The sequence below is a fragment of the Podarcis pityusensis genome, assembly GCF_964106645.2.
Source record: "Podarcis pityusensis genome assembly, chromosome: 11".
NCBI lineage: Eukaryota > Metazoa > Chordata > Lepidosauria > Squamata > Lacertidae > Podarcis > Podarcis pityusensis.
Genome location: NC_138036.1, coordinates 53664690 through 54241405, shown reverse-complemented (window position 1 = coordinate 54241405; position 576716 = coordinate 53664690). Strand labels below are relative to the sequence as shown.

Sequence of the window (576716 nt, the reverse complement as noted above, 5' to 3'; positions counted from 1 at the left end):
GGCTACTTCTTGAAGACACTGACGTGTTGGATTTGGAAGGGTTTAATAATACTTTTGGATGGCATGCATACTTATGGTACGACAAGGTTAAAATCAATAAGGCCTTTAAGAACCATATTGTCAGAAAATCACTGTTTAATGTCTGGACAAAATATAAAGACTTGTTGGAAAATAAAACTCCAAGGTGGCTTTCACCTTTGGAAGCTAAGGCCCGAAAAAGACCCAATATGGAGGCCAAATGGCCAAAATATTGGGAAATATTAGAAAAAGATGGAGACAACTGGAAATTGCAGAGTTTGGAGAAAATGAAGGATAAAGTGCGAGACTGGTTACATTACGCTCAGATTAAAGAAGTTTTCAAAAATGATAAGAAATTAGGGTTCCAGGTGGAGAAATCGAAACTAGAAACAGAACTGTTAGAACCAAAGACTAAGGTGCTTTCAAGGATGTATAACTTGCTGTTAAAATGGAATACACAAGATGAAATGGTTAAATCGGCTATGATAAGGTGGGCACAGGACATTGGGTACAATATCATGTTTGAGGACTGGGAAAGGTTGTGGAGTACTGGGTTGAACTTTACTGCATGTAATGCTTTGAAAGAAAATGTAATGAAAATGATATATAGATGGTATATGACCCCAGTCAAACTTGCAAAAATATACCACCTGTCTGATAATAAGTGTTGGAAATGTAAAGAGAGTGAAGGAACATTCTTTCACCTCTGGTGGACCTGCCCTAAAGTGAAGGCGTTCTGGGAAATGATTTACAATGAACTGAAAAAGGTATTTAAGTATACCTTTACAAAGAAACCAGAGGCCTTTCTTTTGGGTATAGTCGGCCAAGGGGTGGTAAAGAAGGATTGGACATTTTTTATGTACGCAACAACAGCAGCAAGGATACTTCTTGCAAAGCACTGGAAAGCTCAAGATCTACCCACACTGGAAGAATGGCAGATGCAACTGATAGACTATATGGAACTGGCCGAGATGACCGGCAGAATCCGTGACCTGGGAGAGGAGAAGATGGAGGAGGACTGGAAGAAATTCAAGATTTATCTACAAAAATATTGTAATTTGAGTGAATGTTAAGCAGGATGCTAGATCATAAATAATTGGGCACCAAGATGATTGGGCAACTAGATGATTTAAGATGATAATGTGAGATTGAGAAAATATAATTTTTTTTGAGAATTACAAGATTATAAATAAATAGATGGGACATAAGAATGCAAACAAGATGATAAATTGCTGGCAAAAAGTTATAACGATGAAAGTGGGAGCGGGAGATGTGAGGGAGTCCAAAGAAGATGTGAAACTATGTTAAGACATATGCTACATTGCTTATTATATCTATTCTGTATGTTAAACTCTAATAAACATTTATAAAAAAGAAAAAAGAAAACAAGTTTGACACCAAGGCATCGTTAATTAAGACTAGTGATGGACAAATTTGTAAATGTTCGTTTTTCTCAGTTTACATTAGATTAATCTAATTAAATTAGGATCTCAGCATTTCAAGATCAGCTTCTGATTCTTTTTGGCAGGCTAGTGCATTATGTGACCCTTGAGAGCAGGAAAATAACCAGACTGTACAACGGTGATGGGATAAAATCAGGCCAAATCTTTATTGACAGCAACAGGCGGGGCAAGGGTTGGCATGGCATTGGGTCCCAGGATCAGTTCACCATTCCACAAGCCCCACGTTGATGGAATGGATCCACTGGGTTTGGATTGCTTGGAACCTGTACGACAGGAGTCGGCGAGTGTTGAACCTTGCCGTGGTGCAAGCCAAACCAAGCAAGCAAGGTCTCATTGGGGAACCAGGGTGCAGATTCCAACCAGGCAAATACCGAACCCAGGCTTGAGTTTGCTGTGGTCAATCCTCCCCTTATGGCCTCCCCCTATACCATGTTGATTCTGACCAATGTCATTTCCGTCCTCATTCAAACAATGTTCTTCCATTTAACAAAGGAAAGCTATAATTTCACTGAGGGAAAGGCAAAAACAAACAAACAAACAAAAACCCAACAAAGTGCCACTTAGGTTGAGATTATTTATTTATTTGTTTATGCTTTGAGAAATCGTCCATTTGGAATCTGCATTGTAGTAGAACAGGAAGGCATATTTTAATCAAGGTGAATTTGTACACAAAGTAGCTATTCGGACCCAAACCACCTCACTTTCTACACACTGAATATCCATTATGAAAGCTAACCACCAAGATGTCCCGTATTTTGCCATTACAGCTTAAATGCTGTATTTTTCCAATATCTAAAACAACTGGGAATGGAAGAATCTACAAATTATGGTTCTCTCCATTTCTCATTTCCCCCATCTTAAATTCAGTTCTCCACATTTCTGAGGCAATTGGCAAAATCTTATTAAAATGTATTGGCATTTACCGCCGATTTCTCACAATAAACAGTTGTTTTCACTAATATGTGCCTTTCTATGCACACATCCCCCAATATATCTATTTAAAAATTTGGTTTGTTAGAGAATTGCATCTCAAAGTTCAGATGAGTGTGTTTGTGTAATATGGCTGTGCTTTGGAAAATGCGAATTTCATAGTTTCAGTTTTACATGCAATCTGAATCAAATTTCTCTTCCATCCCTAAAAAAGGGATATACACACACACTATAATTTCCCCTTCCCCTTCTTAGAATGATTTTGACCAGTAATAACTCCCATGAGCAAAAAAAGGTTTTTCTTTAAGGGTTGCTGGGTGTCTAATCTTTCCAGTTTGCCATATTATTGTTGACATTTAATTTAAGGCTCAACATCTCCTGTTGCATGTGCTGCCACAGCAATAGTAGGAACAGCAGGAAATTTCATACTCTGGGAGAGATTTCCTTATTTATCTCAGAAATCTGTCATGAAAGGCAACAGCCTCCTTATTAGAGCTGTGAGTGAGCCTTAGGGGAAAATACCAGCTTGGGGAGGATTCCCTCCCCCACTTTGTTTTCTTCTCTGTTTTTGTTTTGAAATAGCTGCTCCAGTTTGCAAGCTTAATGAGGGATTAATTACAATATGTCACTTTGTATTTTGTAAAAAAAAAAAAAAAAGTTTGGTGTTTTTTTTTTAAGTTTCTGGGCACAGTAACACATGTAATGCGAGCCAGCCTAGAAAATAAGGCAGTGAACTGGCATGGGGTGGAGAAGACAGAACAAACGTTTCAAGCTTTCTTGACAGACCTCTAATTTTAATGGGTAACCCCAAGTCTGCCTAGCTAAAGCACTCTTATTGTTCATTTAGAAAAGGCACTCTATGAAACTATTGATTTTGGTCAGGGGCTTGAATGGTTGGTTGGAAAAGCTAAATTAGAAGGTGTTTCCAATACACAAAAGACCCCTGCGGTGGTGTAGATTGCCTCCCCACGATCCATTTCCATTGAAATCAATGGCACTGCCCTAGTGTAAGTGGTCTGCGGAAAGGCTAGTGACAATCAAAGCCAATCTACTTGAAAGCCCCTAACAACATTAACCATTATGCTCAAAGGACAAAAAGGGAGGGGGGAACCGAATAATTTCTATGATTACGGTTTATTTCTATAGCACTGCTTAGTGTACAAAGTTATTGTTGCTATTTACAGTTTTCAAGATGGTCTCACAATAAACATGTGGAAAGCGAAGGGTACTGGCTCTGTGGGGGAGCTAGAAAATGGGGTGATTCAGGAGTCTTTTCGTCCCTCCTCAATTGAAGTGTGATATCAATAGACTCCCCTGAGTTGAATTAGGTCCTGCACATTACCTCACGTTTCTCCGTTTCTGTGCCATATAGCTGTATGTTTTGTTATATATATTTATGTTCCTCTAGGTCCAGGGCCTTTGCAAAAGTGAGCCTGAACAAAATGCTGCCTGCAGAGTGCTGAAGAGCCTTGGATTGATTGGGTTTTGTTTATTATTATTATTATTATTATTATTATTATTATTATTATTAAAGCACGGCAATTTACTTAGAAAAATGCCTTAATTGCTTTATATTCAAAAGGATCTCAAGAGTGATGAGCAAAATAGAAATCAAATAAATACAATATATCAATAATCAAATGCAACCCCATTAAAATAACATTACACTCTTCAGCCAATAATAGCCACAATCACACACCCATCCATCAGCCTCAATGCAAAATCCAAGCCACATTTTGTACAACAAAGACAGCTAACCATAAAAAAGGCACACAGACTAAAACCCCTCTCCTACGACTTCACTTCCCACTTCGGCCTGCATATTGATTCCCTGCCTACCTCACATTCCAGGGAAGGGGGGCAGCTCTGTGCTGATCGGATGCTCTCTCTGAACAGCAGCTTTATCTCATCAATATTCCAGATTTTCAGGCTGTTATTTTAAGCCTGGGGTAAGGAATCATAGGCTCATGAGCCAAATGTAGCCTATCAGCCAGCATCAGACCTACTCTTACCTATGGCCTAATTCATCCCAATACCGATCTCTTGTGTTCATTTCCTTGGTTTTCCCTGCACCGGCTGTGGGCAACATATGTCTGTGGCAACAAATACATTTTCACGGTCCCATCCTGTCTTTGCATGAGCTTCCATTGCTCTAGGCAGTAGCCCCCTCAATGCCAGACTTCCAGCTGGTTGTAGGGCTAAAAGGATAACTTTGTTGAACAAGTATGACTTAATAGCTGTCTGAGCAAATATCAAATTACATCAGAGACGTACATAAAATCCAAGCAGTTTACCAGGAAACGAAGCCGAACACACAGGCCTTTGGGAAAGGATAGAGAGGTCTTCTAGTTCAGGGAGTGGCATCAAGAACATCATTTGAGGAAGACCTCAAATGGACCACTGCACCCAAGTGTGATCCCTGATCCAAATGACAGGATGACTCTTTGGTTTCTGCAAATGTTCCACTTGTATCTTCCTCTTTTGTGTGTGTGTGTGTGTGTGTGTGTTAATCTTTATCATTTCAGTGTGCATTTCTCCCACTGGAAAACATGTCTCCTACTTCAAATACTTAAATGATCAACAATGAAATTGCACACAGCGATGATCGTCCTTTACCATCTTGAAGCGAACAAGAGCAACTACTTGTTATTCCTTGGCTCTGAAGGTGTATCAAAGCTTGCTAGTTTACAGAAAGGTTCAAACCATCTTGAGCATAATTTTCTCAGTTTCACATAACAAAGTGCCAAGTTAGCATTTGATGGCAAAAAGCTTTTCAAGACTTTAAAATTGAAAGCATTACAACACATTTAAATCTTACAGGAAGCAAGCTGTGTTTGTTCTGATACTGTATCACTTCCTATAAAATACTGAATATGTTTCTTATTCGTTCTTGTAGGGAACTGGGGGGGGGGTGGAATGTGCTTATTTCTCATCCTACCTCAGCATTTTTATTCCCCCCCCCTTTTATGACAGATTTCCCCCCCACCCTCAAACCTTATCTCTGTTCACAGGCATCCTGATTCGATGGCTCAGTAACATTTATGGTATATATGCTTTCTTCTACCTGCTGAGCATTATATGCATCAAGACTTATGTAGGATGAAATTAGAAAACGCTCAAGCTAAGAACATCAGGTGGAGGGAAAACACAAGGTACAATTAGTTTTCATCATTATATGGGAATATAGACATAGCAGCACAACCAAACTGGCAAATACCAGATGGCAGATTCTCATCTCAGTTAAATGTGGTTGATTTAGTGAAAAGGAAAACTGTGTTTTAGAGCCCAATCTTGTCAATCAATGTTCCTCCTTTGAAGCATGTATGATCAAACACTGGCATTTTTGCAGCAACGCAAAGGGATCTCATCACACTTTGCGTGTGTCATGCATACATATTTCCACTGCTCCAGGGACTTCTCAATTCATGGACCAATCCCAACTATCTATGTGTAGTGGGAAACATTCTCATTGAAATGAATGGGACTTATGTTTCCAAGGAAGCATAGTTAAGATCACAGCTCTAGAATAGCTTTGAAAATCATTTGAAAATGGTGTATAGATGGCATATTACACCAGTAAAAATGGCCAAAATGTATAGAACAGAGTTGAAGACCTGTTGGAGATGTAAAGAAAAGGAAGGTATCTTTTACCATATGTGGTGGGAATGTAGACATATTTAAAAAAAATATTGGGAAATGATATACAATGAATTGGAAAAAAAAGTTTTAAATAACATTTGTAAAAAAAAAGCCAAAAGGTTTTGCCCAGTATCTGCTCTGTGTGATGGGCTCATAGGAAAAAGCCTTCCCATGAGCCCTTGCTGAAGAGGGGAGGGGAAGCCTATATAAGGGTACTTTTCCTGGAGCTGACAGCCATTTTGCTACCCACCACCCATCCTTAGTTTAGAGCCTTCACTGAGCAATTTTGGGTCGCTGCTTGACAAAGCTGGAAATGATTTTTTTTTTCTTTTTTCTCAACCTGATTGGCACTTGGTTGGGTTTTTTTGTTTTGCCTTTCCCTCAGTGAAATTACCGTATTTTTCGCTCTATAAGACGCACCAGACCACAAGACGCACCTAGTTTTTGGAGGAGGAAAACAAGAAAAAAAATATTCTGAATCTCAGAAGCCAGAACAGCAAGAGGGATCGCTGGGCAGTGAAAGCAGCAATCCCTCTTGCTGTTCTGGCTTCTGGGATAGCTGCACAGCCTGCATTCGCTCCATAAGACGCACACACATTTCCCCTTACTTTTTAGGAGGGAAAAAGTGAGTCTTATAGAGCAAAAAATACGGTATGTCTTTCCTTTGTTAGGCAGAAGAACAATGCAGAAATGGCATTGGTCAGGATCAACATAGTACAGTGGTACCTCGGGTTACCGCTTCAGGTTACAGACGCTCCAGGTTACAGACTCCGCTAGCCCAGAAATAGTACCTCGGGTTAAGAACTTTGCTTCAGGATGAGAACAGAAATCGCGCGGCGGCAGTGGGAAGCTCCATTAGCTAAAGTGGTACTTCAGGTCAAGAACAGTTTCAAGAACAGACCTTTAGAACGAATTAAGTTCTTACCCTGAGGTCCCACTGTATAGGGGGCCCCTCATAAAGGGCCCAAGGGGTGCATTGACCACAGCAAACCCAAGCATGGGTTCGGTATCTGCCTGGTTGGAATCTGCACCCTGGTTCCCCAGTGAGACCTTCCTTGCTTGGCTTGCAGCACAACAAGGTTCAACACTGGCTGACTTCCATCATACAGGTTTGGAAAGATCCAAACCCAGTGGATCCATTCCATCAACATGGGTCTTAAGGAATGATGAACGGTTCCTGGGACCCAATGACATACCAACCCTTGCTGTCAATAAAGATTTGCCGTGATTGTATCCCATCACTGTTGTACAGTCTGATCATTATTTTTTTTTTTGCTTTCATAGGTTACCTAATGATCCTACCTAGACAAACACAGGAGCTCAGTTCCATCCTGTCTGATATCCATTAAAGCTCGGGGTAGATGTTAGGAGGTAAATTCTCCCAGTGGGCATTTTCAGATCAGGAAGCACAGGGAACTGGGAAGCTGCAGGCCACTGTTGAACTGTTTAAAGGCAATAAAAACACTCCCTCACAATGACAGGGTGATCTCATACCCAGTCCATCTCAGAATTCTAACGGCATTCTTAAAGACCCTAAAGAAAGAGAGTCTTTCACAGGAGGAAGAAGCATTTTAAGAAATTGGAAAACAGGTTTTTACTGTTTAGGGATGTGTGTCCTGACCAAGCATGATAACAGCCCTTGTTTCAGGCGTCTCGCTCTGAAAATCTCTCGGGTGAAGGTAAAATCCTGAAAGTTTTGGTTAACGCTTAAGACCTTATAACCTAAATTTCAGTTTTACCATGAATACTTCAGCTGCATGGACCATAGCATAGGGGCATGTCTCCAACAACGGTCTGTTTGGGTGTGCGCACATGTAGTGTGAATGCCTAACAATTTCCCTACCATTATGTACGTGTAATTGAAGGTTTGGTTTTTTTTAAAATAAATAAATAAATAAAGATAAATAAAATCTGCCACATTTTCCTATGTTCTTTGTGACGGCAGAGAACCTCTAACAGGAGTTTACTGAGAGATTTGGAAACATGGGGCTTTCACATAACGTGGCCTAAACCGTCAATGCTCTCTTGAACCGTCAATTTCCATGCTGAGCTTCTCTTGCTTTAAGTACTACAATCCAATACTTTCATTCCCCAAGCGCCTTTTTTCTCTTTCCCCAAAATTCAGAAGAGGTGAGGTGTGGGGAAACCTTATCACTTTGCTACACCCTGAAGTCAACAGTCTGCTGGTTTCCTTCTCTGCACGCAAAATAAACATGTGACACGCTGCTGCTCCATATCTGCACCAGTCAAAACCTGCATTGGTAAGCTGCTTTGCAGTATTTCAGCCTCCAATAAATTACACACAATTCCTCTTTTATTTGATTTTTCTCTATCGCTTCAGTACACATGCATTCCAGCTGAGCCTAACATTTGTAGAATAAGCACCGAGGGTTTTTCCCCCCTTATTCTTTTTAATGATTCTTCTCTTCTAGCCAGGAGGTCACTCAGCATTGAGTTAGGTTCTGCCTCCTGTGATTGGGAAGGCAAGTAAGTTCTTCCTGAAGAGGCAGAATCTCCCTGCTGAATGTCCAGTGTGTTTTCCTCCCTTAGCACAGAAAAGCAAGGTTTTGCTGTGTCTCTCTGCAGCACAGGGAATAGGGAAAGTTGCCTCTGAATTAGTTGCGCAACTCCTCTCGCTTGAAATGGTAAAGGGAGGCTTTGGAGGCAAGTGGACATTGAGCAGTCCAGTGACAGAGAGAAAAATTACTCCTTCTCTCTCACTCATACGCCTCAAAGGGGAAGAAGTTCTCCACTGTAGGCTAAAGGTGATTTTGGAAACTTCCGAAGTACAGCCGATGTCCTCTCATTCTGCAATGCACTTGCTCACTTCCACTCATAGCTGTCAACCGTCCCTTATTTGGCGGGAAACTCCCTTATCCCAGCGCCGTGTCCCACTGCTGTCCCTTATTGATGATGACGCTTAAATTTTCCGGGTTTCAAAGGAAGCAGCTCCTCTCCCTCCCTCCTTGCCGGCCAGGGAGGAGGGAGGCTCCAACTGTGTTGCTTGGCTGGCCGCCTCGCCCCCCTCTGGCCTCCTCTCACCGGCCTCGGCCCCCGGGAGCCCCTCCCTGCCGGGACTGGCAGGAGCCTCGGGCCCTTCCGCCGCCATCCTCCTCGTGGCCGCCAAACTGAGCATCTCTGCCTGGGGCCTCCCTTCTGCCCGCCGCCGCTCCCACTAGGCCGTACTGCGGCTGCACCGCCGAAGGACCCGGATGAGATTGGCAGCCTGGCGCGGCCTATGAATTGCTGAGGAGCCTTGAGAGGAGAGCGAGGGCAACCATAGAGAAAGCAGTTCAGAGAGAGGAGGAAGAGGAGGCGGCGGAGGTGCGGGCAGGTGTTCCAAGGGCTAACCATAGAGGGGGAAAGCGGAGGAAGGACCGCAAGCTCTTCTCCCATAGATTTGTAGTGGTAGACTAGCATAGATGCTCTAATCTGCTGGTTTACTTCGGGCGCTATTCCCCCCTCCCTTCCTCCCGCCCCACCTGATGGAACTGAGAGCTGCAAATGGAGCATGAGAGAAAAGATACAGAACTGCAGCAGCATCTTCGTAGCTTGGTCTTCGTTTTGCGCGAAAAGTGGTTGCTGCTTGTAGTTATTTAATTGGAGTGTTTCATCAGCTGGTGTCTTGAGCAGCAACCTCTGGAAACGAAGGGCTAAAAACTGGCGCTGCTCTCCAAAATTATCTGGTCCCTTTTAACTTCGTATTTCAGCTGGTTGACTAAAATCCCTTATTTTGGCTGCTGATGCCTTATTTTCGAGGCTGCTGGTCCCTTATTTTCAAATCTGTAAGCTGATAGCTATGCTTCCACTATGTCTCCAAGTGCTTTGTTCCATCCCAGAAGCCCCAACTGCAATAACATTTCTGCAAGGAAGTGTGAGTAGAAAAGCTCTAAGATCATGGAAATTGATAGTCAGTGGGCAGGGTTACCTTACCTTCAAATAATAATAATAATAATAATAATAATAATAATAATAATAATTTATTACTTATACCCCACCCATCTGGCCGGGCCTCCCCACCCACTCTGGGCGGCTTCCAACAGGATATTAAAAACACAATAAAAGATCAAACATTAAAAACTTCCCTAAACAGGGCTGCCTTCAGATGTCTTCTGAAAGTCAGATAGTTGCTTTTTCCTTGACATCTGGTGAGAGGGAGTTCCACAGGGTGAGAACCACTGCTGAGAAGGCCCACTACCTGGTTCCTGTAACCTCACTTCTCGTAGTGAGGGAACCACCAGAAGGCCTTTGGAGCTGGACCTCAGTGTCAGGGCTGAACAATGGGGGTGGAGACGCTCCTTCAGGTCTACTGAGCCAAGGCCGTTTAGGGCTTTAAAGGTCAGCACCAGCACTTTGAATTGTGCTCAGAAACATACACGGAGCCAATGTTGGTCTTTCAAGATAAGTTCCTCAGCACAGGTTCAACCCTTTCTGTAGGAGTTGATCTCCTTCCCGCCATAATTATTATTTCAGGGAGTGCACCATTGTTGATATGCAGGTTCCAGCCACTGTTGTTCTCCTACAGAGTTTAATAATGTGTCAACCCAACTGAGGTATCGGTAGCGTTGCCATATTTCAAAAAATAAAATCCAGGACACCCTGAAAATTGTTGAGCTTTTTAAAGGAAACCCCCAGAGAAAAACATGCCTAAGATTCAGGACAAAGCACCCCCTGGACGTCAATTCCACCTTTGAAATCCCGGCAATGTATGAGACGTATGACAGCCCAGACGTATTGCAGCCCTATGGATCAGTGTTACTCATAGCTGTCAACCGTCCCTTATTTGGCGGGAAAGTCCCTTATCCCAGTGCTGTGTCCCGCTGCTGTCCCTTATTGATGATGTCCCTTCAATTTCCTGGGTTTCAAAAGAAGCAGCTCCTCTCCCTGTCTGTCTGCCTGCCGGCCAGGGAGGAGGGAGGCTCCAACTGTGTTGCTTGGCTGCGTTGCTCACCCAATAAGGAGTCTAAGAACAACTGGGGGTGGAGCTTGCATGCCTTGTGCCGATCAAATTGGCCGCGTTGCCTGGGGACTCGCCTTTGCTCAGCGCTTCCCAGCAGAGAGGTGACGGTGGTTTTCCTTGCTGCATCCACTTTGCCGGGTTGCTGCACTGTGGGAACCACCGCTTGAGGTTTCGTTTGGCTGCTGGCTGGGCTTTCTGCCTTTGGTTTGGAGGGGCTCAGAAGTTGAACATACCTGTGCTTGGAAAATCCCTTATTTTGGCTGCTGATCCCTTATTTTCAAATCTGTAAGTTGACAGCTATGGTGTTACTCCATCTAAAAAGGAGGTGAGCTAGTTCCCCGCGGAGCATCTACATTTAAAAGAGCTATTACTTACACATATGTAGGATCCAAAACTAAAAACCTTCATGCTATCTCACTAGGGTTCTGTCCTGCACCATAAGTTCTATTCCTCTCCAGTTTCAACTTGGAACACATTATTTTCAGCATTCTGGCTTAGTGCTCTCCCATCCCTCCATGAGAGCTCTCTGATTCCACTGAGCCTGGATCCTAATGTATGAATGAATCTATTAAGAGATATAAATCTAAATGAGTAATTGCTAGTCACAAAACAAAAGCCCGGTATCAGAAATGTCACTAAATTAATTTCACATTCTGCTCAATAAACCTTTGAACAAACTCAGGAAGAGGCCCTATGCTTACTAAGTTTTACCGTGATCCAATCTTCCTGTCCAATCATTGTAATTATGCTAATAGCGCTATAAAAGTGTTCAGATGCTGATCACTCAATGTAAGATGCTCTTACCCACAAGCGTTCAAAGGCATTCTATAAACGCTGTACAGCGGGTCATATTTTAATCTCATAAAAGTTGCTCACACAGGGAAATGTCAATAGCTGTTGGAAAGTATTTCAAGAAAAAGGAATAAACAACAACATTACTTTAAAATTCCCTTTGTCCAGCACTATTCCTTCTGCTGTTCCAGGTTGCTGATTGACAGTCCCATTGCTCACTTTTCTTCCTGTTTTGAGAGCCTTCTGTTTGTGGTGCTGCAGTTCAATTACAATTATTGTTCAATAAAAAAATTCAAAGTGAAATTCAGTTTGGGATAGTAAATAAATAGACGGAATTAAATTGCAACAATAAAGAAGAGAGATTCATTAAGGTTCATTGTTTGCATCTGATTGTTAAATGATTTCTGAATTACTCACATCAGGGATGTGGTGTACCATTCATAGCTGAGTAAACTGAGTTTATCTGCCATCACATTAAAGTTCATTATTACATCACCTGTAAAAGCAAGATAAGGAAAATATTTAGCATACATTTGCATTAAGGTCTACGATTCTGAATTCTGGAGGAAGACGAATTGCAAAACAATGTGGAAATGTGGAGAATTGAACTTAAGATTGGAAAAATGAGAAACTGAGAGGAATTGGAAGTGATATCATTGTACAGAACAACCAGCCCTGAATAAATATTCTTTGGACCTAAAAGTTTGAGCAACTCAAACCAGGGACAAATATTCCCTTTCTCAGCAAGGTGCTTGAGCACCTGGCTGCTGATCAGATGCAAGTTCTCTTGGATGAAACTGATTTTCTGGATCTATTTCAACTGAGGTGCAGTTCTGATTTCAGCACTGCCTTAAAAATCCTGTACAATGATCTGTATTGAGAAGCAGATGGGGTGGGGTGATGCATGCAACCCTGTTGATTGCCCTTGTTCTTTCAGAAGCTTTCAACACAATTGATCATAGTATCCTTCTAGGATGGATACCTGAGATGCGGCAAAGACCATCTCTTTGCAGGCGTTTCACTCCTACTTGGATTTACAGTCCCAGAAAATAGTGCTAGAAGATTTTTGTTTGACCTCATGAAATCTGTGGTATAGAGTTCTGTAGAGCTCAGTCTTATCACACCATTCTGACAAAGGTCCGTATAGTTAAAGCTATGGTTTTCCCAGTAGTGATGTATGGAAGTGAGAGCTGGACTATAAAGAAGGCTGATCGCCAAAGAATTGATGCTTTTGAATTATGGTGCTGGAGGAGACTCTTGAGAGTCCCACGGACTGCAAGAAGATCAAACCTATCCATTCTTAAGGAAATCAGCCCTGAGTGCTCACTGGAAGGACAGACCTGAAGCTGAGGCTCCAATACCTTGGCCACCTCATGAGAAGAGAAGACTCCCTGGAAAAGACCCTGGGGTGGAGTCATCCAGACTTTCAGAGTGTATTACCATCAGTATGGATTAAGCACCCAAATCTTAAGCTCTCCACCTTGCTTGGGGGGTGAGGTGGTGCAAGGGGCAGAACCTGGTCATTGAGCCAGTTGAAATTACACAAGTCAAATGGGCGTAAAATCAAGGATTACTGTATGATTGGGGAACGAGACTCAAATTAATGTCTTATACTTGCAGATCCTCTTTTGTTATTGGATAATAAGAGGGTTAAAGAGTCTGCAAGGCATAGAAAGTCTTAATGGTAATCACAGATCTCCACTTTTCACTAAATAAAGTTGAATGCAGATATAGGTGCTTAAACTAGTATTCTTCTGTCTGAAGCAGCCAACTGCAGCAGAGTCTTTTCAGAACCAAAGTGAGAGTCTATACAGATCTACTCTCAGGTAAGTTCTTGCCCAGGTCACCCTGCAACTGTTAAGAACTTTACTACACATTAATTGCAGATTTACAATTATGGGAATTGGTGCTGCAAAGTGGTCATTTGTAACCATTCTAAGACATTTTGGATTTTTCCCAGGAAAAACAAGAGTTGTATACATACAAGAAGGCAGTGGAAAATTGGAAAGGCAGGTTTGGGGAAAAAGCAGCTTTGATATTATTGCATAAGATTTTGAATACATCCAACAGTGAAAAAAAGTCGTAACGTAAAATGCTACTAAGGTAGGAGGAAACCTATCTAATATTTTTAGTGCTGTGCAAATATTACATTTTCTGAGGCTAAGGAAGTGGAGGGCTTAAATGTTAATTCAAACTCAAACATCAGGATTCACTTGAGAAGCTTTATGACTAATTGGCAGGTCTGCGTAGCCAAACTGTTGATAGCTGAATGGCTGAGGTTTTGACTGATATTTAGAAAGCCCTGACATTCTGGATCATTGAAATACAGGCATGGTAATGAAATCAGTCTAAGTCTTTCTCTTCTATTGTGAATTAAAAGCCTGAGCTGATTGTTAGCTTAACACATTTGATTTAATTTCATTTTTCCAGTCCTGATATTCTCCCCTCATTTTCCTCCCTAGATTTATCAGGTGTCCATTTTCCCTGCATTTTTTCTGACATGCATGCTCCTGTATTTCTTCTTTAATACTTGTTTGCTGTGCAAACCCAATGGTAAGCTCTGGATGACTTGGGATCCAAATAATTGAAGAAACATCTCTCCCTGTATCAACCTGCCTGAGCGCTTAGATTTGCAGGAGAGGCCATTCAAAAGGTTCTGCCAGAATCATTGGGGCACTTAAGATAGATATTTTTCTGTGGTGGCATCCCAGCTGCAGATTTCCTTCCCATCAGAAACATGGCTGGCATTATACGAGTTTTCATGCCAGCTGAAAACGTATCTTTTCACCAAGACATGCGGGAGTGTTGAGTCAGTGATGGCCATTTGTAAGAAGGGACTTCTTTCTACTCTTAGTTTGGCATGGGATATAGTAATGGTTTCATAACATTTTATAGTTTTAATAAGTTATATGTGTAAAACTACCTTGAGGTAATTTATGATGGAGGCCAGTGTATAAATGTGTTGATTTAATTAATAAAAAATAAAGGTTGATGAATAATAATGATTATGAAATCTCAGTTCAATCCCTGGAAATAATATATCTATAAACAGAGTCTGATTAATATATTTTCTTAAAAAATCATATATTCAGCTGAATGTCATTTCTTGGTTAGATGGTTCTCATCCCCTTACATGTGGCTATACTTGTTATCTAGCCTTTAGCATTCCTTGCTGTTTTTTATCATTTCCTTGTCTATCTAAACTTTCACCTAAATGTATTTTGATGCCTGGAAAATACTCTGTTTGAAGCCTTTGAAGAAAAAGTGGTCTCTGGAAAGTGATCTCTGTATCATAAGAGTCTTGTGTTCTTGCTGTTGCGTAAATAAGCCCTGCTCTTGTTAGATGGTGGATGAAGAATCACAAAACTCACAGCTGCTTGAATTTCTATTAGTTACAGACAATTCAAATGAACATCAATGAAGGGATGTGGGAAAGTTCTCAGTTAATAAAATATTCCTTCTACTATCCAACATGCAAACCCCCAGCCATGAAGGTAAAAAAGTAAATAAATTTTAAAAATCTCCTTAATCTGACACTCACCAGCTGGCATCTTGGATTTGCAATGGCCAACAGCCAGCTCACTGTCATTCCCTCAGTCACAGTGGAATGGAAAACAAGATTCTTGCTGTATATACATACCCGCTTCTATTTGTAGTCTGCCACAGGAATAAACTAATTGCTGCTGTAAAACACTTATTCCCACCTTAGCTCAAATCCATCTATAAAACCCAGGGAGAGAGGAAAATGAAAAGGAGTGCCAGCTGGCCTTTTGGCTTTGACTAGCCAATTAGTACTTGGCTGCCAATTAGCTGCTCACCCTGGAATAGTTAAGAATGAAGAAGAGTCAGCTGACATATAAATATGATTCAACATCTAATATGCAGCTACATCACGTTTCACTGAGGAGACTCACAAAAATGAGACATAAGTGGGACCTGCAATGAAAGGTTGCAATGGCCTATTCAGGTTTAAGCCAGCCAACAATGTCCTCTACAAGGACACTCCATTCCAACCTACCTTCAGCCGTTACGTGAATTCCCATCTCTTCTAACAGTCAGTCAGCATTCTGTGACCATTGACCGTTGGGCTGTTGTCACAGCTCCCCCACCTTTTAGGGTTATTTGTCCTCAAATTTCATGATCCTTCTGCAAACTTTGAGAAACAACATCTGGAAAAAAACTCCACCTTTTAAGTGGGTTGTGCCATTTTAGCCACAGAAGAATGGATTATTAGAGAATAAGTTTGCTGTTACAACGTACAAGATAACTGAAAAGCAAGAGAGAGGGATAGGAGGGAAATATATGTAGGAAGAAATCATTTACAGTGGTACCTTGGTTCTCAAACTTAATCCGTTCCGGAAGTCTGTTCCAAAACCAAAGCGTTCCAAGACCAAGGCACGCTTTCCCATAGAAAGTAATGCAAAATGGATTAATCCTTTCCAGACTTTTAAAAACAACCCCTAAAACAGCAATTTAACATGAATTTTACTATCTAACGAGACCGCTGGTCCATAAAATGAAAGTAATAATCAATGTACTGTACTATAAAATAAATAAGACAGTATTGTATAGGATAATTTTTTAAAAAAATCTTACCTTCACTGTTGATAGTCATTGTTTATCCATTTCTGCATTCACACAATCAGTCAATCAAACAAACAAACAAACAAACAAACAAACAAACAGTAGCTGAACTGGGTTCCACACAATCACAAAAACAAATTAACTGAAAAAGCCTCAAAAATAAAAAGGCAAAATAAATAGCAAAAACAAAAGCGCCAAACTTAATCCGTTGTGGAAGTCTGTTTGAGTTCCAAAACGTTCAAAAACCAAGACGCAGCTTCTGATTGGTGCAGGTGCCCCCCAAAACAATAGCCGACAACCGCATCAGACGTTTGGCTTCCGAAAAACGTTTGAAAACCAGAACACTTACTTCCAGGTTTTCGGCGTTTGGAAACCAAGGTGTTTTAGTACCAAGGTGTTTGAGAACCAAGGTACCACTGTATTGGAATGAAGCCTGGTACATCTGTCTCCTGCTTTTCAGTTATCCTGTATATTGTAACAGCAAACTCAGTCTCTAAGAATGAAAGGGATCCATCGTAGGAAAGAACCTTGGCTTTTATCAGCGTCCCAGGTTAATGTCTTGATAGCTTATTTATATGTATCAAAATATGTATCTACTTTTATTTCATGAGAAAAAAATCAAAGCCATTTACAACAATAGTACAGAAAAACCACATAAAATACCATAATATTCATATAAAAAGTTAAAATCAGACATTAATTACTGAGGAAAGAGGTATTCTTAATTGCCTGCATAGGCCTGATGGAACAGAAAAGTTATCAGCTGACATTTAACAGTTGAAAGCACCTTCTGAATAATCCACAGTATTGTCCAATGAGCCTCACCAACTCGGGCAATGGCCAGTGATGTTCCTGCAGATGAGCTCAGTGACTGAGCTGGTCCTCTGTCCTTCAAGTCCTCTGTCCTTCAAGCACATCAAACTGATGGAGGTGCATTATATGTATACTGGAAGAAACAGGAAAAGAAGAAGAATCAGTCATATATATTCTTACATGAGCTCAGGTCCTAAGTTATGCCTGATGTCATGAATGAGCCAGCTTCCAGGGAAGGCTTGCAGCCAGCTCTCAGGGAAAGGTTGTTGCCAACTGAAGAAAGCAGCCAAGAACAGAGAGGGTTAACTGCTACGCAGGATGAGCATCGACATAATAATAATAATAATAATAATAATAATAATAATAATAAATTATTTATACCCCGCCCTTCCTGGTTTAAAAACCGGACTCAGGGCAGCTAACAGCAAATATAAAACATTGATTAAAATGCGACTTAAAAACAGCATAGAGTTGACTAGTGGCAACCTCCCCTTGAAATGCCGGCTGATAAGGGAAGGGCGGGGAGCCAGCTACAATCCAGTCAAAGCTCTCTGGAAGCACAAACAGGCAGGAAAGAGTTAAGAGACAGCCTGTCAGAGAATGGGGAAGAGGAGGGAGCTGACCCCCTCAGTCTGAGGTCTAGACGAATGGGAGGGTTGCGAGATAGGAAGCAAAATAAAAAGCGTATGAAGCGAAAGTTCAGTTGCTTCTGGTCATGCCGGAAGCAGTCTTCAGAAGGGTCATCTTGATTGATGATAATGGAGGCTGTGTTAAGCCTTCTGGAGCTATCTGGGGTTTTTTAAATAATAAATCATCCTTTTTAATTAACTACGCTCACTGTGTTATCAAGCTGGGGGCTGGACTCCTGACACCTGATGTTTAGCCAGAAAAGGGCTGCTGAGCAAAAGGAAAGAACAGGCAAGCTTTGTATGCAAGAAGTCCCAGCTTAGGTCTCTGGTGTCTCTAGGTAGGTAGGGCTGGTTGAGACTCCTGTCTGAAATATCTACTGGACGGTCACAGACTCCCAATCCCTGCCATGGATTATATGTCTTTCTGAACCTTGGTTCCCCAGGTGTCATTGGACTACAACTCCCATGATCTGGGAGTTGCTAGCTACACATGATGGGAGTTGTAGTCCAACAACATCTGGGGAACCAAAGCTGAGAAAGCCTGTCGTAGGTGATTTTCACTGCCCTCCCCCCCAAAGCATATTGAACAGTTAAGTAAAAGCCACTTTCAGTTTTGTTTCACTTTGAGTTGATTAAACAAATTAATAAAAAGTTTAATTCCATCCCATTTTTCACCCATCACTGTTAAGCAGAAGTTAGTGAGCCACCATGGTGAAATTGAATAAGTATGCACCAAAGAAAGCCTGGTGGTTATGTTTAAAAACAAAAAGGAGTAATTAAGATCCTTGGGTGTTGGCCTCCCATCTGCTCATTTGGAATTCAGGTTTTAATTGTTCTCTGCTTTTCTGTGTTGTGTGCAGCCCTGAGCTTCCCATCAGGTGCTCATTAATTAATTAATAATTGATATGAGTCATTCTAACACCATCATAAACTTCCCTTCTTCATTTAGGCTACCAAATCTACCATCTGTTGTTGGAAGGAAATATTTCAGGTAGTGAACGTTCTCATCGGTACTCTTTAAAACTGTGCTCCCTTGGTAAGATAAAAAATAAAGCTATGTAAATTTGTTGAAAATACGATCACTGCATTTTACACCTAAGAAGAATGGATTTTCTTGATCGTGAAGCTATTGCTTTAATAAAATGCATTAGGCTGTGTGACTTCATAAGTAAAATTTCAAACACAAGATTACTTAGAAAATCATTCCGTTTAAGTTTATGTAATTTAAGTAAGTTTACCTTGTTCAACCTTAAGCTGTTCTCAGTTTTCAATCAATTGGTCATAGTATGAGATATGAAAGGGGGGAAACCCATTAGGGATGGGCTGAACTGCAGATTCCATCCAGTTTCATTCTGGCTGACACTTGTTTCGTCCTCCCCCCACCCCCTTTTTGTTTCCCGCAGTCTCCTTTTGACTTCATCCTGCTGTATGCAGTTTGAATGCCCTTTTACACACTTCTCAATGCTCCTCAATGCATTCATTAGTAGAATGCACACTTTGTTTGTGTGTTTTATGCACACTGAAAATGGATTGCAATACCTGAAGATATAGGGACGCGGGTGGTGCTGTGGTCTAAACCACTGAGCCTTGGGCTTGCTGATCAGAAGGTCGGCGGTTCGAATCCCCACAACGGGGTGAGCTTCCATTTCTCGGTCCCTGCTCCTGCCAACCTAGCAGTTCGAAAGCACATCAAAGTGCGAGTAGATAAATAGGTACCGCTCCAGCGGGAAGGTAAATGGCGTTTCTGTGCACTGCTCTGGTTTGCCAGAGGTGGCTTAGTCATGCTGGCCACATGACCCGGAAGCTGTCTGCGGACAAATGCCAGCTCCCTCGGCCAATAGAGTGAGATGAGTGCCGCAACCCCAGAGTCGTCTGCGACTTGACCTAACGGTCAGGGGTACCTTTACCTTTACCTGAAGATATAAGTTGTGATTCAAGGACCAGCCACCCGCTTGGGGATAAGAAAGACACACGGACACAGTATATTAGGTTAATGGGCTAAAAAAGGCCACAACTTTATTGATTACAGCATGTGAGAGGTATTGGCTTAGACACTGGATAAAACAACATAGCGTGACTCCACCCCTTCAGGGAGGGGTGAGTCTAACAAGGGTTAACCACCAGTGGGAGGAGCCTGTTGATGCAAATACAACCGAAAGCTCTCCCTGATGTCACCAGGGGTCGTGCCATGGCCCTGGCCACCAACAAGGGCGTCGGACAGGATCCACGACCACCGGATTCCTTTACCGGAATACCCACAAAGTGGAGGGGTAGGTGATGGCCACACCCTGCCCTCCAATACACAAACATATTCCAATGCCTAACTGCCAATATCTAAAAGTTGTGACGATTTGCTATGAGGTAGGCGAAAAACCAAGTGGCCGGTGCCAATTTGCCAGTTGGATAAAAATTCCTACCAGGCCCTTTGGACAACCAAGGTGACCAACCACAGGTCCATAGCAATGTCAAGAACCAAGCAGTGAACTAAAGGGAGGGTGGGTGGGTGATCCGACGAAAACCAGCAGCGGAATGAAAGGGAAGTGCTGCCGCGGCCACGTTTGAGCAGCAAAACCCCGCCCCCAAGCCTCCACCTGGTTGGTTGGCTACCTGGGGGCGTGGCGCAGCAGCCAGGCCAGCTGGGCAGGGGCTGGAACGCCCCCTGCCAATGCGGGAAACGGCTCCTGCTCACAACTCCTCCCCTCTGTAAGGAGTAGAGGCTTAATCCAACTGGGAGTTGAACACTGATTCATAAGGATGTTCAACAACATTGGACTGGGTTAGTCCTCTGTGAAAAAGCAGACCAAACGAACTCATCCCCTATTCCAAAATCCATGCAGACTTTTTTTCCATTTCAAAACTGAAGTACTATATTTATATACTTTCTAATACATTGCCTTACCCCTTTCCAGTAGAAGAAAACGGGAGGAAACATTCAATTTCTGATGTTCCCCCTTTTGTATATAGCCTATGCAAGTAAAACAAAACTTTGCTATTCCTATAGGTTATTTTTGGGGGAGAAATCTATTTTTTGGTGGGTTGTTTTTTGAGGGGGAGGGATTTATAGATGCCGTGGTATCCCAACAATTTGAATGCCCAACGATAAAATGGCTAATCTTGCTGCTGCAGGCAATTATCCCAAATATTCCACATCGCCTGTTCTTTCCCATTTACTTTGTCCTGGTCATAAATAAATAAATAATTGGACGCATCAAGTCTAGGGGGAACTAGGAAGAAAAAGCAGAGGTTGGGTGCGAATCTTACTAAGCATCAAAGCATTCCTGGCTACTAGAATGAGTTTCCATTTCTACAGCTTCTCTTCCTGAGGGAAAAGGGGAAAATCGTGTGCAGACAAGAGTTGTTTGGACAAAAGAATGCTCTGGGGATGCTCTGTGGTTATAAAAGAACAGGCCACGGCAAATTGTAAATAAAGGTACATGTTTTTCACATATCTAGCTGGTCCTTGGTGACAAACTAATGTATTTCCAAAAGTTTTTCCACTGAGCTATTTTGATGCTGAACAGATACCTCAGGTTCATCTGAAAAAAAGTGGGGTACTTTGGGAGTGTGGCTTGGAAAATGAGCTGATCTTGATTCTACCTGTGACATAGAGTGCTGGCTGAGGGTCCACAGATTGTTCCTCTCAACTCCCTATCATATTTCTTTTTCAGCGCAACTTTTGGCTTTTTCAAGAAGCTGACTAGTAGTTGTGTTCCTGCAAATACTAAATTCCTGACAAACATTTTAAGTAATTTCTGTCTTCCCAGTTGAATTTCTCTCTCTCTCTCTCTCTCTCTCTCTCTCTCTCTCTCTCTGTGTGTGTGTACTCCTGAGGATGGAATTCAACACAGCACTAAAGTGAATTTTCTGTCAATGGAAGCATCTCTGCTTGCGTGTCAAGGTCCTCCAATCCACCCCCAAATGATTCACATAATTTTTGTTTAAGGTTTTTGGCATAATTTTGGCCACAACTTTATTAAAATACATAAATGTGAGTGGTTGCTTAGGCACTGGTTATGACTATCTACCCCCACGCCTAGGGACAGAACTGACTTCTGGATTCCACCAAAAGCCAGTAAGGGAAAACAATATTGGGGAGAGCATGGAGCCGTGCACCAGACACTCACCCCCCCCCCATGCTCCCTGGGGCTTGCACGGCCCTAAGCTCCCTTCAGGGGTACAGACGAAAGAATGGCAAGCCCCTGGATACCTTTAACGGAATTCCCTTTCCGCAGTAGCATTGGAGGGGCAGCCACTGGCAATCCTTATCCCTCCACCAACCAATTTTTTAACCAATGCCTAACCGCAACCTTACAAGTTGTGACGATTTGCTACGCAGTAGGCAAAAACCAAATGGCACCAGCCAAGCAGCCAATTGGACAAAATTCCTACCAGGCCCCTGCCCCAAAAGCAGGTGACCCCATGACAGGCATAGCAAAGTCAACCAAGACTCCTAAAATTAGGGAGGGTGGGCAGGTGATCCTATGCACACAGCAAAAGTGCCTAGTCAGAGCTGTGACTTCATTTTATAACCTTTGGTCCAACCCCCTAAATGGCAACACCAAAATTTGCCCAACAACCCAACCGCCCAATCACTGCGGATGGTCATCCAAACTAACCCGCCCAACAACAGAGGGGTGGCCTTCCAGACCCCACCGCAACACGTGCTCTCTGTGAATGAGAACACGCTTTGTCCAACTGAATAACCTCCCTCTCCACACACAGCCAGCACACTGTTCTGAGGCTCCCCAGAGTAGATTTGAGAGAGATGGGGGTGCACAGTGGGAGAAGAAGGGGTGAACAGGTTAGTTGAAACTAGCTCAAAGTTACTTAGCTTGGATTAATTACTCAATTCATATGGTTAGTTAAGATGAATTCAGTAGGAAGAGATAATCAGTTGATTATATGATAATCCCTCCTAGATGTCTCCACTTTTGCTTAAAGGGAAAGCAAAAGGAATTATTGATTGATGGGCTCTTTTATTTTTATTTTTGATTGATCGATCGATCGATTGATTGACTGATTGATTGATTGGCTGGCTGACTTATAAGAAAGAGAACAATAAACAAAAACAGTTTAACATTAAATAATAATAAAAACAACAAGAAAGGTATAATGCAGCATAAAAACACAAGTCACAGAGAATAAAAACCAGTAATGCCTTTTATCAGATGATAGGATTTTCACAAATTGATATTGTATAAAGTGAGATTATGAGTTGTCACAGAAATAATGCAAAATATATGAACTCCCTCTTCACATTATTGTTTTATTAGCTTCCAAGCAAAATGCCTATCAGGAAACAGTTCTGAGGCAGGGGGCAATGGAACAAAAAATGGTTGTATCTGCATAGATTGCTGTACCATTTGGTATATAAGTTAGTATATATATATATATATATATATATATATATATATATATATATCATTTCCTGAAAAAGAATTTTTGTATTCCTGAATTGTGTGTGTGTATAATGCAACAGAGATCTTTCTTGTCTCTCTTCGTTTCACTACATTAGTGATGAATCTACAACACCGACTTGATAAAAATAAATAAATGGGTATGGTCTGTGGGGAACAGTTTATTTGTAATGAGACACAAATGTTTCCAGGATTTATGAGACCTGGTCACAATTCGTTCATTATAAATGAGGTTTACGGCTGAGTTGAGAAGTTTTGTCACAGCGAAGAGAATTGTGCCACAGCTAATCTCACTTCCAATAAATATATGAGGCCACCAGCCTACAAGAATAGTTCTCAAAACTCCTTTTGAGTAATTGTTCGGTTTTAGTCATAATAGTTGTTGTTGTTTTATTATTATTAATAAAAATACTAATGCTGGATAAATGTGGAGTTTCTGAAGCTAATTTCAAACTAAGTCCATGGAGCACATTGTGACCCAAACAGCAGTTATCTGGGGAAAAAAACCATATAGGACTCTCAATATCATGCATGATCAGACTTAAATGTATTGATCAGCAAAATATGTTTCCATGGCCTTATGGTTGCAGTGAATTGCATCCAACAAAGTCATCCCACTAGCACAAACTCTTCAGCCTGCACAATGGGGCTTCCTCTCCCTGTGGCCTAGAGAAGAAGAAGAAGAGTTTGGATTTGATATCCCGCCTTTCACTCCCCTTCAGGAGTCTCAAAGGGGCTAACATTCTCCTTTCCCTTCCTCCCCCACAACAAACACTCTGTGAGGTGAGTGGGGCTGAGAGAGTTTCAGAGAAGTGTGACTAGCCCAAGGTCACCCAGCAGCTGCATGTGGAGGAGCGGGGAAGCGAACCCAGTTCCCCAGATTACGAGACTACTGCTCTTAACCACTACACCACACTGGCTCTCAGATTTGGGGAAGGGGGTGCAATGGAGAAGAGAGTAAATGGTGTTGTTTCATTGGCTATAACCCATTGACTCCAACTTCCCCATCTGTTGGCAAAGGCAGTTGCATTCAATTTATGAAATGGGGACTGTAACACACCTCAATCCCCTGTGAGTATACAACATTCTTTATCCAATAAGAGAATGGAAGCCTGAAAAACCATGCATCACACCCATCTAAGCCACTCCTGGATTTTCATTGAAACTGTCTTGAGGGGAGCTGCTAACAATGTTTCTGTGGGCCAATTATGTATATTTTAATTCATACAATGTGCTGTTCTATCCTCTGTGTAGCCCAGCTAAAGTTTAAAGTTGATTACAGTCAGTTACATAATAAAATGCAACTAAATATTGATCTAAAGAAATCTCAGCTCCTGTTAAGAGGCCCCCAGACACCATCCCAAACAAAAACTTTCTTTTGCTTTTGAAAGTGATGCTTGGGTTCAAGTTATAAATGTACAGCACAATATTCCATTGATTTGCAAAATCTCTTGACATTTAACATATCTTCATAATTCAAAGCAGGATTGATTACAAATTAATGTGTTTCTTCTGCACCTGCATGTGGTTGGCATTCAGCAGTCAATCTTCACCATCTTTACACATGCTCAGATTTGGAGTGCTGTAATTCTTTAGTTAAAGCTATGGTTTTTCCCAGTAGTGATATAGGAAAGTGAGAGCTGGACCATAAAGAAGGCTGATCGCCGAAGAATTGATGCTTTTGAATTATGGTGCTGGAGGAGACTCTTGAGAGTCCCATGGACTGCAAGAAGATCAAACCTATCCATTCTTAAGGAAATCAGCCCTGAGTGCTCACTGGAAGGACAGATCCTGAAGCTGAGGCTCCAGTACTTTGGCCACCTCATGAAAAGAGAAGACTCCCTGGAAAAGACCCTGATGTTGGGAAAGCACAAGGAGAAGGGGACGATGGAGGATGAGATGGTTGCACAGTGTTCTCAAAGCTACCAACATGCGTTTGACCAAACTGCGGGAGGCAGTGGAATACAGGAGTGCCTGGTGTGCTCTGGTCCATGGGGTCACAAAGAGTCGGACACGACGAAACGACTAAACAACAACAACAATCCTTTAGTTACCAAAGTCTTATATGCAATGCACTTGATCAGAATTATATTAATTTAACTCTACAATGATCACATCACATGCCAAAGGTGTGAAGAACGCCTGGCTGCGAATAAAGAAGGAAATGGCTGCATCTCCATACAGCCGTGGGGTGAGGAACCTGTACGAGTCTGAAGGCTTCAGTCATATCTAGCCAACCTTCTTAGGGCCACAGGATTGGGGCAAAAATAACGTCTTTAACTTTTATACCTTCAACCAATGTTACACAAGTTATATGAACCAGACAAGCATACAGTAGCCTCTCCTGAGAAGCTTAAATGACCCACTGCCAAGGCAGCATAGGGTGACAAAGGGTGCCCTTAACCCAGTAATGCCTAAGGTTTTTACCCCACCAGAATTTAACATCTTTCCTGCCCAGAAAGCAAGCCAATTAAACCAATCAAAAATAGCCCTCCAATTGGAAATTGGAAAAGCGAGAAAACTCCTATGATAAATGAGTGGCAGGTCCAAATGACAGAATATCTGCAGCCGGCTATGATGACAGGGAGAATTAGAGGGTATCCAGTACAGAAGATACAGAAAGAATGGAATTTTTTAAAAAGAGTATTTTAAAAATTATTGTAACAACCAAAATCTCCTGGCAGAATTTGAATGATTATTGTAAAATAAGAAATACAGATATTAACTCTCTCTTTTTTATAAGAATGAAGAAAATGGTAATTTGAAACTGTGTAAAACAATAATAGGAACAACAGTACAATGAGTCTAATCAGAAGTCAAATTTATTTTTGTCCTGATTTTTTCCCTCTCTCTCTTTTTGTTTCTTTTGATTTTCATTTTCTCTTTTCTTCTTTTTTCTTTCTTTTCCCTTTCCTTTGCTTTTTGTTGTTGTGTAAAGCAGACATGGCTAAAAGGCTATGGAATGCTGATCTGACGTATTGCTAAGGACGGTTGTCTGTAGAGAATGGTGAATTGTTGTGTTAATTATTGTTGATTGCTGATTGTTATTGTTGATTGCTAAATAAAGGTTCAAAATACTTTAAAAACCAAAAAAACCACAACACCCCTCCAAGAACTGGACTCCCAGTAGTTTGGAGTAAGCGAAAGAGAGGAGTCCCACAGCCAATCAGGAACTCCTTGCAAGATTCAGCCCCAAGCACCAAGATTCAGCCAATCAGGAACTCCTTGCAAGATTCAGCCCCAAGCACCAAGATTCAGCCAATCAGGAACTTCTTGCAAGATTCAGCCCCAAGCACCAAGATTCAGCCAATCAGGAACTCCTTGCAAGATTCAGCCCCAAGCACCAAGATTCAGCCAATCAGGAACTTCTTGCAAGATTCAGCCCCAAGCACCAAGATTCAGCCAATCAGGAACTTCTTGCAAGATTCAGCCCCAAGCACCAAGATTCAGCCAATCAGGAACTCCTTGCAAGATTCAGCCCCAAGCACCAAGATTCAGCCAATCAGGAACTTCTTGCAAGATTCAGCACCCCAACAGGCAACTAGGAAAGCCCATACTGCGTAGGGTGCTGCAGAGAGACAAGTGGCATGTTTGGGGTGGAATTCATTGAAAACAAGGCTATCAATGGCTGCACATCCTGATAGCCATGTTCTACCTCCATTGTCAAAGGCAGTATGCTTCTGAATACCCTCCAGGGAACCACTGGAGGGGGGAAGCGTGTTCTCCCTCATGGAGAGCGCGTGTTGTGGTGGGGTCCACCGGGCCACCCCTCTGTTGCCAGGCAGGATTACTAAGGAAGCCTGTGGCAACGATTGGATGGCTGGGTTGCTGGGGTAAATCCTATGTTGCAATTTGGTGGGAGGGATCGGATGTTTTAAATCCTGTGAACGCAGCTTGGAGCTTTCTCTTTCGCTGTGTGCAGTGGATCACCCGCCCACCCACCCTAATTTTATGGGTTTTGCGCTGACCTTGCTATGCCTGTCATGGGGTCGTCTGCTTTTGGGGCAGGGGCCTGGTAGGAATTTTGTCCATCTGGCTGATTGGCTGGGGCCATTTGGTTTTTGCCTACTGTGTAGCAAATCGTCACAACTTGTAAGGTTGCAGTTAGGCATTGGTTATCAATTGGTTGGTGGAGGGGTATGGATTTGGCTGTGCCTGCCCCTCCAATGCTGCTGCTGCAAGGGAATTCCGTTAAAGGAATCCAGAGGCTTGCCATTCTTTCATCCGTACCCCTGAATGGGGCTTAGGGCCACGCAAGCCCCTGGGAGCATGTGGGGAGAGGTGAGGGTCTGGTGCTCGGCTCCATGCTCCCCCCAATATTGTTTTCCCTTACTGGCTTTTGCTGGAATCCGGAAGTCAGTTCTGTCCTGAGGCGGGGGACAGATAGTCAGAACCAATGCCTAAGCAACCACTCACATTTATGTATTTTAATAAAGTTGTGGCCAAAATTATGCCAAAAACCCTAAACAAAAATTATGTGTGAATTGTGAATTATTTGAGGGGTGGCTTGGGGACCTCGACACGCAAGTGCTGTTGCCTTTCCAAAGGCATCTGGTTGGCCACTGTGAGAACAGGATGCTGGACTAAGATATGCCACTGGCCTGATCCAGCAGCCCCTTCTTATTGGCTAATAATAATAATAATAATAATATTTATACCTCACCCATCTGGATGGGTTTCCCCAGCCACTTTGGGCAGCTCCCAACAGAATATTAAAAACACAATAAAACATCAAACGTTAAAAACTTCCCTAGACAGGGCTGCCTTCAGATGTCTTCTAAAAGTCAAGTAGTTGTTTATTTCCTTAACACCTGATGGGAGGGTGTTCCACGGGGCAGGCGCCACTACCAAGAAGGCCCCCTGCCTGGTTCCCTGTAACCTCACTTCTCACAGTGAGGGAACCACCAGAAGGCCCTCAGAGCTGGACCTCAGTGTCCCGGCAGAACTATGGGGGTGGAGACGCTCCTTCAGGTCTACTGGGCCGAGGCCGTTTAGGGCTTTAAAGGTCAGCACCAACACATTGCATTGTGCTTGGAAACGTATAATTGATTTTATACTTGTAAACTGTTTAGAAGCCATTTTGGCAAGTAAATGATATACTGTATACATTAATTGAGGGACGCAGGTGGCGCTGTGGGTTAAACCACAGAGCCTAGGACTTGCCGATCAGAAGGTCGGCAGTTCAAATCCCCGTGACAGGGTGAGCTCCCGTTGCTCGGTCCCTGCTCCTGTGAACCTAGCAGTTCAAAAGCACATCAAAGTGCAAGTAGATAAATAGGTACCACTCTGGCGGGAAGGTAAATGGCATTTCCGTGCGCTGCTCTGGTTCACCAGAAGCTGCTTAGTCATGCTGGCCACATGACCCAGAAGCTGTATGCTGGCTCCCTCGGCCAATAAAGCGAGATGAGCGCCGCAACCCCAGAGTCGGCCATGACTGGTCCTAATGGTCTAATGGCCCTTTACCTTTTTAAACATTAATTGAACAACAGCAACAATAGTGATTATAAATTGCTTGCCTTCTGTTAGCAGAAGCATCCACTGGATCAAAGTGTATTCCCTGGTCATAAGGGCACCAACAGTATTCCACACTATGGGAATGAAATCCTAAGCTCACTTACCTGGGAGTAAACTCCATTGAACTCATTTGGTATTTATAGTACTTCTGAGGCAGACATGCGTAACAGGATTTCACTGTTAAGTTAGATTGATTTGAATAGTCAATCAAGATTTTTATATATCTGTTTCCACTGCTAGATTTTCACTAATGCAGACTAACATTAATTTGCATAAAATGTAATACCAGCTAAAACTCATAAGGCTTCATTGCAGGCTATGCAACTATCACTCTTGCTTTTTATCTTAAGCACCAAATGATAATTAACTTTTTTTTTTTAATACTTTGCATTAATATGTCCTGTTTGCCCCGAGGCAGTAATTATAGCAACCCAGGCAGCATTGAATCAAAACAAACAAATAATAGTGAGCCCATGCTTAAAATGCTTGCGTGTCTTCTATATTGCAGGGATGAAAAACCAGAAAAGAAAAATTCATTATGTAGTCAAAAGCTATATAACAAGTAATTATGAAGATAGTATAGAAAGCAATTATCAATCAGATAGGTAGATATTATATTTACATATATGATAAATAACTGGACACAGGAAGGTGTTATGATCTATGACACCAAGGAAGCTAATTATGGTAATTAATTTAATATCTCATTATAGAAAATTGAAACATTATGCGACTGTGGGGAGAGTTGAGTAATGCATCCTAGAATATTCTGGAAATAGATTTCTTTTTGTTGTGGTACACTTTTTATTTTACTTTTTTAAGCAACATGGCAACGGAAAACATTAATATCTACTGATCTGTTTTCTTCCATATATGATTGTGCTGTAAGGCTTCATTTCTATACACATTGACCTGGGAATAGGTCCCACTGAATGACACTGAATTTAGTCTGCACATTTGCAGCATACACAATTGATTGCACTGCATACACTAGTATTTTGACATTCAAACTGTGAGCTCTTTCTGAGTTTTATAAGTGAATAACCAATCAGTTCTTGGATGAAAGAGGCCTGGGTTCAAATCCTTCCTTGGCCATTAAACTAACTGGGTAACCTTGAGTATGTCACCCCCACCTCCTCTTTGTTGGGATAAAATAGTGTGACCATATTTATGCAGGCTTCAGCACTTTTAACCAAGCCTGGGACATAAGTGTATGCTAACAAGGTGCATGAAGACCAACAACAGGGGAGAGAACCAGGTCAGTTCACATGTAAAGGCAACTAAACCTAAATTGCACTTTATGAAAATAATATGCAAACCAATGCACAGTCATCCTTTGAAACTTTGCAGTGCAGTTCTCCAGTCAAATAATGTGCACAAAATTGCATATACAATATACACTAGTGAAAATAAGACACACAAACATGTATATTAGGGGAAATGGTTTTGTAAAAATGTGCCTCTTAGGCAAAATTGCATACGAAAGTGTATATGGTGTGTCAGGAATGAGCCAGCTCCCAGTGAAGGTTTACAGCCAACTGAAGAAAGTAGCCAGCAACAGAGAGGGTTAACTTTCATGCAGGATGAATAGTAGAGAGAGCTAACTTCCCCACCCCTTGGAATGCTGGTTGATAAGGGAATAACTGCAAGCAGGCTGGAACCCAGCCAAAGCTCTTGGGAAGTTCAACCAGGCGGGAACAAAGATGGAAGTATTCTGTCAGACTGGGAAGAGGTTGGAGCTGATCCAGTCTCTCCTAAGAGTGGGCTAAGGGGCAGGCTGTTAGACCAGAAACAAAGCAAGAGACGCAAGGTTGAAAAATTCAGTATCTTCTGTAGAACCCAGAAACAGTCTTCAGAAGGGTCATCTTGACTGGTGATGCCGGAGGCTATGTTAAAGCCGTGCGGAGCTATCTGTTTGTTTTCACAATAAATCCTCCTTTTTAATTAACGACTCTTACTGTGTTATCAAGCCGGGAACTTGGACACGTGACATGCTGGGAGAAATGCAACTTTTCTAAAGAAAAAAGAAAAAAAAAGAAAAAAATTGCAAATTTATGTGGCGATGTGGAGAACTGAACTTAAAAATGGAAAAATGAGAAACTGCCCATCCCGGGAGTGGAAGGGAGGGGAAGGGAGAGGAAGGGAGAGGAAGGGAAGGGAGGGGAGGGGAGCATGGGCATAACTAGGGAAGGCAGAGGGGCAGCTGACCCCTAAATTAATAAAAATCAACAAAAATAGCTAACTGAGGTTCCCCCCCCCCGACAAAAGCCTACTCCCTAACTTAAATCCTGGCTACGCCCGTGGAGGGGGGGGTTTGGTTTTGTTTTGTTTTAAAGGTTTTTTAAAAACAAATAATAAATGAGCGACTGCACTCATGGAAGAGTGATGGAATACAGTGCCTTAAAATCTTCAGAGCATCATGTACCATTACAGAATGCCGCTATCTGAAGGAGCACAACTATGCTGGCATCTAAGTATCCTGGCAGTTACTGTATACTGAACGCAGTGGGCAGTACGTATAGGATTGCCCTTCTAAGCAAACATGCCCCAAAATTGCATTGTTAATAGGCAACCAATAGTACTTCATTGCCTGTGAGCTATGCTCTCTATTTCAGCCTATTGTTACATCAGAGAAATATTTCCTAATATACTGCAGTTTCCATGTTTTCAACAGGCACCTTTTGCTCGGCATGTACTGAAAACTGTACGCCAAGATGGATTTGACTGGTTAATTTCAACCTCTGCAGTAACATTCTGAAGATTATGTAATTTTGCAGCAATTGATTGCAGCTAAAGTGTATGGTATGCGGCTTGTCAAAACTTCATTTCACAGTTCATCATACCCTGAGCTTTTCTGTTTAGCCTATTTATATCTACAGAATACCACATGCTGTATTCCTCAATTAAACACGCCTTTTCAGAATAAACTGGGTTTTCTGGCCACACCAATTTAAGGACATCTCTTACAAATAAGGTTCGAAGTGAAGATCACAAAAAAACAACAACACACTTCTTGCTCTACATTTTAATCTTTCAGAAACAAAATAGTCATTGCTGCTGGAGCCAAGAATTGAGACTTGTGAAAAAGAGTTCAAATTAGCTATGGCTACGACTCTATTCATTTTGTTGATCTGCAACAAATCCCTGTTTATCCACCCTATCCTTTCACCAATATGGCAACCCAATTTTTCTTATGGAAGATTAAGCCATTGGAATTCTGTCTCCTACAAATTCAACCCTCATTCATATTCTGGAGATACACTTGGGTTCCAATCTGTCACTAGAGTCCCAAGTGGTTTCTGCAGGTAGGAGTTCTTATTCTCAATTTGGGATGGTTCACCAGCTCTGGCAATTTCTAGACTACGATAGCATGGACTCAGTTGCCCATGCTCTGGAGACCTCCCACCTGGAGACTACTACAAATCATTATACACGGGGCTGCCCTTGAAAACAGTCCACCTGTGCTCTGCAGGTAGCCCAGAATGCAACTGCTAAATTGGAATATGGGACCATGTGCCATTGATCCTGCAAGTGCTGCACTGACTGGTAGTGAGCTACCAGGCCCAATTCAAGATGTTAGTACAAATCCCCAAACAGCTTGAGATCTGAGAACCCAAAAGAGCACTGTTCCTTATATGAACCATCTCACGACCTACAATTGGCAGAGGAGGACTCGTTGCATGTTGAGGTCCCCAGGGCCACCCCAATAACTCACACATCACACAGAATTTTTGTTTAAGGTTTTTGGCATAATTTTGGCCACAACTTTATTAAAATACAAACAAGTGAGTGGTTGCTTAGGCATTGGTTGTGACTAGCTGCCCCCAGTCTAGGGGACAGTCTGACATTGGTTGTGACTAGCTGCCCCCAGTCTGGGGGACAGTCTGACATTCCGCATGCCTGCGAAAGTCAGAAAAGGGGAATACACTTGGGGCTAGCTACGGAGCAGGGAACCTGCCCTCAGCCCACCCCAAAAGCAGCCAGGAGCTCTTGCATGGCCCAAGGCCCCTTGACAGAGTGGACAAGCAATAGTTAGCCCCCGATTCCTTTAACGGAATCCCTTGCAGCAGCAGCATTAGAGGGGCAGGCACAGCCAATCCATGCCCCTCAACCAACCAAACCATAAACCAATGCCTAACCGCAACCTTACAAGTTGTGATGATTTGCTACGTAGCAGGCAAAAACCAAATGGCCCCAGCCAATCAGCCAGATGGACAAAATTCCTACTGGGCCCCTGCCCCAAGAGCAGACAACCGCATGACAGGCATAGCCAGGTCAAAGCGAACAACCCTAATTCTAGGGAGGGGGGGATGGGCAATCCGATGCACAGGCGAAAAGAGGAAGCCCTAGCCTCGTGCAAGGAGTTTTAGCATTTCTGGCTGTCAGTCAACAAATGGCAACTTTAACTTCTTCCCAACAACAAGGGAAGCCCAATCGTATCAGTGGCTAATGGTCAATTAGCCCGCCCCACAACTTTGGAGTGTCCTGGCAGCCCCCACTGCAACACGTGCTCTCCATGAAGGAGAACACGCTTTCGTGGTACCAACATGTCATGCTGCCTTTTATGCCCAACTTTGCAGACCTTTTGCCACCTGGCCTCAGCAGGGGACCGACTGACTCCAGCTACAAAAGCTGAGGCTGCTGAACAGACTCTTGGACTGTGGTATTGCTTAAGGAGTTTTGTTGGGGACTTTTACTGTTATTGATACTAATTGTTGTATCTTTATTCTTATTATAAATAGCGTGGAAATTGTTCAGTTTGGTTGTTTGTGCTTTGATGTTTATTGACTATGATTCTTTTTGATATGTTGTAATGATGTACTTTTTCATGCTGCAAGCCAACTTGACCATGGTTGGAACTGTGGAAAGGTGGCATCCAAATGAAATGATGTCTATCTGTCTGTTCTGGACCCACCACAAGAGGAAGCGGATCACTCTCCCCACCTGCCAGCTATGAAGTCCTCTGGGCACCATTTCAGATCAGCAAGGAATATTTCACACCCTCCAAATAAAAGTGCACCTCCTATTGCAGGTAAGTTCTGGTAATGAGTATCTACAGTGGTACCTCAGGTTAAGAACTTAATTCGTTCCTGAGGTCCGTTCTTAACCTGAAACTGTTCTTAACCTGAGGTACCACTTTAGCTAATGGGGCATTCTGCTGCTGCCGCGCTGCCAGAGCACGATTTCTGTTCTCATCCTGAAGCAAAGTTCTTAACCCGAGGTACTATTTCTGGGTTAGTGGAGTCTGTAACCTGAAGCATCTGTAACCCAAGGTACCACTGTACTAGGAATCAGCCACATGTGCAATTTTTCAACTTAGATCTCTAGGGCTGGAAACTAGGAAGGTATAGATGGCTCTGGTTATTTTGCTAAGCCAACATTCCATAGACTCTGTAGAATCCTCTCTGGGTCCACCCTCAATATGGGCACCAGAGTTTAGAATTACTCTACCTCAAATGAGACCATGTATCAGCAATGCTATTATCTAAGCCAGGTACATGCTTAGCAATTAACAAAATATTGAACAGCAGGCATTGCGAAACAAATGCCCTGTCCAAACTCATCACCTGTGGGGACTTGGATGTTTGGGAATTAATGATGCAAGTGCTCAATTGATTGTTGCACCAGAAATGTAGTGTAGCATCAGATAAATTGTCTTCCCAGACACCAATTGCTACCACTATTGAGAAGAATTCTGAGTGTATGAGGTCCCTTTCAGCCCATCCAACTCCCATCACTGAGGCCAAATGTGTGTATGTCATTGGCCTCTGATCTGAAGCCCATACTACCACTTGCTTTTCAGCCTGGTCAACATCTATGCTCTTCAAGAGAACAGAGCCTTTAACTGGCCTTCATCTCAAGTCACCTGAATGTGATGGTGTCACAATTACCTTTACCACATTACAGAGATGTGTGGCAAGCTTCATTCTTTTGAAAAAGCACTTTCTCAGGAGTCAGACTACCTAAAGAAGGAGAAAAACAAACAAAGCTTTGGCCTGAAAAACAGCTCTATGTTATCAAAGGGCATTTTTAGGGGACAGGAAAAGCTTAAAACAAACAAAAGTTGGGATAACATGACTATTTACTGTTTATGCCTTTCTTTCTTTCTTTCTTTCTTTCTTTCTTTCTTTCTTTCTTCAGAGGAGCCTTACAGTTAAGTTCAAGTTTCCTCAGGTAATGGCTAGTCAATCCTCCTCACACCAGATTGCAGCATGCACACCCTACGTTCATTTCTGCCCTCAAAATAATTTAGAGTGCTCTGTTTGTTGGGAAAGTCATCTTCTGTTCTTTTCTGCAGTTTTAAAAGCCTCTCTGTTCATTGTTGCTGCACCTTTTGACTTTGTCTCACGCCTCATTTCGACAGCCAGCCATATGTCTCCCCATTGGCCAGATGGATTGAAAGTGATGTGAGAGGAAGTGTGCCCTTTGATTTCCTGTGTTGTGCAAAACAGTCAGGTGAGGCTCACCTCTCCCTCCATCTCACAATTTTCACTCCCCAAAACTTTGAGGGAAAGCTCCCCTCCCCAACAGGGAGTGGGAGTGAGATAAGTTAATTGCCATTAAAAACATGCCTTCACCAAATGTTTAATGGTTGCATTCCATAACAACAACTCTAGACATTGGCCCAGATACCTTTCGTAACGAGTCTTTGTCTTTAAATCGTAACTTTTGTTGTTCCTGATTCACAATGATACCAGTCAAATCATCAAAGAACGTAAATCATATTATTTAAAGGATCCTTTAAAAATATATATCTAGCCATGAAAGGAGATGCTCAAAGGCTTCATTGCTTATTTGAGCTATCATCTCGCCATCCCAATTGAAATGATAAATTTCAATTAGAAATGGAAATGAAAAAGCAATTGGGTTGTGATTTAGGCAAATTAAGCACTAAGCCCTACTGGTGTAAGTAGCAGCCATTAATCACATGCTATACTCGTCAAATGAAATTAATTGGTATTAAAGTAACATGCTGGATTTTGTCCTTTATTTCAATTTCAGTATGCCCCCAAAATCGCTAGATGCTCCCTCAATAATTGAGTGGGAAAGGTCTGTTCTTTAATTTTTCCAAATAGCATTTCTCCAGTGGTTCTGTAACAGTGGAAACTCAGGGTAAAATCCTTTATTCAGTTACTTGTGGGTAAGCTCCAATGAAGATGAGATTTACTTCTGAATAAACGTGTATAGCGTTACTGAGAGTAAGTTCTATTGAAATCAGTAGGATTTAGCTTTAAACAGACATAGAATCATAGAATCATAGAGTTGGAAGAGACCACAAGGGCCATCGAGTCCAACCCCCTGCCAAGCAGGAAACACCATCAGAGCACTCCTGACATATGGTTGTCAAGCCTCTGCTTAAAGACCTCCAAAGAAGGAGACTCCACCACACTCCTTGGCAGCAAATTCCACTGTCGAACAGCTCTTACTGTCAGGAAATTCTTCCTAATGTTTAGGTGGAATCTTCTTTCTTGTAGTTTGGATCCATTGCTCCGTGTCCGCTTCTCTGGAGCAGCAGAAAACAACCTTTCTCCCTCCTCTATGTGACATCCTTTTATATATTTGAACATGGCTATCATATCACCCCTTAACCTCCTCTTCTCCAGGCTAAACATGCCCAGCTCCCTTAGCCGTTCCTCATAAGGCATCGTTTCCAGGCCTTTGACCATTTTGGTTGCCCTCCTCTGGACACGTTCCAGTTTGTCATGTATAGGATTACAATAAAAAAAAATCTCCATTAGTCTCTACCATTTTAGGGCAGTTCTAGAAATCTATTAAGCATTCAATCTGATTTGTTCATGCCAAAGTTAGACAATGTAGTATCAAAACATGTTACCCATGCTTACCCAGACATTTCCCTAACACTTTCTTGTCCCAAAAAATTCAATCTTTGGGGGAAGTGTGTTTGCTGCACACAAGTGCCAAATGAACTTTAATCAGCATTGTGCATCCTGAATTTGCTGATATTTGATTGAATTCCACTCAGAAATAGTGAGAACCTAGATCTAGACTAGATTCTAGCTGTTACGTCACTGGAAAGAAGAATGATTTAGGAAGTAAAAGTGACTGTCTCAGTCACTTTTCCTTCACCCATGATGCTTATCTATCTATCTATCTATCTATCTATCTATCTATCTATCTGTCATCTATCTATCTAACATCTAGTATCTCTGGTGATATTCCTCAGTGTTTGATTTAAGATAAACATTTACGAATTTCATACTATAATACATTAAGGCTGGGTAGAAGGCTTGTTTTACTTAATTTCAAATAAATTGTGTGCTGCTTCTCCATCAAAGATGTATTGCCCAGGCAGGTGCATTTTGTGACCCATGAGAGCAGCAAAATAACCAGACTGTACAACGGTGATGGGATAAAATCAGGCCAAATCTTTATTGACAGCAGCAGGCAGGGCAAGGGTTGGTATGTCATTGGGTCCCAGGAACCGTTCATCATTCCTTAAGACCCATGTTGATGGACTGGATCCGCTGGGTTTGGATCGTTCCAAACCTTTATGATGGAAGTCGGCCAGTGTTGAACCTTGCCGTGGTGCAAGCCAAGCAAGGAAGGTCTCACTGGGGAACCAGGGTGCAGATTCCAACCAGGCAGATACCGAACCCACGCTTGGGTTTGTCGTGGCCAATGCTCCCCTCAGGCCCCTTATGGGGGCCTCCCTATACCATATTGATCCTATCCAGTGCCATTTCCACCTCCATACAAACCATTTTCTTCCGCCTAACAAAAGAAAGCCATAATTTCACTGAGGGAAAGGCGAAAAAGCCTCCAACCACGTGCCAATCAGGTTGAGAGCAAAAATTACTTTCTGCCCCTGTCAACCAGTGACCCCAAATTGCTCAGTGAAGGCTCTAACCTGAGGGCAGGTGGTGGGTAGCTCTCAGAACAAAATGGCTGTGAGCTCCAGGGGAAGCAGCCTTATATAGGCTTCCGCTCCCCTCTTCAGCAAGGGCTCATGGGACAGCTTTTTCCCATGAGCCCATCACACAGAGAAGATACTGGGCAAAATTTTGCTCAGTATTTTGCTGAAATCTACGGGCCACAGCGCCGGCGGGCAAAGGCATCAAAGAGGTTGAAGTCTGTCCTTTTTTGAAATCTAAGGTAGGCATCAGGCCTTGGCAAAATTTGTCACGATTAATTAGCAAAATAAGTGAAATCTTGTAAAGAGATCTGTTCTGAAGTATCAGTTCAGATTAGTAAACCTCAATACTGTAGATCAGCTTTCAAGATCAAAGCCTTAGCGTTTTGCAACTTGGATAAGCTAACCTTAGCTGTCACCTTGTAAGGACAGCAAGTCAGTCCAAAGACCAGGAGTTGAGGAGGTTATAGGCAAAAATTAGGGTGGGGAAAGAGGAGCAAGTTTTTTGGGGGGGGTTTTGCCGGAGAACTTGTCCGCATACAACATTGCTTATTTTTGAATGACTTGTTACAAAGTCCAAGAAGGAGAACTGGCAGGTCATAGTTTAATAGGGTTGGGGTGGGAGGTTCCTGCTGCTTGATTTGGAGATTCAGTTCAAAACCTGATAAATTGTAGGTTAATGACACTAATACGCACATTAGTACCTTCATAGAAAATAACTAAATGGAAAAAGGAGCTAATGGACTTAACGCTATTAAACTTGGAAAATGCTACAGTGTGTGAGAAAGCTTTGAAATAGCTAACAGAGAGAATAAATACATGAGGGGGGAACATGTGGATTTAATTTACTTACACTTCTAAAGGATTCCTGATAAAGTCTCTCCAAAGAGGTCATTAGGAAAACTTGGCAACAAGCGCGGTGTCAGAAGTAAAATCCTGTTATGAATTAAAATCTGTTTAAGAGATAGGAAGTTAAATGAAAGAATAAATAGCCAATTCATTGTGTGAAAAGAGGTTAATAGCAAGATGCCCTGGGGATCAGGGTAGGGATTGGTTGTGTTCAGTGAACAAGACAGAAAATATTGTAACGACCTTCTAAATCAGCCAGCGCATTTTCACTTTGAATGTTGTCTTTGTGTCCAGTCTTGGGCTACAGTGGGGATTAGATAAAGGTTTGTTGAATGGAGTACTTCAAATTTTATTTCGTTTCTGTGTTATATTATTGATGCAGATTTCTGAGTGGTGTTTGATTTTGCCCCTGTTAGTTACCTATTTTTGTTTTATCATTAAGAATTTCAAAGCTAGGCAGCCGAGTCCTTCAAACTTACTGGCTTAGATATTACTTTGTCTTCAGGTGGAAAGATGTCTACTGTAACTCAGGCAGAAGGCCTCAGGTTTAGTCCCTGGCATTTCCAGGTAAGGCTGGAAAAGGCCCCAGGCTGAAACCCAGGAGAGCTGCTGCCAGCCAGAGCAAGATGGAACCATGGTTTGATTTAGTATAAAACAGCTTCATGTGTTCTTAAAGACTTCTTGAAAGTACAGTGGTACCTTGGTTCTCAAACGCCTTAGTACTCAAACAACTTAGAACCCAAACACTGCAAACCCGGAGGAAGGTGTTCCAGTTTGCAAACTTTTCCCCGAAGCCAAACATGCTGTGTTTTGAGTGCCACACTTCCATTTTGAGTGTTACGCTGCGGTTTGTTTTTGCTATTTATTTTGCTTTTTTTGTTGTTTTTGTGACTGTGTGGAACACAGTTCAGCTACTGATTGATTGATTGATTGATTGTGTGACTGCAGTACATTGTTCATTGCTTTCATTTTATGGATCAATGGTCCCATCAGATAGTAAAATTCATGTTAAATTGCTGTTTTAGGGATTCTTTTTAAAAGTCTGTAACGGATCAATCCATTTTGCATTACTTTCTATGGAAAAGCATGCCTTGGTTTTGGAACGCTTTGGTTTTGGAATGGACTTCTGGAACAGATTGAGTTTGAGAACCAAAATGTATTTTAGGGTGCCAGGGCAAGAACTTTTGTAGCATGGAGCTGTTTCACTAGCAGTTCATTAGTAGTCTGGATGGATTTTCACCTTAAAATATTGTTGTCTGGCAAATGCATATTGACTATTCACATAGTGCTTACTTGTTATTTGTAGTGTCAGGCAGACAGTGCTGGCCTCCTCCCCATGGCCAGCACTTTAACAAGTCTTGTTCTACCAGTCAGACACCAGTTCCTTCTTTCATCTACCACTACCCTCCTGTCATGGTACTACCTGAACCAATTTGTTCAATCCTGTTGCGTGGCAGAGTGAGGTCTGTGGCACATGCACTCATAAGGGCTTTCATTCTGCCATGTGAATCCAATTGCTAGAGAAACACATGTGTGAACCAAACTCTATTTCCAAACTTTCCATTAGAACTAAGAATAACTACCTACTACAAGGCTCACTGTCTATTGGTAGAAAATAATTTCCATCTAGAATGGAATGGGGAAATAATTACTTGCATTAATATAGTCATCTGAGGAAAGAAAGTATCCCAAGGCACATTACAACCTGAGAAAACCAGGGATTTACGGTGATACATAATGTTGCTGTACTCCATTTCAATTTTTTTCAATTCCTCCTTAATAGATCTAGCTATTATACATTATCGTCCAGCTTAAACTATGCTAGCAGTTTATCACCAAAGCAAAACAATGGCCTAAGATTACTATTTCGTGTTAATCTAAAGGGAAGTAAATTGGACCTTTTTGTTATAATTCAGAAGGGCAAGACTGCAGCGTCTTTCACACCACCTCAGACAGCCTCATATGCTGTAGAAGACACTGGAACTCATAAGTGAGAGGATCTGCATATGCCTTTCCTGCCAAACAGGGGGATAACACCCCCTTATTTGCAGGAACCAGAGTTGGCCTGACTCCACAAACAGGCTACCAGCATTGACCAGGTTGATCATCTATTAAGGTATACAAACACAAGCCTAATAAAGCTTGAGCTAATGCATACACATTTTAGGGTTCTGGATACAAAGTACTTTATCCATTCAGCATCTTTTGCTTCTGAAAGACCCAGTCAAATGAAAGTACAGTGGTACCTCAGGTTACAGATGCTTCAGGTTACAGATGCTTCAGGTTACCAGACTCCACTAACCCAGAAATAGTACCTCGGGTTAAGAACTTTGCTTTAGGATGAAAACAGAAATTGTGCAGCGGTGGCGCAGCAGCAGCAGGAAGCCCCATTAGCTAAGATGGTACCTCGGGTTAAGAGCAGTTTCACGTTAAGAACGGACCTCCGGAACGAATTATGTTCTTAACCCGAGGTACCACTGTATGTATGCATAACCTGTTTAGTGTATTGTCAGGAGTCCAGGCTCCCAGCTTGATAACACAGTAAGCGTAGGTAATTAAAAAGGAGGATTTATTGCAAAAACAAACAGATAGCTCCGGACGGCTCTGACAAAGCCTCCGGCATCATTACTCAAGATGACCCTTCTGAAGACTTCTTCCGGCTGCGAAAGAAGATATTGAACTCATGACTCTTACGTCTCTTGTTTTGCTTCCTGTCTAGTAGCCCTCCCATTTGCCAACTCTTCGGACTTAGTGGATCAGTTCCAACCTCTTCCTGTTCTGAGAGGCTGAGTCTATTCATGCCTATTTGTGCATCCTGCGAGCTTTGGCTGTGCTCCCGTCTGCTCTCAGCTACTGCTTTATCATCCAGTTCGTCAAGGTCAGGAAGAGCCAAAGTCTGCAACTGCCGGCTCTTCCCTGCCTGTCTAATATCTAAGCCTCTCTGTTCCTGGCTGCTTTCTGCAGTTGGCTGCAAATCTTTGCTGGGAGCTGGCTCATTCCTGACATGTATGGAAACCTCCTGCTGGATCGAGATGGTTTCTTTAAAAGATGCCTTACAACTGCCACTGCTGCATAATCCTTCTCCCTTACACTTCATGTGTGTAGAGCTTTGGGTGATGATGTCAGAGTCCAGGCAGGATGATAGAAGTGTTAAGGGCCCTTCAAGTAATTGGCTGTTACCAAACTATTTGAGGCTTTAAAGTTGTGATCTGCCAAGCTGAAGACAGACAGCACAACAACCATGTAGTTTGCCCAACCCAGTGTCACAAAACACCAGCTACAATTTGTAGTTTCTGTCAGTCAGTAAAAAACCCAAGATGTTTCTCAAGCCATCCATGAACTGTTGTATGTTGCAGTGAGTCCATTTTGGTGCATCACAGGGATGGAGGACTGATCTTCAGTATATCATTTCCATAGTCCAGTGTTCAAAAAATATTTCAATGTAAGTGATGTAATACTTTGAAACATCACGTGTGAAATATTTGAAGAAAATATGGGGTAATTAACTGATGAAATTAGCCTCCCCAACCCAAAACACATTCAGTTAATGTTAATTCAGTTCAGTTAACTATGTTAATAGTTTAACTCCACATATTGTGATCTTATTTAGCAACAATTCCTAACATCTATTCTTCTCGGAGAGTTTTCAGCTCAACCAGGTGATTAACAAAAAGTATCCCCAAATCACACTATTCCCCACATTGTTCTAGGAATAAGAAAAGAAAGAAGAAACCTGCCGCTATCTTGCTAAGTCTTTATCAATGGTGTGTTGTGCGATGCATAGCGTTGACCAAAATTCATGCACTAATAAAAATATCGCTGTTAGGGGAAAGTCTCATTACATGAAATTTTAATTCATAAAACTGAAGAAAATGTGCTATGTTGCATTTCAGTTGGAATAAATGTTGTGTATTAGCCATAGAAAAATAATCTAGACTTCAGCCAAGATGCCATTAAGACCTCATTAACTCTAAGAATCCTGTATAGTACAGTAAAATGAGTATTTCTGGAATGGGAAAAGGTTGCTTAGAAGGGCTTTACCAATTTTGCTTGTACTTAATGGTGCACATACATAGATTTTGCCAATTAGAATGTGCTTAGGTCTGCTGTATGCACCTGTAATTATTAAAGTTACTCTAACTGCAAGATCAATAATCCAAAACTGATGAGGTAGTAGAATGTCCAGGCCTTTTCTTGTAGACCAACTAGCTTGCAGATACACTGTTGGAAATGTTTTGCTTTTGCAGGGGCATCTTGTGAAAGACCTCTGGTTTGAAAACTGGCCTGTTTTCTCTATAATTCTGAACTGATTGCGTATGAAGGAGAATGCGTAGCATGACTTTATCACAGAAATCTTTAGAAAAAAGGTAGATTAATGGAGGATAGGTCTATCAATGGCTACTAGCCATTACAGAAAAGAATGCAATAGCTATGTTTAGACACAGTGTGAGGGAATGATTATTACCCTTATGCCCTCCTTTCCAGAACTTTTAGAGGACCGCTGCTTGAAACAGAGGACTTACTCACTCTTTATGTAGCCCCAGAACTTGGAATGAAAATTGGAAGTACACCTTGCTCAGGGCAAAACAGCACCCCAATCAAATCTCACTGCAAGTGCAACTATACCGAACCATAAGTAGTGAGTAGTGGTTGTAAAATGTAACAGAATCTCTTTCAATTTTCTTTTATTGTGAAATATTGTGATCCCCAGCAACTGGTTTTCAGCCGTGTTAGGAGTTGTCTCTTGCCAGGTCCTGTGTTATTTTCTCAGGTACTTTGCCTGTTGTGCCTTTCTGGGAAAATAAAATGGTGGCAATTAGGAGGCAGCCAGAGGCATCAGAAGCCAGAAAAACCAAACCAAACAAAAGTTAAAGAAAGAAAAAAACCTGGATATAAATACAGATACGATTGCCAAAAAGAATGTGAAGTGGAGCATAGCAAACCAAATGAAATTTAAATGTATGCGTAACAAAACAAATTAGGTCTTTAATAACAGAAACAAATGTAATTACAAAATGGAGGGGGGGGCTCTTGCATGCCCCTAGTAATGAGCAAAGAAGCGCAGTGTATTTAGGTTAGCTTGTGCACTGTTCTTATTATCAAAGGAATTCTAATGTTTTTATAATGAAGGATTCTTCTTTGGAGAACCAGAGGTGAGGTGACCTCAGATTGGATGCAATTAATATGCTCAGCACAAATATTATGAGTAAACCAGCACACACTGCCGAAAGCCTCCAACGAATACTTTAATTTCGAGCATTAACATGAAATTTGCACTCCTGTGCCCACTCAGCTGGGAGTAAGCCCCCCTGAACTTAATGGGACTTACTTCAGAGTAGACGTGCATAGGATTGCTCTGGGAAACAGCCATTTATAATCAGCTTATAGAAGAAAGGATTTACTAAAATATGTGATTTAAGTAATCCAAACAAAATACGCTTTGCCACCTCTGCTGGTGCCCATGGCGCTCCTTGCTGCGCTTTCAGTCCGAGGAATCCACCGATGATCTTGATCTTAATCCAGTAATCTTGATCCGACAAAGAAGAGCTGGTGCCGGCGACTGCTAATAATAATATTATAATAATTTATTATTTATACCCCGCCCATCAGGCTGGGTTTCCCCAGCCACTCTGAGTGGCTTCCAGCAAAATATATTAAAATACAATAATTCATCAAATATTAAAAGCTTCCCTAAACAGGGCTGCCTTCAGATGTCTTCTAAAAGTCAGCTAGCTGTTTATTTCTTTGACTTCTGATGGAAGGGCTTTCCACAGTGCAGGCGCCACTACCGAGAAGGCCCTCTGCCTGGTGCAGCCTGATTTAAATCCCCTGGGAGTGGACCTGAGGGAAGCCTGATTGTTCCTCCAGACCCCACTGGCCAATTCGGCAGGCTGACATGGGGCAGGTTTCAAGATGGAAGTGTGAGCCAAAGGGGGAAGGTGGACTTTCTGTATGCTGACACATTCTGCGACCTCTAACTTCAGGTGAAGAAAAGAGATGTATCTGAGAAATTCTTCCCGAAAACCCCTTAGAGAATATCCTTCAAGGCATTTTTACATGTTTGGTACCAGCAGAAAGTGAGGGAAACCCCCACACGTAAAAACTTAATCCCTCCGCTTTTTATAATTTGTTTATGTTTGTTAATGGTGCAATAATTGTAGGCTTTTTTCCAGGAGCTTAATAACTTTATTTTACTGATTGATTTATGAATTAACAGGCTTAATCTAACTCCGCCCTTCATCAGGCAGGGTGCATTAAAACTAATGAATTTATTCACAGATGCAACAGCAGGACAATTAATGACAAGTCAGAGCAGAAGGTGAAAACAAATCAAGCACAAGGCTGACTTGAAAAAGTTGGCTTTTCCCTTGGTGCTGAAAGCTTGACAAGGTCAGGATACTCCAAAGTGGGGGTGATGTTACCAAGGAAGCTCTCTTTTCTGGGTTTCTTCTTGCTAAAAGCCCCCCTAGTACATCAAGCAAAGCGGTGTTATTGACACATAAACTGTGGGACGTCCCTATTTTCACCGGAGAAATGTTGAAGGATATGGAGTCATATGACCCCGAGCCAAGCAGATAAGTAACTATACAACCTTTAGAAGACATCTAAAGGCAGCCCTATATAGTTATATTATGTTTTTATGTGTGTTGGAAACCGCCCAGAGTATTATCATTATTATTATTATGGAATAAAGGTAAAGGTAAAGGGACCCCTGACCATTAGGTCCAGTCGTGGCCGACTCTGGGGTTGCGGCGCTCATCTCACTTTATTGGCCGAGGGAGCCTGCGTACAGCTTCCGGGTCATGTAGCCAGCATGACTAAGCCAGAGCGGCGCACGGAAACGCCGTTTACCTTCCCGCCGGAGCGGTACCTATTTATCTGCTTGCACTTTGACGTGCTTTCGAACTGCTGGGTTGGCAGGAGCAGGGACCGAGCAACGGGAGCTCACCCCGTTGCAGGGATTCGAACCGCCGACCTTCTGATCGGCAAGTCCTTGGCTCTGTGGTTTAACCCACAGCACCACCCGCATCCCTCTTATGGAATAGGACGTCCTTATTTCCTTCAGAGAAATGTTGGAGGGTCTGCTGTCCTCCTACAGCGATCCATACATGGAACCAAAGTATACAGGGCAGGAAAATTCTCTTGTAAGTGTCAGGAGTGAATCCATAATGGTTGGGGGCTCCTGTTTGAGAGCAGTGTCTTCAACTTTATGACACAGTGTCCTTTCTAGTCCTAACAGCCTATGAACAAATCTAAGCTTCAAATGAAGTTATTTTGGAAGCACTCCCGAGTTCATTTGTCCTCCTCAAAAGCTGACTAGATTTTTCAGCACTGGCAGCAGTTTAAGTGTGGGAGGCTGATGTATGGAGTGGAAAATGAAACTGATATATTCAATGATATATGAAAGTACTTTATTGATTCCATGGGTAAAAAATGAAAAATTACTACACATATTTTGCACAACATTAATGAAGGTGAAGAGGGGAATATGCAGCAGATTGATTAATCAATGACTTATTATATGACTGAATAACTATCACAAAGCGTAAGTCTGGCTTTCCAAATGCAGAAAGGGATATATTTGTTTTCCTATACACTTTTCGGCTACCTTTCCATAATGCCTGTGGTGCTATTCTGTGTTTTCTCTGCTCTAACAATGCTGTACATTTCTGCATCCTCTGTTGTGTCTTGTGCCTGCAGTTTAAATCAATTGACCAGAGGGACACAAGAACCTATATTTGTTCCTGAACATCCATGATTCGAGAAAAAGGGAGGGGGTAAAAATTTGATCCAGTTTGAATCTTCCCAATTCCCACTTTCCAAAACAATATGTAAATTGAAACACAGCCATCCTTGGAAAATCTCCAGCCAAGTCACATGTACAAAAATGCATATACGGGGATAAAGTTAGTGTGCATTAAAACACATGTATCAGTGAAAATAAAATTAAGAAAATGCATACAAATGTGAATATTAGGAAAGAAGTCACATTATATGATGATGAAATTTCATGAGATTTTTTTTAATGCAAACTGAGGTGGGAATGTGAAGAACTGAACTTAAGGTTGGAAAAATGAGAGCATGAGAAACAACGTTTTTAACTCTGTACATTTACAGATGCACCTATGTCTATTTGGCATTCAATTTATTGTTCGTGGCAATTTCTTCACAGTGTCCTGGCACAAGTCTAACAAATAGGTGTGGTTTTAATAGGAGTTAGGGTCATTTCTCAACTCCTTTAGTTCTTCTTGCATAGATGTCAAGGCTTAGAAAATAGCACTCTCTGAAATGTAAACTCTGGCACAATGAGTTCTCCTTCCACAAATTCTGCAAATGGCTTGAAATGCATGGAACGGGCATGACCAAAACCAGGCCATGGCTGCCCATATGTGGAAGGGAGCAACTTCTAGAGGTGCTCAGATCCCAGCCCAGCCCAGCAATGCATCCTGCTCTGTTTTGCCACTCTCATTCAATATTAATAAAGCTACATCTCCATTTATGCTTAGCTGGCAACACACACAGAATGCCTGCAGTAGCACGGCCAGGGAATAAAATGCAATTTAAGCAAGAAACCATAAAACATATGAATGTAATAGTCATCAGCCTGCACGTTTAAAAAAACGAGGAAGGTATTTTTCTTCCTTGAAGGTGGCGGAAAGCCTTGTCACGCTCTGGTTTTGTTTGTTTTGTTTTGTTTCTTTGCATAAAACCCTTAGAAGCAACTCAGAGGTGAAGGGAAACGCTGACTTCCATTACTCTCAGGACCCGACTGCACAAGGTACTGATCACAATCAAACTCCCATCAATTTGAAGGACCACAAAGGGCACCTACGCAGTATTTCCTGCGGGGTATTCTGTACCTTGGCAAAATAGACACTAGGAGCAGGTAGCAACAGCAGCCAGCTATTTCCCCTCAAAGCAGAATCAGTCTAAATAATGTAACGATTTGTAACAACTAATTTATGAAATTAATTTCACCTTTGTGTCTGCGTGTGAATTATCTGCAAGCAGGCTTTGACTTTTTCAAAATGACTTGTTTGCAATCATTTGCTAAATTGCATTGATAATTTAATTCCCATTCCTGAAAGTGTTTCTTTTCTCCCCCTCAAGGAAATCTCATTTTATTTGCCATATTGTGAAATTTCTGCTCTCTTGGCTACTTGCATATATCACATACTCCTTTTCTTCTTTCATAGAGAAGTAGGATATGGTAGCACGGAAAGGATGAGCTTGTCTGAACTTTGACTGTAAAATGTGTATTTTTTTGAATGTCCAGCTGTTGTAAAATATTGTGTGTGTTTCAGTTCATCTCATTGAATCTTCACATATGTACCACAGAATGAAACTGCCTTGGTCAGTGACAGAAACTGGAAAGGGGAAGTGGGTTCCTGTTGGTTTGGGGTACCTGTGACGTTACCATATGAAAGTGCTGGAGGTGAAATACAGTGGTGCCTCGCAAGACAAAATTAATTCATTCCGCGAGTTTTTTCGTCTAGCGAATTTTTCATCTTGCGAAGCACGGTGTCGGAAAAGTTTTGGAAAAGCTTCAAAAATCACCAAAAACCTCAAAAAAGGCTACCACACCGCGTTCTATGAGTTGCTCCTCAAAGTCAAGTCGCAACTGTATTAACGGTGTTAAGAAAAAGGAAACAAACTTGCAAAAAACGCAAGACATTTTCGTCTTGCGAAGCAAGCCCATAGGGAAATTCGTCTTGCGAAGCAGCTCAAAAACCGCAAAACCCTTTCGTCTAGCGAGTTTTTCGTCTTGCGAGGCATTCGTCTTGCGGGGCACCACTGTAGTTAAATAGGTTAACCTATCAGAACCCGGGGGGTGGAGTCAAAGGGGCTATAAAACCAGCTCTGGGAGGGGCAAAAGGGGAGTTCGTTGGGAGTTGGGTGGTTGGTTGGAGTGGGAATGAATTGGGATAGAGTTTGTGGGTAGGTTGAGTTAGTGTAGCAAAATAGGCTGAGTCAGGAACAGTTAGGAGCTAGGAAGACAAGTAAATATCTGAGAGGTGGTTTAGTGAGTGAGAGCAGGTAGCGGAAGTTATAGGTCTGGATAGGCACCCCATGAATGTAATTGACACACGCTTGTTAAACTGCAATAAATAAACAAAAGTTTATGTTTCAATTTAACCCTGACTGGACTCAGTATTGTACCAGGTAGGGCCTGGATGGTGGCAGCGAGAAATAAAGTGGTGGCACAGGGATCAATAGACGGTGAAACATCTGGGGACCCTGTGTGATCGCCACAGTACCTCTCAGTGATTCTTGCTACCATCAACAATGACATTCCTCTGCAATGGCTGGCACTGTTTTGTGCTGGCTCCAGTTCAACCTAGAGGGCAGATTCCCACAGCTAGTACTGTGATTTGATCCTCTCTTTCTTGGCCATTGGCTTCTGAAGTTCCTCTGGGTTCCATATTGTCCTTCAAACTGTATAAAATCAACACAAAACTGCTGGGGGAGGTTATCTGAAGTTTTGGAGTGTGAGGTCACTATAAGTAGATCCAGGGCCTTTTTTCAGCAGGAACTCACCAGAACTCAGATCTAGCACCTCTCAGGTGGGTGTCATTGCCATTATAAGAGAAGAAGGGATGCAATCGTGGTAAATTCTGGTACCTCTTTTTCTAGAAAAGCAGCGCTGAGCAGATCTTTCCTTTTTATTAAATCATAGGATACTTGCACTGACTAAACATTTGCAACAAATACTTATACCAACTAAACCGTGGGTAGGCAAACAAAGGCCCGGGGCCCGGATCTGGCCCAATCGCCTTCTAAATCCGGCCCGTGGATGGTCCAGGAATCAGCGTCTTTTTACATAAGTAGAATGTGTCCTTTTATTGAAAATGCGTCTCTGGGTTATTTGTGGAGCCTGCCTGGTGTTTTTACATGAGTAGAATGTGTCCTTTTATTGAAAATGCATCTCTGGGTTATTTGTGGGGCAGAGGAATTTGTTCATTCCCCCCCCCCCAAAAAAAAATAGTCCGGCCCTCCACAAGGTCTGAGGAACAGTGGACCAGCCCCTGCTGAAAAAGTTTGCTGACCCCTGAACATTTGTGACAAATGCTTGCACTGACTAAACATTTGTAACAGCATGGTTGAATTGCTCCCATAATCTCTTTTGTTTGTCTTTTAAACTCATTACAGGCAAGTGGGAATTGGTATGGCAACCACATCACTTGGGGGGTGGATGTCTGTCCTTGCCCTTTGCAGCAATGACTCCCCCTACCCTGCAGCTACAAGACTTAGTAAAAAAGAAAATTCCATGGGCACCAATGCAAACCTTTTTTACTAAGCCTTATAGCTGCACAGGGAGTCAGTTTTTGGAGGGAGCACCAGCAGGGCGGGAAGGAATAAATCGTTCCTTATGCTCCACACTTCCAATTTAAGTTGTCCCTGTTATTAAGTAAAGAAACACCAGAGCTGTAGATGCACATTATAGTTATGCCCTATGCTTTTCATCACTCTTTCCTGTTTAGTTAAAAAAACACAAAAAATCACCCATGGAATTGTTAGTTTCTGCTGTGGCATTTTATTGCTGCTGCTTGTGTTTTTATAATTGTTTTGATATTTTAATTAATATTTATTGATTTTGTTTTGTGGGGTGTTTTAATTATGAATTTCACCTCTATACCACTTTGGAGGCTCTTTGCCAAAAAGTGGCCTACATATCTTTTTTAAAAAACCCGTTTAAAAGTAATCGCTTGTGCTTTAATGGATAAGAGCACAATTTAAGGATATTACCGTATTTTTTGGTGTATAAGACAGACTAGGTTTTTTCCATAAAAAATAATGTCAAAAATTAGGGGGTGTCTTATACATGGGGCCTTTCCCCCCCATTTTCTTAAATCTGAGTCCCCCAAAATACATAGGTTTGTCTCATAGATGGAGAAATATGGTACTTAATGAAGGTGTTTAAGCCATTTTTTATTTAGCTCATCTATTTCTGATGGTAATAGTTTTAGACACTAAATTGCATGTGAACACTTGAGGTTTTCTGACAGGGAAATAGAAGTATATGGTGGTTATGAAAAAAAATCCTGATTTTCCATTTCTGTCTTTAAATACCCACCTGGAAATGTGGCTGGCCACACCTAGTACGAAACTTTGGCCACGGCATGGGGCTCTAACCATTGCCAAAGTAGTTTTAAGTATTTCGGAAGAAAATTGGAGTAGGGTCCTCCTTAATAGTAATAAATAATATTAGTTAAGGTTTGCTTAGGGAAAAGTGTTCTCTGAAATTTTGATCCTATCTCCTGGCTGTGAATAGGACATCAAAATACCCATGGTATTGTGTTAAATTACGAATGGTGCTAGCTATACTGAAAATAGGGTCTGGGGAAAGATCTGATTGTTTTCTGACTTTGCTCAAACATGGTATATTTGTGTGACTTTTTATCTTCTATCATTTTTATCACAAGGGACATTCTATTTATTGGACCACAGTTCCACCTTCTCTAACTTTTCTGATGTGATGGTGAGTGTTTTTGATCTGTGTGGATAAGATTCCAATACATCAAGTTGCAATTCAGCAGGAATCTTCTGTTTGCTTGTCAACATGGTGATATACAACTTTGAGATTAACTTATGCCAAATCTGCAGAGGGTGAAAAATGTCTTGCATTGTACAAATTTGGCTGCTCTCACACATTGTTTTAAATAGCATTCCATAAGCTTGACAGTCTCATTAGCAATGCTACCATCTTTTCTTTTTCCCACTTTTTTCTTTTTTGCAATTACTATACATCTGCAGCAATAAGTCACATTTTAAACTAACACAGTTACTCGTGAAAAGAGATCTGCAACTTTTGATTAATGAGACACAACTGAACAACAAGGGAGAAAGGGGTGCTTTCTGGGCTATAGTCAGCCATCTTTAACTGGGGTTTCTTAGGACTTAAGCATCATCGGATTAACACATAGTGTTAGTCGTCTGAATATTCTGGTTTATAACATACTGTTAGAACAGTAGTCCTGGCCATTTAGCATGTCTCCATCATATTCAAACCATGTAATCAAACCACACAGACTAAGCTAAATAAACCACATCATATTGTGCCACAGAAAGAGAGGGACAGAAAGCAGGGAGGTGAGGTACAATGTCCGCGTGTGATGATGCATATCAAAATGTCCGCAGAACAGATAACAAAGCAAGGGCGACGATATTGTGTGGAATAGGAGAGACTTCCAAAATTCCTGTGTCATAAAACAATTGAACTGATTTTTTTCCATTTTCACTTTAATCTCACCCACTCAAATAAGCCAGTTACAACTTGAATGATGAAGCAACATTTCTGCACAAAAGGAGTAGGGGAAATTGTAGGGAACACAGGAAGATGCAATGCTCCTCCTAGCTCAGCATTGTCTACTGCCTTTAAATGGCTTTCTAGGATATCAGACAGGAAGTGCCTTCCTGCTCTCAGTGGCATACGAACGTGGGGGCAGGGGGGTGGTACACCCTGGGTACCATTCTGAGGGGGGGGGGTGACAAAATGCCGGCTGAACGCACCCACTTCCGGCCCCCGAAAGAAAGCAGCGGCTTCGGGCAAACAACGTTGCCATGCTCCTTTCGCCGCCGCCGGTGGTGGCCCTGGTGGGAAAGGAGAAGTGGGGTGGGGGTGGAGGCTGAGGGTGGGGAGAGGTCAGCGCTAGCCCGAACCCCCAGGCCACTGACCCTCGAGCCCGGCAGCAGCTCCACCTCCTCCTCTCCTCCTCAGTGAGGCCACATGATGGCCCAGCTATGTGCGCATCCCCTTGGATCAGGAACGCGCCTCCGGCTTGGACCCAGGTGGCAGGAGCTCACTGTTCTATTTTCCCCCTCCCCTCACCCCCACCTGCCTTCTCCTTTCCCTCACCGAGGGAGATGGGGGGGTTGGTGCACAGGTGTGTGTGGCTCGGTTAACTATACAAATCTCAGCGGGGAGAAAAAACAGCACAGAAATGTTTCTCCTCCCACACACTCTTAAAGCCAACTGCCTTGCTTGCTGCCTCAGAGAGCTAGGAAGCCTCCGTGTAAAAAAACAAGCACCTACTGAGCCAGGGCCATCTTAAGCATATCCAGTGCTGTGGTTCAAAGATCCCTCTGGCGGCACCCCCCCCCCATTTCCCAGAGTTCTCGACCTTTTCCCAAGCCTCTGCAGGGATCGCTCTCCTCCAGCGGAGGCTTTGGAGGCAAGCTGCATGCCCGCCAGCCATATGGTTGATGGGGCATAGCTGGCAGGCATGCAGGAGGGAAAGGGGAGGCCACTGGCATAGCCACGCAGCTCCCCCACTTGCTGGGGTGCCCCTGAGAGGCCAGCGCCCAATAGGAAAGACGGCTCTGTACTGAGCCATCCCACTTATCGCCCCTCCAATATGTCATCACCCCCCCAAGGGAGCTGGGCCCCTAGGAGTTGGCCCCTATGTATGCCCCTTTGTCAGCATGGGAGCCTAGCCAATTGTTGCTGTGTCGTGTCCTGAATTAGCTGTTTCCCCCTGGGCAGGAATCCCCGAGCGGCTAGGCCACATAAGGGTTAAGGGGAGCGAGAGAGCAGGGCTCCCTAGAGTGGCCTGGAAAAGGCCCCTCTCTCCGTCTCCCCGCCTCGTCTCATCTCCTCTCCATGCTTGTCTTGGGAGGCCTCGGGGCAGTGAGTCCTTTGGGTGAAGGGAAGGCGATGGGGGATGCAAAGGAGGCTGTTGGGGGACTGAGAGATGAATGGGGAGGGTGGGACCCAAGACCTCGCGGCATCCCCCTGGGACACTCGCCACAGGTGGTGACCTCCTGGGATGCTCGCCCCACCCCTGCAGGCAGCTAGCCCCGCCCCCATGGTTTGCTATCATGTGTGTCGTTCCGGGTGCTGGAGCACCTAGCTCCGCCTCTCCCTGCTCTACCTGGAAATGCCAGGGACCGAAGCTGGGACCTTCTGCATGCAAAGTATGTGGTTTACTAGTGAACTATAGTCCCTCCATATCTCCTGAATATACAGTGGTACCTCGGGTTACATACGCTTCAGGTTACATACGCTTCAGGTTACAGACTCCGCTAACCCAGAAATAGTGCTTCAGGTTAAGAACTTTGCTTCAGGATGAGAACAGAAATTGTGCTCTGGTGGTGTGGCAGCAGCAGGAGGCCCCATTAGCTAAAGTGGTGCTTCAGGTTAAGAACAGTTTCAGGTTAAGTACGGACCTCCGGAACAAATGAAGTACTTAACCCGAGGTACCACTGTAATCTGAAGACAACATACATCATCCAATTATTTCTTTTTATGTGCTCTCATTTCACATGGGATTAAGTACCTTTAACAACATTTGGTGACACCCAAATTTAAATGTGAAATCTCTGGGCAAAATACTTTTTCTGTTCTTTTTCTTTTCAGAACAGAGGAATTCATGGCTAACTACCTCCATAAAGGTATATATACATTTCCCTGTACTCTGTTGCACCAGTATGAACACATCATTTTTCCACAAAATAATTATAAGGTGGCCTCATTTCTCTTATTCTGATGACATTTGTTAATTTGATAATATTCACTATTTCAGAAGTTTCAATCATTCAACCAGATTGTTTCTATTTTAAAAATTATTGTAATTGTAATGAGAGATGCACGGCTGGGTATGATTTCCAGAGCCCCTTGATCCAGTCATGTTGTTACTTATTTCAACACTACACGCACACACGCACACACACACACACAAATATATATATATATATATATATATGCATACACATTCACACACGCACACACGTAACAATACTTTCAAGCTTCTCTAGACACCATTTGTTAGAAAAGCCCAACCAAGCTCTTCCTTAGTCTTCTTTACCTATTTCACCTTTCAGCTTTGCAATATTAATAAATAATTGCCAGTTACAAAACTCATAAGGATATTATTTCAAAAGACCTTGGAAGGTGTATTGAGGTTTAAACTTTTATTGAGGTTCAAAATTAAGTTTTGCCAATGAAACCAAGGAATAAATTATTCATGAAATACCATAATACATGAATAATTCAGGGTGTGCCTTTAATTAGGTCCTTAAAAAAATTCAATAGCTGCCTATCAGGACTTTAATGATTGAGGATCAAATCTGATCTTGAAAACAAAGAACTTTTGCTCGAAATCAAATTAGCTGGCAATTATTGCAGAACTTATTGCTATTGAACTGCTATCAATACTGTTTATGCCTTAGACACACAGTGCATTATGATGTATTGCACATATGAAATACCAAGAAATTAGAATTGCAGCAATGAGATTTTTAATGACAATACAGTGGCGTTTATATGATATGTTATTGGAGTTAGGGCGGGGGAAAGAGTTATGAATATTGAGACTTATCATTACAATGGAAAGTAATGCTGTACATCAGTGCATTATTTCCATAACTAGTTCCTATTGCTTTATTTCTTTGAGCTTAGAGAAAGACATGTTTTCTTTCCTACTGTCTTTCTTTATTATGTGTTCTTTCTGTAACATTCAGTTTATTATCAGTATTGGTATATAAGTATTGATTTTAGGACAATTGGCCTGCCATGGCCTAACATTATCTTAATTCCTTTTGAAAAATAATCTGATTACTTTGTGAAGGATTTTTTTTTGTCAGCGCATAGGCAGCATCTTGACTGCTCTGGGTGTACATTTTTTTTACAATACAAATTTTGGTGCATTTCAGATTCAGATGTTGTGCATTGGATCGTGCAACACACAGGAAGATATGATACCAGAAAAGTTAATTCGGAAAATATGAGCTGAGAGGTGCAACTAGTGGGGTGCTTAAGCATGGGGGCTCAACATAGCCCTCCATGTTTCTTTATTTGGGCCTGGGGGCTCTCCTCAAGCTACTCTCCCCAGCCCCACCCGCTTCTGTCCCTGCTTCAGATCAACATTGAGTTCCCCCCCCCCCACGGCTGGAATGTGTCTACAAACTCTCATAATGTCTCTTGCTTCCCTGAATGGAAGGATGCAGGGGATGTGTGTAGAAAATAGCCTCCTTGTTGTTGTTGTTGTTGTTGTTGCTTAGTCGTTTAATCGTGTCTGACTCTTCGGGACCCCATGGACCAGAGCATGCCAGGCACTTCTGTCTTCCACTGCCTCCCACAGTTTGGTCAAACTCATGCTGGTAGCTTTGCGAACACTATCCAACCATCTCGTCCTCTGTCGTCCCCTTCTCCTTGTGCCCTCCATCTTTCCCAACATCAGGGTCTTTTCCAGGGAGTCTTCTCTTCTCATGAGGTGGCCAAAGTATTGGAGCCTCAGCTTCAGGTCTGTCCTTCCAGTGAGCACCCAGGGCTGATTTCCTTAAGAATGGAGAGGTTTGATCTCCTTGTAGTCCATGGGACTCTCAAGAGTCTCCTCCAGCACCAGAATTCGAAAGCATCAATTCTTTGGCGATCAGCCTTCTTTATGGTCCAGCTTTCTACACAGAGGTAAAATTTGCATTCATTGCTCTGCCCACTTTTGCTTCTGGTCTCATCCAGAACTGACATGTGGTGCTTGGTCTGAAGATGCTTCCCACCTCTGGGTTATTGTCTCCAGATTCCTGATTAGTGAACTAATTGACTCCCAGCCCTTGACTTGTGGAAAGCAATGATCTTGGAAGATCTCTGTTGGACTGATTCTTACCAAAAGCAAGTTAGGCATTTTCTGATCAATGGAAACAGAGTAGTAAGCATCTGTGAGAAGGAGCAAGAACAGAGGAACAACATGTCCTCCAACATTTTGCAGGGGAAAATTGGGAGGCACATCTTTCAAGGCCATGCTCCCACAGGAATCAGGCGAGAGCACGGCTCCCCAAAATGGGCGTCTTTGGGGCCACACACTAACAGGAACTAAAATGGGACAGCTGGGATCCGATCAGAAGCTGGGGTGGCTTCTGTAATTTCAGGATGTCCCACTCAAAGCAGCCCAGTTGATGGTTATGGAACAGCAGAACTTAAAGAGAAATCATCAGGAGCAATTATTCTGTTAGGCTTCCCTGTCAATGGAAGTGGAACACTGAGAATAGTAACAACAGATCTGATGTCATACGCAGTTGGCTTTTTCAAGGCAATCAACTTTTGATGTCAAAGAGAATATTTTCTGTAGATTTCCTCCTTCACGTCTGTGCCTACCATATTAAGAACACCTGCACACACTATAGTGTAGACCCTGCAGCTTCCAATTTTCTTCCATTTCTGGTGAAAGGGAAAAACACACAAACAAAACACATTAGCTTAGAATTACTATTCCGTGTAGGAATGAAAATGCTGTGCAAGTTATGTCTCAATAGCCAAGGATATATTCCATTTGCATGTAGAACTGGGTCTTTAAATATCTGTTTAAAACAACAACAACAACTTGGCAGTGGTGGCACTTGGATGAAGTCTGAACAGGTGCTGACAAACCAAGAAAGACACATTGGAGTTGTGGCAGAAAGGTAGCTCAGACTGTGACAGTTTTAGGGTAAATGCAAATCGCATGCTAGGAAGTATTGGGAAAGGAACTGAAAACAAAACTGCCTTGTAATGTCTTTATGTAAATCTATGGGGTGGCTGCATTTGGGATTTGGAATACTGCATGCAGCTGTGATTGCCCCGTCTCAAAAAGAGCATGGGAAATATGAAGCAACTCAAATGGAGCATCTTGGTGTGTGGAAAGGATCCAGTCTCTGGAGCTCTCTTCATTTAGAGCATAGATTGCTGTTTTTCCATACAGTTTTGGAATGTGTGGATTTGGTAGATATGACTTCAAAAGTGAACTCAGTTGAATTCCTTCTCCATCTCTAGGCTATGGTGAGGTTTACTTGCTTAAAAAGGTAAAGGGACCCCTGACCATTAGGTCCAGTCGTGGCCGACTCTGGGGTTGCGGCGCTCATCTCGTTTTACTGGCTGAGGGAGCCGGTGTACAGCTTCCAGGTCATGTGGCCAGCATGACTAAGCCGCTTCTGGCAAACCAGAGCAGCGCACGGAAACGCCGTTTACCTTCCCGCCAGAGCGGTACCTATTTATCTACTTGTACTTTGCCGTGCTTGTGAACTGCTAGGTTGGCAGGAGCAGGGACCGAGCAACGGGAGCTCACCCTGTTGCGGGGATTCGAACCACGACCTTCTGATCGGCAAGTCCTAGGCTCTGTGGTTTAACCCACAGCGCCACCCGTGTGGCTTACTTGCTTAGATAGCTTTAAAAGGCGATTAGACAAATTCGTGCACGGTGGGCCTGTTGGTTATTATTAGTCATAAGGACTGTAAGGAGCCTCCACAAAGGAGCTAGTTTTGCCACTAAATACCAACTAAATACCAACTAAATACTAAATACCAACTCCCTGGAAAAGACCCTGATGTTGGGAAAGATGGAGGGCACAAGGAGAAGGGCACGACAGAGGACGAGATGGTTGGATAGTGTTCTCGAAGCTACCAGCATGAGTTTGACTAAACTGCGGGAGGCAGTGGAAGACAGAAGTGCCTGGTGTTGGACACAACTAAACAACAACAACCAACTAGTGGGAACCAACAGCAGAGCTTTCGTGCTCACAGTCTGAGTATGGTCTTCTCTTTTTTCTTTTTAAAATAAATTTTATTAGTATTTTCCACACAACAACAACAACACGAAAGATATCAAAAAATAACAATACACAACACACAAAAATCAACATTCGAAAACTAAAGAAAGCAACAACAAGAAATACTTCAGGATGGTCACTGTGGGAACCAGAATGTTGGAGAAGATGGACCTTCGCCTGAAGCGGCAGGGCTCCTCTTATGTTCTTATGGCACAGTCCTTTCCCCTTTTCAACATTTCTAAAGAGGCATATGCCTAATATTGCATTCCCCCACACTTCACAAGGCATGTTTGTGACTTTAACATGCCTATCTGACTTATTAAAAAAGAAAACTGGGAACAGAACCCTTCTTCAGTAAACTATTCCAAACTTCCACAAGGTAGCCCTTGACAGCTGTTCTCTGTAATTCCCCCCCCCCCCACAACCTATGCTGAAAGGCCCTGAAGAAAGTATAGTTAGCTGGGTAAAATTTACTGGCAAAGTTTTATTTGAATATTTTACTGCAGTGCATAGCCTCTGGTACTGCCTTCAATTTATTATCTGCCATTGAACAGAAGAGAGCCTCTAGTAACATCTGAGGTCTTGTGCTTCTGTTCTGGATGGATAGGGACACTTTAACCTATGTCATTTTGTTTTATTGAAATGTTCTAAGAAGTGTTTAAAACAGTGTATAACCATAAAGCAATAATTGTGGTGGAATAATCCATGATTATGTATGTTACGGGGGGGGGGGGGGACAAAAGTTGTCTGTTTCCAGCTCAGTTGTTGCTGACTATTTTTCTTCTCATTTTTTTAAAAAAGGCTTTTCTCTGAGAGACAGAAAATCTTTTAAAATTGTGTATGTTGGAGAACTGAAAAGTATTAAACAGCAGTGGCAACTAATGATTAATTTCAGAGCTATATTAACTTTTAACGTCTGCGCCTATGGCTCAGGTTATAATGCTACTTTATCTTGTTTATGTTGAAATCCTAAACTCACTTCCTTAAGAATTTTGTGGGACTTACTTCTGAGCAAACATGCATAAAACTGTGTTTTCACAGTAATTCTGAGGGTAGTCATTCATGCTTTCTTTTACAAAGCTGGCAGTCAGACATTGGCTAGCCATATACAAATTAAGTAAAGTGAAGTGAAGTAAATAATAATGAAGTCCTACAGTGTAGCTATGTGTCTTTAACTGCAAAAAAGTAAATTCCTATTCAGTGCTTTTTTTCAAAATAAATGTTTTTAAAAAAGTAAAGGACCCCTGACAGTTAAGCCCAGTCGCGAATGACTCTGGGGTTGCGGCGCTCATCTCACTTTACAGGCCGAGGGAGCCGATGTTAGTCCTCAGATAGTTTTTCTGGGTCATGTGGCCAGCAGGACTAAGCCACTTCTGGTGAAACCAGAGCAGCTCACGGAAATGCCATTTACCGCCAGAGTGGTACCTATTTATCTACTTGCATTTTTTGGCATGCTTTTGAACTGCTAGGTTGGCATGAGTTGGGACTGAGTAACGGGAACTCACCCTGTTGCGGGGATTCGAACTACCAACCTTCCGATCAGCAAGCCCTAGGCTCAGTGGTTTAGACCACAGTGCCACCCGATCCCCATAAAGAAATGTTTAGGGGTACTCTTATTATCCTACTCATATTGAAAAACTGCCCCTCAATGAGGCCAAACTTAGATTCACAAAATGTTTAGGAGTATGCGTACCCCCAGTCTACCCAGAAAAAAGTACTGTTCCTATTTAGGGGAAATGTGTGCAAGGCATCTCTGAGAATGGGTGTGGTATAGTAAATATGCCAAGTTTTAAATTTTCTTCACACATAAACCTACCAGCTGCACTTGGACAAGGTACCTTCCTACCACAATTTCTTCTTTCTGAAATCATACTTGCAATGACTTACTTCACAGCAATGTTTTGAAGATTAATGTTATAAGCAACAATGATTATGGTGCAATTGCTAAATCATTTCAGAATAATAGGAGCACAAGCCTAATAATAATAATAATAATAATAATAATAGTAATAATATACAAATTCTGCCTCATAGTATCTTGTGACAAGTTCCACACTTAGACACTACAGTATTTTAATGTGGTGATTTAAGGGAATCCCTCATTTGTTGCTTTTTAGGGGCTCAGCCCGAACAGAAGCCAAGGCTTTCTTGTTGAAACATGAACAATATGACAAGATGAGGAAAGTAATAACAGTGCTCAGTTGGTTAGAACCTCTTAGCCAATAGTTGCACCAAGCTATTTATAAGCCTTCAAGAAAAAAGGGATCCTCAGTGCTACCTATACCCAATGTACAACAGAAAACTCGCTGGCAAAAATTGTAGCAATATATCAAAGGTTTTCTAAGTAAATGATAGACTTGCAGTGGGCAAACTTAGCAGCTATATTTTTCCTGCCTGCCTGCTGGCTTTCCTGTTTGTCACCTCATGCTGCTACATGCATTTAATGAAGGCGTGTGCAACTTCCACAAAGCAGAAAGGAGCCTAACAGCTGTGTGTGGTGACCCACCAGGGGCTTTATAAATATTCTGGGTTGACTGCCTGCTTTGGATTTGAAAAACAGAGGGGCTGTCATTCACCTGGCAAGACAGTTTAAGAAAGTAAACCCAAGAAAATGGTGGGTAGACTGCATTCACTTGAAAAGTCACAATGACACTATAAATCCAGTGCTTTGTTTATTATACTTTTTCTTGTGCAGACTGCATTAATTCTTATTTAATCAATAACATTTTTAATTTTTTTTTTTTAAAGTTGTGCAAAACTTTGAATGACAGCCATCTGGCCAAAATGTACAGTAGCCACTAGTATATTTATCCAAAATGTAGATGCTTAAACTAAATCATATGTAAATGTAATTGTTTCTTATTAAATTCCACAGGTGTTCAAGCTGTATTTTCGTAGGGTTAAACTCTCTGAAAATACAGGCACAGTGTTTGTGGCTGAAACGCACCATACGAAAGCAGAATTTTAGACTTCCATTCATTGCTACATCTTTGAGAAACTTTGGGAAAGAAAATATGTGATTAGTAATTGTCAGTTCTAGAGGAAGAGAGTGCATTTAATAATAATAATAATAATAATAATAATAATAATAATAATAATAATTTATTATTATTATTATTATTATTATTATTATTATTATTATTATTAATACCCCACCCATCTGGCTGGGTTTCCCCAGCCACTCACGGTGGCTTCCAACAAAACACCTAAATACAATAACCTATTAAACATTAAAAGTTTCCCTAAACAAAATTTTATTTTGATACATTTGTGGACATAAGTACATCTAAGCATTGATATCTAATAGTTCCCTGATTGACTTCCAAATTGGAGAAACCTCCCTGAATGAATCTCGGAAAGCACAATGAGAGGAATTCAACATCATTCTCTTCTGATTGTTCCGTCAGTGCAAGCATTTCTGCTGATGAATTTATCCCCTCTCCTCGCCTTGTGCACTATTCTGGGGGTTCTCTGATCCTCGAGAGCAAATGTGGAGAAGGGGCAGGGGTTCAGAGGGAGAGGAGGAAGGAGACCCTGTTTAGCAAGAGTTCTTGCATTGACTTCCACTAGTGCATCAGGTTAAATGAAACTGGGTCCTAGTTGACAGTTTGCATTTCTTAGTGCAGAAAGTATTGATCTGATGTGTAGAAATCTTTCCTATTCTAATTAAGTCAAAAGGGTTCTGGAAGCTTCTCTGTGTGAAAGAAACAAGCAGAAGGTGCATGATGTTTGGCTTTTAGCTTCAGAGAACTTGAATCATAGAATCATAGAATCATAGAATCATAGAATCATAGAATCATAGAATCATAGAATTGGAAGAGACCACAAGGGCCATCGAGTCCAACCCCCTGCCAAGCAGGAAACACCATCAGAGCACTCCTGACATATGGTTGTCAAGCCTCTGCTTAAAGACCTCCAAAGAAGGAGACTCCACCACACTCCTTGGCAGCAAATTCCACTGTCAAACAGCTCTTACTGTCAGGAAGTTCTTCCTAATGGTTAGGTGGAATCTTCTTTCTTGTAGTTTGGATCCATTGCTCCGTGTCCGCTTCTCTGGAGCAGCAGAAAACAACCTTTCTCCCTCCTCTATGTGACATCCTTTTATATATTTGAACATGGCTATCATATCACCCCTTAACCTCCTCTTCTCCAGGCTAAACATGCCCAGCTCCCTTAGCCGTTCCTCATAAGGCATCGTTTCCAGGCCTTTGACCATTTTGGTTGCCCTCCTCTGGACACGTTCCAGTTTGTCAGTGTCCTTCTTGAACTGTGGTGCCCAGAACTGGACACAGTACTCCAGGTGAGGTCTGACCAGAGTAGAATACAGTGGCACTATTACTTCCACTGTAGTAATTGAGTACAGCTGGTTTAAACTGGTTCTCTTATCTCTTCTGTCAAGATCATGCTGACTATAAAAGTAAGGCCAGAAGGAGCCTGGGTGTCATGTTCTCTTTCTGTCTCTTTTCCTTCTGGTGTTCTGTACATAGGATGCTTAGTGTTAAGGTTTAGTCTTATTATAAGTTATTGTAAGTTTAAATTACGTCTGCTGCAACTGGATTTCTTATGGACTCTGCCAATCCCGAATGTATTGGATTTGTGACCATTATGCTCATTTGCCTTCAATAGCTGTAAAGCTCTGCTGGATGAAATACAATTGCCTCTGGTCTATTTTCTGGGAATCCTGCAAGTTTTTTACTCTGCTAACTATACAATGGAATCTAAAGGTAAAGGTAAAGGGACCCCCTGACAGTTAAGTCAAGTCACGAACGACTCTGGGGTTGTGGCCCTCATCTCGCTTTACTGGCCGAGGAAGCTGGCATTTGTCCGCTCCGCAGACAGTTTTTCCGGGTCATGTGGCCAGCATAACTAAACTGCTTCTGGCGCAATGGAACACCGACACCAGAAACGCCATTTACCTTCCCGCCGGAGCGGTACCTATTATTATACTTTCACTTTTGGGTGTGCTTTCAAACTGCTAGGTTGGCAGGAGCTGGGACTGAGCAACGGGAGCTCATCCCATCATGGGGATTTGAACCACTGACCTTTTGATCGGCAAGCCCAAGGCTCAGTAGAATCTACTCTGGATCAATACTGAGTAGAATTGCATGATTGACACAATTGTATAAGGTGCATGATTATAGAATTGGCATAATACAAGGAACATCAGTAATGACTCATAAGATTATTTTTTGTAAGATACATTGCCCTTTGGCTGAGCAATGCTGCAGCCCAGTAGGGGTCAAGCCATCCCCCTCCCAATATTTTTGGGAGTGGGCCAGGCCCCCCAACAACTGGCTGGCTCCTCCTCCTCATGCATCTGCAGCCCCAGCTCCTCTGATGTCCTGATGTCATTCACCTCTGCATGCTACTGACCAATGGTTCAGGGATGGAGAACCTGTAGACCTAAAGGTGTTATGGGACACCAAATCCCATAAGCATCAGGAAGTGATTAGCCATGAGGGATGAAGGATGTTGTAGTTCAATGACATCTGGAAGGCCACAAGTTATCCAACCCTGCTGTAGATCAAGCTGTTATTCAAGGTGCAGGAACTGGGAGTAGCTAGAAATCTGGTAATTCTGTCTGTATTTTAGAAATGACCAACACTGTGAAATTTCATTGTGAAATTTCAGTAGTTCCTCCTAAATACAGTGGTACCTCAGGTTACATACGCTTCAGGTTACATACACTTCAAGTTACAGACTCTGCTAACCCAGAAATAGTGCTTCAGGTTAAGAACTTTGCTTCAGGATGAGAACAGAAATCATGCTCCGGCGGTGTGGTGGCAGCAAGAGGCCCCATTAGCTAAAGTGGTGCTTCAGGTTAAGAACAGTTTCAGGTTAAGAACGGACCTCTGGAACGAATTAAGTACTTAACCCAAGGTACCACTGTAGTGAAATGGTAACAACCAATGATATTTTGCACATTTTGCTTCTTACATTTTTACATCTTTTCATTTTGCAGTCTTTCTTTCTTTCTTTCTTTCTTTCTTTCTTTCATTCATTCATTTGTTCTTTCTGCCATAGAAATGGATTCTTTTATCCTTTGCTTGTTACCTTCAATATTACTCAGTGGTTTGTCATCAAATACCTGTTAATACTATCGAGGAATCTGAACTATTGCTGAAAGTGGAACAAAGATATGATAAAACTGATTAATTTTAAATAAAAACAAATGTTAACAAATATCTACAGGAAAATCCCTAACATTTATATCAGCTCAATGAAGAATAAAAGATATAAAATAAGATACCTTGCACATGATTGTGTATGAAGATAATCACTACCTGCTGATTACTACTTCGACACAATGCAAGGTAATTTTAGCCTAGAAATGTGTGTCATCACTGTTCTCTGATACATATTGCTAATTATAGCTCTGAAGAGATACAGTGCAATGGAGGAAAAATAGTCAATGAGAATAAATAAGAGCTTCTGTAACAATGGAATGGGAGACAGCGATCTTCTTCCAAGCTAGGAACTGTTCAGGTATATCACCCAAAAATGATAACAAATTGGGATACTTCTCTCTTTCTTTTTTGTGAAATCAGGGCCATTTGCCTTACCTTTTAAAGCTATCACATAAATGCCCATCCACTGAAACAGTCCATGAGAAAAAGACCCTGTTAAGACTAGCCAGAAAACTTGTTAATACTTTAAGAGGATAAATTCTCCACATATTACATAACCAAGGATTTCTGGGAGCACTTTAAAAAATAAATTAATGTGAGTATAAATGTTACATTTCAAACCAGCTCTCATTTTACTTGAGGAATAATCCATAGTCAATTCTTGCCTTCTAAAAAAATCAAAGAAACAATGACTTCACAGAATCCTGGCCAATTATGGATGGGTTATTTAGAGATCTATATGGATTGTCTATTTTGCTATATAGAAATGCAGGACTATGATGCAAAAGGATGCTCACAGATTTGCTGTAGCGTTGGCTTGGCTGGTCTACAGCAACACCATTATGAAACTAATAGAAGGGGTTGGATCATATACACTGCTGGAGAAAGCTGAACTGTTTGGAAGCTTTTTAGTTCAGGGAAGAAGAAGAAAACTGTCCAATGGAAATACATGGCACAAGTTAATATTAAAATAAGAAATGTAAGAGGAAACATTAAAAGAGAGGTGAGTCTCCCTCTCAAAATTCTAATACTCAAAAGGCCTGCACAGGAAATATCAGGTTATGGAAATCAGATTTGAATTTTACGGCATGTTGTACATTGAAAGAAAATTACATGAAAACGATGTACCAGTGGTATTTGACTCCTACTAAGTTAGCAAAAATGTATAGGACAAGTACTAATATTTGATGGAAATGTAAAGGGGGAAAAGGTACCGTTTATCATATGTGGTGGACCTGTAATGTAATAAAAGCTTTCTGGGAGATGATATATAATGAAATGAAGAAAATGCTGGATATAACTTTTGTTAAGAAACCAGAAGTTATTTTTTTATTAGGAATTATAGGTGCCAACATACCAAAGCAGGAGAAAATACACTTTATGCATGGAACAACAGTCGCTCAGATACTACTAGCCCAGAGATGGAAAGAAGAGAAGGTCCCTACAAGAGAAGAATGGCAAACCAAGCTGGTGGACTATGTCAAGATGGCAAAACTGACTGGAAAACTCAGAAACCAAGAGGACAAAAGCTTTACAAAAGAATGGGAAAATTAAAGTTATTTAGGAGACCACTGCAAGCTGATGGAAACAAAAGCAGAATTTTAATTTTACTTGTAGTGTAAAAATTATGATGGATAATATGGTTTGATATAAACATTGGAGGATGGATGAATATGCAGTAGTAGATGTTTAAAATGAGACCCCATGGAGGGGATGGGGGGAAGTCCTGAGATTCCGATAATCTCTTTATATAGATATATACAGTCGTACCTCAGTTTAAGAACAGCCCTGTTTACGAACTATTTGGTTTACGAACTCCGCAAAACCGGAAGTAGTGTCCCTGTTTGTTAACTTTACCTCGGTCTAAGAACGGAATCCGAACAGTGGAAGGGCACCGGCAGCAAGAGGCCTCATTAGGGAAAGCGTGCTTTGGTTTAAGAATGGTTTCGGTTTAAGAACGGACTTCCGGAACGGATTAAGTTCGCAAACCGGGGTACGTCTGTATATTATTCTTTATCACCCTTTGCTTATTTGTATTTTGTATTTGTAAAACTAATAAAAATGATTTCAAAAAAGAGAGGAAATATCAGCTCTTGTAGGGTTTACAGGGAAACCATTCAGACTGTCCCCATCCTCATCATCTGGGCACACTTTCTCATGGGATGATCTGAAGGGGCAATCTACTTGCTTTCCTTTGAATATGAGCAGAAGACTTCCCAAGAGTGGACAGCTTGCTTTATTAAGGTTCCCAATCACATAGAAGGTTCTACTCATTTTTCTGCCTCTTCCAGCTCTTCACCAATTAAGATGGTGGGATAGGAACTGAGAGGTCCTGTGCCTTCAACACAGAATAAAATTTTCTATGCAGGCATAATGCCTCAGCTGGGTTAATGTTATTTAACAGAATTGATTGTGAGTAGCTTCAGGAGAGACCCATCATGAATGTTCAACATTCACTGCTACAGAGCATGGTAACCTTAGGTGGATATCTAAAACGATTAGAGGAATTCATTAAGATTAAATCTATCGCTGGACACAAAGCATACATGGAGTGTCCATGCTTAGAAACAGTATTATCTGTTGCTGGGGAACAACCTGAAGGGGGGAAAAATTGTCACATGTACTGCCTGTTTGTGGGATTTCCAGAGGCATCTGGTTTGCCAATGTGGAAAGGTAAATGCGATGAACCTTTGACCTGACCCAGGTGGCCTACTTATGTTCTTTGTTCTTAGAGTGGAAAATGAAACCCGTTTGCAGAGTTGAAATGGGTGCTACATTAATATTCAACTCAGTTGCACCCCAGAGCAGCTGTTGCTTTGTAGATAGGCAGGCATTGCTGTCTTGTGCAGGGCACTTCTGAAACAGTAATCTGAGAAGTCATGTGGAGGTTGCTCAGACTTTGACCCAAGTGGATGTGAAAGCACTGAAGCTTGAGACATGTTTTATTAGTCAAGGCACTACAATTCTGTACTGCTTTCTGACAGTGAGAAGCTACTTGTAAGGGAGCCTCTCATTGGTTGCAGTGTGAGAATACTGCTTGCTTTTATGGATTACCTGTATTACAGACTCCTCCCATCACTGGTCACCACCAGCCACGTGTTGTTATTGTTGTTGTTTAGTCATTTAGTCGTGTCCGACTCTTCGTGACCCCATGGACCAGAGCACACCAGGCACTCCTGTCTTCCACTGCTTCCCGCAGTTTGGTCAAACTCATGCTGGTAGCTTCGAGAACACTATCCAACCATCTCGTCCTCTGTCGTCCCCTTCTCCTTGTGTCCTCAATCTTTCCCAACATCAGGGTCTTTTCTAGGGAGTCTTCTCTTCTCATGAGGTGGCCAAAGTATTGGAGTCTCAGCTTCAGGATCTGTCCTTCCAGTGAGCACTCAGGGCTGATTTCCTTAAGAATGGAGAGGTTTCATCTTCTTGCAGTCCATGGGACTCTCAAGAGTCTCCTCCAGCACCATAATTCAAAAGCATCAATTCTTCGGCGATCAGCCTTCTTTATGGTCCAGCTCTCAATCTGGCCTTAAATTATATTGTTATGCATGCGCAACGCATATGAACCAAGAAATTAATTTAAATCCAGAAGACTTTTGAACAGTCTTCCACATGGTGTCTGGAAGATTAGATAAATCAGTGGCCTGCAAAGAATAAGCAAACCAGAACAAGGCATTCTATAATAATCATAATCATAATCATAATCATTTTTACCACGCCCATCTTGCTAGGTTTCCCCAGCCACTCTGGACGGCTTCCAACAAAAGATTAAAAATACATCAAAACATCAGTCATTAAAAACTTCCCTAAACAGGGCTGCCTTCACACGCCTTCTAAATGTCACATACAGTGGTACCTCGGGTTAAGTACTTAATTCGTTCCGGAGGTCCGTACTTAACCTGAAACTGTTCTTAACCTGATGCACCACTTTAGCTAATGGGGCCTCCTGCTGCCACTGTGCCCCCAGAGCACGATTTCTGTTCTCATCCTGAAGCAAAGTTCTTAACCTGAAGCATTATTTCTGGGTTAGCGGAGTCTGTAACCTGAAGCGTATGTAACCTGAAGCGTATTTAACCTGAGGTACCACTGTAGTTGTTTATTTCCTTGACATCTGATGGGAGGTGGGTGCCACTACCAAGAAGGCCCTTTGCCTGGTTCCCTGTAACCTCACTTCTCTCAATGAGGGTACTGCCAGAAGGCCCTCGGAGCTGGACCTCAGTGTCCAGGCTGAACGATGGGGGTGGAGACGCTCCTTCAGGTATACTGGGCCGAGGCCATTTAGGGCTTTAAAGGTCAGCACCAGCACTTTGAATTTTGCTTGGAAATGTACTGGGACACAACACCATTTAAGAAACCAATGTTCTCACTATAACATTCATGGCAATTGAAGTAGCAGTACCATAATGTTTGTTTTGTTCTTCTATTTTAGTTAGATACCCTATATATTTGTGCATTTATACCTGATAGCACTTTCTCGTCTTTGTTTGTTCATTTCACTCTTGACATACTGTCAAATGTCAAGACAAAGATGATGATTTTGGAGTGGGTAATCACATAACTACAACTGTATAATGGGGTTAAACAGGCAAAATCCTAAAATTACGTATGTTGATGCTCTTTTTAGTTATTTAGAGCTTGTAAAAATATTGCACCATTTCTTTATATGCAAATTATTTCGATCTGTCTTCCCCATTGTATTTATAATTAAGAGAGATTTTAATGGTTTTGCCGTACAGCTTATATGTTACCCCATTTCCTGTATAAGTCTTATATTCAGATTAATGGTGTTGTTTGTAGGCGAATCAAACCAGTTATCTCCCGTAGAGTTGAAAGTATTAATAGACGCATATCCTGTAATTCACTGTGAATTATTAATGCTATTGTCAGACACAAGCACAGGTCAGCGAAAGTTTACACATTTTGTCTATTCTCTCATTGATTAAGTACTCTACATGCTGTGATAGGATCATAAAAGAAAGTAATATAGTAAAACACATTGATTAATAATGTTGCATGAAAGAATTTTTGGCACAATAAACTGCTTATTGAATTATGGAAATGTAAATTTAAAGTACAGAAAGCAACCAAACAGTAGCACTCTGGTACAAAACTTATGGAATAATAATATGATAGATATACAGATACTGTTTAATAGCTCTTTTCTTCTCTCCTAAGGCTACATGCAGTGCTAAATATGTCACTTGGAAGCACATCAGCTTTTTAAAAAGTCTAATGGTTGGTGTGCTACCCCTCTTATTTCCATTGACACCATAGCATGCAAGGAAGCTTAAATCAATAAGAGCTTTTTTTTCTTTCTAAAGCTAATGCATATTCAGCCTTAGGCAAATATGCATTAGACTTCCCTACAATAAAGCCTTTCTTGCTGAGTTTACTGGATTTGCACTCGCCTTGCTGAAGTGGCACTCTTCTTAGACAGGAAAGGGACAATCACCAAAATACTTGGCTCATGGTCTTTCAGTTACCTGTCCAATTCTAACCTAGACTGGGCTGCAGCCTAGAGATGGTGATGGAGCTGTTTTGTGACTCAGATAGATCTGGGGCTCTGGATCTGAAAAAGCACAGTGTAGGGATGTGTGACAGAGGGGTGTTATCTGCCGTGGTCCTCAAGCAGCTTCACTGCAGAGATCCCATGAAAGTGAAAGAGATGGTCAGACAATGCTATCTATGTAGCTAGTTCAGGCATAGGCAAACTCGGCCCTCCATATGTTTTTGTTTTTATATTTTATTTTATTTTATTTTTACCCCGCCCTCCCTGGCGAAGACCGGGCTCAGGGTGGCTAACATCAGGTATAAAAACAATTGATTAAAATACAACTTAAAAACAGGATTAAAGTACATCTTAAAATGCAGCCTCATTTCAGTGAAAGCCCAGATCATGTTTTGGGGAAGAAAACGTCAAATCTTCACCAAGGCCAACTATTCAGACTGGTCCTACGTGGGCCAGAAAAAAGCCAGGGAAGTCCCCAAATAGGGATTCCATCACAAAAGGAAAAGGAAAGAGGGGGAGGGGATCAGGCTGGTTCCAAGCCAAAGGCCAGGCAGAACAACTCTGTCTTACAGGCCCTGCGGAAAGAAATCAGATCCCGCAGGGCCCTGGTCTCATGAGACAGAACATTCCACCAGGCCGGAACCAGTGTTGAAAAGGCCCTGGCTCTGGATGAGGCTATTCTGACTTCCTTAGGGCCCGGGACCTCTAGAGTGTTGCTATTTATGGACCTTAAGGTCCTCCGCGGGGCATACCAGGAGAGACAGTCCCGTAGGTACAATGTGTTAGGATATTTCCGTTCCACCTTAAAAGGGAGCAGGCTTTGTGAGTCACAGAGTCTGCGCATTTCCTGTTCACAGGATTTTTATGTTTTCTGTTGCTTTCGTTTCTCTCTGTGTGTCTGGAGACACTGATGCAGGCAGTCATGTTTTTCTTTGTTCTGATCAACGCTGAATAAAACTTGTAAATAATGCTCTCCTGAGTGCGACTTCTGCTGTGCATTATCTGCTGATAAAGAGTGTGCATCGGCTCTAGAATGTTCTGGAGCGCATGTTGCTAATTGCTGATACTGCGTGTCTACGGGAGATCGATGGATCGTCCGGCAGCCGGCTTGGGGGCCATGATGGACTTTATCTCCCTGGCAGTATCCCAACACAATGGTCCTAGACCACAGTAGTTTTGAGACTACAGTTCCCATCATCCCTGACCACTGGTCCTGTTAGCTAGGGATGATGGGAGTTGTAGTCCCAAAACATCTGGGACTACCTCTGGTGTTTTGTGGCTCAAAGGAGGCAACGGGATCTTGGCACTGCAGCAATAATAGAGACATCTCTCCGCTGAGTTGCAAGTTAGACAGCATTTCTTCCCACATCCTTCAGGAGAACTACCTTGTAAGTTCTTCCTTAGTGATGATAGTTCAGAAGAACTACGGTAGATTGCCAGTTTCCATTCTCTTGTTTTCCCAAGGGTACAATGGAAGGATATTTAAGTAGCCTTACAATACATTTTCTGAGTCGACTCAATTTTTTTTTAAAGCCTATTATGTTTTCTGAGTTCTAGTCTCTATTGTAGCTTAGCCTTTATGCTTAGATTGCTATTACACATTGTTGAGGAGGAAGCTGAAGTTCCTTGGGAACATATGTATCAGCTCCTAACAAGTCTGGCTCAACTGACCAGTTTGCTAAGCTTTCATTTCTTGCACACTTGCCGTGTAAAGGACCAGGTCTATCCATATACGACAAATTAATTGAATTTTGCCAAAATTGCAGTTATGCATGCCTCCCTTGCTCCAGCTGCTCCATTTGCTGAGACACAATAATCCAGCATAATTTCCTAGACAAAATTTGGCAATGGTGCTCTGGACAATTTATCTGAAGTACTGCAGGTCTGTGATCGTGTGGTAGCCATATTAAAACTGCTAAAGTTGCAGAGCCTCCTTTATTCAAGATCAGTGTCTGAACGTTATATATCAGCTAAATGCTGGGTCAAAACAGCTGCTCACCTAGCACCAGTCTTCTAATTAAAATACATGGTTTTTAAGCCCAGGTAAAAGTAAAATAGGTAAGTTGTTGTTGTGATTCAGAGTTTTAATTTGAAATTAATCTGAATATGAGTTTGTTGGTTTCTCTGACTTCTAGTCCTGGGCTTTTGGGAGCTAGTTTCAGTTAGGTCACCCTGTTTTTAGGGGTAACAACAAAGGAAAAGCACTGAGGAGCCCATGAAAATAGGGACAGCTTGCAATACCATATAACACCGCAGAGACCATATAACACCGGTCTTGAAAGACCTACATTGGCTCCCAGTACGTTTCCGAGCACAATTCAAAGTGTTGGTGCTGATCTTTAAAGCCCTAAACAGCCTCGGTCCAGTATATCTGAAGGAGCGTCTCCACCCCCATCGTTCTGCCCGGACACTGAGGTCCAGCTCTGAGGGCCTTCTGGCGGTTCCCTCACTGTGAGAAGCCAAGTTACAGGGAACCAGGCAGAGGGCCTTCTCGGTAGTGGTGCCCTCCCTGTGGAATGCCCTCCCACCAGATGTCAAAGAGAACAACAACTACCAGACTTTTAGAAAACATCTGAAGGCAGCCCTATTTAGGGAAGCTTTTAATGTTTGATGTATTGCAGTGTTTTAATATTTTTTTTGGAAGCTGCCCAGAGTGGCTGGGGAAGCCCAGCCAGATGGGCGGGGTATAAATTATTATTATTATTATTATTATTATTATTATTATTATTATTATTTATTAATACAGGCCCACTCAGTCAGGCTAAGCTCAAAGTTACAATTGGTGAGGGTGTCGCAAAGGAAGGGCGAAAAAAATCTTTAAATGACAGACCGACAAAGCAGGGTGCATGGTGTCCATTTATGCATCACCAAATTTTATTTAAATCTAGAAATAATTAATTTAAATAGGAATACATCTCACTATAGTGGGGAAGACCCAGATCCTAACTGTTGAAGGGCAACTTCATGGCCCCTGCTTTCTCTTTTTATGGCCCTTTATCTGTAAACCAGACTTGAACTGGACAGCCCTTAAAGTATAGGGTTCTTTCAAACAGAGGACTAGTCCTTTGAAAGACCTTCAAACAGAGGTCTGCCTTCTGAAACACGCCTTTACAGTGAGGGGTTGGAGAGGCTGTGTATCTCTTGGTGACACACATGGGATATACTGAATGTCAGTAAACTGACAGCAAATCAGAAGCAGGCAGGCATAGAGAAAATAGCAGGTCATCTTTCCTCTTGGTCATGAGGTCTAAAAGGGCAGACCAAAAGTTCTGAAGTTAGGAGAGGCCTCTTAGTTGTTACCATTCCATTAAACTTGGTAGTCAGCCTACACCCCATCAACCATTCCCTTCTCTCACAACACCACTACAGTGGACGCTCAGGTTGCGAACGTGATCTGTGCAGGAGGCACGTTCCCAACCCGCAGCATTCGCAACCCTCAGTGCCGCATCTGCGCACATGCGGGTTGTGATTCGGCGCTTCTGCACATGCGCAAAGCACAATTTAATGCTTCTGTGCATGAATGAGAGCCGAAACCCGGAAGTAACCTGTTCCGGTACTTCTGGGTTCGGCGTGGTGCATAACCCGAAAATGCGCAACCCAAAGCGTCTGTAACCTGAGGTATGACTGTACTAACATCAGTTCATTTATCCTGCTTAAAGTGTGTCTTGTTTAAAATCAGATAATTGTTTTCCCTTACATACTCATCCAGCTGGAGTATCCAGAGCAAGGCATCAAGCTGGTGAGAGTAGGAGACATAATACATTCTAGGCAGGGATTCTAGATAAAGCACCTTCACTCTTCATGACTGTGGCAATAATGAAGATTTAGTTGTCTTGAACTGATGATGGGTGCTGGGCTTTGGGGAGAAACTTGCACTTACATGGTAAACTTTTCTATTTACAAAACAAACTAAGAGAACTTTTCAGCCCTCTTAGACAAAGCAAATACTGAAAGAAAAAAATGAATTGCAGGAACATGTAAAATGAAAATCACAATGAAAATTACTATGAGTACAGATGTCAAATACAATGCAAAACAGGCCATACCAACATTACAAGCCCATCATCTTCTGGGAAGGCTTAAGCAGACCTTCTTTGCCTCCAATGGAACAAATAAGTGGTAAATCAAACAAAAGTCAAATTTTGAATAAATCATGTTTTTATGTGTCATAAATTTCATTATCTGTCTCTAGTTTAAAATAAAAGAACATAGAAATTAAAAAATGCTTACAGTTGGCTTCAAGTCATGCATGTTACATACACACAAACATGCATGTTACATACACAGAAACATACATATACATATACATATACATATATACATATACATACATACATATTCATATACAGTACACACACACACATTATACGTCCTAATATTATACATTAATATTATTCCTCCTCCCTGCCTGTTTGGCCTATTCCTTTTGAACAAGTTATACCCCTGAATTTCTACATTCTAGTCATGAGTTTCATCCCACCTGGTTTCAGTAATGCCTATTAGGTTATATTTTCCAACCTGTTTTAATAGCTCAAATTTGTCTTGCTTGTTTCCCATACTCTGTGTATTAGCACAGAGACAGCTGAAACCACGTGTAGCAACCAAGGATGGTTTTACATTCATTGAAAAGGAGTGGGATAGTTACAGGCCCACTTGAAAAGAGGTGAACTGGGATTCAATCACATCCCACCCTATTTATAGTACTGCTGATCCATCTGATCACTGAGATGGGAGAGAAACCTGTCTAAACTGAGACCTAGCTTTCTGCTCAGATGGCAAACCTGGATTTGGGCTGTACCATTTCAGAAAGGTTCATATGAAATCCAGACCCTATATTTTGCATATGCTTATATACTTATAAGCTTCTTTTATGCCTCAAAAGTTCATCAAAGCAACTTGAAACAAACAGTAAAAAATCAAAATGGGACAGTCTTCAGTAGATGCTGAAAGGTCAATAAGAAAGGTACTTGATGAACTTCACAGAGGAGGAATTCCACATTCCCAGTGCTGTGTTTGAGAAGGTCTTGCATTCTAATAATCCACACTTTTGATGGTGGAGTGATGTGAAACAGGGCCTCTATTCTAAAGATATTAGTGGAGAAGCAGGGTGATGTGGCAGCCTAGCTTTCTCTCTGGTATGCTAGATTTCTGTTTAGCTGTCTTTGTTTTGCATGGAAAGACATTCAATCATTCTGAAGAGGTACAGTCTAAACACAGTACAGTGAAAAGAGTGAAACATAATTTGGAGAGGTCTTAATAAACACAGCTGTGGGCAAGCATTTCTGCTTTTGCCATGATATTTGTTTGTTTGTTTGTCAACAGGTATACATAAAATGCATACCTGTTGGCAAACAGAAATACATGAAATGGGCAGTGAGTTTTGGCATTTTTGATTAATCTGTGTGCACAGTTTTCTCCCATGAAAGCTGGAACATAACTGAGGCCTTGTAAGTCCAGGTTCCTTCTCTTCGGTGCCTGAGGAGCTTTTCTGGTGGGAAGTGCTGGTTAGTTTCTCAGTTGCTCTGCTCCTGACATGCTCCATGGACCATTTGGCAGGCATCATAGTACAGAAAAACATCTACTTCTGCTTCATTGACTATGCAAAAGCCTTTGACTGTGTCGACCACAGCAAACTATGGCAAGTTCTTAAAGAAATGGGAGTGCCTGATCACCTCATCTGTCTCCTCAGAAAGCTCTATGTGGGACAAGAAGCTACAGTTAGAACTGGATATGGAACAACTGATTGGTTCAAAATTGGGAAAGGAATATGACAAGGCTGTATATTGCCTCCCTGCTTATTTAACTTATATACAGAATTCATCATGTGAAAGGCTGGACTGGATGAATCCCAAACTGGAATTAAGATAGCTGGAAGAAATATCAACAACTTCAGATATGCAGATGACACAACTTTGATGGCAGAAAGTGAGGAGGAATTAAAGAACCTCTTAATGAGGGTGAAAGAGGAGAATGCAAAATATGGTCTGAAGCTCAACATCAAAAAAACGAAGATCATAGCCACTGGTCCCATCACCTCCTGGCAAATAAAAGGGGAAGAAATGGAGGCAGTGAGAGATTTTACTTTCTTGGGCTCCCTGATCACTGCAGATGGCGACAGCAGTCACGAAATTAAAAGACGCCTGCTTCTTGGGATAAAAGCAATGACAAACTTAGACAGCATCTTAAAAAGCTTAGACATCACCTTGCCGACAAAGGTCCCTATAGTTAAAGCTGTGGTTTTCCCAGTAGTGATGTATGGAAGTGAGAGCTGGACCATAAAGAAGGCTGATCACCGAAGAATTGATGCTTTTGAATTATGGTGCTGGAGGAGACTCTTGAGAGTCCCATGGACTGCAAGAAGATCACACCTATCCATTCTGAAGGAAATCAGCCCTGAGTGCTCACTGGAAGGACAGATCGTGAAGCTGAGGCTCCCATACTTTGGTCACCTCATGAGAAGAGAAGACTCTCTGGAAAAGACCCTGATGTTGGGAAAGATGGAGGGCACAAGGAGAAGGGGACGACAGAGGACGAGATGGTTGGACAGTGTTCTCGAAGCTACCAGCATGAGTTTGACCAAACTGCGAGAGGCAGTGGAAGACAGGAGTGCGTGGAGTGCTCTGGTCCATGGGGTCACGAAGAGTCAGATACTACTAAATGACTAAACAGCAACATAGAACAGAAAGTGTTTGGTCCCTTGAAAGAATCAGACTCTTGGGCCATCCATGAGGGGTCTCCAGGCTCACAAACATCAATCTTGGGTTTGGTATGCAGAACCTGATTGTGCTTTTCCTTTGATGGTAGGTTAAACACATGTTGAACCTGCTGAGAGCTTTGGCTATCACTTGAGGCCAGCGCTATTACAGCTGGGGTGCCATAAAGATGCCATCAAGTCCCATCCCTTATCCCCCCAACTTGTAACCAGTTCCTATTTCTTCCTGTGATGGCTGAATGAGTCAGAGCCCTCAAGCCCTCTGTTATCCGAGCACTGAAGTGTGTGGTCTGTGCACATCTTATTTTATTCAAAAGAATGTGTTGTAGCTGGATTTTATAGTCTGGGCTTTTTTTCAGCCATTATTTACCAGAACTCAGTTCCAGTACCTTTCAGGTGGGTGCCATTGCCATTATAAGAGAACAAGGGAGGTGTTCATGGTGAGTCCCAGCACCTCTTTTTGTAGAAAAATAGCATTGCTTATAGCTGCTTTTCTGTTTATTGTTTGCATTCCCGCCCAACAGTAATATCACAAGAAAAGGTATGCCAGAAAGTGGCACTGGAGTACCTTGAAAATGACATGCTTTTGGAGTCAGACAAAAATCCAGAGGCCTTATGCTTCATGAATGGCATCACATCTGAATTAACATTTCAAAGCGAGGCACTGGATCAAGGGCAGGCTATATTTTTAAACTATCATTTATCATTATCATCTCTGTTTACCAGGTTTTATCACCTTTTCTTTTTAGTTTCTTTTCCCCCCAGTTGCAGCAATTTCCCTCCCTTTTATAATATGAGGCAATAAGTCTTTTCATCTGGTCCTTTCAAACCCACTGTTTTTCAAATGTAAGCTCACAAATAATTCCAAGAGACGATTTAACCCAACAGCATTTAATGAAGAAGTTTTTAGCATCTGGTATTTGTTTGCCAGCTTTGCTAAAGAATGCTATAAATCTTGATAACTAAAGTTTGCACTAAACATTAAATTAACATGCTCCACAAATTTTATTATTGATCAAATCTTTAGTGTCATTAGCCGGCCATGAATCATTCTGTGTCTGTCTTGACTTTTCACTACTTAGAAATAGCTGCCTTTATTTAATCTAAATAAAAAAGCAATCATTCCTCCTAATAATTAGCATGTTTAAGAGTCCCAGTGGGTGGGATGTTTTGGACCATGTGGTTATTTCTTCAGCTTCTGCCGTCTCTTGACTGATGAATAATTTGTACGATAGCTGTAGTTGGCGTTAGAGTTACAGGATTCATGCTGAACAGCAGAGATAAGGTACTGCAATACTTAACTGCCTCTGCCTTTGTGCAAGAGCTTCAGTAGTTTGTGAGATGGATCATCTTTACTTCCATTAATAACTTCCTCACCTTGCATGTTTCTTACTGTGCAAGGATTTGTCTTATCCTGTCCGAAGAGATTTTAGCTGTGCATAGATAGCTGAATTTCTTAGACAGAAAAGAACACGGGAATGATCCACTGATTTGTTTCCCCTTAACTTTCCAGGAGCACATTCAGCTCTTCTCAGTGTTCTTCTATCCATATGTAATAAACTTTTGTGGCTAGTAAACAATACTCTGTTTGCTGTAAGGGTTGTCAGAAAGCATGGATTATCTCTGCCTTTATTACACTTCCTCTATAACCACTTAATCAGCCTATTGTCAATCATAGATTTTAATCATTCATAAGCATTAAAGGAAATTAAAACTTTATTGTCTTAAAACGTACAGACCGATATTATTTTTAATTGCATTCTACAGTTAACAAGGTAATTGCTTCTGCTACTGAAAAGGTAGCAAATGAAGACTCAATGGAATGGAAATTAAAAACTCTTTCCACAATGAAAGAAATCTGAATTTAGTTTGAATGCTACATTCTTCTACATTGTGATCCCAGCCAGTAAGGGCCTATACAGTGAGCTTAATGTGAAGTCATTGGACTATGTAACTAACTAGACTATCCTAGGTGATGATATCACTGAGGGCAAACAAAGTCAATTTAGAATGACAGCCACACTTCCTCAGAGTTAATCCCAGCCAATGCAGTCACTGATTGCCCTCATTAACTGGAATGTCCAGTCAGTCACCAAAATTGTTTCAACTGTCCTCTCGCTTGATCTCTCTACCAGCCTGCTCTCTCGCACCACCTGCCTGCCTGCCACACTCATCCACTTGCTTAAAGTAAAGGTAAAGGGACCCCTGACCATTAGGTCCAGTTGTGACAGACTCTAGGGCTGCGGCGCTCATCTCACTTTATTGGCCGAGGGAGCCAGCGTACAGCTTCTGGGTCATGTGGCCAGCATGACTAAGCCGCTTCTGGCGAACCAGAGCAGTGCCCGGAAACACCGTTTACCTTCCTGCCGGAGTGGTACCTATTTATCTACTTGCACTTTGACGTGCGTTCGAACTGCTAGGTGGGCAGGAGCTGGGACCGAGCAACGGGAGCTCACCCCGTTACGGGGATTCGAACTGCCAACCTTCTGATCAGCAAGCCCTAGGCTCAGTGGTTTAGATAGACCACAGCACCACCCGCAAAAATGCTTAGTGTGGCCATTTTTGTCATTCTGTGGTTCATGTGACTGCTTGCCGGTGTCTGTGTGAACTGTGGCATGATGAACTTTTTCTTAAACCAATGAACTGTAGAGTTGATCCCTCGTCTAACCTCCTGCAATGCAGGAATCTCAACACCTGGCCTCCCATTCTATATAAATATATTTTGTAGTAAGACAGTAACATTTTATATTCCATCTTTCTTCCATCATGGACACAAGGTAGCAGAACATGTTGCACCCAGGAGATCTTGTATCCAGACAAATTCAACAGTGTGGTAGCTTCAGATCATACCCTAGGACCAAGATCACACCAAGAGTATTTTTGCCTGTAATGAGAGGGCTTTTTCCCATCAGAAGGAGTTCTCCCAACCCACACTCTATCTCAAGCCTTATTCTTATAATGGGAGGGAACTAGGTTTTCTATTAGATTGGCAACAGAATCTTTTGGCAAATGTCATGGCAGAAAACCCTATTCTTTCAGAAGATCTTTGAACTTTGTACTGGCTACAGTTTCCATGTAATGCATTTGTGGGAGTAACGTGGTATAAGGTTAGGAAATCCCAGAATTAAACCTGTAAGAAATATCCTCATTTGCTTCCTTCTATGGAATCGATACAATAGCCTTGTCCACCATCATATGGGAGGAGATTGGCTAGCCTGGGCAAGCCTCAGCTTTTCTGGGCTGCAATCCACTTACTGTAACAACAGAACATCCTTTCTTTCCTTGCCACCTTCTGTCTCATTAACTTTCATATGTTGTCAGTGCTCTACACAGCCCTAATTAAAGGAGTGGCTGGTAGGAGTAGTTGCCTGTTATCTATGCAGGCCAGGATATTACATATACTTAGTGGCACTGGGCAAACAGAAAAGACAGCTGGGAATTGGGAATTACAGTTTGCATTCTTGGCCCCTCTGCAGGCTTGTGGTGCCAAAAATCACAGCCAAGTGCAGCCATGTGTCACTTTCGTACAGGAAGACGAAGATTACCAGGTTTGCCAGTATTTTAACATTTCCAAGAAGACAGATCTATAGGCTCTGCTGCAAAATCGGCACCATCCCCAGCCCTTGACCTATCCATTCAGAACCATGCTCAAAAACAGAAACAGAAAGAAGAGACCAAGCTTAGTTGTTTAGCTATTCTTTTTCTGACTTACTGACGCATAAGGGCTAGAGAGAATACAAATAGATTCTTAGATTTTCATCATTGGCATCTTCTAGGTGATTTGCTTGGAACGAAAGAGCTGCTTTAGGTTAGCCTGAAGTCTCTTACTAACCCAGCAGTGCTTTTGCTTTTTATTTCATCTGGAGTTTTTGTTAAAATTTGTAAATTATGGCAAAAAGGGGCAACTTTACACGGAGATAAAAGGAGATGGTTGTGGGGGGAAACACTAAAATCATATGTAACATAAGGTCCAGCAGGAGACAAAACTATTTTGATAATTTTTTGTGTGCAAGTAGGTATTTCTTTAAACTAAGAAATTTGCATACAGACTTACCAGATGAGAAAATAAAGGAATGAAATATTAGCATCCTTGTTTCCTTGCTTTCCAATTACTAGTCATCCAAGAGAAATATAAAGGTAAAGAACATATGTCTACCTAAACGTACTTTCATAAAATCAACACCTTGCAACAAACAGGAGGGAATATCATATGGCCAGGGGCATCTTCAGTTGTAAACAATACTGCAAAAAAAAATCTGTCTTTTGCCGTATGTCATCTAGCTACTTTCAACTTGTGGGAGATATTTTCGAGAAGAGCAGTTTGCCAGACAGTCAGATACCAGTAATCTAAGTTGTCTAAATCAAATGTCTTCCAGCAGCTTTTGCCTTGTTTCTTTGAATAGGCAATTCCCCAGGCCATATCACAAAATGCCTCTGCTAGTCCCTTCCAAAGGCTGGTTGCATTTCAGTAAGGTGGGGGGTGATGTGGAAGAAAGCACCCTCTGGTATACAGAACAGGTTCAATCCCAGCTAAGATTTTCTATACCAATAAAATCAGCTGAAAAACCAAAAATTAGACTTAGAAAAGAATCTCAAGCCATGTAAAGCACACCAGGGTTTCCATGCACAAAAATGATGCTTCAAATTCAGTGATAAGTTGGGATGGTGATGAAGTTCTCCCAGGCTAGGCTCAAGATATTGCCTGGTCAAAAAGGCCACTTCAAAGGAGAGGCAATCTGTGAAAGTGCCCAAATTTAGATAAAAATATGGACAGGGAGAAGTTTCTTTCATGGCTACTCATTCATCATACCTGTTGTGCTGCCTACCCCTGTCCCCAGAGGTCCTCCCTGCCTGTTCCCCATCCTGAAAACACATTCTCTCCTCCCCTTAAGTTTTAGAAACAGATAGGTGTAGCATCAAGAACAACTGCAACTCAGAAGATGTACATCAGGCTTCCTCAACCTCGGCCCTCCAGATGTTTTGAGACTACAGTTCCCATCATCCCTGACCACTGGTCCTGCTAGCTAGGGATCATGGGAGTTGTAGGCTAAAAACATATGGAGGGCTGAGTTTGAGGAAGCCTGACGTATATCATGGGTAGGCAAACTAAGGCCCGGGGGCCGGATCCAGCCAAATCGCCTTCTAAACCCAACCCACAGACAATCCGGGAATCAGCCTGTTTCGACATGAGTAGAATGTGTCCTTTTATTTAAAATGCATCTCTGGGTTATTTGTGGGGCCTACCTGGTGTTTTTACATGGGTAGAATGTGTACTTTTATTTAAAATGCATCTCTGGGTTATTTGTGGGGCATAGGAATTTGTTCATTCCCCCCCCCCTTCAAAATATAGTCCGGCCCCCCACAAGGACTGCCCCCCACTGAAAAAATTTGCTGACCCCTGACGTGGGCCACTGAGTACCATTGCCTGGCATATTGCAAATCAGCACAGTGGAGCATCTGAGGACGAAGGAAAGGAAGGAACTATGTGCTTTTAAAAGGGAAAGGGGACTGTGTTGAGAAACTATGGTTTGATGCCAAATCTTTAGGAAGGGAGAAGGAATGTGCCAGCAGAGGGCTTGTTCACACGACATCCAAGTTATGGTTTGTCACCCACCCACTTGGGTAGTGTTAAGAAAAATTGCTACCAATTTTGATCATCATAAAGAAAAAATTGTCTGGTATATCTATAACGCACCCTGAAACAAATTCCTGTAACCTCAGTTAAATGCTACATCGGAATGAATGTCCACAATAGTTAGAATTAATTTGACTACTTCCATTTAAAGAGGATTTGAAGCAACAATTTAATGCTAGTCTCAGATCCTGGTCAAGTGGAAACCCTGATTATCCTTAATTGGGATTAGCATTGGTGCCAATATAATGATTAATTAGAATTAAGAGGGAGGAAAGGATTCATCCAAGGATACGCAAGCCTTTCAATGTGGTGAAGTTAAAAGGTTTATAGTGCAACACTATGCATATCTATTCATAAATTAATCCTATTGAATTAAACGGGGCATATTCACAAGTAAGTGTGCATATCAGACAGGCATTGTCTCCATTGTCTTTTAAAAAAATAATCATTCTTTTATTTATATTTTATACATTTATTTGCATTCTTTTAAAATACATTTTTTTGACAAAGTAATCACCAAAAATAAATAAGAATAAAAATGTGCACCCCACCCCAAGACCATTCCATTGTAACTATCCAACCTCCTGAAATTTCAACACCTCTTGCGATGGTTTGACACCTTTCTGTTTTAACAGTACAAATTCTACAAACACCCTCCATATATCCTCAAAATCATTTCTCCTGCATATTCCCCATCTTACCTTAACAGTACATGTTAATTTATCATTAATAGCTATATGTACCTCTTGCGATGGTTTGACCCCTTTCTGTTGTCTTTTTGACACCTCTTTATAATACCTTTCTTTTTCAACAAGCCTTTTCAATGAAGATCTTTATTCAGCATGTCTGTCTATTGTATTTGAAATTGTTTGCACCCATGAAAATGTTTTCATTTTGTTCTCTTAGAATTGTTTTTATATATGAAATTTTGTCATTGTTCCTATTGTGGTTGTAACTTCTTATGCAATTGCTTGGAGATATTCTATGGAAAATGACTGAAAAATGGAAATAATTAACAGATAAATGTATAGGATCGCATCCTGTGTGTGTGAACCACACCCTTATGTCAAAAGGAATAGCCAACTTGCATCCTTTCATATATTTTGCTCATGAAAGCTTTGGCTTGGATCCTAAGAATCACAACCAGTCTTCCATTTATGGAACATGGTTTACCTGACCCCGCCTTCCAACTGCAGTATCCTGGCCACCCCAAAAGCCACAGTGGTTATTCATTCCTAAATAACAATTGGTACTGCTGAGAGGGAAGAGATGAAGATGCAAAGAGGGAGATCACTGGAAATTAAAAACTCTTCCTTGAGCTTTGATTTGTGCTGATTGCAAGACAGAGTTATAACATTATTTTCTGCATGCATTTTTAAAAAAAAATTATAATAATTCAATCCCCTATGCTATGTAGAAGCTTCTGTGCTGTTTCAAATAATGTTATGTTTGTTGATTTGGGGGGGGGGGGTTATTTTTTCTTTTCTTTTCCTTGATAAACATATTACTTTTGCAAGATGAGCAAACAATTAAGACAATTCTATCAAAATTCTACTTAAAAAAACTTTAGCCTCTTCTGACAATAATTTTCTTTATTTTATTGTAAATGACTTTCTTTTATTCTTCATCAAACTTTTTCAGGCATGTGCACACACACATATATGCATGTTTAAAGAAAAAAAAACCCTATCTAAATTATAATTTAAACCTATGCTTATATATGCAATGTGAGTGAGAGTCTTCAAATTTAATTTATTTTTCAGATCTCAATGCTATGTTTTACAAAGCTGGATAAAGTCCTTTTTATATTTTGCTTGATGTGCTCCATTTTTTTTCAAGAGACACTAAACTGTAATTAGCCAGTGATTAGAACTTGGGGAAATGTGCATGTTAATGATTGTAATCTCTTGGTTTTTTTGCCCACCAAAGAATCCTATGATGTTCTTGGATTAATTTTCCAGCAAGCAGAGAAACAATGGATTCTCCAAAGAACACATTTCTACATTCTTTGTTTAACACTCATAGGAAAATGTGTAGCAATTTTCATTCTGTAAATTTCTGCAAGGACCCAATGAGAATTAATTGCACTTTGAAAGAAGAACAAATGTGATAAATTCAAGTAAAATATTGCTTTATTTTGAAAATGGCTTCTTTATTGCAGCTTAGTAGACATGTTTGTATGTCAACTATAAAAGAAATATGAAAAACATTTTCTAAGCCCAGTGGTCAAACGCTCTGTGTGTGTGTGTGTGTGTGTGTGTGTGTGTGTGTGTGTAGCAAGGAGTGTCCATCACTGCCTGGGAACATTTCACAACAAAAGACAAAAATGGGATTGGTAAATGGATAGGACAGGAGTAGGCAACCTAAGGCCCGGGGGCCGGATGCGGCCCAATTGCCTTCTCAATCCAGCCCGTGGACGGTCCGGGAATCAGTGTGTTTTTACATGAGCAGAATGTGTGCTTTTATTTAAAATGCATTTCTGGGTTATTTGTGGGGCACAGGAATTAATTCATTATTTTTTTTCAAAATATAGTCCAGCCCCCCACATGGTCTGAGGGACAGTGGACCAGCACCCTGCTGAAAAAGGTTGCTGACCCCTGGGATAGGGTCATTTGTGAGTTTGATCTCTCATACCAAAAACAGGTGAGGTCACATCACACCTTTCAGTCTGCCATCCCTCATGCCAAATTTGGAGACCATGTGGAGAGAGCAATCCAAACTCATATAAAACAAATGAATGGACAAATGGACAAAGTTTTCCTAGCAAACCAAAGGTTAAATTAACCCCTTTCCAGTGCCAGGAAGAGTGCCGGGAGCGTTCATGTGACACAGCTACACACTGCTGCTGGCACAGTAATGTGTCGCAACACACAGTTTGTAAAGCTCTCCTTTAAAGTGTCACAGGACGCTATATCGTGGTTACAGGAAGTTCAACTCCTGGAACTGAAAACTGGAAGTGAAAACTCAGCTAACATGCAGGTAAAGGTAAAGGAGTGGGTGGCGCTGTGGCTTAAACCACTGAGCCTCTTGGGCTTGCTGATCAGAAGGTCGGTGGTTCGAATCCCCATGACAGGGTGAGCTCCCGTTGCTCTGTCACAGCTCCTGCCAACCTAGCAGTTTGAAAGCACGCCAGTGCAAGTAGATAAATAGGTACTGCTGCGGCGGGAAGGTAAACTGCATTTCCCTGCGCTCTGGTTTCTGTCATGGTGTTCAGTTGCACCAGAAGCAGTTTAGTCATGCTGGCCACTTGAGCCGGAAAGCTGTCTGTGGACAAACACTGGCTCCCTTGGCCTGGAAGCGAGATGAGCGCCACACCATTGACTGGACTTAACCCTTCAGGGGTCCTTTACCTTTTACACACACACACACACACACACACACACACACTATCATCACCTCAATATTGCAAATGCATAGGTTCCCAGAAGCAATCTCTGGCATCTTCACTTAAAGCAGGCGTGTCCAAAGTCTGTTCCGGGGGCCTAATCTGGCCCACCAGTTGGTTTAATCCGGCCTCTGTGGCAGTTTATTTCCTGGGGTAAAATCCCCCCCCCCCCAAAGTTCAACAACTTCAATCCCAAAAATCTTTGGGGTAAAATTGTAAAAAAAGCATGTTCACTTCATCAAATCTGGCCCTCTTTGAAAAAGGTTTGGGCACCCCTGACTTAAAGAGTATGGTGTCAGATGCTGAAAAAGTGCTCTACTTGTGAGTCTGTAGCACAGTTTCAAGTCATTGTTATGCTACATAGATCATTATGGTGACAGTATTAAAGAAGTGTCTTATAGCCATCAGAATTCCACAAAAGGAAAAGGAGCTCTTTAGATATGCATGACTCCCTTAAGCAAGTTGTACGGTATAAGAGGTGAAAATACAAACATTCTTACTCCTGTGTACAGGTTTGGACATATCAAAAACGAACTCATAACATGTTAGCTGTTTCCCATCTCTCTCTCTCTCTCTCTCTCTCTCTCTCTCTCTCTGTGTGTGTGTGTGTGTGTGTATGTGCCTTTTATTTACTGTATGGCAGCTGTGACACAACCATCTTCTATGTCAGTTTACATGAGAATATAAACTCATTATACTCCATGGGCTTTGCTTCCAGTGAAGTAAACCTAGGATTATACTGCAGATTATTTCTCTGTGCCCTTCAAGGAGAGAACAAAATCAGATATTCCACTAGATAGATCTCACATTTTGATTTCGCTCGTACCGAGGATTTGAAAAAGAGCTACTTTGGTAATTATGAGACTTAAAGTTATTTAACTCATAATTCACATGTTATATGCAGCTTCAGGTATGTCATAACTTAGTTCTTGTACAAACCAAGTCAATATTCAACTAAAATATTGCCTTTTTCTCTTTAATCCCTGGAGGGAAGAGTGTGAATACATTATTTTTATTATTTGAGATTTAGCTGAAAGTGTAAATGAGAGCAGCTCCTTTTGAAAAATAAATGTGGCACTATAAGTTGTTCCTCAAAAATCATTAAAATTTTAAGATTAATTTTATGATTCACTCTTGGTTTTCATTCACTATAAAGCGATAAAAATACAATTTCTGCTCAAGCATAAATCTGTCTCATTACCTGAGAATATGCTACAAGTACTGGTAAGTGAATATCAAATTATCCAAGGATGCAAGAGGTTTTTTAATTCCTTATCTCTTCCCATTCTGGTGCTAGTTTAGATCAATAATCCACTTCACTGAAATGTATAAACCTCATAATGGAGCCACCACAATGTTTAGCAAAAGGAAGGAATTGGAAGGGTTGCCAATACAGAGGTGGTAAAGGCAGAAAGCATGAAAGATATAGGAACAGAAAAATCTGCCTTACACAGAGCCACACCACTGTTGGGTCCGTCCCCCCCCCCCCATAATTATATATGCCTCATATTTGAGACAGTCTCTAAGCAGTTTACAAAATAAGAAATGCCATATATATATTGTTAAGTTGTGGGTGAACATATCAGATGACACAGCAATTCTTCCAAAGCAGCTCTTTATTTGTAAGCTGGAACAGAACTGAACTGAGGAGCTCAGTCAGCCTGCTTATATAGAGCTCCACTAGAATGCAACAGTAACCATTTTCTGTAACTAGCCAATCACTGAACGTCACTTTCGATCCTTCATTTGCATACAAACTATCCAATCACTGAACGTCACTTTCGATCCTTCATTTGCATACAAACTATCCAATCACTGAACATCACTTTCGAACCTTCATTTGCATAACTATCTACAGTACCCCCCTGCTGGCCCAGTGTGAGAACTTCAGTACATAACACACACACACACACACACACACACACACACACACAATGAAACTGAGAAACTGACTGTCATAGAATGCAATGAAATACAATAAAACAATGAATTCCTCCTCAAAACATTAACACATAGCAGCATATTTTGAAAATTATTTCTCTGTTCCCTCTTCAGCCTATTATTATTATTTATATATTATTTATTATATTATTTATATTTATTGTTTATACCCCGCCCATCTGGCTGGACTTCCCCAGCCACTCTGAGTGGCTTCCAACAAAATATTAAAATACAAAATATTAAAATTATTTATTGAATTTATATATTGCCCTATACCTGGAGGTCTCAGAGCAGTTCACAGAACAGATCAACATAAAACCCACAATATATATAATCAAAATAAAAACAACAACCCAATAACACCCCCCCCCCCAAAAAAGAGCCACATTTTGAAAGGGCATAGGATGTCAATCAAATCAACCAAAGGCCTGGTTAAAAAGAAATGTTTTTGCCTGGCACCTAAAGGTGAACTTTAGGTTCGCCTGGTGAAGGCACCAGGTGAACTTCCCTGGGGAGAGCATTCCACAGATGGGGAGCCACCACAGAGAAGGCCCTGTTCTCGTGTTGCCACCCTCTGGACCTCTCAAGGAGGAGGCACATGAAGGAAGGCCTCAGAAGATGATCTCAGCGTCCGGATAGGTTCATATGGAAAAAGGTGGTCATTGAGGTATTGAGGTCCTGAGCCATTTAAGGCTTTATAGGTCAAAACCAGCACTTTGAATTGGGCCCGGAAACTAATTGGCAGCCAGTGCAGTCAGACCAGGATCGGTGTAATATGCTCAATCCGTCTTGCCCCGGTGAGCAACCTGGCCACTGATTTCTGCACTAGCTGAAGTTTCCAAATTGTCTTCAGAGGCAGCCTTACGTATAACACATTGCAATAATCTAACCTTAAGTTAACCTCCTACAAAGCCACGTTCTGACTCACAAAATTCAGCACACACACTTCCTTCCTAACATTTACAGAAATCATAGAATCATAGAATCATAGAGTTGGAAGAGACCACAAGGGCCATCGAGTCCAACCCCCTGCCAAGCAGGAAACACCATCAGAGCACTCTTGACATATGGTTGTCAAGCCTCTGCTTAAAGACCTCCAAAGAAGGAGACTCCACCACACTCCTTGGCAGCAAATTCCACTGTCGAACAGCTCTTACTGTCAGGAAGTTCTTCCTAATGTTTAGGTGGAATCTTCTTTCTTGTAGTTTGGATCCATTGCTCCGTGTCCGCTTCTCTGGAGCAGCAGAAAACAACCTTTCTCCCTCCTCTATGTGACATCCTTTTATATATTTGAACATGGCTATCATATCACCCCTTAACCTCCTCTTCTCCAGGCTAAACATGCCCAGCTCCCTTAGCCGTTCCTCATAAGGCATCGTTTCCAGGCCTTTGACCATTTTGGTTGCCCTCCTCTGGACACGTTCCAGTTGGTCAGTGTCCTTCTTGAACTGTGGTGCCCAGAACTGGACACAGTACTCCAGGTGAGGTCTGACCAGAGCAGAATACAGTGGCACTATTACTTCCCTTGATCTAGATGCTATACTCCTGTTGATGCAGCCCAGAATTGCATTGGCTTTTTTAGCTGCCGCGTCACACTGTTGGCTCATGTCAAGTTTGTGGTCAACCAAGACTCCTAGATCCTTTTCACATGTACTGCTCTCAAGCCAGGTGTCACCAATCTTGTATTTGTGCCTCTCATACAATGCTTACTACTCATTCAATATCACTCATTTGTTTCTACCACACACCCCACCTCATCAATCCAATCGTTCCACTATGTCCCACATCAGCCACCACCAGTCACTCCTTCTGCTCAATAAAAATGTACCCAGGAGACAATATAAACCATTCACTGACAGAACCTTATATATAAAGACACAAATTGCCAGCAATCAGTCCCACAGATGTACTAACTGAAATCTGCCTCTCGTCCAAGTTACTGTCCCTCACCCAGGACCCTCACCAAGAAGTGCCTTAAGACAGCTCAACTCACACAAAAAGCCCCTTTGCCTCAGAAGTGCTGGTCTTATACAGTGGTACCTCAGGTTAAGTACTTAATTCGTTCTGGAGGTCTGTTCTTAACCTGAAGCACCACTTTAGCTAATGGGGCCTCCTGCTACTGCTGTGCCGCCAGAGCCCGATTTCTGTTCTCATCCTGAAGTAGTTCTTAACCCAAGGTACTATTTCTGGGTTAGCGGAGTCTGTAACCTGAAGCGTATTTAACCCAAAGTACCATTGTAGTTCTTTGGCTGGATAGCAGCAGTCAGTGACTTCTGGTTCCACTCATATCCTGCACAGTTCTGACCCAACAAGGCTATCAAGGAGGTGGTAGGACTTATCAGGGAGCAAGGAGGGCAGGTGTTATTTTCTCTTTCCCCCATCCTTTCTGCTTACCATCCAGGCTAGAAGTTTTTAAGTGAGCCTCTTGATGAGGAAGGCAAACGACAGCAGGCTGGTTTAATAGTCCCATGGCTAGATGACAGTCTTCAGCAACAGCTGGTTCCTCTCACTTGCTGCCTAGTTTTGCTCCAACAGACTATCAGGGAGCAAGAAGGCAGGGCCAGCCCACCTATGAGGCAAGGTGAAGCTACTGCCTCAGGCAACAGGATCCACAGAGGCAGCACATCTTGATGTACATCTTCACTCACCCCTTCTTATCTGCTGGGGAGGGGAATCATGATGTGGTTTGCTTCAGGTGCAAAAATGTCTTGGGCCAGTCCTATGAGAAATACAGGTATTGTTATCTTGCTCCTGCATTCCTTGTTGCTAACCACCTGGGCTAAAAGTACTAAAGCCAGTGCCTTCCTCCTCGGGAGTGGGGAACTTTTGGCCCTCTAGAGGTTGCTTATCTCCAAGACCCATCAACCCTAGCCAACATGTCTAAATGGCCTGGGATCATGCCATAAGCAGAGAGTGAGACCATATAACACTGGTTCTAAAGGATCTGCACTGGCTCCCAGTTCATTTCTGAACACATTTCAAAGTGTGGGTGTTGACCTTTAAAGCCCCAAACAGCCTTGGCCCTGTATACCTGAAGGAGCGTCTCCACGCCCATCGCTCAGCCCGGAAACCGAGGTCCAGCTCCGAGGGCCTTCTGGTGGTTCCCTCACTGCAAGAAGTGAGGTTACAGGGAACAAGGCAGAGGGCCTTCTCGGCAGTGGCACCCTCCCTGTGGAATGCCCTCCCATCAGATGTCAAGAAGATAAAGTACTACACTACTTTTAAAGATATCTGAAGGAAAGTTTTTAATGTTTGATGTTTTATTGCAGTTTTAATATTTTGTTGGGAGCTGCCCAGAGTGGCTGGGGCAACCCAGTCAGATGGGCAGCATATACTGGTAATAATAATAATACAGTGGTACCTTGGTTTGCAACCGTTTTGGATTACATCCATTTTGGATTACAACCACGTCAAACCCGGAAATGATTGTCCCTTTTTTTTTGGGACTACAACCCCCCTTTTTTGGGCCTACAACCCCTTTTTTTGGATTACAACCCATTGGCGAAAGCGCGCCTTGGGTTACAACCTGTTTTGGTTTACAAACGGTCCTCCGGAATGGATTATGGTTGTAAACCAAAGTACCACTATAATAATAATAATTTTAATAATAATGACAAGAATAACAAGAATAATAATTCCCCACATCTGATCTAGCTCAAAATCTTGAGAGTGTTTTAAAGGGCTAAGTCTAGCATATGCTTGAATTGCATTAGGTTTGTGGTTTTGTTTTTTGCGTGGACAGGCGGAGTCCCCAGATCCCGCGCAGTCCCCCCGTCATGTGGAATAACGACTCATGACAACGTACTATGGGATTAAATTGGCCACAACTTTATTAAATTTCAAATGTGGGTAGACCTTGGCTCAGGCATTGGGCGTTCTCCCTTCCCAGTCCCCAGCCGGGGACCTAGGGAGCATCAGGGTTATCCAGTGTGTGTGTGGGGGGGGATGGGCCGGCTCTGGAGAACATATGTTCAAGCAGAGATAGCCGCCCCCATTACGCCGCCGCCGCAGGGGAGAGCAATGACAACCTTTCGGCGTACGGTCAAAGCCTCCCTTCAGAAAACCCCTTTAACGGGGAACCCTGATATCGCCGCCGCAAAGAGGAAGATGGACTAAAGGATTCCGCCCAAGGCCTGATACCGCCAAAGTTGTGATGTTTTGCTATGGGAAAGGCGAAACCTGCCAATGCAGGGAAATTCCTTTCCGGCCCTTTAACAGCGACCTTAACGTAGCAGCGCCCGCATACCTGCGAAGAAAAGTTAACCTGCAAAACCTGTGAAAAAAAGTTAACCTGCAAAATAAGACATTAACTGAGGGTGGGTAGGGTGGGAGAAGCTCTGGAGCCAAGTGAGGATTCCCAGGAAAGATCCTCCCTCTATTGTGTGGGCAGGTAATCCCTCCCCTACCTGGCCTGGTCTCCTTGGCAACGCTTCCCCCAGGTGGGATTGGACAACTGACTGAGGTAGGCGGAGACCTCCAGGTATCCTACCTGAGGGAAGGCAAACCAAGCCTATGCTGTTGGAGCCGCTCCAGATCTAGGGGCTGCGCGCGTCCACGCAAAGGGCGCCCCCCGTTTTAAGCGGGGAGCGGTCATTATGGAAAACATGGGGAAACAACGTTCAGATACATTTGGAGCCAGGCTTCCTAATGGGGATTTATGCTATAGGATATCAGACATCCCTTTCCATTTTTATTGTTATAATTTGTCTAAAATAAATAAAATAAAATAAAATAAAATAAAATAAAATAAAATAAAATAAAATAAAATAAAATAAAATAAAATAAAATAAAATAAAATAAAATAAAATAAAATAAAATGTAAAATAAATAAAATAAAATAAAATAAATATAGCCCATAGGCTTATCATTCCTCCCTCTCTCTCTCCTGATCCCTCCTGCCTTCTATCCTCCCCTCAACTTTCTTACATAGCTCAGCGATGTCAAGTGACTTGCCTGCCAAAAAGGGAGGTGAGATAGATGCCAAATTACATAGATCAAGAAGGAAAGTGGCCTATCACAAATGCAATAAATTTGCAATGAAATTCCATGTCCTCTGCATGCTCTCCCTGGCATATGCCACTGATTGCTGGATCAGAACCTATAACCGTGATGATTTGTACCTTTTCAACTATTCCACTCAGTCATATCTCATTTAAGAGAGGAGCCAAAAAGCCAACAGCAGCTTAACGTGGAAAGGAAGCAATAGCATGAATAATAATCCTGGCTGGACTGCTTTAAAACATTTATGTTACACATATGGAGTTTTTCACTACTGCTGGCTACACATATAATAGTACAGTGCCAAGTGATGAAATGGTCCCTAAGCATGTGAGACCTTTTCAAATCATGCCAATATAGTTTTGGATACTGAGAATCATCAAATAGGAAGATAGAAACGTTCTTTCAGTTTCACAGTATAGGATTTAAAGATGCCATCCTTTCACACATTTGCTCGTGTGTTATCAGTCTAGGATCCAGGCCATTTTCATCTGAGAACAGAGATAAAAGGAAAACCAGTTTGCATTTTAAGAAAAGAAAAAAACACACACTTTTCCTTTGGTTCCATATGAAGAATGCCAAAATGGGTGTGGCTGCTCAGTATCTATAAAAAATACCATGCATAATTATTGAATTGTGGCTGATGGAAAAATAATTTTCTTTAGGTATCTCTGAGGTACTACCTTTATTCCCTTTCTATCTATCAGGGGTTCACTACTGAGAAAGGTTTAGAGTTCCACTTTATCTTATTAGTCAATTTTGCCAGGCACAGTCTAAGTTCAGGACTTTTCTCTGCCATGACAACTGATATTATTCTAGCAGAGAGAACTCTCTCACTCATAAACACACACAAAACCACGATTTTATATACTGATGCTACCTGGCTTTTCATTTTAACAGCAACTGCTGCTATTAAGTGATTCCTGAAAACTTAAATTTCAGTTGATATTATTATTATTATTATTATTATTCATTTACGAATCACTTCCCATGAAGCACCTCAAAGCGATTCACAAAAATTAAGTAACAACATAAAAATAAACCACTACTTTGTTGTTGTTTAGTCATTTAGTTGTGTCCGACTCTTCATGACCCCATGGACCAGAGCACGCCAGGCACTCCTGTCTTCCACTGCCTCCCGCAGTTTGGTCAAACTCCTGCTGGTAGCTTCAAGAACACTGTCCAACCATCTTGTCCTCTGTCATCCCCTTCTCCTTGTGCCCTCAATCTTTCCCAACATCAGGGTCTTTTCCAGGGAGTCTTCTCTTCTCAAGAGGTGGCCAGAGTATTAGATACCACTACGTTGCCCATATCCAAATAATTTGCACGCCAAGGTTCTGTGCCCACAGTTCCCCATTGATTAATAAACACACCGACATGAGTCTTTAGGATTATGGGCTAAAACAGGCCACAACTTTATCGGTTACAGTTGTGAAGGGTTTGGCTTAGGCATTGGGTGAAACCAGGCTATATCTTGACTCCTGCCCATCTGCAGGGAGTGGACTAAGGGTAAACCTCCAGAAGGGAGAGCCCTATGACTTACATCAAATAGGGGCACCCCAAGGGGTCCACGTTGTGGTCATGGCATGGCCCTAGCCCACGCCTGGGCTTCGGACAAGATCCACACCCCTGGATCCCTTTAACAGGATACCCTTATTGAGGAGATTGGCTGGGCAGAGGTGACGTGGCCAGGGTTGGAACAGAGGAGGCATCCACCTCACACCCACGAGCAGGGTCACTACAGGGACCCAGATGTCCGGCCGCAACGCTGCCTACTGTAAAAGGTGAGTGGTCTTTACAGAATAAGTTCACCTGGGGTTGATTTCCAAGTGATTATGTTTGAGGAGGGAAATGTCAAATATCTATTCCAGGTGCTGTGGTCCCAATGATGAAAACTCTGTTCTTCACCCTTCCTTCCTTCCTTCCTTCCTTCCTTCCTTCCTTCCTTCCTTTATATGAAATTTCAGACATGGTTGCTAACCTCACCATTGGAGTAACATTGAATTTTTAAACCTTTAAGTGTGCTTAAGCCCGTTTCACAAATTGACACGAAAGCATTTCTTTTGCTTCTCATTTTTTCTGATCGTTCTTCTTCTACTTGGCTAGTAAGGTCATTAAAGGGAAAACAGAAAGACCTTATTAGGGAAGGTGATTCTTCTTTTCATGTTGTTTATGCCCTTTTGTTGTGTTGCTCAGTGTTCAAAGTGCTTTGCCATCAATAGCGGACTTCTTCTCTCAGTGATTCTTTGAAGTGAGAGATGAGGAAAAGACTTGTTGACGACTGCATAATGAACTACAAAGCTTAGACAGGATTGCATACAATGTCCGCCATCTCTTAACATTTGTCTTCTATCTACCACATTACCCCAACACTAAGTGTATAAAATAATTCATATCCATATAGCAGAATTAAAGGGCTCATACAGACCAAAGTTGGAATATGTGAAGGCCTTTTTAAATTCTGAGATGTTGCCTTCTAAAAATAGGCATCATTGTGCCTATTTTGTAGGCTTCCACTGAAACACATTGGCCATTTCACATCTTGCTCCACATATATTTTTCAATAATAATAATAATAATAATAATAATAATAATAATAATAATATTCTTTATACCCCGCCCATCTGAATGGGTTTCCCCAGGCACTCTGGGTGGCTTACAGCACATAAAAATTTGTAAAACATTAGACATTAAAAAATTTCCCAATACAGGGCTGCCTTCAGATGTCTTCTAAAAGTCAGATAGTTGTTTATTTCCTTGACATCTGATGGGAGGGCGCTCCAGAGGGCAGGCACCACTACTGACAAGGCCCTCTGCCTGGTTCTCTGCCATTTTTATGCTGACTTCTTTATTATTTGCTCTCTTGTTAAAGTTTGTTGGTGATCATCAGTGGTGCTTGAGGAATCCAATCCTTGTGAATTACAATAAGAAATGACCTCATCTGAATAATAATAATAATTAATAATAATAATAATAATAATAATAATAATATATTATTATTATTTGTACCCCGCCCATCTGGCTGGGCTTCCCCAGCCACTCTGGCGGGCTTCCAACAAAGATTGAAAATACATTAAAATGACACACATTAAAAACTTCCCTGAACTTCAGAGCCTGCTAGACTAAGGTGCAGATAGTAACTTTAAGCCATTTTACATCAGCAACTATTGCACATATATACAGAAGACATGTTCTCACCTGTAGTGCCAAAAATGCCAGCAAAAAAGAGAAAGAAATGTATAGAAGCAATGTTAGACCTTAGATAAACTGTACTGCTTAATAATAATAATAATAATAATAATAATAAATTTATTACTTATACCCCGCCCATCTGACTGGGCCTCCCCTGTCACTCTGGGCAGCTCGCAACAGAGGACCAAAAACAGAACAAAACTTCAAAGATTAAAAACTTCCCTAAACAGGGCTGCCTTCAGATGTCTTCTAACACACTAGTTATGCCATCAGCCTTAGTCAAGAAACATATAGAGATAAACAAGCATTTGCAAATATTTCCCTTCAGTTGGTAGTAGGCAGGTAGGAATAAGAAAGTATATTACAGCCTGCTATCACTATTTAAAAGAAAAGAAAAGATTGAGGTTTTTTGCTTCAATTGCTAAACAAAAATAACATATGCCATAAAACTAATGGTTTCCAGCTGGGGTTTATATTTCTGTCTTGCACAAACTTTGTTTCATTGTTATTTGTTATTTATTCTTATGATCTACCAGAAAAACAAAGAGTTTGAGGGCAGGACTGGTTAATCCCAGGAGGTAATTGTCATGCTAAACATCCTCTGCATAATCTATCATAGAGAAATTAGGAGCAGAATGCTTGTTTTGTACAGAAGTCTGGGATACCATAAACAGTAGGAAACAGTCAGGGACACAATTAAAGGGGAGGCAATTCATCTTTTGGAGTAATCTGTGAAGTGAACACGGGATGTATCACACACTAATTACTATGCAGAATAAGCAGACAAAAGACAAAACGCTGTAGAAAATGCCTTTTCAGGGAAGTCAAAAACTAGCTAAATAAAATTCTAGTTTATATGTATGGCAAATCATACATACTATGTTCCCATAGTTTTGTTCAAGAGTCAAACTGGGCTGCATATTCCCCCAGCTGTGTAGGACAATTCATCCCTGCGGATAGACAAATTTTAAGATTTTCTGTCTTACTCTTAAATAGGATGCAGTTGAGGAAGGTTATGTGCTTGTTTTTAAACAGCATTTTATACCTGTTCTTTTTTGTGGCATCTATTTTGTGTCAAAGTAAAACTGAAACAAATGGGGCCCATTCAGCTAAATTTTTCAGTCATTACGAGACATATTTAAACCTTGACTTTGGTTTCTGAAGTGGCGTCCAATATGAGCTTGGTTTGTAATGGTTTTACATTATTTCATATTTTCTTACAAAGGAATTAATAATAATAATAATAATAATAATAATAATTAATAAACTTTTATTTATATCCCACCCTCCCCAGCTGAAGGCGGGCTCAGGGCAGCTAACATCAGATACATAACATAAAATCAAACAATAATTAAATTACCTCCTAAAAACATGTCAAAATCAAATTAATATCTAATTAGATGGCTTTCTGCAGGGTTAGGGTTGGGAACAGTAAGTGCTCCACTGAATTGAAATTTCAGCCTGCACGACATAGGAAAACGGCCAAGTAAACAGCTATTTTCGTGGAGGTGGGTCAAGATATTAACTGATATGCATGAAATTTCAAATATAGCTATATAATCCCTAGTGTGGTGAGATAAGACCTTTGGAGCAGGCATTTTTTAAAAAAAAGTCCTTTATGAACCGCCCTAGTAGGGCAGTAATTGTTCCTTGATAATTTGTCACACACCCCCTTCATGATGGAACCTGGGGTGACCCGCCCCCCCACCCCCCTTCCTACGCCCCTGGCTCCTGGTGAATATTTGATAGGGATGTTGGGGTGAAGTACCATGGTAATGGCTCCCTGTGCTATGCATTTGTATTTAAATATGTATATGCACTCTGCAGATATGGGTCTGGGTAGAAACCTGTCAGCATGATGCTACTCCAAACACATTGCCAGGTATGTGTTGCTGGAAACAAAAAAGGGCTTTCCCCTTGGCCTGCCTTTATATCCCCTCAGTTGCCAAGGGCTTTTGTGACATCACAAGAAACCCACAGCCAATGGTAACAGCTGGAGAGGCATCATCTTCATTGCTTTGATCCTCACAATGGCGGGTGGACCTATCAGTGATTGTGTGCTTGTTTATTCAGGAAGCAGGTGGTGCTGTGGTCTAAACCACGGAGCCTTTTGGGCTTCCCAATCAGAAGGTTGGTGGTTCGAATCCCCACAAAGGGGTGAGCTCCTGTTGCTCTGTCCCAGCTCCTACCAACCTAGTAGTTTGAAAGCACACCAGTATAAGTAGATAAATAGGTACCACTGCAAAGGGAAGGTAACTGGCGTTTCCTTTAAATAAAAAAAATTAATATATTTATTTTATTAAAATAATTCAACATTAATACATATATATTACGAATATACAAACATACATTTGATACAGTCCTTAAAAATATTCATACATAACCACACTCAATCCCACACATATTTCCTTTTCCCACCACCATCCCTCACCCCTCACCCCACCCTTGTGTTAGACTTCCAATCTACTCAATTGCAATTTCTTTCCACTTCTATTTCTTTCACATACTTTTAAACCAACTTTCTACTTTTTTTCTGTTACGCATTGCTATCCATCTGATTTAGTATTTCAGTATTTCTAACGGAACTTGCTCTGGCTTTCGTCACGGTGACCCATTGTGCCAGAAGCTATTGTTAGGTCCATCATGAGATGTCCGCCAGCTTCCAACCACAGATACCAGCTGCCTTCAAGCAAGAAAACTTGCCTTATTATCGCTCCCTAGCATCCCACTGCCAGAGGATTGCCTCCTTCCGTTCACCACTTTGCCTCCTCCAAGTGAAAGAAACCTGGGCAGTGCTGAATGTCACATCCATTGCCAGGTGTGTTCTGCTGGAAATAGAAAAGGGCTTTCCTCTTGGCCTGCCTTTATATCCACTCAGTTGCCAAGTGCTTTTGCGACATCACAAGAAACCCACAGCCAATGGCAACAGCTGGGGAGGCATCATCTTCATTGCTTTGAGCCTCACAATTGTGGGCGGACCTATCAGTGATTGTGTGCTTGTTGATTTTGGACATGGGTGGTGCTGTGGTCTAAAACACCAAGGCTCTTGCCCCTGCTAAAAAACCTTGCAGTTTTTGTTGTCACCTGATCGTCTAGATAGGTCTCTTGATCCCTTCCAACTCTGCAATTCTATGTTTTCCAAGATTTGTGTTATGGTAATTCACAAGGGACATGTGTGGTTTAGCAGCATTGCATGGAGCAAAGGAGATTGCCTGGAATATGTTTAATATGAAGTAAAACATTGACTGACCTTCGCTGGGGAAAATGAGAGAGCATGGCAAGTTTATTTTGAACTGATGATGTTACTCCAAACTCTACCCCACACACATTCATGTTGCTTCTGTTTAACCTCTGCAAGAGGCTAATCTGATCACATTGGCTAATGCAGATCATGTTATTTCAGTAAAGCAAACTAATTTGGAATGATTCTGTGCCATCAGATATTTGGGTGACTACTTGACATATTTATGTCCAGAGACATAAATGGGTCATTGCTAGGGAATGACTTTGCTAGCCTCATAAAGTTCCAGTTATACCTCAAATGTGTGGGATATGTAACTAGATGCTTAAAAATATTTCATTAACCCCTTTCAAATAGTATCCAAAAATTCCTTAAGGCTCATAAATGTCACACATTTGCACCTATGAATAATCTTCTGTGTACACAGAAATCACTTTTCATCAAGTTTTGCTCCATGATGAGTTTTAAACTGTGAGCATTAATGTCTGGAGACTGAATTGTTTATTATACTGTAAAATGTATGTATGTTTTAATTTCAAGGCCCATTACATAGGACAAGAGAAATGCAACTGGTATTGTAGAATCTCACGGCTTCAGGCTGCAGGAGACTTTTTTTTTAAAAAAAGAAATAAATCTTCAGAGAGCCTCCAGAAGACTGCATAAATGATGTGAAATGGAACTTGTGAAAGGTCATTGAGCCTGAAAATGATGCATTGAATGTCTATTATCAAAACTTCATGATAATGACCACTTACCCTTTTCATTTACTTACCTCAAGTTCATAAAAATCCCCTTTTCACAAGAAACCTAAAAACTAGATTAGACGGAAGACTCTTTTCTTTCAGGTTTTCCTCTCTCCCTCTTAACACATTGGATGTAGTCTATATCCTGCAAAAGTTGGTAGCAAATCTCCTTTTAATCTTCGTGGCCCAAATCCAACTGCTCTGGTATCATACACACAAGTACTTTGAGGTATGCATGGAACTCGGCAAGAACAGGTGTTCATTTGTTCATTCAGAACCGGAGTATAGTATTTCTGCACGTATTGAGGGTTTCTAGACATTGGAGGTTGGATACTGTGTATATGGGGAACCATATACATTTAGTGGTAAGTTGGCTCCTTATGCCTTTTCCAAAAGGAAGACAGTTCCCAGCAAAAGTACCCAACAACTATATGGGAGAGGAAAATGACGGTGTTTTTTTTTTTTTTTTTTAACTTAGTTCTGCCTACCTGCCATAGGTGAAAATCCGGACACAAAAGTTGTTTGGTGGGGGGGGGGGGGAGTAGTTGAGCTGTTTTTGTTTTGTTTTTGCAAGATCACCAAATTTTTTTTTTGGGGGGGGGATTTGCCCCAAAAACAATATTTCCAATAGGGGCCGGAAAACTGAAGACCAGGAAGGAAAAAGTAAGAATAAATGGGCAGTCTTGGAGACAAGTTATGTAAGCGCTGTGATTTCACCCAAGGATCAGTACCTCTGCTTTCTTGACTTCTTCATAAATGACCAGCCAAAGGCTGATGATAATTCCAAATTGTTCAGGGTGGTAGGAACAAAAAGGGATTATAAAGAGCTCCGGAATGATATCTCCAAACTGGGTAAATGGGTATTAAAATGCCAATTGAGATTCAGTGTAAGAAAATGTAAAATAATACACATTGGTCATGAAGGTGCTGCCTGTTCTACCTAAACAAACCATGGGACCAGGTAAGATGAGGCAGTCTCATGGAGTTCACATATATGTTTGACACTATCTTAACTTTTTGCTTGAGAGACGAACATTTTGCAGGCCACACTTCCTAATAATTTTATGGAGCTTCTTTTTTATTTTTAAGGCTCTTTATGTAATCAAGAGTATTCTGCTGAACATATTAGGTTTTAAGTACTTGATGAAGCCCATCTATTATAACTGACTTGAAAAGTAAAGAAAAGAATGTACTACGATAAATGCATACTGGCTGTATTAACATACTTCCCACCATCCCTCCCAATCAAGCTACATTTACCAGACCAGAAGTAAGTGTGGGAATTACAAGGCTAATAGCAGTGTTGTTGAGAAATGACATTTTCCTTAACAAGTAAGAAAAGACAAGAAAACCACTTCTTGCTATTCTGAAAAGGTGTACTTCTGAAACCCACTCTTATATACTGCATTAGGAGATTTTGGGGCTAACTTGAAGAAGAAAAGCAAATATTACAATAAATGCATGCTAGTAGGATTAACATATCCACTGCCCCCTGGTTAAGCTACATTTACAAGAAGAGAAATAATCATGGGCTTGCAAGGATAATGAAAGTGTTGGTGAGAAAAAGGCCATTTATCTCAACAACTAAGAAAAGAAGAAAAGGCTACTTTTTGCTATTCTAAAAAGGTGTTTTTCTGACAGACATACCCTTGTATAACCCATTTATCATCTTTGGGGTGTATTGGGTGAAAATGGGACTATACTCCCCATCTCCATTACCAGATGGTTTTGCGTAAAAGCAAAACTTCTCAATCATGCCCCTTTCACTCATCAGAAACATGCTACCGGCAGAATTTCACTTCCAGCGACAGAGAAGGGCACGTGTAAAGTATTCCAAGAATTGTATATACAGTGTGTGTGTGTGTGTGTGTGTGTGTGTGTGTGTGTGTATCTCACATCATTGACTCTGGCTGTGCTAATCAATAAAACAATGAGCAGGGTGGTGATACAATGACTACTGCAATCAACACAGGACAATATCACCAAGGCAACTATCTGTAAACAAACAATAAATGTCCATAAAAATGGCAAAAGTACTCCCCCCCCCAAAAAAAATAGGTTTTATCTTAAACAATAGCACAGTAAATAAAGAGTTCACTTTATACAGGGTGAGTCTTTTAAAAGAGGCCCCGTGGAACATGTGTACTCTGTATCCACGGTGCCTCTTTTAAAGGACTCACCCTGTATATCAGTGCTCATTTCTTCTTTTTCCAAAAAAGATGTTATCTTTAACAATTGCAAACGCAGTAATAAAGAGCTCACTTGTGATATACCAGTGGTTCAATGCTCAGATGGTGTTCCGGTAATCTGACCTTTCATTGCTAAAGAGCTTAGTCATTGAGCTTTGTAGTTAATAATATACAAGAGAAGACAGTATGTAAACATCTTAAAGCAGCGGTATATCTGTCCCCATCTGCATGTTTCCATTGGGAGGAACACAGAAAGAGGAAAATATCCTTCAGTTTGTTAAACCTCCTTGGAACGGCGTCTGAGCACTTAACCCCTGGCATAACACAAGTGGACTCTTTATTACTGTGTTTGCAATTGTTCAAGATAAAATCTGTTTTGGAAAGAGAAGAAATGAGCACTGAACCATTGACATATGACAAGTGAAGTCTTTATTTACTGCTTGCTAATCAATGGCAGGTAAGGATGAGGAACAAATTCAACCTAGTTCTCATTCAAAGGTGGCTATCCTGAATTTGCACTTTCTGAAACAATTTGAGAACCTCAGCACATCCACTTTTTGAAATTTGCACTTTTCTGAATATTGCAATGCAGCTTTCCATCCATGCAATGTGCTGCAAGAAAAGCATGTAAATAGCATACAGTGGATGTGACACTTCCTTGTGCACAGTTAAAAGAGAGAGACTTCTGCACTCTCTCACCAAATCTGTCCATCCAGTGAAACAACAGATGCTATAATACCGTAGTTCGTAGAATCATAGAATTGTAGAGTTGGTACCCCAAGGATTATCTAGTCCAACAACCTGCAAAGCAGAAAACTCAGCTAATGCATCCATGGCAGATAACCATCAAACCTCTTCTCAAAAACATCCAAGGAAGGACAGTCGATATTTCATGTTTCATCCAGGCAAAAACACTCAAGAAGGATGTGTAACGGGGCCAACAGAGGAGAGAAGCATGAGCTCGTGAGAGTCCCCAGGACTAGAGGTTTTGCATTTGGTCCCTGGGCCTGAGGTTCCCCACCCCAGGAGACAGTGGAGGCCTTTGGACCCTCAAATTTCAGTGGCGCCCTTTGGAATGTTAAGATTTGGCTCATCGTGTCTCTCGTGCTCCCTTGTTTTTGTTCCCCCTGCAGCGTGGCACAGGGTTACCACACCAGTTGTGCCACCCTAAAACTGCCTCTGCAGAAAAAGAGGAAAGGTGTGGCGCATTGTTACCTGTCCCATTTGATAACAACTGTAGTTGTAGCATGTTTTTTAACACTAGAGAACATTGGAGAGCACTATGTTTCCTGCTGCAGTTTTGTTGTCACATTTCGAGCCGTTATAGTTCGTAAAGGGGTTTGCTGAAGTACCTCTAACACAGAAGACCAGGAAAGGCTGTGTCTTTATATGGCGTCAAAGAGCAAAGCAAAGTAGTGGAGCAAACTGTTTGCTGAAAGTCTCAGTGGGCAAAGACTTGGCTGCCTAAGGACTTTGGTATATCAAGACTTCTGTGAGCATTTGAAAAGTCAATATGTTGGATCAATAGCTGCCTATCATATTAGCAGCAGAACTGAAACACATTACACTAGTTGGTTATGCTTTTGTTTCTGGAAGATCTGCTCTGCTGGCAAGCTTTCCACTTCATGGTAGCTCCAAGACAACACAAGTCGCTACTACGGAAACATAACAGCAGACAGACAGCTGCAGCTGGAATTTTTATTTTACAGAATATTCAACTTCTATAAGCTAAATTCATGATAATGATATGACTTTACAAGCTAATGGAAATGAAATTAGCACTGACACACTTTTAATTTCCATAATTAAGCTGACCCCTAAAGCACTTAGCACAACAAAGTCTTTTAGACAACTTTAATCGTGGATGTGGCAGAAATGCCGACACACACACACACCCATTCAGAAAAGCAGATAAGTTATTGGGGAACAGAAGACAAGAATCAGAAATATATGTGTGAAATCTATGCTGTGGAGAGCTCAACTGTAGGAGCATCTCCACCCCCATCGTTCTGCCCAGACACTGAGGTCCAGTGCCGAGGGCCTTCTGGTGGTTCCCTCGCTGTGAGAAACCAAGTTACAGGGAACCAGGCAGTGGGCCTTCTCAGTAGTGGCACCCGCCCTGTGGAACGCCCTCCCACCAGATGTCAAAGAGAAAAACAACTACCAGACTTTTAGAAGACATCTGAAGGGAGCCCTGTTTAGGGAAGCTTTTAATATTTAAAAGACTATTGTATTTTAATATTTTGTTGGAAGCCGCCCAGAGTAGCTGGGGAAACCCAGCCAGATGGGTGGGGTATAAATTATTAATTATTATTATTATTATTATTATTATTATTATTATTATTATTAGAACTAGAACCCTCTTGTTCTGAAGCAGATGTGTTTTCCTCTGTACATGAATTGCTTATTCAGTTTCTAAATGCTTTTTGATACTATTTTTGATATTTATTAATAAGGCAGGAATCTGAACACAAGCCTGCAGCAGGATTTATTTCAGTCCAGGGGAAGAGAAGGTGATGGCATTTGAGTGCCAAGCTGCTCCTAAGGGGACAGTAGACAGTTAATTCACTGTGTCTCAATACAAAGCAGCTGAAAACTAGCTTAGTAATGCTTGAATTCACAATGCTTCAAAGAGGAAGGCTTGTTGGTTAAGGACTGAGTCAAACATATATACACATGTGGTGGAAATGCCCATTGATTAAAAACTTCTGCTTAAAAATATTTCAGGAAATGGAACAAATTACATCTCAATCGATCCATTTAGATCTCAAAATAGCATTGTTTTCTATATTTGCAGATGAAGCACAAAATCTTAGAGACAAAGACTTAATTGTGCATCTTATAACTGCAGCACAACTTGCTGTTGCTAGACACTGGAGGACATTAAATGTGAACCTACATGAAGTTTGGCATGCTTATGTCTGGGAATTAATTTTGATGGACAAGTTAACAGAAAGGGTACGTGAAGGAAAACAACGTGAGAAACTACATAACTTTTACATAACGTGGTCCTCCTTTATTACATATGCATCAAAGAAAGAACATGCATTTAAACCACCTAAGACACATGGGAGCATGTGGAATTATATTTTTAAAACCAGCAACTGTAGAAATAATTTTTGATTATATTACTAATGTAATTACCTGGACGTAGTTGGGGCTGGGTTTTTTTTGGGGGGGGGTGTTAGGGGAAAACTGTATTTGATTGCTTGTATTTGATTATATGTTGTTCTTATATTCAACTAATTAAATATTTTTTTAAAAAAGGACTGAGTCATCAAGGAACAAAATGGAAGGAAATGCAGCAATAGCGCTAGTCTGGATTCTTCAAAGTGCAGAAACTGATTATCCTTTCTGTTCATCTGCTGTCTCTTTGGAATGTTAGTAAGCAAACTTAGTAAATGAAAGTTTTGATGTGAGCACAAAAAACAGCTCTGGAAGAGCTAAGTGGCTGTTCATACCTCAACACTAGAACATAATTAAGAGTCCTAATGGCTCAGACCATATAATCCAGCTCTCTGTTCTTACAGTGACCAACCACTTGCCCATAAGAAGCCCACAAGCGAGAACCTGAGCACAACAGCACTCTTCCCACCTGGGATTCCCTTCCAGTAGTATTCCGAGACATACTGCCTGCAACAGTGGAGGAAGAATATAGCCATTCTGAAACCATTGCTTCCTTAGTATAAATTTAGATTTATCCCAACCTTTAACTGACTAATGGGACGCGGGTGGCGCTGTGGTCTAAACCAACAGAGCCTAGGGCTTGCCGATCGGAAGGTCGCGGTTCGAATCCCCGTGACGAGGTGAGCTCCCATGGCTCGGTCCCTGCTCCTGCCAACCTAGCAGTTCGAAAGCACGTCAAAGTGCAAGTAGATAAATAGGTACCGCTCCAGCAGGAAGGTAAATGGCATTTCTGTGCGCTGCTCTGGTTCGCCAGAAGCGGCTTAGTCATGCTGGCCACATGACCCGGAAGCTGTACACCAGCTCCCTTGGCCAGTAAAGCGAGATGAGTGTCGCAACCCCAGAGTCGTCTGTGACCGGACCTAACGGTCAGGGGTCCCTTTACCCTTTACCTAACTGACTAACATATTACTTGTGGTCGCTAGTAACAAATTAAGTTTATCAAATGTTGTCAGAGCTGGCTCCAGGTCCCAGCTCACAGAGGACCAACGCTAGCAGGCAGTAATGTACAAAAGTCTTTATTGAAGTACAGTTTCCATTTTCAAGCCGCAGCGCCCCAGCTCTACGTCTAGGGGTTAGATCGGCGAAGCTCCATCTGAGTCTCCGCCCCCTGTACACCAGTTTAAGATTCTAGCCTTACTCCACCTCTTCCGTCTCTCCTTTCTCCTCTGGGTCCTGCTACCCCCCGGGGTCCCTTCCTTCCTGGATTCTTCTGACGCTGACGTTGACCCCCCTGACTCCTCCCCCTCTTTTCGGCGGGCTTTGGGACCTGGCTCCCTATCCGGGCTGCCAACTGCGCCGCCCTCCTGTACATTTGAACTTGGCGTGCGCGCCCAGCCTTCAACCTTCCTCTCGACCGTTTCCTCGCTCCCCGATGGAGGCGTGGCCAATCCTGACTCATGTCCTCCCACTGGCAGTGCGCCGCCTGATCCCGATGCCTGGGACTCCTCCCCCCTACTGCACTCTGGTGTGGACGCTGGTCCTGATTTCCAACTGCTGCTCTCTGAGTCCCCTCTGGCCCCTTCTTCCTGGGGTGTCCCCCTAGGCACCCCCCTTGCTCTGACCATGGGAGCCCCTTTCTGTGAATCTTCCGATTCACTGGAAAGACTCAGAGACCTCGGACCGCTGTCATCGCTAACATTTCCTTCGGACTCCTCCCCCTCGCTCTCTATTTCCTCCCTTTCCTGTGCCTCTGCTCCTGAACCCCTGACATCCATCCCCCCCTCGAAGCCCCCCCTTCCCCCCTCCCCTCCTTCAGGTGTGGGTACTGGGTGCTCCGTCGTTGTGGGGGTGAGTGCCGGATACAGTTCGTCCCCCGTGGCGTGCATCCAGCCGGATAAGTCCGGCTCGTCCTCCGTGCTCTTGCCGACCTCAATTTCCTCTGCTTCCATCTCTTTGCCGCCGTGCTCGAACCCAAGGTCCTCCCCCAACACGTCCATGTCCGTCTCTCCCCCGGTCTCCTCCGGGGACGTTGCCTGCCAAGGACCCCCCAGCCACTTCCTGCGCCACTGCTCCTCTGGTCGATCGTCCCACCAATAGGAACGGTCTGAGGCAGACCCCGAGGGTGATCCCTCCGGGGAACGTGTTTCTAGTGCCGGTTCCTCGGCCGAGGTGAACCCCTGGAATGTGCTGGCTGAAAATGTGGGTGTGAAAAGCCAGTCGTCGAAATACTCGGCTGGCATGGGCCTGTGTGGGAAAAGGGCATGAAACTCGTCCTTGAGAAGAGGTTCGTCCAAGGCATAGTCTGGCACCCAACTGTTGGCGCTGGCCGGGGTACCTTCTCTGGCGAGAAGATATTCTACTCCCTCTTCCCCCCATCTCGAGTCTAAAATCTCTGTGACCTCGTTGACGGGTTCCCGCCTTGGCGACCCCCCCCCTTGTGGGCGTCTCCCTGAACGGGTCTGGTGCCGTGCCTGGCTCCTGAAATCTATGAGGTGCTTTGTAGGGCGTGAGCACTGATCTATGGAAAACTGGGTGCATTCTGGATCCCTCCGGCAGTGTCAACCGGAAGGCCACTGGATTGACCTGTGCCTCGACTTGGTAAGGTCCTAGCTGCTTATGCCCTAGCTTCTTCTTCGCTAACGATCTGGCCGGCACTGCCTGGGCTGCTAACCAAACCCAGTCTCCCACCTGTATGTCTTCCCCAACCCTTCTGTGCTTGTCGGCCTGCAGTTTGTATGCGTGCTTTGCTAGTTCTAACTGCCTCCGAAGCTGTTCGTGAACCTCCTGCAACTCTGATGCTAAGGCTTCCGCTGCCTGTGGCTCCCCCTCCCCCGCTCTCGCTAATCCCGGGAAGGTTCTGGGATGCCTCCCGTTGTTGGCGAAGAACGGTGTCACCCCCGTGGACACGTGCTTCGTGTTGTTGTAGGCGAACTCAGCGAGCGGCAGGTAGTCCACCCATGTTGCCGGCTGCTGATTTGCGTAGCATCGCAGGTACTGCTGCATGATGGCGTTGACTCGCTCCGCTTGTCCGTTCGTCTGCGGGTGTCTCGCCGACGCTAGGTTGATCTTGACGTTCAGGAAACCCATCAGCTTCTGCCAGAAGTTCGAGATGAACTGTCGCCCCCGGTCGGACAGGATAGACCGTGGCAGACCGTGAACCCTGAACACGTGGTCTATGAACAGTTTGGCGGTCTGTTCCGCCGTGGCCACCTTCGCGCACGGAATGAAGTGGGCCATTTTGGTGAACATGTCCACCACCACTAGCACTGCCGTCTTGCCCCTCGAGCTGGGTAGATCCGTGACAAAGTCCAGGGCCACCCTCTCCCACGGTTCGAGCGGTGTCTGCAGCGGTTCGAGCAGTCCCGCCGGCAGTTTGTGCACTGACTTGGCCCTTTGGCAGGTGTCGCACCTCGAGACGTAATCCGCGACTTCCCCCCGCATCTTGGGCCACCAAAAATCTCTGGCTACTAATTCTACCGTCTTCTCTTTGCCAAAGTGCCCGGCGGTGGGTGCGTCGTGCAACTGCTGCAGTACTTTCGCGCGGAGGTCGTCTCCCGGTACGTAGAGGGCCCCTCTGCGGATGAGCAATCCGTCGCGTATCTGGAACTCGTCGTCCTCCGCCGTGCCCCTGTGCACCTCCTCCATCTTGGCTTGTGCGAAGGGGTCCTCCTGCAGTGCTCGACGTACAGCATCCAGGTCCACGGTTGCTGAAGCGCACGCCCACGCTTTCGGTGCGAAAATGTGCTTGGCCACTGCTGGTGCCGCCTCCTCGAGGTATTGCGGCTTTCTGGACAGTGCATCCGCCATGATGTTGTTGTCGCCTGGGATGTACTCTATCCTGAAGTCGAAATCCGCAAAGAACTCCGCCCATCGTATGTGCCTCTGGTTCAGGAACCTTGCCGTGCGCCAGTACTCCAGGTTTTTATGGTCCGTGCGGACCTGCACTGTGTGTTTGGCTCCAATGAGGAAGTGCCGCCACGCCTTGAATGCTGCATGAATGGCCAGCAACTCCCTGCCCCAGATGGCGTAGTTTTGCTCTGACTTGCTGAGCTTCCTGGAGTAGAAGGCACACGGTCTCCAGTCCCCATGCGGGTCTTGCTGCAACAGTACTGCTCCCACGGCTCTGTCTGAGGCGTCCGTTTCAACCCTCATCGGTCTGCTGGGATTCACATGCAGTAGCTGCTCTTCGGACGAGAAGAGACGCTTGAGTTTCTGAAAGGACTGCTCCGCTTGCTCCGTCCAGATGAACTTCTTCTTCTTGGAGCTGAGCATGTCGGTAATGGCCGCCGTCTGCATCGCGAACCCTTTGATGAACTTGCGGTAAAAGTTGGCGAAACCGACAAACCGCTGGACCTCCTTCCGATTGCGCGGGCTCTTCCAGTCCAACACTGAGCGAACCTTGGCGCTGTCCATGGCGAGCCCCTTGTCCGACAACTTGTAGCCCAGGAAATCTACCTCCTTCATGTCGAACTGGCACTTCTCCAGCTTGGCGTACAGCCTGTGCTCCTGCAGTCTCTGCAGAACTTCCTTGACGTCTCCCTCGTGGGTCTCCTCTGATTCTGAAAATATCAGGATGTCGTCCAGGAAGCAGACGCATTTCTTGTAGAGAAGACCCGCCAATACGTGATGCATGAAGGCTTGAAAACAGTGGGAGCCATTTTGTAATCCAAAGGGCATAACTCTGTATTCATAGGTGCCCAGGGGCGTGAACATGGCAGTCTTCCATTCGTCGCCCTCCCGTATGCGAATCAGGTTGTACGCCCCTCGCAGATCCAACTTTGTGAAAACGCGTCCTTTCCTCACCGTTGCGAGCAGGTCATCTATCTTGGGCATGGGAAAGGCTGTGGGCTTGGTTTTCGAGTTCAAAATTCTATAGTCCACCACAAGCCTTTTTTGGGGCGTGTCCTTCTTCTTCACAAAGAATACAGGACTGCCCCCCACTGCCTTCGACTCCTGGATGAAACCGCGCTTCAAGTTGAGGTCTATGAACTCCCTGAGTTCCTGCAGCTCGTCTTCAGACATGGAATACAGTTTCCCGGTTGGCAGCGTCGCCCCTGGCAGGAGGTCAATCTTGCAGTCATAGGACCTGTGGGGAGGCAGCTTGTCCGCTTCCTTCTCGCAGAAAACCTCCAAAAACGCTGCGTACTTGAGTGGCACTGCTTGCAGCGTGCCTAATTGTAGCTGCGGGTCATCCTCTTCCCCTTCCGGGCTAGGCAGAATGCAATGTTCCGCACAGTATGAGGAGCCGAAGGTCAGTTGTCGCTGGTACCACGCCAATGCTGGGCTGTGCCTGTGCAGCCAACTCATGCCTAATACTATAGGCGTGTCCGACAGTTGGGTGACATTGAAGCTGATGACTTCTCGGTGATTCCCAATTTGCATCACCATCGGAGGCGTTTGCTGCACCACCTGCCCCCCCCAGCAATTCCCTGCCATCCACCGTGACAACCTTCAGAGGCAGCGTGGCTGGCAGGAGTGCTATGTTGTGCTCTTGAATGAAATCCAGTCCTATGAAGTCTGCGTTACTACCAGAGTCAATGGTAATCGGCACTTCCATAGTGAGTCCATTGGGTAGTTGGAGCGATGCTGTGAGCTGCACCACTGGTTTGGGCGGGAGGGGGTCTGTGGGCTGCAAAATCTCTGGGGACGGCTTCATTGACTTGACTGGCTGGGCCCCAGTGCCTCTTCCTCCAACCAGACTCTGTCGTTTCCCTGCTGTGGTTCTCTCTGCTGAGTTGCGTCTGTTACTGTTGCTGAGGCTGCAGTGTGCTTGTGGAGCCTCTGGGGACACTCTTTCGCCATGTGCTGAGCACTGTCGCAGATGTAGCACTTCCTGTTCCCTCTAGGAGGCTTCGCTTTGACTGCTCCCGGTGTTAGGGCTCTGGTTGCTGACTGAGCCCTGGCGCCTCCAATTTCCATCGGTTCCTCTCCCCCTCCCTGCGGAGGTGTGGATTGCGCACGCGCTGCATCCTTGGGAAAGAGGGGAGGTGCTCTCACTGGCGTACGTCCCCAACGTCCTTCTTCTCTGTTCCATGGACATTCTTCCAGACGCACCCCAATTTGCAGCGCCCGCCGGACAACCTCCTGAGTGCTCTTTGGTCTCTCCCCCCTTGCAATCTCATCTTTCACATTTGCATTCAAGCCTTCCCAAAAAAGGTCTCTGGCTGGGGCAGAATCCTTCTCCCATCCCAGCGCATGGACTAATGCAAAAAAGCGGGAATGGTACTGCCTTACACTGGCTCTGCCTTGTTTGAGCCCATGTATGTCTTTTCTGGCGATATCAATGTCTATATTTGATAAAAAACACGAATCCATCGCTTTAATGAATGCATCCGCATTTTGGAGCGCCGGATCCTTATCTCTCCACAGATTGCGCAGCCACGCTTTAGCTTCCCCATGCAAATGGGACAAGATAAACCCCACCTTCTCTTGCTCATCTCTAAAGTCTTTATCCAGCAGTTCCAGCGCAAACAGCACGTCTGCTCGGAAGTTAGGGTACTGCTGCAAATTCCCATCGAAATGAGATACCAGGCTGCCTCCTCTTTCCCCCAGCCCAATCCCCTCTGATTTGGGTCTCGGTTGCCCCTGCTTAGCAAGCACTTCCAACCTGGCTTGGAGATCCCTGCAGGCGGCAGCCGCTTCCTCTTCCCTTTTCCTGGATGCGAGTACCTCCGCGTTGAGTTGTGTCACTGCATCTTGCAGGGCTGCTAGTTGCTGTTCTGTAGTCATCTTGCCTGACTTTTGTGAGCTCGCGAAGCACCAATCTTCTTCCCTCGCTGCGTCCACTCACGTTACGAGGTTTTTGGTGCAAAACTTTTGGAGATGGAGCTTACTGTCAGAGCTGGCTCCAGGTCCCAGCTCACAGAGGACCAACGCTAGCCGGCAGTAATGTACAAAAGTCTTTATTGAAGTACAGTTTCCATTTTCAAGCCGCAGCGCCCCAGCTCTACGTCTAGGGGTCAGATCGGCAAAGCTCCATCTGAGTCTCCGCCCCCTGTACACCAGTTTAAGATTCTAGCCTTACTCCACCTCTTCCGTCTCTCCTTTCTCCTCTGGGTCCTGCTACCCCCCGGGGTCCCTTCCTTCCTGGATTCTTCTGACGCTGACGTTGACCCCCCTGACTCCTCCCCCTCTTTTCAGCGGGCTTTGGGACCTGGCTCCCTATCCGGGCTGCCAACTGCGCCACCCTCCTGTACATTTGAACTTGGCGCGCGCGCCCAGCCTTCAACCTTCCTCTCGACCGTTTCCTCGCTCCCCGATGGAGGCGTGGCCAATCCTGACTCATGTCCTCCCACTGGCAGTGCGCCGCCTGATCCCGATGCCTGGGACTCCTCCCCCCTACTGCACTCTGGTGTGGACGCTGGTCCTGATTTCCAACTGCTGCTCTCTGAGTCCCCTCTGGCCCCTTCTTCCTGGGGTGTCCCCCTCGGCACCCCCCTTGCTCTGACCATGGGAGCCCCTTTCTGTGAATCTTCCGATTCGCTGGAAAGACTCAGAGACCTCGGACCGCTGTCATCGCTAACATTTCCTTCGGACTCCTCCCCCTCGCTCTCTATTTCCTCCCTTTCCTGTGCCTCTGCTCCTGAACCCCTGACAAATGTGTTTGCACAATCCATAAATTGGCTGGGGCCAGCAGCATACCTTGTGATGAGAGATGCCACAACTGTGTACAACGGTATGGTATCATGTCATCATCTTTTCCAGGTTGCTGGCACTTGAATGGGGATGAATGGAGGACTAAATATGAAATTCAATGTTTCAATGATAGCATGGGGTTCCAGACTCAGGGCCTTAATGTTGAAATTCTGTCCCAAACCTATGAAAGGTTTCAATATAAAGAAGATACAGGCAGCAGAAATTGCCTGATTGGTTCCTATAAATTGGCAGCACTCCTAAAACATGTAAGTACCTTTTCTGTCAGAAATTATGGGCATATGGACTGGGAATGGCTGGAAAAAATGGTACAAACCCATACTGAATAAATAATAGCAAATGGCACTACATCAAAAAGAAGGAATTAACAGATTAGCCAAGATGCCAGCTTGCTTTCAGTTCTTATTCCACATCTTCATTACTACTCTGGAAGAGGAGTAAACAGAATAATTCAATTTGTAGATGATACTAAATTAGGAAATGTTGTGGACACCAAGGAGGACAAGGATATAAATCAAAGAACCCTAGAGAGCTTAGAAATGTGCTTGATAAAAAAAAGTTAGATGAGAAGAGGCAAGATAGATTGTATGGGGAATAAGGATGAAATCTGCAAGAAGCATGAGCCAGGGCTACAAATATTACAGCGATCAGACCCCACTAATATTTAGGAGCTTATCTTGAGTTGGTGGAACACTGGTTTTAAAGATAGTAGAATAGTAGGGTTTAGCTTTTAATTAAGTTGAACATCACCATTTGGTGGAAAGGAAGAACACAAATTTAACACACACACACACACACAGTTAGCATTTAGAATGAAGTCTCTAGCTCAAAATTATGTGTGAGCATTTTATATATTAAAATTGATCAGCAAGGCTATGTCAACCAAGGATGCCAGGGCAGGGAGCAGAACCCCTGAATTGCAAAATAAATAATGGAACGAACAGATTGTGGGTGTTAAGAGCATCTTTTGTGGTTACGTTTTTGCACTTCCAAGTAACCAGAGCTACAAATGTTACAAGAATTAACCAGATATGGTCCAAATACCTTACCTAATCTTGGAATAAACGGAAGGGAAGAAAAACCACTGGTCATCATTGAGGGACATTGTCTCAATGTCCCCGTAGAGAGAGAACCTGCTCTGTAGTGATGGGTGAATCTCTTGGCTTTGATTTCCAAGCTTAAGTTGAGTTTTCTGCATTCTCACATCAGTTTGTGATGCTGCTTTTTAAAAGTCTTCATGAGAATTCATCGGTGAATATTTATAAGTAATCTTCCCTAATATAGTGCATTTTTAATTTTATTTTCACTAGTATACACATTTGTATGCACTTTTGTACACCTTACCTGGCTGCAGAGCTGCACTGTAAAATGTTCATGTCAAAGGATAACAGTGTTTTGGTTTGTACACTACTCTGGAAAGTGCAAAATAGGTAGGTTCGCCTTTTATTGAAAACTGAACTGAATTTCTTCCCCACTCCAACTCCTCTGTGGTACACTATTGGTTGTTACTTTAAACCTCTGCTGCACTGATCTATATTGCCTATTATTATTATTATTATTATTATTATTATTATTTAACCATTTTATGCCATGGATGCTTTAGTTGAGATTCCTGCATTGCAGGAGATTACATCCTTGGGATCCCTTTCTATGAATCTACTATTCTATGTACATTTTATGTACATTGCCAATGGAACTTCAGTTATGACTCAGCATATTGACAATGATAATAAAAAAAACCAACATAACAACACACACACAAACACACTTTTCTCCCTCTCTGTATGAGCCTGGCAGGACTTCAGAAGTTCACCACCACAACCTCTTCAGGACTGCTTTATCCATATCAAAAATATATTAATGCTGCAGTTCTGATGTGTGCAGGAAAGAGGAGGAGGAGGAGTTTGGATTTGATATCCCGCCTTTCACTCCCTTTAAGGAGTCTCAAAGCGGCTAACATTCTCCTTTCCCTTCCTCCCCCACAACAAACACTCTGTGAGGTGAGTGGGGCTGAGAGACTTCAGAGAAGTGTGACTAGCCCAAGGTCACCCAGCAGCTGCATGTGGAGGAGCGGGGAAGCGAACCCGGTTCCCCAGATTATGAGACTACCACTCTTAACCACTATGCCATCTCCAAAGTCCTGCCAGGTTCTCTCACTGAAAGGGCAGAAGTGAGGATGGAAGCATGCTCTATCCTCTTTTGATATTTGAAGAGTTTCCCTCCCACTGGAAACAACAGAAGGAAAATTCCATTATTATTTTTGAGCTAGCGTACATCTTTCTCCAGTTTGGGGTGTGCATTTTGGAAGGCTTGGCAGACTATTGGTCATGTGAATCCATGATCATTCTTGGTCAGCCTTTTGAACCCTAATGACATGGGTAGGGGTAGGACTGCAGATATTTCTGCAGCAGCACAGTGCTGAGGAATCCACCATCTCTGATGTAAGAAAGCTCTTGGAGTATCAAACAAGGGGGTCAAACGTATCTTCTGGCTCCGGGAATGCTATCCGTGAGTCCACAGGATTCCAGCCTAAAGTCACACATTTCATTTATTCATGCACACAATACCATCTGCAGGTGTTATAAAGTTTTGAGTGCATAGAAATCATTTACAGATGATAGACTTCATTAGTCATTTAAATGCATGCCAGATTTATATATACAGTGGTACCCTGGGCTACAGATGCTTCAGGTTACAGGCGCTTCAGGTTACAGACTCCACTAACTCAGAAATAGTACCTCGGGTTAAGAACTTTGCTTCAGGATGAGAACAGAAACCGTGCTCCAGCGGCGTGGCGGCAACAGGAGGCCCCATTAGCTAAAGTGGTACCTCAAGTTAAGAACAGTTTCAGGTTAAGAATGGACCTCCGGAATGAATTAGGTTCTTAACCCGAGGTACCACTGTATCACTTTTATTAAAAACAAGCAAATGACAACATATTGTGTCCAGCTTTTAGACCTCTATTTGAAACAGCACACCTTCATTTATCGCCATAAGCTTCACGGTTTTCTGCTTCCCAGAGATAATTATGCAGACCATTATTTAAGTGCAAAATGTAATAAAAATTAGCATTTCCTTAATTTATCAAATGAAAGATTTTCAATAATAGAGTTTGTTCATTCTGAAATTAAAATAATAATTGCAACCTTCTGGTAATTAAAGCATTCACAATGCACTCTCAAAGAAAAGGGTGAAGTGATAGTTGACCACTAAAAATAATTGAAAGTAATATTTCATCCATTTTAAATTTAGATATGTGGTCTATACTTCCACCTCCCCAAGAGATTTACATGTGCATTTTGATAATTAAGAGCAGCATTGGAATGTCAAGGATCCAGCTACATTTTGTAATGCTTTTTTATTGAGCTGTCTGGTGCTAGAAGTTCATTGGAGGTTCTCTTCATCATATATCTAAACAGCTGGAGGTTTCAAGAACTTAACTATAAATTTCCTCGCCATATATTCTTGGTAATTGGATGCAGTTGACATTAACTTTGGAGAATATGAAAGTCATTCTTTGGCCTCTGGACAATTTGGCTTAGAATAAATAAAGCTACACTTCTAATAAAAACATGTATGTGCATCATATCATTAAATAATTTTGATGCATATGAATTCTTAATAGCATATTTTTAATTGAGGTATGCAGGAACTGGAGCAGAGGTAGTCAATAGGATACCCTCCAAATGTTTTGAAGTATGATTCCCATCAGCCCTAGACAGCGTGGGTCAGAGATGAATCCCTGAATTGCGTGGACAGGCGGAGTCCCCAGATCCCGCGTGGTCCCCCCCGTCATGTGGAATAACGACTCATGACAACATGCTATGGGATTAAATTGGCCACAACTTTATTAAATTTCAAATGTGGGTAGACCTTGGCTCAGGCATTGGGCGTTCTCCCTCCCCAGTCCCCAGCCGGGGACCTAGGGAGCTTCAGGGTTATCCAGTGTGTGTGTGGGGGGGGGGATGGGCCGGCTCTGGAGAACATATGTTCAAGCAGAGATAGCCGCCCCCGTTACGCCGCCGCCGCAGGGGAGAGCAATGACGACCTTTCGGCGTACGGTCAAAGCCTCCCTTCAGAAACCCCTTTCACGGGGAACCCTGGTATCACCGCCGCAAAGAGGAAGATGGACTAAAGGATTCCGCCCAAGGCCTGATACCGCCAAAGTTGTGACGTTTTGCTACGGGAAAGGCGAAACCTGCCAATGCAGGGAAATTCCTTTCCGGCCCTTTAACAGTGAACTTAACGTAGCAGCGCCCGCATACCTGCGAAGAAAAATTAACCTGCAAAACCTGTGAAGAAAAGTTAACCTGCAAATAAGACATTAACTGAGGGTGGGTAGGGTGGGAGAAGCTCTGGAGCCAAGTGAGGATTCCCAGGTAAGATCCTCCCTCTATTGTGTGGGCAGGTAATCCCTCCCCTACCTGGCCTGGTCTCCTTGGCAACGCTTCCCCCAGGTGGGATTGGACAACTGACTGAGGTAGGTGGAGACCTCCAGGAATCCCACCGGAGGGTAGGCAAACTAAGCCTATGCTGTTGGAGCCGCTCCAGATCTAGGGGCTGCGCGCGTCCACGCAAAGGGCGCCCCCGTTTTAAGCGGGGAGCGGTCATTGTATGTTAATGCAGTGTAGAAAAAGTGGGGACAGGGCAGATGGGGTGTAGTCACAACCAGGATATTTCCTTGGATGGGAGATCCAATATAAAATTCTAGACCTGGGGTAGCCTATGTGATGCCCTTCAGTTATTGTTAGACTATAACTCCCATTACCCTGGTCACTCGGCCAACAGTTTATGAGTTACAAAAATATCCAGAGGTCTACCACTATTCTAGACGCTCATATTATGGGGAAACACTCTGATGCTACCATTTCAAACCTTTGGACTGTTACTATACTGCCCTAGAAGTAGAATATTTACTACCATGCTACCAAATAATGAGAGAATTCTTAGCATATACAAAACTTGTTTTTCTCCATAATACCTGAAGGAGCGTCTCCACCTCCATCATTCTGCCCAGACACTGAGGTCCAGTGCCGAGGGCCTTCTGGAGATTCCCTCACTGTGAGAAGCCAAGTTACAGGGAACCAGGCAGAGGGCCTTCTCGGTAGTGGCACCCACCCTGTGGAATGCCCTCCCACCAGATGTCAAAGAGAACAACAACTACCAGACTTTTAGAAGACATCTGAAGGCAGCCCTGTTTAGGGAAGCTTTTAATGTTTTGACTACTGTATTTTAATAGTCTGTTGGAAGCTGCCCAAAGTGGCTGAGGGAACCCGGCCAAATGGGCGGTGTATAAATAATAAATTATTATTAATCATTATCTTTTGTCTTTCCTTCTATAATGTAGACCTAGAAAAGCTTCAGAAAAGGGCAACCAAAGTGATCAGAGGGTTGAACTAATTCTCTTATGAGGAAACAATGTAATGTGTGGGGCTTTTTAATTTGATTCAGCGTCAATGGACCTTCCAACAGAACAAGAATGTCAAGCATACCTCAAATTCCAGCAAGGCTTGGGTGCAGAAGTAGTCCTGGAAGGTTCTACAGTGGCCATCACAGTTGACTGACTTGAACCCCATAGAAAATCTCTGGTGGGATTTGAAGAAGGCAATTGCAGCATGAAAACCCAAGAATGTTACTGAACTGGAGGCCACTGTTCATGAGGAATGGGGTATGATTTCTGAGGAACACTGCAGGACTTTGCTGTCTGGCTATGTATCTCGTTTGAAGTAGGTCATGGCAGCAAAAGGCTGCTCTACTAACATGCTTGCCATGAAGGGGTTGAATAATAGTAAGACTGGAGAAGACAACATATGTTGCCATTTCATCTGAATTTGGGGGAACCACTTGAAGCATCCGTTGCGCTGAGCTATTTCAGTTGCTTTTGTTTGATTTGCTTGATGTAAGCAGCTGAAAATCTGTAAATGTAAACCCAATTTGAATAATTTCGATTGCAACTATATAGATGTATACAATTATAAGACAAATTCATGGGGAATAAGGCTATCAATGGCTAATAGCCATCTTGGCTATATTCTTCCTCCACTTTGGTCAAATCTGGCAGGGCTTTTCATATGGTCCCACTGCCTGAAGCAATATCAGCTATCTTTCAAAATTCAAAATTTGAATTTTGTGATGTAGCTCTCCAGTCAACAAAGTGAGCTCTTAGGAGGAAACAAAATAAGAAAGAATAGAGAGGCATACTAAAAAGGATGTATATTAGGGGTGTGTGTACATAAAAATCCATGTACCAGTGAAAATAATGTAGGAATATGAATCAGATTTCCTTTTGCATTTTGCAAGGTATGTACAACCAGAAAGCAGAATTGACAGATTTCCCCCATCCCGACCGTTATGGCAACAATGTTTCTTTAACACACTGGGTTTTTTCTGGGGGGACGCAGGGGGAGGCATACCCCTAAACATTTTGTGAATCTAAGTTTGGCCTCATTGAGGGGCAGTATTTCAATATGAGTAGGAAAATGAGAGTACCCCTAAACATTTTTTTTAAGAAAAAAAAGCACTGATTTAACAGATCATCATTCAACAACACTGCCATCACAACTACACTGTGAATCCTTGGCCAGAAGGAACACAAAAGTTTCCTTATCTTCAACTTTGGATCAATGCTTCCTCCACCGACAATAAGCTTTATAACACTAGGAGACCATTATCCTTTCATTTCATTAATTTAACACACACACATTTTATTGCTTTTAAAAGAGCTCTCTCCTATTGGAAAGATACAAGGTGTTTAGCAGCTGGTTATTGTTTTTGTGAGAACTGTTTCTTCAATGTGCCATTAAATATGCCACCCGTGGCTCACCTTTAGGCAAGTGATTGTGACAGTGGAACAGCTCCACAAACATTAAAACAATCAAGATTACAAGTGTCCCTGGCTTCCTAAGAACAGGTGATTTATCTTCCAGTTGTATATCTAGGAAACCACTATTACTTCATAAATTATGAACAGAGTTGCTTAATTTGTGATGGATGTTTCTGCCCTTGAAAACTGCTTGTCTCAGACTACTAAACAAGTAATTTCATTCCTTCTGGGAATTACCAGCTAATAAACTCAAAAGGCAGTAGGACACATTCGAATTTTGAACAATAAGTAAAGTCAGCGTATTTTAAGGGCAGGGCACTAACAGTGGTGGACGAGGGAAGAATTCTGGTGCAAATGAATTTTTAAATCCAGTTAATTTGGTTTGATGTTGTTCTTTAAATTGTTGTGATGGGACTTCAGGTTGAATAGCAGGTAACAAACAGACCCATCATCTCAATTCTCAAGAAAAAATAGTCTACTTCTGAGGCTAACGTGAGCCCAGAATGTTGAAATCCAACTCCAGAAACTGATTGTGAAGGTGACATTTATTACACGTTGTTTCAATGGTGTTTCTGGGTGGGGACAGGATCACGTGTTTGATTTATATAATGAGAGCTCCCTAGGCTCAAGACTCTATGGAAGTAATGTACGCATGTCAGAATCCCTCCCTTCAACCCAAGATGGGTGAGATTATCAATGTTGTATTGCCATTAATTCTTTAATAATCAGTTAAGATTGGAGGGCTGGATGCAGACTTATAACAGGCCCATTGAAATCAATGGGACCTAAATTAGTTGTGACTAAAAAAGCAACACATCATTTGTAGTGGGCCTCCCCTCTCAGTATGGCTAAGTTTTGGAAGGAGAGTCACAAAAGGAGGTAGAGGGGTCAGAGAATGAAGCAAAGGCAGGCCTTTGTATTTTAATATTTTGCTGGAAGCCGCCCAGAGTGGCGGCTTCTTCTTCTTCTTCTTCTTCTTCTTCTTCTTCTTCTTCTTCTTCTTACTCAGGTGTGCTTACTTGTAAGAAGTTGGTGCTAAGTAACGATTTATATTCGACATTTAAATTATATAAGCTGGGAAAGCAAAGGAGACAATAACATGATAGGCAAAGACAGGGAAAGCGGGAAAACACAGAGACAGTAGAGGAGATGACAGATTTAACACGTAATAGGATATGTTAAAAGGTAAAGGACTGCTGGATGGTTAAGTTTAGTCAAAGATGACTATGGGGCTGTGGCACTCATCTTGCTTTCAGGCCGAGGGAGCCAGCGTTTGTCCACAGACAGCTTTCCGGGTCATGTGGCCAGCAGGACTAAACCACTTCTGACACAATGGGACACCTTGATAGAAACCAGACCGCACAGAAACGCCGTTTACTTTCCCACCGCAGTGGTATATATTTATCTACTTGCAGTGGCGTGCTTTCGATCTGCTAGGTTGGCAGGAGCTGGGACAGCGCAACAGGAGCTCACTCCGTCGCGGGGATTCAAACTGCTGACCTTCGATCAGCAAGCCCAAGAGGCTCAGTGGTTTAGGCCACAGCACCACCCACGTGCCTAGAATAGGATATGGGATGGCCCCAGGCTGATAACTGAAGAGTATTGGGTGCTTGATTAAAGGCATTGCCTTTTTAATTCATAGGCTATGGGACACAATGGGAAAAGCCATATGGAATGAACTATAAGAACTGTTTCACTAAGCCAATAGGGAAAGCCCATGTAAATCAAATGGGTCAACTCTTGATTTGGAGATATGAAGAAGGAATTAAATGATAACTCATTTAAACTACCTCTGAAACTCATGGAAAGCATCTTACCTGAGGCCCTGAAATAGATGTGCTTGTCTCTGTTGGGCTTTTCTTTTCTATCACTATCTGGAACAATGGGATATGGGGAGGGTACTTTTGGCCCATTGCCCTATTTCACTCATTGGGTAATTTCCCCACCGCACCCTGAGCTGCTATTTGTCCCTACACGTACCACAAGGTCGGGGGCATTTTGAGTGAGAAAACACCACAGAGAAGATGTACTAAAATTCTTCTCCCCGCACACGGGGAATTATGACCTTAATGCTGCTTTTTCTGCCAAAAGAAATAATATTTGGGGGAGAATATCTTGTGGCACAAAAGTTGTCTGTTCAGGGCCTGAGAAACCACCAAATACTCTCCTCACAGTGCACCTGCTCCCTGCATCGACACTGCAAAATGTTGTAAGCCACCTGGAACAAAGTCTAACCACGTAAAACAACTATCCACAAGGTTTTAAGTTGCCTTTATTGAGCAAATTAAAAAGTTCCTATTTCAGTATACAAGTTTTATCTCAGGATGTTTGCTATACGGTGGTGTTAGGTGGCACAATTTCTCAAAATAACTGTCCATATAGTATATGGCAAGTTTGCTGAGGCTTCTTTCAAATGTCCTCCATTGATCTCTGTCATCTCCAGCCTGTTTATGACCAATTCTGCCACCCTCTTTTGAGGCAATTTAGCCATCACTTGATATTTCACATGCTTTATAGACCACCCCTAACTGCTTCTCGCCAGTCACTTTTCAGACAGTAGTTCTCATTTGAATCTGGGCTTGTTAGCTCTGAGCCTCAGGACTGTTTTAACTGTTCCCAACATATTCTGGTTACTAATTCGTTGTGCAATTCATTGTGACCTGTGGAGAATACAAAGCACCGACAATTTCCTTGATATAATGCTAATAAAAGAGGGCTGAAAAGAAAAGAGAAATATTGGCTTTATAGCTGGCTCTCAGCTTATCACGATCCGGTTTTAGCAATTATTACGTGACACCTTCCACACCATGCCACATATGTGCACTGAGTTATTTAGATTCATGTAAAACTCCTGAAGATTTTGGCAACTGACAACATGTGATAATGTTGTACAGCGGTTAGAGTGTTGGGCTATGTTCTGGAAGAGACCAGGGTTCAAATTCCCACTTGGCCATGAAGCTCACTGGGTGACCTTGAGCCAGTCACCGCCTCTCAGCATAACCTGACGCAGAAGATGGTTGGGATTTATTGAAGAGGACTCTGTAAGCTACCCTGAGCTTCTTGAAGAAAAGGGTAGGATATAGATGAAATAAATAAATGAGGTCATCAATAAGGATGCAAGGAACTGCCACTTATGGTTCCGTTTTCCCGTTTTCCAGTCCTTAATTCAGTTCCCCATATTCCCGCAGCAATGTGCGAATGTTTCATTTTTTAAAAAAATCCATTTTTCTCTCCAAAATTTTATTGACAATTTATCATAATAAAACAATTTTTTCATGCAGCTTTGACTAATCTACACATTTCTGAGAATATAATCCTAATATAATGCATTTTGTATGTTATTTTCACTGTTATTTTCATTTTTATGTACACTTGCCCCTAATATATGTAGTGGTGTTTTTTTAAAAAAAATAAATAAACATTGATAGGTCATAGAACTGTGTCATAAAATTCAGATAAGTGTAAATTTTGAAGGATGGCTGTGTTTCAGTTCTCTTATTGTTTTGGAAAGTGAAAATTTGATATGTTCGGCTTTAAATGTGAGTGTAATAGAATTTCTCCCCCAGCTCTAACTATGGCCAATGGACAGATTGTTTCTACTTCACATCTCTACTCAGCTATGTTCTAGATCATCTGAGCCAAGGCTCTTTTCTCTCATCCTTGCCCTTTATTTTCTGTAAAAGCAGCATGGATGCTTAAATATCGACTTCCTACTAAACATGTGGATTGTAGGTCATTATTCAGAAGAAATCTGGGTACAAGCTAGGGTGTGGGGGGGACGCTTCTGATAAATTTTCATAAAAGGTAAAGGTAAAAGTACCCCTGACCGTTGGTCCAGTCACGGACGACTCTGGGGTTGTGCGCTCATCTCGCTCTATAGGCCAAGGGAGCTGGCCTTTGTCCGCAGACAGCTTCCTGGTCCTGTGGTTAGCATGACTAAGCCACTTCTGGTGAACCAGAACAGCGCATGGAAACACCATTTACCTTCCCGTTGGAGTGGTACCTATTTATCTACTTGCACTTTGTGCTTTCAAACTGCTAGGTGGGCTGGAGCTGGGACCGAACAACGGGAGCTCACCTCGTCACAGGGATTCAAACTGCTGACCTTCTGATCAGCAAGCCATAGGCTCTGTGGTTTAGAACACTGCGCCACCTGCAGTGGTTTTCATAGTTTTATCAATACTCTTTTGCTTTAGCTGTATTGATTGACATCAATCAGGGGTGGCATAATCTTAGCCTATGGCTTGAGACCATGACACCCGGGACTATAACTGACATTCTCAAAGGAAGAAAGCAACTCCACCAAGCCAGCTTCTGTTAGGAGTTTAAGCATCAGCCCAGAACTGTTTCTTGAGAACGTCCCTGTTCTTTTAATCTGATATTGTAATTTGCTCTGCAAATTGTCTTGGGAGTGGGTGCTCCTCGGAGGTAGTTTTCTGGGCTAACAAAGTCAGAACCTGAGCAGACGATAGTTTTTGGATGAGGAGATCTGCTACTTTGTTCTAGGGTAGAAGATTTACATTTTGAAACCTGACACTGTAGAGGACAAACAGATTTGGATTGTTCACATCTTACACTTAACACTTGTACAGAGCGTCTGCACCTATGTACAAGTGTTTGTGTGAAAGAGAGTACACGTGTTCATTTCTAAATATTTGTGTGTTCTTCTACCTTTACATTATTTAAGCGTACATGTAAGCCAGTTGGTACAACACAATCTGCTTTGGGAACCCTTTGCTGAAAATTGGTATATAAATATTCTAAATAAATAAATAAATAAAGCTTCAAGTTTTGATATTTGGGTAAAAATAATTCCAGCGCCAGACCAATGCTGTTGTCAGGAATTCTATCGGCAATCTCATGTATAAGCATCTTCTTTCTTTCAACGTGATACAAAGGACTGACCTGTTGATGGGTGCTTATGGGTGGAAGCAAACTATGACTGTTATAATGACGAAGAGCCCACACTTAGAGCACAGCATCTTCTTTCCGGCTTTTTCTATTACCGTATAATAACATTCCGTATAGCTTCATTGCTCCTGTCCTCATTTATTTAAGAATAGCATGTTGTGTAAGCTGCATGTGTATGATGTAAACAGAGATGAATCAGGAAATTGTTGTCTGCTAGAATATCTTTGCCAAGGGTAAAAGCGTAATGAAAGTTGTTTTGAGTCAAACCTCGCAAGTGGATATGGCTTAGAAGTATTGATTTGACAGTATGTAATGAGCCATTCGTTGAACACTTTTTAAAAAAAGGATTTTGTTTTCTGTAATAAAAAACCCTATGCAATTTGTAACTCCTGCTTTATCGCCACGTATAAAATCAGGGAAGGCCAGCTGGGCTGTTCTTTCTGCAAAGTACTGAGAACGACGACATTTTGGGGAAAGACTAGTTTGTGCAGCATCAAGAAGCAGCGCTCATCTCATTTCCAGTTGCAATGAAGCTAAAATTCAAGCAGATTCATCTTAAAATAAAATAAAATAGAAGCAAATATAGTCATTCAGTTTGTGCCACCTTGTTCCAAGGATTCAGGGTATGTAGTAATAATAATAATAATAATAATAATAATAATAATAATAATAATAATTTGGAATAATAAAAAATATTTTGGAAGCCGCCCAGAGTGGCCGGGGAAGCCCAGCCAGATGGGCGGGGTATAAATATATTATTATTATTATTATTATTATTATTACCCTGCCCATTTGGCTGGGTTTCCCCAGCCACTCTGGGCGGCTTCCAACAAAACACTAAAATACAATAACCTATAGCAATTAGATATAAAATAAAAGAATAAGCAAATGAACTCAGTTCCCAGGGGGTCCTATTGTAAGCAAAGGGCTTGGGAGGAAAAAAGGAAGAAGATTGAAATCTACAAAGACATATATCCAGGAAAATTAATTACTGTTGTTTGGACTCTTCTTCTAATTTCAATCGGAACTGGTACTGGCAGAAGATGAGATTGTTCCAGGTTGGCCCTTTCTTCTCTTCTTTCCAGAACAGTGGTGCTTGTGGCCAATTTAGTGGCCATTGTCAACTGAAAACAGCAGAATGTTGTTGTTGAGTCGTTTAGTCGTGTCTGACTCTTTGTGACCCCATGGACCAGAGCACGCCAGGCACTCCTGTCTTCCACTGCCTCCCGCAGTTTGGTCAAACTCATGCTGGTAGCTTCGAGAACACTATCCAACCATCTCGTCCTCTGTCGTCCCCTTCTCCTTGTGCCCTCCATTTTTCCCAACATCAGGGTCTTTTCCAGGGAGTCTTCTCTTCTCATGAGGTGGCCAAAGTATTGGAGCCTCAGCTTCAGGATCTGTCCTTCCAGTGAGCACTCAGGGCTGATTTCCTTAAGAATGGAGAGGTTTGATCTTCTTGCAGTCCATGGGACTCTCAAGAGTCTCCTCCAGCACCATAATTCAAAAGCATCAATTCTTCGGCGATCAGCCTTCTTTATGGCCCAGCTCTCACTTCCATACATCACTACTGGGAAAACCATAGCTTTAACTATACGGACCTTTGTTGGCAAGGTAATGTCTCTGCTTTTTAAGATGCTGTCTAGGTTTGAAACAGCAGAATACACAGAGGCATAGTGATCTCTTTTCTATTTTTTTTCAACAGACCACAGCCTTGGGCTTGGGGGAAATGAATGCATGTACAACTAGCTGTGTGGTGAAGAAGTCATGTGAATTTGGACCATTTGTTAATGCCTCATCGCCTCATCACATGTTGCATCTGGGGAGCATAATTAAAAAGGGATGGTTTGCTGTGCTGTCAGCTAGAATGCTCATTTATTTCTCCTTACACCACTGCATACTGAGATCATTGTTTGCTTGTTTGACTTAGGTGCAGGTATGAGTAAATCTGTCAATTTTTCTTTCTCTCAGTCTCCTGTCTTAAATTCACTTCTTCACATTTCCCACATCACTGTTTGCAATTTTTTGAAGAAGTCTTCATGAAAATTCACTAGCATTTTAGTGTGAATTTCTTCTAATATACTCATTTTGTAACATAACTTTTAATATAATGCATTTTTATGTTATTAATATAATGCAATTTTATGTTATTAATATAATGCATTTTTATGTTATTTAAACCTTTGCATTTTTATGCACACTTTAGTCTAATGTCGTACACATTGCTTAGCTGTAGGATGGCACAGCAAAATTCAGAGAAGTGTAAATTTCAAAGCCTGTGATTCAGTTCGTGTATTGTTATGGAAAGCATGGATCAGGTAGGTTCACCTTTAGATTCTAATTGAATTGTGTTTCTCTCCTATCTCTAGTCAGTCCCCCATGGATCTTCTATGCCCATTTCATTCTCATAATGAATCAATAACTTTCATTTAGTCCATAATGGTTCACTGTGACTTTGGTGTGTTTTGTTGGGTGGGTGGGGGCTGTTGCTGTTGTTTTTATGTATGCTGATTTTAGATCTTTTGATTTTTGCGAAAATTGTTCAGTTTGGTTGTGTAGTTTTTATGTTTTATTTACAGTTTATGACTACTTTTCTCATGTTTCAGTTATATATTTTAATAATAATAATAATAATACTGTAATAATAATATATGCCGCCCATCTGACAGGGTTGCCCCAGCCACTCTGGGTGGCTTCCAGCAAATTAAAATATTGAACACAGTAAAACATCAAACAAGCCACCTTGAATGCGGTTTGATCTTCATTCATCTTCATCCTTGTCTCAATGCAAATTACTCATGCTCCAACCTCCACTGAGAAAAGAGGAAGAATATAAAGAAATGTGCAATGGATGGATGGCCCATTGCTCTGTTTACATCTGTAGGTGTAGAACTGGACAGCGTCCCAAGAATTTTATGCAATTTCATTTCTGTAGCCTATCACTGATACAATGTACTCATCAAGAATCTTCTTTCATTACGATCAATGAGTTGCTTGCGCACTTGAAATGTAAAGCTTTCTGAAAGCAGTCTTTCTTCTTCTTGAATTGTTTTTACTTTCCTTGGTAGATTTTATTTTATTGATGCTAGTCACTCTGAATATGTAGAGATGAAGATTACAGTCCTGATTGCAGCTGAGCTTCCATTAGGACTTCCCTGTGCAGAACTAACAGAATGGTTGCAATCTAAGCTGATTCCCACTTCCATTCTGCAGACAATAGTGCTGCAAATTGTTTATTTCCATCCACATAATTATGCTATATGTCATAAAAATAGAAAATAGCCAAAAGGTCAAAATGGATAAAATTAATTACATCAGGGCAATCTGAAAATAGACTTGAATGGCCAGCATCTGTGACATTTTCTATAATAAGCTCCTTTCTGTTTTAGGGTTGTACAGTTGTGAATGGTTTTGATAGGTAATAACAAATTTTAGTCTTGGCTCTTTCATTTAGTCATGGCTGTCCCTTATTTTTGAAGTGTAATCACAGAGAACGACTTGAATATACTTGATTTGATTATCTATATTTTCTGGAAGCAAATACAATAAGCTGGAGTGTATTTTTAGGAAAGTGTGAATTACATTTCAATAGCCACTTTTTCCTTTTTCTTTTTTCAGCCATGCAAGCATTCTGAGTTTTCAAACAATACAGCATTCTCAAAAGGGTTGTGAATTTGGATAGTGAGGGCACCAACATGAAAACATCTGCCGTAAATCCTCAATTCTACTGTCTTGTTCCTTATTGAAAATGTGTTACTTTCCTCTGCTGCCTTTTCAAGAACACATTGGATAGCCAACAATTCAGTAATATGCTAAGCTGTCCTGCCATTTAGAGGAAAGGACGGCAGGATGGATGAGAACATTGACTGTCTAACGACCTTTGAGAAGGAATAGGTTTTCTACGCAGAAACATTTTAAGGTCATGGGCATTATTCCAGGTCTTCACAACTGTTGACATTTTACATAAGCCAGGAGCAATTCAGAATTGTTTTTGTTGCCTAGGAAACAGCATCTCCCATTGGTGTCCATTAGATGAGTCAAACTTATTTAGGGTACCAGAAGAAAATTGGCCAGTTAGTGAATTTAGGATGTTACAACAACAACATTAGCTCTAGCACCATCAGTAAATTAACACCATGAGTTGAGTTGAGCCATTGAATTACATCAAAATGGGTTTCTTCACATGAATTTATGGGATCAGTTATTCAGCTTCGAAAAACAGTTGCTTTCTTCCTCCCACCCCAGTTTTGGAGGCTATACACGTGAACTAAAAATGTTCTTTCTTTAATTACCTTGGTTTTGAATTAATAGGATCCTTGACTCTGATAAAATATATATGAGATGCCTTCAGATTTATACAACCACAGACAATGTCTCCACTAAGGAATGCAACTGAAAACAGAGTATGGGCATATTTTATTTAGTTCTATGCTTTTCACACTAACAAATCAGGGAAATTACAAGTTCTTACATTCCCCACTTCTTGATAATTGAACATATTTTTATAGGTAGACATAAACAGTCAGGGATTTGACCTAAGGATTCTTTCAAACAAGAATCAAACTATCTTGTGCTGGTGTGGTAAATGTGGGCGGCACTGTGGTCTAAATCACTGAGCCTCTTGGACTTGCCGAGCTGTAGGTCGGTGGTTCGAATCCCCATGACGGGTTGAGCTCCTGTTGCTCTGTCCCAGCTTCTATCAACCTAGCACACCAGTGCAATTAGATAAATAGGTACCATTGCAGCGGGAAGGTAAATGGCATTTCCATGTGTTCTGGCTTCCGCCATGGTGTTCTCTTGTGCCACAAGCGGTGTAGTCATGCTGGCCCCATGACCCAGAAAGCTGTCAGTGGACAAATGCCGGCTCCCTCAGCCTGAAAAGTGAGATGAGTGCCACACCCCACAGTCGCCTTTGGCATAACTTAACCATCCAGGAGTCCTTTGCCTTTTACCTTTTTTTACCTGATAAAGATTATCTGCTGACAAAGGAAATTCAGGTTTCTGTAGGTTGGCTGAAAAACCCAAACCCTCCCTACAGTCTGCATGTCTTCCTCCCACCATTGCAGTGACTCTGACCTTCTCAACATTGCAGATGCCTCCCTCGCTCCTTTGTAGGTAGGCCATTGTGAGCCCTGAGGGAGGCAAAGACACACACGGGGGGGGGGGGACTAGATGGACCCCTCCTCTTCTGCCATGGATTGCCTGCTCCCACCTCAGAATCTCTTCAGGAATGGTGGTGGATGCTCCCCCTGCCCCTTGTCCCCCAAACCCCCAGCCGATGGACTTGTGGCAGAGGACACATTATATCCAAGTTAAGTTTTTTCCCCACTCTGTTCTTAGGTTTTTTTTACTCACATTAACTTATCCACTCATGGAATGTCTTAAAGTATTATTTCTGGAAAGATGATTTCCTACTAAACTTTATGTTTACACTAAATCCTGATTAATTTCCCTCACTTTTAAAATCGAGTCTCAGTGGTGAAAACGCGTGGCTTGACACTAATGGAGATTTATTCCTATGGCTCTGGACATAGCTGCTGTTGTCAGGACTCCTCCATTCATTAAGTTTTATCTGCTGTGCTCTTTCCCTTTCTCTCTCATTTGTGTTACATGGAATGAGTTGAAAATTAAGAAGTTGGGTGCAAATGTTTCAGTCTTTCACAAGTAAGGCAGCGAGGAAATGGAGGCTGCAGAGTGATGAAACATGGAGATTATCAACAACATTTACCAATGTGGATTACTTTCCTTGATTTCTCTTACTGTAGCTTGCTCACAATTTGTCAAAAGAAATCAGATTTTGGTATACGATTGTACACCAAAAGGCTCCAAATGCATTCAAAGTTAGTCATGTTTACTCCAAAAAGTTTCAATAGGTTTAAGCACACCTTAATCTGCATAGGACCAGACTGTGAAAACAAATGCAATTATTATTATTATTATTATTATTATTATTATTATTATACAATGCCCATCAGACTGGGTTGCCCTAGCCACTCTGGGCAGCTTTCAATATATATAAAAACATAATAAACGTTGCACATTAAAAGCTTCCCCATATAGTGCTGCTCTCGGATGTCTTCTAAAGGCTTTATACTAAATTGGAGACTTATGCCACTTTTATAGTCATTTCATCTTCACATGGAACTCTGCAAATTGTAGTTTGGTAGAGAGAATCTACCAAACAACTGCTTGGCTGAGAGTCTCATTGTTTATTCATCTGAAAATGTAATGTTACTATTTTATTTTAGGCAGTATCATTGGAGATTTCATGCAATACATCTCTTCTCACCTGAAGCTGATTCCCATAGCTGAAATACAGCTTTTAAGCTGATCAGTGGCTTGTGACTTCTGCAATGGGAACAGGTGTGATGAAGAGAGTTGGGCTGTGGACACACCATACAAAAACAGCACATTACTTCCCCCATATAATCCGTAGTTTGTTAAGGTTTTTGGGACCTGTGAGGGGTAAACGACAGTATCCAGGATTCCTTGAGGAAAATAATTTGGTTTCAATGCATTATAAATATACGGGCTATGCACAACCGTTTCGTTTAGCTACATGTGTTGGTATTGTCTCTGTGTATTGCCCTGTGGGCATTTCCTCCCTGTCTAGCAGAGTATAAGGCCTCAATATCGATTCTTTTCATAAGACCTGCAAGTCTCTTGAGTACCTAAAGCTTTAGTATTGCTGTAGGGGGGAAAAAAATCCCCTCTACGTTTTCAAGAGACAATTCATTCCCCACAAAAGGATGGGGAATTCTGCTCCTTTGGGTGGAGAGGAGAATTTCAGTGAACTATTTGAGGGTGTCAATTCCCTTTCTTTAACAAGGTGCTGATAATTTATCCCCTCTCTCATGCCTAAATTGTACAAAAAAAGGTCATGCTGGTGCCTGAAGTGTTAGGAAAGGAGTAGTATCTCTGGTGGAGGGAATATCATGCTCCTTCTGGGTAGACCTTTGGTCCCTACCCTGCACTCAGCTCTCACCTGTGGCTCCTATAAGGTGGACACGGGTGGAGCTGTGGTTTAAACCACTGAGCCTCTTGGGTTTGCAGATCGGAAGGTCAGCAGTTTGAATCCCCGCAACAGGGTGAGCTCCCGTTGCTCTGTCCCAGCTCCTGCCAGCCTAGCAGTTCGAAAGCACACCAGTGCAAGTAGATAAATAGGTACCACTGCAGTGGGAAGGTAAACAGTGTTTTTGTGTCCTCTGGCACTCGTCATGGTGTCCCGTTGCACCAGTAGCAGTTTAATCATGCTGGCCACATTACCCGGAAACCTGTCTGTGGACAAACGCCGGCTCCCTCAGCCTGAAAGCGATATGAGCACTGTAACCCCATAGTCGCCTTTTACTGAACTTAACCATCCAGGAATCCTTTACTTTTTTACCTTTTACCTTACTCTTAGTTGAACTCCCAGTAGATGGGTGGGCGTTGGGATATAGCCTGGCTTTAACCTATGCCCAAGCCAAACCGCTCACATTTGTAACCAATAAATTTGTGTCCTATTTGAACCCATAAACCCAAATATGATTTCTTGTGTGTTTTATTTATCCACTAGCAACCACGGACCATGGGGCTTTGGCACACAGTAGGAGGATAAGGGTGTGAGAAAGAGTGGGGTGCCTGTTGTCTGTGTGAATGTAGGGGTGGGGTGTGAATAAGAGGGAATGAATGAGTTGTGGATAAAAGGTTGTTTAATTCTCTCTGTGAATATATAATATCAATCTTTATTACGGTCCAGAGACCCAACAAATCATTACAAAGCAATACACAATTCATACAGCCTACCTCCAGGTTAAACAAGCATTTTGTTCAGAATATAGGGATCATTTATTCTTGCAACCACCGATAAAAACTTTGCCACTGCAAAGCATTTGTCTAGCATTTGTCCGGTCTTCCAGTAGGAACCTGACATAGTGGGCCTCTGATTTTCCCAGGAAAGGTACCAGCAAGGGTAGTATCAGTTCAGGCCTGGCTTGCTCATATTTTGCACAATGCAACAAAATATGTTTTTTGGAATCGATGTCTTGAGCACATGAGCAAAGTCTGTCCTGGTAGGGAACTCCTCTCAACCTGCCATCCAACACTGCAGAAGGAAAGACGTTTAGTCTGGCTTTGGTGAATAACCTTTGATAGTTTGGTACTGTCAGGTTTTTATTGTAAGATGTTAACTTAAAGACATACCCATATTGTACTCCTACTGCCAGCGGACAGTGAATATATATATATGGTGTGTGTGTGTGTGTGTGTGTGTGTGTGAGAGAGAGAGAGAGAGAGAGAGAGAGAGACTTTGATGCCACCTAATTTGGCTCCAGCTCCACCTACCACTGCCATGCAGTGCTCAATCAAGTGTCCCAGGGGAAATTAAGCCCTCAAAGGGGGAAAATGTTCCTCACCCTTTTCTAAAATGACTGTTGCCATAAAGCACACATCCATGGTATTTACGGAGCCCATGTTACTCTGGTCTGGGGACATGTCTGTCTATTATTACTGCATATGTAAATTTAAAATCTTACCAAAATGAAAAGTTCCGATGTAATGTGATATTTTGGGACTCTCATGTAGATGTAAATAAAATTATTCTTCATTCTGATGACATGCCTCAAAATTGACCCCTAGGATTGGGGGCAGCGGCGGTGGGGGGGACGACTTTCTAGGGCTAAGCAGCTGAAAGCCTTGACTCACACTAAGCCCTGACAACTGTGCGTATGATCAGCAAAATCTTCAAACTCCTGCCTTTAGCTTGATCACCGTAGAAGAAAGTATTTTGAAAATGTTTCTGCTGAAGTACCATATAAATGACTAAACCTATATAGATGCCTAAACCAAAAGATGCCTAATCCTAGAGGATTGTGAAAATAGAAACTGATTAGCATAAATATTTCCACTTGAGCAGCTCCCTGAACGATATCACTCCCAAGTGAGCGATAAACAATAATTAGCTATCTAGAAGATGTTCAATTTATGTCCCAGCAGTTTTACAAAGTTTCTTAGGGTGTTCCTAATAGACCCTAAAATGAAGGTGTTGCTTCACCCTGGAAATTCTACCCTCCCCTCCAAAATAAACAACAACAAGCAAAGCTGTTGAACTGATTCATGATGATAATGACGACAACAACAATGATGGCAATATATTATGTTTTGATATAAGCATATTCAAAATTCATGGAATGGCCAAAAAATGAAATAATCTGGTTTCACTAACCACCCAGGGGGCTATTTTGTAATAGAAGCAGGTGCACCTTGACACCATTTCTGTTGGGTTTTATGCAGTGAAGGACTCATAATTAAGCCATGCTGACTACACAGAATAGTCTCTGGATCAAGGCTGAGGTTAATGGAAAGATGTTAATATGGTACCTGTGTGCCCAGTGGGCACTTGAATTAAAATAGGACCTCATTTCCCATTTCTGCTGGCATTCTCAACTTACTAGTAGCACGGACGCACAGCCAAAATACTGTGAAGTTTTGAGATCCAATGGCCTGTGAAATATTTCTTAATATACATGTACATATTGTGCATTTGTATGAAGAAATATTAAGCAGCAGGTGAAATATAGAGGAAACACCTTCCTCGGTTATGGAAATTTGGATGCTAATCGAAAGCTCATCCTAAGAACATCACAATAGCTTGCTGGATCATGTCTCTTCTAGCCTAGCATCCCGTTCTCATAGTGGCCTGCTACATGCCTGTGGGAAACCAAAGAACAGAATATGAGCAAAAGAGGACTTTCACCTCTCATGGTTTCCAGCAACTGTTCTTCAGAAGCATTGTTGACTCCAGCTGTGGAGATAGAGCATAGCTATCATGCTTGTAGCCATAAAAAAAGTCTTGTCCTCCATTAAATTTTGCTTCATTCTCTTTCAGAGCTATCTATGATGGTGGCTCTCTGTGCCTCTTGTGGGGGCAACATTCCACAATTTGGCTATGTTCTGCATGAAGAAGCACTTTCTTGTATAAGTCGTAATTCTTACAATATTCATCTTCATTGGATGTCCATGGCTTCTATTGTTATGACTATCCTCTATCCGCTTTCTCCATGTCGTGCTTAATTCTATAAACTTCTATAATGTCACCCCCTACTTGCCTTTCCTATAAACTTTGTTGTTGTTGTTTAGTCGCTTAGTCGTGTGTGACTCTTCGTGACCCCATGGACCAGAGCACGCCAGGCACTCCTGTCTTCCACTGCCTCCCGCAGTTTGGTCAAACTCATGCTGGTAGCTTCGAGAACACTGTCCAGCCATCTCGTCCTCTGTCGTCCCCTTCTCCTTGTGCCCTCCATCTTTCCCAACATCAGGGTCTTTTCCAGGGAGTCTTCTCTTCTCATGAGGTGGCCAAAGTATTGGAGCCTCAGCTTCAGGATCTGTCCTTCCAGTGAGCACTCAGGGCTGATTTCCTTCAGAATGGATACGTTTGATCTTCTTGCAGTCCATGGGACTCTCAAGAGTCTCCTCCAGCACCATAATTCAAAAGCATCAATTCTTCGGCGATCAGCCTTCTTTATGGTCCAGCTCTCACTTCCATACATCACTAATGGGAAAACCATAGCTTTTACTATAAGGTCCTTTGTTGGCAAAGTGATGTCTCTGCTTTTTAAGATGCTGTCTAGGTTTGTCATTGCTTTTCTCCCAAGAAGCAGACGTCTTTTAATTTCATGGCTGCTGTCACCATCTGCAGTGATCATGGAGCCCAAGAAAGTAAAATCTTTCACTGCCTCCATTTCTTCCCCTTCTGTTTGCCAGGAGGTGATGGGCCCAGTGGCCATGATCTTCGTTTTTTTGATGTTGAGCTTCAGACCATATTTTGCGCTCTCCTCTTTCACCCTCATTAAAAGGTTCTTTAATTCATCCTCACTTTTTGCCATCAAGGTTGTGTCATCTGCATATCTGAGGTTGTTGATATTTCTTCCGGCAATCTTAATTCCGGCTTGGGATTCATCCAGCCCAGCCTTTCGCATGATGAATTCTGCATATAAGTTAAATAAGCAGGAAGACAATATACAGCCTTGCCGTACTCCTTTCCCAATTTTGAACCAAGCAGTTGTTCCATATCCAGTTCTAACTGTAGCTTCTTGTCCCACATAGAGATTTCTCAGGAGACAGATGAGGTGATCAGGCACTCCCATTTCTTTAAGAACTTGCCTAAAAAGTACCAAATGGGGCAAACATTAGTCATCGGGGAGGTGCTCCACCCTGTTGATTCACCATTAGATATTCTGTCACTTTAAGATTGTTCCCATCTTTTCTTTCTCCCACTTAGCATGTGCATCGCAGCACGTCCTCCAAAATAATTGTCCATAAAACTGAAGTATTTGTATGCATAATGAAAATAATTTCCACCACCCTAAAAGACGAAGCAAAGCAAAAGCACAGAATCAACCCCTTTTGCCTCTAGACAAATGTAATTCTAATCAATAATAATTTCTCTTTGGTTCTCACCAGCCACTAGAGCACACATAGTATATTTCCTAAATATCGAGTGTCTACCTATTTTTCCAATCAATTCTCCTCACAATCAGTTCCTCGCCAATCCATTTATCTCATTCCCGAGACAAAGCAAAATAAATTTCCTCTCCACAGTCAAAATCCATTTTCCTTAGTGAAACCCAATCGTTCTTCATTCATGCACTTAAATGTGGTGAGAAATGTAATAACCCTAACAAAAGTCCAGTAGTTTCCTGCTATGCAGACTAATATGACTATATGCAGAAAAAGCAGAAAAGTTAATGTTCGCAATTTTGTAATCTAATTTCAGTGTCAACACACTCCGCACCCATTTCCCAGCTGCTTAGATAGAGCCAGAATATTGCCAAAATGGAAATTATGGACTGGAAGCAAAGCACATTGGTCAGCATGGAAAAATAGCCAAGACTAACAGAAGTCTGGTGATTTCAATGGCCCCTAAATGCCACTAGCTTGACCTGGATCCAGATCAATATTTCGAAGAATGGAAAGAATTAGAGTAGGGCAGAATATGCTGGGATGCAGGAATATGCTGAGAAGAGAGAGGAGAGAAATATACGGGACATTTGCTTTGCCCTATTTCCCTTAAGCCACACTGAAATCTTGCTATTGCTAAAGGTTATTTGCCATTCACCCTGATCTGTTCTATATATGAAGGTTTCCCAGTGAGTTTTGCTTTCCCCAGCATATCATCGATTTCCTCTTAATTGTCTTTCAGTTTCAGGTAAACTGCCGAAGGCCTTCTTTGATATGGCCAATACATTGGAAGTAATTGACATCTGGAGATTAAGGAACCCAACAGTAAGACAATTTTCATTTCACTCTGAAGCAAACCAAAGCTTCAGCAGAATAGATCAGATCTGGGTTTCTAAGATTCTAACACCGAGAGTAACTAGAATTGAAATCCTCCCAAGAACCCTGTCAGATCATAATCCGCTATATATGGAATTAAAAGGAAAGGACCCCTCTACACATAGATGGAGAATGAATGAGAGTTTATTTAATGATCAGAGAGTAGTGGAAACTGCAAAAGAGACAATAACAGACTATTTTAAATGGAATCTAAACAAAGAAACACCAATTGAAACAGTCTGGGACGCGAGCAAAGCGGTGATAAGGGGTTTCCTGATTCAAAAAATCTTTTCTTCCAGAAAAGAGGGAGAGAGAAGAAGAAAGAAGAGATCCTGTCCCAGCTCATGGAGAACGAAAAACAGCTAATAACAAAACCTAAAGATGAAATAATAAAATGAAATATAAAAATGTTGCAGTCTCAGTTCTCCATGGTGGTGGGACAGGAGATCGAATGGAAAATAAAAGCCATGAGACAAAAATTTTTTGAGTCGGCCAACAAAGTTGGGAGATTCTTGGCATGGCAAATAAAAGCAAGACAAAAACAGAACACAATTTGTAAAATAAAAGATGGGGATAAAATGATCGAGGACCCGAAAGAAATTAGAAAAGTATTTCAGAGATTCTATAGAGATCTTTATAGGAAAGATAAAGAAGACAGTAAGAGAATAGAAAAGTATATCCATGACCATAAATTGCATCACATCTCAGAAGAAGAAAAAAGAATGCTTAACCAGGAGATAACAGAACAAGAGGTCACAAAGGCAATAAAAAGAATGAAATTAGGGAAGGCCCCAGGACCGGACGGTATCTCAGCAAAGTATTATAAAACACTATCACAATAACTGACACCTATTCTAAGTGAAGTAATGAACAAAGTCTTAAGAGAAGGAAAGATGCCAAACACCTGGAAAGAAGCCTATATTACACTGATCCCGAAGAAAGAGTTGGATATATTAGATGTAAAAAATTTCAGACCAGTTTCGTTATTGAATAACGACTATAAGCTATTTGCGGATATACTAGCGAATAGACTAAAAATGGTGTTAAATAAGGTGATAAGGACCAAACAGGCTTTCTGCCGGGGAGGCAACTAAGGGACAACATAAGAAACCTGATAAATATAATTGAATACCTTGAAGTCAGAAATGAGAAACAGGCAGTACTAATGTTTATAGACGCGGAAAAAGCGTTCGATAAGGTTTCTTGGCATTTCATGAAAGAAAACTTAAAAGTATTAGGAATTGGTGAAAACTTTTTGAGAGGTATTGACACGATCTATTCGGACCAAAAAGCAAAGTTAATAATTAATAACAACATATCAGATAACTTTGAGATAACTAAAGGCACTAGGCAGGGATGTCCTTTGTCGCCCTTGCTATTTATTACAGTTCTAGAGGTCTTGAACAAGAAGCTAAGAGAATCATCAGAAGTCAGAGGCATTAAGGTGGGACGAAAATAATTTAAATTAAGAGCTTTCGCAGATGATCTAGTCTTAACGTTGGAAGAACCAAGACAAAGTGTGAAAGAGGCAATAAAAATAATGGAAGAGTTTGGGAAGGTATCAGGGTTTAAACTCAACAAAAACAAGACGAAAATGCTAGCAAAAAAATCTGAAGAAAGAAGAGATGGAAGAATTACAAGTAGATTCAGGAATCGCGATAGTTAAAAAAATAAAATATTTAGGAATTTGGATGACAACAAAAAATATAAACCTGTACAAGGACAACTATGAGGTGGTATGGAAAGAAATTAAGAAAGATATGGATATATGGAGCAGACTAAAATTGTCATTATTAGGCAGAATCTCTGTGATAAAAATGAATATACTACCTAGACTGTTATTTCTATTTCAAGCAATACCAGTGGTAAAAGGGATAAGACAATTTAAGGATTGGCAAAAAAATTTAGCGAAATTTGTCTAGCAGGGGAAAAGGCCAAGGATAAAAATGAAGATACTAATAGATAAGAAAGAGAGAGGAGGTTTTGATTTAACAGACCTGACTTTATATTATGAAGCTTCGTGCTTGGTATGGTTAAAAGATTGGCTGACTTTAGAAAACACTGACCTATTAGATCTAGAGGGCCACGACAATAGATACGGTTGGCATTCGTACCTATGGTACAACAAAGTAAAGGTACATAAAGGTTTTCTAAACCATGTGATTAGGAAATCTTTATATGAAGTATAGGATCAGAATAAAAACCAATTGAGGTGTTGACAACAAAAAAAGTAAACATGGAAGGGGAAAGAGTAACATATGAGGATATTACTAGGAAAACAGACCAAGGGATAAAGCTCAAACCATATGACCAAATTGAAAAGATGTTAACAGGGTGGCTGCAATACCACCAGATCAGTGACTTATTAAAGGAAGATACAAAGAGAAATGGGTTCGAAGATAAAAAATCGAAATTCCAAATTGAGTTAATAGACTGTAAAGATAAAATTTTATCAAGAATGTATAGTTTATTGCTAGAATGGTATACAAAAGACAAAGAAGTAAAGGAATCAATGATAAAATGGGCAATTGATATTGGGCATAACATTGAATTGGATGCGTGGAAAAGATTATGGAAGGAGGGTTTGAGATTTACAGGATGCATGACTTTAAAGGAAAACTTGCCAAAAATGATGTATAGATGGCATTTGACGCCAGTAAAATTAGCTAAAATGTATAGGAAAAAAGAAAGAAAATGTTGGAAATGTAAAAAGGCAGATGGGGACTATTTCCATATGTGGTGGACCTGTGATAAGGTAAAAAAAAAATGGGACTCAATTTATAATGAACTCAAAAAAATATTTAGATATACTTTCCCCAAAAGACCGGAAGCGTGTCTATTAGGCTTAATAGGAACAGAAATTAAAATAGAAGATCAAAATCTGTTCATGTATGCTACAGTTGCCGCGAGGACCCTTCTGGCCCAAAGATGGAAAGTACAAGACATACCAACTATTCAGGAGTGGCAGGCGAAGTTGGCAGAATATGCAGAACTTGCCAAACTGTCAGGGAGGATCCGAGACCAGGGAGATCAAAGATACCAAAATAACTGGAGTAAATTTATTGAATATTTAAAGAAGAATTGTAAAGAGGTCAAGACACTAGCAGGATTGACATAATACCTCCAATGTATAATAGTACTAATATGAGAATGATGTGCGTGATGGAAAGAGGATAAATATACCAGTTGTGGGGAGGGAGGGGGGTCACGACTCGGCAGAGTCAAAGGGAATGTATTACAATTTGTTGGAAAAGAATATGTAAGGAAAACAATAAAAATTCACTTGGGGAAAAAAAATTGTCTTTCAGTTTCCTCCTTGGTCTGAGCCAGGCTGTTCTGAAAAATATTCTCACAGTGGCCTTTTCATGCCAGACAATGTGTGTGTGTGTGGAGGGGGGTTTCCAATCCTAATTCAGGGTTGGTCACCCCTCCAAGGCTTGCTTGTCACTGGTGGGTGTGGCTAAAGTGAGCATGCCCAATGCAAATTCACATATACCAATGGGCACGCACACACACAATAAATAGGATATATACATACAGGCAAGCAGGTGCACAAAGATTCGGACAAGCCAGCGAACACAAATGCACATACTCGGCAGAGAGGGAAGGCAGACACAGGGAGACACACAGAGAGAGGGCAGAAGATAGGGGGTTCCAGTGTTTTTGTTTCCCTTTGCAGTGCTGGCATGGGAAAGTCTCTTCCTACCTCAGCGCTGTAATGGGGAACAAAAACAAAGCACCTGAGAATTTAAAGCTTCTCTGGCAGGTGATCATATTCCAGAAATGCTCCAAACACCAGTCACAAGTCAGTTCCTTTCACTTCTCTGAGACATCTCTCAGCCTCCAAAAAAGCTTCATTTTTTTGCTGCAAAGTTTTCCTGCCGAACTTTCAGAGCAACCATAACTGGTTTGTTCAAACCACAATTTCTTTACTCAGTATAGGCTGCTACCTTGACTTGTTTACAAGTTGTGGTTTGGTTGAAGCTCAGATGCCGCAACAAACAGTGGTGTCACACCCTGCAACATGTTGAGTCCCAAAACTGGGACTTGTGTCTTCCGATCTGTGTTCTGGCATGAGTCACGTGACCTGTGCAAGACCATGGAGCCCAAAAGATGCACTTTTGGGGGGTATGGAAGATCTCAACATGAAATTGTGTGAGATCACGGCACCCAAAATGGCTGATGTGCTCTTGGGGGGCGGGGGGATGGAATGTCTCAGTTTTTCTGGGACACTTGCAGTGTGTGTGTTGTGTTAGTAAATCAGAAAGTTTCAGTCTCTCATACACAAAGGGAAGAAATGCATATGCTCAAAGTCTCATGTCGGTTCATTTACAGAACAACAACAGAGATGCCCCCCATTTTGCTACATATTAAATGCCTGAGTATTAAAAACTCAAGTAAAAAGCATGACTTGGCCTGGCACCTAAAGATGTGCCTAGTAAATGTTGAGGAAGTGAGTCCATGACTGGGGTACTGTGATGGCTTGGGAATACTCTCCGCAAGAAATGCTTCTGCTCACTCAGAGGTACATATATACATCCTTTATTTTACATATGTACAAGCAGCACACATAATTATGCGTGCGAATCCTGTGAGTCAGATTCCCGAAGTGACTTACGTCCGCCCCTTTTCCAGCAGAAGAGGCGAGGCATTCTCAATTGATGTCTCTGCCCTCTCCGCTTTAACCCTCTCCTTTCCTGAGCAGATGGAACCGGCACTGCATCGCTGTCCATGCCAGAGCTTCCTGTGCGGAGTTGAGGCTCTGCTCCAACATTTGAGAGCCTTCCCTCCTCCTGACTTCCCCTCCTTACCTGCACTGGCACTTCCTGCCCCCCTTCCTCTGCTTGTCTCTCCTCCTCCCCTGCGTTCTCCATCAATACCATGACAGGTACCATCACACGAAAGTCCCTTCCCTGATGGTTACTTGCTTAGCCTCTGAGCATAGGGAAGAAGGGCCTCCACAGGTCTTAATTAATCTCGGACCCTCCAAATGTTTCTATTTTCCAGGAACTGTCCCAGATTTACAGAAGTCATCTCAGTTTCTGATTTGATCTTGGAACGTCTTTATTTTCCTTAGGACGTCCCAATTTTCATTGGAAGGATATGGAGTTATTGAACCCCTGAGCCAACTGAAGGCCGTCCTGTATAGGGACGGAGTTTTTTTTAATGTTTAATATGTTTTTATATGTGTTGGAAGCCACCCAGAGTGACTGGGGCAACACAGTCAGATGGCCAGGGTATATAAATAGGAAAAATATTATTATTATTATTGAATAGGACATCCCTATTTTCATTGGAGAAATGTTGGAGGGTATGTAATCTTATGGGAGAATGCAGTCCTTCAGATACCGTGAGCCTAGACTATTGATATCTCTTTGGATCAGGATCAGATCATACAGACTCCTGGATGTCAGAGATCTTGGGCTGTGGCAATTATTAACAATTGGAAAGCTGTGCATGAACCACCACCATGCCAGATCAATGTAGTGCCCTATATTCCTGCCTTAAATCTCAACATATGCTTTCTTTGAATCAATGGCCTTTGAATGCTAAAATTGTGGCCAGATGAAGAGGAATTTCAAGAGGACACACTCATAACTGTTTCCTTCCACTAATGGCATTTCCAACACAGGGAAGGGATACTACATGTACTTGTGATTTCTTTGAACCCACTTTCTGAAGAGATATACTTCAAGGAAACTCATAAAAGGTAATGTACTATATTGAACCCTTTAAAGGCTTGAATCAGATTCTCTTAGAAATGGAAAAGATCAAAGATAATCCTCCACAGAATACACATACCCAAGTCCCTTTCAAATTCCCCCTGCAAGAAAGTTGCTTGACAACTTCTTAATTTATTGAAATAATACAACTTTTCTTCCCAGACTGGAGACTTAGAAAACATGTGAGCACACCAGTGTCAATTGTCTGTGGAGATGTTTCTACCCCTTTCTCACTCTTCCCCACCCTCCTCCCCAGGTAAAGATGCTTCCTTGGGCTTCTCTTGCTCTCAGGGGAGAAAAGGTTCCAAGATGACAAGGATATTTCAATATCACTTTTAAAAGATGCACATTTTTAAGATGAACAGAATTTTAAACAATGTTCTATCTCTGCTATCAGAGGCAGCATGCTCCTGAATACCAGTTGGCAGAGAGTGCTGTTGCACAGAGGCCCTGCTTCTTGACTCTCCATAGAATTATTTATTCATTCAATTTCTACCCCACACTTTCTCCTTAAAGGAGCTCAGGACAGCAAAGTATAGCCATCTGGTTGGCCACTGTGAGAACAGAATGCTGGACCAGATCATAGAGTTGGAAGTGACCCTGAGTCCAACCCCCTACAATGCAGGAATGGGACGTGGGTGTGGCGATCACACAGGGTCCCCAGACGTTTCACCGTCTATTGATCCCTGTGCCACCACTTTATTTCTCGCTGCCACCACCCAGGCCCTACCTGGTACAATACTGAGTCCAGTCAGTATGTTTATTTATTGCAGTTTAATAAGTGTGTGGTTTCATAAATGGTATCGGTCAATTACAATCATGGGGTGTCGGGCTCTCCGCTCGGCCCAGCTGATAAAGCTCATCTTCCTCCGGAATCGCCTTCCCGATGAATAATTAACGACCTGAGCCTTTGAGGAGGCTTTCAGGCACGTTCCGATTCAGCAGAGAATCAAAGCAGCATGCGGAAGTGATGATATTTATGGCTACATCACTATGCTTTATTTCTTACTACACAGACAGCAAAGAAATATACATCCTCTCTATATGAAAGCAGAGAGCAAGTGAACAACAAAGGAACAAAGGAAAAGGAAACCACTAACGTCACATCCCATCTCCCATCTCCCGTGAGACTTCCAACAGTCTGGAAGGTCTCTGGGATGTAAACAGAGTCCTGTGACTCCAAACAGCTGCCCAGTGGCAAAACAGAAACTAACACTTATCCAGACCTATAACTTCCGCTACCTGCTCTCACTCACTAAACCACCTCTCAGGTATTTACTTGTCTTCCTAGCCCCTAACTGTTCCTGACTCAGCTTATTTCGCTGCACTAACTCAACCTCCCCACAGACTCTATCCCAATTCACTCCCACTCCAACCAACTACCAAACTCCCAACAAACTCCTAACGAACTCCTCCCTTTGCCCCTCTCAGACCTGGTTTTATAGTCCCTCTGACTCCACCCCCTGGGTCCTGATTGGGTAACCTGTTTAACTATTTCACCTCCAGCACTCTCATATGTTAACGTCACAGTGGGTGGCGCTGTGGTTTAAACTACTGAGCCTCTTGGGCTTGCCGATCGAAAGTTCGGCAGTTCGAATCCCTGCAGCGGAGTGAGCTCCCATTGCTCTATCCCAGCTCCTGCCAACCTAGCAGTTCAAAAGCATGCCAGTGCAAGTAAATAAATAGGTACTGCTGCGGCAAGAAGGTAAACAGCATTTTTGTGCACTCTGGTTTCTTTCACAGTGGCCCGTTGCACCAGAAATGGTTTAATCATGCCAGCAACGTGACCCAGAAAGCTGCCTGTGGACAAACGCCGGCTCCATCGGCCTGAAAGCAAGATGAGCACTGCAACCCCATAGTCGCCTTTGACTGGACTTAACTGCCCATGGGTCCTTTACCTTTACCTTTACCTAATGCAAGAATATCCAGTTGTCCCATTAGGAGCTTGAACCTGCCACCTTGGCATTATCAGCAGCATGTTCTAACCAACTAAGCTACCCAGCTTTCCATCCATGGACCAGTTCTTCTTATGTTCTTACAGGATCTTGATGTCTACTAAATGCTTTCATCTTAAAAGGGATGTTACACACACAAGGCAATGAACAGAGCATCTTTCATTCACTTTGATCTTTATACAGGTAACAACCATCTCTTTTACAGGTAATTTATATGTATCTCTTTTATAAACCTTTTAATCTTGGTCTATTATAACAAGGTCCTCTGCATATAAAAGACTGTTTAGCATTCCAATTAGTAATTAAAGTTTGTTAGAAGAGGTCTCATTAGAGGTATTTTGCCATTTTAAGTCTCTCTGTACACTTGAAACTCTTTCGGGTCTGCATTCTCCATAGAGAAATAGCGAGGAACATTACAGTGTGAAACTGATTAAAGAAAGGTTAATGGAGGTATAATCCAAAAATGGCAACTCAACACTGAAAAGGATGTGACCTGACCTGATTTCAGAAGATAATTTTTATAGATTTTTAGGTTTGATTTCTACCTCCTTTGAAGGAGTATAAATACAAAAGAAGCAGCCTGTTACCAGAAGTTAATTTCAAAAATAGGCATAACTGCAGCTTCATTCAATGTAGGCCCAAGCCAAATCTCTATCCTGTTTCCTGTGCTGTTGTGCTACACATCCCAGTGCATCTCATTTCAATCCTGTTGTAAACAGATATTGCAATGTCTATAAACACAACGTAAGCCTGGAGCAAATTTTGTCTTATCTTGCTCTCAAAGGTAGGACCCTAACCAACAGGTCCAAATTAAAGGAAATGCTTTAAAACAAAATATTAGGAAGTATATTCAGATGGTATAAGCTCTTTAACAGTGGAACAGGCTGCCTTGGTAGCTGGTAGACTCTCATTCATTCAATTGTTTTAAGGAGGGTCTGAATGGCCACCATTCAGGAAGCCTGTGGCGGTGGATTTTCTACCATATTGTAAGGTTGCACTAGATGGTCTGTGAGTTCCCTTCTCACTCTAGGGTGGGATTCAACTAATGAGTCCTTTCAGCAGAAGCCCAAGCAAAGACTTTTGTTTGTGAAACAACAACAACAACAATAATAACAACAACTATAATTTATTATTTATACACCGCCCATGTGGCCAGGCCTCCCCATTGATTTTAATATCCAAGAGGATATTAAAAACAATAAAACTTCAAACATTAGACAACTTCCCTAAACAGGGCTGCCTTCAGATGTCTTGTAAAGGTCAGATAGTTGTTTATTTCGTTGACATCTGATGGGAGGGCGTTCCACAGGGCCCTCTGCCTGGTTTCCTGTAACTTTGCTTCTCGCAGTGAGGGAACTGCCAGAAGGCCCTTGGAGCTGGACCTCAGTGTCCGGGCAGAACAATGGGGATGGAGATGCTCCTTCAGGTATACTGGTCCAAGGCCGTTTAGGTCTTTAAAGGTCAGCACCAACACTTTGAATTGTGCTCAGAAACGGACTGGGAGCCAACGTAGGTCTTTCAGGACCGGTGTTATATAGTCTCAGCAGCCGCACCCAGTCACCAGTCTAGCTGCCACATTCTGGATTAGTTGTACTTTCCGGTTCACCTTCAAAAGTGGCCCTGCGTAAAATGCATTGCAGTAGTCCAAGCAGGAGATAACTAGAGCATGCACCACTCTAGCGAGACAGAAAATGGGTCTCTCCCCTCTCCTTCTCCCCACTCACCCCATGGACCCCAAAATTTGTTCAGGGAAGTTCAAAGAACCTCCAGAACAGTGTGCACACGGGTAGGTAGAGAGAGAATCATTCTATTTGGCAAACCAAAATGCTTGCCTTGAGATGTTGGGGACCGAACCTGGAACCTTCTGCATGCAAAGCAGGTGCTCTGTCATTGAACTACAGTTACCAGAGCATTACATAGCAACAGAGTGGAACTAATGGAGTTTTCTTCTTCACAAGTTCTTGCAGAAATAGAGGAACTTAAGATTAGAAAAATGAGAGGTTCACTCTTTCGTCTAATATATGCATTTTTTCTACACATTGCTTGGCCAGAGAATTGCATTGCAATTTTGGGGGAAAGTGTACCTTCTGAAGGATGTCTGTGTTTTGGTATAATAATAATAATAATAATAATAATAATAATAATAGTTTATTTATTTATACCCCACCCATCTGGCTGTGTTCCCCCAGCCACTCTGGGCGGCTCCCAACAGAATAAAAAAGCAATAAAGTATCAAACATTAAAACTTCCCTAAACAGGGCTGCCTTCAGATGTCTTCTAAAAGTCAGATAATTGTTACAAACAAGGCCTTTAAGAACCATATTGTCAGGAAAGCAGTATTTAATGTCTGGATAAGATACAAAGACTTATTGGAGAATAAAACTCCGAGGTGGCTGTCACCCCTAGAGGCTAAGGCCCGAAAAAGAGCCAATATGGAGGCCAATTGGCCAAAATATTGGGAGATATTAGAAAGAGATGGTAACAATTGGAAATTGCAGAGTTTAGAGAAAATGAAAGATAAAGTGCGAGACTGGTTACACTATGCTCAGATTAAAGAAGTATTTAAAAATGATAAAAAGTTAGGATTCCAGGTGGAGAAGTCAAAGTTGGAAACTGAACTGTTAGAACCTAAGACTAAAGTACTTTCAAAGATGTATAATTTGTTGCTGAAATGGAACACACAAGACGAAATGGTCAAATCGGTAATGATAAAATGGGCACAGGATATTGGGCATAATATTATGTTTGAAGACTGGGAAAGGTTATGGACCTCTGGGCTGAACTTCACTGCATGTAATGCTTTGAAGGAAAATGTAATGAAAATGATATATAGATGGTACATGACCCCAGTCAAATTGGCCAAAATATACCATTCGTCTGACAATAAATGTTGGAAATGTAAGGAAAATGAAGGAACTTTTTTTCACCTCTGGTGGACTTGCCCGAGAGTGAAGGCCTTTTGGGAGATGATATATAATGAGTTAAAAAAGGTGTTTAGGTACACCTTTACTAAGAAACCAGAGGCCTTCCTCTTGGGCATTGTCGGCCAGAGTGTGTTAAAGAAGGACAGAACATTTTTCATGTATGCAACAACGGCAGCAAGGATACTGATTGCTAAGAACTGGAAAACTCAAAATCTACCTACGCTGGAAGAATGGCAGATGCAGCTGATGGACTATATGCAATTAGCTGAGATGACCGGCAGAATTCGAGACTTGGGAGAAGAGAGGATGGAAGAAGACTGGAAGAAATTCAAGATTTATCTGCAAAAGTATTGTAATTTGGCTGAATGTTGATTGGGATGTCAGAGTAGAAGTAATTGTCTACCACTAAATTAGACTTAAGTTTAAACTATACACTAATGATCAAATCCAAGATTATGAACAAAATGATAATTTGTTTGGAAATAATTATTTAACGATGTAAGTGTGTGCGGGAGGCGTGGGGGAGTCCAAAGTAATGATGAAAAGATGTCAAATAATCAATGTTATTTGTTTAAATATGTTTATGTATTGAAAAACTTGAATAAATATATATTAAAAAAAATAAAAGTCAGATAATTGTTTATTTTCTTGACATCTGATGGGAGGGTGTTGCACAGGGCAAGTGCCACTACTGAGAAGACCCTCTGCTTAAACATATTGTTTAAGAAATTGAATTTTGTAAGGTTGTCTTTAAGAACGGAGTCCATTTTCTTCTCCATTTCTGTTGGGCGTGCTGCTTGATCCATTGCTTCCCTTAAAAGTTTGGATTGTGGTGCTTAAGTGTGCCTTTTATCAGCCTCAGCTAATATGCCAATGGGAGAAGGTAGATCATTGTAGTGCACTCTATATGGGTATACCAGGTGAGGCTAGCCCATGAGTCTTCCACTGCATATGAAGATAAGATCAGGTGGATTGAGTGGATGAGATCAATTCAAAATGCTGGTTCTAGCTTCTAAAGCCCTAAGTGGCTTAGGGATCACTTGATCAAAGATACATGGAAGTGTAGGACATGATCATTCATTTGCTAGGCCAGTAAAATTGCATTATTGGAGGGGGGAAAGGCTCTGAAAATGATTATGGGGCCAAAAATTGCTATATCAGGGATGTGTTTTAGTGTTTGGATTTTTCACTAGCTCCAAAATCAGTACCACGCACATCAGCTCAGCTGCTGAAGTTTCCCTTTTAGCAGGCACTGAAAAGAAAGTTTCAGCCTTTCCTGACAGCATTAAATAATTCTTAAGTAAATAAGATACAGTGATCATTGACTTATTTCCTTCCTGCCTAAAAACCTTCTCCTGTCAGCCGATGCCTAAGATTAGTAGGGTACATTTACCCAGCATGCTAGGTAGCAGTAATAAGGAGAGAGAATGGTGTGCCCATGGCCTTCTCAGAAGCATCTTTCTGGCCACTGTTGGAAACGGAATGCTTGATGACACGAGTCTTTGATCCAGTCCAGTGAGGCTTTCTTCATGTTCTTAACTCTTATATTCTACATATGAAACACAACACACAGATGCTCACTAGAGCGGGCACCCCCAAACTCGGCCCGCCAGACGTTTTGGGACTACAACTCCCATCACCCCTAGCTAACAGGACCAGTGGTCAGGGATGATGGGAATTGTAGTCCAACAAAGATTAAAAATTAGTAGTCATAATATTAGTAAAATTAGTAATCATAAATAACACAGGGCAATACAGCTACTGAAAGGAAGTGAAAGTACAGTAATTGCTTTCTGTCTAGTGTGGTAAACACACACATGCATGTTGGCAGAAGGTTATCAACATATTCTCAGACAGCTGGGGAGTGTGGCTTATTTTTGCCAAGACATACAACCCAGAAAAGGGGAGAAGGAATAAAAAAACCCATCAGTTAGTTTTTTAAAAAAATAAAAATTACATAAAACACATTCCCTTCTTTGAGCGGGGGTGTGGCGTTTGCCTCCTAGGATGGGTCATAAGGAAAGGGTTAAAATGAGTGTGATGTGATTGGCCAGTGAGAATGCAAGGGGGGTAGTAAAAGTTAGGGTGGGAGTTTTGAAAATTAGTTGAGGTTTGTCAATTGGGTTGAGGTTTGGGAGTTGAAGAAGGAAGAGGGAGGAATAGGCAATGGGTTGGTAGAGTTGTATTGTGAGAGAGTGAGAGGAATTGTTAGGTGGAGTCAGATAGATAGTTGGAATAATCAGTTTGGAGTTGTTAGGAACTAAGATTAAGAAATTGTCAAGAGAAAAATTAACTGAAACCATAAGCTTGTTCCTGCATTTAAAAATAAACTTGATTATTTGCTTATGTTAACAACGGACTGGACTCCGTGTGTCCCCGTGAGATACGGGGTGGTGGCAGCAGAAAAAGCAATTGCAGTGGTGGCACAGGGTCAATAGACTGTCAAACGTCCGGGGGCCCTGTGTGTGATCGCCACAGGGGGACTATTTGAAATTATGAAAAATAATCAAATGAACAAATAAGAAGAAACTTGGATGAGACAGAAAAAAATGGGTAGCTTCAGGAGACATCAGAGGACTCATCAAATGAGATTGGCAGGATCCATATGATACTCAGGTTTCAGGATGATTACCTGAAGTGGAGAGGGTTTTGAACTGAGGGTCATAATATGTAAAAACTGCCAGAATCCTGGGTGTCATTTTCAATGAATGAGAACTACTTTTAAGGCGAAATTCCAAAATAATTTTTTTTAGAAAAAATATTGAGTGATCAACGGGATGTTAAATTAGCACCTGGCACCCAAGGTCAAATGTGGTATCTTGTATTGAAAACTGATGTGTATAGGATCCCTGATTGCTACTCCAAAAAATAGAAATTGTTGCGTGTGGAGAAATGGAATCAAGTAAATTGGCTGAGAGGTCCTTGCCCTTCTGGAAATCACTGGGGACAGGTGCTCTGATTTGGTCAGAGAGTGAAACAATTTTCCTGGATCAAACTGTAACCCTATGCTCAGTCAAACATAGATGACCATGCTTAATTGATAGACTCCATTTGCCCTCAGTTCAGATTGGCTAGTAGACTGTGTGTGTCAATGCTCTTGATCATGGGTAGGCAACCTAAGGCCCGGGGGCTGAATCCGGCCCAATCGCCTTCTAAATCCAGCTCGCGGACGGCCCGGGAATAAGCGTCTTTTTACATGAGTAGAATGTGTCCTTTTATTTAAAATGCAACTCTGGGTTATTTGTGGGGCATAGGAATTCATTCTTTTTTCTTTCTTTCCAAAATATAGTCTGTCCCCCCACAAGGTCTGAGAGACAGTGGACCGGCCCCCTGCTGAAAAACTTTGCTGACCTCTGCTCTTGCTCCACTAGCATGAAATCACTAGTTATAATTTGCATTTTTATCTGTAAACAGCTTTATAAATAATAATAATAATAATAATAATAATAATAATAATAATAAATAAAATAAAAAATATGCTTTACGGTCACCTTGGAGAGGTCCTTCCTTGTTTATATTCGCTGTCTTCATATAGCTTCCTGTTGTTTACGTATCCTGCCTATTTTCTGAAAATTATTCAACATACCTTCGAGCAAAAGTTGCAGTCAGGTCTCAGAAAATGCGCACTATTTGGCCACTATTCCCTCTCTGTATGGCAGTTTCCAACACAGTTGACAAGCTAGAAGCTACAGCTCCCTGGTTCACCGTTTGGTTCCAGAAATTGACAGGATAGCAGGCCAGAGAAAGAAAAGCACTGTTTTCCATATCCACCATACAAGGTTTCACTGTCAATTCAAAATATTTTTTATAGCTTTCTGTGAGCATGTGTCATGTCAACACCCACAACTGTGGCGGATTCACCAAGGTGCGAAGGAAACAATACTGACAGCTGGAGTAAGCCAAAGATATTGTCAATGTGGATCCATATAAATATAAAGATGTAGATTTGAAGACTTTGTTTTGTCTCCTTATCTCAACATGAAGAATATGATACTGTATAGCAGTCTTCCAAGAATAAAATATTATAATGATCCAATATAGTCAAAATAAAGCAAAGTGCTGTCCTGGTATAATGCAACATTATCTTATTTCAATTGATCCCTATTTCAGCAGTTCAGCTAAAAGAAGTAAAGATGAGTAATTATCAAATTCCTGCAGGTCATTTGCTATTGGTCAACAACTTTGAATGTCCCCATAGGAACATTGTAATCACTCTTTAGGGTTCTCGGGAAACATGGGGTGTGTGGTAATGCTGGACTATTTGCTCAGCAGTATATGCTTATGAAATTGAGTTTTTGATTTTTAGGAATGATTGTGAGTACATTGCCATGATCAGTGCAGAGTTTAAGGCTGATAGTGTGCCAGTCATATCAGCATCAATTGTACCTGTCCTGTTTGGATGTTTTATATTATAATATGCAGGAATATTTGTATGACATGAAATAAAAAGGCTGTGCAGTTCAGCTCCCTGTTAAGTATAACTGATGTAATTCACACATAAATTAAAAATGTATGTGTCATAATGAAGGTTTAAAATGAAAAATGGCTAAAAGTATATTGAAGAAGGTTTAACATGGAGTTTTTTCTATGGGGCTATATTAAAGCCAAGGGGACTGCTTTGAGCTCTTGCTAAGTTGATTATTAACTAACTAATTGTTGTTCTCTTGTAGCTGACGTGTGAGTGTTGTAACCTTAGATCATGCGATGAAAGTATTGAGTTGCAATTCTCCATTTTGAAGGGAGTTGCCTTTGAGTCTTTTGCCCCCCAAACTTCATGAAGATGTAAATGAAGCTTTCCTGAAGTGAGAGTAAACAGCCTGGAGGGTGGAAAGCAGACTGTGGAGAGAGAGAAAGAGAGAGAGAGAGAGAGAGAGAGAGAGAGAGAGTCCTCTGCTTCTAGGTCTGTTTGGATTATAGCATGTTCTACTTCATGGAGAGCACGTGTTGCGGTGGGGGCCGCCAGGACACTCCAAAGTTGGGGGGCGGGCTAATTGATCGTTGGCCACTGATGCGATATTGGGGCTTCCCTTGTTGTTGGGAAGAAGTTAATGTTGCCATTTATTGATTGACAGCCAGAAATACTTAAACTCCTTGCACGAGGCTAGGGCTTCCTCTTTTCGCCCGTGCATCAGATTGCCCATCCCTCCCTCCCTCCCTAGAATAGGGTTGTTCGCTTTGACCTTGCTATGCCTGTCATGGGGTCGTCTGCTTTGGAGCGGGGGCCTGGTAGGAATTTTGTCCATCTGGCTGATTGGCTGGGGCCATTTGGTTTTGCCTACTGCGTAGCAAATCGTCACAACTTGTAAGGTTTGTGGTTAGGCATTGGTTTATGGTTTGGTTGGTTGAGGGGCATGGATTGGCTGTGCCTGCCCCTCTAATGCTGCTGCTGCAAGGGATTCCATTAAAGGAATTGGGGGCTAACTATTGCTTGTCCACTCTGTAAAGGGGGCTTGGGCCATAGCAATGAGCTCCTGGTTGCATTTGGGGTGAGGGCAGGTTCCCTGCTCCATCGTTACCCCCAAGTGTATTCCCCCATTCTGACTTTCGCATTGTGCGGAATGTCAGTCTGTCCCCCATGGTGGGGGCAGATAGTCGCAACCAATGCCTAAGCAACCCCTCACAAATTTGTATTTTAATAAAGTTGCGGCCAAAATTATGCCAAAAATCTTAAACAAAAAATTCTGTGTGATGTGTGAGTTATTGGGGTGGACCTGGGGACCTCGACACGCAATTAGTATTTTGTAAGATGCTGAGCCAGTGCTGGACAGCACAAGATATTGTATGTATAATTTTGGTTATATCTTTGATGCTTATGATCTGCTTTTAAAGAATTCTGCTAGTCAAATTTGAATAATATATTTATGGGTCTGGAAAATGCTTCATTTCCAAAAGGAGTCAGTTTTAATGCATCTAGTTGCTTCAAACTGTGCAATATTAATATCTGCAACACCCCCATACCCCAATGTACCCTGACCAACCCTCACCAAAGTTGTTTGAAGTGTGCCTGCCGCAAGCTGGAACCCTGTGGGTTTAAGACTCCAGCTTACAGGAACACCCTTCATAGGAACAGGAAGCAGCCTTATATTAAGTCAGATCATTAGTCCATCTAGCTACACTGACTAGTAGAGGCTCGCCAAGTTTTCAGGTGGTAGATATTCCCAGTCCTACCTGGAAAAAGTTGGGGTTGAGCCTGGAACATAAGGCATGCAAGGCAGATACTCCACTCAATGAACTACAGTATGTCCCTTCCCCTAGGCAGAGACACATGCTCTGAAAGTATTGCTTTCTGTTCTAACTCTGAATCCAGCCTTGTTGAGTCAATCATAATATTTGTAGACCTTTATCTTCTAGATGGCTTGGGGGGGATTTTTTTAGCTTTTTTACCTCCCGTGTTGTGCCCTAGCTATAAAGTGAAAGATTTCCATATATTGTACGATTATTACTTTTATGTCATATTCTGTTACATTTTAAACCAGAGCTAGCAAAGGGGAAATATTAAAAGATGGAGGGAATCAGATGTGGCATCACAGTTTGATATAGCTGATTGAGTACAACTTAATTTCAGATCTCTCCTGGATGATAGTAGAGATTGCTAGTATATTCTCACAATTGAGAGACACCTGATCTTTCCATTCTCGCTTACTTTTCCTTCCTTTGAAGACTGCAGAAGGGAACTACCTGTGATGTATTTAAATCAAGAGCAGATTAATCTGTTTTTGAGGAATCTCCTGGGAAGATATGTGGAGGCAATAAAAAATGAAGGCAACTGCAAGATTATTGGATATCAAAGCTGCAGAGAACTCACTGCCCAGGGTGAGATGAACACATTCAGATTGGATTTTTCACCAAAGAGAAATTCCACCGGCTTTTGAAACTGGAGATAATCACACAATATCAACACTGTAATTTCTTTTAAGCGATCAACATTATATAACACATGCAAACATTCATCCAGATTCCTATGAAGGGGGTTACTTTCAATTATGTGTCACCTCTAAATCAATATTTTGTGAAGATATTAATTCCATGGGGGTGGGGGGAAATTTTCAGATTAACTACTTTGAACTGACTATATCCCTTTGTCAGGAATGCAATTAGCTAAATTCAAATGCTGGGCCCCTCAATTATGTGGTACCCATAGGCATCTTATATACATAAAAACGTAATGCCGTCATCACACAGCCCCCGTTGGATGATTTGTGGTGCCTCATCATAATTCTGGATTTGCATGAAGTCAGGATGGGGTAGGGGAGCAAATGAGAAGGCAGGTTGTGCAATACCAGTTGTGAGTGATCAGGGACACAGTGCTCTCTCTTGCACTGTCTCCCTCTGTATGATAAATCATTCTTTGAAAGTATGAAGGTAGAAATGGGGACAATATAAGGTACAACATAAAATCAGGTCTAATGCAACATTTTGGATAGAAGCAGCTAGAAGACATAAAATTATTGTAGTGACCACTCCCCACATCAAATGGGGGGGCATACTTTGTGTGGTCGCATCCAGCACCCTCGATCCTACATGGCTCCTTCAGTATTGCCTGGCATAGTCCCCCCCCCCCCGACTGGATACATGGAGGTTCCCGCCCAACCTCGGACAGTCAACCAATCCCAGTGGGGGAGGCGTTGCCAGGGGAGTTGGCCAGGTAGGGGGTGGGACTTCCCTACCCACACAATAGAGGGTGGAACTTACCTGGGAGATCATAAATCTAGATTTGATGAATATGGGTGTTTAGAAGTAAATATGCTTACATCAAGATTTTAGTAGGAAAAATCTGTTGAAAGTCCCAGTTAAAGGAAACAAAGTAGGGGCACATTAACACAGTGTTTGGAAACCAAACCTGCTTGGAGGAGTAGGACCAGAAACTGGAAGAGATGTTATCACCAAGGGGAAGATAAAAAGTAGGTATCCAATCAGAAAGTTAAAGATTAAAGGGTGATTGATGGGCTAGAGAGAGAGAGAGAAAGGACTTGGACCAAGACTGGACTAGTTAAGAGTTTGGTATGATTAAGAACTAATACCTTTATATTTGTTGATTATTCTTTTGTGTGTATTTTTGTAGTTGTAGCTTAACAAAATTTTAATTTATCTGAATTGTTGCTACCTGGTTCAGATATTGGGAACATGTCTATAGATGTATGATTTTTTAAGCAAGGTGGTAGGATCCATGAAGAAGGGCATTGGGAGCAGAGTTTAAAACATATCGCATCACAACATTCTTGCAGTTCCTTAATGTATTTCTATTAAAGGAAAGAAGAAACCCTGTTTCTTAAACTCCCAATCTTCAGTAATTCACCTGACAGTTTAGAAATCTAAAGCAACATTTACTTGTTGATACAGACTGCAGAACTCATTGGCATGTCTGCTTATGCACACTTTAATACAAATAGATTGCTCAGATATGCACAGTGCATTTTGCCAAGAAGCTGAATTGCATTTTTTTGGGAAACCCGTTTTTTAAAATCAGAATGTGGGGGCAATTCCCCCACACCACCTTAGTTCTGTCTGTTTTACTTATAGACGTTTTATAGCAGCCTGCCGCATTGGAGAATAAATAATTGAAGACACCAATATGATGAACATTTCAAGCATAATAATAAATACTTTAGGACCAAATTTATCATGGTATCCCAAAAATAACATCCGTGCTCTTAAGAACTCTCAGAGTTGTCAGCATGAGTTCTCTGACTTCCATAGGCCACAATGCCAAGTCAAAGTGTGTCTTGACTTCTGTCCTCATTTTAAATCCAGTGCCAGATCACAGGGCTCAGAAATTACCACTGTAAGGACCAGTCTGCTGGCAGCAACCAACACGGAGTAGGACAAGTGTGGGATTATGGGACTAAGATCGTGATAGCACTGGGCTTCTGGCTCTACCAAAACCTAAAACTGTTCCTCTCCAGGCAGAGAATTCACTTGTTCTTTACACATCATCCTACTCACTGTCTTTCAGATCACAGTTTCCTTGAAAGGAATTATGGTTTCAACCTCCCACCTGCAGCTGAGATAAATAAATGCAACACAGAGGCTCTGGCAGGCTCTTAAGAGTCCTCTCATCTCCGTCTCAAAGCTGGGAAAGTGCTAACTAGGATTTGGGAAGGAGCTGGAAGGATTCTAGGAGCCAGCCAGCGCCCTTGTGCCAGTGGCGGAGGCACCCTCTCTGGCACCTGGAGCAGGACGCTGAGGGGCAGGGTGAACCACCTGGTGGGGCACGCACAATGTCCGTATGGACTGTGCACATGCGGCAACCCATACAGACTGAGCATACACAGCAGCCCGTACGATCGCTGTGCGAGTGGCAGCTCTGTACAGACTGTGCATGCTCGGCATCCCATATGGACTGTGCACGCATGGCAGCCCGTATGGTCGCCGTGCGAGAGGCAGTCCGTATGGATGCCTGTATGGATGGCGTGCGAGCAACACCCATACTGACTGCATGCGCGCCCTTGGCCACTCTACAGCTGGGGGGAGGCAGCAGGCCATCTTGTCACACACCCCCAGAGTGGTACCCAGGGCGGAACGCCCCCTCTGCCATAACTGTCAACTTTTCCCTTTTCTTGCGAGGAATCCTATTCAGAATAAGGGAATTTCCCTTTTCAAAAGGGAAACGTTGACAGCTATGCCCTCCGCCCTTCCCTTCATATGCCCCTGCCTTGTGCTTCCATCCTGAAGCCGGATGCCTCCTGATCTACCTTTTGGGAAGGCAGAGAGGGGATGGGGTGGGTGCCAAATTTTGGGCTCACACAGGGCGCCATACTACCCAAGTCTACCACTGCCAAGGTTTTGCCTGTTTAATTTTTGTCACCAGTTTGCTGCTGCCCCCTACACCTCTTTCCTGCTTTCCCCCACTCCCTAGTCAAGGCACCCATCACCTCACTAACTCAAAGCAGAATCAGGCCCTCTCTGCATTATTTTCCAAATTTAAAATGTTGAAATGCTTCTTTGTCGCAAGCGCGGCTATAATAAAAACCAAACGCTTGCCTACTCAAGTGGGATGTTTCATTTTACCTGGTACAAAAATAAGGCAGTGTAAGCTGCCTCTGCTCAGTGCTTTTGCGGGCTTATATTTATGGATGTAGATTGTTAGACATGAAGCAGCAGCGACCTGATAATCAGTAAATCTGTAGAATGCTGAAATATAGCATTAACATAGAAAGAAAATAGATTAGAAGGAAAAATCCATGAATTTGCCACATTCATTTTTTTGTATACCTATAGGGATGAAGTTTTTCATTACAAAGTCAAAGAGCATTTATATATTACATTTGCAATTTATTGAGAGTGAAATGTGAATCTAGTCAGAGATGAACAGTATTGTGCTTTTGTTAAATTTATTAGATTAACCTAAAACATAGCCTTCCCTGTAATAAGGTATCTTATCTAGACGTGATCTTTATTCATGTCCTCTGAAGGCAATGAAAGGTTTAGCAAATGCCATTTTAAAACAAATTGAATATCTTTGTAAATGTATAAAGCCTACATTCAAAGGCATTAAGCAGCTGAGCCATGCATTCATCGAAGAAATTTCAAACGTTCATTTCCATTGCTTCAACTTTGTACAGTACTTTGCTACGACTTATTAATGTATATGATCTCTACAAACAACAGACTGTATTACTGGAGACGTGTTATTCATGATAGAGGTCATTTGACTTGTGGATGGAGACCCCGCCCTTAAGGACTGGATTAGTAAATGAAATGGAATAAATACATAGGTTTAATAACAGCATGCACAGGTGACTATTATATCACAGCACTCCACCCTCCCTAGTCTTCCTTGAGCCTCAATTTTCCTACACATTAATTTCCCAAATTGATACGTGCCTACAGGTGAGGCAGGGGATAGATGGAAATGCTTTGAGTTTTCAGACTCGTCTTCATTATAAATGCTTGTATTGGTGAAAATACCACACAAAATGCATTTTCTTTTATGGTCCAATCAAAAATAAGCAAAATTAATCAAGTCTACTTAGATATGTATAGAATAAAAATGATCCCACTGAATGAATAAGACAAGTCTATTCCCAGATTTCTAGTAGTTGCTTTAGTCTCTGCTGAAAATGTCTTCCTCTTCTCTGGCAATTGTATGACCTCTTCACTCTTTATTCAAGGTCTCCGTGTTGGGGCAGTAAGTAACATTTGTGATAAGAAGAATGCAGGGCAGCAGACAGAACCATTGTACTGATCATCTCCCTCTTGTCTAATAACATGACATGCTTCTGTAGCTTTTGTGTCTATATTTAGAAAACAGGGAGAAACTACAGAGAAAATGACTACTCCCCATCCTTCTCCCCTCTGAAAATAAAATGCAACATTGGGCATCAGTTGTTCAAAACTATTTGCAATTTAGATTGATGCTAGTTTTATTAATTCCCAAGAGATGCTGACCCACCAAAATCTACCCCACAGTTAACCCAGAGTTAGCATGATAATGTTACTCTGTACATCTCAGAAATGAACCCCTTGAAAATGGATCAGTATTGTTTCCTACTATCCAGATCCATTTTCATCTTGAACCAAACAGTCTAGGGTTGACTTGAGAATTGGTTTATGGCTTGGGGCGGTTCCCATAATATGTCATGTTTGGGATCAATTGTGGCTAAGTAGTTAAAAGGAAACAAAATCCTGCACATGACAGGTTTTTTACTTAGAAAATGACAGAAGAGCTATTTGTTATCTTTATACAGTGGACGCTCGGGTTGCGAACGTGATCCATGCGGGAGGCACGTTCGCAACCGCAGCGTTCGCAACCCGCAGCGCCGCATCTGCACACGCGCAGGTTGCGATTCGGCGCTTCTGCACATGCGCAAAGCACGAGCACAGAAACCCAGACATAACCTGTTCCGGTATTTCCGGGTTTGGCGCGGTGCACAACCTGAAAACACGCAACCCAAAGCATCTGTAACCCAAGGTATGACTGTATAGCAATTGAAGCCTAGGCACCAACTCCCTGGGACTCTGGGTGCTCAGGCTCCCACAAAAAACCCAAATACTGTGGGTGCCTATGGGTGCTTCCACCCCCCCACCTCCGTGTCCTGATCCCCTGGCCTACCTGACAGACAGACAGACAGTGTGTCAAGGCGAAGTTCCAAGTCCACACAAGCAAAGTCCAAAGATAAGGAAACACAGTCTGGGATCAGTCCAAGTAAGCCAAGATAGAAGTTCAGTAGTCAGGATACAGCCCAGAGTCAATCCTGAAGTAGAAGACCATGAAGGTCCAAGGAGAAACCCTGGCGATGTCCCTCACTGTGGACATCACATTGAGCAAACACAACACCTCAGCTCTGCTCTGCTGCCTTCTGGTACTGTGCCTATCGATGGCAGTATCTGGGCTTCATGGGGCATGTGACCCTCACCTGCTCTCAGCTTGCCCCAGCTGAAGAATCACATGCCTCCTTCCCCACCTGGACAGCTAGTGAACTAGGCTGCAGGCCCTGGCTTGCCTCTGCTTCACAGAGTGCTCTACCCACTGTTCCCTATGTCTTAGGACTCGCTGTGTTCTTAGGGACGGGGGGCTCTCGGGCTCTGGCGAGGGGTCCCACTGCTTGGCTTTCATCATCCTCTGTCACCCTGTGAGTGCTACCTTTCCTTTCCCATCCCCAGCTTGTTCCCATGTGACCCCCTTCCAGCTGCACCCTTTGCCGGGATCCTCTTCCTGCTCCCCAAAGTCCTGCCAGTACTTGACACCCCATTTACACGTGCCGTGGCCATGGATACCTGCCAGCTCTGCACACCACACCACAAGAGCAGCTGCCACAGTCCCTTCCCACTGCCCTTGCCCTGCTCGCGCCCCTGCCATCCTGCCCTGGCTCTCTCCTTCTCCTCCCCTCCCATACCCACCTTGAAGGACGTGTCTCTATCTGTGTCATAGGCTTCCTCCCCTGTGGCAGTAATAAGCAGATCAAACAAAAGGAAATTCTTACCAGTTAGTTTCTTTAATAAACACAGTGAGACACAAAAGAAAGTGTTTACCTAGAATGCTGGTGCTCCCAATTAAGGTCCACACAACCCTCCGTCCCTCCTAATCACTCCTACATCTTGTAATCTGAGTTGGTAACCTCTGCACTTTCTGTTCTAACATCCTCTGAGCTCCTCTTGTCTTTGGGGATGGGGCGGGATTGCTGTCCAGAGACTGTGAATCTGTTATTTCCCAGCTTCTGCCTTCTGAACTGTGTCCCTCTGCAAACCACTGTTCCAAATCTATACTGTCCTCCTGCTCCTGGGAAGTTTCAGGATCAGGGTCAAGGGGGGGGGCTCCCACCATTCTTCTTCAGTGCACCCCTCCTCAGCATGGTCCCTGACAGTCTGCCACATTTCTCCTTTGAACTGAGATCACAAACTGACAACTCTCACTGGTCAGAGGGAAGAGGCATGAGCCTGATATCTCCTAAACCATTTCTGCCACTTCCACCTCCTGTGTAGCCTGGATTTATGTTAGGGGGAGTAGACCTTATGTTAGGGGGGCAGAACTGAATTATCTGCAATGCAATTGGTCAGTTAGTTACGCATTTCTATCTATTTCCGAGCCCCTGGCTACACTTATGTACAAATGCCTTCTAATGAAAATATTGGGGGTCCACTCTGGATCCTTCACAAAAGTCAGATTTTTCTCTTTTTTTACTGTTGTAAAAGAAGCATTTTTGAGTACAATATCCTAGAATGCTAGCTGAATAATGGTATTATGTGGAAGCATGTCAAAAATAAACTTCCAGCAACTATACCACTTTAAATGCTTAGCATGGAAGGACCCTAAACCTTGTAACCATTTCCCTCTTTTAAATAGGCATTAAACCCAGTAATGAAAATTTTAAAGATAGTTCAAGTACAATTTTCAACTTTGACATTTTTTCGTGGGTGTGGGAAAGGCTTTTTTTTGGTGTGTATTAAAAAATGTTCAAAAATTGCTTTACCTGTCTGTTCTGCTATCCCCACTCCCAAAAAAATACTTTTACATGGGGAGAGAGAATTCTTAGCTTTTGATGTCACTGTGGTTTGTAAAATAAAGGAGTCACAGAAGCAAGGAAACAAGACGTGGTATGACTCCAAAATAATTTTTAGAGCTTGGATCTGTGCATATATACTTGGAAGTAAGTCCCACCGAATTTAATGGGGCTTATTGTCAAGTCACTGTTTATAGGATAACAACATTAACTCTTCAGTAACTGGAGACATTGAAGCCCTCTAGCCATTGAAAAACAAACACCATCCAATGACACCAAAAACACGTCGGAGAGAACATTTGGGCCATTACAACAAAAGAAATTTTAAAGCCTTCAGCAGACAGGGAGTGCTTGCTTTTAGGCTGTGCTATTTCCCCCCCTGTAATCTTTTGTTCCAGTTCTTTCACCTTCAGAATCAATTATCTTCCTGCTTCTCTGTTCTCAGCCACACTGGACTGTTTCTGAAATAACGACAGACTTTGATTACATGGATTAAACTGCACGCAAGAAGAGGCTCACATGGTGTCTCAAAGGCACTATCATGTATTTGGCACTGGGCTCAGTCTAATCTCTGGGAAGAATTCTTTCACAGGCATCTACAAGTTTTTTTTCCCAAGTAGGTAGGACATAGGCTTCACCTGGGCAACTGAGCCTCTGGATTCCTCTCCATCCTTGTGTTCTTATTATACTTTTCTTTGCTGTTTATAAAACTTGCTGCTAGCCCTTGCTGGTCTCCATGATTCTATACCACAGGGATGGGAAACCTGTGACAACAGCAAATGGAAGTCCACTGGTTCCCTATCCCTGGTATGCAGTATTGTGCAGGTGAACACAAATGAGCGCACAGAGATGCCGTTTACCTTCCCGCCACAGTGGTACCTATTTATCTACTTGCACTGGTGTGCTTTCTAACTGCTAGGCTGGCAAAAGCTGAGACAGAGCAATGGGAGCTCACTCTGTCATGGGGATTCGAACCGCCGACCTTCCGATCAGCAAGCCCCAAAGGCTCAGTGGTTTAGACCACAGTGCCACCCGCTCCTCATCCCCATGACAGGCTGAGCTCCTGTCACTCTGTCCCAGCTCCTGCCGACCTAGCAGTTCAAAAGCACACCAGTAAATAGATAAATAGGTACCATTGGGTGGGAAAGTAAACCGCATTTCTGTGCGCTCTGGTTTCCGCCACGGTGTTCCGTTGCTCCAGAAGCGGTTTAGTCATGCTGGCCACATGACCCAGAAAGCTGGCTCCCTCAGCCTGGCTCCCTCAGCCTGAAAGCGAGATGAGCACTGCAACCCCATAGTCACCTTTGACTGGACTTAACCATCCAGGGGTCCTTTACCGTACCTAAAGTAAGGAGGCTTACTGGCACCCTCAGAGGCCATGTTGGTGAGACCTACCTTAAAATGTTACTAATAAACTTTGTTGAGCAATGCATGTTACTTTTGCAGTTTCTGGGGTGATACACTGGATACACCTGATTATTCAGCAGAACTTGCAGAAGCCTGATTGAACAAGGCAGCATTTGCCTGAGTAGCCAAGCCATGAAAAATGCTCCTAAGAAGGAAAGGTGGGTGAGTGGCAGGATGATCATGCATTGAAAAACAGTGAATAAACGTTTCCGTGCATCAAGCTGGGAAGGAATGGGCTGCTGGAGGAAAAGTTCCTTGCTATATCTTCAGGGAGGAAAACAGAGATGGGGATGTACAGGCACAAAACACATTCACACACCCGAGGAAACTGTGAGCGCCTGCCCTTATGGTACTGGCATGCGGGCAAACTGCTTGGAAAATGAACCCTACCCTACCAAGGGGAAATGCCAAACACACACAAAAGGAGGGGGGTCACTCAAGCCAGAGAATCCCACTACCCAATTGTTGAAGCCTCCGTACGACCGAGCTGTACTGGCTACTCCTCCGGCCGTATCTTCAGAACCCATCCAGGCTCTCCTTCAACGGTGATTAATGACCTAAGCCTTTGAACGAGACTTCAGGCACGCTCTCCATTGTGCAGAGTACCCAGACAGCAGCAGAAGGAGCCAGAAATATGTGCTACATTGCTACTTTATTTCTAACTACGCAAGACAGAAAAGAATATGTGTCTGCTCTCTGTGAGAGATAGAAAACAACAAGACAAAGAAACAGGAAGCCAGTAACATCAACATCCGTCTCCCGTGAGACTTCCAACAGTCTGGAATGTCAACAGAGTCTTGTGACTCCAAGAACTGCACAGTGGCATAACAGAAACCTAACACCATTCCCATAGTGATGAATAGGACAGGATGGAGCATATTAGGACTGGGTGAAGCATTGTCAGGCTTCAGGGGCTCAGCTCCCTCCCCCCCCCCCCCTTGGCCGTAGAAAAGCAGTACAAAGAGAAAGCAGTCTCTTACCACTAACAGAACTGCTTAATGAACACAGCAAAAGAACAAGCGGCCGTTCTCAGAGTACAGGTGCTCCCAATTAAGGTTCCGCCCACTTCCCTCTAGTCACTTCTGCCCTTTCATCTCCTAGCCACCTGATCTCTCAACCATTGAGACTTTTACACAGCCACCTTATCTAATCTCCTAGCCTTGGGACTGAGCAGCTGCACATCTTCCAGTGAGAGAGAGTCTGCTAGCTCACTCTCTTCCCGTTCTTCTTGCTTCCACCTCCCAGTTCTGCCCAACTATTGTCTTCCGAGCTGTGCCCCTCAGCGAACCATTGTTCCAAGTCAACACTACTCCACTGCTCTTGTGGAGTGTCAGGATCCTGGCCATGAGCAGGGGGAGGCTCCCACCATTCCTCACCAGAGTTGTACTCCTCAGCCTGATCTTTGACAGGCATGTATGGTTGTAACCAGAGCTATCAAATCATGGGAGATCTGCTTCCTAACATTCCAGCGGAAAAATAAAGTAAGCATGTTGCAAAAATCACCTCATATAATCAATAGGTTGGGGGGTAGGGGGGCTGATTGTGTCATTCTTTACAGGCACCATGAGAAAGCTGTGTGGTTTCCAGCATGTAATTTTGAGGCTAGGAATGGCATAGCAATGTGAATATTTATTCAGGCAGCAAGGTCTTTTACCTGTAATTACATTCCCATTTCAATCAGCTGGCACAAGTTTCAAAACAATCTATGAGGATTTCATCAAGAATAAGGAAGTTCACAGGAAACAACTGATGGGTTTGGGCACACGATCTGTGGAATACAGACTCGGCATGCACAAAACCTCGCTAGCTATTCAGAGCTAGGAAACCACTTTGAGGCGAGGGGGTCTTGATTTGGATATCAGTCTAGCGTTATGACCTAATCATATTATGAGCCAAGTAATTACAAAATGTAGTACCATCCGTGGTAACAGGAAGATATTCATGGGCATCAAATAGCAAGGAAAGTAACCAGGCCACTGTTGTTTTCGCAGGGTGGGAAATTGGACTCAAACATCGTTTCTGCTTTTCTGGTTAAATCAATAAGAATTGAACTTCTTAAAGCAAATGAACTGAAAGCAACTGTTTTGTGTGAGGAGGAAAATATAGATTTACACATAAAGCTACTGAATAAGAAATGCACTCATCTTCACAAGAAAATATACAGCATGTATTCTGTGAACAGAGCTGGAGTAACCTGCAGACAGTCCTCGGGATCATGGCATATATATTTATCATGACACCACCATATTATCTATAGTTTTGCAGTTCAATTTTATGCTTGTTTACTCCAAAGCAAAGCCTCTTCTGTGTTCTATGGGACGAATGTGTGCTGTTGAGTAAACATGCATAAAATTATGCTGCAAGAGACGAAACGCAAGGTCAGATTATTGAAATCTTATCAGTAATTGAAAACTGTAATATATGATCACACTTATAATTGTGTGTCTTCAGTTATCTGAGTGAAAGAGAGAAGTGCCTTGTACATCAGTTTAGCACTACACAATCCAAACAATGCTATTTATTAAATGCCTTTAGGCTGCGATCCTCTACACCTGGATACAAGCCCAATTAGATGTTCTGAGAGTTACTTCAGAATGGACAGGTATGAGTTGTTTCTTTACTGAAGTAATATGGCCAGTTGTGATTTAAAACAAACCTGAGGGGAACTGCAGAACACTAAAAACTTCATAAACATGTGCTCTTTGTAGAACTCAGCAGTGAGTAGGATTAGGACAAAAGCAGAATTACTTGGCTTTGCTAGACAGTGGCTATGTTTCCACTTTCTGTTGAACTCTCCACCTGCCTACCAACCACCACTGGCTAATGGTGAATCCATTTTCAAGTATGGAACCTTATTTAGTAAAAAATTTTTTTTTAAAATAATATTTATTACTTTTCCAACAATCTAAACACTACAAAAACAATACAATACAATGCAAAAACACTACATAAGATTGACACATTAAACACATTAAACTAGCAAAACAAAACAAAAACAATAAAATAAATAAAACAATTTCATTATCCCATCTTTCATTCACTTCTTTCCACGACCTCCTCACACCTCCCTTTTTGTATTCCGCTTCTGTTAATTGTTTCAGCAATTCCTTTCCATCTTCCTCTGTTTTCTATCCTATAATTATCTTAACACATTCTAACCTTATTTTTTTCTTTAATACTCTATTAGTCTATTTATACTTAATTCCTTATAACATTTCTACTAAAGCTATATAACTTCATTCCAACATTTTTCTAACATTCATTAATTTTACAGTATTTCTGTAAATAGTCTTTAAACTTTTTCCAATCTTCTTCCGCCGACTCTTCTCCCTGGTCTCGGATTCTGCCAGTCATTTCCGCCAGTTCCATATAGTCCATCAACTTCATCTGCCATTCTTCCCGGGTGGGTAAATCTTGTGTCTTCCAATATTTCGCGATAAGTATCCTTGCTGCTGTTGTTGCATAGATAAAAAAAGTTCTATCCTTCTTTGGCACCAATTGGCCGACCATGCCCAGGAGAAAGGCCTCTGGTTTCTTCAGGAAGGTATATTTGAATACCTTTTTCATTTCATTATAAATCATCTCCCGGAATGTCTTAATCCTTGGGCATGTCCTCCAAAGGTGAAAGAATGTACCTTCAGTCTCATTACACTTCCAACATTTATTGTCAGGCAAATGATAAATTTTTGCAAGCTTGACTGGTGTCATGTACCACCTATAAATCATTTTCATTAAATTTTCTCTTAAGGTATTACATGCCGTGAATTTCATACCTGTGGTCCATAACTGTTCCCAGTCGGCCATCATTATGTTATGTCCAACATCTTGTGCCCATTCAATCATAGCTGATTTCACCGTTTCATCCTGAGTGTTCCATTTCAACAGCAAGTTATACATTCTTGACAAATTCTTAATTTTTGGATCTAACAATTCTGTTTCCAATTTTGATTTTTCCACCTGGAAACCAACTTTTTTGTCCAAATTGTATGCCTCCATTATTTGATAATAATGGAGCCAATCTCGCACTTTATTTTTCAATTTTTCAAAGCTCTGCAATTTTATTCTGTCTCCATCTTGTTCCAGAATTTCCCAATATTTCGGCCATTTGGCTTCCATACTGAGTTTTTTCTGTGCCTTCGCTTCCATCTTATTTAGTCAAAATAACAGCATCTCCAGTTAAGTGACGTCTGAATGCTTGGGGGGGAATTCCCAGATTTCCAGATGAAAACAACGGGGATGACAGAGACCATGGCTATGTGATAAATCCAGTTCCATGATTTATTGGGATTAAATAAAGCTGCTCACACAAATCGACTGTAGGAGGGAGAAACTTGCAGGACTCTTAGGAGCCTGATTCCACTCTTCATATTTAACTATCACTTGTGCAGATTGTTAAATCACCCTTTGTGGCATTTGCTTCCTAGGATGGGTCATAAGGAAAGGGTTAAAATAGGTGTGATGTCATTGGCCAGTGAGAATGCAAGAGGGGAATAAAAGTTAGAGTGGGAGGTTTTGAAAGTTAGTTGAGTTGAGGTTTGGGAGTTGAGGGTTGAGGTTTGGGAGTTGAGTTGAGGTTTGGGAGTTGAGAGTTGAGGTTTGGGAGTTGAAGAAGGAAGAGGGAGGTTTAGGTGTGGGTTGGTAGAGTTGTATTGTGAGAGAGTGAGAGGAATTGTTAGGTGAAGTCAGATAGGTAGTTGGAATAATCAGTTTGGAGTTGTTAGGAACTAAGAATAAGAAACTGACAAGAGAAAAATTAACTGTAACCATAAGCTTGTTCCTGCATTTAAAAATAAATTTGATTATTTGTTTATGTTAACAACTGACTGGACTCCGTGTGTCCCCGTGAGATACAGGGTGGTGGCAGCGGAAAAAGCAATTGCAGTGGCGGCACAGGGTCAATAGACCGTCAAACGTCCAGGGGCCCTGTGTGTGATCGCCACACCCTTGTCAGCAGCAGCAACGTGTTTTTTAAAATAGCAGGGGGAACACACACACACAGAGGGATGTCTTTAGCAGATGCGGCACTGGGGTGCAAATATCCACCCAGCGCCCCCAAATTACCATGGATAGTGGGGGGGGGGAGCTACACACTGCTAGCCATGGGGGGGGGGCAGCTTCCATCCTAAGCCTCTGCGGGGATTGATCTCTTCCCGCGGAGGCTTGGGAGGCAAGCTGCACGCCCGCCAGCCATATGGTTGACAGGGCGCAGCTGGCAGGCGTGCAGGTGAAGGGGAGGCCACCGGCAAAACCAGGCAGCTCCCCCACTCGCTGGGGTGCCCCATAGAGGCTGGCGCCCTGGCACAATGCACCACTAAGCTGTATGGAAAAGACGGCTCTACACACACACACACACACACACACACACACACACACAAGATCTAAGCATTCCCAGTAGTCATGCAATACTATTTGACTATTTTTATTTTTGAGGAGGTGACTAAAATGAAATATCTTGGGGGGATAGGGGAAAACATGGCTTGCTTGCTGTAACCCTGAAAGAGAACTACTCCACACTGCAAAATTTTGCTGTAATTTGATTTGTTAATTGTGTAAATGGAAAGATAGCAGCAACCCAGCCTAGGCACCGGGATGCTGGAGTCCCTCCCTCCCTTTGCTTTCCCCCTCTGGCTTAACCTCCCTGCTCATTTTATTTTCTATTTTGTGCTGTGTATGCAGGCATGAATGATGTGAACGTCTGGTGGTAAGTATGGAGTTATTTAACAACAAGGAACATTTTTAGAAGGTCAACGTTGTAAGGACAACATTGGAAGGGAGAGGACGATTGGGGAATGAATAGTAAAGATCAAACATGCAATATGGTCACCTCTATGGAACAACTTTTTTTGTGGATTGCTATATTATTATTTTAACGTTAAAAAATATCAGCATACATATGAATTTCTCTTCCCCATGATCATTACAAGCAAAGCTTTTGTTATTTCTGAAAGAGCATCTTTATTACATACTCTTTTTCCTTTGAGATCAAGCTGCATTGGGTCTCTTTCCTTTGCTTCCGCTATGGTGCATCTTCCAGCTATGTTACTATTTCGGAAAGCAGCAGGGAAGCCAAGCTTTTAAAATAAAAAGTGAAAACTGGTGTGTGTGCTTTTTTAAAATATATATATATATATAAAAATGATGAGACATCACAAAATTGCTACATTATAATGATGATACTTTGTTCTCAGTGAGAAAGAGCAGAGGGATCAGATAGCGTGGGACTTCCAAGGAACCCACCATAACCAAAGGTGACATTTGTCTGTTCTTTGTTCGTTTATAACTAGAAAAGCTGGGGATTAATTTGAAAATCACACTAGGCGGTGGATGGCTTTATATGGGTCTGCTTTGTCTTCAGGGTTTACCTTATACTGTCAAAGGAAGATGCAAATTCATCCAAAAACCACAAGGAAATGGAGGCCGCCTCTGGGGGTGACTGACTCATTTAAGTGGCCCGCTGCCCTGCCTCTTCCAAAGATATTGCCTGGTAACACAAGAGGAGGAAACCCCATGTAATCTCAGTGAGAAACAGTGCCCCCCCTTAATCATAGCAGCAGCTGAGATACTCTGAAAACCAGCTCTGCCTTCTATCCCTTACTGAGCTTTTAAAGGTAAAGGGACCCCAGACAGTTAAGTCCAGTCGTGGCCGACTCTGGGGTTGTGGCACTCATCTCGCTTTATTGGCCGAGGGAGCCGGCGTACAGCTTCCGGGTCATGTGGCCAGCATGACTAAGCCGCTCCTGGCGAACCAGAGCAGCTCACGGAAACGCCGTTTACCTTCCCGCCGGAGCGGTACCTATTTATCTACTTGCACTTTGACATGCTTTCGAACTGCTAGGTGGGCAGGAGCAGGGACCGAGCAACGGGAGCTCACCCCGTTACATACCAAAAAAAGCAAAATCAAAGATTCCAATAAGGCCATCAGCCACTAGGTACAAAATGTTATCCAAATGCCTATAAGAGTAAAATAAAAAAGGGCAACAACACATCTGTCAGGGGTTCAGGAGCAGAGGCAAGGGCAAGGGAGGAAACAGAGAGCGAGGGAGAGGAGGCAGAAGAAAAGATGAGCGATGACGACGACCCGAGATCTCCGAGTCTTTCCAGTGAATCAGAAGATTCACAGAAAGGAGCACCAGTGGCCAGGGCAAGGGGGGAGCCTAGGGGGACACCCCAGGAAGATAGAGCCAGAGGGGACTCAGAGGGGAGCAGTTGGAAATCAGGACCAGCGTCACCGCCAGAGAGCAGGGAAGAGGAAGGGCGCCAGGGATCAAGCGCTGGCAGCTCACAACAGGGGGGAGGGCACGAGTCAGGAGTGGCCACACCTCCATCGGGGAGCGAAGAAACGGTCAGACGGAAGGTGGAAGGTTGGGCGCGCGTGCCAAGTTCAAATGCACAGGAAGGTGGCGCAGTAGGCAGCCCGGAAAGGGAGCCAGGTCCTAAAGCCCGCCGAAAGGAGGGAGAAGAGTCAGGGGGGTCAGCGTCAGCGTCAGAGGAATCCCGGAAGGTAGAGACCCCGGGGGGCAGAGGGACCCAGAGAAGAACAGTCAGGCGGAAAAGGTGGAGCAAGGCTAGGATATTAAGTTGGTGTACAAGGGGCGGAGACTCAGATGGAGCTTCGCCGATCTAACCATGAGACGTAGAGTTGCACGCAGCAGCTTGAGAATGGAAACTGTAACTCAATAAAGACTTTTATTTAATGATCGCTGGCTAGCGTGATCCTCTGTGAGCTAGGATCTGGAAGCAGCTCTGACAGTAAGCTCCATCCCTGAATTGTGGGCATCTACGTCCTCGCGGAGAGGAGAGAAAGCGGGTGCCTACTAGCGAGCTCACGAACGGCAGACAACATGACGGCCGAACAGCAGATAGCGGAACTCAGAGAAGCAGTGACACGACTGAATGCCGAGGCTCTTGCATCCAGGAAGAGAGAGGAGGACGCAGCTGCCGCCTACAGGGATCTCCAGGTCAGGTTGGAAGTGCTTACGAAGCAAGGGCAACTGACACCCAAACCGGAGGGGATTGGGTTGGGGAGACGAACAGGCGGTCTGGTCTCTCACTTCGATGGGAATTTGCAACAGTACCCCAACTTTAGAGCAGATGTAATGTGTGCACTGCAACTGCTGAACAAAGACTTTAGAGATGAGCAAGAGAAGGTGGGATTCATCATGTCCCATTTGCATGGAGATGCTAAAGCATGGCTGCGCAATTTGTGGAGAGATAAGGATCCGGCGCTCCAGAATGCGGATGCCTTTATTAAAGCGATGGATGGGTGCTTTTTATCAAGCATTGACGTGGATCTTGCTCGGCAGCAGATACATGGACTGAAGCAAGGGAGGGCCAGCGTAAGGCAGTACCATGCCCGCTTTTTCGCTTTGGTCAGTGCCCTGGAATGGGACAGAGATTCGGCTCCTGTAAGAGACCTGTTTTGGGAGGGATTGCACGGCTCGGTTAAAGATGAAATTGCGAGGGGGGAGAGACCCCGGACCACGCAGGAGATCGTTCAGAGGGCGCTGGCGGTGGGGGTGCGGCTGGAAGGACGTCCGTGGAGCAGGGACGAAGGGCGTGGAGGGCGCGAACCAGCCAGGGGCTCCTCCTTCCTTCCCAGAGAAGCAGCGCGTGCGCAATCCACGCCTCCGCCAGGAGGAGGAGCGGAACCTATGGAGGTTGGAGGTGCAAGGGCTCAGTCAGCAGCCAGAGCCCTAGCACCGGCAGCAGTGAAAGCGAAGCCTCCTAGAGGGAACAGGAAGTGTTACATCTGCGATGATCCACAGCATATGGCGAAAGAGTGTCCCCAGAGGCTCCACAAGCACACTGCAGCCTCAGCAATGGTAACTGCAGCAACGCAGCAAGGACAACCACAGCAGGGAAACGACGGAGTCTGGTTGGAGGAAGAGGCACTGGGGCCCAACCAGACGTGTCAGTGAAGCAGTCCCCAGAGATTGTACAGCCCATGGACCCCCTCCCGCCCAAACCGGTAGTGAGGCTCACCGCGTCGCTCCAGCTGCCCAATGGAATCACCATGGACGTGCCAATCACCATTGACTCCGGAAGCAATGCGGACTTTATAGGGCAGGACTTTGTCGACCGGCACGCTATACAGTTGCTGCCTGCCACGCTGCCCCTGCAGGTTGTCACGGTGGATGGCAGGGAGCTGCTAGGGGGGCAAGTGGTGAAGCAGACGCCACCAATGGTGATGCGACTTGGGAATCACAGGGAAATCATCAGCTTCAATGTCACTCAACTATCGGACACGCCCATTGTATTGGGCATGAGTTGGCTGGACAAGCACAGCCCGACGCTGGCTTGGTACCAGAGGCAGCTGACCTTCGGCTCTTCCTTTTGCGCTGAACACTGCATCGTGCCCAGGCAGGAAGGAGGGGAAGAGGAGTCGCAGCTGCAGCTAGGCACGCTGCAAGCGGTTCCCCACAAGTACGCAGAATTTTTGGAGGTTTTCTGCGAGAAGGAGGCAGACAGGCTACCCCCCCACAGACCATATGACTGCAAAATTGACCTGCTGCCGGGGGCGGCGCTGCCCAAAGGGAAGCTGTATTCCATGTCTGAGGACGAACTGCAGGAACTCAAAGAGTTCATAGATCATAATTTGGAGCGCGGTTTCATCCGAGAGTCCAAGGCAGCGGGGGGCAGTCCGGTATTCTTTGTTAAGAAGCGGGACACGCCCCAAAAAAGACTTGTAGTGGACTTTCGCATCTTGAACAGTGTGACCAAGCCATCGGACTTCCCCATGCCCCGAATCGACGACCTCCTCGCAAAGGTACGGAAGGGCAGAGTGTTCACCAAGTTGGACCTGCGAGGGGCATACAACCTCATTCGCATGCGGGAGGGAGATGAGTGGAAGACAGCCATGTTCACGCCCCTGGGCACCTACGAATATAGAGTTATGCCTTTTGGATTGCAAAATGGCTCCCACGTTTTTCAAGCTTTCATGCATCACGTGTTGGCGGGGCTCCTCTACAAGACGTGCGTCTGTTTCTTGGATGACATCCTGATCTTTTCGGAATCGCAGCAGGAGCATGACAGACACGTCAAGGAAGTGCTGAGCAGGCTACAGCAACATAGGCTTTACGCCAAGCTGGAGAAGTGCCAATTCGACGTGACGGAGGTGGATTTCCTGGGCTACAAGTTGTCTGATAACGGGCTCGCCATGGACAGCGCCAAGGTCCGAGCAGTGTTGGATTGGAAAAGCCCACGCAACCGGAAGGAGGTCCAACGGTTTGTCGGCTTCGCGAACTTCTATCACAAGTTTATCAAAGGCTTTGCGATGGAGACAGCGGCCATCACGGACACACTCAGCTCCAAGAAAAAGAAGTTCATCTGGACAGAGCAGGCGGAGCAGTCCTTTCAGGCACTCAAGCGTCTCTTCGCGTCGGAAGAGCAGCTGCTTCATGTCAACCCCAGCAGGCCGATGAGGGTGGAGACAGACGCTTCGGACAGAGCCGTGGGAGCAGTCCTGCTGCAGAAAGACCCGCAGGGGGTTTGGAGGCCGGGAGCGTTTTACTCAAGGAAGCTCAGCAAGTCCGAACAGAACTACACCATCTGGGACAGGGAGTTGCTGGCCATTCATGCAGCGTTCAAAGCGTGGAGGCACTTCCTGATCGGCGCCAAGCACACGGTGCAGGTCTGCACGGACCACAAGAATCTAGAGCACTGGCGCACGGCACAGTTCCTGAACCAGAGGCAGATACGTTGGGCTGAGTTCTTTGCGAATTTCGACTTCCGAATAGAGTATGTCCCGGGGGACACCAACATCATGGCGGATGCTCTCTCCCGTAAGCCACAGTATCTAGAGGAGGCAACGCCAGCGGCCGCCATGCACATCTTCGCACCGACAGTGTGGGCGTGCGCGGCGGCGACAGTTGACCTGGATGCGGTGCGACGAGCGTTGCAGGATGACTCCTTCGCGCAAGCAAAGATGGCAGAGGTGCACAGGGGCACGGCAGCGACCGACGAGTTCCAGCTGCGAGATGGTTTGCTCATCCGTAAAGGGGCCATCTACGTGCCGGGAGACGAACTTCGCGCCAAGGTACTGCAGCAGCTGCACGACGCGCCCACTGCCGGGCACTTTGGCAAGGAGAAGACGGTGGAATTAGTAGCCAGAGACTTCTGGTGGCCCGGAATGAGAGGGGAAGTCGCGGACTACGTGGCGAGGTGTGACACCTGCCAGAGGGCCAAACCAGTGCACAGACCGCCGGCCGGACTGCTGGAACCGCTGCAAACTCCGTTCGAACCATGGGAGAGAGTGGCCCTGGACTTTGTCACGGATCTGCCCAGCTCGAGGGGAAAGACGGCTGTGCTGGTGGTGGTGGACTTGTTCTCCAAGATGGCACATTTCATTCCGTGTGCGAAGGTGGCCACGGCGGAACAAACCGCCAAACTGTTCATAGACCACGTGTTCAAGGTTCACGGTCTGCCGCGGTCTATTCTGTCCGACCGAGGGCGACAGTTCATCTCGAACTTCTGGCAGAGGCTGATGGGCTTCCTGAACGTCAAGATCAACCTGGCGTCGGCTAGACACCCGCAGACCAACGGGCAAGCGGAGCGGGTCAATGCCATCATGCAGCAGTACCTGAGATGTTATGCGAATCAACAGCCTGCGACGTGGGTGGATTACCTGCCTCTCGCCGAGTTCGCCTACAACAACACGAAGCACGTGTCCACGGGGGTCACGCCGTTCTTCGCCAACAACGGGAGGCACCCCAGAACCTTCCCGGGACTGGAAAGAATGGGGGAGGGGGAGCCGCAGACAGCAGATGCGTTCGCGTCGGAGTTGCAGGAGGTCCACGATCAGCTGCGGCGGCACTTGGAGCTGGCTAAACACACATACAAGGTACAAGCGGACAAACACAGAAGGGTTGGCGAAGAGATCCATGTGGGAGACTGGGTCTGGTTAGCAGCCCACGCAGTGCCGGCCAGGTCGTTGGCGAAGAAGAAACTAGGGCATAAACAACTGGGGCCCTACCAAGTCGACGAACGGGTCAACCCGGTGGCTTTCAGGCTGGCTCTTCCGGAGGGTTCCAGAATGCATCCGGTGTTCCACAGATCGGTGCTCACTCCCTACAAGGCACCTCACAGGTTTCAGGAACCAGGAACGGCACCGGGTCCGCTCCGAGAGAGAACCGGGCAAGGGGGAGTGGCACAGGAGGAGCGCTTCAACGAAGTCACGGAGATTTTGGACTCCAGATGGGGGGAAGAGGGGGTAGAATACCTTCTCGCCAAGGAGGGCACCCCGGCCAGTGCCAACAGCTGGGTGCCGGGCTACGCTTTAGACGAACCTCTGCTCAAAGAAGAGTTTCATGCCCTCTTCCCACATAGGCCAATGCCAGCAGACTTTTTCGACGACTGGCTTTTCACGCCCACGCTTTCAGCCAGCACGTTCCGGGGGTTCGACTCGGACGAGGAACCGACACGAGACGCCCGTTCCCCGGAGGGGTCACCCTCGGGATCTGCTTCAGAACCCTCGTATTGGTGGGATGATCGACCAGAGGAGCAGTTCCGCAGAAGGTGGCTGGAGGGTCCAGGACGAGCAACGTCTCCAGAAGGCAACGAGGGAGAGACGGACATGGACGTTTTCGGGGACGACCCGGGTTTCGAGCACAGCGGCACAGAGATGGAAGCGGAGGTGACCGTCGTCAACGAGAGCAGGGAGGAAGAACCGGAAGACTTCGGATGGCGGCCCGCCACGGGAAGCGAACTGTATCCGACATTCGTCCCCCTGACACGGCAGCACCCAGATCCCGCACCGGAAGGAGGGGAGGGGGGAAGAGGGGGCTTCGAGGGGGGGATGGATGTCAGGGGTTCAGGAGCAGAGGCAAGGGCAAGGGAGGAAACAGAGAGCGAGGGAGAGGAGGCAGAAGAAAAGATGAGCGATGACGACGACCCGAGATCTCCGAGTCTTTCCAGTGAATCAGAAGATTCACAGAAAGGAGCACCAGTGGCCAGGGCAAGGGGGGAGCCTAGGGGGACACCCCAGGAAGATAGAGCCAGAGGGGACTCAGAGGGGAGCAGTTGGAAATCAGGACCAGCGTCACCGCCAGAGAGCAGGGAAGAGGAAGGGCGCCAGGGATCAAGCGCTGGCAGCTCACAACAGGGGGGAGGGCACGAGTCAGGAGTGGCCACACCTCCATCGGGGAGCGAAGAAACGGTCAGACGGAAGGTGGAAGGTTGGGCGCGCGTGCCAAGTTCAAATGCACAGGAAGGTGGCGCAGTAGGCAGCCCGGAAAGGGAGCCAGGTCCTAAAGCCCGCCGAAAGGAGGGAGAAGAGTCAGGGGGGTCAGCGTCAGCGTCAGAGGAATCCCGGAAGGTAGAGACCCCGGGGGGCAGAGGGACCCAGAGAAGAACAGTCAGGCGGAAAAGGTGGAGCAAGGCTAGGATATTAAGTTGGTGTACAAGGGGCGGAGACTCAGATGGAGCTTCGCCGATCTAACCATGAGACGTAGAGTTGCACGCAGCAGCTTGAGAATGGAAACTGTAACTCAATAAAGACTTTTATTTAATGATCGCTGGCTAGCGTGATCCTCTGTGAGCTAGGATCTGGAAGCAGCTCTGACAACATCAAACACTTTATTTAATTCCTCAACAGCTTAGAGATCAGTATTGCTGAAAAGTGTTGCAGAGTGTTGAGCGTTATCAACTGAGAGCATCTTCCACAGAAGCTTCAATGAAATGATTATGAGTGCCGATGTAGGTACGAATTTTGGTGTTGTTGTTGATCAACAGTAGTATTCAGTGGCTAATTGAACTAATTATGTTGCAACGCTGACATAGTCACCAAGTGTCATTGATCCACAAACTATAGGAGAAAGTGAAAGGGCCAATATTATTGAATTATTGATTTTTGAAACTGAGCCTCATTTCCGAAGTAATGAAAATCAAGTAGGCAGAGCTAGTATCTTAGTGTGTATTCATGATTACTTGAAAATATATCAACGTCAAGTTGGCAAGGGCAAATGACTAAATAGCTGTCATATCCTAACAAAGAGATTTCCTTCCGTCTTACCTAATTGTCATGTGTGCGCATGCAAGAGCACATTTATAATTCTGAAGGAATAGAGTGAATGCCAAACCACCATTGGGTTTGTATTTATGTGGAACGTACAGTTAGTTCACACTAGTATTGAAAGCCCTAAACAACTCATGGCCCAAATATCTGAAACATTAGAAGTTGTGGATCAGGTTGCTTCCTATTGGAATTGGCAAAGAACAAATTATTCAAGCTTCCCTAACTGATCATCATTCACACATTCAGTGTATGCACAGAGAAGTGGGCTTATATGTGTGTGGTGATTATCATTTGCACCAATCAATGCAAAGTTCATGTAATTTTTCCCTATGCAGAAGTGTGACTTTGTTGGAAATCAATTATGTTAGAAGTGAGCCTCGTTTAATACATATTCAGAGAAACGCTTTTTGAAATCTTAGAGATTGGTGCTTTGTGCTATTGTAACACTGCCTAGCCTTGATATCTAGGCTTTCAACTTCAAAGCGTTCTACAAATAATAATTCACTAAACTTCATAAATCACAAGCATTATTCTGTATATCATTTGAATGGATCAGAAAGGAAAGAGTGGAAAGGTTAATGGTTTTATCAAGTTACAACATCAGGAACATAAAAACTCTGAAGTACAAGGTGCATTTCAAAAACTGTTAAGAATCACGGCAATTACTCGAAGTACTTAGAAGCAAGGTTTTGTCAAAGCTCAATACTGTCTTGAGGTTCATATTCATAACTAGTTCTTCTTGGATCAGCCTAGAAGATGCTGGATGCTTTCTGTGTCAATTACTGTCAACTCCAACATGGTTGCTGCAGGGTGGGAGGCATCAGGGATAAGTGGCTTTGCTCAGAGTTCCTATCATTATTGTAACCTTGCAGTACATTACAAAGAAGAGGAAAATTACAGCATTTTAGAGTTCGTTGATACCCTAAGAAAGGAAGCTCTTGGGTTTAATTATATGCCAGGATTGCAAGAGCTGTGAGTGTACCTCCCAACACTGGAGAAAGAAGGAAAAGGGAATCAAAATTGCCTGTGTTTGAATAAGTACAAATGGTTCGGTGCAAGACCCTCTATTGATGCCACTCCAAACCATTTCAGAACATGACCATTATTAGTCTGGTCGTAGCTCTGGTCTGTTGCTCGATTCCTTGCCCTTGTTTCACACATGGGTAGGAAAAAATATTGGTGTCAAGGGATCTTGGAAGAAAAGAGATCTAGCCCAGATTTCTCTGTGAAATTGATGCCATCAGGGCAGGATTTTGGGGCAGAAGTCCAGAGTCCCAATCAGCAGAATGAAAAGAAGGCCCACTCCACATAGTAGAGCTGGCTTACTACATTTTGAAGTTACAGGTAGGTAGCCATGTTTGTCTGCCGTAGTTGGAACAAAATAAAAAAAATCCTTCCAGTAGCACCTTAGAGAGCAACTCAGTTTGTTATTGGTATGAGCTTACATGTGCATGCGCACTTCTTCAGATACCTGACTTCCATTTTATGCAGCTCAATGTGGTGCCTTCCATAGTTCTAGTTACAGGTAGGTAGCCATGTTGGTCTGCCATAGTCGAAACAAAATTAAAAAAATCCTTCCAGTAGCACCTTTGAGACCAACTAAGTTTGTTATTGGTATGAACTTTCATGTGCATGCACACTTCTGAAGAAGGTATCTGAAGAAGTGTGCATGCACACGAAAGCTCATACCAATTAACAAACTTAGTTGTTCTCTAAGGTGCTACTGGAAGGATTTTTTACATTTTGAAGTACTCAAAGTAATTTCACACTACCATCTAAAGAGTTTGCATGCATGCATGAGTTTATATGTGTGTGTCAGACCATTATAGCCAAAATGATGTAAGCAACCATCAAACTGCTAACCTAACAAGCTAGTTTTCTATAAGCAGGGATTTTGCTTGTTTGTTGTTGCACAGAGGAGCTTTCAGTTTTGTGGGCCCTGCCTACAGACTGGAGTGGCACAGCTCAGACACAGGTTTATCACGTCAGTGCAAATTAGGCTTTGACCTAGGGCTTCAATTTTGAATGCATTCATTTAATTCATTGCAAAAAAAAAAAAAAAAAAAAATTAAACAAAACCCGGCACCAAAAATTGCAGTCCACCCAGTGTACCCCCAACTCTGCTTCATTTTTATTTCTAGGGATGGACGTACAGGCAAGGGAGTCCACCATATTTGACTGCATGTTAAAGCTAGTGCCAAACTTCTGTGGAGGAGGAGACCTCTTTCCAGATCCAGACTGAGGTGCTGGAGAAGGATTGGGAAACCTCTCTATGCATATTGTAGGCAAACCTATAGACATATTCAGAACTCAAGTGACCACATATGTATTTTGTGCTTAGTTATGACCATCTCTCACCAAAAATCAGGTCCTCCCTTAAAGAGGGCACGTATTGCGGTAAGTTCTGGACAACCAACACCCTGTGTTTTGGGTGGGTATGTTTGGACAGCCACAACACCCGATTGGTAGGCCCCTCGAAGCTGGGTGCAATCTGGCCAATGGGACGCAGTCCAAACAGTTTGAGGGACCTATTTATGCCCATGCACGTGACCCAGAGCTTTCTCTTTCAGCACGTGCATTCGGAACACCCGCCCACCTCTCCCTACTTTTAGGGCTTGTTGCGCTTGACCTTGCTATGCCGTCGTGTGTCATCTGTCATTGGGACAGGGGCATGGCAGGAATTTCCCCCACTTGGCTGATTGACTGTTGCCATTTGGGTTTCGCCTGCCGCGTAGCAAATCATCACAACTTGTAAGGTTGCGGATAGGCTCTGGTTCAAGTGATAGGGATGGGAGAACGCTCTCGCCATCCCTATGTGAACGGTATTCCGTTAAAGGAGTCCAGGGATTCCATGGTTTGGTCAACCCCTGAGAGGGGGTTGTGCCCGTGCATGAGTCCATGGGGACTCATGGCGGAGTTAGCCCGTTCCCAGCTTTCCGCTTATCCAGGTGTTCACCCTTGGCTGACCTATGCTGGAATCCTGGGTCAACACTACCTGCATGGCAGGGAGCTAGTCAAACCAGAGCCTATGCAACCATTTACTTTCTGTAATCAATAAAGTTGTGCCCTAAATTCTGCCAAAAACCAAAACCAAAATTTGAGTCATGCGTGAATTTATTTAGGGGGGAGTTTTCTGGGTCTGAACATGCAAAAAGAATGTCTGAATTGGCATTGGCTATTGGGAAGAATTGTTACTCATATTTTATTTTTAAATAACCCTAATCTAACATGTTCCATACCTTGTACAAAAGAAGAAGAAAAGAAGAAAAGTTAGGTTCATTGATACCCACATTAAACTGATGCTGTGTCACAACTGGTGACTAAAAATCATTATGAAAATGAAATCCACTACTAAACAAATGCACCTCTGAGGGACAAGTTAAAGAAAAATTATCTGACTTATTTTCTCCACCTTCTGCCCTCTCTATTATTGGATTCATTAAATCATGTGTCTAAAATGTCAAAGAAAATGAGAAAGAAAACTCTGAGAGGTCTGCAGAGCCATCATACTGTTTATCCTTTTATTTAATACTAATTTCTGAAATCTTTCCCCCCCCCCTTTCTGCCTGAGAATGCTCAATCTCATTAAATGATCAGAAACACCAGGGATTCGTTTGTGCTTTCTGCAGCCAAATTAAGGCTTCTTTAATAAAATACTGAACAGTTCAATTAAACGGGAGTTTGCCTGCTCTGGTACGGCACTCGGGAGAGGATGAGCTGTGCTTTTTAACAAGAAAGATTTTTCATCCTTAACGCAACCTTTTTGCGCAGCAACAGTTCTGTTTCTCCATGCTAAACTGCTAGGCACGAAGCAGGAAGTGTGGACATACACTCTGTATCACCAGGCCCTCAGGACCACTCATGTTCAGGATTTCGTTGAGTCTGGGCAACAAGATACTGTTTATACAGTTTGGGACTCACAGAAGACACCTTCCCCAACCTCAACTCTCCTGAAATCTCCTCCACTGGCTATATAATGCTAAAGCGTGTTCTCCCTAACAGAGAGCACGTGTTGCGGTTGGGGGATACAAGCCACCCTGCTGTTGCTGGGCAGATTTGGGATGAACCCAAGCCATTAAGTGGTTAAAATTGGGTTGCTGGGGAGTTTTGATTGTTGCCAATTTGGAGGAGGCGTCAGAGTCTTTAAATACAGGATGCCCAACGCTGGGCGTCCTCTTGGCCGTTTTGCACCGGATCACCCGCCCACCCTCCCTTTTATAGGGGGGGTTTCTTGATCGCTTGACCTTGCTATGCCTGTCATGGGGTCATCTGCCTTGGAGCAGGGGCCTGGTAGGAATTTTGCCATCTGGCTAATTGGCTGGTGCCATTTGGTTTCTGCCTACTGCGTAGCAAATCGTCACAACTTGTAAGGTTGGCGGTTAGGCATTGGTTAAAATTGGTTGGTGAAGGGGTAAGTGCCTACCCCTCCAATGGTGGTGCGGAAAGGGAATTCCGTTAAAGGAATCCAGGGGCTTGCCATTCTTTTCGTCCTTGTCCCTGGAATCGGACTTGGGCCGTGCAAGCCCCACAGGAACATGAGGGTGAGAAGTGAGGGACTGATACCCAGCTTCATTTTCTCACCCAATACTTGTTTCCCACGCTGGCTTCCGTTGGAGTCCGGAAGGCCAGCTCTGTCCCTGGGGGCAAGGACAGATAGTCATAACCAATGCCTAAGCAACCACTCACATTTTTTGTATTTTTAATAAAGTTGTGGCCAAAATTATGCCAAAAACCTTAAACAAAAATTGATGTGTGAATTTTTTTGGGGTGGCATTGTGGGACTCAACACGCAAAAGGTTTTGGGTTAAGACATGCCTGGGAGCCATAGATCTGGGCACTTTCTTGACAGTTAGCTGTGGGTGGTAAGGTATTTAACCTGGAGGCAAACACACGGCAGACCCTAATGCATGGGCAGGCAAACTAAGGCCTGGGCATCCGCACAACATGACCAGTCCAACAAATCATTGCTTCAACACTGGTGATCTTTGCTTCTTCCAGTACACTGGCATTAGTTCGCCTGTCTTCCCAACTGAAGTGTAAGTAGGAAATCACATTCAAGCTCCAGCTTGCTTATAGAATGGTAGATACTTGATAACTTCAGTTATCAAGGAATGATGATGGGCATTGTGTATTGAATAGTATCATTAGGAGGCCCTCTTAAATTAGTCACTTACCAAATTGCACTCTTTTTTCACAGCTTTCTCCAAGCAGTTAATTAATTAGTATTAATAAGCTAATTGATATTAATTTCCTACACCTTTGTGCAAATTAATTGAAACAAACAATGTAGTTTATTGTACAAAACTCACGTATACATGTACAAAACTCACATATACGTACATTAGTAATGGATATGACCTCTGCTATTTTTAAGCAGCATTTGAACATGGTTTGGCATGGAGTCTACTAGTTTTGAACAGTCGATTGTTGATTGTTGATTTTCGGATCCCTGTACCACACTTGAATCAGCGCCTGAATGAGCTTCTCCATAGTCGTACAGTCTACAGCACGGAGGCGACTTTTGCATATAGCCCACAAATTCTCAGTGGGATTTACGTCCAGGGAATTCCCTGGCCAATCAAATACTTTGTCATGAATTTCTTCACCACTTTTGATGTGTGACAGGGGCTAGGTCCTGCTGCAATATCCCAGTACCATCAGAATACCTCTTTTCCAGCTCTGGAATAACTCTCTTTCGTAGAACCTCAATATATTGTGGTGAGCGCATCATTCCTTCTATTGGCTGCAGGCTTCCAACACCATAATGATCAACTGACTTATCATGCTTGTTTTGAGTACAGGATTACGAGTAAGATAGAAAACATGCTTTGTTTCAATTAATTTGCACAAGGGTGTACCCTGGCTGTGGGTAAGTAAATTTCTTTCTTGGGGGAAATGAGTCCCCAGTTTCCTCTATTTTTATATGCTTATTTGTTTTGTTGTTGGTGAAGTAACAGCTATTCCAATGATATTAAAAACTCTTGTGTGTAGGAATGCCATGTGCATACATGCGTAGGACCTCATATGTGCCCAAAGCACAGGTGACAAGATGTGGCCATTGGACACAAATTTTGGCTCCTTTCCCATGTTGTTTGACCATGTGGGCTGAGTCATCATGTTTTAAATATTGCACTTAGGTTGCATTTATACACCCCAATCCAGTCTGTCTTAACATTGTTTTCATCTTGACAAATATTGGCTAGAACATCACTGTAGTTAGGTTCACAGCTGTGCAAGTATTCAACTATCACCCGTGTCTCTATGGGAGATCAACTAGTGGATAATTATTATTTTTATTCCAGAGGCGGTAATATAATAAAAAGTAATTTGAAGCTTAAATAGGGAGCTCCACTGGCTGAATAAAAGGACTAATAGATAAGCAATTATTGTTGCTTTGGTCATGGGATTGTTCAGCCATGTACACAGTACAACACTTTCATTTAAATACTACTAACAGGAAATGGTAATGTGTTCCATCCATGAAATGAATGGAGCAGCCTCTCCATAGAAAAGTACCACGTTTATATCAATGCATGGTTTGGTTTAAGGAACATCTTTTTATGAAAGAACTCCATCTCTCGTCATCATGGGGGCTCTCCAACCACCAGAGACCAACCTCTATACAACACTTTTTCTCAGGTAAGATGGACAGTTAAGTCCAGTCAAAGGCAACTAAGGGGTTGTGGCACTCATCTCGCTTTCAGGCCGAGGGAGCTTGTGTTTGTCCACAGACAGCTTTCTGGGTCATGTGGCCAGTATGACTAATCCGCTACTGGTGCATGGAGGACCGTGACAGAAGCCAGAGCGCACAGAAACGCCATTCACCTTCCCACCGCAGTGGTACCTATTTATCTACTTGCACTGGTGTGCTTCAAACTGCTAGGTTGGCAGAAGTTGGGACAGAGCAACGGGAACTCACCCCATTGCATGGATTTGAACCGCCGACTTTCTGATCAGCAAGCCCAAGAGGCTCGGTTCTGATCAGCAAGCCCAAGAGGCTCGGTGGTTTAGACCACAGCGCCACCCACGTCCCATGTCTCTCAGATAAGAACTTGCCTACTAACTGGCTTGATCAACCAGTTTAGTAAGGTTTTATGCTGTGCTGGATATTTTTCTTGAAATGTTCTAAATTGTGGGAATAGGGATAGACACATCTGGATTGTGAAAAAAATTGCCAAAGTGTGAATAAAGCAATTTGAAGGCAATTTTCAGCTGTCCTCCTTAAGTTAACCAGTGTAGGATTCTAGATGTTATAAAGGCCTTAAGACATCCCTATTGGGTGCAGTCAGGATTACTGCTGATGAATACCTGGCTGGCCAAAAGAGTGATGCATTTCAAAAGGTTTCTATGTGAGATGGAGGAATTTTAACCACATCAGAGTAACCAACTGGATATGAGCAGCAGCAACAATGAGAAGTTAAGACCACAGCACAAAGCTTCATGTACATCCTACCCATATGCTTTGGGCCTCACACAATTTCGCCTGTTAGCAGAATGTACACCACAAACAATACATGGCTGTAAGTGCGCCAGTTCAGCTCAGTTCAAAAGTGTAAAGAACCACACTCACTAGCATGTCGTGTGCACGTCTATGTTTTTTTACTGTTTGAAAAAGGAAGAATCATCGTATCATCCTCAGTACTTTTAATACAAATTCTTGAAAAAATATTTTCCTCACTTTATTTGAAAAACTGATTGTTTATTAACAGAGAGGCAATAAGTTACAAACTGGAGCAAAAAGATCTGGGGAAGGACAGGGATGGTCTGTGATGGATCAGTGCAGTTTGGAGCCACCATTTTGTAGGTCCAGTTTTCAGTGTGGCCTTTGGGAAGTGCCATTGCAGAGTGGAGGTAGGGGCTCACATGATGGAATCAGTCCATACAAAAAGCAAGAACATAAGAACTTTGAACTAGCTAAGTTAGAATCCTTCTCTCCAACACACCAGTTTTCTATGGCAGATTATTATTATGATTATTATGATTATTATTTCGTATGGAGAACTTTCGATCATATAAGCATCAACCATAGTCTGAAATGGTACAGTCCAAACGCAGCTTTACAAGCCTCAGTGTGAATTTGGCCATATATATTGATAAATGAAGACGCAAAAGAGCAGCTGCTGCTGCTTCGCTTCCTCTGAATTTGTAGGTGTCATATAGGCAAATTCTGAACCTTGAGCCCACCTGACAGATTTGCGCACATGCAGAAATATCCAAGAAAACCTTGGGAGATGAAGAAGAGAAAATGGCTATTGGGACACATCTGATAATTTGACAAGGCATTTATAGAAAAGCCTTTGTCAGCATGTACTGACGTTCCCCAGGTCAACCTAGAACATTATTTACAGTCTTTCCATTAACATATGCCCAAAGGTAACAGGCACTTCTAGTTTCACCTGGGCCCATTGAAACACGTTCATCTTTTAGATCTGGCCTGTAACATATGCATTCATAGGTAGACATATGCGCTTGTGAACTCTGACTTTCAAAATATGAATGGGCATTAGCTTCCTGTAAGAAACTGTTATTTTACACTATACAACTATAGACAAATAAGCATTCAATCAAACTAGATCTTCTAGACTCCTTCAAATAAAACCAAAAAGGTATCCTTTCCCCCCCTACCAACAATATGTGATATCCTTTAGACTTTCTCTTTCTTTCTTTCTTTCTTTCTTTCTTTCTTTCTTTCTTTCTTTCAAAAAATCTATACTCTCTGGCACAAGATGTAGGGACTCTCCTGGTACATTTTCTTTCCTTTATGAAAAGTACCCAAACAATGTAATCCCATACATGTCTACTTAGAAGTAAATCCAATTTTTAAAAAGGCCTTACTTCCAGGTCAGTGTTTATAGGATTTCCACCAAAGGAATATTTGCAGTACAATCCTACACATATCAACTCAAAAGTAAGTCCCATTGAATCCAATGTGGCTTACTGCCTGGTAGGTGGGTTTAGGATTGCAGCTTTAAATAACCATTCCTTAAGACATAAAAATGAATTTTTTTAAAAAATGACATGAACTTCAGATATATAAGAGATCAGAGGGAAATGATGTAGTAAATCAAGTGTAGATTTTCATCTTATTCACACTTGAGGTTTTTTTTTACAAAGAATAATGTAGAAGGTGCCTTTGAAAGTTGGTAAAATGGCAACAACAATTTTAAGTGCCTGGCCTTTAAGGGACAACAATCTGATTGGATATTTTTAGTGACAGATTCTCACTCTCAGGGGGGAAAGTGTGTTTGTGTGAGAGAGATTGAGAGTGAAAGAGATTGATTTAACACAATTTAGTCACAGCAGCAATATAATAACCTTGAATGAATGCTTCTGGAAACAATGAGGAACCTAAGCTCATTCCCTAAAATGAACAGACCTGGGGCTGGCACAATGGTCTGAGTTCTTTGGACATGTAAGAGAAGTGGATCCAAGCAAAACGGAATAATAATAGCAAAACGGAAGCATGAATGACATCAAGGTGGCAGGATGATAATCAAAGAAATAAGATCAGAGTTAACCATCGAGCTGATAGGGTTTGGCTGCAAGTGTACTAGCACATTCAAGTATCATGAATTAATTGTATATGCTGGATATGGGACAATTCTAGACAAGCAACAGATGCATCAGCGAGAACTTCAGCCTTGGAAAAAAGGGCAATGTTAGTCTGTTGCAGCAAAAGCATATGGCAACTTCAAAATGAGTAACACATTTTGATTGTGACATGTTTTGTCATGCATCCATCTGATGAAGCTGAGTCTGGCTGGAAAAATCTTTTGCCACAATATGTTTGTTAAAGGTGGATATAGGCTAAAGTTGATACAGTATATTGATATGAATGGGATTTAAGGTGTCATTTCTCTGTTAGCTGTGAGTTCTCCTCCCACACCATTGGCTGAGCTGCTGTGATGTCATAATTTCATAAATGATCGGTCAGTAAAACCATCAGAGCAGCTTCTGTGAAGGATATGAAAAGTCAGTTTGGTTGGGAGAGAAAATTTGGGGCAGGTCGGCAGGTTACAAGGAGTCCTGTGTTGCTGTTGGGAAGAGCAAAAACAAAACAAAACAAAACAAAACAAAATGAGTTCTGTTAAAGGAGAAAGGTGGAATTTGAGGAACTGAATGGGACAGGGGCCTAGGGTATGAAATTCCAGACGAGAAGATATAGAAAGACGGAAGGATATAGAAAGAGGGCACAGTTGACTTAGAAGTTATCTCACTCTCTCTGTGTGTGCTCACACACAATGCTCAGGACAGAAAAGAACAGAAAAAGCACCCTCATCTTACGTAGGACTGAGGAAAACCACACACAGGGCTGAAATGTTAGTGGATAGGCAATGGCACTTTGGAATCTGGGGAATTTATGACCAATGAGGTGTTGATGAAGGCCTGCGTTTCATGTTTATTCCAACAAACCGTGGTTTTTTGGGGGGTGCAAGTATTCAGCTTTGATATAAATTAATTTCATAATTAGGAACATGATACACACATACTAGTTCCAAGAAAAACACAAACCACCTTCAGCTATTTGGGGGGGGGGGAGATGTTCTTCAATGTTTATGCATTCAAGAACCCAACCAATTGTTTGGCTTTCTGTCATGTTTCTCATAGTAAGTAAGCCCATTTAGGGGCAACCTGGGAGTTCATAATGATGAATACTGCACAGAAGGGCAAGTCCAGACCACATATACTATTGTAGTTAAGATTGCTAGTGTCCAAACTTTGGGACAGGGCAAGATGAAGAGAGAAAGAGCTAGGTCTAAAATTTGGGGACTGCTGAGGCAGAGAGTCAAGAAGTTACTATAGGTCAGTACCTTGCTTTCTATGCATAATGCTTAACCGTTAACCCATATTCTGTTACTTTTGTATAATGAAATTTCATTCACACATATCACTAGTGACATAGGAGCTGTTCAACCTTAGGAGCTTGCATACTAATGAAATTTGCACCTGACTACTGGCATCACATGCCAATGGTCCCTTCCCATCCAATTTTTCTTTTCTGGGAGAAAGGCAGTCAAGTGATAGTTGTAAGGTGCTGTGAGACTCAAACTGGGGACTTTTGTCAGCTGGGTCTAGGGCCAACCCTGTGTCATCAGGGCAACTCTCATAATGACGTAGTTATTAGCTTGTTTCTGCTGTGTTGCAGAGGTGGCTAGAGGTGGTACTCATCAGCTCAAATGAACCAAGGTGATTTAAGGAACCGACAGATGTCTAACTGGCTCTGTATAATGTTGATCCAAGGCTGGTTCCTTAATCTGAACAACTCATGGTTGTGAGTGGCCACACAGAGTGTCCTGCCTTGTCTGCTCCACAACCTGATGACAACAGCATCTTAGATCATGTAACTGGCTTCATCTGGACTCACAGTTGCTGCATTTTGTATTTTACCTTTAATACGTCTGATCTGTATCATTTGCCTCTGACTGCTGGCACTGGCAGTGGCCCTGTCTGCAAGTTTCCAGTATTCAGACACATATTGCTCCAATCTGGGATTTTACCATAGTGATGGAGTTTCCAACAGTGCTAGCAGAATTTGCAACTACAACCTTGGTCTCTAAAGAATCTAAAATCTTCCTAACACAGCTTTCAGATAATGAAAAGCTTGAAATATTCACTCTTTCTCTCTCTCTCCTAAATAAATTCTAGAACCTTGCTCGCCTTTTGTGGTTACCATGTTTTTGCAAAAAAATGCATGGAAGGTTGTAACCTGCTGCTACCAATACAACCTGCCTGCAAATATAGGTCAAAAGATATTGTTACAACATACAGGCATGCTTTTGCTCAGAGTTAAGCTCTGGCTTCTTAGAAAATGAAACTTCATTCAGTTGAGGCACTGAAAAATCATCTCAGCATGAGTTACAACCAAGCTGACACTCACAGTTTGTTATGAGATCACTGCTCATCAAGCAAGGTTTGCCAATATGGCATCCATAGGCACTAGTGTGCCTGCCAGTATCTCCTATGGCAACTGTGAATGGTCACAATAATTATCCCTCAAAATCCACAATACACAAGAGATGGGCTGCTCTTGCTGCTCAGTTCCTGTTTGCACTGGCTCAGCCTTCTCCTCCTTGAACACACCCCCTTAAATATTCCCCCATTTCATTGGCTCTCCATCCTGACATCTGCTCTGAACAGAGAAGATGTGCAAATAACTTCTCCATTAGATTGGGTGTGGAGGCAGCTAATATAGCTGCCTTTCTTCACCACAGATGGGGTGATTGATGGGAGGAAAACATGAACACACCGTTTCGTGGTCCTGCCTTTTTTGACTTCTCCTTGGGTTGTGGTAGCCATTATGTCACACACACACACCCCATTTTGAGACACGCTAAACCATTCACAGCAGCCATTTTGTGTCTGGCACCCATGGCACTTTATCAAAATGTTGCATGTGCCCACTGGCCGCCCCAAAATTTGGCAACCCATGCTGTAGATGAACTGTGTTCTATGTTCAGTCTCAGTATTCCTCAGAGAGTAATACACTTTGACTTGGGGGCAAAAATGATGCAGAAGACAGCATGGGGTTGTGTTTTGTGTGTGTGTGTGTGCATCTTAAACTACAAACACTGGAACTGGTCAGCCATGAATGGAAACAACATATTCAATATCAGTAATTTGAGCTGATTGCTGGAAAGTAAGTATTATATCAGGTTCAGAATCCAATGCAGACGTAGGCACTCTCAGACAATATTAATTCAATGGTCTCAATCAACTGTGCTGGACTCTGCTTTGGATTGTAACCCAAATGGTTAAAGGAAAACATTACAGTTCATTTGAGCAACATTCCTGAAGAGCTGGGGTGGGGGATAAGTGGAAAGGAGGGGAGGAAGAAACAAAACTGCGTTACGATTTCCCCCATTCAAAGCCCATGTTCAGAATGCACTTCCGTTCTAGAAAGTCACAGCAGAACAGCCGAAAACTACCAACAATGAAATTGGTTACAATATCTAATTCACTGTTACATAAAATGCATTTACGTTATAATAGCTAAGGAATGCATGTCATTTAAAGAGGCCTCCCATCGCAATCAGTGAAACTGAACATATGCAGTTTAATAGGTTTCAGAGCCATTTTGCTTGTCCTTCGAGTGCAACAGCGTTTAAATTTTTATTTTTGTCCGTTGAGAGCCCCTGGCTTAGCAAGGAAGTCACATCATTGATATTATTAATAAACTATATCATAAATGTGAATCAGAAGAAGTACTCCTTTTGACTTTCGTTGACTGTGTTTTGCATGCTGAGTTCACTTTTCAGGGCGGTCTCAGCACTGTCCTCCTTTTCTGATCCTTTCACCTCCTTTTTTTTATATACACTCTTTTTTTTATAAATCCGTACAGCTATGGCAGCAATGCAAAGGAGGATGAATATCACAACGGCTATCACACCTGGGGGAGAAAGGAAAGAACAAAGTGAGAAGTCATGTTACATCAGTAATAAAAATACGGACTTTTAATAATTTCTGCAGCCCTCCTTAATGCATGAAGTGTTTTTATCCCCACTGCAAACCTGCGAGGTCACTTAAGCTGAAGAAAGAACTTGCCCAAGGTCAACTAGTGACCTCAGTGGGGTCTGAACCAGGAATCTTCAGTTATGCCAGCTGTCCCACAACAATAGATGACTAGGGATAATATTTTGCTGTTGAGAATCAACACATCATTCACAACTAGATAGTGAAGGCATTATTATAACAGACCTTACTACAAATTGATATGGCTTCCTGTTAGTGGGAGCACCTGTACTCTGAGAACGGTCGCTTGTTCTTTTGCTGCGTTCATTAAACAGTTCTGTTAGTGGTAAGAGACTGCTTTCTCTTTGTACTGCTTATCTACGGTCAAGCGGCGAGGAAGCTGAGCCCCTGAAGCCTGACAATGCTTTGCCCAGTCCTAATATGCTTCATCCTGTCCTATTCATTGCTATGGGATTGGTGTTAGGTTTCTGTTATGCCACTAGGCAGTTCTTGGTGCAGGTAATGTTGACTTAGTGTAGCTTAATTCCTGCATTTCAGCTCCCGAAGAAGTCCGTCCTGGTTTGTCCTCACTTCAGATGTTCAGCAATGCCTGTCCTTCCTTCCTTCCTTCCTTCCTTCCTTCCTTCCTTCCTTCCTTCCTTCCTCACAAATCCTGCTAGGTTATGGAACCTGTAAGACTGTACAGGGAAGAAAAAGCTGGGAGAGCTATACACAATTGATTTTTAGCCAGTCAGCTGCACAAGCATAGAACACATGTTTCAGGAGTCTAATCCCATGTAAATGTTACAACTAATATTGTTTAGAATGAGAAATAAAGCAATATATGTTTACGGTTGCCCAATGATTAGAAGTTTAGCCATCATTATTTGGGACAATGTGCTTTAATATATGTTGTTGTCTTTCTGTAAGCCAGGGATGGAGAACCTGGAATCCAGACTTCCATCATCTAGATGGCCACAGGTACCCCATTCCTCTTCCAAACTGTGCTTTTCTTCCATTTGAGTCACCAGGCTGCTGGAAGCGCATTCACGCCAACCAAAGCACCTTAAAATGACAGTGGGAGATGACTTCCACATGAAACACAGGTATGTTTCTAAGACCTCATTCATGCTTGTGTGCACTGTGCATCTGTTTTCTATATTTGATGACTAGCGGCACACTGTGTGAACTAACTTAAATATTAGAAGCTTCTTTTTGTTTCTCTAATCCTCTTAGTTTACTGTTACAAATATATTAATAAATTACTGATAAATAGTTCACACACCTCTTACTTTGGAAAATACTGTTCGGGGTTGACGTGAGGCAATACAGAAATCCTGCTTGTGATGTGATATTTGGGATGGCCAACTCATATCCTGCAAGTAACACTGACATCTTGAAATCAAAAGAGATGTAGAAGCCAAACCAATTACCGATTATTTTGGCAAATCTTTGACAGAATATTTGGGTAATCCCTGTGTTAAGTCAGGACAACAGAAAAGCACTTTGATTACCCTTGAAACCAAATATGCATCTGCTTACTAGGCTATAAATTTACTCTAATCAGGAACGACAACAGTTTAGGTATATTTATGCTCACTATACTATTGGCAACAGTTTAAAATTGATGTACGTATGTGCAGTCCTAGCCTGCACAAAATGTTCCACAGAATGTCAAGAACATAATTTATAAGGTGTAACGTTCAAAAAGAAAGAACAATGAGAACATAATTATAAATGTTCCAGTCAGAGGGGTTTTTTTTACACCTTAATTACTATTATCAGTTCATTTAATATTTCAGGAGATGAAATGGCATTTAGGGTTTTCCCCCTCCAACGTTAGTAGTTCTAACATTTTCACAGCATAGGTGATGTAACTGATGTGTACAGTTCATAGCAGCAAATGAAGCAGTTGGCTGGACTGAAATAACTGTGGGACAATGTGACACACCCTATTTTTGAAGGCAGGCTCTTATATTCTAGTTTACTGCAATAGGGATTGGTGATTGGTGGTGGGGAGCTAACCATAGGTAGGCGCAAAAAGAATTGTAGTGACAAAGCATCACAGTCCTCCAAGCTACAAAGATTTGAGAAAAGTTAAAGGAAAGTTAAGCACTTGGATGAATTAGATGGATTAGATTGGCCGGGACACCCTTTACACAATGAGTACCCCACAAGGATTTGTATTGAGACATGTGCTATTTAACATGAAGAAATGATCTGCAGTCAGTTAGGCGGGCAAATCATTATTATTTGAAAACTCAATCAGTCTATGCAAAGTTCCAATAGACTCTCACCAAAATCGTTTAGACAAATTTGCCAAAACTGCGAGTAAGCTTTTAAAGCAAGTAAAGTATAATGTGAGGCACACTGGGGACGAAGAATAAGAAGATAATGATATCCTAACTCTTCAGGAAAGAGATGTTTGGTCATGATAGGCAGTTCAGTGGAAATATCAGCTCATTGTGCAGTGGTGTTAGGAAGGCAAAATCCATGTTAGGGTTGATTAGAAAAAGAATGGAAAATGAAACAGCCAGCTTCATGCTGCCTAGGTATAAATCTATGGCAAGATCAATAATATTATGTATAATTTTGGTAGCCCAATCTCTAAAAGAAGATCAGAGAGTTGCAAAACGTAGAGCAAGAACGAATGAACAAATCTAACCAAACTGATCAAGGAGTTGAAAAATGAGGGAGGAACTGTTGCCTTTGTGTCTGGCTTTTGGACACTCCAAAACCAAACAAATTCTTGGCAGGAACACAAGTAAACCTTTCCCTATGTTCCTGCAACCTTCTTTGTTCATATGTGAAAATATTTCAAATTCAGCCATGTGAAACAGCAATGACTGGCCTAACATTTAAGCAGAAGACATGAGACTTTTATCATTTGGAGTTCAACTTGCTTTAAGGCAATGATTAATGTAGATAATAAGTCCTTAATGAGGTACCTAACGATTAGAGGATGCCATCATTTCAGCTGCAGCAGCTGTATAGGCGAGCGCATATTCTTGTTTTAGCAAAATATCCTTTTCACCTTTTCCAGTCCTAAATGCTCAAGCTCTCAATGGGAATTGGTAGTTTTCCATTCCACTAAATTCCTCAAGTCTGTCACTTATCGGTGGTTTCCAACGACCTTACCAAAAAACAAACCAACCCGCTATTCGTAAGTTAACCAGAGGTTATCAAAGATAACGGTTTCTATTCTTTCTTCTCTATCCTTTTAAAAAAAAACACAACTTAATGGAAATTGGATGGTTGAATTATATTGTAGAGAAACCATTTGTAGGGGGGAAGAATGCTTTTTCTTCACCCCTGTTCCCAGGAGAAAATAATGCCATCAGAAAACTCTGAGTCTCATAGAATAACTCCTTAAAAATAATCACTGAAGCTTACAGATTTATACTTGCTCGTACACTAGTCATAGAAACTGAAATCCTCTTGAGAACTCTGAGTCCCCAAACACATATTGTTCAGGCATTCTTGACTTTTCTTCCTTCTTTCTGAACAGATAAAAATAGTCAGTTTCCTAGAGGTTCCAAAGAATGAAATTTGACCAGATTTTGTGACTTCCAGTCCTCTATCTCAGTTGCAGGGCCATGCTCATCTTTTAGCCTGTCCTAATATTTGCCACTTTATTAGCCATCTAATTAAAGTGAATTATTTTCATTTTATTTGATTTGGCACGGTTAGATAATCTAAAATCAAATAATTCTAGTTTCCTTTGGGTTTGTAAAACCCTTTGCAGACATTCAGTGAACTAATGGAGGGATGGCAATCATGATTGCACCCAGCATCAGCTATGGCCATAGCTGTCAACTTTTCCCTTTTCTTGCGAGGAATCCTATTCGGAATAATGGTATTTCCCTTTAAAAAAGGGGGGAGTTGACAGCTATGGCTATGGCCCCCTTTCCTACTTTTGGAGTGGACGGAAGTGAAGCCTGCTCCAATGCGGTCCACTTCTCTTGTCCTGCCTCCAAGCCACCATGGATAGGTCAAATTTGAATTTTTGGGTTTGGTGGGAACCCCAGCAAGCACTGCGGTAACCAAAGGGGCAGAGCAACGGCCAGTGGAGCAGCGTGGCTTCAAGAGGACGGTGGGACTGTGTGTCGGGCCGCAAACCTCGCCCACTGCTAGACCCGGTAAGTGGTCATTGCAGACATCCAGTGAACTGAGGGAGGGAGGGAGGGCAATCATGATTGCATCCACAGCCTCACCTTCTGTGTTCACCAGGTGTTTGTGCAGATCCTATGCACTTACAGTTTGCAGACTTCAAGACCATGGGGATGAAGCCTGCACACACACACATACACACACACACACACACACACACACACACACAGAGGGGGAGAGAGAGAGAGAGAGACTTTTTCTCTTTCTCATATTGTTATGCACACATTCACTGAACATTTGAAAAGGGCTACTGTCAATGTAATAAGAGGCATATGAAGGGCTCAGAAAAGGTCCTAGTGGAATTCTGTAAGTCAAATAGGAAAGGTGTCATGGATATAAATGTGGCGGTGGGGGGAATTATCTTATATCCTAGTAGTCCAACTGAACTATATTCTGACCAACAGCCAGGAGTCAAAGTGGTTGCATCACCTGAAATTAACTGTAAAAAAGGTAAAGGACCCATCACAGTTAAGTCCAGTCACAAACGACTCTGGGGTTGCGGCACTCATCTCGCTTTACTGGCCATGGGAGCCGGCGTTTGTCCGCAGGCAGCTTCCGGGTTATGTGGCCAGCATGACTAAGCCGCTGCTGGTGAACCAGAGCAGTGCACGGAAATGTCGTTTACCTTCCTGCCACAGTGGTGCCTATTTATCTACTTGCACTTTGACGTGCTTTTGAACTGCTAGGTGGGCAGGAGCTGGGACCGAACAACAGGAGCTCACCCCGTCATGGGAATTTGAACTGCCGACCTTCTGATCAGCAAGCCCTAGGCTGTGTGGTTTAGACCACAGCGCCACCACGTCCCTTTTGAATACATTATAGATGGCTTAATCCTGACAATTTGAGAAGCATGCTCCAAAACCCGTTTAAGTCTGGTACAGTTAATTTCAGGGACGCGGGTGGCGCTGTGGTCTAAACCACTGAACCTAGGGCTTGCCAATCAGAAGGTCAGGGGTTCGAATCCCCAGGACGGAGTGAGCTCCCATTGCTCGGTCCCTGCTCCTGCCTACCTAGCAGTTTGAAAGCACATCAAAGTGCAACCCCAGAGTCGTTCACAACTGGACCTAACAGTCAGGGGTACCTTTACCTTTACCTTTAATGTATTCAAAATTTGCTCAGCGACTCTTTAAAAATTTGGCATACCAGATAGAAAGTGAGGGGAGCAAAAGGATTACACATTTTTCTAAGTGGGCCAATTACCCTACGTTTTCCTCATCTGAATTAAGTGATAGGCATCCTGTTGACAAAAAAACCCTTTCCCACCTTGTGACAGGCACCTTCTCCAGCAATGGTTGACATATCCAGTTTATGGTTTCTATTTGTGGTTGAGAGAGAGAACATGTCTTGGGCTAACATCCCCATCATCTGTAGTTGACAGTATCCCCACATTGTGAGGAAATGGCAATATGGAACAGGCCCATGGCTTTGGGGGTAAAAAACCTTTTTTAAAAAACACTTCATACACTTTGCTACAGAAATGACAAAGGATGCTGCAGAGGACATAAAACTTACTCAGACTTTTCCAACCAATAGCAAAGATGAGATCCACACTGCGACCACAAGTTGACCAAATCTGCTCTGTTAAATTTGAAGGGCACTGGAAACACATAACAACCATACACTCAGGAGCTACTGTATAACCAACAATGACTTCCTGGAGCATGTTCATTTGTGTGTTTTCAGACTTGTGGATGCCCTAAAACATGGTTGGGGTTGCAGTTGGTTTGGCACCTGTTCACTTTGCATTATTACTGAAAGATCCAAAGGTATTTAAAAATGGCACCAGCTGGCCTATTATGGTCCCTATTACCTCCAATAATTGCAGAGTCACTCCTTATTGCATTAGCTAAAGGTTCTCCCTCATCTATTGGTCCCGAATGATCTGTAGCAGAAACAAAAAGGGAAAATGACAGAGGCAAGCAGAGAGAGGAGAGTTTTCAATATATCCATGTACACAGCTACAGCCTACATACTGTATGCAACGACATACAGCTATACAAAATGGGTACACAATAGTATATATGCAAGGCTGCTAAGAACAAGGGTGTTTGGGGGGTGTTGTTGTTGCTTTTAATTCACTGTGTATAATTAAACCGCACATACAAAAAATAAAAAAATAAACACTTAGAGGAAAAGACATAGGTTGAGAGGGTGGGAGGAAAAGAACCCAGTACCTTTGGACCCTATCCTTTAGGTTTGCTGCTAGGCAACCTAATACTGAAACTCTGAACCTTTGTCTTGTATTCTGTTTCAGGGTGTAGAACAAATGAGAGCCATATGCTTGCTACCTGCAAATGAATGAGTTGTTTCACTTGATGTTGAGTCAGCTCCTGCTAAAGTGCCGCAGTTGGACTGGGTGAAATGTCCTTTCACAGTGATTGGAGCCGAGCTCGAATGGTGCAGTGCAGCCTTCAGGGGAGCGATATGGTTGAATTGCACTGAAGAGAGACATCCAACAAACCCCTGAGAGTTTGCCTTCATGGTGTCTGGGTCTACATCACTATTCTCTGCTAATCAAAAGAAACAGAAGGAAATTAATCATAGTGCAAATGTACAAAACAAAGAGACAGAAGAATAATTGAATAATTAACCTGTACGTATTCCTCTGAGCCTCTATGCACATTGGCAACATATGCAAATTTGCCATCTCCCCATTTTTGGACTGCTTTTAATGAGAATATATTCATTATATATGTGTGTGTGCGTGTGTGCATGTGTGAGAAAGAGAGAGAGAGAATATGAATGGCAGTTACTAGTCTGCCAATAAATATATTTTTTAATTAGCTATAGCACATTCAAAGCCCAAACTGTAAAACTCAATTCAGATGTTTTAATTATTGCATATATTTATATTCATTCTCCATAAACTTCAAACATTAATGGAAAATAATCCTAATCATGAATATGTAAACCACCATACATCATTCTGTATAAAAGCTATCAACAGCAACTCAGGCAAATTCTGATGTCTTAAGAGAGTGTTTCGCATACAACAAATATTTTACCAGTATTGCTTAAGCTCTATGTTATTTTTTTTTTTATTTTGTCACATGTATTCCTTACCCATATCAAGCTTTACTTACTTAAGAAATTATGTGTTGAGGGGAAAATTTTAATTCAAGATACTTTATCTCCAATTTGAACCACAGTTTTGCACAAATGGACTCTCAAAGTTCTCTGTCCCATTTTTGGACAGAAAAATTGGGAACTAGAGGGAGGAGGACTTCAAAGGTTTCTTGGGTGAGGAGTTACTATTCACAATGGCAGTTTCACAGTTCATTCCTTTCCTCCCAAGGCTATCCCTTTCCCCTCCTGCTGCTGTAAGTGTGGCAAGCTAGTCACCATTTTGTGTCCTCCATATTGCCACACCACAAAAATATTGGGGAATAGGCTGAGAAAGGTCTGCAAGGTGGCCATCTCAGACACATCTCAGAATTTTTCTCAAAACATTATCTGAGAAATTTCAGCTCTGTTTTATTTTGAACTGTAAGGAAGTCGTGTGGAAAAATTTACTCTAATTGACAAAATATGAGGCATATAATATTCATAACATGAGAGACAAGCCTGGCTGAAGACACATTTCCTTGCAAGATAATGAGAAACATCTATTCTGTGAAGTCAGATCTATTTCACATTGTGTAAACCTATCACTACATCAAGTCTTGCAAATCTTACAGAGTATTTTTGAACCTAAGCCTTTCTGGTGATGGTAATCGCTGCTATTATTTTAGTAAACACCTGTATGCTAATTTGTTCCTATCTGCAAGATAATGGCATGCAGAGCTCAATTTTAACATGCCAAGTGGAGATTAGGTTATGGCAAAATGTCAGCCTAATGTCTTTATCACACAGTCATTGCATGATTCTAAAAACAAAAAACCACCTTGCATAATATTGCAGACATGTGAGCTACTTACAAAAACAAATGGTACACTTCAGAACAGCAGTCAAAGATTCTACCACATGGGTGATGTCAAGTTACAATACTACTTCCATTAATTAGTTCACAGGCGCAGCATAGGTGATGTAGTTTCTTCATTAATTAGCTGGAAATCACTATACCGATCATGACATTTCATTTATAGTCTCAAATGTTTGTGCCTAAAGAGCTTGCTTCAGTGAAGCTCTCACTTAAGCCTGTATTGGGATATTTAACATTTACAGAGCCCAGTCCTGTTGGAAGCTGCAGTGGGCCCAATATATTTTGCTCCCTGAAGAGAAGGACAATACAGTCCCTTTCTCCATTCTTTATAGAAAAGATGACCAGACTGGCCTTGACTCTTATGTCAATACTGGTTGGCTAGCTTTGGGGCTCCATGGCAGGTCACTGGACACACAGTTCTGTCTGCTCTCTGTCCCTCAGTATTAGGGTTGCCACCTTTGTTCTGACAAAATACAGGACAGGACGAGGTGGGAGAGGGGCATTTTTTCCCACCCGATGCTGAGATAACTTCAAAGCAATCCATTACAAATTTATTGCAGCTTAACAGGGGGGCTTCTCTGAAGGGGGGCAGCTTAACAGGGGGGCTTCTCTGAAATTCATCACATGCGCACACACATAGACATGAATTTGTAAATCTCTCTGTGCTTTGCTACCCAGAGCTTAAATACATGACCCTTGCGTGGCAAGGCCCAGAACTCTCCCCCTTTGTTGGAATAAAGACACTTGACACCAGTATTTTAGATTAATGGGCTAAAAAAGGCCACAACTTTATTAGTTACAGAATGTGAGTGGTATTGGCTTAGGCATTGGAACAGAACTGACTATATCTGACTCCTGCCTGCCTGCAGGAAGTCTCAGAAGGGTTAACCACCAGTAAGGGGAGCCCTGCTGATGCACATCAACTAGGATCTCCCCCAGGGTCACCCCAGGAAAAGAGGGGTGAGTCCCCAGCTGCGGGCTGCTTAAAAGGAAGCCATACCACTTGTTCGACTGTATTGGTCGGCCTAAGGGTGACACGGCCGGGGACTTCCTATTACGCGGGGGCTAGCCATGCCCCCTGCACATGGGGCGAGCTCGCGACCAGCCCGCAACTTCGTTTCCCTGGGAAACGGCTTTCTCACACCCTTTCACATACATGGATTTGGAGAAGACCCCTAACTTAGCCTAGAGCATGGTGGAGGGGCGGGGGGAGCAGAAATACAAGACAAACTGTATTGAATCAATACAGGACATAGCATTTTGCACTAAAACACGGGATGAGTCCGTATTATACAGGATGGGTGGCAACCCTATGTATCCATCACCTAAGGAGGCTGTCTCACTGGTAATCCCTGGTTATGCTTGACCAAGGACTGCCAGCTCTAGAGACCTCCTGGTCCAGCGTAACATGTGGCTAACTGCAATGGAGTTGTTCAGAAACTTCACAATGAAGCTGCTAGATTGTTAACTTCAACTGGCTACAGGGACCAATCCTGGCTACAGGGACCAAAGTAGCTTTGCTTGGGGGAAGCCTGTTTCTGGGCACAATGGAAGGTGGTGGTACATGCTTTTAATGCTCTAATTGACTTGATGCCTGAGTATCTTAAGGCTGCCTTTTCCTGCATCCTTCTCCCCAAATGTTATGCTAAGCAGAGCCATTCAGAACAAAGGTGTTTCCCCAAAAGAAGTCTTTCTGAATAATGTAAGTGATGAGGAAGAACACGGGAAAGTGAATCTGTCAGAGTGCTCATTTAATGGCCAAAGCTGTCACATCTCTCTGCAAACAAATTGGGATGAATGCTCAATAAACAGGTCATTTGGACATGTCCTGTATGCATTTTTTTTAATGTTGCATAAAAAATAAGATGTTGCATAAAAATATCTAATTTTGTTCGTAGGTGTACTTGTTTCTGAACTTATCCTTGTTCTGTGAACTGTCTTTAGCTCTCTTGTATTTTGAGATTGTTCAGAAAATGAAGACACAATTACCTCACTTACATACTTTAACATTGAACTTATTTCCATTTTTGTCTCACACATTTATCCTCAGAATTAAAGAGAAAATGGGTAGAACATTCGGAGCATGTAACAGAATTCTAAACAAAATAGCATAATTATGAAACTTCTGTTAGAATGCTTTCCTTCGGATTCATGGACTAGATTTTAGAAATTTCTATAAACCATACTTTTACATTCAGACATGGAGATTGCTGTTTGTTTTCCTTGGTTATAATACTAGTGCTTCTCTCCCAGCTTCTAATGTTTCTTTTACACTCCATGGTGGAACTGAGGCTTTTCCAGCGTTATACCACCCTGTTATGCTAAGTTTCACTCACATCAGTGGGGATGTATAGAACAACAATGGACATCACTGAACATGTCACCACGCTTTGTGCCCATCTGTGATTCTGTTTCCCCATGATTCACCAATCAAAACAGCAGAATGGAACTGTATGCAGGAATACCAGCCCCGAATTTCATCACATGGCACAATCCCTGAAAATGCTGCGGAAATTACAGCACAAAACTCCCAAGGCTTTCTGGCTTAATGTTGTTGCAAAAGCATTTTTTCCCTGGAAGCAATAAACATGGAAATGAGTGCTAAACTTCCACTAGATTCTGCTGTATTTCCAGAAGTGGGTTTTAAGTCATGTGAAAGATCACATAAAATGTAGAAATTATTGGGTAAGGAAATGCTAGGAAAACAGAATAAAATATTGCCTGAATACAACCTCATTTTGGTTGCCTGCCCTTTTCAGTTTTCCTGAAATTTCTGTGCTCATTGCTTGCGGAAGGTAACATCCATCTAGTAGCGGCTCTATATTCATTTTTGCCACCAAGGCTGAAAATGTTAATTGGCTGTAAATTAATGTGCTTACAAAAATGTACACAGCATGCATGTTTTCTATGGCTCCACACATTAGTTTCCAGACAGAAAATGTGATTCAAATTAGAAAAGAAAATCTTCCACGAAAGGTTCTCTTTCCCTTTTTTATTTCTGCAAGTAAGAGTCCAGCTTTTAATAACTTCATATTTGGATCACAAGAGGTGTCGTTTCTGCAGAGTTCCAATTAAATTATACTAAGCGTAATTTCTCACTCAAATTTAACACAAGAAAATTGTGCAACTTTCAGACATAGAGCATTGCTGATTTCTAGCACTGAGAGATCAATGGGGTGAGCTACACAGTTATCCAGCAGGAAGAGTATTTCAGAGAAATTACAGGTGTACTATTTATCAATGCTTAGCATTTGCACCCACAACCAGAATAAAGAGGAAAGACACTTGTGTACCAAGGCCCTGTGACACAGCCACTCCCTATGTAATGAAATAACCAGACCAGACAACAACATATACAGTTTTGGGGTTCAAATAGGCCACAACTTTATTGGTTATGGATGTGAAGTTTTGGCATAGCCATTGGGTGAAGCCATTTATTTAACTCCAGCCCACCTGCTGGGAGTGTATCTAAGGGAAAACCACACAATGGGGTCCCTACGACCTACATAAAATAGTGTTACCCCCGAGGGGTCCCTGCTGGAAGAGTCCTATGGCCTTTCCCCATCTGGGCATTGAACAGAAGCAATTCCTCACTGATCCCTTTAACAGGATACCCTTAACCAAGGAGGGGTAGGTAGAGGCAAGACTAAGGCTTGCCCAATGCCTAACCTTGCAAAGTTGTGACAACTGCTATGAGGGATCTGAGGGAAAACCGAGGAGGAGTGTGGCACCAGCGTCAATTTATTCTCCCAGGCGGACCGAAGTGATGCTCATTGGCTGGCTGGTTCTGCCCCCTGGGGAATCCCCATACCCAGGCCAGCCTGCCATTGGCCAATCTGCAGACAGGCCTGGAGTCGTCCCCAGCTGGCCTCCGGATTGCTAACATGGGGTTGTGACCAGGCCACAATGCTGCCTGACCACTTAAGGTAAGTGGACTTGTGACTGGTACAACGAGGGTCACAACATAATGCTTATTATAACAAGACGATAGGCAGTGGTTACTCAAACTGTACAGGAAATCTGCCTAAAGCGGAAGCAACTTTCAAAGCTCCTGCCCAAAATAACAATGAGCCTGATCTATCCCTGAGATAGCAGATAGGTAAAGGGACCCCTGACCATTAGGTCCAGTCGTGACCGACTCGGGGGTTGCGGCGCTCATCTAGCTTTATTGGCCGAGGGAGCTGGCGTACAGCTTCTGAGTCATGTGGCCAGCATGACTAAGCCGCTTCTGGCGAACCAGAGCAGCACACGGAAACACCTTTTACCTTCCCGCCAAAGTGGTACCTATTTATCTACTTGCACTTTGACATGCTTTCAAACTGCTAGGTGGTCAGGAGCAAGGACCGAGCAACGGGAGCTCACCCCGTCGCAGGGATTCGAACTGCCAACCTTCTAATCGGCAAGTCCTAGGCTCTGTGATTTAACCCACAGCGCCACCCGCGTCCCTATGAAGCTGCTACATTACCACAAAACCTTGTCAATTCACCTCCTGTGGACAAGCCAATGCCCGTCATATAGGATGCAGAACTGATGTCTGAGCTGTGCCTATTAATTGAACAACCACTACAATCCGCCATCTCTGAGTTAGAAGCGATCTGCTGACTGATTCTGCCCTATCTCGCCACACCTCTTACGTTGCTAAAAGAGGCTCGTTCAATTCAAAGTATCTAGGAATGGGAAATCTGCACTCACCACCTTGGTGCCTTTAACCCCTAGTGTGTGCTTGTAACTTATTTGCCTGCATAGAATTGTCCGCTCTTACTGGATTCCCTCTCCCATCTATTGGCATTCCTCCAGCAGAAATGGTCAACCCTGCCCTCAAGGCAGTTGATAGGGGGAAATTCGCACTCTGCCCTTGCACAATAAGTTATTTCTACAGTGCGACCAGGGACAGTGCGACCAGGGACAGGCAAACTGGGAACTAAGCTGGTAGGAGTGAAAGTTTGGTTTTTTCACCACTTCCTGCACTCTGTCTCAATGCCCTTGTGTCCTGAGCTGAAGAAGAAGAAGAAGAAGAAGAAGAGGAGGAGGAGGAGGAGTTTGGATTTGATATCCCGCTTTATCACTACCCGAAGGAGTTTCAAAGCGGCTAACATTCTCCTTTCCCTTCCTCCCCCACAACAAACACTCTGTGAGGTGAGTGAGGCTGAGAGACTTCAAAGAAGTGTGACTAGCCCAAGGTCACCCAGCAGTTGCATGTGGAGGAGCGGAGACGCGAACCTGGTTCCCCAGATTACGAATCTACCGCTCTTAACCACTACACCACACTGGTTCGACTCCATGCACACGCACCCCAGTCTTTTGGAGTCACAAGGAAAGAATGGGTTTGTTGTAAGAAAACTCACTTTAAATGTACTGCATCACATAATCAACATTCTACATTTGTAATTCCATCAATTCTTTTCTGAAAGATTCATTACAGCAGTTTTGTACCACTGGACATTTTTACAGGCTGGTGTTTTGAACCACTGAATGGTTTGCTTGCTTCTCAGAAGAGCTTTGAAAGCTAAATAAAAGATTACAAAGTTACAAGCTGTATTCATGTACAGGCAAATATTTAGGACAAGCTATTCTATAATATTTTACCATATTTACACTCTATAAAACCCAAGCCTCTTCCACCTAAATCCATCTCTCAAACCACTACCCCCTGAGGAGTCCTGATCATTCCTCCTGAAATAAAATAGCAGAATGATGTGTTTTGTGTATTCTGGGAGGCCATGCTATACCACAAGTTGCATCACTTGATCTCCTTCCATATATTTGAAAACAGAACTTCTGTGATATGATTTGCAAAGGTGCATCATTCAAAAGGAATGTCATTTTGCAGCTTGAGCAATTAACTCATTTTCTTTTGCCTATAACACGAGTGTGATTTAGCCTTTTCTTTGTTAGACTGCACAGAGAATGCCATGTTTCATTATGCCTGATTGCAAAAATGGAAAAGATAAGTATGAAATTATTTTTAATGGAATCCACGTGCACATCTTTCTAGGAGCACTTACCAGCGATTACATGTATGCACTTTGACAAGAATGAAGCTTCCACCTTGATTGTCACTCTCTGCCTAATCAAATGTGAAAAAGAAATGTTTCTCAACAAGATTAGCATGTGTGTGTGTGTGTGAGAGAGAGAGAGAGAGAGAGAGAGAGAGAGAGAGAGAGATATTATTTTTTAGGGAAAATCTACAGCAATGTACTTACCTAGGATCTTGCCAAGTGTGAGCGATTTGATTGCATTGAATTGTGTATCCGAAGAAAGAAAGAATTTCATCCTTTCATTGTGGTCAACCTTCAATATTATTCAGTGAGATGCAAAAAGTAGTTGGATGTAGGACAGTTGAAATGGTAAGGAGGAAGAAAAAGAAATAATTATCAATGATACAATTAACTTAAGAGAACGACACTAAAGGTATATGAAATTTATTAAAACACAGGTAACAGTTAGATAAACCACTTTGTAAAGACCTCTCCTTGATTATTATTTTTTAACTGTGCTATTATGGCCAAGATATTGTTTAAGGAATGACAACTTATAAACAGCTCTTTTAATATCCATTTGGGTAGTTCTTATCTATTCATCTGTAAGTACAGTATAATTGGCGAGCCTCATGAAAGGACAAAAATGTCTTACCTACCAAACATAAAAGCTCTTACTTATCTGAGAATGAACTTTTAAATTTGAAATAATTAACTACGATGCTATGAAAGTCTCTGTGTTATTATATAAATTGCTTGCCTTCAAACGCTGATGACAGCACATATCTGTGCTCCACAAGCTCTTAGCCCAATATATTTTTTGATTGCGACATTTCTACAATAGGTTCTGTTCAATGCAACCACATTCAGATATGATTTATGCAAGCTAATCTTCCAGTCCTCTTAGAAACTGTGTAATGAGGTAGGAATAAATACATTTTCCAAGTAACTTTTTCATTAATCCCCGTAGAAGTGCATATTCCACAGAAGTAACTAGAATTCTTGGGTCATAATACATTTTGAAAAACAGACAGAACTGATTTATATTTTCTTTTACAATAGATTTCATAAAATGTATACTAACGACAGCTCCAAAAAAGAAAAGTGAAAGGCCTATTTCACACAATAGGCTGCTTTGCAGACATGCATTCTTCCTGCTCAACCCAATCTCTGGTCTAACTGAGGCTGGAATTCTTAAGCAGTATTTGGGAGAAGTCAAAGCTTCTCTCTCACACACAATAAATATGAATTTATTAGTAACATTTGGGGGTCCATGGGCAAATTTCAAAATTTGGTAAACTGTTTTTCACATATTGCCACAAAATGCCTACCGTCGGTTATGTTTAATCACAACATGGCGACTGTGGGATAGTCACAGAACAAGACTTGCCCAAGAAACTGAGTGCAAAGCAAAAGTTGGATCAGAGATTGAGATGTCAAGCTATGTATTTGACCCAAGATACCATCCAATTTCCCTGAAGAAAAACGATGATGTATTTGACCCACACAACAAAACACCTCCCTCCAGATAAACAACAACACAAACACAAATTTTTAAAGGATTTAAAGGATTGAATCCTGTTGCCTAATTAACACTAGGATGCCTTTTGCTCAAAGATTTCTAAACAATTAATATAATTGATTAATCAACAGAAGGTTGCAGTCGTGGTTTTCTAAATGACCCCCCCCCCGATGAACAAAGTACGCAGACTCCTCCCCATGAACATCCATGCCCTTTGAAAATAAAAGACAATACAGTGGTACCTCTGGTTACGAACAGGTCTGTTCTTAAGCTGAAACCGTTCTTATCCTGAGGTGCGCTTTCACTAATGGGGCCTGCCGCTGTGTGCGCACCTCCGGCATGCGATTTCCATTCGCATCCTGGGGCAAAGTTTGCAACCAGGAGCAGCTACTTCCGGGTTAGCGGAGTTCGTAACCTGAAGCGTTCATAACCAGATGTGTTCATAACCAGAGGTAAAGGTAAAGGTAAAGGTTCTGGGTCATGTGGCCAGTATGACTAAGCCGCTTCTGGTGAACCAGAGCAGCGCACGGAAATGCCATTTACCTTCCTGCCGGAGCGGTACCTATTTGTCTACTTGCACTTTGATGTGCTTTCGAACTGCTAGGTTGGCAGGAGCAGGGACCGAGCAATGGGAGCTCACCCCGTCATGGGGATTTGAACCGCCAACCTTCTGATCGGCAAGTCCTAGGCTCTGTGGTTTAACCCACAGCGCCACCCGCGTCCCTATAACCAGAGGTACCATAGTATAAAATGAGGTGTTCTTCACAGCAACATTGTATCATGCCAGGGACATTTCCCCCTTTTTAAACTGGGATGAAGAGGGGAAGATGCAAAGCAGCAGAGAGGTTGGATTGGCTCTGCCAGTGTGTTTGAACCATGTCAGCCTCACTCCTCTAACTTCTGTCACGTAGCAGCAATGCAACTGGAGCTCAGGTGAGCTGTATCTTATCAGCTTAGGTCTTTTATATATATAAAGAAAATACTGTACAGCTTTTATAGTATGTGAAGATGTAGCCAGATCAATGGGACTGATAAAGGGCGGAATATAAACAGAATATATAAATGTGCCTCCATTTTTAATTACAGGAGAATTGGGTACCTCGGTTAGAAGATGTTCGGGAAACACTATTAGGTAAAAGAAGAGAAAAGCCACAAAAAACACCACCACCCAGCAAGGTTCTTCCCTTTCTTCATTAAGCCTTTAAAATTGCAATGTTTGATAGGGGTAAAAAAACCCTTGCAGTTCTTCTGTGCTTCCTGCTGTTCTACATAAATTATCAATCTCAGCCTGCTATAGTCATTAGTTGGAAAGATGACATGAATCAGGATTTTGTTATTTTTGTGCCAATACTCTGTGAATGAGACTTTGACCTTTTTTTAAACGGGGAAAGATAAACATCAAAGACATCACTTTGCCAAGGTTCTCTCTGCCCAGCAAGAGTCTGCGATGTTTTGCTTTACTTCCTGAGGCACTCGACATAAGCACTCAACACACACATACAACGGCCACATGCTATATTGTATTTATTTATTTTATTTTGCTTTGGGGTTCGTCCTCTTTGATGACAATCTTTATTTTCTTTTCATTTTTTTGCATTACCTCCACAAATAGCTTTTCTTCCTCTCTGTTAATCTTCACACGATGAAGCTGCCCATCGGCCATGCTTTTGAAATTGATGCTGAAGATGTCAGGAGCTTGATGGCTATCCAGCTTGTACCTGATCTGTAAACTTCCTGAAGGAATTGGGGAAATGATATTTTAGTTTCATGACTAGTATATACAAAACGCCTAGTTTTCAATGTTCATGACTGGGTATATACAAAATACCTGGTTTCCAGTTTACATAAATGCATCTGGAAAATGATGGCGGTAGAATATTTTATTTACTTACCCAAGAAATATTTTAAATAAGAAGGAAACACAGAAGATAGAAAATATGGAAATTACCCTTCATGTTTAACACCGTCATGTTAGTTCTACTTAGAGTAGGCCTATTGAAATAAATGGACATAACTAACTTGGTTTTATTCATTTAAACTCTGATTATGTTAGGAGGATACAACCCATAATTATCCAGAGTGTTCATGAACATGAATACAACCCAAAACATAGTGTAAAAGCCCAGAGCTGCAGCATAGTTTTTAAAAATTGGACTGTGCTGCTCTCTCAAAAAGGCAGTCTACAGGGAAAATCATAAGGCGACTAATCTATCAACCACTGCTTTGCTCTCTCCATAGGAAAAGCTAGCAGTGTTATGTAGTGGGTAGCGTGTCAGACTATGATCTGGGACACCCAGTATCAAAGCCCACTCAGTGATAAAGCTCATCGGATATTTTTGGGCGAGTCACTGTTTCTCCACCTATTCATACTTCACAGGCTTGCTGTAAGAATAAAATGGGGAGGGGAAATACCATGTGACCATCTAGAGCAACGGTTCTCAACCTGTGGGTCCCCAGATGTGGTTGGACTACAACTCCCATCATCCCTGAGCTCTGGCCTTGCTAGCTAGGGGTGATGGGAGTTGTAGTCTCGCGTGGGGCGAAGGAAGGAAGAATGAGGCCGGGGAAGGCTGGCGCTGCAGCAAAATGCTGCTGAACACGCCCCCACCGTGGCCCCTGATTGGATGGCCACCGAGGGGGCGTGAGCGCCAGCCAGGTGAGCGGGCAGCAGGGGGCCACGCCCCCTGCTAGCCGGGGCTCGGGCCCCGACCACAACCCCTCCCCTCCCTTACAGGGAGGAGAGTCTTTGTAGTTCAACAACATCTGAGGACCCACAGGCTGAGAAAGGCTGATCTAGAGCTTAGTGGAGGAAAGGTGGATGATAAATGTAATGCATAAATAAATTACAAACATAACTCAAAATACAATAAGGGCCTCAGCTGCATGACCGAGAGCATGTTTTGTGTGCAGAAGATGTGAGGCTCAATTCCAGCATCTCCTCTCAGAAAGCCTTGGAAAGAACTCAGAATGATGACTTGGAAATGTGCTCTGGATGGCATCAGGGTGCACGGATTAGCATCCAGCAGTGGCGTGTGCTGAAATTTTTCATAGGGGAACAGTTAAGGCCAGAGGTGCCAGCTAGAAAGGGTCATGTTGTGGACGTTTGAGCATTGTGCCTCCATTCCCAGCTTTGGGGAGGAGGTGACAGGCCTCTGACAGGATGCTGTAGCCCCCCTGCCCCCTTCTCAAAGCCTGTGGGCTTTGGGAAGGTGGTGGAAAGGCTCTTGGACCCTTTTGGAGCATCGCACCTCCCTCCCTAAGCTGGGCTGAAGCTTCTGTAATTTACCAGGAACATTTAGCCAAGTCTCCCTAGCCCACTGACCACATGCCACTGGCACCCAGAAAGATCTGTTCAGCCATCGGGTTATCATTAACATACAGGTCTTCCTAAAGGTAAAGGTAAAGGGACCCCTGACCATTAGGTCCAGTCGTGACTGACTCTGGGGTTGTGGCGCTCATCTCACTTTATTGGCCGAGGGAGCCGGCGTACAGCTTCCAGGTCATGTGGCCAGCATGACTAAGCCGCTTCTGGCGAACCAGAGCAGCGCACAGAAATGCCGTTTACCTTCCCGTGGGAGTGGTACCTATTTATCTACTTGCACTTTGATGTGCTTTTGTACTGCTAGGTTGGCAGGAGCAGGGACCGAGCAACGGGAGCTCACCCCTTCGTGGGGATTCGAATAGCCAACCTTCTGATCGGCAAGTCCTAGGTTCTGTGGTTTAACCTACAGCGCCACCCGTGTCCCTACAGGTCTTCCTACTCAACTGCAGATATGAATGTAAGAAGAAACAGAGAAGCCACTCTTCTCACAGTCATTTCTGTTAATATGCAGACCAGAAATGGATGGAGAGGAAGCATGCTACTTAAAAACTTAAAAAGTTTCATGGTAATATTAACTTTGCAAAAGCATACATAATGGCGTACTCACCATTTTTGGCAAGAATAATGGAAAGGTAATCTTTATAGAAGGAGCTTACATAAAGGAGTAAGCTTGGGATCCGCGTCGTTCGAAAGGCAAAAGTGATTGCTTCTCTGTTCAGCGTCATATCCGGATGGAAAGACGCAGCGTGAGAACTGGAGTTCTTCGCCAAGCTGTAAGATTCCTGAAAGTTATACACAACTGAAGAGCCAGCTCCGAAATATGCAGAGATCTCTGAAACAATGCGCAAATTGTGTGTTTTGTTAGCATCATCCTGAAATAAACGAAGGTTGTCATTCCTTTATAAAAGGAAAACAATAAAACACAACATTAATTACATTTCCAAGAGAAAGAAAAATTAGAATAGCGATTGTTCTGCGCAGTAATTTGAAACATTAGCTGTGATTGTCAGGGCCTATTCTTAGCAGCCACTCAGCATACAGTGGTTGCAAGCCATTGCCCTCCCCCTGCCAATTTCCAGCTCCATCAAGTAGTGACAAGGTAGCTGTGAATAGTTTTTGGCACACCACCCATAAATGCAACGTTCTGAGTGCTTTGGCAAGTCAAGCCAAATGAACACTGCACCCAATTTTATTTCCCAAAGCAGCAAATTCATGTTTCTAATTGCCTTTCTCAAAAAAAAACAAGTGAAATCATTTCTTTCCATGTGTTGGCTCTACACTGAAGGAAGAGTAAAACCATCCCTACCAGCTTGCTCCTGACGTTTTGTGCCCGCAGGCACCCATCCACTGTCCTTATCTTTGGCACAATATTTGTAAAGAGGAGCCAAGTTGTTCTCATTGTAATGAGTGTAAAAGTTTGTTAAGTATGCATTCCCATTTCATTACTAGATTTCTACTGAAGGACATTGAGAATATGAAAGTTTAAATGATCAGATCAAATGCTGACATCTTCAAACTTAAGCAAAGTGTTTCACAATGTTCATACTAACCCTGGCCAACTTTAAGTCTAATTGAAGGCAGATCTAACCACTGTAAATTGAGTTCCAAACTGCAGGTAAAACATGCAAAGAAATGGCATTAAGAAATAAATTTGTCCCTCATATAGCGACATGAGAGTGTAAGGAGCAGGTGGTGCTGTGGTATAAACCACTGGGCCTCTTGGGCTTGCTGACTGGAAGGTTGGTGGTTCGAATCCTCATGACGGGGTGAGCTCCTATTGCTTGTTCCAGCTTCTGCCAACCTAGCAGCTCAATATGTACCACTGCAGTGGGAAAGTAAACGGTGTTTCCATGCACTCTGGTTTCTGGCACGATTTCCCATTGCACCAGAAGTGGTTAAGTCCTGCTGGCCACATGACCCGGAAAGCTGTCTGTGGACAAACACCAGCTCCCTCAGCCTGAAAGCGAGATGAACGCCACAACCTTTTGACTGGACTTAAGTGTCCAGGGGTCCTTTACCTTTACCTATAAATGAGGGTATACATTGGCCATGCCCACCACCTTGGAGTGGTAGTTGTATATCAGTGCAACCCTTGGGCAATAGAAGGTTAACCAACCCTGGTATTAAAAACATATAAATAAAGCCATACATTAGTAATGTAGCAATTTAAGAAGTTTTAAAAATTCAAAAAAATCATAAAACTTAGTATTAACATTTTGAGTTTGATATTTCGTAGAAAATAAATTTACAATTCATGCTTGCCTTTCTTACAGAATGGCCCAGTGTAAGCAGAGAAAGCGCAGTCGCAAGAGAATCCATTGTACTTCTCTTTGCATTTTCCTCCATTGTGACACAAGTTACCGTAGCTGCTACAATGTCCGGGGCAACCTGGTTTTACACCTGGGGTTACTTTTGCTCTCTCTTCCAAGTCAAGTGCTCCTCCATTTAGCTGTAAAGAACGAATACACCCCAGAAATCCTTTCTGCCTGGATGCTGTCCCACCTGCAGTGGAAATAAATTCATTTAAGCTTTTTTTAGGAAATTGAAATGACTTGATGTGTAATAACCTCCACATCTCAAAACATTCCATTCTGGCATGTGAGCATATCTAAACATATTTACAAATAACTGCTACTCCAGTGCATATATTGAAAGTTTCTTGGGCACTTGTCAAACCCCCAATTAGTTTATGAAAGACGGGGTTTTTAGACAGTAGCAGAGAGCAAGCAAGAGCATGTATTGGAATTATCTGAGAACAAGGGAATATACAAATGTTAGAAACTTATTACTTATTTCTTATTTCGTATTCCCTCCTCTGGATTTCATACTTTGTCCTTGAGCTTGTTGTGTGTGCTTTAAATATTTCCATAAGTACCAACTGGTAAATATACCATAGACCTGAATTTCAGAAACCATAATTTGTAATCACCATGGGATGTTCAGAAGCACAGAACAAGAGTATCACCAGTTGTTATTATTAATATGTTCAGTTATTATTAGTCGTATGTTATCAGCCCATCAATGAAAACACAAGAACAGATACTAATCTGTTTCATTTTTAATGATCTGAAGGAACAATTATACTATAAAAAATGGAATGGAAAATTTGATTCCATTGCTATCACCAATGAATTGGATTCCTACTTCCTCTGCTGAGAAGAATGGGGAAGTCTTTCTGAATAGAAGATCCTGAATATTGTACTGATTGCCATATAGAATCACAGAATAGATGTTGTTGTTGTTGTTGTTGTTGTTGTTGTTGTTGTTACATGCCTTTTCACCAGATTGAGACTCAGTATTAATTAATAGTAATAGTGACAGTCACAAAGTGGAAGGCTAGGTTTAGAAATAAAATAATTCCAAAGACTTGCCCAGTCAAACCTACATGCTATCAACATTTTAGTTGGGCTTATAACTTATTTATTTGTTTAGTTAAATTGAATTCAATATCAAATAACTTAAAGCATCAAATAGAATGTTATAAGATATCAAAATATTACAGATGAATGCCAATTGCAAAAATACATAATTAAGAGGGCATGATTAACAGGGAAACAATATATTCTCTTAAACATAACAAAAATTACAGATAAAAATCAAATACAAAAATACAGTGGTGCCTCGCAAGACGAAAAGAATCCGTTCCGCGAGTCTCTTCGTCTTGCGGGTTTTTTCGTCTTGCGAAGCAAGCCCATTAGAGGTTTAGCGGCTTAGCGCTACAGTATTAGCGGCTTAGGTTTAAAGATCAGCTGATAAGCGGCTTAACCATCAGCTGATAAGAGGCTTAACGATGAGCTGATAAGCGGCTTAACGACCAGCTGATAAGCGGCTTAGCATCAGCTGTTAAGCGGCTTAAAGATCAGCTGATAAGCGGCTTAGCCAGCAGCTGATAAGCGGTTTAGCAGCTTGGGGGAAAGGAAAAAAACCCCGCAGGAACTGGCAAGACATTTTCGTCTTGCGAAGCAAGCACATAGGAAATTCGTTTTGCGAAGCACCTCCAAAACAGAAAACCCTTTCGTCTAGCGGGTTTTCCGTCTTGCGAGGCATTCGTCTTGCAGGGCACCACTGTACAACAAATCTCCCAAGAGCAGCACCATTAGCAGCTAAACAAATGGCATAGAAGTCGCACACAGACTCCCCCCCCCCCATTTTCCCCCAAAGGCGTTTTTAACAATCTCCAGCATTGCTACCAACCATACAGATAACACAGCTAATCCCTAGACAATTGCTCAGCATCCACACTTCCTCACACCAATGCCCAAGAGCAGATTTTCATAAGGTTTAAGGGGAAGGAAGAATTGGTGAAAATCGTAGGAACTCTGTGCCTAATCTGAGCAGAAAAAAAAATACTGTGAAGTGTTTCCTTCTGAGCAACTTAATTAATGAAAATAGCTAAATGCATGTGCATCCTATGAGGTATAACAAATCACCTGAAAACAAAAGAGTTCAAGCAAGTATTTAAGATATATGATCAGCATCTCAGTTTCCATATGTTCCCATGGTCTAATCCTCATACTTCGAGAAATAAGCTACTAAATAACTGACATTTTTAAATAAGAAAACCAGTCCTCCATACATTTCCATTAATTTTTTAAAAAGGTCACACCTGGTTTTGAAAGCAAGGAGAATCTGTTTGCCTCCTGTTTTCATCATAAAGATGAAAACTGCCATACACAAAGCAAAAACTACCCCCAAGTTCTTTTAGAAGCTAAATCAAGTCCCAGATTTTCCTCTTCACTACTACTGAAGTTGCTGAGCTGTTAAATTAGTTCTTCAGTGCATATGGTTCCCTACCTAGAAACTAGGATTAATCTTCCAAAGTTGGCCAAACAAGTTTACTGTATTAAATCACAAAACGGCATCTATCTGTGGTAGGTTCAAACATAAAACATCACCTATCAATTTACGGTGCAGTCACCTTCCTTTCTCTAAATACTTTTAAGATTAATTAAAATTTAAATAATTCAAAAAGAAAAAGGGGGATATTATGGGACGTTAGCACAATAAGAACAGGCTAATTTGCCCATTGATTAGGAAAGGGGTTTCAGAGCTACATTTCTTTTGTTAGGACAGGAAGGACTGGAGACTAGTGAGTGGATCGGTTTTGCGTGGCAAGGCCCCGGACCCCCTAGCTCTCTCCGAAATAAATACACAAGGACAAGTATACAGTGGTACCTCAGGTTACAAACGCTTTGGGTTACAAACACTTCGGGTTACAACCTCCACTAACCTGGAAGTAGTACCTTGGGTTGAGAACTTTGCCCCAGGATAAGAACAGAAATCGTGCAGCAGTGGCATAGTGGCAGTGGGAGGCCCCATTGGCGAAAGCACACCTCAGGTTAAGAAGGGTTTCGGGTTAAGAACGGACCTCCAGAACAAATTAAGTTCATAACCCGAGGTACCACTGTATTGGGTTAATGGGTTAAATAAGGCCACAACTTTATTGGTTACAGATGTGAAATATACTTGGAGTCGAGAGTGGATTTCATGCTCTTTATTCAGCTCATAGTGGTGAGGAGGAATGGAAGTTCCCCCAGAATGTCTGCTTTATATACATTATTTACACAATGGGCCCCACGTGATTGGCTGATTCCAGAATTCTCCTGTAGGCCAATCAGGTTGTGGATTCACTTCCAGCTGGAGCTGGATTGGGTGGCTCCTGTTTACCAATCAGACTGCTGCATTCTGGATCCTATTGTTCTGGGACCAATCAGACCGCTGCATTCTGAATCCTATTGTTCTAGGACCAATCAGACTGCTACATTTTGGATCCTATTCAACTCAGTACATAACAAGATATGAGCGGTTTGGCTAAGGCAATTGGGTCAAGCAAGACTATAACTGACTCCTGCCCAACTGCAGGAAGTCTCTTTAAGGGTCAACCACCAAAAGGGGTGCCTCCCCAGCCACACCACAATTTAAACTGTTGTAGCCACGCCCCAGGCAAATCCGATTGGCTGGCCAGGGGTGTGACGCAGCCAGGGATGCTGCTAACGCAGGCTGCGTTCCTCTGCCCACTACCAGGTCACTGCGAGGACTCAGATTCCCGCCCGCAAAACAGCCCTCCAAAAAGGGAGAGTTGACCTCTGGTCAGAAGGAGGAAAGGGTCAAGACAAGAAATAAGAATTCTTCATATGCTTCTCCAGTTTATCCAGGCTTTCGGCTTAAGCCAGATTTTAATTTGGGATCCCAAATAACACCTCATGGAATATACACGTCCGAAGTGTGTGATCTGAACTTGTTTGAAGTGTCTTAGAGAGCAAAAATATGGCCACAGGGAGAACAATTTAGAGTGGCATTGCGGGTAGAATGTCAGACTTGTCATTGTGGTAAGAGATCAATATGTTTAGGAGCTATCAAAAGCTAGGGGCCAAGCTTTGAAAGCATAAGAATTCAGGGTAGCGAAGGGAACCATATTCAATAACCACCACTTATTGAATAATTTCAGGAAACGGTTGATTTTGCACCAAAAATGTAAGTATTTATTGAACTGAATAACAGTTGAACAAGCAAGCATTATTCAAAGGAGAAGAATTGTCAGTATTAGCTTGAAAAAATGCATTTAGTCCCGTTAAATGTATGAAACTGTAATTTGCTATTTCTTTTCTGTCAAACTTTTAAAATGCATCATTTGGAGTTTTTAAATGAAAGCAACAGTCACTTTGCATCAGTCTTCCTCCAGAGAATTTGAAGAAGCAATTGCATAGATCTTTGAGGGGCTAGCAGCTGCAGAGGCAATAACGGATCATGTTTCAGTTTATTTTCAGCGTCACAAAGAAGAGAGCAAAAGTACAGGACCTTTCTGTACAAAGTCTACAAAGTGAAAACCCAGAGAAGGATAATGTGCAAAGGGCATAATTCTTTACATCAGACAGTAGAATTTTGGTATCTATTTGGACACTTCTAAAATTCTAAAATCAGCACTGTGCTGAGAATGCCAACGTTGCAGGTTCGCTCAGCTGCATATACAAGGAGTTGGATTAGATGATCTTCAGGGTCCCTTCCAACGCTACAGCTCTACGATAATAAAACATTAAAAAGAGTCTCCGCTCTATTTTTTACTTTTAGTCAATGAGGAAATCTTCAAGGTCTCTTGGGATGCCTAAAAGAACCCTAGATCAAGCTGAACTTTGTCACCAACTCTATTTAAAACTGTCCATTATTTCAATTCATCTTGAACAGTCCAAATACTCTGTTCTTTCTTCTAGGCCATGCATGGAATAAAAGCTCTTGCACAATAGGCAAGACCTCATCTTTTCATTCATTCTCGTTTTTCAGAGGAGGGGGGAATGCCATAAGAAACTCATCTGAGGGCAAAGTATTTTTGACTGGATAAGTCTTCTGACTTTTCCCCATCGTTCTCTTACTGCCTTGTGAAAGTACCCCAGGAAGTCAGTTTTCCATTCAGCTGCCTCCTAAGGCAGACAACTGGCAAGAATTGTTTTGAAGAATCTACATCTTTGATAAAATGGTTATCAGGATTTCTGCCCATTTTGCTCTTCATGAGTTTTGCTTATTCTTGTTTCAACTGTCATTGTACGCAATGTGTACAATGTTGAATTACTTCAATTACATCTACACATTTTGAATTGTTCCTTAAGCCATTGTAAAACATATATAAATTCTCATTTTCACATGGTTGGGATTTTGTGTCGTTGGTCATGATTCCTGTGAAAACCCTTCCCCTCTGGTTTTATGCAATGCAGATTTCTATTGCAACATTTTGTAAATTACTTAAAGATCTGCTTGCTTAATTATGGCAATGCATTTTCACTTGTATTCTGTAATTTGTGTATTTATTTGCTTATTTTAAAAGTTCAAAGTAGCTTGCATCAATAAAATAAAACCAAATCCACAAAAGGCATTCTATACCATGATAAAAGAGCTTAACCTCTACAACAGCTCATGATCTTTCCCCCCCCCACTCCTATCCCCCCAAAAAGAAATGAAGATATAGGTGAAGCAAAATAACTTTAACTTATTCATTATGAGAACATGAAAAGGCTTTAAGCTGCAGACCTTCTTAAAGAACTAGGTTTTAGCCAAACACCAGGGTCAGAGCTTGGCAAATCACAATTGGGAAAGTATTCCATCATTTCATCAAAAAGCTCCCCCACTCAGTTCCATCTGATTGACCTCTGAGGAATCTGTATTGGGGCCTCAGATGATGACTGTACCATGTACTGATAAATGTGTAGAAGAAGACAGTCATTTATATATCTAGGTCCCAAGCTATTCAGGACTTTAAAGGTTAAAACCAGCATCCTGAATTGAGCCAAGAAACAAACTGGCAAACAGTGCAGATCAAAGAAAAATAGATAACACATGGTTTGATTGCTTCACTGCAGATTTGGCAGCAGCATTTTGCATGAATTACAGCTCCCAAATACTTTGCAAGGGCATTCCTATGTACAGTGCAAACTAATACCAGAAGCAAAGATCATCAGTGTCCAAGCAATGATCTTCAACATCAAAATCGTTGGACTGGTCATATTGTGCGGATGCCTGATTATTGTCTTCCAAAGCAACTACTCTATTCCAAACTTAAAAATGGAAAGTGTAATGCTGGTGGTCAACAAAAGAGGTTTAAAGTCTCTCTCAAGGCAAATCTAAAAAAACCTAGTATAAACACTGACAACTGAGGACAACTGGCCTTTGAGAGCTCCAGTAGGAGAACAGCCTTTACCAAAGGTGCCATGTGCTTTGAAGATGCTCGAACAAAAGGGAGAAAGGAGCTAAGAGGAAAGCACACTTGGCAAACCCTCACCATGATCAACTCCCGCCTGGAAAACTATGTCCCCACTGTGGAAGGAAATGCGGATCCAGAACTGGCCTCCACAGTCCCTTATGGAATCACTGTTCAAACCGTGTTCATGGAAGACAATCTTACTCAGCTACGAGTGATCACCAAAGAAGAATTCCAATAGTCTAACCTGGAAGTAAGTGACACATGAATTCCTGTGGTGAAGTCTTCTTTTATGAGATAAGGGCATTGCTGGTGTATCAGACAAAATGGGAAAAGGCACTTTTCACCACTGACACCATCAAACTATTGAAATGATCTTTCAGAGGCAATGCGGGCCTATTCATTACAGGCTGTGCTTCTGCACTCGAACCAGTGCAGGACCACTCATTTTTCAGACTTGTTTGAATTTGATTTCATTTCTTAACGTCCCCTTCAATTATTTACAACAGATGAACACTGCCGTTTCCACTGTCTCCCTAAGATCAGATGCAGAAGTGGGATGGAGCTGGGTATCATCTTATTGATGACTTCTCCCAGTGATTTCATGTAGAAATTGAACAGCACAGAGGACAAGATGGAACGTTATAGAATCCCACAGACGGCTAGAAAAAGGGCAAAGCAAAAGTACCCCAGCAGCATCTGCTGGGTCCTATCATGCAGGAATGAGAAGCAGCTGTACAATACTGCACCTTCAATCCCTATCCCTGCAAAATGGCCCAGAAAGATATCATGGTCACAGCTGAAACATTCAGGAGAAACAAGGTCACCATCTTCCTATCTGCCTACTGGTTCAACCTGTCCTCAACCTACATGACGAATAAAGTTTTAGGCCAAAGCATGTTCTCCTTCATGGAGAGCATGTGTTGTGGTGGGGTCTAGCAGGACACCCTCTTTTGGTTGCTGGGTGGGATCGTTTAGATGATCATGACTGTGATTGGGCTATTTGGGTTGTTGGGAAGATTTTGATGTTACCAATTTGTGGGATGGCCCGAAGGTTATATATTCTTTGCATGCAGCATTGTGCGTTCTCTTTCGCTGTGTGCATCGGATTGCCCGCCCACCCTCCCTAATTTAGGGCTGTTGCGTTTGACCTTGTTATGCCTGTTATGGAGTCGTCTGCTTTCGGGCCAGGGGCCTAGTAGGAATTTTGTCCATTTGGCAGGTTGGCCGGTGCCATTTGGTTTTTGCCTACTGCGTAGCAAATCGTCACAACTTGTAAGGTTGCGGTTAGGCATTGGTTAAAAAATTGGTTGGTGGAGGGGTAAGGATTGTCTGTGCCTGCCCCTCCAATGCTGCTGCTGCTGCAAGGGAATTCCGTTAAAGGAATCCAGGGGCTCTGGACTTCCGGGTTAGCGCCTCTGGCAATGGCGGATTTCCTCTGATCGGGAGGAATCCGCTCCATGAGAATTAGGGTCTGGACCGCCATGGTGAGACGGAGACCCACTAAAAACCACAGGCGGGAGAAGCCTGTGGATGTGGGATTCGGCTGGCACCCTTTGCGCCTCCCCTACTCGAGGGGAAACCCAGTTTCGGGGATCCGGAGCGACGTGGGGTGAATGGCGCGGTGCTTCGAATCGACTGCTCTTTTCATGGAGTGAAGCCGCATTGCTGTTGCCGGAGAGCGCTGACGTTTTCCTGTGGACAATTGGATTTTAAACAACTGCCCGTGAGTAGAACGGAAAATTGGACTATGAAATTTCTTAATTTGGCACCGAAGCGGGAAGGTCTAAACAGGAAGTCCGCCTTCCGCTTTTGTAAATAGATTGAAGCAAAGACATGGCAAGTTAGAGTCTGGAAAGTCATTTGTAAAGGATGAAATTTTCATCATTTAAAATTACTGAACCCCCCTTGGAAGCAGGAGAAAAGGGGGGAACCTTTTTTAGACTGTCTAAACCTGCAGAAGAGAGAGTAAAGAAAGGTAAATTTTCACCATCTTGAACCTGGGAGCGGGGTGTCAGGACAGACGTTTTGGGGAAGTTCGTTGACTGTGGACAAACGTTTTTGACAGATAGTCAAAAGAAGAGAAACATATTGATTCCATTGTTCCCTTTCGCATTTGAATGGAACAAAATATCTGAAAAAGGAAAACTTTGTTGCTAGATCTGCTTTTTTTTTTAAAAAAAAAAAGAAGAAGATGGATACAAATAGAAATTGTTTCCCCTAGAGGGAGCCTGTGAAACTGTTATTAGAGTCGAACTGGGGAGCTTTGCAGCTGTAGAGATTAAAGATCATGGGACCAGACTTCGACCTTGAACAAGAATGTGCTCGGAGGCTTTGGTCATTGCTCTCTGCAAGACAAGTGCTTTATTGGAACAGTTACATGAGAAGATGGATTTGATGACTGTTGCGGTCGGACATTTTGGACAGGCAGTGGGTACCTATATAGAACCCACTCAGGAATTAATCCAGGAATGTGCTTTGACAGATCAGATAAAGGAGGAGGTTGTTGCTGAACGTCAAGTAGCAGAAATGGAGAGAGCTGTGGCCCAGCAGGAACATGAGTTGTTGGATTCGACGAATGAACCTGGAAAAAGTCAGATTTGGAGAGATGGAGTTCTGTTTGGCTTGGAGATGGGGGGCTGGATGGATCCCCCTGTGCAGGGATGTTTTGACCTTTCGAGTCTGGCTTTGGGACGGGGGGAGTTCGGAGTTGTGGGGGCCCTTAACTATGGAGGGACTTTGAAACATGCCTTTAAATATTATATGGATTTCAGTGTTGACTATGGAAAAGGGGCTGACTTGTCGAGAAGGGACAAAGATATTGTCAAGTTGGAGTCTCCCCGAGTGAAAGGAAGGAAATTAAGAATAAGATCAGCAGAAGACAAAGTAAAGTACAGATATAAACATGAAGAAGACCTGCGGAAGGGACATGGAAAAGACTTAAGAGCCTCGGATACAAGGTCACCAGGTTGATGGACTAGATGGATGGGATAGAAAGGACTGACAAAACCCGAGACCAGGAAGAAGAGACGATGGATGAAGATTGGAAGAAAGTTTTAAAAATTTATTTAGAAAATTATCGTAAAATTAATGAGTATTAGAAAAATGTTGGAATGAAATTATTCGGCTTTAGCAGAAATGTTAAAAAGAATTATGTAAGAATATGTTATGGTTAAAAGAATTTGGTATAAATAAGATTTAAGTTTTAAGCTTTAAGGTTTTTTATGGTAAGATAAGGTTAAAATAGATTAAGGTAATTTAATGACAGAATATTGTGAAAGATGGAAAGGATTTGCTGAGATAATTAACAACTAGAATACAAAAAAGGGAGGTGTGAGGAGGTCGATGAAATAAGATAATGAAAGTTAAGGATTTGGGAATATTGGATATGTTTTTAAATGTTTTGTTTATTTTTGCTTTTTGATTTTGATGTATTGTGTGCTTTGTTTGCTCTTTTTGACTTTGGTTTTTATTGATTTGTATTGTTTAATTGTTATTTTTATCTACCTTTTTCTTTCTTTTTTCTCTTTCTCTTGTTTTTTGCTTCTTTTTTCTTTGTAATTTTAAAATTCTCAATAAATATCATTTAAAAAAAAAAAAGGAATCCAGGGGCTTGCCATGCTTTTGTCCGAATCCCTGGCAAGGGGCTTGGGCTGCGCAAGCATTCGGGGAGAGGTGAGGGCCTGGTGCCCAGTTCCATTCTCTCCCCAAAATGTTTCCCCTTAAGCCACTCCCGACATAAGGAGGGGGGTTGCGGGCTCACGCCCACCATCACCCACGTGGGGCTAGCTGCAGCCCCGCGTGACTTGGGAATCCAATCGGCTGGCCGCGGGGGCGGGGCTAGGGTCACTTAAGGACAGCGCGGCCCGAGATCGCCCCTTTTCGTCTTCGTCCCAGCAGCGGTTTCCCACCCACCCACCCTCTAGCTTTTCCCTCGGACTTTGCTATGGACCTCGGTTGGTCGCTGCAAGGGGCCTGGTAGGAGTTTTCCACTTGGCTAATTGGCATCGTTTTTAAAGCCATTTGGTTTTTTCGCCTACCTCGTAGCAAAACGTCACAACTCCTTTGGTTTTGGCGGTTAGGCATTGGTAGGGGTATTATTATGCTGATGAGTTGGGGGGGAGCACTATCACCTCCCCCAAATATTTAGGGGTAGTCCGATAAAGGATTCCAGGGGGCGTTGCCTCGACCGAAACCTATGGAGGCTAGGGCCAAAAGTGCGCTCCCGAGTGGTGACCCTTCGGGGAGCGCCTAGGGATGTGCATCTCAGGGGCTCCCCCTGTTGGTGTTAACCCCTTCCGGTTTTATGCCGGATAGTCTGATAGGACCAATGCCTGAAGCCAATACCGCTCTTACCTGTAACCAATAAAGTTGTGGCCATTTTTTGCCCATTAACCTTAAATTCTGGTGTCCTGTGTCTTTATTCCAACTGGTGGGGGGCGGGAATCGCCATGCAACTGACTTTCACAGGGCTGCAGAAGTCAGTGCTGTCCCTGGGCGGGGACAGATAGTCGTAACCAATGTCTAAGCAACCACTCACATTATGTATTTTAATAAAGTTGTGGCCAAAAGTATGCCAAAAACCTTAAACAAAAATTCCTGTGTGAATTGTGATTTATTTAGGGGGTTGCTTGGGGACCTCGACATACAAAAACCAAGTTGAAAGCTTGAGTGAAAAAGAATCTAGATGATCAGTTTCCCCAACAAACGCTGGAATTTTCTTACCCCAATGCTCATATTCCTAATGTTTATCTATTTATCACCTTATTAAAAACACAAATGGCTCTCTTATATGAAACAGTTTATTGCTCCTTGTCAACGCTTAGGAAATATTTCTGGAAAAGTAGACTTACCAACAAAGAGCTGGCTATTGAGCTGCAAACGGATATGCCCATCGGATGAAGCTGTGTGAGTTCTTTGAGGGAGTTGATCTACTTGCAGTGATGCCTCTTTGATGTTTCTTTCAGCCTTCACGTAGTGCCACTGGTTGTCATTTAAGGAAGCGGGTGACTGCACTGTGATTTCATTTGGCCCATTTCCCACATCAAATGAAAAGGTCACTTCAGTTGGTGCTAGAAAGAGTAAAGACAGTTTATAATTTTGGGTTACCAAAACCACATTGAAAATGTGTGGAAAGCATGGTATAAACTTATTTTCTTCGTGTTGTGGAATAATGATAAGATTAATTTCCTTTGTTAAAAATAATGACTTCAGCTCTTCTGCTGTAAGTTATATATTAGCTGCAGGAAAATAATTTATTGGGGGGGACAGATAGTTAAGCTAGGTGTAACTTTATACCACAAATACTTGCAATATAGACACTGAATATACAAATGTAATAAGCTTTCAGTAAGAAAGTGGAAAGCAGCCTAATGATTTGTCTAATTGGTTGTTAAACTAGAATAAACCTTTAGTTAAAGGATTGTTTCAGCAAGTAGGAAAACTGATTTTATGTCATACAGATTAAGAAGCCAATCCATCTAGTACAAGCCCAATAGTATAGAGTACTAGTCAATGCATTTTATTGCCTACTAATACAGGTGTGGAAAATATTTGTTTAAATATTAATATTAAAAGAACTTCTACAAATGTTTATTTTTGGATAATCTGAATAAAGAGTGTACATAAAGCCATACCATAAAAACAATATCAACAGTTTAAGTCAAAAATCAGCTAATTGTTATAGAAGGATGTAGTCTTAATTGCCCACATAGGACTGGTGGAATAGAAAAGCTTTCAGCAGGTATTAAAAAGTTGGAACTTTTTAATTTAAAAAGGTGTATGCTTATCAGGGTATTCCACAGTTCTTTGCTGATGACATTAAAGGCTCAGTTTCTTCTGTTGTCAAATGAATCTCGCCAATTTATCCCCACTTCTGAACTCAGGGCAGGGTTAGGATTAGGGGCAACTTCATCCCAGTCCAATCCCTGTCAGAACACTTTGCAGAACTGATTTGTCTGAAATAGAAGTGACTGAAACCTTTAAGAAGATACAAAATTTGTTAAATTCAAGAAGCAATAAAGATGAGATATTTTCAAAGTCTGTCTCACTATAGAATCTCTTCAGAGCTCTATTTTGTGGTTGTGTGGAGAGAGCCTCTTCCTTTAAATTCCTGGGAGTTTACCTTAGTGAAGACCTCACTTGGAAAAACAATATAAATCAGGTGGTTAGGAAGGCCCAACAGAGACTCCATTTCCTCAGGGTCTTGAGAAAGAACAATGTTAAACAACAATTGATGACCTCCTTTTACTGGTCCACAATAGAAAGTGTCCTCTCATATTGTATCACAGTGTGGTACGTTGGCTTGACCGCCACGGACAGAAAGTCTTTACAGAGGGTGGTGAACACAGCACATGATATCATGGGCTGTCCCCTGAGCCCACTAGATGACATCGCAAGGGATCGTTGCCTTAGGAGAGCGAGAAAAAATCTCAGGGATGATTCACACCCCGGCCAGCACCTCTTTAATCTTCTACCCTCGGGCAGGAGATATAGAAGTCGTACCAACAGGCTAAAAAACAGTTTCTATCTGTGGGCTGTTAGGCTGCTGAATAGAAAATAATATAGTGCAACTGACTTTTGGGGTTGGTGTGATATGCGACAAGCACACAGAGTGCAAAGAGATTGATTGTTTGGGGGGGAGGCTTGGTTAATTTCATTGTACACAGGTTGTATACTGACAATAAAGGTATTATTATTACTATTACTATTACTATTACTATTATTATTATTATTTTGACCATACTTTTTTGGGGGGGGGGGGATCTGGACTCTGAAACGGGCTGGGCTCCGCAGAAAAGAAATCGGTGAACATTTCTCTATATAATTTAACAGTTTGCACATCTAGCCCAATAGATGCAAACACAATGTAAGATGGGTAAAGCGTGTTCTCCCTAACAGAGAGCACGTGTTGCGGTTGGGGGAACAAGCCACCCTGCCGTTACTGGGCAGATTTGGTGAGGAACCCAAGCCTTTAAGTGGTTAAAATTGGGTTGCTGGGGAGTTTTGATTGTTGCCAATTTGGAGGAGGGGTCAGAGTCTTTAAATACAGGGGCCAGATGTTGGACGTCCTTTTGGCCGTTTTGCACCGGATCACCCGCCCACCCTCCCTTTAATAGGGTGTTTTTTTCTTGATCGCTTGACCTTGCTATGCCTGTCATGGGGTCGTCCGCCTTGGAGTGGGGGCCTGGTAGGAATTTTGCCATCTGGCTGATTGGCTGGTGCCATTTGGTTTTTGCCTACTGCGTAGCAAATCGTCACAACTTGTAAGGTTGGCGGTTAGGCATTGGTTAAATTGGTGCTTGGAGGGGTAAGTGCCTATCCCTCCAAATGATGCGGAAAGAGAATTCCGTTAAAGGAATCCAGGGGCTTGCCATTCTTTTCGTCCTTGTCCGTGGCGTCGGACTTGGGCCGTGCAAGCCCCACAGGAACATGAGGGTGAGAAGTGAGGGACTGATGCCCAGCTTCATTTCTCACCCAATACTTGTTTCCCACGCTGGCTTCTGTTGGTGTCCGGAAGGCCAGCTCTGTCCCTGAGGGCAAGGACAGATAGTCATAACCAATGCCTAAGCAACCACTCACATTTTTTGTATTTTGAATAAAGTTGTGGCCAAAATTATGCCAAAAACCTTAACCAAAAATTGATGTGTGAAGTGTGAATTTTTTGGGGGGTGGCATTGTGGGACTCAACGTGCAACACCTAATGATGTTTAGTAAATGAAGGCTACTGTTTGCACTCAGACTGAAAATGGTTTCCATAAGATGTGGTCAAAGTAATCCCCTCCCCCCAAAAAAGTTCTTGCAAAAATCAAGCAGAAGAATATAAGCTTCATATCTGAAAATGAAAACTCATAAGAGGTGTTACTATATAAAGCTTTAAGTTTAACCTTTCAAACATTCTGTCCAGCACTTGCACTTATTTGATGGATATAACTGAAATCAATGGCATGGCATGGAGTACAAATGTGATTTATGATTCATGTTGCGCTGACTACACGGGCCAGAAAAAGTGTCTAAGTAAAAGTGATGATTGATGCATGCTCTTCAATTAGCCAAACTCATTTTCCAATCATATTGGAAGCAGGACTCCTCTTTGAAATCAATTATTAGTTCTACAGAAATACCTTTGGCATTGCAGGGTGCCTTAAGAAAATAACTATGGGTGGCAAAGCACTTGGTTTAAATGCACTTTGTGGGCTTTTATTTCAGAGGTGCCTCCCAATGGGAAGGTGGGTGAAATCCAGCATGGGAATAAAATCAGGCAAAGCTCCAAATTGGAGCTATGCCTGCAAACAAACAAACAAACAGAACTTTGCTGTATGAGGATGAATGAATCTGCTTCTTGTTAAAACCAATGAGGGATTTCATCATTAGTATGTTCTGGGTGTTGTTCTAAAACTGGGGGGGAAAGTCAAATGAAGAAATGTTTTTTAAAAAACTATGACAAAAGATAAATTTAGGAATGTGCAATTATATTTTTAAGACTTGGCATATCTGGTCAGCTGCCAGGGGCCCAACATCGTGGCAGAGCCAGATTCCGGGCTCCATTCATTTCTTCTTTTTCTTTAACATTTAGAGAAGTGTCGGCAAACTGGATCCACTGACTGCCAGGTAATCCCACCAGGGATGGAGGAAGTGACTTGGCAGAAGACACATTGCCCAGGGTCCTCCAAGACCAAGAAATGACCCTGTATCATAGCTGTCAACTTTCCCTTTTTCTGTGGGAAATTCCCTTATTCCGATGCGGGTGGTGCTGTGGGTTAAACCACAGAGCCTAGGACTTGCCAATCAGAAGGTCAGCGGTTCGAATCCCCACGACGGGTGAGCTCCTGTTGCTTGGTTCCTGCTCCTGCCAACCTAGCAGTTCGAAAGCATGTCAAAGGGCAAGTAGATAAATAGGTACTGCTCCAGCGGGAAGGTAAACAACGTTTCTGTGCACTGCTCTGGTTCGCCAGAAGTGGCTTAGTCATGCTGGCACATCACCCAGAAACTGTACGCCGGCCCCCTCGGCCAATAAAGCAAGATGAGCGCCGCAACCCCAGAGTCAGTCACGACTGGACCTAATGGTCAGGGGTCCCTTTACCTTTTACCCTTAATCCAGCGCTGTTTCCCACTGCTTCCCACTGCTATCCTGGATTGTTAGATATCCCGTAGACTATCCCCGGGACAGGTGAGGCAGCTGATCCCTTATTTTCAAATCTGAAAGTTGACAGCTATGCCCTGTTTACTTCAATGAGATCATTTGCCTACAGAACCCAACTGAAAGCTTAGACAATGCAGAATGGGGAGGGAAGCAATCACTTACTGATTGCTTTCCTAGGAATCCCCTGTTGGCACATGAAATCTGGACTGGGCAATGACCTCACATATTGTCTAATGATAGTAGAAGCTGCGTGTTGTCAAAACAAGGAGAACAGGCCATGAACGTCAGGCTTGCAGCAAAGAATAAAATGCATGGCAGCAACACTGAGTTTGAAGGGGGCAGAAGAAGAAAGAATGACTGCAGCAAATCTAGGACAGCAGCATTTCACATTGAGGTCAGGAAGGGAGTGGGCAGGCAAGGGATCTTGAAAGCCATTAGGCTTTTGGATGAAATCTATTAATACACCTAGTCAGGGCATCCCTGGATTTTACACAATGGACTGTACAGCTCTACCCATTATTACTTGACCCACAAATGTGTCTTGTTCTGTAAGACATTGTTAACATTAATTGGACTTCTGTGTACAGTACTGAAAAGAAAATTGCAGCCTGGAAGCAGGGGCACTGTTAGTGGGTATCTCACTATTGGATTTTGCACCAAGCTTCATGCTTTCTGTCTGTTTCCCCCCCTTTGTAATAATTTAACAACCAAAACAAAACTTTGCTCACAGGGTGGCAGGATGCACTAGAATCATGCCTATTTGGAAGTAGTTTTATTCTCAGTAGTGGTTATGCTTTGTTCACTAAAAAGGATGGTGGGGTAAATTAACAGGAAGGATTCGAAACCTGTGGGACCAGAGATTCTTAGAAGACTGGAGTAAATATACGAACTATTTGAAAAGTAATGGTAATGAACAGACTACGCTAGTAGGACAGCAATAAGTTTTGTAAGGAAGAGTATTTGAAATATTACAAGAAAGACTATGAGGAGAATTATTAGTTAATGATAAGAGTAACAGAGAAATTAAGAAATGCAGAATAAGTGATAAAGAACGGAAAATCATGAGAGGTGTTGACGGAAGTCTAAAGCATTGTATAAGAGAAGAAGTTATGTTATATGATTGTTGGAAATGGTATGTTTAAAAAACCCAATAAAAATGTGTGTGTGTGTAGGATGATGGAGCAGGAGCTTAACCACATGATCCTATGAATATCTGCATGGAGTTCAGCCAGGCTTACTCTCAAGAAGTTGTTTCTAGGGCGGAGAACACACACTAAGAAGTTGAAGTTTCAAAAAGACCAGCATACAAGATTAAATTACAAAATAAAATGGTTTCTGTGTTAGCAATCATGTGAGGTCAATTATTAATGCCATAATGAGCTTTAAAACATTTCTATTATATTACCATATTGAATGATATCCTGAATTTGACATGTTAATTGTTATTTATCATCAACATTTCAAATTTTCAACCACAAAATGTTAAGTGACTCTGAACAATTAATAAGCAGTCAAACACAAATTGGTCATTTACATTCAAACATATTAGAACTGAATCCATGATTTACTCAAACAGCCTCACGCAATGACATCAAACATTCCGTCTGTTGCATGCTGTCTTTTTAACACCAGAAATTCTGAACTTGAGCAGTGGTTTTTATTCATAACGGGTTTGAAACATGTAGAGATTTGTATGTCAAAGCAACACATCAGTATAACTTGCTTTAAATCTATGAACTGTACACATAGGATGCTTTTCTCATATATATATATATATATATATATATATATTATATATATATATATTATGAAACCCCCGGTGGAAACTCTATAGGTCAGTTGGCCAAAGTATTACCACACATACAAAGCAGGCTGGTCACACAACAAAGCCGCCTAACACCTACAACAAAAGAGCATGACTGCGCATACATTTAACAGTCATCTAAACACATTACAATTTCCCGCTTTCAAGTATGGTCCTTTCAAACCCTTGCTTTGATGTACCTTTCCGGTTTGAAGTTGGTAGATTACATAAATTATGTATTTTATTGGCTGACAGGCAGACAGTTAGCACTTCTCAGCGGTGTTGGTTTGTATTCTATTTTACTTCTTTTCCTTGACAAGGCAAACATACCCCCTGCAATTTTTTTAGTTTCCTTAATCTGAACAGTAAACCAACCAGAATCAATTCTGACCCAATTCTAACCCAAACGACTTAAACAGGATTGGCTATATTCCAAAAGAAATGCAGGTTTCCCTGGATTGATATTAGAAACCGCATCAATTGGTTATAGCAGGCTTCCTCAACTTCAGCCCTACAGATATTTTTGGCCTACAACTCCCATGATCCCTAGCTAGCAAGACCAGTGATCAGGGATGATGGGAATTGTATTCTCAAAACATCTGGAGGCCGAGGTTGAGGAAGCCTGGGTTCTAGCAAAAAAACCCAAATGATCCCATATCAACCCTGAATCAACCCTGAATTGGGAAATTTATAATGTCTGTTGTTTTACAATTTTTTATGCGCTGTAGTAAACCGCCCAGAGTGGCTGGGGAAACCCAGTCAGATGGCTGGGGTACAAATAATAATAATAATAATAATAATAATAATAATAATAAATCAACCTGCCTTCACCCTGCAATGTGATGGAAAAGCCCTTCTATGCAACCCATCATTGGTAGATGTTTGGTTGGTTGGGACATGCAAGAGGTCCTTTCTGTAGCTGCTTGCCAGTTGTGGGATTTTATCTCCCAGAATATTAATTTCTCATTTGTTTGACTGCCACTTGGGGCTCATCCAGACTGCCTTTTGTGCCATGTTTCCAGGCACAAATCCACATTTAAAGTTGGGTGGCTGAGCTTTCTTTTTTTTGGGGGGGGGGTGTCCCAGGCAGAAGCCAGAAAGACAGAGCCATACTTGATTTCTACTTTACTCCAAGTCTGCGACTATGGGAGAGGCAATACACTACAGCTCAGGTTGCATATATGTGTAAATAAACCATATATCATACAGACACCACAGTTCTTCACTGTCCCTCATTCCAAGGAAACCAAACCCTGGGTAAGCACCCAGAACCCCTGGAACATTGCACCAATCAGAGATCCGGGTGCAACACTATTATTGGTATGATGCCTAAGAATACAGTTACCTATCTGCACAAGGCAGTGAGAGATTTTACTTTCTTGGGCTCCATGATCACTGCAGATGGTGAGAGCAGCCACAAAATTAAAAGACACCTGCTTCTTGGGAGAAAAGCAATGACAAACCTAGACAGCATCTTAAAAAGCTTAGACATCACCTTGCCAATAAAGGTCCGTATAGTTAAAGCTATGGTTTTCCCAGTAGTGATGTATGGAAGTGAGAGCTGGACCATAAAGAAGGTTGATCGCCGAAGAATTGATGCTTTTGAATTATGGTGCTGGAGGAGACTCTTGAGAGTCCCATGGACTGCAAGAAGATCAAACCTCTCCATTCTTAAGGAAATCAGCCCTGAGTGCTCACTGGAAGGACAGATCCTGAAGCTGAGGCTCCAATACTTTGGCCACCTCATGAGAAGAGAAGACTCCCTGGAAAAGACCCTGATGCTGGGAAAGATGGAGGGCACAAGGAGAAGGGGACGACAGAGGACGAGATGGTTGGATAGTGTTCTTGAAGCTACCAGCATGAGTTTGACTAAAGTGCGGGAGGCAGTGGAAGACAGGAGTGCCTGGCATGCTCTGGTCCATGGGGTCACGAAGAGTCGGACACGACTAAACGACTAAACAACAACAACATCTGCACAAGTAGCCTCTGGGCTGGGTTGTACTAATGCAATCATGACACAGCATAGCATGACCCCTGTTTCATACAAGAGATACATTTCATTGCATAATATAAAACAAATGGGGGCATTAATTCCTTGTCCCCCCCAAAAAAACCCCATCAAGTTCTAGTTCCACAATACTCAAATGGGCAAAGAAACCTTGGAAATGTTGAGCAGCATATTCTTCATAGCGTATGGGAAATGTTCGGGTCAATGTGCAAATGACAGTCTTCCCTTGCATCTAATTAAAAGTCCTGTGACTGCTTCCATGGGAGATGACCAGGGACAAAAAGTTATTTTTTCTGGCAGTGACTACTCAAAATGCATCGTTCTTTCCCCACCCTCTGCAATTTATCACCATTCCAGTCAGTTAGCAATTCAGATCTCTTTTCCATTTTCTGATTCAACTGTCTGTTTGCTATGTAACCTTCTTGATTTTGGAACATCAAGATCCCACAAGGCTCTCATTATAGCTGCTAAGGTTCCACACTGAATTACTAAAACTCAGCACAGTGTTGTTTATCGTCTCCACGACCCTCTGAGGTTACTGCATCATTGTTATTTTATGGCAGTTCACAAGAAAGGAACAGAAGGCAAAGTAATGTCACTGTTGTTTAATATGGCAAACATTGGGAAAAGAGTAAATTCATGTTCTTTGTACCATTACATTGAGGAAACAATCTGAGCTAAACTCAATCAGCCATCCTGCACTATAACTGTATAAGGATGTAGTTAAGCAATTTAAGAGACTGCAGAGTGAAATTAACGTGGCTTCAAGCCATACAGCATGGGTGGTTCAATTTTTGGGGGCCCCAGTGCACGCATCTCACACATGAACAAACAACCACACTGTAGATACGTGTACTACAAAGATGGAGGAAATAGCAGGCCCATACTTGGTAGAAGACAAACACATACATTTAAAGCAGTATCATGGTTTCCCCCGAGAGTCTTAGGAACTGAGAGTTGATAGTAGATGCTTATTTCCCCTCAGAGAGTTCAGGGGCAGACTTTGACAATTTTTCATGATATGGTGCCCTATGCAAGACCAAAGTTGGTGTACCCAAAGAGATCTTCTCAATTATGCTTCCCCCTCAGCTCGGCGCCCTGTGTTGGGGAAACACTGTCATTACCCTAAATCCGGCATTGTATAGAGTTACCATTTCCTGAGTGATTTAACACCCGACCCTTCTTCCCAGGTAACTGTAGCTCTGTGTTGGGAATAGGAGTGTCTCCACCCCCACTGTTCTGCCTGGAGACTGAGGTCCAGCGCCGAGGGCCTTCTGGTGGTTCCCTCACTGCGAGAAGCCAAGTTACAGAGAACCAGGCAGAGGGCCTTCTCAATAGTGGCGCCCACCCTGTGGAACGCCCTCCCACCAGATGTCAAAGAGAAAAACAACTACCAGACCTTTAGAAGACATCTGAAGACAGCCCTGTTTATGGAAGCTTTTAATGTTTGACAGACTATTGTATTTTAATATTCTGTTGGAAGACACTCAGAGTGGCTGGGGAAACCTAGGCAGATGGGCAGGGTATAAATAATAAATTATTATTATTATTATTATTATTATTATTATTATTATTATTATTGGAACCACCAACAACTCTCAGCACCCTTAACAAACCACAGCTCCCAAAATTCTTTGGGAGAAGCCATGACAGTTTACAGTGGTACAAGAGTGCTTTAAATATATGGTGTGGCCACAGATATCATTTATGCTCCCCATGGCAAGGCTGATGGAGAAAGGTCTCCTTCTGACCAGTGCTGCTCTGAGACCCATATTTTTGTGCAGTTTTTGGAATCACGCCATTGCAAAGTTATGCTGAATGCATCTATCTAGAGACACTTTAACCAAACAACCTTATATATATATATATATATATATATATATACGTAATATTATATTAAATTGGACTTACAATGCAGTTCTATCCTTATGAAGTCTTTAATTCCCAGATTCTCTAAAAACACACCAGAAGAAGCGGTTGTCTTAAAGAAAAAGGACACATCAGCACTCAGTTCTCCATGAAAAGTGGGGAAATGAAGATACGAGGCCTCCGTGTTGAAGGAGGCTGCATTCCAAAACTCCCCTAATGGCAGAGAGAGGGAGAAAATCAGAAAACATTGTTACATGCAGTGCATTTAAATAGATGCAAACAGAATGCATTAATTTCCCCCTTCTCTTGCAATTTCAATCCAGAGCTCTATAAATACTGCATAAATAGGGGTCAGTGTGTTGGAAGATTCCATTCCACTTTTATTTGCACGCATGGAATTGTTACGTGTCACATGTCTGTTTACATTCCAGCACAGTTTGCTGGCGTAAGCGGAACTTCCACTGTATTGCTTTTGTTTTGACTCTCTCTCCGAGAAGACGGCAAGGAGAGACGACATGTTTCTTTGTCCTGATTTATGATTCATAAATCCGTAGTTCTTAGTATGTATCCACAAGCCTCAGCCTCTTCTGTTGTGCAGTTCATATTGCTGAGTATAGTGTGCTCAGGTCTGGGAGGCTCGAGTCACTGATTTATGTCGGAGCTAGAGGTTGATGGATCTTCGCAGCAGCAGAGCTGAGAAGGAGATGATCCAGCTGGGGACTACCCAGCTGGCCTTTTGACCCAGGATGCCGACACAGTGGTCTTAGACCAGGATACTTAAAAGCCCTCTCTTCCCCTGCAAGAGCCTGCCCACCTGCCTGGATCACTAACAAAGTCATTGCTCAGAAATGCTCTTGATGAGTAGGAATGTCAACTTGGCCCCGCGACCGTATCTGATGGAACTTCAATTGAGGACACAACTTTATGTGAGCGTCCCTGCAGCAATGTCATGTTTTTTGCCTTTATACTGATCAAACTGCAGATATGTCTGTACCCTCCCATGTCCTAAAAACCAGGCCACCAGACTCCTCCATTGATATCTCTAGGAGTGCTTCGGATTGTTACATGAAATAGCCAGTTGCTTTGTAACTAGGCTATTTCCTAGTTAGAGGGTATTTTAGAGAACATTGATCTTGCCAAACACATTTAGAATAGAACACAGACCCAGGGATGATATGTTTGACACTATGCTGCACATTTAAACACACATTGTTATTTCTGCCGCTAAACCCTTACACTTTTATCTGTCACTTTCATAAGCTCTACTGCTTTCCAAGTCAAATTAGGCACTTAGCATCTTCCTGTGGATGCCAAAATCATTTTCTTGTGCTAATTCAATGTGTTTTTAAAATAATATATATATAATATAGTTTGCAAAATGAGCTGATGCTTAGAAGTTAAAAATTGTCAACACCAGGTTCCAATTATGGTTAAGAACATTGTGGAATGTTTAACAAGAAGGCAAATGGAGCAAATGTAATGTAGTAGAATAATGAAACATTAATATATAGTAAAAGCTGAAACAAACTTGACTCTGTACCACTTTTTATACTTTCCAAACAACATTCAAAGGACATTTTTCTAAAAAGTATTTTCTAAAAATTCCTTTATACCCATTGTTGTGGGAAATTCAAGCATTTTACTGATGTGCGCTTATGTATCTTTAAACATCAGTGCTTGTACATCTGGAAACCTTGGTTGGACCAGAATTTCCAGACAAGCATTCAGAGGAGCTTAAATCCTCAGTACTAAATTCACATAACATTCTGCCAACTATCACAATCATTTGGGCAAAAGCCTAGTTCTGAATGGTAATTTATTGTGCTTCTGGATAGGAGCTTATTGTGGAATTCGTGCTGCTCATGTGCACAAATTTTCTTAGCAGCATTCGCATGATGTTTACTTTTTACATTTAATCATGGAAAATCTGATGAGCAAAAATAGCCTGTTATACATCCTGAGTCACTGTTGCTGTGGAAGCTTATCAGCACTTCCGGGGGGGGGGGGAATTAACAAATATGGAGCGATGTTTTGGTGGGTAGCTTCCATTTGCCAGCGCCTGAGCAAGACCTACAAGCACGCCTATTCCCACTAACTGGTGCTTGCTGAAAGCACTTGCAATTTCAACACCTCAGTTAAGATCATGGGAAGGCAAACTAAGGCCCGGGGGCCAGATCCAGCCCAATCACCTTCTAAATCCAGCCGGCGGATGGTCCGGGAATCAGCGTGTTTTTACATGAGTAGAATGTGTCCTTTTATTTAAAATGCATCTCTGGGTTATTTGTGGGGCATAGGAATTCGTTCATTCCCCCCCTCCAAATATATATATATAGTTTGGCCCCCCACAAAGTCTAAGGGACAGTAGACTGGCCCCCTGCTGAAAAAGTTTGCTGACCCCTGGTTAAGAGGAAATGCTTATTCAAATCTACATCGGTGCTTTTGTCTTGCACAAGTCTTGCACAAGACTTCCTTTTCACTTTTGTGCAGGTCACAGTCAGGTGCGAAGACCTCAGCATTAAAAAGTAAATAAAACAACCACAAAAAGTGGTGGTTATTGACCCAGCCACCCAAAGCACAAACCTCTATCTTTGCCCTTGTGAAATATCTTAATTGAGACCGGTAACATTTGCTATTGCACACTTCCTGGGATTCTTTCTAAGGTATACACATGTCTCCAAACACATTCTGTCAAGCTGCACCCGCTGATGTGGGTGGCAAGTCATAAAACAAAACAACATTAATATTCATGACTGGAAGATAAGGAAATGTGTGGAATGGGCCAATTGGCACATGGGGGGGGGGGGAATGGAACTTTGTGATATAAGGTGCCAATCTGAATTGACCCATCTACATTGTCTTTGCTATTATACAATTCTCTAGAGATTGTGAGCATGTGCACGTGTTTGTGCATGACTGATAGGGAAGAAAGAGGAAGGGTGAGGATGGGAACAAGAAGAATTAAACTGAAATTTAAAAATCTCCGAGTGCTAATCAGAGAACCTGTTGAGGTAGCTGTGAGCAGCAGTTCCTCTCTACTAGTTGCATCCATCAAACGGTTAAGAGCTGTAAAGGTAAAGGGACCCCTGACCATTAGGTCCAGTCGCAGACGACTCTGGGGTTGCGGCGCTCATCTCGCTTTACTGGCCGAGGGAGCCAGCATACAGCTTCCGGGTCATGTGGCCAGCATGACTAAGCCGCTTCTGGCGAACCACAGCAGCGCACGGAAACACCGTTTACCTTCCCGCTGGAGCGGTACCTATTTATCTACTTGCACTGTGTGCTTTTGAACTGCTAGGCTGGCAGGAGCTGGGACTGAGCAATGGGAGCTCACCCCATTGCGGGGATTCGAACCGCCGACCTTCTGATTGACAAGCCCTAGGCTCTGTGGTTTAGACCACAGCGCCACCCGCATTTATTCTGAAAATGTGGATTCTTGGACTTATTGGTACAGCTACCATGTGCTACTTTGCATCTTACAGAAGAAAACTGAATACAAAGCTGATGTGACAGTTTATTGTACATCATAAATGAAAAGCATTAACAAAGCAAGGACCTTGTGGTCTTTTTCTATTTTTCTAACAGTTTTGAAAGCGATCAGCTTGAAGAAGTGGATGCAAAATATGGCTTTTGTCGCACTCATAATTACTGATGGAAAAGGAAAGTGATCCTAACCTTTTATCACCTACCATGAAGCTATTCTACATTGTGCACTTGACATCCATAAAGAATTCATGCCAGCAGGGATACTTTGCCTGCAATCCTGACTATTATAAACTGCAGTTAAAAATACATTGCCATTCACCCCCGCCCCCTCAAAAATTGCCTCTTTATAGAGAGATGCTCCTCTGCAAGCCACTCATGTGTTCCCAGGCTTCTTGGAGACAAATTCCCAGTGTTTACTGAGTAAGTAATATTTGCTTTCCCCACTAAATAGGCATGCAGATGATCTGGCTGTCTGAAGGCCTTTGAGATAAACTTTCGCATAGTGCATCAATAGGTAGTTGCCTACCTGAGAGATGTCTCAGGCTGTAGACAGGCAATGATTTTTAAGAGTTGAAAGCTGTAAGATGGATGCTTCACTCTCTAAGTTGGACGCACACATTTCTTTTGTCTCCATGTCTTCCCTATCCAAGCGTTCTTTTGAAATGCTGTGCTATGAAAAACAGCAAAAGCTGTCTGTCCTGGCTTGATACTGGGCACTATAATATTACTATAGGCGTGTTGTTGTTTTTTCTGCACTAAAAGGTGCCAGAACGCACCTCCCTCAGAAGACCTACTCCAGAGCTGTCTCAGAAGCTTCACGGAACAAGAGTGTGTGTGTTAAAGTGAACAAAGAGTTGCAAAATGGCATGAAAGCACAATTGCTGAGTTCACATTTGCCACATGAGTTCTGGGCTGAATCTTTATCCTCTTTTTGTTACACTTGGGTGAGAAAGGTTTCAAAAAGTATGGAAAGTTCTCCTTTTGAGAAGCTCTTCCACAGGAAACCTTCTGTAACACATTTTAAGGTTTTTGGATCTCACGTCCATACAGAAAATCCACAAGGGGTTAAGAATGCCAAAGGCATTTTTGTGGGTTATGAGAAGGGTCTCTACAGAGTAATTTTGTCTGAATCTGGGCAAGTGATTCTCACAAAGTTTCTAGAGAGCACACCAAGACAGGAGAGAGAGGTTCTCCACACATTTCCCACTGATGACAATTCAGATGAGTATTCTGATACTGAGAGTGACACAGAGAGCTCAGAGAGTTCTGCTGACACAGTCATTGAGAGGGGTTCACACACAATGTCTAGTTCTTCAGAGGTTAAGGCTGAACTAGAATTGACTGAACCACTGTTTACTGTTGGGAGTGGTTCTCCAAAAAGTCCAGAGGATGAACCAGTCAGCAAGGAAGATCTGCACCTCATTCGCAGGTCTGAGAGAGTCACAAAGGGCGTACCACCCAAAAGGTATTCTCAAGAGTTTGCTAACTCAGCTGTTGCATGTGTTACTATTGTTAACAACTCAAGCCAGGTTAAAGGTGTGTCTAAGTCAGAGACAAAGACACAACTGGGAGTTGTGAAGCATAACACTACTTTCCCTAGCCAAGGTAATGCAGAAGCTCTCATTCCTTGGAAAACAGACAACCAGAGAGTTACACTGGTGAAACCAGTGGCGGGTAGTTCCAAAGGTGGAACTGAAACAACAGGGGATTGTTACGTGTATAACAACTGTTTGTTTTCTTCTCTGGATGAAGCTTTGTTCGCAGCTAACATAGAATCATATGGGGGAGTATGTTGGGATATGAGTACTACGCAGCTGCAAACTAGCAGCTCGATGTTTACATCACATGATGTGGTTAGTCCTGGGAAAGGATGTACCAGGCAGTTCACAGGGATTTGTTCTGTGTGTAATATGGGACCTTCCTGTTGCTTTTGTGAAGGAAGTCTCAGTCAGTTGCTCAGAGGAGACTGAACTGATCGGACACATTTTTGTACAGCTGTAAAGTCAGAAATAAACTGTAGAGATGTAATAGACTTTCTGGCTATCTTCTTTCACCTGCTGGTATGCACGGGGAGAAGGGGGGGTGTATCTTCCACGCTGGGAGATGTCGCCTATCAAGATCTGCCTGGACTGCAGGGATGTCAGCCAGAGTAGATCACCAGTAAACGTGCCCTGGAGCCAGGGAGAGGGGCCAGCCTCTCCCGAGGGGGCAAGTTTTCCAACATTGATATCCCGCTTTATCACTACCAAAGGAGTCTCAAAGCAGCTAAAATTCTCCTTTCCCTTCCTCCCCCACAACAAACACTCTGTGAGGTGAGTGAGGCTGAGAGACTTCAAAGAAGTGTGACTAGCCCAAGGTCACCCAGCAGCTGCATGTGGAGGAGCGGGAAAGCGAACCCGGTTCACCAGATTACAAGTCCATTGCTCCTAACCACTACACCACACTGGCTCATGTAGTGGACTAAACTCATGTAGGGTTTATTTTAAGACCCTTATGCTGCTTATTCTAACAAAGTTGGTTTCCCCCCTCGCTGAGTCTCATAGTTAACAATGGATAAACTGCTTAGTGATATTACTTTTTAAGGAGAAATGTATAAAATGAATAGATGAAGGCCACTTAAGGCTTTCAGGCAAGTCCAGCATTATTGTATGTAAGAAAATGTATTCATGAAGAATCTTATTTGAGGTGGCTAGACTTCAGTTTAAAAAGTGCAGGAAAGGAAGTCCAGTGTACTATAAATATAATACATCTAGACTAGTAAGTAATTTGTAATTTCTATGCAACAAAACATTTGCTTTCAGGATTTCAAAGACACAATAAAAAGAATATTAATTAACTCTTTTTTAAGTTTTTGCAGTTTGCAAATAAAATGCAAACATAAATGGATACAAAGGAAACATAAGTCAGGAAAATTATTGGTTTTGAATACTGTCCAATTTGTTACAAAGGAGCCTTTCACTGAACCGTCTATCAGGACAAAGTCATTATGATACTCAAGTGTTTGAATCACAACACATACTTGTTTGTTTCTTATTTGCAAGAATACTATTACAAACGCCGTTATAAAATTAAACATAAATTTCCCAAAGTCCAAACACCAGGAAGCATTCAGATAATGATGGTGGCAGTGTATCAACAGAACAGCAAAACGCAGCTTCGGGCGGGAGACAATTTGCAGCCCTTATGTTGCAGATCAATGGGGGAAACATTATTGGCAGGTTCTCTACCCAAGGATGATAAAGCAAAATATTAAATCTGGCACATAACATAATACTGTTAAGGAGCAAGGAAAGGAATCCAGAGATCTAAGTTTTATTTTCAGACACAGATGTCTACTACGACAGAAAGGAAAGGTCTTATACTTTCTATATTTTGCTTTTAAAACTGTACAATATTCATTACCCTAAAGCAATTTCCACTAGCCTGGTGCCTCCAGATACAATTCTCATCAGACTGTTTTCAATGGACGGTTAGTCCATTGAACTTAGTCTTGTCTTCTCTGACTGTAGTAGTAGTAGTAGTTTGGATTTGATATCCCGCTTTATCACTACCAAAGGAGTCTCAAAGCAGCTAAAATTCTCCTTTCCCTTCCTCCCCCACAACAAACACTCTGTGAGGTGAGTGAGACTGAGAGACTTCAGAGAAGTGTGACTAGCCCAAGGTCACCCAGCAGTTGCGTGTGGAGGAGCAGGGAATCAAACCCAATTCACCAGATTACGAGTCCACTGCTCTTAACCACTACACCACACTGGCTCTACAGGATGATTGACAAGGGTCTCTCCCAGCCCTACCTAGAGTTGTCAGGGATTGAACTTGGAACCTTCCGCATGCAAAATGGATCATTAACACTTAACTACATCCTTCTCCCTTGGAGCTGTAGCAGAAAACAGACCAGTTCTGTTGAAGTGAAGGCTGTTCTAAAAGAGGCTATGAGTTTGTTCATTAGCTGACAACAAGCATAAACCCCACTACTTTCTTTCCAGGAGGGCTAGAGACTTACTTTAAAAATGAAAATGAAAATGAAAGATAAGAGTCTGGGGCATCTGCCACAGAGGTGGATTTAGAGGAGAGCAACAAGTTGATTTGTACTGGGTGCTGAAGGTTAGCAGGAGCTGGGACTGAGCAACGGGAGCTCACCCCGTCGCGGGATTCGAACCGCTGACCTTCCGATCAGCAAGCCCAAGAGGCTCAGTGGTTTAGACCACAGTGCCACCTGCGTCCCACACCCAAAACAGAAGATGTAGCAGGGAGTGTCACAACAAAGATGAACAATGGCAGGTAAGAGGTGGGGGGGGGTCACCAAATTTTGTCACTGCACAGGGCACCACTGACATTTTAAAGCCCAAAGTCTGCCACTGATAGGGTGCTGGGTTAGTGAATCCAGCTGTACAACATCATATCTCCGCACAGGAGGAAGATTAGCTAAAATTTCCCTATGGTTAAGTTATCTATCCATGGCACATTCCAAAATGTGTGTAACTGAAGTAGTGCAGGCCTGCCATATTCCCTGCACAGTGTTTGAATATCTCTTTATTTACAGTCTAAAGAGCAAGGTTGAATAAAAGAGGAGAATGCAGTCCCTGGCGGTGCGATGAGGCACACAAAGCCCTAACAATGCAGCTTGCCAGGCTTGGGGCAAGCTTGGGGCGGCAGCTAGACTGGTGACTGGGAGCGGGTGCTGAGACCACATAACACCAGTCCTGAAAGACCTACATTGGCTCCCAGTACGTTTCTGGGCACAATTCAAAGTGCTGGTGCTGACCGTTAAAGCTCCAAACAGCCTTGGCCCTGTATACCTGAAGGAGCGTCTCCACTTCCATCGTTCTGCCCAGGCACTGAGGTCCGGCGCTGAGGGTCTTCTGGCGGTTCCCTCACTGTGAGAAACGAGGTTACAGGGAACCAGGCAGAGGGCCTTCTTAGTAGTGGCACCTGCCCTATGGAATTGCTATGGAATAAACAACTATCAGACTTTTAGAAGACATCCGAAGGCAGCCCTGTTTAGGGAAGCTTTTAATATTTGATGAATCATTGCAATTTAATATTCTGCTGGAAGCCGCCCAGAGTGGCTGGGGAAACCCAGCCAGATGGGCGGGGTATAAATAATAAATTACTATTGTTATTCTTACTGGGGAAGCAGTCCCAGTTTCTCCTTGCTATTTGCCCATCTTGTCCACAGAAGGTCACTACATTGGATGCTCAGGTTGTGAACGTGATCCGTGCGGGAGGCACATACACAAGCTGCAGCGTTCGCAACCCACAGCGCCGCATCTGCGCACATGCAGGTTGCGATTCAGGACTTCTGTGCATGTGCAAAGCGCGATTTAGCACTTCTGTGCATGTGCAACCGCCGAAACCCGGAAGTAACCCGTTCTGGTACTTCCGGGTTTCGGCGCATCCGTAACCCGAAAAAACGCAACCTGAAGCAACCCAAGGTATGACTGTACTGAGATTGGAGGAGAGACTTCAGCAGTGTTTTCCTTTCATGGCAGCACATACAAAGGAGAGGCTGGGACAGGGGAGGTGGCTTTGGCTGTGCCCATGTGGAGAAGGGAAGGCAAGTCAGGAGGGAAGGGCGAGAAAAAAACCCTGAGCTGTCGTTGTTAAGTTGTGGGTAAACATATCAGACGACACAGCGATTCTTCAGACAGCTCTGGTTTATTCACAGGCCAGAACAGAACTGAACTGAACTGAAGGGTTCAGCCAGCCTGCTTATATAGAGCTCCACTAGAATGCAACAGTAACAACTTTCTGTAACTATCCAATCACTGAATGTCACTTTCAATTCCTTATTTGCATATGTGGACCTGAGTGAAAACTATCTACAGTATCCCCCGGCTGGCCCAGGGTGAGAACTTCAGTACATAACAGTTGTGAGAGGAAGTTATATGCTCTAAAATCTTTCCATAAGGGCAAGGGGGAATGGGGCATCCATCAGAAGAAAGTGCAGGGAGAGATGCGATGAGTTGACTGTGGGGTGCGGGTTGAGAAAGAGAGTTGGAGATGCAGTGGGCTGGCAGAGAGAGAAAGGCTTCTGTGAATTGAGGATGTGGACTTCTGTGAAAGTGTGTTCTTTCGGAACAGAAAACCAGGGATTCAAAGGAGTGGGTCTATGTTTTGTGGCTCAGACTCCACCTCTGCCGTGTACTTAGTTCCACTGGGCAATCTCACGCTCAACACTTCCTCAAAATTCCAAAAGGTGCCCATCGATCAGCCACTTGAATTAAAATAAAATTAAAGATGATAAATGGAATTTGAATATCAAAGCTAAAGCTGCTGTTTTTAATAATAAAAAAGCACAACATAAGCCCGTTTTAGGACACAATAATTTATAGCGCTATTTAGCTTTCCTGTTTTCCTTAAACAGGTCTTTTATTATGTAAGCACACGGCAGACTGGTTATTGGACCCGAGAGATTACAGCAGTTTTCCATTCCAATCCATTTAATGGAGCCTTTGGTATTTGGGTCAGAAATTGAAGTAGACGTTCTTTCACTCTGCCTTCCAAATAGTGTCTAGGTGAACAACTATGAGAATAAGGATTTATGTATGTTAAAAAGAAGACAGAATGTGTGTCATACGAGGAGATAAACTTTTTAGTGGAATAATATAATTTGGTTTTTGAGAGTGGTAGCAGCAGACAGAAACAAGGATCTCTGGTGGGCTGTCAAACTATGTTCCTGGGCCCAGTAATATCCATTTTTATTTTTTTTACCCTTTCTTCCCTGCTTGCTCTTATTTTCATTGTTCAGCATCCCTGAAAGGAAGACTGGAAACAAATGTTATGGCATTTCCCATAATCTGCAAGTGCATATTAGAAAACAGCTCACTAATATTCTGAACCTAAAAGAAAACTAAGCTGTATACCATTCCCTGTATTTTAAGTTTCTGTAGAGGAGTCTGCTTATTAATTTGTCATTGGTCTTATTTTAGCATTTTAAAATGCACTCCATATTTTAATAACATTTGTTTGATGCTGTTCAAGTATTATTGAAAACTGTTGCTCCTTCAGGGGATTACTGAAAGAGAGGGGAGCAGCTCAAAGAGGAGTGCAGGATGAGCTGACAGAGAGAAAGGACTATGTAATCCTAAACTGCATAATAAATAAAATAATAATAATAAAAAAATTGTCACAGACCACTATGGCCCCACCCAGCAAAGGATCTGATTCGACACCTCCCTTTCCATGGAGGCGCAGATTGCAGCTATAACAAAGGCGGCATTTTTCCATCTCCACCAAGCTAAGCAGTTGGCTCCTTACCTCTCTCGCCCTGACCTAGCCACTGTGATCCATGCGACGGTCACCTCCAGACTGGATTATTGTAACTCGCTCTACGTGGGGCTGCCCTTGAGACTGACCCAGAAACTCCAGCGGGTGCAGAATGCTGCAGCGAGACTCCTTACGAGGTCTTCGCTGCGAGATCACATTCACCCGGTGCTATACCAGCTGCACTGGCTCCCGGTGGAGTACAGGATCAGGTTTAAGGTGCTGGTTTTAACCTTTAAAGCCCTATACGGCCTAGGACCCTCGTACCTACGGGACCGCCTCTCCTGGTATGCCCCACAGAGAAACTTACGGTCTTCGAATAAAAACATCTTGAAGGTCCCAGGCCCCAGAGAAGTTAGGCTGGCCTCAACTAGAGCCAGGGCTTTTCGGCTGTGGCTCCGATCTGGTGGAACACTCTGTCACAAGAGACTAGGGCCCTGCGGGACTTGACATCTTTCCGTAGGGCCTGCAAGACAGAGCTGTTCCACCAGGCCTTTGGCCAGGGCACAGCCTGACTCCCTCCCTCGGCAATCTTCGCGGAGCTCTGGCCCAATGGTTGCCAGTGGCTTGACTTAATTAATTTTATAACGAATGATTTTAGACTGTTGTTTATGCTGTACTTTTGTACTGTTTTATTGTTGTTAGCCGCCCTGAGCCCGGCTTCGGTTGGGGAGGGCGGGATATAAATAAAATTTATTATTATTATTATTATTATTATTCCAACCACTCCCTACTTCCTTTGTTGGTCTATGACACTTCACCGGGTGGTGGGGGATGGGAATGATAATAATGATAAAATAATAATTTATTATTTGTACCCCGCCCATCTGGCCCGAGTGACTTCATCCACCGCTGTTTCCAAGCTGTGCACAACTGCAGCTTGAGACTTACTGTGCAAGGGACAGTTAGATAACACAAAACTAAGAGAGATAAAGCAGGGCAGTTATTGCAATAGAGTTTACATGCAGACTTTGGCAAAGAAAAGAAAACAGGGAGTGACTGTAAAATGGGATTTTACAGATGATGATAATAAGGGGTGTAAAAAAAAGTTAGGGTATCTTTGCACGTGTTGTACTTGAAATGCTACCAGCAGACTCCAGATATAAGGCGGGTGGGTCTATTAGGATTAAAAGTGCTTTGAGCAGAATGTATTAAATGTATTAAAAATGTCACCCCAAAGCCAGAAGGAGTTACAACTAATGAACTAATAAAATGTTTCCCTGCTTTTAGTTACTTTGCACCACTTTATAAAATGGTGCAAAACTGGTTACCAGCGTGGCATGTTTGGGAAGTGGGGGGCAGGGAGAAAAGTATGGGGAACATATTCACATTACTGAGGCAAATTGGCCAACATTCCTCTTGCCTGATCAGTTATGAGTAGTTCACTAACTGGGGCATAACAGGGGTTGGGATGCACATTCGATAACCTACCTTTCACAGAAAGTAATGTGGAGAGCTAGCCCTTGCTTAGAAGGATGCCTGGATGAACGTCTAAACTGCAAATATTGTCCATTTGTACATTATTTTCAGTGGGATATGCACTTAGATGCTTAGCTAAATTATCCCCCACATCTTAGCAGTGAGTGGTCTCACACGACTGCACAGAGCTAGAGCTGGATAGGAGCAAATGCCTTGTGCTGAAATTCTGGAGGGCAACGAAACTGCCAGAACAGCAGAGCAGCAACTCAGCAGAACAATGCGTATGGACAAGCAATTAAAATGAATGACAACTGGAAGGCAGAGCTCTTTTCAGAAATGATTTCTGAAAGTTTGACACTAGACCAAGACAAGGCCAGGCTGCACCAAAACGGCGATTCCAAAATAAAAATCATGAATTTGATGCAGAGCTTTGAGGAGACAAGTTTTCATGAAATGGACCCTCCTTCCTTTGTTCCACTGATTCATTTTGAGTGACTCCCCTCTCTTAGACTTTTGGTGCCTGTTAGCAACAATTTAAGAAGCTGGTGGCCTCTGGTTGCCTATCTACAACACAGGAAGAGCTGTGCGAGAGTTCTCTCAGGAGGAGAGCCAATTGAAAATCTTCTGTTACTATAACATATAGTAAGTAGCAGTCAGTTCTCTTCTTCCATCATCTCATTTGGTTGAGAGTAAACATTTTTATGAGCCTCCTAGATGCTCCCATGCCTTCCGTTTATAGAGACAGAGATAGATTACACAGAAAGGATGCTAGAAAGCTAGTATTTTTTTTTTAAGAAAAGAAAACGGTGGTGAATGATTCAACAGCAAGATTTTATTGGAGAGGGGTGACTGACATTTACTGTGCACTAGTACTCTGTGTGTGGAGGAATGTTGCAAAATTTAGTCTGGGAAAGGCAATATGCTTTTCTCAAAATCTTCTGAAAGGCTTTGAGCTTAGAATACCCTGCTAGATTTGCTCCTCCAGTGCAAAATCAACAATGCCTCCTAGAGTCCTCACCAGTGCCAGATTTACGTATAAACTAAACAATCTATAGCTTAGGGCCCCACTCTCTTGGGGCCCCCAAAAAAATTTAAAGGGAAAAAAAAACTTTGATAAAATACATATTGCATTATGTGCAAATGGCTTTAGATACCTATTAGGTCCATGAATTACCATATAGCATATATTCAACACAAATAACAGTGACAATTTGTTGTTGACAAAGGACAGCTGGACATATAAAGGGCCCCATTACCTCCAGTAGCTGAGGGCCTCATCAAACCTAAATCCGGCTCTGGTCCTCACCCAAGGCCATTCATGCAGAGAACACACAGGCTGCAACCATCTTCTGCACAAGGTCATTTTCTCCTCTCATCCTAAACTATCCCTTTGCTCCCACACATCTGTAATTTACAGATGTACTGCCATTGAGCATAGTGGTTCCATTTAGCTGGCATGCAGGCTGAGGCAGGCTATGGGAGACATAGAGCTTTGATTTCAGCTCCAGTCATAATTAAGTTATATATTTAAGAAGAAGAACCTCTGCGTGAATAGGCATATGCTTTTTTCAACTTTCTGGATGTATCATTGATGGTTTTTGTGCCTGTTTTGAAGAAGTTCTTTTCAGGAAAGCTTTGAATAATCATTATGGGTCTGGACAATTTTTATTCCAAAAGGAGTCGGCTGTTATGCATTCAGCTGCTTCATGCTGCACAAAATTAATAACTGCAATAGTGCTCTCCCAACCACTGATAGACCTTTCTTGCACGAATTGCTTATCTAATCTTTCTGGAGAAATACTGTACCAATGCCACCTAGCTATGCTTGTTATATTATTAGGAGTAATAGGTAGACCTCCCTTGCTTGTGGTACCTCCCCATTTCCCTTACCAAGTTCTTGCCCTTGAGGATAATTGCCATTGCGGGGTCACTTACATTTTATCCTCAAAGTTTGAGTGCATGCACTGGGCTGAGAGATATATTTTTCGCCAGCCACTCTCTCAGACAGAGATGACAACAACTTGGCTCACAGTTCAGAAGAAGCAGCTGATGTTTCAACCATTGGAACTATAGGTGGTGAAACTATCTCCACATTTAAATGCCACTTTAATTCTCTCCGCCCCACCCACAAAAAATATTTTGCTTCACCCCACTCCCCAATGCATAGCTGAAACAAAGCACTCTATTTTAAAGTGGGTAAAATAACTGGGAAATGCTCCTTGTCAATTCAGTCCAGCTCTATTTGAAACATCAAATTTTGTAGCAAAATGTATGTTTAGCCAATGCAAGTCGGTTATTACATTCAGATTGCTGACACGGGAAACACAAAAAGTAAATTTAGTGTAAGAAATGAAAGAAAAATAATGGTTAAATGTCAAGGCCTAAGAAACAGCAGCTCAAATTAAGTCCCATAAGTCCCATATGAAGTGTACGATCTCAGGGAGAAGATGTTTAGTTGACATAAGTTCAAAAAACAGAATTACTTACTATCACCCTGGCAAAGCAAAGGCCCAAGTTTGTAAGCTGCTTCAGAATTTGGCCGGTTTGTATCTGTGATGAAAAGTTCTGTTACTGGTAGGTGGTCTTTATAGGATAGGAGCCCAGTGTCATTGGTCCTAGAACATATAAACAAACAAACTTTCAGATAATGCATTAAGCAGTTATGTGAATGGATGTCATTGTCTTTGTGTTAGTTGTGTCTAGCAAATGGCTTCATTTTTAGCAAATGTAGATGGATAATACAGTGAAGGCATAGAAATGTTTACCAAAATGGCAACAGAGGGGGCAGGGAGGAGTTAGAACTACATGCAGTTTTATATAAGGACGACATTTCTAAAGTCCAGTTTTGGCCAATAATCTTGTCAAAGGAAATCTACATATATTGCCCCCCAGATTAATGGAGAGTTTGATGAAAGCAATGAGAACTCAGATCTCTTTCATGACAATGTAACAAAGCTGAAAAGTTGTGTCTGTGCTCAGACCCGTGCATGTACTCCTTGCAAGGAAGATGTCCTTCGGAGTAATCAAGTTCCACGCATAACTCAGCTCTGATGTGAAACTGACGTGCATTGAGTCAGACCATTCACCTATCTAGCTTAGTATTGTGGACACTGACTGGCAACAGCTCTCCAGAGTTTCTGAAAGGACCCTTTCCCAACCTAACAGAGATACCAAGGACTGACCTTTTAGTATGGAAACAATCATTTGTCTGGAACAAATAACGAAAATAATGAAAAAGACCATAATCATTATTGATACCTGAATGCCACAAGTTATTCTTTTCCCATCTTTTCCAATTGAGAATATATAGTGTTTATGTTCATTTCAGTTTCTATAAGGGTGGGAGACTCTTATATTTGTCAAGTGTTCAAATTCTTACAACAGACAAGTGTGTGTGTGTGTGTGTGTGTGTGTGTAATATATGATTGAAGAGAAACTGAGAAACTTGCAAGAAAAGGCTTACATTTTCTACTTCTTTTGCTATCCATTTTTTATGCTTGCTATTTCAGCATTTCCTTTGAGCCTTGGCATTTCCAATCCCTCTTACCTATAAGTTTTTCATTAGCAGGAGAGGATCAGTCCCCCACAATCCATTGAGTCTTTTGAGCTTGACTCAGGGCGGGATGGGGTGACCAGTTTAAATGGTGAGTGTTGTGTGGCTGGTGGCCATTTGACTTAGGTTCTAAGCTAGCGCTGACCTCTAGCCAATAATCTCCAAGCTACTGGACTCTGATGCCTGGCAGACAAAAAACCAGTGTTCATTTTGCCCTTTAGTCACATTATACTCCCAAAGACCCAGAACGGAAAATGGGGAAAACATTTTGAAGTGGCAGCAGGAACAGGAACTGCTGGGGCCTGCAAGGCCTCAGAAGCAGTGCCACAAAGGGGGAAGGGACAGCTTTCCTTGCATGAAATACTTTGGGAAGATTTTGAGAAGGTTAGCTCACAATGGTGGTCCTGTCAAGGATTGTACCAAAGAGCATCATGCCTGCGGAGCCAGGGATCTCATAGTTTCATTGACGGTATGTAGCTGGTCCCTTGGTCACCAGACAAAATGACTAGCCTGAACTCCATGCTTTCCCATCCACATGAGATGTTCAAATCAGAAGTGAATCTCAGAGAGTCGTTTCACACTCCAGTTACTGTGGCCCATTGACGTGACCTTACTGTCTGAAAATGCTTATTCCTTTATGGGAGCTATTACTATAGTTGCCAAGTTTATCTGTGTGCCTAACTAAACCTTTTCTCATATATATTTCTGTCCGAGATTTCTCCTTGTCACAGGGAACACTTTAGGACGAAATTACAGCACGACAACAAAAAATGACCTTTAACAAAACCAAAAAAAAAAAAAAAAGATAAAAATCTAGGACACATTTTCAAGCTGTGTGCCTGAAGTTGGGCTTCTGAGTTCATGTAAGGAAGAAAGAATTGCTCTAATAGCAGGTGAACTTTGATACTTTAAAAATAGCTGTTTCCATCTAAGTAAGGATTTAGGATCCTAATTTTTAAGACGTTGCTGCGAAAATTCTACCCTATGATTCTGAAGGCACCTCAAAACAGCATGAAAAAAAGAAATTTATATCATCCTTGGGTAGACAAAAGCAGCTATCACAATGCCATTCCTCACCGATAGGAAGGGGAAGGAATTGCCAGAAATGTGAACATGTGTTTGCGGGGAGCACAGCAGGATTCCAGTGCTTGGAGGACTTCTGGTCAATCAGGTTGGCATAGACCTTTAGAGAACGGCACCACAGCCTTCCCTTTCTGCCCATCAACAAGCCCATGCAACATTGCAGGATTAGCCATTTGAGGGCTGAGTCAGGATTTTTACCCCACGTGGCGCTCCCTACTCATATGTTAAAGCGCATGGTGATGTTGTATGTATCTGATTTACTTAATTGGCTGCCTGTTCTTTCATAGTCAGGAAATGTGGGCAGGAAGAGAAGTAAGTTTGGAAACCTTGGAAAGCACCCTAATTGAAATAAATTGAAATATTTTATTGTCACTTGTACAATTTGTATACAGTGAGATTACACGAGCACCCCCCACTCAGCTCTCTTAGTCTTAATTCCCCTTCTTTACGGACGCACACCCACCAAACCCGAAAGTCAGTTGCCCTGTTGTTATCTTTTCATTCAGCAGCCTAACAACCCATGGATAGAAGCTGTTCTTTACCCTGTTGGTGCGACTGATCATGCTTCTATATCTTCTGCCTGAGGGCAGGAGATCAAGAAAGTGCTGGCCAGGGTGTGAATCATCCCTGAGAATTTCCCTCACTCTCCTGAGGCAAAGTTCTTCCGCTATTTCATCCAGCAGATTCACGGAACAGCCCATAATATCTTGTGCTGTATTCACCACCCTCTGTAGGCACTTCCTATCAGTTGATGTCAAACCAGCGTACTGCACCGTACTACTACAAGTAATACACTTGGAGGGTGAAAGGATTGTTAGTCTAAGGTTACCAGATTTTTTTCAATGAATCCAGGGACACTTTTCAACTTCAATGGATTTTGTATGGGGACTGATTTGAAAATCTGGGGACTGTCCCTGGGAAACGGAGACATCCAGTAACCTAATGTTAGTCCACCTACTTACCATTGTCAGCTAGCAGAAGCCTTTGAATCCTGGAAACTTTAGCCTATCAAATGCTGCCCAGCATGGTGTGTGTGTGTGTGTGTGTGTGTGTGTGTGTGTTTGTGTAGCAGCCAGCTGCCTTCTCAGCTTGTCCTTTGGATGAGCAGATGAGGAAGGCAAAGAGCAACATCTGATCGATCCATTGTATTTAGCCAGGCTGGCAATGCCCAGCAGGAGAAAAGGGAAGCCTTGTACCCAACTGTCTCCTCTATACTTCGGTTGTGTTGTTGTTTGATGCTTGTTGCAGAATAAGATGAATAAAGATGGCCTCAACGGATATCTCATGAATTAATTCTGGTAGGATGAGTGGGTGCCACATATTTTGACATTCAACATTTTAACTTGTTGAGAACAAAGCAAAGAATGAAAACAAAATCACCATTCATTTCTGTCAGCATCACAGTTGCAGTCATGATGTGAATCAATGCAGCTTCCTTGTATTCCACAAGCACATTTCTGAACATCTGGCCTGGAGCCTCCCCAGTACGTCTGTGTCTCATTGATTTTTCCAACCCACCAGCTGAATGGAATTCCATCTAAAAGACAAGTTAGAGAAATTTGCAATTTACTGTTCCACCTGTTTTCCTTCAACCCTAAAGGAAAAAAGATACCTAAATGAAAAGTTGCAAAATGTGACTTTTTTAAAATAAAATTGGCCATACTTCTTTAAAATGCTAACTTTTTTTTTTTTTCATTTTAATGTTTCATTATCATGAACTAAATTACTTTCAAAACTTTCTGCTTATATTACTGGAAAAGGAGAACTGGTAGTCCCTAAATCAGTCAGGCATGGTATTATAACCATTTATCTTAAGGAGGCCACTTACACAATTTGCTTTATGGCAGCATATGAAGAAGGAAATGCCCTCATCCCCCAAAATCTAGGTAATTTATTATTTGATGTAAAAATCAATAGATGATCAAGAGTCTACTAGTGAGGAAACTGCAAGTGTCTTATCTCATAAAGGTCTCATTTTGATAATAAAAGATTAGTAAGCATATACTAATATACTAATTGAGCATATGCTCAACAGAGTTGTGTACAGTGGTACTTCGGTTTAAGAACAGCCCTGTTTACAAACTATTCAGTTTACGAGCTCCGCAAAACCAGGAGTAGTGTCCCGGTTTGCGAACTTTACCTCGGTCTAAGAACAGAATCTGAACAGTGGAAGGGCACTGGCGGTGGGAGGCCTCATTAGGGAAAGCGCACCTCGGTTTAAGAATGGTTTTGGTTTAAGAACAAACTTCTAGAATGGATTAAGTTCGTAAACCGAGGTACCACTGTACAGTCACACCTGGGTTGTTGAACCTAATCCGTTTGGGAAGATCGTTCGACTTCCGAAATGTTCGACAACTGAGGCACAGCTTCCAATTGGTTGCAAGAGCTTCTTGCACCCAAGCGGAAGCCGCGTTGGACGTTCGGGATCCGAAAAACATTCGAAAACCGGAGCATTTACTTCCAGGTTTTCGGCATTCGGAAGCCGAAACATTAAAAAATGGAGCCGTTCGAAAACAGAGGTTTGACTGTACTTACTGGGAGAACTGCAAATGTCAAGAGTAAGATCGTGTAGCAGGGGTTTTTTTGGCTCTCAATGAACTATAAGAGGAGTCTGCAGGATCAAGCTCATTCAGTGAAGCATCCTGTTCTCACAGTGGTCTGTAGGAAACCAGCAAGCAGGATTGAAGCACAAGAACACTCCTCCTGTGGTTTCCAGCAATTGGTTTCCTGAAGCACTGCTTCCTCCAATTGTGACAAAGCCATCCAAGTTGATGGCCATTCCCTGCCTCCTGTGGGAGTCAGTTTCAGCAACGAAGGTGTGCTGTGTTAAAGCGTGTTCTCCTTCATGGAGAGCATGTGTTGAGGTGGGGTCTGACAGGCTACCCCCTCAGTTGCTGGGCAGGATCATTTAGATGGCCATTGGCAGTGATTGGGCTGTTTGGGTTACTGGGCTAATTTTGATGTTGCCAATTTGTGGGATGGACAAGAGGGTTTATATGCAGGGCACGCAGCATTGAGCATTCTCCTTTGCTGCGTGCACTGGATCACCCGCCCACCCTCCCTAATTTAGGGCTCTTGCGTTTGACCTTGCTATGCCTGTCATGGGGTCGTCTGCTTTTGGGGCAAGAGCCTGGTAGGACTTTTGTCCATATGGCTGATTGGCTGGTGCCATTTGGTTTTTGCCTACTGCGTAGCAAATCGTCACAACTTGTAAGGTTGCGGTTAGGCATTGGTTAAAAATCTGGTTGGTGGAGGGGTGAGGGTTGGCAGTGCCTGCCCTTCCAATGCTGCTGCTGCAAGGGAATTCCATTAAAGGGGCTCACCATGCTTTCGTCTGAATCCCTGGCGTGGGGCTTGGGCCGTGAAAGCCCCTGGGAGCATGCAGAGAGAGGTGAGGGCCTGGGGCTCAGCTCCATTTTCTCCCCAACATTGTTTTCCCTTACTGGCTTTCGCTGGAATCTGGAAGTCAGTTCTGTCCCTGGACTGGGACATAGTCGGAACCAATGCCTAAGCAACCACTCACATTTATGTATTTTAATAAAGTTGTGGCCAAAATTATGCCAAAAACCTTAAACAAAAATTCTGTGTGAATTGTGATTTATTTGGGGGTGGCTTGGGGACCTCGACACGCAATCACTGTCGCTTTAATAACTTGCCTGGTGGCAAGAAGCGACATTGCAGAGCCAACTCTGTCCGCAGCACTGGTTACAGTAAAAATGAGGGAGCCTTAATTCAACACTACTGTACATTAAGGCGAGAGATGCTGCCAGCTAAACAGAGCGATAAATGCACAAAATATACAGAAAAGGGTAATTACTAGAGGATATGAAGCATGAAGATAATCAATCTTAAAAGGAGAAGGAAGGAAGGTGAACTTTGCAATGAATGCAGAAGTCAAGGCACACGGGGAGAATAATGCCCTATTAAATTGTATGGCAACACTTTGGTGAGTTCTGCTTTTGTTTGCGAGAAGCATTCAAGCTTTCAACAACAACCCCCCACCAAGAATCTGGAACTTATGCCTCCCTTTGCCTTCCTAACAACTGTCAGTACATATTGCAGCTCACTGTTAGACAACTCCTCTGCTACCCTGGCAGTCTCTCTGCTTGCAACATATCGACTCGCTCACATACTATTCAACCTGCCAGCCCAGCAGGTCTTCAAAAAAACAGAACCAGAAGATGAATAATGGCAAGAATGCTCTCCCATATATTGTGTGTGTGTTTAGCTTTACAATTTATCCTGAGTGGGACGGTGGTGGTGGAATAGGAAATCCAGATAAAAGGTCTACATAATTTACGAAAAATCTCATTTTTCAAAATCCTGCATTCATACCCATATAAAAATGCCACAATTCAATGGTTCTGGAGTGCATCTATGTTCTCTGCCATTTTCGTCTGACTTGGGAGAAAACTATAAAGAGTTAGGGAATATTTAAACATCAAAAAAATAATAATAGATATCATACTGTGACTTTGGATCTTCTTTGAAATCCAGAATATGCTATGGTTCATCACTGATGCCTACCTATTAGACATGCAAATAGGTAAATGGGATGCTGAATATTTAGTAGGTATCATGAAACATTTCCCTCTTCCTTTCACATGGCCTCAGATGATGACGTGTGCAAATAACAGTCCCTCTTCAGTTTATTAGGAAGAAACAAAGCTACCTCAGACCATTTTTCATCTTGTTCAGTTCTGGTAAGACTGACTGGCAATGACTGTCCAGGGTTTCAACAGGGGACATTCACACTTCTATCTGGAGATGTCAGGGTGTGAACAAGAGACCTTCTGCATGCAGTGCAATTGCCCTATCACTAAACTATGGCACTATCTAAACACAGCAGCGGAAAGGTGTGCTAGGTGTGCACATGGAAAGCACTTCGAAGCATGCATCCATGTGATCAAAGCATGCACCAGTACAGTTTCCAGGGATTGAATGTGGGAACTTTTGTATGCAAGGCACTCAGCTATGGCCTTTCTGTCAGGTGAACAACCGAGATCAAGGGATTTAAGTATTATATTATGTCAGGGTCTTGGGAGCTTTTTTCAGCCTAAAGACTACATTCCTTTCTGGGCAAATTTCCAAGGTTCATATGCTGGCTAGGGGGTGGGGGGTGGTACACAGCCAAAGGAAAAAGTTGATGGCCAAAAATGTAAATTTCCCCTTTGTACAGTAGGCTAGTTTCTACACATACTCTCACATCCCACTCTTTCCCCCTTCCAGACAAACTAGAGGTATTAGTGCTTTGAACAGGTTTGCTTGAACAAACTATTGGCAAAGGAGGTGGACTGGAATTTGCTTTGGAAATTGGGGGTGAATACGTTTTAGCTAACAGAGCGTGCATTTCTGAGTTCTGCATTCTCAGATTACTGTGGAGTTTTCACACAAACAAAAGGATCCCGGAGGAAAGATAAGCCAAGTCTCCAGAATGTAATCCAATTTGCATGTTCATAGACCAGAGCTGTAAACTGTCCTCCTGAGGGGAAAAGGCAAGCCAACATAAATTATCTATCTGAAAACCTGAGCTAGCTCTGCTTTGCGACACTATAGAACTGCTATGAAATTTTAACAAGCTGTACTACGTTAATTTCAATGTCAAGCCAGTCTAAAGCCATGTACAAATTTGGCAAAAACCAATGGAACATTTCTTCCGCTCTTCCCTATCACGAATAGCATAATAAATGTCTTATTACCCTTCTGGTGAAAATTGATTGTTTAACCTTGCAGATTTACTTGCTGAACCCCAAAACAATGTCACTTGCCCTTGCCATCAATGTTCATTACCACCACCACTCTGAATTTGTGTTTAAATGAACCATCTGATAATAACACCTGGAATACATGTCACTATGACTCATCCGTATAGTTTAAGCTATGGTTTCCCAGTAGTGATGTATGGAAGTGAGAGCTGGACCATAAAGAAGGCTGATCGCCGAAGAATTGATGCTTTTGAATTATTGTGCTGGAGGAGACTCTTGAGAGTCCCATGGACTGCCAGAAGATCAAACCTATCCATTCTTAAAGAAATCAGCCCTGAGTACTCACTGAAGGACAGATTGTGAAGCTGAGGCTCCAATACTTTGGCCACCTCATGAGAAGAGAAGACTCCCTGGAAAAGACCCTGATGTTGGGAAAGATGGAGGGCACAAGGAGAAGGGGACGACAGAGGACGAGATGGTTGGACAGTGTTCTCAAAGCTACCAGCATGAGTTTGAGCAAACTGTGGGAGGCAGTGGAAGACAGGAGTGCCTGGTGTGCTCTGCTCCATGGGGTCACAAAGTTGGACACTACTAAACAACAACAACAATGACTCATGACAATTTTGACAATTTTCATAGCCACTTGTGTAACTGCTTCCTCTGTTTTACGCTGCAGGTTGCAGATCTCCACCAACCTGCTCTAGAAAATTGGATACCATTGTGAAGCAGATGTGGACCAAAGGGGAGGAGAGAAAAAGAAAATGGAGAAGTTTTGTTGCATCACTGGTGTGACATGGGCTCTCATCCCCTATTTCCCCTGCTTCAAGAACATGATAGAGCATGGAACCTGAATTCTTGCACAGCAGTTGTGCATCAAGGCTCCATCTCTGTGTTGTTTTTTAGTTGAAATCCACCAAGTTATCTGGAAAAGCAAACCTGAAGCCTGTGCATAACGTGAGATGGGTAAGGCTATTAAAGGATTATAACAAAGCAGTGATTAGTCAGGCTTCTGCCTTGGTTGTGAATGTTAATAATCAGATGAAAGGAAAAGGTGGATTTGATGCAGCTAGTGAAAAAAGTAAACAGAGTATATAGAAATATTAGCATGTGACATCTTTTGAAGGTTCATTTGCATGCTTCTACAGGAACTGAAAGCAAATGAGGGCTTATCCACATTTCTTCTCGTCCCACTGCATTCCCCCAAGGGAAAACCACCCTTTAGCATTCAATCGGAGCAAGCAGCAATTGGGTTCTCAGTGGATTGCTGTTCGTTCCAATTCAAAGCTAAACAGTGGGTTTTCCCTGGGAAAGGAACAAGGCAAAGAGAAAAATCTCTTGGACCCTTACCCTGCTTCCGAGGCATGGGAAAAGTGGAAGTATGGATGAGCCCCTTGTCGTTGCTTCTGTCTAAGATAAAAATAATGGTTAGGGCTATATCTTCCTTCCTTTCTTCCTTACTCATTGCCATACTCAACTGCTGTATTGGTCAGATGCACTCAGTACAAATTATACAATCCTAAGGGCAAGAGGGGTAAAATTATACAAGTGAAATTTAATGTAGTTTCATACTCTCCCTTTTTCTGAAGTGGTGGAAAGGGCAGGTCTGCCGAGTGAATTTCCATTAGAAGGCCGTTCCCCTTCCCAGGGGGGCAGGGTCACAGAAGGCCATGTGCACTCTCTGTGTATGGGGGTGGTGGTGGTGAAGCCACCCGCGTCACTGGGAGTCCCAGCCATGTAAACGCCCCATGGCCGACCAATCCAGTTGACCGGGGTGTGTGGCTTACCCTATTTAAACCACCGTGCAGTCAGGGGCTCCTTCTCCTTACCTCCTCTTCACCTCACCCCACCCCACCCCACCTCACTTGCCACTCCCCCTATTATTTTTCTTCCCCCCTTCTTCTTCATATTTGTTTAAACCAATTCATAAACCAAGAACTTATGCATTGACCACTAATAATGAAACCTATGTTGTAGATATCTTTCCACATTTATTATGCTATTTTTGTGATATACAAATGACATGAGAAAACATCAGGCAAGGCCTCTTTCCACCTGCCTTGCCCCACCCTCCAGTCTCTGCTTCTCATTCTGTACTGTATTATGTTGTACACTGTGGTTTGCTGTGTTTTATTGACTGGAGTTTAGAAATTACTTATTGTAACTGTTAAGAGTGGGTTTCTGTTTAATGTTGAAATGCTGATGTTTAATATTATTCTATATTGATGTAATGAACGTTGAATGTTATTTTATTTGCATATTGTATATTGTATTATGCATATTGTCTTATTTATACAATGTTATTATCATCAAAACTTGGTATACTAGTTTGTATAACATTATTCTTGTTTATAAAACCCAAGAAGAAGAAGAAGAAGAAGAAGAAGAAGAAGAAGAAGAAGAAGAAGAAGAAGAAGAACAACAACAACAACAACAACAACAACAAGCTAACAATCTGCTTCTTTACAAGACTGGCATGTGTGCAAATGCACATGAGCAAAAAGCAAGCACAAATAGTGCAAAGTAACTTTGGTCCTACAGCCTGCTATCGTAATCCAGTCAAAATCCAGTGAGGTAAAAGAAAAGAAAAAGAAATAACAGCCAACTTCTTTACAGTCAAGGTTTTAAAAGCCACTGCAGGAACCAATGCTCCACAAACACATGAAATAATTTCCAAACTGCAGGCAGACTATTGATCTATGACATTTTTATAATGCTCTATTCTCTTCCTGCAATGTTTGTGTTTGTTTGTGTGTGTTTAATATCAGTGCAACTAATCCCCCAACTAAAAAAAAAATAATGTTTTGTAATACTTCTCTTTTCACAGCATTTCATAAACAAGATTGTGTGAAAATCTACAGACATGTTTTTAATCACAAAAAACAAGGGGTGTGTGGGTTGTGGGTTTTTCAACATCAGTACTTTGCTTCTGTTATCAAGATACAATCTATATTTACTTTGCTGTTGGCAAAATTTTAAAGTCCTTTACATGTAGGCCAGGAAGGAGCTTTGTTATAATTTCTGCTAAACAGTAGGATTAGGCGAGAAATTGAGTTTGAAAGTAGTTAATGCTTTGAATGAAGCTCATTATAAATTGACCTTGGTGCTTTTTCTGGTTCAGAAGCTATTCAGCAATTTACAGGTTGGGGATTTGTTTGCTAAATCTTTTAAAAAGTTATTCTTTTTTTTAAAAAAGCAAACTATAGTGGCAAGATGCCATAACCTTGGCAAGATTAAATATCTACAGTGGTTCATTGAGTATAACACATTATGTAGCATAATAAGATTTGTCTGCGTTACTTACCTCGCTTATTTGAAAGCCGTGACTTTTTGCAGTGGTAGGCAAGCTCTTGTTCACAGTGTTCTGCATGGTTAATTGTAGCCTGAAGCTGTTCTAGGTTGGCAGCATATTTGAAAAACACAGTGTGTGGGTTCTCTCGATTAGCACTTTTGACTCTAGTTAACTCAGTGTTGTTGTGCTGTATAACTGTCCAAGTGGTGTCTTGCAAAACAGACAGAAAATAGGCAGTTACATAAACATTGAACACCCAATATACACTTAGCAGTGCATAATAAACACATCCAAAACAACTGCCTTAAACAAAGGGGGAAAAATAATTTCCCCATGGCACTTCCTTCCTTCCTTTTTCCTTTCCACTTCGGCCTGCACAACGTTCCTCCTGAATTAGGGTTTAACTAGGATAATTTCTAATGTTAGTAACAGAATTTCATCCTGCAGCATTTGAAAAAAGCTTCAATTCCTTTGTTTCCTCCTTCTATGTTACCGCCGATGCTCCTATACATATTGAAGAAGACTCAAGAGACAAAGGAATGGTGAAATACTTATTTAATATAACAACAGAAGATCTATAAAACCAATTAACTGAATTATAAAAGAACAACCAGGTGGATTTCAAATAACTGGAGGGAGGTATCGTTACAATCCCCAGGGCATGTTAGCAGCTGTATTCTGTGGCTCTGCAGCTAAAGAGGGAGAAAGTTTCCCCTCCTTGCTAAGTGAGCCTTGGGTATGTGAGCCCAACATGCGCACCTAGGCCCCACTGGGTTGTGCTTGCCAAGGTGTGAACACCAAGCCTAAAGGGCATCCCCAAAGACCTTCCTCAAGCCAATGGCTGTGGAAGGTGACCCAAGAGTGCCCTGAACCCAATAACGCCTCAGGCTGCCTATACACAAAGTCCTTGAATTCCCTGAACTGCTTGCATTAAATGCCCAACAAACTGAATAATTCACTTCACGTCGAAAGGTCAATCAGGACAACCCAACAGTGCTCAGCAGGCAGAAAACGAGGAGTCCCAAGTGCCAATCAGGTGTCCTTGTGCCAAAACTATTCTACTCATTCCCCAACTAGGCAGCTGGCAAAACCCATCTTGTAAAGGGAGGGAGGGTGCTACAAATGAGAAGAAGCAACTGCCGGGAGTGGAACCGGCTTAAATATCCAGCCAGATGCTTCATCTTCTTGGGCCCTAAAGCCTCTGTGGTCCCCAAGGTAGCTACCCCTAGGGACAGACCATTTCACAACTTCCTTAGAAAGGGGGACTTTGACAACTCACCTCTGTTGGAGAGTAGGAGTGCCATTGACAGAACACGGCAGAAAAGCATTTTAGTCGCAATCATATTTACGACTGCACTGAGATTGTGAGTCTGATTCCTAAACAACAGCTTAAAACAAAAAACAGAAACAAAAAACAAAACCCTAAAAAAATATTGATGCAACTGATAATATCACATTAAGTGTGGGGATTGTGGGTGGTGTTTTATCAGTGCACAGAAAGACACATATAATCTTGATCATGGGTAGGCAAACTAAGGCCCGGTGGGTGGATCTGACCCAATCGGCTTCTAAATCTGGCCCGCGGACGGTCCAGGAATCAGTGTGTTTTACATGAGTAGAATGTGCCCTTTTATTTAAAATGCATCTCTGGGTTATTTGTGGGGCATAGGAATTCGTTCTTTTTCTCTCTCAAAATATAGCCCAGCTCCCCACAAGGTATGAGGGACAGTGGACCGTCCCCCTGCTAAAAAAGTTTGCTGACCCCTGATTTTGATGTATATGATTATATGAAGAATGCTATTTGTAGAATCTTATCAATGTCTGCTTGTGTGAGCCAGAGAGAAGACTACTGTACTTGCAAGAACCAAAAGCTGTAGCAAACTGGAGAACCGAGAATTCACCTTTTGTAAATATCACCATATCATTTGGAACGCAAAAATTAGAGGAATTTAGATGGGGAGAATTTAAGAAGCAACGGTGTAGTTTTTTGTGTGGCTCCTGTTTGAGAAATACAAAGTCCTGAAACCTGCTGAGCACTGCTGAGTTCCTGCAGAAACTTGTTCTATAATTTTCTGGATTATAAAAGAAGCTGGCTGGGCATAATGGTTATCCGTTGAATGCGGTTTGGAGAAAGCAACCAATCCCTTCTGTAAAATATCATTTCCATAACTCAGTTTTGCACCTTAAGAAAACAATGCAGCTTCACTTTGCATCTCTCATATGAGGCAGTGATATTTAAGGCTTCGAGCCTATACACATTTAGCTGGCGGTAAATTTCACTGAACTCAATGGGGCCTAACTTCCATGAATGGAAGTTAACAATTTCCTCTAGATATTGCTATGGCATTCATTGTCCATACAGTTTCATCAGACAAAAGCATGTCCTGTGTATTGGGAAAGACCGATGCTCCATTGCAGAACAGTGTAAAACAAATCACAGTGCTGTATTTGTGAAAGCATTGACAGGGAAGGCTGCTTGCTGGACAGGAAAGTCAAATTTAGAACCCTCTGCTCAGCATGTCTTAGGGTACATTTTGTCTAATTTCATTTTTTATTAGTTTATCATCCTTTGACCTTGCTGGATTCCTACCTTATGTAAGAGCTCACTGCTATAATCTTAGCCAGTCCACTGAATTTATTTATAGCCTTCGCGTCTCCTAAGAAACTGAATCAATATTTTACAGTTAAGTGTTTTAACTATTCTGCAGGAACACCTTGCCTTAAGCTTCCTTTATTTATGGAAGCTTAGGAATGACTGACAGCAAAAGGAATATTTTTTAAAAGGCATGTAAATCAGCTATAGCAGGAATGGGGAGATTTGTGTGGTTGGGTCGATATTTTCAAGGATGTAGAATTATACCCATTTACCTTGGAGCAAGCCTACTGAACTCAGTGGGAATTGCTTCTGAGTAAACAGAGATAGCTATGTCCTGTAAATGTGTCCGGTAGGCATCAGGTGAGCAAAACCTTGCTCCCTGTATAGATAAATGTAAAATGTCATCTTACAAAAACGTTCCATGCACACATTCTTGCCATCTGATTTGAAGCTGTGGACCTCAGGCTTGTGGTATTGAAAATAACCCCCCAGAAACAAAAGAGGATAGCAGCACCTCCCTTTCCATCTGCCTGAGAAGAAAACTGCATGCATATCAATGACAAGGCAGTAGTGTAAGAAATCTGGGCATCTGCATCCATTGCTGCTAGTGGGAAAAGGGAATACCAGTTGTGAGGAAACAGGGAAAGAAAACAAATACTGAAGATTCAGCCTGTCAGATTGCATCTCTTGGTGAGGAACTGATCAATGAGATTTGCTTAATGTGTTGAATAAGGAGTGACTGATGAAAAAACTGGCAGCTGTTGCCTGGTATACAGGAATAAATCAAACCACTTTACCTCAGAGGGCTGGCCTTTTGACGGAGTTTAAAATCACCAGAGTGCTTAAATTGCACCCCTTTCCCCCTCTTTGATCAGGTCAAAAATTAATGAGTAGTTGTATTTCCCTTTCTCTTAAGAGGCATGGCAAGAGTTGTGCCAATTTCAATGTACATGCACAGGGCACTAAAGGAAATAGAGAGGAGTTTGCAATTCTTGGCTGGCATTTCTGTGTTCATTAAGACACTGTCCCTTCCTTTGTGCTGTAAGCTCAAGGGCATTCTTCTGCTCTCCTTCCAGGTCCATGTTCTGAGCTGGAGAGGAGGAGAGAATAATTTCTACAGTTGCCTGGGTCTTCCCAGATGCTTGCAGGGTCTCAGCAGTCCAGTGCAGCTGCAGGGACAATTTCTGCCTCCATTCCAGTATCAGAAGAAACCAAATACCAGTACAGTATACTCAATGCATATAAAAATCTAAAATTATTCAAGTAGAATAGACTTAGGATGCTAGTACCAACAGCAGCTGCCATGGGAAAGAAACCTGTTCACAATCAGGCATTCCAATATAATGGAAGAAGTTGTGGATAAATGCCTGGAATATGGATCAGTGGCTGGATTGGGTTAATTCAAGTTCCATTGATTTCAATAGGACACACTTAATTCCCCATTGAAATTAATGTGCTTAACTTTGGCTGATTACAGCTGCAAAAGAAGATGTGCCCATCATTTTTAAACACCCAGCTGTAAAAGGCAAATCAATAAAATTAAATTAAATCACCTGAAATGACATAATAAAGATAAGGGGGGGATGCATTTGCCGCACTATACATCACGTTTGAATGTACAGAAGGAAATCAAGTATTTAATAAACTCGGTAATCTTTTCAGTAAAAGCTTTTTTCTCAATTCCTTGCATACTTGAAGTGCTAACTTCTCAAAAGTAAAACTCTTCAGAAAATGAAAACTGAGTATGAGATAAACCCACTTATGAATGGTGCTACAGAGGGGGGAAATAGTAGCCTCACAATCTTAGCCTGCGTTGTTGCTGTAATTTTCCTGCCTTATTCATTTCCAATATTCTGAGCTGAGAAGTCACCTTCATTCTGTTTCATTCTTTAAACTCACAAGTTCTAAAATAGGTACACTTCCTATTTGATAGATTGTGTTTCAATGTAATGAACATGCACGCAGAGACGGCCATGAGTTAAGGGAGTTTATCACCTTACCTGTCATATTGCAATATACAAGAAATGGTCCCAGGGGGCCACTCCCATCTGAGTCGATATAGTAAAAGCCCGAAGTGTTCCCTCTGTGCTTATAGGCTTCACACGATTGCTCATAAATAGCTGTAAGAGAACATCTTCCATCACAAACATAATGGCATTGTTTGCATTTTATCTGAAACGTGAACATTTGCCGGGGTGGGGGTTGGAATAGACAGCACTAGGGCTGGGCGATAGCAGCTTTTCAAGAGCCAAACAGTGTGGTGTGGCAATATACCGCGGTGTGGAAAAAGGAAACTTATTTCGAATGAATGTATATAAATGAAAATATCAAATGGTCAGCAGTGACTACATTATTACATGAGCACTGTTCCACAAGATTTGATATTTTCATTTAAATACATTCATTCAGAATAAGATGGGTTTATGAAGCAATTCCATATCCTCCCACCACGCTGACGAAGAATTCTACGAAACAGTAGTCAATATCCGGAATCACTAGTCAGTGTTGGACATCGTATTTGCTGAATGCACAAAGCTTCACCGCTTGTCTTTCATCGTACAAAGTTTCATTTAAAGATTTTCAGAGACTTTGAGACTAAAGATTTCATTTTGTACTTGTTGTGGTTTGAAGCAATTCTATAAAGATTGTCTATTACGTATGTATATGGTCACTGTGTTGCCGAGACTGACTCGTCCGTGAGGAGCAGGATTCCGAGGGCTGCTTTGTGCAACCCAGTTGGGGCTCCTTTAACTGATCACTGTGGTGTGCGCCAACCGTGCTCCCCTCAGCTGAACAGTTTCATGGAGCCCCCACACTGCCACCAGCTCACGGGAGCCAGCGCTGAGGTAATGGCAGCTGCACACTCCACAGTCGAGCAGTTTAAAGAAGCAGAGGGAGGAACAAGCTGTATTGGCACCTCGCCGATACAACTTGTTTCCCGCTCTGCATCGTATGAGGGCAGAGTGTGATGGCGCTTTCACTCAGTGATATATCACTGGTGAAACTGTCACTGCTCCTGAGTCCCTCTGCTAGCAGCGCCGCTGGAGGAAGGAACTCTAGCGGACGCTGCCAGCAAAGGGACTCAGGAGCCGTGGTGGTTTCACCAGTGATATACCACTGAGTGAAGCCGACATCGCGATCTGCTCCTCATGCCGGTCCTGGCCGATATATCGATATATCGCCCAGGCCTAGACAACACATGCATTCAAATCTGAGGGAAACCGATGAAATTCACACATACAAAGCTGCACCACTCTTGGTAAACAGCATTTACACTCCTTTAAATAGAAAATGACTGAGTGCATGTTTCTCTTCACGTCCTGAATAACAACGTTCGCAGCGGAAATATCCAGAGGTGGGTGGCCAATCATGCAGTGTCAAACAAAATGTGAATCGTATAAAGAAACTTGCTTTATCTCAAAATCACAAGGAACTGAGTAATAACCAAGCCACAGCAGAACTCAAAACCCTGATCTGCTTTGCTGGAAACCGTGTCCTCCCTAAAAGAGGGCATGTGTTGCGGTGAGACCTGGAGACTGAGCTCCTGGTTGTGGGTGAGTCTACTGGATAGCCACAACACCAGATTGGTAGGTCCCTCAATGTTGGGTGTATTCTGGTCAATGGGGCGCAGTCTAAATGGATCAAGGGAGCTATATAAACCCATGAACGCGTCCCAGAGCTTCCTCTATTGGCTCGTGCATCGGAACACCGGCACACCTCTCCCTAATTTTAGGACATTTTGCTATTAACCTTGCTATGCCATCGTGTATCATCTGTCATTGGGACAGGGACATGGCAGGAATTTCCCCCACTTGGCTGATTGGCTGTGGCCATTTGGGTTTCACCTACCACGTAGCAAATCTTCACAACTTGTAAGGTTGCGGATAGGGATGGGAGAACAGTCTCGCCATCTCTATGTGAAGGGTATTCCATTAAAGGAATCCAGGGACTCAACTTCGTTTGGTCAATCCCTGAGAGGGGGTTTTGCCCCTGCCTGAGTCCAGGGGAGCATCTGGGGAGTGAACAGAGTCTGTCCCCAGGCTTTTCACCTGCTTCAGGTGTTCACCCTTGGCTGACCTATGATAGAGCTCTGGGTCAGCGCTACCTGCAAGAGTGCAGGGAGCTAGTTGAACCAGAGCCTATGTAACCACTCACTTTTCTGTAATCAATAAAGTTGTAGCCTAAATTCTGCCAAAAACCAAAACTAAAATTTGAGTCAAATGTGTCTTTATTTAAAGGGGAGGTCTCTGGTCTGAGCACACAAAAGGTGGCAGTGCAGCCCTTTGCCTTGTTCTCTTGGCTTCTACCAGTGCAAGACCTAGCCTGCCATGAAGGTTCCTACTACATTTGCCGAAACTGTAGGTGGGTGGGAGTTGCCAGTAAAGCAGGGCATTCCTGGAGTAGGGAAGGGATGGAGTTAAGCTGACTAAGAATCCACAGTGCATGGTTGATGGTGGAGTTATGCATGGTCTCTAAAACCTATTAGCTTCCCTCCCCATATTCTTCTGTGCCGTAACATCCATACCATGACGCACAAGAGTCTTCACATATCCACCTGCCGTAAAGATGGTTGACAGGGGATGGGTGGGGCTTCAGGAAAGTGAGATACATTCCAAAAGCACTTTGAGAGGCACAGACTTACTGCATCTGCCAGTGCCAATATGTGCCAGAGGCATGGCCACTCCATTGATCATAATAATAAAGCACCAGAGACTTAATAGCATCTTCATCAGTCTCTTCTTGTGTCAGAAAAGGCCACTGTGATGAACAGCTATGCTGTGTAGGGGTTTCAACAGGCAGCTATAACAGATGGTGGGGGCTGTTTTAGCATTGTTTTAGTCAAATGAATGGCTTCTTTCTGCCAGGACCTGAGCTCCGGGTCCAGTGATCTGTGTTCCCAGTGCAGCAAAACATTTCATCAAGCAACAATATGGAAGCTACGGGAAATATGTTTCAAGCTTAAAATCAAGTACATATTGATTGACATTCTCTGCTTATGATCCTGGTCAGTTAGAAAGATGTTGCCCCCTTTCCTGCTTGGAACAGCTGGACCAAGTAGCTCTCAAACCTTTAATTTAAGGTTCAATAAGCAGTAGCAGTTCTGGCTTGACGGTTCATCATATATTGTGGCAGCCAAGATCAAAAGAGATTATCGGCATCATCTAGATTGATTAGCTTCACTTCATCATAAGGAGCTGTATCCCAACTAAGGCTTACTCAGAGTAGAACCTGTTGAAATTAATGGACCTAACAGCCATGTTCATTATTTTCAGTGGGTCTGATTAAAAGTCTCAGGGCATATTTTAAACCACTATCTTAAAGCCAGTAAACAATTTACAATCAGAACAAAGGGGAGGATCCTCAAAATGATGAAAGCTATTCAAAAAGGGTGCCAGACTCATATCTGTAGGGAGGGAATTCCACAGCTTTTGACGTAAAGTTACAAAAATGGACTTCTGCGTTCAGCCGTCCAACGGCTGAGGTTAAAGGCCACTCACTGTAATCTACCCAAACAATAACTCCACATCTAAAGTGCATTAGCTGAAACTTCCAAAATAACCCATCACCATCTAACAATTATGCTATACAAAGCTGTTAATTTTTAAATGATATTATGCAGTTAAAATTGTCGATGTTTAGCCTATATTTAACTTGAATGCATACCAAATTGAAACTTTCTTTCAAGGAAAAAGGAAACTTGTTTACAAATGCAAAAGGAAACTTGTTTACAAAAGGAGAAGTGAGTAAGGGGGGATAAAATAATTATGAGGAACAAAAAAAACTCATACTTTTTCTAAACTTATTTATGCACAAGAACAATACAGTACAAGTTCTGAAGCTTTTATCCAGAAATACAATCTGTAATTGTTCGAGTTTTTTTCCTCCTAGGTTTTTAAACAATCAGGCTGTATGACAGAAACCAGATTGAAAGCTTCAGAAGGTAAGACAGCACTGTTGTTCTCTACAGAAAGTTTAACACAAATAGTAGTTGGGGATGCTGGCACAAATTGATTTCTCTGAATTCCAGTGTGAGCTAACCTGAGCCACACCTCATGGACTCATAAGTGAATGGAAGAACAATGGTCCTTCAGATCTTGCACTTCTCCTGATTTTGTGATCCTGTTCTTGGTTCTAAAAACGTACCAAAATGCATTTAACATGGTGTGATTTTGGGTATGTTTAGAAAAAAACATCCATGCAGATGAAATATATATTTAAGGACATATTTTTGGTGGAAAATGTATATAAATACATGTTTAAATATGAGTTTTCATACAGATTTTTCTAACAACAACCCCCTTTAAAAATAATAATGCTGGAATGGGTAGTCGTCACAATTTCTCTAAAATAGGCAGCTATATGCATTTCAAAAAGGAACAACAAACCAAACAAACAAAAACACTTTGCAGTTAAACATTTCTCCTCTAAAATAAAGTTTTTTTAAAAAATATAATAAAATACCTAAGACTTACAGTAATGGCATGTAGCTCCCATGTAACCTGTGTTTGCACAACTGCAATAGAAACTATTCCAGGACTGTGAACATTCACCACCATGTTCACAGTAATTGGGAAGACATCTTCAAAGACAAAAGGCAACATGTAAACATTTTAAATGTAGTTATAGAGAAGGTATAGTCAAAAGACAGATAGATCACTCCAAAGTATAGCAGAATAATATGCTAGGATACTGATGAGGGGTGCACCTGGATCCTCGGGCCTTTGATGAATGCCCAGTTTGGGTAATTAAATTTATTTATTTATTACACAAAAATTTATACATCGCTTGATTGTAAAAAGCCTCAAAACTTTTCACAAAAATATAGGAAGCTAAAATCAAGAAAATAATACCACACAACTTTAAATAGTACAAAAATTAATATGCTAAAACAGATCCTACACATCTGAGGTAAAGGTAATGGTAAAGGTAAAGGGACCCCTGACCATTAGGTCCAGTCGTGGCTGACTCTGGGGTTGCGGCGCTCATCAGGCTTGCCTAACTAAGGCAGTTTTTTTAGCTGAAGCCAGAAAGAGTACAGTTGTACCTCAGAAGTCGAACGCGTTGCGAATTGAACATTTTGGCTCTCGAATGCCACAAACCCGGAAGTGAGTGTTCAGGTTTGCAAACGTTCTTTGGAACCTGAACATCCAACGTGGACTCCACAGTTTCCGATTGGCTGCAGGAGCTTCCTGCAGCCAATTGGAAGCCAAGCCTTGATTTCCAAATGTTTTAGAGGTGGAACGGATTCCGTTTGACTTCCGAGGTACGACTGTACAGGAAGTTGCCTGCTTGATCTCAATAGGGAGGGAGTTAATTCTGTGTCCAGAGCAGCTGTTTATCAGCTCCATCTGGTACGCAGGCTGAGACCCTACCTGCCCGCGAACTGTCTTGCCAGAGTGGTGCATGCTCTAGTTATCTCCAGCTTGGACTACTGCAAGACTCTCTACGTGGGGCTACCTTTGAAGGTGACTCGGAAACTGCAATTAATCCAGAATGCGGCAGCTAGACTGGTGACTGGGAGTGGCTGCCGAGACCATATAACACCGGTCCTGAGAGATCTGCATTGGCTCCCAGTACATTTCTGAGCACAATTCAAAGAGTTGGTGCTGACCTTCAAAGCCCTAAATCGCCTTGGCCCTGTATACCTGAAGGAGCATCTCCACCCCCATCATTTCAGCCCGGACACTGAGGTCCATCTCTGAGGGCCTTCTGGCAGTTCCCTCCCTTCAAGAAGCGAGGTTACAGGGAACCAGACAGAGGGCCTTCTCGGTAGTGGTGTCCACCCTGCGGAACACCCTCCCATCATATGTCAAGGAAATAAACAACTTTTAAAAGACATCTGAAGGCAGCCCTGTTTAGGGAAGTTTTTAATGTTTAATGCTGTGTTGTGTTTTTAATATTCAGTTGGGATCCTCCCAGAGTGGCTGGGGAAACCCAGCCAGATGGCCGGGGTATAAATAAAAAAATATTATTTTTGTTATTATAAAACTGTAGGTGTAGCCACACTAAACAATCGAGTTCCTACAAATGCAGTATGGATATTATGTGGCACCTGCAGTTTTGCCAATTATGCCGATCAAGAAGCAGAAGCAAAGTCACACTCCCCTTTGCTGCTCTCTGCAGAGGTCATCCCTCAGGTCAACCAAGGTTGACTAAGCTCCATGGACTAAGAAATAACTAAAGAGGGAGCTTCGACAGAAGAGAACATAATATGTAGTTATTTCTGACTAAATGATAAACATTTTGATTCAGCCTTAGAAACAGATGGAAAAGCAGATCTTGTATTTGTCACCTTTAAATGCATCACGTAGCTTAAAAGGAAAAAAACCATGTACTATAAATAATCAGAAACTGCTCTGCTAAAGAGCACCTTGACAAGGCATAATTTAAACACAACAGTTTAATCTACCACATACATCTTAATAGCAGCTAATAAATATGTGGGGCGATACAAGCTTGGAAGGAAATTCTAATACTCGCTTGAATGTTTTCATCTGGCAGCCACAAGATCTTGGATCTAGAGAAATCTAATAAGTATCCCTAGGCCATCTATAGGTTTTCGATAGGGGGCTTGATGTAATCAGAGCAAATGCATCTGCTATCCTCTGTGTCTGAGGATACACAGACTTCAGAAGACGTTTACCGAACAATTTTTGCCTTTAAAATAATTTTGGGCTGGCTTACTAAATGCACCCATAGACCAAGAAAGCAGAAAGCAACCCAAAGGAAGCACAAAAGTAAATAAGGATTAAGAAACTGTTGCGATGGGGCAGAAGACTTGGAGAAGAATGGATTTATTTCAGGGCAAAAGCAGTGGTCAGGAGAAGGAATCGACATGCGCTCGCCTCCTGAAGGACTGCTGTTACAAATCACTCTTTTCAGGGAGAAGCAGCTGCCAGACTAACATTTTTATGTGGCCAACTCATATGAGATATAAAGTCCAGAAAGGAGAGCAATTTGAAAAGACCCAAACATTCTAGCATTAGCAGTGTTCAAAGTTAATACAGTCCACCAAAAAATGAAACTGTTCTTACCTGTCTATAATGCCACACAAATCTATCTGAAGGTCACTGAAGTTTCCCATTGAGTTCTGTTGAACTGAAATTAAATCCACTGCTTTGTTATCAATGGAAATTAGTTTCATACACCCAAGGAAACCACCAATTGGATTTTTACATTCTGAGCTGTTGGCATTAGAAGGACATCCTGGAAACATAACACATAAGAAAGAGTTAACTGGGGGGGGGGGGAAGGCTACTCTATAAAGCACACAAAAAGTATCTATTTCCTACAAAAGAGACACAAAACTTTGACTCCTGGGTTGGCTTGGTCCCACTCACTTGTGATCTCCAGGCAGTACAGTGGTACCTTGGGTTAAGTACTTAATTCATTCCAGAGGTCCGTTCTTAACCTGAAACTGTTCTTAACCTGAAGCACCACTTTAGCTAATGGGGCCTCCTGCTGCTGCCGTGCCGCCGGAGCACGATTTCTGTTCTCATCCTGAAGCAAAGTTCTTAACCCGAGGTACTATTTCTGGGTTAGCGGAGTCTGTAACCTGAAGCGTATGTAACCTGAAGTGTATGTAACCCGAGGTACCACTGTATTCAGAGGCATAGTGGTAGAAATGGAAAATAATTCTCTGATAACTTTTGTACAACGTCTAACCGCAGGCATTCATGTTTAGTTACGACCCACAAGCATAAGCTGAAAATATTGGTCACAGTTTAGAAAGTTATAGAATGATGGCTCTCAAAATAAAAGCTCATACAAAAGGAGCTGGCAACAGCTCCACATCTCTCTGCAGTCCCATGACCCTAGATGTCAGGTCTCCCATTGGGGAACTGAACCTTAGAAGTCATCAGGCATAATTTGCTTTTTGGATATCACAGGGCGCAGTGGCCAGACAATATTACTGTTGTAACTAGAGTAGGGACAAAAAGGTCTCAGCCAGAAACTATAAGACCAGCACCCCTAGTAACATGAGTAATGGGGCATCAATGGACATGCTTCTTGTGGCAGGGTGATGCTCGGACCATATAGTGGCAAATGTTTTATGGCCCCTGGATGCATGTGGGATTTTGCCTGACAGCTTTACCAAGCTATCCACTATAACCCCCAGGTCTCATTCTTTGTTTTCCATTCATGGTCAATCAATTTAGGGTTTTGTGTGTTGTGTTGTGTTGTGTTGTGTAACTTTGATGCATTCTGCTTTTATTTCCACCCCAGCCTACAAAAGTAGTCTTCAGCTTTAAAAGGTTTTGATTGCCTGCCAACACTACCAGGAATGCATCAGAACAGCACCACAGCATGCTTCTTACAAAATTCAGTTAACAACAACAACAACAACAACAACAACAACAACAACAACAACAACGAAAACCCTTTTGGTTTATTACATTGGCTCCAAAATGCTAGGGAATCACAGCTGTGAAGGGCCATACCCTTAACATTTTCATTACATAGAGAATATTGATATGCTGCGGTATCTTATCTTGTGGTTAGCTCCAGCTTCACCACTCCGTTGGAGACGAGTGGCTGTCAGTGGCAGAGTGGCAGACCTAAGTCCCAAATTACTGGAATGACCTCAGGGAATCTATGCAACTACAGTGGACCCTCAGGTTATGTTACCTTCGGGTAACATAACTTTCAGGTTGCGAATGCGCCAAACCCGGAAGTGTATACTTCCAGGTTTTGCAGCGTGCACATGCGCAGAAGCGCTCTATCACACCACACACATGTGTAGAAGCAGCACCTCATGTTGCGGACTTTTTGGGGTATGTAAGGACCCCCGGAACGAATTAAGTTCATATCTGGAGGGTCCGCTGTAAAGCGACCATTCCATGTTGCAAGTGGCAATGTCTGGTGACTAATGCCATTCACGTCGAACGACAGTTAAGCCATGTTCACATAAGGAACCATAAAACCTTGCCCCCTCCTTCTCATTATAATTACATGATGCGACTCAGCTGTCTCATACGTAACAACAGGGCCACAACTGTGACTCTGCAATAAAATCTACAGTAGCCATTCATTATTAATATAATGGCCATCACAGTCATCAACTTCCCGTATTCATCTATTATTTTTAGATACTCCGCAGATGTAATATCTGAGCACATCAAAGTATTAACAAAATATATTACAGAAATGAAATTTAATGCCCAAAAGATGCGAGGAAAAAGAAAACAAATTAACAATTAGATCATAGTGAGCAGCATCTGAAAATTGGTAACTCTTCATTTTCTATGTAACACTGTGTTCCACAGTGAAAGTCCTTGGTGAAGTCATCAGTTTGAACTATAAATGTTAATAGGTTATTCGGGATGACAAATGATGCCTTTTACTTCTTTTCTTGATATTTTTTTCTTATAGGACATTGCTGCCTCAAGACTGATGTACTAAGACATTACTTTGATTTTAATCAAACAGTGTTGCCTCTTGGGTGATATTAGTCAAATGACTTGTTGTCTCATAATATTAGCAGGCAATAACTTAAACCTGCATTAACGATGAAACCAGCCTTATAACTTTCAATGAAACCCTTTTCAAGCTGAAGCCTACTTTTGTAGGCTAGGTGAAATAAAAGCAGAATACCTAAGTTGTATAACACCAGGAAATATATATATATTTATATTGTGCATGACTAATTTGTGCATGACTAATTACAATTAAATTGTGTAAATTGTGCATGACTAATTACAATTAAAATGAAGGGGGAACAAAGAAGAATGAGACTTTGGGGTCACAGTGGACACTCGATGAAGATGTCGACCCACTATGCAGCAGCTGTGAAGAAGCTATATTCTAAGCTTGAGGTGTTTAAGAAAGGAACTGAAATTGAAACTACCAATACCATAATGCCAAGACACAATTCTTTGGTACTGCCACAGCCGGAATACTACACATGGTTCTGGTTGTCTCAGCTCAAAAGGATATTGTGGAGTGGGAGACGTTGCACAAAATGGCACCCAAAATGATCAAGGGAACTCCCCTATGAGAAAATGTTACAGTACTGGGGGCTAGTTCTCTTAGAGAAAAGGTAACCCCCTGCAGGTAAAGGTAAAAAGGTAAAGGGCCCCTGGATGCTCAAGTCCAGTTAAAGGCGACTATGAGGTTGGGGCACTCATCTTGCTTTCAGGTCAAGGGAGCCGGCGTTTGTCCACAGACAGCTTTCCGGGTCATGTGGCCAGCATGACAAACCGCTTCTGGCACAATGGGACACCGTGATGGAAATCAGAGTGTACGGAACACCATTTACCTTCCCACCACAGCGGTACCTATTTATCTACTTGCACTGGTGTGCTTTCCAACTGCTAGGTAGGCAGGAGCTGGGACAGAGCAACGGGAGCTCACCCCGTCACAGGGATTCGAACTGTCGACCTTCTGATCGGCAAGCCCAAGAGGCTCAGTGTTTTAGACCACAGCGCCACCCGCGTCCCGGGTCCTTCCATCTTCACTGATACAAGGTGAATTTCTTACAGATAGTGAAAACTACATGTGGACGAGTTGCAATACAAGCCCAAGGTCTTTCTCACTGACCCCAAACTCCTGTGTGCTTGATGGCATTCACACTGACTTGAAGCATATGGAGGCAGCTATGTCTTACTGGCCTCAGAGAGGATGGAACAACAATGACATGGTTGCAAGCCATACCTGAAGTACAGTGGTACCTTCAGGTTAAGAACTTAATTCGTTCTGGAGGTCCGTTCTTAACCTGAAACTGTTCTTAACCTGATGTACCACTTTAGCTAATGGGGCCTCCTGCTGCCGCTGCGCGATTTCTCTTCTCATCGTGAAGCAAATTCTTAACCTGAGGTACTATTTCTGGGTTAGTGGAGTCTGTAACCTGAAGCGTCTGTAACCTGAAGCATCTGTACCCTGAGGTACAACTGTGCTCAATTATATATCCTCTGATCTGGAACTAGGATGGTTCTTTGCTCTTTTCAACACCTTTGGAAACTAAATCCTTATAACGCAGGAAGGCCATTGGCTTGCAATAAGGGAACATTTATTACTACATATTTCTGTTCAGCTTCACTGTCATTTCAAAATGGTTCATTTAGGAGGGAAGCAGAGTTTGATAATGCTTAGAATTTTAGCTTTTTAACTTTTAGTTGTTTTCCAGAGCAAAGATAATGATATAAAAAGATATCACTCTAAGGTTCCTTCATATGCATCTGTCTCTAAAACAATACAATAACAAAATTTGTCCTAGGATTCTTTTGGTAAAGAATAAATCATTCACCACCATTATTAACAGACTAGATGGTCAGATTTCAGACCAGTGTTCTAAGTTCATATATATCAAAGTGAAAGAAACCATTTAATATGTATGATAGAATTTGATGAATTTGCTGTGTTTTCTCTCTCTTTTATCATTAATCTTCCCTTGCTTCTTACTTTTTAAAATACAAGGTCTGATGTGAAGGCACCTTCTTGTCTCCCACCTTGAGATGCCTGACCTCAAAACGATAGAGAATTTGAATACTAATTACATCTATGCGGGGGGGGGGGGGACACACAAATCTCCACACCTTCTAAGTAGTCTGTCTTTCAGATTTAAAGCAAACAAAACTAGCTGCCACAAACTTGGCATTTTACAATACAAATCAACAGAACAACTTCTGGAAAAATGGAACAACTGAGATGATACAGGAAAAACATTGTATCCCATAGTGCCTGGATTAAAGGGAAAGGGAGGGGAAGAGGGGCACCATCAGCCATTATTTTAGAAAGTTGCAGGGTGCATGACTGGGCTACAAATCAGAAGTGATGAACTTCTGATTTCATGCATTCTTCCCTAACTTTTCCACAACAGTTTGAGTAGAGATTAGTGCTTAGACTACACTGTCCAAATTGTTGGCTTGATCCCAAAGCTTTCTCCCAATGAGGTTGAGGTTATGGGTAAGTAATTCAGTTTCCAATGTGCCTGGCATAAATTTTCTAATATGAGATTTATACTGATCTCCTCTGGTAAGATACCCAGTAGGGCGAAGAATGGACCACATGATTCAATTTAGATTCGCATTTGGCACTTTACACAACAGATCACTTTGGTCTGAGGCAATTCATGGGTTGCCTGAATCAATTCATCCATCTGTGTCCATTCCCCACCCCTCAATCCACTATTGGGGAATTAAAAATGGCTATACTTTTTTGACCTTTTGGCAGAAATGAATGGAATTTTCTGACATGGTAGTCCCCGCAGAGGGGCTAAAGCCTACCAAAGAATGGCTACAAGGGTTTCTGTGCAGGAAACTTTTTTTTTTTTGGAAGAAGAAGAAAGTAATGTCTAACACTTTTTAAAAAACATATTTTTGAAATTAAGCAGACAAAGGTGCTTGCAGGACCTTGCCTTCAGAGGGCATGAATCCTGTCTAATATCAGAAGAATGATTGTATAAGTCTTCTGCAAGGAAAGCCATTACATTTTTTGAGATCTAGTCAATTTCCCCCCCTTTTTATTAGGAAATTTAAAAATATATAAATGGCTATAACCTTGTTTTTGTCTTTTTGACAGAAGTGGATGAAATGTGCAGGTATGGACCTCCGGGGGAGGCGCCTCCGGTAATGGCAGAATTCCTCTGACTGGGAGGAATCTGTTCCGTGGAAATCTGGGTCTGGCCACCATGGCGAAGGCGGAGACCCGTTAAAATCACAGGCGGGAGAAGCCTGTGAACGTGGGATTCGGCGGGCACCTTTTGAACCTCCCCCACTTGCGGGGAACCCCGGTTTTTGGGGCTCCGGAGCGACGTGGGGTGAGCGGCGCGGTGCATCGAATCGTCTGCTTCTTCCACGGAGCGAAGCCGCATAGCTGTTGCCGGAGAGCGCTGACCTTTTCCTGTGGACAATTTGACTTTAAAGTAATTACCTGTGAGTAGAGCTGAAATGGAAGAATTGGATTTCTAAAAGTTTAATTTGGTATCGTAACGGGGAGGTTCAAAACAGGAAGTCTGCCTTCCCTTTTTGTAAATAGACTGAGGCAACGAAGTTGCAAGCTGGAGTCCTGGAAGGTCTTTTGTAAAAGATCAAATTTCCAACGGTAAAGAACGTTAAACCCCCTCTTGGAGGCAGGAGAAGAGAGGGGGAAGTTGCGGACTGAGTATGCCTGCGGGAGAGAGCGAAGAGGCTTAAAACACTGCCGCTCTGACCCTGGAAACGGGCTGCTAGTAAGACTGACGTCTTTTGGAATGTTCATTGACAGCACTTAGAACGTTCATTGACAGCTAGCTAAATAAGAGAAATACATTGTTTCTACTGTTTCCGGCTGCTTTAAAAAGTAGTAAAAGTAACTGAAAATTGAAACAAATTTGAAACTAACTTTGGATTGTTTAAAAGAGAATACTATTGATTTCTACAAATAGAAACTGTTTCCCCCTAGTGGAAACCTTTGAAACTGGTTGATTTACAAGAGTTGGACTAGGGGAATTTCCAGCTGCAAGTTAAAAACCGTGAGACTCTGGGACTGACCTTGAATCTTTCAAATGTTATGGTAAATGGAAGAAGAAAAACAGACCAGTCAACTGTTGATAAAACATTGAGGTCTGGGAGGACTTGTTAACTTTTTGTTGCTGTCTCTGTACTAGTATATTTGAAACTAAGAGGAATGTCGACAGAAGAGGCTTTGGTGGCGGCATTATATAAGATAAATGACTCATTGGATCAGCTTCATAGGAAAATGGACATGATAAATGTGAAGGTGGATGTTTCAATTGTTGAGGTTGACTTGAATGCAGGGAGTATGGACAATACCAATGCAGAAACCACCCAGAAATTGATACAAGAACCTATTTTGATATGGCAAGCTGTGGAGGAAGTCAGGGAAAAAGCTGTTGTTGTTGAAGGTACAGAAACACAACTGGAGAGAAAGAGAAAGAGAGCCCCAGCCCTACAGAGGCAATTTGATGAACATAAGTTGACGCTCGCTATGACTGAATTTAAGGAAAAACAGACGAATTTGAGGATTAGAGTTCACCTTTGGTGGACATGCCCAAGGATTAAGACACTCTGGGAGATGATTCATAACGAAATGAAAAAGGTATTTAAATATACCCTTTTGAAGAAACCAGAGGCCTTTCTCCTGGGCATGGTCGGCCAATTGGTGTTAAAGAAGGATAGAATTTGTCTCATGTATGCAACAATAGCAGCAAGAATACTCATTGTGAAGTACTGGAAGACACAAGATTTATCTATCTGGGAAGAATGGCAGATGAAGTTGATGGACTATATGGAATTGGCGGAAACGACTGGCAGAAATCCGAGACCAGGGAGAAGAGTCGGTGGAAGAAAACTGGAAAAAGTTTAAGACTATGTATAGAAATATTGTAAAAATAATGAATGTTAGAAAAATGTTGGAATGAAGTTATATGGCTTTAGTAGAAATGTTATAAGGAATTAAGTATAAATAGAAATAGAGTATTAAAGGGAAAAATAAGATTAGAATATGTTAAGATAATTATAGGATAGAAAACAGAGGAAGATGGAAAGGAATTGCTGAAACAATTAATAGAAGTGGAATACAGAAAGGGAGGCGTGAGGAGGTCGTGGAAATAAGGGAATGAAAGTTAAGATATTGAAATTGTTTTGTGTTTTAAATGGTTTGCGTCTTGTTTTGTTAATTTATGTTTTTTCTTGTTTTTTCTTTTCTTTTTCTTTTTCTTTTTTGTTTTTTCTGTTCTATTGTGTTCAAATGGTTGGAAAATCAATAAATATTATTTAAAAAAAGAAAAAAAAAGAAATGTGCAGGTATGTTAGCCCTACCAGTGTGAATAAGGCCTGCCAAATTACATGCAAATAGATTCAGAGAATTTTGCCCTGGGCATCTTAAAAATGTTCCCCCTTCATATATATATACAAGGGTTAGGGTAAAATGTGATGAAATTCAGAGGCAAGATGGCTCCTTCTGAGGGCATGAATCCCAACAAGTGTCATAAAGATAGCTGGAATTAAAGTGCTGACATTTAGATTGTGGGGTGGGTGAACAAAATGATAACAAATCATGAAAACAATGTATTTTGCTGAGGACTGTTGCCCATCAAGCAGGAGTGGATGGCATAGAGGAGCAAGCATGTCAGGGGGACAGCATGGTACAAATGCAGAGGCAGGAGCACCTTTCCCAGTAAGCAGCAGTGACTCAGCTGCTGGGAGGTCAGGTAAACATTACTGTCCCACTATGGCCATGTGCTACTGCCATTGAGACCACCTCATACATTGCTTCTCTTCTGGTGCCATCCCTAATCTATCCAGCATTGATCAACCTAGCCCTGTACTCTCAAGCCACCTCATCAAGCAGCCCAAATACCTCTGCAGCTGAAGAAACCATGGATTAAATCACAGACCTAATGCATGCAAGCATGAATTAAACCCATCCCCATCCAAAAGAAAGAAAGACAAGAAAGAGACATCGGGCACAACCAAGGCCTCAGCATAGCTTATATCCCTACCCTAAAATAAAAAGGTAAAGGTAAAGGGACCCCTGACCATTAGGTCCAGTCATGGCCGACTCTGGGGTTGCGGCGCTCATCTCGCTTTACTGGCCGAGGGAGCCGGCGTACAGCTTCCGGGTCATGTGGCCAGCATGACTAAGCCGCTTCTGGCGAACCAGAGCAGCGCACAGAAACACCGTTTACCTTCCCACCGGAGTGGTACCTATTTATCTACTCACACTTTGACGTGCTTTCGAACTGCTAGGTTGGCAGGAGCAGGGACCGAGCAACGGGAGCTCACCCCATCGTGGGGATTCGAACCGCCAAACTTCTGATCAGCAAGCCCTAGGCTCTGTGGTTTAACCCACAGCACCACCCGCGTCCCACCCTAAAATACTTTATGCTAAATTTATAAACTCATGTTCAGTATACAACCAGCAAAATGCAATGCTATTATGGACATTTCACAATTACGGCGTATAACATTGGAGGGGAGGATGAAGCCTTAGTACCATTTTGAGTGTTCTGATTCTTAAAAAAGGCAAGCCAAAAGTTACACCCAGAGGAAATACAGTGAGCTGTGCTTCATTCTCATTTCTTGTTTACAATGCCCAAAGTTGCACATGCACATCTCCTCTCATAGGAGATGTATGTGCAGCAGGTGTGAAGACAATACATGTATTTCCCAAGAACAGAGACCGCACACACATTTTCCATCAAAAAAGATGGATGGGCTCAGTTTTTGCTTTCTAAAAAGAACAGGGGTAACAGAGATGAACCTCATAGGCTTGCCTCACTCCATTCTGGTTTAGAATGTCTCAAACCACTCCTAGAGATGCCAGTGACATTTTCATTCATTGTACATGCACATTCTGCTTAGCACAGCATTTGACAATATTGTAATATCTTAGGAAAAAGTACTATGGATATTTTTTGCCTGGTTGCTCATATGGTTTCCCAATAATGCTACTATCAAGTTCAATCCGGGCACTATACAAGCAAAGACAATGGGAGCAACCTTAATATGACAACTACAACTATTGGGCAGTAAAGCAGTTAATTTGTATTACGTAAAATATAGCAGAAATCTCCTTAAAATGCTTTAAGATTCCATCTCTATCTGACTAATAGCCTGAAGATGCAATCACGATATCCACTAAAGTCAACAACAATTGATAGCTGTTTTCAATTATCCTGTGTAAACCCAGAATTTCAGAAAATACTAATGGCTTGCACGGGAAGTGAAGTTGAACTTGTGTTATTTTAAGGAATAACATGCATGTTGCTTGCCAATATTCTGTAACAAAACACCATTAATGCATTTGCAAAATTCATACCCAAGTCAGCAACCTTTGGCCAGAAACAACAGCAACAACAAAATGCATCTTACCTCCAAAGTAGTAAGTATCTCCTGAAAAAATCTGTATAGGTATTGATGCATGAGAGGAAGATGTTGACTCATTATCTACTACTAAGCTTACACGGTTTCTTTTAGCTGACAAAGATACAGAATGCCACTGTCCATTATGTAATTCAGCACCTAAAAGAAAGAAAGCATTTGAAAAAAGATTGCGATCAGCAATGTGGATTGGTGTAACATCTCATGGGGGAATATTAATGCAGTATTCTCAATAATCAGAAGCAGATATTTGTAATTTTGAGTCTCATTTACAGTGTGCTTCTTCAGAAGTCCCACTGAAATATATTCAAGTGTGCATGTATCTGTCAAATGTTTTGACTAGCAGTGAACCAAGACAGCAAATTCTAATAGGATGGAAGCAAAGTGTGAAACTGTTCACCAGACACTGGAGCAAATTAATGCATCCCATTCAATGCATTCACTCATAGAATACTGCAAAATGTATTCCATAAGTTTGCCATTGCCAATGGGAGTACTAGGCAACATATGAATAAATTCACCTGGATTGCCTTTGCTCGGTTTAGCTATGCTTGGTTTCAGCTACAAAGCATGATGAAGCATTGTATGTAATTCCGACCTCTTTGCCAGGATGTCACAATTAATTGGTAGATCGTGCAAACTCACACAAAATTTCCATATTTCTGTTGGAAGACCATGTTGCTTCCACCATTGCAGTTGGCAAAGTCTGGTAAAACTCTAGAGTTTAATGAAAATTCTAACAGCACAGACTTTTGGCCTTCTTAAAACTTCAGAGCCATCATTTAGCTGAAGTTATATTTGTCTTAGTTTCTTGCTTTAAAATCTCCATCTTTCCAAACATTTGATGGCCAACTCACAAAAGAGGTTGCATAGGGATCATTAGATAAAAACAACCCTTCTGCAACAGAAGGTCTTGGTTTATTGTAAGTTAATCATTCATGAATTAATATGTGCCATTTTCCTCTGTTTTTATGTGGACAAAGAAATCTTTATAAATCTCTGGTAATGAAGTCTCAGAGCTGTGCTCAAAGTAATATGCTCTGATTTAATTATCACATACTGTATGTGTGAAAGCCAGGTCATAAGTCTTTGCCTGTAGGGGGAACAAAACTGTCCAACCATCCATAATTTAATTACTCAGTCTCTACTTGCAGACTTGATTTGCTCCAATGAATGTAGCTACAATAAACACTTCAAATGTACAAAGGGGGGAAAGTTCACTGTATGGTTTCATTAGATAACTTTTTGCTGAGGAAAGCAGGAGTCTTATTGAAAGATTTAACATGCTGCAGTTGCCTAAGCAAACATAAACTTACATTTGCAACCGCGCAGGGCTTTTGCCTTAGTCACATTAAAATTAACATAAAGTCTACTTTAATGTAGCACTTTGATTTTTTGTTGTTTGGATTTTCAAGTTGTTGAAGAATATTTTACAGATTTTGATTTGTGTTTGTAATTCGGCAGTTTGTCAGAATAGCGTATCAGAAAGCCAGTTGGAAATGACAGCGCATTCCAGAAACCTGTTAAAGAGACGCTGAACTCAGATTGTGTCATTAACATGCATGTAATTGCACTGTGATTTAAACTGCTCTGGAGGAAGTCAGATACATCACAGTAAACTGCACATCAGTGACACTCTTAACGTGGAATTAACATTTTCAGATGGTGAGCTCAGGGAAGCCTGTTAGTCATAAATTGGCACACTCTCTGCATTATTTATTTGAATTGGTTAGCATACATTGAAGCTGATCCTGCTGCTACTAAAATCAATGTCAAAGCCTCCATTCTGGGATGAACGCTCAATGTAAATCATCAACATGATACCGGATTGCTGCTGGCAACCAGTCAATTATTTCAAATTTTACACTGATGTTACCGTTCATTACGGAGAGCTGTAAGTAATTGTTGAGATGCAGACCCTGTTTTCTTTTGAAAAGGGGATTTCATCATGCTTTCTATAGGGCACAGATGCTTTAAATAAGAAGAGAAACTTAGATCCAGTCAAGAGCTTAATGACAGACAGGGTGCATGCATTAGGGACTTCTGGTTTTAGGAAGAAATGCCTCATTGATATTTCTAAGACTGAACATCGCTTGTCAAATGTAAGATTGACCTTGCTGGGACCAGAGTCTTGCTCAGGCTTCCAGATCTTTCCAGGCACATCTGATTGGAAACAGAATGCTATTGAAAGCAGAGTGCTAGACTACATGAGTCATCTGCCGGTGTTCCAAATACAAGATCAGTGAATGCACATAGGGCTAGGGCAGTGGGTTCCATCCTTCCCCTACACTTATTCATCAAAATATTGGAGCCTCTACATTTGCAGTTATATCAGTGGAGGGCTCTGTCCACACAATAAGAAACCATTGCTACTTATTGTTACCAAACACATTGTCAGAACTCTCTGTGTGTGCAGAGTATGTGTAACGCTCCATTCAGGTGTTTATACATTTATATCCCATTCTATCCCATCTCAGATTGGGCTACAATTTCACAAACAGCAGCAATAGGTGTAACAAAATGTATCAGCATAAAAACACAACCCGTCAACAGTAAAATAAATCAGTAGCCAAATCGTAATCCAACAGTACCACCAGCTTGTCCCAAATACCCATGTAAAAAGCTAGGTTTAAAAGGAAAGCACCATTATGGGGAAGGGGATAAGCCCGACAAGGACTCATTGAATGTGTGGTCTAGCTGGCTGGATGCAAATTGGGTAGTTCAGCATTCTGCCTTCAGCAGCGGACCAACAGAAGAGTCTACATCCTGTCTTGTGCATTTTATATACTGCAGTAAGCACTACAAGAGTGTAGACAGTACACCACACTTTCCTTTGTCCAAATATCTTGGTAAGAATTCAAAGTAGTTGGATAATCAGAAGCTTTGACAATAAGTGTATGTGAAGGAGTCACTTCAAATCTATGGACTACTTTGGTGAGGTTTGGTGAAGTGGTGTAACTGCTGCCACTTCACAACCTTGCTCCTCGTGCTAGCCAGGGCAGAAAGTGGGAGCACATTGTTCCAGATCCCAAACTGATCCTTCAGTTCCCAGGGATATGATGGCAGCAGGATCAGCAAAGGATCCAGAAAACCCTGTACTGGTGCAGGTCTGCCGACTCCCAACACCCCAAATGCCCCATTTTTTTGAGTTCTGCTTGAGTGGGTATGTTGTGTCTCTCCTTGGTAATGGGGCTCCCCACTGCTGGTGCAAGACTGGGCAAAGGGACACTTTCAACTCACTTTATCCTCCCCATCATGGTAGATTTGGGGTTTGGGTTGTTCTGCCCATCCACTCTGAAAGGGCTCCTCCACCTGCGGATTTCATCAACTTCTGCCAAAAGGAGGAAAGCTATAGCCATGTTTAGATTTCCCATTAGAATGGATGGGGAACCCATAGCTTTGTTTTACATAGGGCAGAACAAAACACAAATTAAAGATTGGAGCAGACAGCTCAGAGCACAGAAACGGATTGGATTCTTTTTAAAAAGCATACGCAAGATGAATGTTGGGTCAGTGTGGCATTTATAGAACCCTCTGTGTGAGGGGGGAAAGAGAAAAAGGAAGGTGTGTAAACACACACAACAACAACAACAACAACAACAACAACCCCACAAACAATGAAGTCAGCTATATTGGACACATCAGTGTAAGTGACACATCAGTGTAATCACATCACAATTATTTTTCGCCTGCTTTCTGTTACCTGCACTGATGTCACTCTGTGTCTTTCCTGGTTTATAGAGACTCAGTTTAACCTTCCCATCACTCAGATACACGAGGAGGCCACCTGAAGTCTGATATAGTTTACTTGACAGTAAGAGCCCTTCATTGTTCCAGGTCCGAAACTGAAAACTGATCGAAATTTCATCATGCCCCGATGTGCCAGGCAATGCAAGATAACTATTGAGGTTTAAAAAAGTGACTGGAATAATTGGGGGTTCCGAACAGGTGAAAGATATGTTGCCCTAGAAATAAATGAAAGAAACAAAATATTGGGTAAATGTATAGACAAACAAGTTTTCAATGCCTCTGTCTATCAATAATTAGATATGAAGTGATAAAATCTGAATCTAGCTGGTTGTTTCATTACAGGATACAGTACAGATGGAATAATGCAAAGCAACAACTCCAAACCTGGCAATGACAACCATTACAATGTCTCAGTCAATGGTTTTGCAGGCAAACCCGGGACAAATATAGGGCTGATTTGAAGAAGATGGAGGCTGTTGTGTAAGTGCTTTCAGGGTGAAATAGATAGTCTCTGAGCATATTATTAGAAGACTCTCACAGGTTCTTTGCGTCAGCTGGTGGTTTCGTGTGGAAATTCCATATGTGGCAAGCACCAGATAAAACACAGGCCTGCCCTACATTTTGCCTGTTGGTGATAGTGAGGAGTCCTGGGATTAACTAGGATGCTGTTGCTGTCTCCAGAAGTGGAAAGAGCTGCAGCTAAATGATTTGCATTCCAGCTCATGAACTAAGGCCATATCTGCACTATATAATGAAACCACTATGGTATCACTTTAAACTGCCATGGCATCAGCCAGAGAACCCTGGAAACTGTAGCTAGTTAGGGGTTCTGAGTGTTGTTAGGAGACCCCTATTCTCCTCACAGAGCTACAATATTCATAGCAGTTTAACCATCAGTACCTGTTCCCAGGGAATTCTGGGGATTATAGTTCTCTGAGTGGGCTAGGGATTTTCTAACAACTCTCAGCCCCCTTAACAAACCAATTCCCAAGATTCTTTTGCTGAAGCCATGACTGTTAAAGCAGCATTGTAGTGCTTTAAATATATAATGCAGATGGGGCCTGAGATAAGAGGGCCCTTGAACTGCAGACCTTTGGGGGGCAACCATGAAGGTGCTACCCTATTTGATTTTGTGTTCTGGGATATACTGTATTTTTCGCTCTATAAGACACACCAGACCACAAGACGCACCTAGTTTTTGGAGGAGGAAAACAAGAAAAAAAATATTCTGAATCTCAGAAGCCAAACAGCAAGAGGGATTGCTGAGCAGTGAAATCAGCAATCCCCCTTGCTGTTCTGGCTTCTGGGATAGCTGCACAGTCTGCATTCGCTCCATAAGACGCACACACATTTCCCCTTACTGTTTAGGAGGGGGAAAGTGAGTCTTATAGAGCAAAAAATACGGTATTTTCTGGTGGGAGAAAGTGAGTTAGCACCTTTCAAAATGTTAAAGACAATGCATGAAACACCAGCAAGAGGAGGCAATTTTCAGTACAGTAGTACCTCAGGTTAAGAACTTAATTCGTTCTGGAGGTCCGTTCTTAACCTGAAACAGTTCTTAACCTGAAGCTCCACTTTAGCTAAGGGGGCCTCCCACTGCCTCCATGCCGCCGCTGCGCAATTTCTGTTCTTATCCTGAAGCAAAGTTCTTAACCCGAGGTACTATTTCTGAGTTAACGAAGACCTGAAGCATCTGTAACCTGAAGCGTCTGTAACCCAAGGTACCACTGTAGTTTCCACATAGACACAACAACTGAAGGAGCCCTAGAGTCTTGTTGATGTGAATAATAGACTGGCACAGAAGAAGGTATATTTTGCCTCTCTTGTACTTTGCAGATAACAACAACATATAATAGTTCTCATGGGGGCGGGGGCGGGGCACATAGATCCACAGCTGCAGAAAGGGATTCTAAATAAATGAGGAACTATTATCAGAGAAAGTACTGAAAACAATAAAGCTTATTAAGACTGGGTTTTTAGCTGTTCATTGTAACCACAGCCAACATGATCCAGACACAATCCAATCCCAAAGTTCCAGCTAACTCCTTAATCCTCATTTCCAGCTGTAATTAAGCTGCAACTCCTTGTCCTCTTTTCTATGCCAAGCATATTACTCTGCTTTCCTTTGGACCACCTCATCAAGGCCAAGAAACAGATCTTGTCATCTGGGCAGCCCAGGACCTTCGTACAAACTGCCCAGGCTTTCGCCCTTCAGTGCTGCTAACACAGTGGTTTGACTTCACCCCTGGAGAAACATTCCATTGTCTCTCAAGACTGATGGATGTCAACAATAACAAGGTCAACACAAAACAAGACACACCATTAGCGATTACATTACTCTTGTCTCCATCCCGTATTTATGTTACTTTGGAATGATGGAAGAACTGGGTCAGTTTCCACCATTTCTTCCATGCCCTCCTCTCCTTGCAGTTCCTGCATACAGAGAGTCAATAATGCTAGCTTCTCCATCGTGATTTACAGCTTAATCCATAACCCAATTAAAAGAGGGTACTTAAATGTAAGCCACTTTCATGCAAACGGAGGTAATGGAGCACAGTTGTCTTGGCTTGGAACCCAATATATGTTAAGAAAGTTCATGGCAGGAAAGTTTCCTGAGCTTTCCTCAATGTGGCCCTATGCCAAAGCCTCTCTGGGGTGTTGGGTCCACAATGGGAGATGAAGTGTAGAGGGCTTCTGAGGGAGTGCAATCAGCTGGTCATATTTTCTTCCTAAAATCATTTAACTTAAAGAAGTTCGCAGAAATGACATTTCTCACCTCCTCCTTCTCCCAGCAACCCAAGAAACCCTATCCCATCCTACGTTGTTCAGAAGGGCCTCCTGATCTGCAGGATACTTGAAATGTAGTCAAACCAACAATTCATGTCTTGCTAGAAAGGCAAATGACAGGAGATGAAGTTCACAGAGTTTTCTTGTAAACTTCCTAGAGAGAACTCTGTGAGAGACACCCCCACTGTGCCCTGACAGGGGGAGCACATAGCTATATATTCTCCTATCTGCCTGGGCACACCATATTCATCTCTTTCCATCTCTTTCCACTCTATCAGCAATGTGACAACATCTACAGACTCTGACCTCCAAGATCAAACTACATTTTAAGCTAGACCTAAGCAAGTCTTTGAAACTGAATTACCATTTTAAGCCTGCCTGAACAAAGCTGCTGTATCTGTTACTCTTCAACAAGTATTCTGAGTGAGTAAATGCTTTTTTTTACCTTTTGCGATACTATTTTGTTTGTGCCCTGAAGCATCCTGGATTACTTAAACTAAAATGCTAAAACTAGCTAATCTAAGCTTCCCTTTTAAGCTGCAAAGGGATAGCAGTCTGCTGAACTCTCAAACATGCGGAAGGAAGGATAATATCTAAGAAATGTATCCTCTCCTAACATCTGTTCACATCGCAACATGATCCAGAGAACGGTGAAGGATGCAATAGGAAACTTTCCTGCTATGAACTTTCTTAAATTAAATCATCTTAGGGCTTGCACCCTTACATAAAGCGAGCTAACGGATTTGTGGTTTGCAGCCTTAGACTGTGATTGGAACATTGTTATACAAGTCAAGGTGCTCCCCAACCCAACTTTTCTTACCATAATGTTGATTTGAGGTTTATGTCTCTTGGCCAAATCAATAATGTTCACACCATTGTAATAAAGATTTTCAAAACACCCATGAAAGTTTTTCCATGGTAACAGCCCTGATTTTCCAGGTACTGGAATCCCTCCAAAGCTGAGCTTAGAAAGAGAAGAAAAATCAATAATCGTATTAAGCAATTTTCTGACAATCTGCTTCAAACGTTTATGATAAAAAATGTTAACAATGGCACAGCAGTAGCTCCATATTGGTCAATTGAGAAGCAATCTTTTTTTTCCATTATTATTTCTTTTCAATTGTCAAATGCATTAACTTAAAATATAGGTTAAGAAACACAGCTCAGAAATAACACAAAAAGTAAGAGGCCAAAGAAATACCTTTTAAATAAATGTGCTTTTATTTTCTGACAATGCTAGTTTTATTCAATCATTTCAATAAAAAAGTGCTTTTCTTTGGAAGTTAACATTTATATAACAGTACAGTGCAATCTGACAAATCTTTACTTAGATGTTAAGTCCCATTATATTCAGTGGGGTTACTCTTAAGTAAGGATGCACTATTCATACGTAATTCCGTTTATATAAATGTCTTCTCAATCTTCCTTTATTTTTCCACATTACTTAATACTTTTTAAAATGATAAAAATATATTTATATTATTATCATCATATATAATTATACTTATTTAACTTACAGTATCAGTCTTTCATGTGACCATGGCAACTACTTACCTGAAATCTATCTGAAATGTTCAAATTAATAATACAGCATATGCACACACTTAAACAAATATATTTACTGTTATTTCTTATGTTAGCTACACACTGAAAGCCTGTTCACTATGCTGCATGCGCTAGGTTTCGCACACTGAGCTCTCGAAGTAATGGACTCTCTCATATAGTTTAACTATAAGGGAATAGTTTTGGGTGTGGCAAGGAAGCTGTCCAGTGCTAACAGGTTGCGGGGGGAGTGGGCAAATGCCACTTTAGCACCAAAGCTCCCATACTCCCATAAATTTGTTTGATAGGATCCAGAATAAGAGCAGCAATACCCCAGTGCAAGGGAAAACTGACTCTCTTTCACAAGGATCCAACCTCACCTTGGTTTCGGCCAGAGATGGCGAACCTGTGGACTCCCAGATCTTGGATTCCAATTGCCGCCATTCCCAGCCAATATGGGCAATTGTCAGGGATGACGAAAGGACCACAGGTTCCCCAAACCTGCTGTAGAATCACCACTTTGGCGAACTACAGTGCTTCTTTAAACTGCTGATTCATTGAGCAGCACAGTATCTCTGTGGTTTACCAGCCGGTGGAGAAAGGGATGACTGGCAAATGAAACTACCAAAGTTTCTGATTTATCTGAAGTGTACACCACACTGATGTGCAAGATGCAATCTATTATACCCACCTAAACCTGCCTTTTATGAGCTGTTGTATTTTATGGTTACCAGATTTTTTTCAATGAATCCAGGGACACTTTTATTTATTTTTTTGAAGCTGAGTAGCAACAGGGAGTCAGTAGTGGGGATGGTGAGGCAAAAGACCCTGGGCCCAAACATACATGCATATTGTATAAAGGTGCAAAGCCCTTCTTTCACACCCTGTGAAACATAAATGCGCAGAGTTTTTCTAAAAACTGGGCAACGGCGCGCTGCCCACCCATGACTCCCGAGCCTTCCCCGATCTCCTTCCCCCTTTGTTTTGACAGATCAGGGGAGGCTCGGGAGTCACAGGTGGGCAGCCGTTGCCCAGGAGGGGCCAGCCTGGTAGTGCAGTTGGCTCTGGCTGGCTTCAGGAGCTGCTCGCTGCCGTGGCGCAGGGAAAATGGCAGGCGCCATGACAGCAAGCAGCGAGCAGCTCCTGAAGCCAGCCAGAGCCAACTGCACTAACAGGCTGGCTCCGGGCTGCTGAGGCTGCCGCTGCCACGTTTCCTGGGGACAGATTTGCAAATCTGGGGACATTCCGGGGACGGAATTTGTCCAGGGACAGATTTGCAAATCCGGGGACTGTCCCCGGGAACCAGGGACGTCTGGCAACCCTATTGTCTCTGCTCTCTGTTCACATCCCCAGCGGCAGAGCCTGGGGTGGCACACATGCCCTGCGCCCAGGGATGGGGCCAGCCGCCTGCAGGGGCAGGGCCGGCCAAGGCAGGACACTCTGTGGGGCCTCTGAGAAGTCTGCCTGCCTCCTCCCACTCAGCCGCCCTACAGCTGAGGGGGAGGTGGCGGGCGGACCGCTTGGTGCAGCGCGGAGCCTGCAGGCGCTCAAGCCACTGCATCACTCCCAGGAGAGACATGTGGCTCAGGCATGCTGCAGACCCCGTGGTGAGTGCCACCTGGTATTTTGTCACCCCCCTCAGTGGTGACACCCGGGGTGAACCGCCCCTACTACACCCCCTTCCTCTGCCCCTTCACATCCCCTGTCCTGCATGGCGCAGCTGTACCACCTAAGTGCCAGGAAGTCCCCTAGTAGAGTGTAAACAGTACAATTACAAAAGGAACATTTGGGCATTTACATCAAAGCAGAAAAGTCAAGGGTTGGCACACATGTAAGCAAAGCATTAGCGAAAGTCTTTAATTTCAAGCTTCGACAAGAGTCTGAATGCTGAAACACTTCCCTAAGCGGCTCACCATCTCCTTCTGTTTCATAATTGCATTTACATAACAAAATAATAAGTCTAATAAATGAAAGATAGTTTTCACACCTCATAATCAAGGTCCAAATAATTGAATTCTCCCTTTGCATGAAAATGGTGAGTGTGTTTATCAACTGTAAAGTTCACTTGATTATTGAAATGTTCAATGAGGACTGAATGCCAATGCTGATCATCCAATAGGCTACCCAGAGTGATATTAACCTGGGCATCAGCAGAATATATTTTAGCATCACCTTCAAGAGGAGAAAAACAAACTGTTAGGTCTGTTGGAAGAAACAATGAAGACAGTGAACTTATATATATATATAGTTAGTTAGTTAGTTTAAAATAAGCAGATTACTAAGTAGGTGTGCAGTATGAATTTGCACTTGATACCTATGTTGATGAGCAAGGAAAGCTTTCCGTTAACTAACACCAAGGTGATGTGATCTCCATTCTGTCCTTCTCTGTGTAACAGAATCCCATCTCTTTGTATCGTTTTGAACTGCAGAGAAATTATGTCTTTCAGTGCTGTGGTGGATTTGGGGTTAAATCTGTAGAGCAGGAAACTCTTCCCATCAAAATCTGCCACATCAGACCCTAAGAATAACACAAAGCAGTAAAAAAAAAAAATTATATCGAAAATGTACCATCTACTCCTTGAGTGGGAATTGAAAAATGAAGTAATAAAAGAAACAACGATAAAGTGGTCACAAGATCTGGGCAAGACAATACATTTAGATAGATGGGGGAAATTATGGAGTGTTGACGTAAATTTCACAGCTTGTTATTTGATCAGAGAAAATATAATGAAAATGTTGATACCTCACCCCAGTAAAATTGGCAAAGATCTATAAAAAATATTCAAACCTTTGTTGGAGTTGTAAAGCAGAGGTGGGAACAATGTACCATATGTGGTGGGGGTGTAAAGTGATTATACAATTTTGGACCAAGATACAGAAGAGTTGAAAAGAATATTTAAGAGCACAATTCTCAAAAAGCCAGAAGCATATCTGTTAGGCTTAATAACCAACGATATCCCCAAAGTTAAAAAGAATATATTCCTCTATGTGACAGCAGCAGCTAGATTATTAGTGGCAAAAAAATGGAAAACAGGAAAAATACCAGAATTACCAGAATGGAGAATTAAGATCTGTGAGTTTATGGAGATGGCAAAATTAACGGCATCAATTAGGGGCTGCCCCAAGCAAAAAATTAAGAGAGAGTGGTAGTGTGTAGAGATATATATGAAAAAATATGGATATGGAAATTAAGTTTAACATAAACGTAAAAGGAAAGACTCGCAAGGATACAAGATGATATTATAAAGGATACGACTATTAAGTATAAATAACTGCTAACACAACAAGAAACAATAATACAAATGCCAATAAGATCTGACATGGGTAAGGGGAAGTCGGGTGGGGGGGAGGGAAGTAGAGGGTGGTATTTGGAAATTAATTGAGAATGTGATATAAAAGTAAAATGATTGTGTTTGTAATTTGAATTATTTTGAATGATTGTGGTTGTAAGTTTTTTTCTAGTTTTTACTTCTTTTTCTGTCAGAAAAACTTTAATTTAAAAAAAAAATTAAAAAAGAGAATAACACAAATAAAGGATCTCTTATGATGGGTTGCCAAGAAGAGAAACTGTCCCCCCGCCACTTGTGTGATAATCATTTAGCAAGTATGAGAAATCCCAAGCCATTCTATAAGCATCATATGCAAGCCAGAGTTCTGTTCCTGTATCTTGCAGCATGGTTCTTTGTAGAACAGAGGAGAAATGTGAAGGAACAAAGCTCTGGGATTTTATTTTTTATTTTTCCCAGAGCTGGAGCAATGGCATCAGCTGGTGAGGCACCAGGTAAGTCACAGCAGAATGATGTGATAATGAGATGCCCAAGTCTTTGTGTTGTTTGTGACAGATTAGAACAGAGGAAGTCAGAGGATGGGGAAAAATCAAGCAGAGGAACCTAGGGAGCTACCTAATGCCAAGTCAGATCATTGATTCATCATGTCTAGCATGTTCAACACTATCTGGCAGTGGCTCTGAGGTGTTTCAGGTAGGAATCCTTCCCAACTCTACCTGGAGACATGAGGGATTCAACCTAGGACATTTTGCACGCAGGACCTGTGCTGTACCAATGATCTACAGCCATTCCCCTACACCAGGGGTCCCCAAACTAAGGTCTGCAGGCCGGATAAGGCCCAAGGGACTCGTTTATTCAGCCCGCAGAGACACCCGCCGCCAGCTCTTACCGGCGCTGCGCTGCATGGCTGCCCACTTCTGGGTCGGAGGAGCACTGGAAATAGCATGCGCAAGCGTTATTTGTGGTGCACATCCAGGTCGGAGGAGCACCGGAAATAACTTGTGCGCATGCGCAAGCGTTATTTGCAGTGCACATCACCGTCAGAGGAGGCCCATGCACATGCGCACAAGCTATTTCCGGTGCTCCTCCAACCCGGAAGTGCGCCGAAATAGTGTGTGCACACGCGTATGGGCACGTGCTCCCCTGCCCTCCAACCCGCCACACAATCGGCGCAGTAAGTTTGCTGACCTCTGTCCTATACTTTCAATTTCTTCAATGGGGTTCATATTTCACACTAGCAGTTTAAATGGTGACACCTCTTTGGGAGAGTCTTTGCATCCAATCAAGGCGAAGATGTGCAGTCAGAAGCAAGCATTTCAGAAGGTATCACTATACAACTGGGAATAACAAAGGGGGTGGGGGAAGGTAAGAAATTTCAGTGGTTGAGAGTGAGGAGTAGAGGGGAGAAGTAATTCAATTAAAAAACTCAAAGGCTTGCTCTCATCATGCCATCCTGCACTCATTTCGGAGGGAAGGATATAAATTTAATTAACAAATAAAGTCATTAACTGGGGGGGGGACCCCACTGTATTTTAAGAGCACTTGTGGCTCTGAAACACCAAGGCAAAGCAATTACCTATTCCACATATATGAAATACTCTTATTGACAGAAGAGGTAGCAATGATTTCACCATTTAAAAAGGTACTTCATTTCTCATGACACATTATCTAGTCCCTTTCAAGGTCATATATATATCCACTTGGCTGGAAAGAACAGATTTTTGACTAGTAGTATAAAACAGTATCTGTCACAATCTGTTACAGCCTGACTTAGAACTACAGAAAGGAACAGATAACACTCAAGTAAAGCTCATAGTGTATTCACGCTGCATAAGTAAAGAAGACAAAGGAGGTAATAGTTCTTGAGAGATACACTTATGAAATAAATGAAGATGTAGCAGACGGCCAATAATATATGAAATCATTTTCCAATTCATTGAGTGTCCTCTTCTAAGTCAATGGAAATCTGCTATCTAACTTTGCTTAATTTGACAAAGAAAAGAAAAAACGCTCTATATTTTGGAAGCGAGCCTCTAAGAAGTTCTCCTGTGCAGGCCCCACTGAAATGGACCTGTGATCTCTGAGGGATTATGCCTAAGCTTCTTGAAAAGTTATCCATTTTGAGTGACTCATAATATTTTTAAAAAGCCATTAATATTCAGCAGAATCGCACCAATTATAAGCAGAAGGGCCTTGTTTTGAACTTAAGCTGTCAGTTGGTTTAATTCTCAGTTCTGTCACATAAGATGAGTAAGTTTTACTTTGGTAAGGGCAGTTCAAGGGAGAACACTAGGACTCTGCATCAATCACGTTTTTTTTAATCAGTACATTTCCACTATGAAAATTAGACCACTAAAACGGGGGCATCGAGCGAGTAACAAATTACACGTTCAATCGATTTTAAATGTGTTGCCACCTATCCTTTGACAGAAGGCAGCAGATAAATAAAAAGCAATCAATGAATTCATTAGTACTGATAGTTATTCGTAATCCTACACCAGCATCCCCCAAATTTGGTTACCTTCAGAGGTTTGTGATGTGGTATCTGGAGGTTCCCAGGTAGGACAATTCCCCCCCTATCATAACATTATCATTATTAATAATTATTTTCTTTACCTCAAACTCACACAAAATATATACCTATATGCTGAACAAAATCTCAATTGAAATTGAAATAACTTAACAATGAAATCAAAGCAAAATACATAAAAGAAACAGAATGGGTTCATACTATTTCTCTACTATCCATGTTGCACAATCTGTCATCTTCTACGTTAATTTATTCAAATACACTTTTGAATATCTTCCTTACTGGGTTTTCTCTTTTCTGATCCTCAAATGATAAAAAAATAAATATGCATTTATTTACGGAAATAAACCATGAAAAATATTTCAAAAAGCAAAATAAGCAATGATTTCCAAGACTCTGATAATCAAGGATTGATGTTTGCCTTACATGCCCTCCTTCAATTCTAGTATGCTAGATAACTCTTAACTACAAATAAAACAACCCTTAAAACCTAAATTGCCCAGAGCAGTCTCTGGAGATGTATGAAGGCATTGTACAAGTGTGCATGGAAAGATATTAAGTTCTGCTGTTTGTATACTGACCAAACCAACCAACAGGAGGTGTGGGTGGAGCACAGCAGAGCTCTTTACAAAAATCAGCACAAGAGTCTTTGGTAGGGTGGATGCAGGTTGATGCTTCTACAACTATTTCTTTATTATTTTATTTTGGCAATTTGTATGTTGCCTTTTAGGATCATCGTTCTTCCCAAAGTGATTCACAATTGAACAATAGAAAACAGAATTAGCTATGTGTACTGGACATAGAAACGTGCCCCAAACCATTTCCCATCACATAATTAAGAAGAGAAATGACATTAGAGGAGATAATTTTTGGTGACATTGGTTTGGGTGTGGTGCAGGGCTTTGAATGTACGGTGGTACCTTGGGTTAAGAACTTAATTCGTTCTGGAGGTCCGTTCTTAACCTGAAACTGTTCTTGACCTGAGGTACCACTTTAGCCAATGGGGCCTCCCGCTGCTGCCATGCCACCGCTGCATGATTTCTGTTCTCATCCTGACGCAAAGTTCTTAAACCAAGGTGCTATTTCTGGGTTAGCGGAGTCTGTAACCTGAAGCGTCTGTAACCTGAAGCGTCTGTAACCCGAGGTACCACTGTACTTGCTTTCTGAGGAGGCTGAGGGGTGTTTGTCAGTGCCTTTCCTTTCCTTCTGCAAACCATCTCACCGGTACAGTGGTACCTCTGGTTATGTAATTAATTCGTTCTGGAGTTCCGTTTTTAACCTGAAACTGTTCTTAACCTGAAGCACCACTTTAGCTAATAGGGCCTCCTGTTGCTGCCGTGCTGCCAGAACACGATTTCTGTTCTCATCCTGAACCAAAGTTCTTAACCCGAGGTACTATTTCTGGGTTAGTGGAGTCTGCAACCTGAAGCGTATGTAACCTGAAGCGTATGTAACCTGAGGTACCACTGTATTCTGTGCTCTGCAGCCTTCCCCAGTGCCCACACTTCAATTAAAACCCAGGGGAAGACATGATAATGTAACACTACCTATGGGCCTCCCCCCAAAAAATATATATATATATATATCAGGAAATACAAGCAGCCAAGGAGGCTGGAGGCACTGAGGAAAAGTTTATTGGCAAGCAAGCAGATCACCCTCAACCACCTTGCAATACCAAAGCAAGCTCAAAACCCGAGAGTCTCTGGAATTCTGAAGAAATTCTCAAATGCCCTGAGAAGGAGGCAGAAGACAAATGGAAGTCTCCTTCACAGGGGAAGAAAATGTTGGAGACATCAAGAGATTTTGGCACAATACTAGTTTCCTTTCACACAAAGTTCATCTTGTGGAAGACGCTCCCTGCTAGAGGAATAGCGGACCACTCTGCTTCCTGAATGTGTGCATTGGATCTGAAGCATACTTGGAACAGAAAGCCTCTCCTCCTCCCAGAGGGGAGGTGGTGTGAGCAGGAGCCGTTCCCGCATCAGCAGGGGGTCGTATTCAGTCCCCTCCGTCATTTTCCCAGCTGCCGCGACACGCCCGTCAGGCAAGCCAATAGGGTTGGCTCGGGGGCGGGCTCTAGCCGGATTCAAGTGCCCGCAGCATCCCCGCACCTCATTCTGTTTCCTGGAGTCGTTGGATCACCTGCCCGTCCTCCCTTTAGGTCATATTTATGCTCTTGACATTGCTATGGACTTTGGTTGGTTGCCCTGGTTGACCAGGGGGGCTGGTAGGAATTTTGTATCCATTTGGCAAATTGGCACCAGCCTCTTGGTGTCTCGCCTACCTCATAGCAAATCGTCACAACTTTTCCGGTATTGGCGGTTAGACATTGGAATATGTGTTGTGTGTTGGTGGGCGGGGTGTGGCCATCACCTACCCCTCCCCTTTTAGGTATTTCATTAAAGGAATCTGGCGGTTGTGGATCCTCTCTGATGCCCTGCTGGTGGCTAGGGCCATGGCACGACCCCCGGTGACATCAGGGGAAGCTTCCAGTTGTATTTGCATCAACAAGCTCCTCCCACTGGTTGTTAACCTTCAAATGCCCCCCCTCCCGCTGCACGGGGTGGGGTCATATATAGGTTGTTTGATCCAATGCCTAAGCCAATACGACTCACATGCTGTAACCAATAAAGTTGTGGCCTTCTTTAGCCCATTAACCTAAAATACATGTGTCCTTGTGTCTTATTTACCCCTATGCAGGTTGCGGGTCCTCGATTCACAATTGCTCTTGGCCTGAATGGCTGAAGCCTGCCACAAACTCTTGCGAAAAAGGAAGCTGTTGCGAAAGTGCTTGCTCAGAACTTTTTAGCAGTGCCTGACATCAAGCTTCACCTCCCGTTCCTCACCCTGCCTTTCTTGCTCTGCTTGCCCTGTGCCCTTGTCAACGCAGTCCTTGATCCCGCTGCCTGATCTGAATTCCCTACTGATACTGTGTCTCGTAGATTTCCTAAAAATAACATCCATGACTCTAATCAGGCAAATGTTTCTCATGCCCCAATGAGTTCCTGACAGCCTTTTCTCCCCTAGTTTGAGAAAAGTGACATTTCACTTCATAGCACAGCTGTGGAAGACATCACAACTGCACGCCGTACCGGATTGCTTGAACCGCTTTGCTGGAGAAAGGGCGATATGCTCCTGCTTGCGGGTTCTCCCCTCTCGCAAAAGCAACAGCACCCCATATACAACTTTACGAGCAGGTTTTTAACACATTCCCTTCTTTATTCCTCCTACACATTTCCAGTTGCTGGGGTATCTAGCAGCTGTTTTAATAACAATGATAATTAATAATTTTATTTTTTGTACCCCGCCCAGCTGACCGGGTTGTATTTGTAAAACTTCTTTCAGAACGACTTTCTATTCCTTTTGTCTTGCCAAATCAAAATTCTGGTTTTGCATGAAATCAGGGTGGGGTTGGAGAGCAAAAGCAAAGGGAAAATAGCAGGAGCAGTGTGGCTTCAGAACTGGGTGGAAGCTGAAAAGGGTACGTAGCAATTGCAATGTATGGATAATGCAGGAGATTACCAACAGGGGTGGTAATCTCCTGCATTATGGTTTATGAGCCAGGCTGGGTGGGGTTGCAGAAAAGGAGGTGGGAGGAGGTAAAGGAATGGAATCATAGAATCGTAAGGGTTGGGAGGGACCCCGAGGGTCATCTATTCCAACCCCCTGTAATGCAGGAATCTCAACTAAATCATCCATGACAGATGGCCATCCATCTGGAAGTGAAAGTAAGAGTGGGTGCAAAGCAGATACAGAACAAAAGAGAGAAGTGGCTTCAGAATGGGGTTGGGACCAGAGTGGTCTTTTCTGTTGGGCTTAGTGGCGCATTGCGCCAGGGCGCCGGTCTCTCAGGGGCGCCCCAGCGAATGGGGGAGCTGCATGGCTTTGCCGGCGGCCTTCCCTTTCCCTCCTGCACGCCTGCCAGCTGTGCCCCATCAACCATATGGCTGCTGGGCATGCAGCTTCCTTCCCAAGCCTCTGTGAGAGGACAGCGATCCCCGCAGAGGTTTGGGAAAAGGTCGACAACTCTGGGAAATGGGGGTGTGGGGTGTGCCAGAGGGATCTTTGTACCACGGCGCCGGATATGCTTAAGATAGCCCTGGTTGGGATGGTGAAAAACAATTTTAGTAGTTGCATGAGGTGTGTCAGGATGCTATCAGCGGCGCCCGGCTAGTTGCCCAGGAAAGTAGAAAGACAAGGAAAAGTTTATTACAGTCCTTTTTTTATTTCAGTCTTTACAGAGAGAGGCTATAGAACCCAGCCTCTTGGATGACGGTGTTGTCCCAAGTGAATCTCCACCCCCCTCTTCTCTCCCACTTCCTCATTCATCACTTCTACAGGCGCTGCTACAGGCGCTGCTCTGTCTTTGAGCTCTTTGCTCTCCCACTTTTAAGGCTCGCTGGATTCTGGGAGATGGTGGGTTGCCCTGTGCCCTCTTTTTCCAGGACACATCCTCTTTTTCAGGGGTAAAATTTCTTCCGGGGTGGATTTTTTAAATTTGCCAAAATGTCTCTGGCTATACTTTCTGGATGAGACATAGATGTAACTGGTGGTTGAAGACTTGCTTTCCTCTTCTCTTCTCCTGCCCCCCACCCCCGGCAATATATCACACTTTCTATAGCAGACATATAGTAGGGATATTTAAAATCAGAGTTGTCATAGTGTCCTCTTTTGTGCTCTTCAAAATATGGCAACCCCACAGAGCTAACTTGGGAACTATGCATTTGTATTCTGTTTCACTTAAATTAAGATTATTGATATATACTTCAATTCATTATAGGGTGCAACTGACCTCAATGTGCAAATATCAAGATACTAATGGGGGGGTTATGCTGTTAGGATACAGAACTCTCACACAAATATCTTTATTTCCATTAAAGGCCAGTTAGCAGGATCCCCCCCCCCCCCATTTAGAATGCACCTGTAGATTTCAATTATGTGATTCATCTCAAAGAAAAGGCATCACTTACTGTAAACACAGCCATAGACTTCGATCCTCATTCCAATCCTGCCATTTCGGTTCCAATCCAAAGGGACAAACCGCAGAAATCTTGCTTTGATGGAATGTTGGAGATTATAAGTTACCACAGTGTCTGCATTGGTGTTTCCTGAAAAAGCCTGAAAAGGACAATTTAAAAGTCAGCATTTGCTGTATGGCTTTATTTCTTAAACCTTGACATGGAAACTTTTTTTCCTTGTACACTCTGAGAACCTGTGCTAAAAGCTCAGTGAGGTGTAACGGTACTCCTGTAAAATGTCTCATTGCGTAGATATAACCCCAGACTTAGATCTGGTTCAGATAATCACATTAAACGGAGTTCATGTGATTGAGAACTCACCACAGTGAACATTCTTGGGTTTCTACCCAGTGGCGTAGCGTGGGTTGTCAGCACCCGGGGCAAGGCAAGTAATTTGCGCCCCCTAATCCGTGGATTTGCGCCCCCTAACCCTAACCCCCAGATGTTGCGCCTGGTGCGGCCGGGCCCCCCTGCACCCCCCACGCTACGCCACTGTTTCTACCCTCTCCCGCTCCACCTTTCAATATGTGTGCAATGGACGAGAGGGAAAGCTTCTACTTTCACTGTTAAGGGCAAAACATTACTATCATACGATGTCGAAACTCAGGATACTGTGGGTTTCTTCTAACCAAAGTTAGATGACAAACCAGAACCAGAAATCGTAGCTGAATCAAACTGGGTTTAAACTATCTTTAATTAGAGCAAACCTTCTCACTCAGATGTAACAGAATTGTGATTTGTTCTTAAAGTGAATTTTCATTTACGCATGAATGAGAAGGAGTGGGTGAAAGGAAGATGTGAGCCTTAGGTCATGCTATGGTTTACTTGATCACCTTAGATGAATAATAGAATGTGTTTTTTCCCCCTCTGAAACATGAAAGAAACATTCTTATTCTGCTAATCCTTTCTTTTTTAAAAAATGTATTGATGTCAATGGGAGTAGGACCACGTCCACTCTCATTTTGCAGTTTCTTTAATATGTGGCAGTAAAGGAATGAAGCCATTTCGTGTTTTATTTTTGGATTGTAATTTGATTGCTTTTTGTTTTAGTTGATTTTCAGTCTGGAAGTGTCAACTTTTCAGCCTAGTTCATTTAACCTAACACTTAAGTGAAAAATGAAAATTTATGCAAGAAAAGGGTGACGACAGTGATTTTCCAATAGGATGATGAGAGAGACTAGAGAGAATGACTAGAGAGAATGGCATTTTCAGTTTCATAATACTTTAAACATTGCAAAAGAATGTGAAAGGGGGTATATGTATGAGAAGGTGGCTAGGGATGCACACAGCCCTCGTTCCAGGTCAGCCATGCATTCCAGATCTGCTTCAAAATCAATTTATGGGGCAGGGCTAATGTTTAACTGGGTTAGAAAAACCTAGTTTCAATCATCTTCTTACCAACTGCAGAGTGCAGCGTACTGCTTCGTTTACTGGACTGTTAAAATCTCCTTTGCACATTCTAAGGCAGAGGGCCTTCTCGGTAGTGGCACCCACCCTGTGGAATGACCTCCCATCAGATGTCAAAGAAATAAACAACTATAGTCATACCTCGGATTACAGACGCTTCAGGCTGCGTTTTTTTGGGTTACAGACCCGCCAAAACCTGGAAGTACGGGAACGGGTTACCTCCAGGTTTCGGGGGTTGTGCATGCACAGAAGCGCCAAATCACAACCCGCGTGTGAATAGACACGCCACTGCAAGTTGCGAACGCTGCAGGTTGCGAACGTGCCTCCCACACGACAACTCTGTTTAGGGAAGTTTTTAATGACTGGTGTTTTCATGTACCCTATTTTTCACATTCTAAGACGCACTTTTCCCCTCCTAAAAAGTAAGGGGAAATGTGTGTGCGTCTTATGGAGCGAATGCAGTGCTCCCACTGCGCTCAAGAAGCTTTGTGTTGCTTTCGCTGAAGCCAGAAGAGCAAGAGGGATCGGTGCGCACCAATCCCTCTTGCTCTTCTGGCTTCAGGGATAGCCACGCAAAGCCTCTTGAGCACAGCGGGAGCGTTCCTGACTCTTCGCTCAAGAAGCTTTGTGTTGCTTTCGCTGTTTCTTGTTTTCCTCCTCTAAAAACTAGGTGCGTCATATGGTTGGGTGCATCTTATAGAGCGAAAAATATGGTATTTGTTGGAGGCCGCCCAGAGTAACTGGGGAAACCCAGCCAGATGAGCGGGGTACAAATAATAAATTATTATTATTATTACTACTACTATTATTACTACTACTTTTCGTTGCTGGCTCTCATTTATGCTGGGCTGCAGGTGAGGTGGCACGACAGAGGCCGAGTCTTGGCCAGGGAGAAGTGAGCAGGGAACCAAGGCCTGCTGAGCCCAGACTGTGCTGCTGCTGGTCATAATCCCGGTGGTTGTCACAGCAAGGTGGCCTTGGGATCAGTTGCAAAGAGGCCTGGTGGGGAGCTAATTGTGGAAGGGGGTGCCCCTTGGAATTCCATCCTGCTGGGTGTTTGGCTCAGTTCGGTTTGGGATTCAGCTGGGGCACAGTCCACAAGTGTCCCAGGAAAAAAATGGGACATCCCTTTTTCTCACGCAGCAACATGGTGGCCAAGGTGGTCAAGTGACTCACACGGAAGCGTGGGCGGGAAGATGTGTGTCTTGGTTTTGGGACTCAAAGATGTTGGAGGTATGCCAGTGCACACAACATTTGTGCTACCTATAAATAGTCCAATGGATAAAATGAAACGCTCTTGAATTCTAGAGCCCAGCTGTGCCTTCCATTCATCATGTCAAAGCCTTGTTGTGAATGCCAGGCTTAGACTGTTCGAAGCTCTCAAGCAATATGCAGTGGGGGTCATAATCAAGCACACAGGGAAATAAAAACTCTACAGCAACTTTTTCTCTATCTATACACTGCTTATCTCTGCTTCTATTTCCTTTGGCAGCTAATTGTTGCTAAGTGTTGAGAGGAGAGGGAGCAGCTACCAAGGAGAGATAAGATAAGCAGAGATAAACAATGGATGGCTGGAGATGGGTGATCCAGAGCTACTGCCTTCCTGTGTGCTTATCTGCAATCCTGTTTGTTTTATTGTTTCTGGCGGTGAGTTCCAGCATTCTCAGCACAGATGTTTACTTTTGACATAATAAATGTAGAATAGTCAGGTTTGAGCAGAGGTTGCTTAATTATCCTCGATGCCTTTTTGCTGTGAATTCCAGAGGTGACAATGAACATTGCTTATTTAAAGTACACAGGCATTGTTCTTGCAAACAATATGTTTTTTTCCTTTTTATGTTCTAACACATGCAAGCGTTTTCCCAATTGCTCAAATGGAAAAAGAAGCTCTTTGGCCCACCGCAGGTGGTTCCCAACCGCAGGGCACCAAGCCAAGGGGGGACAAAATTGAGAAGATCCATAATTGAGAAGATCCATTTGCGGGAACAGAATTTTGCTCTTGTTCAAGGTACAATATTACAAAAGATTACTAAAGGCTGCACATGATGCCAGTGGATGCCATGGAAATGCCTGCTTGCATGGGAGATGATGATGATGATGATGATGATGATGATGATTAATGCTCTTCCTTCCAGATAAATCTCAGGTAACCTTAATAAACTTCCTATTGCATCAAATTCAAAAGGAAATACTTCAGTCCATTTTCTACTCATAACGACCAGTTCCCTTGTCTAAAAATGAACTATCCAACATTGTTATAAATATTTGTTCAATATATGTGAGAGGTATTTTACACATTTAGAATTCAATTGTTCATTGAATAAATGCTCAATTTAATCACAAAGTAAGAGTATCTTTTCATATGAAAATCAATTTGCGATTCTATGATTTAAATTATCATCATCTCCAGTATGTTTCTACTGCTGCAAAAGCCACTTGCAGGCAGAGAGTGCAATTATTATTATCTAAATGAAACGAAGGATATGTTTGCTAATGCATATGGTACTGGCATTTCTCATTCCATCTTTATCATGCCGCAAAGTTGGGTTTATATAGCTCATCACATAAGTATCTATAATATCATAGCACTCTCCACCCCTCCCTTCCAGATACTAAAAATCACTCAACGGCTTGCGAACGTGGCTGTTAGTGCTAACCTATAATGCTAATAGGTGTTAGAACTAAATCTTTAAAGGCAGTCAGTTGCAAGTCTTAGAGTCATGCTACTACTCTGAGTGAGGACCACAGACACACAGGAAGAACTGGAGGCTGGTCTTTTATTGGCTCCCTGGAAATGTCTCTGGCAAGAGATTTGAGGGGTGCTGGGAGACAGAGCATTTGTTATTGTCTCTGCTGCTGCTTGCATTTTTGCTGCTCACTACTATGAGAAACGGGACGCGGGTGGCACTGTGGTTTAAAGCCCAGAGCCCAGGACCTGCCGATCAGAAGGTCGGCGGTTCAAATCCCCACGACGGGGTGAGCTCCCGTTGCTCGGTCCCTGCTCCTGCCAACCTAGCAGTTTGAAAGCACGTCAAAGTGCAAGTAGATAAATAGGTACCACTCCAGCGGGAAGGTAAACGACATTTCCATGTGCTGCTCTGGTTTGCCAGAAGCAGCTTAGTCATGCTGGCCACATGACCTGGAAGCTGTATGCCAGCTCCCTTGGCCAATAAAGCGAGATGAACGCCGCAACCCCAGAGTCGGTCATGACTGGACCTAATGGTCAGGGGTCCCTTTACCTTTACTATGAGAAACAATTAACAGAAAAAACATTCTGTTCATACCAAGAGGACAATTAGTATTTTGTCACTGATCTAAGTTCAGGGAGTTGGAGGAAAGGGAGTTCACCTATAATTCTATCCCCCCCCCCCATTTTTGCACCTTCCATAGTCCATTAGAATTACTCATGGTATCACTGTTTTAAATTTTTATATTAAATACTGTTCAACTAACCGTTCTCTTTATCATACTACGGTCTTATTCTCTCACGATTGTGGAAAATTTACAATCCTACCAAACCTCTCCTTTTAAAAGAAAGGCCTTGAACCTGCCATGCACTCCTACAGAGTTGAATGCCACTAAATTATACAGACAGAATATTTACTACACTTCAGAGTGTTAGAATACAATCTGTCGTGTAATGACACAAAGCAGGTACATAAAACATGTTGTCTTTGAAAAGCAGTTGGTGTTCCACATGCCCAGCATAAAAGCAGACGAATTGATAACTTAGTTATCATCACAGTTTTGAAATATGTCACTCTTTTGCAGCTTAAAAAGAACAGATGGAGGTAACACTCAGAGTAGTACCAAAGAACTACCCTTGCTGCAAATATGTCTTTAGTCAGCCTACTGCTTCTGGCTAATAATTTCATTACCAAAACCAAATGCTGAAACTTATTAGTGCTGTTATAATAATTCTAAGGTCCCAAATATAAAATAATCATTCATAAATGTACAAGGCAAATATATATATAAGTATACAAACCACATGTCTGAAATAGTACAGGAGAGCAATCCTGAAGCCATTTTGATTCTCCCAAACCATTCTGACTCTCCCAAATTGACCTCAACTAATTCTCTGGAAGGAGGAAGGAGATGCGAAAGTCTGTTTGCTTACCTGTCGTAAGGGCATACAGTGGTACCTCGGGTTAAGTACTTAATTCGTTCCGGAGGTCCGTACTTAACCTGAAACTGTTCTTAACCTGAAGCACCACTTTAGCTAATGGGGCCTCCTGCTGTCACCACGCCGCTGGAGCACGATTTCTGTTCTCATCCTGAAGCAAAGTTCTTAACCTGAAGCACTATTTCTGGGTTAGTGGAGTCTGTAACCTGAAGTGTATGTAACCCGAGGTACCACTGTATTTGTGTACGAATAGGGTGAGCCTGTGACCTGGATTCAGGAACTAAAGTATTTACCATCACAAAAGAGTGGCCAGGCTGCCCAGGTAAAGCAATCAGTGACCATTAAGAGATATCCTGGCAAACATGAGTTCTGCTGTAGACCACCTCCTGTGATGTATTTCTGCTGTAGACTGCCCCCTTCTGTGATGTATGTATGATGTTTTGGGAGGTGGTCTTGAGCTACAGGGTGGGCAGTTTCAAAAGTCTATATAAGGGCTTGTGCACCATTGTTCAGGGTTCCTCCTCCCTCCTGCATGCGGTGAGTAAGGACCCTGTTGCAGCAGTTAATAAAGATCAGGCTTACTAGCTGCTTTGCTTCTCAATATTCTCTGTCTGGCCTCTGTTATTTTCTCCTACTGATAGGGAACCCACTTAAAGACTCTATACGGGCTCTTGGATACCCCATAAGGGAAAAGGAGCAGGTTTTTTCTTTTAACAGTGCAATAAATAAATCTCTACTTTGCATGGAACTCTTGTTAATTCCAGTGAGACTTGGACAAGACTTGTACCCAATACATTTCCCCTTATTCACACAAAACAATATGGAAGTAATGATCTAAAACTCATATACTTGGAAGTGATAATCTAATGACCTAAACTGTGTTTATCATACCACAGATTGACTAATTTAATTTTATGCACCCTACACAACAGCCTTGTGACTGTTATGTACTGAAGTTCTCACCCTGGGCCAGCAGGGGGATACTGTAGATAGTTGAGGTCCCCATATGCAAATAAGGGATTGAAAGTAACGTTCAGTGATTGGATAGTTACAGAAAGTTGTTACAATTACGTTCTGGAGCTCTATATAAGCAGGCTGGCTGAACCCTTCAGTTCAGTTCTGTTCTGGCCTGTGAATAAACAAGAGCTGTTTGAAGAATCACTGTGTCGTCTGATATGTTCACCCACAACTTAACAGTGACAATCTTTATATTACATAACCCAGACCTGTGTTTGTCTGAAATCTTGTGTACAGGGACAATTCTTAAAACTGTTCAGTTTCAATAGGTTTCAAACAGCCTGGAAGAGCAATCCAAACTATAGGAGGCCAATATAATTTATGTCAGGTAGATTATGCCACTACAATTTTCCCCTATTCCAAACTCAATTCAGAAGCTGGGCTATCACAGGCTGATCCAAACTGAGCCTGGGAAAACATGCATTAAAAGTAGGTTAATGCTATACTTTTTGCAAATGTAAATTCCATATGTGTCCAATCTGAGCTAAGTTTCTCACTGCCCTGCCTGGACTTAACCCAAGCTCTACTGAGCAGGGTTTGGCTGAGCCACGATGAAGGACTTATATCTCCGTGGTATATCTCTGAAAGAGCCAAGTTGAAGGACTTCAGCTGGCAAAGCCACAGCTGATCCCAAACTCAGCCAAAAATCTGCCTATTCCAAACTCTACTCATCCTATTTTGGGTTTGCTCTGCTCTGCTCCCTATTCAGAATTTGGTTGATCTGATTGACATCCTATGCCCTTTTAAAATGTGGCCCTTTGGGGGGGGGAGGGGTGTTATCGGGTTGTTTTTATTTTGATTATATATATTGTGGTTTTTATGTTGATCTTGTTCTATGAACCGCCCTGAGACCTCCGGGTATAGGGCAGTATATATATTCAATTAATAATAATAATAATAATAATAATAATAATAATAATAATAGAGCCAAAGGTTTAGCTCGTCTGGAAATAAGCAAACCCAGCAGGTTGATCATAATACTTCTCAAGTACAGCATCCCCCCAAAAATTAAAAAAAAAATGGCTGTTATGTATCACAAAGCAAAAATGGTAAAACTGAAAAAGGTGGTGAGATCTAATGACTTCTGTACAATGTGGTATATCCTTTTAAGCGGTAATTCATGCATTTCTGAATCATTTCTGAAAGCATTACATTCAATAATCTCTCCTTTTCTTTGCATTTACTATTGAATTCTGTGACACTTAAACAACTTCAATGAAACACATTTTTTCTTATGAAAAACAAATGCTTTTTTCAATAAACAGAATTGTCAGAAAAGTTCACCTAAAGCGATATTACACTATGATAATGGGTGTTTCTGTTCAAATAAAAAGACCAAAGCATTTTGAGGTAAACAAAAAACCATTTGGATAAGAGTAGCAGTATTTCTTAGTGGGGCTCAGAAAATCATTTTTTTGTTATTTTTACAGCACACAATCACCATGGTAGGCTTCAGAAGGAATGAGGAGATTTTCCTGAATTGACTTTTGCATTGTCAGCCAACATAATTCATTACTTAGACATGGTCAATAGGCTAAAGTCAGACATGTATTTAAGCAGCTGTTAATTTTGAAAGCATATTGTTGCCAATCCATTTGGATTTCACACAGCAGAATGACTATAGATTTAGACGGATAGCTTGCATGCCGTATTTTCTACTTGAAGTTTCCTCACCTATGACCTCATGACAGAACTGCCTCATCAGTATCAATCTTGCTTCACTCCATCATTTTTCTGATGACCGATGCATCACCTCCCAGAGATGCTTGAGGAATTCAGCAGTTTTGAGTTCCTATATGAAATCACTTGACCCATATGTTCAGATCAGAGCATAGCCATGAATCAGATTTCACATTTTTGCAGTGCAGTTCTTGACACTTTTAAGTACAAAAATATGCATCTAAATACTTATTTTGAGAGATCATTCACATTTAAATATCCTCTCTCTATATTTATAAACTGAACTTTCATAGAAAATATAGCAAGGTGGTATGCAATGTAAAAACAAATAGTATAATAGCAAAAACATCTCTAATGTATCAATGCAAACACCAGTGGCTTACAATGTATCAAATAATATCAAAATTATGTGAGTGTGTGAGAGTCAGGAGCTCAGTTCACACATTCTTTTTCAGATCTTTTTGGACAGGGTTGAAGCTTGGAAGATAATCAATTCCTTTGTAAAAAGAATAATTGGCTAGATGTTTACCTTTTAACAAACTCAGCACTTGTTTGTGTGCCAGCAGACAACTCTGAACCATCATAGTCTGTTCCCAGATGCTTTAGAGGGAGGGAAACCCCAACCAATTTTTTTCTTGAGTCAAGAAGCAGCAGACTCCAAAGTAAAAGTGTGGTCATTTCTTGAGCTATCATGCTCACTCTATGGAATCTCTCGTTCCCACCGACATCAGAGGCACAATTGGTGGTGACACTAGAGAGAGCTTTTTCCACGGCTGCTCCCATATTGGGGAATTCCCTCCCAAGAGAGGTTAGATTGGCTTCCTCTTTCTTATCTTTCCACCAGCAAGCTAAGACTTTCCTATTCAGGCAGACCTTTGAAAACTAAGGTGTAGATGGGTTGTCTGGGGTGTTAGGTGGGGGGTAGTAGGTAAAAAAGGTAAAGGACCCCTGGATGGTTAAGTCTAGTCAAAGGCAACCATGGGGTTGTAGCACTCATCTTGCTTTTCAGGCCAAGGGAGCCGGCGTTTGTCCACAGACAGCTTTCCGCTTCATGTGGACAGCATGACTGAACCACTTCTGGAGCAACCGTGATAGTAACCAGAGTGCACAGAAACACTGTTTACCTTCCCGCCACAGCGGTACCTATTATTCTACTTGCACTGGCATGCTTTTGAACTACTAGGTTGGCAGGAGCTGGGAACTCACCATGTTGAGGGGATTTGAACCGCCGACCTCCTGATTGGCAAGCCCAAGAGGCTAAGTGGTGACACATTGTGCTCCTTCTGGGGTAGCATGCCCATGTTTGGTCCCCACCCTGCACTCAGCTCTCACTTGTGGCTCCTAGAAGCAGTCACCATGTGACAGCAGCCACACCCCAGGAATGGCTTCGACTGGCCGGCTAAACCAGGTGGGGCTAGCTGGTGGGTCTCAAACCCTTAGTGAATTAGGGACTTCCCCTGCATACAAAGCCAGACTCGGGTGGATGAGACCAATAGTAGGCCCAATGATCAAGAGGGTGGTTTCTGCTCATGCTGTAGAGGGAAGTGAGGGGCAGATGTAGCTAATCATCTTGGGAAGGTAGTCCATCTAGGTGAAGGAAAACTCTGATCCTAAATCTCTGTTGCCTTGTGGGATAGCTTTGGGAGAAGATAAGGCTAAGGAGTAAACCTTACACAAATCCAGCATGGAGTCCCTAAGATGGTTGGGTGATCAGGGCCTTGCAGAGCCAGGCAGAGGCCTGAGCCAGGTAGATAATGTGCCCCCGCTTTTTCTTATAAATTAGTATATAAATAATTTTACATAAAAAACATGGTTTCCACCAAATTTTATCCTCATTGAGCTATAGGTACTCCTCATAGAATCATAGAATCCTAGAGTTGGAAGAGACCACAAGGTCCATCGAGTCCAACCCCCTGCCAAGCAGGAAACACCATCAGAGCACTCCTGACATATGGTTGTCAAGCCTCTGCTTAAAGACCTCCAAAGAAGGAGACTCCACCACACTCCTTGGCAGAAAATTCCACTGTCAAACAGCTCTTACTGTCAGGAAGTTCTTCCTAATGTTTAGGTGGAATCTTCTTTCTTGTAGTTTGGATCCATTGCTCCGTGTCCGCTTCTCTGGAGCAGCAGAAAGCAACCTTTCTCCCTCCTCTATGTGACATCCTTTTATATATTTGAACATGGCTATCATATCACCCCTTAACCTCCTCTTCTCCAGGCTAAACATGCCCAGCTCCCTTAGCCGTTCCTCATAAGGCATCGTTTCCAGGCCTTTGACCATTTTGGTTGCCCTCCTCTGGACACGTTCCAGTTTGTCAGTGTCCTTCTTGAACTGTGGTGCCCAGAACTGGACACAGTATTCCAGGTGAGGTCTGACCAGGGCAGAATACAGTGGCACTATTACTTCCCTTGATCTAGATGCTATACTCCTATTGATGCAGCCCAGAATTGCATTGGCTTTTTTAGCTGCCGCGTCCTCAGGTGTAAGTAATATTCCTGGCCTAGTCAACAAAATTTTAAACAAATGGCCACATCTTCATCAATTTTTCATCATTTTTTTTAAAAAAATAGCGATAAGAAAGCACTTATCTTTAAGGTACGTGTGGTTTTAATTTTTGGCAAACAAGATTTCAAACAAAAACTCACCAACTTTTAACAGCATGAAAAACACGGTCCACCATCATGTTCACAGCGCGCTGGCTGCTGGAGCCTTGGTCGCCTCCACCAGCGCCCGTTCTGTGCTCCTCTGCAGAGGCAGTCACAAGCCGCGCCCCAGACGCCGGGGAAGCTTTTCTCTCACGCTGCCAGCCATGGCCCCAGAGAATCCACCCACCGCCACCACCGCCTTTGTGCCTCCGCGTTCATCCTAGTGCATCCCCTGCGATTGTGAATATGCTGATCGAGACCCCCTTTGGAATCGGAGGCCCGGGCCAAGTGGCCCATATGCCCCCCCCCTCTGTCTGGGCCTGTGCGTGGTACATTGTACGCCTCCTTCCAGCAACTCCTGCAGCCAAGCTGGTGCCAAATTCATTGCTCTGCTTTCCTTTGGACCACATAAGTGAGACTGGGGGGGGGGGGTTCTTGTCATATGGGCAACCCTGGCAATTCATATTACCCAGGGTTATGTCCTCAGGCGGTCATTTTGGTGCGGCTAATGCATCAGTTTGACTTCATCCCTGGAGGCGTACTCCATTTTCTCTTGAGACAGATGGAACCCAAACAAGAAGAACAAGATGATGTTGACCAATGGGCCAGAGCACACTATATTTTAATGCTGTCTCTAAGTGTACTTTGATGTGTTTTAACTATTGATTTTAACTAGACTGTTTTTATTGCTTTGCATTTTATAATGATATTTTTAAATGTAAGCTACCTTGAATCCCAACTTGGGAGAGAGGCAGGATATAAATGAACAAGTAATCTATCGCAGTACAAGTGTGATATAAATGAACGGTTCAGCCTAACATACCAATTAGGAATCCCCATCTTGATGCTTTTATTGCATCTTCTTCTGTAAGCGCTAGATATCCCAGCCCTTCTTCTGTTATTGATAATGCTGCTAATTAACATGGCTTACTCTTCCTAGAACGTGGGTGGCACTGTGGTCTAAACCAGGGGTCAGCAACCTTTTTCAGCCATGGGCCGGTCCACCGTCCCTCAGACCATGTGAGGGGCCAGACTATATTTTTTGGGGGGAAATGAACAAATTCCTATGCTCCACAAATAACCCAGAGATGCATTTTAAATAAAAGCGCACATTCTACTCAAGTAAAAACACCAGGCAGGCCCCACAAATAACCCAGAGATGCATTTTAAATAAAAGGACACATTCTACTCATGTAAAAACATGCTGATTCCTGGACTATCTGCAGGCCAGATTGAGAAGGCGATTGGGCCGCATCCAGCCCATGGGCCTTAGGTTTCCTACCCCTGGTCTGAACCATTGAGCCTCTTGGGCTTGCTGATCAGAAGGTCAGCAGTTCAAATCCCTATGACGGAGTGAGCTCCCATTGCCCTATCCCAGCTCCTGCCAACCTAACAGTTCGAAAGCATGCCAGTGCAAGTAGATAAATAGGTACTGCTGCAGTGGGAAGGTAAACAGTGTTTCGTTGCACTCTAGCACTCGTCACAGTGTCCCATTGCACCAGAAGCGGTTTAGTCATGCTGGCCACATGTGGGCAAACGCCGGCTCCTTCAGCCTGAAAATGAGATGAGTGGTACAACCCCATAGTCGCCTTTGACTTGACTTAACCTCCCAGGGTTCCTTTATCTTTTACCTTACTTTTTCTAGAACTTGTCTTATCATGATCTTAGAACAGCAGTGAGCTACAAAGTAAAATGATTTGTAACCACTAGAGGTCATTCTGGTACATCAAGACAGGCTTGCTTTACATGAATCAATATTCCTATTCATAAAGTAATATTTTCCCTTTGTTTGCACCGTTTTGCATTGTCAATGTCATAATGACAGCAAACAAAACAAAGACCTTAGGTGGACAGACTCCAAAGATGCATTAATGCAGGAGAGAACAATGCCTGCAGCTGAAATATTTCTTTTTGCTTTCCCTGAAGAAGTTCCCACTGCCGAATACACAAGGGCTTTTACTTTCTGAGGCAGACGTGAAGCAAATATAGCAAGGAAAGCTCCAGTCACATACATGGTTCTCTCATTATGTGCATGACCAGCCAGCATGACCAGCTGACCAGCCATCATAAAGTTTGCATGCACAAGCGGACACAAAATTCACTTATTTATTTCATAAAATGTTTAAACTATTGGTAGGGGGGTGGGACTTCAAACCTCAAATGGAAGGAAAGGAATACAAGCTATGGGCCACTCAAAGAAATAAGGAGGTGAATTTTATCATTCCCCTTGTCATGACTGGTTTGGCTCAACATCCCTGTGTATGAAGTGAACATATGTAGTTGTTTCATACTTGGACTAATTGGTCCATCTAGCTTAGCGTCTCTACTCTGAATTGTGTGGCTTTCCTGTAGGCAGCCTAACTTTGTCCCCATCCCATTTTTGCACAATCCTACGTCTGCTCCATCACATTTTGTGCCGATTTTACTTTTAAAAAATTTAATTTTTAAAGATTTTGTACACACTTCTAAGATAAAACACATTTCCCCATGCTTTCCTATGCAGTCATCGCTTTAGAAATGTATTCTGTATGCATTTTTAGATAAAATACGTACACTGGTGTACACTGTTTGCACATCAAAGCTGCATTGCAAAACCCAAATGAATACATACTCTGAATGGCAGTTGTGTTCCAATCTGCAGGCAAATCTGGGAGAGTTGGACTGCATCAATGTGCTGCGAACAGCAGAACAAACAAATTCAAATTTAATCCCTATTCTCAGACAGGGTTTTTTCTTGGACAGGAATATTTGCCAACCCTGCAAGGATACTCGGTATTTTGAAACCTGGGACCTTAACAACACTACACTTTCTCCCAAACACAGATATATTCTGTTTCTACTCTATAGAATGTCAAATTCAGTTACCTTGTCATTCAATTTCAGATAGTTTACTGCTACTATGGCTTGCCTTTATCAGTTTGTTTTGCCCTTTTTAATGGCCGTGGTGAATTTTTCATACTTCAAATAATAACATGTTTTTATGTATCTGAGGTGCTTTCTGTTTCCTACCAGTGGTGTACTGAATGCGGTGCAGATGAAAAGAAATAATGCATTCATTTAAGAAAGCAATGAGCGATACATACTGTTTTATGATGTAAGGCTAACAAAGTGCCTGTAACCGGACCAGATAATGATTGGGATGCTTATTTCTTGATAGGAATATAAAAGAATAGGTGGAAATTACTGGAGAACACTGTATTGCACACAGTTCCTCACTTTATTCTGAAAATGGAATTAAATGACCAGAAAGAAAGAACCTCATTAAATATGCAACACAAAAATTGTGATGGAAATGGTTTGTAACTCTAACGTCCAGAGGGTCACAGGCAATAAAATAGTGCAATAAAAAAGGTTTCATATTCAATTTATAGCTGTAGCCTAGCATTTATAATGCAAAAGCTTGAGCTTCCAAGCAAACAGCAGTGTGTGAATCTTTTTGTAATTAATTCATTATGCTGAACTTGCAATGTTGGACAACTCAGAATATTAATAGTAATCATAACAATATTTTGCATTTGCAGAATAGGCCAAGAAAGTGCAAGGAATTAATTGCCTGTTGGAAGAAACACACACACACACACACACACACACACACACACACTTCCTTGTTTGGGGGGGATTCTTCCTTGTTTGGGGAGCAAGCCTTTAAATGAACTATTGTCTTGCTGACTCTGCAAGTGTTAGGATGCAATCTTATACACCTTTGCTTGGAGGTAAGCTGTATTGAACAAAGTATCATCATCATCATCATCATCATCATGTTCTGGGCAGATCTGGAGTGATGTAGCACCACTGGGGTAGGCCAATACTTCAACATGAGCTCCTTGACTATACAAGTAACCTTGCTTGAATTTTTGTTACCAGGATTGGAATGGGCACACAGAGACGGATTTAGGGGATTGTGACTGGTTCAGTCGCACTGGGCACAGAGCTTCAGGGGAGACCCGGGGGCAACACAACTATGAGGTAGAATGGAAGGTGAGAGGCAGAAGGGGCTGAATTTTGGTGTCACCCAGGGCACAGCTGAAATTTGAGACCCCAAAGTCCACCACTGCAGCACAGCCTGCAGTTAGCAAGATTCCCACTTTGATTCTTTCCTATCCAAACCCTGGAGCAGCAACTGTCTCCATTTCTCATTCATCTATCATTCTAAGATCTCCCACAAGAATATCTATCTATGAAAGGGGAGAATAGCGGCAGATGTGATGCCTTTAGAACTGAAAAAGGCAAGGACCAAGGATTGCAGCAAACTGCATATGTTCCAGAACTTGTGCAGTTAATCCAGAAAGCAGACAGAATCCAACCGAGGTTGGGACAATACAAAAAAAGAAGGTAGCAATGGTCTTTATGGTGCAAAATGAAAGCTGCGTCACACAAATTTCTCTATTTTCTGTAGCTTTCAGCATATCCTTTGTCTCTGGTAACATTTACTTGCCACAAAACTTGTAGCATAAAATGCTATAGCACTGGTGCATTATTTTAAACAAAAACAAAAATGGAGATGTGATAACTCCTAGAGAACTGGGTATCCTCAGCTAAATAATGACCCGCACAAATGGTTCTTAAAATGAAGGACTTGTAGTTATAGTTGTCATTTGCTACAAACTGTTGGTTGAAAGGGAGAAAGCAATTTGTTTACATCAAGGATGAATGAATTCTCAAGCCATGACGATATGCTGGCTTTGCAATTTTAAGTTAAAATCCACAACTCCATCCTGACAGCTTCTCCGCTGATGGCTCTCCGGCCCCACTTACTCTTAGAATGCAACGGATGTTACATGTTGCTGAGCAATGGGCACAGAGAGAAGCATCTGGGGCTTGCTGTATCAGAAGATTACAGGGGAGGAACCCTGATCCAGAAGGCTAGAGAGCGAAGGAGGGGTTGCACACTAGTCCGAGCAACTTCTTCTTTAGGGGAGTTTGCCTTTATGAGCCTCGTTGTATTCCCCCCCCCTTTCCTTAATAAAGAAACTAACTGCACATTAAAGCAGAGACATCACCTTGCTGACAAAGGTCTGTATAGTTAAAGCTATGGTTTTCCCAGTAGTGATCTATGGAAGTGAGTGCTGGACCATAAAGAAGGCTGATCGCCAAAGAATTGATGCTTTTGAATTATGGTGCTGGAGGAAAGAGCGCAAAATATGGTCTGAAGCTCAACATCAAAAAAACGAAGATCATGGCCACTGGTCCCATCACCTCCTGGCAAATAGAAGGGGAAGAAATGGAGGCAGTGAGAGATTTTACTTTCTTGGGCTCCATGATCACTGCAGATGGTAACAGCAGCCACGAAATTAAAAGATGCCTGCTTCTTGGGAGAAAAGCAATGTCAAACCTAGACAGCATCTTAAAAAGTAGAGACATCACCTTGCCAACAAAGGTCCGTATAGTAAAAGCTATGGTTTTCCCAGTAGTGATGTATGGAAGTGAGAGCTGGACCATAAAGAAGGCTGATCGCCGAAGAATTGATGCTTTTGAATTATGGTGCTGGAGAAGACTCCTGAGAGTCCCATGGACTGCAAGAAGATCAAACCTATCCATTCTTAAGGAAATCAGCCCTGAGTGCTCACTGGAAGGACAGATCGTGAAGCTGAGGCTCCAATACTTTGGCCACCTGATGAGAAGAGAAGACTCCCTGGAAAAGACCCTAATGTTGGGAAAGATGGAGGGTACAAGGAGAAGGGGACGACGGAGGACAAGATGGTTGGACAGTGTTCTCGAACCTACCAGCATGAGTTTGACTGAACTGCGGGAGACAGTGGAAGACAGGCGTGCCTGGCATGCTCTGGTCCATGGGGCCATGAAGAGTCGGACATGACTAAACGACTAAACAACAACAACTGCACGTTAGCCTCACATCTTCCTATGTGACCGGTGAATGACCTGCTCTTCCTGTCAGCCCCTTGACACCTGGTTGAGGTGCTGTAACCCCCAGACGTATCTGGATCAAGCAAAAGAGAGTGGGATGAGCATGTTAGCTCCTTCTTCAGTTCCTATTCTTGTTGGGGGGCAACTTGGGGGCAAACATCTGTGCTGGACACCCTGCTCTACTCACAGAAGACCGGTGCTTTTAAAGTGTGTGTGGAGCCTACATAGATCATGACTGGAAAAGGCTGTGTCTTCAGAGGTTATCCTCCCAACTTGTGGAGGGTGACAAGAATGGCGGCAGAATGAGGACTGTGCTTCTCCCCACTGTCTCTCATCTCATGAGGGAATAAAAAAACTGGAAAAGACTTGAGCTTCTCAGTCATGTTCTCTGCAGCAGTGACATATACATGTTTCAAATGCATTTGGGACTGAATTGCAAGACACTGTGCCTTCTTGTGCAATACCTGAAAAAAAGGAAGCGCAATAAGCCAGTTCCTCACACATCTCTTCCATTTCTCTGCAAGTGCAAATGAGCGCTCAGCCTAGTCAGTACATTAAGAAATTAGGTAAAATGTAAAACATGGTGGCGGCGGCATTTTTCTACTTATTCTGTACATGTAAATATTTGAACATACTGGATGTTGTAGAGAGGAAACCCTCGTTTACTTCTAAATTGACTGGTCAAATTTATTCCTCTAGCTCAGCATGGTGTTTAGGAAAGGAAACTGGAAACTAATTGAATATAAGACTCTGCCACATATCACACAAATTATTCAAGCAAATATTTATTATATGACTGCAGTACAGTCTGCTTTAATGTCAGTTTTACAAGGAAATTGACGGTCTGTTTCTATAGACACCAGACTGCAAGTGGGGTATGGTTTTTCACTCATCCTATTCAAATGTCTATGGTTTGCAGCCAACCATATTTTACTCAGAGAAGACCAGCTGAAATTAATGAAAATGACTAACTTAGGTCCATCCAATGGTCCTACTCTAGATTCAACTCTAAGGTTCATTTTTCATTGATACTATATATGCAGCCATATATGACACAATAAACTACAACCTCTCTTGTCTTTTTTAATTTAAAAGTTCCAACTGAATATTTGGAACTAAGCTAATCAATATTACTTAAATTAAGTGGAAAGGATTCACATTATAGGTTAATACTAAGTCGTACATCTCTGGTTGCAACTGATATGTTTGAGAGTGCAGAGTTTCTAGAAGCTTGTAGAATCACGTCAAAAGGCTGCAGTAGTTTTCAAATGAAAGTTGAATCCTTTTTATCCTATTCCTTTTGAGATAAAAATGATACTAACTGTGACAGATTTCTGAGTCCAGCCAAAGTGTAACTGTTCAGAAAAGTGTATTTTTAGTACTTTCACCAGTGCCTGTAACTACTCCCTTGCTATAACAGAATCCCTAGCCTATAAAAAACATTGTGATTATTGCACTGAAGACTGTAATAAAATCATCATCACTGATGGAGTCATTGCTGAAATGTCTTGCAATATTCACAAACATCACAAACATTCTATTTGGTGAGGAGAGTTCCTTATCAAACGTTGAATATTAGTGAAGTTTGCTTTTTTGTGAATAACAATAATAAAAGGGAGGAAAATAAAATCAAAATCAAACATTAGCAAAGCACAAGCTGCCACTGAAATCTATGCTGAAACACTAGATATTTTTCTTATGTATGAAATAGTGCAGAATCATAAAGCACATATGCCCCTATTTTTGTTTACATATACAGGTTGCACACCGATTTATTAAGAGAAAGGATAGCTTGCCAAGCCGATTTGTCATCTACCAATATATGACATGTTTACCTGATTCATATACCACAGGATGTCATTTTAAATGAAATAACACCATCTGAGGAGAGGGATGAGAGAAGTTCAATCTGTTGCACAATTAAAATGCAGAGCATGGAGAAAAAACATCTTCGCAGATTATGCTCTTCTTGAAAGTAACAATCCACATTGCCCTTAGAGTGCAAATATTGCACCTTAGGGTGCAAATGGCCGATTTTAATATATTTGTAGTAGCTGTACATCTTGGTTGCTTATGCAGCCTCTGTTTCTTTAAGACAGCCTAGACACATTGAATTTTATATTTTATTCCATTTTTTAAAAAGATTTTAAAATACTATCATGTATGTTTAAATGTCCTTTACATGGGCTATCTGGATTGGAGATACAGTCACTTCATTTCACACCCAACTGAATACAAAAGTCAGCCTGTCATTCTCTCTTATTGTTTTCCACCCTTCGTTGCTGTCACTTAGTGATCTCTGATCCACAAATTATCTACTGAACCGTCACCAACTGTAGCCCCTCAAAAACTCCCCTACGTTGTCCCCTGATGGCACTTGTGGGAGCCATCAAGCCATTCTGAAAGGAAAGAAAGCATGAACCTTCACAGTGAAACTCATAATTTGCCCTTCTGAGAAAGGATGATAGATAAATATGGATCTTTACAAGCTCTGCTTGTAGCATCCCAGAGCGGCTGATCCACAGCTGAGGCTGGTTACAGAGGTTGACAGCTGCTACAGCTTAATCTCATTAACCTCATGTAAATTTTTCAGTAATAAACATGAGGCAACTGTATTAAGGCACATCTAAATCTATGTAAGGAAGACCCCTGTAGTTAATTACCAGCACTCTTGACATGAAGAAACTTCATCATGAGTCTCAGTCATAATAATTTACATCTTGGGTGGCTCAAAGAACTCTGAAAATGGAGAGGTGGAATCTTTCCATCATGTAGCCAATTTTATTTTCAAATTAGTCTACGTTCTCATCTCGTGTTGAACATCAATATTCTCAGTGATTCCAGTGCAAGCATGGTATTTTAATTAAAAAGAGGATTTCCATGGCCATGTTTTCCCTGACTTTCATTGTCTGTTCATCATGCATCACATGGAAAAGATAACACAATTTCATCACATCCATATCAGCAATGATTATGAAGCTTCACATGGGGCAATTGTTTTGCATGGCAGTTGCAGCAGCAATGGTTGTGAAAGATAAATCTGATTCATTGCAAAACGAGGTGGGATAGGCTGTCATTTATCAAATATATAAAAAGATTGCCAAACTGAAAAAGGACGACAACCATCAACACTTGCCCTTGACCCGTAGACTGAAAAACAAAAGTCTTAAACTACAGGGAGATAAATCTAGGATAAATATTAGGAAGCGCTTGCAAACAAGCTGACTAAGGAAACTATGGAACGCCTTCCTTGGGATTTTTCAAAAGACATTGGAGATATATTTGTCAGTGATTCTTTAGACCAAAGCAATGCTATTTTGAAGGGGATGGAGCTAGAGAATGAATCTGATAATATAAACCTATGAGTCTAAGAAGTGGGAAAACTTAATTCAGACCATAAAGACCAGGAAGAAACAACCTGATTTTACACTAGGAAATGATCCAGGCTTCCTAGATTACTTGCCAGATGTTCAAAAATAATATTGTAGTTCCAGATCTGAACCAGGAACCTCTTGATATGCTGTGAATGAGATCCAGCATGCTGATATGCAGTAACAATGTCATTGACAAACATCTGTTCCACAGATTTCATCTAGGTTTAATGAGGTCCAGCATACAACAGAGGAGAAAAGGCTGCTTCCTTATCTGTACTGAGTAGGAATGGAGGAGAAATTTGATTCAGTTCACATTTGAAGGTGAAGCTACTGAATTTGTACTTTCTGAGACATCACCCAAAGAAAAATACAACCATCCTTCAAAATTCACCCTTCTCCAAATTTTGGAATTCCATATCCTAGCTAAGCAAGGTGCACAAAAATTAATATATTAGTGAAAACATGGCACTTCAATAGTTTTATGTATATGAAAGGAAATCACTTTGAAAAATATGTTTCATAGGAAAATTGCATACTGGCAAGTGTCCATCAGGATAATTTCGAACTGCAATGCTAATGAATTTTCGGGTGGACTTCTTAAATAATAAAAAAGCAAACCAGTGTGGAAAACTGACCTTAAAAAGCAGAAAATGATAAATTAAGAGAAACAGAATTGGATAGATTTGTCCTTTGCTAATGTGGAAGAAGCAACACATAAGAGTATAACAATTTTATCTTGGATTTAGCAAAGCTCATCAGTCCACCACTGGAATCCAGCTAATTCAAGATTTGGGTTTTACTTCTAACCAGAAGAAGCACAAATATGTATACAATACAGGTGGCCTCTCATGGATCATTGGTAGGACATTTGCATATGCTGATTATATGCATAGCTGCTGATTTAGAAATAACGGCCATATTTTAAACAGAAATACATCTCACTATTGTTGGGAAGACGCTGACTAAATGACCTTTGTGTCTTCTGCTCTGCTGCTAATTGTTGAAGGACAATTCCTCTTCTCTACTTTCTTCTGCATATTTAAACTGGACTTGGACCAAACAGCCCTTCAAATAGTGGATTCCTTCTAACAGAAACTGTCCTCTGCAAAGTAAGACACATGGCCACAATACCAGAGGACGGTGTTCTAAGCAAAACCCATTCAATGATAATGATATTTAAATTAAGACTGACTGCAATCCCATGAGAGATCGGTACTTTTAATTGCCATTGATTTAAACTGAAGAGATTAAGCACCTGGAAAGGCAAAACAAATGCAAAATGTGCTTAAAAGCTATTTCACATCTCACCAAATTCCTACAACGAAGGTCTTTGATGTGCAGCAAAGAATATGTGTTCCATGTATGTAATTGACACCACACATGGATAATTGAATACAATCGCATAAAAGCTTTATATTATTTATGTTTACCTTATGATTTGACTACAATGGAGAGATGGCATTTGCACATGTGTGAACAGCTTTTATTCTGGGACTCTCTGAGCTTCAAGCTAAACCTTTCCAAAACAAGCACTCGGGGAAAGTAGCTAGAACAAAAGAATCCATAACTGAAGAAGAAGAAAAAAATAACATTTACAATGCTTTCCTGATGTTTAAGGAAAGGTTTAACACATTCCATCATCACATATGCTGTCAGCCAGGAGTACCAACAAATCAATACAATTCAGCACCTTTAACTACAAAGACAGTGGTTCATTATTACCAGAGGCAGTTATGGCACCAAAGCAGGAAGCAGAGTTTGCTTCCTTTGAGTTGCCAATACGTATCACTAGCAGCAACAAACAAAGGGCTGAATCTAAAGTTGCAAGGGTGGTGTTCCTATCATGCTACAGGACCCCTTTCGCAACCCCTTTCATTTTCCCCAATGTGCTCCAGAGGATCCCTCAACCCCCCAGAGCAGATGTAGGGGGTAGGCGAGAAAGGGGGTGCCATAATTGAAGTGGAACTCTATTCCTCTTGCAGATAGGTACTGTTGGTTACGACCCAGTTATCCAAAACCTAATCAGTTGCTAAACTTTCTATGAATCAGAAATTGTCACTTTGCACAAAGTATTTCCAATAATATCTGTAGGTCACTGGGATCTAGGGCTCGTGTCCACACTTGCACTTGCCCCATGCCTATAAAGCATGGGTCCGAGCAGTTTGCAGCTTGCCCCAAACTTTCTAGGCCTGGGTCCAAGCTAGCTTGCCTTTCCCCCACTGCTTTCCCTTGGAAAAGCTGCTCTTTACTGTTAAATCAGAACATACACAAATCCATGGAAAATCTGATTGCCGTTTGTTCTGATTCTGCGCTAAGGATTGGATTTTCCCAGCAGGAAGCAGTGGGGCAAATGGAGGTGGGATTAAGCCCCTAGTGTGGAGTAGCTTTGGACTACAACTAGAAAAACCCAGGTTTAAATTCTCCATTCAGCTATTAAGCTCACTGGGTAAGATCAACAATCTGCTCACTCGCTGCCAGCCTGACCGGAGAATTGTTGTGAGAATAAAAGAGTGGGGAAGAGAACCATATTCAGAACACTGAGTTCCTGGGAGTAAAGTTGTGGGGCGTGGACTGACTCCAGCTACAAATGCTGAACAGCCTCTTAGGCTGGGGTTTTGTTTAGGACATTTTGTTGTGGTGGGGGAAGAGGCTGTTGCTGTTATTGACATTATTATTTTTTGTATATTTATTTTGGATCTTATGATTTATGCAGAAATTGTTCAGTTTGGCTGTGTGCTTTTTGATGTGTTTTATTTATTGTTTATGACTACTTTTGTTGTATTATGTAATTATGTAATCTTTTCATGCTGTAATTCACCTTGAGCATGGGTCTAATTATGGAAAGGCAGCATACAAAGGATGTATATATGAATGAATAAATAAATGTAACTAAATCATCTTCTGTGTTAACTCAAAATAATTACGGTACCAACCAACAATTTTTATTTATTTATTTACTAGTAGAACAAAAAAGATTCAACTCCCATCCCCATTGCTAATGCTAAGAAAATGCAAAACAAAGCAAAAACCCAGCAACAACAGCCCTGAAGTCTTCTCCTTGAGAGAGGCTTTTGGTGGCAGTGAAATCAGCAATTATCTTGGGATGGATTCCTGCTAGATTTTGCAATCAGCATCGCTGTTGTACCACCAGCCTTAGAGACCAGCTTCCGTGAGCATTTGATTACGCAAATCAACTCCCCATAAATGACCCTATCTTTGGCTTCTAACATGTACTTTGTGACTCTTCAATTACAGAATTTAATCTTACCTTCTTTAGCCTACTGCTGTATCACTGCAGCATGTAGAAAAAGAAGGGTAGCTCAGAATTTAGCACCAGGAAAAGCTCCCATCAAAGGTACATGAAGACTCTCAGTTCACTTTTGCTCTCTATTTAAATCACCACGCGTTTGAACATGTATCAAACAGATACAATTGGAAGAAAATCAACATCAGCAACATTAGGCAATACTTTTCACGTAAGAAACACAGTTTATGAACATATATGCAGAAAATGGTAATTTGCCATATATTGAAAACAACTGCACAACTTTTTTGAGGGGTAGGAGGGAATAATTGGCAAGTTCTTAAAGAAATGGGAGTGCCTGATCACCTCATCTATCTCCTGCGAAATCTCTATGTGGGACAAGAAGCTACAGTTAGAACTGGATATGGAACAACTGATTGGTTCAAAATTGGGAAAGGAGTACGGCAAGGCTGTATATTGTCTCCCTGTTTATTTAACTTATATGCAGAATTCATCATGCGAAAGGCTGGGCTGGATGAATCCCAAGCCGGAATTAAGATTGCCGGAAGAAATATCAACAACCTCAGATATGCAGATGACACAACCTTGATGGCAAAAAGTGAGGATGAATTAGAGAACCTTTTAATGAGGGTGAAAGAGGAGAGCGCAAAATATGGTCTGAAGCTCAACATCAAAAAAAACGAAGATCATGGCCACTGGGCCCATCACCTCCTGGCAAATAGAAGGGGAAGAAATGGAGGCAGTGAGAGATTTTACTTTCTTGGGCTCCATGATCACTGCAGATGGTGACAGCAGTCACGAAATTAAAAGACGGCTGCTCCTTGGGAGAAAGGCGATGGCAAACCTAGACAGCGCCTTAAAAAGCAGAGGCATCACCTTGCCAACAAAGGTCTGTATAGTTAAAGCTATGGTTTTCCCAGTAGTGATGTATGGAAGTGAGAGATGGACCATAAAGAAGGCTGATCACCGAAGAATTGATGCTTTTGAATTATGGTGCTGGAGGAGACTCTTGAGAGTCCCATGGACTGCAAGAAGATCAAACATATCCATTCTGAATGAAATCAGCCCTGAGTGCTCACTGGAAGGACAGACCCTGAAGCTGAGGCTCCAATACTTTGGCCACCTCATGAGAAGAGAAGACTCCCTGGAAAAGACCCTGATGTTGGGAAAGATGGAGGGCACAAGGAGAAGGGGACGACAGAGGATGAGATGGTTGGATGGTGTTCTTGAAGCTACCAGCATGAGTTTGATCAAACTGCGGGAGGCAGTGGAGGACAGAAGTGCCTGGCGTGCTCTGGTCCATGGGGTCACAAAGAGTCGGACACGACTAAACGACTAAACAACAAAGGGAATAACTAATTAATTAATTTTGCTTTCTGTATATTGGAAGTTAATAATATGACTGTTTGAATATTTATTTCTACTCCCATCGCCCAACTATGGATCTGGCACAGCTTCATAAAATATCCAGATACAATACAATCCTCTAGCTATTTCCTGAAAAGTATTCTAAGGGGCTAGAGTCTTCACTGTGGGGTTCTGCCAGAGTTGAGCCAATGACAGGTGGAGCCAACTCATTCTGCGACATTGCTGGGACAGGAAGTAACTAAGAAAGGGACACAGATGGGGGGTGGATTAGGAAGTGAGGATGGTGAGGCAGTGCCCTAATGGACCAGTCCCAAGGGACCAGCCTCAATGGACCAGCCACCACAGCATGTCCAGATTGGGTTTCAGGTGAAATCCAATCCATTGTACAGATCAAAGTTTGGGCATGTAGTAGGGACATTTGTTGTGTTCAGATTTTGATTCTGCCACAGATCTGTTGAGCTCATTAGGCCCCTTCATCTGTTTCGCTCCACTGAATCAAAATTGCCAAGAAAGATCACCATCACTTCCCCATTTCCCCAGCTGCCCACCCCACACACACTGGGGGGAAAGGTCTTAAACCAGGAACCTGCTGTGAATGTGTCCCCACCCCCATGGGATTTAGAACCCCGTTCACACAGGTTTTGAAGCTTCATGGGGATCACACACATCTCTACTAACCATGGACTATACTGACTGGGGCAGATGGGAGTTCGCTTCCAAGTGTCAGGAGCTTGTCCTACATTTGAGTAGGACCCTGGCAGAGACACATGCCCGACTGGCATGTTCTCTCCATCCTGGTCAATCGTTCGGGAGCTTCAAAAGCTTTCTTCTGCCCGAACATCACAGCAACCGATGTCAACCGACTCCAGCATACTTTGGGATCTGCAGAGTTTATGCATCATGCGTAACAGACCTCAGCAACTCAGCATTTTGGCTAATCCACTTTATTTACATATAAACACACACAGAGCACTGCAACATGGCTCCCTCTCTCTCTAGCATCAGACAGCAAAGAGAAAAAACAAATAGTCCCACTTCACGGAACACAGTAACACAAACATCCTGTCTCCATCACTTCCCAGTCTGTGAAGTCAAAACATATACCGTCATGTGATAGACAACAATCCCATGACTGCAATCATGGAGCAGGAATTCTAACACCAAGAACAGCTACAGGCTTCCAATTCCTGATAAGAAAGTACCCAAGGCAGTCCAACCTTTCATGCCAAATGGACTACAAGAGTACTTTGACACAGAACCTGCGGGTGAGGAAAAGGGCTAACTAGGCTTTGGGAACAAGGCAGGAGGACCCGAGCCCTCATGCCTCCTTCCCAAAGCTCAGTGTCTCGCTTACCTAGCTTTGGGAAGGCAGTGTGAGGGCTGCCAAGGGGGAGGGGGCATCCAATGTTTACTGAGGGTCGTCCCAAAAAGGATTGAGGCCTGCTGAAATAAGCCTCAAGTTGGACCACCCCGGGTATAGGCAAGTTCTGGATAAGTCCATAGCAAAGGCAGCCAACACGAGCCAACTCCTCATAGCAGGAACAGGATTATATTTTTGCTTGCAACGCTATAGTGAAATGTGTGTTTGTTTTTTTAAAAGATCCAGTTGCCCACATTATTCATCACTAAATCACTGTTGTCCTAATTTCTCATTTCCCATTCCTCTTTGTGAGTTTCAGGCTTTAATAATATTAGTCTTAGTTTATATGAAAGCACAAGTGCAGAAATGCAGTATTCTCTGGTTTCTATGACCCGGGGCTGTAATAAAAGTAATAAATACAACTTAAATGCTAACCTGATCAAAAGGGCATTTTAGTAGCTCATAAGGCTGTTGGAAGAGTGAGATGTTGCTCGTGGCGAAACTTTCCATATGCCTTCCTCTCATTGCCATTCTCTCACAATGAATGCCTTTTGAGGACTGAAATGGTCTTATTAGAATTGAGTCTTGCTGCAGATCATTTTAAATAGAACTCTGACAGTGTATTTATACAGGAATTTGGGTCTTTTATTAATTTATCATGAGGAATTAAATCAAATAATTTACATCGTCTTCCATGCGAATAAGTATAATATAATGGCAATTCCTTCTGCTGTATTATGAGGGTTTAAATCTTCTGAAGAGACAGTGAACTGCTTTCCTTAAAATAAAATATGTAGTCATGACAGTAGACGAAATATGTGGCCAGGAATGTGACAACAAGAATACAGAAGCGGGGGAAATCTGTCTTTAGATTAGATTTAAAAATAATAAAAATAACAATTACGTATTAAAAGAAGGGTCTTCATTTAAACAACTCAAGCAACTGTCAAAACTCTGTCTAAAGCTGTGCTCTTTTGTCAACAAACACCATATTGTGATGAACAGAAGCATTTTTTTTCTAGGTTGAAACCAGTAAGGGCTGACTTTTTTTTAAAAAAAAAGGATAAACATTGGCACACATTTTAGGAGATGTTCAATGTGTGCCCACATCAAGGGACTTCCAATTCTGAAATGTGGTCTCTCTTGTTTTCCCCTCCCTTGAGAAGCAACATTAGTGGGGGGGGGGGCATTTTCTGTAATCATTCCACAGTTAATGGATGGATATTTACTTGTTCCATTTGTCTGTATTTTCAGGTTAGCATTGATGAGCCAGCGGCCCTGCAAAATCTAGGTGAAAAAGAAACCTTCTATTCACAACTGCCCTCCCTTCCCAATTTTCGTGTCATGGAATGGCATGGTATCAGACTAATGAAAAATGGCCGCCTTTTATCAGGCTTATTCAAATATCCCCACCAAATCACCAATTCTGTGTCCACGGCAGCTGTCTAACATGCTCCATCTGGTGCGCAAGCTGAGACCCTACCTGCCCGCGGACTGTCTCACCAGAGTGGTGCATGCTCTAGTTATCTCCCGCTTGGACTACTGCAATGCGCTCTGTGTGGGGCTACCTTTGAAGGTGACCCAGAAACTACAACTAATCTAGAATGAGGCAGCTAGACTGGTGACTGGGAGTTGCTGCAGAGACCATATAACACTGGTCCTGAAAGACCTACATTGGCTTCCAGTACGTTTCCGTACACAATTCAAAGTGTTGGTGCTAACCTTTAAAGCCCTAAATGGCCTCAGCCCAGTATACCTGAAGGAGCGTTCCACCCTCATCGTTCAGCCCAGACACTGAGGTCCAGCTCCGAGGGCCTTCTGGTGGTTACCTCATGGCGAGAAGGGAGGTTACAGGAAACCAGGCAGAGGGCCTTCTTGGTAGTGGCGTCTGCCCTGTGGAATGCCCTCCCGTCAAATGTCAAGGAAAGGCAGTTCTGTTTAGGGAAGTTTTTAATGTTTGATGTTTCACAGTGGTACCTCGGGTTAAGAACTTAATTCGTTCTGGAGGTCCGTTCTTAACCTGAAACTGTTCTTAACCTGAGGTACCACTTTAGCTAATGGGGCCTCCCGCTGCCGCTGCGCCACCGCCACACGTTTTCTGTTCTCATCCTGAAGCAAAGTTCTTAACCTGAGGTACTATTTCTGGGTTAGTGGAGTCTGTAACCTGAAGCGTCTGTAACCCGAGGTACCACTGTATTGTGTTTTTAATATTCTGTTGGGAGCTGCCCATAGTGGCTGGGGAAACTCAGTCAGATGGGCAGGGTATAAATATTATTATTATTATTATTATTATTATTATTAGGATAGTCTTGGGCTACAGCTCAACGCAGACTTAGCTGTGAAGCTTTGCACTTTCACTCTGCAAAGTGAGGCAGCAGTACAAAGCAAACTTCACACACATTCACACATAAATTCTCCCCCTCTGGAAAGTATAGAGCAGGGGTTAGCTAATATGGCGTCCTCTAGATGTTGTTCAACTCCCATCACCTCATTGGAATTCAACATTGGGAAGGCACCCTTTAGGAAAGATGGACCTCTCTCATCCTTTAAGTCCGCTTTTGCTTCCCTAAGCACATCCCACATACAATTCAGAACTGCACCGACTTTATAAATAAGCCACAGGGATATTTGAATTTGGCATTCAGTGCTCATTTTAAGATAAAATATTCTCCTTACTTTATTGGTACACATTTTCTACGCCATATATTTTAATATTTTTATAATCTAAGTAGATGGCTTATGGGTTTTAGTAAGACACATCCACGTCCCCACAAGGCAATAGACTGGCAAGGAGCATTAGTCTTAATTAGCTCCCCCCCATGCCTTAAAGTTATATTGGAATCTCTTCAATGTTACAACTTTTGGAAGGAATCCTAAAACCACTTGTGTCACCAGATAAACAGTTTAGTCTTTTAGCCCAAGCCAGTCATTGCCTAATGAGCCCGTGTATTGTGTCATTATCTCTCCATTAAACAAGGAAGAAAGAGGGGAGCTGTGATACGATAATATCATTTTTCTTCTCAGACGCAGGGAATGGGGAACGTATAACAGAAACTAAAGTAAAGACGGCCAATTGTTTGGTAAACCATGTGATTAATACCATTTCTGGTCAGACGAATACAGAGGCCACACTCTCTCATTCTTTCCCTGAGAGCTTTTGTCTGGCTGGAATGAGCCAAGTGTAGAAAAACAGAAGTAACATCTATTGCTTCACCCACTTTTGTTTCTAACTCCCCCCCCCAAAAAAAACACACCAGGTCGTTCATGAGGAAGTGAGGCCTCAATCAGAAAATGTCCCCTACTTCCTGGATGCAAAGCGCACACCATCCAGTCTGGCCAGCTCAATGGCCTTTAACTTCCAGTATCTTTGAACTGAAACTAACTTTCCCAAGCCTTAGCAAGCCTACTCGGAGTTAAATACCATCTAGGAATCATTTTCAGGTAGTTTGCTAAGATTTACAAGACAGAATCAGATAAGTGCTGGAGGTGTAAAGAGGTGGAAGGAACATTCTTTCATATGTAGTGGACATGTTAAAGGGTAAAAGAATATTGGTAAATGATCTATAATGAATTGAAGAAAATGTTTAAAAGTACTTTCACAATAAAACCAGAGTCCTTTTTGTTGGGGATAATTCAGACTGAAATCCCCAGGCGTCAGAAAATGTTATTTATGTATGCAACAACTGAGGCCCATGTTTTGTTAGCCCCAAAATGGAAAATGAGCAAAGAAGAAGGGCAACTTAAGTTGACAGAATATGCGCAACTTGCAGACTTAACATATAGAATAAGAGACCAAGAATAACATATGTTTAAAGAAGACTGGAAAATGTTTATGGAAAATAACTATGTACAACTGAAAACGCTGGCAGCATTAAAAAAATTCAACAGTGTAAATAAGTTTTGATGGATGCAATAAGGGAATACTGAATGGTATAGTTTTTGCAGAATATTCAGGGATTTATGATATGCAAAATGAACCATGGAAAGAGAAGAAGGGAAGTCACTGATATCTTCAGGATGTAAAATGAGTATTTGAAATAGTGAAACAGAAAATTTATATATATATATAAACTAACTTTCCCATGTAAAGAGTCCATTACTTTCTCATGACTCAGTAGAACTACAGAGTCTGCCAGGTCTTTTCTGATTGCATGTTCCTGACTGCTACACCCATCTCTCTCTCTCTCTCTCTCTCTCTCTCTCTCTCTCTCTCTCTCTCCCTCCTGTTATCTGTTACCAGTCTGCCCTTTGCTTGCTGTCATTTCTCTCAGGCCTGACCCTTTACTCATTTCATGCCCTCTGCTGCTCACCCTCCATTGCTCTCTAAGGCTGCCAAAGGCACAGCATCTCAAAAACAACTCATTCTTTGTTCCACTGCAGTCATGCAGCTCCCCCCCCCCCTTTTGTCAAAAAGAGCCTCAAAATCACCATTCCACCCATCTTCTCTGTTATGGCTGTTTTCTTGATAATATTTATGGTTTTGGACAGAGTAATGAGCAACAAGCAGACACAGAACTAAAGCAATTTATTAGCAGTGATAGCAGTCGGAATCAGAATAAAAAGCTGATTTGATATAGAGGAACAAAGAAGAATATAAAACAATTCCAAACTGAGGCAACTATAGCCCTAGTCATGTGTGACTTGTGGGGCGGGGTGGGGGATAGCTGTGTTATCTGGCTAACCATGGTTTCCATGTTAGCATGCCTTAAAGAGCCAGTGTCGTGTAATAAGAATGTTGAACTCTCACAAGAAAAAGCCGGACTCAAATCTCTTTCAGTGCTGTGGCTTACTGAATGGAATAATCGCCATGACTTGGACTGCCACACACAGGACACTCACACCAGCAGAAGTAGGAAGGTGACCTTCTTAGATTTCTCCTTTTTCCAGCTGATCCTTGCAGCTGCTGAAATACTGATCCGGAGTGTTGTGTGACCCTCTGGAAAAGGGAAACGCAGAGCAAGGGTTGCCAAAGTCCCTTCCAACCTTTCCACTGTAGGAACTTCTGCTGGATTGTGGGGCCTGCCATCTGCTGAAGGGAGCTCAGGACACTAAGCCCATGTCTTCTTCTTTGTGAGAATAAAGTGTGATGTGTGTACTGTGGACCCTCTGGATACGAATTAAATTAGTTCCGGGGGTCTGTACTTAACCTGAAAAGTCTGTAACTGGAGGCACTGCTTCTGCACACACACCCGGCGTGATAGAGCGCTTCTGCGCATGCACATGGTGTGCAGAATGATTCTGCGCATGTGTGCGGTGCGCAGAACGCTTCTGTGCATGTGCATGCAGCGAAACCAGGAAGTATACACTTCCAAGTTTGCCGCGTTCGCAACCCAAAAGTTACATATCCAGAGCTGTACAGTGGTACCTCGGGTTACATACGCTTCAGGTTACAGACTCCGCTAACCCAGAAATAGTACCTCTGGTTAAGAACTTTGCTTCAGGATGAGAACAGAACTCGTGCTCCGGCAGCGCAGCAGCAGCAGGAGGCCCCATTAGCTAAAGTGGTGCTTCAGGTTAAGAACAGTTTCAGGTTAAGAACGGACCTCCGGAACGAATTAAGTACTTAACCTGAGGTACCATTGTACGTAACTTGAGGGTCCATGGTATGCATATGAACCACGGTTACACACCATGAGCTGCTGGAAGAAGCGCAGGAGCTAAAATAGGTAACAGTGCACTATATGGAGAAACATCTTTATTGCCTCTTTTTTTTGCTTTCTCTCTGCTTGATGCCAAAAAGAAATAACCAGGTCAACTCAGCCTTCAAGGACCCTCAAAGTGTGTCCGTATGCGATACACAGGTACATTTTCTTATATAGCTATGTTTTTCTTCTTACTTAAGCCTCTGCAGGAAGTTGAAACTGGTGGTGGTTGCACTACAATTTTGTATGCATCTGCAAGAAAGCCTTGACCTTTTCATCCACAAAATGGAAGAAATCAGAAATGTATACAGGGAGTTGGAGGTGGGGGGACCAGTTGGTGAATTAGGTTTGCCTTTAATCTCTTTGTGCTATTCTGCCTGGTGCCAAGGACCAATGGGCTGAGAAAGAAAGAGTTGTCCCACTGATCTGACCTGTAAAGGCACTAAACTCTATCTTTGTCTCAGCCACAGAAGTGTCACACATACTGTGAAGTTCAAATATTAATGCAGTTGGTGCTAATAGAAATTCAAGTGCCTTTCTGGGCAAACAGAACACACAAAAAAATTGTAATGGGAATAGGAAAATAGTAATCTACTCTGCTTTTTTTAGAAAAAGGGAGAGAGAGAAAATTGCTAACCTAGAAATAAAGAATAGCATTTACAGGAAAAAATATATACATACTCACCCAGGTAAACTGTGGTATTATTTACTAGCTCTAAAATAAACATAATATTTGTGCATTCACACACATGAAAGTTTCTATTAGAGAATTAGAAATAAACCTTAAGGTGGATTGGTAAAGGTAAAAAAAGTTAAAGGAACCCTGGACAGTTAAGTCCAATCAAAGGCGACTATGGGGTTGTGGCGCTCATATCGCTTTCAGGCCGAGGGAGCCAGCATTTGTCCACATACAGCCTTCTGTGTCATGTGGCTAGCATGACTAAACCACTTCTGGTGCAACAGGACACCGTGACGTAAGTCAGAGCGCACGGAAACACCGTTTACCTTTCCTCTGCAGCAGTACCTATTCATCTACTTGCACTGGAGTGCTTTTGAATGGCTAGGTTGGCAGGAGCTGGGACAGAGCCACGGGAGCTGACCCTGTCACAGGGTTCGAGCTACTGACCTTTTATCGGCAAGCCCAAGAGGCTCAGTGGTTTAGACCACAGCACCACTTGCGTCCCTGGTGGATTGGCACATATGTTTCTGTACTGGGTGTGTTTTCCTTCTGCATGATACTGGTACCAGCATACAGGTGAACATCTGCTTGTGGCAGAAAGATTTTCCCAATCCATGAACCATACAAATCTAACCAAATGATCTGCATTCACAGAAGTGGTCTCCAACACATGTTTCTTCATCTCTTTCCTACATTGGCTCCCAGTACATTTCTGAGCACAATTCAAAGTGTTGGTGTTGACCTTTAAAGCCCTAAACGGCCTCGGCCCAGTATACCTGAAGGAGCGTCTCCACCCCCATCGTTCTGCCCGGACACTGAGGTCCAGCTCCGAGGGCCTTCTGGTGGTTACCTCACTGCGAGAAGTGAAGTTACAGGGAACCAGGCAGAGGGCCTTCTCGGTAGTGGTGCCCACCCTATGGAACACCCTCCCATCAGATGTCAAAGAGATAAACAATTCCCTGACATTTAGAAGACATCTGAAGGCAGCCCTGTTCAGGGAAGTTTTTAATGTGTGACATTTTAATGTATTTTTAATCATTTCCTGATTGGTCCTCTCAACTCTGGACAATGCCAACCATCTCTTTACTGTGGAGGGATTGTGTTCAGCCCCATACCCTTTGAATAGGCATGTGGCATTGCCAAACTAACTGTGCCCAACCTGTGCCCAACAGTGTAATAAATGAACAGTCCAGCCATGTGTTCCATACAGCTGCCACAATCCCCAAGTGTTACATATGTACACATGCACAGCACACTTTTACCCGCATACGTCTTGAGCCTACTGAACTAAGGCAAACCAGGACCACATGACACCAGATGACAACAAGAGCTTCCCACCAGCTTCCCAAATTGGCACCAATTTGGGGCAAGATCCAAGCGAGATCTCACACACTCCATGAGATCACCTGATACCGGCACCAATACCAGTGCCACTGGTGGCAACTAAGACCACTAAGACTGGTTTGAATCAAAACAGGCCACAACTTTATTGAATACAGATGAAAGAGGTTTATCTTGGGCATGGGACAATTGAATATATTTCCGGTCCCCCTCCCCACACACACCGGGAGTGACACGTAGGTCAATCCAGGCCGGGGGTTTCCTAGGATTTACATCAAATAGGGTGACCCCCACAGGGACTGCCATCTGGGGGAATGCCTTCGGCCCTGGTCCCGCCTGGGCAGGCAGACATGACCACTCCCCCCGAATCCCTTTAACGGGATACCCCAGTGTTTGGAATGGTAGGCTGAGACTACAACCTCCCCTCCATCCAAGTCAAAGGATTGCCCCAATGCCCAGTCAGTTGTGATGATTGCTATGAGGTAGGCAAAACTGTGGGATGTGAAACACAAGAGCAGTCAAGTACACATGGGGAGGAATGTTTGTCCAGTCAGCAGGTAAACTTCCTGTTTCCTTCTGGGCTGGGACAGACTTCCTCTGCATGTGACTAGAGGTGGGCGTGGCCTCACCTGTGCAGGTAATGACAAAAGCACAGGGCAGGGCAGCAATCTCTCTCTCTATGACTGTTTTCATCAAAGAAGCAACATCTGCTTAGCCAAAGATGCTCTCCAGCCTTCCAGCCAAGAGAGGACAAATGGACTGTCACCTTATGAGATAGTTTCCAGGTGTATGTTACTTTTCTAAGCTAAGTCTGCCTTCTGGGATCCGATTGTGAACAGAATGTGAGTAAACTCTTTTTATACTTTTATAGAAGACTGTATCATGTCTTATCTTTTATGAGGGAATAAGGGGAAAATATCAGAACAGTTATTAAAGAGGCTTTAGCGAGCCTGAGCAAACACATCCGCTGTGAGTTTAAAAAGGGGAATGTGACTCTGCTAAATTGTGAACTTGTTAACACAAGTTGGAAAGGCTATAATCAAACAACATATCCTCTCCTGTATTCCTGAACATTCCCACAAAAACCACTGGGTTGGATCGTTCCCCCAGTGGACAAATTCCTACCTGGCCCCATAAAACAGTGACTACTGTTGCCACAGCAAAGCCCTTAACCATCAGCTTGAACCAAGGGTGGGTGGGTGTGGAACCCAATGAAGGAAAGCAGGTAGAGCCCCAGGTGTGGGCCATTTAAATGGCCAGGGAGTGGACCCAAGTGAAGCCTTCCTCCTCCATCAGCTCCACCCCCTGGCACAGCCCATGTCCAAGCCTGCATCCCCATTTGCCAATCCTGATATGTGGCGGGGGCTGCAATTCCTCTGTCGGGGCCCCAGTGAAGTCTCTGCTGTCCTGCAACACTGCCACAGCAAAAGGGAAGAGTGGAGTTGCCTGAGGCAATGGCCTCACCCTGCCTAATGGCTGCAACAACACTGCATGCATACATGGTGGCATGTTAGCAGCATTGGGTGTCACATAATGTTATGCGCATGAATGCATGATTCACATAATATGCAGAGTTGAAAATAGGACTGATCTACATACTGAAATGGGACGCGGGTGGCGCTGTGGGTTAAACCACAGAGCCTAGGACTTGCCGATCAGAAGGTTGGCGGTTCGAATCCCCGGGACGGGGTGAGTTCCCATTGCTCGCTCCCTGCTCCTGCCAACCTAGCAGTTCGAAAGCACGTCAAAGTGCAAGTAGATAAATAGGTACCGCTCCAGCGGGAAGGTAAACAGTGTTTCCATGTGCTGCTCTGGTTCGCCAGAAGCGGCTTAGTCATGCTGGAAGCTGTACGCCGGCTTCCTCGGCCAGCAAAGCGAGATGAGCGCTGCAACCCCAGAGTCAGTCACAACTGGACCTACTGGTCAGGGGTCCCTTTACCTTTACTTGCATACTGAAATATATGTACAAGGCCACCCACACTAAATGTTGTGCAGTGGTTAAAGCACTGGATTCAGACCTGGGAGACCAGGGTTCAAATCCCCACTCAGCCACAAAGTTCGCTCTGTGATCCTGAGGCACTCACTCTCAGCCTAGCCTACCTCCCAGGTTTGTTGTGATGATAAAATGGGGAGAAGGAGAACTAGATAGGCCACTCTGAATTTCTCAGAGAAAAGATGGGATATCAATGTAATCAATAAAATAATACCTTATACTTTTAATGCATTGTTGTGTGAGAGTAGTTACTGATCAAGGTAGTCACTATGATGACTATAACATGCAAACAAAGACACACAAATGAAAAGGTTTATATATGTCTCTTCTATCCAGAAATGTTGGACAGTAAATATGGAGCTATGAATGATGTCTTTGACACCAGGAAACAATATGAAATGAGAAATGGTGGCCCAATATATGTAAGTTGCATTTACATATAGATTAAGCAGAATTTTGCCTTATCAAAATATCCCAAAGATGGATTTATTCATAGACACCATTCCTCCAGAGAGAGAGAGGGGAAAAAAATCTAGGAAGAATACAGTGTTAAACTATGTGACCTATGAAGTACAGCAGGAACCTTCCTCATAGACTCATTACTAATTATTTCTGAAAGCTATTAACTTCAGAAACAAAGTGAAGTCATTTATCTGACCACTTTTTCAGACAGTAAAATGCAACGTTTTGCCAAAGCCACAATAAAATGTTTCAAGCCTGTTATCTTGAGCTTTTATTGCCTGCTAAATTATATTCATGAGGTTGTCAATATTTACATGCGTTGACACAGAAAAGAGCTTAAAATGATGTTTCCATAGGGTTCATGCAGATTTATCTGTAAAACATTCTGTAGGAGACAAATTTACAGGTTATCTATTATATGTATTATCTGCTATGTGCCCTGAATGAATGATACTTCCTGGTGTAGATTTTAAAGCCGATCCAGATCAAAACAGTTGATCTGAAGTACTTAAACCAGGTCAAGCCCCTTGGAAGTCCATTTTGGATCAAGCATCCATGCTGAAGCCAAGAGCACTAACAAATTGAACCTATGAAGCTGGTCTACAGTGGAATCCTTTGCCTGGTAAAAATCACAGAGCAGCCAGCAAACTCATTGCCGGTGCATAACCTACCGGTATCTTCCAGCCAAGAAGATCAGAAGAAGTCAGGTGAATATTTACCTTAACATCTGCAATGCTTTTGATCTCAAAAGGCTCGATGTGAGTAGAGTGAACATCTGCTTAGCATACAAGATATCTCAGGGTCAATCCCTAGCTTTTTGGGTAGGGCTGGTAAAGGTTCCCTGCCTAAAATTCTGGGGAAGTCCTGCCAACAGTGAGCTAAATGTACCATCAGTCAGACTTGGTACAAGGCAGCTTTCTATGGTCTTATGAAGAACAGTGTGGCTACTTTGCAGACATTAACTTTTGCATTTTGCATTGATGTAGGAATGTCAACAGGGACGCGGGTGGCGCTGTGGTCTAAACCACAGAGCCTAGGGCTTGCCGGTCAGAAGGTCGGCAGTTTGAGGCACCGTGACAGGGTGAGCTCCCGTTGCTCAGTCCCTGCTCCTGGCCACCTAGCAGTTTGAAAGCACGTCGAGTGCAAGTAGATAAATAGGTACTGCTCCGGCGGGAAGATAAACGGCATTTCCATGCACTGCTCTGGTTCACCAGAAGCGGCTTAGTCATGCTGGCCACATGACCCAGAAAAACTGTCTGCGGACAAAGCCAGCTCCCTCAGCCTATAGAGCGAGATGAGTGCCACAAACCCCAGAGTTGTCCGCGACTGGACCTAATGGTCAGGGGTCCCTTTACCTTTACCTTTGGGAAAGTCAACAGTGGCTTCTCCCAGTCATGCAAACCCATATTCAAAGAGAAGTGCTGTCTGTTCATGAATGGGAATCTTCAGATCAAACTCTTCATTCCCAGATTGCATTTGGTTATTTTTATTTTATATACTCCTGTGATTCAGCATACTGATGAGTAAGAACTGTAGTTTTTTAAAAAATGAATTTTATATTGCTTCTGTAAAGAGGCTGGTAAGCAAGTTTGCTCTTGTTCTTGGGCATAATATTTTGCATAATATTTCATTTTCAGCATGTTCATAAAACGTGTCTTGAAGCATCGTTTCCAATATTGGGATTGGGAGAATTCCTTTACCAAGCTTGAATTCCAAAGCAGTGTTGAACATCTTCTTTAAAGATGTTTCCCTTTAAAATATGCTTCTCTTCCACTCACCTATAAAGCGTGCCCTCCCTAAAAGAGGGCACGTGTTGCGGTGAGACCTGGAGACTGACCTCCTGGTTGTGGGTGGGTATATTGGACAGCCACAACACCTGATTGGTAGGTCCCTCGTTGCTGGGTTTAATCTGGCCAATGGGGAGCTGTCTAAATGGACTGAGGGACCTATATATACCTATGCACATGACCCAGAGCTTCCTCTTTTGTCTGCTGCATCGGAACACCCACCCACCTCTCCCTAATTTTAGGGCGTTTTGTGATTGACCTTGCTATGCCATTGTGTGTCGTCTGTCATTGGGACAGGGGCATGGCAGGGATTTTCCCCAATTGGCTGATTGGCTGTCGCTTTTTGTGCTTCGCCTGCCGTGTAGCAAATCGTCACAACTTGTAAGGTTGCAGATAGGCACTGGGAGAACACTCTCGCCATCCATATGTGAAGGGTATTCTGTTAAAGCAATTCAGGGACTCAACTTGGTTTGGTCAACCCCCGAGAAGGGGTTGTGCCCATGCCTGAGTACAGGGGAGCATATGGGGAGTGAATAGAGTCTGTTCCCGGGCTTTCCACCTACCTCAGCTGTTCACTCTTGGCTGACCTATGATAGAGCTCTGGGTCAGCATTACCTGCAAGGGTACAGGGAGCTAGTTGAACCAGAGCCTAGGCAACCACTCACTTTATGCAATCAGTAAAGTTGTGGCCTAAATTCTGCCAAAAACCAAAACTAAAATTTGAGTCAAATGTGTGTTTATTTAGGGGGGAGGTCTCTGGGTCTGAACACACAATCAGTGATATGGCCCAACCATCACCTTGTCAGTTCCAGATGCTAAGTGTGAACTTCTCCTTCCATCCTATCTAAAAGAAATGTTCGTCTTTTGCCTCAAGCGTACTAGAAGACATAATGGCTCCCACACTAGTTTAGATCTTGATTTTGTATTTTGAAGACAGGACATCACGCTTTAGTTGAGATTCCTGCATTGCAGGGGGGTGGACTAGATAGGGACTCCCTCCAAGTTTACAATTCTATGATTCTCTCCCCACCTCCTTCTGTAAATTGGAGTCTCCAGCAGATCCAAGCTACATCTATGAATAAGAGGACAGAAGGACACTGTTAGGCCCAGACCTCATTGCTGTTTTTGCTGAAAAGAATTTTTTTTGGCATCCTGTGTATGAAAAGAAACACACACAAATATTTCACAACTGAAGCACAGTAGGGAGTACACAGAGTTAGTTTATCACTACAGTAGAATTTACTTTGAAATTCAGTCACACAGGGTCGGATTCAACTAACTAGTCTCACTGGTGGAAGCCTATACAAGGACTTCCACTAATGCAATGGGGATTTTCCCCCTCTCATCCTCCTGTGTGGGCCCCGTTTGGCTTAGGGGCTCATGAGGACCCCCAGAACAGCACACAGGAGGTGTGAAGAGATTGTTCCATCAGGCAAGCAATTTCTGGAGGAATATATTGAATATATTGAAATGAAATAGTACTCTGGTGACACCCCTGTGAGTTAGCATTCTATGGTTAGAGTACACTCTCTAGGGATGCCATTTTTTCCCTGGAAATATGCAGAAACTACTTTACACTTAGACTGAACTTTCTTTGAGTGTAAATCTGGCACCTGAACTGTGCTGCTGAGGAATCATGATTTTATATTAGGATTTTTATATTTATCCTTCGTATCTGCACTTTTGTATATTGACCTACAGCTGGTGAATTTCAATAGATGCTACATGCATTCTCACCAATGTAACGGCAGCTCAAGTAAACATGCAATTCATGTGCTAGGAATTCAACACAGAATAATTGCACTGTGTCACTTTGAATTTCCTACTGTAGCCTATTTTTGCTGTTTCAAACTTTTTCAGAGTGCCAATTTTGCTCACGCCTGCAACTGTAGCACAGCACTCACAAAAATGATTATTATAAGAGGGAATCTATGTGAAAAATAATATCACTCAAATGGAGCCTCTGCAACAGGCACAATTATAGTCAAACAGTCCTACCTAACAATTTCAATTTTATTTCTTTTTTATGGTTCATAAAAGCATTCTGCCAAACTCTGCAACTGAGGTATAAAAGTTGTAACTAATGACATAACACTGGCTGCTTTAATCAATATTCCGATCACATGATGTCCCATTTAAAACATAGTATCATCTAGTTGAATGGAACCACAAAGGTCATCTATTCCAAATGCCAGCCGATGCAGGACATTTGCTGTTTTGGCAACTTTGTGGGGTGGCCATATGCAACTTCTGCTAAAATTCTGTAACAAAGGAAAATCTGCCATCTTCTGATGAAGTTTGTTCGCTGACCAGACAGCTCATACCACCAGTAAGTTAAATATTCTGTCAAAATCCACTTTTGCGATTAGAACCCACTGATGTTTGGTCCAAAGGAACAACAGAAAACAAATATGCTCCATGAAATGTATGACAGACTTTCAAACGTTTGGCGATGGCTCTCACGTTACCTCTTGATTGAGGTCCAGCTTCTTCAGCCCTTCCTTCTAAGATCTGGCATCTAGGCTCAATATATTTGTTACCCTCCTTTGAACAAGTTCCAGTTTGTCAATATCCATCTTAAACCATGGTGGACAGAACCTGAAGGACACTTGGGGCTATCGTCACAGTAGATAAGTGTAGAATTGCTGTAAGTCTTACACGGGAATGCTTCCTATTTGAATTTTAAATTATAATTATAAGACACTGCTATTTCATGATTGCACATGAAAGTCAAGACTAGGGGTTACTTCCCTCTGATGTCCAGAAGTGGTTTTTAGTCTGTTAACAAAAGTCTGAATTGCCCCTCATTCTTAATTACTGCTTTAAGCCTCAACATAAAAATTATCATCACGAGCAGGCCTATGACTCTGGGTTGCATATAGTGCTATCAAGATTTTCAGCAGAATTAATCAAAGTAACAGTTATAGCATCTTGCACGAAGCTTTGCAGAACTGTAGCCTTAGCTATAATAAAAAGCAGAGTGAACATGTGCTTCTGCAATGGCAGAATGGCTGCATTTATAATATCACAGCCATCTACTAATAAATCTGTAAGAAATACAAAATCCTGGTTTTATTCCAGCAGTGCCTAACAGAGATTTACCCAATAGTGGCTTTGCACTAGTGAAAATGCTTCCACTAGAACAAGGCAAGACCCCCAATTTTCACCAATCCCACCCCCCTTCTGATTACAGCACTCAGTGCCATTTTCCATATTGTTCCTAAGAGTCTAGCAAATATCAGGAAAAGCTTTTTGGGGTACAGGGGTGCTGCCTTGAGCAGAGGAGATTTGGGGAAGTTGGGTTTCCTGCTCTGCACGAACAGAAGCTCTCCCCCTAGCACAAAGCCACCACTGGATACAACCCATAGCTTCCCCCATTATTAACTCTTGCTTCAAGAAAAAAAGCTTTCAAGGTAACAAATAGATGGTGCCTGGTATAATTCGTGTTAGCTGTAATTGCTTGGTACATTTTGTTAAGAACTGGGCAGAGATCAAGAATTTGGATTTCAGCTTCAGCAGCCTCAGTCAGCAAGGCCAACGGTCAGCAATGATAATAGTTTTATTCCAAAATACCTAGAATAAAGCCCAATTTACTTTTGGAGTGATTCTGTTGTTGTTGTTGTTTTTAAAAAAATGCCAAGTGCATTTTTAGCTTCACATGCCTGTGAAAATTAATAAGAGTCTGCTTAAAGAAATGCAAGTAATTTTTCTATATCCATGTACAGTCTTACTTACTCAGTGGGACTGCTACATTTCCAAATGGAGTTTAAAAGAAAAACAAATCCAGAATTCCTTTCAAAACTAATAGAAATGTATAGCTTTTTAATCCTCTCTACATGCATTTAAGTGCCTATGAATTGCTAGGTTGAGAACCCTAAAATTGGAACAGCAGGAATTTAAGTTCAGAATTCTTTTAACCACATAAAACACTGCCCTGAACAAATAACAGAGTTTCTCCTTACAACCTGTAAGGACCCTTCACTGCTCAGAGTTATTGTAGCTTAAGGAGAATTTCATCCCAGAATCACTTAAGCAGAGTGAGGCTGACCCTGAACTAGGAGAAATCTAGATTGGGCACATCATCAGGTCAGGTGGACGAAGAACCCCCACATTTATGGAACACCAGAATTTTTTTATTTTATTATTTTTTAATTGGATTTGCTTCCATGGGCTAACTTTGACAAATGAGTACAACAACTCACTTGGCAATTAGATGGTGCTACTGTGGCATCAGTTGAACGCGGGTGGCGCTGTGGGTTAAACCACAGAGCCTAGGACTTGCCGATCAGAAGGTTGGCGGTTTGAATCCCCATGACTGGGTGAGCTCCCGTTGTTCGGTCCCTGCTCCTGCCCACCTAGCAGTTCAAAAGCACGTCAAAGTGCAAGTAGATAAATAGGTACCGCTCCAGCGGGAAGGTAAATGGTGTTTCTGTGCACTGCTCTGGTTCGCCAGAAGCGGCTTAGTCATGCTGGCCACCTGACCTGGAAGCTGTACACCAGCTCCTTCAGCCAATAAAGTGAGATGAGTGCCGCAACCCCAGAGTAGGTCACGACTGAGCCTAATGGTCAGGGGTCCCTTTACCTTTACGTTTACTGTGGCATCACAATTGACAGGTGGGCTCACTTGACAAAATCCTGACATCAGAGGCTGAAAGAGGAGAGCCCACCCCACACTGATCCTACTTTGAATTTATTCATCAATGTAAGTGAAATATACTCAGAGTCGAGAGTGGATTTCATGCTCTTTATTCAGCTCATAGTGGTGAGGAGGAATGAAAGTCCCCTTAAAGTATCTGCTTTATATACATTATTTACACAATGGGCTGCACGTGATTGGCTGATTCCGGAATTTTTCTGTAGGCCAGTCAGGTTGTGGATTCACTTCCATCTGGAGCTGGATTGGGTGGCTCCTGCAGACCAATCATACTGCTGCATTGTTCTAGGACCAATCAGACTGCTACATTCTGAATCCTATTGTTCTGGGACCAATCAGACTGCTGCATTTTGGATCCTATTCAACTCAGTACCTAACAGTAAGAATATAAGAGCCTTCAGGATCAGTCCCATGGTCCATCTGGCCCAGCATCCTGTTCTCACAATGACCAAGCAGATGCCTGTGGCTTCCAGAAACTGGTACAGTGGAACCTCTGGTTATGAACTTAATTCATTCCAGAGGTCCATTCTTAAGCTGAAACTGTTCTTTTTTGTATGCCAGGATCGCAGATAGAATTTTGTTAGCGAAGAACTGGAAAACACAAGAAGTACCAACAGTGGAAGATTGGCAGATGAAGATGATGGACTTTTCGGAGCTGGCCGACTTGACTGGAAGAGTCCGTGACCAGAAGGAGGAGGAATACCAGGAAGAATGGAAGAAATTTAAAGACTATTTAGCTAAATATGTCAAAATAATTTAATTAGAAAAGCTTGCAAATATTAGATAGGCTTAGTATTTAAGTATGTAAGGATAGAATTTAAGATGTTTAAAGACAAATTTGAAAGAATGAAAGATGTCAAGTGACTAAGTTTACTTTTGGGGAAAATTGAGTTTGGAAAACTGTTAAAATGATATATAATGAAATTCAACCAAGGGGATTTGAGGAAGTCACTAAATAATGTTACCAAGATTTAAATAGGATGTATGTTTGTGTGTTTGTTTGTGTTTTAATTTTTTTGGAAAATTAATTTTAAAAAATTGGAAAAAAAGAGAAACTGTTCTTATCCTGAGGCGTGCTTTCGCTAATGGGAACTCCTGCTGCACGAGGTTTCCGTTTGCATCCTGGGGCAAAATTCGCAACCAGGAGCAGCTACTTCATAACCTGAAGCGTTCGTAACCAGAGGTACCACTGAATTTAGAAGCAGGCAGTTTCTCGTCTAGACAGCAGGGTATTTAAACAATTTGAATGAGCAACTCAGACCCACTGGACCTACCCCTCAAAAACTTGTTCATCACTCCTCTGAAATTGCCCTGTAAAGGATTTTAAATGCTTTTAATGAAAGAGTTTCGGGTGGTACAAAATGTGAAGGGTGAGTGAGAGATACAAGAAGCACAAATGACTTTCATTTCATGTATCAGCGAAGCAGAACTTGCATCTCCCTGTGGTATAAAGAGCATGAGCTCCAGATGGGGAGATGATTCACATCTCTCTCCATGGGGAGATGCATAAGTTCCACTTCAGACACTACAATGCAAGCAGCAGAAGAAGAAAGTGTGTGTTCCTAAGAATCCCACGCCTTTTGGGCCATTCTACATTAAATACATGACAAATAGAAACATATTACATTAATAACATAGCACTTCATCCCACAAGTTTGCAAACAAGGGCTCACATTGCTCACTGGCAGAGCTTGGCTACAATGTGGCAACTAGATTTTTATTTATTTGTTCTGTAAAAAATATTAACCACTGTACAAAGACTCTGGTGTCCATGTCAGTTCTTCCATAAGCACAAAGATTGTTCCTTGTGTAACAGAATGTCACCCTTTCTCCCCGGTCGTGCCTTGCACCCTCCCCAAATCTGCTCTGGAACATATTCTAGAGGTTCATGGTGGTGGTGGTGGGGGTTTCACTGTGCAATCAAATATTGGTTAGATCAGGGGTCAGCAAACTTTTCCAGCAGGGAGCTGGTCCACTGTCCCTCAGACCTTGTGGGGGGCCAGAATATATTTTGAAGAAAAAAGAATGAACAAATTCCTGTGCCCCACAAATAACCCAGAGATGCATTTTAAATAAAAGCACACATTCTACTCATGTAAAAACATGCTGATTCCTGGATCATTCGCGGTCCGGATTTAGAAGGCGATTGGGCTGCATCCGGCCCCCGGGCCTTAGTTTGCCTACCCATGGGTTAGATCCTTACCAAAAAAAATAATAATTCTGTAACAGTTTGTAACATTTGAAGCAATTTAAAACCACATCAAATATAAACAACATGAGAACAGTCATAATAACAGCAGCAAAAGCATTTTAGATCATCATATCACATAAACCAACCATAAGACTAAAGATGGAGATTGACTTCCAGGGAGGTGCCTCCGGTAATGGCGGAATTCCTCTGATCGGGAGGAATCTGCTCCGTGGGAATCTGGGTCTGGCTGCCACGGCGAAGGCGGAGACCCGTTAAAATCACAGGCGGGAGAAGCCTGTGAGCGTGGGATTCGGCAGGCACCTTTTGCGCCTCCCCCACTCGCGGGGAACCCCGGTTTTGGGGGCTCCGGAGCGACGTGGGGTGAGCGGCACAGTGCATCGAATCGTCTGCTTCTTCCACGGAGCGAAGCCGCATAGCTGTTGCCGGAGAGCGCTGACCTTTTCCTGTGGACAATTTGACTTTAAAGTAATTACCCGTGAGTAGAGCTGAAGCGGAAGAATTGGATTTCTAAATGTTTAATTTGGTACCGTAACGGGGAGGTTCAAAACAGGAAGTCCGCCTCCCCCTTTTGTAAATAGACTGAGGCAATGAAGTTGCAAGCTAGAGTCCTGGAAAGCCCTTTGTAAAAGATTAAATTTCCATCGGTAAAGAACATTAAACCCTCTCTTGGAGGCAGGAGAAGAGAGGGGGAAGTTGCGGATTGAGTATGCCTGTGGGAGAGAGCAAAGAGATTTAAAACACCGCCGCTCAGGGGACTTCCGGGGAGGCGCCTCCCACAATGGCTGGATTCCTCTGATCGGGAGGAATCCGCTCCGTGAAATTAGGGTCTGGCCGCCACGGCGAAGGTGGAGACCCATCAAAAAACCACAGGCGGGAGAGGCTTGTGGACGTGGGATTCGGCTGGCACCTTTTGCGCCTCCCCTACTTGCGGGGAAACCCAGTTTCGGGGATCCGGAGCGAGGTGGGGTGAGTGGTGCAGTGCTTTGAATCGACTGCTTTTTTCACGGAGTGAAGCCGCACTGCTGTTGCGGGAGAGCGCTGACTTTTTCCTGTGGACAATTTGATCTTAAAACAACAACCCGTGAGTAGAACGGAAAATTGGATTTCTAAACGTCTTAATTTGGCACCGAAACGGGGAGGTTTCAAACAGGAAGTCCGCCTCCCCCCCCTATTGTAAATAGATTGAAGCAAAGAGGCTGCGAGCTAAAGCCTTGGAAAGTCTCTTATAAAGGATTAAACTTCCATCGGTTAAATTACCAAACCCCCCTTGGCAGCAGGAGAAGAGGGGGGAGATTTAAGATCGTGTAAGCCTGCAGGACAGAGTGAAGAAAGTCAAATTACCACCGCTCTGAACCTGGAAACGGGCTGCTAGCAAGTATTGAAGTTTTGGATATGCTCATTGACTGTGAACAGATTGTCTGCTGACAGTAAGTTAAAGAAGGGAAATATCTTGTTTCCATTGTCTCCTTCTGCGTTTAAAAAGGAGTAAAAGTAACTGAAAATTGAAACAAACTTTATTGTTTGAACTGTGCCTAAAAGGATTGATACAAATAGAAATTGTTTCCCCCTAGAGGAAACCTTTGAAATTGTTACAAGAGCTGAGCTGGGGGAATTTTCCACTTGCAAGATAAAGTTGTGAGAATCTGGGATTGACCTTGATATGTTAAGAATGTTGACAGAAGAAGCCTTAGTGGTTGCATTTTGTAAGATTAACGACTCACTGGAACAGCTTTTCAAGAAGACGGATGCGAGGACTATAAAAATTGATAACTTGGAACAAAAAGTGACTAATTTGGCACAAAAAGTTAATATTAATACAGAAATTACTCAGGAAACGACACAGGGATCTATTTTGACATGGCAAATCGAGGAGAAGGTGGAGGAGAAAGTTTTCGCTGTGGAACTTAAAGTGGCACAAGTGGTGAGGCAGAGAGTTCCAGCCTTACAGTCGCAATTTGATGATTATACGTTGATGCCTTCCAAGACTGAATTTAGAGAAAGTCAGACTTATAGGATTGGAGCCCCGCTTGGACTGGAGATTGACCTACGGGACCTGGACTTGGGTCAGAAGGAGACTGGAGTTGTGGGGACTGCCAGACTTGGAGGAACTTTGGAACACGGTTGGAAATATCTTTTGAATTTCAGTTTTAATTATTATTATGGAATTTCAGTTTTAATTATTCCCTACCCAATCTAAAACTTTACTACGAGGCTGCCTGTTTCACCTGGCTAAAAGATTGGTGCACGTTGCAGGATCCGGACCTCCTGGACCTGGAAGGTTTTGACAACTGTTGGGGATGGCACGCCTACCTAATATATGGAAAAGCGAAAATTCATAAAAAATTTACCAACCATATAATAAGAAAGTCACTCTTTGCTGTATGGGAAAAATATAAAGACTTGATGGAGCCTAAAGTCCCGTGGTAGACTTCTCCAGTAGAAGCCATAGCAGTAAAACGGAAAAATACTCAGGAAAGCTGGCCAACATATAAAATACTTCTAAAAAATGAGGATAACCAAATAAAATTAAAAAACTTTGAGGAGATAAGAGAACACATTTCAGACTGGTTCCAATACCATCAGTTATTTGAAAAATTTAAATCTGACAAACAAAAGGGGTTCTCAGCAGAAATTTCCCGATTCGAATCTGATCTTGTAAACTCTAAAAGAAAAACTCTTTCCAAAACTTACCGACTCCTCCTTGACTGGACAGTCAAGGAGGAGGAGGTAACAGTGGCAATGGTGAAGTGGTCCCAGGATTTTGGCCATCCAATAACCATGGCCCAATGGGAAAATTTATGGAAGATCAATTGGAAATTCACAAACTGTTACACAATTAGAGAGAACTTTCAAAAAATGCAACATTGATGGTATCTAACACCATGGAAACTTTCAAAAATGTATAAAAATGTGTCAAGTAATTGTTGGAGATGCGGAGACTCAGGAACATTCTACCATATGTGGTGGATATGTAGGAAAATACAGGTATTCTGGGAGAGTATACATGCAGAACTGCAAAAAATGCTAAAGATCTCTTTCAATAAAAAACCAGAGGCCTACCTCCTGGGAATAACAGATTTGGATATTCCACAAAAGAGGAAGGGTATCTTTTTATATGCGATGGCGGCAGCAAGAGTTTTGATCACAGCAAAATGGAAGAGTAATGAAATCCCCTCTATACAAGATTGGATCCAAAAGCTGACAGAATATGCCGAATTAGATTGTTTATCAGAAAAAATAAAGAATAAATCCAAACAGGAATTTGTTTCTAAATGGGAGGTTTTCAAAGAATATCTGAAAAATAAATATAGTAGTTTAAATTCTGTTGCAGCATTCGAGGAACTTCAGTGATAGTTGCTAGGTAGATAAAAGAAATTAGATTTATTGAGAATAAGTTTAATTATGAAAAAAAGTGTGTATTGGCAATACGTAATATGAATTTGTAATATGGAATAGACGGGAAGTTGGGTCTTTAGTGTTAAGACCAATAGATGTTTTATTGTTTGCCAAGAAAATTATGTGTCTATGGTTATTTTTGTAATTTGTGTGTAATTTGGTATTTGTGTTCTTTTTGTGTGTTTTTTTCTGGTTGTATAAATAAATAAATAATAATAATAAAAAAGAAAAATGTTGGAATGAAGTTATATGGCTTTAGTAGAAATGTTATAAGGAATCAAGTATAAATAGATTAATAGAGTATTAAAGGGAAAAATAAGGTTAGAATATGTTAAGATAATTATAGGGTAGAAAACAGAGGAAGATGGAAAGGAATTGCTGAAACAATTAATAGAAGTGAAATACAAAAAGGGAGGTGTGAGGAGGTCGTGGAAATAAGGGAATGAAAGATAAGATATTGAAATTGTTTTGTGTTTTAAATGGTTTGTGTCTTGTTTTGTTAGTTTTATGTATTTTTTTGTTTTTTTGTTTTGTTGTGTTTAAACGGTTGGAAAATTAATAAATATTATTTAAAAAATAATAATAATAAAAAGACTAAAGATGGAGACTGCTGCCTATTAAATCCAGTCATCAAAAGCAATCCTGAACAAAAACATTTTTAGAGCCTGCCTAAATGCTACCAAGGAGAACTTGTCTGTCTGTAGAGCTCAGGGGATGGCGTGCCATAGCTGTGGGGTCACTACAGAAAATTACCTGTCCCTTACTGGTAGCCAAATGAACAGGGCCTCTAGATGACCCACACTGGCAAATGAAGGGTTGAGGGTTGGGTGGTTGTGACACACCAGCTATGGCAGGAGGAAAGATAAAAAGAGGATTCAAGATCAGGGTGACCTATCCGCTTCCTTGCAGTCCCAAACATCTGCCTGCATATCATAACCAATATTATAATCAATACATTTGTGGAATATTGTCTAAACAACAGCATCTTGGCATTCTTACTGCTTATGTTTTTCACAATTAACATATTGTCTTGGATCTAGGTAAAGGTAAAGGGACCCCTGACCATTAGGTGCAGTCGTGACCAACTTTGGGGTTGCGGCGCTCATCTCGCTTTATTGGCAGAGGGAGCCAGTGTACAGCTTCCGGGTCATGTGGCCAGCATGACTAAGCCACTTCTGGCGAACCAGAGCAGCACACGGAAACACCATTTACCTTCCCGCCGGAGTGGTACCTATTTATCTACTTGCACTTTGACGTGCTTTTGAACTGCTAGGTGGGCAGGAGCAAGGACCGAACAATGGGAGCTCACCCAGTCATGGGGATTCAAACCGCCGACCTTCTGATCGGCAAGTCCTAGGCTCTGTGGTTTAACCCACAGTGCCACCTGCGTCCCTGTCTCGGATCTAACTTCCCATATTTACATCAAATAGGTTTTGCATTAATAGACAGTGGTTTCATTCCCTCTCCCTCTCTGCACTCTTGCAAATCAGCTCCTGGTGGTTGGGGACCACTGGGAATAGCATGGGTGAGGCTGCAGATTGAAGGGGAATTGGCAAGCATTCCCCTTTAGGTAAATGGAAGATGAATTTACAAGCCATTTTGTTCGATAGCTAATGGTCATGGGTTATCTTGTAATCAATACATTATTTTTAAAAGCACACAATCACCCATAGCTAGCTGGAAGGATAATCTATGACAAATTGTATTGCCAACATAGTAGTGGGCATATATTTGAATGAGTAATCTGAGGTCGTTTGCAGGACTGCCGAGAGACACTTTTCAGGAACAGCAATATGGATAAATCAATTTAGTTTTCTTAAGAGGTCAGACCATGACCAAAGGTGATGTAAAATTCTCAATACTTCAAGGTCTGCTTTCCTAACCTCAAGAATGGTACGTTAGTGATGTGCTGTTGCCATTTTCATGTTGCATATACCACAAAACCTTTTAACTGCAATTATGCCGCTATGCCATTGCAAATAGACCACCAAAAGGAGACCATTAAACAACAACTCTATACCTTGGCAGGGTGAAAGAGTTCCTATGAGGCATGATGGGGTCTGGGGACCAGCCAGAGCTCTTAATGGTGCTTTGTGACTTGGATGTAACCCTCGCTGTATAAGGTGTGTATAATATTGTGTCTTCATGCCTTGCTTGTACGGAAGTTAGAGCTGGACCACAAAGAAGGCTGATCACTGAAGAATTGATGCTTTTGAATTATGGTGCTGGAGGAGAGTCTGGAGAGTCCCATGGACTGCAAGAAAATCAAACCTATCCATTCTGAAGGAAATCAGCCCTGAGTGCTCACTGGAAGGACAGATCCTGAAGCTGAGGCTCCAATACTTTGGCCACCTCATGAGAAGAGAAGACTCCCAGGAAAAGACCCTGATGTTGGGAAAGATTGAGGGCACAAGGAGAAGGGGATGACAGAGGATGAGATGCTTGGACACTGTTCTCGAAGCTACCAATATGAGTCTGACCAAACTGCGGGAGGCAGTGGAAGACAGGAGTGTTGGCGTGCTCTGGTCCATGGAGTCACGAAGAGTCGGACACAACTAAATGACTAAACAACAACAACAACATGCCTTGCTTTAAAAAAGGGTGCTTCATTCACTAACCATAAGGGTGAGCTAGAGGTAGGGTAAGGGTGGAGCTTTCCAGAAATGAAACTTATGGAGAAATGTGTGGGGATGTGGGAGAGTTCCCTCACTAGTGGCATGCTAGCTTTCCATCAGAGGGGAAGTTTTAGGGTGGGGATACATTAATATAAACAAAGCCACAGGGTGGAAAGTGAGTGCCCTTTCCTTCTATTCCCAAACCAACTTCAAATATGCATAGCGCTAAAACTCCCTGACCAATTTGCAATTCAGCAGGTTTGTTACTCAGGAGCACCTCTAAAATAAGTTTCACACCAATTGCCCCTCAAAACACTATGGAGGGTCAAGTCACTCCTTTATTTACCCACCCAAACCAGAACAGCAGCCTTTAGTCTTCTGAAATTTGGAAGGCTTTATGCCCTCAGAAGGGGCAACCATGGTTCCAAAATTCATCCAGTTCTTTCCCTAAGAATAAAAAAGTAAATGACTTTTCTTTTTCTTAAAAATGGTCAAACTCCCAACCCCTGCATGTATATGGCTGTAATTTGGGAAGTTTGATCAACTCTAGAAGGGCTGGTGTGCCTGCAAATTTCATTGACTTCTGTCACAAGGGGGAATTTTTATAGCTGCGTCCTGATTCTCCATAATTGTTAACGTTGGAGAACAGAGGGTTATTCTTAATGAAGCTGCTTTGAACCCAAACCACATGAGTGGAATTCGACATATTACAAAGCGAGGATTGGGCTGCTTTCCAAAGTGCCAGAAAAACTTGTGTTGAGTGTATTATACATATATGAAATAAAACTGGGGGGGGGGGGGAGATTGCATTTATCTTTTAAGCTTCATAACACCCAGGAATTTTGTTCAATTATTGTGAAGTAATGAATGCATGCTTTAGTGGGAATGTGCAAATTAAGTTTGAGACATTAACATTTAGTGTTATTAAGCAATATCAATCTCCTGGGACGTGTTCCAGAAAACAACCATTTAGGTTGTACTTGTTTCAATTAAACCAATAGATTGTAATAATATTTACAATCATGCAGTGCCTCTCATCCTAAGGTGTTTTTTGTAAATATATTTAAACATCAAGTGACAAAAATAGTTTCTTGAGGCAGCGAAATACCCACTATTATCATGAATTCCACTGAATTCAAATGGGAAGGCAATGGAAAGTTTGGCACCTCAAATTTGTTTCTATGACATATGAAGAGTAATAACTGGGCCTAAGGATGGAAAGCCTTTCTTTAAGATGTCAAGACCTTTTGACAAAGGGCTGTGGTTAAATGGCAGAGCATCTGCTGTGCATGTAGAACGGGTCAGGTTCCCTTACAGCTCCAGAGAAGGTTTCTGTCAAAAACTCTGGAGCACTACTGCCATTTAGTGTAGACAAAAAGATAAAAAAGGTAAAGGACCCCTGGATGGTTAAGTCCAGTCAAAGGCGACTATGGATCTGTGGCGCTCATCTCGCTTTCAGGCCGAGGGAGCCGGCATTTGTCCACAGACAGCTTTCCATGTCGTGTGGCCAGCATGACTAAACCGCTGGACTCTGGTACTGTAAATAAACCTTAAGGTGGATTGGTAAAGGTAAAAAAAAGTTAAAGGAACCCTGGACAGTTAAGTCCAATCAAAGGCGACTATGGGGTTCTGGAGCTCATCTCGCTTTCAGGCTGAGGGAGCCGGCATTTGTCCACAGACAGCTTTCCATGTCATGTGGCCAGCATGACTAAACCGCTTTTGGTGGAACGGGACACTGTGACGTAAGCCAGAGTGCACAGAAATGCCGTTTACCTTCCCGCCGCAGTGGTACCTATTTATCTACTCGCACTGTCGTGTTTTTGAGCTGCTGGGTTGGCAGGAGCTGGGACAGAGCAAGGGGAACTGACTCCATCTTGGGGATTCGAACTGCCGACCTTCCGATCGACAAGCCCAAGAGGCTCAGTGGTTTAGACCACAGCGCCACCCACGTTCCTAGTGTAGACAATACTGAGCTAGATGAACCATACGTGTTTCTTTCCCCCTAAATAAAATGTGTAGTTTAACTTTATTTATTTTTTTAGCAAAGTTGTGCTCCTAAGCAGAATTACTAGGCAGAAAATTCTACTATTGAAATATGTAAGACTTTTAATAAATGCAAATGTGTTTATGGTTAGGGTGCCAGAACTGAAGCATAACATCTGCAGTTTTCCTCTGGTTACATTTCTCTCTGATTTATTGTATACTATTTCACATGCCACAGTCAGTTTGTCAGATTTTACTACTAATGCCTTTGAGTTCGGCTGCAAGAGTCGGTATCCTCCCCACCATTTATGCTCTGGAAAAATCAATGAAACTATGCAAAGGGAAAGAAGGGGAGGGAAAGAGAGATGACGACGAACTTTTACATGTGCGTTAAATTACAAGAGAGCTGTGCTTCTGTACTGCTTCCTGAAAGTCACTAATAGTGCAGTTCTCTCCAATTTGTGGATGGGATATAATTGGAAATAACAAACTGTTTAGCACAATGTTATACATATGTACTCAGAGGTAAACCCCATTGGGCTTAATACATGTCTAAAATGCAATTCTGTGTGCATCTACTTAAGGTATTTAAGACTGGTGCAAACTTTTCTAGAGTTGCCTTTCAGTCAGATATATCAAGCTAACAGCCCTATATTATTCACAGTACCAGAGTCCAGCCAACATTTCTGTAGTATAGCTAGCCATTTGCATCAACTTAAAAAACAACAGCCCAGGAACAAGTCTGGAAACCAACTGAATCTACCAACTGCAGGGCACAGTCAAAACAAATAGGTCGCCCAACCTTCTTATATAGTGTCACCTTAAGAGTTCTGATGTATTATAATTTAATCAATACCAGAAGTCCATGGGCCATGAGAATAATAAGTTGCAGAGTCAAGCAAAGTGTTCCTTACAAAGGCTGGCACAGGGATTGTGCAAAATTTGACCTATCTCCTGTGCTGATACAGTGAATACTTGCTTTACTTTCTGTGCTGCTCATTGGGTTTGCTCAAATACACAAAGGATCCCTTATACACCATCAGAAGGGCCATCATAATGCCTGCAGAGCTTATTAATAAAGAACATTCTGACACCTTTATTTTACGTTCATCAGAGTTTGGGGAAAAGATAAGCGAGCCTCAGTCGCATAGCTCTACTGCCTTTGCCAAATGTAGGATGCAGCTTTATCTGCAATGGCATAAAAGCCTATTGGCATCATCGTTGCAGCTAAATTGGACCCTTGAAATAGGGCAAAAAGCCAGTTCAACAGTAGCTGAGGCTGTCTGGGCAGTGGACAGACAGAACATCAGGGATATATATGAAGACAGAAATGTCGTCTCACATTATGTTCCATCAGTCTGAATTCGTATTTTCATGCGCACTCAAGAGGGTGAAACCAACTTGGTTATACAGATGTAGAATAGCAGGTGCAATTAATTACAATGCTTCCTTCATATTCATTCAGAGACTTAAAAAAAAAATAATGATTTCAAACTTTACCAAAGCATTCTGTAGACTCTGTTCTAGCCTGCTGAAGTTGCAAATATGTTCTTTCCACATGAACTATAAATCAAGTAAAGCCCTATCCACAATGGATATTTTTAGGAAGGGCAGTAAACAGATCAATACCACCTGAAAATAATATTGATGAATATTAAATTCAGGCATAATGCCTATCCTCTACTGTACTATCAGCAGGTTTTCAGTTAGAATATAAAAACAACAACTCTATTTTGCATAAATGGAGAAAACAATCAGCAAAGTTTTTATTGAGGCAGTGCCAGGCCACTCTAGGAATACTGAAGAGGAAAGCAAGGCAGTATTTAGTTATAGCAAGAAGGTCTGCAATTTCCAAACTTGATAACAGAATGAATGTCCCTTTAAAAAAAATACAGAACCATCACTAGCATTCATTAAAACTGCAAGTAAAAGGGCAAAGGGTCATTCCTGGTTATCGCTCAGAAGATAATGAGGATTGTTCATGGTGCAATATACCTAATCCCTATGAAAATTAGTCAATGAAGGTCACAAACTCTAAAGGGGACTGTGGCAAAGAGCTGGGAGGAGATAAAATGATTTTCATCAACTTCCATTAATTAAAGTGCTATTAATTACTGCTCAAAACACAACAGCAAGATCCCATGAAGCCATATATCATGGTGTGTGGCAGGGCTATAGTTTTGGTTTCAAATAAAATGCAACTAAAATATGCCGTATCGACTTCGGATCCCGAAACTTTAAAGTGACAGTTTGAGTTGCACACACAGGGGAATAAGAAAAGCCCTGCTAAATCAGACCAAAGTCCCCTAGTATCCTGTTCTCACAGTGGTCAACCATATGGCAATGGGAAACTCACCAAGTCCTACTCAAAGTAGACCCTTTGAAATCCATGAACCTAACTTAGTCATGTTTATTAACTTCAGTTAATAGGACTAGCATTGAATACCACCCATTATGGCTAGGCGGGGAAATCAAAGAAACATTAATAGCCTTTTAGTATGTTTTGCCCTGACGCGGGTGGCGCTGTGGGTAAAACCTCAGCGCCTAGGACTTGCCGATCGTATGATCGGCAGTTTGAATCCCCGCGGCGGGGTGAGCTCCCGTCGTTCCGTCCCAGCTCCTGCCCACCTAGCAGTTCAAAAGCACCCTTAAGTGCAAGTAGATAAATAGGTACCGCTTTATAGCGGGAAGGTAAACGGCGTTTCCGTGCGCTGTGCTGGTGCTGGCTCGCCAGAGCAGCTTCGTCACGCTGGCCACGTGACCCGGAAGTGTCTTCAGACAGCGCTGGCCCCCGGCCTCTTAAGCGAGATGGGCGCACATCCCTAAAGTCGGTCACGACTGGCCCATACGGGCAGGGGTACCTTTACCTTTTATGTTTTGCCCTCTACAGCATTACAGGGGGTGGAGAATCAACATTCTTGTTCTCTTTTTGAGTTAGTCACTCCAGACTTGCCTCATGTGAAAAGTACATTAAAGACCTGACTTGCAGCTTTCCATACTCATGGCTGTGAACTGAGAGATTCAATGAGAGAAAGATACAAAGACATTCATAATATAGTATTGTACTAGTCACTGTCTACCATGTGCTCATGCAGGGACTAGTAAGGGTTAAAACATCCTATACGTCTGGGCTTCAGGGAAAGGGAACTATTTAATATTCACATTTAAAGCCTTTGGAATACAGTGGTACCTTGATTTACAAACTTAATCCGTTCCGGAAATCCGTTCTTAAACCAAGGCGTGCTTTTCCATAGCAGCGGGGGACTCAATTTACAAATGAAACACACTCAACAGGAAGAGGAACATGTTCTGCTTCCAAGGCAAAGTTCACAAGCCAAAACACCTACTTCTGGGTTTGCAGCGTTCTTAATCCCACTTGTTCATAAACTAAGCTGTTCTTAAAGCAAGGTACCGCTGTATGCCTTAAAGGCAAGGATATACAACTATGGAGATTTGCAACTGTCCCTTTCCAAACCAGAACATAAGCTGAGATATAATAGCTAGTTCAACTTGAGTTTCATGGAAGCCTGAAGATTGGAAGCCAAGGGCCAGTTGCAGATAAATAGTCCTACCAGCGGAAGCCTGCACAAGAATTTCTGCTAGGGTAGTGGGGTTTCCCCCTAGAGTCCACTGCCAAATTGGTTCTAGAGGGGTTCAGAGAACCCCCAGAATACTGGGGTGGTGAAATATACTCGGAGTCGAGAATGGATTTCATGCTCTTTATTTAGCTCATAGTGGTGAGGAGGAATGGAAGTTCCCCCACTATATCTGCTTTATACACATTATTTACACAATGGGCTGCATGTGATTCTCCTGTAGGCCAATCAGTTTGTGATTCCGGGATTCTCCTGTAGGCCAATCAGGTTGTGGATTCACTTCCACCTGGAGCTGGATTGAGTGGCTCCTGTGGACCAATCAGACTGCTGCATTGTTCTAGGACCAATCAGACTGCTGCATTCTGAATCCTATTGTTCTAGGACCAATCAGACTGCTACATTTTGGATCCTATTCAACTCAGTACATAACAGGTGGGGAGGGAGGCATACAATTCCATCAGGCAAGCAGAAATGCTTATTCTGATGGGAGTTATCCTCTTAACATTGTATGATTGATTTCCTCCCCAGGTCTCCTCCAGGTCCAACATACAATTCACTGTGCCACACTGCCTCTCCAACTTGACTGACTTTCTGAGTGACAGCGGATGGCTGAATTTCTTGAAATATGGATTCTTTAAATTATTGCTTGTAAATTCAATTACTTCATTGGCCCAGCCTCCCGAAATCTCAGCAAGCTATTTCAAAATGGTTGAAGCATCGCAGCCGACAAGCTGAGATTTGGGGGCTGTCAGATTAGAAATCTGGGTCAGTCTGCACTGCGATAATGTACTGTGTTGCTAATTGTTGACAGGGGCACATTCCCAGGAATAAGTTCCCACAGCTTTGGGAACTGCTCTTTGGAGATAAACAGCTTGACACTGCTCAAATCTCATTTCTGCTATGATAGTGCATCTTGTGCTTCGTGCCTTCCTTGTAGCTGTAGATAATTATTTCTGCACATTCTAAAAGTTAGGGAAACGTGCGTAAGACAGGGGATCTCTCATATTGGTATCCTAGAATGCACCTAGGGCAAAAACAGTATATGGATACCATGCTACATAATTGTTAGGATTACTGAGATAATATATACAATCACTGAACACTATATATGCATTGTTATTCTGTAAATTCACAAAAAAACATAAGAAATAGTTTAACTCATAGGAATAGCCTTCACCAGCCTGTGCTGACTAGGGCTAGATCTACATTAACCTCTTTAACATTATTAGAACAATATTAGATATTTTGTTCTAAAGCATAACACGGCATACTTGTAAATTAAAGCATTTTGCACCTTTGTTTCTTTTGACAAATAATAATAATAATAATAATAATAATAATAATATTTTTAATACCCTGCCTATCTGGCTGGGTTTCCCCAGCCACTCTGGGTGGCTTCCAACAAAATATTAAAATACAATAGTCCATCAAACATTAAAAGCTTCCCTGAACAGGGCTGCCTTCAGATGTCTTCTAAAAGTCTGGTAGTTGTTTTTCTCTTTGACATCTGGTGGGAGGGCGTTCCACAGGGCGGATGCCACTACCGAGAAGGCCCTCTGCCTGGTTCCCTGTAACCTCACTTCTCACAGTGTGGGAACTGCCAGAAGGCCCTTGGAGCTGGACCTGAGTGTCCGGGCTGAACGATGGGGGTGCAGACACTCCTTTAGGTATACTGAGCCGAGGCCAATTCAACACTTTGAATTGTGCTTGGAAACGTACTGGGAGCCAGTGTAGGTCTTTCAAGACTGGTGTTATGTGGTCTCAGTGGCCGCCCCTAGTCACCAGTCTAGCTGCCACATTCTGGATTAGTTGTAGTTTCCGGGTCACCTTCAAAGGTAGCCCCACATAGAGCGCATTGCAGTAGTCCAAGCAGGAGATGACCAGAGCATGCAGCACTCTGATGAGACAGTCTGCGGGCAGGTAGGGTCTCAGCCTGCATCCCAGATGGAGCTGGTAGACAGGAGACTTTTTCATCTCTGTCTGGATCTGCTGGGGAATGAACTTGGGACTTGCACTTGCAATATGTACATTCTATTTCAGAATCTTTGCTATTTGTCAAAGAGAGAATGCTATTGGTGGGGGTGCAAGATGAGTTTCAGCTATATGAGACTCGAGAAGAGGTAGCCCATCAACCAACGCTTGAGAACTGGGAGTGTAAGAAACCATTTCTGTGATTGTTACAGTGGTTTGCTGATAAATGATTATCACCAAAATCAAAATGAAATGAGCAGCAAAATGAGTCCTTGCAGAGGCGTAATATCCTCAGCCTCAGGTCGCGGCCTTTAAACCTATTTGCAAAATACTCAACACGCTCAACTATTACATTGACCTCACTGTTCTCCAAGAGGCAGATTTCATTCCCACTGCTCCTTATCACCTTGGCAGCAGTGCAATTGTGGTGAAAAAGAATACATTGATATGTTTGATCTGTGAACTTTTAATTCCTATAAAGCATCAGCTTCCATAAACTCTGGAACAAGGTGGACTTAGATGCACATTATAGCCTTTGTTGTTTAAGTCTCAATTCCCTGACTGGCACACATTGTGCTGAATATAAATTGCCTTGGTCTTTACTTTGAGATTAAGTCAATGCATCATCATCCATGCCTTCTTATATCTGGTATTTCTTTCATATTGATCCATGTAAACTTTTTTGGGATATAACTTAAATGACTGAACTTTCTGAAAAATGTACAGTGTCTTCGATCCTTAAACCACTTAATCTTGATTAAATTTTCATTTATTTATTTTATAAATTATTCTTTGAGCAAGGCAACTGGTTGGAGGACTGTGTCAGGAAGCCAACCTTTTAAACTATGGTAAATTACGTTGTGTTTTATGAACATGTGAGTATTATAGTCTGCTTTTCCTTCAGATTATCTTGAATTTGGACAGCAGCTTTTAGAGTAACTGAATTATTCTAAATAATTGCACAAGAGCTGTGTGACCAAAGACAAGAGTATGACAAAAATAATGGATACTATCCCCCCCCCCCCCCAGTCTTGTTGGACTTTCAGGGCAAATATTTGAGCACCAACCAAGATCAATGAGACTTAGAAAATGCTTAACTGTGGCTGGATTGTGTGCATAATATTGCTTATGGGAGCAGATTATAAAATCTGTAGAGCAGGGCTGGCACCTGTTGGGTTGAAAATCACGACAGACGAGTGGCAGGTGTCATATGAGAGGCGTCTGCCGGGGCGAGCCCCGGGAACTCTCTTTTATTGAATATTACAAACATTGCCACAGGTGTGCTTGTGGCTGATTGGTTGATACAAACACAAAGCAACTTGTTGCTGATTGGTTAACATAGGTACAAGGCGGGAAATACATATAACCATTTATCACTGATAGATCAAAGGCTGAGAAACGGAGCTGGAACTAGACAGGCATGAAACCTCCTAATTAAATTATAACTAAAGATTAATATAGCATGACTTGAAAGAACATAACATGAAGGAATACAACAATCACGTTCCGTAGATGTGGTCAGCAATGCATTAAGAACAGATCAGGGTACACTGTTTCATGAACTCAATGGGAACTGTTCAGAACATTCTCAGACTCATGTGCAGAGGCAAAAACTTCCCAGCAGGCACCAGAGTTCAGGAGGCCCTCAGCACTGTTCAGCTCATGGGCCCAGCATACTACTGTCAGACCCCCCAAGTGTCCCTATTTCCCAGCGACGTCCCTGATTTAGAGAAGCCGTCCTGTTTTCTGATTTGATCCCAGAATGTCCGACTTTTCCTTAGGATGTCCCTATTTTCATTGGAGAAATGTTGGAGGGTACGTAATGATGTCCCCATAGCTGTCCTCCCCAACTGAAACCCCTCCTATTGCCCATCCTTCTCTTTGTAGCAGCAGTACCACATAGTCCTGATCTCTTGCCCCCAACAACCCACTTCGTTTGCTCTCCCTTCCAGCCCCTCTCTTTCCATTCTTCACCACTACAATAGTAGTGGAAGTTCTGGTAGCTCCTCCATCTCCTGCTTCTGTGAGAAAGGGTCAATGAGGTTCATCAGAGAAACAGGGTCCTTCTGAGTCAGGCATTCTGGGAGAAGTGGCCAAACTTTTTAAATTTAAAAGCTTTCAAGAGAGAGACCAGAAAAGAATTAAAAATATTTTAACTCATCCAGGATTTAAAATTTTATATGTAAGAAAATGCAGAGTATAAAACAACTAATAAAATGAATTGTATAGGTATAACTGGAGGAAGATAAACAACAAACAAATAATATGCTCTATTGGAAGTATTAGAAATGCAATTTAATTCCACAGAATGTATGTAATGCTAGTGAACACAGACTGGTCCATCCCAGACTCCCTTAAATTACACTGAAGTGGCTCAAAATAACCTAGAGAACAACATGCCCTAGCATTACAAACAAGAAAGTGCAAATGTTTCTCAAATTGTGTCAGCGGGAGGGAAACAGGGTAACAAAATATTGAGAAGTATGTTATGTGTGTGCTCTTTCAAGATCTCAATTATTCCAAGGAGGAAATCTTAGTGGGTTGTACGCTATGCTATTTACACACAGACTGACTTCTGGCAATAGTTTGTCAACAGAACCATAAAATGAAATGGTACTTGGGTTCTCAAACGCCTTGGTACTCAAACAACTTTGAACCCAAACACTGCAAACCTCAAAAGTGTTCCGGTTTGCGAACTTCTTTTGGAAGCCGAATGTGCTGCATTTTGAGTGTTACGCTTCCGATTTGAGTGTACACTTCCATTTTGAGTGTTACGCTGATGTCTGTCTGTTTTTGCTATTTGTTTTGTGTTTTCGTTTTTGCGACTCTTTTTGGTTTGTTTTGGTGACTGTGGAATCCAGTTCAGCTACTGATTGATTGATTGTGTGACTGCAGTACATTGTTCATTGCTTTCATTTTATGGATCAATGGTCTTGTTAGATAGCAAAATTCATGTTAAATTGCTGTTTTAGGGGGTGTTTTTAAAAGTCTGGAACAGATTAATCCATTTTGCATTACTTTCTATGCCTTGGTTTTGGAACGCTTTGCTTTTGGAATGGACTTCCGGAACTGATTAAGTTTGAGAATCAAGGTACCACTGTAATAAGAAGCTGTAAAAGAGCAATAGTTCAGCTGTACTGATAGCTTTTAACTATAGAAATTTGTGCAGCGATTTGTGCTGCTGTAGGAAACCGGTAACTACTAAAATCAGAGACACATCTGGCTTTATCTGGCTAATCGGACAACTAGCACATTCATCTGCGATAAGGAATGGACAGCTCGAAAAGATTCTTAGGAAGCCTTTAAAGGAGGTTTGAAGGAAACTGATAAGGTGAAAGGAGGAAGTTGTTATATAAACTACACCTGCTGAAATTTCATCTTCTAGAGCAATTAAAGGTGTAGGGCCTTCTCCTCCTTTGCATCTGGCTACCACAGCAACTAAGGGATGCGGGTGGCGCTGTGGGTTAAACCACAGAGCCTAGGACTTGCCGATCAGAAGGTTGGCGGTTCGAATCCCCACAACGGTGTGAGCTCCCGTTGCTCGGTCCCTGCTCCTGCCCACCTAGCAGTTCGAAAGCACGTCAAAGTGCAAGTAGATAAATAGGTACTGCTCTGGCGGGAAGGTAAACGACATTTCTGTGCGCTGCTCTGGTTCGCCAGAAGCAGCTTAGTCATGCTGGCCACATGACCCGGAAGCTGTACGCCGGCTCCCTTGGCCAATAAAGCGAGGTGAGCGCCGCAACCCCAGAGTCAGTCACGACTGGATCTAATGGCCAGGGGTCCCTTTTCCTTTACATTACCACAGCAACTGGCCCTCAGGAAAGTAAGGAGAAAGTAATAGCTGTTCCTACATCAGTGAAAAGCTAAGGCCAGGATAGAGTGCCAACAGTCAAAACCAGTCCTGTCCTCATTCCAACAGCAAGACCCTGCAGCTCATATTATTGGATGCCGAATTCAGGAGAGTATTCTCCACTGTTCATAATCAATACCTCTTTAACGGAATTAACAGGGGGAAAACATATAAAGTTAATTTGAGCTGAGTTAATCTCTTGCAAAGATTAAATGAATCCCCTTTAGAAGGGCAAAGTCTTTTACAAAAATATCCATTTTTATCATTAAGTACAGCTGCTGCACCAGAAAATTGGAGGCTGGTCAAAAGTATTCAGACTGAAACGATAGAGAGGCTGGTCTCAAGAATTATAGATTGGCAAATCATTTTCCATTACCATGAAAAATAGTTGAGGGAATGGTTAGGTGTGATGCTGCGAAGGACAATTACAAATGATAGAGAAATTCAGCCCAGATTGGTAGAAAAACTACCTCTGACAAATGTTTCAATGGGGTCCTGTTAATAAAATATAGCAAAGCAGAAATTCTGTCTTGACATCAAATATGTTCCTAATTATTCTCTAAAAAACATGTAATATCCACTTAGAATAAGAGGGTAATGAATCCTAGAATGAACTCAGTATTGAATGCAAATGTTTCCTTTTTACTGACACTCACATAAATATTTCATTTTAATAATGTCTACATAAATGATAATTGTTTTATCCAAAATACATATGCTATCCAGAGAAAGATATTGCTTGCATAATATGATTCACAACATAACTATGACCTTACATTCTTCATACAGGACAGAGAACAATGTCGCTTCAATGAACCCTCTGTGTGCCATGTCCAGGTAGCAAGGCCTTGCGCATCAGAAGCTATTGAATTAACTTCTACTGCCCCACTTTCCAAAAGAATGCACAAGAATGCAGACTTTCCAAAAGAATGCATGTAAATTGTGTGGAGTTTTGCTGTAATATACACATTGTTCGGTGCATCCCCTTTAAAAAAATCCACAACAATTTTTAGCTAAAATACATATTTTTGTGCCTCATTTTTTAGACCAAAACTGCATCACAAAAACTGAGGAAATGCAGAATTTGAGTGATAGCTGCATTCTGGTCAGCAAGTTCTGGAACATCAAATTGGCTTAGTTCACTGTGAAAAGTGGACCGAATAAATGGGGTTCAGATAATGTCTTCTTGGGGTCTTGGCTTACATCACATTCCTAAATGTGTCTACTCAGAACTAAGCCCCACTGAGTAAAATGGGAATTACTTCAAGAGAAGTATATAGGATTCCAGCTATAATGTATATAAAGCTTTATTTATATTTTATATATTGTGTGCTGCAAGCACAAAATCATATCTGTTGTTATAGGCATCCACATAGTTCATTGGCCAATGTTGTATAAACCTAGTTTTACTGAACTTTGGCTTTGAGTTTTGAAAGCATCAAGATTTATATTTATTTTCTAATGTTTCAGCCTAAATTCACTACACACCCAATATAGACCCTGTGAGAAAACAGTAATTTTCCTTCTTCCCAAATCACAACAACAGTTAAAAAATGTGCAAATGGCGATATAAACCTCACATATTTCCCAGGGGAAATAAAATATTTGTTAAATGAACAAAAGGTAGAACTCTATCCAATCTATATCTTACAGAGGGAGATTCACCTCTGTTTACTCAGAAATTTCAAACTTCCTATGTAAATTAGCCTGATGAAAAATGGCACAGAGATGCACACAAATGTGATTACCAGACTGAAAACATTGTGGTGCTTGTCACTAACAGAACATACCCAAATGCTTTCCTCTTGACGATATTGCTTCCAGTTCCTTCCACTGTCACTAAACATCAGGAGGTAGCTTGTTACCCAGTCGGAACTCCCGTATCCACCTTGGGTAGCCACTGCGGTAATTTCAGTTCTCTCGCCAAGATCAATCTGCAGCCATTGATATTTATTTGATATGAGTGGAGTCCAGCCACCAGCACCTTTAGTGGTAAATAGAACAGGGAAAATATTGGAAGGATAAATTAGTTCAGAGTGGAAGAATGTAATTTTTTCTATCTATCTATCTATCTGTCATCTATCTATCTATCTATCTACATAAATTTTATTATTATTATTATTATTATTATTATTATTATTATTATCAATAATATAAAATTTTATTTATAACCCACCCTCCCCAGCCGAAGCTGGGCTCAGAGTGGCTAACAACAGTAAAAGTAACACAGTTTACATAAAATCACAATCAATTAATTGGAATATATTCTAAAATCAATTCATTCCAAAATCAATTCAAAATCAAATTTATGGCAACCATTGGGCTACAGTTCTATGAGGATTGCATACACACAAAACCTCAAGGAAAACTGTAGTTGACACAAAACTGAACTGCTGATTGAAACTTGTATATATACAGAAACCTGTCTCCATAAAATTGTGATATAAGGGACATGGGTGGCGCTGTAGTCTAAACCACTGAGCCTCTTGGGCTTGCTGATCAGAAGGTTGGCGGTTCAAATCCCTGTGATGGGGTGAGCTCCCGTTGCTCTGTCCCAGCTCCTGCTACCCTAGCAGTTGGCAGGACGGAAAGCAAGATGAGTATTGCAACTCCACAGTTGCCTCTGACTGGACTTAACCCTCCAGGGGTCATTTACCTTTTAGCTTATACAGTGGTACCTTGATTTACAACCATAATCCGTTCTGGAGGTGTATCTGTAAACCAAAAAAGGTTGTAACCCAAGGCATGCTTTCGCCAATGGGGCCTCCCAAAAAATTTTGTTCGTAATCCCCCCCCCCCCCAAATGGGTTGTAATCCAAAAGAAGGTGGCAAACCGGGACACGCACTTCCGGTTTTGACGTTTTGTAATCCAAAACGTATGCAAACCAAGACGTTTACAAACCAAGGTACCACTGTAATGGATTGCCAGAAGGTCAGAAAACCAGTATTTTGAACATTGTACCTAGGCAAGGCTAGACCAGCTACTCTTAAAAGTTTATCAAAGAAGCTCTGACTTAAAAGTATTCTGCCCCCCCCCCATGAGAATGAACCCTGTTGTACTGTTCATTTAAACCCAAACTACCCCCTTGCTTCTCATTTGCTTTAAGGAGAAACATTCTTGAATGGATTCAAATAAAGCAAAGCCACTGCACATTGCTGGGAATTCGCTTTGTTGTTTTCCCCTGAGCTTCTCGGGACTGAAACGGAAGTTGATTTCTCTGCCAAGTCAGGAATATTAGTTCTGCCGACTGACAAACGTAACAGCTGTGCTCAGATATAACAATAAGTCATTGTTTATCATTATGAGAACAAGCTACACTGAGCCCCGAGCTTGCAGACTCTGGCTTCTTTACCGTTCCCCACCATGGCTACAAGAAGAAGAATGGGAGCTTCTGTTTCCATTTTAGACTGACTATATTTTAGTGTTTTCAATTTCATAAACAGTGGTTTGAAATTGGCCATTGTAGCCTGACCTCCGTAGTTCATGCACTGGCAACTTCATGTCTAGATTACTGCATTGTGCTCTGTTTGGAGCTGTCCTTGGCTTGGTCTGGAATCTCAGGTTGGCGCATAATGGGACAGCCTGACTAGAAATGGGAGCACATGACCAACTATTACTGATCCAGGTTCAATGTCCTCACCCCCGGGTTCTTCAGATTGGAGTGTAAGTTTTAAATGCCCCCCACCCCATCCCCACAAAGCAACACACAACCGCAAAGACTCTAACACATTTATTTACAGTGGTACCTAGGGTTACAAATGCTTTGGGTTACAAATGCTTCGGGTTACGAATTCCGCTAACCCGGAAGTAGTTGCTCCGGGTTGCGAACTTTGCCCCAGGATAAGAATGGAAATCGTGTGCTGGAAGTGCGGCGGCAGCGGGAGGCGCCATTAGCGAAAGTGCGCCTCAGGTTAAGAATGGTTTTGGGTTAAGAACAGACCTCCAGAATGAATTAAGTTCATAACCTGAGGTACCACTACAGTTACTCCACTGTGATCATAATAGGCAACATCGTATCTAAAAAGATCAGACATTTGCATGGAGATAGATCTGGAATAATTTCCATGTAAAAACAATAAGTCACATCTCTACATATGTTTAAAAAATATCCTGAGCTTATACTTGGAGGTAAACGTATATTGTTGCAAGCAATTGTAATGAAGTTTACACATGGAGGATAACATTAAATAAGTGAAGAGATGTCCCCTCTTTGTAAAAAAAAAAAGAAAAGTCATGAAATAGCTCTTCCCAAGCACCCTTTGCCTCTGATGAGGTACCAGAATTTCTTTTAGATGCTTTTTAAAGGTGAGAGCTATTTAAAAGAGGGAAAGCCATTTAAAGGTGAAGTACTATGACAACTTAGTTCAGGTAAAGTATTCGCTTTCTGAAGTATTGGAGCTCTTCACGATACTTCATCTCTAAAATATGCCACACATTTTTCTCTCTTTCTAAGGCAGAAGTAATCACTTCATTTGGCCTACGTTCCCCTTGAGCGTGCTCCTCCCTTTTACATCAAAGGAGCATAATTCACATAGAGTCTGCAAGGAGCGCATTTGCATAATATGCATTCAAATAAAAAGAAGAAGGTCCTCCTTTCAAGTTGCAAGCTGACTGCACTGCCTCACTGTCTTGCAGTTAAAGATGTGTAGTGCATGCCTGTGCATGTCTACTCAAATGTAAGTCCTCCTAAGTTACTCCCAGGTAAGTGTGTACAGGATTGCAGCCTTAAATACAGACTTAATGGCAGCATAACATTCTTCAGAGCCAAATCACTTCTGTCACAACAGAATACACACAAATCAAATTATCATCTTACTGGGTTTTCCAGAGAGGTAGCCCTATTAATTTTCCCCTTTTATGGAAAAGCGAGGTTCAGCTGGCGCCTTCGTTATACACCTTTAGGATCCATGCAAAAACTTTCCTCTTTAACCAAGCCTTTGGCTGATTGACATCCGATGCCCTTTTGAAATGTGTTGGGGAGAGGGGATTATCAGGTTGTTCTGTCCTTGTTTTTATTATGCATTTCGTGTTTTTATATTGTGATTTTATCTTGTGAACTGCACTGAGACCCGCCAGTATAGGGTGATGTACACAGGGCCAGCTTACCCATAGGCGCAAGGGGTGTGGGCACCCGGGCGCCAGGTTCTCGGGGCACCGGGCCGAGAGTCTGGGGTCAAGATTTGGAGTCCGGGAATTGAAGAGCCAGGCCAGTTGACATCTGCTGCCGAGCCGAGCCGAGCCGAGCCGAGCCCGTCGGAGTGCCACAGGCTTTTCTGCTGCAGGCGCTGAGGTGGCCCTTCTGTGCGCCTCGGATTGGCCGTCGAGAGGTCCACCCAGCACACACACACTGCTTACACGAGGCGCCCAGCTTCCCTCCCAAGCCTCTGCGGGAAATGGTCTCCTCCCACAGCGGCATGGGAGAGAGTTGCGTGCCCTCTCCCAAAGCTCAACAACTCTGAGCTGCCCCCCTAAAAAAAGTTCAACAACTTCCCCCCCCCCAAAAAAATGGGGGCTCTGGACAGTTTTTTGCACCCCCACACTGCATATGCTAAAGACGGCCCTGGGTGTACAAATTTTATTATTATTAATAATAATAATTTGCTCCAGGAAAGTAACGGCAAATTGATCAAAGTAGACTGGTCCATGCAAACTTATGCTGTGATAAATCTGTTAATCTTTAAAGTGCCACAATACACTTGGGGAACAAGTCCCATCAGTGAAAGCCTTGCATGAAGCTTGTGCAATGGGACTCCTCCACTCCCCCCCCCGTACCCCCCCAAATGGCTCTGATGAATTGGGAGAAGCACTAAAATCGCATACCGTATTTTTCACTCCATAAGACGCACTTTTTTCCTCCTAAAAAGTAAGGGGAAATGTCTGTGCATCTTATGGAGTGAATGTGTGGTCCCTGGAGCCAAATTGCCCAGGGGCAAAAAGCAGATAATGCTTTTTTTTTTTTTTTTTTTTTTTTTTGAAAGAGGGAAGTGGTGTTGAAACAAAGCCACGGATCGGCAATCAATCGGGAGGGAGATAAGGCTGCTGGTAAAGGAGGCTGCCGGGGGGAGGGGGGGAGGTAAAGACAGCGAACTTGCAAGGAGAGGAGACAGGAATACTTAAACAAGCAATGAGGAGAGAAATTAGAAGAAAAAGAGGAGCAAAAAACTGTTCCAGCTAAGGAAAAGACACTAAAGCAAACAAGAGGGAAGAGGGTGTTGAAAGGAAGCAGCTGATCGGCAAGTGATCAGGAGGGAGATAAGGGACTCTAGAGATAAAGGAGGCTGCCTGGGAGGGGGGAGGTAAAAGCCCATGGATCCTCAGGATTTTTGCATTGGGTCACCCCAAATTCACCACCAGATCACATAGCATGTTCATGACTACAGCCTGCACCAAAAAAATCACACACTCACTGTTTCGTGGGGCCACAATGGTGCAAAAATGTGGTTACAAAGCACGGATCCACATGGATTCTCAGGATTTTTGCATTGGGCTACCCCAAACTCACCATCAAATCACATGTCTGTGCCACAGCATGAGCCACAAAAATCATACATCCACTGTTTCGTTCAGAATATTTTTTTTCTTGTTTTCCTCCTCTAAAAACTAGGTGTGTCTTATGGTCAGGTGCGTCTTATGGAGCGAAAGATACGGTATATGGTAGAAGAGGAAGGACCTTTCCATCTGTCAAGCTGCACTGTTTTTTTGTTTGTTTTTTTTACTGAATCTAGACTAAAAATTGCTTCATCTTTTTTCTTCCCATGAATTGTTACGAACAGTAAGTGCTCTGTATCTGGCAGAGGGTTGCACTCAACTAACTTTTACTCAGAGCAGAGCAACTGAAATTAATGACCATGACTCATGTAGGTCCCTTAATTACAATGGATCTAACTCTGAGTAAAAGTTATTTGAATACAACCCACTATTTCCAATAATACACATATTGGTGATGCTAGATTCACAAATGATGCTCTATTTCTGGGTCTTGGTCGAAACATCTACAATCAATGGTAGACACAGCTCCAGGGATCATAATTCTCCTTCTACAGTTAGTAAATGGGGTCACCTCTGTCAGCATCCAGTGAACATTGGCTAGATCAGTGTGACTGAGGACTAAAGAAATTAATAAAAGATCTGTAGAGGCTTAAATAATTGTTTAATCAATAAACACAGTCAAAACAATGAATAGCTTTCATATAGCCATCAATAACAGCTCCAGGTCAGATGTTCGTAACTGACACATCTGTGATTTACTTCTCAACTGTTTAATAGCCTTGATAGGCAAGTTTTAAAAGGAGAAGACTGTATAATTTATTTTAGTATATTTAGATTCCACCATTCCTTCAAGGAGTTTTGGTCAACAAGTTTGAGGCACAGCCCAGATGTTTGACTAACAAATAATGACTGACCCAAGGTCTCCCAGTAAGCTTCTTATCTAAGTAGAGATCTTGAATATACGGAAATAAAACATAAAAGGGATTTCTTGCAAAATTAGGGGATTTAAAAATTAGCAGATGGAAATGCACAGCGCAAGTGTACTCTCTGCACAGGCAAGTGGGGTGTCAGGCAGGATTGCCATATGTCTAGATTTCCCCAGATATTACTGGGATTTCAGTGATGGAAATAATAATAATAATAATAATAATAATAATAATAATAATAATTTATTATTTATACCCTGCCCATCTGACTGAGTTTCCCCAGCCACTCTGGGCGTCTCTCAATCGAGTGTTAAAAACAATACAACATTAAATATAAAAAATTTCCCTAAACAGGACTGCCTTCAGATGTCTTTTAAAAATAAGATAGCTGCTTAATTCCTTGACATCTGATGGGAGGGTGTTCCACAGGGTGGGTGCCACTACCGAGAAGGCCCTCTGCCTGGTTCCCTGTAACCTCACTTCTTACAATGAGGGAACCGCCAGAAGGCCCTCGGAGCTGGACCTCAGTGTCCGGGCAGAATGATGGGGGTGGAGACGCTCCTTCAGGTCTACTGAGCCGAGGCCGTTTAGGGCTTTAATTGCTTATTTGAAAATGAAAGTGACCTGCAATAACAGGCTTTACAAAACAAAAGCATAGGAAATAGTAATAAGAATACTGCCGTAGCATTGGGGTGTCTGGGATCCTCCTCAAGCTTTTGTTTCTAAGATGGGATTCATAGAAAAAGAAACTGCTACAGCATTCAGTCCAGTCTCTTTGCTAAGTCAACGGCTTTCTAACTAACTCTGTCAAGTAACTCCTCACATGTCTAAAGAGAATAGTTGACTGGTTGCCACAGAAACTAGTAGTTGGAAATGGATTGGCTGAATGGGGCAGGCATTCCTCTCTCCCCTAGTTGGAAGTGATGTTACTGGTGGAATAGACCTGGAGCCAGTCTCATTTTGGTCTGAGCTGGGAAGAGACTCAGTGAATCAGCAACCTGATTGGCCTGCAGGAGCAGCCCAGAATTAGCCAATCATGCAGGGCCCACTGTGTAAATAATGTATATATAGTTAGACATTTTGGGGAAAGTTTCATTCATTGCTACTATGAGCTGAATAAAGAGCATGAAATTCACACTCAACTCCAAGTATATTTCAAAAACTATATATCACAAAGACATCACAGTCTCCACTGACCTGCATTCTAACATAAGATATGCTCTGGCATCCCTGAAAACTCTCACTGTTTGGAGGAGACTGGGGTGCAAATAACCATACTATTCCAGTTCACAAAAGCAGAATAAGCTAGAACTATTCTAGTTCATAAAACATAAGTATCATTGAGCAGCTGTCCAGGACATATGGCACCATCAAAAGAACCTGTCTGGAGGAAGCCTATTTCTGAGCTGGGGTCAGCTGTGTTTTCTTTTGTTTTCTTGCATTTCCAGATACTGAGTTGAATGTGTAAAAATCAATGTCCACATGCATTACATAGTAAATAAGGTTGAATGAAACTATTCTTAATAAAATGACAAAAGGGTCACTTTAAAAAAGTTTTTAAATGTGAAGTTGCTTCTGGGTCTTATCAGCACCAAAGTACCAGGAAGGAATACGGGATCAGAAATAGTATTTCAAAAGCAAATGATGAAGCAGAGGCAAAATCAATAATGATTTTCAACCTCTTGGCATTCCACTGTAAATGACAGTCTTTAGATTCAGGGCAAGTCACAAAAACGCCAGCTCATTTCAAGGCAGAAGGTCTAAAATGAAAATGTCTCAGAGTTACTTTTTACACAAAAAAACCTTATTTCAACTTTCATCCTGATATTGACCAGGGGCTCCTCAAGACAGTTCCTCTGGGCAACAGGCCATGGATTTTCATGTTAATCAAACTCGGAAAGCTTCCTGTGAATCAACGATTCATAGTCATGAGGTTTGATATCTTTTCCTAGCACTGAAGCTGACAGTGACCCATCCTTACCTGTAGAGAATTCAGAATCAATGTACAAGTATCTAAATTGAAGAATAAATCAAACACCCCAATATTAGCATCTTCTGGATCAATGCAATATTGCAAGTTCTTTGCCTACACAAAGTTTCTTATATTAAAAGTATGCTGCCATACCGAAAAAATATCCAGCCATTCTATAAAATTAAGACTCTCCAAAACCTAGTGTTTCTTAATTTAAGGATTACATTACTTTGAACCAAAACACAGGAGTAAAATTGTTTATCTGTATAATTATATGTATTTATTCTCATTCAGCTTTTTTATTTGCTCTTTTCCCACTTATCTGTCCTTACTTTGATTCCTTGCAAAAATCCTAATGCCAATAAAGAACTCAATTTCCAGTCTTCCTCCCTACCTGCTGTTTACTTAAGTAGTACGTGAAGGATAGCATCAGCTACTTTTAATTTTCAAAACATGAGGACTTGAATGTGTGTCATGTCTTTGTGAAAGCTTTGATATAATTTTTTTTTAAAAAAAATCAAGCAATTTGAGCCTGAGTGTTGTAACCAACAAAGTTGCTCCATTCCTGCAAGAATTTTCACAGGTTCAGTGGAACTTCCCTTCCCTCTCCTTCCCCTGCCCATCCCAACTCTCCTAAGCGGATTTGGGGCAGGGGGCAGGCAGGGAAAGGAGATGGAGTTCCATTGCAGAAGTAGAAGTCCTTGCACAAATGGAATGACTTCACTGGATGCAACCTGGAGCCTAAAAGTGAGCCGAGAAAAGTTCCTACAGGAGACGTGATGGGAAGCACCATATGAAGAGAACGATGTACACCCCCTTGAGATCTTTGGAAGATAAATATGGTATGTAAATGGAATAAATGAATAAATAAGCAATGGACAAAGGAGAGCTGTGTGCTTTCCACTGGTAATGGGGGAGCAAATTGGTTCAGTTCATATTTTAATAATTTTCAGTTCACCAAACAAGGCATGCAACTATTCTTCCAAATTCACACTTTCCCAGATTTTTGGTTGAGAGAGAGGGGAATAGGTGCAGGAATGGGATGGAGAGGCTGGACTTCAGAACAACATCTCTCCACTCTGCAGTATTTTGCTGCAGGTTCCACAGGTTTGAATGCTGTTTTAATACTGTCGTGATTTTCTGTCTCCGTTATTAAGCTTATGCATTTAACAGACTCAGTTTCCCACCCAGAATATTTAGTGACGGAGTAATCAGAGGGTTGGGTATATGTTTTCAATCAGATACCATAGGGAGCAAAATCAGTTATTTTACAGGGATTGATAAAATAAACAGATTTCTCCTTTTCAGCTCAAATGCAACTTTGCATCAAAATTGGTTTCTCTGTGAGCTGCTGAGATGTGCATTTCAAAATGAAATGTCATTTTATGTTATCCTATACTGGTGCCATGCTTACTTCATTCTCGCTTTTTCATTATGAGTCCATCATTGATTCCCAGGATTGTAGGACCCTCTAGTCACATCAAGAAATGGAGCCCAGGTCGGGGCACTGCTTTTGAAGGATCAGTAGATGGAGTCAGACACAGCTCTCAAGTGCGCTGCTCTGGGACAAAGTAAATATCTACAAAAGATGGCACAGTCAAAATCTGCCCACCACTAACCCTTAATCGGATCCTCTTTTTTGAGGGTCCATATTGCACGCGGGTCCAAGGCACTTCCCCCCCATCTGTAGGAGGGGTGGGCATTGAGCACGAGCTGCGCGGTGATCCCACAGTCATGCCATGGCCTGTTGGCTAATTGGGAGTGGTGGCATGATCAGGGGGCCTCTTTAAAGGTGGCATCACATCGCTGGGGCTTTATCTGGCTTCGCACCACTGAACACCCACCCACCCACCATAGTGGCTCAGGTGTCTTCTTTGGCTTTGCCCTGGACATCGGTTGGTCACCTGTTTTGGACCAGGGGCCGGGTAGGAAACTTTTCCACTCAGCAGATTGGCACTGGCCATTTGGTTTTTGCCTACCTCTTAGCAATCGTCGCAACTTTGTAAGGCTTGGAGGTTAGGCATTGGTTTAGTTAGGTGTGGGGGTGGGGAGATGCAGCCATCACCTGCCCCTCCAGGTACAAGGGTATTCCGGTAAAGGAATCCGTGGGTCTGGGTCTCGTCCGAAGTCTGCTTGAGGGGCTAGGGCCATGCCAGGACCCAATGGGAACCCCAGGGTGAGTTTCAGTTGGTTGCCATCGATGGAGCTCCTTCTTTTGGTGGTTTACCCTTCCAGACTCCCTGCAAGGCGGGCAGGAGTCAGATATACTTTTGCTGATGCCTAAGCCAATACCACTCACATTTCTGTAATCAATAAAGTTGCCGCCTAAATTTTACCCATTAACCTTTAAAGTAAAATTCTGTGTCAATCTGTTTATTTTATCAGGAGGGGCATCGGGGCCTTGACGTGCAAATGGCCTGCAGTTACAAACAGACACCGAAAGATGGAGAGCTGTGAAATTATCTTGAAATTATTCGCATGCACCTTCCTCCCTGGGGTAAATTGTGCTCTCTACAACCCACAAAACAGGTATTTTGAGGGCAGAGAGGCACACCAAGCTGGGAGGGGTAGCTAATGCTGAAGAAGATAGAACTAGGATTTGAAATGACCATAACAGATTGTAGAACTGAGCCCAAACTTACAAAACAAATTTCAGTAGGGACAAATGTAAGGTTCTGCACTTAGGCAGGAAGAACCAGCTGCACATATATAAGATGGGGGACATATGTCTGGCCAGTAGTGCATGTGAAAAGGATCTAGAGGTCTTGGTGGACCACAAGCTTAACATGGGTGAACGGTGTGATGCAGAAGCAAAGAAAGCAAATGCTGTTCCAGGCTGCTTCAACAGAACTATAGTATCCAGACCAAGGGAAGTAACAGTACCACTCTATTCTGCCTTGGTCAGACCACACCTGGAATACTGTGTCCAATTCTGGGCACCATAATTTAAGAAGGATGTTGACAAGCTGGAAGATATGCAGAGGAGGGTGACCAACATGATGAAGTGTCTGGAAACCAAGCCTTATGAGGAATGCTTGAAGGAGCTGGGCATGTTTAGCCTGGTAAAGATGAGACTGAGAGGAGATATGATAGCCATCTTCAGACATCCCAAGGGCTTCCACATGGAAGATGGAGCAAGCTTGTTTTCTCCTGCTCCGGAGGGCAGAACTCGAACCAATGCCTTCAAGTTACAAGAAATGAGATTCCATATAAACATACGGGAAAAACTTTCTGTCGGTAAGAGCTGTTCGACAGTGGAACAGTCTCCCTTGGGAGGTTGTGGACTCTCCATCCTTGGAAGTTTTTAAGCAGAGGATGGATGGCTATCTGCCATGGATGCTTTAGCTAAGATTCCTGCATTGCAGAGTTTTGGACTAGATAACCCTTGGGTTCCTTCCAACTCTACCATTTTATGATTCTATGACTGTGGAGGTAGTAGCCATTGAAAGCAATATCCATGAATTTGTCTAATCCTCTTTTAATCCTTGACCTTCCACCGGTTTTCCTGGGACAGAATATCTTTTGGTCTTGCTACATTCAGGTTTTTGGGTTGTTGACGGTGCTGCAGCAGTCATGGTACTGTTGACTCTGGAGATGGGCAAATGCCCGATTGCAATTGCATTATGCTGCCATTAGTCTTGGCATAGGAACTCCCTTGCATAGTGGGACTTGCTTGTATTACTGTAAAAATGCCTTGTTAAAGGTCAGTTTTGCTAAACGTATGTGCGTTAATAATAAAAACAAAGCTACAAAAATGGAGTGAAAAGTTAGGGGTACAGATAACAAATGATATATGGGAGTCAAGAATAAAATCAATGGAAATAGCCTCTATGGATCTAAGACTAAGACGTATTCAACAGAAAATAATCTGGACTCCAGCAAAACTATACCAGAAGAAAATAACAAGTGCAGACAACTGCTGGAGATGCGGGAGTAAAAATGCAAACTTAGTACATATGATGATTAACTGCCCAATGATAAGATCATTTTGGTGCAAGGTGAGGATATTTATAGCAAGAGTAATAAAAAGAAGTTGTTATTTAGGGGAATTGAATTTAATTCTAAATTATATTCTGGAAACGTGGGAAATTTCAAGGAGTCAAAAAAAATGGATGTACCGTGCTATATTAGAAGCAAAAAAACTTGTTTTGATGAATTGGAAGAGCTGCAAAAAGATTCCATTGAGCACATGGATTGATAATATGGACAAACTAGCTACATACGAATGAATTGCATGTCGACGCATAATAAGAATGGATAAATATGAAGAAATATGGAACAAATATTTAAGCGATAAGGCAGATAAATAGTGGTGGGAAGTAGGGGGAGGAGAGAGAGGTGGGAAAATATTGTTTAAAAAAGGTGTATATCATTGTATTCAAATCTGAATTGTCAAATTGTGTTATTATTGTTATTATGGTTTTTGTTGTATGGGTCTTTTGCAGTTGTTGTTTGTATTGAAATTGAAAAAAATGATTAAATAAATTAAAAAACAAAAAAAACAAACAAAGCTACACTCCCCCAACCTTGTTCCTACATAGTGCGCTCTCTCTCTCTCTCTCTCTCTCTCTGTGTGTGTGTGAGAGAGAGAGAGAGAGAGAGAGAGAGGGAGGGAGGGAGGGAGGGAGGGAGGGAGGGAGACAGATGCCTCAGAGGCTCTGATCACAAAGAAAATTGATGGGCTGTGCCTAAACCTTATTACCACTTCAGAAGATCACGTTTAACAGAAAATACTCATAGTTGAAGCTTATCCCTTACTGCACCTGGATAAGAAGCCTTTGCACCCTTAGAAAACTTTGAAGGGTTCAAGCTGTACTTGTAAACAGATATTTCCGTATTCTGCTTTCTGTATATAGTCCTTTACAGTAACCCTGAGATGAAATGGAATTCTTTCAGAATCAAAGAGGCAAAATGTGCAGATAAAACACTATATCCGCCATCTTTAATAAATCGTTGTTATTATTCTCCACATAGTAGGAGAAGCAGCTTGTATGTATTTTCTGCAACTATTGCCAATTACTATTTACAAAGCCAAAAAACAAACAACCCCCCAATTTAATCTCCCTCTCCATTTTCTTTGCTTTATTTCCTTTCAGTTTCAGCACCGTAAATAAAAGTCACCACCAAATTAGACATATTGTTAATTATGTGAATGCAATGGCTATGCATGCCTATCTTTTTGGTGCGTGCGTGCAAAGAGCAGCCTTGGAGGAGTCAGAGTAACCTCAAAACAATGCAAGTGGGTGCGGAGGGTGAGTTTAACTCTTTCTCTCCCTGATATGGTTCTGGGGGGGAAACAGTTCTCCGACGCTGCAATTTGAATTTCATTGGAAGTCTCCAATTTCACCAGTGGGAAATTTCCCTGAAATGCAAATAGCAGTTTTGAGTAATAGACTTTTCCTAGGACCATGGCAAGATGATAGTTTCCCAGCCCACCCAATTGTTTCTAAGCTGCTCGGGCTTTCTCAAAGCTGCTATTTACTGTATTACTTTAATTTATTCTTACAATTAATGATATCTGGAGGTTGGCCCATAGTTTCATTGAAAAGGATCTTCTGCCCTCAGTCTAACACCATAGAATCATAGAATCATAGAGTTGGAAGAGACCACAAGGGCCATCGAGTCCAACCCCCTGCCAAGCAGGAAACACCATCAGAGCACTCCTGACATATGGTTGTCAAGCCTCTGCTTAAAGACCTCCAAAGAAGGAGACTCCACCGCACTCCTTGGCAGCAAATTCCACTGTCGAACAGCTCTTACTGTCAGGAAGTTCTTCCTAATGTTTAGGTGGAATCTTCTTTCTTGTAGTTTGGATCCATTGCTCCGTGTCCGCTTCTCTGGAGCAGCAGAAAACAACCTTTCTCCCTCCTCTATGTGACATCCTTTTATATATTTGAACATGGCTATCATATCACCCCTTAACCTTAACCGATCCTGCAATCGGTTTTGCCGATCCTGCAATGGCCCTGGGAAATAGTTGCCAAACTTTATCCTTCTAGTAGACACTTAATATTTTTAAAATAAAGCATCTTCTCTTGAGTCCAAACGTCCAGCTTCATTAATGTATGCCAGCCATTCTAAAACATCTAATATAGTCAATAGTCTCTTTTCAATCATCTTCTGTAGGTCTATGTTATACAGAGAGTGTGGGGGGAGTGAATGCATTACAAAAACACCCAACCCCAAACCCAACACTGTCTCTAGTAACTGGTAGGGTGTTATTTGTTGGCTATGCCCTGCAAACAACATAATACCTTGCAAACAACTAAACCCGAGGAGAGCTATTCAACTAGGTTTTACTCAGAGTACACCTACTGAAATTAATGGACCCAACATAGTAATGTTCATTCATTTCAATGAGTCTCCTCTGAGCAAAACGAAGTTGAATACCACCCATGGAATTGAATTGGCTAGAAGAGTAAATATAGAAACAAAACCTTTAACAGCAAAGGTTTGTATTGGTTAATCATCTTTCTACTGTGGTCCATTCTAAGAAGATCTATAGCATAAGTCATATTGGTAGCATGGGAGAGAGTATAGCATTCATCTTTATTCCTTTTTATTTTTCACATCAGTGCTCAAGTGTTTTGAGGCCATCTTGAGTGCTAAACTTGTTTCCCTCGAGGTTTCAGTTCCTTCTAACAAACAACTTCTGCAATTTGAACTCCCTAACCAACTGATTCCCTTTTTCCTTTTCCTTTTCCTTTTTGATGGCTTTTGATCTGATTTCATTTTGATGTAAATTCAGACCCATCACTCCATATATATTTCTTAATACTGAAGATAAAGATAATGACTAAAAGAAAGAAGATGAAGTAGAATCTCTCTCTTAATCAGTTACAGTTATTGATTTTTTCCCCTTATGATTGATTTGTAGATTCTATTGACTTTTTGCTAACTATTTGCAACTGTTGATCCCTTACAGGAGGGGTAGGCCCAATCAGTGCCAGTCAATAAGATCATTGGTCAGGGATGATGGGAATTCTAGTCCAACAACATCTGGAGGACACTACCAGCACCAGATTTAGGGTGGTGCAATTAACCAATATACACCTTTGCAGTTCTGCCCCAAAAGGACGCTGAGCTGAGGAGGCACAAAGTTGAGAAGATTCATAATCGAGAAAATCCATTTGGGGGCATCAAATGTTGATCTTGCACAGGGTGCCATATTACATAACATTACCAAGTCCGCTCCGGCACTGTGTTGACTACCCTTGACTTACATGATAGGTACTTAAAAAAACACAAAAACCCATTATTTTTTGTGCTACTCAGACCATGACTATGAATCTTATTTAACTGCTTACAAATTAGTTTCAGCTAAAACTGTTTCAAGCCCTGCATTAACATGGCCAGTAGCACTTCATTCTTCATTCTTGCCATGTAGATCATTGCAAGTCAGTGGAACATTACACATCACATTCGGGAGTCAGTGCCACTTATGTGGTCAATCAGTTGACCTGCAGAATTGGGCATTTGTGCATATGCAGCAGTGCCCACATGGACAAAGTTCTTGGTGGTTAGCATACCCACATGATGATAGATAGATAGATGATAGATAGATAGATAGATAGATATCATCTTTCTTTATCTCTATATCGGGGTGCCAACTTGAATAAAATATGGGAAACAGGTAAGCCACGCCCCACATAATCAATCAGATGATACAGTGCACATACGCCATTTGAATGGTAATGCCCATCAACTTGGGGGGAGGGCGGCTCCTTCAAAAATTTTATGGGGGGAAGACAAAAGGAGCTCAACTCCTAGGATTTGGTTCCTATGATCTATATCTATATCTAGCACACACGCACGCACACACGTATCTATATCTATATCTATATCTATATCTATATCTATATCTATATCTATATCTATATCATCTATATCTATATCTATATCTATACCTATACGCACACACGTATCTATATCTATATCTAGCACACACACACACACACACAGAGACACACACACAATTAAATGCATATTCCTTGTGTCTTGCAAAAATATGTGCTTATGAATGGGTTATGATTTTCTGTCTTAATACCTTGATCCTAAATATATGACGTAGAAGCAAGTTTCATGCTCTACGATTCCAGCATAACTATATTACGCTTGAAATGTGAAAACCAGAAACATTATTTTTTTAGATACAATACACACATTAAACAAAATGAAAGCTAGATCAGCATAAAAGACAATGGCACCTCTAGCATACACAGTCCTTTTATATACATTTATATACATTTATATACATTTTGACTTGGCAAATATTTCCTACAGTGACATCTAAGAGGAAGCCATCTTTTAAATAAAGCCATAGATGATTTCACTCTTGGATTATGGGATTTCCCATATGGATAGAGCCAATGAAGTGAAACAGTGCAGACATCAATTGATGCGTCTGGCACCAGATATTATAAAAAGATATTGAAGTGCGATTGAAGCAAAGCTGTTGTGAAGCACGACGTCTGAGGGTTTTCGTAAGTTCCTTCTCATGTTTAATGAAACTGATTAAATTGCAGTATCAGTGACAATTCCAAATTGCCAAAGCAGAAAAGCAACTACTTAGTATAGATTTTCTTCAGCTCTTAATGCCAGAACCATTCTGTTTAAGTGTCCATATGACAGCTACTGACTTGTCTATAAAGAAAAGTACTAATGCAAGTTCTCTCTAGAGTTGTTTTGCCTTACTGAACACCAGCAGACCTATTCATGCACTAAGCAGCATACATCCCCTTTAGGATTAGAAAAGCATTCCAGCGAAAGATACCATCTCTATTCTCCTTCGGTGGCACATTGAATGTTCAACACAAAATTGTAGGAACTTGAGGAAAATATGACACAATGCACAATTGTTATAGCTAGATTTAACAATGGGATTCATCATTTCTCCAAATATCAGACTGCTGCATGAACAAACATGTTGCATTACTTTCTGCTATATTAGCCTAGAATGTATTTCTAATGCCATGATTTGCCACTGGGAATGAATATTTGTTTTTCAACTGAGTCGCACATCCATCTGCATTCCAGCCTCCTCCAACTTGGTGCTTCCTAGATGTTGTTGGACTCTTAACTCCCATCAACTTAAGCCAGGAAGGCCAAAGGTCAGAGAAGATGGAAGCTGAAGTCCAAAATATTGGATAGGCACCTTGCAGAAGTTGGGCAACTGCTCAGGTTTGGAAACCACACTTGTCTGATAGCATCTCTACAAGGGGCTCACTTGAAGCTCAGGTGTGAGCTGTATGGGCAGGGTGCAGAAAGAGGCATATAGAACCAGGCCAGCTGCCCTGCAAGTTAGACTAATAACAGCTTCTTACTCCCCCCCCCCCACTAGTTATTGCAGAATGTGCAATAAAATTGTGGCCTACTTTCAACCAATATACAAGCTTGGCTCTTTCTTCCTATAGAACTATTCGCCCAGCTTTTCCTGGTGAGTTATCATCACCCTTCCTTTGTCACAATGCTAACTTTTCTGTGACTCTGGGGATTAAGTAGTTGGTAATTTTTTCACACTAATCCTCCTCCGTTGCTGACCACGAACACAGAACATCCATGACAATGAGGACATCCTGTTTGGGACACGAACAGGCTCACTGCACTCGTGTCTGGGCAGCAAGCAGTGTGTGTGTATATTTTCATGGGGTGGACAGACTTCATTTTTGCTTACAACATTTTTGCATGTCTCATAGGCTTGGCATGAAATCATATGTATCTGCCTTGTTGTTGTTGTTTAGTTGTTTAGTTGTGTCCGACTCTTCATGACCCCAGGGACCAGAGCACACCAGGCACTCCTGTCATCCACTGCCTCCCACAGTTTGGTCAAACTTATGTTCGTAGTTTTGAGAACACTGTCCAACCATCTCGTCCTCTGTTGTCCCCTTCTCCTTGTGCCCTCAATCTTTCCCAACATCAGGGTCTTTTCCAGGGAGTCTTCTCTTCTCATGAGGTGGCCAAAGTATTGGAGCCTCAGCTTCAGGATCTGTCCTTCCAGTGAGCACTCGGTATCTGCCTTATGCTAAGTCAAATCACGGACCAGATCTACATTTAGGTGGTGCTGTGATCTAAACCACTGAGCCTCTTTGGCTTGCTGATTGGAAGGTTAGTGGTTCAAATCCCCGTGATGGAGTGAGCTCGCGTTGCTCTGTCCCGGTGCTGCCAACCTAGCAGTTCAAAGGCACACCGGTGCAAGGTACCGCTGTGGCAGGAAGGTAAATGGCATTTCCGTGTGCTCTGGTTTCTGTCATAGTGTTCCGTTGTGCCAGAAGTGGAAAGATGCATTTGTCCACTCGGCCTGAAAGCAAGATGAGCGCCGCAACCCCATAGTCACCATTGGCTGGACTTAACTGTCCAGAGGAGTCTTCCTTTGCCTTTACATTTAGATCAAAGTACAGTTTGATCTAAATGGCAATAGCTCTATATCGGATTAAGAAGAGGACTTCCTCAGTCATGGCATAAGATCTTTTCACTATTAATTCTGTGGATTGATCCTTGAACTGTCTGGATCCAATGACACAATTTGGGTTGCTAATCCTACCTGCCAACATGCACATGGACAAATCTTTGTTAATAACTGTTGCTGTTAGGACACAGGAACTGTCCGATAGTAATGTGGACCATTGATCCAGCCAGCTCAGTATCGTCTATACTGAATGACAATAACTCTCCACGGTTTATGATGGGATGCATTCTCAGCCATATTTGAAGTTGCCAGGGATTGAACCACATGCCACACTCTATCACTGAGCTACCGCACTTCCACCAGAAATGCAACAGTGTCAAAGCATTACTTAATCATGGCTCTATAACTGAGCACATGGGTCTAAATGGGGATGAAGGACACTTCCATCAAGAAAAGGAATTGCTGGGGAGCATATATGGATGTTGAACAAAGCCCAGAATCTTTGATTGCTTATGTTTGTTGAATAATATAGGACCAAGCAAAATGTTGCAATACGTTTTCTTTTCTACTGAGTGCTTGTTCTTGTATTGCACACTTTGCTTTTATGTTGCAAGAATGGTTTTGCTGTAAATAAGTACATTTTATATCAACAAATTATTTATTCCCATTTGAGTAACTTGCCATGTTGATGACCCCACAGTTTCTGTGACTTCCTAAACTCTGCACACCATGATAAGGGCTCCAGATTCCATAACGGACACACTATTTCAGTCCACTTCTGCCAACAGGTCCAGATGTGCTTAGGGTACAATCTGGAATTACTTTTTTTAAAAAGGTAGAATAATGAATTATTGTACTTTTCTGTAAACCAAGCCTCTTGCACAAGGAGAGCCTTGTCTCTGGACTTGGTGTCAATTTCCGCATGCAAAATTCTACCGCAAGGTCAGAAACGCCTCCTCTTTGATTAAAAGACACCTGCCGCACATGAAAGGGCGTATTCAAATGCAACCTTGCAAATTAGACAACAGCAATAACAACCAACCCTTGCTTCTTACTTAGATCTGGAGCCATCCTCTTGGGTAATAAAAAAATACAATTTACATATCACTAGCCAGATGTGCGAATGCTCGCCCTGATTAGTGCATGTGTGAAATAACTAGATGAGATGCCAGTGAAACAGTACTGTTTTTATCTTTTGAAGACATCCTTGCTCAAACAAGAATTGTGTGAATACCTTACAGGGGGACATTGTGTGAAACAATGGGCAACACCGTGCATCAATGGGACAGTCCACTGGCATCATTACAAAGAACTATAAAATCCGCTGTGCTTTTTGGCAAGTGCCGTGTCAGTACAGCATGGTAAAATAATGTGAACTGGGAGCTGCATATACAGATTCAGAACAGAGCTGAAATAGCCCTATTCATGTCTGGGATGTGAATACTACACTACCAAATTTGGCTGCTGCTACAGAAAGGATGGTTTAAGTGTGTACTTGGCAATTGTATGCACCATCTGGTGAGAAGGCGGCAATCCATTTTCATCAGATAAAAGACTGGTAACCATCACCCATAAACTAGAGTCTAGACTACTGAAATGAGCTCCTTCTGGGGTTGCTCTTGCCAACTGTTCACAAGATTCAGCTGGCTCAGAGCAACGCGTCTCCAGCATCTGTGGTGGCTTCATACTGCCTTCCAGCCAGGAAAAATTAAGGTGTTGGTTCAAAGTTTTGACTCATAAAGTCCCAGAAACCTTATACACAAAAGGCCTTAGAACAGGCATAGGCAAATTTGGCCCTGCAGGTGTTTTGGGACTACAACTCCCATCATCTCTAGCTAACAGGACGAGTGGTCAGGGATGATGGGAATTGTAGTCTTGAAACATCTGGAGGGCCGAGTTTGCCTATGCCTGCCTTAGCAATTACTCCTTCCCCTAGATTCCCTTGTGCTATTCAATAAGATTAACATGTTAACTAGTAAACGTGTTATAGTTGTAGAAAGATGTTCTCCATGGCTCACAACTATATAGCTCCTTCCCACGGAGACTTGCCAGACCTGAACACCTTGGTATGTGGGATTATACCCATGTTATTGGGCTACATCTCCCATCTCCTTTGATCACTGGCCATTCTGGATGAGCTGATGAGAGCTGGGAGTCCAATGACATATGGAGGATTACAGGAGAGTCATGCTGCAATTGTCACTTTGAGAGCTCTGCAGCTGAGCAGCATTTTGAAGATGCATCATCGTCACCAGGAAGAGGGACATGAACAGGGGTCAGGAAACTTTTTCAGCAGGGGGCCAGTCCACTGTCCCTCAGACCTTGGGGGGGGGGGCACGGACTATATTTTGAAGAAGAAGAAAAAGAACGAATTCCTGTGCCCCACAAATAACCCAGAGATGCATTTTAAATAAAAGCACACATTCTACTCATGTAAAAACACACTGATTCCGGGACCGTCTGCAGGCCAGATTTAGAAGGCGATTGGGCCAGATCCGGCCCCAGGACCTTAGTTTGCCTACCCATGGACAAGAACCTATATTAGTAGAATATCTTTCTTTCTCAGAGCTGCTAATGGGGTAAAAGTCCAGTTACATTTGCAATAATGATAATTTTGAGTATAAAAATAGTTTTGTTTTTTTTAAAACAGTTTAAAATAAATAAATAAATAAATAAATAAATAAATAAATCAGGTGACACTTTTCCTAACACTTAATGCTTCAAAAAGCTTCACCAGATGAACTTTTATTTCCTCCCACATCCTTCCAACTCCCCACATGCATTAATGGGGAATCATTCAAATGCTAATGTGCATAGCATGTTTCCCCTAACACACACATGTTGGCTGTGCATTGTGCCAGCATACGAAGAGGCTTTAAGTATGTATCAATATTTACACACAGAGAGGTGTGATCCTGGCCCACTCAAGATCCCCCCTGTGTAATGGATCTCCGTCTTCATATTCACCGTACAAGTAAAACCCAATATTGTGAGTGCCAACTATAAAGGCAATGGGTGTTTGGCCACTGGGTGCAGTAGGGATGGAACTATCCCCACTGCACCCAGTGGCTAAACTCTATGTGGAAAAAGGAGAAACAAATTTTTTATTGAACTCTCCTCAGCTTTTCTACCTTCCTCCTTTGGAACTACATACTTTTCTAAGGTAGCCATGTTCACCACTACTCTCAAGGGAACAGTGAATGGAAGGAGTGTTCAAATACTCCACAGCCACCAGGGGAAGTCCACCAGGACCATTATAGCACCCAAAGATGCCACACTGGCAATCCTGGCTTAGTTGGCTCAGGGAGGTCTTAAAAGTCCACCTTTGAGAGCTCTGGAGTCCACATTCAAGTCTGCCTCTGAAAAACTGTGGTCTAAACCACTGAGCCTTGGGCTTGCCGATCAGAAGGCCGGCGGTTCGAATCCCCACGACGGGGTGAGCTCCCGTTGCTTGGTCCCAGCTCCTGCCAACCTAGCAGTTTGAAAGCATGCCAAAAAGTAGATAAATAGGTACCGCTCCAGCAGGAAGGTAAATGGTGTTTCCGTGCACTTCTCTGGCTTCAGTGTTCCATTGCACCAGAAGCGGCTTCATTATGCTGGCCACATGACCTGGAAAAATTGTCTGTGGACAATGCTGACTCCCTTGGCCTGTAAAGCGAGATGAGTGCAGCAACCCCACAGTTGTCTGTGACTGGACTTAACTGTCAGGGGTCCTTTACCTTTTACTTTTTACGTCTTTACTGGAGGGAAGAGTATGCCCCATGTCATTTTTATAAGCTAGTAAACAACTGGATGCACTCTGAATTTCTAGAATGCCTAGTTATAAAGAAAAATAATGGCTTTAATGGCAGCAAGAATCATATTTCGAGGCTGAAACCCTGAAAAGGCTTGTGGAGTACAGATGGAACCACTGTGTGCTCCTAAGAACCAGTAAGTATTAGATTTGTTAATAGAGGAATGATATTTGTTTCATTTCACTCCTGCTTGCTTTTAGTTCTACTCAAATACATAAATGAATCTATTCAATCATACAAGTCCAAATATGCAAGAATGAGTCTGTGATGAATCTTTTTTCAGATGGTTACGCTTCCGGAAATGTTTGTTCCACAATGGAAAAGCTGATTCAGTGACTTTGGAATCTTCCACAGCAACTGCCACATGGCGCAGTCAGTCAAACGGGATAAACACATAAAACGTTGGAACGTGTAGGATTAGATGGTGAAAGAAAGAATCTCACTTATTACATTTATGCTGCAAACTAAAAAAAATAAATGCTTAATTTTGCTTTCATTATTACAGACGCCAAATTGATACAACTAGCATCTGGGAACATTAGCCAATTCCATCTGGATACTGACAGCAACAAAACTTTGATGCGCCCATGACAAAAACTATGTATTTTTTGTTATGCCTAATCAAACAGATAAAATGTCAGGAAACAAAACAACCTACAGATCCCACAACTAGCAGGAGTTTGCAGCAGATGACCTCCAGTGTCCTTCCCAACCATCCCATTCTGTATTGAATACAGTGTATTATTCAATTTCTGTGAAATATTCCAGGAATCACCCAGAGTGATGAAGCTGGGAGGCCCTGATTCTTAATTTTCTACTTACATTTATATAGCTTCAGGACTGAGGCTATCAGTAGGAGCAAACAAGGAAGCAATGCTTGCCACCTGCTTCCTGGATAAACAAGCATACAATCACTGATAGGTCCACCCACCATTGTGAGGCTCAAAGCAATGAAGATGATGCCTCCCCAGCTGTTGCCATTGGCTGTGGGTTTCTTGTGATGTCACAAAAGCACTTGGCAACTGAGTGGATATAAAGGCAGGCCAAGGGGAAAGCCCTTTTCTATTTCCAGCAGGACACACCTGGCAATGGATGTGGCATTCAGCCCTGCCCAGGTTTCTTTCACTTGGAGGAGGCAAAGTGGTGAGTGGAAGGAGGCAATCCTCTGGCACTGGGATGCTAGGGAGCGATAATAATTCAAGTTTGCTGCTGGTATCTGTGATTGGAAGCTGGTGGACATCTCATAATAGACCTAAAAGTAGCTTCTGGCACAATGGGACACCGTGATGGAAACCAGAGCATACGGAAAAACCGTTTTCCTTCCCGCTGCAGCACTACCTATTTATCTACTTGCACTGACGTGCTTTCTGCTAGATTGGCATAAGCTGGGACAGAGCAATGGGAGCTCAGCTCACTCCGTCACAGGGATTCAGACAATGAACCTTCCGATCGGGAAGCCCAAGAGGCTCTGTGGTTTAGATCACACCTATGAGTAGAGGTGAAGCATTGTGAGAGGGCACGGGGCAGTTGTCATGGGTGCAAAATTGTTAGGGGTGCAAAATTTCAACACCCAGTGCTGCCTCAATACAGCTGTGCCCTTCCATTGCTGGCCTGCATTGAAAACGGCTTCTCCATGCGAACCAGGAAGTGATCTCTGCAGACAACAGAAGGACTCTTCCTATCTTACCTCTGTGGCTGTGATCTCCTGGGTGATGCAGACACCAATAGGCAGTTGAATGTGCATGCGTACTCCATCTGTTTCTCTCTCTCCCACCCACCCCATTCTGCACAGCCCCGGGCACTTGCAACCTATGCTATGCCACTGTCTATGAGGGAATGTGGTCATCAGACTGAGAAATGTTCCCCACCCATGTTTTGCCCCTTTCTTTGCTTTGGAGCATTTCACAGATCTTTTTCCTGCAGCTTGGGGGTCCTGGGAATAGACTCTTTGTTTTTAGCACTTTTTCTGCTGGCAGATGTTGTACATTGCCCATCTTTTACTTGGGATGTGTTTCAATTTTTTCTTGTAACCTGGTCCTGAGACTCAGGTTCAACCTCTCCCCCACAGTTTCACAATTCATCCTAACTCAAGTAACTGAATTTACTACCAAGCAGTGGGAGATACTCAGTGCTAGTCCAGCTCAGAGTAAATCAATTAAAAGATTGCTAACTTGGATTCATTCTCCTTCAACCCGGCCAATTTAGAACATCTGAATACATTGAAGGTGAGGCTGTGACAGTCTCTGCCCATAGTTGGGAATATTTTGGGCCTCTTGTGAACTGTGAGCATAGGTTTGGCCTGATTATTATTATTATTATTATTATTATTATTATTATTATTATACTAAGTCTGCAAGTCTTTTAAAATATCTGAATTAAGTCTTTGTGGCTGCTGGAAAGAGGTGTTAATGATAAATTATGTCCATCGTGAAACTGGTAGTTCATTTGTTTTGATAGAACTTCTGTGCATGCAAAAATAATTCCCCTAATCAATTAGAAGCCATTTTCAGTCAACAAATATATGGGGGTCAGGCTTTTGGGGTGAGCATGTAGCAGTGTTTTGGCATTTATGTAAACTGCTTTGGGTGAGCATGTTTTGATTATTTAAATTTTTTAAATATAAACATAAATACAATACAACTTCCAAGCAGAGTTGAGGTTTCTCTCTTTGTAGGAGTTAACCATTGACCAAAATATTCCCAATTCTTGGAAAATGAGATTACAGAAGAATGGTTTTAATTAAGTTACATTATACAAAGTTAAAACTCTGATAACTTATGCAGCTACCCATATATTGTCATGTACGTGTAATCCCACTTTAGAAGTTTCCAAGTATGATTCTGTTAATGTACTATGTGACTGCTCAATTTGCCTATATAGCTACTTCAATTTTCTTTATTTCTATTAGGCTGAATTCAGATAAGGTCACTGTCGAACCAGCAAAATGGTTACAGAGCAAGGAGGAAACTTACAGTTAAATGACTATATTTTTCTACTTTACATTCTGTATTTGGGGCAGGAACGACAAAATATTTCAAAATTCCCATTAGCGCAGCAAAGTTTTAACTTGGGCCATAGATTTCCCTTCAAACCCAAGGGAATTGCAACCTCATTGGATGCCTCATGGATCAGAATTCATGGATTCTAGTTGATATAGCATTACAGTGGTATTAATAAAGAAACCCTTCTGGCTGAGAAAAAGCATTAAAGTAAGCAGTCCAAGGGAGCTGAGAAATGGGATAAATAGAATGTACTTCTGGCTAGCCAATTTTAACTTGCCACCGGCAGTAGTATGAATCTCGTCAAAGTCACTGTATTGATAGATCATGCTAAAAGCGTAATAGAAAATGCAATTGAGCTAGACTAATGTAACTCTAGCAAATATCATTGCAACTTGCTTGATTTCCATAACCGATACGGCTGCTATTTGGAGGGGTTAAATTTTCCATATACATAATGCATCCATAAAGATAATGAGAATTAGCTTTTATCTTTATTTCATGTTTTTTCACCAAACTTTCAGCAAGCAGCGACGAAAGCTAGAATTAAAATGACGTTACTTTTCTCACACCAGAGCACATACTCTTCCCACACTCCCTGCCATTATTTCGTTTCTCATAATGCTGGATAATCCTCCAGTTCCCCTTTTGTGATTTCCTCAAATGCCGTTATGTTTATGGAATTAAATCAGCCAACTTCAAATGCCAAATGAGAATTTTCATGGACTTATATTTGCATTATGTAGCAGCAACTTTATTGCAACTGTTACATAACTAATGCACTAGCAAGCAGGCCATGTTTGACTGCGCTACATTTGAAAACTGTGCCCATATACATACTTGGATCCTCTTCCACAGATCATTATAGCCTCTTAGGCTTAATGACAAATTATAATGGACAGCACTCAGCAGGGCTGAAATTGCAGAACACACTGTAAGTAAAAAAGTCATAATATTTACTGCATATTCAAGTTTCTGCAGATGCCTGTTATTAGTTTGCTAAATATGCCTACTACTGAGAGAAACAGAGGAATCCCATAGAACTTTAGTTGACTGTCTTTAAAAATTAATTTTAAAACCCAGGGCTACTTCATACAATTTTGCAGGGAAATTAAGGCTGCAGTACTGCCACATGAAGTTTCCAGGAAGAAAGTCCCACTGTAAGCATGCACAGGTTTAGACCATAAATTGCTATGTTTGAAAAGTGTTCAGGGAAGCAAACTCACATCAACTACTGTATTTTTCGCTCCCTCCGCAGGGAAAAGCCCCCAAGAGCTGCGCACCCTCTAAAGAGCGTGCAGCTTTTGCAGGCTTTTTTACGAGGTGGGAGAGGGGACTGACGCAGCCAGTCAGTCCCTCCTCCCTCCTCGGGGAAAAGCCCCCAAGAGCCACACACACACTCCACCCGGCTCTGTAAAGGGAGCGCTGAGCAGAGCCTGGGATGCATACAGGCTCTGCTCAGCGCTCCTTTTAAATAATATTGTTTTTATAATAATAATAATAATAATTTATTATTTGTACCCTGCCCATCTGGCTGGGTTTCCCCAGCCACTCTGGGCGGCTTCCAACAAAGATGAAAAATACACTAAAATGTCACATATTAAAAACTTCCCTGATGTCAGAAGATGTCTTCTGAATGTCAGGTAGTTGTTTATCGCTTTGACATCTGGTGGGAGGGCGTTCCACAGGGCGGGCGCCACTACCGAGAAGGCCCTCTGCCTGGTTCCCTGTAACTTGGCCTCTCGCAGTGAGGGAACCGCCAGAATTTCTTGAATTCCCCGACTAGAAACTAGGTGCACCTTATGATCAGGTGTGTGTTATGGAGCGAAAAATACAGTATATCGGCTGTGTTAGCTCACATAGATCAGAGGGTGCCAAATGTTTTAGACCCGTGAGCGCATTTGGATTTTGGAGTGAGTGCATTTTGTTCCCCACTTCTCCTGATCAGATCTCCTCTCCCCCACCTAAGGCATAGAAGCAGAGTGTGAACACCCACACACAGTGGTACCTTGGGTTAAGAACTTAATTCGTTCTGGAGGTCAGTTCTTAACCTGAAACTGTTCTTAACCTGAGACACCACTTTAGCTAATGGAGCCTCCCGCTGCCGCGTGATTTCTGTTCTCATCCTGAAGCAAAGTTCTTAACCCGAGGTACTATTTCTGGGTTAGCTGAGTCTGTAACCTGAAGCGTCTATAACCCGAGCTACCGCTGTACTTTGGTTTTCCAAGGGATTTGGGTGAAAATCAGATCCAGGAAAACAAATCTGAGCCTTGAAAAGCACACAGAGCTGAAAGATCATCACTCTTCCAACTTCTTCCTTCAGCTTTATGTACTTTTCAAGGGAGAGAAAGCTAACTACACTCACCACTTCATGACCAAGTGGCAAGGAGTATGTTTATGCTGCAATACATGCCAGAGGGCCAAGAGCGGTAGGGAATTCCCAGTCAGGCTGCTGCTGTCATTGTCCACCCCGCCCTCCAGGCACCTTGGGAAACCATATCCATGAACTTTGTCACTGATTTGCCTAGCTCCCAGTGTAGTAAATTATACTACGAAGCAACATGCTTCATCTGGCTTAAAGTTTGGATGACCTTAAAAAAATGCAAGTATACTTGATATCGAGGGTTGGGACAACGTATTCATATGGCACGGTTATCTGCAACATAATAAAGTGAAAAATCATAGAGGATTCCTCAGTCATATAGTTAGGAAAGTGTTGTAGATCACATTTTCATGCTTCATGGGCTACTGCAGTGGATTGTCTCCAACTGAAGAAACCAGGTCAGAAAGGCAGCTGCTGGGAGTGGAGATTATGTGTGTCTTCTGCCGGCCACCCAGCTACGAATTGTGAAGCAGAGAAAACTCATGTGACCTTGCAGCCATTCTTGCGCTGCTGTGTCAGTTACCCACAGGAAAACTGGAGTTCCTTCCTCTCTCTTTCACCCCACGTGAGATTATATGGGAAGCATAACAATTTTCACACCCCACAATTTTCTGAAATTTTGGATCTGGCTCTTCTTAAGTGTTGTTATCTCCTTGCATTTTCTAAGCTATTCCCATTGGGAAGAGAAGAGAAACTTGTCTGAATATTCCATATTTCCTTTTTACCACCTCTGTTAAGCTGCACGTCTTAGATAAACCTTGTAACATTGCTACTTTCACATTTCCTGTTAGTGTAGCTGTTCTATGGCAAAAGCCCATGCAACCACTTTCACCTCTCATAAACTACTCAAATGACCAAACTAGAGTATATTTAACTTAGGGCATGTTTATAGGCATGCCTGTTTATTAGGCTTTGCCCACTGTGCTTGCACACCTATGCTTAGAAACATGCTCAAAGATGTTCAGATCTTTTCTTTCAGAATTTCAGGGGCACAGAACGTTTCCAAGCTCGTTAGCACAAGCTGCCAAAGTAGCAATTATTGTCTTCTGCTGCAGCAGAATGCCAAAAAATGGAAAGGAGAAGAGCCAACTCTCCATTTGTCATCGCACTGTGTGGAAATACGATGTGTGTGCAGAAGGTTCGAGGTTGCAGCATCATTCTTTACATTTTGATTCAAAATCCAGCAATTCATGGATTTCCAGTTTGATCTAAAATCTAGTTCAAAGTGCATTGAACTGGATTTTGAACCAATTTTATGATGTAGTTTCCCAACCAAATAATATGCTGATGTTAGGGGAAAGTGAGCATAAAAATCCATGTCTTAGTGAAAACAACAAATATAAATCCCTAATATTATAGAAAGTTGCTTGCAAAAATGTATATATTTAGGATAAATTTCCATTAGAATGCTGAAGAATTTTCATGAGGTTGTTTTAAAAAGAAACTAAAATTGACAGAGTCATCCATCCTTATTACTGTATTGCTCAGAAAGGCACTCAATCCTCTAGATAATTTTTTCAGGGGAAGCAGAGGGTGCAAAGAGAAGGCAAAAAAACCTCTTCTGTTCCAATCCAAGCCATTAGCTGCTACAAAAGATTCTATTCCACTAGAATAAACAGGTTTACATAAATGTGAATGATGTATTTCAGGGGTTTCATGAACTTAGTTCACAAGCCACAATGCGCAAGTTGACAAGGTGATGACAACGTAGTTGTGCGCACTCAGAGGATGACCTCCAAACCATCCTAAATATCTTCGCAGAAGCTTACGAAAAGCTTGCCCTATCGCTCAACATCCAAAAAACCAAAGTGCTGCACCAGCAAGCACAAAGCAACCCCTCTGCAGTGCCACAAATCCAATTCAATGATGTAATGTTGGAAAGTGTTAATCACTTCTCCTACCTGGGCAAATATCTTTCCACAAAGGCCAACATTGATGCTGAAATCCAGCATCGCCTGAGCTCTGCCAGTGCAGCTTTCTCCCAATTGAAGTGCAGAGTGTTTGAGGACCGGGACATTCGCAGGGAAACCAAATTGCTTGTTTACAAAACTATTGTACTACCAACCTTAATGTATGCTTGTGAAACATGGACCACTTATAAACACCATCTCCAACTCCTCGAAAGATTCCATCAACTGTGTCTCTAAAAAATTTACACATCACTTGGGAAGACAGGAGAACTAATGCCAGTGAACTGGAAGAAGCAAAGATCACCAGTGTCGAAGCAATGATTCTTCAACATCAACTTTGTTGGACTAGTCATGTTGTGTGGATGCCTGATTGCCGTTTGCCAAAGCAACTACTCTATTCTGAACTTAAAAATGGAAAGTGTAATGCTGGTGGTCAACAAAAGAGGTTTAAAGACTCTTTCAAGGCAAATCTAAAAAAAATAAATAGTATAAACACTTACAACTGGAAAACACTGGCTTGCGAGTGCTCCAACTGGAGAACAGCCTTTACTAAAGGTGTCGTGGGCTTTGAAGACACTTGAACTCAGGACGAAAGGGAGAAATGTGCTAAGAGGAAGGCACGTTTGGCAAACCCTCACCGTGATTAATTCCTTCCCGGAAACCTATGTCCCCACTGTGGAAGGACGTGTGGATCCAGATTTGGCCTCCATAGTCACTTACAGACACACTGTTAAAACCGTGTTCATGGAAGACGATCTTACTTGGCTACGAGTGATCGAAGAAGAAGAAAACTCCACAGCATCACACAAAAATATGTGCTTCATGCATACATCACTGATGGTGATGTTACTGAATATCTCAATTTGTGCATTCTAAGGGTTTTCTGTTCTCCCAGTTCCTGTAGGCATAACCCAAAAGCCCCATCATGACCTCTGAAAAACATGCGTACCAGATTGTTTTTTCTCCTAGAGATTAACAGCTAAAATCAACACACAGGGCAACAGTGGAAACTTGCCGGCCACTGCGACAGGCAGCAAAATTGAAAACTGAAATATCAAGATCACTCACAAGATTTCCCAATGGAAGAGGCAGTTATGCACTTCAAGAAACAATTAGATATTTGAAAGCTTTTATACAGTCATTAGAGTCTACTCCGTCAGTAAAAGAAAACTCCTCCGTCTCTGCAAAAAGACTCCTCCCGTCCTTGAATACAAATCCATCTTTCATTCCTCAACAGGAAAGTCAATCATTTTAAGAAGTATAGTAAACAGTGCAGTGAGATGTGAAACACAAGGCTTTATTGTGTCATTTCTTTCTCAGCTCTTCCTAAATTGCTCTCACATGTTTGTACTTCTAAGCCTGCCGCTTTTTCTCAAGGTCAAGTTTACAAAATGTCAGTGATGTCCGTGTGAAATGAAATTGCAAGAGGCCTGGGGAGCAGAAGCGCAACACGGACTTGGAGTTTCTGAAATTGGTCCCATCACATAATGCTTCCTCAAGGCTCAATATCAGCAGCAACAGAAGCAGAAGCAAGCTGCTGTCTGGTAATGAGGCAGAACAATAAATCATCACTAGAGATGATCAGACAACTGGTATGAAGACACGGAAAGGAGGTTAGCACTAAAGCTATATAATTAAAAGTTTGGTGGTTTTGTCTCAGAAAGGTCTTGTAGGCTATTAATTTGACATCTAGCTACAGAATACTCTGCAAGTAGCTTCTGGATAACCCTAGTTTTATCATCCAGAGCAGGAGTACCATCTGTGGAAGTCAAGCTCCTACCCTTTCAGGTTGATGCATTTATTAAATGTGTGGAAGCCCTGTCCTCTTTCTCAAGAATGTGGTCACCCTAGCCCCTGCCTGCAATTTTGCACCTCCCCCCAAAAAAATTATCTGAAAAAAACACCAAGTATTCTTCAAGTCTAAGGGTTTTTGCACAATGCTGCATGATGATTCAGAAGAAGTTACCACTACCACTTCAATGTGGCCCAATACTACGTACCCATTTTTGCTGGTTCATTCGACACCTGTGACAACAAGAACCTAGTTTCAGCAGCTTTCGAGCAAGAAGGCAAAGCTCCCCCAAAATATGCAAGGCAGAGTGTTTTCCTTACAGTAACTAATCTAGGAAGTTGGATGAGGGAGTGTCCCCATCCCTTATAATAATAATTTATTATTTATACCCTGCTCATCTGGCTGGGTTTCCCCAGCCACTCTGGGCAGCTCCCAGCAGAATATTAAAGACACGATAAAACATCAAACATAAAAAACTTCCCTAAACAGGGCTGCCTTCAGATGTCTTCTAAAAGTCAGATAGTTGTTTATTTCTTTGGCATCTGTTGGGAGGGCGTTCTGCAGGGCAGGCGCAACTACCAAGAAGGCCCTCTGCCTAGTTCCCTGTAACCTCACTTCTTGCAGTGAGGGAACCAGCAGAAGGCCCTCGGACCTCAGTGTCTGGGCTGAACAATGAGGGTGGAGATGCTCCTTCAGGTATACTGGGCCGAGGCCATTTAGGGCTTTAAAGGTCAGTACCAACACTTTGAATTGTTCTCAGAAACGTACTGGGAGCCAATGTAGGTCTTTCAGGACCAGTGTTATATGGTCTCTGCAGCCACTCCCAGTCACCAGTCTAGCTGCCACATTCTGGATTAGTTGTAGTTTCTGGGTCACCTTCAAAGGTAGCCCCACATAGAGTGTATTGCAGTAGTCCAAGCGGGAGATAACCAGAGCATGCACCACTCTGCGTACCAGATGGAGCTGGTAGATGGCTGCCCTAGACACAGAATTGACCTGCCCCTCCATGGACAGCTGTGAGTTCAAAATGACTCCCAGGCTGTGCACCTGGTCCTTCAGGGGCACAGTTACTCCATTCAGGACCAGGGAGTCCTCCACACCCACCCGCCTCCTGTCCCCCAAAACATTACTTCTGTCTTGTCAGGATTCAACCCTTGTTTTGTAGGTATAGGTGTATCAGTAGATTCACAGCCATACCATATTTACTCCCCAGGGCTCTTTTAAAGGAACCTTATGGTGCCAGCCCCACACACTATTTTTCCCTTTTCTTTTCTTTTTGCCCTGAGCAGTTAATTGTGTACAATTACAGGTATTTGTGTTTCCTGAAGCAGTCCTGCAAAAGGATCTTCTTGGTGATGATGCCAAGATTGTGGAATTCCCTACTGGAAGAGATCCCCCAGAATCCCTTTCTTCCCTTCAGTTACTCCAGGAAACTTCTAAAACATGATCTGTTGTTTTATATTTTTTACTCTAAAATTTAAGTCAACATTTTATATCTTTGCACTGCTATCTTTTTGATGTTTTAATTTAATTCCTGCCATTTTTAGTTGTGGTGATATATGTACTATTTTCTATTCTTTTGTATTGTTTTGATGTATTTTTATATTCTTATTATAAGCCACTTTTATTGCTTTAATAGGAAAAATGGAGAATAATGATAAACTAAACTAGTTCAATTAGATATGCTATACTGTTATCTTATTCAAATTTGTAATCTTAAGCAGTGGAAGTCATCTCTGCTTTTTTAAAAAAGATTAAAAGTCATTCTCCTATCTCTATTTATTGCCACAACTACATTTAAAATGTAAGGAAAGGGTGGTGTATTTCAGTCAAATAGTTACCGCTTCAAGAAAATGGTGTACAGTGGAACCTCGGTTTCTAAACGTAATTCTTTCTGGAAGACCGTTCGAATTCCAAAACGTTTGAAAACCAAGAAGCAATGTGCGGATGGAAAAATCCATTGAGAAAAAAGAAAAACATGCTGCAAAAGCAATTTGACTTCTGAGGCGCGTTCGGAAACAGAAGCAATTACTTTTGGATTTTCGGCATTTGGCTTCTGAGACGTTTGGCTTCTGAGATGCTCAAAAACCAAGGTTCCACTTCAGTATTATTCTGAAATCCTCCCCCCCCCCCCCATATTGGTTATTTTTCATTCAAAGGCACACTTCTATTGAATAAAGTACATGGTATATCCAGAACCAGCCTTACATTTCTGAATTTCAGATTAAATACTTCCTTTCCTTCAATGGGTTTATGGGTGCTCCAGAGGGTTAATTAAACATAAAACTGGAATCAAACTTACCAATCCTACATGAAGTAGAGATTCTGAAACTGATAAGATTGGAAGGAATTTATGAGAAGGCCTTTAAGCCACAAAAAGCTGAAGCAATATTTTAGCAAGAAATTAAGCATCCGTTCTAGGCAAACAATCTGACACACCAATATTGAATTCTCAGTGGTTCATGTGTGTTCATCAATTCTTTTTTAGGGAAGAATCATGGAGAAAGTTTGGGTGGTGATGGGGAGCATTAGATTGCCTTTAAGCTGTTGGCAGAACAGTTTGGAGCTACAAGCAATTGTGGTGACAGGGTTTGTTGCATGAGCCTGTATTTTCTTTCATACCAGCAAGTTCTCTCTGCTGAAGATGGACAAATTGAAATTGAAATACTTTATTGTCACTTGTACAACTTGTATACAGTGAGATTACATGAGCACCCCCACTCAACTCTCTTAGTCTTAATTCCCCTCGTTTACTGACTCACACCCATCAAACCCGAAAGTCAGTTGCCCTGTTCTTATCTTTTCATTCAGCAGCCTAACAGCCCACGGATAGAAGCTGTTCTTTACCCTGTTGGTGCGACTAATCATGCTTCTATGTCTTCTGCCTGAGGGCAGGAGATCAAGAAATTACCGGCCAGGGTGTGAATCATCCCTGAGTATTTTCCTCACTCTCCTGAGGCAACGTTCTTCCGCTATTTCATCCAGTGGATTCATGGGACAGCCCATAATATCTTGTGCTGTATTCACCACCCTCTGTAGGCACTTCCTATCAGTTGATGTCAAACCAGCGTACCACACCGTGATGCAGTCTGAAAGGACACTTTCTATTGTCCCTTTATTATCCACTTTCTGTTTTAGACCTGTGCACCCATCCATGCCCTAACATTCCTTGATCACTACAGCTGCTATGGAAGGCAGAGTACCTTGGGAGATCCTATTCTCACTCGGACTTTTGCATATGTTATATACAAGGGACATATTTGCCAGTTCAGCTGCACTGATGGCTCCCCCAACCCCGAACTGTAAATCAGGCACATCTGCAACAACAGTATTATTGTACTATAATGTGTGGTTTTACACAGCTTTTCTATTTTACCCCTCCCCTCATTCCTCTCTCTCTCTCCTCCTCAAAGTTAACTTCAGTTCGGATATCAATCAAATACTTTCTCAGACTGCTTCATGCAGCAGTGACCCTAATGAAATAAATAACTCTTTTTAGTACTGAAAAGAATTGGATCTCAGGGGCTTTATATCAAAACTATCTCTGCAAGCAATTTCATGGTCTGTGGTATAGTACATGCATGTATTATTAAATACTTTGTATATATATTTAAAAACTTCTTTCTGGTGTTTCAGCTCCTTTTTTTTTTCTTTCCCGTGTTATGATCTACTTTTCTTTTCCCTTCCTAAATAATATTTCAAGACCAAATGCTAATTGGTGCAATTCTTCCCATGCTATCCCCCATATAACGCATTAGAACAGGCCACTGGGTTCCTTACTGAAAATTGTTTGCCCTAAATACACATTAATGATTTTAGTTTAAAAATTGTGTTTGAGTGGTGGGCAGAAAACTTTCCCCCTTTTTTCTAAACAGTCTAGAGACCAATTAAATGCATCTCTAAATTGCTGACTGACTGAGATTTTTATCCACGGAGTTCTCTTTTCAGACCTGCCTAACTCAATACTTTCCCTCTTGCATGGAGTACTTTACAGCTGGAAGGTTTTTCTTCAGCACTTGGGAAATGTAATGAAGTGGATGTATATTTTATAAATGCATTTATTCATATACAGCACTGATAAGGGAAAAAAATCCTGGGGTGCGGGGATTTACTCCACTGCCCAGCTCATCAGGGTGCCAGTCCCCGTGGGTCTCTCTGGTCAGCAAAAGAAGGTGTCTCCAGACAAGTTAAAGAAGCAAAACAGCAGTCAGTAGACCTGATCCTTATTTGTTGCAACAATGTTCAAATACACAGAGTGGGAACCCCAAGCATGGGGTTGTATGAATCTCTCCCCATTTCCCATTATGCATTTTTCAACAGCATCATCAATACATCACAAATATGTCACAAAGTAGGAGTGTTTGGCATGTAGAAACGTGAGTCCATAAAGCCTCTCCTCCTAACAGAGGGGAGGGGTTGTGGGCGGAAGCCAGTTCCCCCTTCTGCAGGGGGGCGTCTTCGGCCCCCTGCGTCAGCTTACCTGGCTTCTGTGCCGCGCCTGTAGGCCAGCCAACAGGGCTGGCTTGGGGGCGGGGCTTAGCCGCATTCAAGTGGCCACGGCAGCTCCATGCTCTCATTGTGCGCCCAGAAGTTGACGGATCACCCGCCCTCCCTCCCTTTAGGTCATATCTATGCTTCTGACCTTGCTATGGACTTTGGTTGGTTGCCCTGGTTGCCCAGGGGGCCTGGAAGGAATTTTTACCCATTTGGTAAATTGGCACCAGCCTCATGGTTTTCTGCCTACCTCGTAGCAATTCATCACAACTTTTGAGCATTGGCGGTTAGGCATTGGAATATGTGTTGTGTGTTGGAGGGCTGGTTGTGGCCATCACCTACCCTTCCCCTTTTGGGTATTCTGTTAAAGGACTCCAGCAGTCATGGATCCTGTCCTATGTCCTGCTGGTGGCTAGGGCCATGGCACAACATCCGGTGACATCAGGGGAAGCTTCCAGTTGTATTTGCATCAACAAGCTCCTCCCACTGGTTGTTAACCTTTGAATGACTCCCCGCTGAATGGGGTGGAGTCATGTAAAGATTGCTTGATCCAGTGCCTAACCCAATACCACTCACATGCTGTAACCAATAAAGTTGTGGCCTTCTTTAGCCCATTAACCTAAAATACTGGTGTCCCTGTGTCTTATTCATCTCTAAGTGGATGGCGGGTCCTCAACTCACAACCCACCCCTGTCAATAACCCCAGTTCCCAACACCTTTTAACTACGCTCTTCCCCAAAGAACAATAAAAGTATTTACATAGCCCTCCAGCTGCAAGGCTTTCCTGTGCTTCTCCTTTGAAAGTATCAGGATTCAACCCACCAACCCGATGGATTTCTGCATGGGGTATGTGCTGCCCTTGATCGCTTCCTGCCTCCTATTGTGGGGCTAAGGTCACACCTTATGGAGGAGCAAGGAGTATGTGACCTTATGCTTAAGGGATTATGGAGGCAGGATGAGGCCTGCATTCCCCTCTTCCAGAGGAGTCATTAGCTGTTGTAACCAAGGAAATCGGTCAAGCCGTTGAATTTTGGCGATTATTTGTGACGTTTCTACAGTTTTCTGTGCAGTCATACCTCGGGTTACAGATGCTTCAGGTTGCATTTTTTCAGGTTGCAGACCGTCGAAAACCCGGAAGTACCGGAATGGGTTACTTCCGGGTTTTGGCGGTTGCGCATGTGCAGAAGTGCTAAATCGCACTTTGCGCATGCGCAGAAGCGCCAAATCGCAAGCCGCACGTGCGCAGATGCGGGTTGCGAATGCTGCGGGTTGTGAATGTGCATCCCGCATGGATCACGTTTGCAACCCGAGCATCCACTGTATTGGATTGTCAGAGGAAACAATACGATGCATGGTATTGACTTATTGCTACAATTTTCTAGACTGCTTTTCTGAGCTTCTTTGCTGTTGTTCATGTATGGTGCTTGTGTAAGTGGTCATTGTCCTGGCCTTAGTTCGAGACTGTGGTGGGAACTTGGGATTTTTGGGGAGTCATTTAACTACCCCCCCCCCCCGGTTTTAACAGCACTTCATGGAACTGAATTCTATGAGCATATAGAACTGAATTCTCTGCAAGTGTAACTGCACAAAGGAGTTGTGTGGATATTTTGTTAGCCCTTGCAATCCACTTTGGCTGCCTTTCTTTGCATAAGTCCAGGCAGCTATGAGAGTGCAGGAATGGGTAAGAATTAGGTAACTGATGTAAATAAAACCCAACACTTCTCCATAAACATAGATGGCGCTCAACTCTGCCTCTTCTTTTTGTACTTATTCTTCATACACTTATTTTAGTCCTCTTCATGCACAAAATGTCTGGAGAAATGAAGAAGTAAGATTGTGCCTTCTAGTTTTATGCCCAAATTGCACATGGATCAGGCCTTCTGGACAAAGCCATTGTGTGAATAAGTTGTACACACTGTTAGATTCCAGTGGAACAAATAGCTAATTGGAGTGGTCAAATAGCATAGCTTCATCAGTTATCCAATAATTTATTTAGACAGCACCTATATGATATTGAGTGACAGAATAATTTGGCCACCATGAAGAAATGTTGTCCATGGTATTATTTTTTTCCACCTAGTCATTTTGACACTTTGGCTTCCTATTGGCAAAATTTGACAATTCCAAAATGCAGACACGCTTTCACTTTCACAAAATAGAATATACTGCCTTCGGCTGTACTTGAGAGTCAATTTCAAAAAAATTCCACTGGAAAAAAATTATGTCCATGTGGAGATGGCAGTATGGAGTCAGTGGCTCATGTGCTTCTGGCTTGCACTGTTTATAAAGATTTGAGGAGTGCAGTTCTTACCCCTCTACTACTGTCCATGCCAGGTCACTCAACGATTGCTACTGTGTCCTTTCTTTTAGCAGATCAAAGTGATTGGGTGACAGCAAAAACTGCAAGGTTTTTAGCGGGGTCAATTAGAATGAGATCTATTATTTGATTATTGATGTAAACCTCCAAAATGTATTTTGTATAGTTAAGTTTTTATCTCTATCTTCAGTACATTGTATTTTATTTTATTGCTATGGCTAGTGGCTGATGCAAAGAAAGATTCTTCTGATTCAATCTAGGCAAGGTTAAGCACACAGGCCAGTCTCCAACTATAGTAGACCAAGTGTCCAGGAGCAGGTAGCATGGTCTGAGATAGGCAAGAATGGTAAGGTTGAAGGGCCAGAGGCAGAGGATCTAATTCTGTGATAAAAAGTGTACTATGAATGCATAAAGTCCCAGGTCCAGTCCCTGACATATCCAGGGATAAGCCTAAAGGCCTGGAGAGCCATTGCCATCCTGTGTAGACAATACAGAGGTGGATGGATCAGTGATCTGACTCAGTATAACACAGCTGCCTATGTTTCAGTACAAACAGATGGTCATATTCCACAAGGGAGCGAGGCAGGCCATAGGAGTCTCTAAAGCATCCACTCTCTCCGGTTAGATGCTCAGACTGAGGAACAAAGCCTGAGGGCTGCAGTTATATAAAGCCAGCTTTGGGATGGAGAAATAATTTTTGTTTGGTTTACTTTTTGCAGTGAACTGATCCGGTCCGACACTCCCAACCTTGCTTGTGGATTGCAATTCAATTCCCCATCACATTAAACACTTATCCAGATTTTTCAAGTGCAGATGCACATACAAAAAAGTGTGTTTTGTTTAAAAGCTGCATACAACAGGTGGGTTTTACAGGTGAGTGCATTGGAAAGCATTGGGAAATGTCTGTTTTATTTGCACGTGTCCACTCCCTCCAGCAGCACAGCACTGCAGCCCAAGAGCCACAACTGCAGTTCAAGCTTCACCATACCCCATTCATCCTCCTTGGCAGCCTTGCATCTGCCCAGGCCATTAGTGAACAGAATTTCCAGTCTGAGATAGACTGAGTTGGAGAGGTTCCTTCACCTACTCTGTACTGAAGGCTGGGGGCAATAAACGTGCATGGATGGGTGCTGATAGGTTAATTTGGTCACATCGTTGGCAGGATGCCTAGGAAGAATTAATGTGGGTCCACGGGTGGCGCTGTGGGTTAAACCACAGACCTAGGATTTGCCAATCGGAAGGTCAGCGGTTTGAATCCCTGCGACGGGGTGAGCTCCTGTTGCTCAGTCCCAGCTCCTGCCAACCTAGCAGTTCGAAAGCACGTCAAAGGGCAAGTAGATAAATAGGTACCGCTCCGGCGGGAAGGTAAACGGCATTTCTGTGTGCTGCTCTGGTTCGCCAGAAGCGGCTAAGTCATGCTGGCCACATGACTGTATGACAGCTTCCTTGGCCAATAAAGCGAAATGAGCACCACAACCCCAGAGTCATCTGCGACTGGACCTAACGGTCAGGGGTCCCTTTACCTTTACCTTAAGGGGTTGGCTTCCCCAAGGGTAATATTAGTTTCCCAAACTTCTCATTTCCCCTACAGATGTTATCAATATAAGAGGCCCTAGTTTAGCCCATTTCAAGTTCCATGTCCCTTTATGGCGGGTTGGGTCACAAAATGTACACAAAGGGATGGAATAGCACACAATGGAACAAACAGGGTTCTTATGATATGCAACAGGATGGAACAGACCTATGTTTGAGCGACAGTGAGACTGAACTAGCAACTCAGCTCATTCCTAAACCAGCCATCATATTGTTTGCTATCCAGTTTGCCTGACAAAAGGTGGACTGGTAAACTGCCATAGAACTTTCTGGTCATTATTTCATTATTTGGGTAATGCGGCAGAGCAGCAAGGATCAGGCTAATAGCTTCATCTGCCTGAGATCTGTCTTGTTGCTACCAGACTATATACATTCAGTTCCCCAGCACGTATATGCATCTAGGCTTTGTCTGCACAACTTGTAGCTTACATTTCTGTACCCTGCATGATAAACATTTTGCAATTCCTTGCTGATCTGTTTTTAAAACTTTGACATTATTTGAAGAATTCCAGCTGTGAAACTAGATTAGTAATTAATTTGGAAACCTGATCAGGACATCTACTAGAGAAAAAATGCACCGACAAAATGCAATTACGTTTCAAATTCACCCATACATTGCAAATAGCATTTTCTGCTTTCTGTAGAGTTCTCTGGACGACAACGTGTTGCTCACAATTCTCCCTATAGATGCAGTTAAAGAGCTTCAAGATTATTATCCAATGCAATGGACTATCCAAAGTCTGCAGTGCAATCAGACAGGGGGAGCATATCATCTAAAATTGCTTCCACTTATATTCATGTTTAAATATTTAATCATATAGATATCAAAGGCAGAACATAATAAAATTCATTCAGAGGATGAGCTATATAATTAATGTTTGGAGAAATATTTAGAGAGGTGACTCAGCTGAAGGCTTGATCATTCTGGCAATTATGAGGGGGGAGGGGGAATAGCATTTAATGATTTTAATTCTGAATGTGCTGAGGTCTTTGTCTCCGTGGATATTAGTATGCAGTGGTCTGTGTCTGTGCCATTATACCTTTTTCTTTTACTAATCGTTTATTTGGGATTCTAACGTTTCTTTCTTGACTCTTCCACGCAAGAATTCTCTTTACATCCTTTCCTTCTTCACCCAACCCTCCTTCCCTCTCCCCCAAAATCTTCACACCAGTTCAAATAGAAACATTTAAACAAATGCTAATACAAAAAGAAGATTAAACGAGGATACAATAACTTTTTTCATCATGAATATTACAAATACAGTGGTACCTCGGGTTACAGATGCTTCAGGTTACAGACTCCTCTAACCCAGAAATAATACCTCGGGTTAAGAACTTTGCTTCAGGATGAGAACAGAAATCACGCGGCAGCGGCTCGGCGGCAGTGGGAGGCCCCATTAGCTAAAGTGGTACCTCAGGTTAAGAACAGTGTCAGGTTAAGAACGGACCTCCAGAACAAATTAAGTTCTTAAACTGAGGTACCACTGTAACTAACAAAAAATAATAACACTAATATAATGGAGAGAGAAAATCAACATTGCACTCCGTTTCCCATGTCATTGGGATATTACTCAGCCAATAGTTCCAAGAATCCATTCCAACAGATCTTTTCCTTATGCAGTTTGCTAACTAGGACCTTCATATGTGCTGCCTGAAGATCTTGCATCCAGAAGTTCTTACATCCATCCCTCAGTATCTGGTGAGATACGCGGAAGCAACACAATCAGCAGGGCAGAGCCACAACACTAGCTTCCCTGCAGATGGGCAGATGGGTCACTTTCCAGGAGAGGTTGAGCTGATGGAGATCATAGTGTTGTGTGAGTGCACCAGCAGCCTGAATCTAGCACTGATCCCAGTGCACCCACACTCCACCCAGAAAGTGACTGCAACACACTTGCCAGCAAGCAGGAGGGGAGAGAGCTCTTGTGCTTAGCTTCTGCTTGCAGGCTTTCCTTAGGGATCTGGCTGGTCGCTGTGAGAAAAGGATGTTGAATGTTTATCTCAGTGAAGACCTTACTTGGGAAATCAATACAACCTAGGTGGTTAAGAAAGCCCAACAAAGACTCCATCTCCACAGAGTATTGCGAAAGAACTATGTCAATCAACATTTGATGATCTCCTTCTACCGGTCCACAGTAGAAAGTGTCCTTTCATACTGCATCACCGTGTGGTACGCTGGTTTGACATCAACTGATAGGAAGTGCCTACAGAGGGTGGTGAATACAGCATAAGATAGTATGGGCTGTCCCATGAATCCGCTGGATGAAATAGTGGAAGAACATTGCCTCAGGAGAATGAGGAAAATTCTCAGGGATGATTCACACCCTGGCCGGCACTTTCTTGATCTCCTGCCCTCGGGCAGAATATATAGATGCATGATTAGTCGCACCAACAGGGTAAAGAACAGCTTCTATCCGTGGGCTGTTAGGCTGCTGAATGAAAAGATAACAACAGGGCAACTGACTTTTGGGTTTGGTGGGTGTGCGTCAGTAAACGAGGGGAATGAAGACTAAGAGAGCTGAGTGAGGGGTGCTCATGTAATCTCACTGTATACAAGTTGTACAAATGACAATAAAGTATAAAGGAAAAGCAGCTAGATGGGCCATTGGCCCGATCCGGCAGACTCTTCTTATGTTCTTATGAAGCTAGCATTGTGACTCCACCCAGGGGTGCAGCGTGGGGGAAGGGACTGCCAGGGCAATGACCCTGGGCAGTTTTTTTCTGGGGGGATGCCGCTCATCGCGAAGCAGTTCAGGATGGGCAGGGAGGCATGAGGAGGATGCAACAGCCATGCGGCCTTTGCTGCCCTGCCAGCCCCGAGCCACTCCAGTGGCACTGGTTGCAAGGACTGGGCTGGCGTGTTATGCCCCCGCTCTGCCACACCGCTGACTCTACCCTACCAAGTGACATGTTTGCGGGTTATTTTCTACTAATGGAGTAAAACCGTGACCCTGTGGGAGCATTGCTTCTGCTCTTTTTCCAAATCCGCTCTGCTTTTTTGGTGGACAGCGTTGCAGCCGGGCATCAGGGCAGTGATTGACGCCCCCTTCATCACTGTCTGGGCCATGTTGGCGGAGCTGGGCAGGGTCCTGCCCAGGTGTGACCCCTCTGACCAAACAACACCAGCGGGAGGCATGGCCATGGGAAACTTAAACTGTGACGTGGCCAGGAAGCCGTCCTCTCGTGCCCTTCGCCAGCATGCAACTGCTACTTTACAGATATGTGACCCTTTGAGACATTTAGAGTATTTATCTCCACACTAATTCTGGTTAGGACTTTTCTCCAGCAAGTTGTTACCTTCACAGTAGATGAATTAAGTCTGCCTACAGTTACCTACCCCTCCAGAATTCATCATCAGGAAATATACCTAGACACTCAAATATTACAATATTTTTTGGTGGATTAGTTTCATATGCAAACCAGCACTTGACATTGTGTCCAAACGTGACAAACTATGGTTTGATCAAACCATAGTTTGCCCCTGCATACCAGCATCACATAAAAGGATAAAGCCCAACTTTGTGATCGTGCTTTGACCAAACTAGAGTTATCCAAATTCAGACACATATGGCAAACAATGGATTGATCAAACCAGATATTCATTGAACTGTGCATGTGAGGGAAGAGGGGAGCAAGCAAACAGCAAAATACTCCAAACAACTTGTATGTCACGCCTTTCCAATTTTTAAACTTACAAATTAAGGAGGCTTATATAATCCCAGGCAGTTTGCATTAGTATATCATTACCATTCTGATTGGCCTACCAACCATTAATATTAAAAATAAGTGGTGATCTGGTCCCATGCATTTGAACAGTATTCTAGTTTCATGCTCTGTGCTTGGCAAAGTAAACTAACACTGGATAATAAATGTCTGGTTCATAAAAAATTATATTGGTATATGCCTCAACCACAAAAAAATAGAAAATATTGACAAATGTGTTCTTCCTATTTTGCAGTCTACACAAGACACCATACTGTTCATTTGTCCTCTTTGGCAAACATACAGCAATGAAGTGAGAATCCTTACCGTCTCTTCGATTAAGCCTTGCAAATCCTGGGCTGTGACTACTGGACAGCTCCGTTGAACTACTGAACGATGATTGAGGCAAGGCAGACACCAGCTGATCGTGACAATTATCTGTCAGAGAAAAACATCATGCATCAGGCTCGCGCACTTAAACAAGGACCGCTGAAAACCATAACTAAAACAGAACACTGGCAAACATCAGAATTGACCTTGTACTTTTCTGATCACGTCCCCACAGTGTGTGTCTTGGGTCTATTATAAGTTCCAGTCCTGAGCCGGCACTTTGTATTTGATCAATATTTCATCAGATTACCATGGTGTAATTTACTGGATTCTCTGACTCTTTCAGTGCCCCTTGTTCTAACTTAGCTTTGAAGACAGACTTGATAAATGGACGGGAGCTTACTAGCTATTATTTACGACCAGAACAATTGACACCTGCTAGTTCAGCTTCAGCTTGAGTAAAACCCAGCAATGTCCATACATATGCCATATATATCGTTAGGTGTTAAAGTGCTATCACACTTTCAACGAACAGCTATCTCTAGAGAATTTTTGTAAAAAGAAAAGCCTGCATTAAGAATAGATGAGGTACTCAGCTAAGTGGTCTTTTTTGTTCTGCCAGGGTGGTTGTTTTTTTGTGGGGGGGGGAGGTAATGTTTGTGATGTAGAAGGAACATGAAATCATTATCAGGCAATTATTAGTATGCAAGTCTTGGGCTTTTAACACAAAGCAGCAACAGTGTTTCAGAAAAGGGGATTTAGCAGCCATTCCCAATCAATGACGCATAAGCAAGCAGATTCTAATCAATATTTCAGGATGTTAAATCCTTTTCCAGCCTGATTGCTAAACAGGACAAGCATTCTTTCTCCATTTATATCTGCAAAAAATAAAATAAAATAAAATAAAAATAAATTGAGAATCAATAGCTGCTCTAGTTTTAGCTGAAAGAAAACTGAATGGAAAAAGAGAGAAAAAGGCCAGGAAATGTTGCCCTGATTATGCCCTGCTGGCATTTGCTGTTTAGTAAAAGCAAGAAAATTATGTAAAACTTCTCTGTTGGAAAGGTAACCAATAGGTCCAATAAATAGTGCTGGATGGGTCAAGAGCAGTCTCTTTGGTTGCACTCAGCAGAGTAAAAGAGGATCAATGCTGAATCTTGCCTTCTACCAAAAGATGTGTTCAATGAAGCTATATAAGGGTTTACAATATCACATCTGCCTTTAAAGAAGGAATTAATTCTAATTCATTGAGCATCCTATCCAAAGCAATAATTTCTTAGGGAGCTAGGAAAAACGAAAACAATTATATCCATAGAAGAAATCCTGATGAGAACTATTAGTGCTGGTTCTTTCACAATATCTGCACAAAGGGGTTTCAAGCACCTTCGTTCTCCCTTCTCCCTAGAGAGGTTGTGGTCATGCAAATCAGTATGCATGTAGAGTTTTTATATTTACGCTGAATTCCTATATTCACTTTATTTGGGTAGCCTCATTTTGTGGCTGTTTACCTAGGGTGCACAGAGTCTGCTGGGATTTTCCTCGGTACAAGACCTTTTGGAAGAACAGTGTAAGAACTGTGAATGAAGTAGCCCAGTATTCTGTTTCCAGTGGTGGCCAATTAGTTGGCATTCAAATGAATACAAAGCTAGAACCATCAGCTTCTTTATATATATAATTTTTATTAAATTTTGTGTTATACAATTTAAATTATTCATTTTGCATCCTTAAAATATCAATGACTCCCCTTCTTCTCTTTCCATGGTTCATTTTACATATCATAAATCCCTGCATATTTTACAAAAACTATACCATTCAGTATTCCATTACTGCATCCATCAAAACTTATTTACACTATTGAATTTATCTTAATAAAGGTAAAGGGACCTCTGACAATTCAGTCCAGTCACGAACGACTCTGGGGTTGCGGCGCTCATCTCGCTTTACAGATCGAGGGAGCTGGTGTTTGTCCGCTTCCACACAGTTTTTACAGGTCATGTGGCCAGTATGATTAAGCCGCTTCTGGCAAAGCCAGAGCAGTGCATGGAAATCCTGTTTACCTTCATGCTGGAGTGGTACCTATTTATCTACTTGCACTATGTGCTTTCAAACTGCTATGCTGGGAGGAGCAGGGACCAAGTAACGGGAGCTCACCCCATCGTGGGGCCAAGTGGCACAGTGGTTTAACCCACAGTGCCACCCATGTTTTCAGCTGTACACAGTTATTTTCCATATATTCAATAAATGTTTTCCAATCTTCTCTAAACCTATGTTCTTCTTGTTCTCTTATTTTATATGTTAAGTTCACAAGTTGTGCATATTCTGTCAACTTAAGTTGCCATTCTTCTTTGGTTGGGACCTCACTTGTTTTCCAATTTTGGGCCGCAGTAGTAGCATACATAAATAACATTTTTTGACCGCTGAGATTTTCAATCTGAATTATCCCCAACAAGAAGGACTCTGGTTTTTTGGGGAAAGAACCATCAGATTCCACAGGCCAGGTAAGAAAAGGACTTTATCAGCTAATTTTTTGTCCCCACAGAGTTAGTAGTGGCAATGCCCCCCTCTAGCAATCAGCTTTGAGCATCCTTGATGTGCTTTCCCCCAAAAGGCCTTTTCAGGTGTTACAAATATGTGGTGAGAAGCATGTGAGGGAGCAGCAGGACAACCATGTTGGCACTGTCCCTTTCATTGTGCTTCAAGACCCCCAAGCACCTCCAAAAATGAGACACAGTGACACAGGATTTTAGTTTAAGTTATTGGGCAAAATTTAGGCCACAACTTTATTGAATACAGAATGTGAGTGGTATTAGCTTAGGCACTGGAATCATCCAAACTATATCAGACTCCCACCAGCATCACGGGGAATCTGATAAAAGGGTGAAACACCGCCAGAGGGAGCGAGACTGCTGGTGCGTGCCAGGTCTCGAGCTCCCCCCGGTGTCCACGTGGGGTCCTGGTATGGCCCTAGCCCCTCCGCGGGGTTTCAGACAAGACCCAGGCCAACCTCTGATTCCTTTAATGCAGTGGTTCTCAACCTGTGGGTCCCCAGATGTTGTTGGACTACAACTCCCATCATCCCTGAGCTCTGGCCTTGCTAGCTAGGGGTGATGGGAGTTGTAGTTCAACATCATCTGGGGACACACAGGTTGAGAAAGGCTGCTTTAATGGAATACCCTTGAGCTTGGAGGAGCAGGTGATGGCTGCACCTCCGCTCCTCAACATTGCTGATCCAATGCCTAACCGCCAATCCTTACAAAGTTGTGACAATTGCTACACAGTAGGCGAAAACCAAATGGCTCCTCCAATTTGCCAGATGGAAAAATTCCTACCCGGCCCCCATTGCAAAACAGCTGACCAACAATGTCCATAGCAAGGCCAGACGAAACTAAGTAAAGGGAGGGTGGGCGGGGCATCCGCTGCGCGAAGGGAAGAAAACTGGCAAACAATGTGCAAGGTATAATAAGGGTTTCCCAGCCGCCACCCCCCAACCCAAGTGATTGGCTTTAGGCCCCAAGTGACTGGGAAAGCCACCAACTGGAGTGGAGCAGGGCTTAGCCCTGCCCACACAGGGTGGTGGTGGGTGCTCAGGGATCCAATCGCAACGTGCTCCCTCAGTGAAGGGGAATCAATTTGTCATTTCAAAACAATATGGGAGATGGGAGTGAGAATGGCCAGAAATGAAAGGTTCATAAGGCCAAGTATAAGAGGTTGATATGCGCAACTGATATCAATATCCAACCAAATTCCTGGCTGTAGTTAAAAAAAAATTCTTTAAAAAACCCCAGCATCCGTGTCAGGGAGTCTTGGTAACAAACAAGCGTAGTTAATTAAAAAGATTTATTGCAAAAAAAAACCAGAGTTCACCGGAGCGGTGAGCACAGCCATCCACCATAAATCAAAGATGTCCCTTCTAAGGAGGCTGTTTCCGGCGAGACCAGAAACAGCCGTACTTCCTCTTGTGATGTATTCTGTCTTGAAGACCCCCCCCCCCATATGCCTAGACCTTGGGCTAAGAGGGTCAGCTTCCACCCTTCCACATTCACTGATAATGTACTTCTGTGGTCCTTTCCACTCTCTGAGCTGCTTTTGTTTCATTTTGTCCTTCACTGGCATGCTGGCAAGCTGCCGGCTGACTCTCCGCAACTCTGCTATCAGTTGGCATTCCTAATGGCGGGGGAGAGTTGGCTCTTGGTTATAATCCTCCTGTCTTGCAGTTAACCCTCTCTCTTGCGGCTACTTCCTTCCCTGGGAGCTGGCTGCAAACTTCCCTTGGGGGCTGGCTCATTCATGACACCCAGGATAGTGATATTGACAGCCAAATCATCATTTGCATGCATCAAGCATCGAACCAAGCAGAGACAAAGGGGGCTGCATGCATTCCACAAAGTTGTGTCTGCTCATTGGGATGCTGATCTGCAAGCAGCGGCAGAAAAAGCTGAAGCAGACTATCAGACTTCGGGCCTGAAGACTGAACAGGTTGCAAAGTTAGCTCAAGCAGTCTTCAGGGGGAAAGAAGGGTGGGGGGAAAGAAGGCAGACAGTTGCTTGTGGTACCAGCGGTGCCAGGGGCTGATGGAGCGGTATATTGACTTTACTTATAATAGTAGCAGTTTAAAAACCAGATGTCTGCAAATGAGTGGAGCAAGCCAAAAGAGGGAAATGAAGAGAGAACATTGCATGGGAGGAGAAAAGCTGAAATGCAATTAAAAGGAAAGGCCTGGGGGAGATGAAATGCAGACACAGGAGAGTGTAGATCAACATATAAATAAATATTGGCCCATCAGCCAAATTAAGGCTCATTCACGTTATCTAAAACCTAATTCCACAATCTACCATAATTTCAATGCAGATTTAATAAAAGAGCGGGCGCGAGATTTCTCCAAGCAGCATGGCGGCAAAGGTTGCAGATGCAAAATGAGGAAATGATTTAGCTCTTTCCCCTTTGGAATTCAGAAAGGATTATGATGATGCTTGAGAGATTTGGCATCCGCAGCTTTCAAATAAAATGAAGTCTGTTTACACTCAGAATTTCTTGCTTTGCCAAATCATGCATTCTGGGCCATGCTAGAGGCAAGAATCATGAGCACTTTCCTAACTTTAACATATTCTGGAGTAATTACGTTCATTACTACAGAGGAAATGATTTGGTATATGGTATATGCACTTACGTGGGCGTAAGCCACATTGAACTCAGTGAGACTTACTGCTGAGAATATATGCATGAACTTGGAATGTTCGACTACAACAGTATACAAACACATCATTTAACTCGGTGGAACTAATTTCTGAGTAGACCAACACAAGATGGGGTAAGGAGTTGTGGGTTCAGGCTGTTTTTATTCTTGTTTTTATTGTGTATTTTTTATTGTATTTTTATACTGTGAACTGCCCTGAGATCTACGGATGAAGGGCAGTTTACAAACAATAAATAATAACAGTAATAAGTTTAGGTTGGGACTTTGTCAGCACTGTTTAGTCTAGCTAAACTAAGATCATGTCCTACAGTGTAGGAATGATGTTTGATTCTATTTATTTATTGCATTTTTATCCCACCTGGCCCTCCAGATGTTGTCAGACTCCATTCCTATCAGCACCAGGCAGGAAGGCCATTGGTTAGGGATGATGTGAGCCATACTTCAGCAATTTACGCAGGGTCACCAGTTCCCTATCCCAGCTAATTCAGAATTTCCATCAAAATCAACAGTGCTTATTTGTGCATCCATGATTTCAGCCTGAGCCTACATATGCTGGAAGACTAAAGGAAAGAATCCACACAGATGTGTATTATGTCTAAAGGTAAAGGTAAAGGACCCCTGACAGTTAAGTCCAGTCGCGAACGACTCTGGGGTTGCGGCGCTGACCTCGCTTTACAGGCCATGGGAGCTGACGTTTATTCACAGACAGTTTTTCCGGGTCAAGTGGCCAGCATGAGTAAGCCGCTTCTAGCGAAACCAGAGCAGCGCACGGAAATACTGTTTACCTTCCCGCCAGAGCGGTACCTATTTATCTACTTGCACTTTGACGTGCTTTTGAACTGCTAGGTTGGCAGGAGCAGGGACCGAGCAACGGGAGCTCACCCCATCGCAGGGATTCGAACTGCCGACCTTCTGATCGGCAAGCCCTAGGCTCAGTGGTTCAGACCACAGTGCCACCTGCGTCTCGCAGTATTATGTCTAGATCAATCTTATCAGGTCCCTAAATTTATTTATTACATTCTAAAACAGTGCTATATCATGCCATGTGTAGTTTGCACATTTATAAACTAGAGAGCACTATTGTCTATTTAGCATTTACTAAGACATTCAGATAATAAATATTTAAGATCAAGACAGATTTTTCTTAAGGTGGTTGGGAGCTGTAAGGTAAAGGTAAAAAGGTAAAGGAACCCTGGATGGTTAAGTCCAGTCAAAGGCGACTGTGGGGTTGCGGCACTCATCTCGCTTTCAGGCCGAGGGAGTCAGCATTTGTCCACAGACAGCTTTCCAGGTCATGTGGCCAGCAGGACTAAACCACTTCTGGTGCAATGGAACACCGTGATGGAAACCAGAGCACACAGAAATGCCGTTTACCTTCCAGCAGCAGCAGTACCTATTTATCTACTTGCACTGGCGTGCTTTCGAACTGCTAGGTTGGCAGGAGCTGGGACAGAGCAACGGGAGCTCACTCCATTGTGGGGATTCAAACCGCCAACCTTCTGATCAGCAAGCCCAAGAGGCTCAGTGGTTTAGACCACAGCGCCACCTGTGTAGAGCTGTATGCAGCAGTAACCAAATGACTTGAACTAAGTGGACTATTGTAATAACTGAAGGCCTATGCAGGCATTACAGCTCTTGTGTTCATCCCACACTTCTCCACCAATATCCACGCATATGGTCTGAAGGCACATGAGTCAACCACTGTACTGAAGCTGGCTTGCACCCAGATGGTTGACTAGCTCAGTGTTTCCCAACCTTTGGTCTCTAGCTGTTTTTGGACTACACTTCCCATCATCCCTAACCACTGGTCTTGCTCGCTAAGTATGATGGGAGTTGTAGTCCAAAAACAGCTGGAGACCCAAGGTTGGGAAACACTGGACTAGCTGGGAGTCACTTATATACCACCTTGTGTCCCAAGATACAGGAAAAGCAGGAGAGCAATGCAAAAAATAAATAAAAACAAAATGCAACATCTGCATTCCTAGCTCACATATAATTCATATTCATAACAGTCATTTTCAGTAATCACGAAAACACATGGGAATCATTGATTTTAATAAACGGTCTGTATACTGTCATTTTTTTTCCTAAATAAAAAATGGCGGACATGATAGTCTGGTAGGAACTAGAATACAATTGAAACAGATAATGCAGCATGACAGATTAAACTTCTAATTTGTTAGCAATACAAAGCATTTCCCATCAGATACTGGCTATCATCTTAAAACATGCAAGGATGGCTCTTGCCGACTGTCTAAGATAAACAAAGCATTCTGTGTAATAAGATAACCTCGGTATTTGGAATATTCAGGTATGAAGTCATTTTTTTCTCTCTCTCTCTCGGGGAAATTTTAAGTCAATTCACTCTACATCAGATACCAGAAGGGGTCTTTAGAAAGCAGAAGTGTTTCTCTCATTGAAGACAGTGGTAAGACTGGCATTGATTTTAAAGAGCATTGATTTTAAAGGAGCTGGATTGCATCCAAAATGGGTATTACAGCGTGAGCAGAATTTAAAAATAATTGCTCTTGCTATGTGATACGGCCTAACCGAACTGTGTACGCTTGTGTGGTTTTTAGAGTAGCATGTGATGCCACGGTTTAAGCCATGCTTATTTCCTGGAAGATTGCATTCCTGATCTCAGATATATACATAAATTGTGGCAGTATTGTAGTGGGGCGGGCAGGGGATGACTTTTGCAATGCTCAGAGTGACCATGATATTGTTTTGAATATCCCAGGCCTTAGCACTGACACTGAGAATAGATTCTGCTATTCCTTCACTTGAATTTAACCGCATTCCTAAACTTTAATCCACATTTCCCCCTGTAATCTAGGATAGTGCCTACAGTAGTTTGAATTTTGCTATTAAAAAGCAATACCATTGTTTTCTGAAGCTATAAATCACATCAACGTTACCTTGTGGAGAATAAGGAGATAGGTTAAATGGTTCATTTCACTTTTACCAACATGTGCAAACATTTTGTGGGCAGGTAGGAAAGGTTAATTCAATATGTAAATTCTTAGAATACACATGCAGTGTATTAATAGTATGGTAATAAAACAGTAAGACCTTGAAAGAGAACACAATAGGGCTTATGAATAAATTAATGGAGGTAAGATGGGTTCCCAATTTAAATGAAAAATGATATTGCATTAATATACAAAGGAAACAGAAGGATATATTTTTAAAAGGTTTTTCTGCATATCATTGTATAATATCTTTCAACTAATTTGATAACAATTTGGAATGTCATTCTCCTCTGAAATAAGTCTGCCTTATGAATACTCACTAGATTATTAAATTGTCACTCTCTTTATATCCCCCTCCCATTATAGCTGGGAAGGTAGCACATTTTCATTATGTGTTTCACTAAAAAAAAACCCTCCCACTAAACCTGGCAAACAACCAGACAGTAATTTAACTGTTGTTGAAATTACCTTAATTCTGATAAGAAAACATCGTTAATTTAAAATACATAGTTATTGCTACCATTAATGAGTTGCTTTCCCTCCTCCACCTGTTCTGGTGTCTAGAACATCCGTCACTGGTGCACTGGTTGCAAAAGAGGCTGGACCATTGTTTGGTCATAGAACACATGTTTTGCAACCAGAGAGTTTCACATTTAGTCCCTGACATCTCTGGGCAGGGCTGGAAGAAGTTCTGTAGGGAAGCCTGGAGCGCTGCTGTCAGTCAGCGAGATGGGCCAACGGTTGTACCTGGTATAAGGTGGGAGGAATAATGTTGCTTTTTCACCTGGGCCACAATGCTGCAACTGTTAGGCAAATAGGATCATCTTCCAAGGTGGTCCTGGTTGCAGGCAGGCCCTCAACCCAGTTCCTCCCCTCCCTGGCGTGGGTGGAGTAATACTCTTACGCCAGGGTGGCACCACAATCACCCCAGGCCTCTTGGCCAATCATTTTGAACGGGGTGGTCATGAGGGGGTATAAAGCGGCAGCGCGACATGTGCCAAGCACTTGCTTCACGCTGCCGAACACCCGCCCACCTGCCCTTTAATTTAGGTGTCCACTGGCCTTGCTTTGGACTTCGGTTGGTTGCCTGTCTTGAGTCAGGGACCGGGTAGGAATTTTTCCCATTTGGCAGATTGTCACTGGCCATTTGGTTTTCGCCTACCTCTTAGCAATCGTCACAACTTGGCAGTTAGGCATTGGCTTACTGATGTGTGGGGGAGGGGAGGTCGGCCATCACCTGCCCCTCCATTGTCCAAGGGTATTCCATTAAAGGAATCCAGGGCCTGGATCCTGTCCGAAGTCTGATTGAGGGCCTCTGGGAACAACGAGGAGAGCTGCAGGCAGGTTCCCCCGAAGTGACTCCCTCTTTTGGTGGTTTACCCTTACTGACTTTCTGCAAAGGGGGCAGGAGCCCGATATAGTCTTTTGCCAATGTCTAAGCCAATACCACTCACATTTGCTGTAATCAATAAAGTTGTGGCCAAAATTTTGCCCATTAACCTTAAACCAAAATTCTGTGTCAGTGTGAATTTCTTGAGTCTAACAGGGGGGCTGGCTTGGGGGCCTTGACACGCAACCACAAACGGCCCCAGACTTGCTTACACTCATATTTAGAACAGCTTGCGGTTAAGATGTTCGTATGTAGGATAGCTTGCAGCTGGGAAACAGTTTATTTGTATGCTTCAGCAGGTACAGCGGTGCCTCGCAAGACAAAATTAATTCGTTCCGCGAGTTTTGTCGTCTTGCGATTTTTTTCGTCTTGCGAAGCACGGTGTCGGGAAAGTTTTGGAAAAGCTTCAAAAATCACCAAAGTCTTTAAAAACCTCAAAAAAGGCTAACACACCGCGTTCTATGAGTTGCTCCTCGAAGTCAAGTCGCCACTGTATTAATGGTGTTAAGAAAAAGGAAACAAACTTGCAAGACGTTTCCGTCTTGCGAAGCAAGCCCATAGGGAAAATCGTCTTGCGAAGCAGCTCAAAAAACAAAAAACCCTTTCGTCTAGCGAGTTTTTTGTCTTGCGAGGCATTCGTCTTGCGAGGTACCACTGCATAGAACTCGTTTACACCTGCCAGTGGTCAGGATATGGCTTTGTCGCTTGAGTTAGCATGTTAAAACATAAGAAACATGGACTAAATAAGGAGAAAAATTAACAGGAGGGGTGGTCGTCGAAATCAGGGTAATGGGAGATGTCAACCAAGGCAGAGGTTTTAGGATGGAAATTAGGCGGTCAAGATAGGCTGTAAACGTTTCAAGTCCCCAGCCAATGGGGAAACAAGAAAGAGATCCTGCACTTCAGACATAGGGAATAAAAGCGTATGCAGTGTCAATTTTGGGTGTGCCTACTCTGGACACCCGCTCTTGCAATGAACATTTTGTAATCAATAAACTCTTTGCTGCTTCACCAATTTTGTTCAGATTTTATTTTGAGGGTCTCAGCACCCACTTCTATCATAAGGCAACTTCCTATGTTCCCAGAAGCTGCCATTCAATGATGAGGCTTTCCCAAGGAATTGTGTGGCTAAGTCAAGCATTTAAAGAGTACCAAGGACCTGAAAGTAAGTACCTTTCATGCAATGAGAAAAAATTCAATGGTTCGCCTGTTCTTGTCCCTTTGTCCAGACAGTCTGTCCCAAATCTAAAGTAACCTCCCAAATGATAATGATCTAAAGCCATCATCTTGCCCTCAAGTATTTAGGGGGAATTTTCCATAGGTTGTTTTAAGTTATTTACATGTTACTTTGCAAAAATATTGCATGTTTATTCAGCCATCCCCACTACAGTTCTGTGAAGATTTTTTTTTTTAAAAAAATGTTTCTCAATGTGGGAGCTGAGAGGTCTTGACTTGCCTTGATTCCATAAAAAAAGTGGAATTAATTTATTTTTAACCACTCCTCAGCCAAAGAAGGCTTCCAGAGAGACTAACAAGCATCGGTAGGCCTGAAAGCTTACAATCTGAAAGACACAACACAAAAGAAAAAGGGATTGGAAGAGAGGAAGAAAATGAAATTCAGTATTTGAATCCAGTGGGTGATATGCAGTGTTAGACATATTCAGAACAGAATATGAAAGCAATAGACTTATATTACTTATCCACTGATTTCAGGAGATCAGCTCTGAGTGTGACTAACATTGATTATCATCCAGTGTTGTGTTAGTAGAGATGTACCATTTCTGGAAATGCTGAAGTTAAGGGTGGTGATAGGAGGCCAACTTTTTTAGGCAATCTTGAAAAATGTGCAGTACATAATTTGTTTTGTGCATTTCACAGATCAAACTTTAGAAACATAGAATGTATTGTGTATAACTTGGTTTGCCATAAAATTATCAAGTTTGATATATTAAAAGTATAGTTTATTTGGACAATACTTACAAATTGAATTTACTTTTTGTATTCTTTTTCAATAACAGGGATGCCTAGGCATTGAGCCCATTTATGGAAGCAATATCAATATCTTGAAAGACAGTTACTGGAATTGAAATAACCCCAATGGATAAAGTGGTTGTGTTGCAGATCACACTTTCAGTTCCTTTTGAAAATTATTTTAATCTCTTGTACTCCCAGCTGAGCCCAAATCCATCTGAAGTTTTTTCTCTCCTTTTTTTTTTGTACCTCAGGGTAAGTGGGTTAGAACCAATATTGAAAATTTATTTCCTGATTTGAATACGCTCCAACTATTTTGTCAAATTATATTTCATTTCAACTGACGTAATGTAATGTAAAGCAGACCTCAACTTTTTCAGACTTTGGTACTTGCGGCAAATTAAAGATTAAAGTTTAAAATGTTCCAAGGTAATAAGGATTACGTAAAGATATTCACACTTCAGCAGATGAACCTGGTGAGAAGACTGTATCACCATTAGACTGAATTCTCATTAGAAGGGAAGAAAAAAAACTCCCAGTCAAATGAAACTGGTGCTGCATAAGCAGAGTTGAGTCCAATATGTTTTGGAGGCATTAACTGAACAAAATAGGTTTTTAAAATCACCTTGATTTGGTTGGCTACACTAATTATTCTTCCCTGGGTTTTCATTTTAAGAACACCATATGATTCAATATTGCATTTCCAAAATTTATGAGCACTTATGATTAGATTTATCAATGCTATATCCACTGCAAAGAAATCCTCGGAGGGTGACAACACCATCTCTCTAAATAATTAGAGCCTCTTAGATGGAGAAAGGAGTTCTGCCTTACCATAGTATATTTAAATAAATACTGGAGAGTCCAGCAATTGTTTATGATTTATGCATGATACAATTCACCATTGGGCTAGCTGCTGTAAAGCACCGTGCGATAAATCTGAAAAGTAATTACAGAATAACTAGTAGAAAGCCTACTGATAACAGAGCTGTGGAGCACTTTATAATATATCCATTATTTACCCACAAACCATGGATCTCTTCTGAGGTCCTTACAAAGAAGAGGATGACAGGGTATTGTCAAAACGCAGTAATAACCCATCAATAAAAGGAAATCTTGTCCCAATTCTTTTACACAATGGAGAAGAGCATGGGAAGCATGTGTTCCATCCATTGAAGGCAACAGCAACAGTCCCATTGATTTTCAGAACCAGATAATGTTAAGTCAGCATGAAGTGAAATTGCCCTAACAAGTACATGCGGCAATTACCTGTACCTTCCAGATCCATTCAGAACAATGGGAGTTTCCCCACTGAGTTGAGTCAGTGGTGGAGCCTTTTGAAATTTCCGTTTCTTTTCAAAGGGGTGTTCCCAATTAAAAGTGAATGTGTTCCTCTGCTCACAATTTCACTATCCACACAAATATCGTGATTGTTTGCTCTGAATGACTATGCTATCAGGGAAATTCTTTAGGGCTGCAAAATATAACCCATTAATTAAATGAAAAATGTTTAATTAATCAGGTGGCATGATTGTAAAAAGGTTTTTTTTTATAGGAATGCTTCTAAAATCTACCTGTGACACAGTCTCACGGCTTCTTCTAAAATGATGGCTGTTGGCTGACTTCCACACGGTGCTCTTTAAAGCTCTCATCCCTCATATTAACAGGAACAGTAGCTTGGGCAGATTGGGGGAACTGGCAGAGACTGATCAGGAATGAAACTTTAGGGTCCCAGAGAATATAAACCCCATATGTGACTGCTATGAATGAAGCAGTGGCTACCAATTGGATGACTTTAAAAGGGGAATAGGCACATTCGTGGAAGGTAAAGCTGCTAGTATTGGTATGCCCAGAACTGGAGGTAAAAAAGGGGAAGTTAAAGGACCCCTGGATGGTTAAGTCCAGTCCAAGACGACTATGGAGTTGTGGCGCTCATCTCGCTTTCAGGCCAAGGGAGCCGGCATTTGTCCACAGACAGCTTTCTGGGTCAAATGGCCAGCAGGACTAAACCAGCGGAACACTGTGACGGAAACAAGAGCGCATGGAAATACAATTTACCTTCCCGCTTCAGTGGTACCTATATCTACTTGCACTGGAGTGCTTTCAAACTGCTAGGATGGCAGGAGCTGGGACAGAGAAACAGGAGCTCACTCCGTCACGGGGATTCTAACCGCTGACCTTCTGATGGGCAAGCCCAAGAGGCTCAGTGGTTTAGTCCACAGCTCCACCCGCATCCCGAATAAACAAGCACACAATCACTGATCGGTCCACCCGCCATTGTGAGGATCAAAGCAATGAAGATGATGCCTCCCCAGCTGTTGCCATTGGCTGTGGGTTTCTTGTGATGTCACAAAAGCACTTGGCAACTGAGTGGATATAAAGGCAGGCCAAGGGGAAAGCCCTTTTCTATTTCCAGAAGGACACACCTGGCAATGGATGTGACATTCAGCACTGCCCAGGTTTCTCACACTTGGAGGAGGCAAAGTGGTGAATGGAAGGAGGCAATCCTCTGGCAGTGGGATGCTAGGGAGTGATAATAAGGCAAGTTTGCTTGCTTGGAGGCTGCTGGTATCCGTGGTTGGAAGCTGTGGACGTCTCATGATGCACCTAAAAGTAGCGTCTGGCTCAATGGGACACCATGATGGAAACCAGAGCACATGGAAATGCCATTTACCTTCCTGCCTCAGTGGTACCTATTTATCTACTTGTGCTGGCGTGCTTTCAAACTGTTAGGCAGGAAGGAGCTGGGACATAGCAAAGGGAGCTCACCCCATCACAGGGATTCAAACTGCCAACCTTCTGATTGGCAAGCCCAAGAGGCTCAGTGGTTTAGACCACAGCACCACCTGTGTCCCAGTTGGAGCTAGCTTGCAGTATACAAGAGGGGAGGGTGTTGTTGCACTCATACACCACTGTGGGCTTCCCATGGCACCTGGTTGGCCACTTTGAGAATGGAATGCTGGACCAATATATCTTTGATCTGATCCTCATCCCTCTGCTCTAAATAAATGAATGCCAGCATATCTTTTCCACCCTCACTTCAATTTGAGCCCCGATTTATCTGATCTGGGGACTACTTGCAAAGGCACTTGCAGTCCCCCAAGCAACTACTTGCCCTTTCCCATCACTTTCCCACTTCCTCAAGCAATTAACAACAACAGGAAACCTTACTTTGGACGGAGGTAATAACATGCAGCGGGGAAGGCTTCTTGCCCCACAGGTGAGGTCTCGGGCTTGGGTGAAATGACTCTCCTTAGCTGGAGCCCGGCAATAATAGTATGCATTATTTCATGTTGTCAACTGATGCCTGTAGAGTTGATTTATTTATATTTGCAGCTGATGATGCAGATCAAAGTCTAGCAGTACTTAACGTTCCATAAAGAGAGTTTAAGACTGTTAAGTGTAACCACAAGAGTAGACTAAAGGCCAAATCCTCCCCCCCACCTCCTCCACCGGGTGAAGCACTTGGATGGATCCACAATTAATTCAGATGGATTAATGTTATTTCATTTATTATAGCATAAAACAATCTTCCTCTTCTTAGTGTGAGGCAGATGCTGACTCACTGCCATTATTGCCTTGGAACCACAACTACATGGAGGGGCCAGTCTGGTGATGGCCGTGAGGCTCCAAGGTGGAATTCTTTGTTAGCATATCAAGGGTCTGAGTCACCCCTGTTTCAGGGACCTTGCTGTCTTTTATATGATTGCAAAGCTGCCTGTGTTACAGTGGAACCTCTACTTACGGACATAATCAGTTTCAGACGCCCGTCCGAAGTCAATCCGGGTCGCTGGTAGAAGCACCATTGTGTACAGGTGCATTCGGCGGCAGCACGCTTCTGTGCATGTGTGGATGGCGGCATGTGCTGATGTTGCTTCTACGCATGCGCGAATCAAAGAAAAACCGGTATTTACAAGAAGTTTTGTAAGGAGAACTATATGAATTATTGCGAAAGAAAACTAAGAAGGAGTTTATTTGGGATTTGGATTTTACAGCAATAACTATAATAATAAAGTGCAAAATTAGAAAAGAAGTTAGAAAACCATCAGTCAAGGTTGATGGAAGTCCTAGGCTGTGATAGCCAAAGGTCTGTTATGTTGATTAAGATGGGATGTTATGTTTGGAAAACATGTGTAAAAACCAATAATTAATATTTAGGTAAAGGTAAAGGGACTCCTGACCATTAGGTCCAGTTGTGGTCGACTCTGGGGTTGCGGCACTCATCTTGCTTTATTGGCCGAGGGAGCCGGTGTACAGCTTCTGGGTCACGTGGCCAGCATGGCTAAGCCACTTCTGGCAAACCAGAGCAGTGCACGGAAACGCTGTTTACCTTCCCGCTGGAGTGGTACCTATTTAACTACTTGCACTTTGACGTGCTTTCGAACTGCTAGGTTGGCAGGAGCAATGGGAGCTCAACACGTTGTGGGGATTCGAATCGCCAACCTTCTCAAGTCCTAGGCTCTGTGGTTTAACCCACAGCGCCAGCCACGTCCCATATATATATATATATATATATATATGAATTAGGGTTGGCTCCAGGTCTTTTTGGGCTATGCGTTGCCTGACATCACTGGGCCCTCTCTTTCTCTTGTTTTGCCCTCTCTTACCCCAACTCCATTACTGGGCCTTTCTGTGCAAGGCTACAGTACAGTAGGTTTACTAAACAGGTGAGTGGATAGCAGGAGAAGCAGCAGATTCGGCAGCAGGGGTGGGATATCAATGAGTGGGGTGAAGTGTATGGTAGCAGTGGGGCTCCCAGGCATTGAAAGAAGCTGTGGGATGCTGCTGCTTCCTGCACTGAGCCATTTTAAAGTGCATAAGATTGACCCTAACTTATCATCGCTTTGGAGCGATGAGCTAGGGATGAGCTAATAGGCATTGTTGGGGGGTGGGATGAAAGAGGTCTACATAGCCCCGTGCAGGCAAGCATTATTGGTTGTGGGGCCATACTGAGGTACCAGGACCACAGCTTTTGCTCAACCATGACACAGGGCTTAAAAATAACAAATATACGGGTATTGGCACAAGTGTCAAAGGTTTATGCTGTCTGACAAGCTGCTAAGAGAAGATGGAAATGGGGAAAAATATACTATGGATTACATTTCTATGTCTACTCCAATAGATCTTCCAAACTCATCAACATCAAGTTGAAAAATGACACCTGTATCAGTACAGTGGTACCTTGGGTTAAGAAATTAATTCGTTCTGTGAAGGAAAGCATTGCTTTTGCACATGACTATGGCATGATGGGAAGCATTGCTTCTGCACATAACTGCGGCATGATGGGAAGTCTTGCTTCTAAGCTTTGTTCTGCTCATGCTGCACAAACCGTGCTGATGCTAAGACATTCCCTCATCACCCTGGTACGTTCTGTTCACCTTGAGTTCACACCATATCAATCTGTACTTACCCCTCCTTGTACATTCCTTTTCGTACCACCCTGGTACGGGCAACCCATTAGTAGCACCACATCGATCATGATAAGAAGGAAACCATGTCTGTGTAAACTCCGCGTTCCTTTTCCCAACCTTTAACCTGTCTAGGATTAATGTCTTATATGCAATAATTAATGTCTTATATGCAACCCTTGCTTTGTACTTATGTTAACCAATCAGCAACAAGCACACACGTGGCAAACGCAGTAATATTCAATAAAATGGACTCTCCGAGGCTTGCTAGGAGACGCCTCCCGTATGACACCTATCTGCTCGTCTGTCGTTCATTTCAACCCAACAGTTCTGGAGGTCCATTCTTAACCTGAAACTGTTCTTAGCCTGAGGTACCATATTAGCTAATGGGGCCTCCCACTGCCACTGCACCGCCACCGCGCAATTTCTGTTCTCATCCTGAAGCAAAGTTCTTAACCTGAGGTACTATTTCTAGGTTAGCGGAGTCTGTAACCTGAAGTGTCTGTAACCTAAAGCGTCTGTAACCCGAGGTACCACTGTAATGAGATTGCGGGTCTCTTTGGAACATAATTACTCACACCTTGTGTCAAAGACACAACTGTATTCACAGACCCTCCAAGTGTCCCTATTTTCTAGGGATGTCCCTGATTTAGAGAAGCCGTCCCAGTTTCTGATTTGATCCTGGAATGTCTTGCTTTTCCTTAGGACATTCCTATTTTCATTGGAGAAATGTTAGAGGGTATGGAGTTACCCTCTCAAGGCAATCCTGTATAGGGAAGTTTTTTTCATGTTTCATGTTTTATTATGTTTCTAGATATGTTGGAAGCTGCCCAGAGTGCTCAGGCAACCCAATAAGGTTATTGGGTTGCTGTTTTTCTTTTGATTGTATATTTTGTGGTTTTGTGTTCTGTTTTTGTCCTGAGACCTCCGGTTATAGGGTGGAATATAAATTCAATAATAAACAAACAAACAGACATGTGAGGTATAAATAGTAAAATTGTCATTATGGAATAGGACGTCCCTATTTTCATTGGAGAAATGTTGGCGGGTATGCATTCAGCTAATAAAATAACCAACCCAGCGAGCTCCCTATAGCAGCCAAGTTCAAAAGAACAAATGCAGGTAAACAATATTCATGTCTCCCGAGTACTGCAATTCTCCAATATGATTAATTGGCCAAAACAGCAGCAGAAATGAATAAATCAGCGGACTGGAATAATGTGCACTAAATGGCCACAAAGGCAAAAGTGCTTTGCCATACATACATATATACTGTACAATGAACTTACGAAACATACCAGCTTTACATAACAAGGCCCGGTGGAATTGAGAATGGCTCCATAGTTCCGTGACCTTAATTGTTATGAATAGGAACACATTTTCTGCATCACTCTCTCTATATTTAGTGCTATTACATAAATCACCAGAATTTCAAAACTATAGCAATTGGTGATGGCAATGGCACTTGAGTAGAGAGTCTGCTACAGTGAAAATAGGGGAAGGGGGACTACTGTAACAATTGCAAGTCCCTTAACTCTAACATTTGTGGGGAAGTTTGGTATATTTATGATCTGCACTTTTATGAAGATGTCTTATAATATAAAATTCAGTAACATCAAACAATATCTATAAAACCTACGGAAAATATCAATAAAACAGGAGTACGTACTGGCTGGTTAAAAAGGGGGGAAAATCACATTGTCTAAAACAGGCATGTCCAACAGGTAGATCATGATCTACTGGTAGATCACTGGACGTCTGTGGTAGATCACCGGTAGAACACTGGCTCTCCACAAAGAAGCTCAACAACTTTGTCTCCCCTAAAGAAAACTCAACAACTTTGACCTGAACCCCCCAAAAGGGGGTAGATCACTGCCAGTTTTTAACTCTGTGAATAGATCGTAGTCTCTTGGGAGTTGGCCACCCCGGTCTAAAAAGTACAGTTTTTATGAGATGTCTAAAGGAAGGCAGAGACATTTCCTACTGAACCTATACAGGCAGCAAGTTCCACAGGGCAGGACCTGCCATGCTAATGGCCTTTACCCTAGTGAAGACAATCTGCATATTAGGGAATCCTGATGTATCTCAGCAAATGTGATTAAATTGAATAGTTCATCTCTGCATAGGGCTGCTTCATGAACTTCATTCTTCACTGGGACAGGAAGTGAGCTCATGAGCTTGCCAGGAAATCACAGAGATGCTGTACTCATGCAACCTCTTTTTTATTACCTCCTTTAAACACTGTATTTCCTCCAAGGAGCTCTGTCTTACACCCCTCCATTTCATTCTCACAACAAGCTAGTGATTGTGAGGTGGCAACTGGCCCAAGGTCATCCAAGTAGTTTCATGTCTGAGTGGGAATTTGAACGCTGGTCTCTGTTGCCATAGCCTGACATTGCAACTAATGCACCATGCAATTGAAATGGGTGGAATTGTCTCAGCCTAAAAATACAACCACCGCTGCCTGATTGTGCCTGTTGCGGGCGCTGCATGTACGGCCAAGTGGAGATGTTGATTCATTCAATTTGCCCCTCTGTGTATCACTAGCTCAGCTGCAGGCCCAACAGCAACCTGAAACATTCCTGGAAGTCATTGTATGGGGGCTGCCAAAATTGCAGCCATTCTCCTTACATTTGTTAAGCACCAAATTTTAAGGGCAGGCCATATGACAAGCAATTTACAGACATTCTCTTTCTATATGGTAGACACTGATCAATAACCAGAAGCCAGTTTCCTTGCAGATGGGTGAGTGTATGCATGGCTGAGTGGGCAGGGAGGGTGGATAGGAAGGAGGAAAGGTGGACAGAGACAGCAAGAGGGAAGTGCAGCTCACTTTGTGTCAGGGTCAGGCCAGCTCTGCATATGAGTAAAAGAGGAGAGAAGGATCCAAATGCTTGGTGATATCTTAAAGGTGCACACTAGGCCCTTATTGCCCAGTATATTTTGAATTAAACCTCTTTCTCTTGTGGGTGCCATCTTGTCTAAAAGAAAAAAGAAATTCTTATCTCCCATTCCATCACAAAGCGATTGATTTTGTTCTTTCAAGGAAAAACCCCAACATAGACTCCCATGAGAAATACTCTTAACATGAAACCTCACCTAAATGCTGGAGAGGGTGCACCTCCATAGGCACATACCTCCACATTAGGTGGGAATGCCCCAAAATCCAACTATTCTGGACAACAGCCATACAAGAAATATGTAAAATAACTAAGCAAGTACTAGAAATCACCCCAGAATTGGCCCTACTAAACATCTTCCAAGACAATAATGCCTATTTACATCACAAAGAACTCATAACCCACCTACTTTCAGCAATCAGAAACATCGTAACCAGATACTGGAAAGAGATACCTGTCAGGAGCAAGCATGGACCAATTGTACCAAATAGTATGGGAAACAGGCCTACTAGAAAAATTAACCAATGAACTAAAACTGACACAGGGACAAATAGAAGAAGCCACCTTCACCCCTGTATGGCTCCCCTTTATCACATACACAGTCCAACAAGACAACGACAAAAATCCATCAACAGCATACGAATCAATATGGGTAAGCTGATCCAAACACCCATCCACCCCACTCACACATGAAGACAAAGCTCACCACAGCCAATCAAAAATGAACAACCACACCCTAGGCCAACCCCAACCTCTCTCACCACCAAAGGAACACAAGTGAAGAGTAGAGAGAACCTGCACAAGCGATGCTGACACAAAACCCCACACATATTAAGTAAAATAGAAACATCGCCACCCGACCCCACCCCCACTCACCTTTCCCCCCTCTTTCCCCCTTTTCTTCCTGATATAACACTAATGTCTCAACAAATGAAACTGATCGGTAAAAATGTTACTTGGAAAAAAAGAGAGACATTGCTCCTACTTTCGTAAACCAATAAAATCTTTAACAAACAAAAACAGAAAAACATGAAACACACGGAGCAAAAAATTGCCTTCTGTGCACCTTTGAGATGTTCTTCCTTCGTACTCTAGCTCCCGCATGAGTACCATCATGAAGAAGATTTTTTCAGTGGCAATAACAAGAGGGCCATAAGTGGTCATCAACTTTGAACTCGTCCTCTGTTTTGGAGAGCTTATGCCATTCTGAAAATTCCTACCTTGACTGAGGGCACTCTATGTGAAACTATGCTGTGAGTGTGAAGAGGATACACAATGAGTATCTCTTCTGTCTGAAAAGAGCTCCTAGCACCACTTGACAGGAGCCCTTGTGAAGGTAGTTCCATGAGTAGTAGGGAGCATGGTGCCATGCTGCTTGCCCTGCTCCCAGTGTTGGGTGCATCCCACCTACCAGACATCCATGCACTGAACTTTATCTGAAGCAAGAAAGTCTAACAGCATAGAACCCTAAACTTTCAGACTTCCAAACAATCTGGAACCTTGCATGATCAGGGTTCTGGAGTACATGGAAGCCTATACATGTAGAGCACTAAGCAGAAAGGCTTCTCTTCCAATGTCTAGACTCAACGTGTGGACATTGGGGCTGAGTGTGTGGTGCAGTCTCTCTTCCTCATCGTCTTACAAAGCCCTCCTCATGAGTGTAACACATCAAGGGACTGAAATTGTTCCTGGAATCTTGGGACACTTCCAAAACAACCACAAATGTAGCACAAGGGATTTGCTTGAAGTGAGAAGTGTATCTATGCATGGAAGACCTTGCAAGCACCCAAACGCTTCCCTAGGTTGAAGTCTGTATTATTTGATTTACTGTTATAGCCTATAAATGTTCTTTCTTTTTCAAGGATGTTTCTAAGGTCTCCTTTTTTTATTAACTCAAGAAACAGGCCCATCTGTTATTTTTGAAGCCGTGTAAGACATGGAGTAAATGTTAGCTTAGTATTTTCTTATGAGAATATGTGGGAGGTGATGCCCAGCTTTAAAAGTAACTCTTTAGTAATTATTTCTACTTTTAATTCAGCCAGATTTTTTTGCAGTATTTATATTGTTGTTTAATGTAATCATTAGCTAAAAGTTGTTTAATTTAAATAATAAGGTGCCTTGAAAAGCTGGGAAAGAGCCAAAGCAATTTCCATAAAACAATCATTCCATTTAACTGCTCATGTTTATTCAAAATTATAGGCCATTACTGTTACAATGCTGGAAAATTTAATCATTTAAAGAAGGTTTATATATATCAAGGGAAATGCAAAATTGGATTGCATCAAAGTAAAACAAGGTTTTCACAGGTCTCTCAGTAAATAAATGACTGTCAACTAGCTAAAAAACTCCAGCTGGTTAGTTTTTTGAGGCTGATGACATGTCGGCATTCAGAATTTGAAAGCTGATGAGATTTCATATGAAAAATTACCTGCAGTGGCTCAGAGTTGAATTAGCTGAACTGCACACCTCACACACTATGCTGCATAACAAAAAAGCAATCATATCCCAAATCAGCTCTACTCAGCACAAGGACAAGTGGAACTTCCATTTCCTTCAAACTATTTTCCACACAGAAAATATATATCTTATCTATATGTTTGAAGAGCTAGCTAATCTAGTAATCATTTTCAGCCAGAGCACTCATGTCTGGCTTTCAGATGCTGGCTTTGTTCAATGCAAAACAGAGTTTCAATATATTGTTCTTCTGAATTCATAAAAAAGCAGTGCTGAAATAAACAAGATTTTTTTTCTTCATTCCTAACCAACATTTCATTTTAAAAACCCACTTTAGAATATCTGTATTTGTATTCAGGCTTCTGCAGAACTTGATTCCCCACCTCTTACATATTTTGAATAATTTCCAGTTCCTTGAAAATGTTGATACAAGAGCTGGATGTTTGAAAGCACCCCACTCCAGCTACCAAATTATTTAATTGGTGGTCTAACAGTTTTTTTAAAAAGTTGTTTGGTAAAAAAATGTTTGGCTCATTCCCCCCTCCCCATAAATGAGAATGTGTTCTAAGTGCACCAATTCATATAAAATATGACACCAGCTTCACACTTTGCAATAGTTCACAGATGAAATAGGGGTAATTTATTAGAGGTTACCGCCAACACACTTCTGCTGCGCTTTTCTGCTTGTGTGGTGGCACCTCGGTAAAACCACTTCTTACTGTTTATAGCAGAGTTTTCCCCGGAAGCAGAGGACAGGAGTCATACTCAAATTCAGTCAAGAGCTTCTTTATCGCTTGATTGGTTGCACAAGCATTTCTGTTACTATTATATACCAGCTATTTACATTCCTTCTCTATCTCTCCAGCACTGTATAATCTCAGGCCAGTAATTAACAATCCTGACACAGCAAAACTCACAGTATCAGCAGTATCTTACTTCCAACCTTGCGGTCAGCATGCATGCTGACAGTGTGTGTGTGTGTGTGTGTGTGTGTGTGTGTGTTTCCCTCGTGCAGAAATTGCAGCCTACAACTTCCTCCCTTTATTTGCACCTCCAGCTGACATCAATCAAACCTAGAGTGCCACTCCTACACACTAAAGAAAATTCTGGAACCCTCTTGAAAGCTTCCAGGAACTTTTATCTGTTTCTTTAATAATGTATATCTAATACAATTGTTCATTTGTAAAATGCTATTCTTACCCCAAATATCTCTGGATACCATGGCTGGGAAAGAGACATGAACAGAGATGCGATATTGGGATGCCTTTGTGCACCTGACTTTGTCTGCTGATGTTGTGATGCAGCTATTGTCCTTACTGCCATCACACATGAGACTTACGAATAAGGACAAGATTGTGGCCATTGGTCATTCTGTTTGACGGGTGGGCTGAAAACATTGCTTGTAAAGCTTGTAAAATAATAAAAATGGACATAGATGAGTTCTGGACAACTTGAGTTAGTAAAGTCTGACAACTAAGTTTTCATTAATAGCTTAGCTCCAATAGGAAGCATCATCCATCACAACAGAATCATTTATTCATATAGCTTTCAAAAAGAAGGATAGCAAACATCAACTAATATCAAAGTGAATCAAGAGGGATCACATCATGAAGTAGGGCAACTCTTCCATTATAGAACAAAAAGGAAGACTCACCATTCAATATACATCAAAGCAATTTCCTAAAATACTTGACACATTTAAAAGAGGAACCTTATTTAAACATTTATAACCTCCCTATAACAATTATCTCTTGTGATAAATCAACAGAGTGTCCCGGGCACATATTGATTACAAGATCCTTGAGTCTGCTACTCATAGTTTTAACCACTACATCGTAGTTTGGATTATTGATAATACATCCAGGTTTTTGATAGGAATCACGTTACATATAGATTTACTGTCATTCCGTCTGAATAAAATTAAAGGCCCTCCTTCCCTGTCCAATACATTTAATGCTTGTGCTTAGAACCACCATTCTTCATGAAGTTAAATACTTTGACAACAATGCAAACACCTGGAGCCAAAGGCTAAGTAAGGATAACTTAGTGAAAGTTAACAGAAATAAGATACCTTACTTCAATCTGTCTCAACTCCACATCAAGCTGGATGAAAGAAACGCACCAGTGGTCTCTGTTTATGTTGTCATAAAGTCTAATCTTACTTCTACCAGGGAATTATGCCATTTATTTTATCTGTTACTCGTTTTATTTACTATGTTTATATAGGTCGCCTAACAGCATGCATTTGCTGTGTGGTTCACGTGAATTAAAAGAACAAAATACAAATATAAGGACAAAAATTCAGCAAGTAAACAACAACGTAAAAATGTTTTACTCCACAGAGAATGAGATAAACCCAGTCACAAAAAAACCCAGATGAGGTGACTGTCTCAAGTGATCCACAGGGGCAGCCGATCCTGATGTAGATCTTTATTTCCCCCTTATTCTTGATGTAGATCTTCACCCAGCCATTCTTCCTTGCCAGGGAGGGAAGCACTATTTTGTGGTTCATGTCAGGTGGCAAAATCTCTTGGGCAGTGGCACCCCTCTCCTGGCTGTGTCCCATGCCGTGTGGTCTCCTGGACCAGACTCCACCTTGACATTGCTGCTGGACCAGCAGAAACACAAAGAAGGTGTCAGGCCCTCACAACCACATGGTGTGGTTGTGAAGTGGAACTTCCACTTATTAGAAGAGATGGATGGCTGTACAAAAGCCTGTCTCCTTGCTTGCCCCCAGGAAAAGGAAGGCAATAACCCGTAAGTCGGGAGAGGGGAGACCATGAGACCATGACCATGTAGGCTTCCTTCTCTCCATAGTGGCTGTGGGGACATGAACTTGAGGAACAGCAGAATAGACTTTTGATTTGTGGATCCTGCACTGCAATGTGCTTAAAAGGTAAAAGCAAAGATGTTCAACTGTCACCAAAAAAGCAACTATGAACATGCTGGTGGCAGTCATAGCCCAACAGCCTCTGTAAGGCCGCTCTAGGAACAGGAACCAAAACTTGTTCCACAAATGCTATAATATCAGGGACTGGGCAGAGGAGGAATGGTGGAGACTGCCTCCCATCCTGACCCTTCCAGGGAGGAGGAAGAGGAAGACAGTATAGATTTACAACAGGGGTTTGAAGAAGGTCACTGCTTAGAGGCAGATGACGGGAAAAGTTGGGAAATCATAGGAGAGCCAGAACAACACCCGGCTGACACGTTGTCATTAGAAAGCATTCCAGACCCTCCATCTCCCAGAACCCGGCAAGCCTTAAAAGTAGGAGAGCAAAGAGCTCAAAGACAGAGGGCATGTAGCAGCACCTGTAGAGGAGATGATGAGAATAATGAATGAGGAAGAGGGAGAGACGAGGGATGGAGATTCACTCGGGACAATGCCATTATCCAAGAGGCTGGGTTCTATAGCCTCTCTCTGTAATATTGAAATAAAAAAGGACGGTAAGAAACTTTTCCTTATCTTTATACTTTCCTGGGCAACTAGCTGGGAGCTGCTGACAGCATCCTGACATATAAAAAAATTGCAAAATTCAAAGGATGCCTTAAATTCCTCAATTTTTTCAAAGTACAGTGGTACCTCGGGTTACATACGCTTCAGGTTACATACGCTTCAGGTTACATACGCTTCAGGTTACAGACTCTGCTAACCCAGAAATAGTGCTTCAGGTTAAGAACTTTGCTTCAGGATGAGAACAGAAATCGTGTGGCGGCAGCACAGCAGCAGCGGGAGGCCCCATTAGCTAAAGTGGTGCTTCAGGTTAAGAACAGTTTCAGGTTAAGTACGGACCTCCGGAACGAATTAAGTACTTAACCTGAGGTATCACTGTACACATTTGGCCTGTAGTGCTGTATTCTAGAAAAAGCAGGCAGGCCAGGGTTGTTTGTCTGTGAGTGGCCATGAACTATTTCTTTTCTTCCAAATAATAAGTTGTAAAGTGGTCACATGCCATGCTGAAGTTTTCCTTTTAGCACTAATACAGCAATGCAGGCAGGAGTTAGTTCTCTCAGTACCAGGCAAGGAGATGAGTGCATCTGCTCAGACTTGGACTCCTACAGTTGATTCCTAAACTCTGCTGTTATAACACTGCACATAATTTTCCTCCATTTACTAGAAGTCTGGAAGATCTCAAGGCAAGCACAACAAGGTCATGTGATAAAGTTCAGCATTACAGTTCAGCATTAAATTCAAGGTATTATCCATTGTTGTGGTCTGATAACTTTGAATCCACTAATCAAAATCAAATCTACTTTTATCAATCATTTGCAGCAAGCTATCAAGTGTGTTGTTACAGACTTGGATGCTATGAAACATTTCCTAGCAGAACTTGTTGTTTCAAAATATTGACAAGATAGGGGGAAACTTCAACCAAATGTAACTTGCATTTGTAACATGCTAGAAGCTGCAGGATTTGTTAATGTTTGGTGCTCCACTAAGTAACATATGTATAACATCTTTGCAAAGTGTGTAATTAATTCCAGGAACATGCTGAGACTTTAAATGGCACTGAAATGACATAGCTCTTTTGGTAATTTAAGTCAAGTCTTGGGGCCTTTTCTCAAGGGAGGAATAACTCAGCCTCTCTCTCTCATCTGATTATTTGTGCAGAAAATAAAGTGTAGGAGAGGCACTGATAACACAAATGAGCATTACACCGTAAGTGTCTTAGCACAACAGCTTAGCAAAAATAATGCACATTGCATGATCCAAGTATGATATTTATTTATTTATTTATTTAGAGCATTTGTACCTCACTCTTCAACCAAAAAGGCTCCCAGAGCAGCTTACATGAAATCAAAACAAGACATGCCAAACATACCAAATCTATTTTAAAAATGTAGTATAAACACCAACAGTTGGGAAGCACTGGCCTGTGAGCGCTCCAATTGGAGAACAGCCTTTACCAAAGGTGTCATGGGCTTTGACGATGCTCAAACTCAAGACGAAAGGGAGAAACGTGCTAAGAGAAAGGCATGCTTGGCAAACCCTCACCGTGATCAACTCCCGCCCAGAAACCTATGTCTCCACTATGGAAGGACATATGGATCCAGAATTGGCCCCCACAGTAACTTACGGACTCACTGTTAAGGCCGTGTTCATGGAAGACAATCTTACTCAGCTACAAGTGATCGCCAAAGAAAAAGAAAGAATGCAGGATTATTTTGTTCAATGTGGGGCTCAAACCCACAACTTTGAGATTAAGAGTCTCATGCTCTACCAACTAAGCTATCACAAAACATTCCTCTTAGCCTCCAAATTCAAAATGACAAACAATTTTTTAGCTAGTTGTGTGTGTTGAGGTGGATAGTTATAAACCTGGCATTCATAAATATTATTATTATTAATTAATTAATTAATTAATTAATTAAATGTGTATACCATCCTTCATCTGTAGATTTTAGAGTGGTTCACAACACAATGGTCATTGGTTCCCAATTTTATAATTTTGAGGATACCTTTTTAACCTCAAAAAATCCACAGACCCTCACATGCTAATTGTTGCAATGTTAGGCTCCATCAACTGAGAAAATACATAATGACAAACAATGATTATGAATTCAGTAAAACTTTTAAACAAATTTACAAATGTGTCAAAAAACAAAGTACCATCACCAATCAATAACTCAAGTAATTCTTTTCAAAAGTTATTCATATATTCTTCTTCTTCTTCATATATATTTATTTCCTCAATATAACTAGTGACCAAGCCAATTAATCAGTTCAAACAGGTTTGAAACAGAATTTGATTTATCTATAATTATAAATTCATCCATCTATTTCTTCAGTATACCCAGTTACCAAGAACCCAATTAAATTAAACCAAGTACTAATAAGTTTATTTATTTACAGGAGAACTCAAAATAATCCCCCAAAGCATTAAAATAAAAACTTTAATTATTATTAATATAATGTAGTCCTATGTATAGAATCAGGACTACCAATTCTATACTTAAACAAATTCCCTAATCCTGGTAAGTAAAGCTATTTTTATATTAAATTAATTTGATTCTGTTTTACTTATATTTATTATTTGTTGTTATTTTTTTCCTTTTTGTAAGCCAGTGGGTATGAGCAGCAATTGCTATTTGGAGCAGTAGGCAGCCCTCAAAGGTCTGCTCTACAAGACAGGAAAATCCAAGCTAGAAAAAAGCTAGACCCCCAACTACAGAATTGATGCTTTTGAATTATGGTGCTGGAGGAGACTCTTGAGAGTCCCATGGACTGCAAGAAGATCAAACCTATCCATTCTTAAGGAAATCAGCCCTGAGTGCTCACTGGAAGGACAGATCTTGAAGCTGAGGCTCCAATACTTTGGCCACCTCATGAGAAGAGAAGACTCCCTGGAAAAGACCCTGATGTTGGGAAAGATGGAGGGCATAAGGAGAAGGGGAGGACAGAGGATGAGATGGTTGGATAGTGTTCTCAAAGCTACCAGCATGAGTTTGACCAAACTGTGGGAGGCAGTGGAAGACAGGAGTGCCTGGCGTGCTCTGGTCCATGGGGTCACGAAGAGTTGGACACGACTAAATGACTAAACAACAACATCTACAGAATTTATTCCAACAAAGCACCAGAAGTAATCCTCAATAATTCCAAAACTAAGGAACCGAAATGCAACCAGCAGTTAAGAGGCAGAAAGCCTGCCAATGGTCCACAGAGTGGAGCCTGGCAAAATTAAGAGAGAAGCACAGAGAAACTTGGCAAGGCCCAATGGGAGCATGAGGTTGTGTTACAGCCCTTTACAAAAGTGATCTTTGAAGCACCCTTAGCCTCCTTTAAGCATTGGTGTTTAAAAGGAGCAGCTGCTTCAAAGGCCACTTTTGTAAAGTCCCCTTTGAAGCAGCCACCCATTTTTGCATTCAACTTTGCTTTAAAGATTGCTTATAGGGTGAGGGCTGCTTTGAAGGGTGCTTTGCAGCTTTAAGTCCGTCCCTGTGCTCCCAATGGGGTTATGGAGACTGTCTTTAAGTGAGTGAGAAGGCAGTGGTGGTGGGAGGCTGGGATAACTTTTCCATAGACTCCTTGGGATAATTCTGTGGCTCCTCTTTGGTCCAAAGGGCTCAGAACCGTGGTGCTAGATTATTAAAATACCTTATTCAATGGCTTCGTAAACTTGCATTGATTTTTAAGCAAGGGACTGGCCTCTTTTATATATTGACAGATATTCTTGAACAATTGCAATTTACCATAATAAAAACAAAAAAAATTAGAGCACTGATATGCTTTTCCAGATTGTTAAGCATAATTAATTTACATTTGCAATCATTCCTTTGATGAAGAGCAACAGCTATGCTGGGATCACTTTTGGTTGATTTTATTCTGACATTGGAATAAATACTGCTTTCAGCTTTTTCTAGGTTTCCCCTACATTTGGCAAAGCTCTTCTTCCGATTACTCCAACCTGTGCCATGTTGTTCATATCGACATTGGCTATCACATAACTCTCAGTGGGGATAACATCCTACTGAATTCATACCATACTCACTTACAGGTGCCTTTTATGATATATTATCCAAGGTAGTTGTTTTGCAAGTTAGCTGTGTGTCATAGGGAATCCTGGGCACAACGGCCCCTTCAGTCCTCATGTTATAAGCATATGTACAAAGCTACCCTGAAGCACACCGTGAGAATCCATTATGGCATGATTTGGAGATAAGATTTCAGACCTGTACAGCATGCATTCTCCGAGCCGTATGTTCTATCGTACTGTACCGGATGGCTGATAAATAATACACCATTTTTGGTAGCCTTCCCGTGCCCTGACAGATTAAGGCTTGAATCACAACCATGTTCACTGATTCAAATATAGAAGCAGTCTGTCGCTATCTCTGATAATAAACAGAACTTTTAAACACACACACACACACACACACACACACACACATATATATATATATATTCTTTTTAAAATTCTGGTAAGATAGAATCATAAACAGAGAGTACCTGTAACGGAAGCAAAAATCAACTATTTATTGCTTATTTAGTTTTATTCCAATTATGAATCACTTCCCATAAAATATCCCAAAGAACTTGTAGTGCCCGTGGTCCAGCTTTGTGTGTCGCTACAAGCAGCCACTTTCAATTATTGTTCCTAGAGCTTTTTAGTTAACATCAATATCTGTACTATGATGTTTAAACTGTCATCCTGCACATGCTTACCTGGGGTGGGAAGAAGCCCCACTGAGTTCAATGGAATATAAATATATATGGATCACTCTGCAAATCAGAAATTTAGCAATGCCAGAATGCCTGATACCTGGCTTATACGGATCTGAACAGTGGGAAAATCTTGGCAGGCGATGTGCAGCCACGGACACGAGGCAGAGAAGGCTGGATGGAGCAAGGGAGGCGAAGGAGGCCGACTGGAACAAACGAAGGAGAACCTCATGAAGGAAAGCAGGTAGGGCCCCAGGTGTGAGCCGTTTAAATGGCCAGGGAGTGGACCCGAGGGAAGCCTTCCCCCTCCGTCAGCTCAGCCTGCTGGCACAGTCCATGCCCAAACCTGCATCCTCATTCGCCAATTTAGGATGAAAGCCAGGATCCGCGTCCTGATAGGCAGCGGGGGTTTATCAAGAAGGAGCATTGATGCTGCGATTCCTTTGCTGGGGCCCCTGTGAAGCCTCTGCCAGTGTACTGGAAGAAGCAAAGATCATCAGTATCGAAGCAATGATTCTTCAACATCATCTTCGTTGGACTGGTCATGTTGTGTGGATGCCTGATTATCATCTTCCAAAGCAAAGACTCTATTCTGAACTTAAAAATGCAAAGTGTAACACTGGTGGTCAGCAAAAGAGGTTCAAAGACTCTCTCAAGGCAAATCTAAAAATATATAGTATTAACACCAACAACTGGGAAACACTGGTCTGTGAGTGCTCCAGTTGGAGAACAGCCTTTACCAAAGGTGTCATGGGCTTTGATGCTGAAACTCAGGACAAAAGGGAGAAACGTGCTAAGAGGAAAGCACGCTTGGCCAACCCTCACCTTGATCAGGTCCTGCCCAGAAACCTATGTCCCCATTGTGGAAAGACGTGTGGATCAAGAATTGGCCTCCATAGTCACTTACAGACTCACTGTTAAAATTGTGTTCATGGAAGACAAGCTACAAGTGTTCACCAGAGAAAAAGAAGAAGGCACCTCTGCCGTCCTGCAACCGAAAAGGGGTGAGTGGACTTGTCTAAAGACTGTTGCTGGTAAAGATTCGAAAAGAAGAAACTATCTTTCTTTTGTTGCTTAACAGGTAAGAACAAACACTGCAGCTTGTCAACTGAGGTACAACCAAACCGGCAAGCACATTTATGCTGTACCTAGATCTTGTGTGGAGTTTTCATGGACATCAGCTGCAGTTCCACATGCTTGATGCATACAGAAGATGACCTTTACAGAAAGAGATGTTGCTACTCATTGCATGGCCTTGACTGTAGCAATTATCTGTCTGAGTACCTTGCTGTGTGTCTGCTGTGAAGCCTGTACATCAGACACACAAAAAAAAACATAGTTCACCAAGAGTTTTCATCTCCCTGGAAAGTGTTTTCAGCTTTGTGATCTATAAAACAGGGACGCAAAAGGAGGCAGAATGCATTTTGTTGGGTTAATAATAGATTCAAGGTAGTTTGTGAATAGGAGCTTTCCTTGAAATGCAAATAACAACTTTGGGTCACGACTGTTGCAGGGGAAAACCTTAACTCCCTCTCTCTGGCCCATTTCCTAAGCTATTTTCAAAATAAATTGCAGGCACTGAGGAAACAGATTTGGGTCACAAACCCTGGTGTGGGCTTAAGCAGACTTTAACCATTTTGACACAGAGACAGAGTGTGAGTGATACCACAGTGAATGACTGCTTTCTCAAATCACTGAGTGATTTGAAGTTCACAGCATGTTATTCTTTGAAGGAGAACTACTTGAAAATTATTTACAGATGGTATTTAACTCTGAGTAGGCTTGCTAAGATGTATAAGACTGAATCAGATAAGTGCTGGAGATGCAAAGAGGTAGAGGGAACAGTCTTTCATACTTAGTGAACTTGTAAAAGAGTACTGGGAAATGATACACAATGAATTGAAAAAAATGTTCAAATGTACTTTCCCCAAAAAACCAGAGTCCTTTCTGCTGGGGATAATTCAGACTGATATTCCCAGGTCTCAAAAAGGTTATTTATGTATGCCACTACTGCAGCCCATGTTTTGTTAGCCCAAAAATGGAAAATGAGTGAATTCCCAACCAAAGAAGAATGGCAACTTAAGTTGATAGAATATGCGCAGCTTGCAGACTTAACAGATAGAATAAGAGAACAAGAAGAACATACGTTTAGAAAAGATTGGAAAACATTTATTGAATACATGGGAAATAACTGTGTACAGCTGAAAACGCCAGCAGCATTAAGATAAATTCAACAGTGTAAATAAGTTTTGATGGATGCAATAAGGGAATTCTGAATGGTATAGTTTTTGTAAAATATGCAGAAATTTACGTTATGTAAAATGAACCATGGAGAGAGAAGAAGGGAAGTCATTGATATCTTAAGAATGTAAAAATGAGTACTTTAAATTGTAAAACACAAAATTTAATAAAAATAATATATATATGTATAAAGAATGGCTGCTGACTCCCTAATGCAAATAGTGTTGGATGTTTGCAGTTTAGTAACGCTGCAGAGAGCTTGCTGGGGAGACCATGCATAACATGGAACTCAAAAATAACTTTAACAAGGTTTTAATAACAAAACAAAAACTCCTTTTACACTAAAGATAACAACAAACATAACCCAACCACCAACCCATCCTCCAGGGTAATGAGAGAGCTAGGTGCTGCTCCTTATATACTATGCCCAAATGCTGACACAGCTTAATTAACACAACCTAGCAGCACCTGCTATGTTTCACAGCTGTAAGACTGGGTCTCGTTATTTGCCCTGGCCCTGGCCCTTAAAGACATACACAACTTGTGAAACAATAATGAACCTTCACATTTTACAGTGACCATTCAACAAATAGTAGTTGCGTGTTGAGTCCCACAATGCCACCCCCCAAAAAATTTCACACATCACACATCAATTTTTGTTTAAGGTTTTTGGCATAATTTTGGCCACAACTTTATTCAAAATACAAAAAATGTGAGTGGTTGCTTAGGCATTGGTTATGACTATCTGTCCTTGCCCCAGGGACAGAACTGACTTCCGTATTCCAGCGGAAGCCAGCGTGGGAAACAAGTATCGGGTGAGAAAATGAAGCTGGGCATCGAATTAAGTTTAAGATATTAACTGATGCGAAAGAAAGAGGGGGCTTTGCCCTGCCAGATCTAAAGTTGTACTATGAGGCCGCAGCGTTCTGCTGGCTAAAAGACTGGCTACTTCTTGAGGACACTGACGTGCTGGACTTGGAAGGGTTTAACAATACTTTTGGATGGCATGCATACTTATGGTATGACAAGGTTAAAGCAAATAAGGCCTTTAAGAACCATATTGTCAGAAAATCACTGTTTAATGTCTGGACAAAATATAAAGACTTGTTGGAAAATAAAACTCCAAGGTGGCTTTCACCTTTGGAAGCTAAGGCCCGAAAAAGACCCAATATGGAGGCTAAATGGCCAAAATATTGGGAAATACTAGAAAAAGATGGAGACAACTGGAAATTGCAGAGTTTGGAGAAAATGAAGGATAAAGTGCGAGACTGGTTACATTACGCTCAGATTAAAGAAGTCTTTAAAAATGACAAGAAACTAGGGTTCCAGGTGGAGAAATCGAAACTAGAAACAGAACTGTTAGAACCAAAGTCTAAGGTACTTTCAAGAATGTATAACTTGCTGTTAAAATGGAATACACAAGATGAAATGGTTAAATCGGCTATGATAAGGTGGGCGCAGGACATTGGGCATAATATCATGTTTGAGGACTGGGAAAGGTTGTGGAGTACTGGGTTGAACTTTACTGCATGCAATGCTTTGAAAGAAAATGTAATGAAAATGATATATAGATGGTATATGACCCCAGTCAAACTTGCAAAAATATACCACCTGTCTGATAATAAGTGTTGGAAATGTAAAGAGAGTGAAGGAACATTCTTCCACCTCTGGTGGACCTGCCCTAAAGTGAAGGCGTTCTGGGAAATGATTTATAATGAACTGAAAAAGGTATTTAAGTATACCTTCACTAAGAAACCAGAGGCCTTTCTTTTGGGCATAGTCGGCCAAGGGGTGGTAAAGAAGGACCGGACATTTTTAATGTATGCAACAACAGCAGCAAGGATACTTCTCGCAAAGCACTGGAAAACTCAAGATCTACCCACACTGGAAGAATGGCAGATGCAACTGATAGACTATATGGAACTGGCCGAGATGACCGGCAGAATCCGTGACCTGGGAGAAGAGAAGATGGAGGAGGATTGGAAGAAATTTAAGAATTATTTACAAAAACATTGTAATTTGAGTGAATGTTAAGCAGGATGCTAGATCATAAATAATTGAGCACCACTAAATTAGATGATTTAAGAAAATAAGTGAAATTGAGAAAATATAAACCTTTCTGAGAATTATAAGATTATAAATATACAGATGGGACATAAGATTGCAAATAAGATAATAAATTGCTGGCAAAATGTTACAACGATGAAAGTGGGAGCGGGAGATGTGAGGAAGTCCAAAGAAAATGTGAAATTATGTTAAGATATATGTTACACTGTTTATTATATTTATTTCTATTGTAAACCCCAATAAATATTTAAAAAAAAAAGAAAAGAAAATGAAGCTGGGCATCAGTCCCTCACTTCTCACCCTTATGTTCCTGTGGGGCTTGCACGGCCCAAGTCTGATGCCAGGGACAAGGACAAAAAGAATGGCAAGCCCCTGGATTCCTTTAATGGAATTCCCTTTCCGCACCACCCTTGGAAGGGTAGGCACTTACCGCTCCACCAACCAATTTTAACCAATGCCTAACCGCCAACCTTACAAGTTGTGATGATTTGCTACGCAGTAGGCAAAAACCAAATGGCACCAGCCAATCAGCCAGATGGCAAAATTCCTACCAGGCCCCTGCTCCAAGGCAGACGACCCCATGATAGGCATAGCAAGGTCAAGCGATCAAGAAACCCCCCCTATTAAAGGGAGGGTGGGCGGGTGATCCAGTGCAAAACAGCCAAGAGGACGCCCACCGTTGGGCGTCCTGTATTTAAAGACTCTGACCCCTCCTCCGAATTGGCAACAATCAAAACTCCCCAGCAACCCAATTTTAACCATTTATGGCTTGGGTTATCCAAATCTGCCCAGGGTGGCTTGTATCCCCCAACCGCAACACATGCTCTCTGTTAGGGAGGAACACGCTTTACTGGAGCCAGAAAGGGAGCTCAGCGGGGAGCAAAGAGTTCACGTCCTCCTGCCTTCTACACCTCTGTCCTGAACAGAAACAGAGCCATGCCTCTGAAGTTGGCTTCTTAAAAAGTCATTCGCATGGTTGCTAATTGTGTGAATGGCATTGCATCTAGTGTGGCTCTCAGAAGCAGAAACAGCAGTGGTCAGAGTTCCCTGAGGTTTGTGGACAAACTGGCCTGGATGTTAGATGGTTAATTTGTATTAAATGACATTGAAACACCATAATGAGAAGGGGAAAGGGCACGTTTTGATTACAGGTAGCAAACACAGACCAAAACCCTTCCTTCTGAGATATGGAAGAAAGGGACAAGCCAGATCAAAGTGCCGCAAAAATATTTGGAATCATATTTGTTCTGCTTGAATCAGAAAATATTATACACTCCAATTTACACAACGCTATTAAGAACCAGATACCTTTAAAAATAAAAGCAGTATCTTTGGGACACAGACAATAATGCATTACAGATTGCAGTATAAAAGGAATGTTCTGTAAATGTAATTGCAGTTCTGGGGAGATGGGTCAGACTGTCATTGTCTGCCTTGTAATCTCAGTCACTTAAGGAGCACAGCTTCAAAGCTGTAAATTTTGTAGCCTGCGTCCCTGAATGCATGGCCACAGTCAATGTTCATATTGTCAAATCACGCAAACACCAGGCATCTAGTTGTAAAATAACATTTGCCCCCATCGCATTTACATTAGTTCTTTCCATATGAGGGAAAAATTGTTATTGCGGAAGACCTGACATTTGCCCTTCGTCTGAGTAAGGAGAACAGCATCATCATAGCATCATCCTCAATTTATGGAGCACCTAAAAGTTGGGCAACTGTCATACAGAGATGGCAATGAGGCAGGTCCAGTCTGCAAGCTTTTTACCTAAGTAGAGGAGATGTTCAGTGCACCTAGGGACAAATAACAGTGTGCAAAATCTATGTGGATGTGATGTAGGGTTGCAGAGAAAATGGGCTTTCTGTACATTTGCCCATTAAGGTAATTTTTAACGAGACACTTTCAAAGCCAAGTAAATAGCAAGAGTGTAGGAAACGGGGAGAGGCACAGCATATATTATAGATGTAATATATTACAGATGCAATATTACATTTTCATAAGGTTAGATGCTAACCTCTAACCACACCTTCCTTGCTTTGCATCATCCTTGAGTGTGTTTACCTGGCTGAAAGGTGCCCTTGAACTCTGATTGTGACTCTTGCTTGCTTGAATACAGGATAGAGAGGGTTATCTGAGTGTGTACAGAAAGTAGCCTACTGTACAAAGGTATAAATTACACTCATTGTCCTGCCCACTTATGCCTCTGTCCTGTTGCCCTCTGGCATATGGTCCCCAGAGGTTTCCCCCAAAAGAAATGTATTCCTTGGCCTGACAAAAGTTTCCCATCCTGGGTGTTGGTTTTCCAGCACCATTGCACTAGACCAGGCATGGCCAAACATGGCCCTACAGATGTTTTGGAACTACAACTCCCATCATCCCTAGAGAGCCAGTGTGGTGTAGTGGTTAAGAGCGGTAGACTTGTAATCTGGTGAACCAGGTTAGCGTCTCCGCTCCTCCACATGCAGCTGCTGGGTGACCTTGGGCTAGTCACACTTCTTTGAAGTCTCTCAGCCCCACTCACCTCACAGAGTGTTTGTTGTGGGGGAGGAAGGGAAAGGAGAATGTTAGCTGCTTTGAGACTCCTTCGGGTAGTGATAAAGCGGGATATGAAATCCAAACTCTTCTTATTCTAACAGGAGGTGGTCAGGAATGATGGGAATTGTGGTCCCAAAACATCTGGATGGCCAAGTTTGGCCATGCCTGCACTAGACTGCAGGTGTGAAGGATTTTCTTAGGAATCTGACAGTGTCAATTGAAAGCTTTAAGAATGGTTAGACTCCAGTAAGTTGGAACACACATTCTCTCTCTCTCTCTCTCTCTCTCTCTCACACACACACACACACACAGAGAGAGAGAGAGAGAGAGAGACCATCCGCAGTAAGAAGAGAGGGAAAGGATGATTGCCACAGAATTTATCTTGTTCTAACGCTAAGTATTTATTTAGTCACTAGATAGCACAAGAGCCTCTTTAAAGAGAAATCAGTACGTCCTGGTTTAGATTTCCTCTACAGAATTAGATAGGAATCCCTCCATTGATCACTGAAGGAAGCTCTAGTGATTTGAACAGTTTGCTAGCTCAGAAAGTGTCAGGACTTCATGCTAGATGACAGTCTGGTTATTACTGCCACCATTAAGCACTGAATACTGAGAAGGTTTGGAGGAAAATCTATAACGGCATCAAGATAATCTTTTCAGCCTTATCAGAGATCCAGAATAGAATGCTTTAATTCACAGTCTATTGACCATTTATGTCCTTAAAAAAATACATCTGATTTCTGAAAGCTATCAGCAGGAAGAAAAGACTTCATTAAGTACAGTACTGCCACATGGGGGGGGGGGGAGTTAACACATGCTTTAAAGGAATAGGCATAAGCTATAGAACAGTGAAAAGAATCACTCATTCCAGAAGTGTGGTAGGTTAAGCATGCAAAATGCTACCAGGAGAACCTAGACAGGCCATTTCTTGAATACTCAAAAAGGTGCACGCACACAAAAACATGCTCACACACATGTACGAACACTACTTCCTGCTCACAATTATGGGCCCTCTTTAAATTAATAATATTACAGATAAGAATGCTAATTTTAAGCTACCCTCTAACAGACTATTTGTCCAGAGGAAGTCTACTGAAGCAAACACAGCTGTTTGGCATCTTAAAAACTGACTAATTGAGTGATGGATGAATTCATTGATTTCATAAATAAGAACCAACTTTATCAAGTGCCCGACAGACATTTTTAAAAAGTTGGATATTTGTGCAGATGACCAGTAATTATCTTAACCTTTCCCTTCTGGAATTGGCTCCATCCAGCTAAGGAGCTGGAGATAACTTTCAGTGGTGTTTACATGTTTTCAGATCTATCTATCAATCTGTGTTCAGGCATCATGTGGTGCCAGTATGCATCCATTGAAAGAACAGTTTTGCAAAAGAGACTGAAAGAACACATTTTAATTTAACGCATGCACTAATAAATTGAATTCAGCAACATGGAAACACTTGGGATTGGTTCAAACAATGAAAACAAATACATCCCCCCATTTATTTCCAGGTGTGCATAATGTTGCTGCTGCAATCACATTAAGCTTCTATTTTTTGTGAACTGTTATCTCATATGAACCTTGGCGACCTCCAGGATTCCAATGATGACTTTAAAAAGCTTAGCTTCCTTTGCAGATACATTGCCATTTGAAATGTCCAGTAAGCTCAAAATGGTCACCAATTTCCTATACACCATTTCAAATGTTCCATTTGTGCCTGTTTGCTCTTAATAACCCACAAATGGAACCTGGGGGCTGGTGATGCAATGCATCAAAAGATGGGAAGGTACATGAACCATGGCAATGTGACTGATACCACAGTGTGCTAACTGCACAGAAGAAGCAGAGATTCGCGGAACTACTACAGCATTCCAGTCCCACTCTGCTCATTTTTTGCACATGATAGTGCATAATCGTCAAACAATTACTGCATCCCCACAACACTAACTAGTAGTGTCCACTTCTAATCAAAGGAGAGATGAATGGCATGATGAAGTCACCCCTACAAGCTGTTTACTTCAGGTGCATTTGATAATTGAGCCCAAATGGGTGTGAGTAACATGTACTAAAAGGAAATAGAAGAAGATGAAGACGAAGAAGAAGAAGAAGAAGAAGAAGAAGAAGAAGAAGAAGAAGAAGAAGTAGTAGTTATTTGTACCCCACCCATCTGGTGGGGTTTCCCCAGCCACTCTGGGCGGCTTCCAACCAAGATTAATAATACATTTAAATGTCACACATTAAAAACTTCCCTGAACAGGGCTGCCTTCAGATGTCTTCTAAATGTCAGGTAGTTGTTTATCTCTTTGACATCTGATGGGGGGGGGGCGTTCCACAGGGCGGGTGCCAGTACCAAGAAGGCCCTCTGCCTGGTTCACTGCAGCTTTGCTTCTTGCAGTGAGGGAACCACCAGAAGGCCCTCAGTGCTGGACCCCAGGATCCGGGTGGAATGATGAGGGGTGGAGACGCTCCTTCAGGTATACTGGGCCGAGGTCTTATTTTAAAAATCCCATTACTTCTCAGAGCACCTTGCCAGAATGAGTTTTGCTCAATGATTCAACATCTCTCTATTGCTAATGCTTACCACATGCTCCTTTCAAACAATTTGCAGGGGGTGGTTAGGGGATCTGGCTGAGTTTTCTTATTTCTATTTTTAATAAATTTATTTATTTGGTTTTTCAGATTAAAATTTTACATTCACATTTCCCACATACAACATAAAAACAAGATGCCAAAGAATCTCCTGGACTTCCCTCCTCCCCTTTGTGGGTCCTATTGTTAATCATTTCCTCCTGCATCTTTTATAATAATCCAAATCTTTTACCTCTCCATTGTGTCCAAAATTCACCATTAAACTACAAGTGATATCCCAACCCTACTAACAATTTTAACTGTTTACAATGGACTTTAAGATAAGTTATAAATTTCCCCCATTCCTTATTAAAAATTTCGGTCTTCCTGATTTCTGATTCTTCCAGTCATTTTAGCCATTTCGGCATAGTCCATCAACATGATCAGTGAAGAATGGCAGATCAAGTTGATCAAGTCAGTTTTCCTGTTTCAATAAGATTGAATTATTAAATGAATGAGGACTCAAAAAAGGTCGTGACATTTACAGTGGTTTCGTGCAGCACTCTCCTCAATGAACTTCAGGTACATGGCAAATACTTTCTTATTTCAACAGGTATTTTAAGGTAGTGTTTGGGTATATGCCTGAGTTTATGATCTTTTTTATTATTTTAGTCTCTGTATAGCTTGTTTTAATGTACACTGCTCAGAAATGCTAATTAAACAGCAATACGAATACAGTGGTACCTTGGGTTAAGAACTTAATTCATTTTGGAGGTCCGTTCTTAACCTGAAACTGTTCTTAACCTGAGGTACTACTTTAGCTAATGGGGCCTCCTGCTGCTGCCGCTGCGCGATTTCTGTTCTCATCCTGAAGCAAAGTTCTTAACCCGAGGTAATATTTCTGGGTTAGTGGAGTCTGTAACCTGAAGCGTCTGTAAACTTAAGCATCTGTAACCCAAGGTACCACTGTACCATAAATAACAAACCACCTGTGTTTACTTGTGTAAGGCAGGCCTGTGGAACCTGTGACTCTCAAGATGTTGTCAGACTTCAGCTCCTATAAGCCTGAGCCAATGTGGTCAATGGTCAGGGATGACATCAGTTGCAACAACATCTAGAACAGGGCTTCCCAAACTTGGATCTCCAGCTGTTGTTGGACTACAACTCCCACCATCCCTAGCTAGCAGGACCAGTGGTAAAGGATGATGGGAATTGTAGTCCAAAACCAGCTGGAAACCCAGGTTTGTGAAACCCTGATCCTGAGGGTCACAGATTCCCCAGTTTTGACTCAAGAGATGAGGACCCTATGTTTTCCAGATTTGACTACAATTCTCATTATTCCTGGCCATGTTGGCTGGAGCTTATGGGAGCTGGAATCCAACATACACAAGTTATTGGATGATACCAAATGTACCAAAAATAATTACAAGTCAATAATGCAACCTTCATCCAATGACATTAAAACAGTTGTATTGTTGAAAAGCTCTTGGCAATGTGTTGCAATTATTAATAAGAAATCCAAGAGTGAAGAATGCATAATGCTCAACAAATGCTCAGAATAATATTAATATTTGCACACATGCAGTCTCTAATCTAATTGTTTCTTAAGGACACATATGCAAATGTTATTAATTGCGAAAAGATTTGTAACAGAAACAAACAGACCCTCCACCAGTTAGATACAGGACATATTTTATTCCTGAGTAGTACCAAGTAATGAGATACACTTAATAAAAATGTAATTAGTAGACCTGCTTCCCAGCTGGATAGAGTTTTTTACTTTTTTATCCCTTATGATTTAAGCCCTTAAGGTAGCTTCCATCATTGCTCTTATTATATAGGTATGGTATTTAATTCATAATTCTGTAGTTACTAATTTAAAACTACTTAAAAATCCAAAAGTTTCCAGGCTTCAATCACATTTCAAATTATTGTACTGAAGGTACTCATTACCTGGAATATAAACAGTATCATTTTTCCCCCTGCCAGTCAATGCTCGTCTTTTGCTAGTGAGCCACAACCCAAATTCACTGTAGATAATGAATACAGTCTTTAAGACCCACTCCTGCTTTTATGGAAATTCCAGTGAAGTCATCAGGGTTCATAAAGGTAAAGGTAAAGGGACCCCTGACCATTAGGTCCAGTAGTGACCGACTCTGGGGTTGCGGTGCTCATCTCACTTTATTGGCTAAGGGAGCCAGCATTTGTCCGCAGACAGCTTCCAGGTCATGTGGCCAACATGACTAAGCCGCTTCTGGTGAACCAGAGCAGTGCACGGAAAAGCCGTTTACCTTCCCACCGGAGCGGTACCTATTTATCTACTTGCACTTTGACGTGCTTCCGAACTGCTAGGTTAGCAGGAGCTGGGACCAAACAATGGGAGCTCACCCCGTTGTGGGAATTCGAACCACTGACCTTCTGATCAGCAAGCCCTAGGCTCTGTAGTTTAACCCACAGTGCCACCCGCATCCCTTATCAGGGTTCATAGTCTTTACTAATTCTTTATCTGCAATTATATACCTCCATTTCCACACAGACACACACAATGTGTGCGGTGGGGAGTATTTTTGTTTGTTTGTTACTATGTTATGTGTTTTTCTGTAGCAAACAACCCTGTGATCCTCAGATGAAAAGCAGTATAGAAGTTTAATAATAAATCAATAAATAATCCAAAGATGCCAACTCTGTGATTCAGCTTGTGTCGCATAATGTTTCCAGTATACAGAAAAGCGACAGGCACTGGCACCAAGAAGAAGAGGCAGGCAGCGAAGGTGCTCCCATTGAAAAGTCCCAGAACTTTATTTTAGAACAGAACGCGTACAGGATCTAAATCAGTACAGCCTGCATGTACAGCGTTGGAGATTACTGCAGCATTCTATATTGCTTTAAGTTCAGAACCAGGCCAGCCCAATCCCCACACACTGGATAACCCTGATGTCCCCCAGTTCCCTGGGTGGGGACTGGGAAGGATAAACGCCCAATGCCTGAGCCAAGGTCTCCCTACATCTGAAACTTAATAAAGTTGTGGCCAATTTTAATCCCATAGCACGTTGTCTTGAGTCAGTATTCCACTCGGGAGTCGCCTGCAGTTGAGGGGACTCCACCTGTCCACACAATAGTTAAGCCTATTGCATTACAGCCTTTTAAAGTTTGCAGGTCCTACCCATTCCCTTTCAGGAAGAGGGAGACATGGAATAGCATTTGAAATTAAAAAATCAGTATATTTCAGGTCTATGTGACTTGAACATCATACGCCTATCCCCTTCCATTATAGTATTAATCTACAATTGTTGTGTGTGTGTTTTATTAAAAAAAAATCCAGACAAAAAATATACATTTAAATAGGTATGGTATATTTAAAACATATTTCCCCCTCAAAGTACACATTTCCAAATGTACTTTTCTTTTTCTCAAGATACACATTTACACTCTACTGTACCCTACTGTACTGGAGCATTTGGGAAATGTGAAATCTGGTGGAGAACAGCATGAGCTCAGCTGTTTGCCTTTCATAGAGGCTAGTAGAGAATTTTCCATGCTAGTTTGACTAAGCCATGTACTTTTCAACTTCCTTGTGGTTTCTTTTGTTTCACTTTAATTGGGCTTTTTTGGTCCCTTGAGGCTAACTCTCTTAACTGTTCCTCTATTGCTTATCACAACTTTAGGGAAAACACAAAGGATAAGAGGGAGAAAGAGAATACTTTAGAAGGATAAATGTCTGAAAAAGAAAGCCTGAACTACTTGTGTAGGACCCTCCACATGATTTAGAACCCTGGAATACAAGGGTTCTAGATCACGCAGGGAACCTTCACCAGCAGAAAAGGCTTCCCACTGCAAAAATCCAGACACTGATACATGGAGGGCTGTGGGTTATGGACAGAGATGTAGCAGGAGATGTGGGACCAAAAGCATATCTCTTTCTCATTCATGCTTGATGGAAAACCCCATTGCAGTTCTTGGTTCTATGAAAGGAATTTATGGAGGAACAAGGTTTGCTTGGCAAACACTACAATACAGTGGTACCTCAGGTTACATACGCTTCAGGTTACATATGCTTCATGTGACAGACGCCGCTATCTCAGAAATATTACCTCGGGTTAAGAACTTTGCTTCAGGATGAGAACAGAAATCATGCTCTGGCGGCACGGCAGCAGCAGGAGGTCCCATTAGCTAAAGTGGTGCTTCAGGTTAAGAACAGTTTCAGGTTAAGAACGGACCTCCAGAACGAATTAAGTACTTAACCCGAGGTTCCACTGTAAAAGCCACACTACTCATGCATAGGACATAGGGCATACTCACACATAGGTTGTATTGGCTGCTGAGGGGACTATGCTTGTTTACAGATTTAAAAAGAGTTTAAACAGCTGTCTAGTTGTTGGTTGCTGTCTTGATCACAAAAGCAACCAGATACAGCCAGAGTTTGCATCAGATGCAGATGAATACCAAATCTGAACTGAAGTGGGGTGTCTCAGAAGGATTTTGGGCTTGTCTGTGACAAAGTGGGATCTGTAGGAGGCTGCACAACTTGAAACAGGAAGCCCTGAAGTGCTTCATGGCATCTCAGAAATTCAGACTAATGATGATGATATTGCAGTATCTACTAAAAGCAACACGGTATCTCTAAATTTATCAAGAATGTAGCCAGATGACAGATGGGAATCTCCTCCATGGTTGATAAATTTAGATATGATAGAGGTGCATAAAGTTATTCATGGTATGGACAAAGAAGGTAGGAAAAAACCTTTCTCCCTCTTTCATGGGCATCCAATCGAGCTGAATACTAGAAGATTCAGGATAGACAAAATATTTACGCAGCACATAGTAAAACTATAGAATTTGCTCCTGCAGGAAGTAGTGTTGGCCACCAATTTGGATGGCTTCAGAAGAGGATTAGACAAATTAATGGAGGATAAGTCTATCAATGGCTACTAGCCAAGGTTATTATATTCTGCCTCCACTATTAGAAGAAGAGTAGAAGAGTTTGGATTTATCACTACCCGAAGGAGTCTCAAAGCGGCTAACATTCTCCTTTCCCTTCCTCCCCCACAACAAACACTCTGTGAGGTGAGTGGGGCTGAGAGACTTCAAAGAAGTGTGACTGGCCCAAGGTCACCCAGCAGCTGCATGTGGAGGAGCAGAGATGTGAACCCGGTTCACCAGATTACGAGTCTACCACACTTAACCACTACACCACCACAGAAGCAATATGCCTCTGAATGCCAGCTGCTGGTCATATGTGGAGAGAGTGCTATTGCACTCAAGTCCCACTTTGGGACTTGCCATGAACATCTGGTTGGCCACTATGAGAACGGGGTGGACTAGATGGGCCACTGATCTAATTCAGCAGGCTCTTCTTGTATCTTTATACTATTGGAGGAAGGAGCAGCTCTGCAAGAGCAAAACTATGTCACTGAGCTTGAGAAAGATGCCAGGATGGGGAGAGCAGAGGAAGAGCTCTGTTGTGAATGACATGTCAAGTTTGTTTTCACAGGCAATGATTTTTGCATTGAAAGATAATTTCTTTTCGTTCTTTCCCACTCCAAGTCAACTTGAAAAGTGCCTTGCCCAAATCGCTTGGACCTATATGTCTGCTGTTTGGCAGGCTTCTTCCCCAGAATAATCTCTCTCATGTCTGCAATTTGCCCACAACTTGGGGGGCGGAAGTTAAGGGATTCCTTTTTTACTCATTGCAAAGCTTTAACACAGCTGTCTTTGCAGGAAAAGAATGCACCTATTCTCCTGCAAATTTCACCTAGTTCTATCAAAATATTAAAAAGTTATAGATGCACAAAAGCTCTGGATTCTTTTGCCATTAATTTGACAGTTTTTATCCTTTGTTGAGGGGCTAGTATGCCTGCAAATTTTATCCACTTCTGTCAGAAGGGTAAAAGGATTATACTGTTTTCTCAGTTCCCAGCAGTGAATTGGAGTGGGATGTGAAGTGAGTTCGGATGGGCCCTTAACCCTATTCAGCAGCCTTTGAAGCACCTAAGGTGAAGTTGGACTGTTTCCTGAAGAAATGAATCAAGGTCTGAACTTAATTTTGTGGTCAGTGCACACCCCTAATATGGAATCATTTAAATTGCATATTTGGCAGACTACAATAGTGTAGTGGTAAAGTCCATGGAAGTTTTCATCAAATGGAACACTGCTGATTGTGGTCTCTTTTGGTTATGGTTCACTGAGAAATCTCGATTATAAACAAAACAAAATCTACAGGGAAGGTACAAAGCACAGTGCTTTTTTCCTGGGGAGAAGCAGGGGTACGCATACCCTTAAACATTTTGTGAATCTAAGTTTGGTCTCATTGAGGGGCAATATTTCAATATGAGTAGGAAAATGAGAGTACCCGTAAACATTATTATTAGGGGGGGAAAGCATTGACAAAGCATATGCAGCAAAAAAGGATCCATAAATGGGACATCAGGAATAACAAGTTTTCATCCTGTTAAAAATCTTTATGTAATACAGAGGCATGCTTAGACGCTGCATGCTCAGAACTGCTCAGAATTTACCAAAGAGAGCCAAATTCTCACATTCTGTTTCTTAGCCAGCAGGTGTGAGTGAATATATTCATAAGTACAGTGTATGGAAACTACGGTATAATCTGCAAATACAAGCAAACAATTCAATAATTGCACATCCCCAGGTAATCCTACGTTAGGTAATCCCAAAATAAGCAGTTTGTGGATTCTAGCTAATACTTGTATGTTTGGTGGTGCAATTGAAAGGTATATTCTCAAGTAATTCATGATATATTTAAGGATCTCTAGCAAAGCAACTTTAGTTGGTACCATTCGTTTACAGTTGTTTGTGGCTAATAAAAAATAGGTCATGTGGACTAAACTATTTATGGCCAGATGTGTGGAGATTTTCGCCTGGAAACCAGAACTTTGAAAAGAATGATAAACCTCAACACTGCAGTTCAGTTGTTCTCTTATTGCCACTCTTTTCTTGCTCTTTCCATTGGTCCCTGTTCGTTCACTGGTGAATTGCAGCTTTCTGTTTAACTTTCCCAGTTTCCTCCTGGTATATCCCTGCCTACTCCTCCAACAATATCATCCTCAATCAATTCAAAGTCTTTAGCTTTCTTAAACTGCAACCACTCCTGTGTTATGCTCTTTCAGTCTGTCTCAGGACACCTTATGAGAATACTGTTGGATATTTGCAGTTTAGTAGCGCTGCAGAGAGCTTGCTGGGGAGACCATGCATAACAAGGAACTCAAAAATATCTTAAACAAGGTTTTAATAACAAAACAAGAACTCCTTTTACACTAAAGATAACAACAACAACAAACATGCGCCAACCCACCCCCAGGGTAATGGGAGAGCTAGGTGCTGCTCCTTATATACTATGCCCAAATGCTGACACAGCTTAATTAACACAACCTAGCAGCACCTGCTATGTTTAACTGCTGCAAGGCTGGGTCTCGTTATATGCCCTGGCCCTTAAAGACAGACTCAACTTGTGAAATAATAATGAACCTTCACATTTTACAGTGACCATTCAACAAATACTTCTCCTCATTGCCAGAGTACCTGCACTGTATGCAGAAAGCCTCAGGTTTAATCACTAACATCTACAGGTAGGGATGAGAGAGGCCCTGCTTAAAACCCTGGAGAGCCTATGCCAGACAGTGTAGGCAAGTACTGAGCTAAATGGAGTGTGGTCTGACTTGGTATATGACAGTTTCCTATGTTCCTAAAGTCCACCTTTTGTACTAAGTGTTTGGTTTCAGCTCCTTGTCCTCAGGGCCGGTGTCAAGAGTCGGTATGGCTGAACATCGGCTGAGGGCACAAATCACAGGAGGGGTACATGGACAAAACACTCTTGAGTCTGCCTTATATGGTTCTCTGGGAAGTGCCACAAAGATGCATCACTTATTATGATTATATTATTATGCTATAATAATGACCCTCTTAATCACAACTCCATTGAGATAACTTCACTTGGGCTTCCACATTTCTATGAGTTCGGTCAAGGCTGTGGCAGTGAGATCAGCCAGTAAATTCCTCCTTAACTATTATAAACTTCTCAAATAAAATGTAGAGAGGATAAAATTATGAACTTATAAAGATGAGTTTATTATGATTCATATCCAGTAACAGTGAACTTCAAGGAAATATTCTCTTTCTGATTACTCATTCTATGTAATACTGTATTAATCCAAGATCCCTTCCTCCTATGGGTGGGCAAATCTGTCAATTTTAATTTCTCCCAGTTTCTCATATTTCTAGTTTTCAGTTTAGATCTCCATAGTTCCACATCAGGTCGCAAATTCTTTTCTTTTTCTTTCTTTTTTGAAATCCTAATTACTGCAAAATTCTCCTAATGCATGCATTTTTTTGTATGCAATTTTGCCTTATTCGAACAGTTTTACAAAGCATAAGTTACCTAATATTTATTTTTTCTCCAAAGCATGCTGTATGCTATTTTAAATAATATATGCATTTTATGTACAATTCATCTTAGTATATGCATTTTAATGCACATTACTTCTTTGAAGAACTGAACTGCAAAATTCAGAGAAGTGAGAAGTTCAAAGGATGGCTGTGCTTCATTTTGCATATTGTTTCGGAAACTGCGAACTAGATTGGATGCATTTTGAAATGTGGACCGAACTGAATTCCTCCCCCATCTTTACCTCTGATAGAAGAATCTGTGATCCAAATCTTCTATCATTGGATCAGTCATGAAGGTGATATTTGACAGTTCTCCTGCCTGTCCCCCTTTGGAACAGCATGGGAGGTAGTGTAGGAGACTGCTGAAGGTTGTTCTGATCCCTGTTCTGTTAATTGGAAGCTACACTGGATCAAAGATAATTGGATACAACCCAATGAGCCTTATTTCTGAATAAACATGTATAGGATTGCATTGATTAAGATGGCAAGCCAATGCCCACTTATTTGGCTGGGAGTAACCCTCATTGAACTCAGTGGCACTCTTCTGAATCCTATACATTTACAGGATTGCACTGATAGTCTAACCAGCATCCTGCCAATAGAATAATTTAGGATGCCCTACACTATACTGCCCCTTCATGGATCACTGCCTTGTCGTAGCGAAGGGGCTTGAATAATTCAGAGAAGCTATGAGCTATGCCGTGGAGGGCCACCCAAGATGGACAGGTCATAGCCGAGAGTTTAGACTAAATGTGATCCACCTGGAGAAAGAACTGGCAAACCACTCCAGTATTTTGCCAAGAAAACTCCATGGACATAAAAAAGGAAAAGCTTTGAGAAGAAAGTGAGAGTTTCCAAGGCATGCTCTGGTTCGTGGGGTCACAGAGAGTCGAAAACAACTAAGACAACTAAACAACAACACTATACTGGTAAAAGAAGTAGTATTGTCACACTTTAAAGGCTAAGAAGCCAGTTTTCAGATAGGCTTTCATGATCCACTTCATCAGCTGTAGTCCACGAAAGCTCAGGTCACAATAATCTGGTTGCTTTTAAGGTGCCACAAAAACTCTTGCAACCAAAAAACCAAGTTAATTGCATTTGTTGGTTTGAGGATTTAAATCATGCTATGAATACAGAGGAGGCGTCAGTTAAATGCGCCCCCCCAGCTCTGTTCTGCAGAAATTGCAAGACATCTTGCGTGAAAAATATTTGCATAGGTAGTTGCATTTCCACACATAGATCAAACTAATCTGAAAAATTTCAGTCACAGATGACTTGAAATGTTTATGAAGTTTAATTTTGTTTTACATAACACTTCATTTCTAAAGAGTTTCAAAGGCGCTGTCACACATATCAAAGTTTCATGTCACAGTTTCTGGTTCAGAGGTAGGAGCTGTAATGCCAACTGGCTGATAAACTGCTATGGAACCATCTTCAAATAAAAATAAACTTTGAAAAATAAAATAAAAACAAAAAAGACCTAAAGTGGCTCTACTGGCAAAACTTCCAAATGTACTCTGAATGCTTCATTGTGACCCTTTGCAATTTTTTATTTATGGTTGTAACACTTGTGTGTTTTTGAATTGCTTTATAAGTTTGAATTCTCCAGGTAGATACAACTTTTTTGCTTGCTTCTTTAAAAAGTAACAATATTTCCCATACTTGACATCCCAGCTTTCAATAATATTTAGGACACAAGTAAAATATGTGCCTTTCGAAGTCATACATTTAGGCTTCCTTTGATAAGGCTGACCAAATTCTGATATCTTAAATAAGCATGTACTTTCCCCCCCCCAATGGTGGGCTATCTCTGACTCATGCTAGAAATGTTCAAAACAATGATATATGTGAAAAAGGGTCTGTGAACAAAATGGACTGTTCAAATTCTGCAATATATTCTCTCAAAGCTGGCAAGCTTTGAATTGATGCAATTATGGCAAAGTCAACTGTCAGTAAGAGAGATCTGTTGGGTTGTATCTAAGTTGTACTCAGAGGAAACCCACTGAACTCAATGGCCATGACTAACTTAAGTCCATTGTTTTCAGTGGTCTACTCTGAATAGGACTTTGATGCAACCCATTATTTCACTAATATATAGTTGCCCTAAGCAAGGACATGGATTATAAACAAAAAACAAAAAAACTAAGAGTGGATCTCAAGGTTTTAGCATCAGAGCAACCCACAGGAATGACATATTAATCTGGAATTAGAGAGTATCACCTCATTTCTCAGAATAAAGCTGAGATCCTTCATAAAGAAAATCACTGAGAGTCACTTTTCTCACCATGCACATCCTTCCATCTGTATTTATTTGTTTACTTCCCAGGAGTAATAATTATACCCTGTCTCTTTAAGAAAGTGTCGATCCTATATCCATTTCCTTGAGAGTAAGCCCCACTAAACACAGTGCTTTACATAAGGGTAATATGATTGAACTAAAGCTACACATGGAAGAACACTGTAGAATTTAATTGGAAGCCTTAGTGTTTACTGACTCAACTATATATTTTTGTGACTTCTATATGCAAGGAATATAATAGCTGAAGCAATATTGGAAGTCCAAGGCAGATGTGTAAACTGGGAATTATAAATAGACCTTTATACTTCCTGACAAATTTTCACTAAAAGGTTACAGGGATGTATATCCATCAATAATCAAAGAAAGGGCATGGCATTAAAAGTATAATGCAACTTTGATGTGCAATGGGAATTTATAGGAGGGGGTGTTATGAGGACACTGTTACTAACAGAGAAGGATAACATCTGCAACCAATATAGTACTACCCAACCAGAGTCTTTGGGAAAGGGTGGGATATATGCTTAAATATCACAATTATTAGTTGTTTTGAAAATTATAATATTCATCCCCTATGTAAAGCTGAAGAAACTCACTGATTTTTGCATTCCTCACCTGAATGTTTGAAGGACTATTATTCACTAGATCGCAAAGGCATTATTGCTTCACATGAAAAGCGGTATCTTCCTAGCATTCAATAAATCAGAATTTTGTTGTCTCAAAGTGTCAGAAAGTAAATGCGGTAATCCGTCCACATATTTGATGTTTTTATCCATCATTATTTTGTGCTGAGAGGATGTTTGCTTTCTCTCTCTCTGTATATATATATATTTATATACGACTCTGAGCCTTGCTTCCTAAATTGTAAGAGCGACCTCTAGTGCTTTTCTGTTTCATTATAGTTCCCTGTCCTATTTTGCTATAGATTTAGCACATCTTGCTGCAAGCATCCAATTTAATTCTGTGCATAGTGCAAAATGTTATTAATGTGAAATTCAATTATGATGGCCTTTTAAATTCATGAAGTACACAAAGCAGAAGGATGAAGAAATTGTTTCTAAACACACACACACACAAACACACACCACCAAATCTGGATAAATTGCAGTAGGGGGGCTAACAGGAAGAACTTGTTATTCATGTTCAGGATTGCTCTGTGCACTTGAATGTCAAATGAGGTAGCATGACTGGATGATAACAAAAGATCAGTTTGGTCCTACAGAGCATCTGTTGTTTTTGTGATAGCACATATCAGTTCTAAGCCTTTAAAGCACAAAGCACCTGATGAAATCTCAGAACTTCCACTTTCCTCATCTATTGCTTAGATGTTCTCAAGGAGCTGTCCCTTCAAACAGTGGTCTAATGCTATTCATGAATTCCTACAAGCCCCAACACTTGGTTCCTCCAACTATAGACACCGCTTTTTTACTCTGATTCCCACACTGCACATGGGGCACCTCCAATGAAAGAAGTATGCAAATTTTAAAACAGCAGCTAGGTCATTTAAGCTGCAGTCTTGCACACACTTCCCTGGGAATGAACACCCATTGAATTCAATGGAACTTACTTTTGAATAGAAATGCATAGGTTTGCAGTGTTAGTGCAAAATGAAGCCTATGTTTTATGAGGGCTTTGAGGACCCCTGAAATCAATTATCAAGTACATAAAATTGAGCGCACTCAGACATTCGTCTGTGATGCGCTTTGTACATACCAAAGACAGTCATATCTGATTCAACCTTGGAAGCTTTTTACTCCAAATTCTAGGGGGCTGAGGCAGCAATCCTAAAAAAAAACCACTTACCAGGGAGTGAGCCCTATTGAACATAGTGGTACTTACTTCCAAGTAAGCATGTATAGGATTGTGCTGTGACTCTTAAGTTTTACAGTTTCAGTAGGCTTTTCTTTACAATTCTAACATTCAGGTTTTATTGAGGGGGGAAACTTTACATGCTGCAGCTAACATTCTGGTCACACATGACCATTAACCTTTGTGTAATCGATGAGCATCCTGCAAAAGCTCATTCTCAACATTCGCTCCTCAGTTACATTTGCCATGCACTTGTGCTCTACAGTACAAAGAAGTTCCTCATAATTCAAGGATATACAGGGGAAATTATACATTGCTAAAAGCCAAGCTGATGCAGCAGCAGCAGTAGCAGTAGCAGCAAATATCAGTGTGCCTCTAATCCCCATAAATGACTTAACTCCTTGCAAAATACTGTGCTGATATATGGGTAGCATTTTATTTTTTTAAGAAAAAAGAAATAAAATGAGAACATGCAGTTAAATAGTGAATTGCAAATTGCACATTATTTTGGAGGCTGGCTTAGTCCACACTGTGCTCTGATTACAGTCTGGTAAAAACAATAAATGATGAAATATGGGAAATTGCATTTCTGAGCCCCTGGAACATTTTCATCTCATTTACCTGCTGTTAGCATGATTATTCTTTTTCCCCAGCAACACTGATTTCTTTGAAGAACTGCATTTCTAAGTCTAGCGCTCGTTACAATAAGCTGTAAGTTTCTCAGGACAATCTGGTACAAGTTTAAAAATCCATTTGCAATACTTACATTTGTTCCCTGCTACTAATATATTCCAGTGGTGAAAAGGGACCAGAAACAGCAGCTTGAATAAGGTCTCCGTGAAAGAATCCATGTTCTCATTGATGGAGGCACCCAAAAGTGCCAGAGTATTAGGAAACAGGCACAGCTGCTCTGCGCTTCAGTCCTGTCCTTGCCTCCTCTGCTCTCCTTTCTCTTTCTCTCTCTGCCTGTCTTTCAATGCTTCCCAGTAGCCAAGGAGCTCAGTCAAATGCACTCTGCATCTTCTCGCTCCCTCCTCTCTCTCTCTCTCTCTCTCACACACACCACAAGATCTGCTCCCCCCGCCAACAACAGCAATCCCCGAAGAGCAGCTGCAAGAATCTCTCCTCTAATTTCACAGAATCACTCAGAGCTAAACTGCTCGACTACCCTGTACAGTTTGGTTACTGAAGCTTCACGTTCATAATGTGTCCTGGACACCCCTTGTGGTGACAGGTAGGAAATGTGAGTCTATGATGAAAGCCAGACAATAAAGGGAACAGCCTGCACATGTGTGCCTGTACAGCCTCCCTGCCGGATTACGACTGTTCCCAATTCTTTATGGTCATGCAGCGGGAGGAGGGAAACAGAGTAAGAGTGAGAGAAGAAGGAAGATTTCCCCCCACCCTATTTGTTTCCATTATGACCATCCTTTTTCACTGAAGTCTGCATTTAATGACAACTTTCAGCTGCCACACCATTTACAAGAACGGAAGAGAACGTTATAATTTAACATCAGGAATTTGCCACAAAACTGTAGTTTGCCTTTACATGTGCAGTAAATCTTGCATTCATCTGTACAATCCGACATTCATCTTCCAGTGATGCTGCTGAATGTTCCCTCAAGACTATTTCTTTAATAAGACGTGGAGTGCCTAGATTTCTGTAAATTGTAATCCCACAAATATGTGACATGCCACTTCAGAAGCTCAATCTTGCCGTTTATTTTCCACATTCAGAGAGTTTAATCATGAGCATAAAAGAGAGCAAGCCGGAATGACTTTGAACTAAAATAATGAATGTTGAAATTGCAGAGATGGGGGGGGGGGGAGAGATAGTGAAATATTGCACAGGATTTGAAGTTTTAAATTCTACAGAGAGAGTCTGCAATCAAGCTGAAACATGAATTACTGATACGTTTGATAGTCTTTAGACATAAAGTTAGATGGGATTCCTAGTTATAAGAAAACATGTCAACTTGGAGTCAACCATAAAAATGCCTCGCAGTCCTAGAAAAGGTAGAACTGGCTTTGTCATTGCCCGTGCTTATTTTTCCTACCTATAATAATAATTTCCAGATCTCCCCACTGTGTAAAACAGCTTTAGAGTAGACTGAGACAATCAAGTGGGATTGCTGAGACATGCCATTGGAATGCTCTAAACTGAAGTGTCATATGCATATCTACTTAACTTACTTGTCTGATCAATAGCCTTTGTTCCCATATAATATCCTTGCTGAAATCCTAAAACTACTTATTTCAATTTTGGTAAATAGGACATCTTCAGATTAAATGAGTTTTCAGACTATTTCAGAGGAAATGGGAAGAGGTACCAAAAAACTAAAAGTAATTTAAAAAGGCTGGTTCCATACCGGGTGCTAGAAAGCAGTAATGTTTCTTCATGAAGAATGCCTAATATGTTTTCATTAATGCAGGTCTTATTTGGCAGCAAAGGGTTATTCTATATGGTGTTTTTTTTGGACTGCAAAAGAGTATTCTGGAACTGTTGCCAGTTAGTGTTATAGTATCTCTCCCCCTGCTTACTAAAGTTCTCAATCTCTCAACACTTAGATAACACTTAGCGTCAATTCACATATATACTAGAGTAGAAATTTGTAACACAGAGAAAGAAGCAAAGTAGGGCCGCCCACAGCACAGACGATGTAATGCGAATGTGTATACATGCTCTCTAATTTGTGTGTTCCTTCTCCCTGAGAAAGGGAGAGAGGGAAAACAATATCACCAAACAACATGTGCACAAATCAGTGCACTAGTACTATTTTTCTAGAAAAAGAGCCGCTGGAACTCACCATGAACACCTCCTTCATCCTCTTACAATGGCTGTGGTGCCCATCTGAGAGGTACCAGTACTGGGTTCTGATGAATTTCAGCTGGGGGGGGAAAGCCCTGAATGTGGTGTAATTTGCCTACCTCAAAAACCACAACGTGGGAAGAGGGCACATATTTGGGTTCATTCTTTCCCAGGGGAGTTGAAGGAAGCAGTGGTGCGTCCGCTCTTAAAGAAAGCATCTCTAGATCCTTTAGATCTATCCAATTACCACCCGGTTTTGAATCTTCCGTAGTAAGGTAATTGAGAGAGCGGTTGCTTATTCCCATATAATATGCTTGGTATCCTCCAGATGGTTTGGACTACAAATCTTGTCACACCTGACCATTGGCCATGCAGGTTGGCAAATGGCACCCACCCACAACAAACTGACTTCCCTGGTGTCCAGTGTCCAATGTCACGCCTCATCCCAGAACATTTATTTTTGCATTTATTGAGTCAATTTAAAAAATAAATAAAAATGTTTAAGCTGCACCTTCATCCAAACATTGATTCTGGGGCAGTATACATCAGCATTCCAAATACAATGTTAGAATGAAACAATAAAAATCAAACCAACATAATAAAATCTGAGAGGCAATAAATCAAAACTACCCAGTCAGCTAAAACAATACAATAAACGTTTTTAAAAAAAGCCTGGGCAAATAAAAACCTATTGACCTGGTGGCGAAAAGAATACAATGTCAGCATTGGTCTTTACCTCCTTCATGACAGTATTCCAAAGCAGGGATGCCATCACTACCTTTTTATTTCAAATGGAATACTTTTGAATCTGTGGGGAGTTCCACAATTAGGGTATGCCACAGAGAATGTCCTCTGATGGGCCACAGCTCTCTGAGCTTCCGAATGTGGCAAACCTACGAAAAGTTCGCCTCTGAAGATCTTCAGAGCCAAAAGGGTCTGCAGGGAAGGAGGAGCCCTAACACATTTAGGCTTTTAAAAGCTAATGCCAGCACCTTGAATTGAGCCTGGAAACAGACTGGCGACCAATGCAGCTATTTTAAAACAGGGGTTATATGTGATCTAAATGAAACACCAGCCAGTAAACTGGGTGCTGAACTTTGGACGAAACAGCATTCCCATGTCATCTTCAAGGGCAGTCCCACATACAGCACATTGCAGTAGTCAAATCTGGAAGAGCATGGAGTCCAGTTGCCAAGTCATTTCTGTCTGAAAGGGGAACGGTGCTTCTTTTAGGGTTCAGTCCCAATTCCTTGCCACATCCAGCCCATCAAAACACCAGCATAAGCATCAACTGCCTCCTCTGATTCAGATAGAGCTGAGTGTCATCTGCATTTTGATATCGTTTCAGTCCATATCTCCTGGCAGCTCCTAGAGATGTCATATAAATGTTTAACAGCTGGGGGTGGGGCAAGATGGAACCCTGTGGAAAGCCACAAGACAACTCTCATGGTGTAGAGCAGCAGCCTTCCATGGCTACTTTCCGGAAACAGTTCTGGTGGTTAAAAGTAGATCCATTGAAGCACAGTGCCCCCAACCCCCAACTTCACTGAGATGCTACAGAAGGATACAGTGGTTAACATTACTGAAAGCTGCAGGGAGATCAAGGCGAACAAGCAGGATTGCGCAACCCCTCTCTCTCCCAGTAAATGCCATCAACCATGTCCAATCCACAATCAGTGGAGTGGACAAGCCTGGGATGGAGCTGGAGTGGATCCAAGCAAACTGTTTCCTCCAAGCATGCCTGAGGATGGATCGCCACCACTTTCTCATGCACCATGCCCCAAAGGGGATATGTACCACTAGGTGGTAGTTTAAGACTTCTGAGTCCAGGGAGGTCTTCTTTAGTATGGGACCCTGCCTGCTTCAAGGCGGGTTGTACTTCCCCTTCCTCCAGTGACACACTCCTTGAACCCACCCATTCAACTTGCTACGGCTAGCTCTAAGAAACCAAGATGTGTAAGGATCAAGGGGGCAGATCATTGGCCACACTTCTACAAGCAGCCTGCAATACAGTGGCACCTCTAGTTACAAACTCAGTCCATTCCAGAGGTCCATTTGTAACCCGAAACTGCTCATAATGTGAGGCACACTTTCAGTAATGGAGCCTCCCACTGCTGCTGGCGCATGACTTCTGCTCGCATCCTTGGGCAAAGGTCACAGCTGGGAGCATCTACTTCCGGGTTAGTGGAGCTCGTAACCTGCAGTGTTCGCAAGGGGGGCGGTACGTAACACGAGATTCCACTGTAGTCCAAACTGATCCAGTACTGATGGAAAACACAGTCTTCTGGACACCAGAAGGTATGTGATATATATGCCCCACCTTTTCTCAAACATTTTCCCTGGAGGACCCCGAGTGCTGTATGTCATATAAATGTTTAACAGCTCGGGGGACAAGGTGGGACCCTGTGAAATGCCACAAGACAACTCTCACGGTGCAGAGCAGTTGCCTGCTAAGAAGAAGAGAGATGGGGAAGGCCAGAAAAATCTATCTGCAAGTCTCCACCTGACAGCCATGCTCACCTTGAAGCCAGTGCATTTCCTTAGGACTGTGAAGGGGAGAGAAATGCCACCTATTTTGAAACAGAACCTCGTTTTTGCATATACATTTTCCCTCAGAAATATTCTGAAGCTAGCTTTCAAATCTATTCGTTTTCTACTTCGAGAATATAGAGTTTCAAACATCACCACAGACAATAATATTAACATGTCTGAGGAAATAAAACTGAAGTTCATATAACTGGAGATGGTGCAACTATGTGCATTTGCCTAATTCCATACACTGCTGCTACACCGTACTGCCACATCACTGTGTATTTTTGTGTGACCAGGAGGAAACAGCCCCATCCCCCAGGGGTCATAAGGAAGGAATAAAGACTCTGACAATGTTCTATGGAATTAAAATTAGGCCACAACTTTATTAAACTTCTGAATGTAGGAAGACCTTGGCTTAGGCCTTGGGCGTGGGGGGGACTGGGGCTCATCAGGGTAAATGGGATATGGGGGTGCTCTGTGAGACGTAAGTGTAGCAGACAGCCAAGCCCATATCCCCACACGCAGGGTAGTTCACTGACGATCTTTCAGTGTATGGCCAGTGACACCCATATATATAACCCCTTTAAGAGGGGGACCCTGGAATCACCGCCGCAGGTGGGTGAGTCCCCACTTCATTCCACCCCACCCCCCATTATAGGTAAGAAAACAGCCAAAGTTGTGACAAATTGCTACAGGGAAGACAAAATCTGCCAATGCAGGAAAATTTCTTCCCGGTCCTTCAACAGCAACCAGTCAAAGACCGTAGCATCGCCCGCTAAACAGGAAGAAAAAGTTAACCTGCAAACAAGAGCATTAAACAAAGGGAGGGTGAATCTCAGAGCCAACTGCCTGGCTATCGTCGGCTCTACCCCCTATTTATAAATGGGGCTGGCCCCACCTCCCAGCAAGAAACTTGGTTACTCAGGCTGGGCGTGAACCTCCAAAAATTAACACTGAGAGGCAAGCCAGCCCCTGTTTGCCATTAAGTTCCCTGGGAACTGTAGCACAGCATGCGATCCCTCAATGGGCACCGACAATGTAAAGTGTGAGTGCTCATTATAAACAACATTACCAGTGCTATTTCTTTAGAAACAGAGATGCAGAACTCAGCACGAACGCCTTCCTTGTTCTCTTATAATGGCAATGGCACCCACCTGAGAGGTGCCAGAACTGAGTTTCGGTGAGTTCCACCTGAGTATAAGTAAATATACATTTCTCTGAATGTCTTCCTACCAAGAAAAGCATTATAGGGCTTCACATAAGTAGCCTCAATGTTTGGCCTATTTATGTGGGAAAGACTTTTACGTAATAGTAAATGCGCTCAACCTTGATTCTAATGTGAGCTGTGACACCAGGAAGAAATGTCTGTCAAATTCCACTTATCTCAAGTTAATTCACTGCTTAAGCACACCAGGCCTCCAATTAGACAGAGAGAGGCAGCTGCCTCAGGATGTTGATTTTGAGTATCATGAAAGGGCAGCAAATTGTGAGTTATTAAATTTGTTATTAGATTCTTCTTGCTGGGGACGGGCAGAGATGCTTGTGGGATTTTCTGGTTTGGGCGCCTACATAACTTGCCTGGCCTTAGTGTGGTGGCAGTGCAGATGGAGAATGCCTCTCCTGTTTTGCTTCAGGCAACGAAAGGCCTTTGGCTGGTCATGCAGGAATGTCCTGGACTCAATAGTTAGCTCTGAATGCACATAAGAAATAGGTCAGACACAAAATCCTTGACAATAATTCTCTACAGGATAACCTTTCAAAGATTGCTGTCAAGCAACCTGAGGGTTTCATAATTATTATTCTGATATTACAAAAAAAAAAAAACAAAATAAAACTGGTGGTGATTAGTGCCACTCTAAGCAAATATTTGTCCTGCAAAGGGACAGAGATCAATTAAATCAAAAGTCTGAAAGTAAGGTAGGTCACAGGTTTTCCTCTGAGTAAACGACTAATCAATACGGTTATCTATCTATTCTTATAACCGCACAAAATGCCCTTTTTGTACAATAGCACTGCTGCCTATGTTATACACAGAGTCCCAGAAATAGATGTTAAAACACAGCTATAGCTGGCATTCTAAAGGTTTGTCTTTATGGTCTTCCTTCAAATACTATATGATTTGTAACATGAAGTCTGGTTGATAATAGCAAAATAATATTTGGCTCACCTTGACCACCACAATCTCCCGTGTGACCTCATCTCATCATACACCTGCAAACACACATACACACCAAACCCCTGTTGTTAAAACATTCTCCCTTTCTTATGACTCAAGAAGCTATTTAACTTCCTTGCTTGAATGGCCCTTTATTTCTTACATCAAATGTGTACTCTTGAAGGACTCAACTCTCACCTCTACAGCCTTGCCAAACTTTAAACCTGTTTCTTTTCTTTCCTTATTAAAAGTCCTTCCTACTGTCCTTTTTGTAGTTTGCCGACATTAATCATCATGCCATTTAATGCTATCGTGGTGGCCTTTTTTCCATGACCCCTCTACAGGGGGAAAAAAAATCCTTTCTGCTCCAAAGTATCTTCTTCATTTCTCTCTCTCTCTCTCTCTCTCTCTCTCTCTCTCTCTCTCTCTCTCTCTCTCTCTCTGACTTTATTTCTGAAGAACAAGATGTATCCTAAACTAGCCTAACTGCAGTAAAAATTAAAATTCCCCCATATTTGTCACCAGCTTTAGCTGGGTATCCTAGGCCAAGTGGTTTTCTGACCATCCCTCCTGTGGTGGAATCGGGAATCACTGTATCACTTAATAAACCTTTCTTTCTTCATCACCACCATCCTCAATGCCCCCTTGAGCCCTGTCCTTCCTGGCTTATCAAATCTAGCAGAGGGTGACTGATTGGTTGGGTCCAGAGTACGGCTAATGCCTTGTTGTGCGAGGGATTGTCCTTGCTGCATTGAAAGAGGCAGTGGAGCGACTTCTCCTAAAGACGTAAGCTCTGGACCCTTTGGATTGGAACAACCATTAGCCAGCTGCCAATGTCCCCTTTTGGAGGAAGGCAGTAGAGAAGGCCGTGGTGGGGCAGATGCAGGCATATTATTTAGATCCATTCCAGCCTGGATCCAGTCCCAGCCATGGAACCAAGTCACCTTTGGTCACCCTGGTGATCAACTTTGCAGACAGCAGCACACGGGGAATGCAACTTTTTTTCTGCTACTTGATCTCTCGCCGGCATTTGATACCATTGACCACGCTATCATCCGGGAAATGGGAACTAAGGACACTGTATTACAATGCTTCTGATCCTACCTTCAGGACTGAATCCAAAAAGTAGCATTGGAAGAGTGTCGGCACCCTGGGGTCAGTTACCTACTCTGGATGGGATTGCACTTTCCCTGAACTCACTTCTCATCAACATCAAGGAATGAGATGGGAATGAGGAAAAAATCCATGTGAATAACTTTGACAGCAGGTTTTTCAGAAAATCCCATCCCTAGTTTATCCCCTGTGCCTCCATACAAATAGCAATCTTGTCTATGCTGAAGTTTATGTACAAAAAAGTCTATTTCACTACTTTATCTTCCCACATACACTTCACTGTAATTTTCTCATTTCGTGCCACGCAGATGCACTGGATAATAATGATTTAAAATCTCATTTTTGCACATTTAAGCATCTTCAGGAGAATGGTGGCATGCAATTATTCTCTAATTAGACATAACTTTTTTTGGGGGGTGGGGAATAGAATTACTGTACTCAGAAAGTCCCCCTGGAAAAAGGTGGCCACTTTGCTGAATTTTTCTCTGAATATTTTGCAGTGGCTCCCACCCCCTTTCCTCCCTGCGACACACAAAATGCCCAGGATAACATTAAGTCTGGGGTGCTGTTGAGGATGCAAAACAGTAGCTAGCTGTATGCACAGTTGCTGCTATTGTTATGTGCGGCAGCAGGAGGAAAAATAAGCAAACAAAAGCAATGGGGGGTGGGGAGAAGCTATGCTGCTGCTAACACTGAGGATGAGCCTTCCTGGTTTTGGAGGTTTTCTGCTCCCTCTGGAAAAAAGGGCCCAATTGTCTCTGCCCACAAATAGGGTAGAAAATTCTGAGAGGCCATTTGCACACAACTCTAACTAAACAACTCAGCTCTTCTGAATAGTTCTTCTGCAAAGGACATTGATCTTCTTCTTGCATTATTGCCTGAGGTTAAGAATCCTTCTCGCAGCCAGTTATTGCAACTCTTGTGCTGTTATGGATTCCTCTTCTGAGTGCACCATTCTAAAAAATGCATGCTTCACTTAGGCATTCTCTTGGAAATTGACTTATTTCAGCATTGAAATGCCCAGTATTCGGTGTTAACAGAAAGCATACAGAACTGTGCTACATTTTAAAAACAACTCTCAATGCCATATTGTACACAGCAAGAAACTAGAACGTATCCATTGCACGATAGTTATAGACTCTTTATAGAATTGTCTCAGCTAAAACAACAAAAACAGCCACACAGAACCTTCTGCAACAGCACAGCTTAGTAAAATGAGACATGCACATTACATGTTTGTTAAAACGAAAAGAAAAACACAATGCTCATATTTCTGGTAGTTTGGCCACCAGGGGCAGAGTTGTCCAATTCATTCGCTAGCAGCCAAATAACTGTTCATGCCAAGCTAGATGAGAAGACAGGATCCTTTTTTTGGTGGGGAGGGGCTAAGGAGTGTTTCAAATCATTAGTAATATACCTTCATCATATTAATTTCACTCTGGTGAACTCAAACCTCATTCCTGTCTCTCACAATCAGTCTCTCTACAGCTGCAATCTCCTCTGGGCCTGAATGTGTCACAGTATTCTCATAGATCTTTTTCTTATTTTGAGGCACATGTCTAATTTTATAAGGTCCATCCTTATTTCAGAACATTGCAGCTCTTTAGGAAACAGTCCTTTCGGAGCTTGATCTGACCCAGAAAGCCACAAGAATGCATACTTGGGACTACGTAATGCGGAGTAATTGTGCTTCAGCTCTTAACAGATTCTGAATGCTCTTTGGGTATTGAGATAGATAGGGGGAAACTGAAAGGACCATCACTTTGAGGGTAGGCTCATGCTAGTCTTTCTGGAAGATGGGGCAGGGGGATTGGATGGTGGAGGTACACGCAGTGACTATTTTTGGCACGTCCAATTGATGTGCAATCACAAAATGGGGGTGGAACAGGGTGCAGCGGGGGGGGGGAAGACTTGAAGGTTGCCCAATTAAATTGAGTGGCAATAGATTCCATATTGACAAAAGAAAGTACTTCTGCACAATATGCAGTTTTGATTTATGTAATTCCCTGACACAAAAATGTGGTGATAGCAGGTACCTTAGAATACATAAGGCTTAAGCTAGCCCACCACAGACTTGCAGACTTTGGATTTCAGGTATGAGAAATTTGCAATGGGAAACATGGGGAACACATTCATATGAAACAGCTGACTATTTGCTGGAATAACCTAATTTGGAAAGTCTCCCACCTCATTATGTGGCAACATAACTCCACATAACCCTTATGGAAGTCCCTTGTTTCTCAAGGATGCTTCAAACTTGATGGAACAAAGTGCAGATGTGATTTTTTAAATGTCTGCCAATCCGAGATGAATAGGATATATCAGCAAATTGGCTGGCTTGTTGCAAATAACACAATTCATATTTAACAGTAAATATAACTATGCAGTACAAGATTGTTAGAATTCCATTATTTTTGCCATCTCTCTGGAAAACCATACATGCTGTTGAAATAATTCATTTGCCTTCCAGCTCTTCATTTTTCAGTCACAATGCAGAGTAAATCACTATGCTATTAAAAAGGGGGTAGCATTTATTGTACAAAAATGTATTCAAATCAGTAGAAATGTTGTGTAACAAGATCCTGCATATGTTCTGGAACTGCTAAATAGGTTGTTTAACCCACGAAACCATCCCTTGCTGCCTATATATATATTGCATTGATTCAATTTGAGAGAGTCCTTAGTGCATGACAGTCAAAAGATGCAATGTATTTATATGGAAAATTTCTAAGCATGCCTAGGCATATGGAAGATAGGTGGGCCCAGCAACAGCATTGCTGGGATGCTGGAGAAGATGTTCACAATGGTTATAGTACTACATTATTTACTTACTACTAGTAATGTGGCAGGAGCAAGCAAACAAGCAGGAAACCACACTGAGAAAGTTGGAGTTAATTCCCTTTTTTTATATATAAGATATTTATTAAGGTTTTCTGAAATATTACAGTAAAAAAGAAAAAAAAAGAAAAATACAAAATAAAAACAGTTAAAAAGACACATATTTTCTATTACTTATTTTCCTTTAGCTTGTTTCCCGGACCTCCTCGTACCTCCTTTTTTGTATTCCACTTCAATTTATTGGTTCAGCAAATCCTTACCATTAGATTTTAACCCATTTATAACCCTTTTTTCATATTCTCTTAGAGCATTACAGCTAGAAACCGCTTAATTGCTATCCAACATCATTCTATCATTCATTAATTTTACAATATTTCTGTAAATAGTCTTTAAATTTCTTCCAATCTTCTTCCACTGACTCTTCTCCCTGGTGGAGTTAATTCCTTATTAGCCAAATAGGATCTGCACAGGAGTGTCAGGCCTAATGAGCAAAGCACCTCTTCTCTGGCAGGTCTTAGCCCCATAAAGCAGTTGCAGAGACTAACGTTCCTTCCCACTTCCCCACTACTTAAGTCTCTTTAGGGTTTTTCCCAAGCAATCTGAGACTGTGCCTGTGTGAAGCTAACTTATCCTCCTCTCTCTTCATACTTCGCCTAGTTCTGCTGGACCAGAGGGAAGGGGAGCTTGTCGCTGCAGGCTGGGGAAACACTTGTGCCTCTTCACCAACCAGACTTATCTCTGCTTCTTGGGCTCCCTCTCCTCCTGCTTCAGCTTCTGCCTCTGAGTCTGGACTGCTCTCTGCCACAGACTCCCCTCACTCACTAAGCCCTGTTACTTCTTCAGCTTCTGACACCTCCTGCCAGTCTTCTCCCTCTCACCACTCATCATTGTCCCATCGCCAATCTCCTGCCTTCTTCCCTTGCTCTTTCCTCCACTGGCTCCTCCTACCATTCCTCTTCATGCAACCAGTCCATGACATCATGACAACCAGATATTGTTTATAGGATGAGGAACCATTGGAGAGGCTACCAGGAAGATTGCCTCTGAGATAAATTGGAGGGAGGGCTGTAGCTCAGTGGTAGGGCACCTGTTTGCATGCAGAAAGTCCTAGATTCAATTCTCACTATATCCAGATAGGGGTGGGAATGTCCCCCGTCTGAGACCCTGCCAGACAAGGTAAGGAATTCTGAGGTTGATGGACCAGTAGTCTGACTTAGTACATGCTGGTTTCCTGTATTCTTATGTAAAGGAAATAACTGAGAGAAGAACAGATAACTTCCATTTAACATTGCAAATACAGTGGTACCTCAGGTTAAGTACTTAATTCGTTCTGGAGGTCCGTTCTTAACCTGAAACTGTTCTTAACCTGAAGCACCACTTTAGCTAATGGGGCCTCCTGCTGCCGCCGTGCCGCCGGAGCACGATTTCTGTTCTCATCCTGAAGCAAAGTTCTTAACCCGAGGTACTATTTCTGAGTTAGCGGAGTCTGTAACCTGAAGCGTATGTAACCCGAAGTACCACTGTAGAAGCAAGCCAAGTCATGATGTATTCAGATGAGAAGAGACTCTAACTCCATGATGAAAGGGGGTAAGAAGGAACTAAGGAGGCCCTAAGATCTCCATTGATGGAATCACCCCTAACCTGGTTGTGAGGCCATTTAGGACAGGAGTGGCCAACAAGTTGCCCTCCAGATGCTGATGGATGATAATGTCCATCATGCCTGGGGCTGATGGAAGTCGGGGTCCCAACAAACCCTGCAGGGTTTAGCTACCCCTGCTTAAGGAAGGAGAAAAGGAAGAGGCAAGTCTTCTTAGGTGTGCCAGATAGCATAAAAATCCTGGCAGCAGACATATCTGTTCAGCCCTTAGTTGACTTTGAGCAAGCTATGTCTATCATTCCCAATAGTAAAGTCGCCGAATGCACAGGGCTGTCAAGGATGGACACAGTCAACAATTGAATATTTTTCCATGGTTAAGAGTGATGCATAAATTATAAAAATAAATAAATCATTGTTATTCCAAATACTGCAGACCAGCATCAACAATGTGTGTTCAGAGTGCTGGGCTACTTCTGTAAATGATTCATTCAGTGCTTGAATAGGCTCAGCATGAGCTGAGTTATCACGTTGTTAAGAAAACTGATTTGCTGTTATCTCTCACTTCTAATTACTTAGCAATATGAACCATTTCATCCCTGTATTTTTCAGTGAAAGTCCCCTCCCAGCAGATACTAGTTTTAAAAGAATTCACAATATTGCATAGTCATGAAAACAATAAAAAATAATTACAATGTGTAAGAAAAAATACCATATATGAGGTTTCACCCTGTGTTACATCACATACAGTGTGTTTTCATGTCAACACGTTAGGAATAAATCCTTAATATGCTCACTTGTTCAATAACAGAAGAAATAATGTCTCAGACCTAATTAATCATAATTCCATTATATATAGGGTGAGTTGGTGTTTTTCCACCTTTGAGTAGTCATCATTCCCTCTAATGATTAATTTCTATAAGAAATCTTATGAAAATATCCCCAATGGATTTGTTTTTAAATTGCATTTTTTAAGCATGGAAAACAAAGATGCACGAGTCATTGGGTTGCTAGACAGCAGCCTTGATCCAGGAAGGAGTGTTCAGTGTACAGAAACAGATTTCCATTTGCCCATTGCCATTTCTGCAACAGGCTGCTACATACAACAAAAAATAATATTTAGAATATACTGGACCTCATTACAGTACATTTGTTTAAAAAAGGGCTATCTAAGGTATCTGACTGTTGGAGATGCAATACGGATAATGCTTCTCTAAAACAAATGTTTTTTCATTGTCCTATTATTGAAAGATTTTTGGCAGAAGGTAACTGAAACTATCAACAGAACTGTACGGAACAATCTTACATTTACAGAGCAAAATGTCCTTTTGAATTAAATACCCAGCACAAGGAACCTTACAAAAGGACAATACGAGTGGACTCTGTGTCCTTACCACAGCAAAAAGACTGGCACTGATTAATTGGAAAAATAAAAATGCAGCTCCCTTCTGCGATTGGACCGAAGACTTTTACAAACTTGCAACATATGAACAACTTGCATATAAACGCAGACTTGCCATGGACTAATTCAATGATATTTGGAATCCATTCTTACAAATGCTGTAATAGGTTAAGATCTGGTGAAGTACAACAACAACTTTGTAAAGTATACAGTTTGGGTTTTTTCCCCCTTCCCCCTTTATTTTCCCTTCTACATGGCTGCTATTTCTCTTTCTCTTATTTATGTCTCACCACATTTAGTGCACATATAATTATCTACTTTTTAAAAAACCAGACTGCTACATGTGGGCAAAAATCCCAAGAATCCCTATACCTGATCTTAGTGAGCCCTGCTAAACCTTCCTCTTATTTAGTACAGGACAAGGGAGTCCGATTTGCCCTTCCCCTTCACTACTGGCTCACAGTTCAGCAGAAATGGAAGTCAGACAGAAATGGCTTTTCCACTGTTGCTTTTTGGAGGCTGCAATTGCTCCTGAATGTAAACCTATGCTGTGCAAAATCTGCAAAAGTGTGTGTGTGTGTGTGTGTGTGTGTGTGTTGTGTGTGTGTGTGTATACGGAGACAAGTATATGTATGCAAAGTTATATCAAGTCCTAAGCTCCTTCAATGAAACCTACAGTTTGACCAAAGCAAATGTGCATGGTCAGCACTATCAGTGTGTAGATGAAAGTATACAACTAGTGTTTTATGGGTTTGGAGTGAATTTTCCCGAGCAGGGTCAGTTCTGACACGCTGTAGATTAAACGCTATGGAAGAGGCTACTAAACATGTCAAGTAAAAACATATTTCACTTCAGGCAAAACTGTTTGTTTCTTGCGTTTTGTCTTGAGAGCACCCTTCCTGTCGAGTTAATAGAGAGAGAATCTCACTTCATTGCCTTCATCTCTTAGGAGACCTCAGGATACTGCAATAAAAATAATGTCATTGGTTTCTGTGTATGTGCAGAATACTTGTGTATTCTGGACATGACAAAATGTCCTCTTCTGAGGAACCATTAAAGATAGAGAGAGAACCCCAGTGTTGACTGTACTGAACCTGGTCATCCTACTTAGATATATTACATTATCCATGTGGTGTGTTTGATGAAGAATCATTCTGCAGATCATGTAATATTTCGACATTGTAAAAGTCTTTTAAAAAGGGTAAAGGACCCCTAAACGGTTACGTCCATTCAAAAGTGGCTACAATGTGCAGCACTCATCTCGCTTTCAGGCCAAGGGAGCTGGCGTTTGTCCACAGACAGCTTTCTGGGTCATGTGGCCAGCATGACTAAACCGCTTCTGGTGCAATGGGACACCGTGACGGAAACCAGAATGCACAGAAATGCCATTTACCTTCCCGCCACAGTGGTACTTATATATCTACTTGCACTGGTGTGCTTTCAAACTGCAAGGTTGGCAGGAGCTGGGACACAGCAACAGGAGCTCACCCCGCTGTGTGGATTCGAACCACTGACCTTCCAGTCGGCAAGCCCAAGAGGCGCAGTGGTTTAGACCATAGCGCCACCCACTCCCTTATTTAGACATTGTAACCATAGCTATAAGTAATGCACTGATAATTCTTCATTTTCATGACTAGAAAAATATCCCATCATCAAGTCAGGCTACTGGTGACAGTAGCATGAGTCCACCTCACATAAACTGATCAGTATGACATGTGAGGGGTAGAGATGTATATTCAATGTATCTCAGTCATAAAGTCCCTCCATCCCACAGCCTCTCAATCTCTCCTTCCTGTCCTTAGAGGCAGACTTTGGTCTTTCGCATTTCAGAGAGGCCAAATTTTTCCAGTCCACACCTCTTGTCTTCTGTTCTACTCAATTCACTACATCATAATTGTGATGCCGCCACCGCCCTCCCCCCTTCCGCACTTGGTGAACCAGTAGCGTTTTCCTAAATCCACATTTTCCTTAATGCAAGGCTGTGCACTGTCAGGCCCTGGCGTACCTCTGAGATGGTCTGTATGGTATTGGGGATCTCCTGAAAATCTAATGGGGGAACAAGATGTGTTGGAGGGTTAATATTCTGAAACTTCCATCTTATGCTCAGCATGTACAGTATATGCCATGAGCTCTCCAGTGCCCTTCATCCTAAGCAACCTGTCTCAGGGAACGTGCTGAACTGCTAAAACCTTTCGTCACTCAGAGACTGGGCGAAAGGAAGGCATGGGGCCCAAATTTGATCCAGTTCATATTCATGGGCCAACCTGCCCGATTTACACTTTCTGAAACAATAGATTGAAATGCACTCTTCTCTTAATTTTGTGGTGAAGTTTGCTAGCCAAGTAATGCATACAGAAATGAATAAAACTCAACATCCAAAAAAACTGAGATGCTGCACCAACAAGCACAAAACAGCCCCTCTGCAGCACCACAAATGCAACTCAATGGTGCAACATTGGGAAATGTCAATCACTTCTCCTACCTGGGCAGTTATCTTTCCACAAGAGCCAACACTGATGCCAAAATCCAGCAGAAACCAATTATGCAAATTAGCCAAATTAGTGTAATATTTGTTGTTTAGTCGTGTCCAACTCTTCGTGGCCCCATGGACCAGAACATGCCAGGCACTCCTGTCTTCCACTGCCTCCCGCAGTTTGGTCAAACTCATGCTGGTAGCTTTGAGAACACTGTCCAACCATCTCCTCTTCTGTCGTCCCCTTCTCCTTGTGCCCTCCATCTTTCCCAGCATCAGGGTCTTTTCCAGGGAGTCTTCTCTTCTCATGAGGTGGCCAAAGTATTGGAGCCTCAGCTTCACGATCTGTCCTTCCAGTGAGCACTCAGGGCTGATTTCCTTAAGAATGGATAGGTAATCTAGGAAGATAATGTAATCTAGGAAGATAAATTATCCAATATGTGGGGAGATCATATCCCCGCTTTCCCTGAGCATGTTTACAGCTACATTCTGTGGCCATGCAGCAAGGTTTGGAAGGAATCCTCCCTCCTTGCTCCATGTGCCTAAAGGGCACATCTAAAGACAACAAATCAATGAAAGCTAATATCTCTAATCCCTTTAATGCCTCAGCTGTTTAAGCAACCATTTCGTAAATTATCTCTCCTACCTCCACTGTAAAGGGTGGAAGGGAGGGTGCATCTGCACAACATGACCAGTCCAACGAAGTTGATGTTGAAGAATCATTGCTTCAACACTGGTGATCTTTGCTTCTTCCAATACACTGGCATTAGTTCGCCGGTCTTCCCAAGTGACGTGTAAAAATTTTCAGAGACACCATTGATGGAATCTTTCGAGAAGTTGAAGATGGCGTTTATAAGTGGTCCACGTTTCTCAGAAGATTGGAAGAAATTTAAAGACTACTTACAGAAATATTGTAAAATTAATGAATGTTAGAATGATGACGGATTGAAGTTAAGCGGTTTCTAGCTGTAATGGTATAAAAGAATATGGAAAAATTGGTTTTTAATACGTAAAAATTTAATGTTATAATATATTAAGATTAAAGATCAGGATTAAAAAGGAGGGAAAGGAATTGCTGGACTAACAAATTGAATGGGAATACAAAAGAGGGAGGTATGAGGAGGTCCAGGAAACAAGTAAATGTAAGAGAAGTGATGAAAAGATGGAATTGTTTTTAACTGTTTTTTCTTTTTTGTATCTTGTATTTTCCCTTTTTATTGTTAATTTTCTTATTAATGTAATCTTTTTCTTTTGAAATTTTAATAAATATCATTTAAAATATATATATATATAAGTGGTCCACGTTTCTCAAGCATACAGTAAGGTTGGTAGTACAATAGCTTTGTACACAAGCATTTTTGTTTCCCTGCGAATGTCCTGGTCCTCAAAGACTCTTCACTTTGGGAGAAAGCTGCACTTGGAGAGCTCAGGCGATGCTGGATTTCAGCATCAATGTTGGCCATTGTGGAAAGATAACTGCCCAGGTTGGAGAAGCGATTGACACTTTCCAACATTGCACCATTGATTTGGATTTGTGGCACTGCAGAGGGGTTGTTTTGTGCTTGTTGGTGCAGCACTTTGGTTTTTTGGACGTACAGCAATAGGCCAAGCTTTTTGTAAGCTTCTGTGAAGATATTTAGGATGATCCAGTGAGTGAGGACAGGATACATGGCGCTCCAAACATATAAATGTTTGTTTGTTTAGTGAGAAATTTCTATACTGCGCTTCACCACAGAGTGGTTTACCAAAAAGAGAGAGATAAAATATAATAAAAACATCAAAATTATTTTCATCGTTTACATAAAAACGTAATTAGCAGCATCAATTAAAAATGACTTAACCCATCCCAGAAGATGCCAAGGAGAGACTGCATTCAGGCATGTCTGCCTTTATGAATTAACTGGCTCCAAGTATCTGATAAATATTTTTAAAACTTTTAAATTACAAAGCAAAGAGATAATATTTTTTTAACAACTTCAGACAGCATTATAGCTCATAGTACCTTTTGTAATGATTAATTTAGAGAGTCATTACCCAATATATTCAACAACTATATTTCGCCTCAGTTTCTGAGCTCCTTGTATGCCTCTAATTTTAATGTGGAGAAATTAAATTAAGCATTCTGCTGGCTATGTATAACTTTGGAAAGCAATTTCATCACACAACATGTGAATGCAAATTATAACAGTTTATATTATTTCTTATTTAATCTACAAGAGAAATAGGGATAATTAAAAGATGTGACTGCCTGCAAAGATGCAGGCATGAACCCTCGCTGTTTTTAGTTCCATGCAGATAAATGAAATTATTTGCCAATAGTGGATGCACACAAAAAGAAGCTGAATATTTATGGCAAACCAATCAGCATTCCATTTCAAAATCTCATTTGAGAGTCAACTGATTACTGTATTTCTGTTCACCTCAGACATTTCAGGTACCAAGTTCATGTTATTAAAAAAAAATCCCTTGCCACCCTTCAGCTACAGCTGAAATACTGGACATAAATGTTTTAAATTGCTGGAACAATATTTTAAAATTATGCGTAAATTACAAACTTTCATATAATATTTTTTAAGACATACAATTCAGGAGTCATCTACATATGACTCCTGAATTGTATGTCTTTATTTTGACAGATGTCTGAAAAACGGAACAATACTGAATACATGCATATAGAACCTTATTTGTGGGCCGCCTTTCTATAGTTCAAACCGTGTTCAAGGCGACTTACAACATGAAAAAATACGTAATTACAGCATAATATAGTCATAAACAATGAATAACACATACACAAAAAATACACAAGCAAATTGAATAATGTCTGCATAAATCATAATAAAGATACAATAATAATAATAATAATAATAATAATAATATCAATAACAGCAACAACCCCACCCAACAAAAACCCCTAAGCAATACTGCAGCCCAAGAGTCTGTACAGCACCTTCAGCTTTTGTAGCTGGAGTCAGTCACAGCCCTGCCCTCACAGGCCAGGTGGGCAAGTGCCAGCAAGGCAGAGAGCAGGTCTTCCTGGACTCCCAGCCAATATGGTCTGTAATTCTGGTTGGTATTTCTGAATTCAGACCACTTGCTTGAGCAAATGTGATTCACCTTATTTTCAAGAACTGCCCCTTTTACAAAGATATATGGAATATTTAACTCAACTTACTATATACAGTAGTTTTATACCATCTGTTGGGAAGCTGCCAATCTGTCCATTTAAATTTCTCATTTCTTCCAATCCTAAATTCAGTTCTTCATATTTCCCACACCAGCTTGTAGAATTAAAAATTTAAAAAAAACAAACTCGTGAAAATTTACCACCATTTTAGAAAAGCCGCTCTTTCCAATACAGTACATGTTTGTGCTGTTTTCACTAGTATATGCACTTCTATGCACAGTTTACCCTGATATATGTGTTTGATGCACATTGCTTGGCTAGAGAACTGCATTGCAAAATTCGGATTTCGAAGGCGGGGTTTTGAAGTGTGGCTGTGTTTTGGTTTGCATAATAGCCAGGCAGTTGGCTCTGGAGATTCACCCTCCCTACCCTCCCTTAATTTAATGTTTTCTTGTTTGCAGGTTAACTTTTTCTTCCTGTTTAGCGGGTGCTGTTACAGTCTATGACTGGTTGCTGTTGAAGGACCGGGAAGAAATTTTCCTGCGTTGGCAGGTTTTGTCTTCCCCGTAGCAATTCGTCACAACTTTGGCTGTTTTGGCCTTGAGTGGAATCCTTTAGTCTTTTCTTCCCTGTATGGGGTGTGTGAAGTGGTGACTCACCCCCCTGCAGTGGCAATTGCAGGTTCCCCTCTTAAAATGGGTTGTAATATGGGTGTCACTGGCTATGCAATGAAAGGTTGTCAGTGAACTACCCTGAGCTGGGCTGCCTGTGTACACTTATGTCTCTCAGAGCACCCCCATATCCCATTTACCCTGATGTGCCCCAGTTTCTCTGGCTGGGGGGCTGGGAGCATAGCTGTCAATGTTTCCCCTTTTTAAAGGGAAATTCCCTTATTCTGAATAGGATTCCTCACAAGAAAAGGGAAAAGTTGACAGCTATGGCATCATCATAAAAAGCAGACACATCACCTTGCCAACAAAGGTCCGTATAGTTAAAGCTATGGTTTTCCCAGTAGTGATGTATGGAAGTGAGAACTGGACCATAAAGAAGGCTGATCGCCGAAGAATTGATGCTTTTGAATTATGGTGCTGGGGGAGACTCTTGAGAGTCCCATGGACTGCAAGAAGATCAAACCTATCCATTCTTAAGGAAATCAGCCCTGAGTGCTCACTAGAAGGACAGATCGTGAAGCTGAGGCTCCAATACTTTGGCCACCTCATGAGAAGGGAAGACTCCCTGGAAAAGACCCTCCCTGGAAAAGATGGAGGGCACAAGGAGAAGGGGATGACAGAGGACGAGATGGTTGGATAGTGTTCTCGAAGCTACCAGCATGAGTTTGACCAAACTGCGGGAGGCAGTGGAAGACAGGAGTGCCTGGTGTGCTCTGGTCCATGGGGTCACGAAGAGTCGGGCACGACTAAAGGACTAAACAACAACAAAATGGCTGGGAGGGATGCACACCCAAGGCCTAAGCCAAAGTCTTCCTACATTCGAATGTTTAATAAAGTTGTGGCCTAATTTTAACTCCATATAACGTTGTCAGAGTCTTTATTCCTTTTTTATGATCCCTGGGGCTGGGGCTGTTGTGGCCTGGTCATGCAATGTTTCAGAAAGTGTGAATAAATTTGAACGGAATCAATTTTCTCTCCCTTCCATACTGTTTTATTGACTCCACAGACGTTTGAAGGGAGGAGCCCATGACCTGAATAGTCCCCACCCCATCTGATGTTTGCCAAATGTGTGATCAGCAGGGACTACACACTGTTATTAGGAGGCATGGCTAGAAGGCATGATCTAATAGTAAGAGCTCTTTGACAGTAGAAGTGTCTCTCTCGGGAGGTTGTGAACTCTCCTTCCTTGGAGGTTTTTAAGCAGAAGTTGGATGGATGCTTCAGCTGAGATTCTTGCAATTCAGGGGATTGGACGAGATGACTCTCAGGGTCCTTTTCAACTCTACAATTCTATGGTCCCCCCTCTATGTGTGAATGGTGTTCATACAACTACTGGTTTGGCTGGGGAAGCGGAAACGACAATCTCTTACAATTACTGCTTTAATGCTTCCATCACACTTTTGTTAATTCCCTTTGGAATCAACTGTGCAACATGATTTTAATTAAGATTCACAAGAAGCAAATTATTAGTTAAAGGAAATCCCCTCCCCTCAATTAAGCAAGGATCTGGTTAATATATTAAAGCAGTGGTTTTCCTCTTATTTTTCCTATGTAGGGGAACTCATTCAATTCAATGTACTTTTGCTTCCCCCCTCAACAATATTTTTTTTTAGTACTTTACAGGAATGCCTAAATGGAAATAGAATTGCAAAAGCTTTGAGGAGGGGGAGTTGTTGCTATTATTTAAGCGTTTTGAGTGCCACAGGGTTAAAAACAATAAATTTAAATATTTGAATTCTTTTACTGGTACAGATATTAGACATACCTGGGGGAAGTAGAGTGAAAGTGATAAAAAGCAAAGCAGCAAAGAGAGGAAAATATTTCATTCTGTCTCTGCTCTGAGACATTGCAGTTGAGTGTAGCTTGGAGAATAGTGTCTACCCATCTCCCCCTTTAACTCTGTTCAGATTAATAGCAGGTGTTTTTCAAATGGGTTTATAAATGCATTACAAAATTAACAGAAGATCAAATTTCTAAATTAAGCTTACTTACAACACAATCCGGTGATTGATTCAGAAGAAAACTTGAGTGAATACAATGGAACCTAATTAGAATTAGTAAGGGGGTGGTCTGCCTAGCATTGCAGCCTTAAACCATGGCATAAATTAATTAATGAAAATACATTGGTGCAAACTGGACATAGGCTTTATGTAAATAAAACAACAACAACAATTTATACCCTGCCCATCTGGCTGGGTTTCCACAGCCACTCTGGGCAGCTCCCAATAGAATATTAAAAGCATGATAAATGCATCAAACATTAAAAACTTCCCTAAATAGGGCAGCCTTCAGATGTTTTCTACATATACGCACAGTTCATGTTCATAGCATATGTAGCATAGCATATGAACAAGATTGTGTGAAGATTCAGATTCATTTATTTGTATCTAGTCATCAGACCATCACAAATAAGGTTTGTACCTGCATAAAAGCAGCACAGGATAGCATCCACTGAAGTTATCTCTCACTCAAATAAGCTACAACATGAACCTGAAATGTCAGATTTCCCTGGCAGCTCATAACATGCCCCTTTAAAAATGAAAAGTTATTAATAAATATTAATAAATAAATATTAAAGTCAAATATTAAAAGTAAATGGAAATAAAATGAATTCATGCAAAACTGAATAATATGCAAAACTCAATGTGATAGGACTGAAAGCAGAGCTGGTGTGCAGACACTGAGAGTGCATTCTTTTGAATGCCTGGAGAAGATTCAGGTGCTAGAGGAAGATCTAACATCTATATCAATAGGAAAGGGGTGATAAATTCTATGTTAAAGGAGGTAGAGCAGCTATCCCAGAAGGTAAATATATAATTAAGACCAACCCAGTCTTTTTCTTTTAAAAAACTAAGTAACTCCATGAAGGTCAGGCTTCACTTGATCAAAGTAGCTGTGCGAGATTTTTCGGCCAAGCAGGTTGAGGCAATAGTATTATTATATTTATTAAAGTAAATTAATTTTATTAAATTTCTATGACACCCTTCATAGGGTGCGATTTCTGTTCTCATCCTGAAGCAAAGTTCTTAACCTGAGGTACTATTTCTGGGATAGCAAAGTCTGTAACCTGAAGCGTCTGTAACCCAAGGTACCACTGTAGTTCGAAATCACACCAGTTCAAGTAGATAAATAGGTACCGCTGCGCTGGGAAGGTAAATGGCGTTTCCGTGTGCTCTGGCACTCGTCACAGGGTCCATTTGTGCCAGTAGCAGTTTAGTCCTGCTGGCCACCTGACCAGGAAAGCTATCTGTGGAGAAACACTGACTCCCTCAGCCTAAAAGTGAGATGAGGGCTGCACCCCATAGTCGCCTTTGACCGGACTTAATCATCCAGGGGTCCTTTTTTTTACTGGGGCATATGATTTTTATACAGTACAGCAGCATACAAGTGGTTGTGATATCAACCACTCCCAAAGTTCCCTACAGATGGCTGATATTGCTCTAATTAGGCCTGGAGTCTACTATCCCACACCCATAGATAACAGCATATTCCTTCCCTGAGCTGGTCAACTAGCCTGCTTCCCAAGTGTGTCACATGAAAACTTCGGGCTACAGCTGCCACCAATTTTGAGGTCAACTTGAGTATTCAGCTGGTGCTAGCAGAGCTCCTGAAACAAACCACTTGTGGGTGAACACACTTCCTGATTGTTCATTGGCTACACTGAGTCTTTGTTTCTTTTTCAGATTAAATTCCAAGACTGAGACCTGCACATAAGCACTTCATCCCCAGATTGACTTTGGATGCTTGGTGCTCAATTTCCTCTGCTGAATTTTGGTCCCAAATCCCAGGTGTGCAAGCAAATCTTGGCATGTACCCTCACACCATGGGAGAATGATGCACTGCTACATAGCTCCAAATCCTTCAGACTGTCATTTTAGTCCTGAAGGATTTTCTGATTATTTCGAGTTTGCCACTCAGAATGACAGCAGTGTACATGAATCGTAATTAAGACTTGGTGGAACAGCATAGCCATAACATGCTTGGCCCTTGGATTTAAAAGCTGGACAAGAACAACTGCTAGCTTATTGAAAAAAAGATAACAGGACTGAGCTGAGCTGGCTAACTAATTGGAAATAAAAAATCCTCCATTTCTAAAACCACCATGATCTGCTATATATTTTGGAAAGTGATTTCTGTGTCTGTCTGTTCTCTATACACATTTGGATACTTCTTGAGACATCACCACAAAACTCTGTTCCTCAGGTGGGGAGGGGCAGACTTCATCACCACTGGGATACCGGGTGCCATTTTGAATCAAGGTGGTAGACTGAAATGTGACTTTGGCATACTTTCACCTGTTCTTTGACATAGGTTTGATGGACTCACAAGATATCATTGCCAAACTTGGCATGTGGTTTCGTGATGTGTGGGAGGCAGTCTTTGTTGATGTTTTGATGCCGGGCACTATTTTGAATGAAGAATTCTTTTCTCTATGAATTTCTCAGAGTGAATGATCACTGATACTATACTGTTCTCCCTTCCTGCGCACAACTCTGTAACTGCAAGTAATGCAAGCAAACACTTTCATGAAGCATATTGTTACCAGTTTGGGGGGTGGGGTGTATGCGAGATCATTCCAATCCCTGGATCAAGCAAGTGTTAAAATATATGCGGTCCAGTGCCGAGGGCCTTCTGGCGGTTCCCTCATTGCGAGAAGCAAAGCTAAAAGGAACCAGGCAGAGGGCCTTCTCGGTAGTGGCGCCCACCCTGTGGAACGCCCTTCCAGCAGATGTCAAAGCGATAAACAACTACCTGACATTCAGAAGACATCTTAAGGCAGCCCTGTTCACGGAAGTTTTTAATGTGTGATATTTTACTGTATTTTTGGTTTCTATGGAAGCCGCCCAGAGTGGCTGGGGAGGCCCAGCCAGATGGGTGGGGTATAAATAATAAATTATTATTATTATTATTATTATTATTATTATTATTATTATTATAAGCCAGGCTAGCTTCCTGTGCCGAGATGATTGCATGGGTGATGGGTCATTAAGCAAACAAAGAAAACGAGACTCTGTGTGAGCTGACAGATCCATAACTCAGAGATAGTTAGAAGCCTGAGTTTAGAGTTTGCAGTGATGGGACCTAGAAGTAAAGCAAAAATCTGCAGCGAGAGTCAGAGAGCAATGTTTGATGGCTGTTTGAATAAAGGCTCCAACTGTGGAAGAAACGAGACCCTCTTGGGGTGCTAAAGATATGAACCCCTCCCATATAGGCTCAGGTTGTCGATATGTGCAAATAAACCATACGTCATAAAGGAACCACGGTCTCCACTATGCTTCATCCCCAAAGGAAACATGATCAGAGATTGGAGTGGCATGATGCAATATTAAGGCAGATTATAAGACACAAACTATAATAAAAACATAACTTAATTTTTTTTGTCGGCTAGTTGATTCTGTCTTTGTGAGTTCCTGCATTTATTCTTCTAGAATGCTTTTGGTTCAGCAAACGATACTGCATTTCAAAGCATTGCTAGCTTCCCCCCGCCCACCTTAGACTGGCTTCAATGCTAACAACTCTGCTTCTGTTCTTAGGAAGACCATTATGTTCGCTTTTACTGTTGCTTTGTGGCACTGGGTCCAGCAGCAGCAGATGTGTAGGGAACAGCAGCCATGTAGCTACTCCTAGAAGTGTGATTGATGTTCCCAAACCAACAGAGCTAGAAGGTGCCAAGGAAGAGGCAGACGGTGAGTCTTCTCCTTTCTCTCCTCCTTTCTCTTTCACAGGCTAACAGCCAGGGGCTCCAGGTTAAAGAGAAGAAATCAAAACACAGGAAAGTGTTGGATTTCTGCTAGAGTTGTTCGTTGTCCTCTGCCAGGGCACAGCTCACTGAATCACTGTTCTGTTGAAGTGTGTGTGGTTTAAGGAAATGGCTAAAATATGAAACATCTATACAAAAAAGGAAGGAAGTCTCACTATATTCAGACATGCAGCACATGGAATCATGAAATCAGTGGGCTGCCTGCAGAGAATATCTGTGTAACAAGTCTGGAAGAAGCTGATTTTCCCATCTTTTCTTCTCCTTGCTTCCCCAGAGCTTCCCCAAATGCTCCCCTTAGAATCTGGGAAATCTGAGTGGGACTTGGGATGGGATGGGTGGATAAGGGGGAAAGGGGTGGTGGTAGAAAATCAGGTGAATGAATCTTCTGTCAATGCAGAATAATATGCCACTATCTGGTTTTCTGCCATCTTCCCCTGCAATTAGTCTATGCCACTCATCAAGGTTCCCTTGCTCTTGGGACAACATTTTCTTTGGGTTGAGTGGGATGAATCCAACAGGAAGAGCAGAAGAGAGAGAGGTGCATCATCTGGCAGCCTTCTACTGGCAAATCTATTGACTCAACTATGGAGTTGGGAGGTGTGTCATCTACTGTGGGAACGCGGGTGGTGCTATGGTCTAAACCACTGAGTCTCTTGGGCTTGCTGATCAAAAGGTGGGAGGTTTGAATCCCTGTGATGGGGTGAGCTCCCATTGCTCTGTCCCAGATCCTGCCAAGCTAGCAGTTCGAAAGCATGCCAGTGCAAGTAGATAAATAGATACCACTGCAGCAGGAAGGTAAATGGTGTTTCGTGTGCTCTGGCTTCCATCATGGTGTCCCATTGTGCCAGAAGCTACTGTTAGGTCCATCATGAGACGTCCGCCAGCTTCCAATCACAGATACCAGCAGCCTTCAAGCAAGCAAACCTGCCTTATTCTCACTCCCTAGCATCCCACTGCCAGAGGATTGCCTCCTTCCATTCACCAGTTTGCCTCCTCCAAGTGGAAGAAACCTGGGCAGGGCTGAATGTCACATCCATTGCCAGGTGTGCCCTGCTGGAAATAGAAAGGGGCTTTCCCCTTGGCCTGACTTTATATCCACTCAGTTGCCAAGTGCTTTTGTGACATCACAAGAAATCCACAGCCAATGGCAACAGCTGAGGACACATCATTTTCATTGCTTTGAGTCTCACAATGGCAGGTGGACCTATCAGTGATTGTGTGCTTGTTAATTCGGCATGCAGGTGGCACTGTGGTCTAAACCACTGAGCCTCTTGGGCCTGCCAATCGGAAGGTCAGTGGTTTGAATCCCCATGACAGGGTGAGCTCCTGTTGCTCTGTCCCAGCTCCTGCCAACTGAGCAGTTTGAAAGCACACCAGTGCAAGTAGATAAAGAAGTACCGCTGTGGAGGGAAGATAAATGGTATTTCCGTGCACTCTGATTTCCATTATGGTGTTCCGTTGTGCCAGAAGCTGGCCACATGACCCGGAAAGCTCTCTTTGGACTATGCCAGCTCCCTCAGCCTGAAAGCAAGATGAGCACCTTTGACTGGACTAATCGTCCAGGGGTTGTTTACCATTTACCTTTAACATCTACTGTACACCAAACCCTTTGACTACATATTTTATATTTGGTTTTTGGTACCTACTGTTTCCCTTTTCAAGCTTTTGGGATGTTGCCTGCGATCCCCTATTAATAAATTCAGAAGTGAACATATTGTTAGTTCCTGCAGCAGCAGCAGCTGTGTAGTGCAACTGGCTTTGTCAAGGGCTCCCTTTGTGATTGTGTTCAGTTTTTCAAATCACTAATTCATATCTGCAAGATGGAAATATATATATCAGCCTGAAAGGCAAACAGTTACATAATTTCTGTGACATATAGGAACCACTGTAGCTGACTTACCAAATTCAGTACACATTCATTTTTTTGTTCTTTTTAAATATTAAGTTTTTTGTGGGGACATCCCTCCCAAACAAAAGTTCCTTGAGAAAAATCATTTAAAGCACAGTAGTAAGCACATTAAACTACTGAAGTATATGGATAAACTATGAGATTAATGGTTTATTGTAGCATACATTTCTTTGGAATTTTTCATCACCAATATAATTTTTTTTTTAAGAATTCATATCTCCTTTAAGCTCTTCCTTTGTATATGCAATCACATTAGAATTATACATTTAGGAATGCAAAAAATACCCCCACCAAAACCCACCTTTTCTTTTTCGAGTCCCAGGATTTCAATAATACAGTGGTACCTTGGTTTCAAACTTAATCCGTTCCGGAAGTCCATTCTTAAACCAAAGCGTTCTTAAACCAAGCTGTGCTTTCCCATAGCAGCGGGGGACTCAATTTACAAATGGAACATGCTCAACATGTTATGCTTCCAAAGCAAAGTTCACAAACCAAAACACCTACTTCCGGGTTTGCAGCGTTCTTAATCCAAGTTGTTCATAAAATAGGCTGTTCTTAAACAAGGTACCACTGTATTTTAGTCCAAGAGAGAACTTTTCCACCTAAGGTATTTAATGTACACTGACAAGGCAATGATGGTTAAGGGCTATATCCCATTGCACACCTATAGCTTCAATTAACATTAATTGGAAGCAAATAGACATATCTAAAGGAAGCAAAGCTGCAGCGTCAAGATGGGAAGTTTAATTCTGTTGCTCAGCTGTGAGTTAAGTCAGACTCTTATAATTTGCTTCCCTTGTTCAAAGTGAGAGAACAATAAGACCGGTTGCTTTAGGAAAATGGGGAAGAGGTTAAATGCATTATACCGAACTGTCTGTTTCATGTTTTACCAGGCTATAGTTAAATGTTAAATCAGCTCTCAATTTGCTAGAATAACTATTGTTCCATTTAACAGGGACACTTAGACAAATGGTGTTTCAAATTAGATATGCCAAGGTACACAATTTTCTTGGAAGACTGTGGGATCTTTGAGAGACCTATATTTTAGTTAAAGGATTTGTAGCCATATCACGGGAAAGCTTTTTCACACTGCTGCCATAGAAAGCTGCCTTGCGTCTAGGTGGGTTGTTTGTTCACCTATTGTAGTACTGTCTACCCTGACTGACACCATGTCTCCGGGGTCTATGGCAGAAATCTTCCCCGCCACCTGCTATCTGATTCTTTTAACTAGAGATGCCAAAGATTGAGCCTGGAACTATCTGAATGCCAGGCATGTCTCGTCCCTCTCTGAGCATTTGTCTGATCTGAAGCCCAGCCCACCCCCAAAACTGTAGCATTGGATTACCCAGTTGCCACTTCAGGAGACTAAGTAGGCGCTTTTGAAGTGTGCTTCAGGATTTGCAAAAGAGAGCACCTTTCATCCCTGTTCCATGCTGCAGTATTTCTTAGGCAATATTATAGCAATTTAACTGGGTTTTTCTTCTTCTAATGACAAGATTTGTTGTGGTTAGGGAGGGAAGTAAAGGTAAAGGTAAAGGGACCCCTGACCATTTGGTCCAGTCGTGGACGACTGTGGGGTTGCGGCACTCATCTCGCTTTTTTGGCCGAGGGAGCTGGTGTACAGCTTCCGGGTCATGTGGCCAGCATGACTAAGCCGCTTCTGGCAAACCAGAGCAGTGCACGGAAACACTGTTTACCTTCCCGCTGGAGCAGTACCTATTTATCTACTTGCACTTTGGCATGCTTTCAAAGTGCTAGGTTGGCAGGAGCAGGGACCGAGCAACAGGAGCTCACCCCATCGGGGGGATTCGAACCGCCGACCTTCTGATCGGCAAGTCCTAGGCTCTGTGGTTTAACCCACAGCGCCACCCGCGAGGGAGGGAAGTAAACAGATGCTAGTCAAGTAAGCAACCTGGGGCACTTTTGCAGCGAAAGAGCATCCAGCCACCCAACTTCTTACAGGTCACGGGTGCAATCGGCTACTGAAGGGGAGCTATCCTTGGGATCTCATTACATCGTAGGCTGTTCAGCCATGTTGTTGTGTGATAGTTGTTACCACATGCCCACATCTACACATGTAGGAGAAGACCATATACAGAAGGAACATACGGCATGTCTTTCGAGTCCACAGGACCAATTGCACTAATATAAGGAAGAATCAGGAATCAGGTGGCAAAGCAAAGCTCAGGGGAAAATGAATATACAATTTATTGGGAGGGGGGAGAAACCAACAATTACCCCAAGGTTGGTTAATGTGAAGGGGTTTTTTTTCCAAAAAGAAAAGATTGGCAGGGCTTTTTTTTTTTTTTTAAAAAAAATATGATTTTCAGGTTTATAATAATTAATAATTTTACAGTCTTTTTAACATTTCAAAACGACTTCCTTCCTCCTCTTTCTGCCCTTCTTTAAATTTATTTTTAATATCTTCTGCATATCCAAATTAACTTAATTTGTTCATTTATTCACCTACTCTTATGAAACTGCAGATTACAATAAACTTGCTAATGTTCTTATCTGTTTACAATTTATCTGTAAATATTCAATAAACCATTTCCATTCTTTTATATATATAAAAAGAAAGTTTGCTAACTTCATTTCTTATTTTTCTGGTAAGTTTCGTCATTTCTGAATATTCCATAAGCTTTTGTATCCATTCTTCCTTTGCTGGGACTTCTGCTTCTTTCCATTTTGGGGCAAGTAACATTCTTGCCCCCTTCATGGATCACTGCCTTGCTGTGGCGAAGGGGCTTGAATAACTCAGAGAAGCTATGAGCTATGCCGTGCAGGGCCACCCAAGATGGACAGGTCATAGTGGAGAGTTTTGACCAAACGTGATCCACCTGGAGCAGGAACCAGCAAACCACTCCAGTATCCCTGCCAAGAAAACTCCATGGACAAAGACAACAGGCATATAAAAGTTATGACGCTGGAAGATGAGCCCCTCAGGTCGGAAGGCGTCCAACATGCTACTGAGGAAGAGTGGAGGACAAGTACAAGTAGATTCAGAGCTGATGAAGCGGCTGGGCCAAAGCCGAAAGGACGCTCAGTTGCGGATATGCCTGGAAGCGAAAGGAAAGTCCAATGCTGTAAAGAAAAATATTGCATAGGAACCTGGAATGTAAGAACCATGAACCTTGGTAAGTTGGATGTGGTCAAAAATGAGATGGCAAGAATAAATATTGACATCCTGGGCATCAGTGAACTAAAATGGATGGGAATGGGCGAATTCAGTTCGGATGACCATCACATCTACTACTGTGGGCAAGAATCCCGTAAAAGAAATGGAGTGGCCCTCATAGTCAACAAAAGAGTGGCAAAAGCTGCATTGGGATGCAATCTCAAAAATGATAGAATGATCTTGATACGAATCCAAGGCAGACCTCTTAACATCACAGTAATCCAAGGTTATGCACCAACCACTGGTGCTGAAGAAACTGAAATTGACCAATTCTATGAAGACTTACAACACCTTATAGAAATGACACCAAAGAAGGATGTTCTTCTCATTATAGGGGATTGGAATGCTAAAGTAGGGAGTCAAGAGATAAAAGGAACAACTGGCAAGTTTGGCCTTGGAGTTCAAAACGAAGCAGGGCAAAGGCTAATAGAGTTCTGCCAAGAGAACAAGCTGGTCATCACAAACACCCTTTTCCAACAACACAAGAGACAACTCTACACATGGACATCACCAGATGGGCAGCATCGAAATCAGATTGATTATATTCTCTGCAGACAAAGATGGAGAAGCTCTATACAGTCAGCAAAAACAAGACCTGGAGCTGACTGTGGCTCAGATCATCAGCTTCTTATAGCAAAATTCAAGCTTAAACTGAAGAAAGTAGGAAAAACCACTAGGCCGGCAAGATACAATCTAAGTCAAATCCCTTATGAATACACAGTGGAAGTGAGGAACAGGTTTAAGGATTTAGATTTGGTGGACAGAGTGCCTGAAGAACTATGGATGGAGGCTCGTAACATTATACAAGAGGCAGCAACTAAAACCATCCCAATGAAAAGGAAATGCAAGAAAGCAAAGTGGCTGTCCAACGAGGCCTTACAAATAGCGGGGGAGAGAAGGCAAGCAAAATGTGAGGGAGATAGTGAAAGATACAGGAAACTGAATGCAATTTCCAAAGAATAGCAAGGAGAGACAAGAAGGCCTTCTTAAATGAGCAATGCAAAGAAATAGAGGAAAACAATAGAATGGGAAAAACCAGAGATCTGTTCAAGGAAATTGGAGATATGAAAGGAACATTTCGCACAAAGATTTCCATAATAAAAGACAAAAGTGGAAAAGACCTAACAGAAGCAGAAGACATCAAGAAGAGGTGGCAAGAATACACAGAGGAACTATACCAGAAAGAAATAGATGTCTCGTATACCCCAGGTAGTGTGGTTGCTGACCTTGAGCCAGACATCCTGGAGAGTGAAGTCAAATGGGCCTTAGAAAGCATTGCTAATAACAAGGCCAGTGGAAGTGATGATATTCCAGCTGAACTATTTAAAATTTTAAAAGATGATGCTGTTAAGGTGCTACACTCAATATGCCAGCAAATTTGGAAAACTCAGCAGTGGCTAGAGGATTGGAGAAGATCAGTCTACATCCCAATCCCAAAGAAGGGATGTGCCAAAGAATGCTCCAACTACCGCACAATTGCACTCATTTCACACGCTAGCAAGGTTATGCTTAAAATTCTACAAGGCAGGCTTAAGCAGTATGTGGACCGAGAACTCCCAGAAGTGCAAGCTGGATTTAGAAGAGGCAGAGGAACCAGAGACCAAATTGCAAACATGCGCTGGATTATGGAGAAAGCTAGAGAGTTCCAGAAAGACATCTACTTCAGCTTCATTGACTATGCAAAAGCCTTTGACTGTGTCGACCACAGCAAACTATGGCAAGTTCTTAAAGAAATGGGAGTGCCTGATCACCTCATCTGTCTCCTGAGAAATCTCTATGTGGGACAAGAAGCTACAGTTAGAACTGGATATGGAACAACTGATTGGTTCAAAATTGGGAAAGGAGTATGGCAAGGCTGTATATTGTCTCCCTGCTTATTTAACTTATATGCAGAATTCATCATGCGAAAGGCTGGGCTGGATGAATCCCAAGCCGGAATTAAGATCGCAGAAAGAAATATCAACAACCTCAGATATGCAGATGACACAACCTTGATGGCAAAAAGTGAGGAGGAATTAAAGAACCTTTTAATGAGGGTGAAAGAGGAGAGCGCAAAATATGGTCTGAAGCTCAACATCAAAAAAACGAAGATCATGGCCACTGGGCCCATCACCTCCTGGCAAATAGAAGGGGAAGAAATGGAGGCAGTGAGAGATTTTACTTTCTTGGGCTCCATGATCACTGCAGATGGTGACAGCAGTCACGAAATTAAAAGACGCCTGCTTCTTGGGAGAAAAGCAATGACAAACCTAGACAGCATCTTAAAAAGCAGAGACATCACCTTACCAACAAAGGTCCATATAGTTAAAGCCATGGTCTTCCCAGTAGTGATGTATGGAAGTGAGAGCTGGACCATAAAGAAGACTGATCACCGAAGAATTGATGCTTTTGAGTTATGGTGCTGCAGGAGACTCTTGAGAGTCCCATGGACTGCAAGAAGATCAAACCTCTCCATTCTTAAGGAAATCAGCCCTGAGTGCTCACTGGAAGGACAGATCCTGAAGCTGAGGCTCCAATACTTTGGCCACCTCATGAGAAGAGAAGACTCTCTGGGAAAGACCCTGGTGTTGGGAAAGATGGAGGGCACAAGGAGAAGGGGACGGCAGAGGACAAGATGGTGGGACAGTGTTCTCGAAGCTACAAACATGAGTCTGACCAAACTGCGGAAGGCAGTGGAAGACAGGAGTGACTGGCGTGCTCTGGTCCATGGGGTCACGAAGAGTCGGACACGACTAAACGACTAAACAACAACATTCTTGCTGCTGTAGTAGCATACATAAATAAATTTCTGTACAGTTTGGGCAGCTTTTTTTCTCTCCAACCAGAATTCACTGGAACTCAGTTCTGGCATCTCTCAGGTGGGCGCCATTGCCATTATAAGAGAACAAGAGAAGAGTTCATGGTGAGTTCAGCAACTCTTTTTCTAGAAAAATAGCACTACAGTGGTACCCCGGGTTAAGTACTTAATTCGTTCTGGAGGTCCGTTCTTAATCTGAAACTGTTCTTAACCTGAAGCACCACTTTAGCTAATGGGGCCTCCTCCTGCTGCTGTGCTGCCAGAGCACAATTTCTGTTCTCACCCTGAAGCAAAGTTCTTAATCCGAGGTAATATTTCTGGGTTAGCGGAGTCTTTAACCTGAAGTGTATGTAACCTGAAGCGTATGTAACCAGAGGTATCACTGTATATTTAAACTTGATTGGCAATTATTTGGGTAAGGCTAAAGGGTGCCAAAGATTAGAAGACCCAATGCCAATTGGAAGATGCCAGGAAGACATATGTGAAGCTGAATTAGGATAAACAGGGAAGGTGGAATGCAAATAAATTTGCTGCAGAACAGTTTGGGTACATGTACGAAAGGTGGGGAGAGAAAGGGACTGAAAGAAAGATGCTGGAATGTGAATATTACTTAACCCAAGGCAGAAAGAGTTGGAAAAAGTTATTCAGGACATTCAGTGAAGTTCTGATAGGCACACTGGTACCATGGATGCCATACTAGTGCTCCCTGTAGTATTGCCTGGCATTCAAAAATCTAATTTATGTAGTCTTGGAACATTTCCAAATCAGCAGAAAAATAATAATTTTAGAAAACTAGAAGTGTGTTGTGTTCTGCTTTTGCTTTTTTTGGCAGGGAATGACAAAAACGAGCACTTGAAGATTTGGATATCCATGTGAGGTGGATGACATGTTCTAATTTAGTTGTTAAAATATAGCCTAGAATCAACTGATGGAACAGTCCAGTGAGATTGTGATAATATCTAAACATCTGGCATAATGGGTGCGTAATTACCAGCTGAATTAATTCGTATTTCTCTCCTGCCCTTTTCCTAAGGCTCACAGTGGATTATAGGAAAAAAGAAAAAAAAGGAAAAAATTAACTGTAATTATATTAATGAAAAAATATGTTTTTAGAAACTTTCATGATAACCCATATTGCATTTCATTTGGGCACATGTCTTCTTTCACAGTTTGCAAAAAAAGAAGAAGAGAGAAATATATAAAAGAAATAATCTCCAGTACATTTTAAAAAGTGTGAAAAGGAATAGTATGCAAAATATATAGTGGCTTTTACAGGGAACCAGGCAGAGGGCCTTCTCGGTAGTGGTGCCTGCCCTGTGGAATGCCCTCCCATCCGATGTCAAAGAAATAAACAACTATCTGACGTTTAGAAGACATCTGAAGGCAGCCCTGTTTATTGAAGTTTTTAATGACTGATGTTTCAGTGTATTTTTAATCTCTTGTTGGAAGCCGCCCAGAGTGGCTGGGGAGGCCCAGCCAGATGGGCGGGGTATAAGTAATAAATTATTATTATTATTATTATTTTATCTGATGTTCTATTTTGCCTGTCCTAAGGAGAGAAAAAGAGAAACCAAGACATTGATGAATAATGTTTTTCTCCATTAGTGAATGTACTGTAACATTACTTCACACCCTACAAATATACACACACCCCAAAAACACACTCTTCAAACTGAATGTTGCTTGTTGACAACATTAAAAAAAAAAACCGCTTATGTTTGCCATTTGCCTGGAAAAGTGCTTCTGCTCATCTAAGTTGGGTTGGCTGTGAGTCCTGGAAGACCTGCTCCCTGCCTTGCAGGCCTTTTTCTACCAGGACTGGGAGGGCGGAGCCTGGACTGACTCCAGCTACAAAAGCTGAGGCTGCTGAAGAGGCCAGAGACTCTCTTGGTTGCCTTTTTGTGCATACCTGGCACATTGAGCATGAGCACCCGTAGTCCCTGCCATGAACCATCATTGGCTGGATTTGAAGCTACAGCAGCAGATATGTTCTATGCTTATGAGAATATTTTATTCTTTTCCCAGCTATGCTGTTTCAAATGTGCCTTTTATATTTGACTTCACTTAGTAGTGCTTTCTTTTGAAATAATAATAATAATAAATTCCTTCCAGTAGCACCTTAGACCAACTAAGTTTGTTATTGGTATAAGCTTTCATGTGCATGCACACTTCTTCAGATACCAATGAGGTTGATGGACTTCCATTTCATGCAGCTCAATGTGGTGCCTTCCATAGGTATCTGAAGAAGTGTGCATGCACACGAAAGCTCATACCAATAACAAACTTAGTTGGTCTCTAAGGTGCTACTGGAATGAATTTTTTTTTATTTTGTTTTGACTCCAGCAGACCAACATGGCTACGTACCTGTAACTTCTTTTGAAATGTTTAAGATAATTTTTTGTTAACTTTGCTCTGCTAATGTGCATTCTGCAGCTGACCTCCTCTGGCGTACGTTTTTTGTTTTTGTTTTTAAATGTTTAGGATAACATTTTCGTTTCCTGTTAATTATGTTTGAATGAGTGTTAATTGTCTTTAAATGTATGCTTTATATTTGACTGTCTTCAGTAATGTTTCATTCTGGGCTGTTTTATTTGATGTTTTAATGTAGGTTGTAAACTGCTTTGAGATCCCTCCCCCCCAAAAATATAAAGCAGTATATAAATGAAATGAACAATAATAATTTACTTTTAGAATCCCCTGAAATGATACTCAATCACAGGTATTTTTATTTATTTAATGGGATTTTTTTTTATTGCTTGATTGAAACAAACAAACACACACAAAAAACACACACATCTAAAGTCACCTGGTGGAAGCACCTTTAAATTGTCCCACACAGTGGTGGATACCATATTGTAAGCTACATTGAATAACTCACCAATTAAATATGAACAATTAGATAAACGGTATTTGAATCTCAAAAATTACCAAATGATAATTTTGGTAGATTTTTTAGAACATGAAGACGTATGAGCACTCTTGACGATGGGTGTTTTGGTTTCCAGGTAATTTGATCTTTAAAAAAAGCAAGGGGATATTTTGTTATTGTTGTTAGTACCCGTCTGTTTGGGGAGACAAGGGAAGAGTGAGCCTTTTATGGTGAAGTCAAACTATTGGAAGGTTACAGTAGCACTTGCTGTGGCAACAGAGACCGATACGGGAGAGACATGTTTTGTTGCAGTTGGGGCAGATAAAGGCATCTGGTTGTGCTTTCTCAGATGCAGCAGGATGTTTCTTATTGTATTTATTTGTTGTATTGGCATATATATTATTCTAGGCCAGTGATGGCCAAACTCTGCCCTCCAGATGTTTTGGGACTACAACTCCCATCAGTTGGTCAGGGATGATGGGAATTGTAGTCCAAAAGCAAGTGGAGGGCCAAGTTTGGCCATCACTGTTCTAAGCATAGCTGTTGATGATTCCCTTAAGGTATAAAGTATTGTCATGGATTAGCATTTTTTATATATGAGGAGAGGAACCTGGATTTTGCTTTATTACTTGGTAATACACCTGTACATTGGCATAAAGCCTTGGGGTCTGCTGGTGGAATCTGGCATAAAGAACTAGGGAATTCTACCTATGGGTTATAAAAGCTAAGTTATTTGGAGGTTCTAGCAAATGACATTTGTTAAAAAAAACCAGAAGCATTTTTGTTAGGGATTGTAGGACAAGACTTGCCAAGGAAAATAAAGAATTTATTTATGTATGCTACAACAGCAGCAAGAGTCTTGATAGCACAAGGATGGAAGAATGAGGAAACCCCAACAAAAGAACAGTGGCAAGAGAAACTGATGAACTATGCAGAACTGGCGAAACTGACATATGAACTACAAGATAAGGACAACTGTGACTTTAAACAAGAATGGGAACTTTTCACAAATTACTAAAAAGACAACAAAATGAATTGAACTCCTTGGCAGGTTTTGAATAAACATACACAAATTTATTGATTGATAACATGGCAGATAGATAATGTAGGATTTGCATAATTTTATAGCATGCAAAGAATAATATGTGTTGAGAAGTCAGAGAGAGGAGCTGAGGGAAGTCTCTGGGGGAGGGGAGGGAGGGTTTGAGGGGGGTGGGGGGAAGGGAGAAAAATAATGAATGTGATATGTTTTGATAAGTTATGCTGAAATTGCTAATAAAAACATTTAAAAAATTAAAAATATAATAAAAGCAAAGTTATTTCAGCCCTCTGCCAAGCTGCCAAAAAGACTCCTAGCATGGGTCGCCAATACATGCACCTATCATTTTGCCATGGAATTACTCTGGCAATGAAAGGCTACAGGAAATTATCTTAGGTAGGGTGGAGAAACTAGTCCTGGGGTTATGAAGGCGATGGGATTCATAACCCATCGCCTGATGGAAACCCATCGGCTGATGAAACCACACCTTTAGCCTTTGCACAGGGGACCTATAGATCCTCTTGGTCACTTCCCCCCAATTTTTCAAGTTCTTCTACAGCAGATGCACATGTACAGTAGCCACAATGAACCTGCAACGGAATGCAAAATTGAGTATAACAAAAGCTGATTTCAACTGTGATGTCTGAAAAGATGTAGTACGACAGCTAAATAAATGATGGGTGATAGATAATAGATAGATAGCGTTCCTTATGTGATCAAAATGTATTCGCTGCTCAGTCATGGATCCTAAAATGAGGAAGAACCACAAGAAAGGCAGCAGTACATTTCCTGGCAAGCATCAACGCCATACTGTTAAGGCATGGACTCATCTAGGGTTGGATCTGATGAAGTCAGCAGAGTGCGGTGGAGCAGAGAAAGGAGTACAGAGGCATTGTCCTAGGAGACATTCTTAATTCTTTGCACATGATAGAAGTCTGGCTGCAACGAGAGTGCAGCTGCTTGCATTCATTGGTATGCAAGGCTGGAGAAAAATGAAGTCAATCTTGTCCCTGCTTCAGGGTCATCATACAACCTTGTAATGGAAAGGGGAGAAAGCTGTCTTTGCACTTTCCTAAACACTGAAGGTAGATACCCTAAAGGTCTGCATCTGGGTAGAGGCCATGTAGAATCTGTCCTTCCATTGCTAAACAGTCTGTATATCTCTACGCAACCGTTAAGCCCATTATCAGTACAGATTTCTTTCCTTAGCAGAGCCAAATTTGTGAGATATTTTCTTAAAGAGAGCAATTTGAAGCCAGGGCTGCATAAGCTATGTTCATCTGAGGGCATGATGGCATTTGTATCATTATACCAAAATAAAAAAAAAATATGAAAGATTGTGTCCTTTATTTTTATCCTAGCAATCGGGGCAAACACTTAAATGTACAGCATATGGGAAATAAACTGAGCAGATGAACCTGTTATCACAGAGCTTAATAGATTCTCCACATGAAGCAATGATAGAAAACGCTATTGTTTAAGCTGGTACCCAGAGAACATCGTGAGATTATAAAATGGAGACGTCAGTGCAAACAGATTAATGTGGGGACTGAATGTTGCATAGGTGCCTAAAAGAGTTAGGCACATGGGTGCTTACACTACACATGTATAGAAAAGATCATAGAATCATAGAGATGGAAGGGACCCTGAGAATCATCTAGTCCCAGTCCCCTCAGTACAGGAATATGTCACTGTCCCATATGAGGACTGAACCTGCAACCTTGGTGTTATCAGCACCACACTCTAACCAACTGAGCTATTCAGTGGTCCACTCTGAGGAGAGTATTCTTTTCCCACAAGCCATTTAAGATGTGATGCAGTTAAAAAAAACACCTTGAAAAATAGCAAAAATGTATAGAACAGGCTCCAATAAGTGTTTGAAGTGTAAAGAAAAAGAAGGCACTTTTTTCATATGTGGTGGAATTGCAAAATAAGTAAAAATTACTGGGAAATGATTTACAGTGGTACCTCTGGTTGCGAACGGGATTCGTTCCGGAGGCCCGCTTGCAACATGAAAAGAGCGCAACCCACAGCGGCACGTCTGCACACACACGGGTTGCAATTCACTAAGATATTAAGATAAGTTAAAGGAAGCTCATGGAAGGCTAACTTATCATAAGGGTCATTCCTGAACAACATGGGATAGGATGGGAAATTCTGGGGGAAGGATTTCTTCTCTGAATTTCCTTAAGTTAACTTCCAATTTTTGGACATTTTTCTCGAGAGCCAGTGTGGTGTAGTGGTTAAGAGCGGTAGACTTGTAATCTGATGAATTTCACGTCTCCGCTCCTCCACATGCAGCTGCTGGGTGACCTTGGGCTACTCACACTTCTTTGAAGTCTCTCAGCCCCACTCAGCTCACAGAGTGTTTGTTGTGGGGGAGGAAGGGAAAGGAGAATGTTAGCCGCTTTGAGGCTCCTTCGGGTAGTGATAAAGCAGGATATCAAATCCAAACTCTTCTTATTCTTCTTATAGAAGATGCCCCTATACCCCATCCCACATTGTTGAAGACTTTACCCCACAAGGCTCCAAAGAGGCTTTTCCTGATGCTTCACAGGTAAGGTTCACCTTCAGTTGTTGTTGGCAGGGCGGTCCCTCCCTCTACCTGGTCGATGCCCTGGCAACACCTCCCCAGGCAGGATTGGGCGATTGGCAGTGGTAAGCGAAGACCTCCAGGTATCCAGCCTGGGGAGGATGAAGCCAGCCTGTACTGGGCTGAGCCACACTGGGATGGGGGGGCTGTACACAACCACACAAAAGGCGCCCCCCCATTTTATGTGGGGAGCGATCATTCCTGGGACACAGATGTCTGCAGAGGGGAGGAGGGAATGGAAAACTTATTTCCCACAAACCTTCTTCAGTTAACTTAGGATCCAGACCAACTTTATGGGAATCCACCTATGAAAAATGGAGCTCATGTTGGTTCTGCACCTTTCTTTACATACTGTGTAGACAGGAATATTTATGGGTTCTAGATACGAGTAAGTAACATGAAAAGAAGCTTGCCTTCTCAACAGGGCTGACCTTAACATGAAATGATGTTAGGAATTCACATTGGGCAACAAGTTACACTGCAGGCATTATTTTTCTGCCTGCATCTTCCATCTCTGGAGATATGAGCAAGAGAGGAATTTCATTATGTTATTTCACTTCAGATGCAAAAACAGCTCAGGCATAGTTTGCATCAGGACAAGAATATACAGTCATTTTAATTATATATATAGCACTGTGGCTCCTTTCAACATAGCTTACTTTAACTGATGGGTATAATATAGTCCTTGATTTTGTAATCAGACAAACATTTTCCCTGGGAATGTTTACCAGGGAGACAAAGAAGGTAAGCAAATACATTTTATTAGCCTGTCACTTTGGAGATTGAAATCAAAGTACCTCTGGTAAAAGGCATCTTCCCTTATCGGCATTGTTTCTCCTCATTCTGTGGGAACACCTTGAACTAATCGTATTTGTCTTGCTTAGTGTATTCTGAGCTCAACAATTTTCATTTGTTCAGCTGAACACTCCTCTCCGCCCCTCGCCAGCACTTCCTTGGCTTAGAAACATTGCCTCAAAAGCGATAAATCTATGTGTGCCGCATTGTTAAAAATTATTACCCCCACTTTATTTGATGAGAAGGCTTTGCAAACCATTTGGAAAGGATAAGCACCAAAGTACTTTCATCCCAAAACAATTGTGCCCCTCTTGCATTACTGCTTAGTGCTCAAAACCCACCAGAAAGTCCTCAGGGTGTTTGACGACATTTCTCAAAACGCACAGTGAATTGCCAACTCATTTGATACATTCACACTCCCCCTTTTTTGCAAAGGGAACAAACAAACAAATAAAAACCTTCTTAGAGGAACAGCTTGCAGGTTGTGGAGGACACCAGAGAAGATGGGAGAAGCCTTTCATAGAAAATGACACTCTGGGCATGTTTCTCCACTATGGATGATGAGGTTGAAGTGCAAGGCCCATGATCCCTGGGTGATTAGCCAATGGAGTTCCTAGCATTTTTTTCAACCAGAGAAGAGGTCTGTTGGGCCTCTTATTTGGTGGAAAGAATTCACATCTGGGGATCATGGCTCTTGTACTCCATCATCACCTGAATCCTTATACTCCACCTCAACCACTGAGATCTTCTGATGGGGCAGTTCTGGTGGTCCCCGTGCTCCTGAGGTTCAGTTGGCCTTCACTTGGGACTAACCCAGGGGTGGTAGCCCCTGTCCTGAGGAACTCCTACAAGTAGAACCATCCTTCACATCCTTCAGATGTCTTTTGGAAACAGGCATTTCCAGTATCATTTTTTTTTTAAACAAATCACCATATATTGATTTTAACTGAAGTTTTTAATTATGTTTCTATGGTTTTTCAAAACAGTTTTATCCTTATATGTGTATTCCACCTTGCTATATTCTTATTAAGGTGCCAATTATAATTTCATAGACAGCTTAGGCCTCATTTTATGATAAACCCCTCAAAGGTTGGCTGCCACCATATGAACTACAACCAATACTTAGTTTAAATCATAAAACAGTGTTGGAATCAGCAATGAAATAGTGATAAAAACAGCAGTATCGACGGCAATAGCATGCAGCCCAGCAGAATAAAGATTAAAACAATAAACCTAGTTTAAAACTATTTTGCAAACTAAATGCTTCAGTGGCTCATGTATAAATCAGTTGGTCCCCAAAAGGCAACAAGATGGACATGATGGAAACAAGCATGTCAACCCCATTAATATAAGAGGTGTCTATCTTTGTGTGTATGAAGCGTCCCCAACCTAAATTCAGTTGTGTTGGCTGTAAAACAGTCCATGTCAGCCCCAGCCTTTCTGATTTGGATATATGTCAGAAAATGAAAGATAGACAGAGGGAATCAAAGCTCTTTCTTATTTCCCAAGAGAGCTTGAAAACCACAAGGGGCCTCTGCGCTTTCTGGCTGAGACTTTTTACTTTGGCAAAAAGAAGTTTGACTAGCGTTTAGAAGGACAAGCCTTTATAGCATCATCTAAACCTGGCCTTAAAAATGACTTTTTAAAATTGCCTGTGGACTTGAGGAAAATCAAATAATTCACAACTTCCCAGACTTTTACTATAGTGAATGATTGCTGGCATTGATATTCAGTTACGATATACTTTCTCAACACCAGAAGAGACATGGCATCTTATTTATATTATTATTAAATGCACAGACATTCATTTTCTCTCATTCACTTATCATTGACAAATATTGACATTTAAATTACTCTACATTATTAGAAACCTCAGCCAAATAAAGACATGAAATACTGTGCTAATGTTCTGACTGAACATGAAACATGATAAATACTTTATTTCCACTGCTGTTTCACTGTAGTTGAGAGAATTCTAGCTCAATTCATTACTTAGCTGCATTGAAGCCATTTTGACAATATTCATAAGGCTTAACTCCAAATATTGCATCATCATAATTAACATCAATTTATTACAGTCATAATTAACATCAATTTATTACAATCAACGGATCAGAAAAATAAGTCCAAAAATAAAGCCATAATCTTAAATATAGAGCAAAACACAAAGCAAAGTATTACCTAAATGCCATCAGCTCAGATGCAACATTAGCAAATGTCCTAAGAAGCAGCCCCAATGAAGCCAATGATTATTCCAACTGTGCCCACTAAACTGCTTCTACCTGGGGAACTGGCACTTTTACATGTGCTATATAATGTTTGCTCTGTATTTGTGAAAAATCAAAATTTTAGTGTGGCAGCACCTATTGGCTGGAACATTCTGCATATTACTTTTAGGCAGTCACTTTCGTTGTATTACCTGCTAAAAATATACTGTTTAGGCAAGTCTAAAGGTAAAGGTAAAGGTAAAGGTAAAGGTAAAGGTAAAGGGACCCCTGACTATTAGGTCTAGTCATGGAAGACTCTGGGGTTGCGGCGCTCATCTCGCTTTATTGGCCGAGGAAGCCAGCATACAGCTTCCAGGTCATGTGGCCAGCATGACAAAGCTGCTACTGGTGAACCAGAGCAGCGCACGGAAATGCCGTTTACCTTCCCGATGGAGCGGTACCTATTTATCTACTTGTACTTCATGCTTTCAAACTGCTAGGCTGGCAGGAGCTGGGACAGAGCAACAGGAGCTCACCCTGTTGCAGGGATTCAAACTGCCGACCTTCCAATCGGCAAGCCCAAGAAGCTCAGTGGTTTAGACCACAGCTCCTCTCGTGTCCCAAATAAACAAGCACACAATCACTGATAGGTCCACCCACCATTGTGAGGCTCAAAGCAATGAAGATGATGCCTCCCCAGCTGTTGCCATTGGCTGTGGGTTTCTTGTGATGTCACAAAAGTACTTGGCAACTGAGTGGATTTGCAGCAGGACACACCTGGCAATGGATGTGACATTCAGCACTGCCCAGGTTTCTTCCAATTGGAGGAGGCAAACTGGTGAATGAAAGGATGCAATCCTCTGGCAGTGGGATGCTAATAAGGCAAGTTTGCTTGTTTGAAGGCTGCTGGTATCTGTGATTGGAAGCTGGCAGACGTCTCATGATGGACCTAACAGTAGCTTCTGGCACAATGGGACACCGTGACAGAAACCAGAGCACACAGAAACGCCATTTACCTTCCTGGTGCAGCGGTACCTATTTATCTACTTGCACTGGTGTGCTTTCAAACTGCTAGGCTGGCAGGAGGTGGGACCGAACAACGGGAGCTCACTCCATCGCGGGGATTCGAACCACCGAACTTTTGATCGGCAAGCCCTAGGCTATGTGGTTTAACCTACATCGCCACCTGCATTCCTCTTTTAGGCAAGTCTAAGTACTTATAATTTTATTTAATATGTTGTTTCTAAAACTGTTGTTTTCGGTTTTTTTGAAGAAATGCTTTTATTATATCTGCCTTGGTTTAACAGTCTATCGATTTTAGTGGTATTTAGTAGAAATCAAGATGAATATTGTAATAATAAAAATTATCCAAATTCAGTGGGATTTTTTTAATGGCAAATGAGCAAACTCATTTGATGTAAACAAGAGTGCTTGTGTTGATAAATGCCCATTCACACGGTAAGCATGGTTTTACTTTAACCTGGGATGGATGTCATAGACGTGGCGAGGATCAAGCAGGTAGGGTCAAACGGGAATGTTGTTGATGGCGTGACTTCATTGTTGTTTTTTAAAGAAAGCATTTAGTTTAAATAAATCTTTCCCAAGCAGGTTCTCTACCACTGCTTAGAAGAAAAGATACTGTTGCCGCAAACATGTTTGTAATGATATAGGGTGGATGGTTTCTCTATTTCTGGTCTGTGTCAACATCACAAGTGCAGCTTTGTGAATCAAGCACATTCTGCTCTGTTTGTTAATCTGTATTTTAAATTCCTTTTAAAATACGTACCTAAATATGAATCAAACTGGATATGTTATCAAAAAGTACTATGTATTGGCCCGAATATAAGCCGCACTCCTCCCCTCCCCCCCAAAAAATTATGACCATGAAAAGTTAACATGCGGCTTATATTCACGATCTTACAAAAATTGGCTTGGAGTGGGCTTGTCCCCAGATTTTGCCTGGTTTCGGCTGGGCCGGCTCCCAAGATGGCGGCACAGCAAGGCGGTCCCTGAGAGCGAGCCAGAAGGCAGCGAGGAGAGGAAAGAAGGGATGAGTGCAGACGAGAGAGAGAGAGAGAAAGAGAGAGAGAGAGCGCAAGCAAGAAGGTCTACTAGGAGGAGGAACAAAGATTACACCCAAACTCTTGACGGAAGGCGCTGGCACTAATTGCACTCCTGCAAGGGATGGGAGTTGGCCCCCCAACCCCATATTGTCCCAACCCAGCCAAAGGACATCTGTCTTCAAAGGATTTAATTTCAAATGGCTTCCACCTAGCCATCCAGCCATGGCTTCCAAACATCTGATCAGTGGGTCTGGGGCCAAGTCAGGGTGGCCGTCCATCAACAGATAGAGTATGCTGATGACAACCCAAGCCAAAGCTCCGGACAAGCTGGGCGAGGGGGCGCATAAAGATGTTAAAAGGCATTGGGGAGAGAATTGCGCTCTGCGGTACTCCACACACCAAGGAGTAGCGCGATGACAGCTCCCCCCCCCCCAGTGCCACCCTCTGTCCCCAACCAGAAAGGAACAAGCGCAGCCATTAGTTCAGGAGGTGCACATTAAGCCAGGCCACTTAAAAATGTGGGTCAAATGATATTCTCCTCCATCCCTGGTAATGATATACTAATTCAATATGTTAATTATTGATGGGGTGGGGGATGAATGCTCCCATTACAAATATTAGCTTTATATTTTAATTATTGCCATTTGCAAGACATTGTACAGATTGTTCCTTATGTGTGCAATGCTTAAAAGTGTTGGAAGTATAATTTGATCATGGAAATGCTGACATGACCTTAACCATGATGATGTGAACACTCTGCAATGCCAGTAATTAGTAATAAACAACGTCAGGAGGATTTTCAGTGATGCTGCCAAGTAGATACTCTACATTGTTATTTACAATGGATGAACACAGAGAAAATTTAAAATTTGGTCCATCACAGGGAATTATTTTTGGCACACTAAATTTGCTGACAGATTAGGTTGGTGAGCACAATATGTGCATTGCAAAAAAGTAAAGAATATATTTAACATGCAAAATTAAGCACCAAAACAAAACAAAATGCCACCACCAAGAATCCTGGGTTATTTAAAGAAGGGAATGTGTAGGTATGAAGCTGTAAACAGTGATTCTAAGAATGAGTCATCACATGAGGAGGGGCGGAGGAGAAAGCAGGAAATCAATAAAGTCATCATAAACCATTGAAGCTAGAAAATATTTATCATCATTAAAACTCAATGTAATTCTTCTGAATAAATAATAAATAAACCTGTCTCAGACTTACACCCAGCTCAGTAAAATCACTAGAGAATATTGTATCGTCCATTTTTTAAAAAAACAGATTTTTTAAAAAAACCTTTCAACTTCCCTTCAGTATGTTTGTGTTCAAATTGTAGAAGGGAAAACTAAAATCACGTAGCACCTTAAAGAAAAAATTATTTCGGCATAAGCTTTCATGGGCCATAGCCCTCTTCAGCCGATACATGCAGAATTATCTTTATTGATAGGTGCACACACACATAGCTGGGAGAAGAATCATAGATTGTGAGGTCAGATGGAAATCAATGCAGAATGTACAGGTGGTGGTAAAGCGGGTTCTCCTTCATGGAGAGCACGTGTTGCGGTGGGGTCTGCTGAGCCACCCCTCTGTTACCAGGCAGGGTCTCTAAAGATGGCCTGGGGCAGTGATTGGTTCACTGGGTTGCTGGGGTAAAAGTTATGTTGCAATTTTGGTGGGAGGTGTAAAATGTTTAAATACTCTGCACGCAGCCTGGAGCTTTCTCTTTGCTGCGTGCAACGGATCACCCACCCGCCCACCCTTGAGTAAGGGGTTGTTGCATTGACCTTGCTATGCCTGTCATGGGGTCGTCTGCCGTTGGGGCAGGGGCCTGGTAGGAATTTTGTCCATCTGGCTGATTGGCTGGGCCATTTGGTTTTTGCCTACTGCGTAGCAAATCATCACAACTTGTAAGGTTGTGGTTAGGCATTGGTTATAAATTGGTGGAGGAGGGGTTAGGATAGGCTGGGCCTGCCCCTCCATGGTTGCTGCGGAAAGGGAATTCCGTTAAAGGAATCCTGGGGCTTGCCATCTTTTCGTCCAATCCCTGGAATGGGACTAGGGCCGGCAAGCCTTCGGGGAGCATGCGGATGAGAATTGAGGGTCTGTGACTCAGCTCCATTTCTCCCCGACTTGCTTTCCCCCGCACTGTCTTTCGGTGGTGCCCGGAAGTCAGTTCTGTCCCCAGGCGGGGGGACAGATAGTCTTAACCAATGCCTAAACAACCACTCACAGTTTTGTATTTAAATAAAGTTGTGGCCAAAATTATGCCAAAAACCTTAAACAAAAATTAAGTGTGCGTTGTGAGTTATTTGGGGGGTGGCTTGGGGACCTCGACACGCAATTATATTATTAACACTGATTATTCACACAAAAAGAGTTGTTGATGACACAGACATCCTAGTATTGGTCAGCCAATTATCACAGGTAGAGTGGGGTTTTTTAAATAAAATTTCTCTCTCTCTACTAATTCAGTAGATAAATGATAGCACTAAATCTCTTGATGAATTGTAATTCAGTGGTTGCATGTTGCAGTCTCCCTCTGAAGTTCATTTTTTTCAAGGTTGGCCACCTTAATATCAGTTACGGAATACACTGGAAATCAAATTGTTTCTCCACTGTTTTGGAATGTAGCCATTTCTGACATCAGATTTCTGTCCGTTTATTCCTTTGCATAGATACGTAGAATGCAGAATGCAGAAGGCATATTGTTCGTTGTTGGCAAAACATGCTGTGTATCACAATGGAAAGGTAAGCAGCTGAATGATCTGCCTGGCGTTGTGTATGACATTGTCAGGTTCTATAATTTGTGTTTCGGTTTGGGAATTTACATAATTCTCACTTTCTGAAGCAATATGCAAACTGAAACACAGCTGTCCTTTAATATTTGCAAAAAGAAAAAAAAAAGACAGAAAGAAAGAAATTCTCACTTCTCCAAATTTTGCAGTGCAAATTCCTCGGCTATGTAATATGTACAAAAGTGCATATACTATGGTATAGTGTGCATATATAAGCATATATAGGCAACCTCCAATCTGCATGGGGGTTGCATTGTGCGTCATTGCATACTTGCATGGAATTGTTTGCAATTGAAACACCCTGTACTGCCCCTGCTCCGCCCTGCCCCCACTCACCCTTTTTGTGACATCTTTTATGACATATCTGGGTCACTTCCAGGTTCAGCCCTGTGCACATGTGTGCAATTGCACACATATCAGTCATGCCTAAAATGGAGGTTGCCTGAACAACAGCGGTGGGAATTCTTTTAGCCCCAAAATGGAAGCAACAAGAAGCACCAACGAAAGAGGAATGGCAGATGAAAGTGATGGGACTATGCAGAACTGGCGAAGCTGACAGGAAAAATCCGAAACCAGCGTGATCCAGTATTCCAAAAGGCCTGGAGTAAATTTATACAATATCTGAAAGATCATTGTAAGCAATTAACATCCCTAGCAGGCTTGCCTGAAGACTTGTAATGAGAAATTTTCTCCCTTTTGAGATTTATTTAAATTTTGAGGTATTTTGTAATGAGTGTAATTAGAATTGGAAAACAAATAAAATGCAATGATATAAAGGTTAATTTTGAAAGACATGAGGCGGGAGGGAAGGAGAGCCAGAGAGGTAAAGTGGATAAAAATGATGTGATTGTATCTTATTAAATGGAAAACTAATCATTCATATATATATATATATATATATATATATATATATATATATATGAATATTAATATTATTTTGGAATCATCAAACTGCTTGACAGCTCTTCAACCTTCATGATCTGAATTGAGCATGAGCTCTGTGATGGGCTCCCATATTGCGATAGCACTGTGTAACAGCTCCAGCAGTTGTCAAATCCCTGTACTCCCTGTACATGTTATGAGTTCTACTTCGAGAATCACAGCGCAGCCAGATACCAAAAATTTCCACCTTCAACAGAGACTTCTCAAAAACCTGTCCACAGTACACAATTCCCCCAGAAGACTTCTTCATCTTCTTCAGCTGAGAGACAAAGTACCAGAAACGGGACTTTGCAACAACATGATTGGGAGCAAAGATGCACATACAATAGAGAGGTGGTTTTGGGCACTTAGGAGTGGGGAGGCATCTCCCAACAACTTTGCACTTCCTCAGGGTGCCCAACGCCTTCATGGTGCTGCCTCTCTTGCTGCCACCCAGAAAAGTAGCAGCCGGCAAATCCAATTGGGGGGGGAAAAGAGAGAAACGCACTTCATTCGAAAACGGAAGCAGTCACTTCTGTGTTGTCGGTGTTCAGCAGCTGAGACATTCAACACCCGAGGTTTGACTGTACTGTATTAGACAAAATTGAATCAAAAATCTAAATTAGGAGAAATTCCTACTAAAATGCTGATCAGTTTTCATGATTGCAAACTGATGTGCAAATGTGCAGAAGTGAACTGAATGTCTTCAGCAAGCATGGTATCATCAGTGCCCATGAGCAACAGACAACATTTTGAGGTCAGGGATGAGGCCTTGCACCAAAACCTCCACCTTCTCTTAATTGCCTGACCAGGGCTCTATGCGGTAAAGCGTGTTCTCCTTCATGGAGAGCACGTGTTGCGGTGGGGGCCGCCAGGACACTCCAAAGTTGGGGGCGGGCTAATTGATCGTTGGCCACTGATGCAATTGGAGCTTCCCTTGTTGTTCGGAAGAAGTTAATGTTGCCATTTGTTGATTGACAGCCATAAATGCTAAAACTCCTTGCACGAGGCTAGGGCTTCCTCTTTTCGCCCGTGCATCGGATTGCCCGTCCCCCCCTCCCTATATTTAGGGTTGTTCGCTTTGACCATGCTATGCCTGTCATGGGGTCGTCTGCTCTTGGGGCAGGGGCCCGGTAGGAATTTTGTCCATCTGGCTGATTGGCTGGGGCCATTTGGTTTTTCCTACTGCGTAGCAAATCGTCACAACTTGTAAGGTTGCGGTTAGGCATTGGTTTATGGTTTGGTTGGTTGAGGGGTATGGATTGGCTGTGCCTGCCCCTCTAATGCTGCTGCTGCAAGGGATTCCATTAAAGGAATTGGGTGCTAACTATTGCTTGCCCACTCTGTCAAGGGGGCTCAGGCCATAGCAATGAGCTCCTGGTTGCATTAGGGGTAAGGGCAGGTTCCCTGCTCCATCGCTACCCCCAAGTGCATTCCCCTATTCTGACTTTCGCATTGTGCTGAATGTCAGTTTGTCCCCCATGGTGGGGGCAGATAGTCGCAACCAATGCCTAAGCAACCACTCACATTTTTGTATTTTAATAAAGTTGTGGCCAAAACTATGCCAAAAACCTTAAACAAAAAATTCTGTGTGATGTGTGAGTTATTGGGGTGGCCCTGGTGACCTCGACACGCAACTGTTTGAAGCCTGTCCTAACTGCTCACTTTTGGATCTATATCAGTTTCCATGCCATGCCATACAAATTCCACTGAATTATCTCTTGGATTTTCCCACTTGGCCTCTGGTACATACTAGACACCCAAAAGTCAGGTGCATTCTCTGCTATATTGGAGCAGACTGGTAGTCACAGAATTTATTGATGAATTTGCCATTTGTCAGCTGTGAAAGTGATAGGGAACTTGAGGAAATGAACACCTTTTCCTTGTGCCTTTTTTAAAACTAAAAAGATGTTGTTGTTGTTATTGCTGAGTTTTCCTTTAAAAGAACTGAGCTCAGTAGCTTATCCAGAATTCAAGTTATTTGTGAACATGATGGAAATAGCAGATTATGCTATTTGTTCCCGTAAAGAAATCCATTAGACAATTCCATTATCTAGAAGCTGAAATGTTCGTTTTTTTTAAAATGCAACAAACATGCATACTAATCTGGCTGTTGTTTGCTCTGACAATATAACACAATTCATTTTTAATAACAGAATGAAAAAGGTACTGTTATTATTCAGACAGATAATTCCTTTAGCAATTGGGTAAGAAAAACATCTCACAGCATCCAAGCTTTCTTGTACAATATATTCCATAATTTAGAGTAATGATGAATTTCTAATTCACTTGCCATCAACATGTCATAAATTCATTGTCTGTGATGCCATGCTAAGTTTCCATGCTCTGGTTTTGCATCTTTTTAAAATCGGTCTCACTCCAAGAAACAATTCAAGCAAAACTTCTGTTGCTGCATTTCCATTAAGTTTCCATATGCACATCAAATCGGCATGACCAAAAAACTAGAATACATTACATGAGCCATAAACAAAGAAATCATTTTTGAAGTACATATAATTTATTTGGGAACACTATTAAGACACTTCTTCAAGTTTATCATCCCTTCACATTAATTTGCAGCGGTTTGTTTCCTCAATCATAAAAAGTAAAATTTAGGTTACATTTCAAAACCTAGCATTAAATGTAATGGAAATGCCAACCTTAAGATCCAAAGGGTACTTTCTATCAACTGGATACTAAAGACTTAGGACCATTCAGTACCTGATCTTCATTTGGGAAGGGGTTGCTCACCACCCACGAACCTTCATAGAAACTTAAAGTATTGTGTGATTTCCTGAAATTATAAGAATCATGGGAGTCTCTGTTCCTATTATTTAAGAGTTGCATATCTGCACTTACTGTTGCAGTGAAAGAATTGAAATATAACAGGAAATACTTTTAAAGAATAGTATATTTTAAAAGCAAGTAAAAATGTAGTCTGAATACAATGTTTTTCAACTTCTACAATTTCCATGTGCATCAAATTTCCTGCCTAGCTTTGGAAGGTTGTATGAGAAAAGGATGATAGCCAAAGAATTTGCAGAGCTACATAAAATAGTCACCTTGGGCTCAATTCAAAGTCCACCTCCTGGTCTGCTAGCAAAGGACGTGGGTGGCACTGTGGTCTAAACCACTGAGCCTCTTGGGCTTGCTGATCAGAAGGTCAGTAGTTCAAATCCCCGCGACGGGGTGAGCTCCCGTTGCTCGGTCCCAACTCCTGCCAACCTAGCAGTTCGAAAGCACGCCAAAAAGTACAAGTAGATCAATAGGTACTGCTCCGGCGGGAAGGTAAACGGCGTTTCCGTGCACTGCTCTGACTTCGCCAGAAGCGGCTTAGTTATGCTGGCCACATGACCTGGAAAAACTGTCTGTGGACAAACGCGGCTCCCTAGGCCTGGAAAGCAAGATGAGCGCCGCAACCCCAGAGTCATCTGCGACTGGATTTAACTGTCAGGGATCCCTTTATCTTTACCTCTCTCTTTTTTAGCTTAGCTAGTATCTTCCTATTTGCTTATGCCTGAGCGTCTTGTCAGCTTCAGATAGATCTATGAAATATAGGATGAAATACTGTATATGACTAACAGATGTGACTTCAATTGCTGGAATGCAGAGCTGTTGCTTGACATGATCTGCTATTGTTATGCTGTTGCATGCTCACTTGTGGCTCTGCCGCTTCCTCCCAGTCCAGAAAACTTTAATATATACATGAATATGCAGATAACAGGGAAGCCATTCCCTTAGCAACAGAAGCCAGTCATTTCACAGTCAAGCTTTATTATTGTTTGACATTTAAATGTTTGGGACAAAGGCATTTAATTAAGAGTTGCCAAGCAGATGTTAATGTGCACAGAAGTGCTAGACTTTTAAAAACAACTGAAGTTGCCAGACTTAAAATAGTTGCATTTCATCTGAAGTTCAGAGGGATGTTTTGCATTAGGGTAAATCTGATCTTAGATAACTTACTCAGGCAAATGCCCAGGCGGTTCCAATTAGGTTTTGCATAAGATAACTTCTACATGGATTGTTTCCATTGTTGTTTAGTCGTTTAGTCGTGTCCGACTCTTCGTGACCCCATGGTCACTTCTGTCTTCCACTGCCTCCCGCAGTTTGGTCAAACTCATGCTGGTAGCTTCAAGAACACTGTCCAACCATCTCGTCCTCTGTCGTCCCCTTCTCCTTGTGCCCTCCATCTTTCCCAACATCAGGGTCTTTTCCAGGGAGTCTTCTCTTCTCATGAGGTGGCCAAAGTATTGGAGCCTCAGCTTCACGATCTGTCCTTCCAGTGAGCACTCAGGGCTGATTACCTTCAGAATGGAGAGGTTTGATCTTCTTGCAGTCCATGGGACTCTCAAGAGTCTCCTCCAGCACCATAATTCAAAATGTTTCCATTATGCTTGTTGAAATTTTTACATATCTAACAGTGCAAAACTATATATGACTACTCAGAAGCAAGTCCTATGAGTTCAGTAAGACTTATTCATAGGTTACAAGATGGTGGCCTAAATTGCTTACAATTCCAGGATATTGGCAGGAGGTGCTGATCTCCAGAGGGGTGATATGTAGAATGAAAGAAACAACACTCACAAAACTTGTTGGCCACCTAGAACAGGGGTCAGCAAACCTTTTCATCAGGGGGCCAGTCCACTGTCCCTCAGACCTTGTGGGGGGCCGGACTATATTTTGAAAAATATAAAAACCCTTCAAGCCAGTCTTGCAGCTGCTTTCGGACCTGGAGGAGGAATGCAATCTGCACGCGCTCAGGAGCGCATCTTGGCACCGCCCGCTCACTGGCGTTGTTGACGAGCAGCAGCTGCTCCATCAGCCCGTCCCCACAGAGCTTCCAGGCGGTGTGCACCACACGCTGCAGCTGTCGCCCGATGCCAGGTCGGCGTGCAGGCCGCACACATGGAGCGGCAGGCAGGAGGCATGCAGCTTACCCTCCAGCTGCTTCAGCATGGCCACCGAACACGCCACCAGCAGCAGCGCCTTGCCGGGTGCCAGGCGTGGGGCCAGCAGGCACGCCAAGCTCTGGCTGAAGCCCCACGACGCGCCTGCCACAATGCCCATGGCATGGCCCAGACCTGCAGCCCACCGGCCGGCTTCTCTATCCTTGGCCGTGCCAGGTTTATCACAACAGGCGGGTGGCGAGGCTTCGGATTGGCTGCAGGAACTTCCTGTAGACAATTCAAAGCCGCGCCAGCGTTGCTGCCCACCCAGAAGCCATGCCAGCATCACGGAAGTCAGTCCCCGCATCTTAACAAGCCTACTCAGAATTAAATACCATGTGTAAATCAGTTTCAAGTAGTTCGCTTTCAAAAAATAACATGCTGTGAAATTCAAATCGCTTTTCCAAAGTTTTCCCCAGAGATTAAAATCTATATTTTAATTATTGCCCACTGTATTTATTCCTCTCTTGGACTTTAAACAATATACCGTGGTACCTCGGGTTACATACGCTTCAGGTTACAGACTCTGCTAACCCAGAAATAGTGCTTCAGGTTAAGAACTTTGCTTCAAGATGAGAACAGAAATTGTGCTCCGGCGGCGCGGCGGCAGCAGGAGGCCCCATTAGCTAAAGTGGTGCTTCAGGTTAAGAACGGACCTCTGGAACGAATTAAGTACTTAAACTAAGGTACCACTGTAGTTGGGAACTAAAAAGGAAGTAGCCTATGCATTTTTTTTTACAAAGTGTTTGGGTGCATTTCCTGATTTTCCTGTAGCAGAATCCTTTACGTGCCATGGAATGCCACTTTGGAGAGTCTCTGGGCCAGTGAGAGGCTGAGGAACCTTCCAGAATAAGCAGTAAAATACATGTGGCAACGCATATCCCTGGCCTACATGAATTCCCATCCAGATGAATTCTTTCTAAGATAAAATGTCACCTTTAATCCATTTGTGTTCCTCATTATCTGCTTTCCCCTGTTAAAATGGAATGGATAGTTCTCTGTGTAGATGTGATAACCTTTTAAATTTCCTTTCCACACTCTCATGGATTCACCATACATTTTTAAAGGAACTTTAATTGAGCATTTTGTTTTGCTGCTTGTTTTTAGCTACCATTAGTGCTGTTTGGATGAGCTAGCATTGCTGTAGGGCAGACAATACACTTGGTGAGTCACACAGTCACACCTGAGAACTGAGCTGTAGGTTAGAGTGGAAACATTGGACATTTGAGAAGTCACTGCACTTCTGTGGCTAGCACAAATCTTCAACCACTTGCATGAACTGAATTTAATTTTCTCTCTTCTCTTATTTCAGACTCATTTTATTTTCTCATCTGAGGTAAGAAATACTTAGTTTTATTCTGTTGATGTTTGTTTCTTCTCTCCTTTAGGATATTGCATCAATATTCACAATCCACCCTTTACCTCAAGCATTTCCCTGGAATTATTGCCAAAATGGAATATATAATGGAATATTACGTTGGTCAACTTCTAAACTGTCCATAGACGTGTTAAGTTAACCTTTCCCAACTTGGTGCCCTCAATGTGTTTTGAATTACCAGTCCTATTATCCCTCCTTAGTGCTGATGGGAACTATAGTCCAAAATATCTGAAGGGACTGGATTGCAGAAAGCTGTACTAAAACAGCAGCAGCAGCAGCAGCAGCAACAACAACAAAGCGTGTTCTGCTTCATGGAGAGCACGTGTTGCGGTGGGGGCTAGCAAGACACCCCACTGTTGCTGGGCGGAAAAGAGTTTGGCCATCTTTAATCAGGGGCTGGCTGTTACTGGGGAGATTTATATGTTGCCATTTCTTGATTGACAGCCCTAGTTGCTAAATACCCTGCACGCAGCGTTGAGCTTCCTCTTTTCGCTGCATGCATCGGATCACCCGCCCTCCCTCCCTAATGTTAGGCTGTTTGCTTGACCTTGCTATGCCTGTCATGGGGTCGTCTGCTTTGGAGCAGGGGCCTGGTAGGGATTTTGTCCATTTGGCTGATTGGCTGGTGCCATTTGGTTTTTGCCTACTGCGTAGCAAATCGTCACAACTTGTAAGGTTGCGTTTAGGCATTGGTTTGGGAATTGGTTGGTGGAGGGGTATGGATTTGGCTGTGCCTGCCCCTCTAAATTGCTGCTGCTGCAAGGGTTTTCCGTTAAAGGAACCCAGGGGCTTGCCATGCTTTTGTCTGAACCCCTGGCAAGGGGCTAGGGCCACGTAAGAGCTCCTGGGAGCATTTGGGGAGAGGTGAGGCATGGTTCCCAGTCCCGTCTCTCTCGCCGGGTGACTTACCCTTTCTGACTTCACGGGGAGTGAGAATGTCAGACTGTCCCCGTGCGGGGTCAGATAGTCGCAACCAGTGCCTAAGCAACCACTCACATTGCTGTAATTTTAATAAAGTTGTGGCCAAAATTACGCCAAAAACTTTAAAACAAAAATCAAGTGTCATTGTATTTATTTGGGGTGTCTTGGGGACCTCGACGTGCAGCAAAACCACTTAGGATGTATTCAGGCATAGGATTGCTTTATATAGAGAACCTGTCATGGGTAAAAAGGTGAAAAAAGAAAGGTTAAAAAAAAAAGGTATATTATACCTGTTATGTTAAGTCCAGTCAAAGGTGACTATGGGGTTGCAGTGCTCATCTCCCTTTCAGGCCGAGGGAGCTGACATTTATCCACAGACAGCTTTCCAGGTCATGTGGCCAGCATGACTAAACTGCTTCTGGCACAACGGAATACTGTGATGGAAACTAGAGCGCATGGAAACACCATTTACCTTCCCGCCACAGTGGTACCCATTTATCTACTTGCACTGGCATGCTTTCGAATTGCTAAGTTGGCAGGAACTGGGACAGAGCAACAGGAGCTCATCTTATCAAGGGGATTCAAACTGCTGACCTTCCGTTCGACAAGCCCAAGAGTCTCAGTGGTTTAGACCACAGCTCCACCCGTGCCCCAAATAAACAAGCACACAGTCACTGATAGGTCCACCCACCACTGTGAGGCTCAAAGCAATGAAGATGATGCCTCCCCAGCTGTTGCCATTGGCTGTGGGTTTCTTGTGATGTCACAAAAGCACTTGGCAACTGAGTGGATATAAAGGCAGGCCAAGGGGAAAGCCCTTTTCTGTTTCCAGCAGGACACACCTGGCAATGGATGTGACATTCAGTACTGCCCAGGTTTCTTCCACTTGGAGGAGGCAAACTGGTGAATGGAAGGAGGCAATCCTCTGGCAGTGGGATGCTAAGGAGTGATAATAAGGCAAGTTTGCTTGCTTGAAGGCTGCTGGTATCTGTGATCAGAAGCTGGTGGACATCTCATGATGGACCTAACAGTAGCTTCTGGCACAATGGGACACTTAAGTATGTCTCCATATAATATCATGGGAAAGCTATTTTGCATAATTATTAAATCATCACAATGGGGTTGTTGAACTGGTCGTGATGTTCATAATTAGCACTAGCTGGGAACTCATTTGGTTCACTGTTTTTGAAACCTGGTTTTCCAAAGCAGCTTCAGATACTGCCTTGAACTGCTTCTTATAAAAATACTATGGAGCCTCCCTGAAAGTGTGAAAGTCCTTGGGTTGATCCTTGGGGAGATCATGGAGTGAGTGGATCAGTAGTGGTATGAGTTGGTAAGTAGAAATACGGCAAAGCCAACAGGCTGGACTGGGAGACCCAGAGGATCAGATGTGGGTAGCAAGCCAGGTGCTCCCCTTTTTTTGTTTTAGGGAGTCCCGATAAGCCATCAGAAACCCAGTGTTGATCCACCTCTGAATGAAGAGAGCTGTTGGGCAGAAGCAAAACGATGCATGGGCCTGTCAAGCATGCAGTTAGGGATTTCTGTGGTAATCAGTTCAACTCAATACCAACGCAGACGTTACATAAAGGGCAATCCTATGCACTCTCTGCGGCTGTCAAGCTTTTCTAGGTTTCATTTCAGCAGAGGAGCAAAACAGTAATAGCTAGGTTTCAGAGAAAATGAGTCATCGCGAGGAATTTGTAAGGAAGAGAGAGTAGCGTTTATTACATTAGGCAGAAGGGTTTGGTTCCGAGTCTCACATTAAGGTTGAGAAATGGATGTTGAAAGCACTTAAGGATTTATTTGGGCATCAACTTGTAAGAAGGATCCAAGTCCATCATAGCTGATTAAAGCTAGTAGAGAGTGACTAACATCTGTTACTGACAAGAATTATTGATTCCTCTCTTTTAAGAAGCAAGAAACTAGCCATCCTTTAGCACGCCATTATTAGCTAGGCCTTTGCTCTTGAGTTTTCATTAAATTTCACCACTTTTTGTAAGTTTTAGTGAATAGTTTACAATAGTTTACAAGCCAACCAAAGAGAGCCAGTATGGTGTAGTAGTTAAGAGTGGTAGACTCGTAATCTGGGGAACCGGGTTCGCTTCCCCGCTCCTCCACATGCAGCTGCTGGGTGACCTTGGGCTAGTCACACTTCTCTGAAGTCTCTCAGCCTCACTCACCTCACAGAGTGTTTGTTGTGGGGGAGGAAGGGAAAGGAGAATGTTTGGGACTCCTTCGGGTAGTGATAAAGTGGGATATCAAATCCAAACTCTTCTTCTTCTTCTTCTTCTTCTTCTTCTTCTTCTTCTTCTTCTTCTTCTTCTTCAAATGCAGCTAGTTTGTATCCAGTCCATAGAAGGGGGGGAGGCAGAAGGTGGTTTTTCTGCCCCTTCATACCCCTAGCATGCCCTTGAGCTCCCCTACCACCAAAAAAGGCCTCTTCTAAGAGTTGGTGACCTCCTCAATGGGTTGGTCATGGAACGGTGAATGGAGAAAGATCACTGAAAATTGAGTGGAGACACCTTTCATGAGCATCCATCTCTGTTTTGCATTGTGCCTCTTCATTTCCTGCTCATATTCTCTATTGAAACATGCAAGAGTGTCCCATTCTCTAAAGTGTAGAGCCTGTATGCTGGTGTGGACCTTCTTGGAATCTCATGTGTTTAATCTTTCTCTATTTCTTTATTAAATCATGTATGCTTGTGAAACGTGGACCACTTATAAATGCCATCTCCAACTCCTCGACAGATTCCATCAAAGGTGTCTCCGGAAAAAATTTACACATCACCTGGGAAGACTGGTGAACTAATGCCAGTGTACTGGAAGAAGATCACCAATGATTCTTCAACATCAACTTCATTGGATTGGTCATGTTGTGTGGATGCCTGATTATTGTCTTCCAACTACTCTATTCCAAACTTTAAAATGGTAAGCGTAATGCTGGTGGTCAACAAAAGAGTTTCAAAGACTCTCTCAAGGCAAATCTAAAAAAAAAATGTAGTATAAACACCGACAACTGGGAAACACTGGCCTGCGGGTGCTCCAACTGGAGAACAGCCTTTACCAAAGGTGTCATGGGCTTTGAAGATGCTCGAACAGGATGAAAGGGGTGTGGATCCAGAATTGGCCTCCACAGTCACTTACTGACTCACTTTTAAAACCATGTTTATGGAAGACAATCTTACTCAGCTACGAGTGATCGCCAAAGACGACAAAGAATTTCTGAATTAAATCAAGCCAACAATTGGCTATGTAGTTTTTGAGTTTTGAGGCCCTGAGTTTTTGAGTGATTTCCCAAGGAGGACCAGAACTCATCCAGCTAGAACCTAGACATTCCCCTTTTTGTTTACATAGAAAAAGTTTGTCCTTTTTTTCCACCAAAAAATTGATGCTTCTAGGACCAGCCTACCCTTTTGAGAGTTTTTCTTTTCTAAAAGTAAAACTCGTTTTAGATCCTTGGGTTGGGGAGGGGAAATGTTATTCCAAAGACTGTCCCTCTGTCTGACTAGCTTTTGAAGCTCTCAGTTGTGTTTCTGCTCTTGCACCTCTGAATCCCAGAAGAAATCCTACTGAGATAATGCAGCCTGGCTTCTGGTGCTCCTTTTCTGTACTCAGACATCCTGTAGTAAAGGCTCACTGTGTCCAAGTAAGGTTTGTTTTCTCTCTCTTTTCCTTTTGAATTTACCCTGACACTAAGGAATCCTTTCCCACTTTCCTGCTGTTTTGGACAGAGCATACAGGAGAAAGATGATATAACTCTCCTCTTTTTCCTCCATCACTGTTCAGTCTCTTGTAAATAGTCTTTTGTTTTGCTTTCTCCATAAAAATGGCTTCTGGAAAAGTTCTGATCTCATCTCTACATTCATAAATTACTCATGCTATGCTCCTGTGTATTTTGGTAAGTGTGATAATTTCTGGGATTTCTCAGCTGGATTTATAGTTGTCTGTCCTCTGGCAGAATAAAGGCAAGATTGTAGTTTAGAGGGATCCCTCTAGCTAAATCCTCTTTCCATCATTTGGGTTGTGGAAAAGAGAAGTGGTTTATGATGCATATAGAGATGTGTGTCTTGAGCATACTTGACAACAATGGGTAGATGAAACCAGGGTACTATTTACAATTATATGGTTTAAAATTTAGCTTCCCAAAATAATTATTGTGCAGCACAATCTTGATCATGCCTGTTCAGAAGTAAGTCCTGCAATGTTTAGTTGGGCTTGCCCCCAAGAATTACGCATAAGGTTTCAACTTTCAGTTCAAGTAGCACTTGCAGTCTCTTACAACAAGAAATTCAAATGAGGTGTGCAATACCTTTTGTTGAATGGGTTTATTCCACAATAAGCCACCCACAGTATTTATTTATTATTTATTTTCCCATGCTTTAAGACTCCATGCTCAGGTTTATCTTTTGAAAACCATCAGAACTAAGCATATCTGCTTTTTCAAAGTTCTCCCGGCAGTATAGGACCCACAGGTCTCAGCCATGTGCTTGAATAATTTAAATATTCTCCCAGCTATGTAGGAGCTGCTCATGGATAAGTGCCTCCAACACAGCTGGAAGAACATCTAAAGAACACTGCGTTCTCTTCCAAGTGCAGTCACGGTCAGCCATGAATACCCATGAACACAAGGCTTGCAAACGCTGCTAGTCAGATAACTAGTTTGAAGTGCCATAGCTAATCCAGTCTATTTAAAAAGGTAAAGGGACCCCTGACCATCAGGTCCAGTCGTGACCAACTCTGGGGTTGCGGCTCTCATCTCGCTTTATTGGCCAAGGGAGCCGGCGTTTGTCCGCAGACAGCTTCTGAGTCATGTGGCCAGCATGACCAAGCTTCTTCTGGCGAACCAGAGCAGCTCACGGAAACGCTGTTTACCTTCCTGCCGGAGCGGTACCCATTTATCTACTTGCACTTTGACGTGCTTTCGAACTGCTAGGTTGGCAGGAGCAGGGACCAAGCAACGGGAGCTCACCCCGTCACGGGGATTCGAACCGCTGACCTTCTGATCGGCAAGTCCTAGGCTCTGTGGTTTGACTCACAGCGCCACCCGCGTCCCATCCAGTCTATTTAGCTTTACATAAACTTTTTCTGGTTCACAGCAGCTGCATCCTGACAGATCAGAGGACCCTCCCAACCATAGGTCAGCAATCGGTCTCTCCCTTTCCACCTGTCTCTACAGTTAGGTATAGTTTCAGTCAACGAATCTGTACCGAGTTTGAAAAGTTCACAGATTTTACTCACTATGTGTCAGGATTTACGATCTCGCTCTCACACCAAGAGATGGCAGGCTGAAGGTTTTGTTACAGTCAGATTTATTAGTATTTACACTTAGTTTCGGTCTGAGCACACAGCTCAATCTTCTGCACCTGATGAGTTGTTGAGTCCACTGAAAGGCGGACTTTCCGCCAACAGGATATCCGTCATCGGCTGCCCCTCCTCCTGTTGGACTCATGCCAAGCCTGGACTCTACTTCTCCAACTACGAGGAGATTCAGGAGCAGCTTGTCCAGTTTGTCCCTCCTCTGAGAATGTGTCTGCGATCTGTAGCCTCTCTGTCTGCCTTATACTGTCTTGGGGATTTATTACGTGCATTCCAATGGAACAGGAGGGGCTCGCTTCACTCTCCATATGGGAAGAAAGCAAGCCTTTGTCTCTTTTTGCCTGCCACCCCCCTTCGTCTTTGGAGCCCTCACTGTCACCCTGGGAAGGAACGTTCCTGACACCATGCACAATATGTCACCTACAGACCTACCTACAAATGGATACATTGGATTAAGTTTACAGCCCAACTATGAGGCATACATTGCCTTAAACTAAAAGTACTGTATATCGGATATGAGTAAAGATCTCTGGTTAAGATAGTAGTGGTGCTTAGTAAATCTATCAACATGGGTATTATTTATTTGAATTATGATATATTATGATATATTATGATATACAGTGGTACCTTGGGTTAAGAACTTAATTCGTTCTGGAGGTCTGTTCTTAACCTGAAACTGTTCTTAACCTGAAGCACCACTTTAGCTAATGGGGCCTCCCTTTGCCGCTGCGCTGCCGCTGCACAATTTCTGTTCTCATCCTGAGGTAAATATAACCTGAGGTACTATTTCTGGGTTAGCGGAGTCTGTAACTTGAAGCGTCTGTAACCCGAGGTGTCTGTAACCTGAGGTACCACTGTACATGTGTGTGATTATTATAGTCCTCTTTTAACATGTATCATCGTCGTCCAAGACAAAGCTGCCACTTTGGCAAGATCATTCTGTGTTCTCCATGTGCTCTCCTTCTTGCCATCTGCTTCAGTTTATATGCCCTCCCAATCATAACCAATTTAATTTATTTAGAAAATGTCAGTGTGGTTTAGTGGTTATAGTGTGAACCTAGATAAGGGTTCAAATTCCTATTCAGCATGAAACTTGTGGGGTGACCGCAGGCCAGTCACTTATTAGCTTAACCAACTTCCCAGGGTGGTCGGAAGGATAAAGTGGCTATAGGAGGAAAGAATCATGTACACAGCCCTGAGAGAATGAGTAGGATAACATTATTTCAAACATTCCCCCAAAGCTCAAAATACTGTCATTTAAATAAATGGGGTCAGGTACGATGCAACATTCACCATACAGCTATGACATGATAATGATGAAGACAGCCACTTGCATTGCACAACAGTTGTATCGGACAAGGTAAGTTGGCTTTTACCAATTATCTAGTAGAAGACAACTACTTGCGCTTGGAGAGAGAGAGAGAGAGAGAGAGAGAGAGAGATTCTATAGCACATATTTGGAATTGATTAATAACTTTGCTTAGTAGCTGAAAAGACACAATCCATCACAAGGTGCTGCTATGACTACAACATGACTGCCTTTGATTGTTTCCAGCTCTTTCCTACACCACCTTTTATCTTTCAGTGTTGAACCTGTTCGCTGGGGAATAATAGCAATTCACCCACATGACTGTTTACAAGAGAACTACATGCACCCCGTTACATAAGACTCCCTCTAGTAGCTAGTGAGTTGAAGTCAACGTCTTGATTCCTGACAAAGGACAAGATGGCACCCCCTCATCACACAGATAGCAGCTAACTATGCTAGCAAACAAATCCTACTTTGACATTGGCAATGGAAGCACATTCTCTACCATATCTGAGAGCAGCAGGCTAGCTTAGGGGCTGAAGAGGGGACACCATGAGACACACAGCCCCTCTTTACCCTCCAGTATCTACCAAAGAGGCAATAATATCACTCTGGACGGAGCAATGGAGAACTTCTGAAACAACAATGGGATGTTAGCTCCATCCAAGTCATGATGGAGAACAGCAGCAACCGGGAAAAGATAGACATAATATTTTACAAGGACAGGAAGAAACATCACAGACAGAATAATTGCCACACACAGGAAGAACAAGGATATCATTTGAATGCTTCACCTGTAGATTTATAAATCGTTTAATGTGTCAATACAAATGGAAGTTGTTGATATTGCAGTTGTATAAGGGATTGTTATTTTGACTGGAGTGTAATTGAAATTAATAAGATTTTGGAACCCAGAAATAAAGTAAATCACCAAACCATCAATTCTAGCTTGTGGGGGGCCATCTACATTATCTATTTTGGCATCTAAATGATTGGTATTAGTAACAGTATTATAATTTAGCATTGTTATAACGAGGCTATTATTGGATTGTTGTAATAATAAAATTTATTATATATAAAAAAGTAATATTACTCTGCTTCATGGCAAAGCTGGCTATGAAACTTCTTAAATGGTGTTTAGTAGGAACGACTGCTCACCCCTTCTCACGTGGGTGGCAGTTGTGGACCTCACTTCCACCCACCATCCCCAGCAGCTAAGGCCCATGTGTTTTGCCAGCCATTAGGGAATTCCCCAGCTGGCAGAATCAAGGAGCGGGGATTCCCCATCAAAATGCCAGCTTCAAATAGGCCAATCAGAGGCCCCACCAGATGGGCCATGCTTTGCTGGCTGGCTGCAGACCTTGTCGGGTCAGCCAGCAATGCATAAAAGTCGGCTGTACCCAATGTTTGCGTCACATGTGTCGGTAGGAATACAGGAAGCTTGTTTTATACAGAGCTTGAGCATTATTCCATCTCACTCAGCACTGCTGAATGGGAGCAGTTCGCCGAAGGTTTGCAAGCAGAGGTTTTTCCTTGCCCTACCTGAAGATGCTGGGGTTCGAAGCAGGGACCTTCTGCATGCAAAGCAATGCTCTACTGCTGAGCCATCATTTGTAAATATTCCCATAAATATGTAGGTCTGAAGATTCAGGCTGAAAATTCAGCTGATATTCAGGTAAACCAAAGTAACAAAGACTTTTGCATGTAAATGGTTCGCAGCCAACTATCCCTTTCGTTAGACTAATTTGCTTTGAAAATAGACTCATTCTACACAATCCCTTAAATGGGCAACAGATTTTTATACTGATAGCACATTGCTCAGATGTCCTTTCAGAGTTGCCTGAAAAATACTGGAAGCTTTGGCAGCTGCGTAAGTGACAGTTGGAAAATTTGGCACCTGGAAACATGCAGGAGCCGGGTTGTAACTGCAGATAAACATATTGTGCCAGATACGAGCTTCAGCTGAAGACCATTCAGAAAAATCTCTGCGAGAGAAGTGGCGATGTGCTTTAAAAAATATCAACTTCACACCGTTAACACTTATAAATATTTTTATGGAGGGGAAATCTATTCTATATATTAGGAAAATATTTGCCCACCCTCTTACTGCTGCCAGAATTACTTATAGTGAGATTTGGGAGAGATGTATTGGAAGCTGACATTGATTACTGGTATGCAAAGGTGCTGGACTATTAAGAGAGTTGACATATAAACTAAAAGCATTGAAAGGTCAGTGCTAAAATGACAAATTTACTTGTATGTTCCTTTTCTGAACATACAGAAACACAAATGACACTCCCTCCCCTCTGCCTTTAAATGGATTTGGTGTGTACATAATTTGTGTGTGTGTGAGCTGTTTATTATTATTTTTTGATTACTGTATTACCCTAATTTTGGGGGGGAAACATTTAAAACCTCAAGCATAATGCACCCATTTCCCTGCCTTAGGACATTTCCACTATTAATGAATAAAATATCCATTTTAGAAATGTTTCTCTCATTTTCCAGCTCCCATATGAATTTGAAAATCGGCACATCAATTAAAAAGAAAACAATATCCACAAAATTAATGGAACAATTTGAAACAGGATGGTGGCCTATTCTTGCACTGAGCAACCATGCACTGAAATTTAATTACTTCTGATGTAATCTATGCAATCTGTACTGCCCACCAAGTAATGGAACCAGAGGAAGCCTAATAAATTTATTGACACTATCCATTTAGTAAGAGAAATGGGAAGCAAGTACTTTTTGTTTCTGCTACCAGAAAACAGCCCACAATATAAGCCTTGCTTGCAGTTCACCCACAATAATTGTCCCTTAAGATGGTGCAAATGATCTATTAGCAAGTTTACTTGTGCAAATAATTGCTTGTAATAGCAGATGAAGGGACCTGCAGAAGATGGTGAGTCCTTTGTGAAGAGGAAGATAGTATGCAACATATATATAGTTTTTTTATGGAAGAAGAGAGAGGTTCTTGGTTCATCCTTTCCCCTGAAATTAAAATGCTTATATGAGCTGAACCCATTCATGTGAACCCATAATATGCACAAGAAAGCTGTCCAATAAATTCCAATACGCTGAATGGAGAACTGAGTCTAGCAACCACTATTTTTGCCTACATGGAAAGTCTAACATGCATTTCTAGAGAGCTCCTCAGTGGGTCTTATTATATGGAAAGGATTGTATGAGCAGCAGTAGGAGAAGAAGAAATGTGCTCCATTCACTTTGTGTGGACATCACCAAAATGAAATACAGGACATATTATTCCTCTGCAATTCTCACTCCCCAAAACACACTTGGCACAGCTCTTCAGCCTCACCTGCAAGTTGTTGTTGTTCTTTAATAATAATAATAAAAGAGGGGGAAATCAGAGCAAAACCTTATAGCACTGCAATGGAACATTCATCGTATTATGCTGAAAATGATCCATCAAATATAATTAAAATTCACTGAAGCAGAAAAGCTCTAACCTGGACCACTCTGTACTGGACATGATTAGCAGTTTAGCCGTTAATAGTTGCTCATCTGTTAAACGGGATTCACAAGTAAAGCTTCTAATACGTAGAATATTGGGGAGGGGGGAGAGAGAGAGAATGCACCTTCCCTATCGATCCGAATAAGTTGACGGTATATAAGAAATATTATAAAACATTATTGAATGATTTGTCAAGTAATATCACCATTGCTACATCAAGTAAAACCAACCAATTATAAGTTTTTTTGCGGGGGGCGGGGGGGGAGTAGATTTATTTTATAAAGTTAGATGTACATGCTGAGTATACTTTATTGCTTCTTAATGAAATGTTATCATGTCTTATGTAAGGTTGGCATTTATGTGCATGTCAATAACGTTCAATAAAGTTTTAAAAATATTAAAAGTAGACTTATCTGAAATCAGCCTTTAATGGGCACACACATTATAATATCTCCTGAGAGGACAGACTTGCAAACACTTGAAAAAGCATCTCTTTACCAGCAAATAAATACAGTACATATATACATTTTGATTTTGCGTGTCGAGGTCCCCAGGGCCACCCCAATAACTCACACATTACACAGAATTTTTTGTTTAAGGTTTTTGGCATAATTTTGGCCACAACTTTATTAAAATACAAAAAATGTGAGTGGTTGCTTAGGCGTTGGTTGCGACTATCTGCCCCCACCATGGGGGACAGACTGACATTCCTCATGATGCGAAAGTCAGAAAAGGGGAATACACTTGGGGGTAGCGATGGAGCAGGGAACCTGCCCTCAGCCCAAATGCAACCAGGAGCTCATTGCTATGGCTTGAGCCCCCTTGACAGAGTGGACAAGCAATAGTTAGCCCCCGATTCCTTTAATGGAATCCCTTGCAGCAGCAGCATTAGAGGGGCAGGCACAGCCAATCCATGCCCCTCAACCAACCAAACCATAAACCAATGCCTAACCGCGAACCTTACAAGTTGTGACAATTTGCTACGCAGTAGGCAAAAACCAAATGGCCCCAGCCAATCAGCCAGATTCCTACCGGGCCCCTGCCCCAAGAGCAGATGACCCCATGACAGGCATAGCAAGGTCAAAGCGAACAACCCTAATTCTAGGGAGGGGGGGACGGGCAATCCGATGCATGGGCGAAAAGAGGAAGCCCTAGCCTCGTGCAAGCAGTTTTAGCATTTCTTTTTTAAAAAAATAATTTTTATTAACCGACCAATCAAATCAAATCACATCACATAAATTCCGAATTACAAAGCCGAATTTCAAATTTGTGTTGGGGGGACCCATATTTCAAGTTCCGAAGGGGGAGTTTTAGCATTTCTGGCTGTCAATCAACAAATGGCAACATTATCTTCTTCCCAACAACAAGGGAAGCCCCAATCGCATCAGTGGCCAACGATCAATTAGCCCGCCCCCAACTTTGGAGTGTCCTGGCAGCCCCCACCGCAACAGGTGCTCTCCATGAAGGAGAACACGCTTTGTCAAAATGGGTGTGCCATGTTAATGAGAAATATGCAAAAAGCTTCCTTTTGCAAAACAAACAAAAATACAATCTAAAGCATATTTATCATATATGCTTTGCCATGATTGTTCTGGAGTTGGGGTGGGGGTAGGAAGTTAAAATTGACTTCTACAATCTGTTGATTTAACAAAATATATACCAATGCTATCTCCTATTTCTAATTTTATACTTGTATTCTGCAAAGGATGACATTAGCCATGTTACTATTATTGCACTTGGTAAATTGCTACCCACATGTAAAGTATGCCATTTGCAGAGTTTCTGATTTCTGAGTGCTTATGTTTCCAAACACAAATTATACATCAGAAAATGGGCAAGACTTTAAATCCACTGAAACAAATCATATGTTATGGTCTTTGAGTAGCATAAATAGACTGTCAATTGCTGATACATTTATTTATTTACTACACCACCCTTTACCTGAGGATTACAGGGTGGTTTACAATATAAAAACACAAAAAGCCCACCATAGTAACACAACAACAATCCCCCCATCCCAATTTAAAAGACCATATATTGTTTAATTAGCCAAAGGCTTGGAAGAAGAGGGATGTTTTTGCCGGGCACCTAAAGATATGTACAGAAGGCAAGAGGTGAGCCTACTTGGGGAAAGCATTACACAAACTGGGAGCCATTGCAGAAAAGGCCCGTTCTTGTGTTGCCACCCTCTGGACCTCTTATGGAAGGGGCACATGAAGAAGGGCCTCAGATGAGGATCTCAGGGTCCAGCTTGGTTCAGATGAGGAGAGGGGGTCCTTAAGGTATTGCAGTCCTATGCCATTTAAGATAGAGTTACCAGACGTACCAGGTTCCCGGGGACAGTCCCCAGATTTGCAAGTCTGTCCCCAGACAAATTCCGTCCCTGGAATGTCCCCAGATTTGCAAATCTGTCCCCGGGAAACGTGGCAGCGGCAGCCTCAGCAGCCTGGCTTCAGGAGCTGCTTGCTGCCCGTTGCCATGGTGCGCGCCATTTTTCCTCCCCGGAAGACCCCATATGATGTGTCTTGTGTGCAAATAAAATAGGGATTAGCTAACAACCATACTATAATTAATTTCTGGACTGTTGTCTGCCCAATTTAGGATGGAGATGTTAGTATTTCATACCTCCGGTGCTGCAGATGAGATTGTTGTAAATCACATGCCTGTCTGAGAAGAGCGTGAGAAACAGATGACAGTCTTATGTCTTTTACTTGTTCTGTTTGTTCTCTCGGAGCTGGAGAGAACAGACACCATTATGCCTTTGTCTGTACATAGTGTGTAAATAAATACAGTGGTACCTCGGGTTAAGAACTTATTTTGTTCCGGAGGTCCATTCTTAACCTGAAACTGTTTTTAACCTGAAGCACCACTTTAGCTAATGGGGCCTCTGACTGCTGCCGTGCCACCGCCACACGATTTCTGTTCTCATCCTGAAGCAAAATTCTTGACCCGAGGTACTATTTCTGGGTTAGCGGAGCCTGTAACCTGAAGCGTATGTAACCCGAGGTACCACTGTAGTAGGCTAGATCTCCGATGTCTCACTCTTCTTGCTATGTTTTGCCAGAAGATTAACGTGAGTAAATCATCTGATTTATGTCGCTGGAGCACCCTGGAGAAGAAGGGAAATGCCTTTTCCAGTGCTGTGCATACTGGGGGATGCTCAGAGTTTTGGGGCTTGCAGGCTCACCCCCAGGGCGTTTTCCAACAGGAGCAAGTGATCCTTCAAAATGACTATCAGAAGCTTCATAAGATATGCCGCACTGAAAGCCCAATGATTACACTGGGCAACAATTTTTTACTTTTTGAATGTTGTCTAGATTTCTACAACTGATTTAGGGTATTTTTGCACTGCTGAATCAGGAAATGGCATCCATTTCTCTCCATCAGGTCAGGTTTACTGTAAACTGAATGGTGGGCATTGATAAAGGTAAGTACACATAAATTGAATGTTGCTTCACCATTTTTCAAACTTCAGGGCTTGAACTTCCATTTCTTGGAACTCCTGGAATGCTCAGTGGCAGGGAGGTCTCTCTTCAGAGTCCAACAGTAGTCAGCCATCATGACTGCGTCCCAGCGACCCTGATACCTGGTCTCCATCCCTTTCATGTCCTGATGGAACCTCTCCCCCTGCTCGTCACTCATTGAACCCAGGTTCTCAGGAAACCGGTCCATATGTGAAAATAGGTAGTGCATCTTGACGCTCATGTTGCAGCCCAGGTTTCTGAAAGCAGTCAGCATGTTGTTGACAAGTTCTGCGTAGTTTTTGGGCTTATTGTTGCCAAGAAAGTTCTTCACTACCAGAACAAATGCCTTCCACGCTTCCAGTTCCACTTCGTTCATTGAGTTTCCGAACTCTGGATCTCTGATGAGCTGACGGATCTGAGGACCGTCAAAGATGCCAGCTTTCAACTTCTCCATGGTCAATCCTGGAAAAGCCTGGCACAAGTAAGTGAAGCAGTCACCATCCTTGTCCAGAGCCTTGGTGAACTGCTTGATTAAGCTGAGCTTGATGTGCAGCGGTGGGAAGAGTATTCTGTCTCTGTCCACCAGAGGGTCGTTGATGACGTTCCTTTTTTTGCAAGGCACCAATTCCTCCCGCACAGGCCAGTCCTTTTTCGTGTAATGCTGAGCACGGTCCCTGCTATCCCACATGCACAGAAAACATGGGTACTTGGTGAAGCCAGACTGTTGTCCCAACAAAAAGTCCACCATCTTCAGGTCAACACAAATAAACCACTTATGCTGATCATAACCAATTTTCTCCAGCACATACTTCACCGCTTCATAGTTTCCGAGCACAATTCAAAGTGCTGGTGTTGACCTTTAAAGCACTAAACGGCATCGGCCCAGTATACCTGAAGGAGCGTCTCCACCCCCATCGTTCTGCCCGGACGCTGAGGTCCAGCACCGAGGGCCTTCTGGCGGTTCCCTCATTGCGAGAAGCAAAGCTACAGGGAACCAGGCAGAGGGCCTTCTCGGTAGTGGCGCCAGCCCTGTGGAACGCCCTCCCATCAGATCTCAAAGCGATAAATAACTACCTGACATTTAGAAGACATCTGAAGGCAGCCCTGTTCAGGGAAGTTTTTAATCTGTGATATTTTACTGTATTTTTGGTTTCTATGGAAGCCGCCCAGAGTGGCTGGGGAAACCCAGCCAGATGGGCGGGGTACAAATAATAAATTATTATTATTATTATTATTATAGTTCTTCAGTGTACTCGAGTGAGCCAGGGGTATAGAGGCAAACTGGTTGCCGTTGTGTAGCAGAACACATTTCAGTGATCGCTTGCTGCTGTCAATGAACAGTCTCCAATCTTTGGGTTCGTACTGAGGCACTCCAAGCTTGAGCAGAAGCTGCACAATATCTGCACAGTACACCAAGTCCTTCTCTTCCGAGAAAAAAACGGAGGTACTCTTGATGCCTGTTGCGGAAGAAGCTGATGCGAGCACTGTCAGAGAGGAGGTTTTTTTCCTTCAATCTGGATGCCAACAGTTCGGCAGAGTCCTTTGACAAGGTGAGGTCGCGAACTAGATCATTCAACTCCTTTTGGGAAAATGGATGTGGAGCATCATCTTCAAGAACCACTTCTTCTTCTTCATGTCCTTCAACACTGGAGGCATCTTCGTCACTAATGTCAGGAAGTTCTCTGAAGATAGGCACTGGAATTTTATCACAATGAGCTACAGGACGATGTGCTGATTGAAGATCAGGATTAACTTAGTTTTGATCCCCCAACTTTATGCTTTGCCGCACCAATTTATGGAAGATTTCGAGGTTTTATGACTTCAAACTGATCCCTTTTCGACATAATCACCCAGAACTATTGGACCTGAATACTTCTTGTCATTAAAATAATCATTTCCAATCAAAACAATTATTCGACATGGCATTTTACCCCCACCAACTTCTTCTAAAATGCTCCACACAAGCGTACATGTGAACAAAAACGTAAAAAAACGACATGTGGCCATAGCTCAAAAACTTGACCTGATTGAGCAAAACCAATGTGATTTTTGGATTCAGTGCATCAGATTCATCCTAAATCAGCTGGGGAAAAAACACAGACAACAGATTTGTTGTTGACCAGTGTTATTAAAGGTGATGATAAATAATTGTTCTTAAGTATATTGAATAGAAACCATGCTCAGACATTCAGGCTGAAGTGGCAGGTGGGATGAGTGATCTAAGCCTCACTCTCTAGCTATTTATCTACTTGTACTGGTGTGCTTTCGAATTGCTAGGTTGGCAGGAGCTGGGACAGAGCAATGGGAGCTCACCCTGTCATGGGGATTTGAACTGCCGACCTTCCGATTGGCAAGTCCAATAGGCTCAGTGGCTTAGAGCACAGCGCCACCCGCATCCCTAGACTAACACCAAACTAGCATTGGCCAGGGAGTGTTCCCATTGCATGAAGCATTGCTGTTCAGGATTCCCCACTTGTCCTTTTGCATGCAAAGTTGGAACACCTGGAGTGAGCTTAACCATCTTCAGATACAATATTCTGTACGTTCCACAGAAGTACAGCAAACAGACATTTTCCATAACTCCAAAATGTCAATAGCAATTTCACCAGCCTTCTAACATTCCGTGCTCTTTCCACTTCATGTTAAGCTGCCACATGCCCCTTGCATTAATGAACACCGGCTTTTAACTACTAAGCAATTTCTAGTCAATTTCTAAGGTAAGGATTTGCATTTTTCACTGCATTGTTTTCCAAGCACTGCCTTGGTTCATGTATACATGCTATTCAGACTTGAGAGTCTGATGTTGCAGGGAGACAAGAAAGGTCCTGTAAATAGATGGAAGCAGAACAGTGGCTCAATAGTAGAGCATACATTTTGCATGTGAAAGGTCTGGGGGAATCTGCAGCTGCCAGAATTGTTCTGCTCTGCTTTATCCCCCAAAGCCAGATCTTCTGAACTATTATGATTGTGAGTATGATTATTATTCCCTTCACCCAAGGATCACTGGTTGCTTTACAGCAGGGGTAGGCAACCTAAGGCCCAGGGGACAGAATGAGGCCCAATCACCTTTTAAATCCGGCCCGCAGATGGTCCAGGAATCAGCATGAGTAGAATGTGTCCTTTTATTTAAAATGCATCTCTGGGTTATTTGTGGGGCATAGGAATTCGTTCACCCCCCCCCCCCAAAATATATAGTCTGGCCCCCCACAAGATCTGAGGTATAGTGGACTGGCCCACGGCTGAAAAAGGTTGTTGTCCCCTGCTTTACAGTATAAGAACAATATATACATAGAGAATACTAACAAGCAAAACAGTAACCCCCTTTATGGAACAAAAGTCCATAAAGGTAAAGGGACCCCTGACCATTCGGTCCAGTCATGACCGACTCTGGGGTTGCGGCGCTCATCTCGCTTTATTGGCCGAGGGAGCCGGAGTACAGCTTCTGGGTCATGTGGCCAGCATGACTAAGCCACTTCTGGCGAACCACAGCAGCACACGGAAACGCTGTTAGATTGTTTAATTAGCCAAAGGTTAATTAAAGAAAAGTAATGGAAGAAAAGTAATGTTAACACTTAATGATATGTAATGAAGGTTGTAGACTATCTTCCATTTGTGTAGATTTCTCATAAAAAGCAGATGAACAAAGTGCAACAATTCCGCAGAAGCACCAAGTTTCACTCGTTTTCAGCCTAAAAGTTTCCAAGCTAATCTTTGCACAAACATGAAGTCAGACGTCAAATTTGAAAATGAACCTTGCAGGTTCTTGCATATGCCAACAGATTCTGGATGATACAAGGAGAGTGTACGCCAAGTGATGGGGAAGCATCATAGCACAGTAGACATGGTGTTAACAGCTTGGATCACCACAGCTTGGAACATGTTTCCTGGCTAAATAAAAATTTATTAAATTCAAGAGACAGCGAGTCTATGTGGCTTATATAATGAACTTCAACTAGCGCTTGTTGTTCAGATCTTTGCCTTTTATTTCTCAAATTAAGTTTTTAAAATTGAGAACAAATCAACAACTTCTCAGGACCATTCTCAAGAGTAATAATTTGGACAACAACAGCAGCAAGAATTATATTAGCACAAGCTTGGAAGACAAAAGAAATACCAACGAAAGAACAATGGCAAGGGAAACTTATGGACTATGGGCAAAATTAACAGATAAATTACATGAAAAGGATAACAAAGACTTTAAAAGAGAATGGAAACCATTTACAACATATATGAAGAGGCAACATAAAGAATTGGACTCACTGGCAGGGTTTGAATAAACAAACACAACTGTATATAACAAAAAGTAAGACTATATGTATTGGGAAAATTTTGGGAAAGCGTGTTCTCCATAACAGAGAGCACGTGTTGCGGTTGGGGAAACAGGCCACCAGGAAGTGACTAGGCAGATTTGGCAAAGGACCCGAGCCCTTAAGGGTTAATCTGGTTACTGGGGGAATTTTGATTGTTACCAATTTTGGAGGAGGGGACAGAGGTTATAAGTATAGGGGCCAGACGCTGGAGCGTTCTCTTGGCCGTTTGCATCGGATCAAGGAGCCTGAGGAGCTGCCTGAGACGGTTGTATTTGGGCCTGGAAAAAATCCTAACCTCTTGCTGCTTTACCCCTCTTTTATCTCTTTCTTTGCTCCCTCATTTTCCTATATCCCTTCATTCCTCCTCCTCCCTTCGCCCACCTCCCTTCCTATTCTACTGGTGGTTTGTCGGTTACCCTAAAATCTATTGGGATTGGTGGTGGTAGTAAAAGGCTGAGGGTGGGGACCCCCCCCCGGCCTGGGTAGGCCTTACGGGGATAGTCGCGGCCGCTTTCCTGCGCTGCCGAAGCGCCGCCTCCCCCCCCTCAGTTTCGCTGCGGATCCGCAGCCGAGGATCGTGGTCGTTGCCCTTCCCTCCCCCCCACCCGGTCCCTGCCGTCCCGACAGCCAAGGGCCTGGTTTCTGCTAAATCGAGGCCCAGTTGTTCCTTTGGGGAGAGCTGCGGGGCCGCTGCCCCCCCCCCCGGTTTTCGGCGCGGGCGCGCCGCGCCTCTCCCTCATTAACTGGGATCGCGGCTCCGCAGCGTGGAGCGCAACCGGCCCCCCTCCCCCCTCCCCAACCCCCGTCTGCGCCCTTTCGGCTTACCTGGGTGGGTGGACGGCGAGCATTCCCGGCCCCGGCTTCGTCGGCGCGGCTGCTGCGCCCCCACCCTCCGGAGCTCCTGAAGGAAGAAAACGGAGGCAGTTGGCCTATTGCAGCAGCGCGGCGGAGCGTCCGCTATCGCCCGGCCCTGGGGAGCGGCGGCGGCCGGGCAGAGCTGCCCGCTAACCGCACCAGCGCTCTTGAGGCCCGCGCAGGCCCGAGGCCTTGGCGCGGCCTGTAATCCAACCTTGGAAGGCCTTGCTGACTCAGCGGAGGCCTCCAATTTGTTTCGCTGCGTTTGCCGCTTGACTCCTTGCTGGCCCTCTAGTGGCTGTTGGGAGCTATTGCGGCTGCCTGCTCGAGAGCTCCCCCAGTGGCTCAGTGCTGCATTGCAGCTGTTCTTTAATTGACTAGGCTAACGAGAGCCACCTTCTGGTTGACCTACGCATAGCAGTTAGCTTTAACTCATTTGGTACTGGTCCACCTGGTGGCTTAGCCTGGTATTGCACCTCATCTTGCTGAGGAAAGGATATACATAGGATTTTCTTTTTTTTATTTATTATTATTTTTTCCTTGAACTAATTTTCAGTAGTATTTTATTCCCTTTAGTTATTAATTAAGCACAGTTATTTACTTAAGTTTACTGGTTCTTCAATTTTAAGTCGCTGGTGGGAACAACAACAGTACGTCAGTTTCGGAAGGCGATTGGGCCAGCTGTTGTCAATTCCTCTTCAAAGTTAATAGTCCTTCTGGTTTATTAAGGGCGCTTTCTTGGTCTTTTCTTTGTCTCTACACTAGCAGGTATGGCTCCAAAGAAAGCTGCAACCCGCACTGGCACATCTATCACCGCAAAACGGCCTATTAGAGGTCCATCCCAGGCGCTGCGCTCTTCGGCGCCAGGACAGCCAGTAGGGCGGGTTCAGTCCTTGGTGGCAAGCATGGCTGGTGACCCAGAAGCCTTGTCCCGATTTGCGGTGGATTTGGACGGTTTTCTTCAACAATGCTCCAGTCAACCTTCCACGTCTGCAAGGCCGCCTCATCCAGTGAGGGCGTCGTCACCGGTTTCATCGGCAGCTAGCGAGGATGGGGGAGAAGGGTTATCGGCTGGGGGTGTCGGAGCCGATTCCCGGCTAACCCGACCCCTTTACTTACCTGCGGCTCGTGGCCGTTCGCGGAGGCCACGTCATTCTGCTGGGAGGGCCTCTGGGAGGAGGAACCCTTCGGCATCTTCTAGCAGCCGGGGCAGGACTGCCCGGCCTCCTGCTGAGGTGGCGTCAGGTTCTGGCCTCTCACGTGTTGTTTCTTCTCCAGCAGCTTCAGGTGTAGAACAGCCGAACCTTGATACTGAGTCTTCTATTGAAGACAGTTTACCAGTTCCCGCCAGGAGGTCATCAGGCGGAAAACGTCGCCACAGGAGGTCTTCTCGGAAGCACGCTAAGCGGAGGAGGGACGACACGTCTTCCTCTTATTCTGGTACGTCATCTTCGTCTTCTGATGATGAGGCGGGTAACTCAAGGGAACTTTATTGGGGTTTTGGCGAAATGGCTTCGGGGCTCCCGCGGTGGGCTTGGGAGAGGAGGGCCAACTCGCATCGGGCAAAGTATGGGGCCGTTCAAGAGTGTAGGGATGGCGTGTTGGTACCTGACGTTAAGGTCTCTACCAATTCTGCCAGAGACATCATTCCAGGTTCGCATTTGGCGACAAAACTACGGTCCAGGATATTGAACGGCCGTTATGTAGACATGTTCAAATTGGCCCCACCCTCGGAGGATCAGGAGAAAGGGAACCCTTCCAAAAAACGCCCTGGTGCCTCCACTATAGACAGGACATTTGAACACTGGCTTGACTGTTTCCAAGTCTTCGCTGGCGTGGTTACGGCGGCTTACCCTCGGAGATCTCTTCATTTGATAGTTTATCTATCTATTGTTCGCTCTGCTTTCACCAAAGCTGGTGAGAAAGCTGCGATCAAATATGATGAGAACTTCAGGCGTCGTGCAGCTAGGATCCCCTCGGCCCGCTGGGATCGTAAGGATCTCGATGTGTGGACCACCCATGTCGCTCCACTCATCGATAAAAAGGTGCCAGAACAGCCTAAGTTAAAGACTGCGGCTTTTAGACCTGGCCGTCGTTTGCTGTGCTGGGATTTTAACAAGGGTTCCTGTCAGCGTCAGGGGTGTAAATACGCTCACTCATGCGAAAGGTGCAATGGTTCGCACCCCGCTTCTTCTTGTTTTGGGGGTCGGCGGCCCTTTCGTGGGGGAAGGGGGGGTTCTCAGCAACCCCCCAAGCCAGCCCCCCTCCCGTCGACTTCAGGAGCGGGAAAATAGCGTGCTGACCTCACTGGCTCTTACTCCTGTTCGCCTGACAGTTCTACACAATTGGTTGCAGTCTTACCCTAATAGGGAGGCGGCAAGTTATTTGAGAGATGGTTTTGCTGTGGGTTTTCGGATTCCGGTAGCCATGCCTCCCGTGGCACGGAATCCTACTAACCAAAAATCAGTTCGTGAGCTACCTCAGGTTGCTCGTAAAAAGATTGCAAAGGAGGTGGCTATGCAACGTATGGCTGGTCCCTTTGGCGACCCCCCCTTTCATAATTTGCATATATCCCCATTGGGTATAGTGCCAAAAAAGGCCCCGGGTGAATTTCGTTTAATTCATAATTTGTCGCATCCCAGGGGATCGTCGGTCAATGATGTTATACCTCCGGAGCTCTGCTCCGTGAAGTATGCTTCTCTTGATCAAGCGATCAAGATGATTCGAAATTATGGCCATGCTGCGTTATTGGCAAAATGCGATATTGAATCGGCTTTTCGCCTTCTGCCAATTCATCCAGAGGATTTTTGGCTCCTAGGTTTTCAGTTTGAGGGCAATTACTACTTTGACAAAGCTATGCCTATGGGCTGTTCAATAGCGTGTGCCGCTTTCGAATCATTTAGCACCTTTTTGGAATGGGCCCTCAAGTTTAAAACCGGACTGGGCGGAGTCACGCATTATCTGGATGATTTTTTATTGGCCTCGGCCTGTGATACCGGCGATTGCTCGGTGCTGCTGCAGGCATTTGCTGACCTTACGCAGGAACTAGGAGTTCCGCTCGCCGCAGACAAGACTGAGGGTCCTTCGACCCGCCTCACCTACCTGGGTATCCTCTTGGATACGGTTTCCCAAACTTCTAGCTTGCCAAGGGACAAGCTGGTAGCATTAAGGAAGGTAATAGAGGAAATGCTTCCCCTGAAGAAAGTGTCTCTCAGGCAACTTCAGTCGCTTTTGGGACACTTGAATTTCGCGTGCAGAGTGGTGGCCCCTGGGCGCCCCTTCTGTTCACGCTTGGCAAGACTCACGGCCGGGTTGAAGGCCCCGCATCATAGGGTGCGCCTTTCTAGCGAGGTGAGGGCCGATCTGGGCATGTGGTTGGAATTCCTGGAGGATTTTAATGGGGTGTCATTATGGCAAGACACGTTGAACCTACATAATGACTTCCAGGTACATTCAGATGCGGCGGGTTCTCTGGGCTTTGGCCTTTATTGGAGAGGCCGATGGTGCGCACAACGTTGGCCAGCTGAGTGGCAGGGAGGAGAGATTACGAGGGACCTAACTTTTCTCGAGTTTTTTCCAATTGCAGTGGCAGTGCATTTGTGGGTCGAGGAGTTCAGGAACCGGCGTGTCTGCTTCTGGACTGATAATCAGGCGGTGGTGAATGTGCTGGCCAAGCTATCATCACGCTCCCCCAGGGTGTCTGCCCTGTTGCGGGACTTTGTGTTGCATTGTTTACGCTGTAATATAGTTTTCTCGGCACGCTTTATTCCTGGGGTGTCTAACGAAATTGCTGATGCTCTGTCCCGTTTTCAGATGGAGCGGTTCAGACTACTGGTTCCAGAGGCGCGGATACGTCCGGATTATTTCCCGGATCATCTCTGGAACCTTGGCAGCAATTAGTTTTTCAGGGAGTAGCGGCATCGGTTTCCCCTTCCACCCTGAGATCATATTCAAAAGCCTGGGACGATTTCTTGGCATTTATGCGCCAGGCAGCCTGTGAGATAAAAAGGGTTCCTCCCACTTCTTCGCAGGTTTTAAAATATCTGGCACACTTATTTCAATTGGGGCGAGCAGCTAAAACAATTAGAATGCAGGCAGCAGCCATAGCATTCTTCTGTAAGACTTTATTTGATAAAGATCCTTGCGCGAAGTTTATTGTTCGCAAGGCCCTGGAAGGTTGGGGTAGACTTTGCCCTTCACAGCCGGCAAACCGGCGCCCCATTTCATTTGATTTGTTGTGCAGTATGCGAAGTAAGCTACGGGTGGTGTGTTGGTCGAGGTACGAGGCTCGCCTTTTTTCGGCGGCCTTCTCTATTGCCTTCTTCGGAGCATTGAGAGTGGGGGAGCTTGTGGTGGAGGATCATGGGGATGGTCGCTCCAGGGGCCTCTTGCTCCAAGATATCCAGTTACTCCCTGCGGAGTTGAGAATCACAATTAGGCATTCTAAGACGGATCAGAGGGGTAGGGGTGCCCTCGTTCGTCTCCCGGCCACGGGGGAAGCGGGCCCTTGCCCCGTAAAGGACGTCAGCAAGTATCTGGCGGTGCGCACCCAAGGGGATGGGCCTCTGCTTCGGCATGAGAATGGGTTGCCCCTATCAAGACACCAGTTTGCGAAGGTTATGCGTAAGGCAATCCTGGCTTGTGGTGGCACGGCCTGTGATTTCGCCCCCCATTCATTTCGGATAGGGGCTGCCACGACAGCGGCCCACTGGGGCTTGTCAGCCGCCAGGATACGGGACTTAGGTCGTTGGAAGTCAAATGCGTTCAGAGGATATGTTCGCTGATTTTGGGTTTCTTACACTGTTTTTGTTTATTTATTTAGGTGTAGCAATGGTCCGCATTTGGATGGTGGGGCACAGCATCATCCATTGGGCTGGCGTCGCTGCACGGCAATCTGGAACGGGTCCAGATCTCGGCCTTCCTCCTCATATACGTTTGTCTTGGCTCTCCAGAAGGGGAATGCGTTGGTCAGAGTTCCTGCCGAAAATCCGGAAGCAGTTGCTCCTGGAAGGGCCGCCAGCGGCTATTGTGGTGCAGTTGGGCGAGAACGACTTGGTGGACATGGGTTGTTTTTCGCTGCGTGCTGCAATCTTGGGAGACCTGGAGACGCTGCAGGCAATGGTGCCAACTGCGAAAATCTTCTGGTCAAAGTTGTTGCAGCGACGCGTTTGGAGGGGCAGTCGTTGCCCACTGGCCACGGAAAGGGCCAGAAAGCGCATCAATGCTGCTGTGTCTAAGAAGATTTTTGACCTGGGGGGAGATGTGATTTCTCACCCCGAGATTCTTTTCCAGACGCCATCCTTTTTCAGGGATGATGGCGTGCACCTTTCTGCTTCAGGGAATGAGGCGTGGACTGGTGCGGTGGTGGCCAAGCTGAGGTCTTGGCTGGGGCTGTGAGTGGTTTGGCGGTGAGCTGAGGGCTCCATGGCGGTTAGGCATTGGTTAAATTGGTGCTTGGAGGGGTAAGTGCCTACCCCTCCAAATGATGCGAAAGGGAATTCCGTTAAAGGAATCCAGGGGCTTGCCATACAATTTGTCCTTGTCCCCGGAGTCGGACCTGCGGCCGTGCAAGCCCCACCGGAACATGAGGGTGAGAAGGGAGGGACTGATTCCCAGCTTCCTTTCTCACCCAATACTTGTTTCCCACGCTGGCTTCCGTTGGTGTCCGGAAGGGCCAGCTCTGTCCTTGAGGGCAAGGACAGATAGTCATAACCAATGCCTAAGCAACCACTCACATTTTTGTATTTAAATAAAGTTGTGGCCAAAATTTATGCCAAAAACCTTAAACAAAAAATGATCGAGTGAAGTGTGAATTTTTTGGTGGGTGGCATTGTGGGACTCAACACGCAAAGCGTGTTCTCCATAACAGAGAGCACGTGTTGCGGTTGGGGAAACAGGCCACCAGGAAGTGACTAGGCAGATTTGGCAAAGGACCCGAGCCCTTAAGGGTTAATCTGGTTACTGGGGGAATTTTGATTGTTACCAATTTTGGAGGAGGGGACAGAGGTTATAAGTATAGGGGCCAGACGCTGGAGCGTTCTCTTGGCCGTTTGCATCGGATCACCCGCCCTCCCGCCCTTTTATAGGGTGGTTTTTTGTTTTGTTCGCTTGACCTTGCTATTGCCTGTCATGGGGTTGTCCGCCTTAGTGCGGGGGCCTAGTAGGAATTTTGCCATCTGGCTGATTGGCTGGTGCCATTTGGTTTTTGCCTACTACGTAGCAAATCGTCACAACTTGTAAGGTTGGCGGTTAGGCATTGGTTAAATTGGTGCTTGGAGGGGTAAGTGCCTACCCCTCCAAATGATGCGAAAGGGAATTCCGTTAAAGGAATCCAGGGGCTTGCCATACAATTTGTCCTTGTCCCCGGAGTCGGACCTGCGGCCGTGCAAGCCCCACCGGAACATGAGGGTGAGAAGGGAGGGACTGATTCCCAGCTTCCTTTCTCACCCAATACTTGTTTCCCACGCTGGCTTCCGTTGGTGTCCGGAAGGGCCAGCTCTGTCCTTGAGGGCAAGGACAGATAGTCATAACCAATGCCTAAGCAACCACTCACATTTTTGTATTTAAATAAAGTTGTGGCCAAAATTTATGCCAAAAACCTTAAACAAAAAATGATCGAGTGAAGTGTGAATTTTTTGGTGGGTGGCATTGTGGGACTCAACACGCAAACAACACGCAGGGTGAGTAATATGGAAATAAAACAAAATGGGAATATGAGGGAAGTCCAGGGGAGGAGGGGGGGGAAATATGGAAAATTGTTAGAGAAATATTGTTAAAGGATGTATACATGGAAAAACCAATAAAAAAATCATTTTTTTTTTAAAAAAGAGTAATAATTTGGACTTCACATATCTAATTTCCCTACAATAATATCGCTTATGGGGTCAAAGTTTATAACTTATAAGTCTGATGTTTTGTCAGTCTTGTTGGATTTAGATTGTTTGTTTGCTCTTCTTGAAGCAGGGCCCTAGTTCATCTTCTGTGCTGTAGATCTGGTCTCCTAGACTGCTTCCTGCCCTCTTATTTGGAATCTTTCCCCATACATTCTCCCAAGCAAAACTGAATACTAATATTTTCTTCCTATTTTGTATCATGCAAGATAAATAAAACTTTCCCCAGCTATTCATGAATTATTGAATTTGCTTCATAAAAACGTTCCATGTTTAGAGCTCTCTGGAGCTTTACTTTTATTGACCAAGAATCTAAAATGAGCTTTCTTCTACCAATATTTTAATCTTAAAATAGGAAGAAAGATCAAGGGATTTGGATGAGGACAGATGCCATGGATCTGCTTTGACGTCTCATGCACTACATCAGTCAAGAATATTGCTCTTGCAGTTTTCCATAGGTCTCATGGTATGGTTTGCCACTTATACAATTTTCAGTTGTAGAAGGGTAATTGTTCACAATTTACCTAGTTCGTGAAATGCAGATTTTCCCAGCTATTAATTCTCAGATGTATTGAGAACCAAGCATTATTTTTTTCTGAGAAATCATCCTATGACTTGGAATAGAAAATGAGATTTTCCACATGTTCGTTCAGTAATGATGGTAAAAAATCCCACAGGGATTCCCTTTTATCTGTCTTTTAACAACATATAACAGGTTTATGGCAGGCAACCAGAAAGTTCAAGTCTTGAGACTGAATTCCTGAAAACAGGAACTAATGTGCTTCCTAGAACCATCTAGATGCCTAATGTGGAAAGCAAAATGTTGAACTAGAAGAACCTTTGCTCAAGGATTTTCCTTACTTTAAACATTAATGTGCAGCTTACAGGGTATGGAGGCCACAGTCTCCTGTTGTTGCTTCCTAGCTATGGAACTATTCATTGGGAGTTTGTTGATGGATCTCAACCAAAACTCTCTGCTGCTTAGTCCGTGTAGTCCAGGATGACGACACAGGAACATAACTTGCTGAACAGTAACTTGATTTCTATTTGCTTTTACAGTGGTACCTAGGGTTAAGAACTTAATTCGTTCTGCTAATTCAAGAATTTGGTCAAGTGGCAGGATTTAAACTGAACGAGTTAAAAACTAAGGTTTTAGAGAAGAATTTAACACCGATTGAAAGAGAGAGGTTTCAGAATGAGACAGGTTTGACTGTGGTTAAGAAAGTGAAATACCTGGGGATTAATATGACAGCCAAAAATGGGAACTTATTTAAAGATAATTATGAAAAATGTTGGACGGAAGTGAAAAAAGATTTAGAAATTTGGTCAAATTTGAAGCTTTCACTGTTGGGTCGTATTGCTGTGATAAAAATGAATGTATTGCCTAGAATGCTGTTTTTGTTTCAAACATTGCAAATTGTGGACAAGATGGATTGTTTCAAGAAGTGGCAGAGAGATATTTCTAGATTTGTCTGGCAGGGCAAGAAGCCCAGAATAAAATTTAAGATATTAACTGATGCAAAGGAAAGGGGTGGATTTGCCCTGCCAGACTTTAAACTTTACTATGAATCAGCAGCCTTTTGCTGGTTGAAAGAATGGCTGCTTCTTGAAAACACAGACATTTTGGACCTAGAAGGTTTTAACAATGTATTTGGATGGCATGCATATCTGTGGTATGACAAGGTCAAAGCGCATAAAGCATTTAAAAACCACATTGTTAGGAAAGCATTGTTTAATGTTTGGATAAGATACAAGGTTTTATTGGAAAACAAAACCCCAAGGTGGCTGTCACCGATGGAAGTGAAAGCTCTGAAAAGGCTCAATATGGAGGCCAATTGGCCGAAATATTGGGAAATTTTGGAACAAGATGGAGATAGACTGAAACTGCAGAGTTTTGAGAAACTAAAAAATAAAGTGCGAGACTGGCTTCATTATTATCAGATAATGGAGGCATATAATTTGGACAAGAAAATTGGCTTCCAGGTGGAAAAATCAAAATTAGAAACAGAACTGTTAGAACCCAAAACTAAGATTTTGTCAAAGATGTATAACTTGCTGTTGAAATGGAATACTCAGGATGAAACGGTGAAATCTGCTATGATTAAATGGGCACAAGATGTTGGACATAACATTATGTTTGCTGACTGGGAACAGTTGTGGACCACAGGTATGAAGTTTACGGCATGCAATGCCTTAAGAGAGAATATTATGAAAATGATATACAGGTGGTACATGACCCCAGTCAAGCTTGCAAAAATTTATCACTTGCCCGATAACAAATGTTGGAAATGTAAAGAAACTGAAGGTACATTCTTTCACCTTTGGTGGACGTGCCCAAGGATTAAGGCTTTCTGGGAAATGATATATAATGAACTGAAAAAGGTATTTAAATATACCTTCTTGAAGAAACCAGAGGCCTTTCTCCTGGGCATAGTCGGCCAAATGGTGCCAAAGAAGGATAGAATCTTTTTTATGTTTGCCACAACAGCAGCAAGAATACTCATTGCAAAGTATTGGAAGACACAAGATCTACCCACTCTGGAAGAATGGCAGATGAAGCTGATGGACTATATGGAACTGGCAGAAATGACTGGCAGAATCCGAGACCAGGGAGAAGAGTCGGTGGAAGATGATTGGAAGAAATTCAAAGACTATCTACAGAATTATTGTAAAATTAATGAATGTTAGAATGATGTTGGATAGAAATTAAGTGGTTTCCAGCTGTAATGCTTTAAGGGATTATGAAAAATGGGTTTTTAATAGGTAAAAATTTAACGTTACTATTTTAAGACTAAAGATTAGGATAAATAAAGAGGGTAAGGATTTGCTGAACCAACAAATTGAACTGGAATACAAAAAAGGGAGGTATGAGGAGGTCCGGGAAACAAGCTAAAGGGAAACAAGTAATGGGAAATCTGTGTGTTTTTAATTATTTTTATTTTGTATTTTTGTTATTTTTTTCATTTTTATTGTAATACTTCAAAAAAGCTTAATAAATATCTTATAAAAAAAAAAAAGAACTTAATTCGTTCTGGAGGTCTGTTCTTAACCTGAAACTGTTTCTAATATTTTCCAGCTTCTGCCCTCTGCAGCCTCAGACCTATGCCCTTCTGCAAACCACTGACCTAAATCCAAAATGTCCTCCTATTCTTAGGAAGTTTCAGAAGGAGGGGGGCGATCCCCACCATTCCTCCTCAGTCCAGCCCCTGGCAGCTGAGCTAAATAACACAATGATTTGACTTGGTCTAAGGCAGTCCCCTGCGTTTCTATGTGCACATGTGACAGAGAATGTGTACTAATATAAAATGTCTTATTATTTATATTCCAAAACCGCTCAGGTGAACAGCATTTGGGGCAGATATAACGTGTTTTCCACATCTGTGATTTGAACGTGATGAAATTTCAGGAGGAAGGGTGAGAAACAAAAAATCACCATTCCTTTGGCATAATATTGGCAGATAAAATGAAGGCAGAATATTGATTTAGAACAGTAATGGGGTCATGTGGTGCTCTGGGTGTGGCTGGATGTCAACGCCACTGTTCCCCAGCCAGAATAACCAATAGTCAGTGTTAATAAGAGTTAAAATTCAGCAACATCTGCATAGTCACCAGTTCCTTATCCCTGGAATAAAGCAACAATTCTACAGGTTTCAAATCCCTGCTTACGCATACACACACACAGAGGAAAAAACCTGACCTGCATACTGAAATGCATTTTTAAATTTTTTTTTTTTACCAAGGCCCTGCAAGAGGCATTATGAGACTGGAAATGTTAACACAAGTAATAATCGAAAGGGCACTATGGTACACTAAAGCTGTTTTTTAATATTAGCAGAGTCTCCCCAGCCCCCTCCTCCACTTCATAGGAGAATTGTATTTCTGCCCATCTCATGTAGCTGTCAAAAGTGCCTGGAAACAGGAAGCAATGATACTTATTTTGTCTCTGACAGCAGTACAACACATACATGCCCACTTAAACCGACAGACATCAAGAAGTATGAAAACACAAAACCCATGGGAATCTCATCTAAGCATGTATCGGAATATACCAGCCAGAATAACGCCCCGACACATAAGGGCAGTTTATAACACTCCACTAGAACACTTTTTTCGACTGGTCTTCCAGGAGTTCCTGCCCTATCACACTGTGCTTGAATGCACGCCTTGGCTCTGATTGGAATTGTAAACACTCTTGTCCTTTAATATTGAGGACTTGTATGCATATATACAGTTTTATTCCTTCCAATTAATGTTTTCAGCACTAATGAGGGTAGATTAAAAATATTGAATGTAGATCAGATTTTAATTGGAATGGCCTCTCCGGAGATTACTTCTATGCTGATGGTATTGCTTTAAATGGTCCATGCAGAAATTTAGGTAATGACTACAAACTAGCAATGCAGTTTTGTATCCACAAATAGGACTTCTGCGTTGCAAATGGAGGAAGAGAGCAGATTGTGCATACGCTGGTTTGTGCATGTCATATTTGGCTATGGATGTCAAATGCACATGTTGCTGTAGATTATGAATGGGGAATCTGTGAACCTCTAATATCTGCTCCAGTCAGCATGACCAACGCTCAGAGATTACAGAAATTGTACTCAAACAGCATCTGAAGGTCAGCGGCGGAGAAAATCACTCGGGCGCCTGGGGCAGGGTGCCCAGGGGCAGGGGGATTTGCCCATAGGGGCAGGGCAAGGGTGGGACGAACCACTCATAGGGGCGGGGTGAGGGTGGAGTGAGCTGCCCATAGAGGCAGGTCACACCGCGGGGCCTCCGGAGTCTGCCCGCCTCCTCCAACTCAGCCACCCTATAGCTGGGGGGGGGGGAGGAGGCAGCGGACAGTTTGGGCAGCACAGAGCCTGCACGAACCACCACGTCTCTCCTGGGTGGCTCAGGCGTGCAGCAGGCCCTGCAGTGAGTGCTGCCCGGCATTTTGTCATCCCCATCAGTGGTGACACCCCACCTACCGAAGGAACCTGTGGGTTTCACCTAACCAAGGAGGTAAAACTGAGTAGCAGCTGGTTGTTGTATTTCCACAGATGGCGGGATAAGCTATTGTGTGTATTCTCTTTCCCAGGAGGCCTAGATGAAACCTGAAACCTGCAGAGGACCAGAAATGGTCCCACTGGCCTGTCTGCTGTCCCATGCTCCATCTTAAGACTCTTTCAAGATGCAGACACGGGTGACTTGAACAAAAGTCTCATCCACTCTTTGTGTTTCACATCATATAGCCTGAGGAAGAGCTCTGGAAATCTAACAAGCTTGCACACTATTTTGTAAAGTTTTGGTTCATCAAATAAAGGTATTGTCCTGATATGTATTTTGGGGTGTGTGTGTGTGTGTGTGTTTTCTTATGTGCCAACATGGCTACTTCAGAGTATAATTCATCCTCTTCCTTCTCTTGTCCTCCAGGTTTACTCTAGCCATGCTGCTCTCAGCCCTTTTTCTACATTCTCGCCAGAGTGGTGCATGCTCTGGCTATCTCCCACTTGGACTACTGCAATGCGCTCTACATGGGGCTACCTTTGACAGTGACTTGGAAACTACAACTAATCCAGAATGTGGCAGCTAAGCTGGTGACTGGGAGTGGCTGCCAAGACTATATAACACTGGTCCTAAAAGACCTACATTGGTTCCTGGTACGTTTCCTATCACAATTCAAAGTTCCTGCATTCAATCCACGTTAGGATAGGTTGGTTAGCTATCAAGTGTTTGGTTCAAATGTAACACCATTCATGGTCAGTTGTGGCTTGAGAAGAAGGGTGGAGGCCATGGTATCTTTCCAGAAACAGGGACGGGGAAGAAATTTGATTCAGTTTGTTTTTAAAGGCAAACCTACCTAATATACGCTTTCCAAAGCAATATGCGAACCTAAACACAGCCATCCGTCACAAGGTGCACTTCTCTGAATTTTGCAGGCCAAGTAATCTTCATACAGAAATGCATACACTGGGGTAAAGTGTGTGTAAAAAAATGCATCTATCCGTGAAAATGTCGTTGAAGAAATTATATTGAGAAAATCTGTTTTGCAAAATTATAGATATTATGCAGAAGGCCCTGCAAATGTGTATACTATGAGAATCAGCTGGTGGCATTTCACTGGAATTTGTGCTGCTGCTTCTTTTGTTGCGGGGTGGGTCACAAACTGAAACATGGAGAAAAAGGAGAAAACTGAGAGAAAATGGCCAGTTTACCCCTCCCTAGTGGCAAGACAAGCTGGTGGCAGTGAGGTCAGGAGAGTTCTAGGCTGGTAGTCCAAGACAGGGAGGTCACTCCATTGGCTACTGCTGGTTTACTCAGTCCTTGACTGAGATGCATCTGAAGTCCTCGGTCTTTGTCATTCCTCGAGTGGATATTTCCAGTGTGAGGGGAAGACGCTTCTGCCATTGTCTCTCCCATCTTCTGTGGATAGTTCTTTTTTTACTCTCTCTTCCCCTCTCTGTAACCGTCTTCATCTGCTTTCCTTTCCTCCTTTTTTCAGCTCTCCATTCTTCAACCCACTCTTCTCAGAACTCTTTCCCAACCTCCTGAGAACAAACGCTTCAGTCTCCTACAGCAGTGCCTAAGGGCCAAAAGGGCTGTGCTTCAATCGTCCCACAGAGGGCTTGACTGTACAGGCTTACATGATAAAGCACAGTAAGCAACACTAAAAAAAAAGTTAGGCTGTATTTCTCCAGTGGAAAGTGGCTACCACCAGCATACAAAATCAGTGGAGGGAGAATGTAAAAGCTGGAATAATTTTAACACTGACATTTTGAAGAAACTGGAGGAAGATGATAGGAGTGTCAGATGGTATGGATGTGTCAGAAAGACAGTTTGTGGTTGAGAACAAGAGAGAAAAATTGATGTTTGTGAGTCATCAGCATGGATGATCACCCAGGAAAGTGAAGTAGGGGAAGGGCTGTGAACTCTGAAGCACTGTCAGAGGGGCAGCTGTCAAGCAAAATGAAGAATAAGTATCCGAAAGAATCCAGGAGAGTGGCAATAATTCCCTAACATGGAAAATATGCTGATGAGAGATGTGTGCTTAAAGCCAAGAAAGCTATAGCCGAACTTCATCAAAAAAATACCTTTCACCTCAACCAAAAGTAAGGCTCCTTCAAAAGGATGCACGGAAGAGCTTTTAAAAACCTCTGTTGCATCATTCTCAGAAGTACAACAATAAAAGGCAACGCTTCGGTAATAATTCTGGGGGTGAAGCAGTTCGGCTCGCAAGCATTTCCAACTGCACCTGACATCTCACTATATATGTTTGTATTTTAGCAGCAATATGTCATGGCTAGGGTGTCGGAGGAGATGCAGTAATTCTCAACCTTTTCCAAGGAGAAGTTGAAGCCATGCAATTCAAGTTATTATTATTATTTTCTGCTATCATATCCCCGATATATATCCAATTCAAACAATGGAAATTTCATATATATAAATCCAGACAGCTTTCCCATTGGGCGGCGTTGCGGCCAGGCAAGCGAGAACTCAGTTGTGATCCAATCAGGGGCAGGGAAGTGATGCTTGCTTCTGCATCATTCTGACCACTTCACTGGCACTGGGAGGGGCCTGCCCTACATGGCACTTCTAACCAATAAGCACTGGGAGGGGAGTGGTCGCAGGAGATTTAACCACGGCGCGGCCAGGCAGGACCTCCTCTTATAATTTGCCACCCATTCCACTGGCTGATTGAGTTTACACAGACGCATAAAGCTTCCTGGCATTCTACTCTTCCTATCACTATAGAGCTGAAGGTCGTACTGTCCACTCAGCAGGTTCTTGTGGACCTTCTTACAGAACTTGCCACAGCATGCCACTGCAGATGTGCTGCTTTGAAGGGCACCTGAGAAACCTTCAATTCCAGGCAACTTCAAGCCAACTAAAGCCAACTATAGCCTACAGATGGAGGAGATACCTTCTCTGGGGTCAATCTGGGAGCTCATAACATTCCAAGCGAGAGCAAAATGCATCCACCTATTCTTCCAATTCTTCAGTGTATCATGTTGCCATGCGAAGAACATAGAATAATAACTACTGGAGTGGAATTCTATGCAGTATTTGTGCGTCCGGAAGCCAGGAACCAAGCACACAACCTCATAACAGGGTTGCCTAGCAATAAGTTTTTTTTTTCCAGTGGCATTCCATTAGTAGTGTCTGCCACTTCAACAAAAATCCTTCCATTTATGGAATGGCACCTGTTATTCAAGGAAGGTCTCCTTAAGATCTAACCCAGTGGTTGTCTATGTGATGCCAACAATTAACACCAATATCTCCTTTAGCACCTGTGATAGCATCATATTATATCAGCTCAAAAATCTTCCAGTTCCTGTAACTATTTATCTTCTTGCACTGGCATGCTTTCAAACTGCAAGGTTGGCAGGAGCTGGGACAAAGCAACAGGAGCTCACCCTATTGTCGCTGACCTTCCAATTGGCAAACCCAAGAGGCTCAGTGGTTTAGACCACAGCTCCACCGTGTCCCGAATAAACAAGCACACAATCACTGATAGGTCCACCCGCCATTGTGAGGCTCAAAGCAATGAAGATGATGCCTTCCCAGCTGTTGCCACTGGCTGTGGGTTGCTTGTGATGTCACAAAGGCACTTGGCAACTGAGTGGATATAAAGGCAGGCCAAGGGCCAAAAGCCCTTTTCTGTTTCCAGCAGGACAAACCTGGCAATGGATGGGACATTCAGCACTGCCCAGGTTTCTTCCACTTGGAGGAGGCAAACTGGTGAATGGAAGGAGGCAATCCTCTGGCACTGGGATGCTAATAAGGCAAGTTTGTTTGCTTGAAGGCTGCTGGTATCTGTGAGTGGAAGTTGGCAGACCTCTCATGATGGACCTAACTGTAGCTTCTGGCACAATGGGACACCATGATGGAAACCAGAGCACACGGAAATGCTATTTACCTTCCTGCTGCAGCGGTACCTCTTTATCTACTTGCACTGGCATGCTTTTGAGCTGCTAGGTTGGCAAGAGGTGGGACAGAGCAACGGGAGCTCACCACATCGTGGGGATTCGAACCGCCGACCTTCTGATTGGCAAGCCCAAGAGGCTCAGTGGTTTAGACCACAGCGCCACCTGCTTCCCATGTACCTTCACCTTCACCTTCACCTTCATGATATATGGTTTATTTAAACATATATACAATTGAGGGGTTCACAGCATTAACACCCCAAGGGGGTCTTGCTCCTCCCATAGCCACAGCCTTGGATTCCAACAAAAACCAACTTTGGCTCTCAAACATTGCTCTGACTCTCCAGCTGGCTGCTTTCATTCTAGGTCACATCACTGCAGGTTCTCAACTCTCACCTTTGTTTTTTTCTAACTACCAGCCGGTTGAGTGAGACTGCCCCGCATTTGCCATCTCTTACAGATCTACTTTCCTTTGTTTTGCTTAATGGCCCATTACCCAGACTATCATCTCAAGACAGGAAGCTAGCCTGGCTTGTATTTCAACACTTGCTGGACCCATGGGTTCAAAGAGTCTCTGCATAGACCACCTACAAACTCATAACAACATCACAAATCCTTTTGATTCCGTTTCCATCCTCTAAGTGTTTTCTCCCCTCTGTAAATCAAATTCTCTTTATCCCCATATATAGTTTTTAGGCATGGGGGTGCAAGTCTTGTGACTAGCCCTCCATATGTTATGACATTTGCTGAGATCTGTTTGCCATATTACATATGTTTTTTAACAGGTCACTTGCTCTAAGTCGTCTCCCGGTGGTTTTTTGGAGTTGACCTGCTATACCAGCTGTCTCTCTCTACTCCTGTTATTAGAAGCTTCATTTCTATTTGTCATTGCCAATTTCCTCTTTGTTGATGATTGTTTTGCATGTCAGCAAAACCAGACGGTGTACCATCTTGAAGGAACCACCCTGTATGTCAGCAAACTAATTAGAGGGGCTCAATTGCTGCCGCAACAGCTTGCGGTATCTGAGGGATTTTCCTGCTAAAGACACAGTCATAAATCATTATTCAGAGTGACATTAATGAATTGGTCTCTGCCCAGGATTTATCCAGTTGCAGAACTAGTTATCAAGGTGTTTTATTAAAAGCTCATTCTAATATTAAAGCCATTTCCATCAAGGTTCCCTGCCAGGATCTTCATTTTCATTTCATTCATACACATGGGCCTAATAGGATCACAGTTCTGCTGCAGCTCATTCTGCAAATACATTTCCAGTGTGTTTGTAAAACTGTGGGAGAACATTTTAAAAGTTAATTTTGATAATGCAGTTACCAATTCCAGTAATAAAACTGTCCTTACAATAAATGCCTGAAATTTAGTGAATGTTGGTACTCACATGGGAACATTCCTACTCTTTCTTTCTTTCTTTCTTTCTTTCTTTCTTTCTTTCTTTCTTGCACTTAAAAGACAAAACATTGGTGAATGCCGAATCTCACTTAGGTGACTATACATACCAACTGGTATATTCACTGAGCAATAGTCTGCCCTTTGAGATTTATCAAATCTGATAGATTCCTGAGTGCGTTGGGGGATTTCGCAGTAGACAAAGTTTGTGATTCTGTGGAGGCCCTTAGCTCAATATGGAACACAGAGGCTAGTTCTACAATGACCTGTTTAACATTATTTCCCCCCATTAGACTGATATTAGATATGTCATTCTAAAATGTCACAGGGCATACTTGTTAATTAAAACATTATTTACCATGGTGTTTCTTTTCATCAAATGTAAGTAATACCCAGCCGCACCATTTTCCAAAATGGTGCCCCCCTCCCCTGCTGCTGGTTGCTGGTTGCTCTGTCCTGCCCTCTAGTGTCTCCTTAGGTTGGGATCTCTAAAAGTGAATTTGTTTTCAATAAATATAATCCATGCCAGAACATGTATAAATGAGATGCTTCAGGAAGAGTTAATATGGAATAACATAGCTATTCTCTTCCAATCTGGGCAGCTTTATTGCCCCATCTTTCATTCATTTTCTACAAGTAGAACCTCAACAAATGGGTTTTGTATTATACAACTTTCTGCCCCCTTAAAAAAAAAAAAGGATCAGTTGTTTTTCAAACTCAAGCATTTATTGTAACTTAATGTTCAATGATGAAATTAAATTACAAATATGCAAACACACAGAATTTTATGAAGTGGCAGGGCTTTGCTATGACTGATCAATACAGTGGTATCTTGGTTCGCAAACTTAATCTGTTCTGGAAGTCTGTTCCAAAACCAAAGCGTTCCAAAACCAAGGCATGCTTTCCCATAGAAAGTAATGCAAAATGGATCAATCCGTTCCAGGCTTTTAAAAACAACCCCTCAAACAGCAATCCAACATGAATTTAACTATCTAATGAGACTATTGATTCATAAAATGGAAGCAATAAACTGTGTACTGCAGTCACACAATCAATCAATCAATAGCTGAATTGGCTTCAAAACAATCACAAAAACAAAACAAAAAGAGCTGCAAAAACAAAAACACAAAATAAATAGTAAAAACAGACAGACCTCAACATAACACTCAAAATGGAAGTGTAGCACTCAAAATGGAGCATGTTCGACTTTCGAAAAAAGTTCACAGACCCGAACATTTACTTCTGGGTTTGCCGTGTTTAGGTCCCAAGTTGTTTGAGTACCAAGGCGTTTGAGAACCAAGGTACCACTGTATTATTATTTCCCTGTCCCACATCTTCAGGCTCTGTTGCACTTTCTGAAGACTCAAAAGTATGGCAGGTTTCAGGACTGCAAGTCTGCAAAGATTGCAGCTGGAATTCCTTAGAGGTTGATTAGCTGTCTGCCTTTTTGACTACTTCAGACCTCTTTCTAAAAGTGCTGCTGAAGCTGTGATGTTAGCAGTACCCGAATCCATATTGCCCTCCTTTGCATGTAAAATATGTATGGAGAGCAAAAAGTTGGCCGAGTGCATTAAAGCTCAGAATCCAGGGAATGGTTTATTCAGTATAGCTTTCGTTTCTTATTCATAACTAGAGCACTGAAGACCACCAGTTTCCTAGATGTCCCTTTATTTATTGCTGATAATAAAAACAGAATAGTGAGAATACAGATAAAGTTGTTTGTGTTACTTGTGAGTGGGGGGTGGTAGTTAGAAATAGCAGATAAAGCTAAAGAACATTATCCTTTCTCAGAACTGCATTTTAAAAAAAATAAGGACCATAGCAATGTATTTTGAAAGGCATGGTTCTGAATTATTCACCAATTCATGCACACCAATCCCTCCCTCCCTTCTCTCTCTAAAAGCATCTAGTTCCCAGCTCTATCACCTTCACAGGGTAGAGATTCAGAGATTGCAATCCAAACCCACTACTGACTGCTGAACTATGAGACCTGCATTATATATATCCTGCCAGACTTTTCCATGTGGAAAAAATAATTTTCAGACATTTTGCTTGCTACATTGCATGAGTAAATATCACATTATCTTTTCAGAGTGTTTGCAGGGCTGAAAGAAGAAAGAAAAGAGAAGAAAAACTCCATCCTTTCCCTTTATTATGACCACAGCAGAAACTGCTTTAATTACTGAAGTAATCACTTGCATTTCTTATTAGTAACTGAAATCCACTGGGCAAATGATGTTTGGAATGAGAATGCATGCCATTTGTTCAGAATTATAACACTGCTGGCAATCTAGAAAGGAACCTTTATAGATTCAAACCATATTAGTGGATTCAAAACATATTAGTGGATAGAGTAATATAGTGGCCAAAATTGGAATAAAATAGAAAATAGGAATGGATTCAGCTAAACATTTCAAAGAGTCACATTCAAGGTCTCTCTTGTACCTTGAAGAAACTAAGAATCTAGTTCTGTCCAAACCCTATTGGAGTTTGCTTTGTTTTGATTAGCAGAATAATAGCAAAATCTGTATTATCAGAAGGTTGCCATACAGTGCTAAAGGTTCAAAATAGAGAGATTTGTGTGAAAAGCAGTTTGGGGAATAACTCTATCAGAGACTGGGAATCAGATCCCTGAATTCATGGATCTAATGAGTTAAGTACCTAAAGACAAGCTCATATGCCACCCTCTTTGGTCATACTGCACACAACAACCAGAAAAATATCTGTAGATAGGTCCTCCCTGTTGAGAAATCCATATGCTATAGGTAGGAACTTAGCTGTCAAGACTACAGAGCTACCAGCAGTCTCATAAGTGCTCCTCAGACAAGGCTTCTACATACTCTGGTTCAGATGTGCTGAAAACACTGATCATCTAAAGAAGCTATGCAGATGAACTCTTATTGAGAGCCAAATTCCAGTTCCTACCCGTGTTCCAAGTTTTGCTCTTGCTGTGCCATCATGAGCCAGGATAAGGTTCTAAACAATCAGGCGGGCATGTGATATCTGTGGAGGAGAGGATTTCAGAGAGACAAACAGTAAAACCAACGGGGAGTAATTAGACACACCTTCGAGACGTTTATCTTTAAATAGGTTTTATGGAAGCTCCTGTCAGAATTTAAAAAGATCCACTCTATTGACAACATTGCAGTAAAAAAACAATCCATACAGCCAAGCTTATCCTCTCCTGGGGCTATCCAGTGTCATTCCTTTCAGCCTCTAATCAATATTTGCTATACCAGGTTCACATCTCCTTCACCCTCGGCGCCTCAAGGTGAATGAAAACCCAACCCATTTAAAACTTTACAGTGTGTTATCTAAAGATAGACTTTCCATGATAAACAAAATTCATCTCAAATCAATGCACCAGATAGATGGAAAATTAGATGGGTTGATTTTTGATCTCGTAACACTAGTATATTTTAACACTGCTGGAAAGGTTGTATATTTTTACCAAGATGGAAGAGATGCACCTGAGATTGAGGCTCAAACCAGAGGTGGGAGCTTTTATCCTCAATATTAATTGCTGCTGGAGGCAGGAGATTATTATTACTTTTTAGACATTGGCCGATGACAAGAAATTGGCAACTGAAATCAAATAACTCAGGAAAAATCATTTTGATCCATGTATCATATTAAAATCATGTTAGGGGTTAATGCAGCCAGTCCTTTGCATTGAAGGTTTTCAAATGATGGGAAAATCCTGGAGAAGGAATAGGTTTGGCAAAAACTCAGAGAGGGGACACAAATTTCCAAGGAGAAGAAGGATCTGGAAGTAAGTAGAGCCACATTTCACCACTGTACCAGAAAATGTTGGAGAACAGAAGAGTAGTTTTATGGAATCAGACCAAAGTCCCACGTAGATTCTATTTGGGCAAAGAGTTAACACACAGAGGAAGTGCAGGAACATGCCTGCTGGCCATATGCCTGGCATCATGTGCCTCATCAATTCTGATCCCAGTACATTGAGCACAGAATCCACACAGAGAAACTTTATGCATATAGAAGTACAGTGAAGGACACGAAGTTGGCGGTATGGCCAGGAAGTCATTGGGGCTGGAGCCTAAGGATATCAGGGGTGGGGTGGGGTCAGGAGGCAAGAGAAAGTATCAATTTACAAATGCTTTATGGGGACAGGATCCTGACCCTGAAATGGGAAGGCAGTATCTGCTATTGATTCTGTGTGTGAGAAAGAAGATCTCCAAGGCTATAGGCCCTGTTTGTTCCATGGTTCTAATTACATATTTGCCGAAAGAGATGGCAACAAGCAAGGGCAAAGATCTGGGCCTGACACGACTTTGATAAGATGACTTAAATCGCTTACATCTTTCTAAATGGGAAGCTGAAGGCAGTGCATAAATAGAATCCTTTGCATATTAAATAGTGAGTCAGCAAAGAGTTGGCCTCAGTGACTGTTCTTGAGCTCCAGCGCTCATTTCTCCTAAGAACAGAAAAATGTTGGCTTGTATCTTTCCGAGGTGATATAAGAACACTTGGCAGACAACTCCATATTCCATCAGTAAATAATGCAGAGCAGTCATTGGATTTCATGGGGATGAATAGCCTATTTTTGCATGGTGGCTACTGATTTTTGCACATACTGTACGCTACCACTTTGTGATTTGTAAATTGTGTGAGCAGGGCACTTTCCTCCGCAACACCCAAACCAGCCCCTTGAACTTAGCTCAGTAGATGACATCAATGACTGTATGACTACAGTTCTTTTCACTGCAGCTAAAGTGACATTTTTCCTTCACAGAAGCTGGACTTGCAAAGCATATGACAGCTTTATTCTGTGAAGGTGAAGTCTCATGAACATGGTATCACATGGACTCAGTCAATTGGCCTCTGAGAGTCGCTCGTCACAATAAAATTACAACATAGATAACAAGCTTCTTTTGAGATAGAAATTCCTAGAATAATAAGTTCACATATATATATGTATCAGATTTTATTTTTGCTTTCCTGAGTTGCATTCATGAAATGTAAATCCCCTAACTATTTTTATGGTAATGTCACTGAGAGCTATGAGTCATCAGCATGTATTCCTCAAAGCCTGAGAGAAATTACTCATTTATACAAATTCACCTTGAATATTGCTCTTCCACAGCACCATAATTGCTACCTGGTATGCAGTATCAGAGGGAAAACACCTTGCTCAAATAAACAGCATGTTTTGTAAATAAAAGTTTGTTGCCAGACAAGGAGAAATGTAAATGCTTATGATAAAAGTGTTGGCGATTCAACCCCACATATATTTTTCTTCCCTGTAAACTGTTTTCAACTCTCTTACAGAAATATTCCAGACGTTTCCCCTTTCACATTATTTATAACTTTTTTATATATTAAAAAAAAAGTGAGGGAAAACCTTGTGGGTACATCAGATGCTTTGAATAATCCTAACTGTGATCCATCTTCTCTGTGGGCAAAGGACAGTAAGCCAACAAAATGTCGGGTGAATGATGAGCAGGGAGCCATGTGCCCCTCTTGATAGATGAACAAGCACTCAAACATAAGAGATGTTGCATCCACAGTTCTTCCCCTGATCAGCAGCTGTGGTCATGCATATATAGTTCTATCAAAAAATTGAGGATATTGCCAATTGCCTGTTTTGCAGGAGGAGTAGGCCAGATTCAGTCTCCCTGGCCCTTCCTCGACACACTGAACATCTGGCCCACATGGCTGATGGTTTTCTGACAAAGTTAAGTGCACATAGTCTTGGACACTTCACTCAAACACAGCAGAATAAGGGGTCGAGACTGCTGTTATTTAATCAAGCACATACACTCTTATAAGGAAATCCAGCCCATCACTTCACACAATTTGGGCGGTTTATGAATTTCTTCCCATTTGAATTCTTCCCTAGATTTATTGGTACCGAATTACTTGTTTGCAGAGTGACCCTGACATATTAGAAAGCTGCCATTATTCTACTTTTGTTCTCCAGACTTCAGTTTTCAGTTTGTGTGTCTCCCACCCTTACATTTTATAGAAGCAATATTGCAAATTGATTGCAGACCTTGCACACACACAAAATATTGATGTGGTTGCAGGATTGCATCAGGATTCCATTTCCCAATGTTGTTTAATCGGTGCATGAAGTTGAAGATCCGATACGTTGTTTAATTGAAAAGTTTGTACCCAGCGTCTCCCAAACTCAGCTTGGCTTCCAAAGACTCAAGATTAAAATAAAATATGCTATGTAATTATATTGATCATTGATTAAGTGACATGAGGCAAAAACCGCAGACTAACACTGCAATCCTACTCTTATTTACTCAGAAGGGGCATATTCCCATGTAAGTGTACATAATATTGCATAGCAAAATTAAGTTTTGAAAGCTGAATTGTTTGGCAAGCTCTGAACTGAAGGAATAATGCAATCTTAGGTAGGACTTATGCACCACAAGAATTTATGGTTGGCCATAAGAGGGTTAATTTTATTTCAGTCCTGACAATTTGCAGATTTAAACATCCTCTTCCCTCATTTCCAGATATAGCTTAGGGGCGAATATTTGGAATGAAAAATGGGTATTTGCAGGGATTATAACAAAAACCCACACAATGGTCAGAATAACCCTTTTCATCTCTCTCCAAACCTATTTGTGGTACTCAATGTTCCCTTCCGAAATTAAAAGCAAAACCTCCCATAATGTTGTTATTGCCCATGTTGTTGATTTTAAATAATAATAACAAGAAGTTAGCTCACTTTGGATTTTGCATTCTCAACGAAGGGTGACTAATTCATATATATATATGATTTTTATATTAGTGGACAAAACGGGGGGGGGGGAGGACTGAAGGAATGCTGTACATTGCAAGTGGATGCAATATGGAGATATTTATTCTTTCAGTTTTAGAGACAAAAACCTAAACCTCCTGTCGAAACAAAATAAAAATAAAATCCTTCCAGTAGCACCTTAGAGACCAACTACGTTTGTTATTGGTATGAGCTTTCGTGTGCATGCACACTTGTGTTCCTGATGTCAAATATAGATGGGTTGAGAAATGATTATATTGGACTTCCGGGGTGGCGCCATCGGCAATGGCGGATTCCCTCTGAACTGGAGGGACCAGCTCCACGGGAATCGGGTCTTTCCCGCTACAGCGAAGTGGGGACCCATTCAAAAATCACAGGCGGATGAAGCCTGTGACCATGGGACTCGGCGGGCATCCTTAGCGCCCCCCCAACCCGCAAAGGAACCCACTAACGGGCTCCGAAGCGAAGAGGGGAAAGTGGTGCGGTGCTGAGAGTCAACTGCTTCTTCCGTGGAGCGAAGCCGCACAGCTGTTGCCGGAGAGTGCTGCCTTTTTCCTGGGACAAATTGGCTTCTAAAATAAGCACCCGTAAGTACTTAAACTTTGAACAATTGGACTTTAAATAAGGACTTGCGAGCAGAAAGGAATTGGACTTAAAAATTTCACTTCAATTTGGTACTGAAACGGGAAGGTCTAAACAGGAAGTCAGCCTTCCGTTTCTTTGTAGACAGAATAAAGCAAAGACAACGTAAACTAGAGATTAGAAAATCGCCTCTAAAGGATTGGCTTTCATCATTTAAAATTGTTGAACCCCCCTTTGGCAGCAGGAGAAGAAGGGGGATCTTTTTTGGACTGTTTAAACCTGCAGAAGTGAGTTTAAAGTAAAGTAACTTTCCACCGTCCTGATCCTGGAGCGGGGTGTCAGGACTGACGTTTGAAGCTCATTGACCAGAAACAAGCACTTTTGACAGATAGCTAAAAGAAGAGGAACATAGTGATTCCATTGTTTCCTTTCGCACCTTAAAGGAACAAATATTGACAAAATATCCGAAAAAAGGAAACTCTGTTGCTAGACTTGTCTTTAAAAGAAAGATTAAACAGAAGTTTTCCCCCTAGAGGGATACTGTGAAACTGTAACCAACTCCTGGGAGCTGGCACCTGTTACAGATTACAATCGTGGGAATAGACATCTGACCTTCAGGACAATGTACTCAGAAGCTCTGTTGTGTGCTTTCTATAAAACAAATGCCCTACTGGAACAGTTACATGAGAAGACGAATTTGATGGCTGATTCGATTAGAAATTTTGAACAGGAAGTGGGAAATTTTGAACAGGCAGTGGGAAAATATGTGGAGCCCACCCAGGAATTAAATCAGGAGTGTGTCTTGACAGAACAGGCCCTACAGGAATATGAGCTTTCGGATTTGACAAATGAACTTGGAAAAAGCCAGATTTGGAAAGAAAAAGTTTGGTTTGGTTTGGAAATGGGGGGTTGGATAGACCCTCCTATGAAATTGGACTTTTCAAGTCCGGCAATGGGCCGTGAGATGTTTGGGATTGTGGGGGCTCTTAATTTTGGAGGGATTCTGAAACATGTTTTTAAATACCACATGGAATTTAGTGTTGATTATGGAAAAGGGGCTGATCTGTCGAGAAGGGTCAAAAATATTGCTAAGTTGGAGTTCCCACGAGTGAAAGGAGCAGGAGACAAAGGAAAATACAGCTATAAATATGAAGAAGAGCCGCGGAAGGGACATGGAAGGGACTTAAGGGCCTCGGATATAAGATTACCAGGTTAATGCGCCAGATTGATGGGATAATAAGGACTGACAAAACCCGGGACCAGGAGGAAGGGACGCTGGATGAAGATTGGATTTGTTTTTATTTCTTTTTTTCACTACTAGGACTGTTTTATAAAATTGATGAATGTTAGAAAAATGTTGGAATGAATTTACTTGGCTTTAGTAAAAATGTTTAAAGATTTATGCAAGAATATTACGGTTATGAGAAGTTGGTAAAAATAAGATTTAAGTTTTAAGTCTCAAGGGGTTTTTTTATAGTAAGATAAGATTAAAATAGTTTAAGGTAATGTAATGACAGAATATTATGAAATATGGAAAGGATTTGCTGTGACAATTAACAAACAGGATACAAGGAAGGGGAGGAGGAGGAGGTCAAGGAAAGAGGGTAATGACAGTTGAGGAGTTGAGAATAATGGATTTGTTTTTAAATGTTTTTAAATGTTTGTGGTGTATTTTTGTTTTTTCCTTTCTTATTTTGAATTTGTATATGTATGGTTGGAAGTGGTTTGTTTTTCTCTTTTTCTACTTTGTTTTTCTTTTGCAACTTAAAAAAAATAAATTTCTTTTCAATAAATATCATTTTTTAAGAAAAAAATAGAAATTATTATATTGTTTTAAGTTTCAGGGGCCAGAGTCTGTGGGTGCAAGTCACCCATATATCCTGGAATTAGTAAAAGTCAGAATTAATCAAGGTTTTATTAAAGTGAGCCAAACCCAGAAACCCCTGGATTTGGTTTATGCTAACCAGCCAGGCCAGTTTGGCAGAGCTACCTGGATGGGAGTCATTGGAAAAACAAAGGCTAATGATGGCCAGTCATTAACTCATTAAGAAAGCTATGAACAGAGACTTTCTGCGCCAGACAGAAAATGGGAAAACCCCTCCCTGGAGAGAGTGATAGTTAGCAGAGACAAACGGTCAGAGTTTCAGTGGGTGATGAGGTAAGTGAACAGGGAAAAGTGTCCCTTTTGCATGCTGGAAGGTGGAAGCAGAGCACGAGGCAGCCAGTCTGTTTTATGCTGCAGATAGGGTCAGACATCTCTTGGAATCCAAGGCTGCAGCAGTGAGTGGAACAGGACCCTCTTGAGATGGGAATGCCCTCCACTCTTGTCTAGGTTCAGGCTGTAAGATAAAGGGAACCCCTGACCATTAGGTCCAGTCGTGACTGACTCTGGAGTTGCAGCGCTCATCTCGCTTTATTGGCCGAGGGAGCCAGCGTACAGCTTCTGGATCATGTGGCCAGCATGACTAAGCTGCTTCTAGCGAACCAGAGCAGCGTACAGAAATGCCGTTTACCTTCCCACCAGAGCAGTACCTATTTATCTACTTGCACTTTGACGTGCTTTTGAACTACTAGGTTGGCAGGAGCAGGGACCAAGCAATGGGAGCTCACCCTGTCGCGGGGATTCGAACTGCCGACCTTCTGATCGGCAAGTCCTAGGCTCTGTGGTTTAACCCACAGCGCCACCCACGTCGCTAGGTTCAGGTTGTATATATGTGTAAATAAACTGTCAGGGACTGGGCAGAGGAGGAAAGGTGGAGACCGCCTCCCCAGCCTGACCCCATCCAGAGAAGACGACGACAGTTCAGAATTACAACAGGGGTTTGAGGGAGATCACAACTCAGAGGCAGATGAGGGGGAAAGCTGGGAAATAATGGGAGAGGAGGAAGAAGCAGCACCAGAGACGGGACAGCTGATGGACACCATGTCTTTAGAAAGCATTCCAGACCCCTCTTTTCCAGAACCCGGCAAGCATTGAAAGTAGGAGAGCAGAGAGCTCAAAGGCAGAGGGCATTTTTCAGCACCCGTAGCTGTGATGCATGAGAGAAGAAGGGGGTGGAGACTCACTCAGGGCAATGCCATTATTCCAAGAAGCTGCCTTTCCAAGCCTCTCTCAGTGAATATTGAATAAAAAAGCAGTTGGTGAGGACTTTTCCTTGTCTTATATATTCCTGGCAACCTGCCACGTGGGTTGGATCCTCTGCTGCCTGATACGAACCATATCCTAAAGACACCACAGACTCCACTGTGCCTCACTGTTCCAAAAAGAAACTGTCAGGAGCCCAGGCTGCCATTTTGATAACACAGCACACAAGTTGTAATTAGCTGGAAGATTTATTGCAAAGCAGACAATTAGCCTCTGACACTCTAGCCGAGCATCCGTGTCTTACGATTCAGTTGACCCTTCTGAAGAGTGATTCCTACTTCTGCAGAACATCCTGAACCTATGACCCTTATATTTCTGGGTTTGTTTTCTGTCTAATACCTTCCCCACTTGTCTATTGCTGGGGCTCATGGGATTAGCTGCTTCCTCTTCTGGTGAGGAAATGCTCCCCCCCTCTTGTCTTCCGAACCTGCCTATCCTTCTCGATAGTGTTGGCTTTTCCCTAGCCTGCCCTCTGAATAATGGCTTGTCTGCATTCCTTTCATTGTCAAGGGGGGGGGGGGAGTTGACAGCCGACTGCTTCCAGGTGTCTGAGAGAAATGCAAGCCTCTCTGTTGCTGACTGCATGGTGTACTTCTCTATTTTGGGCAGACTTGTTCCTGACAGAAACACTGATCCTGATAAGCATGCCTGGTACCCCTGGATTCTTACACCACTTGGAGATTGGAATGGAGTGTTACAATATCCATAGTTAAAGCTGAGGGTTATATCTGAGGGGGAAATATTGATACATTATACAATGAGAAGGAAGGGTCCCCTCAAATGGACATTTGGCTCCTGGGCCTCTCAGAATTAACACCATTGAGCATGATGGTTCAAAGAGTACCAAAATATTCTTCTTTCCAGCTACATATTTATTCCAGTTGAAAATGGCCTATCTGCTAAATTCACCATGAGAGTGAGCTTTGCACCCCCCCTCCCGTCTCGTGCACACACATCAAACTTCCACTGTGACAACTGTACATCAATGGGACAACCATTCATGATTGAACTTAACGGTTTATATGTTGAGGACTCTGTCAGTCATGGATCATAACAGAGAATGAATGATAGCATTTGATGCCTCAGTAGCATTTGAAAGATTGCCAGGGCTTGGGGAAAAAAGACATTCTTCAAGCTAAATAACCTGTCATTTTTTGTGCAGCTTTCGCCGAAAACATAAAATTAAGGGCCTGGCTACTTTACACCATTGAAGGTCAATGAAAAGGTTACAGGGCAACAACACAAATAGATATTAAATCAGACCCCCTCCATCCTCTGTATTTGGTAATCATAACATCAAAAGTGATGGGAAATCTAGTGTGGATCAATCTGAAAATATATAGCTATATACTACCCAGGGTAGTTTATATGGCAAATAGGGATGGGTGAAGATAGAAATATCTGTTTATCTCAGTTTGGTACTTTTTCCAATTTTAAACTCAGGTCTTCACAGTCATTATGAAAATTCATCAGTATTTCCCTATTTCTCCTAATAGACACATTTTTTTGCATTTCTCTATGTTAAATTCACTAATATTTATATGCACATTGTACCCAGATATGTGCATTTCTGCACACATTACTTGGCCGTAGAACTGCATTGCAAAATTTGGAAAAGTATGAATGTTGAAAGATGCCTGAGTTTCAGTTTGCCTCTTATTTCAGCAAGTGCATATTGGTTAAGAATGTGAACTGAATCAAAATTCTGCACCATCCTGGATGACAAATAACCTCCTTCTGGTTTCAGTAACTTCACAGGGTACTGCTGCAAAAAATAAAATGAAAATGAATGCCCATGTTTTTAATAAAGAAAAAGAAGGATTTGAGCCAGTGATTACTTAGGGATGTTTTGGTGAATTCTTATGCACAATGTTCTTTAGGTCTCTAACACGCACATCAAATTTATTTCACACTTCTCAGAATGTTGTGAAAAAGTTATTGGTATTTAAGACTGCTTTGTCCCTCACTATGACTGATCATTCCAGAGCTCAATGGAAAAAAATTTCATTGACCCCATTCTATCCCCCCCCCTTCACTTTTGATAGCCTGTAACATAGTGAAAAATAAAGGTTTTTGCTCAGAGCATTACAAAGAGCCAAATCCCATAAATATGCATTAGGTGAGGAATTGAGGATTGTTCCACGTCTATGCTTTCTTTTTCTTGTTCCACTCTATCCTACTCAGTCCCTTCTGTGCTTGCCCTGTTGCCAAATCGAGCTTTGCATTGCAAGGGAGCTCTTAACATCACTTACCTTTCCGAACCCTTGCTTCAGATGTGCTCTTTCATCTGTGTACTTGCAGTTGATGTACTCTGCAACTATAATCCAGGACTCATCATGAACTCATGGGCAAGATACATGAGCAATTGCTTCTCAGATGTAAGAATAGAAGCAGAGATTGACAGACCCAAGTGGGATGAGGTTGTAGCTCCATGGAATCACACATTAATTGTTGTTGTTTTTGTTTTCATTTTCGTTTTCGTTGTTGTTATGTTGCCTTATGTAGAAATCTCAGGATTGGTCTGCATGCAGAAGATCCACATGATTTGCAAGCAAAATGTCTGTAGCTCATTGCAGGCATTTCTCGTCAAAGGATCACAAGAAGCAACGGTGGGGAAGACCGCTTCCAATCTTAGAGAGCCATTGTCAATTCGAGCAGATAATACTGGTCTAAATGGACCAATGGTTTGACTTGGTTAAGGTGACTTCATATGTGTGCGATGATAAATTAAGTCCTTCATAAATCCCCACATCTTTCATCCTTAAATGTCAACTTTTTATGAGGACATTGTAAAAAAAGTAGGTGAAAGTCTAGCCTTACTTAAAAAACAAGGATTTGGGGAAATTATTGCCGACTAAAAATATGAATTCTTATGCACAGGAGCCCAGTTTCCCCTTTATGATGTACTGAACTACTTATACCAGGCATGTCCAAAGTCCGTTTTGGGGGCTTAATCTGGCCTGCCAGTCGGTTTGATCTGGCCCCTTTGGCAGTTTATAGTTTATTTCCTGGGGTAAAATCCTAAAAAACCTCAACAATCCTAAAAAAAAAAGTTTAACAACTTTGGCTGGCCCTTTGGTTGGCCCTCACGGCCCTTCACTTCATCAAATCTGGCCCTCTTTGAAAAAGGTTTGGACACCACTGACTTATACACTGTTGGTCGGAATTTTATAGTGTTTGATATGGATAAGGCTTTGGCGTTGCTTTGAAAAGAATCATTCCCATCCATGCTTGGGATGCTCTGTCAAAGAAGCATTAATCTCGCAAAATGGATTTTAAAAACAGCAACAGCAGCAGCAGCCCAACAACATTAAAGGGGAAAACATAATCGATATGTCACTTTAGAGCCTTACTTTGATCGCATAAAAACTTAATGGCCAAGCTACAACCCTTTAAGTAATTGTAGGATGGCAACCTTCCCTTTGGAATCCTAAAATGCACTCAGGGAAGAATCTACTTATTTAATGAGAGCAATTAATGACCCACTTCATTAAAGCAATGAATTTCTCAAACTTGTTTGGATTTCGATCTGCATGGGAGATAGGGATCCTGCTAGAAATTAGACATAGGGGCAACAAGGATGGACCTAAAGGAAACCCTAGTAGGGTTTTGTAGGTTTGAGGAATACTTTGAGGTTTGTAGGAGTACCGGTACTCTTAAAGAAAAGCAACTTAAGGGCATAACTGGCAGCCCCCAAAACAGCCCAATGAGGACTCAGCATATTCAGTAGCCAAGGAATATTGAACGTCAGTTGGAAAAGAGGCTGGGACAGATGGAGTCTCTTGCAGGTGATATGGCTAGAACCCTGAACTCCTACTGGAAGATAAGGTAAAAGGTAAAGGTAAAGGACCCTGGATGAATAAGTCCAGTCAAAGGTGTCTATGGGGTTGCAGAGCTCATCTCACTTTCGGGCCAAGGGAGCCGGCGTTTGTCCACCGACAGCTTTCTGGGTCATGTAGCCAGTATGATGAAACCGCTTCTGGCACATGGAGGACCATGACAGAAGCCAGAGCAAACAGAAATGCTGTTTACCTACTTTCCAGTGCAAGTAGATAAATAGCGGTACCTATTTATCTACCTGCACTGGGATTCAAAGCACCAGTCTTCCGATCAGCAAGCCCAAGAGGCTTGCCAGCTCCCTCAGCCTGAAAGCAAGGTGATCACCACAACCCCATAGTTGCCTTTGACTGGACTCCAAAGATCACAGGGCAGTTCACAACATGACAATACAACATGACAATACAAAATATATGAGACTCTTAATTTCAGGGTTGTAGGTTTGAGCCCCACATTGGGCAAAAGATTCCTGCATTGTAAGGGGTTGGGCTAAATGACCCTCATTGTCCCTCCCAAACTCGATTCTCTGATTCTATGAAACTCCCATGGATTTCATCTATTCTTTCACATATCACATTTGTGAACATGCAAACAACATTCTGACTCAACCACATTTGAAACCTTCCATTTACTCACACAACCAGCTGACATCCCAAAAAGATGACATCTATCCTGGCTTCAATCCACAAATATCCACTGGCTTCTGTTGACTGGCTTCCAAAGGTGAACTTCCACAAATATCAGTCTGCTTTAGCCTTGTAGCATCCACCAGTTTCTGAATCCAAAAGCCACTGGCTTTCACCCACCAACACCTGCCAGCTACTGTTAGGTCCATCGTGAGACGTCCGCCAGCTTCCAACCATGGATACCAGCAGCCTTCAAGCAAGAAAACTTGCCTTATTATCGCTCCCTAGCATCCCACTGCCAGAGGATTGCCTCCTTCCATTCACCACTTTGCCTCCTCCAAGTGGAAGAAAACTGGGCAGTGCTGAATGTTACATCCATGGCCAGGTGTGTCCTTCTGGAAATGAAAAAGGGCTTTCCCCTTGGCCTGCCTTTATATCCACTCAGTTGCCAAGTGCTTTTGTGACATCACAAGAAACCCACAGCCAATGGCAACAGCTGGGGAAGCATCATCTTCATTGCTTTGAGCCTCACAATGGCAGATGGACCTATCAGTGATTGTATGCTTGTTTATTCAGGAAGCAGGTGGCGCTGTGGTCTAAACCACTGAGCCTCTTGGCCTGCCGATCAGGTTGTCAGCAGTTTGAATCCCCTTGACAAGTGGAGCTCCCATTGCTCTGTCCCAGCTTCTGCCAACCTAGCAGTTCGGAAGCACGTCAGTGCAAGAAGAGAAATAGGTACCGCTGTGGTAGGAAGGTAAACAATGTTTCTGTGCGCTCTGGCACTCGTCACGTTGTCCCTTTGTGCCAGTAGCAGTTTAGTCCTGCTGGCCACATGACCCGGAAAGCTATCTGTGGACAAACACAGACTCCCTCAGCCTAAAAGCAAGAAGAGTGGCGCAACCCCATAGTCACCTTTGACTGGACTTAACCATCCAGGGGTGCTTTTACCTTTAGTCTGGTCATATCAACTGAGCACATGCCTTTAATATACATTCCAGAGTTCACTGCATCCTCTGGGTATGAATGTGATAGACATTCATTGACAGTGATGCTAATGTAGAAAGAGTGGTATGGGGTTTTTTTTGGGGGGGGGGTTGTATATATTCTTACATTTAACCTCACATTTCTTCTATCCTGGCACCCAAGATAGATCCCAAGCTGTCACCCATCCAGACACTAACATACCCAGACTTAGCTTTAACTTTGTGACCTCATCATCCTTCAGACCATACCCCAAGACTAGTAAAGGGAAGTTGAAAACCACTATGCAAACTTATCTATAATTGCTTCTTATATGAGACTGGTCCCTCTTATGCAATTACACTCACATTTCAATCACGCTTGTTTCTACACTATTTCTCAGTTATAGGATTGTGCTGACATAGCTAGCTATCAAAAGACCTTAAGGGCAGTGTGTAAGGAAGTCCATCATTAGTCCTGCCCTATTTCTGCTGTAACACTGGCTGATGGCTGTTGCCATGCAACAGCTGTCAAACTGTCACAATGTCCTGCATAACAATACCAGCTCATTGCTTCAAGCTGTGGCACTGAACTGGTCAAAAATTATTGGGTTTGCGCCCATATTTTTGCCACCACAGTACCTAATACAGTGGTACCTCTGGTTATGAACTTAATTCATTCCGGAGGTCCGTTCTTAACCTGAAACCATTCTTAACCTCAGGTACTACTTTAGCTAATGGGGCCTTCCGCTGCCGCCGCATCACTAGCGCACGGTTTCTGTTCTCATCCTGAGGTAAAGTTCTTAACCTGAGGTACTACTTCTGGGTTAGCAGAATCTGTAACCTGAAGTGTTTGTAACCCGAGGTGTTTGTAACCCGAGGTACGACTGTAGTACCAGGCCATAAAGGGGTGAAATAAAATTCTGGGTGTGAAGGGCCATGACCCTACTTTTGCCATTTTTCTCTTCTCCAAACAATTCCCAGTTCCCCTGATCTGAATAATCTTTGATTCATAACCTTGGTTGGAAAAGATTGAAGGAGGTAAACAAAGGGAACAAAATATACAGATGCAGTGCCATCTTGAGGATCACAGCCAAAGAACGAAGCCTAATTCGTTAAAATCAAGAGGAATTCAGAGTGTTACCTCAGCATGCAAAGATGAGGCCTGCTGGAAAGCACAAAGCTGTTGCGTGCATGCAAGCTAGCCACGCATGTCCCAAAGATGTCTTACAGCATCTCCATGGAAAGACTGAGGGGTTTGGGGTTTTTTTGGTGTTCAACCAAGTTTACACAGTGGTTCCTTCATGCAGTTCCATACATATTAGAGATTGCATAGAGACAAACAGCAGGCAGGTGGAGCTAAATAGCCTGAAGACAATGCAGCAAAGAAGAAGGAAACAAACAAGACAAAATGTCGCCCAGTTCAAGTTTCAGAAATCACCTGGAACTTTTGCCAGGCTGGCTCAGGGAACACCAAGCTGGAGCTTCTATACGCTTCATTCTTCAGCCTATTTTTAAACTAGAAGGTCCCGAGAATGAGCATTTCTGAGATTTATTTAGTTATTATCTTTGCCCCACGTTTTCCAGCCTTTACACCCTTCCCAGAGTGCAGGGTCGGCAAACCTTTTCAGCAGGGGGCTGATCCACTGTCCCTCAGACCTTGTGGGGGGCTGGACTATATTTTGGAAGGAAAAAGAAAAGAACGAATTCCTATGCCCCGCAAATAACCCAGAGATGCATTTTAAATAAAAGGATACATTCTGCTCATGTAAAAACACGCTGATTCCCAGACTGTTCGAGGGCCAGATTTAGAAGGCGATTGGGCCGCATCCGGCCCCCGGGCCTTAGTTTGCCTACGCATGCCAGAGAGGCTTAGGACTCAGCTACACATTTGCAAATAAAACGTTTTAAATGTGTTGCAAAGTGCAATATACAATTGTGACGCTATGCCGAATTCAATGTCATTTTTCAAAACATACTTTTACAAAGCATTTTCACAGTGTTTTTTAGACATGTGTAGATGCCACCTTGATTAAAACACGAAATCAACGAAACAATTTAGAACCATTTAAAGAAAGAGACAACAGCCCTACAGAATGAAACAGCGCTAAAATCAGAACAACAAGTGCTGGGCATCCCAAAGAAAACAGACTTAGTACACAGGTGCAGCTCCTTGCAGACAGCTTCCAAAGTCATGATGCTGCAATGAAAGAGGTCCTTTATCCATCTGAATATTACCTACCACCTGTCAGATGGCAGTGCGACATAGAAAAAAGACTCATGCGGTAGAGAGCAGTCCTTAACTCATTCCTTAGCATGACAGCATATGTTCAGCCTTTGAAGGAAATGTGGTCTTGCCTGTAAAATGCTTCTGGAGTTCTGACACCAAAGAAAACTTATGCTACAAAAGTTAATTCTTGGAAGTAGCTCACCCTGAGCGTTTAGTTTGCAGCTTCTCATATTCTGTGGAGTTAGAGACCATCACAGTTCAAGTGTGATTATCCTAACCAATCAATCTGGCTCCATTTAAATGATTTTTCCTCTGGCAACGAATTGACCTGAATGCCCAAGAATCTGTTCCTGTTTAAATGCATAAAGGAGAAGAAAAATAGGCTGAAGGCAGCCTTTTGTGTTTACAGACATTTACACAACTCCTTAGAGCATATTGATGGTGCCTGGCTACATTCTGTCGACTGCCATTCTTGAATTACGCTCACATCGCCACAAATTGGTGTTGCTTGCTTTCATTTACTTCATGAAGTAACCTTTTGTTTGCCACCAACTTAAAGAATGTATCTCTACAATATTGTCTACAGGACAATGATTTCTTTTAAAGAGAGTGAAGGGGGAAGGGAAATTGCAGCAGTCTTAAATCTTCCTCAAAAGAGGGGAGACTATATATAGTGAGAGAGGCAATGTTCAAATGTTAAATTTTGAAGTCGACAACACTGAACTTGATTTGCTTTTAAAAATATCGTTAGTGTTACCAACAAACATTAAGTCTAAGGTTTAATGACTCAAGCACCATTGGTCAATGCTCATTCCGAAAGTTCCTGAAAGTTGCTGTTGCTAATTAACTTGAATTGGAGGTATCTATAGAAAATAAGAATGGAGCAGTTGTTCGCCACAGGACGTGTTTCTTGCAAATGTGATTGCTGCTTCTCAAATGAAAAAAGCAGCAGCAGCAGCAAAAATAAAGGCAGGCACTGTCCAGTACAAGCAGACCACTGGTTTTGCTTCTGTGTGTCCTTGCCCAAGTCATCAGTGAATTTCTCATCACATGCTTAGTTTGCATTTCAGACCAATTTGCACAGACAAATTCATCCATACTTTCATATGCACAGACCCTCCAAGCGTCCCCATTTCCCAGGGACAATCCCGGTTTCTGATTTGATTTGATTTGATCTGATCTGATCTGATCCCAGAATGTCCCGCTTTTCCTTAGAACGTCCCTATTTTCATCAGGGAAATGTGGAGGGCATGGAGTTATGCGACCCCTGAGCCAAGAAGATAAGTAACTATACAACATTTAGAAGACATTAGAAGGCAGCCCTGCATAGGGAAGTTTTTAAAAAGATCTTTAAGGTTTTGTAAAACCTATTTTTTAAAACCATTTCCATTGGAGAAATGTTGGAGGGTATGCATGCATAGTTACATAGAGGAAGACTTAGCATAAATTATGCAAACAACCATTTTCCCAATTGCAGCTAAGTTAGCCCCTGCCCTCCCAGACCCCAATGGCTTCAACCATAGAAATAGTCTCTGGTTTCCCAAGTGCAAGGCTGTGCAAAATAGTCTGCTATTTTGGATCACCAGCACTACATTGAGAGGGCTGAAATTAGTTGAGAAAAGCTTAATAGAGAGTTTGTTCCCTCCCACCCCCTGCCCCAATTCTCTTAGCTATTATTTGCATCCGTTATCTGTTGTTGTTTCACTGGTGGGTTTTTACTGATCATGGAGTAAATGCAATACTTTCATAACACTACGCACAGTGCACATGATATTATGACAACATTGCATTCACTACATGAATGCAATCGGATTTGGCTGCACTTTCAACAGCACCGATGGTAAACAAGACCCAGTGGTAGAGCAAGCTGACCGAGCGCCTGTGTTAGGATTTCACTCCTCTGTTGCTGGATGTGTGCTTGTTACATCACATGTCTGTGTTTACTTTCTAGACTTGAAAAGTCTGAGAACGGAAGCTAGTCTTATCTCTTCCGCTCTATTGCACTCTCTCTCTCTCTCTCAGACGAAGGAAGAGAGACGCCATGATTGCTTTGTGCTGTAGGTATTGATTAATAAATACCGTATTTTTCGCTCTATAGGATGCACTTTTTCCCCTCCAAAAATTAAGGGGAAATGTGTGTGCGTCCTATGGAGCGAATGCAGGCTCCTTGTCTTCAGCGATAGCAATGCGAAGCCTCCGAAGCGCAGAGGGAGCACTCCCGAGTGCACACCGATCCCTCTTGCTCTCCAGGCTTCGCTTCACTGGAGAGGCGCTGCATAGTTTTCCCTCTCTGCTCAGCACCCCTTCAGCAAAGTGGGAGGAGAAATGGAAGGGGCTCCGTTTCTCCTGCCGCTTCGCTGAAGGGGCGCTGCGCAGAGAGGGGGATAATTTTTTTCCCCTGTTCTCCCCCTTCTAAAACAAGGTGCATCCTATGGTCCGGTGCGTCCTATAGAGCGAAAAATACGGTACTTAGAATGCACACACCGACGCTCCACTTCATTTCTACTAAACTCTGCTGAGTGAGCGTGCACATACTCTTCTGATATGTGTCGCTGGAAGCATTCCGGGACTGGAGATTTATGGATGTCCCAAGCTGCGCTTCATAAGGAAGACATCCGGAGAGGTTTATCTCATTCCGGGGGCTGCGTGTGCCCCCCAGGCGTGTCCTGACAGCCTGGGGTGGTGCGTGTGCCCTGCGCCCAGGGCCGGGGCCAGCTGCCTGCGGGGTGAGGCCAGCCAGGGCACGACGTATTGGTGTTTCGCAACTTTCTGACTTGTTGCAGGACCTTAGCCAGACCTTAGCAGAGTATACGCAGAGTTCACGAAAGCCATTGGCAATCGGCTGCAGGAAGGATGGACGAAGCAGGAACCAGTAACATGTACTTAAAGGTGTTTATTATATACAGTGGACTATTTACAGGAACGGAACAGAATACAGATCTTTGACTAGCTCTCTCTTACACGCTCACAACTCTCAACCTCCAACTCCTACACTCAACACTACCTCAACTAACACATTTCAGTTAGTAGGCCATCAATCATTATTCCCATGAGAGAGCTTGATCAGTCCTGGAGCTGTCTCCATGCCTCTGTATCACCAGGCAGATTACACTCCTTTACATTGTCTTGGCTGTCGTCTAAACCCTAATTGAAGCTGCATGTATTCAGTGGGGCTTCCAAGGAATCTGCCTGCCTCCTCCGACTCAGCTGCCCTACAGAGGACCATTTGGGGCAGGAGAGACGCATGGCTCGGGCATGCTGCAGGGCCCGCAGTGAGTGCCCCACTGGGTGACACCCAGGGTGGCCCGCCCCCACCACACACCCCTTCCTCCACCCCTGACAAGACCCATTTCATATGAGGGCAATGCTTTCTGGATTACTCATATAGTCAGTCAAGGATCACATGATGAACTGGAGCAGGGGTCAGCAACCTTTTTCAGCCATGGGCTGGTCCACCGTCCCTCAGACCATGTGGAGGGCTGGACTATATCTTTTTGGGGGGAATAAACACCTTTGTCAATCGAGCAAACCAAACATGTCTTAAAATATTTCATTTTCTCAAACGAGACAATGGTTTTCATTCTCTGTTGGTGACAAAATATCAGAAAACAGGACAATCAACTCCTACTATTTTACTTGATAGTTACCAGTTTACACGTGATGATTATCCGTCACTGACTGCTTGCAATTGCTCCATATGTCAGCTGCCTGTATACTGTCTGCAATGACAAATTTTTATGTGCAGCATCTCACTGTGGTTAAATTGGGGAATTTCCTCCTGGATTGACCATTGCCCTGGACAGTGGGATGAACATATGCGTTTCCATCTGTTTCTGTCTTAATACACCTGAGAGAGCACATTCTAATATATTTTGTCTGGAGCCACTGTGTGAACCTAGGAAGCTGCTTTCCTAGTGAGTCAGAGCTTTCATCCAGCTAACTCAGGGGTCAGCAAACCTTTTCAGCAGAGGGCCGGTCCACTGTCCCTCAGACCTTGTGGGGGGCTGGACTATATATATATATATTGGGGGGATGAATGTTTTCTTATGCCCCACAAATAACCCAGAGATGCATTTAAAATAAAAGGACACATTCTACTCATGTAAAAACAGGCTGATTCCCAGACTGCCCATAGGCCGGATTAAGAAGGCGATTGGGCCGCATCAGGCCCCCGGGCCTTAGGTTGCCTATCCTTGAACGGGTAAAGTAAAGGTAAAGGGACCCCTGACCATTAGGTCCAGTCGTGACCGACTCTGGGGTTGCGGCACTCATCTCGCTTTATTGGCTGAGGGAGCCGGCGTACAGCTTCCGGGTCATGTGGTCAGCATGACTAAGCCGCTTCTGGCGAACCAGAGCAGCGCACGGAACCGCCGTTTACCTTCCCGTCGGAGCGGTACCTATTTATCTACTTGCACTTTGACATGCTTTCGAACTGCTAGGTTGGCAGGAGCAGGGACTGAGCAACAGGAGCTCACCCCGCCGCGGGATTTGAACTGCCGAACTTCTGATTGGCAAGTCCTAGGCTCTGTGGTTTAGACCACAGCGCCACCCGCATCCCTATCCTTGAACGGGAGGATGCCACAAAAGGTGGGGTCATGCACATTAAGATTTCCTGTGTTCTGATATAACTGGGGACACATTAAGCCTATGTGTTTTCTGAAAAGGCTTCTTTTGAAAGAATCACATAAAGAGGAATGCATCTGCATGAATTGCTCCTTGACGACTGACAGCTGTAGGCTTGGGGACGAAGCTTTCAAGCTCTTAAAGAATAAAGGAAATTAGTTTAAAGCTAAATAAGCCACAATGCTTTAGTTATGGCCATATGCTACAATTGTGTCGCATCCAGGTTTGTTTCTTCTTCATAAGGGGCAGGTAAGTCGACACGCATACAGAACACACTATTTGAAACAAACAACTCCCAGCTCTAAACATGCTTAAACATCTGGCACGAGTGCATAATTATATGGGAAATGATTATAGAGTCCTTGAAACAAAAACTCTAGCCTAGACTGTCAAAAGAGAAAATGCAACGTTAAGCTGTTCCATTACCTGCAGTGCGCTAGTTTAGAAAAGAACCTAAAATACAGGAGAGGCAAAATCAAGATTTCAAGCACAATTGGTTCACTTTGAAACCTTAAATATCCCATGCATTAAAAAGAGTAGAAGTTGCTTATAATTTTGGTGAGATATATCAGAATGGTAATAATGATTTTTAAATTTAAAAAAAACCAAAAACACCAGTTATGGCATCACTGATATTAAATCACTTGTGATCTTGCTCTACGATTTTGGCTTGGATAATGTTAAGAGCATCTCTTAATATAGTGAGCATTAAGCCAATAAATAAAGATGTAAATATTAAACACTGTTCAGTACTAAATCAGTAGCTCTAATGAATGATGTCACCATGCTTCATATGTCTGGGTCTGAAAACACAGCTCCCCACGACTTGCTCTGTTTGTTTAAAATGCAGGCTGAACATTGTGACACCAAGATCTGAGCCAGGGAAGAGGTCAAGTCTTCCATCCCGGCTTCTTTTGCACATCAGGTTCAGATCTAAATGCAGAATAAACTGAATTACTGTTCAGTTGATTTTTTCAAGTGGAGGGGGAAATACATAGATTTTCCTTGTTGGGGCATCTGCAGAGTGCCCATTCAACACACCAGCAGAATGCGCCAATGGAACAGAAAAACACCAGGCAATTGGGATAGAGCAGTGAATGAATGAATGAATGAATGAATGAATGAATCTTTATTTGGGTCAGCCTTTGGTCATAGCAATAAAACAATACAATATACAAAGAATAGAAATAAAAAGTCCATTATATAAAATACCTTTTTAGGCTTTTGAATCAATAGTCAAATAGTGGACCTTATTCCGATTGCCCCAGCTAAAAACCTTGCCACCGTTGCTGTCACCTGCTCATCTTCATCTGCTAAGAGAAAGGACACTGTGGCAGTGGTTGGGCGACCCGGAATGGACAATAAAAAAAGGAGTGATTGTTAAGTTGTGGGTGAACATATCAGACGACACAGCGATTCTTCAAACAGCTCTTGTTTATTCAGAGGCCAGAATAGAACTGAGCTGAAGGGCTCAGTCAGCCTGATTATATAGATCTCCAGTACAACGTTACTGTAGCAACTTTCTAAAACTATCCAATCACTGAACATCACTTTTGATCCTTCATTTGCATAACTATCTACAGTATCCCCCTGCTGGCCCAGGCTGAGAACTTCAGTACATAACAATGATAATCTCATTCCTTAGGTTTTTATAAAGAGTGCAAGCCAGGAGGGCAAGCGCCACCAATTCGGGACTGTCATCTCCACAGGGACATAAGCGTTTTCCATGTGGAATCTGTTGGAATTGCCCCTCAAGTACAGCCAAGGGCAATACATTCAATCTTGTGAAGGGTAGAGCAGTGGTTCCCAACCTTTGTTTGGCTATGCCCCACCTAAGCATCTCTAAAATCCTGATGCCCCCACCCCCCATGACATGTAATTCTTATTATTCACAAAGTGAACTCCTATTCATGTGGAGGAAGCCTAAAAGGCCATTACCTTGGTCTGACTAATTATCGAATTGCCCCCCTTAAAAATCAAATTGACCCCTGTTGGGAACCAGTTCCTTTACTGACAATATAATACAGTTCCATAGCTTAGCAGTTACATACTGTTGTAGCATACCGTCTTTTTTCAGGGTTCCAATACAGATTAGGCTCTAGCCAATGGCAGTGGCCATGAGCAAACTTGCTTCAAACAACTGCACTTAGATTGTTCTGAGTCACTTTCACCAGAAGCCAAGCTATGCACCTGGGGGCAGGGCTAGCTGCCCGTGGTGAGCGGCGAGAATCCCAGGGGAGGTGCAGAGATGTCACCCGCCCCCTCAGGGATGACACTCAGGGTGGACCACACCCACCGCACCCCCTTCCTCCGCCACTGACTCTCACACGCTTGCTGACTCACACTTAACTATTGCAGATGCAGGACAAATGCGCCTAAAAATAACCAGCACACCCAAATCCACCTTTTCTTGTCCTTTTTCTCTGCATGGGGAAACCCAATGACATTGACATTCCTGACTATTTCTGTGCCTGCGCCTGACCAGCAAGCAAATTCGCTCCATCATATGTCCCTACAGGTCTTTGTAACTAACCAACACCTCTATCTGCATTGTCTAGCCCTGAAAATAGCCTCAGAGTAGTATACTTTGACTCCCTGGCATCTCTGCTATGGGGTTCCTCGGGGTACTGTTTTGTGGCACTATTTTGTCCCCAGTGCTATATGAAGTCTACGAGAGCAGTCATTAGGGGTGGATCCAGACATGGGGCGCGCACGCTATAAATGAGTCAGAAATGAGATCGTTATAACAAAAGAAAAAAAAATCTCTACAGATAATCACGTTTTAAATTTTCCTGCTCTCTGGCGCCATCTAGTGTTGCATGTTTAAAGCGCATTCAAATTGCTGTTTCTTTACTCATGTCGCTGAGTCCTAGGAGTTGCAGTATTATACTTTGTGAGGCATGTACATCTATGCAAGTGCAAATAC

The 576716-nt window shown here is 42.5% G+C and overlaps 1 protein-coding gene and 5 long non-coding RNA genes across 13 annotated transcripts; 4 read left to right on the top strand and 2 right to left on the bottom strand.

The window, feature by feature from the left end:
• Window positions 1-129670: 129670 nt before the first annotated feature.
• On the bottom strand, window positions 129671-131175 carry LOC308458870. The gene is made up of 2 exons (XR_013977741.1): window positions 130467-131175; window positions 129671-129864 (listed from the first exon to the last, which is right to left on the bottom strand). It is a non-coding gene; the product is annotated as an uncharacterized lncRNA (long non-coding RNA).
• Window positions 131176-166849: 35674 nt separating this feature from the next.
• LOC308458380 lies at window positions 166850-331072 on the top strand. Its single transcript, XR_013977316.1, has 3 exons — window positions 166850-166971; window positions 167012-167270; window positions 331003-331072. It is a non-coding gene; the product is annotated as an uncharacterized lncRNA (long non-coding RNA).
• Window positions 186986-459455, bottom strand: CNTNAP4 (contactin associated protein family member 4; the record flags this gene model as incomplete). Of its 8 annotated transcripts, XR_013977143.1 has the most annotated exons (27): window positions 189706-189836; window positions 190490-190596; window positions 191184-191373; window positions 192847-193031; window positions 195879-195950; window positions 196357-196578; window positions 204194-204281; window positions 207091-207224; window positions 209420-209644; window positions 211075-211314; window positions 222352-222570; window positions 232364-232534; window positions 246974-247101; window positions 250503-250659; window positions 258129-258326; window positions 262713-262832; window positions 267186-267292; window positions 269748-269919; window positions 279528-279677; window positions 283240-283501; window positions 286894-287037; window positions 289603-289787; window positions 289930-290133; window positions 298403-298550; window positions 362530-362723; window positions 405844-405954; window positions 458984-459455. XR_013977143.1 is itself a non-coding variant. In XM_080972303.1 (24 exons), 24 exons carry the CDS (start codon window positions 459066-459068, stop codon window positions 189643-189645), a joined length of 3930 nt encoding a protein of 1309 aa, XP_080828429.1. In that variant the 3' UTR covers window positions 186986-189642. The 8 variants fall into 8 exon arrangements, 5 of the variants coding, with proteins under 5 accessions (XP_080828429.1, XP_080828430.1, XP_080828431.1 ...); XR_013977144.1 differs by lacking the exon at window positions 189706-189836 and having other exon boundaries at window positions 189843-190596; XR_013977145.1 differs by lacking the exons at window positions 191184-191373; window positions 192847-193031 and having other exon boundaries at window positions 458984-459454.
• Window positions 385259-406047, top strand: LOC308458433. Its single transcript, XR_013977403.1, has 2 exons — window positions 385259-385469; window positions 405773-406047. It is a non-coding gene; the product is annotated as an uncharacterized lncRNA (long non-coding RNA).
• Window positions 414321-451695, top strand: LOC308458569. Its single transcript, XR_013977566.1, has 3 exons — window positions 414321-414769; window positions 416488-416567; window positions 451620-451695. It is a non-coding gene; the product is annotated as an uncharacterized lncRNA (long non-coding RNA).
• A 56494-nt stretch (window positions 459456-515949) lies between the features above and the next one.
• LOC308458516 lies at window positions 515950-520537 on the top strand. The gene is made up of 2 exons (XR_013977510.1): window positions 515950-516058; window positions 520198-520537. It is a non-coding gene; the product is annotated as an uncharacterized lncRNA (long non-coding RNA).
• The last annotated feature ends 56179 nt before the right edge of the window (window positions 520538-576716 follow it).